The 573,236-nt window shown below is 37.8% G+C and overlaps 1 protein-coding gene and 1 long non-coding RNA gene across 3 annotated transcripts; one reads left to right on the top strand and one right to left on the bottom strand.

The window, feature by feature from the left end:
- Positions 1-140,613: 140,613 nt before the first annotated feature.
- Positions 140,614-433,572, bottom strand: TOX (thymocyte selection associated high mobility group box). Of its 2 annotated transcripts, none has more exons than XM_004435727.3 (9): positions 433,227-433,572; positions 284,436-284,501; positions 265,331-265,573; positions 184,918-185,199; positions 171,746-171,976; positions 160,349-160,429; positions 149,024-149,410; positions 141,961-142,112; positions 140,614-141,617 (listed from the first exon to the last, which is right to left on the bottom strand). In XM_004435727.3, exons 1-9 carry the CDS (start codon positions 433,326-433,328, stop codon positions 141,581-141,583), a joined length of 1,581 nt encoding a protein of 526 aa, XP_004435784.2. In that variant the 5' UTR covers positions 433,329-433,572; the 3' UTR covers positions 140,614-141,580. The 2 variants fall into 2 exon arrangements, with proteins under 2 accessions (XP_004435784.2, XP_087276658.1); XM_087420532.1 differs by lacking the exon at positions 433,227-433,572 and adding an exon at positions 381,414-381,488.
- Positions 433,573-434,317: 745 nt separating this feature from the next.
- LOC147913048 (uncharacterized) lies at positions 434,318-435,487 on the top strand. The gene is made up of 3 exons (XR_015549280.1): positions 434,318-434,544; positions 434,651-434,720; positions 434,856-435,487. It is a non-coding gene; the product is annotated as an uncharacterized LOC147913048 (long non-coding RNA).
- The last annotated feature ends 137,749 nt before the right edge of the window (positions 435,488-573,236 follow it).

The following is a 573,236-nucleotide window of genomic DNA, read 5'->3' as shown; positions in this document are numbered from 1 at the left end:
AACATCTGTTGCCAATCTTCCTCTTTTTGCTTGAGGAAAATTGTCCCTGAGCTAACATCTGTGCCAATCTTCCTCTATTTTGTATGTGGGACACCACCACAGCATGGCTTGATGAGCGATGTGCAGGTCTGCACCTGGGATCCATACCAGCGAACCCTGGGCCCCCGAAGTTGCATGAACTTAACCACTACACCACTGGGCTGGCCCCAGTATTTCACTCCTTTTAGTGCTGGAGAGTATTCCGTTGTATGGATATACCACATTTTGTGTATCCATTCATCAGTTCATGGACATTTCAGTTGTTTACACCATTTGGCTATTACGAATAATGCTACTATGAACGTTCATGTACAAATTTTTGTATGGACGTATGTTTTCATTTCTATTGACTACCTACCTAGGAGTGGAATTGCTGGGTATATAGTAACTCTATGTTTGAATGTTTGAGAAACTGCCAAACTGTTTTCCAAAGTAGCTGCACTATTTTACATTTCTACCAGCAGTGGAATATAGGTATGAGGCTTCCAATTTCTTCACATACTCACCAAAACTTGTTATTATCTGACTTTTTGATTATAGCTATCCTAGTGGATGTGAGTAGTATCTCATTTGGTTATGACTCCTTAATATACTCTGAGAATGAGCCTGTGATTGTTTACCTTTGAGGAATTCTTAAATAACAAACTTCTAAATTGTGTATAAGCTGACATATATCTAATATTGTCTTACAGATCTGATTCTGCAGGGTTAGATTTTTTTTTTTTTTTTAAAGATTTTATTTATTTATTTTTCCCCCCAAAGCCCCAGTAGATAGTTGTGTGTCATAGCTGCACATCCTTCTAGTTGCTGCATGTGGGACGCGGCCTCAGCATGGCCGGAGAAGCAGCGCGTCGGTGCGAGCCCGGGATCCGAACCCGGGCCGCCAGCAGTGGAGCGCGCGCACTTAACCACCAAGCCACGGGGCCGGCCCTGCAGGGTTAGATTTTTAAAAGCATCAAGGTGAATGCATATTTCAGCTCTCTAGCATGTGGCAGGACTCTGATGGGAAGATGGGGGAACCAAGCATAAAAGCTGGGGCTGGGTCTTATTGAACTTGATCTTCAGCAGCATTGGAAACATGATATGCATAAAGTGGGCACCCATTATAATTTTTTGGAATGAAAGAAGGTGCCTGGGTGCCCTGTGACTTGGATTGAGTCTCTTCCCTGTGACACTTGCTGCACAGAACCTGTAACTGTAAAGATGTCAGAGACATTAGCCCAATGTTCCTGTAGGAAACTGTGATCTAGTCAGGTAGCCAAGACAAACACATGAGCAGGTACACGATGAGATAAGATAATAAAATTTGCCAAGAGGTACGACACAATAACTTTCTACATGAGAAGTGCAACAATAGGTGCTACGAGTTCAGAAAAGAGAAATCACTTTGGCTGGAATAAGGCAAGAAAATAGCATGCAAGTTTTCTTCTTTTAGTTAAACATTAAAGGATGATGTGATCCTGGTAGGTGGAGTGAAGAAGATTCTCTCCTTGACCAAACTCTAGCCAGACCCCCTTGAGCCTTCTCAAGTAGGCCTCAACCTTGGCCTATAAAAACTACAGACTCTCATTATAACCACGGGCCCTCTAGGCCCAGTTCAACTGACCCCATCTCATCAACAGAATAATTAAGAATGGTTTTTCAGGAACTGAGAAATGACTCCCTGTCCCGTTCAGGCTGGTCGAGACCACCAATTCATCAACTAGGCCTGCGCGAATGCCTGATAAGTGACCCTTTTGACATCAAAGGGCTGAAGACTCCACCCTCAGATCATGCTAACACCACCATTTTGTGAACACACGTCCTATGAAGAGCCATGAAGCTTGACTATGCTTACGCAGGTCATCGATTATCTCACTTCTCCTTACCTCCAATCATCTATCTCCATACTTCAGACCGCCCTGACCTTCATCCCATAAATTTTGCCCCAAGCCCTGGATTAGGGAGACAGATCTGAGAGCATATGCCTCCTGTCTCCTTACAAATAGATCTAGCAATAAAGCTGTTTTCTCTTCCTAAAAGCTGATGCCATAATAATTGACTTTTTTTATGTGCATCAGGTAGGAGAAGCCCAATTTTGTGCAGTAACATCAGCACAAATGATTTTCCACTACCGTCCCCTCACATTAAAAGACAAAAACAAACCCTAACGTAGTTCTAACAGCTCAGGGCCTCATCCCTAGGATGACCTGAGCCCCCCTTAAAGTCCTTGCCTGGGAAAGCTCAAGGCTGCCAAAGAATTTACTGTTTGTTCTAGCCAACACCTGGCATAGGCCCCGATGGCTGTTTCTTAGAGCATTTGCTAGAAAAGGGCTTACAATTGTGAATTCTTTCTCTGTACCTTTGAGGTGTATACGTATCTCCCACAAATCAGGAGTGCCTTTCTCAAGGGCTTAAAACCATTCCTTTGAAATGTAATCACCAGGAAGGATAGGGCTTCTGTCTCCCAGTCTCTGTGAGAAGATAATTGCCGGCTAGCAAATATAGATACAGCATTCACACCCATCAACCCTTGGTAATTTTTCACTTTCCAAGCTTTATCTTTGACAAGAGGAGGGGAAGAAACCGGTGCAAAAGGATTTTCTTGAACAATAGCTCAGAAAATAGATGCTTCTGCCGTTGTAGAGTTTGTGTTTGTGGAGAATTGAGCGAAAACTGAGGAGGGAACTTCCTCATTCTCCCACCACCAAACCATCCAGCCTACTAGCATCTGCCCCTTGTCTTCATTTCTGCTATTTTGAGGTGTATTTGCTCCTATCAAAGGCCAACGTCTTCTTTCACAACTAGCCTTTGTAATTATCCTTTCTCTCTTCTTTCTTTCTCTCTTGCTTTGTCTATTTCTCCCTCACTATCGAAATATTCCCATCTGAATAGAAATATAGTCCTCAGAAAACATTCCCCATATCCCACGTGTCCCTCCAGCTCTTCATTCTTAGCAAAACTTCTTGAGATACCTGCCAACACATACTGCCTCTATGTTCTCACCTTGCATTCTCTTCAGTCCACTCCACTCGGACTTCTCTCTCCACCACTCCACCGTAGTGGTTCTTGTCAAATCACCATGTTCACTGATCACTTTTCTAGCTTCAACTTTTCTGAGCTCTCAGCAGAATTCAGCATAGTTGAACATAGCATTCAACACAGCTCCTCGTGGGAGCACTTTTCCCCCATTCCTTCCAAGGTGCCACAGTTTCCTTGCTTTTCTCTTCCCTTGCTTCTTACTCTTTCTCCAGCTCCTTGGTTGGTCTCTCTCCTGCCTAACTTCTTAATGTTGATTCTCTGTACTCGCTGTACAGGTCGTTCCAACCAGTGCCCTGACTGGGTGGGGGTGGGGGGAGGCAGGAGGTAAAGTCTTCCATTTAGATGTGTGTGAATCAAACTGAGTAGCAAATTTCCAAGGTTGTACCATGCTGATACCTACCAGGGAAGACAAAAGGGAAAACGTCAGGATATACAGCAGATTTCAGTGGAGGCTGAGTGAGAGATTCCTTTGTAATGTATGCCCCTCAGGAAATAGAAGTTCGGGACAGAAGATTGGGCTTCCAATAAGGCTGATAAAGCCTTAAGCCAATCTTACCCTGATCTTTAGTTGCTTGACAAATATAGTTTGAGGTAATATTACCTACCTCAAATGAAGGTGATTGCACATCCCGGGAGATCAGCTAGGCTCTGAGAGAGACCTCATCCCTTCACACTACCCCCTACCCCCCACACACCCAATGCTCATCCTCATAAAACTTGGAGCTTTGTTCTCTTGAAACAATTTCCATTCAGAGATATTTCACAATCACAAAACACATCTTGGAATTTGCAGTAATGTTTTTATTTTCACTTCACAGACTAAGCTCTAAAAACTTCACAGAGCTTTGTACTCATTATCAGTTTTTAAAAACTGCGTTTGATTGAGGATGAGGATAAGTAAACTTACAGTACCTCCTATTTGCAAGATAACAATCATCACAGTAAACAAGAACATTGTATTCTGTTTGTAAAATAAATGTTTCACTAGTGCCTATTTCTGAAGAATGTCTGCTTGTTACTTTTTAAAATCTTATGAAGGCATAAACATTTGATTATCACCTCTTCTTAAGTTAGTAGTGGTAGCATACATTTTCTTACCTAGAGAAAATGGGCAGTCACCATTCTCTTATGTATGTTACAACTTCCTTCCATTGTTCCTTTAAGCTTCCTGTTCTCTGCCTAAAATGCCTTTTTACCTTTTTCCCATCATTTCTCCCTGTTGAAATCCTGCCTGTATTTTTAAGTTGCCACTCAAGACTTTGAAGTCTTCCCTGATGCACCCAGGTGGAGTTCATCTCACGTTTATTCACTCAGTACATGTTTATTTCACAACAATATATGTCAGACTTCATGGGGGGCCCTGGGTAGCAACTTCACAAGCTCACAGTCAGATGGGGATTTTAACAGTGATCCCATGCTACCTCATATTATTAGGGTCTGTCTCCTCCTTTAGGTTGGAAACTCCTTGGGAACAGGAACAGTGACGTGTTGGTTTTTATAGCCACATTACCACTCACCGCAGTGTCTTGCACTTAGTGGTTGCTCAATAAATGATAAATATTGCACTTTCTTTTGTCATCACTGTGTCTGCTATGATTTGTTGCACTGTAAGTAATAGAAAACTCAGTCAACAGTTGGAGTTCATTTTCTCATTATTGGCATCATTTGAATAGCTCAGTAATATGATATGACTTCTCTTAGTCTTGTAGTCTTATGGTCATGTAGCCGAGGAAGAAATATTCCTCTACCCTTCTAGGTTCCTCTGGCTGGTCTAAAAATTAAATTGACATGAGACAGAACAACAGGAGAAAATCAAGCAAGTTTAATAACATGTATAAATAGGAGAAACCCAGGAAAACAGAGTAACTCACCAAAATGGCCGAAGCCATCACCTTAAATACCAACTTCAGCTAAAGACAAAGGAGGATGTTGGGGGTAGTAGTTTGGGATTTCAAAGGGGAGGGAGGCAATTCACATGGAGATGAAAAAGCAAATGTTTGGTAAATAAATGTTTGCCATGCCTTGCAAAGACAATGAGACATGGAGAGAACTTTGATCAAATGGGCCTTCCTAGGTTCCTCCCTGACTATCACATCTAGTTTATTTTATATTATAGTTATCTACAGTGATAGCTCCTTCCTGAAACAAGCCTTCTATCTGACATTCTTTTAGGCAGTTAGCAGGCAGGTCAAAGTTTCTTCTTGAGTCTTTTGTTCTTAAAAATAATCAAGCCAAAGAGATACATTTTGGGGTAGCAAATTCTGCTCCCCCCCAATCGCAAGATCACTGCTCCATCACCATGATCATACCTGCCTTTGAAGCAGAAATACAGAGGAAAGATAGAGTTAGCCTTGTTTGTCCCTTTTGCCAGGCAACCAGAACACTCTGAGAAACACACTCCAGACTCCCACTCATATCTCATCAGCCAGAGCTGTCCTATGGGCAAGCCCATAGTAGCAGTGGAGGCTAAGAAAGCAAGTTTTAATCTTGCAGGCAGGAAAGTGGAAAACAGCCATACAGGAGGAGCAGGGAGTGGTTCTTGGGTCACCCAAGCAGCAGTGTGCATCCCATTACTAAAATAGAAAATAGCCAAGGACTATACATTGGTAGTTCTTCTTAAGAAAGATCAATCTTTGAGAGTATTACTTTCTTCTTTATTTTTTCTTCAATAAATATTCATTGACTGTTTACTGTATGCCAGGAAATTTTCTGGGTGCTGGACACATAGTTGTGAGTAAAATAAAGTCCTTGCGTTCTGGAACTTACATTCTGGTGAGACTGACAGATTTAAAAAGCAAATAATATAAATTCAGGCGGGGATATGTACCATGAAGAAAAATAGAGCAGAGTAAGTGATAGAGTGCGAAGGAGGCAGGCACTGCTTTAGATAAGGGGGTCATTGCAGCCCCCTCCAATGATTGATACTTGTGCTGCTAAATGAATGGATTCAGAGACTTGAATGTGAAGATCTTGGGAAAGGGCATTCCAGAGAGAAGGAACAGTGAGTGCAACAGCACTGAGTCCCGAGCTGTAGTAGCTCTTAGAGGACACTGGGGAGGGGGAGCGGTACTGAGGCAGCATGGGCCATACCCCACGGAGCCAGGGAGGGCGCTGGACTATTCATTATTATTATTACTGTCATTGTTAACAATGTGTGACAGAAGCCACTGGAGGATTAAGAGCAGGGGAGTGACATGATCTGATTTAAATTTTTAAATTTGACTACTCTGTAACTCGTCTGATAGAAGCTCAGAACCTATATGGATAGCTTTAAAAGTTAGATAGGAATAGTTACCCACTCTTTGCCCTTTCACTTTTTGCTTAAATAACAAAGAGAATTTTCAGCTTAGGTACCTGGAAGTCATAGGGGCTTCAGGGTTCACTGAACCAGTGGCTCAACAGTTTCATCAAAGACACAGTTTCCCTCCATCTCTGTTAGGCCTTTAGCATCCTTAGCTGTGTTGTAAATCTGATTCCTCTCCCCACAGGGCTGACCGGTAGTTGCTGGTAGCAAACCGCCTGCGTGTTTCTTTCTTCAGGGTGAGAGTCCACATCTAGTCTAGCAGTCCTAGTAAGAGTCCAGAGATTCGTCATGATTGGACCTCTTAGGTCACATGACTACCCTGAATTAAAAACTTTGGTGAGGGAAATGGAATGTTCTATGGGATTTAGACCAGTGCCACCTCTAAAATTGAAGGTGGGGGTCAGCTTTATCCAAAGCACACAGGCTGAGTAAAGAAGGGGAGGAAAGACAAACAAAAATATGTGTATGAGAAGGCCCAGGTCATGGGGCAGCGATGAGATGCGAGGTAGGCCACTCATGGTAGACACTACGTGTAACCCCTGGCATTTCTCACTTTGGCAATGTGGGTGTGTACCTCTTCTTCTCCCTTTCATGCCTATCTAAGCTTTTGAGTTAGTGTTGAGGCATAAGACCTCACATTTTTTTCTTATAAACTAGCAACTTTTGCATCATAAAAGGCAATTCTTATAAACAAGATTTTTAAATTTTTTAAATGATTTCTCCCACATAGTTAATATTGTTTCTGAAATTCTGATTGTTAAGTACAGTTGCAAAATCACTGTGCCTCAGGAACTGCATATGCCCATGTTTGCTTCTGTTTTTCCTTCCTCAGGTAGTATACAGTGCTCAGAGGGCACCTGGTACCCATCATCTGTTATCTTCCCTGCACGAGTAAAGATGACTGTAATTGCTAGAGTCATCCCTCATTTAGGATCTTCTCCCTTATATTTTATGAATCCAGGAACTTTTTACCAGACATGTTGCCCATCAGAGATTAGTATAGATTAGATTAGAAGGTAAGCAGGAAATGAATAATGATTTTAAGATATACATTATATCCTTTAGAATACGGAAATGGCAACTTCACTGATAAATAAATGAAAATTAAAACAAAATGAGATGTCATTTTTGGATATCAAATTAGCAAATGGAAGCATCCAGTGCTCATGTGAGAAGACATTCCTAAACACGACTGATAAAAGTAAAATTTGGCACATTTTTCCAGTGTTTGCTGGTAAAGGTTTAGTAAGGTTTTTCCAAGCAAGCTGGGAGAAAACGGGCTGATTTGGAGTGTTCACCAATTTCTGTGCTATAAATATTTCTATCATGGCCAATTTCAAGCTACCAACAAGATGTCATTGAATGCAGAGCTGGGAAGAGATGTGCACAGGTAAGCCAGATCTTCTGGAGGTCAATTTAATAGATGGCAAGACCCACTAAATTCACGTCTAGGAACTTATTCCTAAGGAAATATTCAGCTGCACAAAGATTTATGTATAAGAATATTCATTACAGTTTTATTTTAAATTGGTGAAAAACTAACAATAATCCAAATGTCCACTAAGACGTCAATGGTTAAGTAAATTGTTGAGTATTCAATGGAATATTACGTGGCCATTTAAAATCCTGTTTCTAAGGAAGATTTAATTACCTAGAGAAATGACTACAGTACGTTAGTGAAAAATCAGGAAATATATTTTCTATAGTCCCTATATATTTTAAGTGTACTAGAAAAAAATACAGCAAGCGTTCATAGTCAAGTTATCTCTGAGTGGAGAGATTATGGATAATTTTTGTTTTCTGTATACTTCTATATATTTTCCAAAGAATGTATATTATTTTTGTGAATGGGAAGTAAATAGCATTTATTACTCATTTTTTAAGCAGAAAGAGTACATACACAGCATTTTTGGGTACATCCTGACAAATCCTCTTTTTCCATTTTTCTCTGGTCAATTTCTGAACTAGGAAAACACTGAATGTGTTTCTTTCAATTTTCTACTTTTCTTTAATATTCCAGGCAAACCACTGTCAGAGAGCCACTATTGACCCAGGATCATTTCCCCAGCCCCGGTCTGCGTCCTGGCTCTCCAGGTTCTCTTTCACTCTGGTCTTGGGAATTCAGGTTGCTTTCCTTTCTTTTATGACTCCCAGCACAAATACTATCCCCTGAGGTTTGTTTTTCCTTAAGCTTGGCCAACCAGAAAACGAGCTTTCAGCCCTCTTCTTTACTTATTTCCCCCAAACACATTGACATATGTCTTTTTTTCTTTCAAGGCTTGTTTTCTTACAGTACTGGTCCTGGGACACTGCTGCCAATGCCCCCACCACTGCTGACTATCATTTATTAAGTGCTGTTTTAAGACCTTTGTGTGTATTAACTCATTTAGTCCCCATAAGAATTATATGAGGCAGGTACTATTATCCCCATTGACAGATGAAGAAACTGAAGCACAAGATCACGTCTAATAAACGGAAAAGTTGGGACTGAATCTACACTTTGGACCTAAAGCCCAGTCACTTAACCACTAGATTATATTGCCTCCTAAAAACAGTAAATGAAGCCAAGTGGGTTTTCACTTTCTCCTTTCATCTCCTTGGGGGTCAGAACTATAAAATCCTTTTCCCATCCCTCTTCTGATTCCACCTTTAGTAAAGGCCACACAGATGCTTCCATTCCTTACAGTCTTTCCTCACAACATAAAGACACCAATAAGCTGAGCAAATGAGAGCAACTAGACTCCTGTAGGTCAAGCGGAAAATTTATGTCTCTGAGAACTTTTAAACAGGGTGATACCACATTCATTAGGCTTCAGTCTTACAGAAGAATCATCCTCATTCTTTCTTGCTGTTTACTTACAACCACTCAAGGCCTCTGTTGGGGATATCTTATTATTGTAATATTATTATTATGGCCCACATGTGAGCTGGATCTCTGCTCCAGCCTGTTGACTTGTAGATAAAATTGGCTCTAAGCTCATAGAATTCAAAGCCCCTTCCCAAATGTTCCTCATTTCTCTGAGGGCTTCTAGTCTCCTGGCTTCCTCTGTCTCCTGAGATCTTGCTTCTTTACACGGGTCTTTGTTTTCACCACAGGAGGGCCCTTTACCTGTCTATCTCCCCACCACCGCCCTGACCCCACAGTATTACAGCCTTACAGAAGGGCCATGAGTCCTGGGAAGAGTAACATCAGTGCAAACTGCTTTTAAAAAAAAATCCATATTAAAGGGCCAGCCACGGGCCGGCCCTGTGGCTTAGCGGTTAAGTGCGTGCTCTCTGATGCTGGCGGCCGGGGTTCGGATCCCGGGCGCACACCGGCGCACCGCTTCTCCGGCCACGCTGAGGCTGCGTCCCACATGCGGCAACTAGAAGGCTGTGCAACTATGACATACAACTATCTACTGGGGCTTTGGGGGGAAAATAAATCAATAAATCTTTAAAAAAAAAAAAAAAAAAAAAAAGGGCCAGCCCCATGGCATACGGTTAAGTTCAGCCTGCTCCGCTTCGGTGGCCCAGGTTCATAGGTTCAGATCCCAGGCGCAGACCTACACTACTCATCAGCCATGCTGTGGCAGCGACCCACATACAAAGTAGAGGAAGATTGGCACAGATGTTAGTTCATGGCTAATCTTCCTCAAGCAAAAAAAATAAAAAATAAAAAGGAAGATTGTCAATGGATGTTAGCTTAGCTCAGGGCAAATCTTCCTCAGCAAAAAAAAAAAAAAAAAAATACATATTAATATTTTCTCAGTCATTTTAAGTCCACCACTGAGGATTCTTCTTGTTGTTCTCCATAAAAGAGTCCAGTCTCACATCTTCCCATTTTCCTTTTTCGCCCAACACCACCCCTCTTCCCCCAGCCCCCACCCCTGGCTTTGCCTCTCTGGGGCAGTAGTTCTCAAACTTGCCTATGCATCAGAATCCCCTGGAGGGCTTGTCAAAAACACAAATTGCTGGGCCCCACCCACAGAGTTTCCGATTTAGTAGGTCTGAGATGGGACCTGAGAATCTGCATTTCTATTAAGCTCCCAGGTAATACTGATGCTGGTCTTGAGACCACACTTTGAGAAATACCACTTTAGAATAACAAATTCCTTTCCAAGTCTCGAAGAGAGCAGTTCCATCCCCTTCTCTTCATACACAAACCCTTGGGGCCTCACATTTTATTGCAAGCACTTATCAGCACATTTCCCCAACAAATACTTTTCCCTTTCTAAAACGAATGATGGTGCCAGGTTTAAAGAAAACATGCTATTTTTTTTCACTGTGTTACCTCATCATCATAATTGTCAGTATTATCACCCTCTGTATTTATTATGTGATTACTCTTCTAGCTTAGAACTTTGTATTCGTTACATTCTTCAATCTTGTTAGGAGAAAATTCTTCATGAATCTCTCACATTTCTCCATCATCAGTCAATTTGATCAAATTTATTTACATTCCAGGATAGGAAAAATAGAGAACATCTCTCTTCCTGGAGACATTCCAGGATAGTAACAAGAAAGACCTCATCCTCCCGTCCCAGGGAAGATTTGCTAACATCTCAGGATAATAAAGATAATATTTCTCTCCAGAGAACAGAGTGGGCAGTTTTGTCAGCAGCCCCTATATAAGGTTGGGGGGTTCCTAAGCTCTGTATTCCTCAGCTGTGACACAGAACCACCCTGTGTGTGACATCCACCTGGGCCCTTCTTCATGGCTCCCATGGGACTTGAGGGGCAAGGGCAACGGATGCTAGCACGAGGCTCATGCTGCCTGCTCTGCCATAAGCAGTAAACCTTCTAAATCCACTGGGGCTCATTGTCTCCATTCCAGCCAAATCCAGGGACATTAGGCAAGCTAATCTAGCAAGCTGTCCACTCCTTAGGAACTGCTTGACTTCTTGGCAAATCTCTAAGATTGCTCTATTATTTCCACCCTTTGGATGAGAGCAACTGAGGCTTTATGCAGTTTAATAACCTGTCCAATAGCACTCAATTAGTGAGTGACAATGACAGGATTTGATCCCATGCCTGACCCAGAGTCTACTTTCTTTGCAAGTATACATTTCTAGTGGCAATTCTCAGGCGTTTAAAAAAAACTGATGAGAATCAGAAGTCGCCGTTACTTGTAGTAAAGCTCTAAGGGACCTTCCAGGAAGAAAACAAAATTTCCCTCTGCTCTCCACACGCCGTGTGTAAGAGCTGCTCCTGAACAAGCGCGTCTCAAAAGACCCCTTGAAAGCAGTGGCCTCAAAGGGGGGAGGTGGGGAGGGGGAGAGGCAAGCTTAATGTTTCTGACATCAATCTTAAAGTTTGCTTCTCCACCGTTTCTCTTAGTAATCATTTACAATATTCGTAAATTTCTAAATCCATTTTCAGTCAGATTTACTGAGGTATAATTTACATACAATAAAATTTATCAATTTTAAGTGTGCCACTGAATGAGTTGTGACAAATGTGTGCAGTCATGTGACCACCACCATGATTATGATATAGATATTTCCATCACTCTAAAATGTTTCCTTGTGCTCTGTTGCAAGGAATCTCTGCCTCCTTTCCTGGTCCCTGGCAACCACTAATCTGCTTTCTGTCACTATAGATTTCCCTTTTCTAGAATTTCATATAATTGTGAAATTATACAGTGTATAGTAATTTGTGTCTGACTTCCTTCATTTAACACAGTGCTTTTGAGATTCATTCTTGTTGTTACATGGAACAGTAATTCATTCATTTTTATTGCTGAGCAGTAAATCACTGTAGGAATACAGCACAATTTGTTTGTCTCTTTAACAGTTGATGGATATCTGGGATGTGTTCAGTGTTTTCAGCTGTTATGAATAAAGCTGCTATTAACATTTGAGTTCAAGTCTTTGTTGGAATATATATTTTCTCCAGTCTCTTGGAGGCCATCTCCTGGAGGCTCCCATATGTCCCCAGGGTAAATGTCAACTCTTAGCATGGCGGATGCCTTTTAAGAGCCTTCCTCTGCCTATCTTTCACACTGCATCTCTAAATATTTTCCTACACAAAGTTTGTAGTCCATTCATTCATTAATCCAACATCTGTGCACCCAAACAATGCTAAGAGCTGGGAGTAAGCATGAACAAAGCAGATAAGGTCCTAGTCTTTATAGAGTATCTATCTAGTGAGTAAAACAAAAATATAAGATGATTGCAGATCATGAGTGCTATAAACAGAACAAGAGCTGACACCAGCTAGTTACCATAGGGTAGAGGAAAGCATGGTTGGAGGTGAGAAGATCAAAGAACCAATAGGCTAAGAAGTTGGCGGCGTCAGCTATATTGTATAGAGGTTATCAAGAATAATGTTGGGATAGGAAAGAGAGAAACTCAGTGAGCCCAGAGCCAAAAGCTTTCATGAATCAGGTGGATTTCCCAAGATGTCAGTTGATGATAACAACAAACATGGATATGAGGTAATAAAGCCTGATGTCGTTAACTTCTAAGGAATTCTGGCTTTTGCTTTTTTGTTTGTGAGGAAGATTAGCCCTGAACTAACATCTGTTGCCAATCCTCTTCTTTTTGCTGAGGAAGATTGGCCCTGGGCTAATATCCATGCCCGGCTTCCTCTACTTTATATGTGGGATGCTGCCACAGCATGGCTTGATGAGCAGTGTGTAGGTCTGTGCGTGGGATCTGAACCTGCGAACCCTGGGCCGCCAAAGCAGAGCAAACGATCTTAACCACTACGCCACTGGGCTGGCCCCAAATTCTGGCTTTTGAAAGAGGAAGGAAAAGAAACTGTTTGGATGTGGCAAAATGGAGCAAGGAAGACACCTATCTTTTAGTCCTACGGTACTCGGGGTCTAAGAACTCAGGATTACACGGGACAAAGGACTAAGAGTTTGGGAGGAAAGAGGAGAATGGGAGATGGGATCAGATTCAGAATGACTGTCCTGTATCAGTCAATGGCTTGAGAAATTTGGGCTTCTAATGATAACAGAGGTAAAAAGATGAGAAATGGGAGGATGGGTGGAAAAAAGTGTAGTCTTCATTCCTGAATATACAGTTCAATGGCTTCTGGCTACTGCTCACTTCTGCATCTCTCCAAGATTCAGAAGCCTGGGAGGGATGCCTTTACTGGGAGTATGAGCATGCTCGTTCACATACCCAAGCCTTTGCAAAGCTGTTTTGGACTCAGTCATTTCCCTGTCCTCCAGCTTCTCATTCACAATTCAAGTCAAATTTCACTTCCTCCTTGAGCCATCCTCAATCAGCATTTTTATCTACCCACACCCTAAATAAAACAGAGGAGATACTGAATATTCAGCATTGTCAATTTCCTGTTCATAGCCTAACTTTAGATCATACTATAGTGTAATTATTTGTGTACATGCCTGGTTACTTAACTCTAATAACAGCTCTTTAAGGGCAGAGATTATGTTACTCATTTCTGATTCCCAGCAATTAGTAAAGCCTCTGTCCCATGCACATCTCATTAGTGAAAGTTTATTGAAAGAATAAGAGATTCAGCTCCACTGGTCTATTACCTGCTTTGTGAGGTCATATTTCCTCTTATTTATCGTACTTTCCTTGTTCAAGTTTCAGAGAGCGCTCCTTACACCAGTATTTTGAGCTTAGCTAACAAATCTATTTTACTTTACGCACGTGGCTTAGAAATGTGTGTGCTGTGTATGTATGTCTTTCCAGTCTGTATCTCGACAAACTGAAGAGTCCACACTTTGTGGCTTGCCCTTTCAATGCAGTTTCTGTCTCCCATTGTTTCAGTCACTTCAGTTGCACTTCTCCATACAACTGAGTATAGACTCCCTTTGTTTCATTGTTCAGAAAGTAGTACTTACTTCACCCTGCCTTTATTTCTTAATCTCTTCACTAGGGCTTAAGATCAACTTGGAAAGAGAACTGAAAACAGGCCTGGTTGTCACTGTGTGAATGAGATGGAAAATACCACTCTACACATGGCCTTGATATTCATGAGATTTTAATTCCCAAATAGACTAGATTTTTTTTTTTTTTTTGGTGAGGAAGATCAGCCCTGAGCTAACATCCATGCCAATCCTCCTCTTTTTGCTGAGGAAGACCGGCCTTAAACTAACGTCTATTGCCAATCCTCCTCCTTTTTTTTCCCCTTTTCTCCCCAAAGCCCCAATAGATAGTTGTACGTCATAGTTGCACATCCCTCTAGTTGCTGTATGTGGGACGCTGCCTCAGCATGGCTGACAAGCGGTGCATTGGTGTGCCCCCGGGATCCAAACCCGGGTCGCCAGTAGTGGAGCGCACGAACTTAACTGCTAAGCCACGGGGCCGGCCCCTAGACTAGATTTTTTTTGATCACCGAAGATTGTGTGGCTTGCCACATTTAATGTAATCATTTATTTAAAGGTTATTGACAAATGACAGCTGTAAGATGAAGATAAGGGATGTGTTACCTATTTCTAGACACACAAAGAGTGTGGAAATTAGAACATAAGCCTTAAAATAGTCATAGGACAAAACAATACACACAAATCTACTTCAGCACAGTTTCATGAATAAGATATCCTGTGAAGACTATGCAGATATAGCATATTGCTTTTCTTGTGTGTGTGTGAGGAAGATTAGCCCTGAGCTAACATCCGTGCTAATCCTCCTCTTTTTCCTGAAGAAGACCGGCTCTGAGCTAACATCTATTGTCAATCCTCCTCCTTTTTTTTTCCCCCCAAAGCCCCAGTAGATAGTTGTATGTCCTGGTTGCACATCCTTCTAGTTTCTGTATGTGGGACACGGCCTCAGCATGGCCGGAGAAGCGGTGCGTCAGTGCGCGCCCGGAATTCGAACCCAGGCCGCCAGTAGCGGAGTGTGCGCACTTAACCGCTAAGCCACGGGGCGGGCCCACATATTGCTTTTTAAATGATATAAATTCCTTTTGAAAATAATGAAACCTCCTCAGAATGCTGCCAATAATTGTGGAAGGCAAAATAACAGCTCCCCAAAGATGTCCACACCTTAATTCTCAAAACCTGTGAATATTTACCTTACATGGAAAAGAGATTTTGAAGATGTAATTAAATTAAGGAGCTTGAGATGGCAAGATTATCCTGGCTTATCTGGATGTGCCCAATCTGATCACACAGGGTCCTTTCCTGGCTATAATCAGAGGGAGACGTGACTATGGAAGAGAGAACCAGAGAGAAGGCAGGGTGAGGGCTCAAACCACCCTTGCTGGCTTTGAAGAAGGAGGAAGGAGGCCACAAGCCAAGGAATGTAGGTGGTCTTTATAAATTGGGAAAGGCAAAGAAACAGATTCTCCCCTAGAGCCTCCAGAAAGGAACACAGCCTTGCTGACATCTTGATTTTAGCTCAGTGAGACTCTTTACAATGGTAGGATAACAAATTGTGTTGTATTAAGCCACTGAGTTTATGGTAATTTGATATAGCAGCCATAAGAAGCTAACACATGACAGTATTGAAAAATTAATGGAATTGCTTTCCAGAAAGAAAAAAAAAAAATGAAAACCTGGGTGAGTAGTATCTAATTTAGATGGGAATGAGGAAAGTAACCTTACAGCATGAATTATCTTTGATATTCTTTTTCTAGATAGGCCTAATGACTACTTAAAACAAAAGAGAGAAAAAGAAAACATGATCTACACCAAAATGTTAACAGTGTTATCTTTGTTAGTGGGATTATGGATTCTTTCTTTCATTCTTTCTAATTTATTTTCTTATCTAATTTATTTGCTTAATTTTTTTTATTTTTCTACAACGAATATATATCTGTTAGTTAATTAACAAAATATTTGGCAAAAAAATAGAAGTGGGCAGAGGAAGAAATGATTTATCTGCAGAAAGATCTGGTTCAAAGGCCATTCATACTAGGAATCATGACCCATGAGCAAGTTTTCCAACCAGTAAGAAATTCTCTTTCTAAGTACTCAGAGGTAGCAACACACAAACACACACACATACACAAACACACATCTTTGAAGCAAAAATTAGAATTTTTAAAAACCTTCATATACCACCATGGGCTTGATAGTGTTCTAATATTCAAAAGAATGTTCTTGATGAAATCAGTGGGGATATTAGCAAGTGTGATTTTTTTTGACATGGCAATAATGAAATTTGTCAACATTTGGAAGTTACAAAATCACACATGTGTAAAAGATCCATTCAGAGTGGGAAATAGACTGATGGGTTTTCATGTAACAGAGGAAGAAAAGTTCACTGATTTGGTTTTCATTTCCCCACTTCACCATCCTTTAAGAAGTTACCACTTGCTCAGTTCCAATGCAGTACCAAAGAAGAATATCCAATTATATGACGAGGCTACTAAATACTCCTCCTTTTTCTAACTATATATCCCTGAGAGATCAGATTTTCTTCATATACTTCAGCCAAAACAACATATCACAATGGATTAAATGCACAAACAGATCATGAGAATCTGATTTTCTTCTAAGGCAGACATTAAAGAAATAGCCAAAATATCAAACAAAGCCATTCTTCTAATTGATTTTATTTTAAAAACATGTTTTTATGCAAATGTATTATTTATTTTAACAGGTAATGGTTTTATTATTGCCATTTTAAACATTTTTAAAACTTCTCACTATTAATTTCTAATATAGTAAATATAAATAGATATAACACACATAAACAAAAGTTCTCAATAATTTTTGAGTGTAATGAATTGAAAGACCAAAAAGTTTGAGAACTGCTAAATAAACAAAACCATTAGGAAGTTCTAGAATCTAGCAGCCTCTGACAGAGAGATAGCAAAAATCGTTAGCCAGAGATGTCTTGTTGTTTTGACACTTGTCACTTCAGGAAGGGTTAAAAATATCACAGTTCTAAGAACAGTTCCAGTTGTTCACATGATTGCTAAGATTTCTGGTTGTTGTGATAAACTGAACTGTAAATGAATTACTTTAATATAAAAAAGATTTTCTTTCCTCTAAGTAATAAAAAAAACAAAAATGTGAAAGACATTTTGGTCCTTTGCTACAAGAGAAAATGGTACTTTATTAAAAGAAAGGAGAGAAAAAGGGAATGGAAATTGATACAAGAAAGTAAAAGATTTGAAGCTATTCTAGAGAAAATAGCCACCAAGAAACTTGGTGATAAACAGGATTATAGATCATGGAAAGACTGGAATTTCTAACTTGGCTGAAGGAACAGTGGAAATAAGAACAGTAATATGTCAGCTAATCTAAAACCTTAAGTTTAAGAAACACTCTTTTTTCCTGTAGTTTTTACAAAGTATACTGTCAATGTAAATAACTAGAGAAAACATATTTTTCAGCCATATAATTTCTCAGTTGCCACATCAGAGACCAGCTGGGTCATGGTCATGGCCATGGTGACAAATAGCAGCTCTTGAACTGACAATCTGTAATATAGATAGTTCACATATGGAGAACTGGGAATTTATTTTATGTAATTTAATTTCCTTCTCTACCCAGCTGGGAAAATATCTCAGATATTTTCTGGAGTAAATGGTCATGTTCTCTTAATTATGATTCTAGAGGTACAGTATTTTCATGCTAGTTAATTGGGCCAATGATTCCCTCAATACCCAGGCTCCACTAGCTGCACGCAGGAGCTGAATGGGCTGTAACACAGCACTGGCCCGAAAGCACTATAGAAGCGCTCCATCGCTACACACCGTTCTGCCACAGCGATAACGATTCGACGGTGATCCAGATGGATGATGATGACTAGAACTTACTGATGTTGCTGTACCACTGGCCATTTGTTCTACTACTCATTCACTTAAGTCCTGCCACAGCACATCTACTGTCTCATAAGTTAGTAGTTTAGAAAAAATATAAAAGTTTTTTTATGGGATTAAGGGTCTATTCTCTCTGAGTGAGAAGCTAGAGATGAAAAATAATATGATTTAATAATTATGGCATTGTAACAATTGTTATAGTGCTGAGTTAAAGTCAATTTTAGGACACAGTGTAGAAGACGTTTGTGGTTTTTTTGGCAACTAGCAATCCCTGCTTCTTATAGAATACTAATTTCCTTTTGAGGACTATCTTGTCTCCCATTGAATTTAATCTGGTGGAACTTTTTGTTATTCAAATGTTCTTGCCTCACCAAGCTAATGGCTGGGCACACAACCCAAGCTTGATGCACCTTCTATGAAATTTACATTTTGAGCAACAGAGACTGAGGACGGTGAATTGGTTTATTCTAATGGCACGACCCAGGAAAAGCTGTTCTTGCTGCCAATTCCTTCTTGCTGCTCTTGTTCACTAGTCCCTGGAGCTACCTGGGTTGCTGCGCATGAAAACCCTGTTTCTCCAGCCTGCTGATTAATTCTCTGTACTCCTGACATCTTTCCAGAAAATTTGCTTCTTTCTTGAGGTAACCAGAGCCTAAACATCCAGTTTTTGGCTTGCAACCAAAGAAGCCCAATGTAAACAAGTGTCCATATATGTGTTATTACATTTAAACCTGCTAAGTGAATTTGTAATTTCATGCTACCTAAAGAGCATTATTAGCCTTAGCCATGTGCAAGAGAGTGCTGGCATAAATACCCCAAACCTCTGTCAATTCAAACACCTCCAGTATCCATGAGGACAAAGGACTTAATTCAAGAATCATTGTAGAATACTTACTCTGCACCATGCATTGTGCTAAACCCTAGGCCAGACATTGGAAATATGAAGATAAGAATAAAATAGTTGCAGGCGGAGTTTGAAACATGGCAGCATAGGAGGGTCCTGAACTCGCCTCCCTCCATGGACACAACAAATCTACAACTATCTGTAGAACAATTTCCTCTGAGAGAGATCTGGAAATTGGATGAAAAGAACCTCCACAACAAGGAACAACACAGATGGGGTGGAAGAGGCAGAGGTAGAGCCCACCTAAGGAAAACACCACACTCTAGCCACAGTGCTTCATGGCTGGGAGTGATCTCAAAGGCACGGAGCTTTACCCAGGGGAGCAGGAGATTTGAGCTCCACATGAGGCACCACAGCTCTTAGACCCAACACAAGAGAGATGAGATCCCATAATACCTGGTTTTGCTGGCTTTGAAAACCAACAGGGAATACCCCCAGGAAAACTATAGAACTTTAGAGAAAGGAAAACCTGCTCTTAAAGACCCCAGGTACAGATTCACTTGACCCAAAAACCAACACAAAAACACCAGATAGAAAAGTACATAGTCCATGCATAAAAGAGACTCACTTGCTAAGCTTGGAACACATCCTGGAGGTGGCTGGGCCCATCCCTAGGGACTGAGACACTAGCAGCAGCCATTATTGTGACCTGGTTCAGGTAGGTGCCCTTGGAATCCTTCCTCTAGCCTGTTGGGGAAGGGGTCTGCCCCATCCACTAGAGCACCTGAGGCAATCAAGTGCAGCCAGGCAGCAGGCAGCACCCTGTGGACTTGTGGGTCCACAGGAGATTTGTGCCGCTGGCCATCACAAACAGCCACACAAGGGATCTGCCCCACTTACCAACACCTGAAATAACTGTGTGCTGCCATGCTTGGGGCCTGCCCTGCCCATCACCACTCCTGAGGCAGCTGCATACCACAGGGCAGCATAACCAGTTCTTGCCAGAGGCCTGCCCTGCCCCGATGAGAGCTGACAACAGCTGCACAGCTAGCCTCACTAGAAGCCTGCCCCACTCACCAACGCAGAGGCAGCTGAATGCTGCAGAGAGTCTCACCAGGGGCCTGCAGCAATTGTGTGATCCCAAACCTAGCAACGAGCCACAACGGGGGCCTGACTCACTTACCAGCAAAACTTCAGTAGTTGTGTGCTATTAGACCTTCCAGCCAGCTGTGCCGGGGGCTTGCTCTGCCCCATAAAATGCCCATAGCAGGTGCATGTGGCCAAGCCTTATGACCAGCTGGCCCCAGAGGCCAGCCTACTCATGCTCCCATAGCAATAGCAACCCCACCACAACAGAAGGGCAGACACGTCCCACACAGGGGATACTTCTAGAGCATTTGGCACAGGTGTCAAGATGGGAGCATGGTGGTGGGCCCCACAACACGTCTCTTACATAAGGCTACGTTTCCAAGATCAGGAGATGTAGCCAATATAACTAATACATAAAAATAAGCACAAAGTATTAGGCAAAATGAGGACACAAAAGAATATGCTCCAAACAAGGGAACAGGACAAATCCTCAGAAAAAGAACTAAACAAAACAGAGATAAACAATCTACCTGATAAAGAGTGCAAACTAATAGTCATGTGGATGCTCACCGATCTGGGGAGAAGAAGAGATGAACACAGTGAGAATTTCAACAAAGAATTGGAAGATATAAAAAAGAACCAATCAGGGACCGACCCCATGGCCGAATGGTTAAAGTTCAGCATGCTCCACTTCGGTGGCCTGGGTTCACAGGTTTGGATCCCAGGTGCAGACCTACTCCACTCATCAGCCATGATGTGGAGGCATCCCACATACAAAATAGAGGAAGATTGGCAAAGATGTTAACTCATGGCTAATCTTCCTCAAGCAAAAATAGGAAAAAGAGGAAGACTGCCAATGGATGTTAGCTCCAGGTGAATCTCCCCCCCACAAAAGAACTAAGAACAGAAGAATACAATAATGGAAATGGAAAATTCACTAGAGGGAATTGACAGCAGAGTAGATGACAGAGAAGAATGGATGAATGAGCTGGATGAAAGAGTAGAGGAAATTACCCAAGCTGAATAGAAAAAAGAAAAAAGAATTTAAAAGAACAAGGACAGTCTAATGGACCTTTGGGACAACATCAAATGTAGTAACATCTGTATTATAGGTGTCCCAGGAGAAGAGAGAGACAAAGGGGCAGAGAACCTAGTTGAAGAAGTAATAGCTGAAAACTTTCTTAACCTAAAGAAGGAAACAGATATCCAGATACAGGAAGCACAGAGAGCACCAAACAAGATGAACCCAAAAAGGCCCACACCAAGACATATTATAATTAAAATGTCAAGAATTAAAGATAAAGAAAGAATCCTAAAAGATGCAAGGGAAAGGCAACAAGGTACATACATACAAAGGAACTCTCATAAGGCCATCAGCTGGTTTCTCAGCAGAAACTCTGAGGCTAGAAGGGAGTGGCATGATATATTCAAAGTGCTGAAAGGAAAAAACCTACAGCCAAGAATACTCTACCGAGCAAGGTTATCATTCAGAATGGAAGGAGAGAGAAAGAGCTTTTCAGACAAGTAAAAACTAAAGGAGTTTATCACTAATAAACCAGCCTCACAAAAAATATTAAAGAGACTTACTTCAGTGGAAAAGAAAAGACTACAAATAGGAATAAGAAAATGATCACAGAAAAAAAGATCACTGGTAAAGACAAATATTGAGTAAAGGTTGCAGATCAACCACCTATAAAGCTAATATGAAGGTCAAAAGACAAAAGTACTAAAATTATCTATTTCCATGATAACAGGTTAAGAGATACAAACACGCAAAAAGAAATTAAATATGATATCAAAAACATAAAATATGGGAGGAGGGGAGTAAAAGTGTGAAGCTTTTAATAAGAGGTCAAACTTAAGAGACTATCAACTTCATATAGATTGCTATTTACATAGGCTATTATATATGAACCTCATAGCAATCACAAACCAGAAATCTAGAATAAATACACAAAAAATGAAGAGAAAGGAACCCAAACATAATACTAAGAAAACCATCAAATCACAAGGAAGAGAGCAAGAGAAGAAAGGAACAGAGAAGAACTACTAAAACACTCAGGAAAAAAGTAACAAAATGACAATAAGTACGCACTTATCAATAGCTACTTTAAATGTCAGTGGACTAAATCTTCCAATCAAAAGACATAGGGTGACTGAATGGATAAAAAAATAAGAGGTATATTTATGCTGCATTCAAGAGACATACTTCAGACCTAAAAACACTCACAAACTGCAGGTGAAGAAAAGGAAAAAGATACTCCATGAAAATGGCAATGAAAAGAAAGCTGGGGTAGTAATACTTTTATCAGACAAAATAGACTTTAAAACAAAAACTGTAACAAAAGACAAAGAAGGGCACTACATAATGATAAAGGGAAGAACACAACAAGAAGATATAACACTTGTAAATATCTATGCAAACAACATAGGAACACCTAAATATATAAAGCAATTACTAACTGTTAATTAATTATTAACAGCAATTAAAAAGACAAATAGACAGTAACACAATACTAGGAGACTTTAACACTCCACTTACATCAATGGATAGATCATCCAAACAGAAGATCAATAAGGAAACATTGGCCTTAAATGACACAATAAACCAGATAGACTTAGTATATACAGAACATTCCATCCAAAAACCTCAGAATACACATTCTTTTCACATGCACGTGGACCATTTTCCAGGATAGATCACATATTAGGCCACAAAGTAAGTCTCAATAAATTTAAGAAGATTGAAATAATACCAAGCATCTTTTCTGACTACAATGGTATGAAACTAGAAATCACACAAAGGAGAAAACTGGAAAAGCCACAAATATGTGGAAATTAAACAAAATGCTACTGAACAACGACTGGGTCAATGAAGAAATCAAAAAAATACCTGGAGACAAATGAAAATGAAAATACAATATGCCAAAATTTACGGGATATAACAAAAGCAGTATTAAGAGGGAAATTTATAGCCATATAGGCCTACCTAAAAAAACAGGAAAAATCTCAAATAAACACTCTTACACTACGCCTAAAAGAACTAGAAAAAGAAGAACAAAAAAAAGCCTAAAGTCAGTAGAAGGAAGGAAATAATAAAAATCACATCAGAAATAAATGAAATAGAGACTAAAAACACACAATAGAAAAAATCAATGAAACTAAGAGCTGGTTCTTTGAAAAGATAAACAAAATTGACAAACCTTTAGCTAGACTCACCAAGAAAAAGAGAGAAGGCTCAAATAAATAAAATCAGAAATGAAAGAGGAGAAATTACAACTGACTCCTCAGAAATACAAAGGAGTATAAAAGAATACAACAAAAAACTATCAACAAATTGGATAATCTAGAAGAAATGGATAAATTCTTAGAATCATACAACCTTCCAAAACTGAACCAAGAAGAAATAGAGAATTTGAGTAGACTAATCACCAGTAAGGAGATTGAAACAGTAATCAAAAACCTCCCAAAAAACAAAAGTCCAGGGCCAGATGGTTTCCCTGGTGAATTTCACCAAACACTCAAAGAAGACTTAATTCCTATCCTTCTCAAACTCTTCCAAAACATTGAAGAGGAGGGGAAGCTTCCTAACGACTTCTATGAGGCCAACATTACCTTGATACCAAAACCAGACAAGGACAACACAAAAAAAGAAAATTAATTACAGTCCAATATTACTGATGAACATAGATGCAAAAATCTTCAACAAAATACTAGCAAATCAAATGCAACAATACATTAAAAAGATCATACACCATGATCAAGTGGGATTTATACCAGGGATGCAGGGATGGTTCAACATCTGCAAATCAATCAATATGATACACCACATTAACGAAATGAAGAATAAAAAATCACATGATCATCTTGATAGATGCAGAGACAGTATTCAACAAGATACGGCATCCATTTATGATAAAAACTCTGAATAAAATGGGTATAGAAGGAACATACCTCAACATAACAAAGACCATATATGACAAATGCACAGCTAGTATTGTACTCAATGGTGAAAAACTGAAAACTATTCCTTTAAGAACAGGAACCAGACACGAATGCCCATTTTTGTCACTCTTATTTAACATAGTATTGGAAGTCCTGGCCAGAGCAATCACGCAAGAAAAAGAAATAAAAGGCATCCAAATTTGAAAGGAAGAAGTAAAACTGTCACTATTTGCAGATGACATGATTTTATATACAAAACTCTAAAGAAGCCTCCAAAAAACTATTAGAAATGAGAAATGAATATGGTAAAGTTGCAAAATCAACATACAAAAATCCGTCACATTTCTATACACTAACAATGAAACAGCAGAAAGAGAAATTAAGAATACAATCCCATTTATAATCACAACAAAAAGAATAAAATACCTAGTAATAAATTTAACCAAAGAAGTGAAAGACCTGGGACGGCCCCATGGCTTAGCGGTTAAGTGCGCGCGCTCCACTACTGACGGCCTGGGTTCGGATCCCGGATGCTCACCGACACACCGCTTGTCCGGCCACGCTGAGGTGGCATCCCACATACAGCAACTAGAAGGATGTGCAACTATGACATACAACTATCTACTGGGGCTTTGCGGAGAAAAAGTGGAACAAAAAAAAAAAAAGGAGGAGGATTGGCAATAGATGTTAGCTCAGGGCCGCTCTTCCTCAGCAAAAAAAAAAAAAAAGGAGGATTGGCATGGATGTTAGCTCAGGGCTGATCTTCCTCACACACACAGGAAAAAAAAAAAAAAAAAAAGAAGTGAAGGACCTGTATACTGAATACTGTAAAACATTGTTGAAAGAAATCGAAGAAGACACAAAGAAATGTTCTTGGCTTGGAAGAATTAACATAGTTAAAATGTCCATACTTCCTACAGCAATCTACAGATTCAATACAATCTCTGTCAAAGTCCCAATGCATTTTTCACAGAAATAGAACAAAGCATCCTAAAATTTATATGGAAGAACAAAAGACTCCAAATAGCCAAAGCAATCCCGAGAAAAAAGAAAAAAGCTGGAGGTATCACATTCCCTGATTTCAAAATATACTACAAAGCTATAGTAACCAAAACAGCATGGTACTGGCACAAAAACAGACACACAAATCAATGGAACAGAATTGAAAGCCCAGAAGTAAAACCACACATCTATGGACAGCTAATTTTCAACAAAGGAACCAAGAACATACAATGGAGAAAGGAAAGTCTCTTCAATAAACAATGCTGGGAAAACTGGACAGCAACATGCAAAAAAATGAAAGTAGACCATTATCTTACACCATACACAAAAATTAACTCAAAATGGATTAAAGACTTGAATGTAAGACCTGAAACCATAAAACTTCTACAAGAAAACGTAGGCAGTACACTCTTCAACATTGGTCTTAGCAGTATGATTTTTTTGTGTGTGTGAGGAAGATCAGCCCTGAGCTAACATCCATGCTAATCCTCCTTTTTTTGCTGAAGAAGACTGGCTCTGCACTAACATCTATTGCCAATCCTCCTCCTTTTTTCCCCCCAAAGCCCCAGTAGATAGTTGTATGTCATAGCTGCACATCCTTCTAGTTGCTGTATGTGGGACGTGGCCTCAGCATGGCCGGAGAAGCGGTGCGTTGGCGCATGCCCGAGATCCGAACCCAGGCCGCTAGTAGCAGAGCGTACGCACTTAACCGCTAAGCCATGGGGCTGGCCCCTAGCAGTATCTTTTTGAATATCATGTCTCCTCAGACACTAGAAACAAAAGAAAAAATAAACAAACGGGACTACATCAAACTAAAAATCTTCTGCATAACAAAGGAAACCCTCAATAAAATGAAAAAACAACCCAACAACTGGGAGAAGATATTTGCAAATCACATATCTGACAAGGGATTAATATACAAAATATATAAAGAACTCATACAACTCAACAACAAAAAAATAAAGAACCCAATTAAAAAGTGGGCAGAGGATCTGAACAGACATTTCTCCAAAGAAGATATACAGATGGCCAACAGACACATGAAAAGATGTTCGACATCACTAATTATTATGGAAATGCAAATCAAAACTACAATGAGATATCACCTCACACCTGTAAGAATGGCTATTATTAAAAATGCAAGAAATAACAAGTGTTGGAGAGGATATGGGGAAAAGGGAGCCCTCACACACTGCTGGTAGGCATATAAACTGGTACAGCCACTATGGAAAACAATAGAGAGATTCCTCAGAAAACTAAGAACTGAACTACCTTATGATCCAGCTATTCCACTTCAGTGTATTTATCCAAAAAGCACAAAAACACTAATTTGAAAACATATATGCACCCCTATGTTCACTACAGCATTACTCACAATAGCCAAGACTTGGCAGCAACCCAAGTGCCCATCAAAGGATGAATGGATAAAGATTTGGTATACATATACAATGGAGTACTACTTGGACATAAAAAAAGATGTAATCTTGCCATTTGCAACAACGTGGATGGACCGTGAAAGTATTATGCTAAGCGAAATAAGTCAGACAGAGAAAGCCAAATACTGTATGATTTCACTCATACATAGAAGATAAAAACAACAATGACAGCAAACAAACACATGGATAGAGAGACTAGATCAGTTACCAGAGGGGAAGAGGGAGGAGGTAGGGCAAAAGGGCACATGTGTATGGTGACAGATGGCAATTTGACTTTGGGTGGTGAACACAATATAGTCTACACAGAAATCAAAATATAATGATGTGCACCTGAAATTTATATAATGTTATAAACCAATGTGACCTTAATAAAAAATTTTTAAAAAAAGAATAAAATAGTTGCTTGTATCCAAAGAACTTGTAATCTAGCAGGGTAAAGAGACATGTACCCAATTAAATAGACCAACATGATAAGTGCTACAGTAGAGGTATGAACAAATCACTGTGACAGCCCAGAAGCAGCAGCAATTTTCTTCTGCCAATTAGTTCAAGAAAGAGATAGGCCTTAAAATGAATTGAATTTCTCCAGCTAGAGAGGGAGAGGAAGGTATTTCAGGCAGAGGGAACACAGAAAGAGTTTAAAAAGACAAATCACGAAAGATGGCCGCCTGTTTGGGGAACAGGGAGAAGTTCATAGTGGTTAGGATGCAGAATACCGGAGGCGTGGGGGTGAGAGCAGGAGTGGGCTGGGGGCTTGTGGGCATTGGTACAGGAGTGATGATGAGTTTAGGTTTTATGCAATTGGCTGTGGAGAGCCTGGACACAGTTTTGGATTGGAAAAGAGAGTCGAGTGATGATCAATCCTATATTTTAAAAAGATAACTCCTGGAAAGTGGAGACTAGAAAGAAAGCAGACAAAATCACCACAGAATGTACTGGAGTAGAAGGTGAAACCACCAAATAAGATAAAAAACACAGGATGATGTGCAAGTTTGGGGGAAGGAGATAATGATTCTGTTTAGGGCAGGAAAATATTACTAGCTGCAGCCAACTTCTGAGCTACTTGGAATGCAAGTAGAGGAAAGGAGAGTTAGGGTGACTTGATTCTCTTGGGTGGCAGCTAGGAGACAGAGAGCCCTGAGATTGCTCCGGAAACTCTCTTGCCCACCTCCGGTGTGGTGTGTGGTCTGTGGCAGTAGGGCTGTATTTTCACTGGCATGCCTAGGACAGTGCCCAGAGTGTAGAAAGCACGGAGTCAACATTTGTTGAATCAATACGTTGCCCAGGTGTTGAATCCTTCCCTCTCTCCCTCTTTCCTTAGGCTAGCTGCAGATAATTCTAATTCATGTGGGCCACAGGAGCCAGACTATTTTTCTTATGTTGGTAATATCCCAGTTTCTTGACTTTAAATTTTAGTAGTTAAACCTGAGCAGCTGTGAATTATGTAATTACCTGCATTTTGCTTCCATTATGGCTTTTAATTGATACTCATTAAGACAACAACTGGTACAGAATAGAGGTGGGAAGTTACTTGGGCCCTACTGGGCTCCTAGTTCATCTGTGTGAGCTATCTGGGTAAAAAAAAAGTGGAGGACACATTCTGCCTACAGACTGAGTGGCAGGTCCTGGGAAGCAGAGTAAAACACTCTTTTGTGGCAATTGTGTCTCTAGCAGCTTGGTCTCTGTTTCTTTCTTCATAAATAGATTTTTTTCATGAAAAATGAACAGATAGATATACCTTCCTGCTGCTCAAGCTTACCACTGGGAAAATTAAACCATCAAAAGAATATAGTATCAGGAAAATATTTTTTGTTTCATCAACAGATTTCATCATCCAACAGATGCTAGAAGATGACATTCTTTGAACGATGTAATTTCCAGAAGGTTTTATCATTAGTGACGAAAAAGTCACACCATCTGTGTTGCTTGTGATATTTTATCCTTCACTCCCTTCATCATAACTACCTGTTCTTACAGGAAAGGATCTATGTAGGTAAATGTATATGATGAGGATATTTCGACTTTGGAGTTTTTCACGGACGACTTTGGAGTAAATGGAAGTAGCTATATCTTGACATTTCGTAGATGAGAGCATAAAAGTCTATATATGGAGGACCGAGTCCTGAACAGCCATATTCACCTTAAGTTCTCTTACTAATGGACTCACGTATAGACAGCGAGCATGCGCATGGGCAAGGCCCTCTGCTGGCCTCTGGGGACAGAGGGTAAGACGAGGTTCCTATCTGCAGGGAGCCTGCATTCTAGCAGGAGAAGCAGAGATTAAACAATCAATTATGTAGCTAATTATTTCATTACAATTGCGGTCACTGCTAAAAAGGTTAAGTACAGAGCCCTGTGAGAGCATGTGTCCTGATTGAAATCTTCTGTGTGTGTGTGTGTGTGTGTGTGTGTGTGTGTGTGTGTGTGTGTGTGTGTGTGTGACACACTCTCATACAGGGGAAGCCGCTGGGGCGATGGAGGAATCCTTCCCTAGGGAAATGCTGTTGGAGTTTCGACCTGAAAGATTAATTGTCCAGTGTGGCGAGGAAAGAGCCTGGGGCAGGAAGGAGTCTGGCAACAGGAAGCAAAAGAAGCCAGAGTCACAGGAGCATAGACTCTCTGAGGTGCTTAGGCGTGTGGCAGAAGGCTCTGGCCTTCAAGTTCAAGAAAGCCTCCAATTTAGACTCTTCATTTTATCTCCAACTGAGATTGTATATACAGTCACAGTATATGTCAATGTTTAAAGCATTGGTTTATTTGAAAAACATTTAAAAACATACCATAGTTTTTGTTTCCCTGTTTTATCATATTTTTTTTGGTTTCTCTTTTCAGAGATGTGGAAAATTCTACATGGCTTGGGCCCCTCTCACCTCAGAAAGGCTGTGCTGGTGAGAGATGGGAGTCAGGTCACACAGGGTCTTGCTGGCTGTGCAAAGGATCTGGATTCCTCTCTCCGGGGCAATGGAAGCATTAGAAGGGCTTCAGTCCATCCTTGAGAAACGCTGTGCCCATTTTTTCACATTAATCATCTCCCTCCACTTTCACCACTGCCTGGTGAGGAAGGTATTTCTAGCTTTATTTTACAAATGAAGAAACCGAGCCTAAGAGGCTACATAATTTCCCCAGGTCACACTGCTAGGAAATGGTTAAGCTGGCATTTTAATACAGGCCTAACTCCAAAACGCAGGCCCTCTCCACTGCCTCATAGCCACCCAACTGCACCACAGAAGTTTAAGGAATATGAGCAACACTGGGAAGAAGGGGAGTGTTATGGGCTCAGTTGCGTCCCCCTCAAATTCATATGTTGAAATTCTAGCCCTGAGTACTTCAGAATGTGATCATATTTGGAGATGGGGTCTTTACAGAGGTAATTAAGTTAAAATGAGGTCCCTAGGATGGACCCTGATCCAGTATGACTGATTATTATGACTTTATGTCATAAGAAGAGGAAATTTGGACACAGACACGTACATGTAAAGACACAGGCAGAAGATGACCATCTAAAAGCATAGGAAGGAGGCCTCAGAAGAAACCAACCCTGCTGACACCTAGATCTTGGACTTCTGGCCTCCCAAATTGTGAGAAATAAATTTCTGTTGGTTAAGCCACCCAGTCTGTGGTCTTTGTTATGGCAGCTCTAGGAAACAAATACAGAGAGTTTGTTACCTTTGTGCTTCTTTGCTGTTCCTTTGTTGTTGATATGGTTCTCTTTTCACAGATGCTCATGGTCCGGGCAGATTTCCCAATACAATATTCCACTGCTACAGACAGTGCTTTGTACACCTGGCCTTGTCCCATAATTAAAAATCATCAAGTTAATCCTCAAAGGCTTGCCTTCCTATCATATGATGATGTATATCAAAGGATTACGCCATTTAAGCTAAATCCTGCCAATAATCAATATTAGCCATAAAAGTTGAGGTAAAGCCTTAACTCAGTTCAAGACATTAGGAATGTTGGATATAATTAAAGCTCTTAAGGTGGGATGTAAGTCATAAGAATTTCAGGGGTTAATCAGAAGACAGATCTCTGATTAAGAGAAACTTTCGGCATCTTTCTAATCATCCTCCAAAGCTCTGTAAGGCTGACTCTGCTGGAGGGAATGTTTTGGCAGATGGAGGGGCTGAGAAGCTCTGTGTAAATTCACCCTCCTTTACAATCTCTTGGCTTGTTTGGTTTCACTAATTAAATCAATAATTCTTGTGTATTTTTTTCTCTTAAAAACAAACCCACAAAGATACAATCCTAACCTAATGCCTTTAGGCACTTGTATTTTGTCTTCTGAAGGCTTTTTAGTGTTATAATTCCCTCAGCCACTTTGTAATTCTTTATTAAGCTTTAATGTGGTTTAAACTCTCCATCTGTAGACAATGTGTTATTTCCCCCTCTGCCAGCAGGTCTAGTATTTCCCAGTGGTTTGTTGCAAAGCTCCCTCTGGTGGTTTAAAGCTATTATGACGATCCATCTGAAGCATCTGCATCCGTTCAGTCTCACGGTGATCGCTAGGACGCGATCATCGAAACAAAAGAATAGAAGGTACGTTTGCAACAGAAAGCAACAGAATGATGTTCGGCTTTGCAAATGAAGAAGAATTACTCGACTCGTGACTGTCAGAAAAAGGACCAGAGAGTTTTGGGGAGGCAGGTTACAACCGTTCTAGCAAATGGCCATTCTTCCTTCTGTAACCGTAAAACATACTCTAAAGGATGCATTTTATATTCCTATTGTTTGCTGAATTTGGCTAAATTTTTGGTATGGTGTGAAGGTGGAGAAAGGGCTTTGGTTTTGTGTTATGTTTTTTCTCATGTTAATGTCATTTTTGAGAACAGGTATATTAGACTGGGGCAATATGAGTAATTATTAGCTCCTTTCAAGACTTTATTACTTGGTGATGAAACAGTAGAAAGCGCTCAGTGACTGGAATTCAGCATTGCTCTTGCCTTATGATCTAAGTCTCTATGCCTTTTTATTTATTTATTTGTCTTTTATTGTGATAAAAACACATAATATAAAATTTACCATCTTAACCATTGTTAAGTGTGCAGTTTCTGTGTCTTTCTGACTTTGCATCTTTTTCTACCTGTCCTATCAAGCCCCTCTTTGTCACTTGGTACAAATGATAAAGTAAAACTTACGTACTGATATTGAAATAAAATAAAACATATAAGGATTATAATGATAAATTGGCCTATCGTATGATGTGACCAGAAAACCATGTGACAAACGTTCAAAAAAGGCAGAAAACAAACCTAGATGCATATCAAAATGAGTGTTTTCCTTTTCAAAGTCACACCATGGGGAAGTTAAGCACTTATTAGAAGGTTTTTATCTAAAACTGTGGTTTTTACTTCAGAGAATATAGAATGTTAGTTACATTCTCATGGTTGCAAAATAATCCATCTTCAGAAGTAGCTTTGATTTTTGGAGACTGACAGAAGAGATATGGTGAATAAAATAGATAATCAAGGTGAGTAATACATACTTAGGTCAAGAATAAAATGACATTAATTAATGAAATATCTTGTCCTATATAACTTGTAGATGGATTTTCCAGGCAATTCCAAAAGAGGAAATTAAAAAATATCTTGAAAAATAGCAGCATTTTTGGAATAAAGAGAAAAATGTGTGCAAGTTATTTAGAGGTTTCAAAGCATTTCAAGTTATATTTTCTCATCTGACTATGACAAAGCAGAAAAGTTGATGAAAGAGGTATTATTGTTAACTATTATTGTCCCCAACATGCAGATGAGAACATGGAGACTTGGGGGAAGTCAAGTATCTTGTTCAAGGTGCTGTAGCTGTTCAACATGGGAGTGATAAATCTGGGTGTAGAATGGCAAATCCTCTGGTCTTTCAGCTCTCCCACAACCCTTCAGTGACTAGCTCTTCAGGGGACTTTTTTTTGTGATGAAGATTGGCCCTGAGCTAACATCTGTGCCAATCTTCCTCTATTTTGTATATGGGATGCTGCCACAGCATAGCTTGATGAGAGCTGTGTAGGTCCCCACCCAGGATCTGAACCTGGGAATCTCGGGCCGCCAAAGTGAACTTAACCACTATGCCACCGGGCTGGCCCCAGGGGACATTTTTTGAGATATAGCTTATGATATTTTTGTTTTATAGAAAAAATCAGGGGGCCAGCCCGGTGGCCTGGTGGCTAAGTTTGCGTGCTCTGCTTCTGTGGCCCCGGGTTCGCAGGTTTGGATCCCAGGCCTGGACGTACACATTGCTCATCAAGCCATGCTGTGGTGGCGTCCCACATACAAAATAGAGGAAGATGGGCACAGATGTTAACTCAGAGCTAATTTTCCTTACACACACACACAAAAATCAGATACCTCTTATCATAAACCTATAAATCTTGTAATATTCAAAGACTATCTGGTGGGTGAGAAGAAAGACTGGGAGAATATATCTCCAAAATCGGTAACAATTAAATGGTAACATGATTTTGTTTTCTTCTTGAAATAGTGAACATGTATATAAATTGATAATCAGAAAAAAGGTGTTATTTGTAAAATCAATTTTAAAAGAACTGAGTTCTTTTAAATTGCTGAGTTCACAATTTGTAGTTTCCTTTTTATTAAGACTTTACTTTTTTTAGAGCAGTTTAAGGTTTACAGGAAAATTGAGGGGCAGGTATAGAGATTTCCCATATACCGCCTGCCCCACACATATGTAGCCTCCCGCATTATCAATATCCTGCAACACAGGGGCATGTTTGTTACAATTGACAATCCTACATTGACACATCATAATTACTCAAACTCCATAGTTTACATTACAGTTCACTCTTAGTGTTGTATACTCCACAGGTTTGGACAAATGTATAATGACAAGTATTCATCATTATAGTATCATACAGAGTATTTTCACTTCCCCCCAACTCCTCTGTGCTCTGCCTATTCATCTCCCTTGCTCCCACTCCTGGCGACTACTGATCTTTTACTGTCTCCATAGTTTTGTCTTTCCCAGAATGTCATATAGTTGGAATCATACAATATGTGGCATTTTCAGGTTGACTTCTTTCACTTAGTAATATAAGTTTCCTCCATGTCTTGTCATGGCTTGATAGCTCATTTATTTTTAGTGCTAAGTAATATTCCATTGTCTTGATATACCACAATTTATTTATCCATTCACCTACTGAAGGACGTCTTGGTTGCTTCTAAGTTTTGGCAATTATAAATAAAGCTGCTGTAAACTTCTGTGCAGATTTTTGTGTGGACATGAGTTTTCAACTCCTTTGGGTAAATACCAAGAAGAGCGATTGCTGGATCATATGGTAAGAGTACATTTAGTTTTGTAAGAAACAGCCAAACTCTCTTCCAAAGTGTTTACAACATTTTGCATTCCCACCAGCAATGAATGAAACTTCCTGTTGTTCCACGTCCTCGCTAGCATTTGATATTGTCAGTGTTCCAGATTTTGACTGCTCTAATAGGTGTATAGTGGTATCTCATTGTTGTTTTAATTTGCATTTCCCTGAATTTGTAGTTTCTTTAAAGACATTTTAGAATATTAGAATTGAGCTTTTGATTGAAGAGCTTTAAAGGAGTTTTCTAGTTATGGATAAGTTCTTGAAAATGTATATAGGAAGAAATTATTCTAAACTTCTTCCTGAATAAGAACATATATGGTGGGGTTGGACTTTTTTGGTGATCTTTGATCTATTTTTTTTAAAACCCCTTTGAAATTCTAATGAAAATTGTGAACTCTCTCACCAGGAAAATGTATGTGATCTCAAAATTTTGCCTATACTTTCAGAGAATTTGTGGGCTATCTAAACACTAAATAGACCATACATTATCTATTCCTGTTTTTTTTTTTTTCTGAGACTTTTTTCAACTCTACAAGTTCATTTTTTCATGTATTGGAATTATAACAACATCTTAATTGGTGAAGTTAAATTGATAAAGCTTCTCTATGAATACAGAAAATATTTCTGTGTTAGTATAAAGAGATTATTTTTTATCATCTCTTTGTGAATAATTTCATGAATGTGTTAAAGTCTTCTTAAGAACCTTATTCAGTCTGTGTATTAAATTTCCTCTCTTTTCCCCTCCCTGCCTCCCTTCCTTCCATCTCCTTCTGGAAAGGATTTAAGGCAGTTTACAGACATGTACTGGATAAAACAAGGCAAATGTAAAGATAATTGAGTAGATTTGGGGAAAGAGAGCCTCAAGGTAGGGAAAACTAATTGAAACAGTATTTGACCCTGTTTAAGGGACTAGAAGTGGACCACCTATTAGACTCTGAGACAACGTAGAGAAGGAAATGTGGTGTATTATCTGAGTCAGCGATCATAAGAGCTAATCAATGCTTAGGAGAGGCACATTTATTTGTGGCACTAAGTCCAGAGAAAATGTTTTTCTGGGGATTCTCATCAGGAGGGCAGGAGCAGTGGACTGAACAAAGTTTTAAAAATATCCATACAGTAAACACAACAGTGAGTTACTCAGGGCTGCTTCTTATAGAGAAGAAAATCTCAGTAGAGATCCATACTCTAATGTTTAACCACAGTTCAGTAAGCAAGTTTCTGGGTGGGGAGCCTAAGTAATATGGTCCATGTGCCCAGCATTAGGATGCTCTGGCTCTAGTCCAAAAACATGTATAGAGGAAGGGTTAGCTTGCCTGTCCTTTGGAAATCTTCCACAAAGATAGCTTTTCTCAATGACTTTTGATAAATAGTTTTAAAATGTCTATCAGAATACTTGCATAGGTAAAGTATCAAATAGTAAATAACAGCATCCACAAAAACAACAATCCTCCCCTCTTCCTCCCTGCATTCCTCAGAGGCAATTAGTACACTGTGCTTACTGCTTCTAGTGGTTACTTTCCTAATACTTAAGTAAGATGCTATTTCTTGATTTGTAAACTTTAGATAATATCTAAATTTTAATTTTAGATTTAGCTGAGATATACTACTCATCTCTGATTGATGAATATTTTCAGTTCTCTTAAAAACTTATACTAATAAAACTCTATTTCTTATTCCATCAATATGCAATTCTCTTCTATATAAGATGAAGATATTGGTACCTCTAAATTTCCTCCCCTTTACTTCCCTTCTTTTGTAAATTTTACTTTTATTTGCACATTGTAGATATTGCTAAAGTTTGCTACCATTGTGTTGTATTTGGTAACCTTGCTTTTCGTCATATGCTGACTTACTTGAAAATCAATAAGCAGTTATCTTATGATGATGATTAAATTCTTATTCTCTTTTAGACCAAGTGGTATGCTAGGGTTATATTTCCTTCCTGGCAGGTCACAATCCATGAGCCACTTAAAGGTAAATGCTCTTAACATCATGATCAACTGGATTTCATCCTTCCCAGCACTTAAAACCATACTAAGTTTGAATTTGCTAAAATAGACTGTGATTTTCTTTTACAGCCTCTGATTTTGCCCAGAGTTTCTAATAAACTTTTATTTCTTGTTTTCAAAACAGTAGTATTGGACATCCTTACATTTTCACATCCTTGCAGTTGTGCCAACTCTTGTTTAGGGTCCCTTCTCACAGTGGGGAGTCCTCCCTGTGCCCTTTGTCCTCTGCCCCATCTGGCCCACTTGTTCTCTGGAGCTGCTGAACTTTGTCACCTCAGGATTTATCTTCACTGCTCAACCTCTTGATGGTTAACCAAACTCTGTGCCTCTCTTTTTCTTGTCTTTTCTTCAATCTTCAAGTAACTTCCTAAGAAAGGGTATGAAGGGGTTAAATTTTCTAAGTCCTTGCATGTCTCAGTATGTCTTTATTCTGCCCCCACCCGTGATTGGTAATTTGGCTGAGTACAGAATTGTAGGTTAAAACTCATTTTACAGCAAAACGTTGAAGGCCTTGCTCCCCTGTCCTCTCACATCCAGTGTTCTGGATGAGAAGTCTGGCATCAGGCTGATGCTTGAGTTTTTGTAGGTAAACTGTTTATTCTCTTTGTAAGCTTTTAGGAATTTCTTTTTATCCTTGATGATCTAAATTTCACAGCAATTTGTGTAGATGTTTTCCCCAGTGATTCCATGGTCCTGTTCAAGTGGTAGATCCTGTCGTTCCTCTGAACTTATTGTTCAGATGTTAAGCCCAAAGAAACGATCCTTTAATTTTCTTATATTTTCTCTCCTATTTTATAGTCTTCTTTGTTCTACTTCCTGGTATATTCACTCAACTTTATCTTCCAGTCTTCTATGTTGGATTGATCCTTTGTCACTCTTTTCTCTCATTCTGTATTTTTGAGAGGATTTCTTTACCCATCTATATGTTTTACAAACTCTGCTTTAGCTGTTAACATTGAAGATTTTCTTTCCCAAGAGCTCTTTCTTTCTTTGCTTTCTGATTATGCCTTTTGTGGCATACTGTTCTTTGTCTGTGTTTGTGTGTGTGTGTGTGTGTGTGTGTTTGTGGTTTTAATGTCTTGGTTCTCCCTGTGTATACTAAACATACATTTAAAAACCTTTCTGTTCTCTGAATTTTCTGCTTTCTCTTTCTTTGAATTTGACTTTTATACTGCTCGCTTTTTTCCTCTTCCTAGTGATCCATGATTGACGTTCTTATTTAAGAGAAGGCTTAGAGATCCCCAAATGCCAAAATGAGATCAGGTATTTACTCTAAGTAGCCAAAGCCACACTAGAAACTTTAAAACTCTCCAGAGAGCATTCATATCTGTAGTAAATAGTTTTCTGGATTTTTTTCCCAAAGTTAAATACTAGATTTCCTGAATCCTTTGAGTGGTTAGGCAGGCTGGGACACTGGAGGGTATATCTTTTGTGTACTCAGACCTTTAATAAATTCTCTGTTTTTCAGCCCAACTTATTATTCCTGCTCTCTGTCAGGTCTTCTGACTCTGAGCCTGGAGAATCACCCATGTTCCCAAAGGCAGATTTGTTCCCATGTCTCCTGCAGCACCCTTGGAATATATTCCTGATGGTTGTTCCCTCTGCTATGTTTTGTCTGACAATACATTCCACCCACTTTACATAGTTCACCAATTTGTTGAAATCTCTCATATGCTGTTGATACTTCTCATGCTCATTGATATTATAGAATATTCTTTTTTTTATATTTTTCTAATTTTATTTCACTGGTTTCCAGGAGAAATAGAAGGATATGTGCTCAGTTTCTTTTCATAAGTGCTCGATGGCAGTCAGTTTCAGATTACGCTCTGTTATGGAATCAGTGATAGTCCCCCAAAATTCATAGGTTGAAACCCAGTCACCAATACAACTATATTAGGAGATAGGGACTTAAGGAAGTAATTAAGGTTAAATAAGGCCATAAGGGTGGAGCCCTAATCCAATAGGATTGATGTCCTTATAGGAAGAGGAAGAGACGCCAGGAAGGCACATGCACAGAGAAAAGACCGTGCGCGAATGCAATGAGAATTCGACTATCTGCAAGTCAAGGCTAGAGGTCTCAGGAGAAACCAATCCTGCCATACCTTGATCTTGGACTTCCCACCTCCAAAACTGTGAGCAATAAATTTCTGTTTAAGCCATGCAGTCTATGGTATTTTGTTATGGCAGCCTGAGCTGACTAATACATGCTCCAAGAAAAGTACCCATAGTATAGATAGTCTAGTGAGCTGGGCTTATTATTTCAGCTGACCCATTCCCATGAAAGTGAGGAGTGCAAGAAGGATGTTTTATGGAAGAGAGGGCCATTATATTTCTATGTGGCAGCAGACTGAGAGAATTCCCAAGGCTGGCTCCAGACATGTCTTAAGAAACAGTTTGGGCTGTAGGTGAACACATATAAACTTATATGTATGTATGTATCAGGAGGGCTTTTCTAAAGATTACACTGAATGCAAGATCCATAATGGAGGAAATTGATCAATATAACCACATAGAAAGGAAAAAGTTCTATACAGAAAAAAACTGTCTGCCGCAAGCTTAAGAGGCAAAAAGCTGGGGAAAATATCTGGGCAATACGTTTAAGAGACATAGGCTCAATGTTTACTAGTTAAAGATTTTTTTAAGAAAAGTAAATACCATAATAGAAAACTGGACGAAAGATAAGAACAAGTAACTCACAAAGAAAATACAAATGTCCAAAAATAGATTAAAAAGTATCACTGGTTTAGCATACCTGTACCCCAAATAATACCACTTGGAACAGAACTGATTATATTGCTACTTGTCTTGGAATTATTCCCCGCTAGATTTGTATATATAAAACAGCCATTGTCTATGGTTCAGTTTCAGCTAATAAAAGCTAGAAGCAGAACGGATCATGTACTCTGAGTCATGAGCTTTGGCATACTATGGTGTGCTCCAAACTAGTGAGTGCTGTGCCAAAGTAAATATATTCTGCTAAATGTGGTCTTTATTGCCTGGTCTCTAAGGTATTAACTTTATGTTTGAAAATAATTTTATATAATGGCTGAAAAATGTATGCAAGTTATAGTATTGAATTCTGCAAAGAATTAAAGACACAACATCACTCTGGATGTTAAAATGCAAATTACACAACAGTTGCTTAAAATATATCTTTTAGGAAATGTTCGAAGATATAGAATGTGTGGTAGCCACTTTCTAACATGGCTGTATTAGTTTCCTGTGACTGTTATAAAAAAAAATACCACAAACTTGGTGACTTAAAATAACAGCAATGTATTTATTCACAGTTCTGGAGGCCAGAAGTCTGAAATATATCACCGCGCCAAAATCAAGGTGTTGGTAGGGTCCTGCTTCCTTTGGAGACTCTAGGGGAGAATCTATTCCTTGTCTCTTCCTGGTTCCTGGCATCCTTTGGCTTGTAGCCACATCTTCACATCTCTCTCTGTTCTATATTTACATTACCTTCTCCTCTGTGTGTCTGTGAAAAATCCCTCTGCCACTCTCTTATAAGGACACATGATGGCATTTAGCCGTGTCATCACCTGGAATGTGCAGAATAATTTCCCCATCTCAGGATCCTTAACTTAATCACATCTGCAAAGACTTTGCCATATAGAGTAACATGCATATGTTCCAGGATTTAGGACTTGATATCTTTTGGGGAGGTAAGATTCTGACACCAATTACAATATGTGTTTTTTTCCACACCACCAAGCAATTCTCAGACACTAGCTGGGTGTTCCATAATTCAACTCAATTCTGACACTGTCTACCTGGAGATAGTGTCAGATCCTGAAATCAGCTCAAGGCAAAGTTGACATAAGGGAAGACATATTGTAGAAAAGAAACCCTACTGTAACTTTGAATGACCTCTGACTAACTAACCCCGCCCGATATGCGCCTTCCAGGAGCTCTAACTGCTCTGTAGATTTTACGACGCCTGCTTGTGCATGTACCTCCCAGCTGTGATAAGATGATAACTTTGTTCTTTTGAGTTCCTTAGGAATGTGATGACACTTGAACAGAGAGTCTATGCTGATAGCCATCATCAATGAAAACTGAAAGATCTGGTGTGGCAACTCCCAGTCTGTAACACCCGAGGATCAACATTTCTAACCCCCTCCCCTATAACCCACCAGCCTATATAACTGCTGGTAAATTTTGTGCCCCCTTAAGATGGTTCTTTTGGACATTAGTTGACCATCTTCCCTCTTGCTAGCAAGCTGTAATAAAGTGCCCTTTCTCTGCCACCATCTTGCCTCTTGACAATTGGCTTTTGTCTTGAGGCAAGCAAATCATGCCCTGTCTGTGGTAACAGAAATCTGGTGACCATGAAGGGACATTAAGTCCTGCTTGTGGCCAGCTGATCTCTGACAGGTGACCTGTCAGGTAAGTCCCTAGCAGCTGCCAAGGCTCTGTTTGTCTCAGGGATCTGCCCTTCCTGCTTTCCCATGCCAAGGCTGGCTGCCTCCTAAGGCTCCCTATGGTGGAAAGAGAAATGGCTACTTCTGGTGGGTTGATGGGCTCACATCTAGAGTAAGGTAAGTCACCTTGGGGGTGCGCCACTGAGAACTTTCCTCTCTCTCCATCTGGAGTCCCCGCTTTGAGAAGGGGGACCATCTGGTTAATAGGGTGCCCTCCCAGAGTGGGAAGAGGAATAGGACTTCACTCAGAATCTAGGAACCGGTTCACTGATGTCTGGCTTGTCTGTGTCTGTGTCTGTAAAGAGCTCCAAGATCAGACGTCTTTTGGGTGAGTGACCTCATTGAAATGTGCCTGTGCCTAATTGTCTAATATCTCATCAGGATAGTGGGTTAGAGGCCCCACTGATGAGATTTGGTTGCTGGGTTAAAGTCCAAGGCTAGGATTGTGGGAGACAATATAAAGGTTATAGCCGCTGGGGCACTCAAAAGGATTGGGTTAGAGTCCCGAGCTCTGGGTTAGAGTCCCAGAGTACCCTGGGTTAGAGTCCCAGAATATTGGATTTTGGTGTCTGTTCATATTTGTCTATGTCTGACTTTTATTTCTTAAAATTGGCTCTTTGGGGACTGAGTTTCTTTGTGATCATAACAAACTCTCTTTAGAAATTACCTTGTTTGTTGTGGCCGCCTTGAGAAAAGCCCCTAAAATGAGGATAACTGTAAACAGCTGGCAAGATAACCCGGGATAATTTAAAGTTACGGTGGCCATTTTGGGTTCTTTTTGAGCCTTCAAACCGAGAAACAAGGAAAAATCTTTTATCTTTAAAGAGTCAAGGGCTCTGCCATTTGACCAAAAGTTTCCAAAAGCTGCAAACGTTTACAGAGAATAGCAGAATGTTACCAAGCTTGTTTTGTGTCCTGAGGGCTTGGCTTGATAATCATCAGGTTGGCGGGGTGGGTGGGAGGGTGGGGGTGGGGGTGGTCCCAAAATACGGTCAAAAATATGGTGGCACCTCATTTTGTGGTCAGAGATAGTCAGACAGAAATGTGGGTTACACTCCTGGTTGTGGCTAAGAGTCCTACCAAACTGCTGTCAGCCTCAGGAGAATTACATTGGCCATTAGAAGAAAGCCTTGTCTGGGCCTTCTTTGTAAGAGTCTTGATTTCAGGGATGCTTGAAATTTTTGCCATCTGATTCTAGCTGCAGCATAAATATTCTTTTGACCAGTGATGTATAAATTCCGAAACAATGGAAATGCTAATTCAATCCCCACCTGTGGCCCCTTAGGCTACATTCTCCTGAATTGGGTGACTTTTAGCTACAAGTAAGTGGTGCAAGCTACTGAGTACTCATTGTATTGATCCTTCTCCTCCCAGAGACAGTCACTATTTTTCCTGGTCTCTGTTTTTTTGTGTCATTTGTCATAAAAAAGAAAAACCATAGAGCAAGATGCAGGCACTCCATAAGCTTGTTGGCTGGGTGGGCCCACAGTAGACTTTGCTGTAGGGCCCACCTATATAGTATGTGCATAAGGTGGAAGCTATTGCTAAGGGACGTCTTGGAAGCCAAAGAGGGCCGCAATATTGGTGGGTGCGGGTTGAGAAGTTAAGAACCATTAGGTCCCCCGCCAACCTCAAAAAATATCCATGCAATGCATATACCAACTCTGCGGCACCTCTCCCCAGGTATTAGTCTGTCTCCAAGAGACCAAAAGCATAGCTAAAGCTGCTAATGTGCATATAAGATGAGGTTTTTTTTCTCTCTTTTTGTCTAGTGCTATGTCTTGACAGCTTGGCTTTGTGACCTCTTTGGTCATGAGGGGTCCCAATCAGTTGAGGGCCTTTGTCATCTCAACCTTTGTTGTTTGTTAGTGCACTACCACCTGTACAGCAGAGGCTTTTGCTTTCTTGGGCTATTTTTTGGTAGTGAACTTTCTGGATCTTGTGAGGGCTACTCCTTTTGCACTCTCTTTTGGGGCCGCCTCTTGCATCCATAGTTAAGCCATAAATGCTTGTCAATATTGGGATGTTAAAAACTGATAAGGCAAATATGCCCCAGAAATTCCATCTTGGAGAAAAATTGAGTGGTTTCTCTGTCCCTTTGTGATGTAGTTGGACAGGTAGATCAACCTATAATGTCATTTAAGTTACAACCCAATTTATGAGAAATTAAGAGCAATTGTCCTTAAAAAAATCCTTGCAGGACTGGAAATGCAGCTCTAGAGGCAGTCCAGGTTCCACACAGTTCCCTTATCTCAAATAACTTGCAAATTCTCTGGGGAATATCTAGCCCATCACTAATTCCTAAGACTGAAGGAAAAAAAGGGATAAAGGCCAAAAAACATCCATAAGCATGCCTTTACCAAACATCTAGCATCTTGAGTGTCTTCTCCACAAATATGAGTAAAAAAGGCTTAAAACAAAATTTAGATTCATAACTAGGGAGCTTTGTACCTGATTCATGGCGGTAAATTTAAAACAATAGCTGTGCATCTCTGTGTCTGTGTGTCTGTATGTTATATGTGTGATATTTTACCTCTGGATGGTATAGTTTCTAAAGAGCTCTATTCAATTGGCTTAAAGTAAGCTCTGACAAAAATTATTTCTAAATGCAAATAACCCAAATGTCTTTCAAGTTACTGTGATATGAAGTAATCTTTGATAAATGAAAGCTTGTTTAAATTTGTTGGCTTGATTGAAATAGACATGTCCTCAGACTTATAAGCATTGGCTATGATGCAGACATGCAGCCTTTATTGTACATTTATTGGTCAAATAAGCTGATGTTATCTCTACCACAAACCTGGTTAACAAAAATAATAACTTAAAATAATGGCTAATGTTGTCTAATGTTTCATGAAGCTTTGTAGGCAATCTAAGTAGTTATTGGAAACAGGTAAACTGAATAAATGTAAAAAGGGTAAAAATTTTGGGGGAAACTTTTTAACAAGATTATGTGTTATGATGTATGTACTTAAAACAACTTAAGATGATGGCTAACTGCTTTAGTGTCACATGGAAGTTTTTGTGTGTAATCTAAATAAGATTGTTACAAACAAATGGTCTAGATGTGAGATGAGTTTATGAGTAAACTTTTAGCAATAACTATAGTTTTTAACATGGGTTAAAAACTGGGTAAATGGGAACTTAAAATAGCTTCCAAAATCTGCTTGGTAACTTGAAGTTACCAAGCATTGAAGTTTTGCTAGGTTAAATTGAATGATAGAAAATTCATTAAATATTTAGATCCCTTCTTATTACAGAGAAACTAAAAGATGTTTAGGTCTATTAGTAAATGTCTTGTATTTTATTAAAAGATTGTACTATGAAGTAATACTTTTTTAGAAATTATGAAAGGTATTTATAAATTTTCCAAACCACAGAATGCTAATGTAAAAGAAAGTTTATAATTGCTTACTCAGTTTTTGCTTAGAAATTAAGATATCTAAGGGTTAAAAAATTCTAATATGTGCTTAAAGTGAATAAAAATTAAAGAAAGTGTGTTTGTATTCAAGGAAAGTAAGATACATGTTTTTAGTAAAGAAGGTATAAAGAATGGAAATATTTTTGTTTTGTTAAGATAAATTTGTCCTACAGTACTAGAAGGGAAGAAACGAGGCATGGGACAAATTCTGAATGTAGAAAGAAAGTTATAGAAGGTTTGTGAAAAAGGAATTCTGAAAAAATAATTTTGTGCATGGTCAAATTGGCTAAGGTTAAAATAAATTATGTAAATAAAGTTTAATGTCAAAAGTAAGCTGGTGCAAAATTAGAACTTGTGGGGTTTTTTCCCTCTCTTAAAAGGATAATTTTCTTAAACTTTTAGTCTGCTTTTGGTATAGAGATTATAAAAGGTCTTTTCTTTGAATAGTCTACCAGAAGGGTAGGGATTTTGAGTTTTATCAAAATTAATTTTCCATTTTGTTTTTATCAGGTCTTTAATCACAGGTGCTAAGGCTTTTCATACAGCTGTTTAATTTTCTGCATTTGCCTAAAAATCTTTAACTGTCACCATGGTTAAAGGAATAACTAAGCATTGTTTCATGGGGATCTATGATATTGTATTGGTGAATGTTACTGATATAGGTGCTTTGAAATTGTATAACATTACTAAAATTCTGATCTGTCCTGGTTATCAGTCATAATTCTGATTATTATTTTAAAGGGTTGTATGTCATAAAATTAACCAAATTTCTTTGTCAATTGCCATTTTGGGGTCTTGTAGTTTACAGACAGTTACTGTTTTAATCTCATGCTTTTGCAAAATATGTTTCATCTTCAGAGAAATTCATGGAAAGGACTCTGGTGCTTACTCTAGAATATAGGTTTCTGATAAACTTTCAGATCATAAACCTGAACTAGGTAAGAAATTACAGAATTCTGAGAAACTGATGACCCAATAAAACTGCTAACAGAAGATTAAGATCAAGAATTGATTACACAAGACTGAATGAACTGATGAGGATGATTATAAATTTTATGACTTTTCTTGGAAATATTGCTGATTTTTACAAAAAAATTTTTTTTTTTCAGATTTAAGGAAAATTTTTTTCTCTTAAGCTAACTGTGGCTTTTAGCAATTTGGCAAATTATACTTTTGTAAGCAAAATTGAAACATTTATCTTTTTCTCTCTACCTGACCCCTCCAGAGTTTGGAAACTCTTAGTAAGTGAATATTCTTATTTCATGGCAATATAGTTATTTGCATAAGTTCAATAAGAATCTGTTCTCTTTATAACAGGACACAATGGGAAACACTGGTTATATTACCAAAGCTTTGACTGGAATGTCATATTTGAGAGAAACATATAGACTCAGATATGACAAGACAGCTTTTGAGGAATAAAGGTTGACTTTCTGGAATAAAGCCACTTGGAAATATTGTAAACCTTATTTACAGAGTTCCAAGCAATCTTACTTGAGTGAGTAAGGAAGGTCACTTCTCTGGCAGGTGCAAGGAACCTCAAAATATTTTGGGGGACCTCAAGAAGAGAGAAATCTACCCAAATCTGTAGGTATTGCAGGCAAAGTCTGATGACCTTGGCTTGACTTTCCTGGGCTTGAGAGGCCTTTAAACTTCAATCTGAGATTCCTTATAAAAAGTTTTGGCAAAGCAGATTTAAAAGAGCCTATATGATCAGTTGCTATTCTTGTTGTACTTATGTAAATAATTGGGCCAAATTTATTGGAACTAGACTTATTTTACAAACTACTTTGTCTTAATTTGGCTATCTTTGATAAAAATGAGGGTAATTTTAGAGAGACAAATTATATTTCAGTAAAAACTATAGTACATATTTGTGGATATTGGATCCTAGTTTTGTTAATTGTCTTTGAGGTTTTTTAAATATCTGTTAACTGGACTGGATCCTGAATTCTTCTAGTCTCCTGAAATATCTGGCTAGAAATCTCCAAATTAACATTTTTAATTTTTGCCATCATTTTCATTTGGAATCACTGAGAACTGAACCTGCCCGTTTTCCTGAAGCCTTGCAAACTGAAGCTGGTGGACCTGATATAAACTTAAGAGAGATTCATATCTGTTGCTATGTAAGCCACTCAGAAAGGTACCTGAATACCTGATAACATCATCAGAGACATTTCAAACTGCAAAAGATGCTTTGACTCTGACATCTAGAAATCTTTTTGACTGGCTGCGCCCTGTCCTCAGAAACTGGTTTATAAATTGCTCCCACCATTAACTTTGTTTTTCTTTTTGTCTTGTTAATTAACTGGTTACTTGCTTCCATAATATAAGCCTAACTTTGGGATCCCACCTGAATCACCGTCTTACTAAGAGACTGGTTCAATAAGATGGAGCAGCAGGACGTCCCTCAAGATTGAGGGATTAAACAACAAAAGGGGGGATTTGATACTGGTTCAAGACAAGGTTGACATAAGGGAAGCCATATCATAGAAAAGAAACCTTATTGTAACTTGGAATGACCTCTGACTAACTAACCCTGCTGGATATGCACCATCCAGGAGATCTAACTGCTCTGTAGATTTTAAGACCACTGCTTGTACATGTACCTCCCAGCTGCAATAAGATGATAACTGTGTTCTTTTGAGATCCTTAGGAATGTGATGACCTCTAAACAGAGAGTCTATGCTGATAGCCATCATCTAGGAAAACTGAAAGATCTGGTGTGGCAACGCCCAGTCTGTAACCCCTGACGGTCAACATTCCTAACCTGCTCCCCTTTAACCCGCCAGCCTATATAACTGCTGTAAGATTTTGTGTCCCCTTAAGATGGTTCTTTTGGACATTAGTTGGCCATCTTCCCTGTTGGTAGAAAGCTGTAATAAAATGCCCTTTCTCTACCACCGTCTTGCCTCTTGATGATTGGCTTGTCTCCCAGTGAACAGATCATGCCCTTTGTGTGGTAACAATCCCACAAGTTAAGGGCTCAGTCCTATAAGACTACCCCCCTCAACTCTACTTCAGATGCCAATCAAAAGTCCAGGTTGTCACCTGAGCTTCTGACTGACTGGCTATAGTTTGGACGTTCCAATAACGCCCTTCTTAGGTTGGATTAATTTGCTAGAGCAGCTCACAGAACTCAAAAATTTTGCTTACTGGATTACCAGATTATTATAGAAGGATGGATATAACTCATGAGCAGCCAGATGGAAAGGTTGCATAGGGCAAGGTATGGAGAAAGGGGCTTGGAGTCTCCATGTGCCACTTTCCCTGAAAATCCATGTGTCCACCAATCTGGAAGCTCTCTAAAGCCTGTCCTTTTGGGTTCTTATGGAGGCTTCATTACATAGACATGATTGATTAAATCATTGGCCATTGGTGATTGAACTCAATCTCCAGCCTCTGTCTCCTCCCTGTAAGTGGGGGAGCGGGACTAAAAATTCCTCTAATCATATGGCTGGTGACTCTGGTGACCAGCCCTCATTCTTATTTTGCCCTAGGTGACCTAGGGGCATTCCAAAAGTCGCCTCATTAACATAACAAATGACACCTTTATAGATCTTATTACTTAAATTCCAGAGGTTTAGGGAGCTCTGTGCCAAGAATAGGGATGAAGACCAAACATATATTTGTATTATAAATCACAATATTATAGGTGTCATGATTCTACCTGCCACAATGTCTCCCAATAATCTCTCTCTCCCAGCGTTTGCAACCTTGTTTAGTTCTCTCCCATATAGAACTAGAGTTGCTCTATGCGACCAATAGCATACAGTGGAAGTGATGATGTGTTTTTTCTGAGATTAGGTTATAAAAGACTGCAGCTTCCATCGCAGGTGTTCTCTCTTTCTCTCTCTCTCTCTCGCCTCACTCATCATTCTGGAGGATCCAGTTGCCATGCCTTCAAGACAATCAGGCAGCCCTACATAGAGGCTCATGTGGTGAGGAAATAAGACTTTCAGTCAACAGCCATGGAGGAACTGAGGGTTCCAGTTAGTAACTATGTGAGTGAGCCTCCTAGGAAATGGACCTTCCAGCCCCAGTTAAGGCTTCAGACCACTGCATCCCAAGCTGACAGCTTGACTGCAACTTCATGAGAGACCCTGAGACAGAACCACTCAGTAAAACTTCTACCGCATTCCTGCCCCTCAGAAACCATGAGACAATAAATGTTGTTTTTGCAACAACAGGACCAGGAACAGAATTTGCCACCCCAAAATATGCCTCTTTGACTTAAAGGGTATTTTGAGCTGATGATTATTAAAAAACAGCAGACACAGGAAAAGCTCTGAAAATCGAGTAGAAGTTACCTATATGTAAGGGAAATTTATATTTATAAGAGAAATCTCCATTTGTAAGGGCACGTCGCTCTCTGGGCCAGGAAGGGGAGGATGACTCTAAATCTCTAGAAACTCTTATCAGTGGAGAAGGCAATGACTTAAATCTGCATAACAGCTTTACCCTTGTTTACTTTGCTTTTCCCAGTAACCTCCCATAAATGACCCCATCTTAACAACAGGTGTTAAAGCTATTTTTCAGGGGCAATGATCCAGCCAAGAGCATGCACAGAAGAGAAAATTTTGATCTGCCAATGCAACTCATCTGCCAGCACTTCTGCATACCAGCCTGTGCTCCCTGATCCCTTAAACCTTACCCCATACCTGGGACAGGTGAGACAGAATTGAGAGCCTGTCTCTCTGTCTCCTGGACAATTCATTGTGCAATAAACTGTTTATTCCTTCAAAGACCAGTGTGCCATGGTATCGGCTTCTGTGTGCACAGAGTGGTGAGCCCTTGCTTGGTAACAATTTTAAGCCACTGAATTTTGAGGGTAGTTTGTCAAGCAGCAATAGATAACTAATGCAGAAAGAGTAGATTAGTGTGCAGCTAGAGATTGGTAGAAATCAATTAATATTGTGAGGGGCCTCATAAATTTCACTGCAGTCTGTATTATTGTCCAACAATTGTATGAAAGATAGCTAGAAGAGTTATAGCAGGAAACTTGTCTTGATAATGGGGGATTTTAAGCAAGAAAAAGAACAATTGCCAATATACAATGCTGGGACTCCGTTGTCAGAGGGACTATGCTATGATGACTCTGTGTTGTCTTGATTTCATTTATGCTCCTATTTCCTGGAAGGCATCCTTTGAATGAGTGTACATGTAATCTAAAAAAAGCGAATTTAAACAAAAATGAGATATCATGTTTTACCTTTTCAATTTGTAAAGATGAAGACAAATTAATACTTCATCTTGATTGGATGCATTTCTGGTGGGAGTACAAACTAATATACTATTTCTCCAGAGCAAATTAGTAACATGTATTGAAAGCGTAAAAGTATGCTTAACCAACAATTATATTTCTGGGTATTTTTCTTGATAACCTTAATAGTTAATTAAGATTCAGCTTATTTGATATAACATTGTTTGTATGCTTGAAAAAATTTAAAAATAAAAATAATTTAAATATTCAAACATAAGGGCTTGGTTAAATACATTGTGACATATTGTATTTAATGATATAAATTTCCCCCTAAGCGCTGCTTTCACTGCATCCCCCAAATTCTGATATGTTATGTTTTTATTTTCATTTAGTTCAAAATATTTAAAAATTTCTATTGAGACTTTTTCTTTGACCTGTAGGTTACTTAGAAGTGTGCTGTTTATTTTGGGATTTTTCTAGCTATCTTTGTGTTATTGATATGTAGCTTAATTCTATCATGACCTAAGAATATATTTTGTATAATTTTTTATTTTAAATTTGTGGAGTGTGTTTTATGGCCAGAATGTAGTCTGTCTTGCTGAATGTCCCATGTGAACTCAAGAAGAATATGTATTTGGCAGTTGTTGGATGGAGTAGCCTATAAGTGTCAATTAGAGCAATTTAATTGATAGTGCTGTTCAGATTATCTATATTATTACTGATTTTTACTTGCTTGATCTATTAATTATTGACAGAGGAGTGTTGAAGTTTCCAGCTATAACAGTGACTTTGTCTCTTTCTCCTTTCTTTTATATCAGTTTTTGCCTTATGTATTTTGATCCTCTGTTGTTATGTGCATACATGTTTAGAATTATTATGTCTTCTCGGATAATTATATAATCTCTGTAGCATTATGTAATGCCCCTTTACATTTGTGATAATTTTCCTTGTTCTAAAGTTTTGCATTTGTTCTGTTTCTTTTTTCCCTTTCTTTTTCTGCCTTCTCAAGTTTTAATTAAATATTTTATATAATCCCATTTTATTTTCTCTCTTAGTGTATCAATTATGCTTCTTTTAAAAATTTTCTGAATGGTTATCCTAGAGTTTGAAATATACATTTTAAATTAATCTGAGCCCACTTTCAAATAAGACTATTCTGCTTCACGTGTGGTACAGACATCTTATAACAGAGAATCCCCAGTTCCCCTCCCATTCCTTTTGACATTGCTATCATGTATTTCATGTGGCCACATGGTGGAATCACCTGATCATTGTTACTATCATTACTTTGAACAGTTATATTTTAGATCAGTTAAGAATAAGGAAAATAAAATATTTTATTTTACCTTATTTATTCCTTCTCCAACACTCTTCCTTTCTCTATGTGTATCCAAGTTTCTGACCTATATTATTTTCCTCTCTCTGAATAATTTCTTTCTTTGTGTGTGTGAGATCAGCCCTGTGCTAACATCTGCCAATCCTCCTCTTTTTTTGCTGGGGAAGACTGGCCCTGGGCTAACATTCGTGCCCATCTTCCTCCACTTTATATGGGACGCCGCCACAGCATGGCTTGCCAAGCAGTGCATTGGTGCACGCCCAGGATCCGAACCGGCGAACCCCAGGCTGCTGCAGCGGAGCGTGCGCACTTAACCGCTTGCGCCACTGGGCCGGCCCCTGAAGAATTTCTTTTAGCATTTCTTGAAAGGCAGGACTGCTAGCAATGAATTTCCCCAGTTTTTGTTTGTCTGAGAAAGTCTTTATTTCTCCTTCACTTTTGAGGATAGTTTCTCTGAATACAGAATTCTAAGTTGGTGGATTATTTTTCTTTCAACACTTTAAACATTTCATTCCACTCTCTTCTTGTTTGCATGGTTTCTGACAAGAAGTCTGATGTAATTCTTATTTATACTCTTGTATATGTAAGCTGTTTTTTGTTTTTTCTGGTTTCTTTCAAGATTTTCTCTACGTTTTTTATTTTCTGTAGTTTGAATGTGATATGCTGTGGTGTTTTTGTTTTTTATTTTGGTATTTATCTGGGCTTCCTGGATTTGTGGTTTGGTGTTGGTCAATAATTTTGGAAAATTTTCAGCCATTTTACCTTAAATGTTTCTTCTGCTCCTTTCTCTCTGCCTTCTCCTTCTGGTATTCCTATTGTTTGTTTGTTATAACTCTTGAAATTTCCTACAGTTCTTGGGGTTTTTTTTTGTTTTTTGTTTTTATTTCAGCTTGGGAAGTTTCTAGTGACCTATCTTCAAGCTCACCAATTCTCTCTTCAGCCATGTTGTGTCTACTGATGAGGCCATCAAAAGCATTTTTCACTTCTGTTACAGTGTTTTTGCTTTCTAGAATTTCCTTTTGTTTCTTTCTTAGCATTTCCATGTCTCTGATTACATTATTCATCTTTTCTTGCGTGTTGTCCACTTTTTCCATTAGAATTCTCAGCATATTATTGATTACTTAAAATTCTCAGTCTAATAATTCCAAAACTTCTACCATATCTGAATATGGTTCTGATGTTTACTCTTCTCTAGAGATTGTGTTTTTTGCCTTTTAGCATGCTTTGTAATTTTTTATCAAAAGCCAAGCATGATATACTTGATAAAAGGAATAGAGGTAAGTGGCCTTTCGTGTGAGGATTCACAGTAGTCTGGTTAGGAGTTGGGCTGTGTTAAATGTCTGTTGTAGGTATTATGTGCCAGAGGTTTCAAATTCCTCTAGCATCCTAATTTTTTTTTTTGTAGTGAGGGAGATTGGCCCTGAGCTAACATCTGTCCCCATATTCCTCTATTTTGTATATGCGACACCACCACAGCATGGCTTGATGAACGGTGCGTAGGTCCGTGCCCAGGATCTGAACTCACAACCCCTGGGCTGCTGAAGCAGAGTGCACAAACTCAACCACTACGCCACTGGGCCGGCCCCTCTAGTGTCCTAATTTTTGTCTTCTCTCTTGACTTTGGGCTTTTGTATATACTCCTCATTGGAGACTCTGCGTCTTTCAGCTCTTTTAGCTATAATCCACTGTTATTATACTAGAGCTGTGTTGGTGTGGTAGTAAGGTGTGGAGGTTGGGATAGCATTCTATAATCTCAGTTTTATAACAGGCCCATATCTTGGGGCTGTGACCTTCACCAGTGTTTCTCCCATGGTATATTCTGTTCCCTGCTCTTTATTTCCTTCACTGCTGCAGCATTACCATCTACTTCCTTGAAGCCCTGGCCCTCGCTGACCATTCTTTCCCTTTAGGTGAACAAGAAGGCTAGAGGGGACTGGAGTTGGGAGATGGCTTTAGCAAAGAGGGCTTTTTTATAAGGAGGAGCAAGATGTCAGCATTTCTTGTTCTGTTCACAGCTACCTGTTGCTGAGGCTAAGTCCTGGGCTTAGATTAGGCTAGAGATAGGGGTTTCCTTCTGTTGTCCATCTTCCACTTGTGGAATATAGGCTTTACCTTTGTGCAACACACCCTGAAGTCTGGGACACTGATCATCTTTACCCCAGCTTGTGAAGTGGTGGTTACACATCAGTAAACGCAAGCCAAAAAGACCCCTGTCAGGCCCTCCCCCAGCTAGTACTCAGCTCCTATAGTGGATGTGTCTCTCAGAGAGAAGCTTGCCATTGTCCCCACCCTCAGCTTCAGAGCCTTGGCTCAGAGATTTTGTCTGGCCTGGAGAAGCAGGCTGTAAAACAGAGAGCTTCTAATCTTTTCCCAAAGGAACTGACTCTATTTGCAACAGAGTATGGAGAAAGTCAAGTCTAGGGGTTACCTCAAATATAGTGGAGGTTGTGATGAAAGACACTTGGAGGAAATTCAAGATACAGGCTAAACTGTAGGCTGGCTAGTTTGCAGAAGGGAATCAGGGAATAAGTCAGCTGCAACAAGCCCTTGTATTATGGACTGAATGTTTGTGTTCCACCAAAATTCATGTTGAAGCCCTAACCCCCAGTGTGATGAAGTAGGAGCTGAGGCCTTTGGGAGGGAATTAAATTTAGCTGAAGTTGTGAAGGTGGAGTCCCCATGATGGACTTAGTGCCCTTATAAAAAGAGACACCGGAGTGTTTGCCTTCTCTTCCTTTGTCTACCATGTTAGGATATGGTATGAAGGTGGATAGCTACAAGCCAGGAAGAGTGCTCTTACCAGGATGTGAATCTGTCAGCACCTTGATCTTGGACTTCCCAGACTCTATAACTGTGAGAAACAAATATCTATTGTTTAAGCCACTCAATTTATGATATTTTGTTATAGCACCCTAAGCCAACTAAGATACATCCTGAGATCAGAACAAATATCAAACACTGACCTCAAAAACTATTCTGAGGACCCACAATTTGATTGGATTAGTTTTTAGAGTTTTTAGTTTATGGCCCAGGGCATTGTTGAAAACAATTGACCAATCAGCTGGTAATTAGTGGAGCTTGGCATCTGCATGTGGTCAAGGAAAGAGAGGAAGAGTGTCCTACCAGCACCATTGTCATCCCAGGGTGACTGTGACTGTGGACATACTCAAGTCTGTGCCTCCCTGAGGAGAAACATCAGAAGCTTATACTGTTGGAGGGGTAATAAACTTCTCTAAAATAATCCAGCCAGTCACTAAACAAATAAACAAGCAAATAACAATAACATACCTCAAAAGGAGGTGGCCAGCACCCAGAGTTACTATAATATGTTATCTAAAATATCTAGTTTGCAAGAAAAAATTACAAGGTATAAGAAGAAACAGAAAAGCATGACCCCTATACTGAGAAAAAAAGAAGGCAACAGAAACTTCCTATAGGAGTAACTAGACATTGGATTTGTCGGAAAAAGATTTCAAAGTAGCCCTTGTAAACATATTCATAGAAGTAAAGGATATCATGATAAAATAAGTAAAGGAAGATATGAGGACAATGTCACATCAAATAGAGAACAGCAATAAAGAAATGGAAATGATAAAAAAGACCCAAATGGAAATTGTGAAGTTAAAAAATAAAATAACTGAAATAAAAAAATTCACTAGAGGCCATATGCTACAGCAATTGTGCTCCTTAGTATTTATCCAAATGAGTCAAAAACTTATTTCTACACAAACACCTGCACACAAGTGTTTATAGCAGCTTGATTCATAATTATTCATAATTTTATTCACAGTTCAAAACTTGGAAGAAACCATGATGTCCTTCAGTAGGTGAATGGTTGCGCTAACTGTGGAATTATATACAATGGAATATTATTCAGTGATAAAAAGAAATGAGCTATCAAGCCACGTAAAGACATGGAAGACCTTAAATGCACATGGCTAAGTGAAAGAAGCCAATGTGAAAAGGCTACATCCTGGGTGATTACAATTATATGATATTCTTCAAAACATAAAACTCCAAGATGGTAAAAGACGAGTGGTTGCTAAGGGTGCAGCAGAACAGAGGAAGGAATGAATAGGTGGAGCACAGGGGATTTTTAGGAGAGTAAAACTATTCTGTAAATACTGTAACAGTGGATACATGATGTTATACATTTGTCAAAAACTGTAGAATTATACAACACAAAGAGTGAAACTTAAACTGTAGACTTTAGTTAATAATAATGTATTAGTACTGACTCATCAACTGTAACAAATGTACCACACTAATTCAACATGTCATAATAAAGGAAACTGTGCTGAGGGAGAAAGCATATACAGGAAATGTCTGTACTTTCTGTTCAACTTTTCCATAAACCTAAAAATGTTCAAAAAGAAGTCTATTAATTAAAAAGCATTCACTATAGGGGCTCGCTAGTACAGAAGGATCAGTAAACTTGAAGATAGACTGATAGAGATTATTCAAGCTAAAGAACAGAGAGAATGAGGATTGAAGGAAAATGAAGAGAGCCCCAGAGAAATGTGAGACACCATCAACAGTGCCAATGTATGCAAAACTGGAAAGGAGAGGAGAAAGAGAAAGGAGCAGAAAAATATTCAAAGAAATATTGGCTGAATACCTCCTAAATTTAATTGAAAATCAATAACCTACATATCCAGGAAGCTCAAGAAACTCCAAGTAGGATAAACACATAGTGATCCACTAAGAGACACGTTATAATAAAAATGCTGAAAGTCAAAGACAAGGCAAAAACCTTGAAATCAGCAAGAGAAAAATGGCTCATTATTTACAAGAGATCCCAATAAGATTAACAATTGACTTCTCAGCAGGAACACTGGGGGCAGAAAACAGTAGGATAACACATTCAAAGTGCTGAAAGAAAAAAACAACTATCAACCAAGAATCCTCTATCCAGCAAAGCTGTCTTTCAAAAATGAAGGTGAAATTAAGACTTTACAAGTAAATAAAAACTGAGAGATTTGTTGCTAGTAGACCTGTCATAAGAAATATTAGAGGAAATTCTTCGGGATGAAAGCAAGTGACTCTGGATGGAAATTCAAGTCCACTCCCCAAAATCAAGAGCACTGCTAAAGGTAATTATGTTACTATAAAAGATAGTATAAATGCATATTTTTCCTTCTTTCTTCTGTTAACTGATTTTAAAAGCAATTGTATAAAATAATATGTATAGAATATATTATTGAGCCTATAACGTATAGAAATGCAATGTATGTGTCATATATTTGCCAATAACAGCACAAAGGAGGTGGGTGGGAGAAAATGTGTGTTGGGCTAAGGAAAAGACTACAGATGGTAAAGTAATTAACAATGTATTGTTGGGATGAAACATTAACATTAATAGGTGTAACATGCATAACAATAATACTACTAAAAAGTGGAAAAAGGAATAGAATAACATTTCTATATATTACTGGAATTAAGCCTATATAAATCTGAAGCTGCTTCTGATAAGTTAAGGTGTACATGGTAAACCCTAGGTCAACCACTAAAAAAAAACCTAAAAAATACAGTAAAAAATCAGAAATGATATTAAAGTGCTACATTAGAAAACAATCACCTAATGCAAAAGAAAACAAAAAAAGACATGAGACATATAGAAAAAAAGTAAATGGGCAGACATATGTAACCCAACGTATTAATAATAGGATTAAATGTGAAGGGATTAAATAATTCAATCTAAAGAGAGTGATTGTCAGACTGAATAAAAAATATTATCCACTATATGTTGCCTAGTGGATACACATTTTAGATTAAAAGATGCAAATACATTGAAAATAAAAGGATGGAAAATAATATAAGGTTGAATCCATCTAGAAGATATAAAAATTATAAACTTATATTTACCTAATAACAGAGTACCAAAATACCAAAGCAAAAACTAACAGAAATGAAGAGAGATATAGATAATTCAAGAATAGTAGTTGGAGACTTCAATACCCCACTTTCAATAATGGATAGAACAACTAGACAGAAAACTAACAAAGAAATACAAGACTTGACATTATAAACATTATACCTAATATACCAACATTGCAAACCAACTATCCCTGAGAGACATCTATAGCACCCTCCACTCAACAATCACAGAATATACACATGGAACATTCTTCAGGATAGACCTGATGCTAGGCCATAAAAAAAACCTCAATAAATTCGAGAGGACAGAAATTAAACAAAGTATGTTCTCTGAACAGAATGGAATGAAATAAAAATCAATAGCAGCAAAAATTTGGAAAACTCATAGATATGTGAAAATTAAACAACGTATGCTTAAATAACCAATTGGTCAAAGACAAAATCAAAACAGAAATCAGAAAATACTTTGAGATGAATGAAAATGAAGACATAAAACCAAAAACTGATTCTTTGAAAAGATCAACAAAATTGACAAACTTTAGCTAGTTTGACCAAGAAAAAAGAGAGAAGACTCAGATTTCTAGAATTATAAATGAATGAGGGGACCTTACTACTGACCTTACAGAAATAAAAAGAATTACAAAAGAATACTCTCAACAATTGTATGCCAACAAATGTGATGGCCTAGATGAAATGGTCAAATTTCTAGAAAGACACAAGCTACCAAAATAGACTAAAAAAGAAATAGACAATCAGAATAGATCTATAACAGTGAAGATATTAAATTAGTAATCATAATTTAAAAAAAAACTACCCCTACAGAAAAGACTCAGATGGCTTTAATGTTGAATTCTACTAAAAATTTAAGGAATTAATGCCAATTCTTCACAAACTCTTCCAAAAAATAGAATAAGTTAGAACACTTCCTAATTCATTTTATGAGGCCAGGCAAAGACATTAGAAGAAAATAAGACTACAGACCACTATGTCTTCTGAATATAGACATAAAAATCCTCAACAAAATACTAGCAAACTCAATATGCAATATGTAAAAAGAATTATACAGCATGAACAAGTGAGATTTATCCCAGGAATGCAATTAACATCTAAAATCAATGTAATATATCATATAAATAGAATGAAAAACAAAAATTACATTATCATCTCAGTCGATGCATAAAAAGTGTTTAACAAAATCCAACACCCTATCATGATTAAAAAAACTCAACAAGTTAGAAATAGAAGGGAACTTCCTCAACCTAATAAAGGGCATCTAAGAATAATCCACAGTTAACATCATATTTAACAGAGAAAAACTGGATACCTTCCCTCTAAGATCAGGACTAAGGCAAGGATGTCTGCTCTCATCCTTCTATTTAACCTTTTCCTGGAGATTCTAGCCAGTGCAATTAGGTAAGAAGAGAAAATAATAAAAGATATCCAAATTGGAAAGGAAGAAGTAAAACGATCTCTCTTCACAAATGACATGATCTCATACGTAGAAAACCCTAAGGAATTTTTAGGAGTAAAAGACTATTTGAACTAATAAACAAATACAGCAAGGTTGCAGGTCACGAGATCAACATGTGAAAATCAGTTATGTGAAAATCAGTTATATTTCTATATGCTTGCAATGAACAATAAAATGAAGTTAAGAAAACAATTCCATTTAAAATAGCATCAAAAAAATAACATACTTCAGAATAAATTTAACAAAAGATGTATAAAACTTATACTCTGAAAACTGCAAAGCATTGTTGAAAGAAATTAAACAGCATCTAAATAATTGGAGAAAATCCCATGTTCATAGATTGGAAGACTGGATATTGTTAAGACAGCACTACTCTTTAAACTGATCTACAGATTCAATGCAATCTCTTTGAGAATCCCAGCTGACTTCTTTGTGGAAATTGACAGGCTGATTCTAAAATTCGTATGGAATTGGACACACAATAGCCAAAAACAATCCTAAAAAAGAAGAATAGTAGGAGGTTTCCTACTTCCCAATTTCAAAACTAACTAGAAAGCAATGGTAATCACAACAGTGTGGTACCAACATAAGGATAAACATATAGATCAAAATAGATTTGAGGGTTCAGAAATGACCCAATACATCTATGGTCAAATGATTTTCTATAAGGGTGCCAAGACCACTCAATAGGAAAAGAACAATCTTTTAAACAAGTGGTGCTGGGGCAACACAACATGCGAAAGAACGAAGCTGACAAAATTAACATATACACAATTAATTCAAAACAGATCAAAATCCTAAATGTAAGAGCTAAAACTATAAAACACTTAGAGGAAAATGTAAGGGAAGGGTAAACTTTTATGATCTTGGATTTGGCAAAGGAGTCTTAGATATGACACCAAAAGCACAAACAACAAAAGAAAAACTAGATAAATTGGACTTCATCAAAATTAAAAACGTTGGTTCTTCAAAGGACCCCATTAAATTAGTGAAAAGACAACCCACAAAATGGGAGAAAATATTTGTAAATTATATATCTAGTAAGCATCCAGTATCCAGAATACACAAAGAACTCTTATAACTAGATAATAAAAAGATAAATAACTCAAAATGTGGACAACGGAGATTAGTAGATATGTCTCTAAGGAAGATATACAAACGGCCAATAAACACATGAAAAGATGCCTGACATCATTAGTCATCAGGGAAATGCAAATCAAACACACAATGACATACCACTTCATACCCATTGGGATATCTAGAATCAAAAAAGTCAGATAATAACAAGTGTTGGCAAGAATGTGGAGAAAACAGAACCCCCAAACACTGCTGGTGGGATTGTAAAATGATGCAACCACTTTGGAAAACTATCTGACAGTTCCCTCAATGATTAAATATAGAATTACCATATGACTCAGCAACTCCACTCCTAGGTATATACTCCACAGAAATGAAAACACATCCACACTAAAACTTGTACATGAATGTTTATAGCAATATTATTTATCATAGTCCAAAGTGAAAACAACCCAAATTTCCATCAACAGATGGATGATAAACAAAATGTGGTATATCCATAGAATGGAATATTATTTGGCCATAAAAAGAAATGAAGTACTGATATATGTTACAATATGAATGAATGCTGAAAACTGAAAGAAGTCCTTAATCAAAGATCACATACTATACAATTCCATTCATGTGAACTATCCAGAACAGGGAAATCTGTAGAGAAGAAAAGTAGGTTAGTGGTGGTGTTGGTTGTTGGGAGCCTAGAAGCTGGAGGTGTGATAGTTAAAGTTTTCTTTCTTTCTTTCCTTTTTGAGTGATGAAAACATTCTAAAATTGACTATGGTGATGGTTACACGTATCTGTGAATAAAATAAACATTATGAATTGTACCCTAAAATAGATTATGTAATGTGTGAACTATATCTCAATAAAGCTGTTTTAAAAAGAATGAGAGGGATGACTTCCAAGCTCTTTGCATGTTGGAGCTGAAATAAAAGTGATCCATTATGACATATTGTGAATTACTCTTTAGTTAAAAATAGTTTTGTAGATGAATATTTGTTGACACCAGATGATGTTTTTGATATCTTGTTGAGTAAAAAAGGCAGTCCATAAAACAATATGCATGATCCTATTTAAAAAATGCTTTGCCGGGGCCAGCCCCATGGCCTTGTGGTTAAGTTTGGCGTGCTCCACTTCAGTGGCCCGGGTTTGGTTCCTGGGTGAGGACCTATAACACTCATCAGCAGCCATGCTCTGGTGGTGACTCACATGCAAAATAGAGGAAGATTGGCACAGATGTTAGTTCAGGGTGAATCTTCAGGGGAAAAAAAATACTGTGCATAGGAAAGTATGTGTAAGGATAAGTGTTAAAAGTGGTTATCCTTGTTGGTGAGCTTATAGATATTTAGATTTTTCTCTTTCTGTATTATCAGTACTATCTACAGTGAATATGCCTTTATCTATCTATCTATCTATCTATCTATCTATCTATCTATCTATCATCTATCTGTCAACTTTGTGCTGGAAAAAATATTTTAAAATTATTTTGTGTCTACTATAACACAGTGAAAATCCCAAAGAATGTGGCTGTAGCACTTTATCTTGAAAAATTCTCAAAGAAATTTTAAGTAAGCATGTACCCTTTCATAAAGAAATAATTTCAGTAAAAGACTCACAGAATCTTTATCTTTGAGTGATATAACCTAGTGTATCCTTCAAGGTTAACTGGATGGGAAATGTATATCCTGGTAAATAGAGTTGATTACTGAATAGAGCAGAAAGCTTTAAGCCCATTAAATGTTGAACAATCTTTATGAAAAGCACCACACTGGCTTCAAAATAGTTTATCCGAGGGCTTTCTTTTTGCTTTTAATTTTTTTAATTTATTTGTGTTTTGTGAGGAAGATTGGCCATGAGCTAATGTCTGTTGCCACGTTTCCTCTTTTAGCTTGAGGAAGATTAGCCCTGAGCTAACACCTGTGCCTATCTTCCTCTATTTTGTATGTGGGTTGCTGCCACAGCATGACTTGATGAGTGATGTATCTCCATGCCCTGGATCTGAACCCATGAACCCAGGCTGCCAAAGCGGAGCATGCCGAACTTAACCACTACACCACCACGCTGGCACCTCTTTTTGCTTTTTAATGGCAATTAGCAATTAGACTAAGATTTGCCTAGTCTCAAGTTATCTTCCCCAAAAATATTTATCCATTTCAGTGAGAAAGAGAGTCAGTACAGTAGAGAAACACAGCAGATACCAACCTAACCAAGTGCTCAAGGCAAACATAACTAGTAATAAGACATTGCTTTGGAATTTTAGAAACAAACTATGAAGTACAAATCATTAAAAAAAGACTACAATAAAATTAAGAATGTTTATTCATCAAGACGCCTTAGAAAGAGAGTGAAAAGGCAAGACAGAGTAGGAGAAGATATATATGTCATACACAAATGACAAAGATCATATCCAGACTATATAAAGCACTCCAAAAACCAATATGAAAATGAGCTCATTTAAAAACAGGTAAAAGACTTGAACAGGCTCTTCAAAAAAGAGAAATCGCAATAACCATGAAGCATAAGGAAATATTCTTAACCACATTGATAATCAGGGAAATGCCAACTAAAACTCAAATGGAATGCCCCTATGACACAGCTGATAGTTTAAAATAAGTGAAAAAGAGATCCAACAATAACAACTTTGGTCAAGATATGGACCACCAGGAGTTCTCATATTACTGGTAGAAGTGTAACGTTGTACAACGGCTCTAAAAAACCTGTCGGCATTAGCTAGTAAAATTGAAGAGCCTCCAAGACTGAGCAATTCTACTCTTAAGTTTATAGCCTTCAGATACACCTTCACAACTGTATGCTAAGAGGCACCAAAACACGTGTATGCACACGTTCATGGCACAATATCACAATATCCTCAAATTGGAAGCAGCCAGATGTCTACCTACAGCAGAATGGATAAATAATTCATGCAATGGAATATTATACAGTGAAAAAATTATATAGTGAAAAAAATGAGCTCACCCTTCAATGTAGATGAATCTTAAAAATCTATAGTTAAATGGAAGAATCCACTCACCTACACACACGCACACACACACAAGCACACATCCCACATACTCTGTGATTCTATTTAGGTAAAACTAAAATATTTTATTTAGGGATACTTAACTTGAAGCTAAATTATAAATAAAAGGGGAGGGGCAACGAGGGGTCTTTTGGGGTCCTGAGAGTGTTCTATTTCATAATTTAGGTAGTGGTTACATAACTATTTTAGAGTAAATTGTCAAATTATATTTATTTATGCAGAAAAGAAAGGCTATGATATCCATTCAGCCTTTTTGGGCAAATTACAATTTCCTAGTGCCACAAAAATATTTAATAAATGATGTAGTGTGCTTGAGTACTTAATTCTCACAATCATGAATATTTAGATTTTTCTGAACTTTGATAGAGTCATATATTTTTATCATAAGTGTGGTAGACAGAAAGATTCTTAATAAAATTTGTTGACAATGACAATCTGTCTTATCAAATTTTACAGAAAATGTGGGCCAATTTCTTTTATTATAACCATATGTAATGTGAAACTAAAAGTCAAGATTTTCCTTAATTTACTCCATTTTCAGTAAATGCCTCCAGGCATGAGAGGGAGCCGAAGTATCTACAAGTCAGATTGTAATAAAAACATTCAGAAACGATACTTCTTCCAGCAGTCCACTTGATGGCACTAAACTAACATAGAATGGAGGCTAATCTTCCATAGCCGTTTGATGCATTAATGTGTTTTCATAATCTTAGACCTTGTGAATTCTAAAGGTCTTTCTTGACTTAGAGCTTTGGATATATTCAGTAGGAAAAAAAGGATTAAAAATTCTTAAAGAATTAAAGCTGGTTTTGAGAATTGAAGAAAGATGTATTAAAGCTATCTAGGACAGACAAATAGAGCTTTTCATGTCTTCTTACCTCTTGCTTCTTCCACATCTCCAAATTACAAACGCTAGGGAAGGAAATAATTTTGGCTCTAAGATTTTAGAAGGTCAGTCTTGATAGATACATATGCATTGCAAAATTTTAAACTCAATTCTTTCGTGGGGAGAATGAAATGGAGATTTTGCCCATGTGTCCTACTCAGCTTGGGCTGACTACCATAGACCGGGTGGCTTGAACAACAAACATTTATTTCTCACGGGTCTGGAGGCTGAGAAGTCTGAGATCAAGATGCTGGGAGATCCAGTGTCTCATGGGGGCCCACTTCCTGGTTTGCAGATGGATGTCTTCTTGTATCCTCAAATGGCAGAGAGCAGAGAACCGAAGCAAGCTCTCCTGTCTGTTCTTTATAAGGACACTAATCCCATTAATCAGGGCTCCATCTTCATGACCTGTTTACCTCCCAAAGGCCACACCCCCTAATGCTATTGCACTGACGATTAAGATTTCAACATATGAATTTTGGGGGGGCACAAACATTCAGTCCATAGTACCATGGTTCATGTACTGCATAACAGATACTGGAAGGGACAGAGCCTTTGCATGCTGGCAGTGGATCTGGTTAAACAGGCTTGGGATCTGCATTTCAAGGAGGGATGCTGCTCTCTTTCTTGGAGGTGCATCTTTGCTTAGATCTTAAAGCAGAATAAGGCTTCTTTGCTATGACTCCTCATCTGTAAGTAACCGGAAGTGACTCTTGGCTGGCGAAGAGAATTGGTAGACAGAAGAAATGGGAGAGGCTACTGTTCCTTTTGGGTGCATTTACCAAAAGTGGGGTAAATTGAATAGTCTTGACTTCTAGTTTCACGTTACATATGGCTGTAAAAGAAGAAATTGTCCTACACGTTCTCTGAGTGAAATAATTTTGCTTTACGTGTATCAGAATTTGGAATTGCAAAACTGTAGACAAACCTATTAGTGCTATGGAGTACCAATAATGGTCATAAAAGAAAGCTACAAGGATCTCTCTCCTTAGAGTAACCTTAACAGACCTTTTTCTTGATATGTAATAAAGTAGGATATTTCATCTAAATTCTTTTTAAAAAATCCTGCAGGGGCTTTCTTCTGTATGAGGACTATCAGGGTGCTGTTTGTCTGTCAATGGCCTCTGAGGGTGGTACGCTGTTTCCCTGGGGAGACAGGAAGCTTCTTGAGAGCAGGGACTGTGTCTTACTTTCATCTCTATTCCACACAGCAGAGAACCCAATGACACAGAGAGATGGATCCTCAATAAATGTATGACTACTGAATTGTAGTTCTGTTCAATCTAAGACCTGATCTTTCCTTCCTTTCTGTGAAGATTTGGTTGTTTAGTATATCCACGTATGAATTAAGGTCATTGCATCTAACAGGTGGAAAATTTGATAGAAAATGAAATACATTGTGTGCATGGTTTTAAATCTAAATGCTGTACTTTTAAAATAAAGCACACTCTGTGCTTTCCTCACCACTTCCTTCCTCTTTCGCTGCAAAGGACCAGCAGTTTTGTCCATAATACTTCAGATAACGTTTATTTCCCTCAAGAAGGGAAAAAGTTTAAGTGAGCACTCCTTCACCATTATTTGACAATATTAAGCGATTTTAGTTGTCTATTAAGTTTTGAAATGTTACCCACAAGAAACAAAAAACAAAAAATAAATGTTACCCGTTACAACAATAGGAATTAAAAAGTAAGTAGACAGATCTTTTGAAGTTTTAAAAAATATCTAAAAAAAAAAAAAAGCAAGAGACTCACATAGGCTAAAAAACACACACACACGTAAAATCTGATCCTTTTTTACAATGTACGACTCATCTCATCTTTATATTTCTTGAATAAGCAGCCATTTGTCAAAATGCCAAAAGCAATATTATACACAGGAGGGTTATTAATTTTAACCTTAATTCAGCCAGGAAGAAGCTCTGTGAGCCAAATTTGTATTTCATGCAGCCCACACAAATTTTCTGACATATTAGAACAATAGGAAAGCATCATAGTGTATATTTCCTAAAATTTAACAAAATACAGTTTGAGCTATAAATAAAAGATCTCCCATCTTTAATGACACTCTCTCGGTATAGAAAAAAGTCTTCACAGGCAATATCGAATATTGCCATCATATGCTTTTATGAATATATAAAATTTAAAATAATTTTATTATAAAAGAAAAGAGAATTGCTAAGACTTAGTGGTTCATATGGATCTTTCTGACCGGGTTTAAAACTTTTTTCATATTTTAGCTCTAAATATTATTTCTGTCTCTCTCTATATATATATTTTTAATTTTAATACTCATCGGCTGAGTCTGTAAACTAACAAATATTTGAATTTCTGGGTGAAAATTGAAACATGAAATAAGGTCTAAGCACCAGATTTAGTGCAGACAGAAGTTTCCAGATTTGGATGTGTGTTCTCAGTGCCTGAGTACAGTGCCTGGGACACGCTAGGTGCTCAATGGACACTTAATAAAAGAAGAGACCACTGGACGCTGTGGATTCTAGCTTCTCTCGAGTCCTTCCATTTACCTCCATTCCAGTGTCACTTTCTTGGTTCTGGTCCTCATCATCTTTGGTCTATTTACTGTACTAACCTACTAAATTGCCTCTCTGGTTACTGTCATGTTTTCTCTTATTCATTCTCTACAACGCAACTTTGATTTTTTTCCAAAGTGAAATTAGATCATAATAATAGCTAACATTTATTAGTCCCTAGTATGTGCCAAATGCTTGACATGCATCATATAATTAAATTCTTGCAGTAGCAGTAATAAGAAGGCATTGTTGTTCCTGATTTTAGAGATGAGTAAAGCTAAAGCACATGGAGGTTAAGTGGCTAGGCCAAAGCCAGCGTGGCTATTGTTGTCTACCTGTTAGTGATATTACACCACCTGATGTATTAGGGTGACCAACAATTGCACTTTCCTGGAACTGTCTTAGCTTAGCAGTGAAAGTCTGATGTCACAGGAAACCCCTCTGTCCCAGGTAAACTGAGATAGTTAGTCCCTCTACATACAGTATAAGAACTTTACAATAGTATCCTTTGATTTCTCTCGTCCCAACTTTTGTGCTATTTTATCATACATTTTACCTTTCCATATGTTATAAACCCTACACTGTATTGGTAATGTTTTTGTTTAAACAATCAATTATTCTTAAAAGAGATTTAATTAATAGAAAAATCTTACATATTTTCTACACTCATCAATCCTTTGTGTAGATCCAGATTTCCATCTGGTATTCTTTTCATTCTGCCATAAGGATTTCCTTTAATATTTCTTACAGTGTGAGTCTGCTGGTGATGATTATTTCAACTTTTGTATATCTGAAATGTCTTTATTTTGATTTCATTTCTGAAAGAAAATAAAATTGAAAGAAATAGAATTACACTTTTTTCTTTCAGTAATTTAAAGCATTTGCTCTACAGAATCCTTGTTTGCATCATTTCTTTTGTTTTTCTCCAGGTTTATTGAGATATAAATAATTGACATATAACATTGTATTAGTCCAAAGTGTACAACATAATGATTTGATATATGTATATATTGTGAAATGATCACAAATAAGTTTAGTTAACATCAGTCACCTCACATAACTACAATTTTTATTTCTTGTGATGAGGACTTTTAAGATCTACTCTTTTAGCAACTTTCAAAAATAAAATACAGTGTTGTTAACTATAGTCACCATGCTGTACATTACACGCCCAGGACTTATTTATCTCATAACTGGAAATTTGTACCTTTTGACCAACTTCACTCGTTTCACTCGCTCCACTCCCACCCCTCACCTCTGGCAACTATGAATTTGTTTTTTTTTTTTTTTAGGTATAATATAAGTGAGATCACAAAATATTTGTCTTTCTCGGGATGACCTTTTTACTTAACACAATGCCTTTGAGCTCCATCCGTGTTGTTACAAATGACAGGATTTCCCTCTTTTTCATGGCTGAATAATATTCCTTTCTTTATCCATTCATTTGTCAATGGACATTCAGGTTGTTTCCATGTCTTGGCTATTGTGAATAATGCTGCAATGAACATGACAGGGCAGGTATCTTTTTGAGATAGTGTTTTCATTTTCTTCAGATGATACCCAGAAGTGGAATTACTTGATCATATGGTAGTTCTATTTTTAATTTTTTGAGGAACCTTCATACTGTTTGCCATACTTACTGCACCAATTTACATTCCCACCAACAGTGCCCGAGGGTTCCTTTTGCTTCACATCCTTGCCAACACTTGTTATTTCTTGTCTTTTTGATAACAGCCATTCTAACAGGCGTGAGGTGACATCTCATTGTGGTTTTGATTTGCATTGCTCTGATGATTACTGATGTTGAGCACCTCGTCATCTACCTGTTGACCATCTGTATTTCTTCTTTGGAAAAATCTCTGTTAAGTTCCTCTGCCCATTTTGTAATTGGATTGTTGTTGTTGTTGTTTTTCTATTGGGTTGTGTGAGTTCTTTATATATTTTGGATGTTAAACCCTTATCAGATATATGAATTGCAAATATTTTCTCACATTCCATAGGCTGTCTTCTCATTTTGTTGATGGTTTCCTTTGCTATACAGAAGCTTTTTAGTTTGATGTAGTCCCACTTGTTTATTTTTACTTTGTTGCCTTTGCTTTTGGTGTCAAATCCAGAAAACCATTGCCAAGACTGAAGTCTTTTCTTGTAGGAGGTTTATGGCTTCAGGTCTTACGTTCAAGTCTTTAATCTATTTTGAGTTGATTTTTGTGTATGGTGTAAGATAGGGGTCTAGTTTCATCCTTCTGCCTGTGGCTCTCCAGTTTTCCCCAACACCATTTATTGAAAAAACTATCCTTTCCCCATTGTATATTTTTTACTCCTTTGTTGTAAATTAATTGACCATATATGCCTGGGTTGATTTCTGGGCTTTCTATTCTGCTCCATTGACTTATGTGTCTGTTTTTAAGCCAATATCATTCTGTTTTGATTCCTATAGCTTTATAATATAGTTTGAAATCAGAGCATGATGCCTCCAGCTTTGTTCTTTTTCTTAAGATTGCTTTGGCTATTCAGGGTCTTTTGTGTTCCATACAACTTTAGGATTGTTTGTTCTATTTCTGTGAAAAAATGCCATTGAAATTTTGATAGGGATTGCTCTGAATCTATAGATAATTTTTTAGTAGATGAATGACATTGCAAATTTTACCTTCTTGGGTGCTGGATTTCTTCTATTCTTAAAAATAATCTTGAGGTTTTTTTTCTGGGACACAGTTAAGTTACACGGAAATCAGGTCTTGATTTTTTGTGTGTGTGTGTGAGGAAGATCAGCCCTGAGCTAACATCTGCTAATCCTCCTCTTTTTGCTGAGGAAGACTGGCCTTGGGCTAACTTCCATGCTCATCTTCCTCCACTTGATATGGGACATCGCCACAGCATGCGTTGACAAGTGGTGCATCGGTGCGAAGCCGGGATCCAAACCGGCGAACCCTGGGCTGCCGCAGTGGAGCGCGCGCACTTAACCGCTTGCGCCACTGGGCCAGCCCGATCAGGTCTTGATTTTAATGTTTGTCAGGCAGGATTCAAGCTGGGCTTGGTCTAGGGATAATTTTTTCTCACTACTGAGGTAAGACTCTTCTGGGTACTCTACTCAGTCTCATGAATTATGAGGTTTTCCAGTCTGGCTGGAGGGAACAGGCACTATTCCTGACCCACTGTAAGTGCTGGACATTGTCACCTCTGATCTTTTGGATGGTTCTTTTCCCAGCCCCTGACAGTTTCCTTTTTTGCATACTCTGATCTGTCCTCAGCTGAATATTTATGTCAGACCCTCTACAGATCTCTTCGTGCAGCTTTCTCTTCTCCAGTATTGTCCTGTGAACACTAGCTGCCTTGGTCTCCCTGGACTTTCAGCCTCATCTCCTCAATCCAGCAAGTTCTCTGGGTACCCCCTGGGTCCTCCATCCTGCACCACTTCCTGGAAACTCTCTCAAGGCAGTGAGCTAGGGCAATTGTAGGGTTGACCTCATTTGTTTTGTTTCTCAAGGATCACGGTCCTTTTTTGCCTGTCTAGCATCTTATGAGCCGTTATTTCATATATATTTGTTTGTTTATTGGCTGTTTCAGGTGGAGGATAAATTTGGTTGTAAATGTGAGTCCAAAATGTGTTGAATGAATGTTTGTAAAATGTTTGTCCCACCTTTCATAGGGCTCCACATATTAGAACACAAATTGAGTGTAATTGTTTACATGTTTCTGAACTTAATTCAAAATTATTTTCATTTAGTCAAGTTACCAAACTTGCATCTTTGTTTATATAAACATGATATAAATGAAGAGACTGAAAATGAAATGATTACTACAAAGATTAACTACTTAACAGGATCAAGATAAGCAAGATAGTTCTCAGTTCGCTTAAGTCCATTTTACCAGTTGCTTCACTAGCATTTTGAAAAAACTATATTTAGTTGCATAAAAACATTTTACACAATCTGTCTAAGGGTTATCTTGTTAGATAATAAAATAATAACTCTTCTGAATGGCTAATATCCATTTACATGGGTAGAGTTAGGACCTACGTAATTTGACTTACTTGAGTTCAACCAATGTTTACTGGATACATTCTGTGCAGACCCTGAGCTAAGTCTAGAGATACAGATGAATAATAAATAGCCTCTGCCCTAGAGGAGCTCACAGGGAGGCAGAACTGATAAGTGAGTTGACAATGTGATAAGTGCTGCAATTACACTAGTAATTATGGGTTGCTGTGAGAGCAGAGGTGGGGCACCGCACACAGCTCAGGAGGGTGTGATGGTTGTGGTTGAGGAGGTGTAGCTGGTGCCATGAGTTACCTGCTTTTCTCCTTCTTTTTTGCCGGAAGAGCCCTGATTTAGTGATAGTATTCACTTTCTTCCTGCCCTGTAGGGCCAGGAAGTGAATGTTCACAAGTCCAAGCCAATCACTGTCAATCATTGTACTTCTATGCTCACTTTCAATGATTGGTTTAGCTGTGGGCATGTGACACCACCTGGGAAGGGAGATGTAAAAGTAATTCTACAGATGGGACTCTGGACAGGCTTTGCTCCTCGTAGAAGGAGACATGCAAAGAGAAACTTCTTTCCTGGCTTTGATCACAATTGTGTGACAACATGATATCTGAGCTGTGACATCCATGTTGCGCTCATGAAAGGACAGCCTGAGAATGAGCCCAAACATGCTGAGGAAAGAAAAGCAGAAATAGGGAAAGTTGTTGGGTCTTTGTTGACATCATAGTGTTGCTGAATTACAAACCTGGAATCTTCTATCTCTACCTATCATTTTTTTGATTATGAGATAATTAATCCTTTTTATTTAAGCCTCTTTTAGTTATTCCATTACATGCCGTCAAAAGTATCCTAATTGAATATGAACAGACATTTTTCCAAGGAAGACATGCAGATGACCAATAGGCACCTGAAAAGATGCTCAACAACACTAATCATCAGGGAAATGCAAATCAAAACTACACTAAGATATCACCTTACACCCCTTAGAATGGCTATAATCAAGACAAAAAATAACAAACGTTGGACAGGTTGTGGAGAAAAGGGAACCTTAATTCACTGCTGGTGGGAAGGCAAACTGGTGCAGCCTCTATGGAAAACAGTATGGAGATTCCTCAAAAAATTAAAAATAGAAATACCTTATTATCCAGCTCTCCCACTACTGGGTATCTATCCAATGAACCTGAAATCAACAATCCAAAGAGGCTTATGCACCCCTATGTTCATTGCAGCGTTATTCACTATAGCCAAGAAGTGGAAGCAACCTAATTGTCCCTTGACTGATGATTGGATAAAGAGGATGTGGTATATATACAATGGAATACTACCCAGCCATAAAAAAAGACAAAATCATCCCATTTGCAACAACATGGATGGACCTGGAGGGTATTCTGTTAAGCAAAATAAGCCAGACAGAGAAAGGCAAACACCACATGATTTCACTCATATGTGGAAGATAAACAAACACACGGACTGAGAGAACAGTTTGGTGGTTACCAGGGGGAAGGGGGTTGCGGGGTGGGCACAAGGGGTGAAGGGGCACATTTATATGGTGACTGACAAACAATAATGTACAACTAAAAGTTTACAATGTTATAAACTATCATGACATCAGTAAAAAAAAAGTATCCTAACTCATGTAGACGACTTCCTAAGGAAGCAAAGCTTGGGTAATGCCTTAAAGGAGTAAAGATACTTATCCCTGGGCATTAACTGGATGGAGGAGAGTGAGAGAAGCCCACCCCAGGCAGAGGGAAGAGCTTATGCAAAAGCTTAGAACACAAAGCTACATGCAGTGTTTGAGAAGGTGCAAGCAGTTCTGTACTGGATTGTTCTGGTAATTTAGATTTTCTCATTGGGGTAGAATGTCTTTTGCACATAGTAGGTATCCATGCACGATTTGTTGCCTGATTGCTTTTAGAATGTTTTCTTCAATTATACGAAAGTCAGGGCCGGCCCCGTGGCTTAGCGGTTGGGTGCGTGCGCTCCGCTGCTGGCGGCCCGGGTTTGGATCCCGGGCGCGCACCGACGCACCGCTTCCCCGGCCATGCTGAGGCCGCGTCCCACATACAGCAACTAGAAGGCTGTGCAACGATGACATACAACTATCTACTAGGGCTTTGGGGGGAAAAAAAAAAAAAAACAACTCTGTGCATCTTTGCAAGGAGCAAGTGCAAATTATACGAAAGTCAGTCCAAGAATGCCTATCGATGTGCCAGGGATTTTACAGGCACGTGTGGTAAAATGTGACTCTTGTCTGTGGTAATACCCATCCCAACTCTCTTCTACAATGTTCAAAACTAAAAACTACATTTCCCCGACTCTCTTGAGAGGGTTATGATTTATTTTCCATAATTAGATACGATCACTCAGGACTTGGACTTGAAAAGGCATCCCAGTGAGGAGAGAAGCACGTGAGGCAACCAGGTGATGTAGGTGAATGTGGCAGAGGTGATGTGTGCACAGATCTGGCTGCTCCGGTGTCTCCTAGATTGTAGGCAGCAGTCCCCTTGGTGGCCCACGTCTGCGGTGTTGTATTGGGAGTTATTCCCAGAAGCTCAGCCTGGAGTCTGCTTCTTCAACCCTCCCAACAATTTTGTGAGACATGCATACTCCTTATTCAATTCTCTTTGTATAAGCCAGCTAAAGTGGGTTCCGTGTCTGCGTTTAGGAACCCTGGCTGATACAACATGTGAGACACAGCTCTGGAGCTCAAAGAGCTCTGGAACAGACCAGAATCATTTTGCTCTGGGATTACAGGATGACAATTTGTATAGCAACACTTTCCACAGCGCTTTTAAAGCATCTCGCTTTTGTGAAGTTATAGGGCTTCTGTGACATTTACGGGGCTTTTATTATGTGTTCTTTTGACAGATGAGGAAATTGAGCCCCCTGGGAAGTTAAATGAGACAGAAATAAAGTAGTGCTCATTGAGACTAGAACTCAGATCTTATAACTCCTAATCTAGTGCTCTTTCCTCTAAGTGGCCATTTGGAGAATGAGCTGTTCTACAGGGAACACTACTGGAATTACGCCTTTGCATTACTGAAACATTGTCATTTGGTCAGACCTTCCTAACGGAGATGCTGGAACCACTGATACATAGGTGAAAAGCTTTGTGGCCCATTACTCGTCCTTTGAACCGTCTCTTCTCACTTTAATAGCATGTTTAATGGAAACCCATCAGCTAAATGAGAAGTACATCAAACATTACTATCACTTCCTCCACTACCTTCTTAGAGATCATTATGTGGCTCCATAAGTGTAATGGAAACATTTATATTGACAAAGAAAAATGGAAAGTTGCTCTAAAGGTTCAAACAAACCCTTAATGTATGTTTGATGAGAATATACAAAAGCTGTGGCAATAAAGTTTCTAATTGCACACTATCCTAATGCAAATTTTCAAGGAAAAAAGGGCTCAATTTTTCGTATTGTGTTTTGCTTCTTCAACAAAGAGATATTAAATGCTTTTCCTACAATTGCTAGAGGTGCTAAAGATAGCTATAATAAATGTTGACAACAGGAAAAAGATGTGAGCTACATAGAAAGAGCCTACACAGGCCCGCACAATCCGAATTCAGTGGGCCAATCTGGTGCTCTGCCAACTAACCACATTTACCTATTCTGACAGTAGGAAGTGCAGAAAGATGACTTTTAGCTGGAAGGTAAACACTTTATTTACTTGACTGAGCCTTTTCTATTAAAAGGCAGATTAGGAACACTGGCAATTGGCTTTCTCCTTCCCCTCTACGCTTCCAGCTTCTCCACTTTCTATACATCCTCCTTCCCCCCCATCCCATGTATGAGATTCACGCACAATGAATGAAGTACGACTCTTGTTCAGGGCAGGTTAGAAATACTGCGGACGCTCTAATAGTCACATGCGTATGAAAATATGAGAAGTCAAGGCAATATCATTACGGGTGCATAAATTAACTACACATCTCTGTGTCTTCTGACCTTTGCTACAAGGAACATTTTTAGTAGCGGTGGGGTCGTGAAGGAAAGAGTAGGAATAGCTAACATACATTGAGACTCATCATAGTCCAGGCGCTGTGCGAAGTATGCATTTTCTCACTAAATTTTCACAATAGCTTCTGTGATGGTTACTGTCATTATCAATATTAATTTATATATGAGGAATCTATGAATTCAAGGATTTAGTTACTTGACTGAGATCATAAAATTAGACATCAGGGTTCCAGAGTTGTGGAGTCTCCACTTCTGTGCTCTTTGCCACAAAACTATAATTACTATGCTGAGGCTTACTAACGAATTGACTCCAAATGAATTCAATAAAGTTGCAGGATACAAAATCAACATATAAAAATCGATTGCATTTCTATACATTAATGAGAAACTATCTGAGAGAGAAATAGAGAAAGCAATCCCATCTACAATAGCATCAAAAACAATAAAATACATAGGAAAAAATTTATCCGAGGAGGTGAAAGATCTGTACATTGAAAACTATAAGACATTGATGAAAGAAATTGAAGAAGATACAAACAAATGGAAAAATATCCCATGTTCTTGAATTGGAAGAATTAATACTGTGAAAATGTCCATACTACCCAAAGCAATCTACAGATTCAGTGCAATCTCTAACAAAATTCCAATGGCATTTTTCACAGAAATAGAAAAAACAATTCTAAAATTTGTATGGAACCACAAAAGACCCCAAATAGCCAAAGTAATCTTAAGAAAAAGAACAAAGCTGGAGGCATCACACTTTCTGATTTCAAACTATATTACAAAGCTGTAATAATCAAAACAGTATGGTATATGGTACTAGTATAAACACAGGCACATAGACCAGTGAAACAGAATGGAAAGCCCAGAAATTTGCCCATGCATATATGGTCAACTAATTTTTGACAGGGGTGCCAAGAACACACAATGAGGAAAGGATAATCTCTTCAATAAATGGTGTCGGGAAAACTGGATAGCCCTATAAAAAAAATAAAACTGGACCTCTATCTTACACCAATCACAAAAATTAGCTTGAAGTTGGTTAAAGACTTAAGTGGAAGACCTGAAACTGTAAAACTCCTAGAAGAAAACATAGGAAAAAAGCTCTTTGACATTGGTCTTGGCAATTATTTCTTCAATAAGACACCAAAGCACAGGCAATAAAGTCTAAAATAAACAGATGGGACTACATCAAACTAAAGAGCTTCTGCACAGCAAAAGAAACAATCAATAAATTGAAAAGACAAACTACTGAATGGGGAAAAAGATTTGCAAACCATGTATCTGATAAGGGGTTAATATCCAAAATATATAAAAAACTCACACAACTCAATAGCAAAAAAGCAAATAATCTATTTTAAAAATGAGTAAAGGACCTGAATAGACATTTTTCCAAAGAAGACATTCAAATGGCCAAAGGTACACGAAAATGTGGTCAACATCACTACTCATCAGAGAAATGCAAATCAAAGCCACAACGATATCAGCTCACACTTGTTAGGATGACTGTCAAAAAGATAAGAGATAACAAATGTTGGTGAGGATGTGGAGAAAAGGGAACACTTTTACATCGTTTGTGGGAATGTAAATTGATATACCCATTACAGAAAACAGTATGGCAGTTCTTCATTTAATTTTAAAAAATTAAAAATAGAATTACCATATGACCCAGCCATCCCATTCCTGTGTATATATTTGAAGGAAATGAAATCAGTATCTCGAAGAGATATCTTCACCTCCATGGTCATTGCAGCATTGTTCACAATACCCAAGATGTGGAAACAACCTAAATACCCTTTGATAGATGAATGGATAAAGAAATTGTGGGATATATATATATTATATCCATATAATATTATATTCATATATATATACACACTTATATACAATGGAATACTGTAGGACCTTAAAAAAGAAGAAAATCTTCCCATTTGCAACAACATGGATGAACTTTGAGGACATTATGCTAAGTTGAAATAAGTCAGACAGAGGAAGACAAATAGTATATGATATCACTTATACGTGGAATCTTAAAAAAAAAGCCAATTTCATAGAAACAGAGAATAGAATGGTGATTGCCAGGGAACGGGGGGAGGGGCGATATGGGGAGAGGTGAGTCAAAGGGTAAAACTTTCAGTGGTAAGAATAATAAATTCTGAGGATCTAATGTGCAGCAGGGTGACTACCAGTAATAATATGGCATTGTATACTTGAAAGTTGCTGAGAACAGATCTTATGCGTTCTCATCACAACAAAAACAAAACAAGTTAACTATGTGAGGTGATGGATCTGTCCTTGGTAATCATTCCACAATGTATATGTATATCAAATCATCAGATTGTACACTTTAAAGATTTTTTTTTATTTATTTTATTTTTCCCAAAGCCCCAGTGGATAGTTGTGTGTCGTAGCTGCACATCCTTCTAGTTGTTGTATGTGGGACTCGGCCTCAGGATGAACGGAGAAGTGGTGCCTCGATGCGCACCCGGGATCCGAACCCGGGCCACCAGCATCGCAGTGCGCGCACTTAACCACCAAGCCACAGGGCCGGCCCTGTACACTTTAAATATACACAGTTCTATTTGTCAATTATTCCTCAATAAAATTGGAAAAAAAACCACCCCAAAACCAAATTGGCTCTGGTTAACTCCTTATTAATCAGTAATAACTGCCACTCCCGGGCAGGAGTAAATGACACAAGGGGTGCCAGTGTGGTCTGACAACTGTAAGCATGTGTTCATTTATTTGTTTCTCAAATATTATTCACTGAACGCCTGTGTCATAGATTTGCGGAAGAAAAGGCTTAGTTGCTGTAGGGAAGGAGTTAGCTTTAGGAGGAGATGGACGTGTGAATCAAGAGTTACAAGAGCACTGCTATGGGAGATGTGTATTAAACATAATGGGAGATTACAGGTGCACGTAGAAGAGAGGAAGGACTTCATAGAGACGACACCATTTGAGCAAGACTCTCAAGAAAAATAAAATGTTGTCAGTGGACATGACGAGAGAGCATAGCTTTCATATATGGGGAACCACAATTACTTTAGCATTGCTGGGAGTCAAGCAGTAGTCGGGCAGGGGTCTGGGGTGAAATAACGATGGATAAGCATGTTGGGGCCAGATCATAACAGGCCTTGTAAGATATACAAAGGAGTATACATCAAAAAAACTTTTTTTTGTTGTTGTGGTAAAATATACATAACACAAAATTTACCATCTTAGCCTTTTTTAAAATAAATTTTGTGTGTGTGTGAGGAAGACCAGCCCTGAGCTAACATTCTTTGCCAATCTTCCTCTTTTTGCTGAGGAAGATTAGCCCTGAGCTAACACCTGTGCCCATCTTCCTCTATTTTGTATGTGGGATGCTGCCACAGCATGGCTTCATGGGCGGTGAGAAGGTCCGCGCCCGGGATCTGAACCTGTGAACCCCGGGCTGCCGAGGCAGAGCGTGCGAGCTTAACCACTATGTCACTGTGCCGGCCCCCATCTCAGCTATTTTTAAGTATACAGTTCAGTGGTATTAAATGCATTCATAATGTTGTGCTATCATCACCATCACCCATCTCCCAAACTCTTGTCATCTTGCAAAACTGAAAACTCTACACCCATTAAACAATAATTCCCCATGGCCCCTTCCTTCAGCTCCTGACAACCACCAATCTACCTTTTGTGTCTAATGATTTAGACAACTCTAAATACTGCAGGTATGTATTACACTTGGACCTCATCTGTGAAGGGGTCAAATAAAGACCCGTGATTAGGATAGAATTATGACCATATTTATTTGTTGTCAGGGACTGGCAGTGGCTGAGTAGAGGATGAGTTAGAAGGAGGAAGATTGAAGATAGGGAAAGAAATGCTGTGGATATCTGGACGAGGGGAGGAGCATTAAGGATGGGGAGAATATGACTTATTTGAGAGCTATTTAGGCTGTAATTTCCGGACTGAGTACTTAATTGGTGAATAAAAGAGAGTGGGAGGAATCTACGATGACTCCCAGGGGTCTAACTCTTGACAAGTGGTTCAACGGTGTGTTGATGCTATCAACAAAGATTGGCAAAATAAGATGGGGAGTAGAATTGGGGTGGAGGTGAGTTCATATTTATAAATGTAGGGTGTGAAGGTCCAGTGTGAAATCCAGGAAGAAGTACCTGGCACACACTGATATCCCTAAGGTACACTTCACTCACCATTTTTAACGGGCTCTTAACTTATGCATATTCTGAACGAGACTGTAAGCTCTCTGAGAGCTGACTGTCTTGTTAACTGTTGTAAATGTCAGATCTACTAACACATCTAACAAATAATAGGTGCACAATTATTATTTGTTGAGTAAATATATGTGCTCAAACACAAGAACGGGGACTAAAGTGGATGTGAAGCTTTGCAAGTCAGCACGTAGGTGGCAAATGAAGCCTTTTGTATTAGTTAGGGGGACGGCAAGAAGAAAATAGACTTAACTGAAGATAATTTAATCTTTTACAAAGATGTGGGCATGGTGAAGGGAGCCATGCTGAACAGACAGCTGTTCGTACTCCTAGGCCTGAAGGGGGTGAGGGAAGAAATAGCTTCACAAGAGCCTATCAGAGCTGGAGCCATGGACGATGGGCAGTGTAGCAGGAGATGTAGTTATACAGGTAACAACCTCTGCCAGCACTTGGGCACCAAAGCAGAGGGAGTAGGGAAAGAAATATCCCGACCTCTCTTTTCTCCTGCCTGCTGATCTCCTGCTGATGTCTCCTATTGGTGAAATCCATTGGAGGGCAAGGGATCTTCAGTGATACGGTCCATAGGGGTTTCTTTCTCTGTGAAGCAATGCAGTATAGTAAGAAGTGTGCAATAGTAGAGGCTGCTTGTCCATGGTGAGACTTTGCTTAGTTTCCAAAGAAGAAAATGGTTGGTTTAGTATCTGAACACTTATTTAGGATAACTAGCCTTTGATTTCCATAACCAGACAGCTTCTGCAAATACACTTCTATTTCAGAACTGTCTCCTTTAAATCACAGGAAATAATTCTTCCTGGGGCACAGCTGTAGAGTTGTCTCTCACATGTCTTCATATCTCTGACCACTTCAGATATGAGCCAAGGCAAGGACATCCTCTTAGATGTTTGACCACCTGAGAGATAAATAACCACATTCTTCCTTCCAGGTGAATTTCTTTTTCAGAACCAACTCTTCCTTCGTAGAGGTAAATTCTGATTTCAAGCACTCTTTTCCCCTCTGCTAGATATACCTTGGGCCAAACAGCCAGGACTTACCTAGCACATGGCGAGGGCAAGGGGTAGCCTCAGATCCGGTTCTGTCTACTAAATCCGTCCACTCAGGAATGGGTGAAAATCGCCGTACAGCACTGTTCCTGTCCCCTCATCCTTTCCACTTCTTTTTCCCTATGATTGCTAAATAACAAGAATTTGATCCAGCTATCCTACTACTGGGTATCTATCCAAAGAACTTGAAATCAACAATTCAAAGAGACTTATGCACCCCTACATTCATTGCAGCATTATTTACAATAGCCAAGATGTGGAAGCAACCCAAGTGTCCTTTAACTGATGAATGGATAAAGAAGATGTGTTACATATATACAATGGAATACTACTCGGTCATTAACAAAGACAAAATTGTCCCATTTGCAACAACATGGATGGACATTGAGGGTATGATGTTAAGCAAAATAAACCAGACAGAGAAAGACAAACACTGCATGATTTCACTCATATGTAACAGATAAACAAACACATGGACAAACAGAACAGATTAGTGCTTACCAGAGGGGAAGGGGGTTGGAGGGAGGGCAAAAGGGATAAAGGGGCACATATGTATAGTGATGGATAAAAATTAAACTATTGGTGGTGAGCATGATGCAGTCTATAGAGAAACTGATAAACAATAATGTATACCTGAAATTACACAATGTTATAAACCATTATGACCTCAATCAAAAAAAGAATTTGAAATCAAGACATCAGAGCATGTTCAATTTTTGGCTGATTATTGAGTAGATCTCACTACTCAGATTGGCTTTCCACATCTTCGGGACAATAAATTTCAGTCACTGTCCTCTTCTTACATGGCGACTGAACAATCTGAGGAGTAAGGCTTTCCTTGTTATTGTGCTCTTTCTCCTCCTAAACCGTTCACTGTTTCAGACTTTTCCCTGAGAACAATAACAGCGCCTCTCTGTGATAAGGCAGTGCTTAGGAGAGTTATTATACCAGATTAGACAGCCACCTCTCACTCTGTTTAATTCTGAAGTTATTCAACACTGAAGAGAAATTTCCTGATCCTCTTTCATATTGATTAAGCATAGCATAATTAAGAGAGAATAAAAGATAACTGACTTATCCAATTTATATGTTTAATTTTATCTAAACTACACATTCACAATAGTAAGATAAAACAGAAAATGAAAGTATATATATATATATCCTAAGCAAGTACAAGAAAGAAAAAGAATAATTTGGAGCACCTGTCTTGAGGCTTAACTCATTCTTTCCTCAAGAGCCTATCTAACAAAATAGGATGGGCCATGGAATTCAATCTCAGCAGTGGGTTTAGAGTGTGCCTCTGTACGCCCTGTCTGTACTGAGTTTAGATACTGTTTGATTGACTGCCTGTCCTGTGGAGGGAAGATGCTATTAGATTTCCCTCTTCTAAAGATATCCTCCTTCTTTATCACAAATTCCCAGGTTCACTTTTTACTATGACTTCTGGAGCAATGGTAGAATGTCACTTTCAACTCTGATGGCTTCTCTGTGTGAGCGTAGTGTAACAAAGAGGATAAACCAGCTCTCACCCTGTGTCCACAGTTGGCTTGGTTTATCGGCAACAACAAAATTACATAGCAGTGGGAGAAGAATTCATTGAGTTGTTGCTTAAAAATCCTTTGGGGCCAAGAAAGGAAGAGCTGCTGGTATGTTACCTTTAATTTCTTGTTTATACTTGGCCTTCTCCAGATGACCACAACTGCTCTGCTGGCCCAGCTTGCCTCAGGGACTCTGTGAGCAGCAATAAACATCTGCTTTGGGGAGAGTTCTCTCATTCCTCTGCCACATCCAATGGTGGCAGTAAATACGCGTGGGCATTTTGACATGACCCTAAAACAATCCAATCTTTTGGTACTGGGAAATGATAGAACAATAGGGAGCGGTGTTACATTCAGCCCTAAGGTATTTTTCCAAGTCAGTCCTATAAGCAAGGAACTAGTTCCATTAAGAAGTACTATCTTTAATCAAAAAGTTTTTCTAGGCAATGTGTGCAATTGATTTTCTCACCAAATTTTGGACTCTGGAGCAAAAGACAACTAGGATCAGTCAGAACCTTGGAGTTGATGAGCTACGACTCATCAATGCTCCTGATTCCTTAGTGTGATTTGCAGAATGAGAATGTATGTGTCTATACAGCTTCTGATATCAACCATTTTCAGGGTAATCGTAGCACAGTTGTTTGTATTGACACATAATTCATCCAACTCCAATTACCAAATTAATTGGGCCACAATCTGGTTAGCCCAGATAATTTTAGCATTCATATCAAATTGACCTTTAGCTACTGATCTGAGGACTCTATGATCAGGTTCTATGGCAACCAAGAAAAATACAACCAAACTGATAGAATCAGTTGAGCCTTATAAGCATTGCGGTGAAGTGCTGCTAAAAATGCCCATGTTTAGAAAGGCACACCTGTTGGCAGTTGTCCATATTAGCCCTGCTCAAGTGCAGAAAATTACACATTTTCCTTCAAAATTGTTAGGACCGCTATCTCTTTCTTCATTAAAATACACATGGTTCCTGACTTAATGATGATTCATCTTAGCATTTTTTGACTTTGTGATGGTGCGAAAGCCATGCACTTTCAGTAGAAACGATCCTTTAGATTTTGAATTTTGCTCTTTTCCCAGGCTAGCAATATGTAGCATAATGCTGTCTCGTGATGCCAGGCAGTGGCAGAGAGCTGCAGCTCCCAGTCAGCCCCGCGATCACCAGGGTGAACAACTGATACACTTACAACCATTCTGCACCCATATGACCATTCTGGTTTTCAGTATAGTGCCTCAGTAAATTACATGAGATATTCAACACTTTATTATAAAATAGGCCCTGTGCTAGACGATTTTGCCCAACTGTAGGTTAATGTAAGTGTTCTGAGCACGTTTAAGGTAGGCTAAGCTAAGCTATGAAGTTCGGTAGGTTAGGTGTATTAAATGATTTAGGTCAGGTGTATTAAATACATTTTCGACTTATGGTATTTTCAACTTAACAATGAATTTATCAGGGTGTAACCCCATCGTAAGTCAAGAAAGATGTATAAACCCTCTCTCAAGTCATATTCACTTTAGCTGTCTTTGTTTTTCAGTCAATTAAGACAGATTTTCAACATCTAAATTTTCCACTAATACTCTCTAATGGGTATCATTTTTATTCTGATTTTCAAAAATCAGATATAAAAGATAGAATAATATTGTGTTATTAATATCCTTTTTTAAAAAATGTATTTCAGTTCATTTTGAATGGCCATATATTTTCCCCCAAGTTTGGGTGGAATCCTGCATCTGAATTATAACACAGACCCAATAAAATCAGTGTATGAATATACTGCACAGCTGTTCAAAACATCATTTCTGCCATCATCATCATCAACTCTTTACCATGCATTACACATGAGTAAAAAATCCTGAGTAAAGGGAGATTATTTTTAACATATATAAGCATACTCAAAACCCAGGTTTTGTATTCAACTTAAAAACCTAATATACTATCAGAAAGATTTCATATTAAAGTTCTTCTTTTCTCCAAGACTATCTATAGTTAATCTTACCAATGAGTCATATGTAAGAATATCATAATCCTTCTCATGTATAATATTAAGTTTGGCCATATATTGAGTGTGGTTTCTTTTTGTTTGTTTTTAGAGGAGGGAGGGTATATGAAATTTTATTTTCAGATTATGTCATTTGTTCAGGGTCTTATTTTTCTATTTCTATTTCCATACTTTCATATGAAGTATAACATTGTGAGAACCAAATTCACTGATTCTGTTCCAGGACTGATAACATTTCATCTAAGATATAGGACAGCTTTTTCTGTCTCTCGGGGATGATGTGGACCATGAATAATAAACTACTTAGTGGTTCTGGAAGGATAAATGCTTCTTTCTAGTTCTGCTATACAACATAGGTTTTCTCTTTTGTGGAGAGGTGAAATGGAGCAAAGAATGAAAAGTTTTAAAGCAGTGACATGGAAAATTCTCAGCATTCTCTTCTTTACTATCCCACAAGCTCAACTTTTCTCAGAAATTTAACATCTGTCACCATTTTGACAACCAAGAACACATTTGAATCCAAACTTTTGATATTTTCATATTCCTCTCATCAGATTCTCAACTCATGCCCTCCTAAAATAAGCAAACCAGCCTCTACAAACACACAAACTCTGATGCCGGTCTAAACGGATTCTATATTTTCTATTATCACCATAACATTAACGCCGTCTTAATAAATGCACAAACCTGTAGCACAAAACCCCGCAAGTGCAGAGGAAGAATAGGCTCTATTTCTTAGTGAGGTCAAATCACAAACTTTCCTGTTCACAGTCAGAGATTGCCAGAGTGCCATGTATTCATGTGACCTCTGATCTGGGCCCTCGCAGGTCAGATGGGCTTTAGAACTCTCTAAGCTGAGATCTCACCTGGAAAGTAGCCTGGCCTTGGGGATAAGAATAGCTCTGCTAAGAGTTGTCTCGAAGCAGGACAATACATCTATCCTGAGAGGGTGCATTTTCTAAATTTTTTATTGTGATTATGTAATCCTCAGGGAAACAAAAGTAATGATGACTTCACTGGAGTTGATTGGCCTCACTGCACGTGAGATGATGGTCACCTCCACGGAGAGGGAAGGGCATTAGAGGACGGCTGTGTTCTGAAGTCAGAGCTCACGGCAGTCTCCCCGAGTTTCTGGTGGGGCCAAAGGGCAAATGGCGAGGGGAGGGGCAGACCCATGCTTGGTTAAGTAACTGATTTTTTACGTGACAAACCAGGCCAACTTAGTAAAGCTATTTGAGTATATCAGCAGTGGTTTCCAGAAAGTATTGTTACCACAGATGTTACTGCAAGATAATCAAAAGAGCACATCTAATTTGGGGATGTAGAGTACTTATTTCTGTTGCTGATTCTACCATTTGAAGCTTTCAAAGCTGAAGCCTTTCATGATTAAGCACATATTATTCTCCTGGAAGATATTTATTTTTTGGCAGATAAGATAGTGGAACAGATCCGCTGTTTGTCAAGAGGAGTTACTACGTCATTAAAAAGCCTTTAACACAATGTTTTTCTCTTTTCCATGCTGGTTGAAAAGATTTGAATGCAAAAGCACAGATATAACAATAACAGTACAAAACCTAAATTGTCCACGGAAAAGCTTAAACCAACTTAAAATTTTCCATTTGCCAAATGTTCTCCAGGCAATTTAAATGTAATTCAAAACAGGCACTCAGTAGCCACAGATGTGTGTTGTCTCAAAATGTTCTTTGTCTTGGTTGCATACATCCAATTTCTTTCTAAAAATTGTCTCTATTCCAGCAGGAGAAAAAAAACACCCAAATTCAATTATGAAATTTATATGATTAAAATCTCCTTTTTTTCTTATTAGTCCTGGAAAAGTATTATCATTTACCTCAAAAAATCCTTTGTTATACTGTTCTTTAAAGCTTAAGAAGGGCCAGAAGGGCCTTCTGCAGTGTACTATGTGTCTATTCAATAGCTAGAGCTCTGAATTCAAGGAAATGGTCTGAAACGCTGTTAACCCTCGGAATAGATACAGAAGGGCGCCTATTGTTGCTCATCTGTACAATGAGGCAATCATAACATGCTGTGTCCTCTAGAGGACAAAAATGTACCCCAAATGTCTTTTAGAAAATGCTCAGTACTGCGAAGTACCCCCTAGAATGTCTGCTCCCTCAAACACTGACGTCCCTTGACGAATTTACAATTTAGAAGACACCTGAATAGAGGAAGTTATACAGGATTTCTGGGGACCTTTTGGAGGTTAATGAAGGTTTCTGATGGTCATAAACCAAAATACGTTGTTCTAAGACCTATATTTGCCAGCTCTGATCTGGGCCCACACAGGCACTGTGCTCTCTACAACTCTTTAAACTGAGTTCTCCCTAGAAAAGTGGAGTGGTAAGCAGGGAGCTACCCACCCAGAGAATGGTCTAGAAAGGGAGCTTGCTATTTGGGGAGGATTTTCTCCTGCAGCTTCTGGGTCCTCAGGAGAGTAAAGGGCTCCTGAAGCTTCTGAGCCATCTCATTCCACAGTCCTCCATCCTGACGGGGAAAGGGTGGTGATTGAGATCCCAGACTTTGATTCAGTCTAGCTGCATGGAACTTCCCTAAGCCTCCGTTCCCCATAAATGGTATAAGATTAATAGTACACATCTCACAGGACTGTGAGAATTAAATGAAATTTTATATGCAAATGCTCAGCACAATGCCTGCCACACAGAAAGTGCTCAATAAATAGTAGCAAGTAGAAGCAGCAGCAACATCCGTGGTAGCAGCATCCCTTCTGAGATGTGGAAGGGAGTGCCTGACATTTTGGGAGTCTGGCTTTGGAAAATGTTTAGCAAATACCCATGAAATGTGACATTACACTGTTTCTTCTCTCTCAACTTCCACGCAAGTACACTATGATTCTATCTGATTTATCAAGGCCAAAGTTGGACAAAAATCATCAAGTCTGCCCTATAGCTCTCTGGAGGTCTCCTCTCTCCCTTTTTAAAGTCTGTGTCACTTTGGGTAAAGGAGAGTTAATTGATAAAGCAGTAGGTTTGCAATCCATTCTCTTCCTATGGGACCTCTTTGTATTCTTTGTGTAAACATGCTAATGGCAGACCTGGGAAACAAGCTAAATGGTTTTTAGGACGTATCATCTGTGTAGGATTGCTTGTGGTAAACAAATGTGGAATCTATGGATATATGGGGCATGCTCCCCTGGAATCCCTCACAGAAGCTATGCAACTCTTTGAGCATAAGCTGGAAAAACTTCGTGCCTGAGACAGCTCTCTTCTGCATTAGTGTTGTGAACCACATACACAGCTTAGACATATCACACGTTAATGCGGCCAGAGTGTGCCCTCTACAGCAGGAAAGACCCCAAAGAGCCACACGAGGGTGACAGACATCTCCCTGCTTTGCCTGTGCCTCCTGATGACCTGCATCCTTGAAATTATTAATAAAACTTGATGCTGGGTGAGATCTCTGATTTAACGGGCATCTTCACTGACAATCTGACCCTGTGTTCTGTTATGTAGCAAAATGAGCTTTGTGGACGCTTTGATTATTTTTTTTCTCTATGTGTTTGTTTATTGTTGTTATTATCTTTGACCGTCTCCCTCTGACTTATTTCACTTTGCATCATGCCCTCAATGTCCATCCATGTTGTCACAAATGGCTGGATTTCATCGTTTCTTATGGCTGAGTAGTATTCCATTGTGTATATATACCACATCTTCCTTATCCATTCATCCCTTGATGGGCACTTAGGTTGCTTCCAAGTCTCGGCTATTGTGAATAACGCTGCAATGAACACAGGGCTGCATGTATCTTTACACATTGGTGTTTTCAAGTTCTTTGGCTAAATACCCAGCAGTGGAATAGCTGGATCATACGGTAGTTCTATCCTGGATTTTGTGAGGAATCTCCATACTGTTTTCCATAGTGGCTGCACCAGTTTGCACTCCCACCAGCAGTGTATGAGAGTTCCCTTCTCTCCACATCCTCTCCAACATATCTTGTTTCCTGTCTTGTTAATTATAGCCATTCTGACGGGCGTGAGGTGATATCTCATTGTAGTTTTGATTTGCATTTCCCTGATAATTAGTGATGCTGAACATCTTTTCATGTGCCTGTTGGCCATCTGCATATCTTCTTTGAAGAAATGTCTGTTCAGGTCTTTTGCCCATTTTTTAATTGAGTTGTTAGGTTTTTTTCTTGTTGAGATGCATGAGTTCTTTATATATTTTGGAGATTAATCCCTTATCAGATGTATGGTTTGCAAATATCTTCTCCCAATTGTTAGGTTGTCTTTTCATTTTGTTGATGGTTTCCTTTGCTGTGCAGAAGCTTTTTAGTTTGATGTAGTCCCATTTGTTTATTTTTTCTATTGTTTCTCTTGCCTGGTCAGACATGGTGCTTGAAAATATGCTGCTAAGACTGACGTCAAAGAGCATACTGCCTGTGTTTTCTTCTAGAAGTTTCACAGTTTCAGGTCTTACATTCAAGTCTTTAATCCATTTGGAGTTAATTTTTGTGTAAGGTGTAAGGTAAGGGTCTACTTTCATTTTTTTGCATGTGGCTATCCAGTTTTCCCAACACCATTTGTCGAAGAGACTTTCTTTTCTCCATTGTATGTTCTTGACTCCTTTGTCAAAGATTAGCTGTCCATAGATGTGTGGGTTTATTTCTGGGTTTTCAATTCTATTTGATGCTTTGATTCTTAAATCACTCTGAATTTAAGAATCAGAAGGAAGTACACTGTACAAAGGAAGTACAGTGCCTGGTATATAAAAATTTTCCCTCCAGTATTTGTTGCATAAATGGATAAACCAATGAGAGTAAATGCACAAATGAATGAACAAGGAATTATTCTTCCTATAGTCATATTAAACTCACAGGAAGACATTAAAAGAAGCAAAATACCAAAGATTGACTCTTTAATAGTGGATTTCCAGGAATCCTGATTGGCTGGAAGGGAGATAAGAGGATCAGGAGGCTTCTGGAACTCTTCAGACATAGAACCGTACCTGTTTGTGAGTTGGTCTTGTATGGATTTTGGGGGGATGTAGGGGGAGGGGAGGGTTTTAGTTTTTCTAAAAAATATATACCAAAATGAAATTGTCTGGATTTAAGTCAAGGAAGGATTTGGCTGAATGTGCTTTAGCCTGAGCCTGTAGGACATTTGTTGTCTGGCCTGATTGCAAACACCCTTTAAAGTGGCACCATGTGGAATAAAACAGTTTATGACAGTGATACACAGAGAGATCTCTTATAAGAAATTTTAGGACTTAAAAAAGTATGAATCAGCCAAGATTTACTGAATATATTTGGGAAATCCAGATTCCTAGAAGTGTATAATAAGCCAAATCTTTATACCAAGATTCCTTCTTAGCTTAGAATGGATTCTCCATTCTCTGCAAATCAAGGCCAGCATCAATGAATGAGATCTCGTCCGTCTTATTGGAATAGACTTGGGGGAGAATAGAACTGTCCCATCTGTCCTGGAGGAGAATTTTCTAAAGCCCTGTATACTTTCTACTTGGTAGAGTAGAACGTGCATGACACTCTTAAGCTTCTAAGCTGCAGGAGAGAGAGACGTCCACCACAGACCTCACTGAGGGTTTATTAAAGGTTTATGATGTTATATTTGGCATTACGAGGAAACCAAAGCTAAATTGATAAAATTTTTTACAAACTAGACTTAAGCAAAGAAATTGAAAATCCCAAAAGAGGAAAACTCTATCACTCTAAGTTATGTTCACCTTTTATTATAGCCCTATTGTCTGGCACAGTACTTAATAAATAGTTAGGACTCAATAAATATTTGTTGAATTAATGTATGGAACAATTGACCTACGTCCCTTTCCTCTATTGCCTTACACTTCGAAATGTTTTTGTGATCATAGAAACTTGCTACATCCACTCAATCATTCTGTCCTTGAGTTCAATTATTTGAAAGCAAAAATGAGAAGGCACATTTGTTTGCTATTAGTGCTGTATTTGTGAAAATTTCCACAGGAGTACACAGGATTCTGGGCTCTGCTCTGGGAGCTACAGACTAGCTAACTTCAGAGTAAGACATTTAAGGAAAGTAATCCTGTAATTATGTTAGCAAAGATTTGTAAATAGAAGAAAGCTATAGCCTGCCAAAGTATTTTTAAGAAGAGACATACTGTTGATTTGTTTCACATTTAACAACTAATATAAACAAGAAAATTCCTGCCTTTTGTCATGTGTCAGACGTTCTGCCCTCTAGAAGAACAGCAACTTCTTTGGAAAACACATCTGATTTCTGAGCCCAGCCCTGTCCATCAAAAAAACAGATGGTTTTGAAAGAGAGACCAGAAGACAGGACCATGGATTAAGCTATAGGCATTTTTCCAAATAGAATTTCCTTCTTGTTAATTTGAAGCTTGAGATATTCCCTGAATATCGAAATTCCTTTTCATGAGTTTATGATGTGATGTGGAATATACAAATTTAGAAATAGGAGTGATGGTGGGTACACAGAATTGGTTGTCCACTTTCAAATCCTTAAGTTCACAATTCAGGTTGCTTAATCTGTAATGATAGCAGTATGCTAGAAGACAAGGAAAAGTGTCATTAAAAATGCACGGGTTGGGCTGGCCCTGTGGCTTGGCGGTTTGGTGTGCGCGCTCTGCTACTGGCTGCCAGAGTTTGGATCCCGGGCGTGCACCGACGAGTCGCTTCTCGGGCCATGCTGGGGCCACGTCCCACGTGCAGCCGCTGGAAGGATGTGCAGCTGTGGCATGCAGCTGTCTACTGGGGCTTTGGGGCAAACAAAGGAGGAGGATTGGCGGTGGTTGTTGGCTCGGAGCCGGTCTTCCTCAGCAAGAGGAGGAGGATTGGCATGGATGTTAGCTCAGAGGTGATCTTCCTCACCAAAAAAAAAAAAAAAATGCATGGGGCAAATATTACACTTTGGGCCGGCCTAGTGGCATAGTGCTTAAGCGAGCGCGCTCCCCTTCTGCTGCCCGGGGTTCAGATCCCGGTTGCGCACCGACACACTGCTTGTCAAGCCAAGCTGTGGCAGAGTCCCATATAAAGTGGAAGAAGATGGGAACAGATGTTAGCCCAGGGCCAATCTTCCTTTGCAAAAACAGGAGGACTGGCAACAGATGTGAGCTCAGGACTGGTCTTCCTCACACACACACAAAAAATTACACTTTGGTTTCCATCTTTAGGTAAATGGCTTAACATCTCTGTCTTAGTATCCTCACCTTCAAAGTAAAAGATTAGTCAGGTGATTCCCAAGGCTCCTACTAGCTTTAGAATTCTATTACTCATATGTGCTCTGCCGGGCTTCTGAACTGCTACAATCTTTCAAAGACAGCAAAAGCTCTACAAGTGATAATATATTTTGACTCTGTAATTCCAGTTTCATAAATATATCCTAAGGAAATAAATGACATATATGCAAATATGTATGTAAAAGGCTGTTTATTGCAGAGTAGTTTATAATAACAAAATTTTGGAAGCAACAAAAATATTCACCCATAGATGATTAGTATATAAATACATTATAGTATAACCATAGGCTTGAAAAAAACAAAAGATTTTCTATGTCAGTCTTGGCAACACTTCCTTCTTAGTAAATGGCATGGCCAAAAAAAAAAAGTCAAATTACCTTGGACAATAAGTATTTGGAAAACAATATTCATGGTGAGCAGCCTATGACTAAAGCTTTGGCTCTGGGCTTTGAGAAGTTCACACCTGGGACTCTAGCAAAGGGCCCATCAAGGCGGAACCCTGCTCTAGTTGTTATATCTTGGGATTCCATGTTGAGGCAGGAATATAGGGAAGGGACTATTGCCTGTCATGTGGTTCACTCACTGAGCTGCCATTGGTGCTTGGGAGTGGCCTGGGTAGAAGTGGAGATTCAGTTAGGCACAGCATGATATCTAAAGAGTTCAGCTAAGTCACAATTTCTGTCAATAGCCAGCACCAAAGGATCCAGATGTGTCTTCTCAGGTGGGCAAAGTATAGACAATGGTGGGCAATCCAGTCAGGTGTTCAGAAAAGAGGAACTAGAGAGGTCTGTCAGTTGGTAGCAGAGGTCAAGGATGGGCACAATTTGGGAACAAGGAAGAAGTTGCCAGGGTGGGGAAGGAGATTAGAGTTAGCTGGGTCACTACATTATTAACTGAGAATGGGGCACATTGGGTAGAGAGGTGTGTGTGGGAAATTGACTTTGGAAATCAAGCATGTAAGCCATCTTCTCAGAACAAGTAAGTGGGGAAATGAGAAACAACTCAGAATCAACTCAGAAACCTCATTAGCTGGATCCACAGCTCTAGTTGGTTTAAGCAGGAGGGTGTTTCCAAGCTGCATCCCTAATAGAAGGTCTCATGGATGGGGAAGCCTAATAGGCCAGGGGTAGGGAAATGAGAAGGGATAACACTATGATCCTGTAGTGTGGTCTCTGTGATCTTTGCTGCTGCCATCACAGAGAGCAGCCTGATGCTCTAGTATTAGCTAAGTTCATACCAGTCAGCCTGGGCACAAACCAATCCAAGGACACAAATGGAGCCAAGCAAAAGCTGGTGAGATAATGAATTTGATGGTTCCCTTTTTTTTTTTTTTGCTGAGGAAGATTAGCCCTGAGCTAACATCTTTTGCTGAGGAAGACTAGCCCTGAGGTAGCATCTGTTGCCAATCTATCTCTACTTTATATGTTGGTCACCACCACAGTATGGCTGACGAGTTGTGTAGGTCCGTGCCTGGGATCAGAATGCACGAACCCTGGGCTGCCAAAGCTGAATGCGCCAAACTTAACCACTACGCCACAGAGCCGCCCCAATGGTTCATTTTTAAATACCACCATGTTTTCCAGTCCAGTTAGATGTTTCACTTTACAAGTGATTTTGAACCATCGTGTGGCAGCAATGTGTCTTCATAAGTATCAACTGAATAGACTTCCTTCTGCATCTAATGATTTGCTTAATTCAACAGGCATTTTTTGAATACCCACCATGTGCCATGGACTGTACTATGCCCCAGAGAATCAAAGATGAGTCTTGTATAGCACTTGCCTGTGAGGTGTCTCTCTTTCCTTCATAAATGACAAGATGATCGTAAGTTCCTAGAGGGCAGGGACCATCTCTTCCTCTGAATTCCCACATAGTGTATGCTGAACCATCTATTGATTCCACCCTTTGGCTCATCTACTATGTCTCATGTTCATTGATGCAGAGATTTAAAAGACTTAAATACATGGCCCAGCACTATAAGAAATGCTAACAATTACATAGCACTTATGATATGCTGGGAACTTTCCTAAGATTTTATATTTTAAATCACAACAACCCACTTTTATCATTCCTGAGTTACAGAGGGTTAAGCAATTTGTTCAAGGTCACTGTTACTAAGTAGGAAGCTGGGGTTCCAACCCAGCCAGTTCCATTTCAGAGTACAAGTGCTTAGCAATTATGCTGTGTCCTATCAGTGGTGCGTGAGAGAGGGGTATAGTCTCTACCACTGAGGAATTATAATCGGCCTGGAGATGATAAAGCTAAATTGCTGAGATCAACAGTGGATGATAGAGCATTGAATGTATGCTGCAGATTGTAAAGGCTGGAGAGGTTGAAGAAGGGTGAGTTCAGTAGGGAAAGGCTTACTGGAGAGTATCTTGGAAAGTGAACAGGATTTGGGGGGACAGAAATGCAAGGGGAGGGTGCTTGGAGGAATGGCATGCCATCCAAGTGTGTGGGGAACACTGCCCAGCACCCTCTACAGGCCAGTACTCAGTACCAGGCATTGGGTCCTGGAGGAGGGCACAGGGAAAGCTCGGATGTGGTTTCTCATTTTGCCCTCAAGGACCAAAATGTTTCAGACTAACATCTTTTATTCATGCAGTACTATTTCTGAAGAGCTAAAAGTAACCTACAGAGTCTTATCAATTTTAGGAAGGAAAATCTTTTCTGCAGAATTTTCGAAAACAGAACTATTGAAAATTTTGAATATTTGGGTTTTAAAAAATATAATTGCCGTCCAATTTTTTTTTTCTTCCTTGGTATGTATGAAATTATTCAACAGTCAGGACCAAAGTAATTACTACTACCGGGACTATACTTATTAAAAACGTATTCAAACCTGATCTGTCCTTTATTTTAAACATAAATAGGAGAAATTTAACAGTTCTGTGAAAGGAAGATAAAATCTGGGTTGTGATGACGCCAAAACATTCAGTCAGTTTGATTCACTGAGGGGACAACAGGCCAAAGCTAGAGTTACAGCGTTAAAAAAAAAAAAAAGGAAAAGTAATATTTATAAAGTACTTCCCACATGTTAGGATTTCTGTTAATTTTCCATGCACTCTCTATATTTTTTGTGTCTGTGTGTGAGGAAGATTGGCCCTGGGCTAACATCGATGCCCATATTCCTCTACTTTATATGGGACGCCGCCACAGCATGGCTTGACAAGAGGGGCGTTGGTCCGCACCCAGGATCCGAACCTGTGAACACCGGGCTGCCGAAGCAGAGTGTGTGCACTTAACCGCTAGGCCACCGGGCCAGCCCCTGCACTCTCTACTTTAATATTCACAAATATTCTGTGAGAAAGACATTTGTATCCCTATTGTACAGATGAGAAAAGTGAGGTTTTGAAAGGTTATTTCCCCAAATCACGCCTGTCGTAATGAGAGTGCAGACTTGAATTCAAGCCTTCTGCTTCATTGCCCCCATGCTATTAACAACCACACTTGACTTAGTCCCCATATGCAGTCTGGTATGATTCGCGATGATACAATGGCTGCCCTGCAGGTCAGCACTGAGACCCTTGGGTTCAGATGCCCTCCAGTGCCTCCTTCTGCTGTGCAAATATGAGTGTTTCAGGGTGGTAAGTGAAGCCTGTGGTGGTGTGTGGATCAAACATCTGGCAGATTGGCTCTAATTGTCAATATTCCCCTTATATTCTTGCTGTCATAGCAGAACATTTAACAGCTTACTCAAGGTTTCAGAAAGAAAACTCTGGACTTTTTCTTCTGCCAGAGCTCTGCCTTCACATCTGTGGCACTTTTCCACTGGATCTAGGTAATGCTCATTTCGAGATGTGACCTGCAGACGAACAGGACAATCTGAAAGAACATGTCCAATTTCTCTAGTAAGATAGTGCGTGTATGTATTAAGAATGGCAAGCGAGCGAGAGAAGCAGCCCTTTTGGTTGGCTGTGCCGTACGTCCATGGCCCTCCGCAGGGCCCTGCAAGTCCTCTGTCAGTCACAGGGCTCTGCAAACTCAGAGCTCCTAGAAATTTTGTTGTGTTTCAAATGGTGAAATGCATTTTGATACCTTGGAGAAAGAGTTTAGGGCAACTTGAACATGAGAAATTGGAGAGATTGATGTCAAAAGGAAGGAGTAAGTTGGGATAGTCATTAGGACTTCAAAATGAGAGGATCACCCGGAGTAACTTGAGATGCTCTAGACGTTTCTTTCTAAAGGGAACTTCTACTTATGACAAGACATTTCAGGAAAAAACAAATATGTATATATATTAAAAAAATTTTTGTAAAAGTACACATAATTCCATTCCCTAGGGGGCATTTCGAAATTTGGGGCTTTGACGGTCATTCTGCCAGAGTTTAGATCCTCGTGTCTCTTTTCTAGTTACAAAATAGAAATTTAAAAAGATCAAACAAATAATAAATATTACCTCCAAGTTACTCACCCTTTCTAAGTTTCAGTTTCTTCATCCATAAAATGGTACATCTGTAAAAAAATAGTACCTCTTTTTTTTAGAATTAAGTAAAAAACATCCATTAGTAAAGGTGCTTAGCACATCGCCTTATTGCTTAGCACATAGTAAAAAAAATACATAATAAACAAAGTCATCATTAAAGGTACTTATATCATGACCATTAAAAAGTGGATATAAGAGGGGCCGGCCTGGTGGCATAGTGGTTAAGTTCACGTCCTCCACTTTTGCTGCCTGGGGTTCTTGGCTTCGGATCCTAGCCTCGGACTTACGCACTGCTCATCAAGCCATGCTGTGGGGGCATCCTACATATAGAATAGAAGAAGATTGGCACAGATGTTAGCTCAGGGACAATCTTCCTCACCAAAAAAAAAAAAAAGAAGGGCTATAAGGTATCTTGATCCCTTTAGTAAATGAAATCTGGCCTCTAAACCTAGAGTAACTGTAGCCTGGTGTTTCCCTTGTCTTTAAGATTTAGGCTTTCAAACTCTGCAGTTTGGGGCTGTGTCCGTTGTGATTCTTCTGGTAGCTAACATCCCTTGGCTGGGGCCCAAAGTACACGAGTTAGTTGAATTTTATACGATCAGTCTAGGGCATCCTTTTTGGTATTCATACATGGATGCTCTTGGGCTAGTTTTAAAATCTTTTATTTTGACTTTTCTTTTTAAATAATTTTATCCAGTATTACAGAGCAGATTGGAATAATTTGGTTATCATAAAATAATCAGTGTTAACATTTCTATCTTTTGATGCATGATATGACGGCCCTTGGGGAACTGAACTGACCTCAAATTTTGGGCTTACATTTGCTTTTTCCACACTGCATCAAGTTAATCATGAAAAAACCCCACAAAACCTCCCTTATCTCAGGGAACTGGCAGATGCTAATTGTAAAGGTTTATCTTCTTTTAACCATGGTCTAGGAGAGTAGTTCTGCTACTTTATCAAAGCTCTAATATTACAAGAAATGGAAAATTCATGCATGCAAATATTGCTTTTGAATACGGGGCAGCTCTTGATGCATTTTTTATGAACGTGGAACATTTGGCTCTGCATCTGCTAGTGTGGAAAATAACACATCCAGCTCTGCACCCTAGGAGACATCCAGATTTCTTTATTATTTCAACGGTTTCAAAAACTCTAGGCACTTTTCAGGCACCTGGATCTTCATAAATGGTTCAAACCTCACCGATAGCATTTTATTCATTTGACTTTTAGAAGTTAGAGATTTGGAGCTAATTGGGTTTTACTTGCAAATAAATGCAAGTCAAGTCTTAGAAACCAAATTTGTTAGTGCTTTGTTTCACTGTTGCTACTCTTTTAAGAGGAGAGTCAGATCTTGGGAGGTTGTGCTCCCTGTCATGAAAGCCAAGCCTTCCCTTTGGAGCACATCACTGGCTCACTTTCTCTTGGTCTCAAGTCACCATCTTGATTTCTGGTGGGATAAATGTAACCCTTCTGTAGAACTTAATGTATAAACTGATTAATCCAAATCAGTCTTTCATATTTTTGTAAGTAGCTCATAACTATATCTAACATTTATGTTTTATAAGTATCTCTTAGACATCTCGTATCTGCCTTCAATCTTACCCAGGCACTGTGTTGTTTGAAAGGAATTGGATGGAAAAAGATGACTTGGCTTGTAGTACAAAAGCCACTAGAGAGCCTTTGGGAAGCCCATTTGTGCACTTCTATCTTTTGACACTCACTCAGTAGGTGAACTTACACGGACCAGAGCCATGTCTAATAGGACTGTCGGACTCTCTTTATTTTTTGTTATCATCTTGCAGGGCTGTTTTTGGCAAGCAGTTCCTTAAGTTGCCAGTCTCCAAAAAACTGGGTAATCCTGTGCAGATCATTTCAAATTTGTCTTAAACACCTAAACACTGACATTTTCTATGCACTAATTTGGGTTTTTGCCTTTGAGAACAACTAGCGAGTTAAGAAGAGGTGCCTCTCTTCTAATCAGCAATTTGTATGTCTTTAGGTTTTACTTAGTCTTATTCCTAAATGTTAATTTAAATGTTTGTGTTTTATTTAATTTTATTATTATTTATTCAATTTTCACTTCTCTGCCAAAAAATAAGTTTTGCACATTTTAATTAAGTTTTAATGTGCATGTGTGTCTGTGTGTGTGTGTTTTGTACAAGACAAATGATAGCAATTTCACATGTGTTTTGGCTGAGAACTAGGAAACAGATGCTGTCTAAGGATTCTAGACTCTGTTTTCTGGAACCCCAAGGTACTCCTCTTAAAGCAGTTGTCTGGAAGATTTTTGATCTTATAACTTTATTGATAAAATATTTAATCATCACCCCATCATATGTTTACATACTTATCATCTAACAGTTTCCAAGTTGGCTTAGAGATGCTGAAATTCCCAGGGCCTGCAAGCCTGTATGTGCTTTGGGCCCTCTCCTGTTCTGACCTCCCTGTTGAGTGAGTGAATTCATAGTCTGCCACTGTAGTATTAGAGCTTGTGTATTATAAATCACAGACAAAAGTTAAAAAGATGAAGTAACCACAATGCGATACCACCTCGTACCCATTAGGATGGCTACTATCAAAAAAACAGAGAATAACAAGTGTAGGCGAGGATGTGGAGAAACTGGAACATTTGAGCGCTGTTGGTGGGAATGTAAAATAGAGAAGCTGCTACGGAAAACAGTATGGAGGTTCCTCAAAAAATTAAAAATAGCATTACCATATGATCCAGCAATCCCACTTCTGGCATATATTCAAAAGAATTGAAAGTGGGGACTCAGATATTTGTACACCCATATTCACAGCAGTGTTATTCACAATGGCCAAGAGGCAAAAGCAACCCAAGTGTCCATCAGTGGATGAATGGATAAACAAAATGTGGTGTATATATACAATGGAATATTATTCAGCCTTTAAAAGGAGAGAAATTCTGACACATACGATAATGTAGATAAACCTGGAAGACAATAAGTTAAATGAAATAAGCCAATCACAAAAAGACAAATACTATATGATTCCACTTATATGATGTACCAAATTCATAGAAACAGAAAGCAAAAGGGTGGTTGCCAAGAGCTGGGGGGAAGAAGAAAATAGGGACTTGCTGTTTAAAAGGTATAGAGTTTCAGTTTTCTAAGATGAAAAAGCTCTGGAGATTGGTTGCTCAACAAGGTGAATTTACATAACTCTACTGAACTGTACATTTAAGAATTGTTAAGGGGCCAGTCCGGTGGTGTAGTGGTCAAGTTCATGCACTCTGTGTCAGTAGCCTGGGGTTCACGGGTTCAGATCCCAGGCATGGACCTAAACACCACTTATCAAGCCATGCTGTGACAGAGTCCCATACACAAAATAGAAGAAGATTGGCAAAGATATTAGCTCAGGGCCAATCTTCCTCACACACACACACAAAAAATTGTTAAGATGGTAAATTTTATGTTGTGTGCATTTTACTATATTTTTTTAAAAAACAGATGAAATAAGGGGACGGCCCGGTGGCGCAAGCGGTTGAGTGCGCGCGCTCCGCTGCGGCGGCCTGGGGTTCGCTGGTTCGGATCCCGGGCACGCACCGACGCACTGCTTGGCAGGCCATGCTGTGGCGGTGTCCCATATAAAGTGGAGGAAGATGGGCACAGATGTTGGCCCAGGGCCGTCTTCCTCAGCAAAAAAAGAGGAGGATTGGTGGATGTTAGCACAGGGCTGATCTCCTCACAAAAAAAAAAACAAAAAAAAACCCAGATGAAATAAAAGATAACTGTGAGTTCTTAATATTTTTTTGCTGCCTCCAGTGGATCATTTTTACTTACCTCATTCTGGAAACCATTGGTTTTAAAGTGTGTCAACAGGCAGATGGTGATGGGAATAGATCCGCACCCCCAGTTCTCCCTTCGAGGAAGGATGCATGGCCCAGCTACAGGGAGTGTGCTCAGCAGACGGTTCAGCTGTCAGCCACTCGGGGACCCACCTACTTGCAGAGAGCCACCTTGCTGAGGTGACGTCCTTCCTGGGGCAGCCTGCATCGGTGACTGAGTGCTACGAGGGATGAAAGCCTGGCCCCTTTAGCCTGATGTGGGACACTCTAACTGCCAGTCTTCGTTCCGGACTTTCCCACAGGGGTGGCCGAGGCTGTGTCAGGCCTGCATTGTGGGTCTACTTCTTTCTCCGCCCAAACCTACTGCCACTTCCTTCCTTTCACAGCTGTGGATTCCTGATAAAAAGTTTGCCCTCAAACTCCATCTCAGCGTCTGATTCTGGAAAACTGAACTTGCGACACAGATCAAGAAACTATCAAGATTAATGTAACCGGATTCTTTTCTTTCTAAACAAGAGTGAACTAATTCTTAAGTTACTTAGTGAAATGATGAAGGCCATTACAGTTGAAGAAGAAAACAAGTTAGAGTTCTGAATAGGCCAATTCAGCCCATTTCTGATTAAGAAACACACACACACGAACCAAAGTAACATTAAAATTGTGCCGCAAAAAGAAGAGAAACTTTTGCTCTGTAAAAGCTACAGTATTTGTAATTCAGGTAAACCTATTTTATGAAAAGCAGGTATGATCAGACGTTAATATTTGTATGCTTCCCCCAGGAGCATCCTCCCACATTGTAAATGCAGACAGTGATCAACGAGCCCGAAAGGAGAAGAGCTAGGCATAGATATTCTAAGACAATAAATAGGTTAATCCATCATCAGACCAGTTCATAGCTATGAGGAAAGTAAGATAAACTGTGCTGAAAGGCCAAAGTGGGGGCTATTGTGTAACTGAATACTTACGTTTTAAATACAGTTATTCCCTTTTGAGTAATTATATTGTCGCTCTGATTCTTCTGCCTGCCTCTGCAAAAGTCCTTGGAATCTTAGAATTTCTATGAGAAATTCCACATATTTGTGGAATCTTTCCAAACATTATAGTTTCTGCTAATATGTTTTGTGCTTATGTATTTTGAGGCCATGTTTACACTCAAAAGAGAATTAAAGAAAAACAATATAATTTAATTCCTACCTCATTTTGGCTTTAATTATCTGGTTATTGGAGGACCTTACATGTGTATTTAAAACCTTCAAAACAGTCAGAAGTTAGCTGTTGGTGATCATGGAAGGAAGAAGACGTAGAAATGTGAAATCATTTGTAACACCAAATTAATCACATTTTCATTTGGCTATTGAATGAGGTGAAAAATAAATCTCCCGGGTTTTTCTAAACTGTGATAATGATAGCTAACATTTATTGAACACATGCAATGTGCCGTGTGCACTTTACTAGAATTATCTCAGTAATTCCTCAAAATAACTTGCAAAGAAGGAACTATTATAATACCCATTTTCCAATACAATAAGGAAATACACAGCTTAGAGGATTTAAACAAGTTGCCTAAACGTATATGGGGAAGAAGTGAAAAAAACAGGAGGGAACCCAAGAGGCTGGCTCCAGAATTGGAACTCACAATGACCCTGCCTGCTACATGTGAATGTAAGGAGCCGGTCCATCGATTAACTGTTTAATTGATGGTTTACATTGTATGAGCTGGTGGTTTAAGTAAATGTTCTGAATCACAGAATTGTATTACTTTAGACTGACAGACTTTAGTTAGAAAACGATAAGATACTTCAATCAATTTTCAAGATAGTTTTCATTAAGAATATATTTTGCAGGGGCTGGCTCTGTGGCATAGCAGTTGAGTGTGTGAGCTCCGTTGCGGGGGCCCAGAGTTTGCAGAATCACACCCAGGGCCTGCACCGATCCACCGCTTGTCAAGCCGTGCTGTGTCAGTGTCCCATATAAAGTAGAGGAAGATAGGCACAGATGTTGGCCCAGGGCCAATCTTCCTCAGCAAAAACAGGAGGAGTGGCAATGGATGTTAGCTCAGGGCTAATCTCCCTCAGACACACATATACATACATATATATATTGCAGCCTTATTTAAGGAAGAAATTATCCAGAGCAGTTATACTGAATGGTTTGTTAAATAATTTGTTGGATGACTCGCCTAAAGGAGAGAATGGTGGGGCATCAAATGATCTATCTGATAATCTAATCTCATTTACTAGGAAGATATTGGTTCTAATTTCCCAAACATTGAAATTTACCCAATGCGGAGTCTCATTGCCAGAAAGTCATTGTGGAACGCGGGAATGGCAAACACGTACCATCAATCTTGCCTGTCCTTCAGGCTATGCCTGTGGCAGACAGTACTAATAGATCACAGCACCCATGCAGCCCAGATGTGGTCAGAAATCCATTTCAGCAGAATCTGCAGGCAGCCATTACCAAATGACTGGGGTAAAACTTTTAGTGAGAGCAAGACATTTTTAGTTCTCTAGCATGTGGGGGGCTGGTGGAAGGGAGTTCAATGGGTAGCTCTGGGTCTATGGAGCATTTATCATCAGTGATTTTTTTTTCAACAAGCCTGAACAGTCCCAGTTTCCCCCTTTTCTTGAGTCCTGGTTAGGTGACTGAACAGCTACAATGATAATTCACCCTCACTTAGATTGATAAGAGCTTAATACATTGGTCTTCTGGCTAATAAATTTGCAATATTAAAGGATCTTTTTTCCCCATTCAGATTTTATAAACATTTCATGCTAGACATGTGTTAGGTGATTTCAGAATCACTGGCTCTTGAAAACACGCTGATTACAATGTTGGCTACTACATAGAGCTCAACAGGCTAACAGGGACAGTAATTTTGGGACAAAACTTTTGGCAAACCTCAGATAACAACTCATCCACGGTCCCTTTGCTTATGAGTAGGAATGAACCGTGGCTTACAACGAAATAGAAATAAATGTTCTCAGCAGGGAAGAGTCATTACCAATTTAATGAACCAGAGTTCTGTTTATAGCTCTGTGAAGGATCATAATGTGTAAATTTAAATAAAACACCATGGCTTTGGGTTTAAGTATTAATATGTGAAATATTACTCTCTTCCTAACTTTAAAAGTAAAATGTATAAAATTTGAACATGTCTCTCAAGTTCACTGACAGTCAATATACAACGAGAGACTCCAATAGAAATGCAAACAGGACTCTAAACGATAACATTGCAGGATCTGGGGTCCACGGTGGTCACTTATGTTCCATCTGTTATAGGGCTGATGCCTTTACTTAGAAAAGTACATTTAAACATATATTTACATATACTTGAATACGACACGTCTTTTCTTTAAGTTGTAAACCAAAGCAATGAAAACATCCTTTGAGATTTTCTGAAACCTCTCTTCTTTTTTTTTTTTTTTTTTTTTTTTTTTTTTTTAAAGATTTTATTTATTTTATTTTTCCCCCCAAAGCCCCAGTGGACAGTTGTGTGTCGCAGCTGCACATCCCTCCAGCTGCTGCATGTGGGACTCGGCCCCAGGATGAACGGAGAAGTGGTGCCTCGATGCGCACCCGGGATCCGAACCCGGGCCACCAGCATCGCAGCACGCGCACTTAACCACCAAGCCACAGGGCCGGCCCAAGAAACCTCTCTTCTTAGAGTTCCTTCTGTAGGACTCTTTGACTGACTCCATCAATCCTCCTTATTTATGTCTCTGGCATTTTCCATTGACTGTAAACTCCTAGCACGTGGGGACGTGTTGGCCCTGTTTACCACTGTGCTCTCAGTGCCTAGTTCCATGCCTGGTCCATACTTGGTGCTCAAGAAATATTGTCGAATAAATGAATGAATGACTTTTTGAAAAGTATAACAATTGGATAAAAGTCTTGTGTTAAGACTTCTTTTCCCATAATTAATGAGTTTAAGTTCCTGAACAACCAGTTAGTTTTGTTTTTTTTTAATTAGTAAATTCAATTGTCTGATCTCCAGAGGACTTCCACTTTAGATGAACTGAGCCAGCCATATTCGAACTGGGATCAAAGTACTTCTTGGGATGGAAGAGATTTTCCAGGTGGTCCATAGACAAAAACATTTAAAAAACATTTAAGGGAAGCAATTTTCAGATCTTCGATTTCCACATGTACTCTTTCCTAAAATTAGTTTTCCTGAGAACACACATGCAAATCACCTCCATTGTCATTATCATGTTTCTTCCACTTAACAGGAGAAAGGCAGGCTTCTCACTCAGTATGGATCTTATTACTGTGTGTTGCCTGGAGTGGAGAAACTCAGGTGAGTATAAAACCTACCCCTACCAGGGGCATTCCTGAGAGTGAAAGCAGGCTCTATAGATAATTAACTTGGGACAATAGGATATTGACAAAGGTGTTTTGAAGATAACACTGTTACAATCCCCCCTCTCCTTCTGAGTATACTGGGTTAAAAAACGTGTCTTTTAGTGAAAGAGTAGCAAGTAAATTAATAATCACTTGCTAAAAGTTGATAAAGTTTTTAAGGTATTCTTCCCAGATATTGATAAAGTGAATGAATCCAATGAGCTAGTGATTTCCCAAACTTTGTTAAAAAAAAAAGGAGGATCTTATTGAGTTGTCAGCTGATAGATCAAAAGAGATGTACAAAAATGTTTATAGTAATGTTATTCATAATAGCCCAAACAGTAATTACCACAAATCTCCATCAAAATTAGAATGCATAAATAAATTGTAATATAGTCATACAATGGATCCTACATAGCAATGAAAAAGAATAGACTATCACTACATACAATAACATGGATGACGTTCACAGACAAAATTTCAGCAAGTATGTACTCTATGATTCCATTTTTATGAAGTTCATCAACAGACAAAACTAATTTATGGTGTTAGAGATTAAAATAATGCTTCCTTTGGGTGGATTATAGGCTAGGAATGGGCATAAAGGAGACCTCAGGAGAGATGGAAATGTTCTGTATCTTGATCTGGGTAGTGGTTACATAGGTACATCTATATTTAAAATTTCATCGAGCTGTACACTTCGGATTTGTAAACTTTATTGAAGTTATACATTAATAAGAAAGAAAAAGAAATTTATTTTATCAATAAAGGTTTGCTTGTGCACAGTTCTACAATAATGAACTGGTGATACAATAAAGAACAAGATCTCAAGAAGCTTATAGATAGGATAACCGTATCCTAGTTAAGCCCTTGTTTTGCCATAATTTTTAACACCTACTTGCATTCCCCAGAATGTCCTGGTTTTGGTGATAAATTACACTATTGCCCTATGTTCCAGTTATCTATCACCATGTAACAAATCACTCCCAAAACTTAGTGGCTTAAAAAAACAATAATTTTAAGATAGTTCACAATATTGTGGGTCAGGGATTCATGTAGGGCTCAGCTGGGTGATTCTTTTACCTCTGGTGGCCTTGAATGCAGCCACTTGGTGGTACTCAAGTGGCAGATGGGCTGGTCTGGAGGATTCAAGACAGCTCTACTTACAGATTCTGCTGCTTTGGTGGGGATAGCTGGAAGACTGGGGTCAGCTGGGACTGGTGACTGGAACACCTACCTCCATGTGGCCTCTCCAGATGGTGGTCTCAGGGCAGTTGGACCTCTAATGTGGTGGCAGGCCAGGTGGAAGTGTGTGGATTTTATGACCTCGCCTTGGAAGTCACATAGTGTCTCTTCTGCCCCACTATGCTTGTGTTCAAGAGGGGGGATATAGGCCCCATCACCAGATGGAAAAGTGTCAAAAAATTTGCAGCCATTTTTTGAAAACCACAATGTCCTACCTACAGGCCAGATCCAAAGAGAATTTTGCTGATTCTACCTTCTCAATATCTCTTGCATCCTTCTCCTCCTCTCCATCTTTAGTGTGATTTCGTTAGCTTGGATTCTCACGATCTCTTATCTGTACCACTAGATAATACTCCTAAGTGATCTATTCCTAGTTCCTCTCTCCTTCATTTTATATTACTGGTTGCTAGCTAACGTCTCCCTTTGTGTCTATCAAGCTATTGCTAGAAAAATTATGTATCAAATCCCTCTTTATTTACTAACTAAAATCCAAACTCCTTTGCTTGCCATTCAAAGCCCTTTATCACCTGATGCTATTCTACCTTTCCAAACTTATCTTCTTTAGCACCCTCCATGTACTTGAACATTCAGCCAAATAACCCTTGTTCATGTTCCCTCTGTAGGACGCACCTTTCACTGCCTCAGTGTATAAACTCTCAAAGTTTCTCCTGTCTGAAACGTATGTCCTCGCTGGCCTTCCCCGTCCCTCCCTCCCCCAACCCCAGCCCAAATCCCACAGTTCTGTAAGGTCCTGATGAAATGCTTCTTCTAGGATGCTCATTCATTCATTCAACAAATGTTTATGGCAGGGCTTACTTGTCAGGCTCTGTTCTAGGCCCTGGAAACACAGTGGGGACAGACAGACAAGGTCTTCATCCTTAAAAAGCTTACAAGTGCCTATTTGGAAGTAATCTTGTCCCTTGACATCTCATGAAAATTCATTGGTTCTTTTCTTATGCTGCTTTTAGGGGTAGTACAAGTGGAGTAGCAAACACAAAAGGCTTGAAACTGTGTCACCTTGAGAAAGTTTCTGACCTTCTTTGGGCCTCAATTTTCTTTTCTGTAAAGTGAGGATAATATAGTACCTATCACATAGTTGCTGTAAAGTTCAAACATGTTATTATATATAAAACAGAGTTTGGTAAACAGTAAACACTAAGTAAGCTTTAGTAATTAGTATCATTATTGTCACCATCATCATTCTTAGTTATATATGTTTTTTCCTCCTCTCCTGTCCCCCATTAGATTACAAACTTGCTTTTTTGGAGCAGGCACTATATCTCATATATTTATGACGTTTTGGAAAGAGTGTGAACTTCTAAGTCAGGCAGAAATGTTTCAGTCCAGCTCTGCATCTCATTAACTGTTTGTGGGCAAGTTACCTTTCTGTACTTTATTTTTTTATATTTAAATTCTGAATAATACCTAATACACAGAGTTGTCATAGGGATTTAATGAGGTAATATTTGTAAATTGTCTAGCTTAGTGTCTGATACATAGTATGTGCTCCCTGAATGATGATGATGACAATAATGATGATGATCTAATTATAACCGACAATTCCTAGAACCCTCTCTACTTAACCATGGTACATAATTTAGCAAGTATCCTTTTGGACATTCTAATGCCTTTAGAAACATCATTTTCTCTGATTAGGATTACACTATGTTTAATTAATCTCCTTTTATCATTACTAAATATGAAACCAGCAAACAGCCATTGGTGATTAAACAGCTAGTAACTATGGGGGATTGGAATTTGCGAACTCAAAATATGTCTCTGCCTGAATGACATTGTGAGCCCCACCCCCACTAACTGACCAAAAGAGTTTGGGATGGGAGGCCTGCCCCCAGAAAAGGCCATTACTATAGACATCTCCGGGTACCTGGGTGGGTCGTGCTAAGCCCATTCTTAGTTCTAGTTACTCTTTATGAGACACATTTACATTTGTAAAGAAAATCTCCATTTGTAAAGGTATCTTCCCTGCACAAGGAAGAAGCGGGGAATGGCTTTACCTAGAAACTTATCAGAATGGAAGGCGAGGACTTAAATCTGCATGATAAACTTACTCATTGTTAACTGTGCTGTTTGGGCAATATGCTAGCTGACTGCCACTAGGTTCCTATAGATGACATCTCCCTGGAGCCTGGGTCACCATGGTAATGGGTGTTTGAGCTATTTTTTTCAGGAACTGAACCCCTTGTCCACTTCAGCTGAATTGAGACCACCAACCCGTCAACTGGGCCCTTTTGACAGCAAGAGGTTGGAACTCCACCCTCAGGGCATGCTAATGCCGCCATTCTGTGAACATGTGTCCTACAAAGAGGCATGAAGGCTGACGACGCTTGCGCAGATCATCAATTACCTCCTCTCTCCTCACCTCCAATCATTTCAGACCACCTTGCCCCCTTCCCCATAAAGACCCCTGAGTCCCTATTTGCGGGGAGGCGGATTTGAGACTTGTTCTCCTTCACTTGGCTGCCTTGTGATTAAACTCTCTCTCTCTGCAATCTCGTCCTCTCAGTGATTGGCTTTCTGGGCGGCGGGCAAAAACGGACCTGGTGCAGTAACAAATAGTAGATGTCTTTATATGCGACTATATATAACCTTCTTTATATATGTGTACCATAATTTATTTAATCATTCCCTTATAAATGAATATTCAAGGTTTCCGATTTATCCAATTATACAGCACACTATAATCAAATGAATTACATACACACGTTTCCACTCTATCTTATTATTTCTTTAAGATAAATGATTAGAAGTACTACTGCTTGGATACAGGAAGTATGCTTGCAGAGTCACGCATCCTAGCAGATTGCCCTCCTGGCTGGTTGTACCTCTCTTTACTCCCACCAGTGGGGACTGTCCTTGTATCAGACATCTTTGCCAACACTAGACTTTGTTTAAGCCTTTATATCTTTGTCAAGGTTTATTTTTTCAGGTATCTTTTTTAACCCATCAATATATCCCTAGTAACACAGGCTTTTTTTCCCTTACGTATGTGTTTTTATTTCTTCTAGACTGTGGACTTCTTGAGGGAAATAACCTTCATTCGTTTTGGTGGTGTCCACTAGTCAATGGTCCATTTCATTGGAATCTGGAGCAAACACTTCTCTTTCCTTGGGGATTCTTTGCTGCTTTAAAGCAGATACTGGCCTTAAACAAAGTCACCTATTTATTTGTTAAAGAGTGGCTGAGTGGGGGAGATGGTTTCAAGTGATTAGAAATTAAAATTTACTTTTAGAATTTCCTTTCCTTTCAACTGTAACTCCTTTTGCTTCCTGTTGGCATTTCCAGAGTACAATAGATTTAGAGGAGCTGACCTCTGCACCCACAGCTAAAGAGGAGGACAGAGATGGGATGAGGAGGGAGAGTCTGAGAGGCTGCCAGGCAAGCACAGAGGTGGCTTCCAGTGTGCTGTCCCCCTACACCTGTCCCCATTTCATCTCACTGTCTCCCACTAGCTGGACATAGAAACCTTCTGCCGGGCCAGTGTGTCAGAAAAGACTTTGGCGGGCCGGCCCCGTGGCTTAGCAGTTAAGTGCACGCGCTCTGCTACTGGCTGCCCCGGTTCGGATCCCGGGCACGCACTGACACACCGCTTCTCCAGCCATGCTGAGGCTGCGTCCCACATACAGCAACTAGAAGGATGTGCAACTATGACATACAACTATCTACTGGGGCTTTGGGGAGGAAAAAAGGAGGAGGATTGGTGATAGATGTTAGCTCAGAGCTGGTCTTCCTCAGCCAGAAGAGGAGGATTAGCATGGATGTTAGCTCAGGGCTGATCTTCCTCACAAAAAAAAAAAAGAAAGAACGAAAAAAGAAAAGATTTTGGCAAGGGTGGTTCCCAGAAAAAAATCATCTGAGGCAAAAGTGAGAGAAGGTGGCTGGTGGATACCATTAGAAGGTTTGTAGGGTCACATGAGAAGATGAGGTGCAGGCATAAATACTGTCTTATGTGCTGCCCTTCAAATGACAACGGTCTGGAAAATGATGTAGAAGATAGGAAAAGAATTAGAGGGGCTTCCATATGAAAAGTTAAAAAAACGCACTGGATTCTAAAGTAATCATATGCCACTTTAAATGAGTTCAAATCTCAATATCCCAAAGAATCACATCCCAGCTAATGATAATGGTGCTTGACATTTATGCAGCACAGAGTTGCAAACTGAGTCCCCTGGGTTACGTTCAACCTTCAAATATATTTTGTTTGGCCCATGCAACATTGGCCAGAGAGTGTTCGTAAAAATTTTTAGTAGTTACCCATATTTCAAATCACAGACAGGCTGGCTCTTCACCAAACTACTTCTGCTTCTTCCTGGGCACACAGCTTGATTCGCTTCCCAGCATCCCTTGCAGTAGTGTATGTCCATATGACTGAGTTTTGGCCAATGAAATGTCAATGAAAGTTATGGCCACCTCTTCCAGATCTAGCCCATAAAAACCAACCATGAGCAACCCTCCCAGGCTTTGCTCTTCCCTTGACTGTATGTAAACATCCCAGGGCAACCTGTTAAAGGTGATAGAAAACTAGTAGTCTGTTTCCCTGAATGACAGTGTGGAGCAGAGCCTTCTTACCCACTCTTCCTCCGCCTCATGACCCTACCCTAACCTGGAACAAGATTATGTGAGCTAGAAATCAGCTTATGTTATGTTTGAGCCATTAGATATGTTGACGTCTATCTGGTGCAACAGTTAGCTGACCCTAGCTAATATGCTTTGTAACAGGGATCACAAAATTGCTTGTATGGTGTGATCCACTCCCTGTAACTTCTGATGTGCTATCCAATTGTGTTTCCTGCTAGGCTTCCTTAGGTATTACAATTGGAGACTTTTATATGGTGCTTTATGGTTTACTAGGCACACCCACATTCATTATCCTTTGAACCTTTCAATAACTCTGTGAGTTATTGGCAAACTAGAAAGCATCATTGTTTCTTCAGTAAGATCAATTTCATTTAAGTAAATAGTTGTTGAGAGCCTACTACAAATCAGGCGCTGGATCCAGGAGATGTAAAGATGAGACATGAGGAATTTGAAACTTAAAAAGCTTTTACTTACATAATCAAACATTTGCCAAGTCATAGGCTACTAAAACAAATGGCAAATGGGATTATGGAACTACCAAGAAAAATCTTTGAGAAATCGTGGTGATCTGCAATAATGCCATAAGATAAGACATGGATATGCCACCAATGACCTCTCTCAAGTTTGACAACTATCCATTAATCATGGACAAAAGTTTGGATTTTCAAAAGGATAGTAAGGTGGCTTCCTGAAATTGCAAACCAGTGTATTTAATGTTGATACCATGAAAAAGTCTAGAAATCATTATTTAACAAAAGTTTTGTGAGCACTTAGAAAAGAGGGGATACTGGGAGACATTTTTAGAGAGGAAGGCCATTGACAAACTGGAAAGGATCAAGGAGGATGACCAGGACGAAATACCTATTTCAACTCAATTGTTATTGTTCTATGCAATGTTGTCTTAGGGGCCTGGGGAGAGTTAACTTAGAGATTCTGAGAGAGAACAAGAAACTGTCTTCAACTATAAGAAAGATGTCATAAAATGTTGTAAAAGTTGTCATAAAATTGTTGTATCTGGGTGGTAGGATTATATAATAGTTTTATTTTCTTCTTTCCATTTAATTACAAAATATCTACCATATTTAGACTGCTTACAATGCCACCAGGCACTGTGTCAGGAACCTCACAAGTGTCACGTCTTATTCTTCAGAAAAATCTGGTGAGAAAATAATCTTGTCCCCATATTATTGATGGTCCTGCCTGACTCCGTGTGACTCTGCCCAGCCCTGTCACCACCATATTATATGTTTCTTGGATTGTTTGTTTATTATCTGTCTCCTTCCATCAGAAGTAAGCTCCACTGGAAAGGGGCTTTGTTCCTGTCCTTATGTGTCTTCTAGTGCCTTAGGATAAAGAGGATAGTCTTCAACATCCTGAGGGGGATGGATCCGGTAAATAGTGACTGTTTAATTAAACCCCAGAATGACAGTCCATGAAAGCTGAAAAACATTGCTTTAGCTCCAATGAAAGGATATGGGCCTTTACAACGTGAGTTGTAGGATATGGTTGAAATATCCACCATGAAGCTAGGAAAGAAAAGTATAAATAGGTTCAAGGAGGATTTAGATAATTTTAGAGATATGTTCACACTACTTAGAAATATTTAAGCAAAGGAGGTTGAAGGGTCTTAAACATAAGACCTTCAAAATAGACTGCCAACAGTCTTGAAAGTTCCAGGGGCTGCTGCCAGAGGCTTAATCCTGGGCAGGCGGCCATGGCTGATCAAGCAGGGCCTTCTGTGGTCCTCCTTTCCTTGTGCTTTACTACAGAGTATGGCTTAGCACCTGGGCCAGGCATTCTGAGAACGTACAACAGAAATATAAAACATGAATCCCATCCATAGGTAATTTTCAGTCAATCTCTGAGGAGATGAACTCATGCAGAGGTAGTTTCTTACTGCAGTATCCAACCGTAGCTTTGTCGAGGAGCTGAAGTGGGGCCAGGGCTGCAAAGTTAATGCTGTGCCCCAGAAAGAAGCGAGGAAAGCCTTCCAGGATGGCGAGTGGGGTGGGCCCGATGCGCACAGACGGGAGAAGCCTGCTTACCTCTCCCTTGGGAGGGGCAGGCATCCTTGCTGTATTATCTAGCCCAGATTCGGCGAGCGAGTCTGAGACTGCAGCAATGAAAATAAACCCTATTAAGCATAGACCATGAAATGAAATCAGTTCCTAATATTGACTTTTAGTCGGTGTTTCAGTTCCTAAAATTCCCCAGACATCATGAAAGAATTAAAACACTATTTTAAGGTGGAGCAAATACAGATGACATTCAATAATTTGCTGGAGTGTTAAAATAAATTTTAAAATGGAAGAAAAAGGTCCTAGGCATCTTTCTTCTATAAAATCCTAGGTGTTTCAGCTGTAAGATTTATCGGTCTATCTTAAAGGTTCTCAAGTCTCTCTATATATACTGAGAACACATAATGAGCCTGACATTATACCTAATTTAAAAATGAAAAGGAGTTCCAGACACCAGGCAAAGCACTAAGGCCAACTAGGAAGATTTTACAGAAAACAAAGAGGAATTGTTCCTTAACAATTCTAAATGCAAGTTTTAGACAAAACCACCAAAAATACAATCCAGAAAGGGGAAGCAGTTTTAGTAAACCAACATATCTGAAAAATTAATTTAGACATAAAATCAAATTTCCTACTTCATTCTCATTGCAACCATGTGGTTACTCCAGGGAGATGTTAAACTTCCTCTGGATGATCACTCCCAATGCGCTCAATGTAATTGGTGAAGCGTAAAAAGCCAGGTGAGGGACTAATGAGCCAGAAAATATGTTGGTTCTACAGATTCTCCCCTTTAGTTTCAGGAGGACTTAGATTTGTGTTTCTCCGAAGAAACAGAACCAATAGGATGTGCGTGGTATGTGTATGTGTGTCTGTGTGTATGTGTGTGTGTGTGTATATATATACATACATGGAGAAAGAAGAGACAGGCAGATAGACAGACAGAGAGACAGAGAGATTTATTTTAAGGAATTGGCTCATGCAGTTGTAGAGGCTGGCAGGTCCAAAATCTGCAGTGTAGACCAGCAAGCTGGAGACTCAGGGAAGGGTGGATGTTGCAGCTCTAGTCTGGAAGCAGTGTGAGGGCAGAATCCCTCCTTCCTCAGGGGACCACAGTCTTTTTCTCCTCAGGCCTTCAGCTGATTGGATGAGGTCCACCCACATAGCGGAGGGTAATCTGCTTTACTCAGTGTCCACTGATTTAAATGTTAATCCTCTTCACAGCAATATCCAGATTGGTGTTTAACCAAAAACTGGGTATCGTGGCCTAGCCAAGTTGACACATGAAATTAATCATCGCAGGAGATGTAATTTCCCTTCAAGCAGGACTGCCACTGAGCAAAAGGGGAAAGGGCTGGCGCCCTCAGGGTTAGCCCCTGTAGGAATGCAGCACCCTGCTGTGAGCGAGCTGTAGTGGCTTTGAGGAGGATTTGGGCAGAGGGAACACCAAGTTGCTCCCTGTCCTCAGCCTGGGCACAGGTCTGGTCTCTCTCCTCTGCAGGGTACTGCTTGGGAAGCAGAGAGAATAAAAGAGGCCAAGAAGCAGCAGGGCATGGAAGGAGGATGGGAGAGGAGGGGAGAGCAGGGCTTGAGGAGGAGCACATTTCATTGAGTGTGTTACTCCCTCAGAAGTAAAACAATGAAATGCCCTAGAGTTGTCCCAACAGCTGAGAAGCTCCTTCCTCATGCTTCCTGCACTTCTGCAGGTCTTTACTGGGAGATCCCTCCCTGGGATGTGGGCCACCAGTCAGCACCATGGAGTTGAAGGGTTCTCTAACTGGAGGGACTTCTGGACCAATGAGTTCAACTCTTGGCCTAAGAGGGAGAGAAGGGAGCTCCACAGTCACAGCTGGTCCACCATGGGGCGGGGGTGGCATCCCTGCCTCCTCATTACGTGCCAGTGCTCTTTCTATCCTGGGGGGTGATTTTTACCCACATGGTAGAGCTAGAGAAGTGGATCTGCTCTGAGTTGAGAAATTGGACCTGATCCCCCTACACCCAACACCGTAAATCAGGATATTAAGACTGGAGGATCTTTTAGTGCTCCTTTTCTGGGCTACTTCCCTTAATCCTGAGGACACAACTAGACCCATTATCATTCTGTAGATTTAAATTAAGTTTTCCATTTGCACTAATTTCTAAACTCCGTAATGGCTAATCCTAATCAAAGACATTAATAATGAATATTAAATAGATATGTATATTTCACATACATTCTTATCTCTTCAAATTACTATTGCCAAAAGGTTATAACATTCATGTTTATTTATTTATTTATTTTTAAATGTTTTCTCTCTTTATTTCCAATATCAACTTTTTTTTTTTTTTCCTCGAGAAAGATCAGCCCTGAGCTAACATCCATGCCAATCCTCCTCTTTTTGCTGAGGAAGACTGGCTCTGAGCTAACATCTATTGCCAGTCCTCCTCCTTTTTTTTTTTTTTTATTTCCCCAAAGCCCCAGTAGATAGTTGTATGTCATAGTTGCACATCTTTCTTGTTGCTATGTGTGGGACGCCGCCACAGCATGGCCGGGATCCAAACCCGGGCCGCCAGTAGTGGAGCGCGTGCGCTTAACCACTAAGCCACGGGGCCAGCCCCTATAACATTCATGTCTATTGATGTCTGTTACCTTGTTAATGCATTGCAAAATAAATGTCATGTCACATGAAGCCCCCACAGAAATAAGAAGGTATCTATGTATGCGTCTTTTTATCAGTTAAGAAAGCTTTCTGAGAAACCACTGCCACCCCCAGCAGAGTTTTCTTGGTGGGGATAGTGTCACATGTTTCTGACCCAGTCATCAGTAGGGGGCGGGGAGATGAATGGCCACGTGGAGGAAGGGAGGGATTTCTTCCAAATTGGGGTTCTGATGGAAAGGAGGAAGTTGGGGGGATGAATGTTACGTAGGTGGCCAATGATGCCTGTCACACCTTTGACTGGACAGCTTAAGAGAAATAGAGAGTTAGAATATGAGTGCTAGGAAGTTATTAGAGGGAATTGTTTTTTTCACACCACTGTAGAGCAAGAATTATAATGTCAGAATTCAAGTATCATGCTCTGGGGCAAAGTTGAGGACACTAGACATCCAGGAAAAGAAGATCGGTCATTTGAAGTAAACATTCAGGGATCATTGCACTAAATCAGCCCTGTTGAGAGCTGTATGGCCAGGGCCAGGAACAATGTATGGGGAGTCAAAGTGAGGATCAGGGATTTTCTTTTATCTTCAAGCTGTGTAGTTACGCAGAAGCGGTTGCTTTAAAACAAGCACGCGCCCGCGCGCGCACACACACACACACACTAAAATATTAGAACTTTTGGTAAATTGTGTTCTCTCCATCAGGGGAAGTAAACTGAATCATGAGATAATCCCTATTCTTTCAGATCCTAAAATTTTCTCTGTTAAGGCCAAGGCCTGAACACAATGCCAAAGCTAAATAAACTGCCAGTGATAAGTCTGTGAACTGAGTGATGAGTGAACATGATTCTCGCCCTCTCTAATCCCACAAAGACAAATAGGGAAGCTGGTGAAAGATCAGCTGTAAAAAAAATCCAACCACTGAGACAGTCAAGCCTGTCCGTCCAGGAGAAGAATTCCCATTTGCTTCTGCCTTCCCAGTGGGGTGTCTTCGAAGGGTAGCATTACGCAGGCTTTATCTCCACCAGAATTAAACAGTTTGCTCACATTTAGACTCTGGACTTCAACAAAATCCCTCACATCTTACGAGTTAGGTGAGGCCAAGGCAGTGAGATTTACATTTTGGAATGGAGTTATCGGTCTAAGAGTTGTGCAATCACAGTGAATTGTCATGAATGGACTCCTAAATAGAAAGAGAAAATAGAGGTGACCTATATTCAGTTTCTATCTGAATTCCCTTAGGTCCACACTGATATTTTTGGTTCTGATGTACACAGGCTTTATTTATTTTCATGGTTACTATGGTCTTGAAATCTCTTTAGACCTTTGATTTATTGATTCCTCATAAATGACAAAGAGATAATCATTTGATTTCATCTAGAATGTGTATAAAACTATAGGTATTCCTTGAGCCATGAAATCTCAAAAATGTACCTCACTGCTGGAGAAACATCTCTGAGAACGGAAGGAAACATCAGAAAATTAGCATTTCAGGGCTGGTTGCCCTTGGCTGACGGTAATGCTGGTTACATTGCAGTCTATGTTTTCAGGCAAAGGTCTCAATATACCATCCAGGGAAAGGATGCAGGGGAGAAAAGGAAAGAACAGAAGCACAAATCACGAAAATGTCAAATATTACAGGAATGAGAGAAAGAATAGGAAAAAGAGAAAGCAGTCAACTGTGTTGAATGCTACAGAACTGAGAGGAAGATGAAGACCAGCATTCACTTAGCTGTTGTTTTATGAGGGCATATTATTTGTTGGATATGGTGCTAGATGCTAGGAATACAAAGAAGATATAAAAAATAACATCTTCACATAACTTACACTATGGTGTGGAAGATTGATGTGAAAATAGTTTAAATGCAGTGACGTAATTGACACATTAAAATCATGTGCTGGGTAGATTAGAGGAAGAGAGCAGGGAGAGCAGGAATCATAAACAGTTTCTTGGAGAAGGTGATGTTGGGCTAAGTCTTGATGAGGAACTGCCATGTAGAAAAGGAAGGCGTAGGTGTTACAGACGGATGAACATGGGTAGAGGAGAGAAGGTATGAAACGGTGGTGCTTGGGGAAGGATGATTAAGCATGGCTCAAGGATATGGAGTTCACGCTGCTGAAAAAGCCAGCAAAACACAGATCACAAAGCTTCATGCATAGATGCAAACCATGAAAGAGTTTGAATTTCATCTGCAGGGAGTAAGGCACCATTGAAAGATTTTTACGCAGGAATTTGAATGGCTACTCTCCTATTTTAGAAAGATCTGTTCAGTGACACGATAGGATGGATCAGAATGAAGGAATAGCTAGTGTGAAGACTATTTGCCTGCTGCAAAGGTCTAAATGTGAAGGAATGATAACTAGAACTAAGGCAATGACAGTGGGATGGAGAGAAAGGGTGGATCAAGAAAGTCTTCAGAAGGTTACGACTGATTTTCATGACCACCTCATTATAAGAGATGAAAGAGATAAGGGAAAGTGAGGGTGACTTCCATGTTTTGGCTTGGGATCAATGAGAAGAAAGTGAAGGATGATAGCTGTGTGGTTAATTGAGTTGAGGGCTATGAGGAACCAGTAGATTTGGGAGGGATAGACAAAATGAGTTCAGTGTTATATACGTAACAAAAATACTACCATTGGATTTGTAGATTGAGAAACCCATTGGTGATGAGAGAGAAACAAAGATGGAGAGAGAGAAACAGTCTGAGAAAAGCAGAGAGGCACTGAGAGAAGAGAAAAAGAATAAACCGGGAACTCTGGGAGGGAAACTCTGGGACTGTCTTTCTCTAGTTCATTGCATTTTTCTAACACTTAAGAGAATTTCTTCCTCATTATATGTATCCTATAAATCTGGAATTGAGTTGAGAAAGAGGAAGGGTTAAAACCCAATTAGGAAGTGGGCTCAATTCTACCAGAAATACTTGCCAAAAATTTCATACAACTTAAAAAAAATCCAGAGTCACTGTGGTATATTCTTTTAAGAGTTACTCTAAGGAGAACGTTAGTCTCTACTCAGCTACAGGAGCATACCACAGCATAGGTAATGAGAGGCACAGGGCTATCTTTAAACTTTGTTATTTCTCACTATAAAAATAATTCATGCTCATTGTAAATATTTGGAAAAGAGAGAAAATTGGAAAAAGTTAAAATAGAGTCAAGACTCCAAAGAAAACTACTGGTATTATTTTAAAGTATTTTCTCATTCTCTAAGATACGATGTTAAATAAAGAGCAAGGTATATTAAAATGTGTTACAAAAAAAAAAAGAGTTACTCTAAGGAAATAAGGTTACATAATTGGAATTTGGAGATCTAAAAGAATGAACATCTGGCCATTATTTTGGCCCCATGCTAGTATTAAACGATACAGTGAATAATGTTGTTGTTGTTGTTTAATAAGTGAAGGTTGATAGATTCATTGTCTGACAGCCCACGACAGGCCAGTTGTGAGTGACTTTGTCTTTGAACTGATACATGCTTAGAAGTTAGCCCTCATTCTAACGTAGAAATAACTCAATTCTCCAGACTTAGTCATACTTGTAATTGTTCCTGGAATAATTTCTAGGATTGAAAAAAACCCTCTATGAAGAGCAGATGCTCTAATGAAAGATTTTTGTATCCCTGCAAAACTACCTCTTATCCTCCATAGCAGGAGTTTTATCTAAGGGAGAGTATGAATGCAGAATGATTTGAAAATCAGGCCAAAAAACCCAGAAGTACCCATATCAACTGAGTTATTCTTACATAATAGAAACCCTAGAGGAGATGGGCACATAAAACCTCATCTGCTGTAGTGGAGTTAACAGACTTTTTTTTTGATGGAAATTTCTTTAGGGTTCTCTGGGATTATTTTGTCTCCATTAATCTCACCAGATACTATCCCAGTCAGACATGGCTACTTAATTCTTTCACAAAAAAATAAATGAATGTAGCAAATATTTTTATTATGTTGGCTTAACCAAAGAGTTTCTAGATTGATATTTGAAATGTGGTGCACAGTTTGCGGGTGGTAGGGACAAGCATTAGAGGGCAGGACGAAGGTCATCTGGGTTCAAATAGCAAAAGACAACAGGAAGCAGAATTGCCAGCCTTTCTCTCTCCTGTGTGTCTCTTGGCCAAGGGATTACTACTGAATCTACAGGACAACAGGAAAAACTAAAGAAAGACCTGTACTGTTACCTTTGTGTGTCTCTGATTAGAATGTAAGCCCAGTGAGAGCAGCAATTTTGCCCTGATTTGAATCCTCAGTGCCCAGTACTCTAAGGGAGTGGGAGCAGAATACTAAAAGGAGGGGAAGTCTCTGGAAGGAGTAAATGGTTCACAGCTTTATTCTGCCTCAGCCTGGCTTTTGGCAAAGCACTGTGATATTATTGGGATGACTGAGTATATGTTTCTATCAAGCACTCATTCTATATTGGGAACTTGTAGATTCGCCTAGAGAGAAACTCCCAGTAGGGAACAGGAACAAGAAAATAGGCTTACTTGTTTTTCTCAAACTCCTTCCTGATTCAAACTGCCTTTTTTAAAAAACATTCAAAGCAGTTCTTTCAAATTCCAAAGTCCATCTTTCTGTGTTTGTCCTCCTTATCAAATAAGCTAATCAAGTTGGTTGAAAGTCCCAGGCTATGAGTCAAAGAACTAATCAGCGCTTCTGGGTTGCTTTTGTGTTGGTTCGGGCATTTCTTTGATGTTGGACATAAGAAAGGGCATGTGGTATGTAGACAAACACTTCTGGCCGATAAGAACTCCACAATTAAGCCTACGAGTGATCATGAATACATGTTCCCTTAGGCAGCTGCTCTTTCCCAGAGTGACACTTGGATTTGACTGTATCCAGGCACAGTTTGCTGTCACCTTGGCAGCACCTTGCAGCGAACAGCCACATGCAACGGACAGAAATCCCGTCTGACATCTTCTAGCCTTTCTTTGGTGGCCTGCCTGCTATGGTGGCAGTCCTTGCTTTTGTCTCTGGTTAACTCAAAATAAACCACCTCATGAATACTTGCTGAAAGTTGGGAAAAATATGCCAACACACTCCTCTTCCTTCTGACCAGCATTCTTACCAGTCCTTCTTCTCATTCCTGAATCAGGCACATCATGGACCGTTCCTTTTACTTTTACTGCTATTCAAATCACTCACCTTTTCATGCACGATAGTTGAAAAATGGTTGTAGTCTTTCTACGTTAACGTTTTTCTCCTGTCACTCCTGGCGTTCTGTTCCTTAGCCAGTCAAGGGATGTGTTGGACTTCCATTCCCCTGGCACAGTTTAGGAGATGTGTATTTTGTGTGAGCAAGTACAACTGAATGGCATTTGAGCTTTCATCATTAGAACACAAAACTACCTCCTGCTGGAATTTTCCTTGTTCCACCTCTAATTTCCAGCTATACATTTTTGGCGGCTCTAAGACAGTGGAGATCCCCAGAGCAACCAGAATCTTGTTGCACTCAACCTGTTGAGTGATTCCCATGAGCTTCAGAAACCTAGCATTTCTCCAGGCTTATGAAAGAAAAAGAAAGACAGAGAAGCTTTGGGTTTTCCTTGTTCCTGAAATGACATGCTCAGGTTTCCCAAGGAGCATGAACTCTAGTGCTTTCCTTGCTGACTCCCTTTGTGACAACAGGATTATGACTTGATATGACATCATATGTCATATGACATTATGACATCATATGACATGATTATGAGGCTTCTTCCCACATCCTGCCATTATCTACCATGGCTTCTGTGATGTGACTCAGGGTCCTGAGATACAGAGCTCCTGTCTGGTGTAGTAAGTTTACTACTCACAAAGAAACCATCTCTCCTTGTTCTCATTGCATTTTTCCTCTCTCTCTTTCTATTTGCAAAGCTAAAATTGTGAGTTTATTGGGATCAAGATGTCACTTTTAACTGAAAGTCATAGGATAAAACAAAAGATACATTAGAAATTATTTGTGAGCCACACAACTTATGTTGATCAGAGATTGCAAAAACAGAGTATGGGATGGAGTCCTTTTAAAGTGATAACAGTGTGGTTGAAGGTTCTGCTTCTGAAGGTAAGCACATTGTGCAAAGACCAATCTCCAAAGCAGAGCATCTATGCCTTTCAAATCACTCCTCCATCAGCTTTGTTTCCCTTGATGGCATCTAACTTTTTACTTTACCTCTTCAATGAGATTAGCACTGGTTATATTACAAAGTCATAGCCAGTCTTTTACGAGCTACCTTCTTGGCTGTATGGCACAATGAATTGAGAAACTCTTGACTTGAATGCAAAGGCAATGTGAACAAATCTTTAGGCATTTTCTTTCTGCAATTTGTAAAATGGTGTCTACCTGTCAAGTGACTGGAAAGAAAAAATCAGTTCTGTTTGCAATGGGATGCTACTGGAGTCCACAAAATGTCAGGAGAGTAACCAGGAGAAGGTCATATGATTCTTTTAAAATTTTTGTTTCTTAACTGCCTCTACCTTCCCTGGTTTTGGTTTATCTTTGAGACCAGGGTTCAAGTGAAAGTCAAACAGCGAAATGAAAGGGACGGCCAACAAAATTCTGGAACCTGACAGTCCTTCAAAAGTAGGAGCAAAATCTGGCCCCACAACACTAAAATGACGTCTGAAAATGAGCTGCCTGCACTAGGCATTGCTGAGAGCTGGAGTAGTCTTGACTTGTTAGGTAACCGGCACTGTGGTCTGGGTGTATAGTGTCTGTGAGCTTCCCACGGTCACCAGTGGTGCTTTCTCAGCAGTATGCACATACAGATATTTTGATTCATGTCTTTTGACATGTTGCACTTCTGTTGCTGTTTGTCTTACAGTGAAATGAAATCATAGACGGGAATACCCTGAAAAAGTTCAGATTGTTACAGAAATAGCAAGTTTTAGTATAACCAAAGACAGATAAGAATAGAACTCTCAATTTCTGTTGGTTGGTGTTCTAGGAATTGTCGTACTGTCCCATGGCAGACTGAAGTGTTACACCTGCTTGCTGTTGCGTTGACCTCTCTGTGGAGAATATTCTCCCTGTTTGCCTTGCCTTGCCAGGCCAGCTGAAACCTGATCATAGCCTTCTATTCCTGATGGGCACCCCAAGAGTCCACCTGATTTCTGATGACAGAAACCTGTTTGGGGATGTGTCCCATCGACTCAGGGTTGGGAGGAGGCAAATTCCAGCAGCTCTAGCACTGACTGAGACTTCTCGGTAGTTTCTGGGCCATTTTGTTGAATTTGTTTCTCAAAACTCATCTGTCCCTTCAACAGTCTTTCCGATAGTTTTGGACTCAATATCTCCACTTGTAGTGTGGGGAAATTTAGGAAGCAATATGTATATATGGTAAGAAAAGGCCAGATACAGAGTAGAAGGCATGTTGTGAGTGGTCACTTTGATTTTTCCATTTCTAGAATTTCAGATTTCTTTGGCACATCATTTCTGAGAGCTGTTCCTGAGCACATCTCTACGTTATAAATTCCATTAGGTACGTAAAAGCTATGGATTTGGGGAAATGCTATACCATGCAGATGAGAGGCCTCCATTTTGCTTCTCTTAGAGGTTAGGTTGTGTTTATGCCATTAATCAACTAAAAGATTAAATACCACAGGAGCAAGTGATTTCAATTCCTAAACTACTCTTGGAGGGCAGCTAGAAATCCTGAGCCATTCTGAATAGCTAGGGAGAGGGTAGGGGGGCAGCTTTTTAATGCATTGGTTTTGCAGCTCCTGTTGAGTTCTCCAGCACAGGCCTGGGAGGGTGAGGGAGGGTTTTACATCTGCCAGCGACAAGATCCATATAGGGTCAGTGCTAATGCCTCTCCTGTTTAGCTCTCGCTCACAGTCCCTTCAGATATTCAAGATAGACCAGGATCCTGTGTTGCAAATCCTATGTAATAATTTCTGGTTCCTTGAATTTCACTCACATAGTTTCAATTTCACCACTAACATATTATGGTTCATAATTTAAAAGGAAGGATTTATGCGCATATAGCAATTTCAAAAGTAGACTCAGGATCCATTATTCCGTGGTGTCTTTCTGCCCTTGAGCTCACAGGGCTTTGTAGATGATAAGAAACTATATCTTGAAGGGTACTTTTTGACTTGTCCAGAGGGCTACCTTTCTGACTGATCAGCTTTAGAGAATTCCTATTGTCAAACTGTGAAACTTCTGTCCAATCAGAAGCCTGAGGGAAAACCCTCCAGCAAGATTCTTTATACAGATCTGTGTAGACAGACAAAAGGTCAAATATGAGAGGGACTTTCCTTCCCAGCAGTACTCAGCCAAAGAAATGAGCTGCAAGGAAACCCTTCAGTGTAGAGATGCATCAGAAATTAGGTTCCAGGAATACAGAAATATTTCTCTGACGTTTGCGTTATCAAAATACAATGAAATCTTCCTATTTTCCCACCAGACCTCCATAGAGGGACCTTTCCTCCTTGGAACTATCTGAGGTTCAGGTAGGTTTCCCCAAATGAGCAGGTGGGTGATAATAACTGGATAAGCTTTTCCTAGACGTGGTTAATACAATGTCAGATAATTGGAATAATAGGCAATTTTAAAAAAAATATGGCTATATACATATAAAAGAAGTGATTTAAAAAAATTGTTATTAAAATAACAGTAAAATGACTCAGTGCCTGTTGATAGGAGAAAGACCTTCAGATACAAGCCCTTTTCCTGGGGGCTGGTTGTGCCTGTGTCTTTGAATCTCATGTGGCTGAAGGTTGGCTGCAATGTGTCTATCTCACCAGCTCACTCCTGAGAGAGACCTGCCTTGCCTATCTCAGGGAATATCTCTAACACAGTTTCTCTTTATTTATTAGTACTTCCTCTTTCCTGCAAGAAACCAAAAAAAGGAAGGGTGCATTGTCTTAGGTTGGGTTTCCTAGGAAACAGACCCTGGAATGGAGCTTTTTGTGCAAGAACATGGTTGGAGAGTGCTCTGGGGATAAACACCTGTGGTGGATGAAGGAGGACTGGACAGAGGGAGGGCTGTGACATAGTCACCAAAAAGGCTGCAGCTGATCCTGATCCCTCGGGAGCTCTAGGGCGGGGATGGTCCTTCAGAGTTGTGCTGTCTTGAGACAAGCACATGTGCCAGACATTGGATGCTGCCCCTGGGGAGGGGGCATGAACTTGGGCAAGGCAGCTTTCTTCCAAAGCTGGGCTGAAAGCAATGCCCAGAGAGGGACTCAGCTGAGAGCCTAGTAGCCAGCACTCTCAGCAGCCGGAGAATGAGTGCTTCGGTCATGAAAGGAGAGATCTGGGTAGCACACCATGGAATCCACGACAAGCTCCTTATGTGATTTAGCTCTTAATTTTTTGCAAAGCCTGATGCATCTCTTTCCCATGGAAATCTCTGTTTCTTATCAACGTATTTGCCCAGTTTTTGGGTTAGAGTTCCTCTATGTACTGTTTGTGTATATATACAATATCGTATATCTATGTCTATTATTATTTCTACATGATCTGTATCTATATCTACCCAGCTGTGCTATGCTGGTATGCTCAGGATTTTATGGGTCTTTCTGGGTGTGCAGAGGCAGAAAAAAGGCTGGAGAGGGGAGGTGCTTTTGAAATGAATTTTTTAAAAGTGTGTCTGATTTAAAATCTTCTTCCAGGGCTGGGTGTGGCCTTAAGGACCAAAGAGTTCTCAGCCTCTGGCTGCCTGAGTGTTTGTAGCCAAATAATGACAAAAAAAGCAATTTTCCTCTAAGAGTAGTTTGTGATAGCTCTGTGGAGCTTGGAAAGTGAGACGTGTTTCTAGACCAGAGAGACACACACCTCACTGAGGGGTCTTGGCTCTGAGACCTTGGCTGCGGAGACCTGCCAAGTTCTAGAAGGCTGTAATGTCGTTCTGTTAAGTAAAGACTAGAGGTCTGCAAACTGTTCAGGGTTGCCTAGATCCTGCTATTGAGTGACACATTTCCAAATATATTCACATATGCAGTGCCTTAAGTCTGGAGAGTGCTTGCTATCAACCCCAGAGATGTTGGAATTCTTTCAATTTGATTATAGATGAGGAAATAGAGGCTCCATGAGGTAGACCCACTTGCCCATGGTCTGTGTGGCTTAGAAGTGAGGTGCTCCTGCGTGCCGGTTTGTTCCACACGTTCCTGTTCACCCTGTTGTTCTTGTGGAATTGTTACTAGTACTCCCTTTACATTCCCACAGATTTCTTGATTCAGATGATGTGTGATCTGGCTTTTGGGTCCAGGCCTCTTGACACCAAATCTCACAAGCTTCCTTTAATGCCTTGCAAATGCTCTTAGGAAGTAACAACTTGTCAATTGCATGTGGCCTATACAACCTGGAATCGTTCCTTCTGACCGAGCAGTGTTCTTGGCTCTGCCTACCGTCTTCTATATTCCTCCACAGTACAGACCAGGAGCAACTGGCATCCACTACCCTTTTCACTAACAGTTTTTTCTCAAACATATAGCATCACAAAAATCTGACCCAAAAGAAACATTGATGTATGGCAGAGAGATGTAAGTTTTTATCAGGTTACTGAGGCCCTCTTGCATTCTTTTTCAGACCCAGGGCTTTTGGAACTGTGCTGATTTTTATAACTGAGCTATACTGTCTGGTGAGTGGATTAGTAGTGTAGATTCTGAAAGTCATCTTCAAGCCTCTGTCCGATGAGATACTTGGTGTTTTCCCGGGAAATGGCACTGTGAACACAGCTCCCAGTGTGAAGAACCTATATTGCTCTTCCGGAAGGAGGCTGTTGGCACTCTCTTGATGGCGGCTTTAGGTGTGAGGCTGGCGTTGGAGTGTCTGAATAGTGAGAAATGCGTTAGCATCAGCTGCGTCCTGCACTGGGTGGCCCCATGGCAAGACAGGTCATAACACCAAAGCCATAGACAAACATCTCAAAAATTCCCCCACCCTCAAATAACCCCAAGTGTTATCAAACCTCTTTGGTTTGATAGTTATAAGAGCAATGACGGGGTATGACTTCAGAAAAAATATATCATAATACGAGCTTAATGTGACTCATATTTCAATACAACTAATTGACTGGCCCAACATTCAGAAATCTATTCGTAGTAGGAATTATGACACCCTTCGTTAGACATCACCTAAAAGAGACCAAGCTTGTCTTAGCAGTAAGCTTCGATTTCTGTTTTTATTAAAAATGCCATTCCACCCACCTTCCATTAATAATATAAGCAAAGAAGTTCTCTGGTTAGAATCAGTTTGGAATAATTTGTGGAGTCTTAAAGTGACATTAATTTAAAAAAAAAATCTTAAAATCATGCTTTTCAGTAGTTTCTCCATCACACAGTTGAAAGAGGAAAGAGAGATTTATTTTTCTAAGTGACTTTTTTACCTACTAGTTGAGAGAGGTAGAGAGAGAGACAGAGAGAGAAACTGGTGTCTCTTATGTGTGTGAAAACAAGTCTCTTTTGAGCTTTCACTTTTTGTTAAAATACACAGCTAAATTAGAGAATTAGAAAGTTCCCAATTTAAAAACTAACAAATACACCAAAAGTAAAAGCCAAAGGCCAGGAAGACCCTCCCAAAATGCCAGCTAGTAACCCTCTTGGCTGAGGTCAGAAATGAGCAGAAAATGCTTCTCTTCAATAAAAACAATTGGTATCATTTTGGTATCCAAGTAACATTTTCCTGTACAGCTGCAGAAGATAGAGTTCTCAATTAAATAAATGACTCACTTAAGAATTAAAAACATTAGAGAAGGCCAAAAAAAAAAAAAAGAAAAGAAAAGGAATCAATTGACTGTTGCTATTCTTCCCCTAATTTACTTACCTGGCAGCTTTAGAAGAGAGTGGAGGTATCTCAGGTTAAGCTTGACATAGATACAGAAAAGTGTCTCTGGGAGATTTATTATTGGGATTATTCAGGCCTGTGACAATCTAAAATATTTCAGTCACCACCATTCCCCCATCCAATTTTTTGTCAGTTTACCAATTTTCTGTTTTCAGTGGTTCATTCAGGGCTTTTTTTTTCCCTTTTCTTTCTCCCCTCACTATCCTTCCAGGCACCCAGGAACTGTGGGTGCTCACCATTCTGATGTGGTCTTTTGGGTGCATTCAGTTTGATGAGGTCATTTCGAAGAGAGACATTTGGATAACACTTAAAAACAAACTAAAACCTCCAGCTCTTAACAAATTACTAGATAATATGTGAAATAGACATTGTCACCTGATTCATGTTGACTTCCTTCTGCACCCATCCCATTCTCTGGTCCCAACCTCAGGCTTTGGGAAAGACTCAGAATGGGGTGTGTATGTCTGTAGGGCACCTTCGTTGCGATCAAAGTTGTCTTTACATTTCACTCACCTGTTTTGATATGATTGCTTCAAATTGTCTTTCCCAAAGTGCCTGGCTTTGGGTCAAGTCATCTTAGAGAAAATAGAATAATATGTCCAAGAAGTCATGGTGTAAAGTGTTCTGAACCAGTTGTTAGAGGCTGCCCTATCTTTTGGTAATGGATTCCTTTTTTGGCATCCTCCTTTTATATGATTTTGAAGATAAGCCTTTATTCCATTTGAGATGTGCTATGAAGCACATAGCAAGGACTACTGGACTTAGAAGACAACTTTTCTTGGGATAGAAAATAATAATCTCAAAAATTTCCTATCATTTTCTTCTTCAGCTCAGCCACAATATATGAGGAAAAATATGTAATATTGTAATGAAATAAACAGAAGGGAAAAAAGGAAGCTCTGATTATTAAAGCTATGTTTAGATGTTTGCCCAAAGACTTGGGGTATCTCTCTTTATTACTAATTACAGTAATATCAATAGCATATGTCTTGACCGTCTGAAACTTACTTGTTCTGAAGACCTGGTAAGGTCTGCTCAAGACGTCCTTCCCATGTCCTGTGGAGGCTGAAAGCTCTTTCCATGCTCTTGGATTCTTGGGCAGTGGGTGGGAGGATGGTTCTCACACTGCATGGGCACCTCAGACTGCAGGCTCCTGATCTGCTGAATTTGGGGAGATTTTTGATTATCTTGTCACTTCATGCAAGTTGTCACTCTTTCCCATTGTGCTGACCTAGATGTGGAACTCAGCTCCTTTCTATGCTATCCACAAAGATTATGCATAAATTCTTGTGTGTATAGGAGGTTTTTGTGAAATTGTGGGAGAATGTTAGTGGGGGTAAGTGATTGGGAGAGACCAGTGTTTAATCTCTAAACGCAAACTATTTCAGACTTAATGTTCCTGGACTTAAATGTCCTTAAGTTGTCTAGTATTTGGGATTAAAATTGAGAAAACTCAAATTTTGAAATATTTAAATATATAGGCAGAAATAGTTAATAATATAATGAAGGACGATGTCTCCACCACCCGGACTTAGTGAATCTTAACATTATGCCATACTTTTTTGGGATACATTTATTCATTTATTTTTATTTTTTTAATTAATTTTTTATTGTTGAGGTAACATTGGTTTATAACATTATGTAAATTTCAAGCATACATCGTTATATTTTTATTTCTGTATAGACTACATAGTGTTCACCAACCAAAGACTAATGACTGGCCATCACTGTACACATGTGCCCAGTCACCCCCTCCACCCACCTCCCTCCCCACTTCTCCTCTGGTAACCACCAATCCAATCTCTGTCTCTATGTGTTTGTTTGTTGTTGTTGCTGCTGTTTTTATCTTCTGTTTATGAGTGAGATCATACGGTATCTTTCTCTGTCTGAGTTATTTCACCTAACATAGTACCCTCGAGGTCCACTCACGTTGTCGCAAATGTCAAGATTTCATCTGTTTTTTATAGCTAAGTAGTATTCCATTGTGTATATGTACCACATCTTCTTTATCCATTCGTCCCCTGATGGGCTCTTAGGTTGTTTCCAAGTTTTAGCTACTGTGAATAACACCACAATGAACACAGGGGTGCATATATCTTTATGCATTTGTATTTTCATGTTCTTTGGATAAACGCCCAGCAGTGGAATATGGTAGTTCTATTCTTAATTTGATGAGGAATCTCCATACTGTTTTCCATAGTGGCTATACCAGTTTGTGTTCCCATCAGCAGTGTATGAGTTCCCTTCTCTCCACATCCTCTCCAACTCTTGTTATTTCTTGTCTTGTTAATCATAGCCATTCTGATGGGTATGAGGTGATATCTCACTGTAGTTTTGATTTGCATTTTCCTAATAATTATTGATGTTGAACATCTTTTCATCTGCCTGTTAGTCATTTATATATCTTTGGGAAAATGTCTGTTCAGATCTTTTGCCCATTTCTTAATTGGGTTGTTTGTTTTTTTATTGTTGAGATGTATGAGTTCTTTATATATTTTGGATATTAACCCCTTATCACACATATGGTTTGCAAATATCTTCTCCCAATCGTTAGGTTGTAATTTCATTTTGTTGATGGTTTCCTTTGCTGTGCAGAAGCTTTTTAGTTTGATGTAATCCCATTTGTTTATTTTTTCTTTTGTTTCCCTTGCCTGGTCAGACATCATATTTGAAAACATGCTGCTAAGACTGACGTCAAAGAACACACTGCCTATGTTTTCTTCTAGAAGTTTTATGGTTTCAGGTCTTACATTCAAGTCTTTAATCCATTTTGAGTTAATTTTTGTGTATGGTATAAGATAACGGTCTACTTTAGTTCTTTTGCATGTGGCTGTCCAGTTTTCCCAATACCATTTATTGAAGAGACTTTACTCTCTCCATTGTATGTTCTTGGCTCCTTTGTTGAAAATTAGCTGTCGACAGATGTTTGGGTTTATTTCTGGGCTCTTGACTCTGTTCCGGTGATCTATGTGTCTGTTTTTGTGCCAGTACCATGCTGTTTTGATTGGTATACCTTTGTAGTATATTTTGAAATCAGGAGTGTGATACCTCCAGCTTTGTTCTTTTTTCTTGGGATTCCTTTGGCTATTCAGGGTCTTTTGTTGTTCCATATAAATTTTAGGATCCTTTGTTCTATTTCTGTGAAAATAGATAGGGATTGCATTGAATCTATAGGTTGCTTTAGGAAGTATGGGCGTCTTAACTATGTTAATTCTTCCAATCTAAGAGCATGGAATATCTTTCCATTTCTTTGTGTTTTCTTCAATTTATTTCAACAGTGTTTTATAGTTTTCAGTGTACCCCAGTCTTTCACCTCTTTGATTAAATTTATTCCTAGGGATTTTGTTCTTTTTGTTGTGATTGTAAATGAGATTGTATTCTATGTTTCTCTTTCAGGTACTTGGTTGTTAGTGTATAGAAACACAACTGGTTTTTTCGTGTGTGTTTGAGGAAGATTATCCCTAAACTGACATCCATTGCCAATCCTCCTCTTTTTGCTTAGGAAGATTGGCCCTGGGCTAACATCCGTGTCCATCTTCCTCTACTTTATATGGGATGCCACCATAGCATGACTTGACAAGCAATGAGTTGGTCTGCACCAGGGATCCGAACCTGCAAACCCTGGGCTGCCAAAGTGGAGCACGCGAACTTACCCAGTACACCAGCAGGCCAGCCCCGAAACACAACTGATTTTTGTATATTGATTTTGTATGCTGCAAATTTACTGTATTCATTTATTATTTCTAATAGTTTTTTGGTGGATTCTTTAGGATTTTCTACATATAAAATCACGTCATCTGCAAATAGTTACACTTTTATTTTTTCCTTTCCAACTTGGATCCATTTTACTTCTTTTCCTTGCCTGATTGCTCTAGGTAGGACTTCCAATACTATGTTAAATAAGAGTTGCAAAAGTAGGCATCCTTGTCTCATTCCTGTTCTTAGAGGGATAGCTTTCACTTTTCTACCATTGAGTATGATACTAGCTGTGGGTATGTCATATATGGCCTTTATTATGTTGAGATACTTTCTTTCTATACCCATTTTATTCAGAGTTTTTGTCGTAAATGGATGCTGTATCTTGTTGAATGCTTTCTCTGCGTCTATTGAGATGACTGTGTGATTTTTATTTTTCATTTTGTTAATGTGGTGTATCATGTTGATTGATTTGTGGATATTCAACCATCCCTACATCCCTGGAATAAATCACACTTGATCATGGTGTATAATCTTTTTAATGTATTGTTGCATTCGATTTGCTAGTATTTTATTGAGGAGTTTTGCATCTATGTTTGTTTTTTTTTTTTGTGAGAAAGATCAGCCCTGAGCTAACATCCATGCCAATCCTCCTCTTTTTGCTGAGGAAGATCGGCCCTGAGCTAACATCTATTGCCAATTCTCCTCCTTTTTTTCCCTTTTTCTCCCCAAAGCCCCAGTAGACAGTTGTATGTCATAGTTGCACATCCTTCTAGTTGCTGTATGTGGGACACCACCTCAGCATGGCCAGACAAGTGGTGCGTTGGTGCGCACCTGGGATCCGAACCCGGGCTGCCAGTAGTGGAGCACGCGTACTTAACCGCTAAGCCACGGGGCCGGCCCCCTGCATCTATGTTCATCAGTGATATTGGCCTGTAATTTTCCTTTTTTGTGTTGTCCTTGTCTGGTTTTACTATCGAGGTAATGTTTGGCCTCTTAGAAAGAGTTAGGAAGCTTCCCCTCCTGTCCAATTTTTTGGAAGAGTTTGAGAAGGATAGGTATTGTCTTCTTTGAATTTTTGGTAGAATTCACCAGGGAAGCCATCTGGTTATGGACTTTTATTTTTGGGGAGGTTTTTGATTACTGTTTTGATCTCATTACTGGTGACTCATCTATTCAAATTCTCTATTTCTTCTTGATTCAGTTTTGGAAGGTTGTATGATTCTAAGAATTTATCCATTTCTTCTAGATTATCCAATTTGTTGGTGTATAGCTTTTTATTGTATTCTTTTATAATCATTTGTATTTCTGAGGTATCAGTTGTAATTTTTCCTCTTTCATTTCTGGTTTTATTTATTTGAGCCTTCTCTCTTTTTTCTCTCTTTTTTTAAATTTTTATTGTTTTTTGTGAGGAAGATTGGCCCTGAGCTAACATCTGCCAATCCTCCTTTTTTTGCTGAGGAAGACTGGCCCTGAGTTAACATCCATGCCCATCTATCTCCACTTTATATGGGACACCGCCACAGCATGGCTTGACAAGCTGTGCGTTGGTACGCACCCGGGATCCGAACCGGTGAACCCCAGGCTGCCACAGTGGAGCGAGCTCACTTAACCACTTGCACCACCGGGCCGGCCCCTCTCTTTTTTTCTTGGTGAATCTAGCTAAGCGTTTGTCAATTTTGTTTATCTTTTCAAAGAACCAGCTCTTCATTTCATTGATTTTTTCTTTTTTTTTTTCAGTCTCTATTTCATTTATTTCTGCTCTGATTTTTATTATTTCCTTCCTTATACTGATTTGGGATTTGTTCTTCTTTTTCTAGTTCCTTTAGGTGCACTATTAGATTGTTTATTTGAGATTTTTCTTGTTTGTTGAGGAAAGCCTGTATTGCTATAAACTTCCCTCTTAGAACCACTTTTGCTGTATCCCATAAATTTTGGCATGTTGCATTTTCATTTTCACTTGTCTCCAGGTATCTTTTGATTTCTCCTTTGGTTTCTTTGTTGACCCAATAGTTGTTCAGTAGCATTTTGTTTAATCTTCACATATTTGTGGCTTTTCCAGTTTTACTCCTGTAGTTGATTTCTAGTTTCATACAACTGTGCTCAGAAAAGATGCTTGATATTATTTCAATCTTTTAAAATTTATTGAGACTTACTCTGTGGCCTAATATGTGATCTATCCTGGAGAATGTTCCATGTGCATTTGAAAAGAATGTATATTCTGCAATTTTGGGCTGGAATATTCTGTATGTATCTACTAAGTCCATCTGGTTTAACGTGTCACTTGAGGCCAATGTTTCCTTATTGATCTTCTGTTTGGATGATCTATCCATTGGTGTAAGTGGAGTGCTAAGTCCTCTACTATTATTGTGTTGCTGTCTATTTCTCCTTTTATGTTTGTTACTAATTGCTTTACATATTTAGGTGCTCCTATGTTGGGTGCATAGATATTTACAAGTATTATATCCTCTTGTTGAATTGTTCCCTTGATCATTATGTAGTGCCCTTCTTACAGTTTTTGTTTTAAAGTCTATTTTGTCTGACATAAGTATTGCTACCCCAGCTTTCTTTTCATTGCCATTTGCATGGAGTTGATACTTTTTTTTTTTTTTTGCTGAGGAAGATTGGCCCTGAGCTAACATCTATTGCCAATCTTCCTTTTTCTTTGCTTGAGGAAGATTAACCCTGAGCTAACATCTGTGCCAATCTTCCTCTTTTTTATATGTGGGTCACCACCACAGCATGCCTGATGGGTGGTGTAGGTCCACGCCTGCGATCTGAACCCACGAACCCAGGCCGCTGAAGCAGAGCACTCTGAACTTAACCACTAGGCCACCAGGGCTGGCTCCTTCTTTTTATTTTTCCTTGAGCACATTTGTGAGAGTTTCCTTACAGGGTATACCTAAAAGACACCACGGGCCACTTCACCTGTCCTAGAGCACATAGGCTCATGTTACTTGCTGGTTTCAATCTCTTCCTTTTTAATTTCTCTTCCTCATTCTTTTTTGTGTAAAATATCCTCTGTCACTCAAAATTATCTGCATTCTGTTTTAGGTTGAGCAACTCAGCTCTTTCTAGCCCTTGTACCTAAGCTCAGTTCTTGGTTCATCTGTGCATATGCAATTCCATTAAAACATTCTGCAGGACAAAACCAACAAAACATACCCCTCCTTTAATAGGACCCAGCCTCTTTAGAGAGTGACTGTGATTGTAAAAGGAATTTGATTTCTCCATTTTTTTTAGGAAGGGTAATTTGCTGTATCTCTTGGACTAGGAAATCATCATGTGCTTGTGAGATTTTGTCTTAAAGAATAAAATACACTAGTCACTCATTCAACAATCATTTATTGCACATGTTTACTTGGCACTGTGCTAGGTGCTGGAATGATCACAAAGATGAATTGGATCTAAGGAACTCTCAATCTATTCAGGAAAATAAACACTTAAACAGATACTTACAATACTTTTAAAAACTTTCCTCCAAGAGTAGAAGAGAGTGCTGTGGAAATATTGGGAAAGAAATATTAATTTTATTGAGAAGGCTTCAGAAAGGAGGCAGCAGTAGAAAGAATAATTGCAAAGTACAGAGCCTAGTAGTCTAGTGTGGTTGGGATAGGTAAAGAATTTGACAGCCAGATTTTAGAAACTTGGAAGGAAAATTGAGAAGCAGTAGCAAGTAAGGCAGACCAGTGCCAGATTTTGCGTAGTTGTATGTGCCAGGCTCAGCTGTTTGAATTTTAATCTATAATCCATGGGGGAGCCATGAGAGTTTAAAAAATGGAGGTGTTATAATATTAAATCTGGGTTATAAAAAAGAAACTAACAGCTGTCTGTAAATTTGGAGACCAATTAAGTCACTGTGGTGGTGGTCCAGGGGAGAAAGTAGAGGGATTGAACTAAGGTAGTTGGGGAAGAAAGGATGAAAAGTAATTCAGGAAATTTGAGAACTAATCAGGCTTTACCATCGTCAAACACAAAGATGGTCCTATCTTTGTGAGGGATGAAAGAAAGGAAGAGTTAAGGATAAGAATCCTAGCTTGGGAGGCTAATTAGGTCAGGATGTCATTCTCCAAGAAAAGGAGTTTGGGAAGAGGGCCAAGTCTTTATTGGAAGGTCGTGAATTTGGTTTAGGTAACTTTTAATGTCAAGTGCTTGTGAGAAACCAGATAGAGTTGTCTGTCTGTGGTCAGTGGCACTATGGTCTAGTATTTAGGAGAGGTAAGACTAAAGGAAGAGATTTGGGGGAGGGTTTCAATATAGTCAAAAGCAGCAAAGAAATCAAGGAGGATGAATGCAGAACATAAGGCATATAGAGCAAAATCAGTAGTGGTGCAGCAGAAAAGGCTTCAGATGAATGAACGGAAATCGATGCGGTGGACACTTCTAATTTTATTGCAATTATCTGTTTTCCCAGCCTTCCTTACCAACAGATGTCTCGTTTTATTTAAGGGGCCATGAGCATCTAGGGATGACCATGTGAGACAGTTCTGGCCAATGAGACTTAAGTGGAAATCTGTTGGGGATTTCTGGGGAAGTTTTAGGTTTTCTGATAAGCATTGCTCCTTTTCATCTTCCCTCTTTACTCTTCCTCCTTCTTCCTTCCTAGACTACTAAATAAGGTGATGAGGATGAATGCCTGCAGGTTCAACACGATGGGAAGATGGCAGTGTTGACCACTGTACAGCCCTGGCCCACCTGCCCCTGGAGTTCTTGTGTAAGACTGTTTAAGAGCTTCAACTAGATTATTTGGAGATATATTAGCGGGATGTGTTTTCATTATCAGAAGCTGATTCCTCAAGTGGGTGTTAACTCTAGGTATTGGCAACAGAGAATCTGAGTGGATCTTCAAAGTGGATGGCAAGATTGACTTGACCGCCCCTTATATGATTAGTCGGTGGACTCCTGCATTGAAAGCTCTTGACATAGCTATGAAAATGCAGATACTAGGACATCACTTTAGATTAACTATATCGGATTATCTGGGAATGGACCCTGAGAATCTACTTTTAATGCAACAAGGCCTGAGAAACACAGGTTTAATTCATGATTCCCTTCTACCACTTGCAGATTCGTGCTTGTATTCTACAACTATGCGCAGCCAGTGAAAGTGGCTTTGCGTCCATCCATTAAGGGTGGATGGTTATGTCCACATGTGGATGGGGTAAAGAAATAATTAAAAGGCCAATTGAAAACCTAGTGTCAGGAAAGTCAGGCTTACATGTTGACGTGTTCTAATTTGATCCTATAAAACATCAATACTTGGTGCCTTTAAAATCTCTGAAGGAATGGGAGGTCTTGAGGGCTACTGAGTAGCCGAGGGAGAGGGGAGGGAAATTGGCGTTGGAAGCCAAGTTGGTTAGTCTACACGCCAGCTACGTTTTGAGAAATCAGTGAAGTTTTCACACCACTATATAGTTCTTGCTGTGAGTCACTAGAGTAGATTGTTGTACATTTCTACCTGCCATTTTAATCCTTAAATAAGAGCAGGCAATTTTGTTTTCAATTCTTGTCTTAACCCTGGAACGTACGGTAACATCTAGCAAGCAGTTTATGTCGACTCTGCACAAAACCCAAAAGTGAGTAGAGTTTTGAACTTTTTATTTGCAGTTTCTCTCTTTGAATATGTATTCTGAAGAGTTCTTTTTTCTGTATGCTGTGTTGTCCGAATGAAAATATTCTCCAAAGTAATGACATCAAGATCAAACCAAGATAAAGAGCTGGCATCATTACATTTGGCAGCATATACAGTACTTAACGCTGAAACTGAAATGATCAAAACTAACCTCATGGAAAAATGCAAACACTCAAGGGTTGTAAGAAAAGATACATAAGTCAAATATGTAAAGCAATTCTAATGCTACTTTTTAAAAAAGTGTATTCCCTCTTAGAGGACTCATCAACTTCACCCTGGTCCAAAAGCTTGTTTGGTGGCACAAAGGATGACAATCAAAGACTGAGACATCAGTAAATCTCCTTTACATCCAGAAAAAATGGGAAAAACAAACCTTTAGGCAAAATACTAAAAATAGTCTCATTTTGGTGAAATGAAGCTGTTTGAATAAATGAAACTAATGGTTTTTATCTAAACCATCTGTGGTGTGAAATGAGAAGTCATGTAGAAAAGTCCTTAGAGCCTTCTGATTGCTCTACATCAGAAAGGAGAGAGGAAGGAGAGAGAAGGGAGTTTCTCTCCATTTATCTGAGAATTAACAAAGTGATCAGCACAGTGACAATGGAGGCCAACTTGTGCTAGCTGCAGGCAATCTGGCTCCCCCAGCTGTCCGTGTGGTGAAGGTGAATGTTCTGGGAATGCAAGATCACAATCATTTCAAGAAACTGATAGGTTATATAAAGTAGCAGATTCTTTCCTCTGTAAGAAAAGAAAGAAGAGATAAGGAGAATGAGAGAGAGAGAGAAGAAAAATCCACTCCAAAACCCCCACCAGGGACTTAGTGTTGTAAAGGACTGTCACTTCTGTTATGTTGGTCTGCTGAAACCACATCTTGAAACCAGGTGTTAAAAGTGACCCAACTCAACAGTGAGAATGGCTTTGTAGATACGTGTATTTTGTAATACTACCCGGAAATTACAGTTTCATTTAGATATATCGTTCTTCCTTTCGTCTTGTATGAAACTCTTGCCAAGACCAGATTTAGGTTTCTGTGGGTCTACTTTGGTAAAAAAACAAAAACAAAACAAAATACAAAATACTCCACAGAACTGGTTACAATTTACAGAGAGGTGAATTCTGAAGGATTTCCTCGGGCTTGGGAAACTGGATAAAACTAGATCAAAGATAAATCTAACAATGATTATAGGTAAAGCTACTTTTTTATAGTGCTGTTTCCACATGTTTGAGGCTCATACCAATAATGTTAGTTTTCCGGAGGGACTTGATCCATGGACCATGCCCCATGGGAGTAGCTCCTTTCATTCATTGCTTCCTTTGGATCTTGTGTAACCACAGTGGGGTCGTCAACAAATCACTGGGACCTCTCACTTAGTTCATTAGCTTTATTTAATCTTGGAAATAGTAGATTCTTACACCTCACACACTCAGTTTACTCATCTGAATAATCAAATCAAATAATCCATGGGAGGCAACCAAACCTATAAAGCTATGAAGACAAAGTTGACCAAACGTTCTCCTGTAGAGCATGATAAGAATACACCTAAGGAATCTCCCCGCCCCCACCCTGGCCTTTCTTGGATTCTATTGAAAATAATATTAATGCTTTTGGAATAAAAAGTTGATGCTGTATTCTCAGAATTTAATTTAATTAGCAACAGATGTGCTTTGACTCCAGCAATCGAGCTGCCCCTTTTCAGCAAGGTCTAAGGTACCATCCATTGGATCAAGGAGAGAGGGTGCATTTCTGCACAGTCCAGTGCTTGGCCTAATTTCTCAGAGTGGGCAGGCCCCTACAGTGGTAGCTTTTGCCCTAGAAAATGGCCACAGTACCCAGAAGTCAAGGGCTATTTTAGGACTTAGACCACTCTGTGACTTACTGTCATAAATTAAGTTTTAAGCGAATTCTGCCCTCTAGATTCTCCTTTGTCCATAGCCTGGGCTTCAGCAGGACCAAGAATTAAAGCTCTGAGCAGTGAGCCTGGCTCAGTGGGATTTAATGGGGCTCAGTGAAACACACTTCTTGACTTCTGTTCTCTTCGTGTCTCTAATTGTAAGTGCTGAATTAGCTATTATTTCTCATTTACCTTATACCCACCATCATGGAATGTGAAAAGAATTAGGGATAAAGTACTTGGACGTCCGTGGAGGAATGGCATACTCTCAAGGCTGAGCAATATGGTTCATTTGTCTATGCCTTGGAATTCGACGCGATTTGATCCCAATTCAAATGTCAAGCATCAGACTGCATCAACAGCAAAGACTTCAAAACAAAGTTATTTGGAGGTTAAACACTGACAAACACCTGCTTTAAATGTCCATCCAGAAATCTTAGCTCCAAGACCAATTCCCTCCCCACCCCAAACACAGTGTAACGGAAAGTGCCAGCAGTGAAAGGGTTAGGAGATGACAATGTCCTTTTGCATCTGCTCTGACAACTTCTTCCAGCCTGATGCATCATGAAAAGGTTGAGATTAATCCTCAAAATGCAGTCACGTTGGTAAGACCGGTGTGACTTTCACCATAACACTGGGCTCTTTATAGCCTGATGTTTAACTACACTGGAATGTTGTTCTTTCCATTGCCTTTATGACTGTACTTGGCTTTGAAACTACTGGGTCTTATTCCAGTACAAAACTCAATCTGCCCTCTCTTTTACAGACTTCAAAACATCCAAACCTGCCTTATTCTACAGGTTTCTACTGAATCAAATTGCGAGCTGCATGTTTTACCAGGAGGCTTGTCCTCTTTCACAGTCCTAGGGAGAAACCTCAGTTCACGAGATAAAGATTAATGGCTGCTACTGAACTTTCCCTCAGCATCCCACGGTGGGGTCTTTTCCCAGCGTTATGGCCAACAGGGCATGTGCCAGTCTGAGGAAACAAAACATTAATTTTGGAAATCTGATGGCTCTAAGCCTTTGATCGCCACTTGCTAACTGTCATTAAAACCTTTTGCCGACAACAGTTGCAAGCTGTGGTTTTTTGTCTGTGTGAGGTGACTAACAGCGTTACCACTCTCTGTGTGGGGAATGCATTCATCTAGCACCCAAACCACCTCCTGACTTCCGGCACCTCTTATCAGCTAAGCCATCGGCCGCGAGCTGACATTTCAACATTCAGAGGCTCCCCACCCCCACTCCAAAAAAAAAAAGTGACAGGAGGAGAAAAAGGCTCATTTGGCAATAGTTTGCTCTTGCTGTTTGGCCTGGAGAAAGACATTCAAAGTGGTAGAAGATTGTTTAGTAACAGCTGGCGAGCACCAGGGTGTGAGGCTGATTTTCAGATATGACAGGCACTTACAGGAATGCTGCCAGATACAGCTGTTTAAAAGCCTTAATAAACAGCAAGTCAATACTAATCTTTGCCAAATTAATCTTTTCCCTGACAGCCCATCAGAGCAATTATGTTTAGGCTCATTGTAAACACACAATTGTCAAACAGGGATGCTGCTTTAAAATACTGTAGTTTAGTTCACACTCTTTCTTTAGAATGATTTTTTTTCCTGTAGAATTATGTCTTTCCATTCTATTTTCTAATCACTATTTTTTTTTCCGTCCTCATGTCAGTGTGAATGAAATTTCATGTTCAAATATCCTTGCTAGCAAGCTGTTAATAAAATGTGAGATGATGACAGTAGTAGGATTTGTGCTGGTGGGCTCCTTTAATAAGACACAATTCTGACCAGGGCTGAAATCCAACACGTCATTGTTCTCAGTTGTCTCCTGGTCCCAAAACAAGAACTTCGTCTTCACTTACCTACTACAACGTAAGCTGAGTCTGGTTACAAATGACAAGATGTTGACCAAGTCAGAAACGAGACAAAGTCTAATATCTCTGCATACACATGTACTGCCAAGTGTGTATGTTGGTTCAGAAGGTACCCCTCCCTCATGAAGCTCCTAGCCTTCCTCCTTGGTGACTGGTGATGTCAGAAGCTCCCCATGTCCTTTCTCCAAGCAATAGTCTTGAGTAAGGATTTGGGAACTTGTCTGTTAGGGAAAGTTCTTCCACGCTGGAACCTAGTTCCAAAGAAACCTATGGAAATTTCCTTTGAGAAGCTTAAAAAATAGGACCATTTCTTCTTATCCTGGTGGAGTTTAGGTAGAGTCCTGGAAATATGGTCTTTTATTTATTTCATCAAGTCATACTAACACCCAGTAATTAGAAAAAAATTCAGCATCCGCTCATCACTATTTTAATTTAGCATTCCATAAACTTGTCTCCTGAAATTTCTTTCTTGCGCTCAACACTCCTACTTGTCTAGCACCTTTTTTCTCCTTTGCCTCTTAGCTTCTTGATGTGACTAGTGTGTATTATATCTTTTACTTTTGGAACTAGAAACTCTTGTTCAATTATGTAGACCAAAAAAATGTGGCACAACTCATTTTGAAATTCTTTCTTTCAATCTTTTTGTAACCTTAGATTTCTTAATGAAAAATTTCCGTTCTTCTTCACCTCCTAATGCTTGCCTGCAATATTTAATTCCCTCCTATATTTAAAGAGCTTTTAAATCAAGAAAACATCATGCAATTCCTGTTGAGAATAATTGGTGATGTTTCACTGATCTTTGTACCTATCACTGCATTTATTGTGCACCTACTATGTGCTTTGACATTCCAAGCTGCTTTGGAGGTAAAGAAATTATTCTATTCTAGAGAGACAAAGAAAGCTTTGTACTCCTGGGTGACTCATATGAATTCACACATTTGGTGACTCAATGTAATAAATATTTGGGGGTTGAACTGATGATGTGAATTCTGTACCTTGCTTTACCACTCTTTCAATGTTCAATCATCAGCAAGAGATGAATTTCTCTGTATTTCGATCATTACCTGAAAATGAGAGTTATAAATGGAACAAGAAAATGCAGATCAAATCCCCTTTCAACAAATAAACACTAAGAGAACATCTGTGTGTAACAAAAACTTTCATGTTCCAGCAAATAACTTATTTGTTACAAATTCCTACACAAAACTTTTTACCATAACAAAGAAATAATGATGTTTATTCAGATTTACTGGCATATGGTAACTTAAAATATTCTTTATTTAATCTAATGTAGTTGTCTGGGACAGATCTGAAGTGGGGTGCCTTGCAAACAAACATAACTGATTTACTTCTTTGAGTATTTTCTCCTAGGACTTGGTAAAGAACTTCTAACTCCATTTGAAATTGCATCTAAAGTTGTGGCTCAAACCCCATCATCTCTAGTTCCCAAACATATTAGGGGGAACCATATGGAACTGCCATTTTTGTAGGTAAAAAGGTCAAATACTGGCAATTTCATATGGCTCAATGTAGTTACCTTCAAAATGAGTAGGGCAAATCATTTGCAAAAGGCAAGGTCCACAGAAAAAGGAAATTGGCTGCTTATGTGGTTACTTTATATTTTGAATTCATAAATTTTAAAAATTTCTTGGTGATGAATCCAAGCCAGGACACACTTTCTTTGTAGTCCTGGCCCTCTGTGGACCACTCATGCCCCATTCAGGTGGGCCTCTTTTTCTCTAAAGCAACAAAGTGAAGACAATCACAGAGACCACCTTTCATCCTGAGCTATGTCCACGAATTTGATTAACTGGAAGTCATTACTTGACTAATTTTCCATTGTCAACTCATTCACATTTGAATGGGAATTGAGATTTTGGATTATTCTTTCTTGTCTACGTGAGAGACACGACTCAACCCTCTGCCACCTGCTATTGCACATTTTTTCTTTTCTAGTTAGTTATAATTTTGACTTTGGCATGCTGGTAAAGATACTATATGTTCGGAATTATTGCTGAATCTCCCAGTGTGACTTTATTCAAGGTCCAGGGACCCTGCGGAGTGCTATAGCAGGGGACTCTGTGTACACCATCACTGTTCCTTCCAGTTACAAGCTACAAGCTGCTGTGCCCAGGCGGGATTCTGGCTTCCTTAGAGGAGGATTCCTCAGGCAACACCTCACCACACCAGAGCTCAGGCTGCTGAGGGGGCGTTCTCAGTGTTTTAGGAAAGAACATCTGTGGCCGTGGCAGCCATTAATCCCTGTCTGTGCCCCATCACTTCTGCCATGAAATTTGGGCTTTCTCATCTGACTGGGTCTGTCCTTTAGAGACCGATGGATATCCAAATAGAATATGGTCACGCATGGTACGAATTTTTATTTATGATGTATTTTCTTTTATTTACATTTTTTTTTACTATTTTTGGTATCGAGTTTCAACACTCTCTCTACCCTGGTTGCACACCTGCTCTAGAAAAGCTGTAAACAACACTGTACTTTCCTGTACAAACCGCCTGTCAAGTCAAAGCTGGGCTGTCCTCATGCTGGTAATTACCTTCTCAGCTTAGACTTAATGCAAGTGAAAATTTTACTTTAGCATAATATAATAAATAAAAGACATTAGGTAATTAGTAGTGCTGGTATATTTCTAAAATACTAAACAGACAAACAATAAACTGTGAACCTAATCACATGAATTCTTATACAGTTTCAAGACAGGAAAATTAGAGCTCTCAGCTACAGTCATTTTAATAATCACATTGGATCTGCATTATTTATTAGTTATTACATGCTCAAGTGATTCACGGTTGTACAATGCCTAAAATCATTCCAAAGCAAGCATACCTTTTGTCTTTTTAATTCTGACTGGATTACACAATGCATATATTTGGATTTAGTTAAATTGCTAAGTATTTCACACATTCCATGGAAGAGACATCAGCCATTCTCTTGATTTCCAACCAGGCTAGCTTTCTTGATACAATCCCCTGTATGGGAGTAATCTGCTAGCTCTTTCTGATATAAAAGCTATGCAAACTTTCAGCCAGATTCTCAATGCTTTTGGTTCCCTAGCAAATCTCTAGTACCCTCAGAATTCTCTTGGAAGACCCAGAAATTCTGGAGAGAGAAGCAGCTTGTAGAGGCACAAAAGACAGCAAGAATCTCCATGTCTATCAATAGCTTTCACAGTTGGAATGGCCTCCCTTTCCTTTTCTATGTCTAGTTACTCACCTTTCCTTTTTAGATGGATTCTTGACAGTATGCTTCCCTTTGTTTCCTCCTGCCCCTGGTTTAATTCCTAAATGTTTTCTATATTTTGTGAAAAGTGTGCAGTTTGAGGAAATTTGGTGGATTTGACTTCAATTTTGTTTTTTTTTGGAGGAGGGGAGTTTACAGAACTGACTAAAACCAGCTGAGAACCAAGAAGCAACCCTTTTCAGATAGAGAACCCGTCTGTTTGTTTAGTCTTGGAGCTTGTGTGACTTTTAGGGAAATTCTCTGTTATATTGTACGAAGAAAGCAAGTTCTTAAATATCACAGTTTTTCGTTTGCATCAACCAAAGACATCTAGAAATAAGGATTGGTTACTTTAATTTGCTGCTAAATGAAAAGTAGGTTTGGCTTTATTCATGTCACTGTAAAAACTAAATAATAAAGTATTCACACCAAGCGTGAACTTTTTTTTGCCAGCAAAAGTTAAAACATCAAAGAAACCTCTTTCAAATACTAACAAATTTACTTACAAACACCTATATTTATTATTTCATAAATAGGCGCAACAGGTCCATAAAAAAAGATTAAATACAGACACAGTATGAAGAAACAATAATACAGAGCCATATGTAAAGGTTATAATTTAGCTGTTCCCAATCTGTTTCTGCATCTAATAAAATACCAGGTAAGCATTTGGCAGTTTTATACATAAAAGGACTTAAATGACATTTACTAACCATTACACAAAAAAGTGATACAAAAAAGCAATTTTTCTGCAGTACAAAATAAATGTGTTTGCGCTTCCCTTACCGCTAGTTTCTTTTTGTCTGATCAATGAGACAAAGCCAATTTGTTTTTAAATTAAAATCATTTGGGAATACGTTTTTTTTTTCAAATATTTTGAAAATATAGAACTATTAGTCAGTTGTTTTAAAAATGAAGTAAAAATATGAACGTTTGCCAATTTAACCCCTATTGTGAAATCAATAAACTGGAATGAGCCAGTTTCAAATTACAATTTAGCTACAAAAACATTCACATTTTATACTCTAGGAGAGTGTGACATAGATGCTATTTACAAACTTGCTATGATTGCTACATCAAGCCATTTAAAAAGTCTTTAGTAGTTCCATATAAACAACCATTATGAAAACCAATGGAAAATCCAGGATTTTTATCCGAGACATCTACAGTTGCTAAGGCAGGTACTATAGCGCAGCACTTCACAGCAAAAAACCAACATAAAATCTGAATGGTCCAAATTTCCTTCAGGGAAGAAGAAAAAACAATGTCCATAAAGGATTAAAAAAATAATAAAGAAGCATGACTATTTCTTCCAGAGTGGGTAACCCACAAGCTCAAATGGTCCTAAGTGCTTAGCAACTTGCATTTTCTAATAAAATGGAGAACTGCCTTGACTGTACAAAGCAATCCACGGTGAAAAGACTTCCCTGAATTCCTCAGTGGAAAGAAGAGGTGTTCAGATTTTCAGGTAAGGTACAGTGCTTTGTCCCTCTGCATGCCCCTGTGTGAAGAGAAAACAGACAAGGCCTTGTTATAAGACGCGGGCTACAGGTGAGCGTGGGCCGTGTATGTCTATATGTTCTAGCTTGAGGGATGGAGTTGTGCACTGGGGAAGTGCACAGTTAAAGCAAAGAGGGATCTAAAGGCATTTATTCTTGGAACGGCTAGAAGACTGCTTAAAAATTTCTGGAGCGGTGTCTTCTGCTTTCACGAACGTGGAACCCTTCCAGATCATCTTTTAGAAAGCAGAAAGAAAAGACGGATCTTGCCCACGACTAGAGAGTAGGGCACGATATGCATGCTATGAGCTGTGCACCACCAGGTGGCGATAAGCGGCCGCTCACCCACTACTGCAGTAGTCGTTATTCCAGTCCACGGGCTGGGCGGGAGGATTTCTGCACCCGGAACGCACGTACTCCATTGCTTGGGTGACCACTTGTGCAGCCGTAGACGTAGGATTGATTATAGTCTGATAGTCAGGTTGAAGAGTAAATCCCTGAAAGGGAAAGCAAGTCCACAAATAAGGATCAAAGTGCCTTTTTAGGAAGAAAAGCACCTAAATATTTATCCATTGTTTGCAAACACACCCACTGCCTTCTTGCTTGTGTCTCTGCGAGAGTGAGCTTATGGGAAGGGACTGGAAAACTTAAAACAAAGTGCCCATAGCCCCATTCCTTACCTTTCCTTCATTCAGCCATAATTAGAAAACCTTTAATTATACTCTTGAGCAGATAAATTGAACTGAGAAACAATTTAAAATATAGAGAAACCAACTCAAACAAAACAAAGAGAAAAGGACCTAAACTCCTCCAAGTTTCTGTTTTCTATCAAACCTAACAATACATTAATAGTTAATCCCCAGAATATGCAACAGAATCTTTTTTGAAGGAGTCAGGCAGCAGGTGGCTGAGTGTTTTATTAGACTACACCTATTCACATATTGTTCTCAAAACCCTTTTTCTTCATTCAATCACAAAAGGACCATCTGCTTCTTCTTTTATTTGTACTACTTTCTCAGCTAAAAAATTTCAAGCAAAGCTTTTCAACAGTTGTTGGACTAATCCAGGGAAGGAGATTCAAAACAACTTGCCACTGGAAAACACAGAGAAGGAAAAGTGTAAGATAGAGCAAATATTTTTTTAATTGAAAAGTCTATGAAGTGGCAAATCATAATCAGACTTCAGGAAGATTCTTTTAATATACTGGTATGGTGAAGTGTCGACTTTTAATCCTTGCAAAGCTATTAAAAATTCAAGGACAGACTCTCTGAAGTATATAGTTATATCTGGTAAACAAAAAGCATTATACACTGATTTATTTTTAGCTTATCTAGTGAATTCAAGAACTGCAAGCAAGCTTTGCTGAAAACGACCAAAAAAGCAACTTAATTAATCTGGCGGTTGTCTCTTTCTCCAGCCAATTTCATACAAGGTTTTTAACCACTGAAAAATCAAGAGATTTGATAACGAATCATTCTCTATCCACTTGTAGGGAACTTTTGAAGGCATAATATTGTTGAGTTTTTACATTTTTTTTCTTTTTTTTAACTTAGCAGAATGATCAGAGGATTGATTTTTAACTTAGGATATTTCTTTAGACTTTTATTCATGTTTGAGTGTCCCTTGGGTAAAGACTCAAAGCCTCCTATTATCAAATGTCCTAAATTCTCAATATCGGCTTTAAGATATTAATTTCTTTTCCGTTCAAATGATAAAGACTTCAAGCCAGTATCCACACTCACTCCCACCAAAGCCGTGAATGAAAGACAAAACTTTGAATGACTGGATACAAATCATTGAAGAGTAGAGAATCAGCCAGCCTGGTTATTTGTCCTCATGCAGACGAAAAGGATAGAATGTTTCCTAAATTAACAGCTGGTTTGTGGGAAATAAGTTTGTTTATGTAGACACCACCTGCAGCTCAAGCTAGAAACATTTTGCAGAATAGGAAGGTGAAACATACGAGGTACATTGGGTCACTGGGTGTTTGGTTCTCCAGACCATCCCATGTCTCTGTCAGAAGAGAGGTCCCACTGGCTTTAGTGAAATGTATCCATTTCACTATGGTCCTATAATATTGTCTTTACCGGGCTTATTATCCACCTTTCTTGACTTCTTTCGCTAGTGTCTAGTGTGATGCTGGGCAAACAGCAGGAAAAAGTTTCTCGAGAGAGAAGCCTCATTTTGCCTTCCATTTGAGTCCCTGTCATGAGGGCTGGCCATATGGACTTGAGATCAGAGAATGTTTGCATTGCTTATTGGATGTTCTTAGGGCCTAGCCCATAGCAGTGGCTCAATAAATCATGTTTTCCAATAAATAAAGTTTAACACAGACTCTTTGATGCTACTGTTAGAAAGGCACAGGGAGTGTAAATGTGTAAATGCCAGGGCTTTCCTATGTCTTTAAGGTAAAGTTCTCTATATTGGATTTTTGCACAATCAACAAAACAGAACCTAATGTAAACAAGTCTCAAAAATAGAGTAGTTGAAAAAATCTTGAGTTAGTGGAAGGTATGGAAACATATGACAAAGCAAAAAATAAATAAAAACAAACCAACTTCTTTCACCCAATCCCACACAATCAACAACAGAAACCACCACTGCTTTTTTTCCATCCAATGAAAATAGTTCCTCACGGTTGGGTGAGAGAATATCAGGAGAACATTAATTTTTAAGTCATTAGTTTAAGATTAAAAGCGTAACTTCAGTTTATAAAACCAAAATTATGTGTTATCTACAAAGTTCAAAGATTTAAAATTCAGCCAACTTCAATGCCTAAATTTAAGATCATTAATATTAAAATAATCAAGGACAAAGAAAAATATAATCAAAGCCTGAAATAACACTATCTTACTTGCTTTCAATTTAGAAAACGAAACATTCTTCTGAACACTATATAAAGAGATGTTGAGGTCAAACCTAGAGCTAAGTACATTTTTATTGATGTAAATATGAAACAACAGTGATGATATACATTTCTGAAAAATGTTTGCCTAGCAGTCTAATTAAACAAGACTGAATATTTTGAATGCTCAAGAGAAAAATCACCAACTGTTTTGTAGCATGCCTGGAATTTTAAAATTTCATTTTCTGGTGCCAGATTGAAATAAAAATAGGAAACATGATAAAGATTAATTTGATGTCAGAAGGGACATTTGCTCTTTAATTAGATTTCTGTAGCCCTCGCAGTTCTGTTTGTGCCACCATAGCAAGTCCTAAGAAGCCTGCAGCAGAACCAACCAGAGGTCCTCACAGCCACACTTTGCTGGGAACTAATTTCATTTCCTGCCTGTCTGGAGAGGTATTTTCAACAGGCATCAATGTTTTTGTCTTCACAACTGATTTATTCATCAATCTCAATGTGATTTTTGTAAACCTTTAAATTACACCCAAATCCTAAAGCAGCTGTTTATTACACAAGGAAATTGAAAATCTGTCTGTGTGATATCATACAAAGATTTTTTCTTAAGGTTATAAAGGAAGTTGACAGATATTAATGATTTTTTTCTCTTGACCTCATTCAACAACATAGTGAACAGAAAAAAAGGGAAGAAAACTGGACCAAAAAGAGCAGGTCCAGGGGTTTAGTGTATAAAATATTATTCTAGAAAAAAATGAAACTATTATTCCTGGTGGACTAGACAAGCATTTTTGTAGGATACATTCATTTTCATAAGGATAATAAAATAGCTGAAGTAATTCTGAAATATGAGACATTATCTTAAAAATACCATCGCCATTAACGTTTCTCTTTCTCTTTTTCTTGCTTTTGGTGTTGGAATATGTGAACACGGCCCCCATGCCCAGGAAGCAAACATCTCTAGGATAAAGGTGATTTGGATGATAAACCAGACAGGTCTAATTTCATCCACAACCTGGCTCTGCCACCACAGGCTGAAGACCAACTTGGATAACTTGAACACTGGCCCCAACAGACTGTTGTGATTGTAATAAATTGAGTGATGACAAGGAGTCATGGACTCTTTGACCCTGATTTTAGGATTATCAACTTCTTGGGGCTGCCAGTCCCTAAACTGGAGGCTCCCACTCCGGCTACCTAACCATGAATCTGACCTCATCCCCATCACCCTCCCCTTATCCACCATGCTCCCCACTGGCCTCCCTTCCATATCCTGGACAAGCCACGCTCCTCCCCAACTTGGTCCTTCCAGCCTGGAGTCTCTTTTCCCTGCTGCTCTGCTGTATTCCCCACATACTCTTCCCACCTTCTGATTTTTAAAGGCTGCCTCCTCTTCCCATCCCTCAGGTGTCTGTGACAGCTCTTGGTAGGGGTCTTCCTTATCCATTCCAGCTAAAGACTCTGCTATTTCTCCACACACTCTGCAGTTTTTCCTCCTGTTTTTTTTTTTTTTTTTTCTCTTTCCATGGGATCTTAATAATTTATTTATCTTATTACCACCTGCTACCCCCCAACTCTGATGTGAACTCCATGGGGGCAGAGGCCTCATTACCTGTTCTCATTTATCATTCAATTTCCAGAGCCTAGACAGTGCCTGGCACATGCTAGGTGTTCAATTAATCTTTTTTTTTTGTGAATAAATGAAATTTTAAAACACTTCCAAGAAATTGAGATTCTACAAACTAACCTATAATTTCTTCTAATATTTAAACACTTTTACTGCTCATTTTTTTTAATTCACTCATTTGTTCATTTATCCATTCAACAATTATTTTATTGACTACCTACCATGATCAAGGCGTTGTTAAAAGGGATTTAGTCACTGTAGTCTTTCAGCTATTTACTCTCCATTTTGGGTGCATGCCATTTTGTCTTCCATTATTATTATTATTTTTTTTTAAAGATTTTATTTATTCAGTTTTTTCCCCCCAAAGCCCCAGTAGATAGTTGTATGTCATAGGTTCACATCCTTCTAGTTGCTGTACGTGGGACTCGGCCTCGCGTTGGATGGAGAAGTGGTGCCTCGGGGCGCTCCCGGGATCCGAACCCGGGCCGCCAGCATCAGAGCGCGCGCACTTAACCGCCAAGCCACGGAGCCGGCCCTTGTCTTCCATTATTAATGTAAATCGAAATCAGGTCCTACCATCTAGGTAAGAACACTTTTTGAGATAGATACACTAATAGAACTGACTTAAAGAATGATGAATAACTTGTCCAATGTAATCTGTTCTATTTCTTGCTATTCAGTTCAGATTCTGTATGGAAAGACAAATCTCTTGAGTTTTCACATGTGGCCTTACATAATTCTGAAATGTTTGAAAACTACTCAGAGTCACAGCCAGCTCATCGTATAAATAGAAAAAGGAACCATCTCTGAGTGGATAAATTAGAAAAAAGGTGTCCTCTCTGGACAGAGCTCTAGCCCTCAACCTGGTGAGGGGACTGTGTCTTCCATCTTCTTTCCTCCGAGAAGACACATCCCCTCGCTACAGCACCATGAGCAGAATACAGGCCCTCAACCGGGCGGCTCCCATAGGTAGGAGTCAACCCACACAAGGTTGTGCCCCTCCAACTCTTCATTCCTTCCGCAAACACTATTGGTTCATTAAAATGCAAGGACATCCAAGAGTGTCCCTTTGATTGTGAGTGATGTCTGATGGAAAGAGTGGAAATCTGACCCTATGAATATCACTTGCTGGTCACAAACGCCGCTGCAGACAAGGCAAGGTGGTGGAAGTCAGCTTTTCCGCAGTCTTCTTCCCTAGTGAGTCAACAGCTAGTTTGTTGAACATAGGTAAGTCAGTCATCAGAGCTCTATCAATATCCTTGGCTTAGGGACCAAGGAAGACTTCAGTAAGGAGATGAGTCCTTTCGCTCTCCATAACCATTTTAACCTTAGAACTAACTAATTTGGATTTAAAGACCCTCCAAATTCTTAGGAGAGACAGGTTTTCTAAGATGAAACTGGTAATAATCTACAAGAGTGATTAAGAGTGAGAGGCAGCAGGCCTAGCATTTAAGAATTCAGGCTCTGATTTCTTTTTTTTCTCTCTCTCTTTTTTTTTTTTGTGAGGAAGATTAGCCCTGCGCTAACATCCGATGCCAATCCTCCTCTCTTCGCTGAGGAAGATTGGCCCTGGGCTAACATCCATGCCCGTCTTCCTCTACTGTATATGGGAGACCGCCACAGCATGGCTTGACAAGCGGTGCGTTGGTGCGTGCCCAGGATCTGAACCTGCAAACCCTGGGCCGCTGCAATGGAGTGCGCACACTTAACTGCTACACCACTGGGCTGGCCCCCAGACTCTGATTTCTGAACAGATGTGGGTTTGAATTCCAGAGCTGACCTTGTGAGCACATTGCTTCACTCGGACAAGTCTGAGTTTTCTCACCTGAAAATGAAGATAATGCCAGGACCCACACTACAAATTTTCTAAAATTAAAGATGAGGTTAGGTAATGTATTAAGATTTGCTACTGTCAGCTCTCAGAAATCCTGTCTATAATTATAATAATAAAAATGAATTTGGGACCATGTGTATTTTATTTCTCTTTCTGCCTCCCCTCCACGCCCCGAACCAGTCCAACTATAAACTCAAATTCCACAGAGGGCTAAATGTAAATTCTATATGAAGGGTATGTTTGCATATTTAATTATAGCTCTGGGGATAATAATTGGATTATAAAAGTGATAGATGAATTTGATGTGATTTGTAGTTCTTACCTTGACCTATTTTTTAAAACAAGTTTTTGGGATTTTTGAATGCGTTATGCTCAGTTTAGTTTATACCATTTGTTCCTCATTTTCAAACTTGAAAATAACACCAAAACCCAAAAGGAAAATTTGATTTCAAAGAAAAGTCAAGGGAAAATTGCACACAAATGGTTTCAATAATTGGGGAGTGGGCAAGGCGGCTTCCCAACCTCCTGCGTTTTCCAATTTCTGCAGTAGCCAGATATCCATTTTAAAATGAAACTGGTTAAAATTTTCATTTCTTAGAACTTTTAAGGTTGTACCAATTTGATATTTCTGACCAGAAATAGTGGGCCTGATTTCATTTTACAGGATTTATTGGACTCAACAGGCATACCAATCAAGATTTTCTCATTTCCAAACAATATATTTTTTAAAAGATATAGAATTCTCCATCTCAAAGAGATATTTAGCAGTAGTTAGCATCTCAAAATAACAAATGTACTTTACTCAAGAAGCAGAAAACAAGAAGGGTGATTAAGAGGTGAAGCAAAATGGATTATCATGGCAAAGAAACCAGTGATTATGGAAAGCAGCAGCTATCAATTGTTTGATAATATAATGCTGCTCAACTCACCACCTGTAAATTATATTTTTCAGAAAGCGGATATTTGTTGAATATCTTCCATTCTCTCTATTTAAATAGAAGAATGGAAAATACATACCCCCCTCCCTTGCTGGATGGACAGACCCCCCCAGCACTTCTGAAGAGGTGTGCAGAGTGTGGGTACCTACCTGCTGCATGGTGGGTGAATGTAAGGCAGACTGGACCTGCATGGGCAGCTGGTTCCCAAGGGGCTGCTGCATGCTGAGTGGCTGATGCTGCTGCATGTTGAGATGCTGGTGAAGAGGTGGACTGATCTGGAGGGGAGGTGGGGGGGACACGGCCATGTTTGCTATAGAGACAGTCACTGGCATTTGGTTATTGGGCTTGGGGGCTATGCTCCTGGGGAGGCTGGGATGCATGGCGGTTAGGTGAGGATTCATTCCTGGTTGTTGGTGATAGTGGGAACTCAGGTACAGAGCTGAGTGGGCCTGGCTGGGCCCGTGGAACACTGACGGCTTTGAGTTGATCAGCTGAGGAGGTTGAGATGTCTTAACATCAACAGGTTCACTGTAGCTCTGTTGAGGAAACAAACAAAAGCAGAGTTAAGAGACTGACCCATGTGGTGTTGATTTCTATTAGCAAGACGCTCTGTGACTTTACTCATGAACTTTCACGTGAATCAAGATCCAGTATTATTCTTGACTCTCTTATCTAAGAACTCCTCCACCATTATTTGTAACGTGACTTATGCAAGACTGAGCTTATTCTATTTCTTTCATGAAATCTAAACAATCTACAGGGACATTTTTCTTTCCTTTGCCTAAATGCTAAGCTCTAACCTGGTGACTTTTCTCATTATCCAAACAAAGATAAAAAGATGAGGGGAGGAACGGATGCCATCATTGTCTAACAGGAAATACAAGTGTAGCTCGCTTTTAAAGTAATTCAGCTCTTCTATTGATTATGTGTTTAGTTTTTATTTTTCCTTTTTATATTCTGAAAGAGCCTTGGCCTAGATATTTACACAAAGAAAACAAAGCTGGTGGATGGAAATGGATATGGAAGAAAAGAGTTCTAAAATACCCTTCTGAAGTCATAAAACCACATTAATATATCTTCAAAGTAACCAAAGAACTCATCTTGATTTTTTAAAGAAGTTAGTGATGAATTGTCCCCATAATGAACTGGATAAAAATAATCTCTGTTAGAAATTTTAGACTCCATCATAAATTAATATAATTTTGTCCTAATTTTTTTCATACCTTCATATGGCCATTTTCTAATAATCTTTTAATTGACTTAAAAACTAGACAGATCAGTGGAAACCTAAAAGAATCAAGAATTAACCCTGAGGCATTTCTTCTTGGGCATGAACCTACCTCCTACTTTTGCTAAAAGGAAGAGGCTGATAAAACAAATGGTGAAAGGTGAAACCAGCTGGAGAAAGAAAATGCCAAAATGTCCTTCCGGACAAAAAAGTCATTTTGTCAAAACCAGGTCTTGAAGATGCATATATACCCTTATTCTGCAACCTTGATGTCATGCTTATTCAGTTTATAAGTCAAAACAAATTTCTTGTTCCTCTCAGCACTGCAGGGTTTTTGTAAAGCCCTCCTGCCTATGCAGCACCATCGACTGACAGGCACGTGGGGGAAACTGGCTCATCATGCGTGACGATGTGAAGTCAACATGGGAACTTCATTTCACAAGGCAGCCTGCAACACTGCTAGCAACACAACTCATTTTTTCCCAATAATGTAGGAAAATTAAATGCAAACCACGGTAAGAATGACGCTGCACGTGTGCTGACTCGAGAGGGCAGGCTGGGGTGAACGGACTACTGGCCCCACGTACTCTCTCTGTAGGAAGGACACAACTGACACGTAAAAATATGCCAAACCGTGGAAATCTGGGGTCCTGTGAGACTCTAAATACTCCATGCAGAGTATATAGTAAGGCATGCCCAAAGAATTCAAGCCCCTCCCAAAATCCTCCTTCTATATTTTTCTCTGTGTCATTGTTGATGCAGCCTTCTGAAATAAGAACAGACATTCAGACTCCCTGTCTTCTGAAGTAATATCAAAAATGTCAAAAATTGTTCACAAAAATTTTCAAGAGGAGGCTTTAGACCAAAGAAGCTTTGTTAAACATAGTACCTAAAAGGTGCTTTCAATTTAAAAAAAAAAAAAAACTGAAGTAGATTTTTCTTGCTTCTATTTAAAAGTTCTCCTTGTTGATGTGCAGAGAGGTGAACAATTCAAGGAAAAGGTCAAATGGGTTAATTCAGTCTGTGTAAACAGTGACTAGTTCTATATCCGAATAACATGTACTGCAGTGATATGCCTCAAAAATCATTCCATATATGCCAAGAAGATTATGTGTTTATTGTGTGTCTGTGTGTTTAAGCCATCCGGGAAAGTGTTTGCATTCCCTCTTCTGTAGCCCATTGCAAGAAGGCTAACTTCATATTTAGTCACACACTCTGTCAACTGCATACAGGAAAAAAATGATTACACAACGACCAGAGAGCTATAAAAATTACCACATCTTAGTGCATCTGTTTTTTTGCTTTATAGATGTTTTTCATTTAAATAGAAGAAAAATCAGTCACATTTTCCATGCTATCAAAACCATGAAATATACGCAGCTGTAAAATGTTTTCGTTTTTTATTTCTGTAGCCAATAATCACCTCTTTAGCTAATGATATGGTATATATAAAATAGTAGTTATGTAGCCTGAACTTGTATGTGCATGTGTGTGTGTAAACACAATGCATACAGGTACATATGACCTGTTGTTCAGACACAATCATACAATCATCCTAGGAGTTACAACAATGTAGTTAAATGAATATATTTCTTTAAATTAAACATACACACTTATGCTACACTTAGAACAGAAATGACTAATCCTAGTGAGTACAGACACTTAGCAAGTAGCAGGGCTGGCTTCATGGGCCGGTAGCCAGTCCTGGCAAGCAGTTCCAGAAATAACACCTGCTTCGCCCCTGACACACACAGTTTCCAAATTGTATTAGAGGGAGTTTATGGAAAAATAAATGTCTTAAAAAAAAACAAGGTTCCGTGATAACTTATGTGGGGGAACAGCACTGGGCTACATAAGAGTAAGTAGGTGCCTTCACAGCGGGACCTCCCAGGGCCTTCAGTCTGCTAATACATGCTGTGAATCTCAAGTGAGAGCCACAGAAATCTCCTCAATGGGTCATTTTGTGAATTAGTCTTCAACAGAAAACACTGGTTCAGAAGAACTAATAAATTACACATACATATTTAAAATGGCAAATGGAACATACATTTCAATTTAAATAGTCCTATTTCTTGCCTCAGATAAACTAATTTTTATTGCCTCAAAATGCATATTTAAATTATATACAGCTAGATGTAATATTAAAATAATCCACTGTTTCATGTTTCCTGGAGTACTATCTGCACAGTGAATTTCATATTCTAGGCTAGGGACAGTGAGGGACACAATGTCCTGAAGGAATTAGCAAGTTGGTAGCTTCTCAATTACAGTCTGGAAGAGCTAAGGTGTGGACATGTTAATGGTTTTTCTCAATGTTGAATTAAAAATAAACAGTGAACCAAATTCTCCTGAATCCCACTTTTTAAATAACAGCATATGGTCCACCATATAGACAGATAGATGACTGACAGATGCAGAGATCGAGATGTAGACACGGAGACACATAGAAATAGATTGCAACCGAATTTGAGATACTTTATTGACAACCTTGTCAAGAGTGTCTTTTCTCATGGTAATTAAACACGGAATTTCAGTTTGTCTCTCCAGCCATTTGTTTGTATTTGTCTTCTCCATACTAAAACGTGTAAAGATCAGTAACGCCAAACCTATTTTGAAATAGTAGTAACTTTTAATCACTAGAAGGGCTAGAGGCAAACAAATTAAATAGATTTCCCAAAATAATGATTTGGACAACACTTCTATGTTTTAACATAGAGGGAGGAAGACTTTCGGGAAGTTGCGTGTTTTCTCCTTATTTTCTAAATAGTTGAATGTGATAAGATAAATAACGGGTCTAGCTTGTGCCTACATATGGTAGACACTCCAATAGGGCTCTCCTCCTGTATTCTCTCTTCACAATGATGTCCTGCGTTATCAGGGAAAGGAACTTTTTTATGGTAGGGACTTGAATTTCTGTGTCCCATGCACCTGGCCCAGTGCAAAGTACCTAAAGAACACAAACATGTTTGTTGAATGACTGAATGACTATTCTTGAGCAATACTCCACAAAGTCACTCTTGCCTTTGCTGAGACTCCTGACAAGACATGCCATTCCTCTTCCCAAAGAGTGAGGAAAGATCTGAAATCTTTGAAAACCTACAAAATATCCGATTGATCTTCTCCACTCTCTTCTTTGCTCTCAACGTGAAAAGTGGTGAGAAATTATAACCCTCAGCTCTGTCCTGTGGTTAGGTGCCTGGCCCTTTATTCCCCACTGGATCTCGGTTGGATGGCAGGCAGCAGGGAAGCTTATTGCGTTTCACCCATATTTTGAGAATGTGTATCTTCCGTAAAGGTCCTCTCATTTAGACAGGGAAAAAAACATGCTTCTGGCTTCACTTCTGAATAATTCTTAATCAGACTAACACATCAGACCATCTATTAATTACAGAGCTATTTTATTATTTTGGAAGATAGGTAGAATAAGTTCATTTTCCATAGCAAAGTGCCATGAATTCATAATCTGATTAAATGGGAATATGAAGAAATCATAAATTTAATATACTCTCACTGTCATTTTCTTCCAATTAAACTATGAAAGTAAGGCTACGATTTTGCAAATAATTATATTGTATATAGAGATCTCTATACCTCCCATCCAGAAATTGGAACTATTTTCTCATACAGACTAAATAATTTGTTTGTTTCTATTTTCAAACACATTATCCACTTTTATTTAGTGGTGTGTTTTCTGTTGGTCACCTGATAAGTGTGATTTTACCAGTGTATACACAACCGAAAATCAACCCTCGAGCCTGACATTTTCATGTGATGAATGTGTTCTTGCTATTAGTTTCTGAGTAAGTTCTATTTCCTATTTACTTTTGGACCACTGATTCTGAAAGATGCTTTCTATAGGCAAAATGGGTGTGTCTTCCACAAAGGATACAACTCTATAAACCTTAAGATACTTCTTATTAACCAAGTTGTTGATTATCTGAGACAGTTTCAATTCCATTTACTTTGTATAATGAAGATAATACTGCACAGCATATAAATGCCCCCATTCTGGGAATGGTAAATGCTATAAAAATGAAAGATTGACAAAGCAATTGTTAGTTAAAATAGCAAAGTATAAACATAAGACATAAAACTCAGTGGAAGCAACAATATAGGAGTTGTTGAACCAAATCAGATTAATAGTCCATCTAATCTGATTTTTGTTTTCAGCACTGACCAATACTTGATGCCTTGGAAATTAAACAAAATTTATGGCACCTAGTCAATTGTGCATTGTTACTTCAAGAAGGAAAATCTTCCCTGGTCCTTGCAGGTGATTAACTCACACCCTGAAGCATGAGATTTTATTATCTTGAAATCACAATCTGGGCTTACAGAGCTGCAAATTTTATGTTAACAGTCATAAAATGATCCATCTTATTTTCAAATTCAGACTCAGTATTTGTCTCAATAGCTCTCCATGACATGAATTCTATAAGTTACTTCATCCTGAAAAGAAACCATTTCTTTTGTTTCCAATTTATTATCCTTTAATTGAACTGAGAATTGTATTTCTTTACTACTAGTCGTGGCAAGAGAGAACTTTTGTAATTTAATTCAATATTGTCCTATACTGTACATTAAAAAAAAAAGCTTCCATTGTCTTCTATAGGTTTTGGCACCCCAGCTCAAGGGAGAGACAAAATCTCATACTTGATGTGCGACCTTAAAATCATGAATCTAATTACTTTTATTTAACATACCAGAATAAATTCATCCAACTGCTGTCTCCTTCCAGGTTGGCACTTTTGAGAGGCTGTATGCTTATTTCAATAATGCTGCTTTTACTTAGAATATTTGGGAACTTCCCTACTGGAATTCTCTTCAGAGCCTGTGGGACACTGTTTTACATATCCTCAGACAACTCTTTGTCTTTTGATGGTGAATTTGATTTTTAGAAACAGCTAATAGTCACTTGCAGCCAAGTCTGTGGGTTATATCTGGGTGATGTTTGGGGAAAAGAATGAGGTGTGAAAACAATGTAACAAGATTGATTTTCTGATGTGGCTCATAAACTTTTCCTGACTGCAGTTCTAAAAGAGGAGTTTCAAAAATCTTTTGAACTCTGGGAGCAATAATAAAGTAAGTTTGTAGCCTCCTAAGGTGACTACTTTGAATGCAACATTCATTTTGGGAATATAAATTCAGGTCTATGCGGGAAAATGAAACTAGTTCCAATTGCTTTAAAGTTACACATTGTTTTCAACATAATAATTTAGACTCATGTCTAGGAATTCCTGAGTCTATGGAAAAAGTATATTTCCTTAAGCTTTACTTAATAGCCCAACCCAAAATGACCTTAAATAGTGTGTAAAACTGCCCAAGCCAAGAAGCCCTAGCCTTCATAATAGCATATATTCTTGGCTCTTGGACTATTCTTAGTCTCCCCTGACTAAAGGCTCATAGAGACTATTTCAATTAAGGAAACTGTGTACCTGATTTTTTTAAATGACTGGGTCATTTTTTATCTTTATAAAAGGATGTATCCATGAAGCAAATTTTTCTTATTTTAATGTCACTTTTAAAATTTCTTTATATCAAAGCAGCTTTGTGGACAATTGAAAATACGATCCAGCTAAATTTTCAATCGTACACAAACTTCCTAGTCCTTTGCACACCTATCAATAACATTAAAAATAAAATTCATAATAATAATAATAATTGCTGGTATTTATTAAGTGCTTCCTGTGTTCGAAATCCTGAATCATGCAGTTTATACAGAGTTTCTTATTTTATCCTTATGGAAACTCTATGATGTAGCTCCTATTATCGTCTCTACTTAACACATGTGTAAAGCGAGACTGAATAGTTGAATAACTTGCATGAAGAGAAGCAGTGAGGAAGTGAGAAACCTGGAATTTGAACTCAGATCCACCTGTCCCCACCTGCCCCCAGTGGATTTTTCTGCCTCGGAGGACTCTCTCTCTGTAATCTTGTGGCTTTTTAGAGGTCCTCTAACATGTCTCCCTTGATGACCTGTGGAAGCAACGAGGTTGAAGATACCTTCAAGATCTTCTCTAATCGTATTTATAACCGTATTTATAAACGTTTGCTTCCTGCTTTCAAATTTCTCTATGGAAAGAAATTGTTTACCCAAACAATTCGAGAGTTTAGTGATGTGCCCCGTTCAGATTAAATTCCTCTAGTTTGAAATGGCATCTCTTTTCTCATTCTAGAGTCGGAGAAAATGGAGCGCAAGTCATCACTGCCCTGGGTCTAATGCCCGTCATGGGCTTCAATGTGCCTAAGTGTTTGTTTTTCAGGCTCAGCAATTTCAAATTCTCTCTTCTCTGCGACTATCTTCTGCCCTTCACCTTTTACGACTTTTTCCTCTGAAATCTCTCCAACTCCCCCTTTAAATTTTACAGGCTAAAACTGAATAAATTATTCCGGGGTCTGACCAGTGCTGTGTTTGCAACACTCTATGCTCCTCTTCATCGGGCCTTCGATTCTGATGTGTCTGTACAGCAGAGTGGTCTGTCACTGGCTCCACGTGACCAGGTGAAGCACCTGCATGGCTGGAATGGCATGGCACAGAGCAGTGCTTTCCAAACATTCTGCAGGCCCGAGATTCCTCCGAGAGTCTCTGGCCAGCCTCTGGTGGTGGAGGGTGGGTGGGTGAGAGCGGGCAGCCTCCTACCCCCCAGCCTCATTTAAGCCCGGGCAGCCTTACTCTTAGCTGTCTAATATGTTAGGCTTAGCACAGAATTTTATTGGGTGGATAACAAGAGGTCGTAGTTCTAGAGATATGAATGTTTGACAATCACTCAGGGTAGAGAAAAGCCTGTAAGCTTTGGAACAAGAGAGCAAAGAGTCTGAGTCCTTGCTCTGCTACTGCTGAGAAAGGGTCAGCACTGTTCAACTGAAGTCTGAAGGTTAGAATATTCATTTACTGTCACTGAGCTTTTTTATTTTTGGTAGATTTCAATTTTATTGAGATCTGGAGTCATGTTAATGAATATGCTGGATTAGATGGTCTGCAGTACATTTAAGCTAAAACGGAATCACTGAAAGACGAGGAGCATTGTTAATCCTGTGACTCGGTTTCATAGGTGGAGCCAGCGTTCACTGGCTGTTTCTATTTTTGATTATGTTCCGTGAGAAGCAGCTAATTTTAGAGTATAGTTTCAAGCCTTTCAAGTATCACCAAACATTTTGCTTTGATCATTTGTATTCGTCTTTGTGCTCTCAGCACTCAGCCCTGTGCCTGACGTGGAACAGGTGCACAGTCTGGCCTGAGTGGAAGGAGCGAGAAGGAGCAGACTTGACATAGCCGCAAATTACTGAGGGGAAGGGCTATTGGCCTAAGGATGCAAAGCCTCATTTGGTGAAATGCATGCACTGCATGGAAAATAGCTACCAAAATATGTAGCTCTGGAGGAGGAAATCACAGTTGCCATCAAGAACTTAGGAAAACCAACATGGCACTCTGGCTAATATAGTATCTCATTGACAAAAGTGACCTTAGAAGAGAGAATGTGAATACTCTGCCATGACTTGTGAGGTGGGAGGTGTTATAAGGAAGCATGTCTTGTACAGTTAGGACCCATAAGTAGCCTGGCCCAGCACAAGGATCAAGGGTGGTGTAGGTCACCTCTGAGCTTGGGTATTTGTTAGCTATGTGATATTTTTCCTCTTTAGTGAAATGTTGATAATCAAGTCTACTTTGAGGGGTAAGGTGTGGGGACTGAGGGAACGCATTCACATAACGTGATCTTTTAAAAATAGAAATCTGATCATGCCATCCCCTACTGAAATCCATCCAATGGCTTCCCTTTGTACTGATGATAAAACCCAGCTCCTTCCAGTGTCCTGCAAGGCCTTCATGATTTGGTCCATGCCCATCTTCCCAGCTTCGTCTCAAATCACGCTCCCTCCGTTCACTCAGCTCCAGCCACATGACCTCCTCTCAATTCAGGGAGACATATTTGTCCCCCAAGTCTTTGCACTTGCTGCTGTGCTGCCCGGTCAGCTCTGTCCTCTGTGTCCTGCAAGCGCCTTATCTTCCTTTGGCTCTCAGCTCCAATGTCATCTCGTCAAAGAGGACTTTGAGGACCAGTCTATCAGATCTTGCTTTATTTCCTTCAGAATGCTTAGATTCTCAAAGATCTTGGTTATTTATTAGTTTACGTTTTCACTACTGGTCTCCTGGACGAAAGGGAAACCTCCTTAGGTGCAGGGAACGCCTCCACCTGTTCTCTACTGTGTCCTCCCAGCCCAGCACAATGCTTGGTACAGACCACATGCCCAGGGAAATTTGCCAAATGGATACGTGAATGAGTGAAAGGGAAAAAACAGAGCTTGGCTGGTGCACTGTGGTTACCTGGAATTATCACTATTATTAACATGTAGCATTTTATGAATGTACTTTTAGGTCTTTCAGAATGAGGAAATAATTTATAACATACTAAAAAAATGATAACATAAAAAAATGTATGTGTAAATATGAATGGCTATTATTTTCCTTGTCATAATTTAAAATGGAAAAGAAATGGATTTTTACATATATTTCCATGTGCAACGGGATGGTAGGCTGGTAAATTTCCTGGACGTGCCTGCAAGGTTATACTGCAAATATTCACTCACACGTAACCTCAGAGGGCCATTTTTCTAACCTGGAGAGGGTGTTTGTAACTTTCCTTCAGTTTGTATACACCTAAGATAGTTGTACATAAATAGACATTCAACAGTTCCAGCAGAATTCCAACTGCCAAAGAGAAGAAAAACGTCAGAGTAAGCTGTAAAAAAAGTGCTTGGTTTTTTAAATGTAGAAATGGCAATTCACAGCATTTATACAAATTGCTGTATACTGAGGGTTGCAACTCAGAGGATGAACAATAAGAAAAGTTGCAGCTAAGAGCAAACCTGAGGACACTTGTTTGGAGAGTAAAGGCTTAGTCCGTAGTAGAGCATTCTGGCAATCTGCATAGTATTATCCCAAGTGCTTTGTATTGGGATTGAGAGTTTATGTATTGATTTTCTTGTACGTAAAATGCTCTGACTAAAACTCTATTTAAAATGCTCAAAAGGAACTTATTTTGGATGAAATAAGGAGAATTCATTTTTTTAAAAGTTTCCTTACATTTTAAGCATATTAATCTGAATAATATTGTGACTATTTAACCCAACGGCTGGATAGATCAAATATTTTGTACTTTATTTTTTGGCTATAATTTTACACACACTCTGTGAATTCTATAAATATACAGAGATGTGAGATGGTATCAGCAGAAACTATAAATAGCTTCAAAAGGAGTTAGATGAATTAGAAAGTGTGAGATCCTTAGTGAGATAGTATAGAAGAGCTAGAAATTTTAAGGTTAAATAGTAAATATTAAGTTTTCCCACAACGTCATACTTTAGAAGTAGAGCATACAGTTGCATTAGACCAATAGTGTATCAAAATTTCTTATGCATTTGTATTTTGTACTCTTTCCTTCTCTGCATCAGTATATTCAGTATATATTTTCCCAAATAAAAAACTAATTTACACAATTGCCTTCGAGTTGTAGGACAGGGAATGGCTATTTGTGGATAAAAGAGAAAGTATTTTTCCTGGGTGAAAGGAACAAAGTCCAGAGCCCCAAGTCACACCGAGCCAAGTAACAGCCAGATTTGGACTTGGGATGACATAGTGTCAAGTACTTATAGATTCAGCCCTGTCTCTCTGAGGTTACCTCTCTGAGAAATCTATAAAGAGAAATATATCTTTAATAACTTGAGACCAAAGAGAGTCAACTCTTGAGTATTTATAACAGAAAGGACTAGTTTTAAGATATTCCAAAGCATAAAATATTTTTAAGTGGAGTTTTCATTTTCAAATAAAGTTCTGCAATTTTTTTTCGGCAGGCTTACATCCTAATGATGCTGTAATGAGGCTAGAATTTAAGACAGTTGGCATCTCCTCGGCAAAGGCCAATGGGACGGGATGTGGGGGAGGAGACAATTTGAGAGTGGGATAAGGAGAAATAGAAAGTTGGCTCAGGATTAAGAACACGGTGTGACTAATCCACAAAACCAATAATCCACAGGTGGACAGTATTTCACAAAAGGCCCAGAGGATACTGCTCTGGTCTTTTAGGTATGAACAAATATTTCCATAACATTTAGCTTTGTTTAGGATTTACTTTTTCTTTTTCAACAAAGAAGACTGTGCAGAAACGCTCAAGTTATCTTTTATGCTTTTAAATGACCATCATAGTCTGCAGTAAGATGGCCGTCACAATACCACACAATTGCACGTTACCTTGGATACAAGGCTGGCTCTGTATGCCGCTAGTTGCTTCAGGTACTCCTTTTTTGCAGCCTCGGTTTTCTTTTTATAGACCTGGGACAACAACAAAGAGTCTTAAATTAGAAAGTGCATCTGCGTTTGTTTCCAGAGAAGTACAATGCAGAATGATAATTGCACACATATACACATACAGATACACGCATACACACAATTATATAATATAACAACATCTCTCTCCCCAAAGATTGTGTTTTCTTACTGAAACAGATTCTTAAGAAGTATAGCAATAGACTACTTAGGAAGATAATAGCGACATTTTCCATTTTACATAAAGCATATGAAAGGATTTATCTGGGTTACTGTGAGAGTGGAGGTATTTGGCTTAGAAAGAGACTGTTGATGAAGGTTCCCAGGGAGACCAAATGCGAGTAGAGAAGCCATTGATATTTATATAATGGTAGATAATTCTATAGTGCATTCAAAGCCTGATATATATATTCCATGCTAAATAGAAAAACAAGAACAGAATTCAAGTATGACCAATTATGTTCAATAAGTAAATTATGTTCAAACGGTTATGGAGGTTGCAGGTTCATCACTGTTTTAAAATTTGGGGTCTTGAAGTTCTATTTTCAAAGACTCAGGAATCGGCGATGGCAGACCAAGACACGTTGGGAGTGGAGTGGGACCTGAGTGGCCGAGGACTGCAGGCACGCCATCCTGCACAGCCTGCTCCGGTCATGCCCTTTCCAACGAAAACACGGGATGACATGGATCTGTGGACACCTCATTGTGGAAAGGTAAAAATGTTCTGAAATGAATTTCAGTTTACAGAAGCTTGTCATTTTTCAGGGGAATCATCTTGAAAGTAAAAGTAAAATCATCCTAAACTGAACAAAAGTACTAAAAAATGACTTGCTGGTATGATAAAGGTTACATCACTAAGTTAGACAGAAGGGAGTCACTGGAGTTGAAAATGAAAGATTAGCAAAGTGAACACACATGGTTGTTGCTACCATTATGTTGATTCTTTCGAGGCTTTAGAGTCTGTTTTGGCAATTTTTTGAAATCAGCCCTAAAGAACAAAATATTTTTCATGATTTACTGTGTAAATGGAAATGTATTTTCATCAACACAACTATTTTAAATGTCCCACATCTTGAAGTTTAGAGCAGGGAATGAGGCTTGCCTAATATTTTGTAATGCTGAGCTCAAAAGGAGACACAGATCAGTGTTGAAAAGTGGCTTTAGAATTAGTCAGAGTTAAATATAAATTATGTCTAAAGACCACATATCTGCCAAAGTCGGCAGCAGAGGTCCATTTATGGTTTCTAAGGCTGAGGGTGGTTTGCTGAGCCCAGTCCCCAACTGTGAAATTCAAGATGTAAGAAATATTATTTACTCATGAATATTTTAATTAAAGCAGAACATTTTACTTAAGGTAAACAAATGACTAACCTTGTCAACAGAATTATAAAGGAGCCTATGAAATGAATGTGCTAATTGTTCTCTTCCTTTAGGGAGGTCTTCAGCCTAGACTTTTATATTTAGCATTTTGGTATAATAAAAGGCAATTATAATAAGGCAAATAAGAATTCATACAATATTATCATATAATCATTGTGCTATATTTACTAAGTATGAAACTAAAGAAACTTAAAATAAGTGTTTTAGTAAAAAGCCAGCGAATCCTTTGGTTCAAGCACAAGAATATTCCAAATTTAACGAGCTAATTATTAGAAGTCAAATTCAGATTCTTTTTTGGAAATTTGCAAGTGCAAACAAAAAAAATGCTAGCATACAGCAATTGCCTTTGAATAGTATAATCCATGTATATTCTATTCTTTGGTTCAGCCATAATCAGAAACACAGAGCTCTCCTGCTTTTTATTGATTTATTTTCTTTCTTGAGAGACAGAAGTCTGTTTATAGTTTTTCCTTCAACCTCTTCTCCAAGACATAATTTATAACTAATGACCTTAAACTGACAATGTTTACACTTACTTTTAATACCTTAAAACTGTTTCAAGAGGGTTTTTCTCAGATACAGATAGAAACCCCATTCAGGACCTTGAAGCAAATATTTAGTAAATATATCTTTGATGGTAGCATGCATTTGTACACTCAAAGCATTTCTATCATATTTTTATTAATATGCTACTCCAAGTGACCCCCCATGCAGCTAAGTGGGATTCCTTTAACTTCCAAAAGCAAATATAACACATTGTGGTCCATAGCATTGCCCAAACCCTCATTTTCTGAGTAGCAGCAGATAAGATGGCCTGATTGTAGCATCTATCATCTTTCTTGTATTTGGTTTCTACCTAAACAGCAGCAGTATTACTATGGTCTATCTCTTTGTTGGACTCCCAGTACAACATTGCACAAAGTGTTAACTTTCCTGAAATTTGTTGATTAACAACCACGGGAGAAAGGTGGCTAACTCAATGTGTTTCAGGTTGAATATGTGCCCCCTAGTTTCACTCGGGGATCGATGTTGTTATGAGATACCTGACTAGCATTCGGAGCGCCCTGTTTTCTACAAATGGCTCCCTATTGGCTATTGATGATTGGCTACGTGGGATCATCACACCAGTGCCTAAATACCACTTTAGAAAAGAGTAAACTCATCACGTCACATTACTTGGATTGATGGGTCCGCTCTTTCCTGAATAGCTGCAGATGTTCTGAGGGAGGATTCAAAGGGCGTTAATTTCAGGAGGTATATTTCTGTAACTGTGTTTAAAGGGGAGTAGCCCAGATCAGAACTAAAATCTGAGGTGGTTTCCCTAACAGTAATTTAGAATCTCCACCTTTGAGAACTACCTAATGGCTCCAATATTATACGCCCTGTATGTCTTCCTGTTGCTACTTTCTAAAATTGCACAGGATCCTTTTTGAATTCTATATTTGATGGAAATGTCTGATGAAAAACCTTAAATGTATCAGAGCATGATAAAAATATGTAAGAATTTCACATACAGGTAAATGGGGAAAATCTTACTTCAATAGATATTTAAAAATCATTAGTAAAAAGTTCCTCAAAAATGTTTCAAAGCCTCTATTCATGGATGGAGAAAGTCGTCTACTCACAGCAACCAAAGATGTCGCTAGCTGCATTTGGCAATGAATAACCCACTGCACTGATCAAGTCTTCTAACCTAGGAGGATGGGTCTGATTTATGTCAAAGTTAAGTTTGGGAAAGAAACAGTCTCTCTCTCAGGGAAAGACAAATATTTTAAAGATATGTGATTCATACAGTAAATATTAGTACTCAGTTGAGCTACAAAATGGCTTCCAAATGGTCTACAGCTGTTTGAAATAAAGTGCAAAGTTGGCCAGATGAGGATTTAAAAATCATAATACATCATTTATCATTTTCCCCAGTTCATCCAAACACTTTTGAATTCATCCTGTCCTAACTTAGTTATATGCTGTGGTTTGTTATTCTAAGAAAGCTACCATATCCTATCTAAAGACTGCATCTCAGTGGTTAAACTAAAACATGTATAACGGCTAAACTAAAACATACGTAGCTAGACATCAAATAGCAGTTCTATAGAATCCAAATCCTGTTCATGTAATCTAGTGATTCACTGAATCATATTTGAAATGCTCTCAATACCAGCACATATACATGTTGTTATAGGCTAATCTCTAATTAGAGTCCGCAGTTCAATATCAATGAATACGATACACCCAAATACAAAAAACTTCTAGTACAATTTGTCACTTTACTCTTTTACTTTCTTGCTCCTTCCCCAAACAAACAATCCATCCAAATCATACAAAAAAGCAAAATCTTATAAATACCATTTAATTCCTTCTTCCTTCCTTCTTTTCTGCTCTGGCCCTAAGTTAATCTCTAGTCATAGCTTATTTCAACCAAGTCTTTACAGTAATAATAAGAAAAAATGTACAATTCTTCCAATTCTGGATTTTATTCAAACACTATTAAAAAAAACCTAAAAGGCATTTTTCTTTTTGGTTAACTTCAAATGCAGTTTTTCTTTTTTCCCCACTACAAGTTCATATTTATAGAAAATGCTCAGAATTACAGTTCTGTATAACAAATAATAATTTAATCACAATTCCCTGCCATATACTTTAGAAATTAATGTTTGCAACTTCTTTCAATGCTGTTATTATTTAGGACAGTTAAAGCAAGTGCATCTGTATTTTATGTAGAACTTGGTTCTAAAATGTGGTTCAATTTCCATCTTGTGTAACTTGCTCAGTGTTTTCTTAAGAATTCCAGAACTCAAAGAACCTTATAAAGTAGTATTTAGAGGATTGAAAATAGTATACAATGTGACAAGAATCTTGCTACTGATTCTGTTCGGGAACCATCTGATCCATCTAAATGGTCTACACAATAATGGTGTGACCTGTTTCTGGAATGGTAGATATCAGAAGCAAGCTCCTTCTCTGGGAAAATGGCTACAAAATATATCTGTTGATTTATTAAATAAGGATGACTGGGGCAAGTGTGACGTCATTCAATTATACTTAACAATATATTGAGTGTCTAATATGTGCCCGCTGTGGTGTGTGGCACTGAAGCATGGAAAAAGGCATTAAAAATATGATTCTATTGAGTGCATGTTTTGTGTCAGGCACATATATATACATATATACATATAGTCTTTAATTCTTTCAACAAGCATGTTGCAATGGTATTGTTATCCCCATTTTACAGATTAAAAAACACAGACTAGACTGTGTAGTTATTTCAGCCAGTATCTTACAGCAAGTATGACAGAACTATGCGTGGTGTGAATCAAATTGATCTGGCATCACAGATCCACCTTTGTTTACTCAATGGCTCCTCCTAGGTTCACGAGAACTCCCCTCGTGCCTCTCTCAGGCGCCCAACTTCAGGGGCCTGCTCTCTCTTGTCTACAGCTGAAGCCCCAGCATCCAGGGCAGTGCTTGGTACACAGTAGGTGCTCAGGAAATATTTGTGATGCAGTGTACAATCCCTAGTGTCAGGTTTCTCCTTCTGTGAGTCAGACTAAACATGAGTGCTCACGATAAAATACTGATTTGCATCTTCTAAATTGACACCAATGGGAATAGAGGATTTGATATACAGATACACAACCCACCCACCCCAAACATTTTTACCAATAATATATAAAACGCAACGATTTGATGAGTATTTTGTTCAAATCCTCTCCCTACCAATGCCATGGAAACTTCCAAGTGAAATGTCTGCTCCTACCATATATGAGCATAGGCTATTTCTATATGTGTACTACATATTTTATGCCAAGAAGGCATGCAATAATCCCACTTATGTACCAATAACTATATTTGTATATACATACCTGCATTTTAGAAGTAAAATATGCTCACCATTTCATGTAATAATTTTAATTGCTCAGTTTCACATTTTTATGAATATAAACTTTTCTTACATTCTACAGTTTATAGAAGAACAGTTATCTCACATATCTTTTACTCCTAGTTTAAGAAAAATTGGGGAAATGCATAATGTTTATAAGGAAATGGCCAAGATAAATACGTGTGCATGTTATAGTGCAACAGGATTTTAGTTAACCTTAAGTACTGTTGACATAAAATCTAAATTTTATCATAAGATAAGGGGGAAAAAAACCCAGCAGCATTTATGTACTGGGTGTTTGAGCACCAATGAGGAGTAAATGATTTGATTCCGTGGGCTCAGAGGATTTGTCAGCTGCCTCATAAGTATAATTCTGGCTCTTCATATCCCTGCTGCTTCTAATTTAGCAGGACAGGCTCATAATTGAAGCAAATTAACTATTTACACTTGCCACTTCTACCAGGGGAAGAGGACACAGCAGCAGGAAAGAATGAGTAGGAAATTACATTCTTCCCACTTGTGTCAGATCTGCCCTTATATAAACACATTAACAGTAATTTCATGAGGCGTCAAACATAGGAATAAATACTGAGGGATAAAATAATGAGGTGTTGCTATTGAGCTGAACTGCTATGGCTAATATCCTTGGATATGAATTATGCATCCTGAAAGAAGGCATATGTTACAATATTCAAACAGTTTCCCTGCAAGTGATATCTGCTCATTAGGCTCTGGATCTCGAGGTAAATCCACCCTCCTCTTCCACGCCAGGACTAGCATTTACAAAAATACACTCTCCGGGCACCGTGGGCTGTGGTTTCTCCCGAATACACCAAACTCTGAACAGGGCTTCCACTCCATTTTTAGCATAACAGCATGTTTATTTAGCTCTTTGGCTGAAGCTTTAAAGCCATTTAATGTAATGTAAACAAGAACATTTTGTTTGTAATTTGCTAAATGTATTACAGCCCGACTGTGTCTCCAATTAGGAACTTAAGGTTCATTTGGTAATTTACATCTGGTTCTGATTTAAGGTGACTTTCCTTTTCCACTGAAGAGCTGACTTTCCGTGGCTAAAAAGGACCCAAGAACCCTTTATAGCTCTTTGGACCAATCCTTTCTGCTTCAAAGCTGGACAGACTCTTGAATTTAGTAGGGCTTGATTTGTTCTCTGCTGTCACTGTGGACCCAGATCCTCTACTTCAATGACCAGAATCAGAGAATTCAGAAATAATGGGGATAGACAGGTAATGTAGCTGTAACATCATAAAAAAGATGCTGAGGGTTGCTGAAACTCCAAAGAGCCTAATATAAAAGGCGTGATATTGTTATGTTATGATTTTTCTTTCTCTGTAGGTTCCAGTCAGTGAAAGATAAGTAGCCAAGACCAACATCACAGCAATACTTATGTTTTATTTCCCTTTCTCCATCTGGTGCCTTTTAAACAACTTAGTATGCTTCTGAAGTGGGCTCTCCATTGTCTTACGATTCATTAGCATTTAAAACCTCCGGTTGGAATCCCAAACACCATTCTGCTCCCATTCCAGATTCAGCACCATCTTCCAAAGTATTAAAAAGGAGAGATCTCTGATATGTGAAGTTTGTTCAGTGGCTTTGGTAGGAATGATTCATAGGGGAGGTTTTGTGTTCCTGGAGGATTTTTATCGCTTCCTTCAGCTTCCTTTTGATTTTTCTTCTTTGAGAGATTCTTCACAGAAACCAAAGTACACAGAGTTTCTCACTCACCATGGATTCTGAAAATAAAGCTCTGCCCTTCGAAGTGGCTTCTTACTCCCGCCTATACTCCACAATGAGGAAGCATGTGATATAAACACACAGCAGCGCTATTAGTCGTGTTCCCTCTGGCTGTCAAGAAAACAGTCAATTGTAATCTCTCTAATAGCTGTTTTTCCTTAAATATTGTAATTTTCTGAGCCCCTAATAAGTCATCAATAATTTTGTCCATTTTTCCCAGTTTGTGTTTATATTTGTAGCTGTTCATAATTGTGGGCTATTATGACAACAGGATTTTTGAACAATTGTGGTGCATGAAATCCTAGCCTTCTACTCGAACCAGCTGCCTACACAATGCCAACAGCATCACGTGGGGCTGTTCTGTAACGTGCACATTTGTCCTAAATTTTGAAGTTTAATGATCTGCCTCTAATCTGCTCCAGCAACATTCATTTAAAAATACATAGCAGTGTGTGTGCTCCCCAATTTGAATATTAAATGAGAGTAAAATACAATTAATTGAAGTTTGAAACAGATATTATATTATGTTGGCACAATGAGTCAACATAAAGGGAAAGAACAGGTGGTAATACACCATAATAACACTTTTGGATATTTAGCTGAAATTCTCTTGATGCCCAAATGTGCATTCTAGGCAGGCGTGTTCGCTTTGCTGGCAATTCTTGCAAACTGTTAAAAGAAAGGCTGCCACGTAGCAGCAGAGCAGTGGCGCATCTGATGCAATATGCTCCCTTTTGTAAGCACAGTGTCTGATTTCATTCATTTGACCCTCATTCTGCTTGTCCCTGGAATCGGCCTTCATTCGATGTGTGTCATAAACCATACCTTTTAGCATGCTCTGCAGTCTCACTATGTTTATTAAGCAAGATCACCTTTTAAGAGGAAAGGGTTGACTATGTTGAACCTCTGTGAGGTAAAAGAAGCATAAGGCATGGGGACAAACCATTTCAGAGTGACCAAAACTGCTCCCAATCCCTCGTTTCAGTAATGGTGCTCAACTGCCAAAATATTAACTTTTTTTTATAATAAAAAAGATGGTTTTTATTAAGATATTTTCCTAAACAATCTTGGCATAATTTTTTTTTTTTTTTTTTTTTTTGGTGAGGCAGATTGGCTGTGAGCTAACATCTGTGCCAATCTTCCTCTGTTTTGTATATGGGATGCCACCAAAGCATGGCTTGATGAGCGGTGTGTAGGTCTATGCCCGGGATCCGAACCTACAATCCTCTGGCTGCTGAAGCGGAGTGTGTGAACTTAACCACTATGCCACTGGCCAGCCCCACTGGCATAACTTCTTTTAATGACTGAATTTTGATTATGAAATTGCTTTATAATACCCAATGAGTTATATAGGGTCAGCTATGATACAATTTCATCCTTTACTTATAAAACAAATTCTTGAAAAACCCCCAACTATTTCTATTAAGAGAGAACCCAAAGGTAGACTCATTCCAAGTTATTAAATCAGAAATAAAATGCAAAAGAGAAAGAGGAAAACATTTTGTTATCACATGTATACAATTAAAAAGCTTTAAGTATTACATCATAATTGTGATCATATCTCCTTTAGAAAGGCTCAGCTCCAATTTTGAAAGGTGGAGGGGAAGGATGGGAGTAATTTCCCTTTTTAACACGACAGTTGAGAACAGTGAATCTCATATTCTTTGGGCCTGTAAATACCTTACATGGTCAGACAAAAAGAATGTGGAATATTATCTTAATGTTCCCCTCTTGCTATAATAAAAATAAAAGGCCTTATTAGAATAGAATTAGTGGGAAAAACCTGCAGCTGGATATTTGCTGCCTGAGGAACTACTCGATTTTCATCATAAGAACATTATTCTCTTCCACCAGAAACATGGGTACAAGCACTGACTTTTAATATTGATAATGTAAAGGTCAAATTGTGGGAGAGGGAAGGCCTTTGTAGACCTCCCCCTTTTAAAACCACTAGTCTTAAAACCACATGAGTTCCTCTAGTGAATGTGGGAATAATTAGGAAAAGGTATCTGGGGCCAGGGAGATAGATAAGTGGAGTCAGATGGGTGGTCACACAGGCGACTGTTTCCTGAAATAAAACTTTTGACAAAGAAGAAGCTAAAAGAGCACAGATGAGCCTGGGAACAGCACTCCCAGGTCAGGTGCTGAGTGTTGGGTAGGGGAGGGGGGCTGAGTCTTCAAGGGGATCAGGTACGTCCTCTGATGAACAGAGTTGCTGCACGCCATCTCTAGGGAGGGCAATGACTTTCTGGACGCCTCCTCAAGAAAATTTTATCTCACAAACCAGAAGAGTTTAGAGTATTGAAGCCTGATGCCTATGCAAGAATACACTGAGGGGCTTTCAAAGCAAAGGGCAAGGTATGTCCTGGTGTGTGGCATCATGGGTGGAGCAGGGAGGCATTATGGTTACAAAATACAGAGAACAGGGATGGGGTTGGGATTTCTGGTCAATGTGCATTTAATTTCTCAATCAGCGATGCTCTACTGAGTGGAGGAATGAATCACTGTACAATTCCACCGTGAATGTCCAACATCAACCAGGAACCACACCTCAGCTTTGGGAGTGTGAGAGCAAACTGATCTGTTAGGATAGAAACCAGCTCTAAAATCCCAAAGCAACTATACTAGGTTTTCAATAGAATCACAAGATACAATATCAACTACCCTCTTAACAGTTAATTGAGTGCACAGAGAATGTTTCGGTGGAGCGTTTTCCGTCCTTGAGGGCAACTCTTACAAAGCAGTGCTCCACATGGTAGGTCTATGCTTTCTTATGAAGCCATTCCCTGGGGCTGGCAATCTTGAAAAGGACATAGAAAATGTGTAGAGATTCAGATTGTAAGACAGCTTTGGCTTACAGAAAAAAGCGGTTGGAGAGAACTGGCGGTGGAGGGGCAGGTTCTATGTTTCCTTAGCAACTGGTTTTACCATTACAACTATAATTGATTTCATAGAGTTTGTTAGAGAAGAACTGTAAGTTGAGTGATAAGTTCTAGTCACAGTTTGTCTATGCACCAGCCATGGAACCTTAGACAAATCATTCAATAGAATGGGCCACTCTGTCTTGTTCTCTGCTATCTCCCCAGTGTCTAGAACAGTGCCTGGGGCACACAGTAAATGCTCAACAAATATTTGTTGAATGAATAAATTTAACTATCTGGCCGCATTTCACAATCCACAAAATTTGGATAAAAAATATCTATGTGTATTGAGCAGAACTAATAAGATAAATCATGTGCAAGTATTCTTAAAAGTATAAAACATTATACACATTATAGATGTTTATATATATTCACATATGTATATAGGTACCTCTAAATGTATATAGGTTGGAGATTTTCTGTTTCTTACATACTTCCCTGGACCTGATGAGGAGAGGTAAAAGTCTCTGTCAAGAATCAAATATGAGACTAATACATCATGAACACAATTCAGGATTCTGCAACTGCTAAAGCTGCATCTATGTAATTGTTTCAATGACTGTAATTTAATGATAATGCTTGTCTAATTTTTTGTTTGTGACAATGAAATTATAGTTAGTGACAATGGCAGTCAAGTCCCAGGTTCAGAAATATGAGATCAGTATTGCTTCTTTGTTGAGGTGGACTTCATCTACGTACTGAACTCTTGCTCTCTCTCCATGATTCCCATCCTCCTTAAGACCTTTTGGGCTACTTATGCTGTAGGAGCCCAGCATTCTGGGCTGCATGCCGAGATGCAGGGTCTCACGTGGCCCTCCCTAAGCATGGTCCTCAGTCACGCCATGGCAATCCGCAAGAGAAAAAATAACCAGGCATCTGGTCCCATTTAGCACAGCCTAGAAATATGGTATATGTGGGATTGAATAACATACCCTGGTGGTCTGTAGGGAAAAACTAAGAGTAGAAACCCTTAAATTTGAGGTTCGTTTAGCAAAGAGGGTTTTGATGACAAAGGGTAAATAGTTAATGCTGAAGAGAGGTGTGGGCAGTTTTCAAAATACTTTTAGTATTTTTTTAGTCTTTATGATCACATTGGCAACGTTAAGGAATGATGTAATTCTGGCTGGGATATGTAAAAGTCCTTCCAAAAGTAACTACACTATATAAACTTTGAAACAAAGGAACTAACATGCTATTCGTAGAGAAGCAATAAAGAAGTATACAATTATGTGAAAGTCTCCTGAAGTCTGGGTCTGATGGCGCACATTCGAAGCCTTAGTTCTGGTATCTGAAGAATCACCCAAAGTCCTCAGAAGCCATTTCTTTAGAGTGCACACACTTTCTCCAGTCATGTTGATTCCCACTCCATTTTGCACCCTTTCTTACCTGTTTTTGCTCTTCTCCTAAACCATCCCACATTGAAGCCACAATTTTAGAGACTTCACCAAAGGTAGCATTTGGATTCTGGCCCTTGATGGCGGCCTGAGTATCACGAAAGAACAACGCGTAGGCAGACACAGGCTTCTGGGGCTCATTAGGATCCTTCTTCTTCTTCTTTTTGGGGGTTTTTGGTTTTTTCCCCATGTCAGGGGCAGGTCGCTTCTCTCCACCATTGATCTGAAATAAAAATCAATTTAGAATCATACAGGAACTAAGAAAATTTGGGGACAAATTATATTGTTGTTCTCCTTTGAGACATACGGATATACTCACCCATACACATCACACACACTGACATTCCTAAGGGACACTTGGTTTTGTTGAGATCAGCTCTGTCCAACAGAACTTTCTCTAGTGAGGGTCAAGTTCTATAATCTGCCCTTTTCATTATGGTATCCACTAGCCACATGTAACTAATAATGAGCACTTGAAATGCAACTAGCACGAATAAGAAACGAAATTTTAAATTTTATTTAATTTTAATTGCTTTAAATTTAAATAGCTACATGTGGCTAGTGGCTACCACAGCGGAGTGCATCTCTAGAAACTAGATTCTAGAATCTAGACATTTCTAGAAAAGCTGTATACTCAGTTTAAAAATAGATTCTATTTTCTCCCATTGTCCTTAAATATGAATATTTGGATAATTTTAATTGTTGTTCTGATGCAAGTGGGAAAAAACACACTGAATGTATTTAAGACATCTGCATCTGAATATTACCTTTGATATTAACTAATTGTATGTGAAGTCACTTCATCCACCTCTATAGAATGAGAGATTTTCCCTAGGATTTCTTTCTAGCTCTAAAATTATATGAATCTACATGAATACCAAGTAGTGCTGTCTCCAAAGGAATCCTCTTTCCCCATGCCTCTCCCACCACCATAAAGGGCCACAAGCATTATCTCCTGATAGAGCCGCCATTATCACAGGAGGGTCTGCACACTCACCTTCTATTGTTGTGGGGGTGGTTGCTTTTTTTTTTCTCTCTGCAAACTTAATGTAATATATATCTGATTCAGATAAATTGCTAGACAGGATAATTTGCGTAAAATAACTGGCACCATTGGAGAGGAAGCAAGATATCCGGAGAGGCCAGTGGATGTGACGTCAGAGGATCTAGACTCATGCCTTCCTTTACTATTTTTAGCTGTGCAACCTTGGGCAAATTGCGTAATTTCTCTGGGCCTCCATTTCCTCTACTGCAAACCAGTTGCAGTGTCATTTTGTGATTACTGAGATGGTACATATTTATATATGTTTAAAACTTTAAAATGATATTCAGATGCTAATTATGACACGGTAGGAACTTTAAAAAAATTTACTGGGGGCTGGCCCCGTGGCTTAGCAGTTAAGTGCGTGCACTCTGCTGCTGGCGGCCCGGGTTCAGATCCTGGGCGCGCACCGACGCCCCGCTTGTCCGGCCATGCTGAGGCCGCGTCCCACATACAGCAACTAGAAGGATGTGCAACTATGACATACAACTATCTACTGGGGCTTTGGGGAGAAAAAGGGAAAGAAAAGGAGAAAGATTGGCAATAGATGTTAGCTCAGGGCCGGTCTTCCTCAGCGAAAAAGAGGAGGATTGGCATGGATGTTAGCTCAGGGCTGATCTTCCTCACACACAAAAAAAGATTTACTGAATGAATGGAAAGAAATGACCTTAATACTAATTTGTGATGCCATAAGGTCACGGTTTAAAAGATATGTCCCAAGAACCAAAAAAGAGACAGGAATGAAGCTAAGTGAATTCTTTGGCTTTGCCTTAGCGAGAAAGATATTTAAAGGATCATCATTTTGAAATTGTTTACTGAAGCAGATTAAACAATCCCATGGGGACAGGATGCTCTGAACTGAGCTGACACGCTAACATAGATTAACACTAGAAGATAAGTTCCTAGGATGGATTTGAGATGTCACCCTGTGAAATGGCTGGTCCCCATGTAAACCTGTCAGAGGACTAGCATGCTGGGACTGAGTTGATACTGGGCAAACTGGTGTAATAGCTGTAAACTAGATATGTAGGCAAATATGACCTAGAGCAGTGATTCTCTAATATGGCTGTACATTAGAATCACCTGGGAAACTTGTAAATAACACTCCGATGCCCAGGCTTTACTCTACACTGATTAAATCAGAATGCCTCGGACTAGGAGACACCGACCTCAGTCACACCCTTAACTCTACTCCTTCAACTGGCATTTAAATACTTAAGAGACAAAACAAACAAACAAGCAAACTTTCTCTTGCCCCAAGGCTACATATAGCCATATCTTTCTTCTCTTCACAACCAAACTCCTCCAGCGGTTGTCTGTGCCCACTGTATGCAGGCCCTGCCACTCACGTCAGGGTGCCTTCTCATCTCTTAGCTCTCAATAAGGTCACCAAGGGCCCCATTGCTAAATGCAGTGGACCTTTCAGTCTTTCCTGACTTGACTTCTCACCGTGAGCGCCCTCTCTTCCCAGGGTTCCATGACATCACAGTCTCCAGGTTTACTCCTACCTTGCTGTCCTCACTGTTTCCAAAATCACTTTTAGGCTCATCCTCCTCCCCCCGGCCATTAAATGGTAGCGTTTCTGATGGTTTTTTACTGGAAACCATCTTCTCATGTGAGTTTGTACTTAGGTAATCTCCTGAGTATGCAGGGTTTCCGTTACCATTTGTGGGTGGATGACTGTCAAGTTCGTTTCCCCTGAATTTTGAACTCATTGAAACAACCGCTATTTGATGTCTCTGTTTGCAAGTCTTAAAGATACCTCAAACTCAGGCAAGTCCCTGTTCTTCATGTGTGTAGTTCTGCATATTTCTCTTCATAGCACATATCAAACTTGTAATTACAGAATAATTTATGTGTTAGATCTTCTCCTGTCCCCGAATGTAAGCATCGTGAGGGCAGGTTCACATCTGGTTTTGCTCACTAGCACTTATCATGGTTCCTGACACATAGTAAGTGCTTACCATTTGTTATAATAGTAAGAAAAACAATCACGTAAAATAATAATACAATTCAAACGATGAATGAATCAAAGCACACTGGTTTCTGTTACAGGAAATCAAGCCTCACTAATTTACTTGAGTACTTTAGCACAATAAGCAAGTATGTGGTAAGACAGAAAACAAGGATAGATTTTTAAAAAGTATTTGACATATTAACAGTAATTTCTTCAGGTTATAGGCTGAGTCTTTATAATTTTCTTCTTTATATTTTTTATAATTTCCAAATTTTGTAAACATGACCATTTTTATATTCATAATAATAAAATATTTATTAAGACAAAAATAAGGAGTCAAGAAAATCCACAATGAAGAATATTAAAAATGGAGTGATCATGATATTGGAGGTCATATTTCATCAAGGATTGGGAATATTTAGACATAGGAAACAAAGTGTAGGAAAATGAATGCTTATTGATACAGAATATTACCTGGACTCATTTTAAATTTTAATTAAAAAATTAATGATCTGACACATAGAAATCTCCATGATTGTAGATTATTATCAATCTTTTTGGAAAATAATCAAATGTCAATCATAGAGATAAATTTCCTATGATGCAATGTAAATGTACTTATTAAAAGATTTCTCAAATTATTTAAATAATTTTCCTCCTCCATTGTCCAAAATTGTCTTTGAATCACTGATGTTCATGCTCTTTCATTTTTAAATTGGTATTTGGACAGTACAGTGCAGGTTTTAGATCCACCGGATGTGTGTTGCTCTGCCCTAACAGACAGAAGGACAGCCATCCTCCCGTATTTGACAACAGGGCCCTAGTTTCTAGGGATGGACTGAGGAAGCAGGAGAACCTGTTACTGCCAGTAAGAAGCTCTATCAAGTGCATCAAAACCATAAATTATCGTTTTTGAGGCAATATATGGCAATCCTTTTAGAGAGGAAACGAAACAATTCCGTGCAACCAATCAGTTTGCCTTTCCCTATTTTCCTGGCTTGTCCTGTAGGGTTAGCCAGACGCAGTCTTGCTTAGTCTCAGAGTTTTGTTTAGCAGAAGTAAGCATTTCATGACTTCTGCCTCCCATTTTCCAGGCTCAGGAGATATCATTTAGGCGTTAATGGAGCATAACTCTGGGGCTTCAACTGTGTATCTGGTTGAGTACCTGAGAGGCACTAAGCTGTGAAGCTGGGGTGTTGTCCCCCATTATGGTCAGACTACCAGCCAGTCTCATAACATTACATCAGCTTTGTATTTGCCATGCCTGAAAGCAAGAGCATACTGATACGCCTTCCTTTTAAATACTCATGTTAACCTCAGTTTGAATTATCTGCCATGCAAGAAAACTGACATCTGAGAGGACCAATCTAAAGGATATATATAAAATATTCATTTCTCAAGTCACTGTCTTTCTTCTGGTAATTAAACTAAGCCACTAAAACTATACTCTTGGATCATAATATTCAGACCACTTATAGAATTGCCCTCATAGAATTGAACTATGATTTAAGATAATGCCCTGACTTGCACCAAAGGCTTTTATAAGAAGAAAAAACAAAAATAAACACTATGTATGAAAGATTTCCATTTTTTTAAATAACATATGCTTTGAAGGGAATCATGTATTATATTGCTTAATGTTCCTGTATAAAGACTTATCGGGTATGCATAATATCTTGGCTTTTAGGATGCACTATAATGGAATGAAAATTCCCTGTTGTGGTTTGATGTCTGATGTATCCAGGTACTTGGGCAGTGCTGTATGAAGTGTAAGGCTGTGTGCTACAGGAGTGGTGGACATTACCTCCTGATCTGTGGAGGTCTTATTTTTATTTTACATTTTCCTTGTTTTAGGGAGGGTACAGAAAGGAGCGGCTATTTTAGATTCTGTACAATGAACTGGGAATTTGTAGGGCCTAATTTCTGGAAGTAGTTTCATCATATATTTGAAAAACACATGGTCACTACTCATTTGCAAAGCTTCCCTGAAGAGAGAAATGTTGTTGTAATTTGGATCCACTTACTTGCCAGTAATGGATTGCATTTTGAAAGATACCTGGATTTTTCAACCACCAACTATTTGGAATGAACATAATGGTGATGAATATAATTGTGGTGGAAAAATTAGCTAAATGGATTTGTAATACATCCCTGGACCTTAATTTTGAGTATTGTCTGGATCCTGAATTCTTACTTAGATGCAGGAAAGCTTATAATTTTATGTCCTAATTTTCTAAGAGGCCCTGCCTTTTTCAAGTCTAGAGCAGCACCCTCTCATAGAATTTTCTGGAAAGATGAAAATGTTCTCTGTGCTGTCCAAAAGGGTAGCCACTAGCTACATGTGGCTGTAGAGCACATATGGCTAGTGCAGCTGAGGAACTGAGTTTCTTATTTATTTAATTTTAATTAGTTAAATTTAAATGTACACAGTCATACATGTCTAGTGGCTACTGTATTGGACAGTACAGCATTAGGTACTGGGCATCGTTCCAGAGGACAGTATTTCTAATGTTACTAGGGCTCTAAGACTGGAGAGTTAAATTTAATTCCGACACCATAATCTTTAGAATAGAGAAGAAACCATACAATGCAAAAATAGAAACTCCCCATGACGACAAGCACATTGAAAGCAAGGACCAGGTGCTGTTCATCTTTCCATCCTCCCAGCATCAGTGTGGTATCTTACATGCAGGGGATCATCACACAGTTCCACTCCTGTATTCTACAGCACTAGGGAAAGGCTTCGAATTACAAAGCAAAGAAAATTTGAAACACATATAAAAGTTGTATGAAAATCATAGCAACTAAAAACATGGCTGGGTTGAGGCCCTAAGTGTAATGCTGATCACTCGCAGACTTATTACACATTCAATTAAAGCACTAATGAATAAATAAACACATACATAAATACATAAATAAATATTACTCTCACATAAGCTATAAACAGATGCATGGGCTTCATATAACTTACTCGTAGACACAGAATTATTTCTAAAACCCCTAGAGGTGTCCTCAGGCTTCTGGTAATCCACCTCCTGTTATGTCTTATTGCTTAATTATAGTGATGTATTTAACTTCTTTATCACTAGAAAACAACAGTCTTTCACTTTAAAAAAGCATGTGTTAATGGTGTTGCTTACATAATACTTCTTAAGAATACAGAGTACAGGAGTTAAGACTCTCAAGGAAAGAGAATCACTGATATTGAAATGTCCCTGGAGAAGTTAGAAACGTCTATAAGCATATTTAAAATAAACTGCCGCGGTCCCAAAGCCTTTAATGGAGCTGGGAGAGCTGTTTAAAGCACACTATCTTGCAGTAATCGCTGTAGTTTAAAATAGATTTTAATCAAGCACCATCTGCATAATAGGCTGAACAAACAACACAGAACTCCACTTATAACTCTTATCATATAGAATAAATATTATAAAATCCTCACCATAGAAACAGGGCATATCACAGCACTTTTTGTGATGGTACTGTTTCTGTAAGTGAAAAATTTTGCTACTTAAATTCATTCTCTCTTTTCTTTCTAAACTATGCCATCTAAAATCCCCTTATGAGAATAAATTCAAATAAGCATGGAAAGTAAGTCATCTAGTTACTGTGAAATCAGTAAGGCTGTAATACTTCTTTCATTTTACAATCGGGTTTATTATTATCATTAATAATAACAGTACATTTAATGACTCAAAACATCAATTAAAGAAAAACGTATGTGAAATGCTAAACTTTTGAAATGATTCACAAGTGTGGGGCTTTGTATTTGTATCACAGTTTGTAAAGCCAATTCGTTTTTAAGGATCCTTGATTCTGCCAAACATAGCTGAGTATTGTTTTAGGATGAGTTTAGCAAAGACACTCAGTGGCCTTATGTAAGATAAGAAATTTGGGCTAGTAACCAGAAAAATCACTTTAAAGTGAGGAAAAGAGTTGACTGTAATAATAATAATCATCTATTAGTTATAGTTACTAATTTTGTTGGATTCACTTGGTCTTTTCTAGATTAGCCTGTCTAGGGCAATATGTTTACTTCTTACTATTTTGGATTGACGGTTTCTCCTGCCTTACAAAGAACGCACAAGCTGTTGAGACAGGGTCCTGCTGAATAAAATGCCAGGTGCCTATGTTTAGCCTCACTTTATTTTTATTCCATGAATTAATCAAGTATGCTTAATCATAGGGTATGAATCATCTAGGAACATACACACCTTGAAAATACTATAACCTAGTATAATTTAATTATTTGAATGGATTTTAGGAACAATTATTTGGAATCAGGTACTAACTGGCTGTTGGACAGAATTTATTATTTTTCCAAGAACTAGTTTGTTAGGCTCAGCCTTAACCAATGGGATCCTTTATTTTTGATAAATGAGGAGGAAATATTTTTCAATTGCTGGGGTCTAAGGAATTCCTTAAAAGTATCATACATATTATATCATGTGAAGCATTGAACAATTGCATAATAAATACAGTTCAATGTGGAAAATACCAGACTTTGAAGTCCCAATTTTAAATATTCTGTCCTATTGCTAGATAACGTGACTTGCCATTTGGTTCTATCACTGCTTGATTTCACTTAATGTTTATAGAAGAATATCTGCTTATCATTTTTACTTTATTCCAGGAATCTTCTTGCCTTCAGAGCAGTGGTAAATAAAAAGTACTTTTCTAAAGGATTATTGAATTGTTGCTCTAGTGACTTATCCTATTTGCTTTGAGAAAAAAAGTCTCTTTCTGTCCAGTATGGCAAAGCACATGCACTGCTGAATTAGTAAGAAATTAGCAAATTAGTAAGAAACTTTTTTTTTTTGGTGAGGAAGATTGTCCCTGAGGGAACATCTGTGCCAGTCTTCCTCTATTTTTTATGTGGGACACCACCACAGCATGGCTTGATGAGCGATGTGCAGGTCCCTGCCTGGGATCTGAACCTGCAAACCCCAGGCCACCGAAGCGGAGTGCGTGAATTTAACCACTATGCCACCAGGCCGGCCCCGGTAAGAAACTCTTAACAGCAAAAATTAAGTGAAAGCAGGAACCTAGAGAAGCAAGCAGAGCATGGAAGCCAACTTTCGTCTTGAAGATAGTTGTTGAACCTGGTAAAACTGAGTCAAAGACACGAGAGATAGAAGACAAAGCCCATGGCCTATTAAAGTCAGAGCAGAAAAGAACTAGACTCTCAGTGCAAGAGTGGAATAAAATGATATCCCTTGTATGTGCCCTCCTAGGATCTGCAAGGATGATACCCAAGGGAGAGGGGAAAAATATCTTCTGTGAAAATTCACAAACAGAAGCCAGCATTTGTAAGAATTTATACCCTGAAGGCATACTACTTAAGTGAGCTGAAAAACTTCAAGCCAAGAGTGGTTCTAGATTGTAATGGTCCAAGATGCTTGGCAGAAGCAAACACAAATCATCTTTAGAGGAATCCACTTTCAGGTCTAATAGAATTCTCATAAAGTTCTAATAAATATCAGCTCTCAATCCAAAAGTAGAAAAGCAAAATGAAACAAGGCACTAAAACCAAGAGCCAGCAGCAATAGCAGACAATAGAATCAGACCCCAAAAGACTTTATGTATTGAAATTAGCAAATGTTTAAAGGAATGACAGAGATTAAATATATGGACAAAGATCAAGCAACTAAAAAAAAGTCCAGATTTGAGAAAGAACCAAATAAAACTAGAAATATAAAATAATTGAAATTAAAACCTCAATTGATTGGCTTTAATTCCAGATTAGATGTAGCTCAAAAGAGAATTACAAACTGGGAAATTGATATAAATAAATTAATCAGAATGTAATACAGAGGGCAAGGAAATTGAAAACATGAAAGAAAAGCATCATGGAGGATGGAATAAAGTCTAGCGTGCATCTTATCAGAATTACAGAATGAGAAGGGAGCAAGAATAGGGTAGAGAAAATATTTGAAAAACCATAATGGCTGAAAATTTCCTGGAACTGATGAAAGATAGAAATAATTAAATTCAGGATAAATTTAAAGAAACCTACACACCTCACAATGAAGCTTCAGGACACCAAAGGCAAAAGAAGATCTTAAAATAATCAGAAGTAAAGGCAGATTACTTTCAAAGGAAAGACAGTGAGGCCATAGAATTGTCAAGAGTGATAATGAAAATCAGGACTCCATGGAGTAATGTAATATCTTCAAAATGATAGAAGAGAATCATTGTCAATCTAAAATTCTATACCTAGGAAAGGTACTTTCTAAGGTAATCATGTTCCCAACAGACCCTCGTGAAAGAAAATTTTAAAGGCATAGGGAAAATGATGTCAAAAAAATATTAAATATGTGAATAAATCTAAAGAAAAAAAGACAGTAAAAATAATAAAAATAGTGTTTCATGGAGTTTATTAAATTACAGAATTTGATCAAATTATAATTAAAACAAACAGCAATAACTGCTCCAGTATAAATTGGGAGGACGGTGTTTGGAGTTAAAGTAATCTAAGGAGGGTAAAGGTATTGATCAATGTTACACTTTTGTGCATTTGTGTGTCGGGGTAGCTACTAAATGAAGAGAAAGAGTATAAAATTTCCATGGTTAAAATGGGAAATTATGGTATTAGATAAATAAGAACAATCTTAAAGAAGGTAAGAAAGAAAAAAAACATAGAATGTATGTGGGACAGAGAAAGCAACATACTTACATGGAGAAATAAACTCAAATATTTTAGTACTTATCTTAATGTTAATGAAGCCCATTTCATTTAAAAGTAAAAGATTATCTAACTATATGCCATTTACAAGAGATACACGTAAAACTTAAGGATACCCTAAGCAGAAAAGTTGACAGTAAAAGGATGGAAAAACATATACTGTGATTCTTAGCCCATAATTTCCTTAAAGGGAAAACTGTGCGAAAAATAATACTTGTAATGCCAGATACTTTAAGTGCTTAGAGTGTCTGTTGTATCACAAGTGCAGGATTACAGGCTTAGGACCACAAACTACCCAAGTTTATATTTCTTTGATGTTTTACTGTATGTCTAGTTTATGACTTTAGGCTGTCAACACAGCTCCATAGCAATCAGAACCATGGGTAGTGTTTATAAGGCGATAATTTATTTCACTGATGTATTTACAATATTTCTCTCTGTCAAAACAAACTTATTTCATTTAATTGTTCAATTAGATAAACTGGAATTAATATGTAATTGCTTAAGAGAGCACAAAGTGTTGAGAGGGAAACTTTAAAAGCTGCTTTTTCTGGTGTGAGAATAAATATTCTTTTTCAGTTCTCTTTTTAGAAATGATTTAAATGATCTTTTTGACTTAACCCTATTTCATATTTAATTGGAGCTGTTGCATACAACATTCCACATAAATCCTGCTCACATATAAAGGAAAAATTCCAGTATAATCTCTAACTGTGATGAAGAATGCCTGAACATTTTCATCAGTGGAATTTTTTAGTCATTTAATAAATATAAGTTAAATAAATGGGTAGGAGGATTTTGAATTGGAGAGAAGGTGAAGAACAGTGTGTAGAGTTGGAATGGGAGTGTGGATTTTCCCAAGATGGAAAATGCACTTAAACTAAACATGAACTTGAGAATATTTGTATACACAAAAAGCTATTTTAACAAAGACATTCTTGAGGAATCCATTCCTAAGCCTTCACACAGAGCTGATTCAAGAATACACCTCTATACAGTATAAGTTCTACTATACGGTGCTTACACAATCGCTAGTAACGAGTTATAAATTACTCTGAGACCTGGATATTAACAGGTTGTATAGGATACTCACTGGGAAAGTTTCACACCAGCCTGAAAGCTTATAATATACAAATTCATGTCTCAGCAAAATTATAAGAAATGGACCTTGTGGGTCAATACGAAATGGCAGAATCTGTGAATGTTAAGTCTATGAATTTCTGGTTTCTACTCAGTCTTCTACTCATATAAGTTGAAGAGTATGGAATATGCTATTGTAAGTAAGAATAATCCTGCACAAAATTTACTGTCAGAAGACGCTACTAATTTTGTATTAATTTCCTGAAATGTCAACAATGAATACTGATAAAGATATTGATCTTTACTATAAGCAGAACATTAATTTTTTCCCTTGCAATATTGTACATATCACCTATGTTTAGGAAATTAACTTGAATTATCCATGCATAATCCAATATCTAAATCACTGGCCACAAACAAATTCTTGGTGTTCACATTTAGGTCCAGGTACTCATTGGCTGTTAGATACCATTAGAATAATACACATTTTCTTAAAAACATTACTTTGCCCTCTAAACGATCAGCTAAAGGTCAGACTTTCACTAGCCCAATAAATTATTTATATAATATGAATTAGACTCCTCCTGCCTTTTCACCTTACTTCATGACAAACTGGCTCACTGACAACAGGGAGAGACCGTGAGGGTGGAGGGGATCAGGATGGGCGATGATGTTTAGTTATGTAGCTGTTCTAAAATGTACTCAGGATTTGTTTTAATCAGGGATGGTAAGACAGCAGACATGGATGTGGTTGTTATGAAGGAAGAAGTTTTTAATACTCACAGATTCCTAGAAACAGGAGGCATGGCATGCCATGGAGGGTCGGTCGGGAGGCAGAGAGGGGGAGAAGGCAGAGCATGGCCCAGAGCCTTTATTGGTTTTCAAGGGAAGAAATAGGTGAGGCAGGGTAGGTATGTTGAGTAAGGTTAGGATTGGATAGTTGGAACAATTTCAGTGGGCTCCAGGCTATAGGGGTGGTCCCTGGTTGTCTGGTACCTGGCCCTGGAGTGACTTAGGGCAGGGGGAATATTGGGTTGGTGTGTGAGTTTGATAAAGGAGATGGTTGGGGATGTGGGTTCTGGATTGGCTGGTTTGTGTATTAAAGGTGTGCTCAGAGGGGAGTCATTTGCTATCTTTAGGAATTAGCTAGGCCTAGAAAGGGTAGTCTTTCCAAGATCAAGACCCCAAATGCCAGAGCGTCAAGAATACTGAAAATAATAAAACTATAGTCAATACCACAGCCTTGTATTTGTCATCAGGCTAAATAATCTATGAGTCACTATTTACCTAGATCTTTGGAAAATTAGTGTAGCTATTGGAAAGTTAACCAGATAGATCAGAAACCCACTGTGTTGCCTTTGGGAGCATGTTGACAGTTTAATTTCTCAAAAACAAAATTCTGGCAAAAGCAAAAAGAAAACACAGGGTTGACTCAGTGACAATCCATTAGTAAGATTTAAAAAACAAGGAAGAGCAACATAAAGTGCTCATGTAACTTTATATCACACAGAAAGTACTCAGTAACCACACGAGTGTTTGCACAGTAACTGGGCACAAGAGTCTTTCTCACCAGGACAAATATGGAAGATGCCTGACTGATAATCAAGGCAAAAAACACATTACTTTAGTGTTTTCAAGTGCAAGTGCACTTGGTTTTGATGCAGTCATCTGAAAAAGCCTTGAATACTAAAGAACTACCTAACTCTGCAGCTAATTTTCCAGTCTAAGGATATTTAAGACCCATCTTGCTATACAGGTAACTTAAAAGAATGGTGCTAGTGGTGACACAGACCGACAGGCAGCCATATTGGCTTGGGGTTGATAAAAGGTAAGCAACGAAACACCCAGGCTTCTGCTTCTGGAAAGGCGTCAGCTAATACCCCTGGTCCTTGCTTTCCTCATCCTCAATATGAAATGGTTGGTCAGATGATCTCACAGGTTCCATCTAACCCTAACCTACACACACACACACACACACACACACACACACACACACAGCCATAATGTATCCATGAGATGTTGCCTTCTTAAAAGAAAATGGTGAAACTAAAATAGTTTTTTTGAATGAGTGGTGCATTAAGCTCGACTTTGGATGTTGAGTTCTACAAGACTTTTCTCTCTTACTATGCAGACCCTATATTTTGTGGATGCAACCTACTTTTATGCTTAATACATCTGTATTTAAAGGATTTATTAGGGACTTAAAAGTGTAATTGGACAAGCAGATGGTTTAATCCATTCGGTTTGTAACCTCATGCTTTGTGAGAAAGTACGCCCCCCACCAAAGCTTCCCATTTGGATGATATAAACTTGCATCCACCACAGGTCAAGGAAGGTGACAAAGAAGACTATTCTTTAGGCAACAAGCATTTCCTATAGGGCCTAAAAATAACCTATTCGTACCTTAGAGGTATCATCTCCTTCATCTTCATGCACTGAACTGGATGGTGAGGGAGTTGCAGACTTGCTTCCAGGTGGAGATGGTGAGTTGTGGGGGACACTGCTTCCCCCCATATTCAAGCCAAGCTGAGCGCTCAGCTGTGACTGGTTGATGGTGGTCAGTTGGCCATGCTGCATCATTCCTGGCTGCTGCCTGATGTCTGCAGGCTGGCCCCTGGGTCTCATGGCTGCCATCTGAGGATGGGAGCTATATTGAGTCCCTTCTGGGTTCCGTATATCTTGCATCTACAAAAAAAAATGGAAAGGAATAATTTTTGAAAACATGTTTCAGGAAAAAATTTTTTAAGAATTCTGTAGGATGTCCTGCTGAACTACACACACTTCCACCTACCACCTTCTCCCCAGAGTAGAATAACCCTAACAGCATATATTACCTTAAAGGTACTGTTACCAAAAGAACAGAATTTGTGAATTCAGTCAACATCACATTTCATTACTCAAGACCTGACTAATTATATTTACAGTCCTTCCATACTAATGAAATGCAAACATATATCATTAATAGATTTATATGGTGTAAGTTTCAAACTATTGATGCTTATCAGAGTGTCAAAATTATACAATTATTAGTAATTACAGCAATCACAGCAATTCATGAAATCTTATTTCTTTTATTCTGATCATTTAAGAAAGGTTTTGGGAGTTAAGTGTACCATGTTTCTCAGTTTAGTTCTACATTGGCTAGTATTGGCCGAAATGATCTACTAACTTCCAGACTCAGAACACTTACAGGCTGGTATTAACCAATTGATTAATTGACTATTGAAATGATTTGACTGCACAGTCAGATTTGAAAGTAAAGCTCCAAAGTTGCAAGGTCACCATATTAATCCATTATGCTATCTGGGTCACTGCTTTTTAGCCTTAATGAGACTCACTCTTGTAATTCAAGCAATGAATTTCGTCTCTGCAAGGATTAGAATTAAAAGCATTGGAGGATGAAGCTCTTAACGTATCTAGAGGTCAAATGTGTTGTATAAGAGGAGTATGGTGGATTTCACTTAATGTTTCCCTGGCATTTTCAAACTTAAAATAGTGGGGAATACTTTGTGGTGCTTATAGAAGCAGCTTGGTTGTTTCACTCCGAGGGGGCTTGGGGAATTCATGCTGGTAGAGGATTTATAAAACAAGAGAGAACAAATTAAAAAATGGAAAAAAGAAGGGCCGTGACGTGATATACGATTAATGTTACATTTTGGAACTGAAAAATAAAGTTAATAATGTTATCGTTCTCTGTTTCATTAAAAAAAAAATCCCACATGGTGTCAGAATGCCTAGTAATGATCTGTCAGCAAATGTTATTGTGACATGGAAACACAGCAAAGGTCAATTAAGTAACTTAGTCATAGGCTTTTTTTTTTTCTTTTGGTAATAAAATCATTTTCTACTAATGCTTTCTAGTCATTTTACCAACCTAGTCAGATCCTTTTGAAACGGAAGTTGGGACTGAAGAGGTGTCTGCCTATAGTCTCTGTATTAGGTTTACCGTCTCCACCAGGAGGTCTCTTATTAGTCAATATCACCCCTGAAGACCTTCCCTCTTGCTACACAGCTTCATCTCCAGACTCAGTTCTAGGTATCCTAGATTCTGGCTCTTCTTGGTGAAGGCTTAGGCTGGCCCTGTGGTTTTGTACCTGCTGCTTTCCTGGTCAACATTTTCCTATAACATTTTTTCCCCATAATTTAATCAGCATTCATCCAATCATTCAAAAGTAGCTCATCCTTCTCCTTTTTATGACATCCCTCATTAAGCAGTTATTACTATTCAATGAAACGTGTTGGAGCTGCAAAGGCCCTTGGTGACACTTTCTTAGTCTACAGAAGAGGAAACTTAGGGGCAGGCCACAGTACAAGCTTGTCGAACGCCTGTTGAATAAATATATAAATCAACACAAATGAATAAATGAGTGAATAAAGCCCAGAGAGGTTAAATGACTTCCCCAAACCACAGAGTTGGAGTTAAAATCTGCATCTCTCAGTTCCCGTGTTTGATACTTCCTACTGCATTAAGCAGCTGATTCAACATTTTACAGACCTCGTAGACAGAGTTGTAGCTAATTAAAGATAATCAAAAACACCTTGTCAAATGTTGTCTACCCAAACAGATTGTTTTTATCTGGTCCATTCATGTTCCCTCCACTCACATTTACTAAAATAGTTTTTGTTCCTTCTTAGGTGTTTACATAACTTCTATAATCTGATCTTTCTTATGAAATAATATTAGCTTTCATAGATACCCTTAAAGTTGTGCACTGACATAAAAACCAGGACCAACTTTGGAAAATATACATAAGAGGCAGTATGTACTAAGTCTCTTTTCAGGCCTATTCGCTAATGTTCTGAAGTCCCATTGTGTTTTTTCTTAGACTCTTAGCACATAGAACAGCTCTCTCATTGTGGGCAAAGAGTTACGGATGCCCATAATGGGCACTGTCCTACACAGGGAAGCACCCCTCCCAACCCTGCACCACAAGAATCACTCATGTGCATGTTCAAACACATATGTTTGTAGGAGGCCACATTTTTACAGCCCCGTAAGTTAGAAATGTTTACTAGCAAAATCATACTTTAATAAATTATCTTTCCAAAAGTATTCAACTAACTGATATCTTTATTTCTCCTTCACATAAATCCCAAGTTACAAAGCATTAACAGTTTGTAACCTATCTGTTTGGGGCGCACTTCTTCTTCTCATTCTTTTAGAAACATCGTGGTTTTACCATGGTATCACAGAGGCTGACTTTTAAATTGACTTACATACAGAGTTTCCAGATTTATGACTACAACCAAGGGTCTTCAAAGGCCTAAAGCTATCTCACTTGATAGCACCTATCTCTCCCACCATTTTGTAACATTTTTGATTGTTTTCTCATGTTAATTAGTTTTGGGGGTAGATCTCTGAGTACTATAATTTGCATTCCCACCTTTGTACTGTTAGAAGAAAAAGGGAGGCATGGCTAAAGAGGAGTGAAGAATCAATTTGGGTCGGGATAATGAAGTACTCAACAGGGTACCTCTTTTTCAACACACTCATTATTAGTTCAAAATATCGTGTCGCCAAATGGTGTTAGGCCAGGCAGACAGCGGCTTTAACACTGAATCAGAGAACAATTTTCCCTGTGTGTAGGGTGGCAAGCACAAATTAGAGAGCATCCTTATCTCTCTAGCCCTCAGATGCACTTACAAATCATCAGATCTTAACACCCATGGTGACATTTCTGAATTAGGAGGAGTACTTCCATTTTACCTTGCTTTCATAGGAGTCAGTTCAGTACTAATCACTGCCTTGTGTATAGTATGGGGAAAATTAAACTGGATGGAGTCTGATTACTGAAAAATAAGAATAATTAGTTAGCTCATGAAACTAAGCAAATGTCTTGATTACTGTTCCCTTCTAGAAAGATATTGATTGACTACAGGTCTTAATGTCAAACATAACACCTTAACTTGCAAAATAATATTTCCTGTTAATCTCCAATATTTTTAACTTACTCTGAATAATTCACTTAAGTCATGCTTAATAACAACTGCTGTTTTCTCTGGTTCTTCTCCACTCCTTCATGACTTCTCTTTTTCCTACAAAGTTAGGGATAGGAACATCCCTAAATGATTCCCCAACATTCTGTTTCTGAGTCGCATTTCTTCAGCCCAGCTAAGATATATCACGGTTTTGTTAATGGGGAATGTTCTAAATGAAAATGTAGAGATCTGACCAAAATTCCAGGTCTAACTCTGCAGCTGGTTGCTAGACTCACTACTTGGACATGACTCCTTCTAGAAACATGAACAAAGTTTTCTTTCTCAAACCTATCTGGTACCATATGTCCAATTTCTGTTGATGACATCTTCATCCTCCCTGTCACCTCTACTCCAAATGTTCTAGTAATTTTTGATTCTTTCCTTTTCTATCAAACTCCTGTGAGTTCCATTGAGTCTACCCCAAAATACCCCTTCTATCTGCCCTTCCTTTCATTCCCACTCATGTATTTTAGGTTCATTACCTCTTCACTTGCAATAGCAAAAAAAAAAATCTCTTCACATCCACCCTGAAGAGTACTGCAAAATTAATGTTCATGAGCCATAAGCTCAAAAACTTCCCAATGATATCTGCCCACCAAATTAAATCCAAACTCTTCAGCGTGCCATTAAAGGATCCAGATAAACCTTATTCCCTATACTGTCCTTCACACATTTTATGGCTCAGCCAAACCCAGATAATTGCTGTTCTTTACCTATGTCTCTCTCTCTGGAACATGTGTCTTTGTTTATGCTACTCTTTCAGCATTCATTTTCTGAGCATTTGCTGTCTGATATTTTAAAGAACAGTTAAAAAAAACCATTCTTTGCTCAGTGATTTGTGGTTTGCACAGGACTTTTACCTAGCAAGCCTTATAATTCCCCTTTGAGGCAGCCCTGTAGGAACAGCTGTTTTGCACAAGTTTATTGAGGGTGGAAGAGGTTAAATGATCTCAGATTTCTCTACCAACAAAGATTAAAACAGAAATGAAATAGCTTATTTTACATACTTGTGTTCTTTTCAAAATTCCACGATGCCATTACCATATTCACATATCCAAACCCTAAAAATATTAGGGTCAAGTTTAAAAGTCAGCTCATCTGCAAAGCTTCCAGAACCTTCTTATTCTGAACTGCCGAAGCATTTTGTTTGCCCTTTATTTATGGGAAAACAATTTTAAATTTCTTAGCCTAATGTGTATGCATCTTCTAGACAGTGATTTTGATTAGTACATCACTCATGGATTTTTCAATCCTTTCTGAGATCTCTTTTAGTTAAATTAGGTATTCTAAATATTCAAAAAATATTTGCTGAGTCAGTATATAAATGAAGAAATGAATACTACAAACATAACCTGACTTTAACCAGTTTGATGATTTTTCATTTTCCTGTGACATTTAACATTAGTCACAAGAGGAAGAGAAAATTTGAATAATGTCTATTTCCCTTTGTGGCAGAAACCTCAAGCTGTACCCTTCGAGACTCATTATACTTTTGTCGTGGGGGACAGGCCTCCAGTATTTAACTGTCTAGCCAAGAAGCTAGCTAATGGAGGGCGTTTCCTAGCTTCCTTTGCAGCTATGTATGGCCAAGTAACCATGTTTTGGCTAATGGAATGTAAGTGAAAGTGTTGTGTGGTGCTTCCAGGAAATCTCCTTAAAGGGAAGGGCTCACCTTCCTTTGTTCTTTTCTGCTGGCAAAAATGTGTATGTGATGATTAGAGCTCAGGAAAATATCTTGGACCAAGAGGCAGCACCCTTAGGGCACTGGAGACACAAGAAAGAAGGAGCCAAAATGTCCTTCCTTCAGCTCCTTGTCATATCCTCATCATGGAGCCACCAGACCCCGGACAATCTACTTACTGTGAGAGTCTTTAATGTGAAAGGGTGTAATTGTCTATATGTCTATCTTTTTTGGGTCACTGACATTTTGAGTTTCCTGTTATATGCAGCTGAACTTTATCCTAACTGACACACCCTAATAGATTATAAATTCAAAACAGCAGGGATAGAATCTATTTTGTTTACCACTGTAGCCCTAGTATCTAGCACAGATCTTGGCACACAGTAGGTTCAACACATATTTCTTGAATTACTCTGAACAGATGTTTAGGCATTTAGTACATTTAGGACTGATGACGCTGGCTTCATATAAATAGTATTACAAATCCTTGATCTTTTGGGAACTCCATTTGCTAAATTCTCAGGACTCAAATGTCTCAAAGGTACTTTCTAATTTGTATATTCTCATGTTGTTCATTTTAAGCCGAGTGAACTTCCTTTTTCCTTGGCTGAAAGTCCTGCATGTCGTTGGCATTTTAGTTTTGAATGACTCTTAATATTTATCTCTCCATTGGGGAAACTCAATCCATTGAAAATGGGCACTAGATTTCCTTAAATTTTGCGGACTGCCGTTGAGGACTAATATTATTCTATAATTATGGGAGTTAAAAAAAATCAATTAAAATAATGGAGGAGGATTATGATGATGAAGAGAAAATTTCAACTGAGTTCCTTCAAAACTTTTTTTCCAATTAATGGAAAGCAAAAGCTGAGTTAAAATCTATTAGGAAACCAAAGCAGGTACCACGTATTTTCCCTCATGACCCGCCTTGAAATCCATGGCTTGATGCCAATACCACACTCCTTGCACCCTTTGCCCAATTACTTACAGTGTAAGACCTCCAAGTGGAGGAGAGTGTTCAAGTGGCAAACTTCGTGTACACTATTTTATACATATTTCAACACGTGTTTGCACTTTATTTTCTTTGAAAGGGAAAAGAAAAAAAAATCCAGCTTGCTCACCTCAGATTATTATTTAAAAAAATGAGTAACATTTTGGTGTAACTGCAACACCAAAAAAAGAAAAAAAATCCTCAGAACAACATCAGTTGTATTAGTGACTAAACAGTGTCCAAATTGCACACTTGAATGGCACTAGAACAAATGTAGGCCTGTGTTCAGTGTTTAAAGCTGTGTGTGTGTCACAATCCTTCCAGAGTCTGTTTTCTTCTTTCAGAATCAGCATCCTTCCCAGTCCAACAAGCGAGCCTTGAAAGCTATCATTATCTCTGCCTCTAGCAGACAATCCATATCAAAACAGTTGTACACATAAAACCCTAACGACGTCCTGGCTCTCTCTGCTCTGATCCAGCTGTTTGAGTGAACAGCAGTTGGTGAACAGAGCCTGGAACATGGGGAGCCCCGAGGCCGTATTTGCTAATGTGGCTTACCAGCTGCTGCTTTCTGTGGTCTTTGCAGGCGAGGCCTGGAAGCTTGCCAGTTCCAGCAGGAACAAGAGAACGTGAGGAATCTCTGAAGCCTTTCCATTTACCCCTGTCTGTCAGCATTTGACACCCTTCGCTGTTGAGTGCCTTCCCCAGGGCTACAAGGAGACCCTGCTGGCTCAGGCTGTGACAAGTGCTTACTCTCGGCCCCTTTTATACACACTATCAAACACTTACCATCCTTAGCATCTAAAGAAAAACTTCTGAGCCTGGCTCTTGGTAGTCCATCCAGCCTGGCATGATTAATCAGGCCAGGAAGGCTAAGCAGTTCCATTTTTCTTAGGAAAAATGCACTCTACGAGGCTATGAGAAGAATGTAAATGTTGATATTATTTAAGTCTCCAATTTGATTACATATTTTTGCCAGGGATTCAATTAATATGTAAATGTATACACCAGAACAAATGCGTGGGTAAATTTAATAATCAAATTTTATTTATTATTTTCCTAAATGCATTTCCAAGAGAGAGCTAAATTATTTGTTGTCCAAACAAATTAAATAAATCATTTCTACCTGATGTCCTTGTGTGATCTATTTATTATTTAAAAATGTGTACTTTAAATAAACTTTAACATTTTTGCTATTAGACATCTGATTTTGAATACTGATAATTAACGTCAAAAGAGAGGAAATCTGGAAAATACATATGCATAGCATATGCTATATTTTTAAGGATTAGGAAAAAGGGGTTTCAAAAGAAAGGTTGGAGATTTTCATGAAAATGTATTTTTATCCTGAGTATTTGGTCAGAATAACTTGATTTCAACTCTAAAGTTCCAAACACAAAATTGTTTTTGAATTTAACGTTTGGAATCTACTTTGCATCCAAAAGACAATATGAACAAATAAGTTTCAGACTTCTTTATAATACACTAAAATGCACTATTTGTAGTTTAGTTAGGATAGTCTTTATAAAACTAATTATTACAAGAAAGCAAGAACTCTGGAGCACAATTCATTAGACATTTGCCAAATGGACAGACAGAGCACTCTCTGGAGCTACCATCCTTAGGGAAAATTAAAATCAGCTGAAAAAACAAACGCTCATGCCCACATGAACTCCCATAATGCCTGACCATCCTCCTCCCTCAAACTGGGGTCTCTCCCTCATTGTGGCCCGTCTCATGAATGGTCACAAATGGGACCCTTATTACTCAAGGGATTTTGATGTGTTAGAGGAAAACATCACTGAAAATTTTAAAAGTCATGGCTAAAAATTACACTGGCTAAAGATAATTTCACCAATTTTTAGTTTAATTAATTAAATTTCTGTATACTCTCCCAGGGGTGACCCAAAGATCAGATGCTGAAGAGTAGGAAGCCCCAGAGGGAGGCAGAACCCCCACCTCTCAATGTCCTCAGTGTCTTGCCAGGTCCTGCCCTTCTTGATGGAACTCGACTTCTATTTCTGTCACATCCCTTAGATCCAGAAAGAAGCACCTTAGTTGCCCTAGTGTATGCATCTGGATTTATTTTTATGAACATCTGAAAAAGCAATTTTATTGGATTTCTGTTTCTTCCTTTTTCTAGACGAGAGGTAGTGTGCTATAGTCGGGGGAACTCCGCTCATGACATCAACAGGCTGGCTCTGATTCTAAAGAGTTGTCTTACTTTTAAGTTATTTGACCCTCATTTTCCACCTCCGGAAAATACGGATACGTTTTTCAACAACGAATATTTATTGAGTCCTACTCTGTGCCAGGCACTGCTCTGGCTACCAGGGAAAAAACAGTGAGCAAGCACACTGGAATCCCTGCTCTTATGTGAAACAGACAATATGATGATTAAGTTTTAGATGTAGTTCGTTTGATAGTGATAAGTTTTAAAGCGACAAATATGAGAGGAATGTACTGATTTTAAATGCTTGCTTTAAAGTGCTATCAGGAGGATTAACTAGGATAAAGACTAGGAAGATGTTTGCAAATGTAAACTTATTTTTGTGGTTGTTGCTCATACATATTACCTTTTGCTGAAGATGTGGATGTTTATCTTTTGTTATCATCCCTGAGCCACTTTCCCTGACTAGCTCTAGTTCCCAGGGAGCCACCAACGTGGTTGTGACCAAGCATTCTGGGAGCCAAAAGCCTGCATCTGTGGAGACCTTCTCTGGGATAAGCTGGGCAGCTTATGTCACAGAGCACAGGGTTTCACTGTGAGAAAGCAAACAGCCCAGATCAAGGTTGAACTTATAACCCAGATTTTACTAGCTCCTTGATCAAGGCTAATAGGCTAACTGGTAGATACAAAGTTCAAAAAAAAGTTTGATGCATAAAAAGGTATTCCAGTTCACAGTATACCATTCTCTCCCATAAACTGTGTACATATAATCTCTCCTTTGGATCATGATCACGACCAGAAGGTTATGGGGTATAGTGATGCCTTTTAACCACACAGTTGGAAAGATGTTTTTTACTCAAATTGAGGCACCCCATCTCTGATTGCTTCATACCAACACTATTTATCTCCTGCTGTTAGATTGTTAAACTATCAACATCAGTATTACCAAGCTTGACACTGTGCTTCAGCATGCCGTTGAAAGGGCTCCTCTGCCCAGCTCGAATAAAGAACACGCAAATGTACAACAGGCAAGCTTGACTCTTAGCTGACAAGGAGCATCTCTCATAATTCCAATTAATGGCAGGACATAAAGGCTCACAGACTAAAAGCTCTGTCTTATCTAAAAAGGTTTGAGGGACCATCTGGTCTACCCTCTGGTTCCCAAAACATCTGAATTACCATTTCCTACAAAATTGTACACCTCTGGTAATAGGAGTCTATGAGTCTGCTCTAGGTCTACCTGTGATTACAGCCAATGAAGCCCTTTATTTGTATAAGTTGTGCCTTTTGCATCTGCACTACAAAGTGTAGGCAGTGCTTTGTTCATGGGGCTATCATCTCATATTAAAGTGTATTAAAACATGCTAATGTCTGTTCACATCTCCTCTGCTTTGATGTGCCCAGAGAGGGGACTGAATAATGTGCTTATTTTCAGAACACTTTCAAAGGATTGTGTGCACTGAAACAAAAAGAAGGGATTGGAAGAATTGACTATAAGAAAATTGGGAAATGCTACGAGATACGCCCTATGGGAGTTGTGGTTTACCTACCACAACTAGCTCTGTATATTTATTGCATCACAAGTCAGCTGAAGTGGTTCTTTATACTATATTTAAACCTGAAAATTTAACTGAATTTCATAGTTTCCACTGGAATGTTAATGGGATGCTAGTAAAATGGAGATGTCAAGTGGAATATTGACTTCTTACCATCAGTTCAGAAAAGTGATATTTGAGTTCATTTAGAGGCTCTTAAATCATTAGATACACATGACATTCACTTAAAAGTACATCTCAAGAAGTAAAATTAAAACCTTGTATTCTGCTTGGGCCAGATAGCTTCCCTGTGCAGGATATGGTAAGTTCCCAAATTACTGGGGACACGAAGAAAAGTACAATTTTAAATTAGTATTTTATTATGGAAATCTTCCAATAATCCCTTTAATAATATATTATAAAACATTAAAATAGCATGAAGGAATAAGATAGGAAAAGGCTGGAAATCCTTTCCTATTGAGTATAGTATTAATAATTTGGTAAAATCAGTCTAGGAAAATTACAATGTCTTTCAGTTCCTTTAAAGTGTCTGACTCTGTAAGTGACCTTAAGCTCCTTTAAAACAATTAAAAAATTCAAATATTTGTCTGCCAAAATTTTATAGCATGTTAGATAATGGGTGAATGTGGTTATATACAGTGTCTATATTTCTGGGTATACCTAATTTAGTTAATATTAACATTACTCACTCATTTGTGCTTTTATACACTTTGAGTCATATAAGGTCAAGGTCTCAAAACTAATCATAAAAACTACTGACTCCTATTCATGCTAATATAATAACCCTTTCTTTAAAACAATTGGCAATAAATTTCATTATAAAAAGTTATTAAAAGAGTTAAAAACCTATTAAATGTCAAAGAATTTGCCTGACTCAAACTTCTAATAAAGAAAGAGAATAGGCTTTCTTTCTGAATTATTTAAATCTTTACTGACTGTGCATTGAACCATGAAATTAGAAAAGTGTTATTAGAAGTGTTCTCTGGTTTTTATAAAAGTTGGAGCCCAGAATGTATCAAGCCATAGTCTTTAACTAGACTAGTTATAGCAGTAGGTTTTTAATCCCAAATACATGGCTTTTACTGATATAAAGGTCATAATTAAAACTCTATCCTGTAACTTGGTGATAATAAAATTATTATTACAGAAGCACACATGTTCGTTTAGAATATATGAGCTACATGTTCTACTTTTAATTTGGACAAATATCTTCAATTTTTTGATCTTTCAATGTCCACTAACATAGACCCACTCAACCAATAATTAAGTTTTAATAGAGACTAATTTTAAAGCACTAATGTTAAGAATTTGAATTATCTATCATTCACAGGCTTAACATCTACCAAATATATGCTGAAATTAGATAATTATGGTATAGAGTTAAAAAAGATCATAATCCTGCATGATTATAACCCTGCGTGATGATGGCATAAAATAAATTTGGGTATCAATTATAAAAAATAGCAAATACACCTTTCACATTTTAAATCTATTTCTCCAGGAAACAACACTTAGCACAAGCAATTTGAACTGGTCTATACCTGACAAGCAGGTAACTGAACACAGATCGGTCTCCTCAATTGCTCAGTGCCAGCTTTTGATAATAGCGGGCTTAAGTTCTCTTAAATAATATCTAATACTTATTGGTCCCACCTTATATACCAAGCACAGTGTCCTATTGAACCCTCACAATAACGAGGTGAGACCATCACACCCATGAAGGACCAAAGACTCAGAGAGGGGATTCTTCAGTTATTCAGTAAATGGACCAGCTGGAATTTGTCACAGGGTGCCTGACCTCAAATCCTACATCATAACCATGACATCTCTGCTACTGACTCCACGTATGAGCTGATGTTTTCAGATGTTCTTTTAACAAAGGATGGTTGGAAGAGCTTGCTGGGGAAGATGCAGCTAGAACCTAGAATGACTGAATTTAATGCACTGACTCCTTGGGTAGCACATTCAGTTAATATTTTACTGAACACTTACTCTGTGCCTGGAACTATGAGAGGTGCCAGGGGAGATAAAGACAGATAAGACTGTCCCTATGCTGGAAGAGCTCACAGCGCAGGGAGTCATACAATAATACAAGTCAGAGGGGATTAATTGCTGTAGCCAAAAATACACTATTATAGAACTGCAGAGGGCGGAGTGTGACTTCCGAGCAAGGGACTAACTGCTGACAGATGGGACTGAAATGTGCAAATGATGTTGCAACAAAGAGTCTGTCTACATTGCGTTGAAATTTCGGTGAACATCACTGAGAATTAAGAATGCTTTTTAACACAGAAAGACATTTGGAAAAATATAAATATGTAGAATTTAACTCTGGAGGCAATATTATTGACCCTAGACACACCACTTGATCATTGGACAGTCACTATACCTCTACATTTTCATAAAAGTCATGATTTGTCTAAGATAATGTGAAATAAAGTTGAATGAAAATAAAATAATTGGGGCTGGCCTGGTGGCGTAGTGCTTAAGTTCGCGCGCTCTGCTTCAGTGGCCTGGGGTTCGCAGGTTCCAATCCCAGGTGCGGACATACGCATCGCCCATGAAGCCATGTGTGGTGGCGTCCCACATATAACATAGAGGAAGATGAGCACAGATGGTAGCTCAGGGCCAATGTTCCTCAGCAAAAAGAGGAGGATTGGCAACAGATGTTAGCTCAGAGCCAGTCTTCCTCACCAAAAATAAAATAAATAAATAAAAAATAAAAATAAAATAAAATAATTATGTGGCTTTTCTACTAAAGTAAAGGATGATTTGAAACTTAAAAATTCACCTTACAATCAAATCATAGTTTTTAAAAATGTGACTAAGAGCAATCTGATACTTTGATTTCTGTTTGGGAATTAGTATTTTGATAGTCCAATGTTTTGTCTTCTAAGTCTTGGATGGCTAGAGACTTAGTCTGTAGTTTCAAGGCTATATGTCAGAATATATTTTGAAGTATCAAGTTGTTCCAATTGAAAGAAGCCGAAACACACACTGACATTCGATGCTGTGTTAGCAGAGAGACTGTTTTATCAGTCCTCAAATATGGGTCTAATGTCTCAAAAATAACTTGGGTTTTCACATTGGGTCCTAAAAAACATTTATGGGCACACCAAGAGTAGTCATTTTTATTTAGATCTTTACAACATTCATTTCATTAGCTAAAAATGTTGCCACATAAATTAAGCTTTCACAGAACAACTGACTCAAACATTTTGATCAAAATCATTCTTTATATTGCCCCACTTGTCAATCAGTGCCATTGTTAGTGAAGTATGTCATCCAGAAGGAAAATAGGAAAACAAAACACTCGCAAGACGGGATGAGAGTGCACAAGTCCTCCTGTGGATGTGGGCTGGGCTCATGGATTAATTATGTGAAAGCTTCATCACTACTCTTCGAGACGAAAAGGAAAAGTACAGGGAGCATAAAACAGACTCATTGTGGGGAATGGGCACTAAGTGCACATCGTTTGCTTAAAAAAAATGTTTCGTTTCCCTTTAATAGTAGAAGACTAAATGGACGCTTGATGGGTTTATGAGAGCTAGTATCAGGAACTTGTCACAGAAAACAAGAGCTTTCTACACGTTACATTTAATTTTTGATGAAGACAACTTTTTCCACCTGATTAATCATTAGGCGTCTCTCCCACCTGTTCTCCCTGAAGAAGTGGTGACCGGCTAGGACATCGGGGAGCTATTGACCTTGAAGCACAGTAAAGGAGGATGTTTTCTAGGCCACTGTAAGCCTTTAAAATGGTCTACAAAGGGTTTGTCCACAGGAGGGTAATGAATACATGCGTTGATCATAATGATTCTGATGTGGCTCCTCCCCTGACAGAGAGACCATCTTAGAACAAGAATTCAATTAAGTTAGCAGTAGCTCTGAATATTGGTGCCCAAAATCTGGGTGACATAATTTCAGTAAAATGTCTGAAAATTTCCAGGAAAGCAGGTGTCCTTTTTAACTTAATTTAGTGTCTTGGTATTTTCTTTTTGTTTTGATTCTTGTTGAAACTGGTCTAGATTGCCTTTGCCCACATTTCTGCCCCAGTTAAACACCTGATTCTAAATGAAATGTAATATATATTCTTTTTATCATCTCGAAGGATTTCAAGAACATGAATATTCCTCTCAACAATCATTTTGCAGTGTTGTAGCTGTGGGACATGGACTGATCTGTGGACACGCCCTTCCTAGTAAAAGCATTGCTGATCTTTAGAGTGCTAGTGGCAAAAAGAAAAGAAAAGTAAAATAAAATAAAGTAATAGTTAGCTGAGAAGTTTGTTTGGTTGGACTCTTATATTAGAGATTTTAATCTGCTAGGGGAATTTTTTTTTTAATTAGAATACTCGATTTATTATTTTACCACTTTTTTTCTCTAAATTTTAGTTATAACATTGACATTTTTTTGGTAAGGAAGATTAGCCCTGAGCTAACATCTGTTGCCAATCCTCCTCTTTTTGCTGAGGAGACTGGCCCTGGGCTAACATCCACACCCATCTTCCTCTACTTTATACATGGGACGCTGCCACAGCATGGCTTGATGACTGGTGCGCAGGTCTGCACCCGGGATCCGAACCTGTGCACCCTGGGCCGCCGAAGCAGAGCATGTGAACTCAACCGTTATGCCACCGGGCTGGTCCTGCATTGACATATTTTAACAATAAAAAAACTACTATCAGGGGCTGGCCTGGTGGCATAGTGGTTAAGTTTGCATGCTCCGCTTCGGCAGCCCGGGGTTTGCAGGTTGGGATCCCGGGCACAGACTTATGCACCGCTCATCAAGCCATGCTGTGGTGGCATCCCACATATAAAGTAGAGGAAGACGGGCACAGTTGTTAGCTCAGGCCCAGTTTTCCTCAGCAAAAAGAGGAGGATTGGCAACCGATTTTAGCTGAGGGCCAATCTTCCTCACCAAAAAAAAAGAAAACTACTATCACCTTAGATATAACCTAAAAGCTTATTTTGAGGCTAAATCAATATACTAACAGGACTATTTAAACATTAAAATCCTGTATTGTAAAAGAGTTTATTTCATTTTAGTTATATAGAGGTCGTTATACGAGAAGGTCAACTGACTGACACAGTCACCGAGTACTGGTTCAAAAGGAAAGCCCAAGAGGAATAGAGTTCTGGATATTGGAAAGGATGAATTATTTTAGGATTTGTATAATTACTAAGCAGATAAACCCCAAACATAGAATGCCACTGGAAAAAAAATAGGAGTGTTATTTATTATGAAACCTTAATTACAATCAAGTAACTGATAAGAACAGCTGCTGTATTAGAATTTACCTTTGGACACAAACTTTTTATGCTTTCTATTCTTTTCTTAAGCAATGCCACGAGAGAGTCTTAACATAGGTACATTTTTCCAAAATAATACCCTGCACTCTGAAAAATGTTATTTGGCAAAATGGCCATTTAGAATTGAATTAGAATCTTACTAATTGGTCAGTTATATATATTGATACTTGCAACTCTGCTGTCTCCTTATTCCCTGATAATAAAATATTCCACATAGCAATGTCAAATTGAGTGGCTTTTAAAAGAATGTTAAATATGTGTGCTACTGCAAGGTAAGATTTTTCTTGCAAGTTATGAAAAATGCACTTTGCTCATGGGTAAGATGTAGTTTAATGATATGGAAATAAGTTCACAGTGCCTCTGTATTGTATTTACCATTTTGTGTCTAAAACATATTTAATATTTCTAGCATAATTATATGACCACAAGATGACAACTCCAATAAATGGGGGAAATCTCAATTACATCGATCAACTGAAGGAAAAGAGAAAAACTCACACCATTAAAGTTTAGAGCCTGTTATAAGGGAACAAGAAAGAATATCTACCCTGCAGTTTTCAAATTTAAAACCATCTGATCATTTTTCTGCATCTACATTTATAAAGAATTTTCCAGGTACAATTTATTTTCTAAAGAAAAAAATTGCTCTCAGAAAAGACAGAAGTCAGAACATTTTACAAAAGTGTATTATATTTTATTTCCCCTTTCACAGGCCAGGAGTATTTTAGTTGAAGACTATAAATATTTATATTTTAATGTTTTCCTTTTTAAATGAAACAGGGAGATAGCTTTTTGGGGTTTATGTTCCTTGACTTTCTCCCCCAAAACTTTCATTGGATGCTCACTGTGATTGACACAAATACAGAGGATGGCCTGGATTTGGTGGGGGTCAGAGGCAGGGGGAGTAGGAGGGTGGGGAGTAGGGGGACTGGAGGAATTAAAGTGGGGGGGCGTCAAGATGAACAGGGATCTACCCTTCTGTCTCTCAGGGAGACTTGCGCTGACAAGCCTATAAAAGTAGAGCCATCTTTCCCAGCCCAGGCATCTTTTTCATGGCATAGTCACAGGCAATCATAACTATCTAGGGCAGGGCTCTGCAAACTATAGCATGTACATGAATCCCCTGGGGATCTTCTTAAAATGTGATTGTGATTCAGCGAGGCTTGGGAGGCGCCTGAGATTCAACATTTCTAACCAGCTCCCAGGTGGTGCCCATGGGGCTGCTACATGAAGCCAAGTTTAGGTGGCAAGGCAACAATCACTGGTTTCTGGATTGTTTGATTCCCCCCACCAGAATCTAAATTCTGAGGGCAGGGTCCTTTGCTTGCCTTGTTTACTGCTGTTCTCAGTTCCAAACTCAGGCACATTGAAGAACTGGGCTCCGAGAGGAGAATTATGCAGTAGCCACTGAACTGCAGAACCATTTGGTAAAGCTCTAAGCTCCCCCAAGAGAGTTTTGTCTATTGTTCGCGGATTCTTTTGCTGGTTTTCATGCCAGGAGATTATGGTACAGAATTACCAACTGACAACGAGGCACTTTAACCTGGCTTTTCTGTGAGGTGGACTGATGAGAAAATTATTTCTTGCAGGTCCCAGGTTACTATTAATTATAGGATATTGGGAATGGAGGGGCTTCCATCTACCAAACATGACAGAGCTCATTGGCTAATGTGGAAATAAACCATGACTCTTGCTCTTCAAATTTTTCAAAATCTAGGGAAAACCTTTTTAAGGTACTTAAAAATTAGTTATTTAGAATTTATTAATATATTAACTTAAGAAAGAACTAAATGAAAATAAAAGTTACAACTTAATAAAATTTGTGGAATGCAGCAAAAGCAGTGCTGAGAGGGAAATTTATACCATTAAATGCATTTATTAGAAAAGAAGAAAGATCTAAAATCAATAACTTAAGCTTTTATCTTATGAAACTAGAGAAAGAAGAGCAATTTAAGTCTAAACCTAGGAATAGAAATAATAAAAATTAAAAGAGAAATCAGTGAAATTGACAAGAGAAGAACAATATGAAAAAAATCAACAAAGCCAAAAGCTGGTTCCTTGGGAAACCAATAAAATTGATAAACTGCTAGACAAGCTAACCAAAAAAAAAAAAAAGGACACAAATTGTCAGTATCAGAAATGAAAGAGGGGTCATCACTACTGATCCAAAGCACATTAAAAGGATAATAAAGAGTGATATGAAAAACCCTATGCTCACAAATTTAACAGTTTAGATGAAATGGAAGAATTCCTTGAAATTCAAAAGTTACCAAAACTCATGCATAAAAAACCCCCAGATAAACCAAATAATCCCATATCTATTAAATAAATTAACCAATAATTAACAACCTTCCAAAAAGAAATCACTAGGCCCAGATGGTTTCTACCAAACATTTAAGAAAGAAAGAAATACAAATTCTACACAGTATCTCCAGAAACAGAAGCAGAGGAAACATTCCCTAACTCATGCTACAAGACTTGAATTTCCCTAATACCAAAACCAGACAAAAACACCGCAGAAAGCTACAGGCCAGTAACTCTTATGAACATAAATGCAAAAATCTTCAATAAAACAGTCACAAATTGAATCTAACAATGTATAAAAAGAATTATCCACCATAAAGAAGTAGAATTTATTCTAGGTGTGCAAGGCTAGCTCAACATTAGAAAATCTATTAATGTAATCCAACACATCAACAGGCTAAAGAAGAGAGGAGTGGGGGGAATAAAAATTGATATTAAGGCCACAAACTTGTAACAAGTAGTAAATAAACTATAGTGACCTAATGGGCAGTATAATGAATATAGACAACAATATTGTACTATAATGATGTAACGTGATAGGTACTGCTGCAACAGCAACCATATTACAATATATACTTTGATACATATAACGTTTCAAAGTAACACATTGTACACCTTGAATTTACACAATGTTATATGTCAAATGTATTCAATAAAAAACAAAAACAAGCTAAAGAAGAAAAATCATATGCTCATACCAATAGACGCAGAAAAAGCATGTGATGAATCTAAACCCATTCATGATAAAAACTTCTAGCAAACTAGAATAGAAAGGAACTTCCTCAACTTCTTTTTAAAAATCTACAAAAACCCTACAGGTAACATCATACTTAATGGAAGAAAACTGGATGTTTTCTCCCTAAGATTGGAAACAAGGCAAGGATTGTTCCCTCTCGCCACTCCTACTCAATGTTGAGCTGGAAGTCCTAACTAATGCAATAAGACAATAAAAGAAACTGAAATGTTGTACAGCTTGGAAAGGAAGATATAAAACTGTCTCAATTTGCAGGTGACATGATTGTCTATGGAGAAAATCCCAATGAATCAACCAAAAAACCTCTTGGAAATAATAAGCAAGTATAGTAATTACACAGGATAAAATGCTTTCTCATTTACCAGCAGTGAAAAATTGGAATTTGAAATTAAAAAAATGCCATTTACAATAGGATCCCAAAAATGAAATACTTAAGCATAAACGTAACAAAACCTGTACAGGACATATATACAGAAAACTACAAACACTGAAGAAAAAAAATCAAAGGAGATCTAAATAAATGGAGAGACATTTTGTGTTCATGGATTGGAAGACTCAATATTGTTAAGCTGTCAAGTTCTTCTCAACTTGATCTATAGATACAACACAATCCCAATCAAATCTCAGCAGGCTATTTCATAGATATTGACAAACTGGTTCTGAAGTTTATATGGAAAGACAAAGGACCTAGAATAGCCAACACAATACTGAAGAAGAAGAACAAAGTTGGAGGACTCATATTGCTTGATTTCAAAGCTACCGTAATGAAAATCGCATGATATTGGCAAAAGAATAGACACATGGATGAATGGAACAAAATAGATCTTTCATTCACGTACTGGAGGGAATGCAAAATAGTACACTTACCTTGGAAGATAGTTTGACAGTTTCTTATGAAACTAAACATAGTCTTACATACAATTTAGTGATCACACTCCTAGGTGTGATCTCAACTGATTTGAAAACTTATGTCCACCCAAGAACATGCACATAAATGTTTATAGCAGATTTATTCATAATCGCCAAAAAGTCCTTTAAATAGGTGAATGGATAGAAAAACTCTACTATATCCACACAATGGAATATTATTAATCAGCAATAAAAAGAAAAGAGCTGTCTAGCCATGAAAAGACGTGAATGAATCTTAAATGCACATTGCTATTGAAAGAAGCCAGTCAGAACAAACTACATACTGTATAACTCAAATTATATGACATTTTGGAAAAGGCAAAATTTCAGGTGTTCAGGAGGGAGAGGTGGTTAAATAGGTAAAACAAAGGGAATTTTTTAGGGTAGTGAAACTATTCTGTATGATACTGTAATGGTGAATGCAAGACATTAAGCATTTGTCAAAACCCACCGAACTTCACCACACAAAAAGTAAATTTAATGTATGCAAATTAAAAAAAATATTTAGGAGGTTGGCAAATCCCAGGATGGAACGCAGAACGTGACAGAAGAGTCTTAATGTATTGCAAATATATGAAACAATCTCATTAAAGGAGATGGGTAATAAGTTGCTGACCTAAGTAACTCTAGAAATGGGTAGTCAATAAGACTAAAAGCAAAAGGAACTATGCATAAGCACTGCACCCTAGTTGATAAAGTTGTTTTCCGCAGGAGTATGGGTTAACAATTTGGATACTGCCAAATATGTTTCTTGGAATGGGACAATTCAGTAAATGGATTGCCAGTGGTGGGAGCCAGGTTTCTCACTGTTGTGGGAGGTTACAGATAAGCAAGCACGGAAGGCTATGTGGCAATGGATTAGAGTTGAAGACATCAGTACGAACTAAAGCTGCTCTGTCAGCTGAGAGGCCCTACAAGCAATGAAACCCCAGTAGCAATGAGCACACTACCATTCTCCAAAAAAGGAACCAGGGCTCCTTGGAGAAATGGCTGGTTCTAGGACAGGAGCCGAAAATAAATAAGACGAGACTGGAGTATCTCGCAGTGGCAGAAATTAAGAAAGTGTTCAAAATACAAAACAAACAACAAAACACACACAGACACACACACAGTGATAGGTGTTTGCCAGAAGGATACAAGAGCCAACTGAAAGAGCTCCCGATGGCCAAAGCTGGAATAACTTGAGATAGATAGATGATAGATAGACAGATAGACAAATAAAATAGTATCAGATTATAAAATAAATAAATAATTTGAATAGATAAATAAATATAAAATAGTATCAGAGTATAAAAATAAATACCCAAGTCCATACTGAAGAAAGTAAATAACTGAATAAACAAACAAATAAATAAATGGGAGAGAATAGACAAGTCTCCAATGAAGAAGAATTTCAAATAATTTATGTAGATACTCACCTTCAAGGATGGGAAGCATAACTCCCCACTCCTTAAATGTGGGCTGCACATAATGACTTTCTTCCAAAGAGTACAGTACAGAACGGGAGAATGAAAAAAAGAGTAACTTTACAGTGGAGAAACCTGAAAAACACTACTTCAGACAAGTGATCAAGGTCAACACCAACAGTAAGAAGTCACACTGATAATATGAACCCTTGATATGATCTGATGAGAACGGCACTTTATCTTTATGGTTTTCCTCCCCAAACTACATTACTCCAATCTAATCATGAGAAAAACATCAGGCGAACCGGGATCAAGGGGCATTCTATGAAATACCTGACAATACTCCTTCAAGTTGTCAGGGTTATCAAAAACAAAAAAAGTCTGAGAAATTACAACAGCCCAAGAGGAGCCTAAGGAGATATGATGACTAAATGTAATGTGCTATCCTGGATGGATTCCTGGAACAGCAAAGGGACATTAGGGAAAAGCTGACATACCTAAATAAAGTGTGGACTTCAGACCAGAATAATGTATCAATATCAGTTCATTAACTGTGACAAATGTACCACACTAACGAAAGATGTTAATAATAGGGAAAACTAGGTCTGGGGTACATAGGAATTCTCTGAACTATCTTCCCAATAATTCTGGAAATCTAAAACTTTTATGAAATAAAAAGTTAAAAAAAAAAAACCCCAAACTGGCCGAGTTTTACCCCTAGTAGTTGAGCTATAAGCTACCCAAGAATTAGATATATTAGTTCCCAAACCTGTTTATGCCTGTTGTACCTATTAATGTGATTGCAACATTTATTCAAATAGTATATAAACTGATTAAGTCTGCGTGCATGCAAAGAGAATTGTTTCTATATAAATTAAATTTAATGCTCTGGAAAGACTGAACAAAGATATGCTATTTATAACTTGCTGCCTTATTATGACATAATGATACTGTAAAAGATTATAAAAAATATTGTAAAAATCCATAAAGAATCTCCTTTCAGATCGCCTCATGAGAATCTTTAACTTCTAGCACCATTTTAAAGAAGTTTAAAGAAAAATATTCATGGACAAAGTTTAATGGCTGTCATTCATACTACAAAGTCCACACGGGCTGCAATCATACACCCAAACACTATGACAGAGCATTGGTCCCACCTCAAAATGACTGGAAATTTATACGCTTAACTGCTTTTTTAACCAAGTAAGTGCTGTGTCTTGATCTTTCTACTACATTCTAAAATTTTTAATTGTATGTAGAAAGAAGTTTTCCGCACATTACCATCTCACATTCATGAATCAGAGTGAGGCTGAGAATGTTAGCACTGGATTTTGGTGTGTCGCGCCACACCGCCCCCCGCCCCAAGTGCTCACTGTGCTGGCATTTGATGGAGACATTCAAAAGGAAGATGCTGAACTTCTACTAAACATCTGCGGAAGATACTAGTAGTAAATTGCATGGTACTGTACTAGTAGAATATCCGACCGCCTTTGTTCTTTGCTCGTGAGGAGACTCTATTTAGCTGTCTAGCTGCCAGAGATTCCACGAATATTGGATATTTCTCCTCCATAATCTGTTTAAGGGCAGAGACCAGAGATTTCCTGAGTGACCTGTCGGAAAGGAGTACCCAACCTGAACGCCAGGAAGCTTTTCTCACCATGATAGATGAGGGCTTATTGTTGGCCGAGTGTGACAGGAGCTGGCCCTGTCATTAATCATACTGAAGGCCAACAAACTTCCAGAGTGTTCCTTTTACCTGGCTGTGAGTCTGCTATAAGAGACTTCATCTGTCTGTGCCTGGCATCCATGCTACCAGATTTTTAAGTGCTGGAAGTGTTAAGTCCATCTATGCTTTTGTTTCCCCGGTGGATTTTTAAACTTTGGTATTAAAATTTTCTTAAGAGAAATTTTTTAGTTTCCACAGAAATACAGGAGTGCCTTTTCAGAATGATGGAATTTTTACTTTGTTTTGGAGAAGGAAAAGTGTGAGGGACGTTTGGAGTGTGTGTGGGTAGACAGTGGTAGGAATATGCGTGTTCCCAAGAACATTTTGGCTTCCTAAGACTTTGTGAGCACTAAGGTAACGCTGGCTTCTGGATTCGCCTACTGGAGGCATTTCTGAGCCAAGATTAGAAATCAGAGCCAAGGATGAGAATCATGTACTATTTATTGAGAGAAGAAAGTCTATTTGTATTAGACTTTCAATTTCAATTCCCAAAGAAAGATGTCTAAAAATTGCAAAAGATATTTCAAAATGTTGAAGGCAATATTAATTTTAATCCACTTTAATTTAAAACACAGATAGTATGCCGTGAAAAATGTTCAGGAGTAGAAAAGAATGTCGCAAAGGATGCAAACATGTAGGATGTCCAACACTAGAAGGCTGGAATCCCTGTTTTCACTGAGACCTACCTAAATTGTGTCTTTATCTTTTTCACCCTGAAGGCTCTATCTAAACACTCAGGAAGAGAATCCCTGAATTTCGTTTGTTCTAGGAGTCAGTGAGCACACAGAAGGCCTTTGAGTACAAATCACAGTTCATAGTGCCTTTCACTATGTGAAAGTGTAGTGTTTGAGAATAAGTACAAGACCTTTCTGGCAGTGACTTCTGTCACTGCTTCTGTGTCACACGTAGGAAGCCTACTAAGATCTTTTTTTTTAATTTTTGTATAAAAATAGAGATAATGGGTCCTAACATGGTGAGCAAGCATGCATTTTATAGATTCTGCTGAGTCAAGAATTTATCTTCCTTAGAAACTCTTCTTAAGTCACTTAAAGACCTCAAGGATGAAAGTATTACACGGATTGCCCACCAAGAGAGGAAGGCACAAGCATAGAGTAACTCATTAATATTTTCCGTTTTCTCTCTGTCATTAAGTTTCTCAAAGATGATGTCCTGAGTTTAGTCATTTTTTTTCCATGGCAGGCTCCATGATAGCACAGACTCATAAAGTGATTTTTCTCTTAGAATAGTAAAACAAACTAAAATAGAGTACTAATAAATTAAGAATCTACAGTTTATAGTCTCATGGGTGTGTATTAAATAATTTAAACCAAAATTCTTCTGGTTAAATATCTTTAATATTTTTGGTAATATTCTTTGCCAATTCATTTTCTATGCAATGAGAGAAAAAAGAAGTGAGCACAGGGTGTGGCTTATGTCTTGGCAGAAGTTCTGCAAGGGTCAGAAGAGCTGGATTCAACTCTCGGTTAGCCACAATTGGCAATCACAAATCGTCTCTAAGCTTCAGCGTTTGTTCTCTAAAATATAGGGGTGTGACCAGAGGATTCCTGAGGTTTTCCTGTTTGGGGACTGTAGTTCAGCATATGTATATTGTATGAATTACAAAAGTATGAATAAACAGCTTTAAGTCAGTATCGTCAAGTTTGTAACTGATGCTTAAGAAAGACAGACCTGGCTCTCAGATTCTTCTAGATTGTTTTTCTCCTTGTATAGTTAATCCAAAATATTTAATAAAGCTTCGGAATGCCTCATTTTTCTGTCAAGTGATAATATTTGATTAGTAACCTAGGTAAAGAAATAGATATTTCATGAACATAAACATTTCCACAAAATACATGTATAAATGTAGTCTGTTTTCTTTTTTTTTAATTTTATTTATTTATATTTTTCCCCCAAAGCCCCAGTAGATAGTTGTTATGTCATAGCTGCACATCCTTTCAGTTGCCGCATGTGGGATGCGGCCTCAGCATGGCCAGAGAAGCGGTGCGTCGGCGCACGCCCAGGATCCAACCCGGGCTGCCAGCAGCGGAGCGCGCGCACTTAACCGCTAAGCCACGGGGCCGGCCCTAGTCTGTTTTCTTTTGTTTTGTTTTTTTTTAAAGAAGATTCTGCTGCTGATGTAGGGGAAGGGGAAGCCAAGTACCTCCAAATGAAAATACAGATATTTATTTAATACTATATAATAGAAATTGTATACATGTATATTTTTTTATTGACCTGAATTTCATCACGAGAATAAGGTTGTTAAGTCAGGCCAATCCTAGTATTGGTGAGCAGAACAGAACAGAACAGTGTTATGATTTGAGGTGGCCTGTCTAAGCTCCCCAGACTCAAAGTACCTTGGGTAAAATGCACCTTTAGGTAATCACTAATTTGGATTAACATTTTTCTCTTTTAAAGTGGGGGAAAAAAGAGCAACAGTAAATATACGAAGCCAGCCACAGTCATTCACATCTCTGTTTGAATTACTTTCATCTGATTGCTTTCCTCTTAAGAGTTTATGTGATCAGTTTCACCGAGCAAATCCAGTTTTGAAGGGGAGTAGAAGAGGACATGGGGACATTCCTGGGGAGGCAGAAAAGATACGGATGCCCAGCTATGTGCAGCTAGCGGGTAGCATGAAGGGTCTAGGTGTTTTAGGAGCAGAAAAGAAGGACACTTCAAAGGCTGGGATAAAAACTCGAGAGAATTTTCGTTCCACAACTATTTCTGCAGTGCCAGCTACATGCCTGGTGCTATGCTGGGTGGAGGGGATAGTTACAATTTTGCCTAGCCAGATCTGTTTTCTCCTAAATATGCAAATAAACATGAATAATATATTTCCAGACATTCAGAGAATGTTCTGAATTCCAATTAGTAAAGTCTCTTCAGTATATTTTGAACTTTGAGGAAGAGACACATTAATAATTTAACTTTGAAGTGAACTAAAGGGAAACGATGTAGAATTAAAAGCATCACAAACGGTGCTAAAATATTTATGGAGACTGTATTTTGACCAAAGGATTGCATTTATAGAGTGATTTATGTCCTAGTTTCTGAGCTCTTAGTGTACAAAAGGAGCTGAAGCTAGAAGCAAATTTCACAATTGCGTTTTTCATTATGAAAGGATTTTCCATCTGTCTTTCTTTTTATTAATTATTATGCTGATGTGTCTAGACGGTGTATAGCAGCATTACATATTGTTTTCAAATAATTCCCCTATACTCATGTAGAAGATCTTCATGTGGTCTTTATACATTAAAAACAGTAATGGAACAGTGACATGCAGTTTAATACAACAAACGCATTAAACAAGAACAGACAATAAAAGCACAAATGTTGCCAGTTAGAGCAGTGCTAGCGAGAATGTGTGGTCCAGCACAACTTTCTCTAAACTTTGTTAATTCTGCATTGGTACACCCTGATTATAGTAAATGTATTCACTTTCCCAATCTTGTGAAATAGAGAATCAACGAGCCTTTTTTTTTTTTTTTTTTTTTTTTTTAAAGATTTTATTTATTTATTTTTTCCCCCCAAAGCCCCAGTAGATAGTTGTGTGTCACAGCTGCACATCCTTCTAGTTGCTGTATGTGGGACGCGGCCTCAGCATGGCCGGAGAAGCGGCGCGTCGGTGCGAGCCCGGGATCCGAACCCGGGTCGCCAGCAGTGGAGCGCGCTCACCCAACCACTAAGCCACGGGGCCGGCCCCAACGAGCCTTTTTAATAACCCTCCAACCTCGCCTGTTTGCACACACGGTTAGTGGAATCACAGCACTGCACATAATCCAATACAGCTCGCCCCCCCAAAGATATATGTAATCAAGGATCTGAAAGAACATCCTCCGGGTTAAATTCAGTCTCTTTTAACTTGTACTTCACAAAACAAACAGTCTCTTCAGGCAGAAAGAAAATATATGTCTGTCATCCAAGGCAAATATCAAGTCATGCAGTGTGCTAAACTGTGCAGGCCTAGCAAACACCTTTTAATCCCAGCGACAGCCTCTGTTTCACTGCAGAAGAAGATGAGTGTTTGGGGAAAGCCTACACGCTAAAAAAAGGCTGCAGGAAAACTCTCTGACTGATTTTGCTTGCTCTAAATATTTGGTTCTGATTGCTCAGGGTAATGAGGATGACCTACGTCCTGCTTTAGGTTATTCTGACTCTATTTCCAAGCAGGGAGCAGAATGAGAGAATCAAATACTGACGGCTAGGTATCCAAAGTTTCCTAACAACCACTGTGCATACAGACTCGCTCTTATGTTCACAGGAATTCAGATCTGAAACTCACCACTAGCAGGTCAATCAACTTTCAGTTTATCCCATATTGACTAACAGTTCTTTCCCTTTCTTTACAGGAAGGCAGAAACAGGCAATGACTCAAAGTCAGGTTGTTCTTAGGGGAAAAGAGAAAAATCTAGAATTCCTTTGCCCTCTCTAGGTTCATTCTATCATCAAAAAAATAGGAAGTGTGGACGGGCAAGGCAAAACAATGTTCTTTAAAAAGAATACGATTCTATAACATCCTTTCTTAAAATCCCAGACAAAATCTTTTGAGTCAAAGAAATTTTAGAATTTTAGGTCTATAACTTTTCTTCTCAATCATCCTTAAACCCATTTTTCTTTTTTAATTTTCTCTGAAGTAATTACTTAATCCTTAGATGAATGTTGGGATAAACCATGTCATTTCAAATTAGAGAAATCATCAATCAAATTCTATTTTACAACAATGACACCCAAGCAATGTGTTCTTGGCCTAAAACAGTCAGTTTGGTTTGTCTTTGATAAGAACTCTATTTTGCTGTCCCCTTTTTGAGTCCTGTAACATTCCCAGCCTTTCTGTAGTTTCCAGCTCTCTTGTGGCTGAAAAGAAAATAAGCCTTTGTAAAGGCATTTATTGAGAATATTATATTCTTTGCCAGTAGACAGATCCTCACATAAGAATTGTGTTTGGGTAAACGCAACAGAAGGAAAATGAATAAAATCTCATTTCCATTAAGAGCTACATTCATGTGCAAAGGCCTCCAATTAGAATTCTATAGAACCAATGATGCTTTGATATTTGGTACAGAAATCATACTAGACTATTGGCGTGATAGCTAAGAATTTCTGTGTTTCTATGGTAATTTATTTTAGATAGTTTGCCATCATGGCTAAAATGAAATGTCAATTAGTGCATATAATTTAGAAATTATACTCAAGCCTTCTAGATTTTTAAGTAAAAGTCAGATGTTCTCCCAACAGAATAAAAACTTATTTTCTTGAAATGAGCATTACCACATTTTAAGAAAACTCTAATTCCTACTGAAGACCAAAAGAAAAAAAAAAAATCACCTAATTTGGTGAATTGGAAAGTATGTGAAGAAACATATTTTTAGCCATAGTTGTTACATCATACAAACACACTTTATTACAAATGAAAAAAAAAAATGCCCCAAGAGTGACCAACTATGTAATCTAGCTGTCTAATAAATTCTTCATTGTGGTTGACTAGTCCTTCGAGAAACGCCACATTATGTTCCCTGCAAAAATCAAGGGACGGGCTGTACCAAAAACAAAGCATTTTTTTCTTTTTAAAAAAATTTTTTAAAGTTTTTATTTTGATAATTGTAGATTCAAATGCAGTTGTAAGAAATAATACATCTTAATGATATGATAACATCTGATGAATAACATCTTACATGAACATCTTAATGAAATGATAACATCTTACAAATGTTACCTCTGCAAAACTATAGTTAAATATCAACCAGGATACTGACAGTGACACAATCCCCTGGTCTTATTCAGATTTCCCCAGTTTTGTTTTTTGTTCTTTTTTTCTTTTTTAGTTTCCCAACAAGTTTTATTTTCTTGAGGGCTGTCAAGAAGTTACCTCACCTTCTCTTGATTCATTTATTTTTTATTGAGGTCACATTGGTTTGTAACATTATGTAAACTTCACGTGTATATCATTACATTTCAACTTCTATATAGATTGTGTTCACCACGAAAAGTCTGGCTATCCATCACGGTACACTTGAGCCCCTTTACCCCTTTCACCCTCCTCCCACCCCTTTCCCTCTAGTAACTACCAATCTGTTCTCTGTATCCGTGTTTGAACAAAGCATTTCTGAAAAGCAAAATGAAACAAAACAAAACTTTAGGTTCATAGTTGACCAAACTGCAAAACAAATTAGGCTCTACTGGATCAACTTTCTATGACAAACCTCAGGATACAGATTTTAGTTATTTGATCCCTAAGAATTAAAAAAATATTTTCTACAGTCCCACCCACTATGGTACGTCATCTAGGCACTGGGCAACCTAGTTTTGACGCTTCTCTTTTTTTACTCTCTTTCTTGTAAGAAACAGCACTGAATAAATGGTTATGTTTTATTATCTTTAGTGTCCTTTAAAACAGTTTAGATCTATCTTGAAACATTCAAAAAGAAAGAATGGTCCTTCAGGAAATTCATTTCTGAGGAGAACTAGAGGAGCTTACACAGCTATTGGTCTAAAATGAGAGATTATTCTCAGGGCCTGGGAGGCGTGTAAAGTCAGTTACAGGCAGCCCTGAAGATAGAGGGAAAGACAGAGGTGTGCAAGTTGCTTCTGTCTGCCCGGAAGTCAGAGTCCTGGGGGAGCGAGGCGAATGATGGCACTGCAGAGGGAGGCAATGACTAAGAGGAAAAGGAATATGCAGGTTATTTAACATCTCTAGGCTCGAGTGCCTAAAATGTAACATAGGGGATCATAAAACCCAACCTCACAGAGCTGTGGGAATTAAATAGTATGTGCAAAAGATCTGGCATATAGTAGATCTTAACAAAGGCTGACTACGATTATTATAGCCATTGGCTGGAGAGAGTTTTAATACACTTAAAACTTGATTTTTCTATCTGGAGGAAAGAATCATGAGAACACACCAGAATGGCAACAGCTGAATATCTTCTTAGAAGACACTGGATGGGTTATTAAATAATAGGAAATGCAGGCATTCTCTCTTTCTGCTAGAATAAGACTCTAAAAGTTAAACATGCTGAAGCAAAATGAGAGGAACAGGGCAGTGAATGTGTCTGGGATGGTGAGGGAGCTCAGAGAAAAACAATGAGCCAAAAAAGTACTTACATGTACCTGAGGTTGTCTTTGAATCTTATTACAAATAAAATTTCCATGCTATTCCTCTAAGTTATTTTGCTTTTAATGTAGCATTATTTGAGAAGAAACAACTGGATTTATTAAGCACATTGAAAGCCTTACTTTTTATCAATTTAGTTGTACATATTGAAAGTATCCATGAACAGCTACCCTAAAAAGTGACTAACATAGCAGCTAGCCTCTAAAGGAAATGCATCACCAGTTGATCAATTTATTCAACACATATTTATTGTGGGCCTCTTCTACAGGAGGCATTGTGCTGGAGACTGAGGGCAGGGGTGGGATGTGCTGGAGACTGAGGGCAGGGGTGGGGTGTGCTGGGTGGTGGGGGCAGGGGTGGGGTGTGCTGGGTGGTGGGGGCAGGGGTGGGGTGTGCTGAGTGGTGGGGGCGGGGGTGGGGTGTGCTGGGGGCAGGGGTGGGGTGTGCTGGGTGGTGGGGGCAGGGGTGGGGTGTGCTGGGTGGTGGGGGCAGGGGGAGTCGAGCTATAACGATGTAGAACACAGATAGCCAAACTTTGGGATTTCACTGCCAACAAAGTGTTTTCAAAGTGATGGAAATCACAAAGATTTACTAACTTTTAATGTTGTTAAATGAGTACATTGCAAATATGATTACTATCTCATTATCACCATTTCATAAAAGAAAGGACATTTTAACACTCATAAAATTAGAAGGACATCTCTGAATAAAGAATTGTCCTCTAAAGAGAATAAATTTTGCTCTATAAAAAACATTTCATACATTTTCCTTATTTTTGTGAAGGGCAATGAGAATTTGAGGGTTAACTAGCACCCATCCCAGTATGAGAACCACTGACTTGGAGGCTAAGAGCTTACAGCCTAGCTCAGGAAAAATGACATGTACACCAAGCCCCAATATGAGGACTAGCTAAGGGTCCCATGATCGTTATCATCCAATTTGATTATGTACCATCTCCATCTTTAAACTACCCTGTAAGGGGGGACAGGGAAGACATGATATTCACTTTTTTTCCAGAGGTAGAAACCAATACTAAGAGAGGTGCAGTAATTTGCCTGAAGTTCATGTAATTGAGAAACTGTGACTAGAACTCAGATTTCCCACTCCAGGAGCCATTTCACGACGCCACAGTGCATGTCTGGTGGACCATGACTGGAAGAGAAAATAACCACCCCTGATTTCCAGCCACACAGTGCCATTACACAATGTCATTAATATGGCATAAGTATGGAATAAGAAGGTTGTTATAACTCATACCCCTTGTTTGAAATCTTAGCTGACCCATTTTACCCCTTGCTTTGCGTTGCCTTTATCTGGCACTGCACATGCAGCTGTCATACTGGACAACAGTAGGAAAATAAACAATTTCAAACGGTGTTTGAGAATCATTTCTTAGTGGTCAAAACCTCCTTAGCTGTAACTCTGATCTCAAAGTAGCTCTAACTTACTTAAGGGAACTTGACAAAGAGAGTTTCACTGGGGCTGGCCGCTGCTTTGCTCTGCAATCCGCTAGGTCTTTGAGGGCACCTGCGTCTATACAGTCAGACTGATTTCGCTAGAAACTGACCCATTTCTTCTAAGAACATTCAGCCAATGTCACTATACTTTCGAAAAAAATTTAAAAAGGCTGGTTCAGACTTAACATAAAAAAGACCTTTGAACAAGAGAATGAATGGTGGTAGAATGGGCTGCCATGCAAAGAAGTCCGCTCCCATCACTGAAAGTGTTAATGTGCGAGCTTGACAAATACATGAAGGGGACGTTGTAGGATACGTGACTGCAACAGGGAGAACGTTAACTGGATGCTCTATCATCTCTAAGAGTCTTCAAAGTGTCCCATGCAAACTTTATTTACTGACAGGATCTAGAATTCTAGAGAGAAATATCCAAATTGGAAATTCCGCTCTGCAAGGTACAGAAAAACAATGTCTCACTTGCAAATATCCATTTCTGAATAAAATCAGTGTAAAGGCAAACCATTAGATAAAAGCAGAAGTGTTTCAATGAGAGACAAAGAAGCAGAAGAGGCTCTAAGGTCTCACGTGGGAACCACCTGGCCTGTGCTTTTCTTTCTTCTGCTCCATCTTCTCAGCAATCTGTGTGCTAATGGCTTTCTCAGCAGTCATCAGGCACCTACCGGGACCTGGGCATGGTGCTAGGCTCTGGGGTTACAACAATTGCAGAGTTTAAGGTTCCCATCTGAAGTTCCCATGGGCTGGGCAACACATGAACACCCAGCTCCAGGCTCCACGTCACCTCTGACAGGAAGTCATGCCTTACACTTTCCGTCTGGTCTAAGTTTTTTCGCCAGTAAAACACAGGACTTTGATTACAGCACCTGTTTCTTTCCTTTCAGATCAAACATTTTTTTAAAATTCTATTTTATTCCATTCTATGCTCTCTGTGTGGCCGATTAAAACCTTAAAAAATTTACATTAAAATGACATTTCACTGTTTTATTTTTTGAATGGCCAACAATTAAATTATTTAGTTTAGGAAGTTTTACTGTCATGAAACTTCATATTGTCTCTCTTCTCAAAACCATTTTCTAAATTTATAAATAATCACCCTGCTTTCAAAATTTTCCTCCAAAGCTTTAATCCTATATGGAAATTAATCATTGTGACAACTTTGTGGAATGAAAACTACCATTTCAAAACTCAATTTTAATCACTTATCAAAAAACATCATATTTGAGAACTTGTTTATCTGGTTAAGTAGAAAATGTATGAAACGTAGGATTTCCATGAAAACTGTTCATTCGTATGTTACTTTTTGACAAAGTTCCACTGAGTGTAAATTATAATAATGAGAACAGGCCATAAATTGAAATCTCAAAGAAGACATCTGATTGACTTGAAAAATAATTGGTATCTTTCTACTTAATCTACATTAATGTAAACAATAAATCTCTTAAACAAAGATTGTGTGAATCTTCATTTATCTTTTATGACAAGAGAGCAAAGGCTGAAGTTTAATGAATGGAAAGAAGCAAGAAGGTCAGTTTTAAAAGCCTCACAGGTCAAATGTCTGACATCACTGAACATCAAAAAAACAGCCCTAACATGGTAATTTCTATTTTAGTCAAACCACCAGGGTCCAGTGAGGCTTCAAGTAGAAAGAAAAGAAAACACCATAATTTAGACAAACAACTGGAATGACAATATCTTTTTAGGATGTATTCACCAGCATTATAATAAGGCTGAATTAGGTAGATTTTAAAATAATTTTCAGGCTTTAAGTTTTGACAGCTGACAACAATCCCTGGCATTGATAAACGGATTGGAAAAAGAAGAGCATATATTTTTATTTTACATATGCATTGATTTTCCCCCCAAATGGAAGACCTCTGTCATCTAAAAAGGTTATTCATAGATCCAAAGAGCTGATCAGGGTCATTAATAACAATAGTAAACTGATCATCCTTCCAATGGGACCTGACAAGTTTCTTTTCAAAGTGGATACTAATGTATTGATGTCTGTGAAGTTCATTACAGCAGTAATAAATCATTAGTCTCTGCAAAATGATTTATAAGTTGGCTGAAATGCATTACAATAGACTGTCAAAGAGCTTCGCAGGCATAAGAAGGCTGTCCGGTGCTTCTCCCGAAATTGTGATGGCCTAGAATAATTAGACACCAACACTACAAAACCCACTACAGCTATGGTTGTTTCTTGTTTGTTTAAAAAACAAGTTTTAATTCAGCACAGCCTTAGTCCTGCCTTGAATAATAACTGTCTTACAAAGGCTTTAAAAATTTTTTTCCTCATTTATTCCATAAAGGTTCATTGTGACCCTTGCTAATTAAATTTCTTTTAACTTTACCAAATAATTGCTTAGAGCATTTCTACTTGCAATTACTCCCTTAAGATTATTTGCATGTATAATAATAAGCACAGTAAATACATTCTCAAGCATTCAACATTATGAACTAACACTGTAATAAAGCAATACAAAGCTGAACACGAGCTGAAATGTTTATTTCCAAACATGTGTAACAATGTGTCTCTAATATTTCTCTGATGCTTTCAAAAGGGTTAGGTGTATTTGCAGGTACTATTTGTCCTCCAGAGACAGAGGTGGAATAAGCTCAAGTTAAAACAGTATTAATCTCTTTCAGAAAATAGGAAGGGCTTTCTGATAGTAAGGGTAGTTCAACTGTACAACAGAGAAATGGATTCTAGATGACGTCTATTTGTTCAGTTTGAGTGCAACGAAACTTAATGAAAAACTTATTAATGTAATGAAAAACAACTTAGTGAAAAAAATTATTGTATCTTCTATTGTTCCTATGTTTATTGGGAAACATGGCAAAAGAAGTAATTTCATGGCTATTACTATCCATTTTAAAAACATCACGTAACGCATAACTTTCTTTGATTACAGTAGTCATATTGGAACCTACCTGTTGCTACTTCTGGTTGGAAAACTGATACAAGTGTGCTTATTTCCAAACAATCTCTTTTCAGGGCAGCTTTAAACTATGTATAAAATCTCACCTCTTGCTATATTGCCTTTCTCTATTCCCATTGGCTGTTGAACTTGCTTTCACAAAATGAGGCTGTTCAGATGTGAATAATAATTTGCCTATCTAAAGAGTTTTACTATGTTAGTGAAAAAAAAAATGCCAGTATGTCCTGCGAATGCCAAATATTACCCCCAAAACATTTCAATTCATATTCGCTTATCACCTGTCCTTGGCTCTTTCCATGACTTATTGTCATCACTTCACGACAAAGATTGCTCAAGCCCACAGTTAACAAGAGCCACCCTGCCCTGGAGTACTGCAGGATAGTCTGATGTGTTTGCTGTGTGCATTTTCAGAAGTTTACTGTTATATTCAATCCCCAAAGTCTATGTTTCAATGAGACCTTAGTATTACTGAACCTGTACAATTTGCCTGTCCCTCCATTAATGCACAAATAATATATCCTGAAACTTCGATCAAAGTGGTTACCTAGAGGGTTTTGTTGGGATATTAAATCATGACTCCATCTACAACATACTCTTGAGATGGAGACCTTGAATATAATTGCATGTTGATGTTTCAGTGTCTTCACACACTAGTACATGTGTCACAATTTATTGCTGGTGATTGTCCCCAAGTGCATTCTACCAACTGATTGCTACTGCTGAACCTAAAACAGGGACAGATCCTAAGAGGTTTCAGGAGAGAGCAACCTCCTCACTTGGGTATGCTTCCACCTAGATATTCTGAAAGGGACTCAAACAGCCTTCACTGAGCATGCTGCTGGAATTCCTAGCCTGTCACCCCTGCACACCTTACATTCTTAACATTCTCACTCGTGAAAGTACCAGATGTTAAGGAAAGCTATAGTAGACAATGGTGCCATAAAGTTTAATTTTAAAGTACAACTAACGCCAGTTATTTTATCAAGTTGTTTCCTAAATCTATTATTTTCTGCTGTAAATGATAGTAGTTGAAAGTGTTGACATCACAGCTACGTCAGGAGAAATCAGAAGCCTTAATTGATGAGATACAATCAGGGCTACATGAGCACTGTGCATATATGTGTCTGAAGTGGATTTCTTCCTTAATGAAAAAATAAGAAGTCAAGATCAATGACAGAGAGATCCCAGCTTCCAGCTGTGGCCAAATAAAAATTCACAAATTTGACAATTAAAAATAATTAATTTTGATGCTCAACTGACAAGACAACGAAAATATATCCGTCAGACAAATGCTGAGTGACAATTAGGTATGAAAAGTATTCTTTTCTTTATATTAAATTTGTATTTAAATTCCCCTACTGTTTGCAATAGGTTTAAAATAGATTTTCTTGGGTTTTCCAAGTATACAATAATGGATACTGTCATTACAGTTTTACCTTGTTTTTTCCCCAATGTTTATATCTTTATTTCTTTTGTTTAATTATATTGGCTAGCAGTTTCAACGTGTTAAAGGCAGCTGTTATAGGGGGCATCCTCATCTCATTTTTTGCTGCAATGAGACTGATTCTAGTCTCTCCCTTGTAAACATAAGCCAGATTTTTATGCTGAGATAAATGCATTCCATCACATTAAGGAAGTATCCATTGAGTTCTATTTTATTAAGTTTTAAAAATCAAGAATGGGTGTTGAAGGGCTGGCCCGGTTGCCTAGTGGTTAAGTTCGGCATGCTCTGCTTCAGTGGCCCAGGTTCATGGGTTTGGACCCTGGGTGCAGACCTAAACCACTCATCAAGTTATGCTGTGGTGGTGACGCATATTCAAAATAGAGGAAAGATTGACAACAGATGTTAGCTCAGGGCCACTCTCTCTCACCAAAACAAAACAAAACAAAAAAAGAATGGGTGTTGAATTTTGTCAAATAGTGCTGTGGATGTATCACGTAACTTATGTGAAATGAATGCATTTCCTAATATTGAGCCACTCTTGCATCCCTGGAGTAATTATCTGGTCAAGATGTATTCTTACTCCTGATTTCTGATTGTTAATATTTCAGCTAGGCTTTTGTGTTAATATTCATTAATGAGGTTGGCCTCTAGTTTTACTTTTTTATGCAATTCTTGTCAAATTTTGGGGTAATATTGTGCTTACTTCATACCAAAAAAAGCTGCAATTTTCCTTTATCCCCCTGATGCTTTGGAACAGAATTTAACAGTTTAAATATTTGTTAGAATTCCTCTCCAAAGTCACTTAGACATGTTGCTATTTTTATTGGGAAAGGGGGCAATGTTCTCATGTTCTTCTTTTGATATCAGTCTATTTTGATTTTCTATCCTTTCTGTGGTCAGTTTTTTTATAAATTATATTTTTCCATATTTTTCAAACTTATTTACCAAGAATTGAACAAAGTAGTCTTTTATGATTCTCTTAATCCTCTATATGATTCTGTGTTTATTTTATATCTGTTGTGCCTTACTCTTTTCTTCAACCAATCTATTTTATTGTCTTTTCAAAAAACTGGAATTTGATTTTATTTCTCAATTCTACTGTTTTTCTGCTTCCTAACTTGCTATTTTCTTTTCTTTATTAATATCTTTCTTTTGCTTTCCTTAAATTAATTTTATTGTTCCTTCTCTCACTTACCTATCTCTTAAATCTAATTTGTTTATTTCATTTTAATACCTTTTATATACTTACTGACATAAGTATTTAAGGCTAAGAATTTTCCTATGAACACAGCATTAGCTATATTTTATAGCTCTGAAACACCATATTTCATTTTTATTTGTTTTAGAAAGTGTCCAACCAGAAAGAAAATATAAGAAAATATCCCATTTATAGTAGCAGCATAAAATATACCCGGTAATAATTAACTAGAAATAAGTTTAAGACAAAATGTGCAAGATACAAGAAGAAAACCTTAAAACACTACTGAAGGTCACAAAAGAAGACTTGAAAAAATGGAAATACATACCATGTTCTTGAAGAACAGGACTCAATATCATTTGGATGTTGATTTTCTATAAGTTGGTTTAGAAATGCAGTGTGATACTAATAAAAGACTATTAGGAATTTCTTGTTTTATGGGGTTGGGAAAGTTATCCTAAAATACAAATAGAAAACAATAGAAATAGCCAGGAAGAGCAATGAAGAAGGATTAGCAGTAATAGATACTAACATATATTGGAACACTGGACAAATCACAACAGAATATTAGTACAGGAATAGAAAGACTGTCAAATAAAAAATCTGGAAACCGACTCAACTACATCTGTGAATTTACTATGTAATAGAAGGGGCATCTCAAGCTGGTGAATGGAAGATGGATTGTTCATTTAATACCTGATACTAAGGTAACTGGTGAGCCAACTGAAGAAAATTAATCTGCTACACCTCCTACCTCACACCCCCTACCTCACATCAGGATAAATTCTAACAGACTCTAACAGAAAAAAAGAAAAAGAATAACTTTTAATTATATGAAAAAATATACTTAGATTTTTTTCATTTATCAGATTGACCAAAATCCAAAAGTTTGATAAAGCTAAGGGAAGCAGGCACTCCCATATCTAGATAATGACAATGTAAATTAGTACAACACATATAGAGTGCAATTTGGCATATTTATTAAAATTACAAAGGCATATACATTTTTTATCCAGAGATTCCACTACACTTGGGCTCATACAAAATATCTGCATGAGGCTCTTTATTGCAACATTGTTTGCAATAGCAAAAAACTGACAACAAAATACCTTGCAATAGGGGGTTAGTTAATTAAATTATGAAGCATCTACACAATGAAACACTATGCAAACATAAAAAAGTATGAAGCAGCTACGTACTCATGTGGAAGATCTGCAAGGGAAGAAGGAAAGGAATGGAGCAGTAGGTCATCTTTCGTAAAAAAAAAAAGGTGGGGGAGGGAATAAGAATCTATAAACTCTGGAAAGAGACAGAAGAAACAAAGTCAGTGGGTACCTATTTTGGTGGGTGGCAGAAGGGCGAAGATAGGGTGTAAGAAGGGGATACTTGCTGGTGTTAAGACATGTGAATGTATTACCAATTCAAACAAATTTAAAAGGAAAAGTTAACAGCAATAAAAAATGACAATTATACTATGAAAAAAATCCATCAGCAATAGATGGATCTCTTGCAGATATTTTGAAATAAGATTTTACCTCTTAAGACGGAGGGAGCTTATCTAATGGAAATTATGATTTAAGAAGTGAATTGCTGTATCCAAAAAAATTGTCACAGCAAAATTTCAATGCTCTGATGTCTTGCATTCACTTTAATTAATATTGCTAAATGTGGATTTCAAAATCAACTAAAGGTACATTATTAGTTGCCAAGAGTTCAAAATTCAAACCATGACTAAAGTGATCTCTTAACAACATTATAAAAACAAGCCTTCCAATTTAAAAAGCTTGAAGGCTATATATGACATATGACTCACACTTTCACAGATGGATATGTATTATTCACCAAAGGTTGGGTGTAAAAATAGAAAAATACTTTTAAAAAATTCTGTTGGTAGAAAATCAGATTAGGGATAATAATCTTGCACATTTTATAAAACATCTTATGTCCATAATTTTAATAATCATCTTTTGGGGGGCTCTTAGTAAAAATAAGATACACTTGATAATACACCAATTCATTCAATAAATATGAGAGTTATTATGTACAAAATATGCTGACACTCTACATTGGGGAGAATTCAAAGAGGAATCTACGTGGCTATCATATTCAGAGAAGTTACAATATAGTAGAGGACCTAAGACACACATCAACAATTAAGGGCAGAATGTGGCAGAAAGTCATTGGAGGGATCCACAATGTTACGAGAGCACAGTGATAGGAGATAGACTACGTTCCCTTGAGAGTATTTTGAACTGAATTTTGAAGAGTGGGTAGAATTTTAGTAAGCAGAGGTCAGGAAAGGAGAACATTCCAAGTAGAATTAATTGCAGATGGGCAGGAAAGTATAGAAGGCATTCATAAAAAGGTAGTGTTTACTTTTTTGGATATATACGGAACAAGCTGAGAAACAAAGAGAAATAAGGCTGTAATAGGAGATGGACCATAGTGGATATAAGACCGTAGGGAAGACAGGGCCGCCATGTCACATAACTCAAGGAAGGAGAGGGCCGCCATATTGCATGACTCCAGGGGTACATAACACATAACGTCAGCTTTTCCCAAGAAGTATGTCTTTTATTTAATGGGCAATGGGGAATCTTTCAAAGATTTTTGAGCATGATATGATATGATACAATAAATGATGTCTCATTCAATGATAAGAATGATACAATAAAACTATGTCTTAAAAGAATTATTCTGGCAGTTTGTGCATAAAGAAATGGATGGAGAAGAAATACTTTAGGATCTTAACATTACTCCAAACAAGAGATAATCTCTCACTTTCTCCTGCCTGGGATAGTTATAAATCTCCTACTTTGGGGTGCTGGTGCTTGGAATGGACAGTAAGTAATAATATGAGAAAGACTGCAGAGACAGAAAGAGGCTTTGGAGACCAGTGAGTGGAAAACGATGGTGGTAAGGTGTCAGATCTTGGTAATCAGGAAAATAGAAGTAGCATAGGTGAAGTTAGGAGGGGGTACTAGGTGAGTGAGGAAACTGTTACACTTGAGGTGCTAGCAAAAAACCCTGGAGGGGTATTCACGAGGCATCTGAAGTCATGGAATTAGAGGTTGAAAATGAGAGTAGCGTGGGAGACACAGATGTGTCAAGCTCCTAAATAAAGTTGTGGTGGAAACTGTGGGGCTGCTGGAGATCACAGGAGTGCAGACACAGACAAGTAGAACCTTGGTGGTGTTCACATTTAAGACTGGCAGGAGATGGGGCCACTGATAAATCAGGGCGTCATAGAATGACAGCCAAGGTACAGGACAGGACCTAAGAGATCAATGTATTCATTCCCCTAAACACACTGATTTCTATGATCCTCCCTTCCTCTTTTCCCTTTTTTGCATTTTACAGGTGAGCAAACTGAGGTCATGATGGGAGAAAAGCGAGACCAGTGGTCTCCAGCGATTCACAGAAGTATAGGCCACCTTTGACATTTAGGCTGGTGAAGAAGAGAGGAGAGACGGGGCAAATACTTGAGTAAATAGCAATCTTTAAATACTTGAGTAAATAACAAACTTGTTAATCGAGTTTAAGAAAACTAAACACATATGTAGGTAGAAGGCAGTCAGCCCAAAGTGAGAGACTCAATATTTAAAAATAAAGACGAGCGTTGGAGGGTCAAGCATACATTTAGACGTGTTGGGTTTTTTTCCAGCTTTCTTGAGATATAATTGAGATACAACCATTTAGACGTATTAATCTTAAAAACAACAAATAAACAAAACGGGAGACGCATCTTCCTCAGAAGCCAAAGAGGAGTAACAAGAGGAATCAGATGTCATGCTGTGTGCTTTATATATTCAGCCCTATATAATATGTAATTTTGAGAAAACCAAGGCAAGGAGAGTTGTGGAAAGTTGCCTGCCTCGCACAGTGGCGAATGGTGAGGGGGGTTCCCACCTGTCTCCTGCCACCCTCACTCTTGATGGCTCCACCCTGCCACCTACATAGGGAACAAAATAGGTAAGAACAGAGTACGCTTAGGATGAGAAGTTGAAAAGGTTTTCGTTAGAGAACTATGATTTCTTCGCAAAGTGGAAGCTAAGCTCCGTGGTTGAACTGAGAAGCCAAGGGCTTAGAGAGACTGGAGGGCTGGAATTTGAGGATGATTTTAAATACAGGAGCAGCTCTGGTTTCTGCACGCGCGATACGCGGTGCCGCTCTTCTGCTTTAGCAGACTTGGCCGCGGGAAGGGTCTGGGCTCTGTGTTTCTGGCAAATAGTGTTCCACTGAGCGCTATGGCTAGTATCGTTTTTACTTATACGTGTTGGTCCTCTCATGCTATCCTGTGGTTTCTACCACCCAGTATACTTTCTAAACCATTCGTATTCATAGCATACCACAGATGGAACTAGGCGATGAGACGGATATTGTGAGAGAAGGAAAAAGAAAGTACCATTCCTGGGTGGGAACCATTTCTAACGAGCTTACTCATCAAGCTTTTCAGAAGTTTCAACAGTTTACTGTTGTTATAATTGCTTTGCTCCACTTTCTACATATCAGAGACACACTATTCTGTAAGCCATTATGTAGTCTAACATTTTGGTTCTCAGAGTTTCTTCATTTTATGGCCTGTCGTAGTGCAAAGTAAGGCATCCAGACAATGATGGATTCAATTCCAGGATGTACAAAAATCTGAATGAGGCAAATGTAAGGAGATTGACAGAGAGGGAGAGACAGAGAGAGAGAAAGGGAGATTAATAAGAGACATTTTATTCTTCATTTACAATAAAACTGCTTTTCTTGGTGGCTTTTAGTCTGTTGCATTTTTCTAGTGGGCACTGTTTGTTAAACGGAACCTACATGAACTTGAACTGCCCTGATATTAGATTGAAACCCATTTGGATTATAGTTGCTTGAAGGATGTTACCTATACTGTATCTAAAACAGATGAAAAAGGAACGCATATGGCTTTGGGCTCCCTTAAAAGTGTCACATGGCCACAACAACTCTGCTTGTGCAGGATTTAAAGTACTGAGTTAATGGAGAGACATGCAAAACCACACCTACCAATGAAATCCAGTTCAGATGCAGCCTGCACATGTTAGTTCTTGGCTAAATGTATGGATTGTATTGCTCCCACGAGGTGGTCTTTGGAGAAGTACTGTATTGGGCATCAGCTTTTCATTGTTTTTAGACTCATTACTACACTAATTCTGTATGACCTTGGGCAAGTCACTTAATCTCCCAGCTCCCCAATGTACTTAACTATAAAATGGGGCTCCCTATTGCTCAGGAGGGTTGGAGCAATTGTGGGGACTAAACATTAGAACAGTAAAGATGTAAGCAACAATAATATAAAATGTTACAGAACTATGTAATCACCTAGTCTTAGAAATAACTAGAAGCAGATGAATTTGTTGGTCTAACACCATATGCTTCAGGTCAAATAAAAGTATAAGTGCAAATAAACTGTCATTATATTACTTTATTATTCTGCTTTATTTACTTTGCTCCAATTGCCATGTAACCCAGAAATCTAAGTGCTTTGTGTCTATAGTAATTTTGCAGAGTTATAATTTTGCACGGGAATCGTCACTTTCCCTTCAAATTGCCCCAAATTACTTAGTGCACACACACACATTCCTATAAATACCAGAAAAAACTGAGTTCTCAACAATTTAATTCTCATCTTTGGCTGGCTAGAAGAAAATATTTCTTTACTTCTCCCAAAGAAATTAACTATCTATCTATTTTCTGAAAGTAATGCCCATTCCCAATACTGCCCATTTCCAGATGACATTCACTATGGCAACGGTGTCATAAGTCTTTTCAAAGTCTTTTCAAAACAGAAAATATAATTTTAAAATCTACAGCACACAACTATTTTTAATGCATATTTATATAGATTCTTGCTTTAATTTGCCACACGCTCAGTGCAATTATTATCTTCATAACACTGTCTGTTTTACCTGGCAGAAAGTAACAAAAGCTTTCAAACATTTCACTTCAAGAGACAACTGAACATTGGGCTCTACCTTAAAATTGTTTAAGGTGCAAATGTAAAAGCTATAGAAATGAAAAAAATTTTTCAGTACAAATGCATGAAGTTATGAATTTAAAACATGCCGTGCTTCTTAGTCAACAGGTAAAAATGAGAGCTAGCCTAGTTAGCAGATGGGAAGACATTCACTTTCCCTTTACAAACTAGATGTGCTATTTTTATGTAAGATGAGAATAAGGATCACTTTTTAACTATAATTGTCTTTACTAGAGTAAAATGGGTTGCTCTTTGGCTTATTGAAAATGATTTGAGAGAATGCCTCCTTGTTTTTAATTGTGTTAAAAACCTTACTAAATAGTACTCATGGGCTTTGAAGTAATAGTATGATGGTCATAGTTCAAAGTTTCTTGGAAAGCTGAAAACCCTGCCATGCCACAAGCCAATGGTTCAGATTTGGATTCCGCAGGTCTTTGTTGATTGGCAACCTTGCTGTAGCACTACAGTGCTCCGTGCAGGTACTTTAGGAACATTGTGACATTTGAGTTTCCAAATCAGCTCAGTGAGGGATGTTCTATTATTTCCACTTTGCAGATTAATTAATAAAGGCCCTTTGAAGTTAAACATCATCCGAGGTGACTAAGAAGTTGAGTTGAGCTTTAAGCATAGGTGTTCTGGCTTCACATCTGGGGCTCATCTCTTTTTATTGATACTGATTTAAAAAGAGTAGAAGAATGAGCTAAGTTATTATCAGTTTTGATATAATGATGCATTCTTAAAAGAATAACTGATATTGGCTTGTTTACTAAACATTTACATTTCCTAATATTTGCATTATTCACAATTCCAGTTATTTTAAGGCCTGATTACTTGCAATCTTAGATTCTGGTTGAGTAACTTTCCTTCTATTTTTAAAATCTGATCGGTCCTTGGAAAATTTAAAAAAAGATTTAAAGAGTCTATTTCCATAAACAAAAAGATTACGCATAAATATATAAATAAAAACATTTATCATACTATGTATTTTTTGTACAAATATATTTTAAAAAGAATATAAAAATCAGACACAAAGCCATATAGAAGAACAGGAAAGAACTTGGGAAAGGTATAAGTCCTAGAGTACACTAGTGATTCGGTGAGTCAGTTTTTACCACTCAGTTCCTAATGATGCTGGGTATAAGGCCTAGCAGTTAAATCATTTGGTTCTCTGTGTCTACTTCAAACCAAAATCTGATTTGACTGAATTTTGCCTGACTTGAAAATTATTAGAATCTGCTTCTCTCTGTGTGTCACAGTCATAGGCTTTTATTTAGCAATTATCCTGTCCAGGAAGATGTCACAATTTCATTTTTTCTTCCTAACATAGGAAATTGTTATGGCTGAGACTGCTCTGGAAAGACCACTGGAGAGGCAGACTGAGTGTGAATTTTTGCTTTATTTAATTCCTCTGAGCCTTAGTTTCTCTGTCTACAGAAATAGGGATTACAGTACCTACCTCAGAGGGATACTATGAAGATTAAATACCATAATGCCTCTATAAAGCTTCCAGCACATAGCCTGACCCATAGTAGGGGACTTATAAGTTATTAAAGAGTGATTTGTTATACATCCAGATTATCCGCAAAAGGGGTTTGAAGGAGCACTCAATAACTGTTACTTAGACTTTTTATTCCTTCTTTTTTATTCCTTTTTTTGGGAGTGGGAACGATATTAGTAAGATTCTAATGTTTATGTAACATTGATTCACTAAATTTCATTGTTTCCTGTATTTGGCTATGTTAAAACATGGGGCAGAACCTTCCTGGCGTAATGGGCTCGTCAGGCCACGGCCTGCTCACAAGGAGACTCACGTTACAGAGCCCTGGGTGCAGTGGGATGCAAACAACATGGCAAGAGGAGATGTCACACTCAACCATGGGGAAGTTGGCCCTACTATTGAGCCTCTGGTAGCGGGCATCACATTCCTTGAGCTGGCCTTCAGAATACCATCTTATCCCAACATTTTGTTAAATCCTTTTTTACCTTAAGTACTGCCATTTCAGTACTTTTTTCTATATAACAGGCTTAGTACTGTTACCCAGCATGGACCACATGACAACTTGCGTAAGAACAGGTAAGAAACTGCTATGTGCTCACTCACTCTTCTGCATCATACATGAAGAAATGCTGAGATTTATTGCTGCAACACATTCTTGAATTAGGCATGAGACATGTATTCTGTCTCAAGTAGCAGAAAGGCAAATAAGACATTTGGTCTTTCATTTGTCAGACTGTTACACTTCTTTTCCTAGACTATAGCTCTGAATTTTTGTAATTCTTGTACTCTGGAGATCTTTATAAAACATATTCCTAATAATTGTTACCAGCCATCTAGTATCACCACTGATAGATTAAAAAATCAGGGCACTTATACCCAAGGTTATAAAGAGATAGAAAGTTCTAGAAGCAAAATTCACATACATGAAATTGTCCTGCTTTTTCTAGATTATGATGACCATTTTTACTAATTATCACTGATAATATACTCTCTATATGTTTTTAGTTTATTTTAAATTAATATTCAACCTATTCTTGCTATGACTTTTCTATGTAGATGGCAGAATTCAGGAATCTGGATGTAGAATTCCTGGATACTATAGGATTAATTAACATGTCAGAAAAACAATACCCTGTGTAGACAGTGGCTTTAGGACACATTCAGGAGAGAATAAGCTATAGATCATAAACACACGTCGACCACAGGCATGACAGGAACCCATTGTATGGAAAAATTTATCGCTCAAAATCAAACTGTAACATCAACTAAAACTCAGTAATGTGTTCTCTGCTTCTTTCTGACCTTCTGTTGTTGCTTATTCGAAGATCCTGGCAACTGTCAGTGATGGAATATTCATGAGGCTATAGTCATTCCAAGACTAAAATGTTAGATTCTGCCACTTTTTCATAGATGGCTGTAGAAGTGGGATTTCATTTAAATAGAAGTCTTTTTTTTTTAACACATCCTACATAGATGAGTCAGTAACAATTGTGGTTGGACCATGAATGTAATTTTCATGAATGATAAATCCTGTTTGCCCTCTTACCTTGGATATTTCTACAAAATTTTTTTTATTCTACTAGTGGCTTGGCAATCTGTCAAAAGGTTGGCTAGGTCCTGCCTGCTTCTATGGAGAAAACATTTTTAAATTAAAGATTTTTGTGTTAAAATATTTGTTTTGAATTTAATACTGATTTCCCATAAATGCAAAATAAACTAATAGCAAGGTCCTAAACTATAGCAGTATCATAAGATTTTGAGAATAAATTTGATACAAACATAAAAATATTTTCTGGCAGCTTTCTCCATTAAAAATCCTTTAGCTAGTAAGCACACGGTAAACACATACAGAATGTATCTCATAATTCTATGCAAATATCAGAAACGGTTTCAATTTGGCTCTCTCAATAACTACATAGGATTATTATGAGTGTAGCAGTTTTATGTTCAAGTGGGATTCTGCTGTATTAAACTCATTGTTAATCAAATCAGTCAAGCTCTCTCTGGAATTTCAATTTACAACTTTGCAAAATATTAGCAATGATTAATGTTTGATTTATTCATATGTTTGATTATTCTTTAAAAAGAAGGCTCTCACCTCTCAATGCTGTCTTCTTTTATCTTTAGTTATGCTGAAAAACATCCATTTTAGTCCCAATAGGTTATAATTAACTCTGGTAATGTAACTGTTAATGCATTAAAAGTCAAAGCAAAATTTATTTTACAAAACTTCTGATTTTGGAAAGCAACTCATATTGTTTCTAAGTGGGAAGTATTTGTGATCCAGCGGCAGTGTCACACCAAAAAGTTTCAGGAGATACAAGCAGTGGGCCCAAGAGAAAAGTTTCTGGTGTGGGGGGATGAAGGCAGATTTGGGCTCACATGGTGAGTAACAGAATCATTTGTGCTCACATTCGTGCTGGAGTCCAAATTGTCCTTTCACCTCCCAACCCAGTTTCTTCACATTATTCTTTTGCAATGGAAACTGTAGGGTGGAATCCACCAGCACAGTGAGCAGGATTAGAGGTGTTCAACCCCATCCATGCCTTTGTAGCTGTTTGACCTTGGAAAGTCAGTTACATCCTCCAAGCCTCAATGTAGCAAATTGATTATTTAGATTCAGATCCTATTCTCATTTATTTAGTATTTATTATATGTTAGGTGCTTTCACATATTTAATTTTGAGGTTAACTCTCTGAGGAAGGCAATAGCATTCCCTTTAAGGCACATTGAAGCTCTGAAAGGCCCAGTGAGTTGGCCAAGGAGACATAGTCAAGGGGCAGCCCTGTCTTGTCCCTCCAAGTCTGCTGCTCTTTGCGGTAAACTCTGCCTTTTCTAAGGATAGCTCCTGCCCTACTTGTATCACAGGGTAGTTGTGAAAATCTAATGAGATGATGGAAAGGAAAGGTCTCTGCAAACTGTGAAGAGCTGTAAGGTACTGGCTAACACAATCATTTCTCATCTTTACTTTCCTACCTTCCACTAACAGGTTAACACAAGCATAAGCTGCTTCTTCTCTACCAGGGAAAACCAGCCCTCGCAGACAATCATTTTAGGAAAAACTCTAATAATCAATAGAGGTAGACACTCTCATTTTTCAATTTTTGGCCAGAATCTGGGCTTTAGACACCAGTCTTGTAAGAAGATATAAATTCTATCTCTTTAGATAAGCGCGTTGAGACTTGCTCAAGCAAAACGACATCTGAGTCGCACACACAATTGTGACAGAGAGCTCAAATGCGAACTTCGCCGCCTCGAAAATGAGAACACTGGGTCAATTATGGAATTCACAAAGAGGGAAATACCACTATCCTAACTGTAGTTAAAGGAATAATATCAGATAAGCTAAATACTCACACTGAAGCGAAGATCTGAGGCCATCAGTTGGAAAATTCAGCTCCAGAGAAAACACTATCAATGAGTGTTATTGGCTGAAATCTCAAACGTGTTTGCCTACACGGATCTATTTCAACAGAGTTTCAATGCCCCTTTTTAGCTGGACTGTAAAGATTGTGCCACGATGGTCATTTTAAGAGATGATCCTTTTGTTGCAATCTATATGGATAATTATTCTGTATAAAATTCTTTCCATTGACAGTGATCAATAACATTTCCATTTGACCCTCCCTCTTGTGACTGTCTTGCTCTGGGCCAGGCTTGAATTGAGTAGGTACTTAAGGAGAAAGGAGTAGCTGCTCTTCACCCAGTGGAATAAACGTTGGCCCAACATAACTCTTTTCAACCAGAGATTATGTTATCATAACAATGAGTCATGTACTGAACACTCAGAAGCAATATATTATACAAAATGGTTATTAAAAAGGTAATGCTTGGGATTTAAGTAATACAATTTCCATACATACATGAGTAGATGAATACACATGATACTATATTTTGCACAGCAAGATAAACATAGTATATGAAACATTCTAGATGTATACATGATAATAACATAGAAATGTAGAAAATGAGTAGCCAAAGGAAAATCATAACCAAGTATATGAGCTCCCATTTTAATAGTTTCTGCTTTAAGCTGGTTTTAACTGTTTTCTCAATTTTTGGTTGTTTACAGTTTCTATGAACCTAAGCAGAAGATTTGATTTACTTTATATTGAAAAAATGCTCATACAATATAACAATTTCAAATATGTACTTTTAGTAGCTGCTGACACTATCTATTCATGTCATCTGAGTGTATTTCTTGGGGCAAAAGACCAGCAAGGCAATACTATATAGACCATAATTTAATCATTGCAAATAAGGAAAGCCTAGGAATGACAGTGAAATATATATATTTCTCCAAGTGAACAGCATACTAAGATGATGTTTAAAACAATAAAATTAAATAAATTAAGTTGAAGATAACGTATTATTGGTAGAGTTTTCGGTAAATATTTTAACCTCTGTTGAAATGAATTGTTACAAAGAAATAGCAAAGAGTGAGATTTTAAAAATCCATTCTTTTGCATTTCATTGTAAACAGAATGTTTCTATAGTTCATATAACCAAGACAAATCCACAATTTTAACCTTATTCCTTTTACAGCATCAGTAGAATTTTGAGTTCTATCTAAGGCCATTCTTAATTAGAAACCAGTAATGGAATAGCTTATCAAATATTTTATTTCCTCCTTCAAAAATCCACATAGGATTGTTTGGTGACTTTGCTTTGAAGAAAGTGTCTTTTATTACTTATTTTAGTACAACACATTAAAATCAAATATCTCCTGTAGCAAAACGATTCAAGTCCCTGGAACTCAAATAATTTTCTAATAAAAAATGCATGAGACAAATAAATGCACTTTATGTTCCACAAGAAAAGGCAGTTTCAACAGGCTAACGCTCAGAGAAAATTCATTTTATCAACCAGCCATTTCATTCTTTGGTGCTGTTACAAGCTCCTTCCAGTTGCTAGGCAACCATAATTCATAGTACCTTTTAATGGATACTCTGCTACTGCTGAGAACATTAAGGTGAAGAGAATAAATGCCTTGGGTGAATCTTGAAATCTTTCATTATGCATGTCATTCTATTTCTGTAATGCTATAATGCTGAAATGTTTCTGTGGCAGGAAACTGAGTTGTAGTAATTGCATATTCCACTCATATATGTTTTGTAAGCAGAGCAGCACGTACTTGTCTAAAATGAGTTATTTCAAACATGATTGAAATTGGACTTTTCTACTTTTAAAGGTAGTAAATAAATCTAAAGAAATAAAGAATAGGCTTAGAGTAAAATGTCTTGAAATTTCCAGTAAGAATGAAGAAATCTTACAGCACATATCAAAAGTAATCAAGCTGGTTCAAGCTTGATCAGGATGGTTTATAAATATGTGGTACATACAAGCCGAAATGTAAAAATACAACAATAGATAGAATACACTGCAGGCTTTAAAACAATCCAGGCCAACTTCATAAAGGGGTATACATATGCTGGCGATATTCATGTGTCTAAGTTTTATTGAACAGGATTGGGAATGCACCATGTATATTTTTCACATTGTTGTCAAATGAAAAAAGGTATTATATATTAATGTAGTTATATTTATTGTACAACATACTATTTTTGGTTTATTCTAAACATTATTTTAATTTTTCTCAATACTAGTAACATCTCTATATTTTTATATCTAGATTCATCTTATTGCATTAAAAAATAAATCTAGGGTTTCAACCCAGGGCCATCATCATTAGAATGAGTGTGCTTTTTTTTCCCTCATTTCTGCTTAACATGGGGTATATATTTCTTTCAATGTAAAAATAACAGCCTTTTTCTGATAGATGCCACTTTTAACTCTTCCTTATTGCATTTACTTACTGGTCACCATCAATTTCTGGACTGAAAAAGAACAACCATGCCTCTATCTTTGTGCATGAATGAAAAATGAACAATTTAATCCATCATCTACATGTTGATCCAAACCAGCGGTTCTTAACTAGAGGCAGTTGTAGGGGTTCCTATAAGACAGTCAGTTGGCTCACCCAGACCTACCGAATCAGAATCTCTGGAAAATGAGTGTTGGTGGGAGAAGCACCTAGTTTGGGGCTCAAACCCAGGGTGAGAAAACCATGTCAAATCTGGAGGCTTTGCCAAATCCAGAATTTGGGTTTTGCCTTAGGTTTCCTTTTGCATCAGGGAACTTTTACTATTATACAGATACATCTTACATGTTGTCTGGAAAGATGAGCTAGTTGATCACGTTACTTTGTCAAAAATAGGATATAAATCTTTCTGTCCTCTGGTCATTTGGATTATTTACATTCATTTTTCTTCCTTTCTTTTTTTTTTTTTTTTTTGTGAGGAAGATCAGCCCTGAGCTAACATCTATTGCCAATCCTCCTTTCTTCCCCCCTTTTCTTCCAACAGCCCCAGTAGATAGTTGTACGTCATAGTTGCACATCCTTCTAGTTGCTGTATGTGGGACTCGGCCTCAGCATGGCTGGAGAAGCGGTGCCTCGGTGTGCACCCAGATCTGAACCTGGGCCTCCAGCAGCAGAGGGCGCGCACCCAACCACTAAGCCACGGGGCTGCCCCCTTGTTTTTCTTTTGATGGCTGCATGAATTACATTGATGACTTCACAGTAAAATGTGGGTCTTTGTTTCTTACTCATTCCATCCTTATGCCTAAAAATAAAGCTGAATATCCTTTGTGGGTGTTTGAAAATCCAGCCATCTTTTCATGAACTCCTCCCTATGAACTCTAGTTAGTATCCTCTTGCTTAGGGTAATGCCCGCTCTCCCAGTTCTTGGTAAGTGGCACTCCAGACACAAAGCTTTAAAATGGCTTTGTACTACCCTCTGCTCCCACTAACTGCTGGCTAGAGGCCCAGCAGGAAGCATGAAAATGAAAGTAGCTGTCCTAAATGAAAAAAATACTGTTTACTTTTAAAAAAATATGTCTTTGAATGAAGCTTAACCTTTTAGGAAAAGCACTAACTGAGCAAATAGAATTCATATGGCCCATCCAGGCACTGATCACAGAAATTAAGAATTGCAGAATTAAGTCACAGTGAGACTAGAGACCCTGGAGGGAAGACACGCTTTTGTAAGAATTGGTGCTGTTGAAATGCAGTATTAAACAAATGTTCCAAAATGGGTGTTAAGGGAATTTACCATATTACAAATGTGTAGTGGACTCTTGTTTTAGATGGGATGTTAAAACTGAGGGTCTTGATCATACGCCATCATTAAAGATCCCATGGTAAATGTACTTCTTGTAGAAGGAGGCGGGTTAGTCAAAAGCTTCTGGACAAACTCCAACTGCGTAATTACATCCTATCTAAATTCCCTGTGTAGTTTCCACTGAATGAGGTATTTTTCACTTCTAATCCAAAATTCAGATAGAGCTTTTCTCTGCACTGCTAAACAGCTGCTGCATTTTTACCCCCAACGGTATTTAGAATTGGGCTCAGATGGGTTTTCCATCAATTCCAGGAATATTCATCTTTGCTTTCCAAGTCTAATAAGGGATCTTTTTGAATATTGGCTAATATTTACATTACTAAAAGTCTCACTAAATTGGGGTACATGGTAAATATAGAATTTTTGAACGGAAGGTGACCTCAGGGATCATCTAGTCTTGCATCTTCCTTCACGGGAGAAAACTGAATTGCTAATGAGTTAACACATATCCAGGGCCTATTATGTGGACTTAGAGATATCTAATTAATGGATGGCCCAAAGTTACACAAATATATGAAATCAGATCCAGAACTCTTAACCCCGGACCCTGGCCTGACTACCCAGGGCTCTTTTCACTATGCTACTGTGTTTTATATATATTTCCAAGAAAATTGATTCTCTTATTCTTGGTTATAGAGGTTAGATGAGCAAGTAGTATAAAAATGAACCATACAAGTAATACCAAAACCTTATTTTAGCAATTAAGTAAGATTATATGTTCAGGAAACAGGGCTCAGGTCATGTTTCATAAAGAGATATATGGTGTATTCCAATGAGAAAAATATTCAAATACATTAATTTGAATGGTTTTGTTAAGAAAGATACTAAAATTATGGATCCACAAAATGCTACACAATAACAATGTACAAAATGCTTTTACATTGTTAAATGTGTGATTTTTTTTTATATGTGTTTAATATGTCTTTCCTGCCAGACTGTAAACACCAGGATCGCAGCGACTATGCATATTTTTTGTTTACTGCTATGTGTGCTGCTCAAGCATAGAGCCTAGTTCCAAGTAGGGGGCACAATAAATATTTGCTGTTACAATATTTAGGGGTTTTCCAGGTTACAAAGAAGCACTTTTACATTTATTATTTCGCTTGCCCTCAACAGCTTATTGGGGACTGGAGAACCTTTTCCACCTGTTGTTGAGCTCTGGGAGTCCCTGGAAAATGACATTTGCTGGCATTCTATTGAAACAAAATGACAAGCTCTACCACCAGATTCCTGGCAGGCTCATAGATAATAATTCTACTCCAACAATCACTTCTCTTTTTATTAACTCTTGGGCAGTGGCAGCAGAGGCCAACCGTGGTAGTGACCCTATTGTCTACTCTTTCTTTTCCTACATTGCATGCACTGGCTGATAAGGACTGATATTCAAAGTTTCTACAAGCTCACTATGATTTCAACATGCCTGCTGCACAGTAGGAGCTCAATAAATATTTACTGATGAATGAAGAAAAATAAAATAGCCAAGTCAGAATGAATGGAGAGAGTGTGTTATAAAGGGAATAGAACAAGGCTCCGAGTTAGCATCTGGTCCTCATTCTTGTTTTTCCGTGAATTAGCTGAATCGCCACTTAACTTCCCAGAATTGAGCTTTCCCCATCTGTAAAATGGGGAGGGATTGACTAAATATCAACAAGTCACTTCACAGCTCCAAAACAATTGACAGGTTTGACTTGTAAATCCTTTTCCCCTGTGGTGCCTAGTGATAGCAAGACAACCAGGTGGCCAGAAGTCAGGCAGCAGCTGAATGAGAAACAAAATGATTATATTTCACAAAAGTAGATAACTGGTCATTGAATAATTCGAAATTATTTTATTCCAATACCACAGGGAAACAATTATATTTATTAGTCAAATGATTACTTTTCTAAAAAGTTTTCTCCTTGAAAGATCTCACTTACCTACACAGGCAATGTTTCCCACTTGAAACTTTCTAATTTGAAAGGTGTCCTTTGGAAAAAATCTTGAATTACAGTTTACTAGAGATGTTTTGCTTTGTCTTGAAAATGGAAAATACCTCCAATACTTATGCTGTCAGAGGTGATCAAGATCATTATCGGTAAACTCTGTCTCTTTGGCTGAATAAGATGTATAGGTGGGGATTTTTTGGTCAACACCAGGCTGAGAAGGCCTCCTATAGGCTTTGCTGAATTTGCTTCTTGTTCTATAAATCTGTCCAAGTTTTCCCCATGCTTTGTGGGGGCAGATTTTCAGTGACTGCTCAGTGCAAGTTCACTATGTGTACCACGGCTTGCATTATTCTTTTGTACTGTCAAAAGTGTAGAGTTACATTTTGGATTCCCCTTTCCATTATATTCCATTATACAATCATCCGATTTTGATCCTATGGCAATATTTAGTCACATTTTGGAATGTTCTTTGTGAAGATCAGGCGATGTTTTGTCACAATCATGCCAAAGACTCTCAGCAAGAACAGTAAAGCATCTCATAATTTCGCCCTGCCAGCATTTTGAGGCCATTTTCCTTTTAATTACTGTCAAATTCAATTTCACACCTTTTCATTCTTTGTTTAAGGATGTACTTTTCTAGGGAATATAAAATATTAACTGATATTTACACTTTGCAAAAGCTTCCTATTAATCTTTCCCTGAAACAAATTTAACTGTAAGTTCAATATTAATTTGAAGTTCATGGGGATGACTATTATATAAACAGAGAAAATGAATTTCCTGTCAAGTAAACAGGCTTTTTCAGACTTTCTGTTTGGTTCAGCACATGGACTGTAAGGGTCACAATAATTCAAGAGGAACATGCAAAACTAATATCTTGGTTGTACAAGGAAGAAAAGAAAGTGGCTGCTCGATATCGTTTATTAAAGTAAGCAAAAAAAAATAAAAAATAAAAACAGAGACCCATCCAGTGGAAGGTCACAGCCAATAACATTTCTGCAAATAGAAAAGGGATGCTGAAGCATCAGATGTAAATTGCTGTTTGCTGAAGAATTTTAATGGTGTTCTACGTCACATTAGAAAATGTTTAATTGTAACCCCATTTTAATAACACCATCTGATTAAATGAAAAGACGCCTTGCTGATCGCAATTACAAGCTGTCAAACTGCATATTTATTTACAGTTTGGTTTTCTAAAACCATAAGATAAAAAAGGAAAACTCTATTCAGCTTGTCAGGAAACTATAATTATTGTGTATCCTTCTGTCAGTTTCTGCATAAAACTTTTGGTCCTAAAATGGATCTAATTATATCTACATCAACATTTTTATAAACGCTACATTTTTTTCTCCATCTCAGTGAAATCTTTGTCGTTAACTAGGAAAAACATACTCTGTCTTTTTAAAAGGCATTAGCTAGGCTTGTTTGCTTTCTTTCCTTCAAGATGTTATAAAATAAAACATCCTTTTCAAAATATAAAAATATTTGCTTATGTCCCCTCTCTCCTGGCATGAGATTATGAAGAAAATCCAACAGTTTTTGGCTGTTCTGGCAACTGTTTGCGATTGTCTTGGATAATGTGAAATTCCTTCAGTCTGCAGCAATGAAAATCTAAGTCTCTTTTCATAATTATCTTCTGACGTTCAAGGCTTAGGGATCCTCTACAGATACAAGTAGGAACAAGCTGCTGGAACCCACGAGGGAAGAGACTGGGCAACCGGGATATCTTTCCTCTGAGGTCCCCCCAACTTCTCAAACACACCTCCTTTCCAGGTAGGTACTCAGTGGCTTCGTTCCTCTTGGGATCATCCACTTTGCCATGCACCCCATGGAAATGTCCCAAACACTGAACATATATATCAAATTATACCTGTTTTACCTCCTGTTGTTTTAGGGCCCACTTAGGTGAAGGACTTGCTAATTTAGTCTATATATTATGCTGAGACATTTATGGCTGATAATGCTTAATATTCTGCCCATTCTGGTAATCAAAATTATGGGATTCAACTAAAATCTATTCAAAGAGTCAGTGAATTCATTTAAGGGAGTGCCAGGAATGTGGTTTTCAGGCACCAAGGGAGCACATAGGATAGTTTAGGACAAAGGGCGGACTCTCCTCATGTCCTACCACCCAGTCCAATTTCGACGATTTTCTCAAATAGACCATTGGACTGTTTCATGTTAGTATAATCAATAACACTTAGAATCAAATCAGGGCAATTTCTGGAGGACACAAACTAGAAGCTCAGCTTTTTATATGGAAAGCTTATACGAGGTAAGTAATATGAATTCAATTCATTGGGTCTCAAATATGCTAGGTGTCTTCAAATATATAGATAGATACGAACCTATAAATTGGGAAGAGGAATTGTAATTTGTTAAACAGGAGACAATTTCAGGATCTAAAAAATCCCTCATGATAGAACTGTACAGTAATCACATTATTGGGTTATCATTTCCAACCTTTTACACATAACTCACACACATCTCTAAACATGGCACACAGGTCTTTGTGATGGGATTCCTGCCCACCTGGCTGGTCTCTTCTCCCCTCATGCACCTTACAATTTTACACCTATCTCTCGTTTCCCACACATGCCACTCTGACCTCTGTGCCTTTCTTTGATCATGCTGTTCCCCCTGCTTGTTCATCTGGGTTGCACTCCTCCAAATACTGCAGACCTCAGCTTTGAAAGTCTCTCGAAAGCCATTCCTGAATACTGCCGGCAGATTCATGAGCACCCTCTCCTATATTCTTTATGCATTTTGTTGATACTTCCTCCATAGTAATGATCAGAACATGCTATATCTTTCTATGTCTCTATTGGATATTAGAGGCAAGAGCCATGGCATCATTGCAAGGCCTCTGCCTAGTCCAGTGCCTGGAACACAGAAGACACTCAATATATATTTGCGGAATGAATTAATCCAAGTGTCCTCATCCTTCTCCGATGGAAAGTCCTCTTGCCTCAAACTGTCTCTTAGGGGCAAAAAATTACTTCAGCCTGACGCAGCCTGCTCAAGGCACAGGCAGTTCCATTTTACAGTGAGTTGAAAGTTGCCTGCAGCTTTCTTTCCTTTTTCATCATCTTGTCCTCTAGGGTTTTGTAACAGGATGACATTGGCTATCTTCCCTTTGTCAGAACTAGAGGTTTGAAGGTTAGTGACTTTCAAGGAATGCAGAAAAACTGCAGCTTTGTGGTTTTCAATGCTGGCTGCACATTGAAATCACCTGGGGAGTTTTGAAAAAGTACTAATCTTTGGACACCACCCCAGAACAATTAGATCAAATGGCTTTGGGGTGGGGCCCAATGTATTCTGCCTTCTGATGAGCACTTAGGCCTGACAACATTATACTTCCTGCTACTCAAACTGTAGACCCTGGACTAGCAGCACGGGCCTCACCTCGCAGGCCCTACCTCAGACTTGCTGAATCAGAATCTATAATTTAACAAGATCTCAATAATTTGTATATTGATTAATGTTTGAGAAGCACTGAATATGTGTCTAAATTTCTTTTGGATCTCAAGTTTCCACAATGTCCATCAGGGAGCAGATCATATTAATGGTAGGTAATGTTTCTGGTAGAGGAGGTGGGAAAAATTGACCCTAGCCTCAGAGACCATTTCAGCGTCATGTTAAATTGTCCTACTTGTCCCACACGTTGATGCAGTAATGCCCAAATTCGAATTAGGACGTCTTGGAGTTATTGCAATAGTCTAGAAATCCATACGCAAACCATATAAATGTATAGATGTATTTGACAATTTTTTTCCAAGTCTATACAGATGCTATTGAGATTCATAAAATATAAATTAATTTAGTAGCATTACTGAATCCTGTGGATGTTATGTATTTTTTAATCAATAAATCTAGAAAGTTCAACTATTGTAAGATTGGAGGAATTTGATAAATTTTTAAAATTAGAATATGAAAAGTTTGAGAACCATTAGAGTTAAAATTTCACAGGCAAACTGTTGAAGAGGGGGTAGATGTTTACGGGACCCTGTGTGAACAGAAGTAACACGAGGTTGCAACCTCGTGTTACTTCTCACGAGGACGCAACCTCGTGTTACTTCTCACGAGGACTTCTCACTACTCAACCAGCTCTCTGTGTAGTGGATGCTTTCTTATGTCTAGTAGGTGGCCCACATGTTGCTAGATGATGTTGTGATAATAGGTATTAAATTATTTGGGAACTTATTTCTTTCTCCTGGAATACAATTTTGACATTATAAAGTAAGTTAATTGAAGAGCATGATTTAATTTATCAAAATGTGTTTTACAAACACTTTTTAAAAGGCCCGTTTCCCTAGTAGCATAGTCCTGTGAATTCTTTCTAAGGTATAAAGAAACAGGCCTTGTAAAACACTTATTTGTAGTCCTCTCCTTCAGCTGTGAGTGTCCTACCTTGGGTCCTAGCTCTAGTCTGAAGCTATCCCTGGTGTTTTTCAAGGAGATCTAAAGAATAGTTGCAAATAAACATAATCATGGTCAAAAGACGTTAGAGATCTGAGGATCAGCAGAATATGCATCTTGGACAAGTAAAGACAGCTCTTTTCCTAAAAATATTTCTCTACTTAATTGCTTAGTAAAATATTTCCCAGTTCTCCTCATTTTCTTCTTCAGAGAAGCATTATTCCCTATAATGTATTTTGCAGTCTTTTCCCTTTTCACTGTCAAATTACACAACCTCTTGGATGTCTTCCAAATTCCCTTGGGAGTTTATTTTATGGTTTAATATGGGACAGCCCATTTTAAGCAGTTCCCTTTGAAAGTATTGAACAGGGCCTGTTTTAAATGGGTCACTCTCAGTTTGGGACAAGGGTAGTCATTTAATTCAATATCTTGGACATGTAGCTGGAGATCATTAGAAATGTCCACACACTTCAATGGCACTAATTGAAGCAGAATGGGAATATATAAATAAAACCAGAAATATCTATTTCTACTCTAAATTTTATTTTAATTCTATACTATATCTCTTACTTATTATAGATATGTATGTATATACATGTACATTGAGAATGTGGATTTTTTCTTACTAAATTTACTCTATTTTAATAATATAAGGGTTAAGTTCACAAAATGCACAATTACATAAAGTATTATACCATAGATAAGCCTTCATTGAAAGTTATGTATTGTTCAGCATTGATTAAATGCTGACATGGCTGAACTAAAGCTGATCATTTTGAACTGCAGTGGAAGATGATCAAGTCATCTCTGAGCAGAAAAAAAAAAAGAATATATAATACTCAAGTTCAATTATTTTTCAATTTAACTCCCCTGCTACCACTCCAGCTAAAGTCACAGGCTTGAGCTAAAATGATAATGGAATTTTGGTGTTCTAGAAAGTATCTTTGAAATGGACTTTGGTTTTGCTATAATTCCTTCTGATTATAGAACTTTATCCTAACTGTTTGTCTCCACAGATCCGATCACAATTTTTCTTAAATTCAGTGAATTCATATTTTGAAATCAAAGAAACACGATCTACTTTAATTTATTCCTTTTATTGATTTAAATGGGTTTTCAAATAGACTGGTTTGCCCTCTCATAGGCATAAGGAAATATGCTAAGGTAACTGAAGACTGCCTTTAATTCATTTTACTAGTTATGATTAGCTTATGTCTTAAACTAAGATTAGTGCAAACTCTGCCTATGATTCTTTGTATATGTCTTTAAGGCATTGGGTAACCCCCGTTTTCAAGGGCAGGATGCCTAGAATAGATTCTTCTATTTGGGGAGAAAGAGCAGTATTTCTTTGTTTCACGTCAAGTTACTCTAGAACAGTGGTTCTCGAACTTGAGCATGCAACAGAATCACCTGGAAGTCTTACTAAAAGACAGACACCTGCGTTTCTGATTCAGAAGGTCTGGGTTGGGGCTAAGAACCGACCTTTTTAACAAGTTCCCAGGTGCTGCTGCTGCTGCCTGCATGTGAGCTGCACTTGGAGAAGCCCACAGCTCCAGACTGAACTTACTTTCTAGACCCAGTGGGGCACATGACGTGGAAACACACAGCTTCTCTTTTTCCTTATCACCATGATCCTATTTGTACCAAATAAACATATCCTCATTTTTCTCTCCATGAGCATGATGATTATGCTCATCTTGGGCCTTCCCAATGTAGTACAGTCATGCTTGAATGTTATGGCAGAACTCTCTGTCCATATCTGAAATCCACAGAGTGACTCAGGAAAAGAATGGTAAACTGTACAACTCCAGTCATGTCTCCTTTGATCACAAGTCCTCCATCTGTCCTCACTGACTAACAAAGGAAGTTAAAATGTCTCAGCTTCACATTCAAGAGTCTCTATGAATTGGCCCCAACCTAATATTCAGTCTTTCCTCTATATCCATTCAACTGATGTTTGATGAGATTTGGCTTTTTGCCAGGAATTGTCCGCGATGCTCCCACCTCATGTGCCATTTCTCCCTTTCACCCATTTTATGATTTAATGAAATTGAATATTTTGGTTTTTGCTTTCCTCCATATGTGCCTTTGTTTGCATCATTGCCACTACAAGTTTTTTTACATATAGGAAATAATACAGCTTTTAAATTATAGGACTACACAATAGTGTTTGTATAGGGTCTTGCATGGTGCCTGGCATAGAGTGTGGGCTTGGTTAATGTTTGTTTTCCATTTTCTCTTCTTCACATTCTTTGTGCTTTACCTATAGTGTCATGGTAAAGTCATCTTCTAACTAATGCTTTAGTTTGATTTATTTATACATCACTTCCTTACCATGTGTCTCATTGATTTCCATATTTTTTACAAGGGTAGCATTCTACCTTCAAGCTAGTAGGTGCTTAAAAAAACATTGACTATTACTGTTTTTATTACCAATACTTAAAAGTATGAGGATGTTTTACAAAGATCTACTCAAAAGTGTGAAAAATATTTATTGTTGGATTTTTGGATGCTTGACCAAAAAGGGCAATTTGGATTTACTTAAGTTAGAATTTAAGTATCACTGAATTTTGCTCAAAGTTAGCTTTCACTTAGCCGTTTTTCAAGAAATATATAAATCATGTCCTGGTTATCGGAATGACAAGAAATGGAGAGAGAGCGCTGAAAATGTGCTCAATAGAGTGGAGAGAATTGTATGTGACAGGCAGTCCACCTGGCCTCATTCTGCAGTTGACTAAATCACGGAAACTGGAGTAAGTGGTGTTTGTCAAAATGGTTACCCAAGGAAAACAGCGAAGGTCATAGTTCTAAGCACCATGCTGTCAATATCACTGCCTCTTTTATCCAGAAGCAATGAAGTATGATGGGAAGAACCTGAAGACAGAGTTAGGCGATGTTGGTCTAGTCCTGCCTCTGGGAGCTGTATCAACTCAGGCAATCCTGAACATCTCTGGAAATTGACTTTATTGAGTTGTAAAATGAAGGATTTTGCCTAGTGATCCATGTAATTTCCAGCTCAAATCTCCAACTCTCTGATTGCCCCTGCGAGATTAACACTGCAAATAGGTAGAATCCCCATTTGCTCTCGCAGTGTCCTTTTGAGAGAAGGGCTGTGCAAATCTCTAATCACTACCCATTCCACACGGACAGAAATGATCTAGTTAGAGTGTGGCTCTCGTTCAGGAGCATTTTTCCCCTCAGAAGACAGCTGGCAATGTCTGGAGATTTTTTAGTTGTCACTAGAGGGTTTGGGGTGCTACTGGCATCTCGAGGGTAGAGGTCAAGGCTGCTGCTAACATTCTACGCTGCAAAGGACAGTATCCCCTCCCCCACAAAGAATCATTCAGCCCGAAATGTCAATAGTGCTGAGGTTAAGAACCCCTGATCTAGAGAGTCAGCTAGATAATATCTTCTCTGTGAGAAGTTATTTCCTTGGCATCTATAATAGTTCCCAGCACAAAGCAAAAGCTTAATATATGCTTGTTAGAACTAAAAAAAAATTATGTATTTTTAAAATATCTGATATTCCCAGTTCACTAATCATTCCTTTGAGATAAGATTATGAAAATGTCTCTAAAAATGCATCTGTGACTCATGACGGGTGACACATGGACTGATTTATGACATTAAGTGTCCAGTCATTTATTAGGACATATCCAGCCTATTAGGACAAGGAGGCAAGAAAGGAAACAAGAAGCACGAAGAGCATTCATTAGAGTCACACCATGCAGAATGTCAAAAGGAAATTCTGCCTGGGAGCCAAAGATTTATTACCATTTCTTTAAGATGTGCAAGTTATATTTAATTTTCAAAACATTTACTACATTAAGTGATATAAAATGATTATTTTTGAAATATAATTACTAATTTATTGACACCAAGCATGAAAAGAATCAAGTCACCTAAACGTCCATAAACAACTTCAAATAGAATACCCAGTTGATATCCCAACCTAGGTAGGAATGGATAGGGTCCAAATTTCATAAACAATTCATAAAGACATAAATCTATAGGACAAGTTTCCAAAGCCCAAATTGTTCTTTAGTTACAGAATGTTATAACCACAAAGAACATTAAAATCATGTGGTGTTAAGGCCCAGATAAGTTAAATGACTCGCCACTCTCCATATCACTAATTACTCCAAAATAAGTGCTAATTTCATTACACAAGCATTCCTTTCCTAACTAGATTCCTGGAGGCAGAAAAGGGAAAGCAAAAGAAAAGTTTCCAAACTCTTTTCTTACCTTCTGTATACATTTTGTCAATACTTATGAAATTATTTGCCAACTGACCAGATCTCATCAAAACTTTTTAACTTGAAATTTTTATAATCGTTTTTCAAAATTAGGTAATTAAAGACTGCCCAAACACCTCTCAGACTCTTTAAATGTCTGAAAGATGTTACGGTTTCTGTTTTCAAAGCCATTTTACTGGATATATTTTTATCTTATTGTTTATACTTCAAAAGTACGTTGTAAGTCTAATCAACCAGGTAGCTTTCATTATTATGATGTTATGTTGTCTACACACTGCCAGATATTGTCATTTTGGGAGACTATTATCAGATGCTTTGAGGTGGGAAGAAGAATTCTGTGTCACCCTCTTGGTCCCTCATTTTCCCTCTCTGCTGGATTAGGGAATGCTGTGGCCTGACACCATCTAAGGCATTTGAGCTCGGAACAATAGCTGTTCTTAGTTTAGGATCTTCTTAAATGAAGTAGCTATATAAATGTAAATTAACAATGGGATAATTCACATGGCTTATACTTCAGTCTCCTTGGGTCTCAATCATTTCTGTATGCTCTCTTGGGATTGTCCTGACTCACTGTTTTATTAATTTGAAGTTCTCAGGATTGAAGTTTAGGAGGAACGGGCAAGAGAGGAAGGCAAAGATAAGATATAAAATATATTTTAATCATTACAAATTAGCATACTTACACAGTTAGTGTGTATATGTGGTATGTGTGTGTGCATGTGTGTACACCAAATATACATACACACCAAAGTCTTCCACCTGCTTCTATGGAATCCCTGTATATTAACATAGGAAATGTGAACTTTCCTAGAGTCTTCAATTTCTTAAGGACTTCTTTAATGTATCAGATATAATACTGAATACAATCGTTGGACAACTACCAAGTGAGTGCCTCCCCTAAGACATCTCTTCTAGATGCACGGGGTAGAGCAGCAAGATGTCCACTTCTCACGGAGTGAGAAGCAGTGGAAATCAAATAATCAACTAGTTAAATAAACTAGATAATTCAGAGTGTAATGATGCTAATATTCATTCATTTTTCACCATGTGCATTTTACAGTGTTAACTCATTTGATAAAACATGGCAAGGTGATGAGGACTGGTGGTGGGGGCACTGCCAGTTTAGACCAGAATTTCAGAGAAGTGACATTGCAGCTGAGAACTGAATGTGAAGATCTGAGAATATCTCCAACAGTGGGAAGGTCATTGGGTGGGAAGTGGGTGACAGAAAACCAGTGTGACTGTAACTCAGCTGGGGACAGAATAGTATGAAAAAAAGTTGGCAATCTCAGAAGGGCCCTGAGTATCATATTAAGAAATATGGAATTTTTTTTTTTCTATTTTATCCTAAGTGCAATGGTGAGTCACTGAAGGGTGGCCGATCTGATGTGTGCTAAAAAGATCACATTGACTCTTGTGTGGAGAATGTATTATGGAAGGACAAGAGTTAGGAGAGGAAGCCAGTTAGGAGACCATTACCATAACCAAATAGAAGACAGTGCTTTGGACCATGGTGGGAGCAGTGAAGTAGGAAACCGTGTGGGTAGATTACAAGTATATTTTGGAGGCAATGCAGTCAAGACTTGCTCATAAACTGGATGTTTGGAGTGAGGGGAAAAGATGAACTAAGGATGAGTCCCAGGATTCGGGGTTGAGCATCTGAGGTAGACAGTGATTCAGTTCACATAGTGCACACTCAATGAAACTCCCTCACTCCAAAAACATCTTCCCCACTTTTCCCTGTCAATAATCAATCATTTCTTGAGATCCAGTTCAAACATCACCACTATTAGGTGGCTTTCCCTGATTCCTCATGTCATTTTATAACTCTGTTATAGTAAGTACCATGCTTTGAAATGTGGCATGACTTTTTTTTTTTTTAAGATTTTATTTATTTATTTTTCCCCAAAGCCCCAGTACATAGTTGTCTGTCATAGCTGCACATCCTTCTAGTTGCTGTATGTGGGCATGACTTTTTAAGTACACACTTCATTCGTTTTGCTAGACACTTGAGGGCAGGAACTGTTCTCATATAATTTTTGCATCCTCGCCATCAACATGCACAGTCTCACATATAGTTACTGAAACCTAAGTTCTAAAACAGTCCCAGTTTTAGGCCTAATCATTATTAGTTACCTGCTGCACTCTCAAAACTGTGTTGGTTTGAATGGTAGCTTATATGGTAATCCTACCTATAGTAGATGCCCAATACCGCCTAATTATTCTAAGGCGCAATATATGAATGTAACACAAAGAGGAAAAATTGGGGTTCAGTTTTGGAATCTGTTGGATTCCATGAAGCTCTAAGGTAAGAACCTTCTGATAAAGAATCCAACCAAAAAGTGAAGATGCTTAGTACCGCAGAAATTTGAGCTCTCCCTACAAATAGGAAATGGAATGCAGAACGATGAGTTGCAGATCTTCAAAGAACTTTGTGCCTCAAACATCTTGCTATTTTAGGCAAATATGCATTTTTGGTATTGTAATTCTGTGATTTTCCACTGACATGTGAAGTTGCAAAAGATATAAGAAGGAGGGATTTCCAAATTGTACAGTGCGTGCTAGAGTTGTTCTCACCTCTATATTTTTATACTACGCAGAAGTAGGGAGGATTTGAAATGAAACTCCCTGATAACCGTCAACAGATTCCTGTCTTGAACACTTGTTCAGATGCTCTCAAGGTGAAGGACCCATAACCAGGTTTATTCCTTGTCAAAACATTTGTTTGCTCTCTTGTGGACATAACCCTAATCACTTTCTCATCTCATACATTTTATGCCTGAATGGCATCTTCTTCACAACTTGGACCAAGAACCCTGTGAGCAAGATTCTTCCTTCCCAGGCAGAGTGCAGCCCTCTATTCATGGAGGTGCTTATCCAATAAACTGTAACAAGGACAATCTATTGTTTTACGCATCATAAACTTGTCATCAAGGTGCCTGAGGAAACCCTTTTGTGATCCATGATTCAGAGTTATGTGCATTTTTCTCCCAATAGATATTTGATACTTTCTTATTAGTAATATATTTTTCTCAGTATTTCAACAGATTGCCCAGGGAGATTTAATTCTTAATTTCTTCTTTTTCTGGTCTCTGTAGGAAGCTGTGTATTGTAGTCATTTCTGTTTACTTTGCTTGTGTTATTTGGAATAATTTCACAGTTTTCCACTTCCTATCATATGATCATTACAGAATGATGTGAGAACATGTGAGGCACAGCCGAGCTCCTCACCTTCCTAGCTGTAGAGCTCTTTACTGGAAAGAAGCATCCTCTAGATTTCTCATCTGGGGGTGCCTCATCCATAGCCACAGCCCACGTCATGTGGCCCAGCTCTGTCTTTTTCACCTTTAACACCAAAGCTTTCAATGGTGAGTTAGATGAGAACCTCAGATTAAGCTGAACCCTCCATTTAGTAATCATGCTTTTAAGCCTCAAAGAATTACAATCTATTATCTTTTTAATTTAAAAAGGCCAAAATTTTAAGTGAATACTGACAAGAAAGCATTTTGTTGAAAATTATATCAGTAACATACAGTATAAAAATTTGATTGTTTTTATGAAACTTCACATGAGAATAAAGAAATTACAATACTAGGGTACGGTCAAGAGAAATAGGCATTCATTCCTATTACCTGCTTATAATTTACTATATATAAGAACCTATGATGACTACCTTACTTGTACTATCTTGTTTAATCCTCACTACAAAACACAACACCCTAACCATTATCTCTGTTTCACAAATGGAGAAACAGCTGAAGTATCCTTGCCAGGTCCTATAGCTGGGAAGGGCCCATCTTTCTAATCACTGCATGATAATGGCAACTTCGGACTCAATGAGGTCATGGTTGGGATTCTCGGCCTTCAGACATCCCTGATTTCAATATTCTTTTCATTGTACCAATAAAATATCCCTGAATTTTCAAGACACCAGCATTTTAACTATATCTTTTTAATTACTTTGTGCTCTGAGAAGTAGCTCCTTGTTATACCATGCTCAAAGTACTGTTATTCCGTGACTTTATGCCATCTAACACCGAGCTGCCGTCTTACTGTGCATTGACTATTCCTTCCCCATTGCTGTGGAGACTGGCTATACTATGCATAAAAGCTCCTTGGTCCATTTAACTACCCTGGTAGATCCATCCTAGACCGGATCCTCTTTGGGAGACCCTATGCAGGCAGCTGAGTGCCTGGGTAAACTCAGATTGTGAATCACTGTGAAAATCTCCCTACACGCTGACACGTTCAAACCCTATAGTTCCCCCTCTGAGATAACTAGGTGTGGCCTTCACATGCAGAGTAACTTCCCAGCCAGTTTCTGGCCGCATGAGGGGATCTCCATGGCACTGCTCTCAGGGACTGGGACATTCCCTAGGCTGGGTGAGAAGAAGGAGGCCACTGACACACAGAGCTTTGAAATTCACACTCTGGGGTATATGGGAAAGGCCCTGAGCCCATGGGGAGGATCTGAGCCTGCCGCTCATTTAGAACTTGGTTTGTTAAGATACTTTTGTGACCCTGGCCACATTAATTTATCATTATTGGACAGGAATGAGGAAAACTTGGTTGAAGCTTATTCACAATTCACTGTCTATTTCTTCGGCTTTTATCAACTTCCCTGTCATACTGAATATTCAAATTTTAAGAAGAGTCAAATTGATATGAACACATCGGAAAAAGTAGCAGGAATTTAATAAAGAGCAGAAAAACATTTCTAGCTAATTTCAGATCTGCTATTCTTGGCAAGCTGCCCAGAACTTTTTCTCCTTTTATTTATAAAATAATCTATCTATCTTTGTACTTTTAAAAGTAACTTTTGTTGTACTAATGACGGAAGGGAAAGAATATCTTGAGGTTGGCTGATAATGGATTCATGGCAAACGGCAGATAACCCAACTCCCGTTGTAAGGCAGAGCTGCACGAAGATTGTCTGTGAGTACAGCCTGTTGCTACCTGAGGAGGGAACGCCATCTTCCTTGGAAGAGTTAATAATTTAAATCACTGGGTTTTTGGCAAATAGCTAACATTTTTTATTAGCTGCAATGTTCATTTATTCAACATGATGACTAGAGAAAGTACCTAAACTGTTAGCTACTAGAAATGCTGAGCTTGTATATCACTTCAGCCCCACAACCACATAGTGATTAAATATTATTGTTGTTATATCGGGTTTTTTTCTTTTACAGTGAAGGAAACTGACACTCAGAGAGATCAAGTGATTTGTCAAAGTCACCCAGCCAGAATTCCAAGCCTATCCTTTTTTCACTGGAATATATGATCTCTCTTTTCCTCTGCTCACCCTCTCTGATGATGATTATTTCAGCAACGTAAAAATAAAGTGAGTTTATTTTGTTAGGAAAAAAAAGAAGGCAGAATTGCAAATGTTGTCTGGGCTGTCACAGCTGGTGTGAGCAGTGATGGCACCAAGTCCATCAGAGCACACCCCATAGCAGAGAGGGAGGGGACAAAAGGCTCACTTCAGGTTTTCAGTGCAAAGTTACTGAGCCCTCACCACGGTAGGCCCAGCCCGTGACTCCCCAGAAATGCAGAGGTGACAGGCATCTCAGCCTGCCTGCTGCACTGCCCAGCAGTACGACCCGCCTCTGTCCTCAGTCCCTCCCGGGGAAGATAAGGATTACACACCCTCTCCTGGTGAGATTGTGGGGACTAAGGAGGAAACGGTATGAAACATCTGGCTCGGGACCCGGCAAGAGGAGGTGCTCCATAAATGCCGGCGTAGTAGTTCTTAGAACATCTCATGGAGCACAGACACCAGTAACCAGAAGAGGAACGACAGACAGTGTAAGGAAAACCCAGCCACCCAGCTGTGGGCCTTCAGAGGAGGTGGCTAGTACAGCAGCTGGTAAGAAGCTCACTGTCTGCCTGGCACTGCTTAAAGGCAGTGAGGCTCCAAGAGGTGAAGTCACCTGCCCATAGTCACGTGCAGCCAGTGAGTGGCAGGCAGGTTCTGGTCCAGCTGCCTCATTCCAGAACCAGCCGGCATACCCACCACTCACACTGCTTCTCACGACCCCAACCATTGGTGGGTTCTGCAGGTGACCACCACACTTCCTGGACAACTTGAGGAGGGTACCATATTTGAGAATTCCATCTTATGTGATCTCCCATTTTCCACGTTTCATATACATAACCCTCATCTTCTTAAGTCAGAACCATCCACTCCTGGATTCTAACATTCACTACACATCACACCTAGCAGATCTGAGGCACAATAAAGACACTCCAGAAATGGCTGGTGAGGGAGGTGAAATGCTACCGTGAGGCGCAGCATCAGACAATGCAGAGCGTCTGCTCTTTGCTGGAAAACATGGGCTAGCTTCATATGCTGCTATAATTAGGAATGAGGCTGCTTTGGTGAAAGCAAAAACAGCTACATAAATAAGAAAATACCCCAGTAACACAGCAGCTCTTGACCAAAGGTCCCAATCTGTATCTGTCCAGTGGGGAAATGGCCTTTGCTGGCCATGGATACTCTCACAATGGGATGAATCCCAGTCCCACAAACACAGTCAACAGATGAAAGTGTAACTGAACATATCTATGTAGAGAGACACATAAATTCAGATGGAATAGCATACTTTTATTTTGTCTCTGAATAATAGGTACATGGTCGAGCCTGACAATGCTCCTCTTCCTGTTATTGGTTCAAGCACTATAAGATATGTATACCTCATAATAGAAAGAAAATGCTTTAAAATGCTAATAGTTCTGTTTGTCTTTTGATAGTCTTAATAATATAATGTTTTTAGCAATAACCTTTATGAATCTGCCATCTCAAGAATTAAAGAGGTACAACTCAACAACAAAAAACCAACAACCCCATTAAAAAATGAGCAGAGAATCTTAATAGACATTTTTTCCAAAGAAGATATACAGATAGCCAACAGGCACATGAAAAGATGTTTAACATCACTAATTATCAGGGAAATGCAAATCAAAACCACAATGAAATATCACCTCATACCTCTCAGAATGGCTATTATCAAAAAGAAAAGAAATAAATATTAGAGGCTGTAGAGAAAAGAGAACCCTTGTACACTGTTGGTGGGATTGTAAATTGGTGCAGCCACTATGGAAAACAGTATGGAAATTCCTCAAAAAATTAAGAATAGATCATATGATCCAGCTATTCCACTACTGGATATTTATCTGAAGAATACAAAAACACTAAATTGGATAGATATATGCACTCCTATGTCCATTGCAGCATTATTTACAATAGCCAAGATATGGAAACAACCTAAGTGTCTATCGATGGACGAATGGATAAAGAAGATGTGGTGTGTGTGTGTGTGTGTGTGTGTGTGTGTGTGTCTCTCTCTCTCTGTATATATAATGGAATACTATTCAGACATGAAAAAGAACGAAGTCTTGCCATTTGTGACTACATGGATGAAACTTGAGGGTATTATGCTAAGTGAAATAAGTCAGAAGGAGAAAGACAAATATTGTAGGATTTCACTTATATGTAGATGATTAAAAAAACACAACAAATGAACAAACAAAACAAAACAAAAACAAACTCATAGATCCAGAGAACAGATAGATCCGTGGTTACCAGAGGGGAAGGAGGTTAGTGGGTGGATGAAAGGGGTGAAGGAGGCCAATTGTAGCATGATAGATGGTAACTAGACTTTTAGGGGTGATTACTTTGTAGTGTATACAGATACTGAATTACAATGTTGTACACCTGAAACATATATATATATACATATATATGTGTATATATATATACACACACGCACACACAAAGAATTGAAGAGGGACTTATTTTTCATCCAGAGCATTTTCAAGTTTCACAATGTATGAAGTATGGTCCTATCTCAATTTGGTAAACCACTATTTATGTTTACTGGTTAGTAGAGAATGTGATTAAATATGCAATGCATATAAAAATATGAAAAATTTTAATAATGTAATATTTTGGGAGTTGAATAATTTTTTATTAAAGACAATCAAGATTTTGCTTAAAAAAAAATCCAAAACTCCTTAAATGTTAAGGAATAACACTTTTCAAATGTAACAAATTTTGAGAAAGTTTCTTGCCTATCAGAAATAGAATTACTATCCTGAATTACAAAAAGGAGTTTCATCCTCCTTCTGTCAAATAGTACTTAGATTTCCCTAGGGAATTTGTACATTCCATTAAATTCAGAGAAGTTCAACTATCAATTTTGTTATTATATATTTATAAAAAATGCCAAATATATTTATTAGGTGAAGGAAAAAAAACCCCGTTCTCAGGATGATTATGGCATTTGTGATATTTTAAATGATCCAAAAAGGAAAGATGAATCTAATATTTTAATGACTGTACCAAATGGTCAAAGACCCTGCAATACTTCATACCTTTTCTCCAATGGAGTGTGTGTTGCTTCCAGCAGAGAAAAGTATATAAACGGCTAAAATAAAAAGACAAATATTATGCTCTTGTAGGTAATGCTTGTGCCCATAAGAGAACTCAGAACTTTCAAACTGGAAAAAACTGAAATGGAAAAAAAAAAAAAAAAAAACCCTGCCCTTAAAATGTTCCCTTATGCTCTAGATAAGAATAGTTAACGAATAACGAAGGAAGTGGTGTTGCCAAATGAGACTGGTTTATTGTTCTCCTGAAAAGCATTTTAGACTAATTCTCCTATGACTCCATGACTAAATGGGGTTCATAATACAACATTTTAATATTAATCATCTACTTGCAGAAATCAAGCAAATGGCAAGTCAAAGATTGAATCATTTTGTAATTTAAAAAAAAAAAATCAATACTGGTCATATGGGCCAATCTTTAATAGACATTAATTCTCCACATTGCTCCTTCTGTCCCCAAGATTTTGGGGGACTAGGCAGAAACACGTTCCTTCAGAAGTCTTGTAATTTTACTGATAATTTTTCTGCATAAAGATAGCTCTACTCAGAAAATAAAAGTATTCATCTAAAAAAGACCAACTATAAATTGCAATTAATTGTCAAATCTATCAATTTAATAGTGGTACAGGTTAGGAATAAGTAGTAGTAAGTTGATTAAGTATTAAGACTACAAAATTAGATGTAATTTAGGGCTCAAATTCATTGAGCCGTACTGAAAGTATTACAGCAGGCTAAATGCATTTGGATTCTATGACACATGACATTATACTTTTAAAAAAATTGGAATATTTGTATCATTTTAGAAGACTAAACAATTGCTTAGAGGTGTCAGCATGAAAAGTAATAATGATCCTGTACCTGTCTGGGGAAAATGGTGAAGGTTCTAGTGGGGACAGATGAGTTCAGTCATTCAATCAGAAAGTTTATGGAGGTCCCACTCCATGCCATGTGCTACTTATAATACTGTTGCCAATAATTCCCACATGAAAGTGTTGACAATGAAACCCAGTAGGCTCTGAGGGTGTCTAGGTGCTCTTTTCTGTAAAGAGCTTACCAGGCAGAGTGAGAGGGAACAAGAAACTTTCCTTTCCACGGGGGAGGGCCTGTCCTGAGTGTGCATGCGGAATGGCAAGGGAGGGGGAGAGAGGGCGGAAGAGTGACGTGTGAAGTGCTCAGCTCAGGGCCTGACTGATAGTCAAGACTTGATGTATGAAGAGTTCTCATTAGCGCTTAGGGTGTGGGGTGAGGAGCGAACATTCGTTGGACCTGAAATCAGGAGGAGAAGCAAACGATGAGCATGGAGCTGGAGAAGGGGCAGGGAGGAGGGCCACTAAGGGGAAGCACACGGTCCGATGCAGCCTCAGGTGCACGATTTCCACACGGAACAGCCTTCTGTTCTGACTTACTGTTTGTTCTTCCCACTCCCACCTCTTTTTCGTCCAGGTTCTGTGCTGCTGCTTTTTCCAAACTCCTCTCAACACTTTAGGAAACACTTTATTAACAATTTGGATGCTACAGCCAGTGACGGAAACCTCCCTGCCAGGGCCTGGGGAGTCCTACCTATGGCCTACTTAGAATCTGGCTGTCCAAGGACAATTAGGAGTACATAACTCTATTTTTCTTCCCTTTGTTTGCTAAAAGGCCTATTTAAATAATGGATGGCCAGTCAGAAAAAAAGATGACTTGAAGAGTGACACCATGATGGCCTTCCCAGATGTTTGCCTTTAGGACGTGAAATGAGTTACGCAGAAACAAGATGGGGAATTACTGGCTAGATGCCAGTACAGCAAGGGACACACCGTGAGAGTGATCGATGGGCCAAAAATTAAATATGTCAGCAAACGATGATGTTATTAAAGAGCCTATCATGAAACGTCCATGTGGGGGTGGAGAATTATTTGAAAAATTCAGAAATTAATCTGCAGTCTCAGGCTCTGTCTGGAGCTCTGCCTTCCATTGTGGTTGGCATTGCTTAAGATCAGAAATTTAAAAAAAAAAAAAAGGAAGTTAATTTGATTTAAAAGTTTAAAAATATGACCTTGGAGGAAAGGTTAAAGGAATTGGGGTTATTTGGGCCAGGTAAAACACAACTGCAGAATTGACTTAATAAATGTCAAATACTTGAAATCAACTGTTCTCTAAGCATTCGTCTGAAGCAGCAGAAAGAGTAGGCTGAAATTGCAGTAAGAGATTTTAGTTTAACTTTAATAAGGAACTTCCTGGAAGGAATCTAAATCTCTACTGCAATTTAACTTAATGTTACAAGCTTAATTAAACACAAACAGGCTACCAAGGAAAGTTGTGGAATCTTGGCTCTTAGATAGAAAACCACATATCTTAAATGGTTTAGGTTTACTTCTGCCTGGAATTGAGACTAACTGCCTGGATTGAATAACTCCCAGAGTTTGCTTGCAATCTATTATATAACTGGTTTTATAGCTTTATAACTTCTTCCGTGCATGGGCAAGGCACACATCCATATGAACTCTAGAGTTGAAGAAAAAGTACAACAAGCCCTAAATACAAAGTGAATCTTGAGTTTTCTCACTTGGCACAAGAAAAGAAAAGTGTTATTTTTAAATTGGCTCTTTTCCTGAACACTATTAAGGAGAACTCTAGTTTGGTATAATAAAATTATAGCACTAAAAGATAGTCCCGAATTGTTAACATACTGAGTCCATTGAACTACTTATCAATACCACATTCAAGGTAGTCTTTTTGAGCAAAGTAAGGGCTTAAGTAGAGCCTAACAACTAACCACAAACAACGCTTATTTTTGGCCTTATTAGGAATTTGACATTAAAAAAAAAACCCCAAACCACACACTTTTATTATATATGGTCAAAAATAAGAACAAAAAACCAGCCCATTTCTTCACAGTATTAAAGTGGTTTAATACATTGCTCTCATGCGCTGCAATATTCAAAATAGGATAATTTGTGAACAAAAAACAGGCTGTAATTGCTAAACATCTGACGAATTGTGGCATAATGCTAAATAATTATTCTTCGTCTCTTTTCTTCTGTCAAAGTGGGCCAAATCATTTTTTTATTGCCTTTTTCCCTCTATTTTTTAAAGAAAGAAACAAACCACTGTGACATCCATTTCATTTTAAACTGATGCTTCTATTATTTCATATCTAAACGGGGCTGAGATCATCAGCTCCTTCGTGTCCTGAAAGACATTTCACTCCAGTCCACTGTTGCATACTTTATGCATTACATGAAATAAAATATCTCAAGATTTTGAAAATATTTACTTTAAACACAGCAACCAAATTGTCGGTAATCACATTTTCTGCTTGGCTTTCAAAGCTGCATTATTCAATATGCCGCTGGTCCTTTCCGTAATGGCAACATATTAGAAATTCACGCTGTTCTAATACATCTGACTTCCTGGATGCTCGGCACGCCCTATAGACACAGAGCAACGTTCCTGCTTCAGTTTCGAGTGTCCTGCACAGACCTACTGAAGCGATGGTTGTCAAAACAGTTGTATAGTTGCCTTTGAATGCAAAGTGTGCCACGACTGAATGCTAAACATGACAATAAATCTGAGTATATACATTATGTTTGCTTTTGTTGCCTGGAAAAATAAGGCATTTGGGAAATAAACCCCCCAATTTTATTGCCTTTTAACCTCTTTTTCCATTTTAAACTCCAAAACTAGAAATTTGAAGCATTCAAAAAAATTGAAATCTTCTTTGTTGCTTTTTTCATTGTAAATTTTCTATAACGTGTCATTAGGAACCACACTGTACAAAAAGCCCAGGTTCTAAATGAATCCTTTCTGTGAGGCCATTCTAAAACTTTGCACGGTTTTTCTTTGTATGAAAGAGCTTCTGTTGACGGCACAAAGAACAAGCAGTCGCCACATATAGGCCGGGCAGCGAGGCCGGGATGACTTTATACAAGGTTGTATTTTCCCTTCCACCAATCCATGATTAAACCCAGTGGTGAATGTACCAGAAGGGAGAGAAAAAGGAGAGGCTCTTGATTTCAGTTTGTAGGAATCAAAGGATTTTTCTTAAACCTTTGATACTTAATACGAACATTTTCCTATTCTACTTTGCTCCCAAAATAGGTCTATAGTTTTCTTTTTAGCAACATGAAAACACCGTCCGTTCTCACGAAGCGACATCACCTTCTTAATGGCAGAATAACATTTTCCACTCAAAACGAATGTTCTGTTCAATGGATTCAAATATCTTAATAGCCAATTAGGTTTTGAGGGGACAGGTAAAACTCCGAGAAAACCAAAGCAATGGTAGGAAAAATTACTAAGTAACTAAAGTGACAAGTTGAGTGAGTCGTGCCTCTGGATCCCAGTTGTGTGGTTGACAGAGAATGAATCATAGGAAAATGCTAGCTCCAGAAAGGATCTCAGAGATCAGCTAGTCTTGTGGTTTTCCATCTTCTTGGGGGGCAGAATCCTTTGTTCAAGGAAACTTCTATGAGAAACGTGAACAAGTGAGACACATAAGAGCAATGTCGTTCTGCCTGATTCCTGGCTTCCCTTGGCTCCAACGAGCTCAATTTGGACTCCTTGATCTAGCCCTACCCTGCAGGTTACAGATGGAGTGCAGTGAATTGCCCATGGTTAACAAGCTTATCCAAGGCAGGGCCTGGCCTTCCAGACTCTCATTCCAGGGCTCTTCTAACCAGACTCCACTCTCTGAGAAGCGCAGGCTAATCAACTACCCGCTATCAAAACAACTCAGAGGAATTTTGAGAAAAATGGGACTCTTGCATATTGGGTCATGAATGGCTGTTTAACTTGGAACTAAAGAATCAGAGCTAATTGGCACTTATTCAACAGTATATACTAATAGAAATTCTACTCTGTTTTACAGCCTGGTTTTGGAAAATAGGCACTTTAAGAAAATAGAATCTTTTTTAAAGTGCCAGAAATCTAACTTTTTGCAGGAGTCCCAACAGACTACTAACACATAAAATGTCACAGGCAACAACAGACAAAAAGGAAGTGGTGGGAAATTTGGGAAGGAAGAAATTTCACCTTGAGTGCTTCACCCCCGTATATGTTTATGGTAAATTTCAGAAGGCGATCTAGACATTCTACTCTGGTGAGCTTTTTATCAGAAAGCGATTCCTATTGAAAAAATCTAGCACTTACTACAGTAGTGACAGGCACGACTTTACAGATATTAACTATTTTCATTCTCACAATATTATGGGATTAAATATCTTATTGTACCCATTTTATAGACAAGGAAACCGAGGTGCAGAATGGTTATGTAAGTTGCTCAAAGTCACACAGCTCGTAAGCGGCAGTGCCACGATTTGAACTCAGGCAGACTGGCCCAAAGATGCCAGTTTTAATACAATGTTACATAAGGACACTCAGTAAAAGGTAAAGACTTCTTTGGTTAACAGCAGGCTTATTGCTGTCTTTTTTTTTTGACAGATGTGAAGAAGATTAAGGATTAAAATATAAATAACTCTTTTGGAAAATCTTCTGTCTCATGCATTTTAACTTTCCCAAAAGAGTCATACACATACAGGCTTGCTTTTCCTATTTTATTTAACAAACTTACATAATGCTTCTCATGAGGTAAGGACTATTATTACCCTTGTTTTTCAGATAAGGAAGCTGGGGTGTTTATTGGCTGAGCCACTGAACAAGCCACCTAACCACTCCCAACCTCCATTTTACATTTGTAAAATTCGGATAATAATACTCATTCAGATATTGATTTCTAATTATGAACTAAATTTTTTATGTCTAATATGTTAGACACTTGTAGGAAATGCTTATAATCCGTGAAATTGTATCACGTATGTTGCCAGTAGGGATAAGAACGAGAGGTAAATATAAGAAAATTTATCTTTAAAATAAAATCTCAGAAAAGATTATATGTTATTAGTTTATATAAAACAGTAACATATATAACACATATAATAATGCATATGTATTAAACATTACATAACCTCTAAAATAGCTACAATACTTAAATGAGGACTAAAATCTTTTTACCTCTTTGATCCATTCAAATTCTAAAATTCCAATATGTGAAAATACTAACACAAAGATGTGAGTGCCATTCTAACAGCACAAGGCTCAGTTTTTTTTGTGGTTTTTTTTTTTTTTTATAATTTTATCTATTTTTTTTCCCCCAAAGCCCCAGTAGATAGTTGTATGTCATAGCTGCACATCCTTCTAGTTGCTGTATGTGGGACTCGGCCTCAGCATGGCCGGAGAAGCGGTGCGTTGGTGCGCGCCCGGGATCCAAACCCAGGCCGCCAGCAGCCGAGTGCGTGCACTTAAACACTAAGCCTAACCACTAAGCCACAGGGCCGGCCCAAGGCTCTGAACCCAGAAAGCCCAAAGCTCTCTGAAGAGCTTTTGGAAAATACAATTGGAGATAGTTGATCTTATACATAAATCTGCCTGGGGTGGCTTATACACATAGGATTTTAAAATTTACAGCTTTTTTTTTTTTAGTTTTTGTTAGTTTTTACCTTTATTAGTTGTTCCCATATTGTAAGTGACCTTGAAAGAAGAGATCAGGAAGCGCGCTGTAATTTCTAGGTGGGCAGCTTTCACATCCTGATTTCTGTAGCTGTTATTTTACTTGTTTATATGAGCGTTGATAATCTAAATTGTGCACTGTTCATCAATAGATTTTAACAATTGGCAAACCAATCACTAGTTTGCTTGTTAAGTTTTGGGACCACATTAAAGATGAGCAAAGTTGCTTGGAAAGAGTTTTAGTCGGTTTTTACAAAGAAGCCTTGATGGTCTTAAAGTTCCTTTCAAAGAAAATAATCCCTTAGTGCTTTTGAAATGTAAAGTATGGCAATACGAAAAACTGTTCATCTTTAGATCCATATATATTTGGGAATGATGTGAAAACAGCTTAGTAGCCCACCTTTCTGTTCTCACTGTCACCACCTGTGGATCTCCTCAACATCCATTGCCTGAGTTACCGCTTCCTCAGACTTCCACAGCTCTGGTCTCTTACCACTGCTACTCACCCAGGGAGAGGCCAGAAGGATTTGCCTGTGACACTGCTTTCATAATGCTTTTGCCTTAAGTGAAAACAGCCAATGGTTTCTTAGAATCCATCATGTCAAGCTCCTAGTTCTTTGATCGGTTTTTTAAGCCTTTGGTCAAATCTCCCAACTAAAAATATCCAACCTGCTTTTCAAATGCTCCTCAATATGTCTTTTCTTTCCTCACTATTCATCCAAATCAAAACCATCTTTCAGGTCTTGACTGCAGTCCTACCTTTTCCACAAAGTTTATAAACTACCCAAATCAGATTACTGTAATCTCTTCCAACTAGGAATTCCTACTGGGTTCATGGCCTGTAGAACTCAGTTTAGCATTTGTCTAGGTGTCTAATTGCTTCGTGTCTCACTCTAATTGTTTCATACCTATTTATGTTTTTTTCTATAGTTTATAAGCTCCTGAAGGGCAGTGCCTATGTCTTATCAATCATTTGAGCCATTTCAAACATTTAGACAATGAATGGCATTCTAGACATATGATAGCCAAAAATAAGAATTGCAGAGGCTCCTTGTCTCTCAAAGGAATCAGTAGACTCCAGTAAAGTTGGACTTTCCCATTTTATTAGGTTTCTATTGCAACTTCATAGTATATCAAACTCTGGCTCCTGGAATCCAGCCCAGAGATCCAAGCCTTGAAACAGGATTCTTACAACAAATTTAATCTCCAAATCTACTTTTTAAAGACCACACTGGCTTAAAAAAATGGATTTAACATAGCTTTAATGTTAGAATCAACATCATTAACTAGACCTATGCTGTCCCATACAATAGCCACTAGGTACATGTGGCTACTTTAAATGTAAAGTAATCAAAATGTAATAAAATAAAAATTAGTCCTTCAGCCATACTAACCACATTTAAAATGTTCAATAGCCAATGATTACTGTTATTGGACAACATGGATACTAGAAAATCCATCACCACAGAAAGTTCTTTTGGACAGCGCTGAAGTCTATCCAAAGCCTCACCAAGACGTGTTATTTGTTGGAGTAGCTTTTTACTTAAAATACAAAATGCTAGGGCCAAGACTGTGAGTAGGCAAAGTAGATGTCTACCTCAGAATGTGGTTTGAGAGGTAATGGGAAAGCTCACCATCCCACGAAAAACACTGTTAGACTCTTCTTGCCAAGAACTAGAATGGCAACTCAGAGCTTCATTCCCTTACTTCAGGCCAAACAGGGCCCCTCTGCCTTGTAAAGTGTTAAAAGTTCCAAAGGAAATACCATGTTCAAGGGAAAATATCTAAGTCCAGTTTAGACAGCGTGCTTGGTGGGGAGAGCAGAAAGAAATTTGGATGAGCAGAAGCTCCTGACAGGGAAAGAGGAAAGCACAGTGGAGGAAGGGCCTAGAAAGTGGCATGTCTCACGCTTGTGACTAGGTCCAACCCTGAGCATGCCTTCGAGGATGGAGTGGCTGCCATGGATGGCTAATCTGGGAAAATCCCGAACGCATATATATTGAAGTTGCACAAGCATTTCTTAAAGAGTGGATGGTGTATTGAGAGGGCCCTAGGAATGCTAAGAAGGCAAATTATATAAAGGAAAAATGGTTTTGAGACGTACACTATATAATTAAATATCTCCTTTTCCCTCCTATGGCCCAACTCCATTCACACTATGAGGAAGCACAGAGGACAACACTGGTAGTTTATACACTGTATGTGCTCTTCCTCTCCCTCTTTGTGAATAGGGTGTGCCTACGAAGACATGACCTGGATGCCTTATTGATTTATGAACTGGGTCTGAAGGTTTAGCCCCAAAGAAGATTAGGCATGTGATTTTTCAAGGCGACTACTTTGAAGTACAACATTATTCAGATTTACACACCTAGTGTGTTTCTTAAAAAATCCATGTTCTATTTTATGAAGTCATAGTTAATACTTTTAAGATAAATCTACACAAGTGGAATGAAACCTAAGCAACAGTGCTGACTTTCTGCCACTGCTGGTGGTGCAAACCAGTTCTCCCCTCTTGGCTGCCCAGCTGGCTGCCAGTACTTGGGAGAACTCTGTATATGACCCCGGTGTTAGGCTCTGGGCTTCATTCCCCAAAAACTCCTGTGGGGTTTCTTTTGACTCTCTGTTTTTTTCCCCCTTTATATTCACAATTAACAGAAAAAACCTTCTTGTGAAGTCACTCAAGTTAGAGATACATTCCCAAATGATTTAGATAAGTGATAATACAAAATGTTTTCCTATCAGAAATGATACAATGAGCAAGTTAATCAGTTTGTTCACGGTGAACATGACAGCACTGCTCAGTGACTTACAAAAATGACAAGAGAGTGAGGTGGACTGTTAAGTGATTGAACAACAGAAACCAAAGAGTGCTAATTAAAAGTCATTGTTAACCAGGGAGAGAGCTTTATATCATGGTAAAAAGCTCTGCCCTTGGCCATATACTATTGAAAATATTTTTCACTACTTGAGATACAGACAGAGAAATTACTAAGTTTTTAGATGACATAAAAATCAGAAGGAAAGATTTTATGGTAAGTCAGTGTGTCTCAAGCATGGAATGCTTGTTAAAAATAACAGACTCCTGGACTCCCTGGGCAAGGGCTGGGAATTTAGTTTTTGCTAGTTTTTTACTAAATTTGAGGAGTGTAGATAAAATAGTCCCACTAAATCTGAGAAGTGTAGAGAGAACATTAGAAGATTCAGAGTGACAAGTCCAATACCCAACTTTAACGAAGATAAATTTTGATCACCAGAATTACATTTCCAAATAAAAATAAAAATTTTGTTCTTGCTTTCCTATTATATAAACTTGTAGAATTTGAGAGTGCAAAATGGGGGAAAACCCAATTTAATAGCAGTTCCTATTCAGAAGATGTGGGATCTTGCTTGTGTGAGGAATCCTCCCCTAGATGAGAGGTAGCACCTTTTAAGATAAATTTTTATCTGAAAGCTAGTAAGACACTTTGACTTTATGACAGGACATTCAGTGTCAAATAGTATTTAGTACTTTGTGTTATAAATTTGAGTGATCAAACATGTAATTAATTGATCAGGATTTTACAGGATTTGTGGAAAACATTTTCCATAGCTAAAAAATTATTCCTACTTTCAGAATGCCATGTTATTACAATTTGAAGCTTCTTGCATTAAATTAGAACTCGCCCCCACTGGGTCCCCCACTCCCCACCACAAATTGGAAAGTAGACTCTTACCACAGAAATGGAGTTAGTAAGCAGTGCTCCGTCCTGTCCCAGCATATTGGAGACGGTGATTTCAGGTAGGTCCATGTTTTGTGGATGAAATGGTAGCAGGCCATTATGGTTCATCGGGTGACACAGAGAGTGGTAACCAGGTTCGACTTCATTCAGGTGCACCAGCGAGTGGTCGGGGAGGGAAGGAGGAGTGATGGGTGGAATGTTAAAGTCTTCACTTTCCAGGCTTGGACCAGGGTAGGACTGAAAAGACAACAGTGATATTGTTGCAAATTATCATCCCCTTCTTCTTTATCATGGTAAACAAACACACATGCCCCCTTCAGATATTATTACAAGCAGCATTATGGATTTCACAAAGACATTTCAAACATTCAGATTATCCTGCTGCAATTTCCCCATTAGGCATGTAGGAAAATTGCCCCAAAGGCATATCCACTGCTGGTATAAAGAGTGCTTCCATTAGGCAGTTTTATTTTTCCAAGAAGCTGAACTCAAACAGATTTCAAAGGTCCCATTAAAATTTTCCAGAGTTTTAATCTAGCTGAATACCTTTTTCATGGGAATTGTGGAGAAGGAAGGCAATTTATAAAATTAATGTTTGATCAAACATGTTTCATAGGGCTGCCTACTGCTCAGATCATGAGACGTAACAAAATGAATTCCAGCAGTTCTGGGGCAATTGCTTTTGGGTTTTGAAAAGCTACATGCTCACAATTGACAAAAGAAAAATAATCAGTAAAAAAGTAACTTAAGCATGTTGCTTAACTATGGTTGCATACAAAGTTTGATATATTAAAAAAAGGCCATTAAAAGCTGTTTTTATCATGAAGATTGTACCATCAAAATAAAAATGAAGATTGCTTTCTTGATTTCTGACTATTCATTTATTTGATCTCCCCTAAAAGCTGACAAATAATATTGCAGTCATTTAAATTCAGTTCAGCCAATTTTGAAAGGTATTTTGCCTTTCAAAATATTGAAATATTTTAATATTAAAAAAATCTATAATACTGATACTATTATAATACTAATTTAGGAATAAAAGTCAATCAGTAAAATATATAACAACATATGTGGGGCTTTTTCTTTTGGAAAGTAGCTTTAGATAAAAAAGGAAGAGAGGGAGCAAAGAAGGAAGGAAAGATTCTACGAGGACATTCCTGTTTAAAAATGGAATGTGGTAAACATTGAAAAATAAGGAGAAATGGAATAATGAAATATTGTTACCAATTAATATCAAGACACAGCGACATTTAGCAGTCCTCTATAGAGCAGGTGTCATAATATGAAGGAAACAATTTGGATCCAGATAATTCTTGCAAGTCTATCTTTCAAATTAAGTGAGTCTTCATAGCATTTAAGCGAGTGGATAACAAGGACTCGCTTGTCTAACAGCACAGCGCCTGCTGAAGTGTGCAAGATTTGAAATGAGCAGGCAGAGGGTAAGAGCCAAAGAAAGTAGTGTAAGGTATTCATTGGGTGTTCAGCCAGTAAGCTTCGTGCTCCTGCGTCCAAGTGCCTGGGGTTATTTTTTCCAGATGGCGTCTATTTGTCTAACAGAAAGAAAATCTTCAAGTTGCACTTGCTAAATGTTGTAGAAGTTTTGATCTATTTGTTTAAGTGCTGTCAGAAGACGTGATTAAATGAAGAGCTACTTGGAACATCTGGAATTGAGACCCGGTCACGTAGAGGCACGTGTAGGTTAGAGACGGAGGGTAGATGAAGGAAAGATTTGATTCATCTCTGCAGATAATTTTTCTTAAATATCTAAAGTTCTGCTAAAAAAAAAAAATCACCAGCTCTAAAAGTTCCATCATCAGTTACCAAATTTTCCTGTTTACAGTATGTATCTCTTATCTGAAAAATATATTAGTGCTTTGTGTCAAAATACAAGTTTGATTAAATTCTCACTTGCCTGATATATTTTAGATAAGTCTATAGATCTAAACCATCAGTTCCTGGTACAAGTATTCATATAACAAGAAGCATAAAAGATGCGAAATGGGGAGGTGAGGGAGAGGGAAGCGCGTTTATTAATGCTGATTTTCACTAAGCACTCTGTTGAGTCCTTCGACTATGTTGTCTTCATTTAATCTTACAATAATCCTTTGTGTAGCTATTATTACCCTGTTTTCCTGAAGAGAAAATTGAGATTCAGAAATTAAACAACTTTCACTCAGCTGGTAAACAGTCGACTCAGTACATATGAAGGATGGCTATGTGAAGGAGGAAGGCATTTTTATTGCTGTAATACTTACATAAGTAGTTTAGTTGCTACTATTTTATTAGGGTGAATGATATAAAGTTGCCAACACCCAACTGTTTTTGATCAACAAAATTTGATAATTTAAGAATTAGTATTAACATTAGTATCAGGTCTTTCCTCATCCCAAATTCCACCCTAAGCCCACCCCACTAAAATCAAATATTTACTCTACACAAGCACAAGAATTCATAATTTGCCTTTTTGTCAACATTTCAAAGGCTGAACATGTTGATACATATCTTTTAAGAAATTAATTGGTGTCTGTTTGAAACTTTCCTGAATAAGGTAAAATTAATGCCAGAGATAAAGGAGAAAGATGTTTTTAATTTCATAAATTCCATTAAACCCCTGAAATACTCAGGGATATTCTACCTATGGTATACCGTTACTTTACATTTTAGAGTTTCTTCAGTAATTAAATCTTAATTGGTAGTGTTTTAAAGGAAAGTTTAATTGGTATCACTTTACATTCAGTGATAACAATTGTAGGGCAATTTAACTAAGCTACATGGTTTATTTTCATGTAATTACACATTAACATTATTTAATCCATGCACTTATACCCCAAAACCACAGATTACACAACTTAGGCAGTAATGGGTAGTAATGTGGATCAAGAATTTTAACAACATAAAGTTACTTAGTCGTTTCTGTTCTTTGCATTATAAGTCATGATACGGTTATTTGCCATGAGCCTATTACGGTGTAATTCATGCCAAATAAAAGTATCGTGGTAATTGTATAAATATAAAAATGTCACAGAATTTACGAAAACTTCAATGCCAGACTAATTACTAATTATTTTTTATGTGGAAATGAATTAGCCGGTTCCTCAACATTGATTTCTATGACATGACATCTTTATTTTGATTTTTTAAAACTCAATAAGAATAAGTTTGACTAACAATAGTAAGTTATATATTAGGACAATTTGCAGTTTTTGGGGGGATGTATTACAACAGGATATGATTCAATATTTTCCCCTACTCCCCATGAAGCTGCCTGGTTAGAATCAGCATTCAATGTTTGTTGAATGAATTAAATTAATCACTAAATCAATGCATACATGAATGTATGAATGCTAAAATGACTCTTTAAAGGCATGAAGTTTGCAAATATACACTGTTATTCCATGGGCTTCAATAAATTTCCTGTTTTCCCAAAACCTTGCGCTGGCCAGCTGACAGCATGGTGTACAACATCAATCTCTCAGCATGTCAGGAAGCCAGAAACATCCTGTCAGAGATGTAAAGGCTTAAGCAGCCTGAGAAAGGCTGGGGCGGGGTAGTTTGGTGTCCCTCTCTGGCTGCTGGTCTGTCCCTCTGAAGTGGCTTGTGCATACCATCCCATAGTGACACAGGGGCCCCAGAGATTTATAAGGGTGAGTTTGGGGCCCCTTGACTCTCAGAAGTTGTTGGAACCTAATCCTTACTGTAGGTAAAACATCAGCTAAGGATCTGGTGGAAGCCTGGGTTCCACATCAGGATCCCATGGGGACAGGGGGTCTGATGCCCTGTGCCTGGCCAGCAGCAAAGACCTAATTAGACAAGTGGGCATAGATGGCATGACAGGACACTCTGATCACAGAAACAGGGACGTTGGTGATGAGACAAGGGGCTGAGTAGTCAGGCAAGGCTTCTGTGTAGGCCATCCCTGGGCAACACAGTGGACCTGCTGCACTCAGGATCCTTTTCTGACTTGGGCTTACTTTCCTCCTTCAAGCCTCAGTGAGGCCAGGATTTTAAAGGATTTTTCACTCTCCAACTCTCTTGGGACCAAAGATCATTTGATCCTTCCCAAGACCCTTGCATATCGCCATGAGACGCAGGTCTACGTTTTCTTTAGCCCGAGTTAGAGACCACCAAGGAGTCAATCCCATGTCCTCTGAGGATCTGTGGGGCTGAGTTCCAGTGTAAAATGCTGGAGGTATGGACTTTCAAGGTGGTTCATCTTCCTTATCACCTTTTATTGTGCCTTTTACCCCTCCCACTCTAGAGATCAGAATCTGACCAGCAGCTATCTGACCTCAGAACCTGAGCCACACAACTTCCCTCCTCCCTAAGGAATGATAAAAGTCAGTGGTGACCATCCACACAAATGGAGAGAACGTATTTAGGGATGGTGGTATGAAATTTAAGCCAATACTTTTAATTTTATCTTGGATCTTCACCATGTTAAAGAAAGGTAAATGGGAAATGAAGAAGTATGCAAAGTGGTCTGCTCTAAACCATAGCCAGTCTGCATGATCCAAATAATTCAAAGAACTCAAAACTACAGTATTGCTACTTAACCACATTCTCCCTGATGTTAAGCTACTCACTGGTGCCAGACACAGGAGAGTCTCATCATATTGCCGGTGCTGGGATACGCCGTAGGGCAGCTCTATCTTAGTGTGGGAGGCTCTGCGCATCCCTGTATGTCCAGGGAGCAGGAGCCCAGCGTCATAGAACGTGGGTCAGAGTGGGCTGTACTATCACGAGGCTTGGCTAATTCTGGAATACATATGAACTTTTCAAGGCCACAAGGGGACTGTTGGAAGCATTAAAGTAGTAATTTCAAAATATTATCATCCTTAAGAGAGTATTTTTGTAGTTCTAAATAATAGATTCAGTGACTATTTCAAGTCATTTTCTTAGGAGCTTACCACTGGCATTTGCATATTTAGCTTATAAAGTGCTACGTCTTTCTCTGAGGAGAAGGAGAGAGATTTTGGTCTAGTCGAGAGCACTCATAATGATTCCTTCAGTGACTGATAAGAATGGCCAGAGCGTGTTGGAAAGAATCGGGGCTCCGGAGGCCAGTAGGCAGGGACTGCATCCAGGTTCTTTGAAGCATTTATTACTATGGATTCTGGGGCAAGTTTCTCACTCCTTGGGAGCCTCAGTTTCAGAATCTGCTTCGCGGGGCCCTTATGAGCATTGAAAACAAAAACATAACATAGGTAAACGTCTGCCATGTAGAAAGTTCTTGACAAATGGCAGCTTCAGCATAGCTATGGTTATTGTTAAGTGGGTTTATATAAGCCATGGATTGGGTCATGTCCAAGAAAACAAACAACTATAGACAATATGGGAGAGGATTTAGACATCATTAGAAAGGAATTTAAGTATATTTGCCATTGATCAGACCTCATACTGAAGCAAAGTGTAGCCTCATTCATACATACCATATTCATGTAATTGCTCCCCATAAATAGCTAAGATAAAGTTTCACCTTTATTCTAATGGGATTAAACTGCATTTTTGAAATTAAAGAATAAAAAGATAGGGGGCAACGGTGAACAGGGGAAGGATGATGATAACTTAATGCGCAGTGTCACAATTCTGCTTTTTCAGAGAACTCTGTTGGCAGGCCTGCAACAGCTGATCAGCTCCTGACAGTTCCACTCCTACTGACCAAGTAAAAGAGGAACGAATTTTGGAACCAGAATTTCAGTGTCTGTTTGCAACAAAAGCTATACTTTCTAACATACTGACTTGTGTCTGTAGAAAGGCTGACTTCCCTGAGAGATTCTTGGCGAGGAGGTCAAGTTGCTAATCAGGTGGAATTTTTTTTGAGACAAGAGATTAGGTTAGGAAAGTAACAGAGCATCCTTCCAATCTGTTTCGATTTGATCTGTTTGGAAGCTTTCCCGGCCATTTGACTCAAGCCATTGTCCTTCCCTGGGCCCAACCCTCCCCAGCACCCCCATTTCGGTGAAAAAGGAAAGGAAACTTCTCACCTGATTTCTGGAAGATCTCATTCCCCCTCTCTGTTTAATCACATACTCACATTCCTTTTTAATGATTTTGCTTTATATATTCCATGACCTGGGTATCCTGTTTACATTATTTTCTCCTTCTGCAATCCACATTTTCTTTTGCTAGAGCCTGTTTTTATTTTTTATTCTTATTCTACATTATTACATCTGGATGTGGGATGTTAATTAGGCTGATTTTTCTTTTGACTACAGAAAATTCACGTTTTCATACTGTCTAGATAGAGTGTTAATATATGCTGACCAGGAGCAAATAATGGGAAACCTCTTCTGGACTTTGCCTATTCTTCTCTTTTTAAAATAGAGTTTCTCCACCAGAGAGGCCTTGTATTTGTGGGTTTCTGTCCACATATTGCAATCATTATACAGAGCACTCAATCTTTGGTGAAAAGAAGTCCCATAACTCAGAAGAATTCAAAAGATATCATCTTGTACATATCTCTAAATTATGAGATGGCTTCATGCAATCATGCATACACTAAAAATATGGCTATGGTTATAACATTGTAAAATATGTTTCTCATACAGATCTTTATTTGAAAGATAAATAGCTCTGCCATAAAATGTATACAGAATGCCTTAATTTTTAATCTGTAACATAATTCCTAAAAGTTTAGGATAGAAAAATACCAGCGTATAAACATGTTTCATCTTCTATTATTGAAAATTCTTGTTGCATGATTTAAATAACTGAATGGAAAGCAAACTAAACTGAGGAGTTCGTTAGAAAAATAATAAACTTCTGTATGTTTGCAGAAGTTAAGATATTGCATGGAATGGTGATTTCTTTCAAAAGAGTTTAAACAGCATCTACATTATTTCCAATTTCTTTTGAGAAAACCTTCAGAAGTAGGTATTTTTCAGATTCTTTTGTCTCTGCATGAACAAGGTTGATAGCTTGAGACTATAATGTATGACTGTGGAAAGCTTCGGTCTGTTACATAAATCATCTTAACACTCAGCAAGAATTGTCCAACAGTGCCATTGATGTGCTCAAGCCAATGATCCTGCAAACAATTTTTTTGTCTTTCTTCACACGTTAGACAATAGCAATAAATCATCTTCATTTAAAAACTCACAATGTACTAATTTTTCAAGCAACAGTTATCAAAATGCAATTTTTGGTAGACAGTACAACATTTATTTTATTTGTACTCACTAATTTTAACCTGTGTTAAGTAAAAGGCAACGAGCGCCTCATTCACCATAGAAGCATTTGTTGTGTACCTACTACGTGCAAGGCACCCTGCAAAGTGTGATTTGAGATGCAAAGAACTGTAAGATTCGGTTTGTTATAAAGGAAGTGCCTTAGAGGAGATATAAGAACTTAGGCTCCCAATAAAGAGCAGGTTCGAAGTGTCAGGCTAAGTGACATCAGAGTGTAAACGAAAGAGGAATTACTTGGAGCTGGGATGATGAAGGGATTGTCACAAGCAGATTTACCCTGATAAGAGGGTCTGAAGATCAGACACTTCTGCCGAAATGCAGTAAGTGAGCAAGGGGTGATCACAAACCCAACAAATGAGCGAGTCCAGACGGCGCAGCAAGGAGGTGCCACAGCAAGGGCAGGTCTTCAAGCTCTAAGGAAACTTCAAGGGCAAGATTGGTCCCACCCATCAAAACAAACTTTGGGGTACTGGGCCCAGTGCAAGCCTCTGTTGGAACTGGTTTCATTGGATTATGGTTTTTCAATTATGAAAAACCAGTGTGCAATGCCTGAATGAGACCAGAAAACAGGGTAGGCTTGAGGCTGCCCCCGAGAATGTCTGACATTGGCTCTTCCGAGGGTCACGATCCAGTGAGCTTTGATCCCACTGATAGGCTGAAGGTTTGAGGATTCAGGGGCACTGGGGCAGTGAGCCAAGCACATTCAGATCAGTGGCGGGTGGGGCAGGGTAGTCCAACACTCTCCTGTGAATCACGGCTGGTGCTAGGGCCACCTCTCCACAGACTTCCAGAAAAGTCCTTAGTATTTACATATAGGCGCTTCTCCTGCCATCATTCATTAATGATACTGGAATGAGGAAGAGATTTGTTTCCTCTCAGTACTGTTTGGGGGCCTACATGAATCTCTGAGCTGTATTTTTAGGGGACATTTTAAAACCAGGTGTTGTGTGTGGTTGTCATAAGGACCTCCCCTTTGGCTAAAAAAAAAGAACAACAAGCTTCTGGGAAACAATAATGTACTCTGTACTCCCCCTACAACCCACAACCCACACTCGGATGACTAGGGAGAGAAGATTGAACTGGAGGAGGTACTTTTGAAACCCTAGTGGGGGCCCAAGGATGTTCTTCTGGTAATAGGTCCTCATTCCAGTTTCAGTGTTTAAAGGAGATAATTAAAACATTTAAATTTCATTGTTTAGCATACAATTTTATGTACAAATGCAGGCTATACTTTTTTTAGTTTTCCAGATGTTTTCAATTCTCACATTGAGTTCATATATTCTGAGATTCAGTTCCACATTTTTTTTTGCTTTATTTTATAAATAATCCATGTTAACTAGAAAAAAATATGTACATGAAAAAAAATCACTCTTAATCCAACCACTCAGAAAAAAAAACACTATTAAAACATGTATCATTCAAGATCCTTTTTAGTGCCGTTTTGGTTTTGTTTTTAATAACAAAACCCAGATCAGAGAGCTCTGATTTTGGAGCTAGAAATGCTACATGTAAATCTCAGCTCGTCTCTTAGTAGATGTAGTTACTTAATTCCTCTAAGCCTCAGTTTCCAAATCCGTAAAACAGGGATGATAATAGTATTCAATTTATTAACGGTATATCAGGATCACATGAAATAATGTAAATAATTTGAGTAATATACTGGATCATAAGAGCAATCAGTTAGCTATAGCATTATCATTATTATTATACCATCATATAATTTAATCTGATCACTTAAAATGGATCATGAATAATTTTCCATGCCAATAAATATTATCCTTCTTATTGTTTAAATGGCTACGTATTATATCATTGTGTGCATGGTCTATAATTTATTCCATTGGTTCCCTATTACCAAACATTTAGAGTGTTCCAGATTTTTCTGTTATGAAACACACTGTGATGAATAACCTTATGCATTTTTTTCCTTAGGACAACATTCTAGAGTTCTATATTAATGCTCAAATGGAATTATAGAATGCTCATTGGCTCGCTCAAAGGAAGACATCAGAGACCATGCCCCTACTTTGCAGATGAGGAAAATGAGGCTCAAAGAGGTTAAATGATTTGCTTGTATTTAGAGAACTAGTTGGGCAGAGGGGAAACCCATAGCATCATTACATAGATTTTTTTTTACATTTAATAATTGAATAAAATGCATTGGGTTTTAATATACTATTTCAAAACATGTTCAGCCTTTGAGCTTTAATAAATTTTCTTTTTTAAAAAACTTGTGTTACATTGATTTTTGCTTATGGTCAGGTTCTATTTGCTAAATCATAGGCAGGCAGCCAGCACGAAGTTGAGCATCCAGTGTTGGCCTCTTCTTATATGTACATATTTTATATGTAAACTTAAAATACATGCTATATGTGTTTATAGCCATTCCTTCCATTTTTGTTTGTTGTGTAGAAACCAGTAAATGTTGGGTATGTAAACTCACATTCTTCATAGAGAAGCCAGATTAGCAGAGGAGGAGAGCTAAGCAGATGGCCTATGCTCTTGCTTGCTCCTCCTGCAGTCAAGGGGGCCAGAAAACGGAAAGAGAGGCTCCTCTGTCTACTCCTCGGACTCTGATAGGCGACTCCTACTCTTTGGATCTTTTCCCAGGAAGCAATTGCAAGTGGATCCCTAGATATTTGAGGATCATCTCACTTCCTAAAGTCTTTGCTACAAAGAAAGCTTACGCTGAAGATAGGGACATGGAAGAAAAAAAAGTTGAACAATTGGAGACAATTTCCTCAGTTTAGTGAAGATAAAATCCTTCATCCTTCAGTTCCTCAGAAGTGGGATCCCTGGGAAGGAGAAGCAGGAGGGGGGAGGCGTCTTCTGTGGAAAGACCTCCTGGACTTTGTCTATCTTCGGGGGGAGAAAAGGAAGAACCTCAAGGGTGGGAAGAGAGTCCTGGGTCAGGACAAGAAAAGTAGTGGGAATACGGAGGAAACAGGGCAGCAGGGGTGGCAAAGGTACAGAAGAGGCTGGAAAAGAGGGGAAGGAAGGAGCTCGGCTCTGGATGAAAGCAGCCAGGGACAGCAGATAAACACTTCACCTTGGTTCAGCTTCTATGTGGGTCTGAACAAATGTGAAATATGAAATCAAGTGTGAAATTGCTGCTTGTGTAGGTAAAAGATGGTTAAATATCTGCAATTTCATTTGGTTCAACCTAACCTTTCTCAGAGTATTCCCAAACACGTAACACATCGCAGTTATCTCAGTACTAACAAGGATTGAGGTTAGTATGTCAATATTTTGACCTTCAAAGTTCTAGAATAAAATGGAGCCTAGCCGACCAAGGATGGAGTCTGATTTGGGCATTAGGCCTTTTCCAGTCAGATTCTTAGCTCCAATAGTTACTATCTTTTTGATATTTGGCCAGTAATCTACCTCTCTCATCCTCCTGAACTGCTACAAGGATTAAATGAGATAATGTATGCAAAGCTTGCTTAATTCCTTGTCAGACACAGGCAGCTGCCAACAGAAAGCTATTATTATTATTATGGATCTAATTCATTCATTACCTTGGGGGTAGAGTAGTGCTAACCTAAACTTCCAGCCAAGCAGAAGCTTCCTACTAAAACTTACCATCATCTTCACCAGCAAGAAGTTTAAGTGAAGTCAGAGCAGAAGAAATAAACAGCCTGGTACTCACTACAGATGAGTCCAGGCTTGCCCGAAGGCAACTTGTATACAGGGCTGCAGGCCCTGCCCCATCCTTGCAATCCTATGACCTGCCCCCAACTCCCATTTCTACAAGGCCACTTTGTTTTGTGCTTTTGAAAATTAACAACTCACAGGCTCAGCTCTTCTTGAAGGAGGGCCTTCTCCTGCACTCCTAGGAGGCCCAGTCACAGGGGAGCCTTCATTATTGGTCTCAAATCATGACCATCAGACCTCTCGTGAGCTTCAGACTAGGCTATTCCATTTGAATAATTTGACGCTAGGACTAACTAGTCACTTGTTTAACGTTGCTAGCAACAGGATCAATGATCATAATTTATAAACAGCAAGGAATGTAGGGAGAGCATTTTCCAAGACAGTCACCAATTAATTTCAAACGGTTAGGGTTATAGTTATAAATTTTTATATCCAAACTGCAAAATAACATAGATCAAAATAAACACAAGAGAAAGAAAAAAAAATACGGATATAGATAAAGATTAAACTGAAACCCTCTTTGTGTTTCTGGGAAGTCTAGCTAAGTCTGCTCCCAAACCAAGGAACTGAAAGTGCAAAAGGAAACTTGACACTTTTTTAAAGGTGTCTGGGTGGCAGATGAGGATATGAAGAAGGAGGTCTCAGAAGAGATATGGGTGGGTGGAAAAAACCTCAGCTTTTCCAAGCCTCAGTGTTCTTATACTAAAAATGGGCAAAATTGCTTTTATTTGATGTATTGGCATATTAACATTTTAGTGTTTGCTTAGAACAATCTTTAAGTGTCTTGGAAATGGAGTTGGCATAGACAGATGACATCATCTAACATATTACTATTCTTAAGTTGAAATACCATATCTATTTTTTAGACATTCTTTAGCAACAGGTTTATTATAACAAGGGCCAGAAAAGAAAATCTAGCATGTTATACATTGCAAAATTTAACAGGAAGTATCATTTAGTTTTTCATAATTGTTCACATGCAAAAGTAAAAAATCTTCAAAATATAATTTTGAACAAGCCAAAGGGCTGTTTTCCAAATGTATCAAACGCAACTCCATAAGAGTCAGGCTGTGTACTGGAGTTAGGACAGCTCTTCCTGGGGCCTTCTCTTTTTTTTGGGGGGGGGAGGAAGATCAGCCCTGAACTAAAATCCATGCCAATCCTCCTCTTTTTTGCTGACGAAGACTGGCCCTGGGCTAACATCTGTGCACATCTTTCTCCACTTTATATGGGACGCCACCACAGCATGGCCTGACAAGCGATGCATTGGTGCGCGCCCAGGATCTGAACCCGGGCCGCCAGCAGCAGAGCGCATGCACTTAACCGCTATGCCACGGGGCCGGCCCCACTTCCCAGTGCCTTAATGTCTTGGTATCATTTGACAGTTGCCCATTGAGCAAACCATCCTCCAAGTGGAGCTCGATGCTTTTTGAGAATCTGTTTTTACCACTAATGCTATTCCATTCAGTTATTTTCATAATTTTTATCACTGAAATGCATTTCCCTAATGCTTGAAAAAACATACTATTAGACAATTATAATAAAATTCTCGAGCACACTCAGCAACAAACATTCATTTTCTGAAATAAAAAATGAATCTTATATTCAGAAATCCCACAGCTTGGAAATGTATATGATACACAACATTTAACCTGTCAGCAGCCTCATTAGTGTCAATGAGTAGGAACTGGCAATCAGTAGATGGTGTGTTCTACATGTTTATGTTTTAAAATGTTCCCAAAATAGCTCTGTTAGAGAGGTTGATATAAAACACTTCTATCGGACAAATGAATTTCAGTTTAAATTTTATGGTCTACTTAAAATTTCTGTGAGGAATTCATATTTCTCATGTAACTAATCATTTATAGCTAACAGAGTCAATATGCAACTAAAAATAATAATAATAATAAATAATAAAGACTGGATGGGTAAAAACTCATCTAAAGTTCAACCATGTCAGTATGTAAATAATCAAGAAAATATGCAGAAATACTGGTATGTGTTTGACTCTCAAGAGCCCCAATATGTATGGTGCCCATATTCAGTATCCATACAGCTATTAAGACATTTTTATAAACTGTAAGAAATATGTGAGCTATTTCAAGATATAATTCTGAAAAACAGACTTCCATGTAAGAAGCCAATTTAGGAAGAAAACAACATAAACAATAGTAACTTGTGTGCTCAAGTGAAGCATCTTTTTAATTTTGAGTAATGAAGATCTCAAGCCAAATGCTAGAGTAGTTTAACTTAATTAGGTGGCCTATTTTTCCAGGCATCCTTTCATTTCCCATTGAAAACTCAGCTTGTATGCAAGGCAACGAGAGCAATTTTGTCTGTAATGAATACCTCCGGGACCGCACAGAGTAATCATTTGAATGTTATATTGAAGACTGGTTAGAGTAACTAGTTTGGGCTTGTTAAGACGCCAGACTTTGTTGGACTAACTAGATTACTCAAAGCATGGCAGCTTTGCCATTTTATTGGGTCAATGGTCAAAAAGTCAAGTTGACTTTACTCCTGAAATTTCTGCCAAAAGGAACCAATCTAAAAGTAATTGGCCTAATTTATAGTTCAAATTTATGTCAGGATCATGGAAATGTTATGGGCCATAAGAGATTTTTTTCAAAAGTGTTCTTAAAAAATATTACACTTTCTAGGCCCTTTTGTCATACCTCATTTACACTCTAACCTAGAGAATTTTCTCATTAGGAAAAAGTGTGATTAAAAATATAGATTAGTTATTAATCTGTTTGCAAATCTCAAAACATAATTCTAACAGTAGATTTAAGAGAATCTTGTACAAAAGGAACTTGGAGATTCCTGTTGGTTCCACTGCCATTGTACTGCTCATTGCAAATAGCAATATGGTATCATTGTAAGAATAACTGCCTATTATTATCTACTTTATTATCACATTAATTCTTTGAGTCTTATACTTGAAATGATTCTCTGAGGAGATGGGGAGTGCTGGGGACTTTTGTTAATGTGTCAAGGTGCTGACACCCAGAGGGATGCTACTGGAACGGAATGGGCAGGGCCGGATTTGCTAAATGTCTGCAACACAGGCCTGAAAATCATTGCAAGTAGAAGACTCAAAGAACTAATGTGATTAAAAAACGTAGACAAAATGTTTTAATTCATTTACTCATCTTTTGACAAATAATGTTACATACTTCTGATGTGTCAGACATTTTTCAAGGCAGAGGAGATCCAGAGAGAAGCAAGAGCAAGTCCTACCTTCAGGAGCTCACAATCAGAACAAGACAAGGAAATCGGTACCAATTCTAGTACGCCACAAGACACAGGGGGGCAAATATGCGCCTCGGTAGCTCCAGCTAGACACTGGAGAGGCACCGAGGTGTGTATGTAGGGAGGAAACATGGATGGTTCAGCAACAGTGAGAGGAGAAATGAAAGGTGGAGGTGAGATAAGACGAGACAAATTAGCGAGAAATTGTGAGGCCCAGAACTCAGGCAGCGATTATGTAGAAGGAAAAGAGGAGACATCAGAAGTTATGCAAAAAGTAGAAGCAACACTATCTGGAATTAACTCAGGGCTGAGGGATAAAGGAGACTCTCCAAGTTTCTGTCTTGGGTGACTGGGTAGGTGGTGTTAACTCTTATGACTAAAGGCAATAAAGGAAAAACAGAAGTTTGAGGGGTGAGGAAGTAGGTTGGAGGTGATGAATTTCGATTTGATGAATTGATATGTCGAGTCTGAGCTGCCGTCAGGGACAGGTACCTAGTGCAGTTAGAAATCAACCCTGAAACTCACATGAGAGAGCTGTCCTAGATATGTAGATGCTCTTCAACTTTTAGATTCAAAATGTATGGTATGAAATGTATGTCAAATGCTTAGTTGTAAGACTCTAGGAAAAAATAATATTGCTCTATTTTATCATTGTTATTTTTTAATCTTGAGATTTAAGGGACTAGGTAAGAGACAGAATTCCAGTGGGGGGAGAGAAAAGCAGAGAGAAATATGATCACAACCTGAAAATAACCTAAAATAGGATCTCAGGTCAGGACATTTATTATTTAGGGTTTACTATGATGCTTAGAATTAATGACAAAAATTAGTTCAAAGGGCCAGCCTGGTGGCACAGTGGTTAAGTTCATGTGCTCCACTTTGGTGGCCCAGGGTTTGCGGGTTTGGATCCTGGGTGTGGACCTACACACCGCTCATCAAGCCATGCTGTGGAGGCGTCCCACATACAAAATAGAGGAAGATTGGCGCAGATGTTAGCTCAGGGACAATCTTCCTCACCAAAAAAAAACTTCAAGCTTAAAGGATAAATGTTCATGGAAAGAAGGAGGAAGGAAAGAAAGTAAGAAGAAAAAAAAGGAGGGAAGGAGGGAAGGAATGAAGGAAGCAAGGGAGTAGGGATGGAAACCAAACAGAAGGACATGGTTTAGGGAGTAAAGGCCAAGGGCAAGGAGAATGTGATTTATTGAAAATATGTCCAATCAAGTAACCAAAGTTTCTCTATGACCCGGCACCAGAAAAATCTTCTGATTCCCCCTATCAAGTGATTATTTCTTGTATGAAAAAGACCAGTTCAGGGGCCCGGCCCAGTGGCGCAGGCGGTTAAGTGTGCGCGCTCCACTGCGGCGGCCCGGGGTTCCAGTTCGGATCCCGGGTGCGCACTGACACACCGCTTGGCAAGCAGTGCTGTGGTGGTGTCCCATAGAAAGTGGAGGAAGATGGGCATGGATGTTAGCTCAGGGCCAGTCTTCCTCAGCAAAAAAAGAGGTGGATTGGCAGACGTTAGCACAGGGCTGATCTTCCTCACACACACACACACAGACACACACACAAAAAGACCAGTCCTTCTCAACCTTTTTCACATGGTACCCAAACTGAGGCGTGCATGAGAAGTGAAGAGTTTCTGTGTCCAGAGAACTGGTGAAAAATGTTGTCATTGTAAGTGGAAAGCTTGGAATAAACACATAGCTAGGGAAAAGGATATTCTAGAGACTGTTATAGAAGAAGAGAGAATGAGAAAAAGTAATGGCACATGTTCAAAACTAAAAATAAATAAATAAACAATCTTGGTGCCATAGATTAAGAGATCAAGAGAACCAGGTCGCTCATCTGTTTCCTTCGATGAACATGTATCTCTTAAGTACAATCACGTACAAGGAACTACGGAAGGTACTGTAACTCTAGGGGCTGGAGAAAGGGGTTTGAGCTTTTTAGGGAAAGAGAAGGACCTCAGAGCTGTGAATCTGAGTGGGCCTGGGAGATTCTGGAGAAGAGCTGGAGCTCAGGTGGGAAGCCCAATCCCCTTCTGCCTTATTGTTGTGTGCTCTGGCATATTGGTCAATGAAATATGACAAATTAAAAATAAGAAAGGAGTGAGTTCATGATGGACTACTGGCTACTCTTGACGTCTGGCTTTTCTTTCATTAGCTCACTCACATTTTCCCACAAACTATGCAGGAGGGAACCTGCAAGTTCATGGAACATGGGCTGCCTTAGCCAGGGTCTGGAAGCACACCAAGGAATCTTGCATTGCATGGTTCAAATTCTATCCAGAGTGAAAAAAAGTTCAATGATATTTAAATTAAAGTACTGAGTGGCCAGCACACTTACAGCTATTATAAGAGAAAACAGCCAATATTCCAAGAATGGAGCCAGGGAGAAGTGGAAATGTCATGGGTTTTTATTACATACTTGTCAGGCTTATTATGGGGTGGTATATTCAATTTAAAAGCTGCCTATCAATTACAAAGTTACATGCAAAAAATTTTAAGGATTTGTATACAGAGCTTAAGAGGTATAGAATGTATGTAGTAGATAGAGCCAAAGAGCCCTTCGGGACTGTCTAAAAGAATATCATTAATTTTTACAGTGTACTTCCATATCTGGAGCCATTCCAGCATTGGCTTTCTATAAAAATCATTTCAAGTTTAGAATTATGCTATTTGCTTGCAGCAACATCACAGGAGCAGTAGTCCACCATATGTTGCTACTTAGCAACTTAGTCTATAAGTCCCAAAGCATGTACTGATTTGAAAATTGAACAGGAATTATAATTGTTGAGTGATGCTATGAGGCAAGTTGTCTTGGATTACTAAACTATGCAGATGTTTGATGTTATGTAGGAAAAGGAACAAAACTATTTTTTTCCCCTATAGGATGACAAAAATTTTATTTATGCTTGCTGAAAGGGGTAAATTGATTAAAATTCCCAAAAACAATACCAGGTAATGAATTCTAGAACACGCTATATTACAGTAAACAAAAGGAACGTTAAGTGTAAAATTTAGCTAAGGCTATTCAACTTATATAATTTGTGAAGTTTATTTCCCCCCCAGAGTATGTATTACCTTACATTAGCCTAATTTTTAAAATAGCACATTCTAAAAACATCTTCATATATACTACATTATTAAAAAATAGTTTGCTTCTGGCACACAAACTTGCCATATCTTTACAAAGCACATGACGGAGCTGGAGCTCTTGACTCCTTCAGAAATTATCACTGGTATTTAAAACATTCTTAGTAACTCCTGACAGAAATATTAAGAAAAATAACGTTAGTTGTTTGATTTGAGCCAGGGCTTAATATTTATCCATTGTACTTGAATTTTAACATCTAAGGAGCCAAGTTGTTCTGATGTATATACTTTGAATTTCCAATCCTTTATCCAAAAGTCTTTAAGACGGATATAATGATTCCCTGAAAGGGAGCAGCTGCGTTATAACAGCAATCATTTATTGAGTTTGTGTTTCTACTGTTTCAAACAAATTCAATTAGCCCTTACACTTCAAAACCCTGAAGGCACCAAAGAGATGATACCGGGTTGCTTTAATCTAATAGTAATACTAAACTTGTCAGTACAGTTTTTGGATTGATGGTTAGAAGAAAATTAATAGTAACATTTTTCATTTTTTAATCAAACAGTGCTATTCAGAACTACCTATGGATCTTGGAGGCTACTTAGCTGAATGAATTCAGTTAAGTAAGAATTCTAAATGCAACGCTGAGCCTTCCAAAGGCATTCTGAGAGGGATCAACTCAGCTGCCTGGAAGGAAATGTAGTCGGGATCTTTGAACTTAATGATGACCTTCTCGTCTGAACAATATAGTGTAGTTTCCAGAATGTCTGCCAGAGGAGACAGTGATCATAATGACTTCTACGTGCAAAGTTCATGGAGAGGCAGGCCTGCCTCTGTTTCGAGTTAAGCACGAGACGTTTTGTTCTTAGAGAAATTTCAAAGCTCCACAAAGTGCACCCCTAACGTATACATTAGATTTAATTCACTGACAACCACCATGAAGGAAAATGGAAGTTTTATTTTTGTTCCCTGTTCCCCTACCCCTCCCAGTTATCAAATCTATTTGGGCAGATACCTTGGCATTGAAAACTAGTACGTTAGATTTTATGCCATAGTTTCTGATACATGAAACTCCAAGATACCACGGTTTTACTATTCTAGAAAAAAATTTGTTCGAGCCCCCAAATGTTCCTATGAAATCGCCCTCACTTTCATTTATTTATTTTTGCTTAAAATGTTCTTATATATTATGTTATACTGGCACCCCAGGGCAGTTATAATTTTGTTTTAAATGCCCTCACTGGATCAAAGGGCCTGGTCTTAAGTATCTAAAAATAAGTAGCCAAGCATTTACTTATATAAATGTAACCATTTACATTTTCATTGGACTTTTGTTGTCACTTCTCATGATTAAATATCTTGTCAACCGCCCCCAGTGAAATGGATACAAACGTGCCCTTGAAAGGTTTCAATCATATCATGCATTTTAGCTTGAAAGCGACCCACCCAGTAGATGCTGAAAGTGGCCACACAGCGCTCACAGGCCATGTGATTTGGGTTATACAGGTAACATTTTACTGAAAACTGCCCCAATAGTTGATAATTAAAGTGATTTGGGACATGTGTAGCTTATAATGATTAACTCGTCTACAGTCAGAAGCACAAATAACCTGCACCTGTAAAGACTTTATTTCCTAAAGGTAAAACAACTGTTTAGGAAAGATCATGCTGGCAAAACAGCTGCTTGCCGTTCTGGAGAGGAAACAAGGTAGTATCTTTCAACAAATGCCAACGCCGGTGTTTTATCAGCTCGATCTCATTAACTGGAAACAAGGCTTAAATGCTTTGTTTATAAATTATGATTATTCCTGATTGCGGCAGTTACTGATAGTGCTACTCATTTGCAATGCAACGCTTTGAATTTGTTTAATTACAATTTGAAACAAGGCAGAGAAGATTAATTAACCCACCTGGCTGGCTGGCACATAGTCCTGGCTCGGCTCTGTCATGCTCATATACATGTTCTCACCGTCAAACTGCGAATGAAATAATAGTAAACATTCAGCAATCTTGACTGTGTGCATGTTTGTTGTTGCTTTTTTTTTTTTTCACCATCAAACTGGAAAATGGTAGCCATAAAAAAATACTGTGGTTGGGAATATGGAAAAACTGTCATAGCAAGTGAGCCACATCTTTTCTTTGATGGTTCTGTTGTCATCCTTCCTGACCCTGGATGTCAGAGATCTGGAGTAATTAGTGCTCTAGTAATTACAGCAAGCAAGCAAGAAATGAATGGTTTCCTTTCATCTGCAATCTGTTTTAAAACAAAATGGCTCATTTTGCGTCCCATGTATACATACTGCAGTTCGGTTGTAATGAAGTATTAAATGAACGGCGCGGTTTCTGAAAGAAAAGGATAATGGAAAATACACGAAGGCACAGCTCCATGCATTCTGAGTTCAGCTCTCAAAAGGGAAAAAGCGCAGAGTTTTCATAATAGACTAAAACTGGCTTCATCACAATAGCTTGTGATTAAAATTTTTCACTTTATAATAATATTTGAAAAGAGCAAGTACCTGTACAACCATGGCTAAGAATAATAACAATGAAGAACAACAAAAATATACAGGCTCATTGATTAAATCTTCCTCTCTGAAGTTTTTCAAAGACATAGAATTAATGTATTCCAAATGCATAGAAATTCATCCGCAAGTTTACAAGTTAGGAACAAGATGGGAGGAGGAAATTCACGGGGCAGTGCAACTGCAGGACTAGCAAATAGTTTAAGAAACAACAACAATAACAACAACATACTATTATTTGAGTTTTTGAAAGCAGTAATCACTCCATTCAGACTTAATCCTCAGCTATCTTTAGTCACTTGATAAATGGGCAAAGCATTCCTTTTTTAGTTAGAGGAAGAATTTTCCCAAGGAAATAATCAAATGGACTAATACAGCCAGCTTCAAAGAGCTGAGTTGAATATACTTTCATTGCCAGCCTAATTTCAGATGTGAGAACTTGAAAATCTTAAAAATTACTTTTCAAGACAGAATAGTGTTATTGACGGAGGTGCAAGCAGACAGTAATATGGACACACTTTATATACCGTCAAAACAGAAAAAAATTGTGTTCTAGACATCACATTCCACCACCGATGAGCTGCTAGCATAAGACGGTTGAACAACACTAGGTGCACACCAAACCCCGTGGCTGTAGCCAGCAGCAGTGGGTGTCCTGAAGGTTCACACACACGTGAGCTGCACAAGCAAAGACCTTCCTAAGGACCCTGAAGCACTCATGAGGTTTAAGTTCAAAGGCCCAGAGGATTTCCTCTCACATCACCCTGCAAATATATTTCATGTTATGTGAACAAACTTATCTAAACAGATATGAAATCACTTACTGAATGATGTGGTTGTTAGGACAAATCAGAAATAGCACACTTAGAAAAGACTAGCTGGACATTTGGATTGCTTTGTCATCTGGCTCAGGAGCCCTGAGTCCAAGCAACTTACCCAAGGTTGCTTTTCCATCAGGCAGGTGAACGCCTTCAACACAAAGATAGTCCAGCCCCAATCAACCCGCTTGACAACTCAAAACCTGACAAAGAGCGTCATTTAGCCTTTCTCCACCCTCATTCACTGTTGGTTTGTTTGCAAATGTTTCTAATGTTAAGATGCCAAAGAACCATTTAAAACATGGACAGTTTCTCTGACTATAACAAACTAAGCTGAACAGAAGTAGTGAAGTGAATCAAATTCTCCACTGCCTATGCATATTCTATAAATGTGTTACTTTCTATTTCATCTTCTCTAACTCATTTTCTAAATCTTGTGTCATTCTCAAGCCAACTAACACTTTGAAGTTTTGGTTTTAGTCGATCCAAAGTGTATGTTAATTGAGTATATTCAATGTTACTGCTCTTGATAAGGACTCTTTGTCCTCAAAAAGTACCAAGGCTTAAGTAATATTGAGCCAAGGCTGAAACAGCATTTTACAATAAAAGGTATGTGGCTATAGGAATAACTATTTTATTGAGTACATTCTATGCCCCCATCACCTACCTGTATCTTTACATGTATTAACTGAACTGATTTAATCTTCACAACAACCAAGAGTTAGGTATTATTATTACCTACATTTTACAAATGAAGATACAAAGGCACAGAGCATTTAAACTAGATGCTCAAGGTTACACAGCTCTTCAGAGGCAAGGCTGGAAGTCAAAGCCAGGCTTTTGAGCACATGCACTTAACCACCAGAACATAGAAATATATTCTGAATCATGATGATGAGTTAACTATCAGTTCTGAAAATAACGTTAATAAATTATCAAAGCAGAGTATTGGTAATATCTCAATGATGTTGAGATATTGTCCAGAATTTCTTTGGTATTGTGACACTTTCAAAAACAACAAGAGTCATAGTGAGCTGTCAATTTAGCAATCAGGCTGATGAAATATTCCTGGATGCTTTCTTATTAAGTTTTATAAGACTTGAGAGGTCGTGTGATGGCTAATATTACATGTCCACTTGACTGGGCCACAAATTGCCCAGATATTTGGCCAAGTATTATTCTGGGTGTGTCTGTGAGAGTATTTTTTGATAAAATTAACATTTGAATTGGTAGAATGATTAAGGCAGATTGCCCTCCCTATTGTGGGTGGGGCTCATCCAGTCAGTTGAAGACGTGAATAGAATGAAAAGCTGATGTTCCTGAGAGTATGAGGGAACTCCTCCTGCCTGACTGTTTGATCTGGAACATTGGTCTTTTCCTGTCTTCAGACTAGAACTGAAACATCAATTCTTCTTGGGTGTCAAGCCTGCCAGCTTTTGGACTGGAACTATACCATTGGCTCTCCTGGGTCTCCCGCTTCCCAACTACAAATCTTGGGAATTCTCAGCCTCCATGATCACGTGAGACAGTTCCTTATAATAAATCTCTTTTTATCTACATATACATCCTGTTGGTTCTGTTTCTCTGTTTCTCTGACTTCTTCTATTAATATCAAGATATTCACAACACCTCCAAAAGCTTATTTCTGAGGACCTCAATGTAGAAACACATGAAGAGGTGACATCTATTTCATGCTATGGCTTGCTTTCTAGGGGAGCAGAAGCCATGCTGATTTTGCTATGAGGGTCTCGGCCTCACTGCACCCACTCCCTGAGCCCCAGAGCATCCCACATACATTCACACCTCTTTGCCCAGAATGCCTTCCTTCTCTTTTACTTGTTGAAATATTTCTTATGCTCCTCAGCTCCCCTTAGTCAGGGCTGGGCAGAGGAGCAAAAGAAATATCCTCCCCTAGGCAGCCCATTGGTTCCAGGCAGGGTTTGTTGTTAGGAGACTAACTCCACTGGGCTCTGAGCCACCAGGGGACACAGTGCACATCTTACTTATCTTTAGTGCCTCTGTAGCTTAGGGCCAGCACATAAGTCCTCAGGAAATGTCTAATTAGCAAAAATTAAATAATATTTGCTTGATTAAAGAGATTACCTTCCTAGAGAAGGCAGTGACTTGAGAAGAGAAAGAAGATTCAGCTTTTAGTGAATGGTTTGAAGGCTTGTGAAAGAGAGCAACTCAAAGTCTTGCAGTGGATTAAAGTTTGTTACTATAGGAGCAGAAGCCCTTGAAAATAAAAAAAAATGTACAGAAATAGCCAGGACACCATTACCAAAATGCTGGATCCAGTTCTTCAAGATTTTTATTTAATTAAAAAACAGATAGATTGGCCAAGAATCAAGAGATCTGGCTATAAATGAGAGTACACTCTCCTTCTAAAGAATTTTGCGTTGCCAAACAAAAGTACGTACATGCGTCACAACAGGCCTAGTCATTCCCCTTGTGGTTGGACAAACTCTCGGGCCCAGGAATAAAAATAAGCCAAGATTCCAGGGGGCAACCCCTCCCCACACACACTCCATCAGGTGGTTAACGTCATCATTGTACTTTTCACACCTCCTCCCAACCACACCCTGTCTAGGAGCTGGTACGAGGGATCTCAACAGACCTCAAGCTGATGCAACATTCTTAGACTGCATCCTGTGTCATGGGTGTATGTCCAGCTGTCATTTGAAGTAAAATTATAGTGCATACAGTCCTAGAATTTCAGTCTTGGAAAGGTCCCTGAAGGCATCATATCTGAATCCCTCATGTTATGATTGAAGAAACAGATTTTTTTTCTTATATTGAAGAAACACACAGTCCATCTGGGAATAAAATCGAGGTCTGGATTCCTGGTAGAAGAGTTTTCCAGTATGACATACTGCTTTATACTCCATCACCCATAAAATGTGAAGGATCAGACTCTACAGCTACTGTTCTGTACTCCATCACTCACAATAAGTGAGAGATCACATTCTATGACTGTTTGTATATGGCTTGTTTGCATCCCCCACAGTCTTGAAGGCACAGCATTTGCATTATTACACTCATGACCTCACTTAACTTCACGTGGACCACACATTAGATGAACCTTATGGATAATTGTTGCAATAACATTGTTTTATTAAAAATACCTAACCACATTTCCTTATTCCTTACGTTTATCACAGTTATTATTCTTAGAAGTCAACTGAATTTAGGCATTATAACTTTTCAAAATATGTCTAAGCATATGAGGACTTTGCATTTCCACGTATTCTCAATTTAAAATCTGAAGCAAAGTTTGGAAGAAGAAATAGGCTGACGTGTTTAAATCTAAATGTAAATGGCATCCACTCAGGATTAGCCTTTCTGACCAAGTGCTTTTATACTCTTTATTGTGTTTTTATTTCAAAGCACCAGGGGATGCAATCACAGAAAAAGTCATTCATAATCTTCTACTACAGTTTTTTGAAATTGTTTTTAGAGGATATTAACCAAACCCATAACCCCAAAGAGCTTTTCAAACTAGGTAGTTATTATTTCTTCTATTTAAAAACTGAAAGCAGGCATCCAACACGGTTAGAACATAGTGAATGATGAGCAAAAATGGGCAATATTAGGCTACCAAAACCACGATGACAAGAAAAATCAAAGAGAAAATGTGAAGCATAAATCAATCATTGGCGTTGGTACAGGAAATGAGATCTTTTTAGGGAAACCATTAGAAGAAAACCAGAAAACTGCTGCTGGGGAAGTGGGAGGGGACCTCATGGAATTCATGAAACAGTATCACATTGTACTGCCTATAAAAGGGAAAACCTTACATTTCTGGGTGTTTTCTGAAGGAATATTTGATACTTGGATTTTTTTAAAGAAAGAGCTAAAAATGGAAATGTTTATAACAGGGAGTTAGTTTGACATTTCTTAGAAGATTGCATTATAATAAGTCATTTTAAGAGAGGGTAATATCCTTAAAATAAAATATCCATTTTTGTATTGCTTGCCTCAATATAAGACTAAAGGTGATCCTTTTTTTTCATAATGTAAGCAATAACTTAAGTTTGGGCAATAAAGCCAAAGACTTTTGCTGTTTCATGTAGAGCAGGGCATTTTGAAAGCTATGAGCATCATGAGAAGTGATGATGGGCACATGAGCACAGCTCTCATGGCTGTTCACACGCATAGTAACAGGTATCCAATAAAAACAGAGCAAGGAGAACTGCTACACTTACTACTACCCATCCTTTCTTTCTCAAGGACAAAGGTCAAGAGACTCTGGAGAGGGAACACGTGTTTATTTATCTTCCAGCTTCAAGGCTGAACGTGTTGATGCCAGAGAGTGTAAGGCAGCCTGCCTCCACGCTGGGCCAGGCTGGATGAAAGTGGTACTGAGCACAGTGGGCCCTGAAAAGTGGCTCCCACTGAAAGGAAAGGAGACCAGTCGAGCACGGCTATCAACACCCACGGAAAAGAAAGCAGAGTTCCTCTACGAGTGCTTGAATGGATGTGGTTACTACCTGGGAGCACACAGAACTGAACTGGGAAAGAGAAACCCCTCTCGGTCTGGCTCCCGTCACTTGAATTGAGTGGCAAACACTGTTGCAGATCTGAATGGCATGGAGAGGGAACATGATCTGGGCGTAGCCCGGCTGCTTGGAAGACTTGGCTACTGGAAGGAGAGAGAAGACTAACCCCACAACTTAGAATCTGGACTCTGTTTTGGAACTAAATTTATATTCTCATTTTTGTCCTAGCGATATACTTATTTAGAGAAGAACTGTATAGCACGTTTCCTTTGTTAACTTTGATAACTGAAATTTTCAATAATATTGCTAGGCATGTATTTTGCACCTGTCCTCGTGAAAGCTGTCCCACACTGAGACTGAGTGGCGTGACTCTCAAGGAGTCAACACATAACAGCAGTTTCCCTCTGCTTCTAAGGGTTTGGCTACAATGCAATGCTTGTTTGTTCGTTTGTTTAAACAAACACACTAAACTTATTACCTCAAATGAACACTGTATTCTTTTAAGTAGTCACCTTATAGGCTCCACACTTGAGATGATGCCATCATGGTTCAAATCAGTTTTAACCTTTGCAGGCACTTTCTCATCACATTAAATACATTAAGGCATTTAATTTTTGTAACAGTCTTGTAATATGGTGACTATTATTACTCTCATTTTACAGATGACAAAACTGAGACAAAAAGGAGTTAAGTAACTTGTCGGTGATGGATCCAATCACATGTTCCCCAGGTCTGCTCAGCCTGCCTGACCCTCTGGCTTTGGCCACCGGCCTTTGCTTCTAGGAATGTCTGACACCATTTCCATGGTCACGAAGTCCCCAAGGCCCCAGACACACCATTTCTGCTGCCACCACAGCAACAGTCCAAGGTGCCCCGATCCCAGCACCAACTTACATCAAGAGGCTCTACCTTCCCCAGAGTCTGTGCAGAAGGGGGCCCAACGGAGAGGACCGGCCCTCGGCGTTCCCGGTGGCCTCTGTAGAGAATTCCCTCATGCACGGCAAGCTGCCATGATTTCTTGGAAAGCTATGGCAGCTTGGAAACAGGCTATCCCTCTCTCTCTGTCTCGCTTCCTTTCTCCCTCACTCTTGTTTCCCTGGGCTTGCACTCCCAGAGTCAACGTGTGGGCTTTCACTACAGGCTCTGCTTCCTGGGGAACCTGGCTTAAGCCAGTGCCCAACGGCACACAGTTAGCAAGTGACAGTGCTCTCCACTGCAGTGCTACACTAATTTCATCCCATCTTTGTTCTTCTTTGATTATATTATTTTTAAGAATCATTAATTCTATTTTAAATTCCTGCGCAAAGACAGAAACCAACTTATGAAACAGTAATAAATAGAAGAACTTAGATTTTCCTATATAATGAAAACATCACTCTATTTGGAAAAAAAAAATGCAAGTTTCTAGAAACCTTCATTAACCCCAAACCTCCAACACAAAGCAATCTACTTTTATTATGCATTATTTAAGAAAGAAAGGAATGTATGGATAAAAACTTAACTACCACTCTAAATCCACTCTGGTGGATTTAATGGAAATAAGTTTAACCAAATCAAAACGTCTGACACACACCTCCGGTTTTTACTAAAAGGCCCCCAAAGGTGGCTGATATTGGAAAATAAGGAGCAATTATTTCTGATTCCATGTAGGAGCCTTGTTTTTGACATAAATTCCCAAGTAATTTCTGAATTTCTATAACTCATAAAGCTGTAAAACTGTACCATACAGTTGAAACTCAGTGTGGTTTCAAATGATTGGTTCAGAACATTCCTCTGACTTGCCCTGTTTTAGACAAATTTTTCTGAATCCATCTAGTAAGTGAACAATTTGAGAAGTACATTCAAACTTGCTGGCAATCCTTACCTAAGCTCAGTTATTTCCACATCATATCAGCTCTCACCTCATTTACTACAGTACCTAAATCCTGCATAGATGTGGAATGAAAAGTATGCAAGTCATTACTTTTGGGGGGTTGGCTCTTTTATTCCTTTTTAAGCACAGTGAACATTTTTCAGTATCTGACATATAGAGAAAAAGGTGAGACTATTTTTCTACACATGTCTGCTCTAGAAGAACATGCTCTGTTCTGGGAACCTCAAAACAAGAAAAATGGAAGAGACTAGCAGAGGTTCAGAGCATTGAAAAAGTTATGAGACTTGAATGACAGATGGATAACAAAGATTAACAGAGAAGTCATATTTAGACTGGTTAGGTGACAATTAAGTGGGATAAAAACTTTTTAAAAAGATTTGAGGACAAACAATTATTGAATAATTTTGAGATTAAAAGTGGTAATACTAAATAAAAATACAAATAGGAAGGTACATAGTTTTTAAGATGGAGATTCTCACTTCCCTATTATTATTACTCATAAAATAACATTGTGACTAAATCTAACAATGATGTTACAAAAATAGACTTTTGGTAATTAAAATCTCCTAATAGTAGGACAGGTGTTGAAATATATTTGGTAATTCAGGGTGAAACCAACCATTTAGAAATACATGAGATTCAGTCTAGATCCACTCCATTTCCTTTTTGAGATCATATTTGACATTTACCTTTTTTGGGTTCCAGAGAGTTTCTGTTTTCTAAATGAAAACATAATGATATTTTAAAGAACTGGATTAAATACCAAGAAAAAGAAAATCCTTCAAGTCATTGAGTACGGGATTGTCCATTGTGAAAGGAAGCAAAATTCCGTTGGTGTGTATCTTTCATTTTAAGGAACTTGAGAAGTCACTCAATCCATTTGTTATATCAAAAGGAGTGTAATTTTTTAATTTTCCTTAAAATCTTCAAATACTATACAGTTATTTCGATTTTTGCCTAGTCTCTCGATATTTAACCATGATTTCATGTGACTATCCCTACTGACTTATCCACATTTTTATGACGATTATGGCATAATTTTCCTTGCTTTGCCTTAAGGCTTCATGCATAAAATGTCCCCTTCCCAAAGCATATTCATTAAACATATTTATAGAGTTTCAATTCCAATTTCTTTATATTGTCTTCTTGTTTATAATAGTTCTAACAACTCCCCCTAGATCATTCTCCCACTCCCATTTGACTTCTCTTTTTTTTTTGTAGCATTCTCCTAAATACTTCATCCTTCCTTTTGACAACATCCTTTTTATAATATGATGTTGCCAGAAGCATGTCGGAGCTGACTCTGGAAGTCTTGTTGCTGGAAACAGTATGTCTGCTTCTACTTGAAGCCTTATTTATTCTGCATGGTGAGGAATGATTGGTTTCCTTTGTTTTACTTTCTGGAATGGCACCACATGACGCTCTTTTGCTGAAAAATTGAGAGAAGAAAATATCCCCACATGGTACTATCAGGAGTGAACCACTGAGCAAGGTCTTGCTGGTACATTAAAATTCAATGGTGGGGCCGGCCCTGTGGCTTAGCGGTCAAGTGCGCCTGCTCCCCTACTGGCGGCCCAGGTTCGGATCCCTGGCGCGCACCTACGCACCGCTTCTCCGGCCATGCTGAGGCCACGTCCCACATACACCAACTAGAAGGATGTGCAACTATGACATACAACTATCTACTGGGGCTTTAGGGAAAAAAAAAAAAGGAGGAGGATTGGCAATAGATGTTAGCTCAGAGCCGCTCTTCCTCAGCAAAAAAAGAGGAGGATTAGCATGGATGTTAGCTCAGGGCTGATCTTCCTCACAAAAAAAAAAAAAAATTCAATGGTAATTGACACATTCCCAGATAAAAATGTGGTAATCGTTCATTCATTCATTCATTCATTCATTCAACAAGTGCTCATTCTGCACCTCCTGTGTGCCAGGCCCCTTCTCAGTGATAGCAGCTAACATTTATTCTATACTTATTGTATGCCAGGTGCACACATGCATTCACTCACTTAAGCTTACAACCCTGTGAGGCAACGGTATTCCTGTCCTTTTACCAATAAGGAAACCGAACCTTAAAGAATGAAGTCATTTGGAAGGGGTTGAGTCGAGTCTCAATTCCAGGTCTGTCTGATGGCAGAAAATTACCCAATAGGAGAAGATCTGCTAAAGGGAAACAAGACCCTGGCAAAAGAAGAGGATCAATCCACATGGAAGTTTTAGGTATCCCAAAGTGATTGTAGAATTCATGAATATCATAACCAATTCAATGACTACCAGGACAGCAGACTTCATTCTATTACTCTAGTGAAAATGCCCACTTAATGACCATGGATATTTCCTATAAGTACATACTCTATTCCGTAGTCAACTCTAATTGGACCAGAGCAGTCAGCAGAGGCAGAAGGTATGTTAGGAAGACCAGAGTCCAATGATCCAGGGTAGGGTTTGAGACTTATCTCTGCCACTCAGTAGCTGTGAACTTGGGAAGATACGGCCTCTGTGAGCCTCAGTGACTCTGTCACAGGATGGTCATGATGACCTGACCTGCATAGGGAAGCGCCTGGCACAACATACATGTCTCACAGGTACTCAAATTAAGTCCATTATCTTTCTCTTTACTACTTGATGACCTAGACTAAGACGGTCTGAGTACATTAAACTAAGCTTCCTTCTCCTCCTCCACTGCTTAAAATCCTTCAATGCTCCCTAAGGTTTTCAAGGTAATTCCCACCTCCTTAGTTTAGAATACAAGGGCCTTCATGATTGTGAATGGTTGTACCCCTTGTTTACAGCTGGTGTCCACTCTAAATGGCCAGTGCCAGCGCCATAACAAGTGTTAAACATGTTTAACATCACTCCTGTCTGCATCTCATGTCACTTTATATTCCATCCTTGCTTGATGATTTACATATGGCCCACAAATCCCTGCCTCTATTCCTTCCCATCATCTCCTCTGCTTGGAACACTTTTCCACCTCCTGCTTCCTGTTATTTCCTTCTCTATTTCCTAGCAACAAGATGATCATAGATCAACCAAGCTGGAACACTTCTGAGAGTGAAAGGAGGTACTATTGCTAATTATGATTGAAAAACAGGTATAAATTTGGGCCTTCCCAGACAAGGAGGTAAGCCTTTCCTGACATCACTGATGATTTAGGGTCCTTTCTCTGTGGCTCCATAGGTTCTCTGCAGCATCTGGTGCTTATTAGAGCCTAGATCTCATTGCACTGCCATTGTTTCTCTCCCTCTCTTCTACACTAGACTATGAACTCTTTGAGGGCAAGGACCTTCCTATTTATTTTTCTATCCCCAGCACTTAGCATATGCCAAGCACATAGTATTTACTAAATAACATTAAATGAATGATTAAATAAATTCAGTGCAATATTGTGAGAACAAAAAGCATTTCAGATACCTCATCATTCTGTTATTCTGCTGTAACATTATTCCATGTGCTTTCATTTCCAAATCAATTTCTATCCATGAAAATAACTGACCCTCTATGGGCATTGCACAAAAGCTACTGTAAACCAGATCACACTCTAGTTTTCCATTTCTTCCTGTTCTACGGGGATCAAATTTTCTTGAGTCACTCTAGTTTGAATAATTTGAAAAGAAGTTCATTTCATGACAGCTTAGATAATAGCTAAAAGCTTCATGGTACCAAGTAGGCAAGTCCAGTTCAGAAGCAGACTGTGCCCATGCTGCTCCGGATCCACTGGTTTATTTTTTCACACTGACGTCAAGCTGCTGGTGAACATTTTGCTCTCTGAATCATCTCCAAATCTATACCGGCACACTAATAAAAAGCCAACTGGATTGGCAGACACAGTGCGACTCATGCCTCCCTTTTTCCCGTGTGGTTTGTAACTCAGGGCCTCTTGTTCCCCTGTAGGTATGGCAGAACAGGACAGAATTTAGGAGAGATTCCATCACGGAATCTTTGAAATAAGAAGACCCAGGTAGGAGTCCCAGTTCTCACACTTCCTGGCAGACTGGTCTTGGGAATGAGGGTAAGAACTACACTTTCTTCATGCAATTATTTCAGATTGAAATGAGATATGCAAAATCATTTGTAAATTGTAAAGTACTAAACATATATACTCTGTGCTACATTCTGGAAACTACGGTACTTCCCCCTCATGGCAAGTACACTTGACTGTTTCCATCATTAATTGGAAAGATTGATAGGCAGAAAGTAGTGCAGAATCAGGTTCAAATGGCCTAAATTAGTCTGTGAAAAAGTATTTAATATGGAAAATATATAGACATTATTTTTTTATCACTATATATGTAAGAGCAGAGGACTACCTTAAATATTAGATAAGAGAAAAGCAATGGAGTGGACAAAAGAAAATAATAGCGTAATCACCAAATACATGAAAACTTTGTAAAGCATCATGTGTGTATGTATGTGCATGTGAATATGTGTACATACACACGTTCTTTACATATGTACATATTTATTTACTACGTGTGAACAAAACATTTTCTCCTGAAATGTTTTTTATTTGGCCTTTATGTAAGTTATTTTGGATTACATAGGGGAGCAGCTGACCAGCCCTGGTGGTCTAGTGGTTAAGATTAGGAGCTCTCACCACCAGGGCCCAGGTTCGTTTCCCGATCAGGGAACCACACCACCTATCTGTCGGTTGTCATCCTGTGGTGGGTGCGTCTTGCTGTGATGCTGAAAGCTATGCCATCGGTATCTCAAATACCAGCAGGGTCACCTACGGTGAACAGGTTTCAGCGGAGCTTCCGGACTAAGACAGACTACGAAGGAGGACTTGGCCATGCACTTCTGAAAAAATTTGCCATGAAAACTCTATGAATAGCAGCAGAGTATTTTCTGATATAGCGCCGGAAGGTGAGAGGATGGCGCAAAAAGACCGGGTGGGGTTCTACTCTGCTGTGCACAGGGTCACTAGGTGTCAGAACCAACTCCATGGCACTAACAACAAAGGGGAGCAGCTATTATGGTACAATGTTAAAAACTGCAGGAGAAGTTGTCTGAAAATGCATTGAACTCTTCTCTTAATTCATGGAGAAAATATTCCCAGTCATAGTAAACTATATCATATCACATTCACTATACTTGCTTCAGGCAAATTTGCTGTCATAAAATGAAGATTTCAGACAGTTTTGGCATAAAAAATGCAATGCCCTACTTAAATGTATAGTAGGATGATATACGTTTCTTATAGCATTTTATTTCCCATAGCTTATTAGATTTATGCATTAAATTACCCATAAGATAACAATCACTCATTGTATTTTATGGACCTATGTAACAATTTTTGTTCTAGTTCAACAACTGCATAACCCAGCTAGATACTTAAGCTGTTTCAGTAATCAGTTAATGTTCCTTATAATGCTCACATCAAAGAAATTACATAATCTCTACTACTCTGTAACCTATTATTTCATCTTCTGTAAGAAACATTACATTATTAATATCTTTTGCACATTTCATATTCCTTATGAAAAATTCTGGCATAATATATTTTTATAACCATTAAGCAAATTAATATTAATGTTAGATTAAGTGGTTTCAGGATTTTTTTGTTTGAAATGCCTTCTGAATAGTTCCGAGCAGAATGTACATATTTTAAATATATCTAATGAGTCTTGTCTCCAAGAAATCCTTCATTGTTACTTGAGACATTAAACTTGAAACAAATAATTTAAACATGTATTGAAGTAAGAATAGGATGGAAACTAAACATTAGAGCAAGATCAAATTATCCAAGATGGATTTTTATTTTAAAAGCAGAATGATGCTGCCTTTTCTTCAGAGCTAATATGACTTTCCTCAAAAAGTTTTATTATAGTGCCTATTCCCCATTCTACATAATTTAGGCAACAAAGCTCTTTGTACACGACAGGAAAATATCCCACATCTAATATTTAAAATCCATGTTTTACAATACTCCCAGAGCATCCCATTTTCAGACAATGAAACTGCATTTGTAATAATCCATTTGTATTAATGGTTCCAAAAGCTAATGCAGTTTCTCAAAACATGTGTATTCTAACCCTTATGTAGACTGTAAACTGTACTTTTTAAAGCAGTGCATTTTCGCACTGTCAGATTGTTGAAAAGGAAAGGCCTTGTGGATATGCATTTTTAGGAAAGTCTACGAGGCCTCTTGCATCTGCTATTTTTCTCTATAACTCCTCTTTATGTTTTATCCATTAGCAGTCACTGAAGACTGTTTTCAGTGAAATACTCTTTAAGGTGTGAAGCTGACTGAATGAAGAGTTTCTGTAATGCTAACCACATCAACCATATAGTTTAAGCAATTTCATTATTTAGATGGTTATTAGCATTTCCTTGGATCTTTTTGGATTCAAAGTTTTGTTTGATTTTGTTTTTTCAATTGCTTGGCCCTAGCTTTGCTCGTTCTATTCAATAATATCATGATTGGTACACAATGCAACCCACATCTTCTATGGAAGTGGTTCTCAACTTGGGGTGATTCTCCCCCCACTTTGATTGTTACGACTGAGGAGTGCTACTGGCATCTAGTGGGTAGAGGCCAGAGATGCCTCTGTACATCCTCAACCCGTGTAGAAAAGAATTATCTAGCCCCAATGTCAACAGCACTGCTGTTGGAAACGCTGGTCTCCATGGAATGAGTTGAATTTGAGGATTAGGTCATCTTCATGACAAAATGTGAGATAACAGATGAGATTCAACTATGAAATGATTCACTTAAGTAATAAGTGAGATACTTATTACTCAAATCTAAATCAATTAGTAAATCTATTTAAAAAAAAATTATGTAGGTATGGCCTAAATAGTTTGTACAATGCAATGTAATTACCCAACTCGTATAGGGCCATTAGTACTATTACAGATGCTTTGGGTATGATGTTCAAAACAAGAATTAAAGACCCCTCATCATCCCACAATTATAACTCCATTAATTCAAAGTAAACATACACCGTATTACATAAACTTCGGAGTTACAATTACTCTGGGTAACTACAGAATAACAAAATAAATTCTTCACACTACACATAAAAACTGCCACTTGTCATGGTTAAAACCTAAAAGCTCTAAGAAAAATTAGCGATTTGTTAATTAGGATTCTATTTATCCTTTCATGCGCAAAACTAATTATTTGTTTGCAAGATGCTGCATCATCTTCATTAAAACCATTAGTATTCTGAGTAGATAGCAGTATTAATTTCATAAATGGAATGGGAATTTCTCCACTGTGTTTCATGCTGTTCTTAGGACAATAAATATTTCCACATGATGTTATGTATCTAAAAAGGACAATTCTTTACAGTAACAAAAAGCAACTATATCTAATTCACAATATCCACTATTTTTCGAACAGTCTTCCTGGATATCAAGCAGGCATATATATTATTCTTTGAGAGCTATATATGTAATATGTATAATGATATTGGGGGGGAGGGGCTAGATACCATTTACCAAACCCTATCTCCACAAAATATTGTTATATTTTAAAACAACATAAAGTCGTCTCTTTAGTTTTTCTAAGGAAGGGGAGGCTATAATCAGGTTATCTTCTAAAAGACCAAGAGCAACCAATCTAAAATTAATTAGCAAGTCCTCTGAATTTGGAATGTATTCCATATTTTTTAGGCAGCATGTTTATCTCCCCAGCTGTGACTTAATTGGTTAATAATGTTATGAGTCTCATTCTCCATTGTGGTGGTTGGGCATCAAGAGAAGTGGCTCAGGAATGTAGGGAGCAGCTAAGGGAAGTCTCCACGGGATTTTAGAAGGCCCCAGGCGATTCATTAGGTAGATGATCTTCCCAATGGATAAATGGAGGTGGGAAAAGGGAGCCTAGGGCCACTTTGGTTTGAGTGGAATCAGAAGACATAGCAAATGAGAAGTGTTCAGAGAAAATACCTACATAAGGCAGAACTCTGGGAGGAGTTGGTCTGAGTTCTCCTCCACACCTTGAAATGGTAGACAGTCTCTGTGCTGCTGGGGCCCACCTTTCAAGCCGGTTATAATGAATAAGGCAAGGAATATGCATGCAAAGTATTCTGACAACTTTAGAGGAAATAAACCACTTAATGTTTATAAGTATTTAAACATTATTCCTTCCTGGATAGAAAAGTGTACGTTAATAGATTTGCTTTTTAAAATAGTGTACTGCTTAGCTTTTTCAAAAATTAATAAACTTTATTTTTAGAGCAGTTTTAAGTTCACAGCAAGAGTTCTCATATACCCCTTGACCCAACATGCACACAACCTCCCCTACTATTGACATCCTGCACCAAGGTGGTACATTTGTTACAATCAATGAACCGACATTGACACGTCATTATCACCCAAAGACCATAGCTTATATTATGGTTCACTCTTGGTGTTGTACACTCTATGGGTTTGGACAAATGTATAATGACATGTATCCACCACTATAGTATCATACAGAAAAGAGCTATATTGGTGGCTTTGTCTTTTTTGTATTTTTTGTCTACACAATTAGAGTTAACAGGATTCTTTTCAGCCAGAAGTGCCTCTATTTACCTCCAAAAAGTGCTGTTGCTAAAAATAAAGCCTCTAGTCTAAGCTCCTACTTATAGTCCTTACCACACTGAGTATTAATTGGATTTTTCTTAAATTAACATTAGAGAAGGGTTATGGAAAATAATATGCCTATTTAATGCTCTGCTCCTTTGACATGGTATCTTTCCAGAAATATCTGTAAGTAGATACAGGATTTTACAGGGATTAAAACGTCAGTAGTTGATTTCATAAAGAGGCAATGCCACAATTATACTTCTTGTGCTGTTCCGTACTCAAACTGAATTTCTGGGAACATTTCCAACTCTCCCCAACAGTCTTTCTAGGTTAGTGACCAGGAATGTTTTCAAGTGACTAAATTTATATCATTTGGGCAAAACCTTCCCTTTGTGTTACAGGCTGTGTTGATACAGAACAAAGTAGAGTAGAGAATTGGCAATTATCCTATTAATTTGATGAATGTGGACAGCCATACCAGACATTTCAAACTACCAAATAGATTTTTTTTTGTCTCAGTGATCTAATTTGTTAACCAGATAACTACCAAGACTCCAGCTTCATTCTGTTCCGTGTAAAATTATTCATAATTTTTCAGTATTTCCAGTATCAGCTACTTAAGGGAAATGTATGTAAATGTATGGATATTTTTGCATTAAAGCTGTATTTCTCACTCCATATTGATGATGGAGAGTAAAACAGAGAAAGAACATAGAGAATTACGGCTATTTTTGTCCTGTTTCTCAAATGGACAGTATATATTAAAAGGCAATACGGCATGATGGCTGAGACCAACAGCTTTGGAGGCAGCACGCTTGAGTTCAAATGCTGGCTCTGCCTCTTAGTAGATAAGTGACCAATGCCTCAGTTTTTCTGTCTGTAAAATAGGGAAACAATAGTGCCTATCTCATGGGTCCTTGTGAGGATTAAACAAGTCAGTACACATAAACTGCTTAAAATAGAGCTCAGATCATAGTAAGCACCGAATAAATGCAGCTGTTATCCTTATATTAAACTCATTAAGATTGATAAAACCCCTGAAGGATCTTTTAGGGATAATGAAAATGTCCTAAAACTGGATTTTGTGGATGGTTGCACAACTCTGTAAATATAATAAAAATCATTTAACTGTCCATTTAGAACAGCGGAATTTCATGGTAAGTAAATGACACCTCAATAAAGCTATTGGGAAAAAAACGAAAATAAAAAAAATGACTGTCCTCATCAACTCAACAGCATTAGGCTCCTGCTCTATAAAGCCTGAGAGTAAGAACTGAGAAGCATGCGGGAAGAAAGAGAGAAATCTGATGGAGCTAGAGCCTGTCCCCTCTCTTATCTCCCATTGGATGACCTGTTTCCTAGTACAGGAGCAGAGCATCTCATCAGCTGTCTCCCTTGGGCTGCTTCTTAGCCTGTCCCCCCAGAGCCCAGAAATTGCTATTAATCATCTGTCCAGCACTAGGAGGTGAACTTTGAAAAAGCCTAAGAATTACTCTTCTGTTTAGAATGTGTCTTGAGCCTACTCCTAAATCTTGTGTTTCCTGCAACCCTGTTCCTTAAAATCGAGCGCAAATTAACAATACGCTAAGTATCACTTTCTCTTCTCCCTGCCTCACTGACTGATGACTTAAAAAATTCATTCATCGATTCACTCATTAATTCAGCATGTGTTATTTCTAGGAATATGCTCTATGCTCCAGGCATATTCCCAGAAAACATAGCTAAAAAAGACCAAGACAATGTGGTCCCTGCCTTCAAGGGTCTCACAGCTGCTAACGCGGCTTAATCAATCTGGATGGGCCCCTCTTTAAGTCTACTCACTGTTTCCTAATTAAAAAAAAAAATCTTGAACCTTCTTTGAAGCTCCTTCCACCTTTCCAATGTAGGTGATCCTTCCCACTCACTCATCTCACAGGTCAAGAAGTAGAGACTAAAATTGGTTCCTTCCAGAGCATCACTCCATTCCGTTTTCAGCTTCTCCTCTTCTGGAGTCTACATCATCTGCTTATTCTACATTTTCTCTGTCCTAATTGTTATCTACTATTTCCTAGGATGCCCTTCTACCTTCCTTCCCTTCCTATTCATTACTTTTCCTGGTGTCAATATCCCTGTTGCTGATCTTTTCAAGATTATCTTCATTTTTTTGGTGTTATTGCAGTTTTAATTAATGATTGCACTTCAACTTTCCGTAGGCATCGGTAGTAATGTGGACTTGTCATCACACGGAACTGACCTCTATGGATATCAAGTTATACAATTCCTTGCTCTGACTAGAACTTCTTCCCCTTTCACTTCTTCCATTTTCACATTTCTGAGTCTTCTATCTACTCTTCCAATTACCATCAATAACTCCACCTTTCCAGTCTTGGTTCCATTGACTCCAAGAAGATGTAGGCTAGATTTCAGAGTTGGTCATTTCAAGGAAGCTCTTTCTATTATCCTATTTCTTTTGAATTCTTTGTCTTTTTTTCCCTTATACATGTCTTACACTTCCCCAATTCTGGAGAAATCCTACTATCTTCCTTTCTTAGTCCCTGCTTCAAGGCCACATGATGTTGCTAGAGATAATCATGAAGTTGAATTGATTAATTCCACTACACAACTGTGTTTTTCAATCCTACTGAGGAGTTAATTAGCTCAGCCATTTTTTTTTTTTTTTGATGAGGAAGATTAGCCCTGAGCTAACATCTGTTACCAATCCTTCTTTTTGCTGAGGAAGATTGGCCCTGGACCAACATCCATGCCCATCTTCCTCTACTTTATATGGGACACTGCCACAGCATGGCTTGATAAGCAGTGTGTAGGTCCACACCTGGGATAAGAACCTGGGAACCCTGGGCCGCCAAAGCGGAGCACATGAACTTAACCACTACACCACCGGACCAGCCCCTAGCTCAGGTTTTTTTGAGCAGGGGAGAACAATATTCAAAGCTGCAATTTAAGAAATTATTCTCAGAATTATATTGGATGGATTGCATTAAGATAAGCCTGGGGATAACGGACCAGTTAGAGGACTATGGCAACAATTTAGACAAGAGGTGATAAGGGTGTAGATCAGGAGTAAAGCAGTGGGAATGAGTATTTCAGATCTATAATCTGCAGGATTTGGTAGGCAAGGGAGAGAGAAGTATCCACAAGATATTTAAATGATGAGATTAGGTGACTAAGGAGCATGAGATGTGCTATTAATAAAAATAGGAGGAACAGTTCTAGAAGGAAGAAGAGTTGAGCCTTGAACACAGTCAGTTTGGGATTCTGACAGGTTTCTTTGATGAAGATGGCCAGCAGGGAGTACAAATGAAAAGATGTAGACGGAGGATCTCATTGAGTTTCCAGCACATTCCCCACTTTCCTGGTCCAAGCTTTTTCCTGATCCTTGAATACTCAATCCCTGATGACCTCTCCCCAATGATGACCTTGCCTCTTACCATAAAGCAAAATCTACCTGCGCAAGCTGCCTCAGTTCTCCTCCTCTCCATCTCCAAACTTTCGTTTGAAACCAAATTCTTTCTTCTTTCCTTTTGGTTTCAGAGGTATATTTTTCTCCCTTCTCAAGAATAGTCCTCCCCTTGCACTCTCAACTCTATCCCCTTCTGGTAATTTGTTCAATCAGTTATTTCCTATCTTTTATCACCTTTCAGCCTAAAAAAAGCTCAGATTCTTCTTTATTCTTACAAAAAGACAAAACAAAATAAAACCCAAACAACCAATGATTGTTCCCCATACTCAACTACTCTCTCAAGTTACTAATTTATCTCTCTCTTTCCGTTATCACAAAACTTCTCAAAATAACTTGGTATGTTTGCTGCATGCCTTTTCTAACCACTTACTCGCTTGTCTCTTGACCCCTTGAAGTCTCATGCTGGCGTCTTCACTCCTTACACTCTGTTTCTCATTCTCTTTCCATCATTCAGAATTGACAACCAGTCCTTCCCTCTTGGATCTCTCACTCTTTGATTTTCACACTGATCTCCCCAAAAGCCTCTTCTCTGCCCCCACTCCCCTCTCCTTACCCCCGAGTGCCACCCAAGGGAATGGCTCCCTAAATCCTCTTCTCAGGAATGAGCTCATTTCTACAGAGAATCTATTGGTTCTCAAATATCTTTTCAGGAATGATCCTTCTGCCTAAATCCTTCATTTCATTTTTACTCCCTGCTGGCCATCTTCATCAAAGAAACCTGTCAGAATCCCAAACTGACTGTGTTCAAGACTCCACTCTTCTTCCTTCTAGAACTATTCCTCTATTTTTATTAACAGGACATCTCATGCTCCTTAGTCACCAAATCTCATCATTTAAATATCTTGTGGATACTTCTCTCTCCCTTGCCTACCAAGCCCTGCAGATCACAGATGTGAAATATCCATTCCCACTGCTTCAATCCTAATCAACACCCTTATCACCTCTTGTCCAGACTGCTGTCACAGCACTCTAACTGGTCCTCTATCACCCAGGCTTCTCTTAATGCAATCCATCCAATATAATTCTGAGAATAATTTTTAAAATTACAGCTTTGAACATAGTTCTCCCCTGCTCAAAATATGCCCTGGCTTCTCAATTGCCAATTGAATAAAATAAAGACTTCTTATTCTGATATCCAAAGCCTCTACCATCTGCTCTCAGCTCAGTGAGGCTGGAACCACTGCCAAACCGGCTGCTCCACATGCCCTCTGAGCTCACCGTTCCCCTCCTAGCTGCATTTATTCATGTTTGGAATGTCATACTTCATCTCTAAATATCCAGGTTCGACCATCCTTCTTTTATAGCCTTCCCTGATCCTCTAACCAGAGTACTATTTATCGTTCTTCTGAATCAGAAAACTCTCCATTAGTATTTCTCTTACACTGATATCACAGTCTGCCTGAAATATTTGTGCACATGTCTTACTTTATCCACTACCTTGTAAGCTCACTGAGAGCAGAGGCTGTGGACTTGAGTCTAGTTCAGTGTCTGTATACACACCATTGCACAGAGTGGCTGTTCCTATACATATTGTGTAGCAGAATTTCCTGTAGGGCTTATTAAAACACAGACTACTGGACCATCCCACCAAAGCTTTTGAGTCAGTAGGTCTGGAAAAGGGCCTGAGAATTTGCACGTCTATCAAGTTCTCTGGTGATGCTGATGCTGCTGTTCCAGGAACCACAATTTGAGAACCACTAGCACAGAGAGAGTGAAAGCTTCCAGGAGCAATTGTATTTTCTACCCTTTAAATGCCACAAAACTTTGAATAAGTAGACAGACTTTCTGAGCCCCAAGTTCTTCATGTGTAAAAATAAAATCATGATACCACTAGTTCTACATACATCAAGGATAGTTGTCAAAATCAATCGCTAAAAATATGTAGAACACCATATAAATAAATGTGGAGTAAATCAAAATAGTTTAAAGCCATCCACCTAGGAAAGCCAAACCCATTTTGGTGATATTTTTCCCAGTGCCCCTTTCTTCTTACTTCAGATTATGCTTTTGAGTCTATTTTCCAATGAAATAATCACCTCCCTTTTCTTATGTAGAGGTTCATCTGTAAAAAGTGCTGAATGAGCCCAGTGCTACATTCATGATCAGATGCAGTGAATATATTTCAGAAATCCTCCACTTGGGTCTGTTTGCAAAGTGCACATGGAAGCAATTTGGCCCATCAGTTGAAAAATTCCCTTCATTGGAAATAAATGACTTGGTTCATTCCACATGAGTCCATGAAATTCAGGGTTGGTACTAGGTTGAGACCAGTTTGCCTCAGAGGAAAAACTTAAGGGAGTGCTAAAGAACTGGGTAGTCAAGATAAATGATATTTAAAAAAAATAAATATTAATGCCAAAATCCATGATGAAGGGGAAAATCTTCATGACAGTGGATTTGGTGATGATTTCTTCGGTCTGACACCAAAAGCACAGGCAACAAAAGAAAAAATAGATAAATTAGACTGCATCAGAATTAAAAACTTCTGTGCATTAAAGGACACAGTTAACAGAGTGAAAAGGCAACTCAGAGAATGGGAGAAAATATTTGTAAATCATATACGTGATATGGGGTTAATATACAGAATATATAAAGAACTACTACAACTCAATAACAAAAAACAAACAACCCTGTTAAAAAATGGGCAAAGGACTTCAGTAGACATTTCTCCAAAGAAGATATACAAATGACCAGTAAGCACATGAAAAGATGCTCAACATCACTAATCATCAGAGAAATGCAAATCAAAACCACAATGAGATACCACTTCACATCCATGAGGAGGGCTATTATATTTAAAAAACCAACAAAGAGAAAATGACAAGTGTTGGCAAGGATGTGAAGAAATTAGAACTCTTGTGCACTGCTCGTGGGAATGTAAAATGGTACAGATTCTATGGAAAATAGTATGGCAGTTCCTTAAAAAATTAAACATACAATTACCATATGATCTAACAATTACACTTTTAGGTAAATACCCAAAAGAACTGAAATCAGAGACTCAGATATTGTACACCCATGTTCATAGCAGCATTATTTATAATAGCCAAAAGGTGGAAGCAACCCAAGTGTCATCAATGGATGAATGGATAAACAAAATGTGGTACATACATACAATGGAATATTATTCAACCTTAAAAAGGAAATAAATTCTGACACATACTACAACATGGATGAACCTTGAGGACATTACACTAAGTGAAATATGCCAGTCACAAAAAGACAAATGCTGCAGGATTCCACTTACATGCAGTACCCAAAGTAATCAAATTCAGAAACAGAAAGTAGAATGGTGGCTGCCAGGAGCTGGGGGGAGGGGGACATGAGAAGTAGTTGTTTGATGGTTGCAGTTTCAGTTCAGGAAGATGAAAAACTTCTGAAGACTAGTTGAACAACAATGTGAATGTACTTAATATTACTGAGCTATACACTTAAAAGTGGTTAAGATGGTAAATTTTGTTGTGTGTATTACCACAATTTTTAAAAAATAGCTAAAAAAAATTCATGATGAACAAAGTATCAAACTGTTTAATAAAGGCAGGATCAGTATAAATTTTTGAGAAGTTGTCTGCTTCTGTAGTTAAGAGATCAACTGAACATACAGATCTTTTCTTGTTTTCCACGAATTGGTGAATGGTGTCCTAGTGCCTTGTGAAATGATTCCCCATCATTTTTGCTTTATCAGGAATGGACATGTTTGATGTTTGCAAGGAACCCTTGCATTTTTAAAACTTTCATTTGTTCTGCTTATGAGTGCACGGGGATCTGAAAGCTTAAAGGGCTGTGTAATGATTCATCAATAGTTATAAATCTTGTAAGGAACAAAAAATTCTCACTGTTGATCTATAAGTGCTCTGATTATTATTCAAATATTAATCTTTATAATGATAAACAGCATAGTCTAGTCTCAGTGCACTTCAATAAGCTCATTTAAAAATCCTCACTACTCTTCTTAAACATAGTACTTAAGCGTCATCACAAATTTTCTGATGGAAAAATAAAGGACAGATAGGACACTTAAGCTAAGTACCCATGGTTCTGCTAATCAGAGGACGCATTGAGAAAGAGCAGGAAAATCTTCACGGTGTTCAGAGCTGGGCTCTGGCGCCTCAACCATGGCATCTAGTGAAAACGATGACAGGATTTAGAAATGGAATATAGATTCCCAGTCCTCAGTCTCAGTTCCTGGTATGCAGTTCCATTGGTTCCAAGTGAAACCACAGGAAAGCAAGTGAGATTATAATTCGGAATTTAGTTCACGCAGTTCAAAATAACTTTAAGTAATGGGGATCATATCAGCCTCAAGAATCCGAAAGTGATGTGATGAATGTGTTCTATAACTTTTTTTTAAAAAAAACAAAGCTCCAAGAGCAATCTGAATTATGTATCCTATTTTATTTCTCACTGGTAAACACAGACATTGAAATGTATATCCAGGGCCTTTTAGGAATACAAAGTAAAAGCAATGTCATGTATTATGCTTCAGCAGGTAATTCAGCATTTTAGGATTAGCCAAGAGATTTATCAAGCAAGCTCCAAGGGAAGCAGAGTTCAAGTCCGGGCTCATCAATAATACATAAACAAACTGAACAATTAGGTACAAAGTGGCTATCTTGTCAGACGACTTATTAGCCGATAAATGATACACTCACTCGCTGCCTTGAGTACAGAAAGAAAAGACATATTAAGACAGAAAAGGGCTGAATAAAAGAGAGAGAAGAGGCCTGGCACTGCCTAACCTCCCCGCAGCCCTCCGCTTCATTCCTGTGTCATCCTGCTGTGAAGTAAGGCCTGGGTGTTAACATGTAAAGGTGAATGAAGCTTAAATTAGGAGCCTCAACTCTGAATTTCACTGCTCTTTAAGCAGCCTAGAGCTCGACTTCAATGTTTGCACACGTTTTAGAGAAACTGTGGACAGGCTGGGAGTCCAGAAGAGTTTCGCTTTCTGTGGGGGTTAGGTTCTGAAGTGAGTGCCTCAGGCAGAAATTAGGGATAGTCAAATGACCCTAGAAAATCCCTAATGTTGCCCTCAAGTTTGTGACACACACTGTTCAAGCAGGAAGGCAACTCAGCCCTTCCCCAAGTGTTCCAGATGCCCGTGTCATCCGAGGACCAGAGCAAGTGGGGCACTTGCACTATAGGGCTGTGGGTAGTGGAATGTCAATCATCACACACCAACCCTTGTCTCGGCACAATGAAGGGGAAGGCCGAAGGACGGGGGGCAAATGCTGGACCACAGACGCTACCCCCTCAGAGGAGGAATGGTGCGCTAGGGAGTTCGTCCATGTTTTGCCTCCTCAAGACTGTGGATTGCACAAGTACCAATTTTGAGATTACATTATAAACCACTGAAATGTGAAAAAGTGGAAAAATCTGTGGAAAAAAGTGAAAAAAATAATAAAATTAATTGATTGCCTAATTCTGTTAAAGCTAGAAGGGTCTTTGAAAATCTGAGGTGGGGTGGGGCATTGGTATTCAGTTCTAAATCAGTTTTAAAGTAAATGACACATAGAGTCAGAATTATCCTTGACAGCTCAGCCTCTAAGTTGGTGCCCAATGAAGTAGTTGGCTTGTGTTTAGCCACTGTGGGGTACTTGGCAAGTATTTTTAACCAGCAGGATCTTCATCAGCTCAGTGCCAGGTTCACATTATCAGAGGCACCGGAAGTGATGTCGGCAGAAAGGACGGCAAATATAGATCCTTTAAGTCATGCACACTCTGGGTGGGTCCTCCACCCTAAAGTGCTATGCAGACTTCTGCTCTACAATTGAAACTCTTCCTTTTAAAGACATCGGAATTAAGGCTCAGAGAAAAGAACTTGGGCCAAATCACACAACTAGTTAGAAGTAATGCAGGAATCCCAACCCAGGTCTTCTGAACCCCCACAGCTTAGGGGTTCAATATCACTACGCAGTTTGACTAGTAACATCAGGTAAGAGCAAAGTTTAGGGGAAGAGACACTATCTAAAGGTATACATTGGATGAATATGATCTGGAACTTCAAATGATGAACTAAAGTATCAATTTCATCATTGCAAAGCCTGAAATGAGGCAATTATAAAGAAATGAGACAACTTTAAAAACCCAAATGAATGAGTCAAAGGCTACCAAAGAAATATGAGTGTTTGTGAATAAAAGTAGGTTTCGAACAATTGATTTATTCATTTAAGTCAGCCCCATAAACTACGGCCATGGACCAAATCTGGCTTGCCACCTCTTTTTATAAATAAAGTTTTATGGGAACAGCCATGTTCCTTTATTTACATATTGCTATGGCTGCTGTTGTACTACAACCAAATAGTCAAGTAATTGTGACAGAGACTGTCTGGCCTGCAAAGCCAAAAATATTTACTATCTGGTCCTTTACAGGAAAAGCATGCTAAGTCATGATGAAACTAGGACAGATTTAAAAGTGTCATTCACCAGTCATATTTGTTAATCCATATGGGCAATTCAGAAACTGTGTCTCACAAAACTAAGTCTTTTGGATGTTAAGAATTATTCTGTAAAAATGGCTTCAATGGACCAACAAGTTGGGGAAAGGATGGGAAAATGATTTAAAAAAAAAAAAAAGCTTGCTATGGGACCTCTCAGTCTTCAATATACCAATATGCACCGGGAGTCTCCAGGCTGAGGTAAGGGGTGTTATTTTATGCAATACTTCCCAAACTCATCGACCAGTGGTATACACACCTAGAGCTGAGCCAGTGGTTTCAGGATCATCTGGTTGGTCCTCTACTCCAGCTGTGAGGCCAACAGAAAGAAGTAAAGGAGGGCAAAATTGCCAAGACTGGGAGGAAGTCAGTTGTTTCCTCAGTGGCTCACCAGATTCTTTATATGCAAGACAAAAATAATCAAACTGTTCTGCTCTGAGAGTTTAGCAGAGATCAACTCACTATTACAAAGCCTTAGAAAATATAAACTCTTTTAGCTAAGCTTAGCACATGGTGTAATAAAGTGCCCTTCTCAGCATAAACCCACGTCTCCTGAGAGACCAAATGAGTATTGAGAGGCAGGGTGAGAGCAGGGAGCGTCCCTCTGTGCAACAATGTGCCCAGTATTTATAATTTTTTTTTAGCAGCTTTACACATTTTGCCTCTAGTGTTTTGTTCCCATTAAATATGAGCTAAATGTCTGCTTGAGTAATTGTTTCTCCTTTGGTGTTAACAAAAGAACATATGCTATTTCACTTGCATCTCATTAAGTTCTTCAAATATTAGAGTTGTAGCAGACTTGGTATTTCTACAGAAAACAACTAAGCATATTCCCATAGTTATATTTGACAATGTGTTAGTTATTAATATAAATTATTTTCAAATGAAATGTTCTATGACCACTGTTCCTTTTGAGCTCAGAAGGGTGCAAGTATGTCATGCCTAGCATGCTCATAACCAAAGCCCCTACTCACGACACCATCCCCTTTGACCCCAGCCCAAGGAGATGGGTTGGTCCACAGGAGCCCTGTCTACACTTCATGACAACCACACCTGTTTGATCCAGAATTGAGGCCAGACACAGGCTGGCCAATCAGATTCCCTCCAGAGACACAAAGTCCTCAGAGCTGAGTCCCAACAGCGGCAGTGTTCCACTGGGGGATCCCTAAGTGCCCGTGGTTCTAACTTACCCAGCCCTCATGCAACGCTTACTGGGTCCCACTGTCCCAAGCTCTTTCAGATACTACCTCTTTTAATTCACATAGCCGTGCTCTAAGGTGGGTATTATTATTACCTCCATTTTTCAAGTGGGGAAACTGAGGCACAGAGCAGGTAAAGAACTGGCCTATGATCATACAGCTAGCAAGCTGAAGAGCTGGGATATGAACTCAGACAAGGTTTGGCTCTAGAGTCTGTGCTTTCAACGCACTGTGATGGGCTCAAGTTTCCGTTGTCTTTCTGAAGCTTGGTTTTTCAATTCCTGCATTCCATGAAATACTCCAGTATCCTAAATTTTTCATTTTGCTTAAGTGAGCCAGAGTTGGTTTCTGTTACTTGCAACCAAAATAAACTTAAGAGGAGAAAGCACTCCTTTCTTTTCTCAATGAGATTTCCTCCACAAACCATATTTGAAGTATACTTAAGTCACCATCAGTTTCCACCACCAATGCCACAATTCTACATGCAGAAGTAATGTTGAACAGCAAAGATGGGGTGGGAGGGCTGGGACACGAGAGTGGGGCAGAAGAAGGATGCAGACTTGCAGGCACTTGCTGCCAATCGTTAAACGTACGCCTTTTCACAGCTCCCTTGTCAAAAGCTCTTTTGTGTTGTTAAGTAGGCGAGCCTGTGACCAAGCCCAGTGATGCTGGCGCTCACCTGCCTGGGCACTAGGGGGCATCTTCCCATCTTCCACCCACCCCTCCTGAAGTGTGGACCACAGTTAAACTAAATGTGTCCCGTAGCAATATCCTATAGAGCAAAAGGTAGTTTGTTTCTCTAGCTCCTCAAAGACCATTCCTTGGTCCAGAGACTTTTATTTTGTTTTTAATTTAACAGTTACTGTGCACTTACAAAACTGAGCATTTTTCTAAGTGCTTTACCTGTATTAACTCTTGTAAGCCCCACAAGAATCATATGAAATTTTACAGATGAGGAAAACTGAGGCAGAAAGTAAGTGTGCAGCTGGGATCAAGGTCGGGCAGTGGGTCCCAGAGCTGATATGATCACACTGACTGTGTAAGAAGACACAACCCTGCTGTCCCATACCACGGTGGGTGAAGATAACCAGGAAAACGTGCTGACAAACAGCAATTGTGATTCTGATAAGAACAGTTTATAATTGTGCAGTCCAAATTATCCTATTTAATGAAGCTGAAGAAAATTCCTCATTTAGGATACGATTAACAAGAAAATTAAGCATTGGCCTTCAAGCTAGAAAAGAGAGTGAATCGCGTTCTTCTTCAAGCATTAGAGGAAGTCTGATTTTCCAAAGTGACAGAGCTATCTAGGAAAACCCAACAGTGCCTATACAAACCCCGAACGTACAGTATTAAAAGGAAAAACTATAGTAAGTTCTAGGGGAGGAAATTGTTACTCAGGATATCATCCTGATTACTTCTCAGAACCTGATCACTTCCGTCCTCAACACTTCTTTTGCACCGTGAATGTCTACATAAAAAGCCTATCTTCTTAAAAAGTAAATCTTCTCCAACAGGCATTTACTCTCTGTATTAGTAACATCAAACATAAATGAGATTTAGGACTTTAAAAATTATTTCAAAGAAACATGCTCGATACTACTCAGACTTGCTCCAAATTTCCTTGTTTTGTGAGAGAGTTTTATCTCTAGCAATGAATTAATCTTCAAAAAGGCCCATACCACGTAGATGTTACAAACACATACTTGTGGAGAAAGTGTATCTTGGGGCCATAAGGCAGGTTAATGCTCTTTCAGACAACCATTAGTGGGAGCAGCAGGATTTACAGAATCTCCCCGTGCTGTCAAGCGGCCCCAGCTATCACTGCCCGGATCTCGGCGTTGGCAGGGCTGCCGGCAGGATGGAGATGCTAGAGTTCTCGTTACACTAGTTGTACCTGGCAGGCCGTGCTGGGTCTGTGCAAAGATAAAATGAGAAGTCCCTGAGCCACCGCAGGCTATCTGTCTCTGCTGCACATGCTGCTGGCTGTGACTTTGTAGCTTACGTAAAATCTGTTGTTTTCTGAAATGGATTGAAAGCAAGGCAAAGAATGGCAAGCAGAGACGGCAACCGAGAGAGAAGTTAAAACACAGAGGCTCAAATCTAAAAGAATTCTGATGGGTGAGTTGCTTAGTGGTTGACTGGCAGCCGGGAGGCAGCCACAGCATTTTTTCCTTTCTGTCTTGGTCAGTCAATGTACACGAATGTTGGCTACAGGTGGAAACAGATCAGTGTTTTCAAAAACGAAAATACCATAATACTGTACAGATTTTTCTCTTCCTTATATTGGCACAGGATGTCTGTCTGCTTCAGCAGTATATAAACTATTTACATCCACATATTTCAGAATGAATTTTTGCTTTTAAAAATCACGTGCACATTTTAGGTGCCCGGCAATATTTTGGGGTAACAAACTCCTTCCTTCTCCTGCATGGATTCATGGTCAGTTATACTCTGTCATCTTCTGAACTTACTGTAAGAATCTTTAGCACTAGCCTTCTATAGAGAACAGTGGTCACTTCCTCTCACGAAAGAAAACATCCACATCGCATTCAATCATACATATTGAAGTTACAAACGACTCTTCACTAAGCAAAAGCTGCATTTTTAGAATTAAACATTACTCAACTTTTTTGAAGCCAACTAAATAGAACTCTTGTCACTGTTAAATTGGCTCAACATTTTTCACACCAATTCTTTACTTAAAAATTAAAGTTTGAATATGGAAACTTGATACAAATGTAAAGAAATTATCTTTCTCTAACTGTGAGTGTTTATTTGCTGACTTTATTGTCGCATATGTAAAGATATTTTCATTTTGTAAGATTCTAACAATGGAAGTTAGAATGGGCTCTCCCTGGACACCCAAGTGAAAAAAGAAGTCAGAGAACAGGGAGAGCGGGACGACCTGGGATCCTTGTCAGCAAAGGCTCAGGTGGTCACTGGGCTTGATAAAGCCTGGCACCTCTTAGATGGGTGGAGAATGGAGGTGCAACTAAGACAGACAGCACGAGCTCAGTCAACGGCCTGGAACCTGAACCAGGAGGAGTCACTTGTCTTGCTCTAGGGGTTGACAGAATAGTATGGGACTTCCTAGCAAGGAGGACTCTGGAATTTCTATATATGCGGGGTCTAGAGTCATTGTCTTGAGCTACACTTTCATAGCAAATACACTGCTTTAATTGAGGATAGGTTTCATTCGGGGGAGATGGGAGTGCATGGCCAGGATATTTCTGGCTATAGCCTCTTCAAGAGGCCTACTGACTTTGATGAATACTAGTGAAGTTCCCAAGGAATGGCAGAAGGAGGAACCTGTCAGATAAGCACAGGATGTTCCAAAGCCCAGGCTAGGAGTCGTTGGGCCAGATGGGAAAATGTCTTTCTCATCCATAGGTGCAGAAACAGCAAAGCTTTCCATGGAAAGATAATGAATGCATTGAGACAGAGTTTCTTCTGAGAGGAATGAAAATAGTGATAACACCCAGGGGTAAGACCAAGACGGGGTTCTGGAGCTGACTGAGCATTTTGTTTCAGTCATGCCATTTAGTGTTAAAGCCACTGGACAGGGTTAAGGGAAGGGAGGTAAGGCTCATCTGAATATATTCCTCTAAATCTAAGATCACAGACCTTCACTCTTGAGTCATTAATTTTGTACTTTCATATAATTTGCATCCTCAATTTACCTGTAGAGTCTTTCTGGGAAATTCTAGAATCTTCTATGATGACCTAATGGGAAAAACATCTTACCACATTTTAGAATACAGAGATCAGCATTCCCCACTTGGCTGGGTGACCAGTTACCATGGTAGTGTAATATATGGTCTAAGTATAGACTTTGTGAAATGTTCTACCTATGGAAAAAGTTTTCAAAAATAGAACACAGCCTGTTGTAACCTAGATCCACAACATTTTCCTGTCAGTATTTATCAGGGGTTTCTAGAGACCTGAGCCAAATCTAGAACAGCCAGAAAGCAAAAGGTGGATAACTGGAAATGGCCTTCTTTCTTGGTCAGTCCTTCCATGAAGGACCACGAGAACTTATAAATTTTCAGTAATATATAGACTTTAGAATAGAAAAGTCTGCGTTTCTGGTGGAAGCTCAATTGAGGGGTATGGCAGTGCCTGAGAGGAGAAGGACTCAGAAATAATCACTGATTGTTGTGATGAGAGAAGTAGAGATGAATCCATTCAAATTTGCATAATGAGAGAATGAATAGAACAGACGCGCACACACACTTCCATTAAAAATATCAGTAAAGTCATATATCTATATTTAGACTGTAGCTTTCAAAATACGAAGGTTTTTTTTTGTTTTTCAATTTTAGAAAAGATTAAATCTCCTAGGCCTGTTGGAAACTGTAAGTCCCTCTGATAGAAAAGTCTTATTGTCTGGAATGCTGACTTATTTTCATGGCATGACTGCTAACTCCCTACTGCTAACCTCTAAGTACACTCGGTGGCACAAGTTCTATGGTAGAATTGTGTTACAGAGAAAAGAGGATGCATGTAAAGTAAGGCCACACAATTTAAAATGTATATTAAATCAAACAAAAGTTCGAAAATACTTCCTAATCTTTCAGAGATGACCTGATACTCAGTTGTTTCAGAGAAAGCTGTTGGCTTCTCTCTCCTCTTGATCTGACTTTCATTTCTATACAGGTAACAAATCGCTCCAGAGGAGCAGCCAGCCTGTTCAGGGGTGGGATAGGGCTGCTGTCCTGAAGACTATAAGAGCTGACAGCTCTTTATTACCTTCTGGTCACTTCAGTCAGCTTCTTTCTATAGTTCTACCCTCTTCCATATCACTATCCCTTCCAAGCATTGTACGTACCTCCTTACTGCTTTGTGTACATCACAGTAAGAGTCAATAAATTACACAACTGTCTGCCCTACTATGAGCTCCTCAGTGGCAGAGAAGACATCTTTATTTATATATATTCAACTTAATAAATAAAGCTTATTTCAATTTTTTAATCTTTCATCACCAGTATCATCACCATCAATATCATGCACCACTAACTTTACTTAAACTTCACTTGAGGAATAATTGATATGATAATGGAGATACAGATCTAAGAGTACAACCTTTATTACAAATCCCAATTTATCCCCTAATATGACATTTTTCTTTGTATTTCATAAGCTAAATACCAACAAGTAGCTCCTTCATAATATAGAGGCTAGGGATTTATTTCCCAAAGGCAAAATTTCCAAAGACACAATGAGTTTTATGAATTTCTGCTTAGGGGTTGCAAATTTCTTCTGATTTTACTCTTAAGATGAACTACAATGCTCTAAAAAGCAAAATAAAGATTGCAAAAAAATAATCATCTTGCTTCATTTTAATGTCAGAATGAATATTATTATTTATATCACATTGAGCTAATACACAGTGTAAATAGGTACTGTTTATCAAGATCTCATCACTCCTCTGGAAAACACATATGTCTGAAAATGCATGATTTGAACAAAAAAGCTGGAAATACACTCAAAAGTGATTACCTCCAAAATAGAAAAATAAATGTGTTCATTTTATGTTGTAAAAATACGGTGAATTGGAGGAGAGAAATTAGACCCATCTCGTCATATACTGGTCATCTTTTCCATCATGAAAAATGTACTATACTTGAGCATTTTGTACCTCAGTGACTGATGTGGTTGCTTGAACGAATCTTTACCAACAGGTAAAATATCATTTCGATTACTTTGTGCCATTTCAAAACTGAGGTGACTCACTCAGTAATGAGATAGAGTAAAAAGCAGTTGTTTTTAGTGGGTTTTTCCTGGGGCTGGGAATCATTTTAATTTACTTGTCCCAGATGCCACATTTCATCTAGTTGGTATTCCCTCCGTTACTGGGCCTGTTCTCCCCTTACTCAATAAATATGGAAATCTATTCCTCGTCCAGTTTGAACATTGTAATTTTTATAGCAGTTTTACTCTTTCTGACAAGCATATTTCCACTCTCCTTTCAGTCCTGGAGAATGTAAAGAAATGCACTCTTTCCTGAAAATGCTCTGCATGTGTAAAACATATTTCAGGGTTCAAATTTTCTACATGTGTTGTTTAATTAATATTTACAACAAAGGCCTCACAATGTTCTCCCATGCAAAGAAGCTAAGCAGAGATTCAGAGTGTGGAGTGACTGGGCCAGGTCTGGCTGGGGCCAAGTCCAATTTCAAGGGTCTCATTTCTGAGGAGTATCAAGCCCCCATCACAGAATCATCAAGGTTCCAGTCCTCCACACAGATTAGATTATAACCATTTCCTTTTCTTTCAGTCCTTTCTGGAAAAAGGCAAGTTATTACAAAGAAGCAAATAAGTAACCAAGTAACTTAATAATGAAGGAAAAAATAAATTAGGTCAATGCCCCTTTCCTATAACTTTAATCCACTTCTTTGTGTCCTTGAATACTCGACAGTCTCCTTTTCCTGTACCTTGATATTTTGGATACTTCTAGTACTGAACTATATCAGTGAGCTCTACTTGAGAAAAACAAGAAATGAAAAATATTTATTTTTATAGGCAAATTACAGCTACATTTATCCCCATTAGAAAACTATTCTTTGTTTAATAAAAACAACAATGAAATAGTCATAGCAACTTCTTTTGAAAGGACCCTGATACTTGAGTTTCAGTTGACGAGGTGTTTGGGTTTGCTGGAATTAGCTGAAGGCTTAGCCAGTTATGCAATGACTGTACCTATAGTTCCCCACTTAAGCCTCCTCAATAGAGACTTGCCTCTAGAGCTCTCTTTCAGACTCACATAGCTGTGGTGGTTAATTGCTGCCTAAGTATTTTTAGAAATGCGCCACTATATGAAACACACATCTTCAGACTAGTAACCAGAACCAGACAGACTGACCCCTCTGTCAGCACACTCTGAAAGAGGCCTTATAAAAATACAAAGGTAAGACTATCTCCAATGCAAAATAAGCCTAAAGGAGACACAGCCTTTTCCCCCAAACATTCACAGTAGAAATCTGAAAGCTGCAGGAATCCACGAGAAAAGGTAGATATTTATAAGTAGATTTGATGAGAATTATAACAAGTGGAGGGCTGCTTTAAAAGTTATTGTTGAGATGTGAGCAGCTTAGAGAGCAGAAGTAAGCAAAACTAAAGCTAGGCTAGAGACTGGTGGATTAAGACATGAACCAATAGTTTGGTCGAACAACCTCTGGACCCAATTTAAGTGCATTTGTGCCTGGGGACTACGACTTTGATGAGTCTTTTACTTCTGAAGACTTTCGCGGCCTCAAGGCATCAGAGCCACAGATTTCCATCCCATCCAACTGGAACAGCTATATTCATCAGCCTGCCAAGTGCTGAAGGACATCAGGGTCAATGAGTTAGTTACTCCCCTGTTCCACTTAAGAATTGTGTTTGTAGATCATTATTTGACAAGATCTTCCTGAGCATGTAGGGTATCTTAAACATAAAGGTTCGAAGTCACAGCCAACAAATAATCAAACCAATATTTTACTAGTAACTTCTTACTTTTGACCCTGCATCAAGTATACATTTAAAATATACATATTATTTAGAACAGTATTATAAATTTGGAAGTTGCTTATTCTTAGGTCATTAATATTACATAAATGCTCAGACTATAACATCAGATATAAAATTTTGGTCATATTAATATATGATACTCAATGGTGAATATGTACAAAATAATTTAATATGAGGAAGAGAATTAACCTTGACTCAATAAAAATATACAGTAAGATTTGAAAACTGTTTTAATTATTAATCAGCAGCAGCCTAAAAGGTGTATCTGGTCCCCAAACAATAATTAGGAATCAAAATTCACTGCCTACAAGGATTCTGTTAGCTGAATAGTCAATTCAGAAAGTTTTCCTATTCTGAATATGAAAGTCTAAAGGTTGAACTTGATCTCAAACAGTAGGATAGTCTGAATGCAAAAAATTAGGTGAGTTTCCTAAATCCTGTGAATCCTTCCAAGAGAGTGCACTCCAAAATTGCCAGTTACTAATTCATTTTATTAATTCAGCTCAATCTGTTGCTTCCTAGAGCTACCAAATGTTTTCTTTGGCATCATGTTTATAATCAAAATGTTTGCTTTAAAATTAAAACATTTGTTTTGGTGACATGAGTTTCCAAGAGCAGCTGAACCTTCCCAATAATTGAAACAGAACTAAATTCAAATTGCTATAGAGAATTTCTGCAACTCTCATTGGTAATCAGATTAGCATAAAAGGAAAACAAAATATTTTTACTTTTGAGATTAGAGCCATGATTGAAAATAACTGACTTAAAGACAATACAAGTGGCCAGTTCATTAAAAATGAACCTGACGAAGAAGTCCATAAACAAATGAAAGCTGAATTCTTTATCTTTGGAACATCAGTAAATAATTTCAGGAAGAGATAAGAAATTAAAACACTATGACCAGAAAAAGGAAGTTAAGTCCCAGGATGGTATAGCAAGTCAGAAGAGGAAAAAAAAGAAACTGAGAGACAAAGTCGACAAAGTTTCTGAAAACTGAAAAACAGGAGTTGAAAGGGTTGTCAAGACTATTGTGGAAATACTGTAGACTCTGAGGAGGAAAGAAAAAAAGATGTGGAATTGTGGGATCTGTGACTGTCTAGGACACACTCTGATATAAAATAAAAAATAAACATGAGGTTTGATCACTTAAGAATGCTAGTAGAGAGGACACAATTGAAAGAGAGGGATTCATGGGTTTCTACAGCAGGACTACCTTCGTCTATGTCTGACAAAGACAGGCAGAGCAAATCACTGAAGGCAGAGGCATCATAGACATAATGGCATGGTGATATAGTTTTTTAGAAGGAGGTATGGGAAGCTATCAAGTCAGATTCACAACGTGGCTCTAGGGGATTTCTAGAGAAAATTAGATTTATTAACTTGTGAGTTTCTATCACATCATGAGAGGAAGAAGAGATAGCCAAGCCATTTTGTAAGATCCATGTAGGAACTTAAATCAAGTAGACACAAGAGGGGCTGAATTTGGTATTAAAATTCAGATTTAAAACTTAAAATAATATAAAAGTATTTTTCTTTGGAATTTTGCAAGCCCAGGAATCAAGACAAGAAGACCAAGGGAAATTAGGAATCTGGATATTTAGTTAAAATACTAAGATATATATATATATATATATATTTTTTTTTTTAACACAATTGGGTACCCTTTTAAAATATGTCAAGAATTTGATCTAAAAAGATCCACTATATACAGGATAAAAGAGTAGGAAATCCTTTGGAGGAAATGAAAAGAATGGATGTGTATATTCAGTTCTTACAGATAATAGCTGAGAGGGTTATAAAATAAAGCTAAATCAAATTGATTGGCAGCAAGGGAAAAGCGATATTAAAGAGAAGTGATAAGAGAGGAAACTCACGTCTATGGTGATACACTCTAGAAATAATAAAGTAATTATAGTGAAGACACTATGGGAATACCCAGCGTGTACAAAGGAGATGCTAGAGGCTACATGAATATTATTTAAAGTTCATTGGAAACAATGAGCTGGATGCTATAGAAAAATGCAATTAGATATTGTCTTATGTGCTGGATTTATAACTGAGCCAGAGTTTTTCATTATATATATCTTTTAGAGCAGCCCAATGGTAACAGAATTTTCTTGTGTTTAGACACAGCACTCAGTTCAGATGGAGAATCTTTTAATTCCACTACTGGTCTGTATAATTAACTTGATTCAAATTATTTAGCATTGTTACTTGCTCTAGATCAGGATTGCCCTGACTCTTTTAGTATAGTTGTGTATAGAAATTGAGTTCAAGACTTCTGTAATGTTTGACATTTGTGTGGTGATATGATAGCAGGAATCAGAAATACACATGCACATACACACATGAAAGAAATCAAAACTTCACTGCAAAGGAAATTTTCTTTCTGTCATTGTAAAAATTCAGGACACTGAGAAAAATACTGAAATAATTCAAGAACTGAAATTCAAACCAGGCAATTCAATTATGAAATTTAAAAGTGCTTTCTTATCTCATTTGGGTGTGTCTTTCTATCTGTCTTCCCACTAATCTATCTAGATTCTTTAAACTAGAAGGAGAATATGGACTTGTAATAGAATTATGAGAGCAAGCTTAGTACAACTGGTAATTACTGTAGTCTCTGCCACAGTAGCAATCTCTATCACAGTCTCCAAGCAGAAGTGAGTCAGTGAAACATCTACAAGAGCCAAGGTCACTCTTTATCTGCCTCAATTTATTCACCTCCCATGTGACATAAAGGACTTGCCCAGGTTCCTCGTGTTTAGACTGAGTATATCAAGGTTACAGCCTTTCAGATGTAGACTATGACGTTCATACATCAAAGCAGCAGCAAGAGCCACCTGATGGTTGTTTCCATCTTTCCTCTTCTGATTCTATACTAATAGTTTTCTTGACTTAAGTAATGCTAAATATTTGTGGTTCAATCTCCCTTACTTCTACCTAACACATACTTCCCACCCCCATCCTAAAAAATTGCACTCAGAAACAGGCCAACATCTAATGATGGGAAAAGTGACTCTAGCAACTCAGTGCAATCACCAGGACCTGAAGTGACAGGACTGAACAAAATTGAGAACATGGTATTTTGTGCCTTATCAGTTATATGAGCATACAAGGATGCAAATAAGTTGCAGCTGTGAGTTTTAATGACCTGAGTTTGAAGATAAAAATAAGGATTTCTAGAGACAGGGATCTGTTAATAAAACAAAACAAAGAGAATTCCGAAATTTTTTATCATATTCAAGAAGTAAGAAATAGCTATAAGGTCAGTCAGGTGACAAAATGATACACATTGCACTGTTAGTTGTAAACACACACACACACACACAAACCTAATCAAGAGACCGGGAAAAATAAGTGATAAAATACTCATAGTAGAATTACTGTGTCTTATGAATAAGCAGGCTATGGCAACTTTCCCTTTACCAATGAAAATGTCTCTCCATTGTCAAGAAGCACCTTGTCAATAGTACAATTTAAAATACTGAAATATTTTACTTGAAAATGCAGGCATATAATAAAATGAAACTCCAATATTTTACAATATCTTCTAATCATTTAACATGTATATAATATGACCAGGTGAATAAAAATTATAGTGCTTTTCTTTTGTTTTATAAGTAAAAAGACAAAAAATGGGCAATAAGACAAATATTCTGAAACAGTCTTTCTTACCAGGAATAAGTCAGTCATTAACATTAAGCAGTTTTGTGACAGAATGAATGTATTACAAGTTCAAGTCAACTAAAGCCATTTCTTGATGTTTCAAAATTATCATAAAAGGTGTCTCAGATAAATGAAAAGGGATACAAAGATGTCTATAAATGCTGACAAGGAAAATTTCATTTCCTTACATTTAAGCCTGTGTTTCATTGTGTTTTCAACTGTTTAACTTGAGGCTTCTCAGCTAATTATATTTTGATAAAACTCATGTTTGGTTTCATCTTCTTTCAAAAATAAATGGCTTTGATTCTTTTTTTTTTCCTTTGGTGAGGAAGATTAGCCCTGAGCTAACATCTGTTGCCAATCCTCCTCTTTTTGCTGAGGAAGATTGGCCCTGAGCTAACATCCATGCCCATCTTCCTGCACTTTATATGGGATGCCGCCACAGCATGGCTTGATAAGCGGTGCATAGGTCCGTGCCCAGGATCCGAACCCGCGAACCCTTGGGCTGCCAAAGCAGAGCACGTGAACTTAACCACCACGCCACCAGGCCAGCCTCTTCGATTTACTTTAAATAAACAAAAATCAAACCACCCTTCAAAATATTTTATACAATTACATTTTTTCACAAAAATAGTCACTATTAGTTACTAGGTAACAAAAAATTATTCTATTATTTCAATATTTTTTACCAATAATGACTTGCATGGTTATTATTTTCAGTGCCTTTTTTTTCTATTTGGGTACTATATGTATTCATAAGTTATATTCATTGAAATGTTTTCTTTTTAAAATCTAATTGAAGAAAATGTGCCATCATGATTTGTCAGCTATGAAGTTCTTTATATCCCGCTGTACTCTACCCTCACCTGAAGCCTGGTCTATTCCCAAAGATCTATTACCAATGGGATTTTAATGAGTGACATAAGGAAGAGGGAGCTTACAGTCTCTATGGAAGTTCAGAATTCATGACAATTATGGAAAAGTACAACACAAGATTTTTTTCAACAGTGAAAGGCAGAAAAGAGAAAAAAAAGAATGAATAAAATGTTCGGGTTTTCGGATGTTAAATGATTGAAACAGTTTCTATTTAAATGCAAATTTGACTTTTTAAAAGATGGGACTACCAGTAACTGCACCCTAAATGGTAAAATGAACATCAATTTGAAATATGGGATGAATAAAGTATATGTGGACTTTCTGGGAATAATTTTTTATTATGAAAACCTTGATGCATTTTCCTTTGCTCAATCCATCTTAGACTTTGGACAGCTATGTCTGGGACGAAATGCAAACATTTTTTAATTTGTTTAAGCACAAACATGGTCAGCTCTCTAGAAGCTTCCTTGTTCATTCAAGTCGGATTTCATAAAATAATGATCAACAGTATGATATATGTAAAATACAAGACCAAAACAAGAGTTTAACTGAAGCATTATAATGACCACTAGTCACTATGTGTTTTTTATGATGTTGGGGAAATCACTTTTAAGAAATGGAAATCACTACATTCTATTGATTCAAGAACAGAATCTTCAGACATAAGTCAGCAGAGTTGACACTTTCAAATACATAAAGTGTGACATCTGCTCTTACAAATGCACTATACAGGCTGTAAATCATCAAAGAGAAAAACAGTTCAATGTCATTTCAGCCACCGTAGGCTATGGTTTACAACTGAGAGATAAAAATAGTCGTACTGTCTCTGTGACATCTAAACCACTTTTCTATTGCAGTAGTCCATGTTCTAATTTATCTTTGTGGTTGAATAACACACAATCAATTGTAAGCAACTACTGTAGTTTGATTCGAGTCAACTGCAATTTTCTATAGCTTTATCTTTTCCCCCTCTGAGGTGACTTTTAGTAATATCCACAACACACTATCTCAATTTTTGTGGTTGCTTAAGTATGCCAAGCTTCTAGCTGTCATTCTAAGGGCTAATATATGGCACTAATCTGTGAAACTTATATTTTAAATAAAGTAGAGACATTAAATTAATACTCGTAAGTGTTATAATAATTAAAGACCTATATTCCACTAGGAAAAGAAGTTTTTATTAGACTTAAAGTAAGACCAGAAAGAGTATGTTTTTCATGTAAGACTCCTGGTTCCATCACTTATTAACTATGAAAATTCAAACAAATTATTTAACCTTAGGGAATCAGATAACTCATCTGAAAAATGGGATAAAAATTCCTATCTTTTAGGGGCAGTTTTAAAGATTAAGTGACCCAAGGTAAATACCAAATACAGTGCCAGACATATACTCTAGGCAACATAGTAAATAGTGACTATTATATTAATGTTGAGTTATTTTTTATTATTATCATTGTTGCTATAATAAAATGGAACACTTTTTTGTAGTAAATAGCAATATTTGTTCACTTATTCCAGCACTGAAAGAAATCCAACACAGCAGCCTATACCTGGAATAAGTGTGATTATATTTTGCAAATAGTGCTAATATTTAAAAATTTTCAGAAATTTATTTTGTGTAATCTTAATATGAAAATATCATTATCATAAGTGGTTTTTAAAAATTCTACAACAAAAATGATTACAGCAAGTATTACAACCTAGGTATCCTTTGTTTAAACATATAGAATAGAGCTAAAAGGAAAGTAATATTTTCTATAAATTAGTAACAATTGCTGGCAAATGGGATCCTATACATATTAATAGAGATTTTATCATATTTTTGCATTTGTTAAATAATTACATATTAACAACCTGGAAAAGTCAGAATTATCACAATAAAATATAGTTTTCCAGTAGAATTCGCTATATAAACAGCCATTAATCATCAAATTTCTACATTGTTTTTTTTTAATGAGCATAAAACAATGAGGAAAGACCTGCGAATCAAGTTGGTTTCTGGACAGACAGAGACTTGTTCACTGACAACCTTCTTGGAACGGAGACAGTGTCTTTTCTTTTTCTCCACGGTTCTGCAGGGAAGCTCAAAGCCCAGTCTCCTGGTGACCCCCAACCCCTTGGCTGGTGTTGAAAGAGAACTGCTGTCCTGGGTGGATTTAAAGCTATTAGTTTAGCAGTTCTGATGCATTTTCTTTCTCAAATCTTTTTATTAGTAGAGCAGCACACCCCAGGGTCTGCACTCGTCAGACCAGTATAGGCCCAGCCTTTGGCTGCCCTCCATGCCTCAGTTTGCCAAAGGTGCAGACGGTTCTTGTCTAAAGCACTCCCTGTCATATGTTCGCTTACAGAGACGTTTTGCATGGATTCCAGATCTAATGTTTGAATAAGCAGGGCAATGCATTTCACTTTCATTTGTCAGAAAACAAATGTTTTCTGAACATTCATGTTTTAGACTCATTGTATCCATGCTGCTTTTATTCAGTAAAAGAAAATATTTTACATATAATTCCTAAACCTCTGGTCTTTGCACGCATATGTGGGAACATACACTGTGAGAGTCCCGAGAAAGAACAAAAGAAATCGTTTCAGCAAAACTGGGATGCTGTTCACTAACTCACTAGGTCCCCATCACTGGCTTTTAAAGTAATCTTAAGCCCTGATAGATTTACTTCCTCTTTTGGAAAAGTATCCACTGTGCTACTGTGACAGACGTTTTCATTGGAAGAAGGAGGGGGGTGGTGGGAGGTAGAGAAGGAAAATAAGTTGTAATTAGGTATATGCTTGTATCTTTTTCATCTGAGTCCTGTAATTCTATCCCCATTGTCTAGATAAACTAGATTTGCAAGCTTAGCAAGGACAGGTGTCACTTCCTCTCTATACTTTATATTTCTCCCAAAGGGCCTAAAGAGTATCTCACCCTCTAGTAACATTCATTAAATATTGACTTAATACCAGCAAACCTCCTTTAAACATAATATTTAACTTTGGCCTTATGTACACCACTGGCCTTCAGTTCTTGAGAATAAATGGGATCTTGTTGTGCATAGACCTCCAGACCAAAAAAATAACTCCTGGAGAAAAGAAAACTCCACTTAAATGCAGGTATTTTAGCTGTGTCTTCTTCTTCTTCTTTTTTTTTTTTTTTTGTGAGGAAGATCAGCCCTGAGCTAACATTCGTGCTAATCCTCCTCCTTTTGCTGAAGAAGACCGGCTCTGAGCTAACATCTATTGCCAATCCTCCTCCTTTTTTTTCCCCAAAGCCCCAGTAGATAGTTGTATGTCATAGTTGCACATCCTTCTAGTTGCTGTATGTGGGACGCGGCCTCAGCATGGCCGGAGAAGCGGTGCATCGGTGCACGCCGGGATCCGAACCCGGGCCGCCAGTAGCGGAGCACGCGCACTTCACCGCTAAGCCATGGGGCCTGCCCTTAGTTGTGTGTTCTAATGCTTAAGTTCCAGTTCCCTCATGAAGCCTCCTTCCTAACTCTAGAATGCATAGATTTCCTTCTTTTCTTAACTTCTGTCTGAGTACAGACAGGCATGAGCTCAGTACACACTTGCAGATGGATTGAATCATGTTGGAATCGGGCAGTAAAATCCTGGGCTACAAAGGTTCAGAGAAGCTGGAAGTCCCTCAGCATAGTCCCTGAGCCCGATAGCAGTGCCTCTGCCAGCCCCCGGCATTCTCCCAGTGCCCACAAATCAAACCACTATTTCTCAAATGTTCTCAGAGCTGTCAATCATCACCACTGCTCTGCTGAGAAGTATGGAGTTGTCGTAATTTTTTTCAATTATGCAACCTTTTTTATTATACTCTGTCATTTGACACAGTTCAATGAAATTCTTCTTTCTTGGAAAATTAATTTAACCTACTGGGAATATGTCTAAAATTGGTAGGAAAAAAGAGAAATGGCATCTATAAACAGCAATGTATGAACTTTTCAGCAGAAAGCAATATGTGTAACTTTGTATGTAGAGCATGCGAGCCGTAAACTAGTTCTTAGGGTTTAAGAATGGTACATTCAAAAGTCTAAACGAAGGACCTATGTTCAGAGAAAATATGAAGGGACTCAAATGTTCAGTCAGGGATAGAAATCAATGAAGAAAATTTAAATAATGATATCTGATTAAGGTAACTTGTTTACTACCAAACCATAATTTCAGAAGGAAGGAAATCTATTGTTGAATGAACAATAGAACCTCCTCCAATTCTTTCTGGAAAACTGTGGGGTAATATGAAAAAATAAATGAGTAAACAAATAAAAATAGTGTTGGCATTTTTTGGCAAACTTGATTAATCATTCTTCCCATGAAATTATATCATATGTTGACGTTATTTAAATATTTTCTGAAGATATTAAGCTACATGAGTTATAATGATGCTGACGTATGGGATAATCGACTTTTGGGAAGTTTGTCTAAGAAGCTGGAAGGTTCTCAGCTATGGCACTGATAACCTAATTGAGGAAAAGATTTCCTTCTTAAAAAGACCCTAGTTACCTTCAAATTTGTCATGACTATTTTTCCATGCACTTATCTTTTACCTGCTTTACTTCTACTCAATTTAAATTTGAACTCACGATTGTCTGAACTTTCAAAATACAGAAAGTATGGGGCCAGCCCCTGTGGCATAGCGGTTAAGTGTGCGCGCTCCGCTGCGGTGGCCCAGGGTTCGGATCCCAGGTGCTCACCAATGCACCTCTTGTCGGGCCATGCTGTGGCGGCATCCCATATAAAGTGGAGGAAGATGGGCACGGATGTTAGCTCAGGGCCAGTCTTCCTCAGCAAAAAAAGAAAGAGGAGGATTGGCATCGATGTTAGCTCTGGGCTGATCTTCCTCACACACACAAAAAAAATACAGAAAGTATAGTACACATTTTTTTTCATTTTTATAAATTAAAATTATTTCTTTTTACTCCTCTCAGTTTCTTTCATCAAAGGAAAACAGTTTTAATTGGTGTGATTTCCTATTTTCCTCAAGTCAACTGGTAAAAAACTGGTTAAATTATCTGTGCTTTGCTTGAATGAGAGGACAATGCTACACCCAGATTTATAAGTTATCTTAATTATCCACATTTTGAGGCTAATTTAGTGGTAGAAGGAAATATCTTAAAGAAATTGTACAGGTTTAAATTGCTGCCTGTGTGACAAGATTATTACTAGATAAATAAGTAGTGGGAATTTCCTTGACTGTATCTACCTTTTAATAAAAGAAAAAAAAAAATCTGTGCTCACTCAAACCATGTTCTGTCAGAGGGTCTGTGGAGCTGCTTAGCTGTTCTTATCCACCAGGCCCGTCCTAAACCTTGAAAGGACCAGGGGGCAAGGCGGTCCATGTGGCAGGCCATGTCTAGATTGCTGCTCCTTCATCTGAAGGCAGATCCCTCTATGCAGAAACACATTTCCCGTGACTAAGAGTCATTGCTCTAGAAATCACATGAGATTTAATGATCCGTCCTAAGTCCTGCAGAGTTCAACGGGAAAGACACATTCCAAGAGAAGTCTCTCAAGGTGGTGGCCACCTCAAGGGCAGCCAAATTTCTCATGGTGGCTATGTTGTGACATTTTCCCCTGGAAAACTCATTGGCAAATCACACTGTCAGGTTATAAAGATGGCCTCAAATATGGCCATTGATAAGTTAATTTCTTAATGGAATGGCACATTACAAATATTCAGTTAGCTTGGTTTAAAGCTATAAACAGTGCTTTTTCTTAGGGAGCATGAAGAAAGGAGTGAGGCCAGGAAGATTTCAGTAGATACTATACTCCAGTTCTTTCTTCTGGCTTAAATTTTGTTTAGTTTTTCTTCCCTCCCTCTCTCCAACTCTTTCTCTCTTCCTTCCTCCCTTCCTTTCTCCTTTCCTTCTTCCCTCTCTCCCCTCCTTCCTTCCTATCTCCCTCTCTCCCTTCCTCCTTCTCTCCCTTCCTTCCTTCTTTCCTTCTTCCCTCCATCCTTCCTTCTTTCTTCCTTCCCTCCCACCCTCCTTCTCTCTTTCCTCCTTCCCTCCCTCCTTCCTTTCTCTATTCATTCTTTCCTTCCTTCTTTTCCTCTTCTTAATGAGTATAGCTTCCCAGGAGCATCCATTCTCATCTTCCATCAGGTACTCTCCTGATCCTTCTATTTCCTCTTTTCCTTTCCACCCCCTTCTCTCTTCCACAGTCTACCTTTTTATTTTTCGTTACTTCTTCATGAGACAGAGGATTCTCTTTTAGATCCCTTCCTTTTCCACCACAAGCTCAGGTCACTCTTTCAGAGTAATCAAATAAAAAGTGATCGACTCCCAGTTTTGCACCTTCTGCTGCCATTTAATCTCACCTGCAGCATTGCACCAGCAAAGGGAGATGTGAAATAAGCAAGGAATATGTAAATGAAAAATGTATTTAAAACCCTGACCAGCTGTAAGTAATTTGTAACACAAATTTGGAATAAACATGGGAGAATACCATGTCTTCTTTACATTTGGAATCTTTATTTGATTTGGAAGATTGGGGAGCCATCGAGTTTCTATCAGAATTATACTCTTGACTTTAAAAATGATCTTCAAAGATCATGTCTAAGACACAAAATAGTGTAGAATTTATGAGCATTGGTTCTAGAGCTTGGTCTGGGTTCACGTTCTACTTCTCCCACTTAAGCAGCCATGATATTTTGGGCTGGTACTGAAAATCTGGAAGCCTGAATTTCTTTATGAATAAAGTGAGGATATAAAGAGTACTTAATGAAAGGATTATTGCAAATATTAAATGATACAGTGCAAGTAAAATGCTTAAAAAGTTGCCTTACACTCAAAAAGTAGGTCATAAATATGTTAGCAATGATCGTGACCATCATTATTACTATATTTCAGAAGACCATCATGGAAGAATTTAAAAATTGCAAAAGATAGCTGAAATATTTTAGGTGGGGAGCTGCTCAGAAGATAATATTAAAATATTGCCCGCAATTTTAAGAATGAAGAGGCCAACCAAAACTGAAATGTGAAATTTGCAAAGCTTTTATTTGTAGTTACCTCTTTGCCTGCCATAATCATGCCAGATTCCACCACAGTGCAATGGGTTTGATGGGATTGCAATCTCAGTTGTATTACCTGGTAGCTGTATGAGATTATGAAAGCCATTTAACCTTTCTGAATCTTGGTCCTCATAGCCCTCTCCAACAAAACTGGAATAATACCTACCACATAGTGTGATTGTGAAGATCAACTCATAATATATTTGACAATGCTTTATAATGAGTCAAGTGCTATCATCACCATTCGCTGCACTAAGGGGACACAAGTATATTTCTCCTATAGTCACAACTCCTATTAAAAGCAAATGAGAGTTAAATAAAAGGACCAGCAGGATTTTTGACAAAAAAAAATCATTGTGTATGTCCCCTCCAATGGCCTCCCTGATAAAGTCCAGGCGGCTGGTACGTGTGACCATTTGCATAGCGGAATTACATCGTAACAGTCATGATAATAAGAAAGGGTGTTTCTCATCATTGCTTTCCCAAATGAAATAAAGCCAGTGCCTCTGGGAAAAGAAGTTTGCCTGGATAAAGGAAGAACTCATGGAAAAACCATGAAGCTAATTTCAGATATATTGTATTGTAGATCTCTTTTCACTTGGCTCATGGAACATGTCAGGATTGACAATTACACATAATTTATCTAAAGGACATAAAGATACAGGTAGTAACTGGACATTATTTAACAAAAGCCAAGGTAACAAAGGGACCAAGGATTAGCCTGCCACCAGTGTGATTTCAATCCATCAAAAACTCTTTCTCTTGGAGGAAAATCCTATTTATTTCTACTCTATCTCCTACGCACAATGAGCAGCTTTTCCGTATAGAATCCCTGCCCCCCGAAGAAGCAGCCTCACCCAGGAGAGTCTGTCTGCCCAAAACAACCTTGACTCACTCAGCAGGAACTGCCACCCCAGCTCTCTCTCTCTGTAACCGAAAAGCTCTGGGAAGGGAGGAGGGAAGGATTTTTGTGCGTGTGTTTGTTTTTAAGAGAGCCTACACTTTCTGGACGTGGCAATCTGGGCTGGCAACACTCAGCCAATCCTTTTTCAAGCATCCTGAAATCTCCTTACTAATATCTGTATTTGTTCATCATCTTTCTTTCCAACTAGGTTAACTTCGGGCTGTAGGCTAAGTAGCCTTGTCACTTATTGTCTGGCACTTTGATCAAGGTATTTAACCTCTCCCCTTTCTTCCCATCAATTTCCTAATTGATAAGATGAGAATAATAGTAGTAGTCATAATAACAATAATAGTAATACCACCTCTCTTCTGGGTTTACCTGAAGATTAAGTGAGATCATATATGAAAACTCCCATCCTGTTTCCTGGTACAATAATAACCCAAACATCTTAGCTTCTCTCCTGCCACCTCTCCTCTGTGGCCTACATTACTTGCTTTCTCTTGCAAACAGTGATTCAACATGTGACCCCGATACCACTCCTTAAAGGAACCCGTGCTCTGCACGTGGTGAGGACAGAAATGATACAGAAAGGAATTCATGAACGGTCAAGCTGAGGCCTGACACACAAATTTAAGGGGGAAGGAACTCAATTCCAACGTGGCCTGATCTGACTCTTTGTGTTCGAATCATTCCTGGGTGAGGCAGGGCCACCCTCATGCCATTGCACCTTTCTCCCTGTCACTCTCGCCTCCTCTCACTAAAATGCAATCAAACTTTTGTTTCTTTAATGTGGCTATAGAAAAATGCATTACTCTAAGGATTAGGAATTTAATGGTGAAGTAAACCAATAACCAATCTGATATTTGGATTAACAGCAACTGGGGACCTTTGATTATTAGTTTAGAACCAGTGTCCAATTCCATGTTTGGGAAAGAGATGGGGGAATTCAAGGAATGGACATTTCAGCAGTAAATCTGGGGTGCACTGGGAATATTGGGGGGTTAGGGAGAAGCAACTGGGCAAGGGAGGTCCAAGGCAGTGGATATTTGGGGAATACAACTGAAGAGACATTGCTTCCGGGAGTAGGCATGCGCCCACAGAGAACTTGACCTGCACTGGCAGAGGCTATAGGTCTCAACCGCAGACCTCACAAGAAATCACATGTTTTCTTGGAAAAAAGAATAATTAATATTCAATCTAAAAGTCAGAATCAGGGTATCATTTTCACTTTAGAAAAGGCTTCTGGAATTATAACTAATGGAATAAAAACTTGTAAATTAATTCATATTAGTCCTCATAATTTTATCTTTCATAATAAAATAGCAATCATGATCATAGAATATTTTTAAGAAAATCATCGTTTTGCAAACATCTCACTTTCTCTTTGACTTCAGAAAACATAGAATCATAGGGAGGTAAGGGAGCTTACTGTCTCTCAACTTTACCCAGAAGGAAACTGACACAGAGAGCGAAATGACTGGTCCAAGGGCACTCAGCTGGCCGGCAGAAACCAGCAGAAACCTCTTGTTCCCAGGCAGTGTACTCTTGCTGCACCCACATCTGTTCCCATAGGTTAAAAAATACCCTAAAATAAACCGAGTCAGGAAACACTGGTGACGAATAAATTACACTTGTGGTTAATACTGTGATATGCAGTCCTTTATAAAATGCCTGCAATTCTATTCCTGTTGGTGCTTGTAGCTTACAACTAGCAGCTCACGTGTACATATCCCTCCATGCAACCGCAGGCAGATCAGTATTTTCTAAATGCTAGGATTTCCAGTAGGCCACGGGGTGAGGTTATTCCATACCATAGACTCACTATTGTTTATCTGGATATTACATGCTTTGTTCCCAGGACCTTACTCTTGTCCTGGGTTTTGGAGTCTAATGGAACTGTTAAACAACATCCTATATTGGATTTTGTCGCACAAGGCTACCATCATATATAATGTACCGCAGCCATAGAGTCATAAGTGTGAGGTTTCAGATTATGTTAAAGAAGTCATTCCATAATTTAAAACTCAGTAGGTTTTAAGTTCAGACTCTCAGATAGTCTTGTACGAGGCTGAGCACACTCTGCCCCCAATTTTCCCAATCTGAACTTAACTGTGACTAGAGACATTCTTATTTAATTCAATTTAGTTAAGAGACTGAGCAAGAAAAATGAAGTCATGTTGTTTCCTTCTGTTTATTTTCATTAGAAAATTAAGAAGCATTTTATAAAATAATCGTGTCTGTCTTTTGCAGAGTAAGTATAACATTAAAGCATCTTGCCAAATCCTGTAGCAATCTTTTACTAGAATCCATTATCCCAAAGTGACTAGTACTGTCAACTTCAGGGTTTTATTATAGGGGAGCGGCAGGGAGAGGAAGGAAACAGTCATTGTTGTAAAATGAATAATGTAAAAAAGAAACTAATCATCCAGCATATTTAGAGAGTGCTATTTATTAAGTATTAACGTATAAATTATCGGTATATTGAAAACAAGACTTTTGTACAATGGTAAAGTTGACAGTATGTTATTACTCTGTGGGGCATATAACAAATTAATAAATGAGTTCGGAAATAAAACAATGATAAGAGTTGCTAAAGCTTTGCTTCACAAAAGTTCCTTTAAACCCAGATGCTATCAGAAGGTTAATATCGGACGCCTCCTCGCGAAATTACCAAATTCACTTTATCTCTCATCACTGATCCTTTGAAATTTTCCTGTCATCTATTTTCATACTGAGCGTTCAGTTTTTTAATTTTCCCCAAGTCTCTGGAAGGAAGGAGGAATTAAAGCCTATGTTGATACGTAGAATCTATACTGTAGCTAGAACTAGAAACACTTCCCATCACCAGACAAAGCAATCCCAAACCATGCCATGTTCTGTCAAAACTTGTGAAGAGTAGATGGAAAAATCTACTGAGGGAAATGCTGATGACCTGCTCAAAGCTTAAATATCTTTGTTGCAAGGACAGTGACAAATAGGGGCGGTTAAGAGTCATCTGGAGAGCCAAAATTTCATTCCACTACTGTATTTATTTTTAGCATTTATTATTATTCATTGGGTACTCCTAGAATAATGGCGGTGTGAATTATGCATAGCAGAATGGAATGGGGGAATGGTATTTATAATTCTAAATTTACAAACACAAGAGAAATTAGTAATACTGTAGTTATCAAAGGAAACAGGCCTAATTAAAGAAATAACTGCTACAAAACCATATGCAACTCAAACCAGAAAAAGACAATTCAAATTTAATGAATGCCTTTAATATTAATTACAGAATTCTTAACAATACATTGGGACAGCTCTCTTGGAGAATTCAGCTTACTGTTTAACAGTTTCTGACTAATTTTATTAACCTGTACATCTGAGAGGATCAACCCCCTCTGGGTTTAATTAGAAGAAAATTCAATTTAAATCTAAATGTCAACAGTGGTTACTAATTATGGCAGGGCCCTGGATGGGACAGCAAGTCTGTAATCAGGCAGTTCCCTGGTAACAATTAACACTTTCTTCCTGAGTTATGAGTGCGTTAGGATATTTTAAAATAAATACGATTCAGCATGGGACATTGCTAATATTATGAGCTCCTACTGTTAGGTGCAGACATGCAGAAGAGGATGCCAAATTAAATTACAGAGATTTCTCAAACATATAGCTGAATAACAAGCAGCTACAGAACTAGGTCAGGGTCGAAAAGCTAGAGCTGAATGCCCCTCCCCCAACATGCAAAATAAATATACCCACTATCTCTGAATAGAAATCATTCTTTTGTTATGCCCTTTGTCAAGAATACATTATTGCAAAATGATATTTATTTCCACAATCTTCACAGCTGTGAGCACGACTGAATTAATCTTTCTAGAACTGATTTCATTTGCAATTTCATGATTACGATTATAAAATGTAAATTTATTACTTAAAAAAGAAATGATTATAAAAGACATAGATTAAAAAAAGACAGTTCTTTATCTATGGGTTTGCTTTGCTCGATACTAATGAAATAAATAGCTGACTAACCCTGAAATAAAAACAAACAGTATAAATATGATTGCAAAAATGTGAAACGAAAGCTAGGCAGACAATAAAAAATCAACTCTTTTAACATAAGACATACAGTGATTATGTGGCTCAGAGAAGTATCAGGACATGCAAATTTTTTCATGGTGAGCCTAAGCTTTAATGGTTTAGTCATTTGAGATTTTTCTATTGCTGCCATTCTTTAAATGTTAGCATTAAAGATAATACAGAAAATACTTGGGTACTACTAATCATTTTTTTTTTTTTTCAGCTTTCAGTTTTATGCTCTTAAAAGATAATCTCTAGCAGGCCATTTTCAGACTGCTTAATATTGATGACCTAAATAACATATTAAAGATACCCATATTTATAAGACTTCAATTTTTAGTGAAATTCAGTCACTAAATTGGTCTCCTTGAAATATACTGCTTCTTATAATCAATATTTAAGTGCCTACTGTGTGCAAACAACTGTATTGGATGCCAGGGCATACACAAGCAATCAAAGACAAGCATCACTGCTTCCAATTATTGCTGGTTAAAAATAATAACGGCAGTTTCTTTGTAATAACTAGGGCAAAATAAACCATTTATTTTATGCAATAACTTTAGCTACAATAACTCACTTTTCCCCCAACACTAGAGTGATTCATTTTTTAAAGACATCATTTAATTTTCCCTGTTTAAAACTGCGACTCTAAATATAGGCAAACACAATTAGTATATATTGTTTTAAATACATTCAAGTGTCAAATGTCTATTTACTGAAAGACCACTGATGATAAGTATGGCTCAGCTAAAAAATGAATGTCAATAAATGGTTCTATAAGCACTTATGCTCTTAATAGATGCAACAGCATCTTTAAATAAATGTTAACATGTAAAACCGCTCTTTATCATGGCAATTCAATCCATAGAGACCGTGTTTCTATACTAGGAACACATTGCTTAGCTTTCTGCGTTTGCTCACAATCACAAAGCAAAAACATAAGCACTGTCACGAGACGCTTATTGTATTCAGTTGGATCCAAACTCGCTGCAGAGGAAAAGGCCATTTAAGCTTATGTGGCAACATAAGCTATGTATGTATGAATAAATTATTTTTTACTGTGTGATTCCTTTCCATTTGCTTTACCTAAGATTCTGAGTTTTCAATATAATATATCTCTATTTACGACTTTTATAGCTTTGTAGAGTGTGAGTCTGGCACAGCTTTTGGTCCATTCTCTGCATCCAAATATCACCTATCACCTCCTCTAGCACGAAGGTTAATAACTCTTGGCTGAAGATATGTATATCGCTTCCTTGCTGTTCAGAGCCATGGACACTCTCGCCGGCAGGGAGGCAGCCTTTCTCCTTGAAGAGTCCACATTTCACCTCTGGGAGGCACGATGCCTCCACCAGGCTGTTACCAACAGAGTGCCTAGCTTTCACCACGCAATTAGGAGGCTGGTATTATTACATTCTGCGAGGAAACCCTTAGTTGGCTGTAATAAACATATGCTGCTTGGTATTGTCATATTGCTTAGGAATTCCATGCTTAAATAAAATTTGGAGAGGCCATGCCTATGTAAATTGTGTCTTCATTTTCTTTTCTCTCTCTCTCTCTCTTCTTTTTTTAAATAGCATTGTGCATCAGAGAGATTTTCACTAAATCAGCTTTCTGCAGTATTTCCAAAATGCTACCTGAGGCGCTGCATCACCCCGGGAGGGAGACAGCGTAACCAGTGTGCCTTGCTGGTTAATTGTAAAGCTTGGAGATCTGTTTTAAACTAGTAGTTAATGACTGTTTTGCCCTTTGCTGAGGAAACCTTTGAGATGATTCTCATAAACATTTCATTATTAGACACCTGTTAGGTGCCGGATCTCTCAGAAGAAAGAAACGTGTTCTTTAAAACTAAGAGAAATGAATAAACAAGAACAATGATATTAAATACACGATAGGCAATATAATGGAAATGTTTCTTACACCAGTTTTAAACTGTAATTTACCAGGTAATATTATTCTGAATATCATACTACAAACTTGGAACAGGTGTCTAGAGCTATTTTCCAACACTTTTAAATGTTAACTCTTTCTCCCTGCTTAACTGAAGCTTTAGTTAAGATCTTTTGATAACAAAACGGAAGTTCTATAACCACAGCTCAATAATAAGGTGAATGGAAAAACAGTTGGTTTCCGTCTCCCTCAACTGCTTACCTTGATGTGTTCAAGTCAAAAAGAGAAAGAGAGAGTGTGTGTTCTCCATTAGACCAACAACCACAATGGCAAACGATAAATACAAAGCACTGTTTTGTACTCCCTGATGACATAAAGTCTTTATTTTCTAAATCTTATGAAAAATTTAATTTTATTTTAATTTAGGACCATAAGTTTCAAGCAAGACTGAGTGGATTCATACTGTTACACTGTTCAACAAAATATTTTCAACCATTAAAATGGTAAACTTTTAAAGAAATCAACAGTGTTATTTTACATCTGATGTCATATTATGGTAGTTTCACAGCAGCTCCTCAGAGAAGACGACAATCTTTGTGTGGACAAGGGCCCAGGGGAGAAAGAATATATCCTATGGCTGAAGTGGGTATGCCAGTGGGAACAGGGAAATAGGAAGTTTCTGGGGAATTGCTCCCCTGTTCTCCCCCAACACTTTGCCCTGGCAATTGAATTTAGTGATTCAGAAGAGTCCTCATGTTTAATTTTAGGATCAGGAAGATTCTAGAATAGTATTTCCCAAAGTGGGTTCCACAGTATGATGGTAGGTTATACTTAAACAGGTTAAATAAGTTGGGACATGCCAGGTTAAAGATTTTTTTTCCCCCCCCAAAGCCCCAGTAGATAGTTGCATGTCATAGCTGCACATCCTTCTAGTTGCTGTATGTGGGACTCGGCCCCAGGATGGACGGAGAAGCGGTGCCTCGATGCGCGCCCGGGATCTGAACCCGGGCCACCAGCGTCGGAGCCCGCGCACTTAACCACCAAGCCACGGGGTCAGCCCATGGGACATGCCAGGTTAAACAAAGGTCAATGAGCTTCTTTATTGTAAGATTTCCCAAGGGTTCTGAGTCATACAAAAGCATTCTAAATCCGTATATTTCGCGTGCCTTTCCCACCTCGTCAGTTCCCAAGGCGTCCCTGAATTACATCACTCCTGCTGAGGGCCTCTAGAACCTCAAGTGAATTGAGGCTTACTGTGGATTCCCCAGGGTGAGTTTAGCAACTGTGGACCACAAAGTTTTGGCTTTTTCCCCTTATCTTAAAAATATGTTCATAAGTAATGCCTTTCTCGCTGAAACAAAAAAATACCGAATTTCGGGGTGCATCCAACAATTCCAATATGACTATCCAGGACTGAGAAGAGAATAATTATAATTAAAAAAAAAAAACTTATTATGGTTGGCCTGGCTCATGGTTGATTCTAAAGGATTTAACTTGCCGAGACAGTTCTAGACTTCTGAGAGTTCTGCTTATATTGTTAAACCTTGGGGTTCTGGTAATCACTCTTGTTATCTTGTTTTAACTTTTTAAAATGGGACTTTGTATTGATCCATAATCTCTATTTTATAGAAATTTTTTCTTAGGTAGGTCCTGATTAATTTTCCCACCAAGATAACATCACTTGCTTTCTTTAATATTCAAAATTCATTTGCTTTATTTCATATTTAAAATGTAAAAATTATAGTATGTTTCCTAAAACTGAGATAATTACACAATCTAGAAAAAAGATATACAATAGATTAAACCACAGTATTCTTCAGGGTATCACGTTTTAAACGTGCATTGTTAAATAAGATTATTTGTTAGCCTTCATCACTAAAGCCAGATTATTAGCAAACAACTAAGTGGAACCAAAAGAATCTACAACCATGATCTTATCAAAATAATTATAGAGCCTTTAATGTCCCACTAGGCACAGAGAGAAAAAGAATGCAGCAGAGAAAGTGGCATAATGAAAACAGACAGAAGTAGGACAGCCACTCTTACACAGCAGACACAAACTAATGTCGAAAGTTGAAGAGAATACAGAAACAGCTTTTAATTTGTGTCTCAACTGAAAAAACATTAAGAAAATGTTTGTAAGTAAAATTAAAAATACATTGCAATTGAATTGGGTTACTCTTGTCTTTTCATCGAGATACATAATTGTTTAGCTCAACAGATGCATACTCTTATGTATATATGTGTGTGTGTATATGTACATATTTAACTGCATAAAATGGAATGAGAGTATGCATATTAATACATGTGGTTTTTTGCTTTGGAATCATTATAGATTATTATTTTATTAAATGGACAGTGTATTTAATGTCCTAGAATTTGGCTATATAATACTTGCTATGCAAAATATTCTTCTCCTAATGAACCTTGGCTATATCTCTTCAATGAATTGTATTTCTCTCTGTAAGTTTAAATATCACACAAAATACACTTATCAAATAACTGCATGGCACATAGTAGGTACTCAGTTTGTAAAGTGATTGATTGAATAAATAAATGAATGCATACGTGCCTATGAGTCATTTCTACAATGGTAGTTTTCATCCTTTGCTCACACAATAGTGCTAAGAGTTTTGCAGAGGTGCTTCAAGGACTAGCCTTCCGAAGAACTACTTTGTTTCATAAACCATATTGGGCTTCCACTCAAAATTTCATTTATAGGAAAAGACACACAGTTTTTGTTTTTAATGTGAAAACTGCTGGCCCACGTTGTCGTTCAAGGATCTTCACAGTTTGGTACCATCCCATTTTCCAATCTTTTTTCCGTATCTCGCACTTGGGACAAACTGAACTATTTGTCATTTCCATGACTTCCCATCTCCCTAAGGGACTTTGTGTTGCTCCTTCCTGCAGAGAATGCTTTTCTTTATCCTCTCTGTCTGTTTAAAACTGACTCTACTTTCCAGGCTCAGCTCTGAGTCAATATTTTTACATAGCTTCCAAGCCATGGCCACAGCTATAATGCAAAAATATGTGTTATGAGTACATTAGATATTTAAGATACAGTTCCTGTCAGAGCCCTAAAATGCCAAGCATGAATTATGAAAAAGCATCAACTAGTTATTTCATCAGACATCTTAGGATTTCTTTTTAAATTTCATCTGAAAGTGTTACCATACCCTTCATAATACAAGCAGAGTAAAGTTTATAGTAAACTGTAAACTATAAAATTTTGATAATTTATTAACTTTACTTCATGTGTTACACAAAGATATATCTGTAGGATATAGTTTAGGTAATATTAGTGACTTCAATGTACAAATGAAGTTTTCCTTTTTATTAAAAGATTAGATTTACAAAATTTAATTTCTCTAAACGAATATAACAGCAGAAAATGTGTCTAAAATGTTCTAACAAAGGGACAATTCATTCCAATCTTTTTTTTGTCTGTTAAAAAAATATCCTGGGAAATCAAAGTGCTCCTGTGTGTACCAGCTCCTGATAGAAGGCAGGTGCTTCGAGAGAGAAATGTAGTGTAAGATTCCTTGGTAGCTAATAAATACACGGCTATTGTCCCTGAAAACACTGCCATCTGTTGTCAAAAAAGAAAGGTCACTTCTGAAATTTTGCCAGGCAATAGGTTTTCTACAAGTGCAGAAAAAAATATCTGAGACTGTTTCTTAACTAAGCAGCTCATCCTACAGGAGAGAAAGCTCTTTATGGGAACTAAAATTTGGCAGTTGTCCAAAGTCCAAAAATAGATTGGTTTTCTCAAAGAGTGAAATAGTTCTATAAAACAAGGTGACTCTGTCATAGGCAGCTCTTAATAATTTCCATATACTGATCTATATTATTTTCATTTTTTTTCAAATATACGCAGGGAGCCAAAATCGTGATTGAAATTCCAACCATCACACCTGGGTGAATGCTATCTTTTTCTTAACTTTTCCTAAATCTTTCCATTAACTTTTATTAGGTGATAAATGCTACAATATTCCCTGTGGGTCCATAATAGAAGAGAAAGGAGAAAAATCACCAAAATCATCATCTAGTCGGTCTGTATGTAAGGGATTTTAAAAGTCTATATGTAAAATGTTGTTTTCTGTTACAAAGTAATTCACATCTCCTAAGAAGGGATCATTATAGAAGCTATTTGTCACTTACCCACTCTCTAAAGTTTCACCATTTTTAATTAGGAAATTTAAGTTGCATCTCAGATTAAATGGAGAAGGTGTTTATGAGCCATCATTATATCAATTTAAATTTTCTAAATTATACTGAATATTTTAACTATGACTTAGAAACTCTAATCATATGGTGAAACAGAGCTAAACTTAAGTTTAGTTAAGTTTTGTGAATTCCATGGTATGTTCCCACTTCTTAAACTTATCCATTTTCATTTCAGTCACCCACAATTTTCTCACTAGTGAAGGGGGAGGATCAGTGTAGAAAATTCAATCAATGACTCTACCCCACGTACCATGCGAGGGCTTTACACACAGTCATGAGGCTGGCTTTCTGGACCGCATTTACAAATGAAAAAATGAGAGAAGTTATGTATCTTCCCTAATTTCACACAGCCAGTAACAGCAAAGTCAGGATTCAAATCCACGTGCATCCAGCTCCACAGTCCTCGCTCATTCCTATACATCACACTGCCTCAATACATGCACAATTATACCTATTTCCAAATTGTGTAATACTATTTTTCAGTGTGCGTGGTGATTGATTTGCTTTTGCTTAAACTATTTCTGCTTCTTAAAATACAGCAACTGGTAAACTCATGGTGAGTGAAGGCATCATAGGTGGGAGTAGATCACCAGCATGGGATTTAAAAACGATGAGATGATGATTCACCAAGTAGAAACAAACAGGCGAGCAATCAGGGTAGGTGTAGAAGGCTAGCACACCTGAATACTGCATGCAGTGGCCTTGACTGCTGGTTCACTTTGCCTAGAGGGACACCGCCTTGAGGCATGACAGCAAAGCCCAGCTCGCTGTGGGGTTTGGAATTGAGACCTTGGCTACTCTAGTTGGAGGGGAAAGGTGAAAGGCATCTATGAAAAGCACACACACTATTCCCAAACAGCTGGAAACCAGTTACTATTATGAGCTTAGACTCCTTTCACTGACAGTTATGTTTAAATTACAAAAATCTCAGTGGCGTCTGACTTCCACTAAGCAATTTTTGAAGTTCATACTAATAATGTTCCGTAAACCTGCTTTGAGATCCCATCTTCCTGAGAAATGGAAAGCTTTTGAGAAAACCTTTGAGCCCATGGCTTAGCTTATATGTGTTCAATGCATTTTATACCATTTTGAGAATAATTTATGAACCTGGTTTAGTACACAGTTAATGTCTACCTACTCCTGTTACTGTGATAATCCATAATCTTAATAACAGTGTGGCATGGATCCTTCAGACTCTCATGAACTGTGAAACTATCTGAATTGACTGCTTTTATTAAAAACCATTCTAAAAGTACTCTATGACTCTGGTTTTCAATATTTGAGAATCATGTAACAGATAAAAAAAACACTTGTGTGTTTTATCTAGTCAATCCTTTAATTTTACAGCTAGAGAAACCCACCAAGGGAGGTTAAGGGATTTGCTCAAAGTCCCATCACCACTTAGTAACAGACCTCATCCTAGGAGCCTCAGTGCACTATATTCCAAATAAAGGACCCTATTATTTTTCCATAGTCAAGAAGTTTTGACTACCATAATGCCATATAAGGTTACTAAGATTTATTTTCTTGGTTTAGAGACTATTGCTAAATACCATCTCAACTTATTAGCTTCTCGGAATCTTGCTTTCCTCATCTATAAAACTGTAATAATAATATTGAATCCAACATGGACCACGTGGCGACAAATAAATGGGTTGCTCTTCTTGCAATAAAGTGTCACATCCCAAAGTGATGACAGCCATTCTGTTGGTCACGAGATCTTGGGCTTGAAAAAAAATAAATGAAACATTTGAACTCCAAAATTCTTACTTTCAGCTAAGTTACAAGGAAAATCAGAGAGGAGAATTCTAAGTTGTGCATATGAAAGAAAAGAGTCTATAGTTTTTGCTCCAACCAAGAGTTATTTAAGCTCATTATAGGTAACAAAAAGAACAAGCAATAATAATGAAAAAAGAAGAAGAAAGGAAAAGAAATAACTGTCTGGAACTTTCTGGGGAAAACCCTCTGAATTGCTGGCTGGTGGTCTTTCTCCCTGCCATTGTGCTTACCTTACACCTTACGTCTCTCCCGGTAGATTATAAACTTCCTGAGGGCAAGCCTCAAACCTCTTAATCTCTGTAATTTCCCAGTAGTTAACACAGTGTCTGACATATGAGAAGCATTTAGTAAGTGCTTGTTGATATCAAGAGATAAGCTGTCTGGATAGCTGTCTTTCACTTATAGCTCAGAAAGAATACTTTTAAAGCATTTTAACTGTTTTAGATATAAATATTTCTAAAATGAACTATGTAACCAGCACTTTATTTAAAAGCTTACTTAGCATATTTTTTTCTTGATAAATCAGAATGTTTATTGGAACATAAATTACTATAATCTGTTATAAAAAGATGATATTCTCAGGGGCTACTAAGTATGTGTTTGGTGTTGTATAAATTGCCACAGCCCTTTATGTTTCTTAAGTCCTTAGGAGTGGGTATTTTTAAAACAGTTTTTCAGGATCCTACCTACCTATCAGGTCGTCAAGTTTCTGTGGTCAGCTACATGCCTGACACTAGTAACCAACAGCCCTCTTCATACTTTGCTGCTTCTAAATGCAGCGGTCTAGGAAAGCTTATCACTAACCCAGCTAGACTGAGTATAGAACATGAGTTTCAGATAATCTGGATTATATCTCTTCTGGCTGCTACTTTTTAAAAACTATCTTCTGTGTGTTTGGCTTTACTTCCACCCCCCAAAAGAAAAAAATAAAGTCTAAGCTCTAGAAAATTGGGATGTTATAAACCCATGTAATTTAGAGTGACAACATGTCCAAAGTAAAAAGTAAAAGTATTAAATTGTTTTTCAAAGTAAAAATATTAAAGTACATACAAATTCCAAAACAAGTGAAACTTGACAAAGTTTTCAATTAATGGGACTATCAAAGAATAAAATATCAAAGTGTTTGTGTGTGTGTGTGTGTGTGTGTGTGTGCGAGGAAGATCGGCCCTGAGCTAACATCTGCCAATCCTCCTCTTTTTTTGCTGAGGAAGACTGGCCCTGGGCTAACATCCATGCCCATCTTCCTCCACTTTATATGGGACGCTGCCACAGCATTGCTTGATAAGCTGTGTGTTGGTGTGCGCCCAGGATTTGAACCGGCGAACCCCAGGCCGCCACAGCGGAGCGTGCACACTTAACCTCTTGCACTACCGGGCAGGCCCCTTAAAGTGTTTTTTAATAGCAACTATTAGCAGAAAATGATAGTAGCCATTGAAATTATTTTATATTTTAAAGGAATTCTATCAGCAGACTTCTACCATTCTGAAATTGCACAGAAACAAAGATAGTATTTTATCTTCACATACTTTGATATAAAAATATATCTCAGTTGGAAAAAGTTTAAACAACATGATTTTTAGTGATATTTCAAAAAATTTTAATAGGTACATGGTAGAGTGGAAAATACAATTGACTTGGACTCTGAAGACCCAGGACCCAGCCCTAATGGTGCCTAGTATTGCTTCTTTGGGCAAGTCACTCAGTATCTATCATTAAGATTCAAATTCTGGAGAGATCATCTTAAAAGGTCCCTCATAGGATGAACTTACCTAATTCTATTGGTTCTACGCTATGTCTTAAGTGAGACTTCATTACAATATGTGTATGTGTGTGTGTGGTGGGGAGGCTGTTTTATCCAGAAAAAAGAAAAGAAATGTTGAGCTTATCCAGTCAATAAATTCACCAGCTATTTATTTAATTTAATTCACTACACATTCATTAAGCACCTACTGTATACCCACTATGAGATTGAGGCCCAATCCCTGCTCCCCAGAGGCTCACCTTTATCCAATAGGGGAGGTAACACTCATACACAAATAAGGCACCAAAGTTTACATTGCCAGGCACACAAGACCTTCATGACTCAATCCCAGCCTACCTTTCTAGCCTCCTCTACCCAGCTATTCTAATCCTATATGCTGCTACATTTTAAACACACCAATTTGATTGCTCTTGCCAGCGAATATCCAATACACTTCCCCACAACTTTGCTCATGCTGTCCTTCTGCCCTCTTCCCCACGTGTCTCAGTCTGCTTGGTGATCTCCTTCTTCAAGGTCTAGCTCAGATGTTATCTTCTCATCAGCAGTCCAGCCCTCTTTCCCCCAGGCAGGACTATCTGCGTTCCTCTCACACTTCATACTCATCATTACCACTGCACCTACTGCGCTGTGGTAGCATCTTGTGTTCATATGACTGCCTCCCCCAGCAGGAGGACTCTTCCAGGACAGGGACCTTGTCCTAATTCCACTTCTAGGGAATTAGAGTAAGAAATTCCAGGCACGGAGTAGGTGCTCAAAAATGTGGACTGAATAGAATTGAATTGATCGTGGTAGATGTGTCATATGAGTGGTGTAGACATTCAAGACTACAGTTCTATCAAGGTGTAAGTTTCAACAGTGAAAAAAATGAGACATAAGGTTATACACATGATCCTCACTCATTCAAGGCCGTTGATGAGTTTTAGATTTGTTTCACTTAATTTTACTTTTCCATTCGTTCATTCACTCAAGCTAAACTACCCCACATGAATCAATATCAAAATTGTACAATATCTGCAAATACTTTCAATCTGCCCTTTTTCCAGCGTAGTCCATGATTCTACACCATTGTGATGGCTTACTTCAGAGTGCTGCTGGCATCTTAAAAGGCATGGATTTAGTGATCAGAAAAGTCATAGACCAACAGGAAAGCCTAACAGGCATGTGTAAGAAAACCAATAGAAGAAGGCAATTTAGCAAGCCACAAACGCAAGTACCTCACTTTTTTCAACAGCAACAAAAAAAAAGGAGAGAGATGGAAATTCAACTGGTCACTTTTCCAGCCTACATGTGTATGCACTGCACAGCATCATGCTATAGATTCTGCAAGGTCTTCTTTCGATCTGATAAATGAGCTATTTTCGTTTAGCAATCTGGGTTTGGATAAGAAAGCTTACAAGATCTAGAATCCACTATTATTGTCAGTCCTATAAGCCCGTAACCCTTTAACACTGAGAAATGCGATTAACAGCACTTGCCATTTGAGTGACATTCAGATACCATGTACTGGATAGAGTGATTCTATCATTTCACTTCTCAAAGTTTCAAGTTGCCAGAAAAAAATATGTTTCACTTTAGTTCCAATATTTAACAAATGTTAGTTTTCTGTCTCCCTTGCTCCAAGAGCACCAAATATTTGGATGCAAAATTTCCATGAGAATATGGGGCAATTTAATACAGCTACAGAATTGCTATAAAAACAAAACAAAACAAACAAACAAAAAAACTAACGTCCCTGCGATTAGGTCAGAAGGCATGGGAAGAGGGCTGGAAGGGGGGAGGGAGGCTGCTGAAGGCTTCCATGATTGCCACAATTCCATCCACTAGTTCCCTCTTTGCATCTTTGCACCTCTTTGAGATTTGTGGTCTCACCATGAAAGCTACAACCTGTTAAAGAAACAGACTGGGTGTAATCTACAAAGGAAATCCTTCTGGTTTTTGGTTCAATGTTAAAGTTGTGTCCAGATTGTCTAGACCTAGGCCCTGGGATATTACCAGTTAGTAAAACACTAGGTAACTGAGAAGGCTCCTATATATATATATATTTATATATATTATAATAATATTTATTAATATTATTATTATCAACATTAATAATATATTATTATTACTTGGGATAATTTATGTATTACGCAGTATGCAGATATATCTATGTATTTAAGAGATGTTAGAATTACAGACCATGAAATCACCCTTGTGTTGCGCTTCAGATCAAAAAATGAGATCTTTCAGATTTGCAGACATTTTTGCACTATTGTCTTTGTTTCTGTGTTAGTCATATGAAACACGTCTTTATATAATATGAACAAGTTTGTTTTAATTTTTCAATGACTTATGATGATTCGAAACATGGAAATGGTTTCGTTTTAAAACCACCCTTTCTGTTTGACAGCATCAACTGGTTTGAGTCTAAGTACCCTTCTAAAACATTCTCGATTTGCTGCACAGATTTATATCTTTTCATGTTCCCTCTCATCATTAAGCCAATTATGAAGGAATTATTACCTTTGCTCAATCTGATTTTTTATGGACTTCATTGAAATAGTCTCATCACTCACAATACACTCAGGAGATTGGTCCATTGCCCAGAAGTGCACAAATGATATTTCTGGTGAACTCCCATTAGCCTTATGAGGAGTTACCCATATACATATGATCCTCATCAAGAGATGGATATAGACTTCTCTATATTTGAACACGGTAATAGATCCCTTCTCGTGTAACTGTGACCTACTGCTCTTTCTCCACGTGCTTGTTAGCCGGTTAAATTTAGGAGGGCTTCATATTTCACTGCTATCCCGTGTGAATTATTAGGCATCAACTCCCCAACATCAGATCTTACAACTCTGTTCAAAGCAGAAACATCTTTGAAATCTTTTGAAGCATGACTTCATTAATAGATGATATACTAAGCATTCGAATTAACCGTATGGATTTTTATCTGTTACCAGAAATTTGTATGAAATAGCAATGGGCTCCCCATAATAAGAAATTCCTTTTAATATTGTTAATCAAAATATTTTTAATTCTGTTATTAAAACAACAGCACGTGTTTGATCCAGTTATGCCTAACTTATTCTTCAGTAAGAAAATGAAGATTTTTTCTTTTTAAAAGGAAGTTTATAAATATGCTAGGCACATATTTCCAACTCTTAATTTGAAACCGATGGCTATAATGAGAACTACAAAAATGAAATGTTCTTTGTTCAGAGCCATAATTCAGAAAGAAGGGCTACTTTACAAAGGCTTAGAAACTGTATATTTTTGTATCCTCTTAGACACAGAAAATGGATTGTTTGCAAAAAAAATCATGGCATATGCTTTTGGCTATTTCAGCAAATGGATAGTATCGGGACATCTAATACATATATTACCTATGAACACTTTTCTAAATAACACCACAGGTACGAACCCAGAAATGTGGATTAGGCTGGCTCTTTTACTTGGCCTCAATGGCAGGCAATACAAAACATCAGATCTTTTGAAAGAACTTTTCTTTTTCATACGCAGGTTTTCAAACAATAGTAGATTTCATAACTGCTATTAATATAAACAAAGTCTGCTTGATCCTTCAAAGTTACATTAAAAAGGCAGTTCCTGATCTACCAAAGCTTGTAAAAAGATAACTTTAGGAACATTATGCTAACCATAAAATTCTTTTAATTATTTTTATCATTGCTGTAGTTTTGGGCTTGATTAGCAAATAATATGGTCACAAACTTGAGGTTCACAAAGTTGTAAAATTCTGAATTGAGGCTTTGGAAAATTGATTTGGTTGTTAAGAGCAAATAGATAACTGCTCGTTTGGGGGCAGGAATGCTTTATAACTAAAGTACCTTTCCTCTGAGAGAATCATATTGTCATTTGTTTTTATTTTCAAAATGAAAACAAATGGCACTATAATTCCTAAGGGTAAAAATGACTCCAGTCTATTTCTTTTCCTATATACTCTCATTTATTCACTTTTAGTTAGATGGAATATAGACACAGTCCCCGCCCCCCCACCCCCATGACTTCCATTGCTGCAAAATGTATTCACTCGCTGTACAGTAATTAACAGCTCTTGACTGGAAAACTGCCAGCATGTACAACGTGACACTCTTCCTTTGAACACTAACAAAGTGCATAAGTAATTTATGTTGGATTAAATATCCCTAACAGGGACCCTTAAGTAACCCAATCACTTTAAACAGGCTCCACATGCATGCTCCAGTGCAGTGAAAATGTCAGACAGTGATAACCCACTAATAGCACAATTCTAACTATATTCCAGCCGTTAGCATTTTATGACATCAATCCTCATTAAACCTGGCAAGGAAAAAGATACTAATGTTTCCCAATTTTACAACCAAGGTGGAAGAGAAATGGAGAAAATGCAGACAGGTGCTGTCTCCCAAAAAGGATTAACATTTTTGAAAATGTGGTAGCAATTTTCTGTTAGTACCTTTGTTTGCATTGAAAGAGAGACAACAAAGAGGTAATGGCTACAAGGACCTCGATGGAATTCAGCCAAGAGTGAAAGAAAAGACTGGTATTTCAGCCATTGTGCTCCCTGCTAAAGCACTGTGCCAACTCATCTTCCAACCCATTATATGAAATTTAATTTAACCTGCTATGCAATTAATTCAGATGTTCAGCCTATTTTTCTCATGGCAGAATCCCTCACACAATGCCTTATTTAAATATTAATCAGTCCTCTTTCAATTAGGACTAATTTGCTTCACAGGGTTTCTCTCATCTTCTGATTGCAGGAAAATGGAGGTAACTTGCAACGTTTGAGGATAATTAACATGGTATTTTTATAATACTGATACATCAAATGGGACCTTAATGAACCCCGCTGATTCCATTTAGTAAAGCATGCCTCAAAGTTATAATCAAGAGGAAAGCCATTGCCATCTGTTTAAAATACTAAGGAGCACAATTTAAACAGAAAATGCTTATTTCTCTAAACTGTCTATTGTAGAGGTCTGCAAAAGTCATTTTTCTATGCAAACTAATTGTACAGTATTTTAATTTGAACCTTTTATTGCACATATACAAAACAGTGACATCTTTAAGACGTAGGGGCCCAGTTTAATTAAATGTTGACAACCACAGAAATAAGTAATGTTTGTCAATGTTACTTTTTTTAAGCACGCTGTGCGGTTGCCGCTACAGAAATGGTAGTAAGTTTTACATTTCTAAGGAATCGAATATTTCACAGCCTTTTGTGTAATATTTAAAGGACTTTTCATAACAGAAGCCACTGAAGTTCTACGAAATGGAAAAACCAAAGCATACACTGTTGGTTTGCTGCTTCTAACGTCACAGAGTAAACAGGTTAACATTTACACACGGCCAGGTGTGCGCAGTGTTCCATCTGCTTCCAGGCAGGTTGAAGGTCAATGTTTTAGGTTTTGCGCTGTCCTAGAGTTCCTTGGTTACGTCTAGGTTACGGAGGCTGTTGGCTCCCAAGGTCATTATCAAAGCACTCAACATGTTCCAACAGTCATAAAACATGATTGATAGCAGATTGCTTATTTACAATGTTTACACTATAGCCACAAGGATTTCCTCTGTTAACTTTTGAAAAAGTAGGCATCACCTGTGAATGTTTTAAATAAGAATCAGATTCTCCCCCTCATTTTCTTTATAAAGCAATCCACATGTTGGGTCATTATGTCAGAAGCAACATAGGTCAGAATTTCATTGTCAAGTCAAAATCAAACATTTGATGTGAAATTTCACATTCATATTAAGTATCAGTCAATCAATAAAAGTATCGACTGAGTGCCTAAGATGGGTTTACCATATGCAAAGAAGAAATTATTGGGGGTACAAAGAAGTACAGGCAATTCTCCACTTATGGGCCACCCAAGGGTGGGAAATACATTCCAGTTAGGCATGACAGAAGAGCAAGAGAGGCCATGTTGTGTAAAAAAAAAAACAATGAAGAGATTAACTAGATTGGAGAGAGGCGATTAGGTTGAGGCATTATGAAAAATAAAACCCATAGTTAAAGTTCTGATATTTCATTAGGCTAAATTAACAGCACATTGAAATAACTTATGTGTTTCTTACTTTGTTGAGTTTGAAAACTTCTGGGACAAGATCTACAAATTTCTCATCCCAGTGCCCAATGCAATGCTGTGTCTTACATAGACTGGGCACAAGTCAACTGCTTACTGATTTTAATAAGATTCGTGTGCTCATCTGGCACATACCTACAAGCACATACCATGTTCTGGGCACTATTCTAATCACTGGGTATAAATTAGTGATCAAAAAGTAAGGCATGTCCCTGATCTCAAGGAGTTTAAGTTCTAGTGTGGAGAGAGACAATTCAAAAGGTAAACAAATAAATGGGGCAACTTCCAATTAGACTAATCTATGAAAAACGCAGAGCTAGGTGTTAAGGATAGAGATTGAATGGTGAGACATTCTGGATTGGGACGTGAAGGAAGGCCTGTCTGAGAGGTGACATTTAGGTTAAGAATTGAATGACAAGCCAGCTTCAAGGAACATGGTTCCAGCCTGAGAGGGCAGGTCAGTGGCAACCGTGAGGCGGGAATAAGCTTGGCCAGTGTGAGGAACATTTAAAATAAATAAATATAATCACATAGACATAAATAAACTAGAGAAAAATACAAAATGAGGTTGAAGAGATGGACAAGGGCTGGAAAATGCATGGCCTTGAATTTTGTGAAAAGAAATTGGATTTTTTCCCCCTGAGTGCAACGGGAAGAAACTAGAGGGCTGTATGCAAAACGGTGATCTGATTTATGCTTTCTCTCTCATCTTCTGTGTGGAACAGGGATGGTAGAGGAGAAAACGGAAGATCTAGAAGACCAGTTAGCAAGCTTCTGCAGCAATCCAGGTGAACTGCTCTCCTGGTTTGTCTAGAGTGGGAATATCAGCGACAGAGAGAAATAGCTACAAATATGAGAGTGAAGGAGAGAAACTGTGGGATCAGAAGTGACTTTGAGGATGTCGCTTTAGTAATTGGGTGTCTCTTTCTGAGATGGAAACATTAGGGAAGGAACAGTTCAAGGGAAAAATCTACAGTCCTCTTATGGTCACTTCAATTTTATAAGTGGAGCTGTAACATAGTAAAATAATATTTAAATCATTTACTATTATTAGTGACTCTACAAATATTCTTTTCAGCTTTTGCAATGGTTATTTCCTTTTAGTTTCACCAGCAGAGCATGCAGCCTGATGTCTCTGAACGTTTGCTTATGCCATCACCTCTGATTGCACTGCTCTCACTTGTGACTATCCCTCCAGCTAATTCCCACACTTTCTTTAATAATAATGAAAGCTAATACTTATGATTGCTTAGTGAGTTCCAGGCACTGTGCTAGGTGCTTAAATGACATTACTTCATTTAAAATTCACAAAACTCCTATGAGGTAAAGAGTATCCCAATTTTATATAAGAAACCAAAGCTAAGAAAAGTTAAGATTCAGTTTGCATGTCTCTTCTGAGAAGCCTCTCCTGATCACCAAGACTTGGTTACGCTCTTTTGCTCTAAGTTTGCTGGAAATGTCCATTGCAAGTCTGTAGAGGATTTGAAACACGGCCCCCAAATTGTTGGACTCTCCTCCGATGAGATCCTTGAGGGCAGAGATCACATCAAACTTATCTTTCTATCACCAGGCTGGCGTTCCTATCACATACTAGGCGCTCAGTGAAAAACACTTGCTAAAAATGAACTATCCCTAGTCGTTACAAGGGGCTGGTGGAGGGGAGAGTAGGATTTTTATTTAACGAGTACAGTGTTTTAATTTAGAATGATGGAAATGTTCCGGAGATGGATGGTGGTGATGGTTGCACGACAATGTGAATGTACTTAATGGCACTGAACCATACACTTAAAAATGGTTCAAATAGTAAATTTTATGTTATGTGTATTTTACCACAATTAAAAAAATGAAGTCTCTATGCTCAGTCACCACTATTGTAAGAAAGGAGGGATCAGGTGGAATTTATCCCAGACATGAATGTAAATTTTTCTGAGCTATGAGTTAGAAGGAGAATCTACCGTAGAGAAAAATGGTATTACAGAATTGGGGCAAGTCGTAAGTATATGCCCAATTTCTCTACCATGTCAGTGGAAGAAAACCACTTAAGGCAGAGCCAGCACTGGGATGTATGTTAAGATTGTACTCAAAGCAGATTGTCTAGCCTCTTGACAATATCTATTCTATAGAATGTATCTTCTGGCAGCAAGGAGAACAGAGGGGAGTTGCTTCTACAATCTCAGCAGATTAGGCCACCCTAATACAGATTTCTACAGTAATTTCTTAGCTGCTCTGCCGTTTCAGGCTTAAAGTCCTCGGAATCCTCAGGGAGGCACCCTGAATGAAAATGTACACGAATAAAAATCTCAAAGTAGCCAAGATTTTGATCTGCACGTGCATCGTCTACAAAGGGACCTCATAGCAGTCTATCAGAACTGCGTTCCAGTCTGACTGACAGAGGCCGAATTCTCGAAAACACTTCCCCTCTGATGCCCAGGAGTTCCTTGTGATCTCCCATCCAATTACTTATCCCTCGAAGCTTGAGAGATGGTATCTGTCTCACAGTTTAAAGACAGATCGGCTGCCAACAGGCCAAAACGATCATTAATAAGTTAACTGCTACCAGATAAGATTGAAATCTATGCCAGTCCTATTTTAAAGTAATCTCTACCATAATTAGTACACAAACTGCTGCCTGGATGCAGACTCCGACGAGGGAGCGAGGCGATGAGGTTATGTGTCCACTCATAGCTCAATGGTGCTACAGCCTTATGTAGGTTCCCTTCCCCGGCTCCACCCCTCAGCCCCCAAGATGAGCAAGACATAATGCTTAAAATATACATTAAAAATGAAACCAACACTTTATACAGCCTCCCGTCCCCTTAAAAACAAAAACAGAGTGGCCCTGTTCTGTTGGTCTGTGTGGCACTGTCATCTAAGACGACAGGCCCCCTGTCGAGTGCGGAAGGTGAAGACCTACTGAGGAGTGCCTGCACCCTCAACCTAAGCAAATCCAGAGATGAATTTCTAGCAAGAGTCCCACCTCCACTCCACCAGTTCACCATTATCCCGTTTTGCAATTGGATTTTTAGAGCAGGAGAAGAAAATAGCAAGTCAGAAAGAAAAGGCAATAATAGTTATAAGAACAAATCTATATACAGCACTCGTCATGTGCCAAACCCTGTTCAAAGGGTGTCCAAATATGAACTCATTTTATCTGCACGACTCTACGGGGTAGGAATGATTAGTATCCCCACTTTACAGATGAACAAATTTAGACATATAGAAGAACCAGCTCAAAGTCTTGCAATTAGCAAGTGGAAGGGAAGAGAGGAAGGTGAGCAGGGACCTGGGGGGAGGTACAAGCGGGAAGAATCCCAGCAGACCGAAGGAAAATTGGGGCATGCCCTCACTACCAACTGTCCCCTCCAGTCACCCAAGCTTGTCGCAAATACCAGTTTCAGAGAATGCTACAATATTCTTTATTAGCCTACTCTAGGACTGAATAATTAAATATTTATTTAACTAGATTTTAATTGAAAAAAATAATAGATGGACATGTTAAAACTGTCAAATAGCACTAAAAGACACAAAGTCAAAAACACATTTCTCCCACCCCAGATGTCCTAGACAGGCGACTACTGGGGTCACCTTTGTGTGGATCCTCCAGCTCACACATCTGAACATTCATTCAACATGCTCTATTTGTCGTTCTCTAAGCCCATTGCTCCTTGTTCCGCCCTCTGTAGAAACTAACAGGTTACCACAGTCCATAAAAATATGAGCCCACATACTTAATAAAACAACAGATTTCTATTGCTAAGCAACATAAATGTGTGCATAGTTGAAAATTAGAACCAATAACTTAAGAACTGTTATGGTGCCTACAGTAAAACAGTAATCCCCAGATTATGTATAACTACGATTCCTATATTTCATTTGCTTAAGCAAACAAACAAACAGAAGCCACGCGTTCATTGCTGACATATAATCTCTCAGAGCCCACAGCCACTTTCTTTTCTATCATTTATTCACTTACTTGATGAAATATTTAATGAAAAATATTGTGTGCCAATGGTGCTTGATCCTGAGGATACAAAGCCTAAAATGGCATGACAGGAGATCTCTTTTCTGAGATCAGTGATACAGCACCGAGTGAGTGACAAGTAATCCTAATAACAATGATGACAACGAAACAATGATGATGCAAATAAGGATGCTGATGATAGCTCACACTTACTGTTTACTGTGTGCCCGCCAGCAATGCTGTTCTAATTGCTTTACATATATGAACTCACTTCAGCAGTAGAACAACCCCACGAGGCTACTACTATTATCCTCATTTTACAGAGGAAGAAATGGCTCAGAGAGGTGAAAATTCACAATTCCCATTGATCACACAGCTAGCAGGAGGGCAAACTGGGTTTCCGGCCCAGGCACTGGCTCTAGTCTTTGCCCCAACCATCACACGATCTTGTGCCCATAGCAATCCTGTTCAGGGTGTTCTGGAAACTCAGGAAAAAGAAATGCAAGTCAGACCTAGGTGGTAGGAGAAGGGTATTAGGAAAGCTTCCAGGGGGAGGTACTCTTGGAGTTGAATTTTGAAGTATGAATAAGACAATTGGATGAAAGGGATGTGGTATGTGAAAGGGATGTGGTATGTGAAAGGGAATGCAGTGTCTAAAGGGATTGAGCCCAGAAACAGCTGCTTCCTCCTGAAAACTACATGGTTTGCCAGAGGTGGACTGAGGTTGTATTTCAAGGAGCAGAGAGAAGCCTAGAGTTAGACCTCTCCCCATGCACAGGCCCCTTCCTGCTCAGTACTGGAGACTTTATCCGTACGGTATGTACCTCATCCCGCACCTTATGGAAAACTGTCATTTGAATTTTTAATAATTTCAGGACCACGTTGTACATGGAAAACACAACTTTTGAAAATCCTAAAAGAACTTTATGTCCCAACCCTCTACCCAGCAGTTCACTTATGTGCAATAAATTATTAATGAAAATATTATCAATCGATCAATAAAACTAAGTTACATTCAGATGTAGAAGGTAATTCACCCTTCTTTTCTATGCTGGCTATCAATATTTATAGGATGAAATTGCTTTATTCATTATGGATATTAAAACTGGTATGATTTATTCTTCATAAATCTGGTGTGTGTGCACGTGTGTGTGCGTGTGTGGTGCGTGTGTGACCGAAGATGTGTAATGTTGTTTGCCCCGATGAGGTCCAAGTGAAACTGATTGCTTTCTTTTTGCCTGGGTCATCTTTCTATCCCTTAAAACACGTCGGCCTTTTGCGTGACCTTTTGGAATCTTCATATGTTTCCTCTCTTTATGAAGAGTCCTCAAAAGAATGACCCTTCTAAATTAACGTCTGGCAATCCCTTACATAGGATGTCAAGAGGTGCCCACGGTTAGGCTGTGCACTGAGCTCTCATCCAGTCATTTCCCACCTTCAGAACTACCCTACAGTGTGGTTCTGTGACCACAGACAACCTTCGTACTCAACAGTCAAGATGCTTCTACAAGAAGCTCCAAAGCTTTCAGACTCAGTTTACTTTTCCCGCCATATCTTGGCCCTCTCTGTTTGATTACATCACTATACATTTTTTCACACATTATTAAATGTTCACATATTCCTTTTTCTATTTTCCATGAATGTATACTATTTCTTACACTATCTATTTTTAATTTTGTTTCTAAAAAAACTGCTCCCTTTCCAGCTTTTGTCCTTTTGAAGGTCTTGGTAAAGTTCAACGTAGACTCAGACTGTCAATCTACTTACTCTCACTTTCTTTCTGCAAAGTGTTATTGTACTCATAATTCTGTGCTTAAAACAATAAAAATAAAACTGTTTTTCCCCCTCTTTGGCTCTAAAAATTTCTTCATGTTCTTTGTTAAGAAGTTTCTGTTAAATTTTTTTCTTCTTTGAGTACTATCTTAACATGCCACTTCTCCTTCCTTAAGATTCTGAAGACACATCAAATTTGTGTGTTCATCTATTCTGCCTTCATGTTAAAAAAGGATCACAAAATAGTAACATTACACAGGACAATCACAAAATATGAGGGCTCCAGACAGTTTTAAGGGGCACCTACTGGTCTATGACTTTTGAGATGTAAGACTTCTCTGTGGAAGAATTTGCTTACAGTGACACCAATTAAAACCTGAATTAGGTATCCAATATGAATTGTCTGATATTTTTTATGTATATCTGCTTTAAGCATATACCAGAGTTATACCTATGCAGAAATAGAAGTATAATGATGTACACCTGAAATTTATACAGTGTTATAAACCAATGTTACCGCAATAAAAAAAAAAAAAAAAACACAGTTATAATGGTAAACTCAGGCAATTTATTTTAACAAAAGCCTTTAAATATTAAATTATTCTGGCACAATGGTTAACATATTTTTCTCTAAAGAAATAGGACTACAGTATGTCAGTTCCTTTCACAGTCTATGGCTGTCTGAACACAAAGTGGAGGTGGGAGTTTTCTAAACTTTTATGCGAATCAGATAAATGTCTATGTAAAACCAAGAAGGTAGATGATAATTAAACACTGACAATAAGGTCAGGTTTTTTTATTTTGTTTTTTACAATCAAAAGTTTATTCTTGGGCCGGCTCCGTGGCTTAGCGGTTAAGGGCGTGCGCTCTGATGCTGGCGGCCCGGGTTCGGATCCCGGGCGCGCCCCAAGGCACCACTTCTCCGTCCAACGCGAGGCCGAGTCCCACGTACAGCAACTAGAAGGATGTGAACCTACGACATACAACTGTCTACTGGGGCTTTGGGGGGAAAAAAATGAATAAATAAAATCTTTAAAAAAAAAAAAAAAAAAAAAAAAAAAAAAAAGTTTATTCTTGCTTGTGCTATCTCCTCCCTTTTGTAGGGCTGAGTTATCAACATTTTTCTCACATTCCATCTGAGATTTTCAGCCAATAGTATCACTTTTCAACAACAGTAGCTATTTCAGAGAGATTACACGACTTATTTTTCCTCCTTTTGATAAGGCATAAACCACAAGTGTCCTATAAGTTAGGATTATCATTGGCACTCATAATATTACATCAGAATTTTAAGCTGGAAGAAACTTTTGGTTTCATCAGATTCGGCCTCTGTCTCTTCTACCCTGAAGAACCTGCTCTCCCCCAAAGGGAAGCTGGTTAGTCCCACTAACTGGCAGGGACCCTTGAGACAGGACTTCTGGCTCTCACACTGGTGTTAATTCTTCCACACCATATACCTCTCCCACCATGAGCAATTTAGATTTGTTCTTCTTAAAAACTTTCACTAATTTTCTCTTAGGATTGCTCCATTTTGAAGCCAATAACAAGTTGACTGGTAAAATGGCAGCAAAAAGGGAGTCTTTTCCGAACTTTCACATGTCCCTCCGCTATTGCCCTGAGATCCTGGGGCAGCGCGGTCTGATGAGATCTCACTGGACTGGGGGAATGTGAGTAATTCTTAGGCTGCTCCTCACCAGCTTTGGGGCCTTAGGCAAAGGCACTTAGCTTCTCCAGGATTTTATCTTCTTCATTTATGAAATGACAGTTGGGCTAAATGACCTCTGACCTCCCCTCCCTGCTTTAGAATTAAAACAATATTCCCAAAATACATTGAAGTCACTCAAGAACAGTGCGCTGGTAATTCTACATTATGTCACTTCACATCAGTCATTCATTAGTGGGACATATCTTAAAAAGTATGAGCAAGCTTGATTAAGCAAAGAATGTCAAACTCAACCAACCTTAATCAAACAGATTTGATATGAATAGAACGTGTATTGTTCACATATCTGTTATGACTGAAAGCAACTATTGTCAAATGTTTTCCAAATTATCTTCTAATGACTCTAGAAAGCTGTTTATATAGTTGAAAAAACTATTGTTACACTTTTTTTCTTTCCTTTTTCCTTACCACAGCTGCTTTGCGTGGCTTACTTTCAGTAGTGCTCTGGACTTCCCTACATAGTGAAGAAGAAACATACCACTCAAGAAGAAAGGATTTCAGGATTTTTGTTTATATCCTCATTATGTCCTTGCTTGTTTTCATTAATGCTACCCTCCTTTCTTTATTTTTTGTTCCCTCTCATTATCCTTCTAACAGGATAATGTCCTTCCATTGTCCACTTTTTGTCATTTCTCTCTTATCATTACCCTGACTACCTCATTCTGGCATCCCACTAATTTTCCCTTTAGGCTAAAAATTGAAGAATCTAAAGCCTTTCTGTAAATTGCTGAAAAGGATTTGCTTTTTCCTTCACAAAAATATTCAGCAATAACTTATAAAGTCTTTATGGATTCACTTTCTGGCTTTGGACAGAGGAGAGCTGATTTAAATACATTTAAAAAAAACTGTATTCTCAAAGAAGAAACAATACATTATTTGTTGAATTAACACTTTATAATTAATACTTTACTCTGATTTACTCACACGGTTTTAAATTCATTAAAGGGAAAATGAAAAAAACTCATAAAATTATAAAAATTCTAATGTTCTTTAACTTAGAAATTCACATGTGAAAAATAATTTAGTCACAACTGGCCTCTGAGAAAATCAGTTCCGTCTATCTCAGAAAATTCAGAGGTCCTCTGCCACCTTAGACCATCAGCAGCAACTGAAGTTGGAGCCCTCTCACAGGAGGTACAGCAGTAACCTCCCACCTGCCAATGACGGGCGTCTGTCAAGTTCAACAAACGCTAATTTGAGTGTTAATATTCCATGAGAAAAGCACTAATCATTAGTTAAATAAACAAACCATTTGAGTGTACAACTGTCAATGTGACCAAAATCTGCTCACATAGGGATCAACATCATGCCCTGGCCAACTGTTGAAATGCCATAGACCCAGTTATCCCCTGCTGCTAAGGCACATGGCCACGTTAGCCCGGCACAGACGAAGCATTCCTTGACTGTAAAGTCTGAAGGTAGTTTGGAAAGAGACGCAAATCAGAACTGTCTTTGGAACCCCACTGCCACTGCCTTAGGAAAAGCTTTCGCTGCCTCTGGGTCTGGGATAGACCTTCTGGTCTCCCTGACCCTACCCCTCCCCTCACTGGTCCACCCTCCCTGGCTCTTCTGTTATTCCCGATAACCAAAGAGATGCAGTCAGGCCACGCCCTTGCTTCAAAACTCCCATTGTCCCTTTGCAACCAGCTGAGGTCAAAACAAGCTTTAGCATCAGATGGAACTTGTCACAATCCTATGTTGTAATCACTCCCTGGCAGTGAGACGTTTGGTCATGGGTAGGGCGTGCCTTATAAAAGGGACAGAGTGAGTGTGAGTGTGAGTGTGTGTGTGTGAGTGTGTAAAGCAATAAAGCACCTGGTACTTGGTAAGTATTTCTATTATATTTCTCCCTTTCATCTTGATTGCTGGGTTGATTTCAAATTTATAATTTGGCATCGTCAGCCTTCACCATCTGAACCAAATCGTGCTGCTCCGGTGCTTTCTTTCGCTCTCCCCACCCTCGCCCCCACTTTAGAGACATCAGTGCTCCCAGACTCACCAGACACTTCCAGGAGTCTGTGTCACATACCTAAGATGCCCTTTACCCTTTCTCCCCTTGACAATGTGTACTCATTATTTAATGTCCACCTCTTATGTCTTTCCCAAACTCCAGTGAGTCACAGCTCCTTTCTGCCTCTACAGCATATTCATTTACTCACTCACTCACAGCAATTCTACTTTGTGATGAGAAGCCGGGACTCTAGAACCAGTCAGCCTGAATCACATCCCAGCTCGGCCACTCACTGACTGTGTAAACTTGAACAAGTTACTTAGTCTCTGTGGCCCAGTATCTTTAGCTGTAAAACACAGTTAAAAACCCTATTTTAGGACTATTTGACATATTGTAGGAAAACAATAAATGCAGAAGATAAGAGTCTTGGGTTCTTGTCTTGGTTCTGCCTCTTATTGCATGAGTGAATTTAGGCAAGTTAACAAAATTAACACTAACTGTTGACCTTACTGAGTGATCCACCATCACCCTGTACGTAAAATGAGGGGATTGAACTGAATAGTCTCTCTGAGGTCTCGTCTACGTTTATGGTTCTACAGTTTTCCCTTAATCTGTTTATTTATAATACTTCAGAGCTATTTGTGTAAGTTTTTCTTGCATTAATGTGGCCATAGAATTCCTTGACACATTGCCAGATCAAAATGCTACTGAAAGGAAAATTCTCCCTAGTTTTCATTTCTACAGAGTGTGCTTCCTTCAGACGGGAACACTTGTACTACAGCCAAAGGGATTTCCAACAAAATCCAAATCGTGTTCAAGTATTAAAGGATTCTGATCGCTAATAATAAAGAGTTAGGAGCCCAACAAATCCAAGATTACGGGAATTTGATATTTATGGATACTTTTTGACATGTCAAGAAGCCCAAACTATTACCTGCCAAGATCGGAAGTTGGTCAACCAAACATTATTTCCTATCACTCACATCTACATTAAAGTCCGTCAAATATGAATACTTGATACTAAAGTCATAAAGACATTTTGGAGCTTATTGAATCAGAGAATTTTAAAGCCAGAGGAAACTTTAGCATTTTTAAGATAAATGTTCTCTGTTTATGTCAGATATCACCTTTAAATATTAATCCACAACGTAACAAGGGAAAAACAACTAAGAACAATTTACTTCCCTACAGGAAATACTTGCATTTATATTATTATAGAAGGTATGAGGAATCAAAAGTATCACATTACAGGTATGAATAAATTCATCTTTACTAATTGTCCATATACCTAGTTTTTATTATGTGGCTTTTAATGTATTTCCATGTATTTGTAGATGTCTACATCTAATTTTATAGTGAAGTTGTTACAGGGCTGAAGCCAAAAATGAGGTGTGGCTCTAAAGTACTATGACTAATTTTTAAGCAAATAGATGAGAACTTAACCACAGATATTAACTAGTCCTCTTTAAAGTACTGTTATCTTGATAATATTCTATTGGGTCCATCTTTATCTCAAAAATCCTGTTTTGGAGTTATCTACCTTCTCTTGTGTGTGTGTATTGGTGGAAAAATCTTATTTTTAGGGTGAAGTAAATTTGGAGAAACTACCTAAAAGTCAATCAGCTATGTATTAGAGCAAGTATAGCGAAAGGTTATGGTAGAATTTAGCTTTGCTTTAAAATTTTTCAACTTTGCCGTATGTTTGAATATTTTTGTAATGAACTGTAGAAAAAAAACCATCAGAGCTCAACTTAATAAATAAAATGGGTAATCTCTTGGGTAATAGACTGACCGTATAAAATAATGTAAACTAAATAACTCAAAGTAATTTTCATATCTATGACATATCATATGTCATACAAACTAGCTTTCATATATATATATCTATGATACATATATGTATAGACATCTTTTGTGTGTGTGTGTGAGGAAGACTGGCTCTGAGCTAACATCCATTGCCAATCCTCCTCTTTTTGCTGAGGAAGATTAGCCCTGAGCTAACATCTGTGCCCATCTTCCTCTATTTTGTATGTGGGATGCCACCACAGCATGGCTGGACAAGCTATGCGTCCGTCCGTGCCCGGGATCCAAACCTGTGAACCTGGGCTGCTGAAGCAGAGTGGACAAACTTAACCCCTATGCCACAAGGCCGGCCCCTATATATATTTTTATATAAATTCTTTTTCTATAGAAAATTATAGAAGAGGCATTCCCAACATGTTTCAAACAATGGCAATACTTTTGGATTAATTGTGTAGTGTTAAAGAGGATATCACTTATTTGGATCTATACATTCCTGAGATTATGTTCATTACAGAGCATGGAGTCAACTTTGTGACTTCCCTCCACTAGCTAGGAATGCTAGATCGATGTGTATCCCTTACGCAGTTCTATCATGCCTCGACTAAAGTATGCTTTTTGAAAGGACCATGTGGGCAAGGACGGAGATTTGATCAAATGTGGAACTGATTGATGCTGGCATTCAGCCCTGAATTCATTTAAATTATGATACCAAATACAGTAGAAAGGGACCAAGACTTATGAATGGATACTTCCTGTCTTTGAGCGGCACTGAATCCCAAGAGGTGCCCTAAACCATAAGTCTTGCAACCACAAAATCTATTCTTCCTTTTTTCTGTTCTCTTTTCTCTTTTGGAACCCATCAAATCCTCCATACATAGCTATACCGAGCCAGTTTTGGTGTAACATTTAAAAACCACAGAATTATGCTGGGAGCTTAGCACCCATTCCATAATAAAACTGTGAAATTGTTTCAAATTCAGAAAAGCATGGTAGTATCATTAAGAGCTTCAGAAGGAAAAAAAGAATTCCAATTTCCCTTTCATGAAACTCATCAAAAAAAAAAAGGTGGATGACAGCCACCAACACTGTGTGAAGCAACAGCTCTGCCAAAACTGTGAATAATTAACAGATTTGAAAATATAAGTAGCTTAAGCCAATCACACATTTGGCAGGGGTGAAAGTTGACTGTGGTAACTTGCTACTACAAGTGCACTCTTCTCCAACAACATAATTTCCCACCTGTCCGTCGCTGACTAGAGTCAGTTCCCTGTCCATCTTTCCACAGGCGAGGACAGTGCATCTGAAACCCCAGAGGAGATAAAAGGATATTTATAACATTTCATACTCAGGGCATTTCAGACAGTTTTCCGTAAAAGATTTTTTTATGATTTAAAATAAATTAGCTTATTTCTCCAGGTATATATCCTTCTTTCACCTAGAATAGATGATAAAAAAATAGCTAAATTTCTCTTTTTATTGTACTATAATAGAGTGTTTTAAAATTCTACATGGGGACTCTTTTCAAAACATAACATGTTTCCTCCTCATACACGCGTAAAGACTGGACAAAAGTTGAAGTATATATTTTAAGAATGAGTGGTGTCACTCACTTAAATGTCCTTTTTAGGGAAAAAAATATTATATACTGACGTCTTATCAAACATAAGAAAGGATAAAATGAAAAACTAACAGACTAATAGTATGTATGAAAAATTGGCTAGCCACATTTCAAAAATTCATTTTAAATTTAAGTATTAGTTGTGGAATGGCTTACGAAACTTCGTTCATAAATATCATTTCTCTAAGTCAAAATGGCACGTATTCACCTTTGTAAAAAATTGCCTTAAAATGATGGAATTTTTACTATTTTCCAGCCTTTTTTGTGTGTGAAAATCAGGCTCATTTTTTTCCTACATAGTTTCATTCTTTATTCAAGTATTTATATTTTCTTTGCTACTTTCACAAGATTCTCCTTTCTTAATTTTTACTTCCTTAATTACCTGCAGACACATCATTTTTTTCTCAGTTATTTAAATGAGCTATATTTAGAAGCAAATGCACTGTATTTCCTTTAAAATAAGAAAGCGAGTTTCACCTTTGATAATCCACATCTGTTCATTTCTATGTTTACGTGATGGTGATGATAAAAGATTTTTCAAAAAATGCCTCAGAACTCAAGATTTTATTTTTTAAATAATTCATAGGCAAGGCTTGTAACTGGTGAAAAAGAATTCTGCTGCTCAGATGCAAAGGAATCATGTTTGATGTTTAATAGTCAAGATTTTATTTCCTACTCATGGCTGCTATTTGCATAATGACACAGTCTAGATGCACAGTAGTTAGTCTGTAGAATACAGCAAGGTCACTATGAATTCTAGAGAGCTTTTGGTCCCTCCAACAGTCACTCACGTTAAATGAGTCCTGATCAGTTTTCCCATGTGAGGAAAGACACAATGAGTGCGCAAAAAACACCCAAATCAGATAAGCAAAATTCTGGGGTCCTGTGCTCCAATCTGCTTCTCTCCTGCCTGGGAAAAACTACTGAGCTCTTCTAACTTAGGAAAGGATTAAATAAAGATTTAGGAGAAGCTGACTTTTACAGGACTCAAAAAAATATATGCTGGCAGAGTACTTGTGGCTATCACGGAATGAGGCCAAAATATTTGAAGGGCTACTTTTGCCCTTGACTTCAGAGAGATTTTACCAGAAAATCGGAAGTGAAAGAGGGCCCCAGCTATAGTAGCAACAAAGTCACTCAGTGTGTCCCAGGCTAAGTTAGTGCATCTTGCCCTTCCTTGGCAATCACAACACACGCCCACGTTTGCACCTAACGGTGATCGCCATTACGTGGGCTTAAGGGTCTGTGTATACTGACTTTAAGGAATCTATCAGAGTTATGAAAGCTTGCTACTATCCTATGATTTTTACCCTCCGAGCTGTATGATTTCAATCATTCATTTGACAATAACAACACGCACTATAATGACATAAATCGCATATTTATGGAGAGCCTATGATGTGCGAGGCCATTTTACATTTACATTACATTTACATTGTACATAAAATGTACAAAATGTACATTTTACATTTACATTCAACATACATACAATATGAAAAATTTTAAATATTCAACTAAGAATTAATAATGGCATTACAGAAGCTTCTTATAAACTAAATATTTAATGGGGATTTTTTTTAACTCTGCTATTCATTATTTATTTCTGTACAATCAAACTCTGCTAGTGCTCAAGCTGCATCAACACTTTCAGTCCTGAGGGTCTTATTGGGAGAGCTGCAATTTCAGAGGACTAAATAATAACCTAGGTGTTAATGAAACTCCGGATTGGCAAAGGTTCATAATTTACAAACAGGGAGCAATTGAGGCACCAAATAAACAAACACCATCTTCCTGTTGGAAAATAATAATACTCTGAGCCTGAGTCTAAGGAAGCTGAATCATCGTCCACACCTCAATATCATGTTTTTAAAATTACACATGGCGCGGTACATACTTCGTGGCTGTTCACTGGTGGTAAATCCCTGGCCCATGGCAGAGGCCAGGCTAGAGGAGAAATGTGTGCACGGAGCGAGAGAAGAAGGAAAGGGGTCCCAGCTTTCACATACTGCTCACTGCCGGCAACAATACATCCACATACTCACTGAGAAAATGAATTAAATGCAGTCTTTTAACAACAGGTTAGTTTATATTGAATAATTCCACAATTAACCTAAGATAAAACTGAGAATTGTGTTGCAAACAAAACTCCCAAGACAGTTCAGAGAATTTTAAAGAAAGAAGGGGCCTAAAAAACACCATCTAAACTAATTTCAAAACGTCACAGAATAAAACGCTAAACAATGTTAATTAACTTATCAGAAAAGTCACTGTAGCAGTTTAATGACAAAGTTTTATTCAGAATTTCCATCTCTGCATTATGAATAAAAAGAGAGTACTATCTAATAAAGAGTTTTTGCAATACAGTGTCACATGGATTTTTAAAATCCAGACCTAATCTGGAATAACATTCAGAATAGAAATGAATTCAATAGTGTATAATTGCTAACATCCGTTGTTATTATAGTAACACAACTTCAGGATAAACTCTGAAGTAAATCTTTACAGAAAATAATCACTACTTTCCTAAGAGTAAATGAGTTCTATTCCCTCCTGGCCACAGGTCAAATGAATATTGTCCCAAAGGCTGCAGTCACAGCTGCTCAAAACCTCAGAATAAGAAAGAGTTCTCAAAATCAGCCTGCATTATAAAGTCTTCTCTTTTAGCTCAGTGGAAGTATCTTTATACGCTGGCACGTTACAGTCCTAATGGTAACTGGCAAATTCTGTTCTTGGCCATTACCGGTAGCCATAACCAGGAAGCAGCTGAACCAACCAACCTGTTGGACTGCCTTTAGCAATCCCTCCCTGTCTGTATCTGCAGGTTCCCTCTTGAGTCACCCTCCCACAGACAGCTCCACACAAGCTCACCATCTGAACACTGTAGATATTTTCCCGTTTTATTGATGAAAACACTAAAACCCCAAGAAGTTAAGGAACTCACCCCAAAACATAGACTTATAAAGAGCAGAGCAGAATTTCTGGTCTTCTGATTTCAAGTTAATATACCTTCCTTCAAAGGGCAGGTAAAAAAGAAGACTCTTTCTTGGAAGTGTCCACATTTTTTATACTATCATGAATGAATTGAGCCAAAAGAAGAAAAAAAATGGAATCTATTGCTGACTTTTCCCCAGAGACATTGTTTAAACATTTAAATAACATCCTCCATTAAAAATAATTTGTATTTATGTCATGTAACATACCACTATTCATGTTTACACAAGTATGCATAAGCATAATGGAGACATTAATCTATGGAAGATAGTTATTTCAAAGACATAAAAACTTACTTTCAAAAATGTTTTAATTCACTCAAGGACATAAACAAAATTAGAGATAAGCTCTTTTAGCTAATTTGGAATCTATTCCATTGACTCATTTTCAACAATGTTATAAGCAAATTAATTTATCTATCAATTATTATTTGATCAGGTAAGGAAAATTAAAAAACCAACTGGTGATATAAGAGAACAGACATGCTTTAAGCATCTTAACTGTATTTAAATCCATAATATAAGTCAGTTGGCTTTTTCAACTTAGGGAGCAGAGAACAGTTAATTAATCACTCAACTGCTAACAAATGTTACTCAGGCTTCCCTTGGCAATTATGTGGTCACTCAGAGAATCAAAGGCAATTAAGTAGCTGATCAATGAGCTCTCCTCTTCAGTGGATAACAAAGACTCCCAAGTTTTACCTCCTGTTCTTCTAAATAAACTAAAGAAACTATACATTTTTATCAGCATCTAAGGCTGAAAAAACTTAAAATTCCAATATCTTTTTCAACTTTTTAATATAGATAAAATCCAATGTGTTAATGATCATATCTACAATATAACAAAGTATTAAGTATTAGAAACTAGATTTAGGAGAACAAAAATCCCTTTACTGAATAAGATAACCAAAGCAGACCAACAGCTAAGCAATTATTCAGCAGACTGAAAACAGCAGTATGATGGAACTGGCCAGTTCTCTGTTTTTCTAATCTATAAATTATTTTAAATCCCTTGTAAAAAGATTTCAATAGGATATCAAACAATGGTTTTCAAACACTCAGGTAGAAGAACATTTCTGCTGGCTACTGATACCTTTATGGACTCCTGCGTTAAACCACTTCTGTGGATCACAGCATGCTTTATAGTTTCCCCCAAAGAAAGTGAATCTGTTTGAAATATGAGTATTTAGAAAGTTCGCCTCTCTTTTGGAATGTAGTCAAAGAAGAGAGCAGAGTGGAGTGCCAGGGGTTTCTATACTAAGCAGGCTTTGAAAATTAAAAGCAAAGAAGTATATGTTCTTGTATTATATAGTCACTCTAATAAAAGCCATAAAACACAGCCAGGGGACGCTGGACATGAACAATTTCATAAGCCTGGTATCGATCGATCCCAAGATTCTTTTCAAGTGAGGTTGCTTTGCCATAACCGGTTCCCTTGTGCATTTCCTATCACTGTACTCTACTAAGCCTTGCGCTAAATATAGGAGAGCTTGGAATTTCATGTTTTGTGACAATTTATTGTAACTTACGTCCTACTGTAAAGTTTATATACAGTCAGAATGAATGCAAGTGCACGAGGAAAGCAGTCATAATGAAGCAGCATCTCAGAGCTGACTCGAGAATTGGACTTGGAGTTGGAACGCCAGGCTACGTTTTAGTCCTCCTTCCAGGATCATCGTTAGGATGAACATAGATGGTGTTTGTGAAAGTGTCACATGAACAATACAAGACTAAGCAAATGTCAGAAATTATAAACCAGAGAGTAACATCTATTATGCCATCCTCTCAACACTCAACACTTTATTTCCTTGATCCAGTTCTTAAAGAGCCATCAGATTAAAAATTAAGTGAAATCAGAGTTGTATAATCTTGAGTTGAGATTTTTCCCTACCATAAGGTTAATACTAGTTTAATTTAACTCTACTGTAAATTTTAAAGCACGAACATAAAGAAGAAAAGCCTAGGTTCTCACTTCATCCTAATTCCACGTATTAATACAAAAACTTGAATATGTCCTAAACCTCTGTGTATGTGGCAAGAAGCTCAAGTTAACCTTCTGGATTTTACATTCACATCACATAATGTTCGGTGCATGATAAGTATTTTTTTCTTTTATACCTTCATCTTGACAGCTTGAATTGTTTCTGTTTTTGCTGTGAAATGTCCATAAGAACAAAACTGAAAAAGCTCGGATGAATTCTGTGTGTTGCATTCTGCAGTATTTCACCAAATGGAAATCTTTACATTATTCCTGATAAAGGTACTAAATCATTCTTTGCTTAAAAGATCAATCATTCATCATCAAATATTTATGGGAGTCTATTAGAGGAGAGGCGCCATACTAGAAACTGGTCATACAAAGATTAAGATGAATATATATATTCTTATTGGTTTATGGCATAAAATTATCAGCAGAGTCAGGATGGTTTAGATGACTTCAAGAATGAAAGAAGGGTTGTTGACGGTATAGCCTTAATGTTTGACATCAACATGTAGATGGCATTTATAATCCACAACATAACCCTTCATACATTTACTGGCAGCGATACACTGAAGAGAATGAGACAGATTTGGTTCATTTTGCAAAGGAACAGGTTTCCCACTGTCTGATGAGGATGCCACTTCCTTTAGTTGATGTGCGAGAAAGCAGTAGATGGGTTTAAGAAAATATGGAGGACAACGAATAACTCTAAAACAATCCATAAAAACTTTGGGAGTATGTCAGATATCTCAAATAGCTATGGAAGTTGCAGTATCTTCAGGATACAAATAGAACAGATAACTTTAAAACAAACACAATTTGAATTCTGGTTAAAAATTGTACCACTTTTCCTTGTAAATCATAAGTGACTCTATTCAACCTGAGGCTTAGCAAAGAAAGAAAGAAAGAAAATCTATTTTGAATTTTTAAAACTTTTGCAAACAATCTGGGCCTCCATTGGATGCTTTAAAACTACTTGGATGAAACTGAATGTTTAGATTTCTCACTGAAGTCATAAAATTATACAGATGATGGAAGAAGTTGAATTGATATTTAAACTCCCAACATTACAAATGCCTTCAGGTTTGTCTCTATTGCAAAAGTAAATGCAGAAGTTGATCAGCCCTATTTAGTGAGTCAATATAATGAGCATACCTGACCAAACCTAAACACATTTTCTTACCAGCAAGTGTGTTTGCCAAAACTTTTGTTTTGCTATCTTGTCTTTCCTTTAGAATCATAACCCTGTTAAGATTTATATGTGAAGAAAAAATAAAACTAAGGGATATTAATCCGGCATAATATTAACCCTACAAAGAAAATTATTTGGGGTGAAATCTGAATGTATAATGAATCATCTCATAACACTTCTTTATTACATATTTTTATATAGATGAGAGGATGCTATATTTTAAATATGTAGTGGAAACACACGAAAGTATCATTATAACATTATTTTATATGTATAAATGTTTTCTTACAATTAAACTTATAATCATGCCAAGAGTGTATTCTCACATATTGGCTTGCAATTTGCTAAAGTTATTTTTCAATGAATACTTAGTATATTGCAAAGCATACAGTGAGATTCTAGACTATAGAATAGATTATTTTTAAAAAATCAAATGTCACATGTAGTGTAGAGATAAATCACACTATTCCTGCTTACTTATTTTAAAGAATAAATAAGCATTTACCTTCTCTACTGAATTTTATGATAACCTGTACCTGAAATGGTGTGGCATCAATAATTCAGAGATTGAATTTTCACAATTAATTCAAGCATGGATTTTAGTTGACTACTCTTAAAATAAAAATCCCCAATTTCCCATTTACCAGAAGGCTGTAAGGTGCTCCACCAGCAATGGTCTTATTCAGACTGAATATTCATATATGCTATTGTGTTTTTACTAGAGGCAACATTGTCCACCTAGATTTGAACCCCAGTTCTGCTGGGTGATGCTGGGCAAGCTACTTAACATCTCCGTTCCTCAGTTTCTTCTGATAATATTAGTATGTACCTCATAGGGTTGACATGACATGACATTCCTCAGAATGTTAATAATACCCCTCACAAGGGTGCTATGAGGTTTAAATGAGTTAATATTTGCAAAGTTCTTAGAAAAAGGCTTTACATATAGAAGCTCTAAGATAAAATTCTTTTTTTTTTTTTTTAAAGATTTTATTTATTTTATTTTTTCCCCCCCAAAGCTCCAGTGGATAGTTGTTTGTCGTAGCTGCACATCCTTCTAGTTGCTGTATGTGGGACTCGGCCTCAGGATGAACGGAGAAGTGGTGCCTCGATGCGCACCCGGGATCCGAACCCGGGCCGCCAGCATCGCAGCGCGCGCACTTAACCACCAAGCCACAGGGCCGGCCCCTAAGATAAAATTCTTAAAGTGTGCCCTCCTTTTTTATTTTTTTTGGTGAGGAAGATTGTCCCTGAACTAACATCTATGCCAACCTTCCTCTCTTTTGTATATGGGACATCATCACAGCATGGCTTGATGAGTGGTGTGTAGATCCGTGCCCAGGATCCAAACCCATGAACCCCTGGGCCACCAAAGTGGAGCACGTGAACTTAAACACTATGCCACTGGGCTGGCCCCAAACTGTGCCCTACTTTTATATCACTTATATAGGACCAAAATCTGTGCTTGAATAATAAAGAATATAGTTATAAACAGTTCAAGGCTTATATAAGTCTAAATAATTCTTTGAAATTCATGACAATAAAACTAATGATGATTATTACTTTCAGAACATACCTTTGACATTTCTGGATGAAGAGAAATCATATATACAATCAAATAAACCACTGTTTGGTTCCATACTAAAAATTTTGTTCACAAGTGTTTTGCTTAATGCACACACATATACTCTCATTGACTAAGCCATTCAGTATTAAAATAAAAACACCATACTACTATTTTGACCAAAAGAATTGCAGAAATCTCCTCTCCCTTTCTGTCTTTTAATACATTACAATGAAAAAATGTTATCTCCCATAAAACAATGATGACTTAAAATCCCCAGTGAACAGATCAACAGAACACATGGTCCATGTTTGCCTACACTCTGCAGCAGCCCCTCTCCCCTTGCACTGCCTCTAGGAGCTCAGCGGGTTTGTCTGGGAAATATATTGGTCTGCCTCAACTAGAAAAAACATAAAACATAATCTTGACTGTTGTTTCATTCCTTTTATAAGACTAATAATTCAGTTGTCTTCTATCCAGAGACATAGTCTTTATAACATGTTCTGTTCTGTACTGACATTTTTATACCATTTTTCTTTAAGTGTCATATATTTCAAACAGCTTTAGAGTAAGAGTTATTACCCTTTATGGAATCCAGGGAATTTGGATCAATGTGTGAGTGGTATTGAGAACACATGGACACTGTTTAAGGTTGGACCTGATCATTGGTCTGGAGATATTCAAATACCTAATCTATTTCCATTTAAAAGGAAAATAAAAAGAGGATTCTCTAATGCTGTCTTAATGTCACTTTTCTTAGAATTACAGTCATTCAAGACCAAGCAATACTCTTACCTACTTTACGTAAAGTGAAAAAATTGTTCTCAAGTCCAAAGAAGCATGTATGTTTTCAAGAAATTGCATGTGTACTTTTATTAAACGTTGTTTTCCAACTTTGCATCTGGAATCTAGGATTAATTTTAATCATATTAGAAAAAATATTAGTAGACGGTGAAAGAGCAGTTAGTTCAACCACTTGAACTAACTTGAAAGTTAATCTCCTGTTCAGTGTTCATGGTTCAATGTCTGAAAATGAATGATCAAAATGATCCAACAAAACTCTCCAGCAGTTTAAAGGTATATATGTCTAATAATAATTTATTTTAATCATTAATCAAATACTTACATTATAATACCCATAAATAATTTAAGCTGTAATTAACCCTACTATAAACAGTTCATGAATAGGCATGAGTACAGAGATCATTAGTGCAGAGAAATCGTTCTTATCTGTGTATACTCTTCCTTTCCCTCTGGCAGAAAGAAAACAAGAAAGGATTTTTAACAACATGACAATTTTAAAGCCATCTCCAGTGTTCCCAAATGTCAGAGATCAGAAACTGTTTTCTCTTATCCTGCCAGTCTACCCTCACAGTTGTGAGCTCCCTGGAAATGGCTTCTATGATTTGCATCATGTAATTTAAAATTGCCAGGATTCAGTAATTAAAAGGGAAGAAAGGTTTGGGGTAAAACTTTCACAGAGAGAAATATGTTGTTGCAGAAATATGTTTAGCAACTTTTCCAGGAACAACAACAAACAAAAAAATCCAACAGAGTTCTGAGAATTATATTAAAGACTAGCCTGTTATAACTTTGAAAAAGGAAGTTTCCTCACCACAAACCAAATACATTCCTCTAAATGTACACTCTCTCATAAATTATAGAGATGCTCTCTACCATGTACCACTAACCACCACCAGCTCATAGACAGTGATAAAAAAAAAAAAGAAAAAGAAAAATTGAACTGGCTTCACTGTAAGAGCTTACGGTCTTCCAGGGATACTTCTTGGACTGCACCACGCCCATGGAGCTGATGTGACCAGCAGTTTGCTGACTGACTTTGTATCCTCCTGGAGTTGATTCAAATGCTAGGCTTGCTGTGATGCCAGAGGGGGGGCCCTGCTCGGATGAGCTGCAAACAGGCCCCAGGGGGATGCTCTGTTGTAAGCCAACAGGAGCCCTCCCCGTGGATCAACAGTAGCACGCTGGGCCCAGATGAGCTTATCACTCTGCTTGAGGCCCACGAGGAGGGCTCTCTCTACCTGCTCCCCTCGCCAGTGTCCTTTTCTCACGTCTGAGCTTGTGAATGAAGAACAAGGGCCCAAGTGTGCCCTGCCCCTCTGTTTAACCTGTCAGCATTAGCCTACTGCAGAGTTCCAGGTTATGAGAAAGGCCGGGGTTGGGAAATGAGGATTCAAGTGCAGTCACCACAAACAGTATACATTTGAGCCTAAATGGACTAAACCAAAGAAAAAAGCCAGAAGCCGATCCCACTACATACAGGAAACTGAATAAATGACAAAGGTGCCATTAGGGAAAAATTAGGGATAAGGGTGCCATTAGATTGCTGCCTCACACCTTAGTCAAACAAATCCTTGGAGGGTCAACTATTCTAAAGAAAGAAATAAAGTAGAAAATACTTTAATTTCAAAGTGGAGAAGGCCTTTCTAAGCTTAACACAAAACTCTCTCTAAAGGTCTGAATTTCTTTGCCAAACCCAGCAACCGGGTCTGCATTCCTAGTCCTTGCACACCTTATCAGGACTATCTAATCTCCAAGTCCAGTCTGTCCCACCCTGCAATTTTTAAAATTTTTTTGCTGAGGAAGATAGGCCCTGAGCTAACATTTGTGCCCATCTTCCTCCATTTTGTATGTGGGACGCCGCCACAGCATGGCTTGATGAGTGGTGTATAGGTCTGCACCTGGGATTCGAACCTGTGAACCCCAGGCCACCAAAGCAGAGCACGCAAACAACCACTATGCCACCAGGCCAGCCCCTCCATCCTGCGATTTTAACCAGAGTACCTGGAAAGACAGCTCAGGATATGACATCAGTGCCCTTGGACATCGTTCTAGAAAGACATTGACAACAAACTACAAAAGTTTAAGTTACCCCTTAGAAGTCTTAAAATAATTTTACCTAAAGTAACTGCCAAGTGACACCATGATATAGGACACTGTTCATACACATTTCTTTTGTGAAAGAAATCATTTTGCTAAAACAAAATCAAAGCATTTTGCTAAACATTCTATAAAAATTAGTAAAAATCAATAATTTTTAAAGCTGTGATTGCAAATTTTTCCAAACCATGAGCCCCAAGAGTTGTACTGATTGCGTGACAATGAAACTGATAAGATGGCCCCCTAGTAAAACGCTTGAGACTAACATTGTTAGGTGCTCTTTACAATGTCCCTAGGTCTGTAGTTATAGTCATCCTCAACTCCAACCTCTGATGTTGAAGACAGTATCTGTGAACTCTGGTATTCTTGGCTGCTTAAAGGACTGAATTTTACCTTATGGAAACCCAAGAAAAAATGTTTGCTGTCATGTGTCATTCAATGTATGAAAGATATGCACATCAATGCAGAAATTCCCAGTATATACGTTATGTTAACTGAAGCCACATTCCACTTGTTTAGGAAGTATCTGATAAAGAATCCAACTGCGCATGCTCTAGAGGCCCACGTGAGGAACAACGAGGAAAAAGCAAGCAATGAGTCTTTATTTGCAACAAGTTAAATCACTGCATTTTTTTTTTTTTTTTTTAAAGATTTTATTTATTTATTTTTTCCCCCCAAAGCCCCAGTAGATAGTTGTGTGTCATAGCTGCACGTCCTTCTAGTTGCTGTATGTGGGACGCGGCCTCAGCATGGCCAGAGAAGCAGCGCGTCGGTGCGAGCCCGGGATCCGAACCCGGGTCGCCAGCAGTGGAGCGCGCTCACTTAACCACCAAGCCACGGGGCCGGCCCTAAATCACTGCATTTTAACTAACCATTTGGAAAGAGTTGATAAGGTCAGGACACATGTCTAGAAAAACTGTAAGCTGACTTTGAACAGATAATATACAAAAAGTTAGTTCTAGCTTTTACTAATCTAAGAATCTGAATTTTATCCCTGGACAAAAGAGTACGAATAATGTCCTTTGATTTATATTTGAAGACAATAACTAGTAAATTTATATTAACACAAAAATTTCATTCAGGGAAAATGTTTAAACATAAAATGAAAGTATGTCATAAAACTTCCTATTACTAACTATCCACATCATGTAAAAAAACCAGGTACAAATAGCCAGCATTTACTATCCCTCTGACACTATACTGAGCCCTTCGTGCATGAGTTATACACCAAGAAAGGCAACATGTCCTAATACATGCCTCACTGGTTTGTTGTGAGAATTAAAAAGTTAGTATGTGAAAAATGTTTAGAACGATGTCTGGGACATGGGAAACATTCAATAAATATTAGTTCCTAGTATCTCATTTAATCCTCACGACAAACACCTGAGGCTTAGAGATACTGAATAACTTGTCTAAAGTGACATCACCTCATAACTATGACTATGCTTGTAACCGCACTCTTCCTGAAGCTAAATAAATAGTATATTCTCTCCTTGCTCTCTTTTTCTCTCACCACACAGTCTATATCAACAGAACGGCTTGTATATGAATGAAATATATTTATATATCACATGTATAAACGTTGGAAGAAAACGCATGCCGAGTGACGCCATTACATATTTTTATAGCTTTATTTTTCATATTTTCTACAAGTAACATGCAGTCCTTTAATAATCACCTATTTTATAAAGATCTTCTAAAAACTTAAATCATGAAAACTTTAAGAAGTGTTAAGTGCCTCATATTATTTACCATCAATATCAGCAAAGATTCTTTTTTAGTAACAGTGATTATGAGAGCAAATTATTCCTTTAAGTGTTAAAAGGCACCCTTGTAGATACAAAGGGTTCATGTTGCACCCCTTGGAATGCTCCTAATTACTCAAGGGTCGACAGCAGAACAAGGGCTTTCAATATTACTCAGAAACATCCAGGGGGCCCTAGAATGTGGACCACAGACAGATGAGTTCCTGCTCTGGGGGGTGAAGGGGGATCACACTCTGTGGATGTAAGATAAATATCACTGTCCTGTTTTAAAAGTTCTTCCTTTAGACACTGACTTACTTATTATTTGGAGGCTTGAACAAAAATTAATTAACTAAGCATATGCAACTAAGCATATCAGCTCATTTCAGCCGAGTTCTATCCCTGTAAATTTGCTAAGAAGGAAGAGAATTCATGGGAGTGGCAGAAAACAGCACTTGGATTTGGAAGCTGGAGCAGCTCATCTCCCCTAGATCAGTAGGGGGTGGCTTTCTGGAAGAGCTGAGTTTGGGAAAGAGCTTGGCTTTTAGGAGGAAAGAACGGCGTGTTTTTTCCAAGAATACGTTCTCAAAATGACATAGGGGTGGGAGCGAAAGAGGCATGAGCCGGTTACTTCAAGTGGCCCAGATGAGCCAGCGGGCCCCAAGGGAGCAGAAGGAGGCTTCGGTCAGACCTTGCAACTGAGCAGGAGGTGTGGATCCACACGCCCAGCCGCCGGAAGGAGGCACCTTGGTAATTCCCTGTCTCCCCTTTTTTTTGGAGACGCGAAGTTTAGAAGGAAAGATAGCCTCACTCTCACAATCACGTGGGTCGGCCCCAGCTCATGCCACGCCAAGCTGAGCGCGAGACCACTGTTAGCAACCTCCTTGGTGGTGGTGATGGGCTACTGCTCCCAGTCAGAAAGCCTGACGCCCAGTCTCCACGCTCCGTGCTGCCATCCCCCACCTGTAACTCTTCCCCTCATAGCCTGTCTAGCAAGAGCCTCCTACACCCAGAGCCTTTTGTCTGTTTGTTCGCAATTAACAAAAAACAGGCCATTTCTTTAAACATCAGTTTAAAGGGTCAGAGTTTCCCTTGATACAGAAATTTAACAGGGAGCTCAAGGTATGGAAGGAGACACCAGCTCCGGTCTTCAGTCTAGTCCAACAAGAACACCCTGACAGCCAACATCCGAGCAAGACGAGGAGAAGCCTGGGCCTTTCTAGAACATACGAGAAAAGAAGGTAAAGCTCTCTTAGGAGTAGCAAGAGGAATCTGGCCAAAGAGGATGTGAATTTGTCTTGGCTCTGGTGCACTGGCAGCTTTTCTGCTAGTTTGTAAAGGGGAGGAGGTAAAGGCATGTTAAATGGATAATGAGTACTAGGGAAGTAAGAGCAGTTTGCTATACCTAATTGTTTTCTGGAGTGTAAAAGGAAGAGAACTTCAAACCATGATATCTTGTGTTTTTTTTATCTTTTGTTTTTTGAGGAAGATTTGCCCTGTGCTAACATCTGTTGTCAATCTTCCTCTTTTTCTTTTTTCTCCCCAAAGCCCCAGTACATAGTTGTATATCATAGTGGTAGAGTTGTAGCTCTTCTATATGGGACACCGCCTCAGCATGGCTTGATGAGCAGTGAGTAGGTCTGCACGCAGGATCTGAACCGGCGAACCCGGGGTGTGGAAGTGGAACGCACGAACTTAACCGCTGCGCCACAGGGCTGGCCCGCATGATATCTTCTTACTCCCCTTGTCACCAAAATTAAAATAAAATTAAATAAGTGCACAAACAGGTTTCCTTTCTAAGAGACTGAGAAGGTGGCGCTATCTTTGATGTTCAACTAAAGATCAGGTGAGGCCCCACCGACTCCTCGTTCCAGGTATGGGGAGAAAACAATTTATGGGGAGAAGGTAAAAAGAAGAAGAAAACTTTTGATTGTTTTAAAAATTATTTTATGAAGGAAAATTACCTAGTTAGTAAAGATACAGAATGAAAAAGGAAGAAAAAGAACTAGCAATAAATGTAGCTCCTCTGAACAAATTAATAGTAATATTATTTCTTAAATGTCCATACAGGAGTCTCCTGTCAAATTAGATAACACGATTTATATTCTTATTCGAGAAAGAATTCCATATCAGGAGGCCCATATTTCATTGCAGAAAGGATTACATTATTTGTCAAGGAAAACACATTACTCTTTGAAAAACAGAAAAGTTGACCTTGGCAAACAGTTAGTGAAATTGTTCTCTACTTGATTTCCCTTATATGCAGTGTGTGGGAGGGCACATATTTAGTGCTGCTTTGTGGCATTGTTTCAAAAGAACTCTCATTATTGTAGCCAGAAATGAGTAGGGAACATCTAGAAAATAGCTCACATTACAGTGCTGGGAAGTGATTGAATTCTTGTTTCCACCATTTATGTTACGTAGTAAAAAACATTTTAGAAGAAAAATCATCTAGATTTTGGTAGTCAATAGGTACTGGCTTAATGTATGTTTAATCTTTTTCCCTTGATTGGCTATCATCATTTTTTCCATAATCAGAGACAAATAAAAATAAGCATTCATTCTCTGATAAAATTCTAAAATTGTGTAACTACTTCCCATTTTATTAAGATGCTATTACCTTATCATTCAGCTTTGTTTCAAGTGGCATTGCCACTCCTTGTATAATAATTTATAATAATATAGAGTGTTTAATTTTGTCAAGGCAAAATTTTGCATACTCACGGATCCCTATGTCTTTGCCTATGGATTACTCAAATCTTTGTCAACAGATTTCTGTATCCCAACTCTTTTCTTTGTCCTTACTCCTTCGGCTCCCAATCTCACTACTCTTCTTGGTATTATCATTTTATATGATAATAATAACATAATAATAATAGCAGCAAACATTCGTTGAGTGCCAGTAACTTTTTTGAAGCAATCTTTGCACGTTATGCCATTCAGTTCTCTCAGCAACATCGTAAATTAGATAATACCATTGTCCATGCTACAAATGAGGAAACCAGGACTCAGAGAGATTGGCTATACCATGCCAATATACCAAAGCTCTTCATGGGTGGACGAAGAACATTTATTTCTGAGGCACAATGCTGACTGATCCTCTGTGAAGGCAAACTGCACCTCGTTGTTTAGTGCCCTTTATATTTTATATGAAGAGTGAGAAATTAAACCACTCCTAACCAACCAAGGCTGGCTGGAGAACAACTGTATTGTTGGGGGGAAAACCTAATTGAAAATGCAATTGAATTTTTCATGCTGAATGTCCTTCCCTTTGTCACTCCCTACTCAAAATCTACAGTAATGTTCCATCTTTTTCGACTTACTGAGAAATGAGTCAGCAAAGATTACAGATTACCAAGATATTGTACAGTAAAAATGACAGATTGTAAGACAATGCAAAATAGAAGAAGAAAACAAAATTTCCAAAATTGCAAACTAAATCTGTGTTTGAGTGTATGTGTGCGCGCGCCTGCATAAAAATATGTTATTAAGTGACTGGATCAAGGTATTCTGAATGGTAGTGTTTCAGCTTCTAAATTATCAATGTGGATCATCAGCAACAAATGCAACCACAGCAATTTGTACTGATTGCTTTGAGAAAAGGCATTTGATAAAAAAAATTGATGAACAGCAATGCCGTGAACTAGTTCACTCCTGTGAATAGAGATACAGCCTAGCACCTCTGAAAGATAACGTGCAGTAAAGGTTTAGTAATTACCTGGCATTTCCTCTCTTTGATGGTCTCCATCTTCTGTAATTTCCTCTACCACAATTTTTAAATACATTTTTAAAAATGTTTATCTGGTAAAAATCCCCTCGCTTCCCCCACCCCATAGTCCCTCACTACTAGCAAAACTCCCACCTGGTCTTTAAGATTCTTAACTAGTTTCACAGTTAGTGGCCAAGTGATCTGATAAGAGGACGACAACTCCTTGAACAAAGCTCATTCCTTTACTATTGGTCATTGTACCACTTAACACTTCCCTACATAAAGCGATCTAGATAGCAAGGCACCCAGAAGGTCTGGAATTACACCCTCTTGAACATCACCATGGAGGAGGAACGTAGAGCTAGAGAAAAGCAGACTCCAGTCCTCTGCCTGAGCCGGGGGGGCCAGAGCAGCAATGGCAGAGCAAATTAGAATCACCTCTCCATCATCTTTCTTGGCTCTTCTCTTGTTCAGACTCAGATTTTTTTACTTTTAAAATTTTATTAATTTATTTTCATTCAGATTTTGCATATTCAAAATTTTGTTTTGAGAAATATCTACTTTTCCTAAAATAAACACATCTAGAAAAGGCCTCCAGTACAGCTTTATGGGATCTCCACTGTGTCTCCAACCTCAGAAAAAGCTGCCGAGGCACACACACGATCCTTCTTTAACACAACCAAAGGGTTTTTTGTTAAAACCCAAACCTAAAAGTAAAGTAGAAAGGAGCTGAAAAATATAGAAATAATACCCATTACCCTTACAGCAATGTGCCTGTTCCCCCTCCTGGTCCATTCATTCTCCCTCCCTCCCTCTTTTCCTCCCTCTCTGTCTCAGCTCACACCGCCACAAACCCTGTCTTCGGGCTTCCATAAATATTTCTTTTGTACTTACCACTCACCAAGCACCTCGTGAGAACTGGGGAACTTAGGATGAATAGGACAAATATGTCCAAGCTTAAGATTCAAGTCAAGAAGATAAGACTTACAAATTGACAAATAGCTACAAAGCAATGTGATAAGCGCTGTAATGGGAGGAGGGGTGGGGGGAGGAGAGGCTGGTGGGAGTTGAAAAGCAGGAAGTCCAGACTCCCCCGGAGGTGGGGAAGCCTTCCTGGGAAGTAAATCCTTAAACAAGACTGAAAGAGTGCATACACTCCCGCCAGGGAGACCGGGGAGAACATGTCCAAATAACTCAGCTTTTAGAGAAATACCAACATGAGGGGGAGCAGGGTGATTACTCAAGAAAGCATAATAATTTTATAAATATGGGAAATTTGACTGGATAACTAAATATGAATCGGGTTTGGAAGCAGCACGTAAGGCAGGAGGCAGTTTCTACTGAAAGCCTGTGTCTTAGTGTGTTTACCAGAATCGCTCTTTGGGATGATGATTTTACCTGTTCTAAGAAGATAACTTAAAGGGATACTACAGACGGTCATCTTCTCCACTTAAAAAAGGAATTCAAGAACAGGTGTTGTGGTTTTATACTTGCTCCCCAGTGACAAAGGCTGAAACAACCCTCAAGTTCCTCAAACCTTTACTCCTTACTAGTGAAGTCAAGGCCACCTCTATACCTTCTCGTTTCCTCAACAATTACACAATCTATGATGATTATTTGCAAAAGACAAAGGATATGTATGTGTTTGTGTGTGTGTGTATGTGAGAAAGACAGACAGACGGAGAGAGTTAAAATTATTGAATAAAAGGAAATCAGATCTGTCATCAAGCTTCAAGTCTATTCTGATAAATTGGTTTTTTTCTCGATAAATTCAGATTAACTTCTCCAAATGATTGAATTTAATACCTTTACAAAGAAATAAAACCATATGAATCCTTCACAGTAAAGGGGAAAAAAGCTTATGAATTTATTCCATATTTTTATTTTTGCCCATTTTGAGTGAAAATAGGCTTGCAAAAATTCTTAAGAACAGGCACTTTCTGGCCTTAAAATGCACATTTTTAGCTGATATTAATTACTGGGTGCTAGCTACTGAAACCCTATACATTCCTCAGTAGAACTACTTAAAAATTAAAGATTAAGAATGTGAGGGTCTTGATCAAACATTGCAACTACTAGCCCTGGACATCTGATGTGGGCTAAGACAGAGGGATTTGCTTGCTAACCGAACTTATACAGGTAAATATCTTAAACACTATAGGTTAAGTGCTAATAATTGCTTATTTTTACATTTTTCATCTGGCAAAAAACAGTTTGCAAATTTATTTTGTTCCAAAAGATCGAACATTGGTCAGACTGTTCTAGCTAATGATGGGATTACTTGACTGTGGATACAGATTTTTCCTGAGAGCATAGCTTTAGATAGAGTTAATCTCGACTATCAAAGAGTATTTCAGTTTTGTGCTTCTGAAAATCATCACTGTCAATCACATGAATGGAAATGTCTATAGACATATTTAAGTAAAGAAAAACATTCTTAATTCCTTTTGCTGTGATGATATATATACGTGAGCTATGCTATACATTCCTTAAGGACCAATGTTGTGCTAAATGTACTATAGAGAGAAAAAAAAGACTTTGGAAATGACATAGGTTTAAAGTCCTTTGACTAATTCCAGCGGGATTATTCAAGTGCTTGGAAGGGGAGGGGGGTGGAAGCAAGGATAGAAAGGAGACAGATATTAGTGCCTGTTGTAATTACTATGTTCCCCATGGTCTGAAATGCTAAAAATGAATGTTTCCTCTATTACAAGGATATAAACCTTTCTCACTACAAAGCTATTAGCATATATAATGCACATGTCTGAAAACCATGGCTTCTCTGTCATTCTTTTGAGACCTTTGGGGACCTGGGTTATTGTATAGTCCTGAATTATAGCCAAGGCATAATTTGTAGTCCTCTAGTTTTCCAGCATATTTTAAAATATCGGTTTAAGCAATCTTACTCATATTTAATGGTTGAGTCCTTTCTAACAAATTAAAATGTTTGCATTGTCTTAACTCTGGAAAAAAATTGCTATACAATTTACAAAAGAGAAGACACATTAATATACCTCATTAAGTGCCGGCATTTCTCTCAACAGGATGATTTAAAAATGTAATTCTAGAAATGTATTAATGTTACATTTCTTTAAAAATGAATAAACAAGCTCTCAGAAGTCAAAACATATATAAACTCTTGATCTGCTTACACCATTCTAGGGCATATAGAGTCACAAGAAAATGAATGACATTAATGTGTACCTTTTGTACAAATACATTTCCTCCTGTATTTAGGGGCAGAAATTGTACCTTACTGTAGTCTACATTTTTTCCCTGATTTCAGTTCTTTCATCACAACGGTAGAATAAAACAAGAAATGTTACTTCCCTTATTCAGTTTTATTTCAATCCTTGTCAATTTAGCATATTTTAAATAGTCTGTATAATTTTTAAAAATAAAAGCACCATTCTAATGTTAATTTGGATCAATCTTCCAAACATATGATTCTAGGTTTCTAAAAGAGGCCCTCTGGAGGGGGCTTTTTAAAAGAGAACAAAAAAGTACCCTGAGGCTGCCCAATTCACATTTAACCTACTTACATGAAGAAGGAACTGCTTTGGTTAAGAATAAACTTCCACAAGCTCAGGTTCAAGCTAAACACGCCAGCATATTAGTGAGGAAATGAGACAGCAAATAGTAACTCCTTTCATACTAGTAAAAGAATACTGTATTTATTTAAAACAGTTGGCAGAAATTCTCATTTTAATGAAATTACATTTACTGAAGTAACATTTTCATAATTAAAAAAAATAACCCATTTCTCCCAAACAGCCAGCAAAAAATAATCACAGTAACTTAAAATGGGCAGAGGAGTAATGTGATTGTTAGAATAAATGTGTCTAATTTGGATTACAATGGCGCATCAATTCGGTGGTTTTCAGTGATTCAGAAGCCATTATTATCCTCTGTTGCCATGTAACGTTTAACACAAAGTAGTTAGCAAGTTTTGTTATTAATGATTTTTTAGAGGAAGTAACTTAGTACAAGTTTCAGGTCTTATTATATTTTTATTACTTGCATATTAGAATCCTAGAATATTAGTTTAGATCAGATTAAAGATATTCTAATCTGACCTCTTCCTTTTGAAAAAGAGAAAACTGAGTCTAGATTACTTTAAATGACCTGTTCTTAACCATTTAACTAGTTAGAAAGACTAGTTCTGGAACTCAGGGGCTTTCCGATGCACAGCTCTGTCACAGAGCTGAAATATTTATACCTTCGTAGATGAGAGAAGGAAAAGAGAGAAAATGGTGCACCATCTATGTGGATTATGGTTGAAACAAAATCCCATTCCAAGCTAAGGTTCAGTTTCTTTCACTCTTAGTTTCCTCCTTCTAAAAGTTGCCATGAGAACCAAAGTTCGTGTTCTCGAGGGAACAAAAATTGTCATATAATCAGATTAAATCTCATGTATTGACAAAACCAGTGAGTGAAGAATATGTTTCCGTGATTTACCAATGACAGCTGGAGTGAGAGCAAAATCTTCCACGAGAAACAAAACAAAACCAATTCTGAATGCTGAATTCCTCCAAATACACAAAAGCTGTCCAAATGGGTCAAACGATCAACTTCAGTCATAGAAGCTACACAGGAAAAAGGTGGAACATATAAAGGAGGAGGGAAAGTATACCAAACCACGGGGAACGCAGAACCACCCTCTTTCTTCTCAGCTACTGCTGAATGCCGGTCTGGTGAAGAGTAAAAAGCATTAAATGGGAGCCAGCCCTGATGACCTAGTGGTTCAAGTTTGGCGCACTCTGCTTTGGCAGCCCAGGTTAGGTTCCTGGGCATGGAACCACACCACTCATCTGTCAGTAGCCATGCTGTGGCAGCAGCTCACATGGAAGCACTAGAAGAACCTACAACTATCATGTATAGCCATGCACTGGGGCTTTCCGGAAAACGAAAAGAAAAAAGGAGGAAGATTGGCAACAGATGTTAGCTCAAGGCAAATCTTCCAAAAAAAAAAAAGAAAGAAAGAAAGGAAGAAAAAAAGCATTAAATGGCATAGCTATGCCAAATAAAACTTCTACCATTCTGAAAAGGACTTACAATAGTTTCACACCTGTGCTGCTGCATAATTTATGAGCAAATATGTCACGGTTAAAGCCTAGACAGGCTTTAGGAAGTAAGAAGTTTGCTACACTTGTACAAAAGGTGAGCTTTCATTGGCATCCTTCTCCATTATTAGGTCAAATCAGAGTACAAATGAGTGAAACAACCACACAACAATTGCTTTTTGAGAACAAATTAACAACATATTAAACACTTAACAATCTTAACTAGTTGCAGCACAAAAATAAAATAACAAATACAAGTTAAATCCTATCATACTAGATATTTGTCACAATGACTAACAAAAAAGAGCCCCTGTTCTTTACTAATTATGGATTGCCTGCCACCTTTTTTCAAATTATGTCTCATAGCTCAATTAAATAGATCCCACAAATTCTTTGCATTGCAAAACTTCCCCCAAATTCTTTCAGTAACAACCTATTATTTTTTCTGCTCTGTGGAACATTGACTTGAACCATAGTATGAAGGCCATTTAAATGCAGCTACCCTTAAGAAAAAAACAAACAAAAATTCTCTCTAAGAGTCTAATTTGAAAATTAATTTCCTTGTTCACTGTCAGTTATTTTTAATTTACAAGCTTGTGGGTCAAACTCATTATGAACAAAAGGTCATTATGACTAAAATGCAACAAAACTTAATGTTAATAAAAATAATGCATAACCTTCCATAGGACTGAACCCAAACTGCTAAACACACCAATATCATGCAAACTATGCTCCACAGATCACTAATGTGCCTGGAGATATTAACAGATATTGTGGTGGAAGAGGAGAGAATTTCAAACTGTACTGAGTTAGGCCAAGTTGAACAAGTGCCATTTTTGCAGACCCTCTTAGTACCTCTTAATCTCACTGCAAATCTAGAAGAATGGGGGTTTGGTATGCTATTATTTTCCAAATTTATTTAAGCATGGAAACCAAATTTCCTAGAATCTTCCTTCATTCGCGGAAAAGAAAAAGAAAAACAAATACAGCTTAGCTAATGTTCGAATTTAAAACTACAATAATAACAAACATAACACGTTATTATTTCTAAACACATTCCCTCCCTCCAAATGCATCGTGGAAAACTGAAGCTTACAGTGTCTGCAAGCTTGGCTTACCCAAAGCCACTCCTAGTAAGTGGTGGAGATAGGAATTCACTCCAAGGATCAGGCTCCTTCTACTACAAAAAACAGAGAAGCTTTTCTCCTTTTAAAAACCCCATCCCTGATTAGAATTGTGGGCACAAGTTTAAAAAATGAAGACTTTATTTTACCTACCTACTTTGCATATCTGACACACTAAATATTTTTTATACATCTTTCTCTGATGGCAAATGATATTTCTTTCCTTGACTTCCCAAAATATAAAATCCTATCTGTCATTTCTTTTCTAGTATGAAAAGGTAAAATTATAATAATAATTATTATATACAATTATTATAGATAAAATAAGTAACTTGTGTGAACTGAAAAAACTACTTGTGAATATTAGACTGTATAAATGGGAACAATAATGGAGTGAGTTCATATATGCCAAGCTCTTTTAACCATGCCTGACACACAGACAGTGATATATAAATGTTTGACATTATTTATGCTTACCATGCATCTACATAGGACCTCATTCTTGCATATTTAGCATTCACACAAGTTTCCTGGAGACCTCTGTATTTCATCAGTAATTTAATGAAACGTACTGATTCTGAACGGTGAAAATAATTTTTTAAAGGTAGAAAAAAACATGATATTTTTCCCAATGTCCAATAAGAAATAACATTCTCTATCAGGTTATGGGGCACAAAATTGAATATAATATAGTCTCGGCACTGACAGAGCTTCACGGAGACCTGGTGGGGAGATGGTTATAAAGGAGGAGGAGGCAGAGAATGAAGAAGAAAATAAGAAGCAGGGAAAGGAGGAGAAGAAAAGGAAGAAAAAGAGGAGGATGAGGAGAAGAAAGAGGAGCAAAAGGAGGGGAAAGGAGGGAGAGGGAAAGAAGAGGAAGAAGAAAGTGAAAGAATAAAACCAACTTTTATTAAGACTTACGCTTGTGTACCAGATATTCTAAGTGTTTTACACATTTTTGTTCTTTTAATCTTTGTAACAACCCAAGATGTTTGGTAATATTATCTCCATTTTAAAGATAAGGAAACTGAGGTACAGACTGGTGAGGTGAACCTGCTACCCTCATGATGTGAGGGCTGGAGCCGAGTCACATTCCCAGCCAGCCTGATTGTGAAACCTACTTTTGCAACCACTTCACCAACAATGACAATGTTACCTACTGTCCTAAGGTTAAGATAAGGTATATGGAGGCAGCTATTGCCCCAGAGGAAGCGCATCGAGCTCCAGCTGGGTCTGGTGAGGCTGGAAGGGCTTCCTGGAAGGAGTGATGTGGAGATGAGTTTGCAGGAGTTAGCCTGGTGACGCAGAAAAGGGGCCTCTGAGGCAGGGAGAATAGCCCCCGTGAATTCGTGGTGGCTGAAACAGCAAGGCCCATGCAGCTTCAAGGGCATAATGCATGTGAGGGAGTGTTGAGAGCAGACACCTGGGAGGAAGCCAGGAGTCCAACCAGGAGGGCCTGTGTACCACACAAAGGAGTTGACAGCAAGAAGGATGGATATTCAAGTGATCCATTGAGAAGTGATGATGGCTGACTTCAGGGAGAGGAAGTAGCAAAGGAAAAGGGAGTGGCGAATAGGAGAGAGATTTATTTCAAGAACAGAGAGGTATTAGCAATTCACTGGATGTAGAGGATGATAAAGTAGAAACAATCTAGAATCCCTCCCAGGGTGTCAGTTTGGGTGACCAGGTAATTGGTACAATTCTCCACTACAGGGATTATTAGCAAGGAAACACGCAGGATTGGGAGGGAAGGTCTTACATTTGAACCTCTTTATTTTGAGATGCAAGATATTTAATTACAGATGCCTAAATGGCAATTGAATATAGAGGTTTAGAAATGAGGAGAGAAATCCATTGAAGATATAATTTTTAAGACATTGGTTTATGAGTAGTGGTTGAAGCCATTTGTTTGGGATCAACCACCCTGGAAAACTATGTTTATAGAAAAAAGGTCCAAAGACAAGCACTGGGTAACGCCAGCAGTTATGACACAGGCTCTTACCCACACTGTTCACAAGCTCAGCACACTCCAACCAGAGACATCTCCAAAGCAGACCATGATTTTCAGTGCATTAAGCAGCATTGGGTCATTCATCTATGAGGTCCACAGAAGAAGAACATGGGAAGAAATAGGCGGAAAGGTACAAGAAAAAATAGGATATATTGTACAGTAAGTCAGATACCGAGAGGAGAGATTTCACAAAGAAAAGTGTCCAATACATTTGGCAACATGGGAGAGCATTATTGACCTTTCAGAGTGATAAGGGCCTAAGAAAGATGTAGGGCAATGAAGAGTCAGAGCAGATGGAGACAGTGTACAACACGAGTAGATGGAACTTTCAAAAAGTTTGATTGTAAATGGAAGAAGATAGGAGCGAAAGCTGAAGAGCAACTTGGGTTTGAGTATTAGAATTTTCAAGATGGAAGAGACATGAGCATTCTCAGAACATAGGGAGCCTCAAGATGGAAGACATGGGAAAGAGAAGACAGTTGTTGGATCACTCGGATGAGGAAAAGGTGTAGAGAGCACAGGTGGAGGTCTCTGTCTTGTTTGTAAAGAGGGATGCTGTCTCTACTAAGATAGAAGAGCATTAAGAAAGGATAAATAGTGGGTACAGACAGGTTTTTAGATGTTGTGGCTAGAACACCTAAATATTTGTTCACTTAGTGACCTCTGTGTTCTTCTGAAGTATGTTTCAAGGTCATCTTCTGAAAATGACAAGGTAAGTGGGATAGCAAGTTTGAAAAAGATGTAAAAATGTGCAATTACCTCTGAAGGGGATGAGAGAGGTGACTGATACTATCCTAAACATGACTCCATCCTGAACAAAAGTAATTTTTTAAAAAACTCCCTGTAAAATAGAGAATACTAACCACAGAAAAAGCTAGAAATATCTTTCAAAATAAGAAAACATAATGTTTCTGATTTTTCAGCTAGGGATTGTATCTACAGAAGAGAATGATTACCAGCTACATTATAAATTACAAATTGGTGGAAATATTTTTTCCCTTTTGTTCCTCTTTCTACAATAGTCATGAAAAGCCCACAGACATGGGGGAGGGTGTCAAGGGTAAGGCAAGTTTAGTGTCTGATTCACTGAGATTTCATTTTGAAGGAGGGAGTGAATGAGGAAGAGCAGGGATTGAAGGTGGGGAGTGGCTTTGGAGCAGAAGGAAATTCTCAGAAGGTCAAAATTCAATTCACATTTGTGTTGACACACTCTCCATCCTTTTTACATGCCACAAAGCGCCAGCCAACTGCTTAGGTCTTAGGAACCAGACAAGTTTACAAAGCTTCATACAGCTTGCTATCCACTCAGGGGAGATTTTCCCCCTTGGATATTAATCCCCAGAATAGAAAATGCTCCTTTCTTAATTAACTGTTCAATTATCAAATTCTAACAACAGCTTGCCATAATGTTTTTATTTTAAGGAGTAGCACATTTAAAAGTAAAAGTATAAAGAATTTCTGGGGAAGGAATTACAGAAACATTAAAACACATTCATTTTAGAGTTAAGAGAAAGTCAAACTTCCATACACTTTTCTTGGTTACAATGCCCTGAAGTGTTAAATTATGGTTGTGTCCAGAAAGACAAAAGTGAAAGGAAACCTGAACAATGACCTGTGAACTTCATCCAGGTAAGTAGGTTTTGAGTAGAGGTGGCTATGAGGATTCATGGCATGGACATTCAGTTGAATGTTGATCTATATCTACTCACTGAGTAGTCCAAATTACTGGCTCTGTCATGCTGTGACATGCTACTGTGCTACATGCTAGCTGTGATCCAGCTACTTAGAGCTATGGCCAAAGAAGTTAAACCTAGATAAATTAGGAATTTAAAAGAAATTCCAAATTGTTTTAAATTTTCTGTTCTATTTTCTTAAGTTTTCACGTTTTCCCTTTGGATAGAGTATTGTAGAGTACTCATAATTTTATCAGTTGATCAAAATATGAATATAAAGAAATAAAGTTAAAATTATATCAAGGAGATCACCTTTTAAGTTCTTTAAAGGCCTGAGCTTCCTCTAATTTTCTTGCATTTTCCCTCCTTCTCCCTCAACCTCCCCAGGGACCAGCAGATAACACATTATAGATGTTCAGGTAAATGAAAAATGAATTGAAATCCATTGTAGTTCAAGAATACGAGTTTTTTTTAAAATTTGTACCTATATAAAAAATAGATCAACATGACCAAAAAGGAAATAAAACTTCTCTATTTCTAATCAGTGCAAGGATACCAGTTTTGATTGTATCCTTCCTTGATCATCAAGGCATTCTGACATAGACATTAAAAAAAAGAAAAAGGGGCCAGCCCCGTGGCGCATCGGTTAAGTGCGCGCACTCTGCTTCGGCGGCGGGGGGTTTACAGGTTCGGATCCCGGGTGCGCAGTGACGCACCGCTTGGTAAGCCATGCTGTGGCAGCGTCCCATATAAAGTAGAGGAAGATGGGCACGGATGTTAGCCCAGGGCCAGTCTTCTTCAGCAAAAAGAGGAGGAGTGGCATCGGGTGTTAGCTCAGGGCTGATCTTCCTCATAAAAAAAAAAAGAAAGAAGAAAAGATCTTTTTGCAGTCATGTCCATAAGTATATTGCCTTTTAGGTAGAAACATTGCTGAATTTCTTTTTCTTCTCTTATCACTGGTGGTTTGGCACTGGTGGATTGCAGTAGATCAGTGACATCATCATATCCAAATGCTGCAGGAAGGGTTCTTACTCAAGAATAAGAGCAGAGAAAACTGCCTTATGTAGAAGACATGTTTTAAAACATAATATTTTTTAGGGAAATACACAAACTATGCTAATAATCGACAAGTTACATAGTATTGAATTAAAGAATTAGTTGTTTGGTATCTTGCTCTGAACACAGCCACATAGCTGCATATACAGAAAATTTGAAACTACAGAGATCTTTGCAGACCACGAGACTATCTTTTCTAGCTATAATGTCTTAACGTTGAGAAACATGACTAAGCACACATCATTTATCAAATATAGTATTTCTAATTCTTCCATTATTATATTGCAGCTACTTCAAGTGCCATAAGAGGCTGACCCCGTGGCGTAGCAGTTAAGTGCGCACGCTCCGCTTTGGTGGCTCAGGGTTCGCAGGTTCAAATCCTGGGCACGCACGGATGCACTGTTGGTAAGCCATGCTGCAGCAGCATCGCATATAAAGTAGAGGAAGATGGGCACGGATGTTGGCCCGGGGCCAATCTTCCTCAGCAAAAGGAGGAGGATTGGCATCGGATGTTAGCTCAGGGCTAATCTTCCTCACAAAAAACAAAAACAAAAACAAAACAGAAACAAGTGCCATAAGTTTAATATTTTTAAATAGAACAAAATCTATTACTTACAACACATAAGAGATGGTAATAATTTCATTTTCTCTTCATCTTTTCAATAAAATTTCAAAAATGTTTTTTATATTGCTTGACATTATTTATAATTGTTGTCAAACTCAAATACTTGTATTTATGATACTAACTAAAAGTAATTAAACTAATTTACACCAAATATATGACAGGGCAGCTATTTACAAATAATCTTACATATAAATGATTCTCCCACATTTTGGCTTTCTTCTGAATGGTTAAAAGTTTAAGTTTAAATGGAAAGTTAAGGCACAACACGTGCACTTTTTTATGGGTTTCTTCTACCTACACAATGAAAAAATGGAGTTGAATTTCTAAACTAAGGATTCAAATAATAACAAGAACCAATACAATGATCCTACCTGGGAACATGCAAACCTCTATCTATGCTTTAGCTTCTGATCTTAGAAGGGATTAGAAACATCTCAGAATTCTATGAACTTGGTTAGGTTAGATTCCATAACCATTATAACCTCTACATTTTGTTAAACATTCCTTTGCTATGCTCTAGTAGTCATCAGGAAAACCTCAAAAAGTGGATGATAACAACAATAGCAACAACCAATATCCAAAACTTATTGAGCAAAACTACACTAAATATGTTGTTTGAAACCAAATAGGGTTGGAAGGGGTGTGGGGATCATGGCTGTAGTATTCAGAGTCCAATTTCTTTTGAGGCCGGCACAGAGAGTAGAATATTTTTTTATCTTAGTTTTTATACCACAGAATTCGAGTCCTCAAGACATTATCATTGGACGGTCTCCCAGAAAATTAAACACAAATCCTGAGCTAGAAAAGAATGTTCATGGTCTCCATAAATCTATTTAATGAAAATTGAATCTTCCCTTGGACACATTGGAAGACCTGACTTAAACAATATTAAGTGTTCCATCTAGAAGTGACATAACATAATATGCTCCGTTCACACCTCTGCCCTCCAGAGGACCCCAAAATACACCCCTGAGTTGTGTGACCGGCCACTCTCTCAAAGACCTTTCACCTAAATAACATGGGTCCAGTGTGGCTTGTAGATATTATTATGTAGAGATAAAGCATTAATTTTCAAAATTCACAATACATTCTTCCATTTGCCCACTGCCCTTCATAATTTATATATTTTGCTTTTTTTTTTTAAGCTTGCATTGTCTGGATAATAATTTTAATCCTCCACTTCAACCCATGGCAATAAGCACAGCCACAGAAATAAGTAACCTTGGGTATGTGGCTTTACCTCTCAGTTTCTAATTTCTCTGACTATAAATCTGCCTGCAAACATGCCATATAGCAGTTCTCTGAACAAACATCTATCATCAAACTGCAATTGAGCAGAGGCGAAGAACTTGTGTTCTCTGCTAATATTGCTACCCAAGTGACCCCAGGATGGGTAAAAAAGAAATATATTAATAACCAGCTAATAAATGTACTTTCTAGATTTGCATTTCTTAACAAAATATTGAATATTTGTAGAACAGAGAAAAAGCAGCAAGTGAAGAGTGAAACACCTTCCTGGTGAGAAAACTGATCATTGATCAAGCAATAAGTATTGAATTCACATATATCTACCATGTATCCTGTAAGATATCCAGACAGATCTAAATGAAAAACGTCTGGAACCTAATTGTTGAGACATTATTTATTCACAAAAAATGATGAAGTAACAATGAAACACAGCATAAAAAACAGTGCCAATATTAAGTACTAAAATATAGTAGACTGCTTCTGAATGTTAAAGATAGGGATTGAAATTAGAGAAAAATCAACATAAACTGGGATCAGGAAAAGTTTAGAAGGAAGATGTGGGCCTTGACTCTCTGCTTCACAAGAAGCAAAGAAGTTGGGTCCAGCATGAGTATTCAAGGTGAGAGAGTGACACGGAAAAGACAGAGACCCAAGAATGTCTAACACTCAGAGAGAGCATGAGATTCCAGCCTTGGGAAACAGAGGGCTAGCATCATGGGGAGTCCACACAAGGTTTAAGACTGCATGCAGGACAAAATAAGCAACCACTAGAGGAATGAGAAAGTTGAATTGTGACTAAGGGAGATCAGACTACCCATTAATCTTTTACATGTAAGCAGAATTGAAGGCAGGGACAGCAGATAAAGGCTCTCACGGTGACACAGCCATGGTGACACAGCGAGATGGTACTGGTGAAAACAGGAATTTGAGCACAATCCAAGAAGACAAAGTGACAAAATGTATTAATATGATGAAGAAAAGAGTGCAAAGATTTCCAGATTTTTAGCTTGAAGGACCAGAAGAACAAAGACAATAATGGCAAAAATGGTGAAAGGGAGACAGTTGACAAGTTTGATTTTGGATATGCTGGCCTGAAAACATCATAAATATAAAACTGAAGAATCACAGGATTTGAAGTCTAGTGGTTAGTTTTTTAGTCAGCAGAGTCATAGCTAAAACCATGACAACCGATGTGCCCACCATAGTGAGGGCAGAGAGGAAGGCCCCAGCTGAAGGATGACAAAGACTCTCCTTGACCCAACTTTAGTCAGGCTCCTCGGAGCCCTGTTCTCAACTATGCCTCAACCTTGGGTTTCAGTGACCATCTTTGCAGTGTCCAGTTTTAGCAAGAATCCTGCCAAGATAGGTTAGACAGACTCCCCCCATCCTCGATATCCAATCAAATTCCTCATCCCGCATCATTTCACCCTTAATATCCAACCACCCCGGCCTGCCTTCAGCAAGAATCCTATTAGGTCAGTTTAGCGAGAATTTTCCTACCCTTGGTAATTACCTTTAATAATTTTCCATCCACCAATCTGTCCCTTCCAAATAGCTCCCTGACTATAAATCCCCACTTATTCTTGCTGTATTCAGAGTTGAACCTGATCTCTCTCCCCTACTGCAATAGTCTTGAATAAAGTCTTCATTAACATTTTGACAAGTTTCACAATAATTTTTTCTTCAACAAAGGTCAAGTCAAATGGCTTACCCATCATTAAGGGGTCGTGAAGCGTCCATGTGAAGCGGAGAGAGAAGAAGGCTGAAGAGCTCAGGAGACCCAGAAAGAGCAAGGTACAGTAAAGCAATTGAGAAGAATCTTTCAAGAAGAGAGACTTCCACTGTACAATACAGATCCGAGAGAAGCCAGGAAGGATAAAAATGACTTAGCTGGAGGAATTCAATGTTTGTCTCTGAGGAAGCACACTAGTAAGAGGGTTGAAGTGAAAGTCACACCGCAAGGGGCTGATTAGGCAAAACTACTGAAGAAGTGAAAACTGCAGTCATTGGCAAAGCAAACTAACGACCCAAGGATACAGGAGCTTCTCACTACCGGGAAATATCAGCGAGACAAGGAAGAGAATGTGGGAGGGTCTTTGAATGATGCTTCTTAACTCTGGCTTCGCCTATGATGCTGAACATGAGTTTTTACAATGGTGAAATTGGAGTCAAATCAAACACAACTACTTAGCCTTTTAAAAAGAATTGTTGGGCCGGCCCCGTGGCTTAGCGGTTAAGTGCGCGCGCTCTGCTACTGGCGGCCCGGGTTCGGATCCCGGGCGCGCACCAACACACCACTTCTCCAGCCATGCTGAGGCCACGTCCCACATACAGCAAGTACAAGGATGTGCAACTATGACATACAACTATCTACTGGGGCTTTGGGGGGGAAAAAAAAAGGAGGAGGATTGGCAATGGATGTTAGCTCAGAGCTGGTCTTCCTCAGCAAAAAGAGGAGGATTAGCATGGATGTTAGCTCAGGGCTGATCTTCCTCACACACACACACACACACAAAAAAAAGAATTGTTAATAATGTCAAATAGATAATTTTGATATCATGTTAAACTAAGCATGTGCTTTTGGCCTCTTCCTACTTGGAAATCTCTATTCCTTAGAGGTAAAAATATACAATGTGATGAATATAATGGTTATTTTTCCTATTGGCAATTTTTTGCTATTAGGATAGTTAATTGTTATAAATAAATCATCTCTCATGTATGTTTTCAGTTAAAACAATATTTCTATTCAAAATGATATCCTTTCCATTAGGTATCATAAGTCAGATATTTTCAGCACCCAAAATGGTAGCCCCACATTTAATTATATTCTGCCTTATACTTTTTTCTAGCTTTGCCATCTATGGTCTCTCCAGATACTTAAATTCAGGGAAAACATAGTCTAATAACAAAAACAACCACTATGACACTATCGGTAGCAATACCAGAATATCATTTGTATTGCACTTTACAAAGCAATTTCACATGCATTATCTCGTAATTTAATCCTCACAACAATCCAAAAAGTCAGTAGTATTTTCTCATTTTACCAAGCAGATCGAAGGCAGAGAGAGTCAGAATGGGCCAGAGTCACAGAGCTCTTTGTTCCGCCAATTTCCCAACACACTTTCAGATGCCCAATGTCTATACTGTGACTCCACCTCCCTCTTTCCCTTATAAGTTTCAATAGAAATATTTTACCTTTTCTCGAGAATGCATGTAAGTTTAAAGTGTCTCCTTCAGTCCTTCATCATAAAGTCTCTGTAGGAGTGAGGTCATTCACTTCTAAAATGGGACATGACCGGAAGAGGCACGGTGCTTGGCACCCAAGAATGTATGTCTCATTGCTCTGGTCCCTGGGTCTCTGACATCCTATAGAGTTCCCCAAAACATACAGGACATATACAAACATAGACTTGCTATTATTGTGGCACAGAAAACTATTCCTGTACTTATTCTCTCCTGGTGGGAATCAGAAGGTTCCAGATAGCCTTAATGAAAGACTAAGACTTTTCCAGATTAAGAGCCTGAACAATTGACATTTTATTTACATGGTTGATACTGAATGAAGTTCGATACTTATCGATTCTTGCTCGTTTGCTAAGGGCTATGACGTAGAAAACGTGCTATTAAAAAAGGAAAATTTATTTATTGGAGTATAAAGAAGGGAGGCAATTGAAAGTCTGGCAACTCTATATATGGAACATTCATTTTGGCCCCTTAATGCTAAGACAAGTGAGAAACGTAGTAAGTGGCAACTCGTTGCTTCCAGTGCAGCCTTGGTTGTACTTGGGAACGCATGCACTGTTACAGGGAGAAGAAGAATCGACTTAGGAAGGAAGAAGTGAAGAAAAAAAGGAAATGGAGCAAAAGTTTTATCCACACAAACAGCTAAATTATGAAAAATATTAGTACTATAACCAAGAATCATAAAGCCTAATTCTACTTCCACTATATCTCAAGGTTGGGGACACGTAGAGTTTCATGGGCCAGTTATGAACCTTGGGACAGAGCAGAGATGGCAAGCAAGTGGCCTGAGCAGCCACCATCTCTTCAGTCCTAGAGGAAACTCTGCCAGTCATCACTCTTCCTCGCAGAGCCTGGAACAGCAGCCCCTACCCACTGGAGGGAGTTCACCTGAGGGTTGGTGGAAATTGTAAATCTTTACATGCTGTATCTGACAGTGCACGTGGAAGGTTTTTAAATGGGAGGAATTTGATTCTTCTACAGGAAGGGAGTTTTCAAATTAATTCAGGATCACAGCACAAATGAGTTGAGAGAGAGCAAAAGTTTTGATATGGCTCCTACACAAGACTCTTGCAACTCCTTAAGCAATACACACTCACTTGCTTAAGGTTTTTTTATATTTCTGTTATTGGGCAACAGAAGAGGGACTTGATGTGTCTAGGTGGCTTTAAGTTTCACATTTTGATTGCACATTCAGAGCATCACTCAGTGTCTCTGAAAAGCAGCGCTTGAAAAAGTGTCTTTACATGACGTCTAAGAAAAGTAGAATAAAACACCCCTGAAAGTATTGATCATGTTACTTGGGAAAGCTCTAATAACTGTGACTTGTCAAGCAGAGTGAAGCACTAGCTTCCTTTGGCATCATGTTCAAAGCAACGGTGAAGGAGTGAATAAAATTGAGGCAAAGAAATAACAGGTAACTCCATCCTGTTTTAAAAAGCCATGGATACTGACAATGGGAGTTATTTGAAAAAAGGGAACATTGCATGGCACGTTTTCCATGGCTATTGTAATGCAATACCTTTACCAAAAATTGTGTATGTATTTCTTTCCATTTTCCATAATTTAAGCTGAATCGTTGAATATTTATAAAGAGGAAAAAGGATAAAAATGTTTTACCTTGAGCCATAATAATCAGAGAGATTTGTTTTAATTTGGTTCTTTGATCTGAACATTTCAAGTCAACTAAAGCCGTGATTTAATTCATTTTCTCTGAGAATACCTTTTTGAAACAGCAACATCATTTTAGTTGAGTTCTAATCTTACCCTACTCTTGTTAACACCGTTTGATAAGCTCATAACTAGTGATTTTTGGATATCAGTTCAATTTTATTTCATAACACTTTTTATTTATTTGGCTTGGCTTTAATTTGGAAAAGGTTTATATCTTTTCTTTTTTCTTTTTTTTTTTTTTTTCAGATTAGAGAAGAACCACTTATGCCTTCAAAGTCTGCTTTTAAAGAAAATCTCCCACAGAGAATCAGGGAATTGAAGGTACCACTCTTCAACAGGCCAGTTTGGTCAAACCCCATCCACGAGGCCTTGAGGCCATGAGATGGGAGGTTTCCTCAAGTCAAACAGCACTGTTGAAATCTACTTACGACCAGTACTGGGGGTTTGCTGGCAAACAGTATGACTGCACAGCTATAACTATCTTAAAATATATTTATGGACATGCATTTTAACTAATTAATGCCTGTGTCCTGTACATCTCTACCCTTCATACACGCATTACACACATATTTGTTTAATGTCTTCTAGGTGTGGGCACAATGCTCATTGTTAAGGGAATAGAAAAATAAACAAGATATGGATTTTGCCCTGAAGGGAAGAGGAAGCTAAAATTTACGGGACACCTACCATGTTTCATACCCTAGACTGTATCTTTGTTACAACTACAATCCTTCTCAAGAATAATGTTGGGAAGTCATGAGACTTTTGTCAGCTAAGTGATAAAATGGCTTTTAAGTTTTCTTTTACTATATCTTCATTTGTGTATCTCCACACTTGTGATTCGTGTGATTTCTCTACAAATTGACGAGGGAAGGAAGTTATGTCCCTCATCCCTTCCCCTCCTTCATTCTGAAATTAAGGAGGAAAGGAACCTCACATTTATCCAATTTTATTTCTCCCTACCCCAGCCCCTTCATCATTTTTTTTTTTTTTTAAAGAATTCACAGTCAGGCAGAGATTTCCACTGAAGAGGCTATTTCTGGACGTCTATTGCTGCAGGTGGGGGTGGGGAGTGTGGGTAAGCAGAGAAAAACCTGACTCTAAGGACAGGCTTTCCTTTGTACCTCCATGGACAATCAACAGACTAACTCAGGAAAGGAATTCCAAGTATAGTGGTCTTCATAGGCTAAAATTAGAAAGCGGGGGAAGACAGAGGAAAGAAGAAACAAAAAGGGAGGGGGAAAAACAAGCAGAGGCTACATAAATGTGCTCTGTAAAGTCTTCCTCTTGGAACCAACATATTATCATATTTATTTAAGCAAAATTTCAAATCACTATTTAAACACAAGCAGTCTCTATTTTAAATTCTCTTCAGTTCTGTGTATCATGGGGGGAAGGGAACCTTAACAATCAAACAGTCTTCCTATCAACAATTCAAATAATATTTTAAGAGTCATTCCAATATATTTGGTTATTAGACAGGTTTACTGGAAAAATAAAATTAAAATGAGTGCCTGATCATTTCGTTTTTTACATCAACACCACAAGGAACATTTATGGAGGTAAAATATATTTGCAATAAGAGTGCTTTGAAATAAATGCTATTAAGAAAGCTTAGAGAATGATTATATTTTATTTCAATAGGAAAAAACAATGGAACTCTGCTCTTGTCTTCTGTTTCAACATCATGTCTCCCCGTCCCTCCTCCTCTTGTAATAAATATTCTCTTGCCAGCCCTGTTACTGACAATAATGTAGGTGAACTCTGCACCATGTACATCTGTCATTATTAATGACCAGGGGAGAGAGAAACGATAACTCACTCTTTTAGGAACCAAGGGTGTAAAATACTATAGAAATTTCCTTTCACGTTTTCTGCTGGAAGAATATTTGCATTTATCCCTTCTAAATTCACAACCAAGCCTCAGTAGCAGAATAGAAAAAAAAAAAAACTTCACATTTTTAACTTCAGTTGAAAAATACTGTTTATATAGAAGACACTTGTTGCTATATGAAGATTTTTATGACAACAATACTATACTCAATGTTTTAGGTATACAATATATATAACCCTTTTAAAGCTTGCTATAAAGAAATTTTACGATAGAAAACATTTCTTTTACTCACAGGGTTAAATAACTTTCAATATGGCTAGCCCACAGAATGCTCTTACTAAAATACTTGTTCCATTCACTAGGCTTATAAAAGTATATATTTATTTTAAATTGGGCTTTTTAGGTATTTTGTACTTCAATTCTGAAAAAGCCTTAAAATATTATGTTTTTATTATCAAAATATAAACCAAATGCTATAGAGAAAAAGAAAAAGATAGAAATCTATGTTTCTTTAAGAACAAAGAGCCCTTATTCTCTTCTTAAAAAAGTGAGAGGATGATTGTATTAATACCGTGCTGGAAAACAGCCACAAAAGTCTGTCTTAACTACTTTTTAATGGAGGGACAGGTAACATTCTCTAGTAAAATAAAAATATACCAACTCATGCAGACATTTTATTTCAAACTAATTTGTAGGTAACAACATTCTGTCCGTTCTCAACTTTCAGCTACCTACTATTAATATCTTTTACTTCTCTGTAGCAATGATACTGACGAAATGTTGTCATGAGGATTATTCTGACTTACTGGAAATAGACTTTTCCAGAACATAAAGTTTAAGACTTCAATAGATTGGGAGGGCTCGGTTAAAGCCACTAATATGCTCTGTTAAGTCTCTCTTGTCTTCTCACTGGCTCCTTACACTGTTTTATTGACATATGAAATTCTAGAAATGTCAGCTTTTGTCAACAGCAGAGTTACACTGTGATTAGTAGCTCTCTTAGAAAGTATAAAGGAATATTAGAAAAAATAATCTTGTCTTTCAACAGATTTTTAGAACACAGCAAAATATCCACAAATTTTAAAGTTTCTACCCAAATCCCAAACTGAAATATAGTTTTCCAAATGTAATGCCAAGCATAAATGTAATTGATATGCCAATGAATACTGTAGTAGTAACTCCAAACTTTATGCCTGTTTAAACGATAAATCAGGCCACATAATGAGGAAACAAACCAAGCAAAGAAATATAAAAAATGGATAGTCAGAAGTGAGCCCTAGGGCCGGCCCTGTGGCTTAGTGGTTAAGTGCGTGCGCTCTGCTGCTGGCGGCCCGGGTTCGGATCCCGGGTGCGCACTGACACACTGCTTCTCCGGCCATGCTGAGGCCGTGTCCCACATACAGCAACTAGAAGAATGTGCAGCTATGACATACAACTATCTACTGGGGATTTGGGGGGAAAAAATAAATAAATAAAATCTTTAAAAAAAAAAAAAAAAAAAAAGAAGTGAGCCCTAAATATCTGCCTGAACAATTTCAGAATCTCCAGATACTGCACTATAGCATTGACCAAAACAGCCTTTGATTTGAGAGATATTCTACTACCAAACCAAACTTTAAGAAAAGCAATCCTCTCAAATTTTGTGTACAGTTTATGAATGAGTCAATTAACAATAATTAGTCATATTCTAATACTATAATTTTTAGCTACTAGCAACCAGGCTGCATTCAACTTCTAAATTAATTTGTCACCATTCGCTTGTAAGAAAAGTTGAATCCAGTCAAACACGTTTTATTTTTTTTAATTATATGATGCCAAATAACCAACTTGAAATTGTCATTTTCAATTTCGTTTTTGGTTCAAATGTAAATACACAGGCTTTGTGTTGGGAGAGGTTTTCTTCTATTTAACCAAATGTTCCTAGCATTTCTCTTATTATTGTTGGAAGGAAAGGGAGGGTTTGAGCTTTGGGAGAAAGAGAATGAGAGGTTTTTCTTTACAAATCTTCCTTCTTCTGAGTCTCCCATTACAGATTTTCAGGGTGAATCAAACCATCCCACCAGAGCTCATAGAGAATAAAACCTTGTTTGACTCTTGGGGTCTGCAAGCTGTGGGGAGCACATTCTCTACCTCCCAACTCCACGCCTGTTCTCTCCCCCAACCTGTTCATGCCCAGATGACAGAATCCAGCCAAACAGGTTTCTTTCCAACTTTCTGTTATTGTTTTTGCTAAAAAGACTCCCGTCATCAGTATTATAAAAGGCCTATGCCTTAGTCCCACTTAAATTTTAAGTCACTAAAACTAAAAAAGAAGTATCAATAAACATTTCAGGGACATAAAATCATTCAATTCAACAAACTGCTCTGAATCAAATTAGTCTGAAAAGCTTTATCCTTAAAACTGCAAAAACATTGTGATACTAAATATTCAATATTATCAGTCAGGCAAATTGGCCCAGGTCAAATGAGCAAATCTAAAAAATGAGATTGCTAAATTTCTTGGCTTGATAGCTTCGTAATAAATAATGTGCTTCTATTCAATCTGTACATTAAGTCTTTTATGTGGCCTTAAGGCACTCTCTGATGGCTGTGCCCATTACAATGTAGCCATAGAAACTGACACATTTATTTCTTGGATTAGTGTGCCATTGAAAATATTAATATGATGCAGTAAATGGGGATTTAATCTAATCTACTGATGGTAGGATGAAGTTAGTAAAAGGTTGAGTGCCCTTACGGAGAAAGAAAGATTATATCTGCAGAGAGAAGCTTGTTATTGGTTACAAGGATCAACTGAACAGCCTATGACATATTACACACTTTCTACATTTAAACAGACTTTGTCAAACTCAGCATGGAAGCCTTTCTGCAGGCTGAAGAATGCTTTTTCATATATATATAAAGATTTTGATATCTAAGCTGAAACTCTTTTTATCTACAAGCATAAACAGAAGAGGACACCTCTCACAACATACTTTGTGACGTATGGCACCCAGGGTGAAGCTGCCATGCCCAAAACCATAGATTTTAAGGCATTTGCTTGGCCTTTCAGCTTTGCCAAGGGTTAAAAATAAAACAGAAAACCTTCATCAAAGAAAGCCAATTTTATTTAACATGTTCTGAGACAATACAGCTAATCAATTTCACCGTTTATTTTGTTAATTTTTAACTTGAAATCAGGTATCGATAAATATTCCTTTTGTTGTTGGATAGATCACATTTGACTCTGGTGTCTCCTAATAATTCATAGGACTCCAGGTCTGTCCCCCCTTTACTTTGCAGCAAACTACATAAATTTCAAAGATATATTCTGACAGATGAGGCATTGTTGAAAAGCAAAGTACAGCACTTTGTCCTTGAAATGTTAACATGTAATGCCATAAAGTATTCAAATAATAATTTACTCAATCTTTCAGGGTAATTAATTAAAATGCTCGAGATGTTGGAGAAAATCACCTTGAGCTTATAAAACTGGAAAGCCCCCCCTTTCCTCTCTGCATGCAAGCTGCCCCAGCAGACCTACCACATGCTTTCCCAGTTATGGGGTTTGATTTCAGAAGATAATAAATAGCCAGGATCTAATTTTGCCATGTCACAACCGATTATGTTTCACAAGAAAAGGTGGAGTGCTCACCTACCAGATGAAGGTGAAACATAAAACCACTTTTATTTATGTCATGTGTCCAAATTCAACTCAACCTGGCCCTGGGTACCGTGAGTGTGTGGACTTTGCCTGCCATGCGAATTTGTGTACCTCAAGAAAGTGTCAAATATAAACATAAATTTAATCAAAGGGATAGAAACCTTTATCACAAAAAAAATAAAACACATTTTTGACATCTAATATAAATTATTTTAATGTGTTTCTTACTACTTTTCAGAAGGTCACAAAGAAAGAATATGACATTAAACAGATAAAGCCTATGGCTATCTCTTAATTCAGGTGATGATTAGCAGTATAATTTAGACCCAGACTTATTTTTAAAGGTTTTTGTTTTTACTTTGAAAAGTTCATTTCAGCTCACTCTCTTAATCAATTGCACTCGACAGTTGCTCATTGTATACTTATGCAGGGATAGCTAACAATGTAAAGGAAAATTTGTCACAGGAATTTATATTTCCAATGGGAATATAATCAGGCCTAAATCTCTGAACCTTCAAGTAAAATGAAAGACTCTAGTCATTTTCTGGATGAGTTAGGCCAAAAATATGTTTCTAGATCATGAGTGTCATTTCTCCAGCGTGACATTTTGGGTGCAGAATCAAAGGCAAAGTTTGGACATCCGAGTTCCTGTTTCTGTTCACGTCAGGAGGATGAAACAGAAGGCTGATAACAATAGATTAACAAGCCCCGGGTATTACTCAGCCATTCCCCTCAGTTGGATAGGCTTTGGACAGAATTTTAATGACTAAAAAAATTGCATATGATGAATAAGGATGTCATTTTCAATTAACATGAACAAAGGATCATTCCCATATTTGGCAAATGAGGTAGCCATGGTGTAAGAAAAGCTGGAGCCTTCACAGACAGTGCATCACCACTTGCAAATCAAAACAAACCGATGACCTGTGGGTACCCTTGCCCACTGACATGACTACAGTTTTTAGCAGGTACTTATCAGCCACAGGTTATAGATCACACTATTAGCATCCTATTAACTAAAAATAATACCAATTTTAATATTATTAATAGTGAAATGTACTACTTAAACCCAAATGAACTGAAAAATGTGGCAGCCCCCAAGTTTATTTAAGATAAACTAAGTATAGACCTAAAAAGAACTTATAGTCATATTCCATGACAAATTGGAAATCAAGATCTTAATAAAGCTTAACCTCTTTGAACTCACTTTGCAAAAAGCCTTCTAATGCTGACAGTAGACATAGCATGCGCACTCAGGGTGTAGCATACGTGTGAGGGTTGTATGATACAGCCACTATCTTTCAGTCACTTCTTGTTGTGTGTTTTCTCACTTTAGGGTCATGTCTTGAGCTCAGCTGGTTGTAGGACCATCATAGTGACCTCTTTGGGCTCTTCAATAATCTGGCGGGTACATTCAGTTAGAGTTCCTATAAGTCCCTCAAGTAGCCCCTATTTTATTTAACAGTGGTGCCTGTTGGAAGTGACTTCTCAGATTCAAGTGACTACCATGGGATTCCATTCACTCCTTGGTGGCATGTAAGAGCCTCAGGTAAGCAAGACCAGCCTTACTTAGTTCAAAGCATCAACCATAAATTCTGTGGGCTAATATGCCATCCACTCCGGGAATGTAAGGCTTTAAGACTAGCATTCTCCAGTGATGGCCCATCAGACTGAAGTCCTCACCAGACTCAATTTGCCAGCCACTGATGTGGCCAGGTGCTCTCAGTGCACTGTGGCCAAATACGAAATCATTTTTTCCCAAGTGTGTTCTACTGGGTTACACAAAGTTAAACAAATGACCATCCAGAAGGACTTCTCAGAGCCTTTCATAAGCTAGCATGTAATGAGTCTCTAAGAGGAGAATGTACGCAATGTTTTAATTTTTTTGACCTAGGAAAACTTTGCTCTCAAGGAGCACCTACTCAAAATTTTACAACACACTCATATTTCCCAGCAAATAATTGGGAAAATCCTGCTGTAGGCAACTGAAGTAAAATTATTATCAGCACTCTATAATTCTTTAAGTTTTGCCTAGATCTAAGGGCTCTTTGGTAGTACCCATCATGTATTTCCAATGCAGGATATGACCAGCCATCATCTAATGTCGAGAGATGGACATTGTGTATCCTTTGTGTATTTCTAATGAAATTTAGAATGAAAAAGCAAACCAGAGAATGTCAATAGCACCTGATATTAACAGAAGCATCTCCAAAGAAAAGAGGAGTCTAAGATGTTGGGGAGACTTAGATATAACTTTCCTAAGGTCATGAGCTCCTTGGAGAAGAAATTCAGGTATCCCCAGTCCCTGCTATCAGCTAGGTCCACAATGTTGCCCACAAATCCTTGTTCTAGTCTTGGTTGGCTCCTCCTTCCTCACCTCAGCGCACTTGTTCCAAACCTTCATTTACCTCTTCAAGACTGCTAACCAACTCCATCTCCTCACTCTGAATGTATGACTACATCTCTTAGCTCACTAAGTAAACAGGGACATTGCTGGGAGCTTCCTCAAGATCAAGACCTATAATATAAATCGACCACCTTCTGCATTTGTCCTTACTTGCTTCCCTTACTTTCTTCTACTAGAGGCAGCCCCACTCCAGCTCCACTCCAGCCCCAGTGGGTCCTGAAACTGTCTCCATCAGCTTTGCCTCCATCGGGATTCCTCACTTGTTCCTTCTCCAGCAGCATTGTCCTCTCCCATATAAACATCCCCAAGTCTCTCCTATCCAAAAATAACCACTCCGGCTCTGTCTCCCTCAACTTCTGCTCCCTCTCTTTTCTCACCTTCTTGGGTAAACGTATTGAAGAGCCCTTGATAATCCCAGCCTCGATAGCCTCAATTCCTCTCATTCCTCAGGCCATCATTGTCTGACTTCAAGACTCAGCACTCCATTAAATCCACTTTCATAAAGTTTCTGATGGTGTCCATATTGGCAAAGTTTGTGGCTATTTCTCAGTCTTTATCTTATTATAATATTCATGATTGATGACACATCCCTAGAACTCTCCATTCTCTTGGCTTCCATGACACCACTCCATCCTGGTTCTCGCTGATACTTACTTCTTCTTTCTTTTCGGAAATCTTTTCCTCTGTTCATCACTTAAAACTTGGACTGCCTCATGTATCCATTCTTGGTCTATTATTCTTCATTCCCAATAAGCTCTTCTTGGATAATACAAACAGGCAAATCTGGGTCTTAGTCTTAGCTCAGTTTTGTGCATAGCTCCCTAAACCTCTTTTCTCATCTGTGAATTGGGGTTAATGATAGCATCTCTCTTATAGTGTTGTTATAAGAATTACATAATTCATGTAGAGTACTCAGCACAGGGCTTCATACATACCTGGTACATGGTATCAATAACTGTTATTATCATATTGGAAATAATTTTCTTTCTCAGTGACTGGCATCCAACCAGTCAGCCATATCTGACTTCCCCCTTGTATACATCACAAATCTTTCCATTGATCTCTGCCATGACAGATCAATACCACCACTTCATTATCCCTTCATCTTCATCTAGACCAATGATTTTCAAAATTTGTTCCACGAAGCCCTAGGATTCCTCTTTTTTTAATCTCCTGTATTTATTAAATTTCAGTGTAAGATTTTTTTTTTAAAAAAAAAGCTTTTGCTGCTATAAATAAGTTGAAAAACTATCAGTATGATGAATTCCTAATTGGTATTCCTACTTTCCTTCCTTACAAATCCATTCACTACACTGAAGCCAGAGTAATCTCTCTAAAATCTACATCTGATGGGTCACTTCCTCAATAAAACCTTTAAATGGCTTCTTATAAATATCAACGAATAAATGCCAACCTCTTTCACATAACCCATGAGGCCAGGGTCTAACCCCAGCCTCCACCCGTCTTGTTCCAGCAAAACCCATCGGCAAGTAGCTTCCCAAAGGCTCAGGATGATTCACACGCACACCTTGGGTTATGCTGGAAACACATCTGGAAACACTTCCCACCTTTCACCTGGCTAATTCTTACTGATTCTTCATTTCCCTTCATCTCTTCCAGGAAGTCTTCTTTGAAGTCCAGGCTGGATTAGGACCTCTCTGTTCTCCCTGTGCATTGTTCTACTAAAGCACCTTCCAAAATATATTGTAAATAACTATTGATGTGTCTCTCTGCCCTACTACACTATGAGCTTTTTGGGACAGTGACTGTATCCTATTTATCTTTAACTCTGCAAGCCTAGAACAGAGTAAGTGCACTAGAAATGTTTGTTGCTCTGATATAAACTGTGTTCTTGAGAAGGAACAAGGCGTAGTGGCAAGAGCATTGGACAGGACTGGCAAACAGGCGATGAGTTGGATACCAAAACCAGGAGCGAGCACTGCATCCAGAAGTGGAATCTGAGGCTATTTCTGAGCTGAGCAAGAAAAGTCAGAAGGTCTATCAGTACCTTCTCTGTGGGCACAAGATGCGTCAAGGCAGAACTTCTGCAACTGAGACCTTTCTGTCCTTCCTATATGGACTCTGAGGTGACAGCCTCCTTCTGATTCTGGTTTCATCACCTCCTGGCTGCTGGTTATTTATTATGCCTAAGCTTCATCTCTCTGTTGAGTGTCCACTCTCCATCATGATTGTTAAGAAATAATGTAGGTGAAAGCATTTAGAGAACTGTAAAGTCCTTGAACAAACTGTGTCTTAGTCTTACTTCAATTCCCAACAGAATCAAGCAAATGTGGTAAGTGCTCAGTTAACATCCATTGAACGATTACGATGTACTCTGTTGTACGGAGACAGCCTAAGTGCTGAGGACATTACTTCTACCTGAAATATTTCAGTTGTTAGAAACGCTCTTGAGCCAACTCTTGTGAATGTTGTTACTTCAATAAATGTTTCCTTTGAGCCTGGTAAAATAATTAAATATTTACAGCTCTCTCTCCACCTTCAAAACAGGGGACCACCTGTCTAGAAAAGGCACATGAAGTCTTTTCTTTCTGCTGTGAGGTATAAACTTTTCTGCTCAGTTTCACTTGCAACTAAGACCTGTTTGCTTGAAAATACATTCTTGCTTCTGTATATACAGTCTTAATTAAATAGTAGAGTTACTTGGTAACTTGAGTGTCTTAGCTACAAATCCTAATTTTTTCCCCTAATAATTCAACCTGTTTAAAGTAACTCAGGAGGAATCAATTATAGACTTGATCAACTTTCACTGGTCTGTTGGTAAGTGCCAGTAACAAAGCTTCCTCTAGAGAATGTCGCATCATTTGCATTTACTTATTGGCCTGTCACACTAAACAAGACAAATATTCACTTATCACATCAAAATATCAAAAGAGTGATGGTAAATTATTATTTACCGAAAAGTTACGATAAGCAAAATAAAACATAATACAACAGAGCATGATTCTAATTTGGTTAAAAATTACATGTTTTATAGATTCTATATTACTCAATATATATTAAATGTATCTATAGTAATGCAAATATTTATGCTTAAATAAAAATAGTAAAAACAATGGAAAGATACACAGTAAATTATTAGCAGAGGTTATTTCTTGAGATGAAATTGGAGGGGAAAGTGAAAATATTTTGACTTTTTATTTTGTTTACTTATGTATAATTTAAAATATAAATGGCATAGGTATAATAATTATACATAATTATTGGGTTTGAAAGATTCATAATTGAATTTTTAATTATTATTATAAGTAATAATAATAATTAGGTTTGAAAGACTTTGTAATTAAAATTTTTTAAAAAGGCAAACAAATACTGGGCAGGAGTCACAGCGTAGAAGGATTTCTGAAGCAGTGCAGAATATGGAAGTAAACACTAGACTGTACTTTTAACAGGTTTGACGTTTCTGAAGAATGAGCAGTATTCCTCAAAGTTATCTAAGTCCCCAAGGAGGTATACATTTTCAAGGACAACTCTATGAGAGAAACATATTTTAGTCACCTTTCATCCTGGTTTTTAAAGAAAGGACACTCAAAGAGCTTTTTTGTCTTACTGATATCACACTATTAGGTAGCATGAAAAAGCCCATTGCTACACTGCATCCCAAAATAATGGTACAACTGAAGACTAGGTCATGAATTTTTTCCTAATATTTGGATACTATTATTCAAAATTTGCTAAAGTTTGTATTTCTTTTACAGCACCATCACTAACTTATATCATCATTATACAAATGTCTTTTACAGCTCATAATGTTCTAAGTGCCTCAGGATAGGAATTGTATCTGATCATATTTGTATTTTCCATTGTGTTTGGTTAATTTTTGTTGAATTAACTAATTCAGGTCACTCGTTTTAGGACATAATTTGACCTTGTGATTAGATACATAAAGAAAATATTTGCGTTAAAAGTCATATTGTTTTTGGCTTTCCATAGAAATTTCAGAGAGATGTTCTGCCCACATTCCAACACATTAAAAAAATTACACTTATGATTTCTAATATTCACTTCAAGGAGCTTTCTTGCATTGTCAGTCTTGAATTTATCTGCATTTAATTCTTTCAAGAATACCCTGCAAGAAAAGTCACATTAAAAATAACAAAAGAGAAGTAGGTTCTTGCACATTCTCTAAAAACAAGACCTCTATAAGGTGAAATAAATTAGCATTTCCTTGGGTGTTCTCACTGAGTCGATGATTCGAATATTTAGGCAGGCATCCTGGTTATCTCCTTGCTTCAAGAATCCAGCAGAACTGATGGATTGTGGAATAGATACGTGGAGATGTATTTACATCAGCTCACTCATTTAGCACATCCCTTTTCTGTCATTTCCTGGCCACAGGAAATAATTAAATAATTCATTTAAACTCTCTGAATCTCAGTTTCTTTTACTGTAAAATGCAGATCCAAATATCTCACTCCACCCACCCCAAAGTGTTGTTATACGTTTCAAATGTATGTACAAACGCCCTGAAAATGATAAGGGGTGATACCAATTAAAGGATAATTGCTCATTATCAAATTACTATAAAAGTATAAATGGAATGGTAATGTCTCTTTCACACTCTGATTATCACTTGGTGAAATGGACTCACATGGCTTTAAAAATGACTTTAATTAGTTTAATTTTCGAACACCCATTAGCACTCCTAATATTTGTGGTATGAAGAGCTTTTGTTCCATCCTAATATGCAGGTAATTACCAACCCATCTTAATTTAACTTCTTTGCACTTTGTCGATTCACTTTTTACTAACTTCAAACCAATGCTAAAAGTCATTAACAAACACAGAGAGCACATATCTCCAATTTAAAAGTGAGTTCCTCTCCCCTTTTATGGAATGTACCGTAGTGAAACTGTGGACAATGAAATCCAGATTGCCCTATACTATCTTAGAAGCAGTTCTCCACGCTCTGTGGCACACAGACACAAATTACGAGTCTGTATTTTAGATAAAAGATTAAAACTCCACCCAGAAATCCACAACAAAGATAATTTGGCTCCTGCTTCACAGACAGTGGTCATAATATCATTTCCGGTAATTATTAGAGAAAATAAAAAGATCGCTAGAGGCATAGAGTTCATAGGAGGGGAGACTTCCTGTTGACTCTTGCGGGTTTGTGAACGCCTCCGGAGCAACCGCAGGGCAAAAGCACAGTTAAGAACCAAGTGAAGTGCGTTACTGGTGCCCGTGCACCATCTCTTCCCGGGAAAGGCGTCCTGTTCTCTCCATCCTGTGCCCAAATGGTGTATCCTGTGCACAAGTCTAGAGGCATCTTGGGTTGCAACTTCTTTTTCTGACATCTCTTGGGGCCTAAAGAGTCGGTTTATTAATGTGATAAATTAATCTAAGCAAGTGTATTTAGGGAATGAGGCTAGAGGGCTATTCCAGGTGAGATGCACATTTTACTGTGGCCGCCTGTAGCCAATGCATCTGCTGTCATTTGAGGCATCATCCTTGACTGATGGTGCCCAGAGACATATGCAGGGGAGCACCTGAGGCGCAGGAGGCCTGCGGGCATCTTCAGGTCAGGTGTCTCTAAAGTTATGCCATCTCTGGGAAGGTTCCGACCATTGGACCAAGATGATAACCTTAACAACTTTGTGATTGCCCTGGTGTGATTTTACAACAATGCCACCGGCTTCAACATCAGTCTGAGGGACTCCAAGGAAGACTAGTTAAGGAGTTTCAGAAGTGTTGGAGTTTATAAATAGCAGGAGGTCCTTTGGCTGTGTTTATGCAGCCAGAGCGAAAGCAGCAGCAGCAACAGCAGCTAATGTTTACTGAACACTTTTGTTCCAGGCAGCCTGGGTGGTGTTTTACACAATTTCTACCATTTAATCCTCACTTTAAACCCTATAAAGGAAACAGTATTATTGTTTCCATTTTGCGGATGAGAAATTGAGGCACAGAGAAGAAAAGAAACTTGCCCAAAGTGTTCTCTGATGCCTCTTCGAAGCTCCATACCTAGGAACCTCTCTTACTCGGGCACATTCTACACCAGAGCTGGTGGAAAGATCCATCTATATAATTCAAATAACTCGACAGTTAGCACTCAACTTCTGCTGTGGCTTTGAGTGAATAGCTGGATGGGCTGGTATAGAAAGGCTTCACTGCTTTCCCGAGGAATTAAAAATAAACTAACTTAAAAAGTTTTAAAATATGTAAACATTATGTTTCATGAACATATGATAATATTTTGCTTCCATGTGTCTTATAAACATAAAGGTTATCTTTACTATTTCAACTAGTGGTTGTCAAACTGGTTTGTCAACGCACGTTGTTATTTTTCAGTGTCTTCATGCCGGGTGTCTAAATTTTGATCAAAGTGTAAAATTTATCTTTGCTTTAACTGAGATCAATTACTCATGGCTTTATGTGGTCAGGGGGAACATTGATGGAACGTCATGCAAAGCAGCCAGCACAAAGGCAGTCCATCTTGTTGCAGCTAAGGTAGAAGGTGTAAGAGGAACAATCAGCCAGAGTCAAAGAAAAAGAGCAGCTACCGGAACATCCCAAAATGTGAGCCCAGGGATACCTGAGAGAGTGCCAGCAGCCAAGTTCCAACAGCATAGAGGATGAGCTAGGGAACAACGAGATAGCTGTAGAAAATTCTTTTTTCAGTTTTATGAAACTTTATTTTTAAGGCATTGACTCTATTAATTCCTTCAAGAACAGTGTCAGAAATTCTAGAATATTCGCTAGTATATGTGAACCAAAAAGCTTGAGAGATTGTCTGAAAATCTAACACTAAGAATATATTTTCTCTTTCACGCTATTTTAAATTTTTATTTTTCAAACATAAACTCTTTTTTTTTCCAAACCAAAAACTTCTTGAAGTCAGGAACTCTGCCTCATTGAATCTTGCTGATAGTATATTTGTGAAAGATAGAGCAGGCTGATAGAAGGCAGGCCCCTTTTGAAAGCCCGTGCACTCTCCACTTAAAAACGTCCTTTCAAGTTGCCTGAAAACAATGCTAGGATTTGCTATAGCAATGTAAGAATCCTCAAAATGATGACAATAAACCTGTGAGTGGGGCAGGAAACTGTTTTAGTTCATCAAGACACCTGGATATGGATGTTTGGCTTACTCTTTCAGGCTGAGCTAAATTCCTGGGTTCCTCCCAACCCCTCCTTGACTTCTGAGTCTCAAACTCCTTTCCTAACTTACGATCTATGACTTGCCCTACTAGTACAGTGAAACATTGGAGAAACATTTTATCATTTGCTACTTTAATAAACTCAAGTTGCCATCTAGCCAAAATGGTTCAGGTATACCTCAATTTAAACAGTGACATTTTCTGTTAAGACGTTAAGATGGAACTGGTTAAAACCATGTTCAATGTCTGCTCTAAGTTTTGCTTTTTACAAATCTGCTTTGCTGTGCTTTGTAGTCATTAAATTGATTGAGTTGTGATGGATCCTAGTGGTATGTAATAAATGACAACACCATTATGTTTTTTTTTGTTTGTTTGTTTTTTGTAAGGAAGATCAGCCCTGAACTAACATCCATGCTAATCCTCCTCTTTTTGCCGAGCAAGACTGGCTCTGAGCTAACCTCTATTGCCAATCCTCCTCCTTTTTTTTTTCCCCCCAAAGCCCCAGTAGATAGTTGTATGTCACAGTTGCACACCCTTCTAGTTGCTGTATGTGGGACGTGGCCTTAGCATGGCCGGAGAAGCGGTGCTTTGGTGCGCGCCCGGGATCCAAACCCAAACCGCCAGTAGCAGAGCGCGCGCACTTAACCGCTAAGCCACCGGGCCGGCCCACCATTAGGTTTTTAAATTTAGTGTTTATAATAGAGACAACTCTGGTTGCTTTTAGTCTCAGGACCTCTTGATATTACGGAATTTATTATTTACCACATCAATGAATACCCCTGACCCTTTGGGCAGGAAGGAATCTAAGAGGTGATCAAGCCCCTCATTTGAGAGAGAAGATGAGAAATAAGTAACTTGTCCCACATCATGTGGTTAGTTCTAGAATTAGCATCTAAGTCCTGGGATTCCATCTCCATCTTCTTTCTACCACACTAGGCTACAAATAGGACCATTTAATGAATTGATTTCATTGTCACTACTAATCATTAGAAATACAAAAGCAGTTACCTGGAAGACAGAAACCAAATGGTTTAGCACCAAATAAATTAACAATTATGCTATTTCAAAAAGTATATTGACAAATTTAAGCAGTGAATAAAATCGACATATGCAATAAACTATCTGAATATTTCTGAACATTTGACATTATAGACTTACATGAATACACATACCCATAGGGTATTAGCATTTGGCTCAAATCTGTCTACTTTTTCAAAGGGGGAAGCAATCACTCTCTGTTGGCATTTGACAGCAGGAAACACATAAGGTGATTATATTTTAACTATTTCCTATTACATCTATTTTAAATGTCATAACTTTATAAGAGATGGCCTAATATGTAGTTGTTCTAACGTAAGTACAGTTTGGAAGTGAAATAAAATGGTAAAGAAAAAATTCATTAAAGAGGGTAACAGACTGTACCATATGGCTCTCAAAGTCAACCAAATCTCTCTTTGGAAGACTCCCAAAGACCCTAAGAACTGGCTTTTTTTAAGGGAGACTACTTCTCTTTGTAATGTAAAAGAAAGGTTCTTGATTTTGTTATTAAATGTAAATGTATTCCATATTTGAATATATGGCATTCCAGTTTCCATTTAAAGACATGGAGTGGAGTGGAGTCTTTTTTTTCCCACAAAATGCAATTATGGAGAAAAGAGCTTTTGAGTGAATTATTTGAAGTAGAAAATCTTAAACAACCTCTTTCAGAAAAAGAGCTCTAACGTTGGGTGACATAATGCTCAGGTTGCTACAGACACAAACACACTATAAATATTGTGTTGTTTTCATTTTTTTCTCTTCAACAAAGATCACAGATAAATATCCGACATCCTAAAACACACATGCCTAATTCTGCAAGCTGTTATAATGAAGTCCTTTGAATTATTATAAATGCTTGAACATTAAAAATTCATCAGCAAGGAGAGAGAGGTGCCTTCTATTTGTGGTGTTCTGAATTTAAACACAACCCGCTAAGAATGGCTGATTGTCCCGAGGAAGGGCCGCTGACAGCCATCAGCAGGTCTGTACAAATGGTGTATGGAAAAGGTAATAAGAGCTTTAGGAGTATATTTCAACCCATATAATAAAGTGATTGTGCAAGTGTAATTGCAGTCTGGTTCCATACCATATTAGGGTAAGGAATGAGATGGTAAGAAAATATGAGATTCACAGAATTATTTTGTAAGCAATTTCTGCAATGACTGTCTCCCAGAATATGTAGTATTTGTCAGAAAAATAATTTTTAAATGCACGGCAGTGTTTACCTTTTGAAAACCATTATGATGTACCTGAACAAAATCAACATTGATTATTTTACCGTTTTAAAAATACCCTGAACTTATGAACAACTTCAAATATAAAAATGGTATTGAATAATGTTAAGCAACTGATTTCAGCCCATTAAAGCATTTAAAAAAAAAAGAACTGAGCATAAACCCCACTCTTTATTTCTAAATGGTTCCTAGTTCAAATTTCCAAAGATTTAAATATTTGCACGATTAGAATTTCAATTTTAAAAAATTCATTCCTTTGGCTACTTCATAAACAATCACTATTGGCTTAAGTTACCAAGTCACTGTATCCCATAGGCTATCAGTTGCTCTCATAGCAAGACTTGAAAAAGGGCAAGGAATGCAGGCCTAACTCTCAGCCACATCATCTAGACTGAAAAAAGGAAAAGGAGCAGAGAAGGCAAATGCAAGATGAACACAAGGATATTCAGAGCTTAATATTAATAGCATTTAGGTCAAATATTAAAGTTGTTTATTTGATTCTCAGTTCACCCATCTTCTATTAATATGATTATTTATATCACATCTAAGATTATAACCTCTGTAAGTGCACAGATTTTTTTTCTTTTTCCGTCGCTACCACTTAGCACAGTCCCTGGTGCATAGTAACCACTCAGAAAATATTTAATGAATAAATTAACCAATATTTGCAAACGTCAAGCCGCTGGAAGCTGGGTCTATAACAACCCTGTGGCCTGGGCTCTAATACCCATGGAGACATACGCTGTGGAGTCAAATAGAAGGAATTTGCTTCTCTTTTTCACTAATTTTTTGTTCCATTTTTATGGGACCTTGTGAATAAATGTATTTAAACTGCAGACACATACGGTGTTCATTCTCCTGGCCTGCCAGTTCAGATGAAACTTCAAAAGATGTTAAGTATGGGAAAAGCTCCTTGATTTGGGTAAATGAAAGATCTAAAATGCTCATCTGCCTAAATGGCGTTTCTAGAAGAAAACAAATCTTTTTGTCATTAAAAGGAATATCCATTATTTACACCTGCTCTGACTGTTGACAAAGAATTCATTTCAAAAACAGGTTAAGACTTCAATGAAGTAAAGGAAAAAACAAGCAAACAAACCCTGATTTAATGGTGTGCTATGAACATCAAGCAGATGGGCATTTGTTAGGAAACCTTGCATACACACACCTCAAATCTATCCCTGCCATCCTGCATAACCAGAACTACTGTTTTTCCAAGACAGTTCAGGCCACTAAGTATGTACTGACGATGATGGAGAAGGTAGGAGAGGATGGCTGCCCAGAAACAGAGCCCACTGTAGGCAGGTAAGGATGGAGGGAGGAGAGCACCAGTAAAAGGGAATCTAAGAAAATAAGTTTAAAGGAATCTTGAAAATAATGTCAATCATCTTGTAAATTATGTCTGCCTGTGGTAGAAGGGAGGGAAGGAGAGAGGTAGGAATCCAAGCTTCAGCCATTTGTTATGTTGTAGGTCTTGCTCTGTCCTATATCTGCCCCCACCCCACCTCCAAACCACCACTATACTCCTTCAATTATTGCATGATCGTTTCCTTTCCTTGGGTTTTCCAAATTCTTTGCAGGTTAGGTTATACACTAACGCCTAACAATATAATACCACTAGTGATTACCTTCTCCCATCACTAAGCATCAACAGGTTTTGCCAGCAGCTACGGGATTTTTCTCTTTCATCTACACATTGGCTATCTGACCCCCTCTCCTTTCACCATTGTCTCCCTTTAAGCATGTCTCCACTACGACCATGGCGCCACTATGCCCATGGTGCCAGCAATTATTGAGCCTTAGCTAAAGAGTCTTCCATTTTAGACTAAGATCAAGTACTGAGTTAAGCTTTCTTACCAAAAATAGAGAATTAGTGAAAGTCTAGGAAAGAATAAGGGTGAACAAAATGTTGCATTCTCTGTGCAAGAGATGATCTAACAAAATAAATTTCTGCAAGGCCTTCCAATCTATTTCTTAACAATAAGGACAAAAGACCACTATGTTATTCACGCTTCTCAAACTCATACCCCTAGGAACAGAGTAACATGCCAAGGCAGTAGAACTATAGAATAACATGGACTATCTTCCTGGAACATAGAGTTGACTCAATCGTAAGTAATTTAAAATATCATATCTACATTAAAACAGACATGGATTTGTTATGGAATATAACGTAAAATCCACATATTTCTTAAAAATGAAACATGAGCCTTCTAAAACCTCTGCAGACTAGAGGCACTTCCAGGTTCCTCCTCCAGCCCCTCAGGGTGTAAATCCATTAGCACACTTCCGTAGAAAAATTTGAAGATTTGCTATGCGGACACTCGAAGATGGTGAGATACCTTTAAAACTGCTGATAGACATTCTGAATATACTTGGGCACTTTAATATATTTCCCAAATTTATTAATAATTGTATGCATATTTATCACTGAACAAGAAATTTCAGCAAAGTAATTACTAATAACTTTGGAAGTTAACTCAGCATGTGTATGTACATCTAAGACGACACAAAACATCAACTTAATTGCTAATAATTGGCCTTATCAATTAAAAAAAGAATTTACAAGTAGACTACAACACTCTAGTGCGCTTTAAGAAGTTCGATTTCAATATAACTCAACTTTTAGACTGAAGTATAAAACCTCTAAAAGCTTATCGTTCATCTATAATTTGACAAGTCATCGAAAAACAGATCAATACGCGATTATTCACTTCATCGTGTCATTCCCCCAGGTAGTCTTCTCTGGTACATTCTTATTAGGGCTGACATTAGCCCACTTACAATAAGCAATTTGAATTCCACTCCAGCTTCCCCCAACCCATTCTCTATAATGGCACGAGTTACCACCTTCCTAAAACACAAGCCTGGGACCAGCTAGTGACGTGGTGGTGAAGTTCGGGCATGCTCTGCTTCCGAGGCCAGGGTTAGAGGGTTCAGATCCCAGGTGCGGACCTACACCACTCGTCAGCCATGCTGTGGCGGCGACCCACATACAAAATAGAAGAAGACTGGCACAGGTATTAGCTCAGGGCTAATCTTCTTCAAGCAGAAAAGAGGAAGATTGTCAACAGATGTTAGCTCAGGGCGAATCTTCCTCAGCAAACAAACAAACAAACAAAAACAACACAGGCCTGACGTTGTCATTCTCTTGTTCCTAAACTGCTCCGGGTTGTCTGTGTTCTTATTCCCATGACTCCTCCTGCTTCATTAGGTCCTGTCTCTCATTACGGACACCTCAGTCCGAACCCCGGCAGCACATCAGATCCTCCTCAGATAGCCCAGGGTACCTCATCTCACGTAGTTCCTCATTTTATATCTTCTGCAGTCTTTTACTACAGAAAAACTTTTTACTCATGAATAATTAGTGTTCATATGTCTCTCAGATAATCAGAATTCTGTCACTCAATGTGTTTCCATTTTTGCTCTGTGAGAGAGCAAGAGCCAAATTTAAGGTTTAATTATAGTGATAACACCTAAGCCTAAGAAATACGCTTGCGTCTCGTTTCCTGGCTATGAAGTTCTGCATTAATACTAATAGCCTTATTGTATGTGTTGCTTTTTAAAGTTGCCTCAAGTCATTTTGAAAAAGAGGTAGGAAGTCTAAAAAATAATTCAAAAAATAGGAGTAATTTTCCTCCTCCTCGCTGCCCAATTTTTAAGGCCAACTGAAATGCCATTTCTTCCAGGAAGCAACCCGGATTCACCAGAACTTCAATTCATTACTCCTCCTCCTGTGCCCCCAGCACTTAGACTACAGACTTCACATCACGTGAGTTATACTGTAGCTGTGTTATGGTTCTTTGTATTCCTCTCTTGATTGGCCACACGGAGGTAGGGTCCAGGGCTCACCCATCTCTGTGCCTCCCCCTGCCTCCCCTTAGCATCAGCGTAAGGCTTTGCACACAGTTGGTGTTCAGTAAATGCTTTTCAATTTCTAAAAATGAATTAAACGTGCCTTGTTAACAGAGCCCAAAGCTTCTTTAGAAGTGTATTCCAAATAAAAACGTCTATTTCTTTGGCTAAACTATTCTCATTTCATCCCTGTGCAAATATTTGTATGGGGACTGCATGAGAGCCACCTGAAAATCAGAAGTTATAATGGAAACAGCGACACAGCCTTAAGTGAGGCAACCGAAATAGGAACTACTTGAATATTTTTACTGAGATGTTCTCTGCTTGATAAAGTTCATTACCAGAATATCATTTTTAAAAGCGAAATGCATTCAGCTGAGCACTTTTTTTCATTTTGTAAATAGATTTTTCCTTGCCTGAGCTCTCAGTATAAAGTACAAAATAGTCTTCCATAACATTAGAAAAATGTCACCTCGTACATAAAGCAAAATTTTTTAAATAAAATAGATTTTTCTTCTTTAGCATCTTAAAGGTACAGTAATGCCTTCATATGGCATTAACCCTGCATGGAATACCATATTAAGGGCTGAATCATCAGCCTGCAATTTGGTCCGTTCTAAAATGTGTTGAGATAACATATTAGAGCTCAGAACAAAGTTAAGTCCCCATGGGATATCCTAAGGCTATAAAGTCACCATCTTTTCAAGATTACCCTACTTATTACCATGGTTATATTTAAAATGACCCTGGCACTAATCTTTTTCTCACCTATTCAAAATGACACAGAAAAGTAGCTATGTGCTAAATTTACAACCCTAGTGCCAAATTTTCACATCACATCAAATGAAAAATTATATATAGCATATTCATTGTGAATTTTTTTGCTTTTAGATTAAGTTCTCCATCAGGCTGGGTTTCTTATAGTCTAAGTTACCTTACAAAGGAACTTTCAGTCCACTTTGAAAATTTCATGTGTGTTGGGTTTAGACATCTATATAAAATGAATGGTATACACCCCCACTGCACCTTGGCCAAGAAGTGATACCAGAAATGAATCTTTGACCTTTAAGTTTTCAGTCGAGGAGTTATTTTTCTAAGAAATGAACATTCATATATTTATTAATGTCATTTTACCATACGCACTGTATTCTTGCTATTTTTAACCAAAATTCAATTTTATGAACCTTCCGCCTCTCAGAAATATATCCTTTCCTCTCCACCCACCCTCCAGACCTTTTTGAAAGATTGCAAGTTACAGAAAGGCAATTGACCTCGGTAAATTTTTCCTCTGGCTTACATTTTTCCTTTCTTTTCAAAGTACTCTTTGGGGGAAAAAAAGAAAGAAAGAAAGATAAACACACTTCATAGAACAAGTGCCATAAGAAAAATATGTTCTGGCAGACTTTTCCCAACTGAAAAGAATTTACATCATCCAAGTATAAGTGCAAAGAGTAAAAGAAAGAAATCTCAAAATGGATTTTTGTTCCACTTTCAAACTCCAAGGCTAAGGGAACACAAGTGTTTCACTTCAGAAATGAATAACAAATGACTTCAGTACACATACACCTTTCTGTTTTTGGCAAAATTGCACATAAAAGAGCATTTTTTGGCATGGCTGACCTACAGAGATATGGAGCTAAGCAGAGTCATGAATTCACTCACTCTGATATGCACACATGATACGCAATTAAAATCTCCATTCACATTCCTGCCGGGTTGTCAAGCAGGAGCAAAGCCTTTCTGACAACACTCAGCGAAGCGTACCCACTAACCGTTCAGCAGGAACTTAAACACGAACAGCTTTTGTTACTAGCAAGAATGAATTTTTTACCAAGATTGGGTTCAGTTTCTAAGAAATCATTATGCTCTGAATTTTAGGGCTTTTCATTAAAAATGAAAATGTGTCACAAAGATTTTGTATGGCAAGCTATGTGATGTAATATCTAGAAAATATCAGCTGTATAAAAAATTCTAGCCTTTTGAACTGGGGGATTCTTTTTAACTTTTCCAGTTTAGAACAATGAACAATGATCTTATAAAGCAGTTTACTGGGGGGAAACGTGACGTTTCTAAATCATTCTGAAGTTTCTCACTAGAATTTTAAAACTTTTAAAACAGATCAGGACTCTAATCTCACTTGAAAAGTGACTGACCAGTTGATAAACCAATGGGAAAGTGACTTTTTTTTTAATCATAAGACTATTTAGCATGTCAGAAATATTGCATGCATCAAACCTTTCAATTTATGGAGCTCCATAGAAAATATGATGCACATAAATTCTTTCCAGATGAACCCAGGAGGTACTCTGCTCATAACTTAGTTTCTGTTGAACATCTAATCAAAGCCTGTGCCCTTCATAATAGCACATTAGTGTGCTTTAAAGTCATAAATCCATAAAAACAGGGCCCAGTAAAATTGAATATAGGATGCTTGTTAATCTGCTGCTGTGTCTGTTTTGAGTAACTAACCTTGGATTACAAATTTGAAACAAGTTAATACATCAGATATTGAAATATTTGTCTTCTTACTTACCCTGCTCTGTAACTGAGAGAGCAGATGCATCCTGACCATTAGCAGTCATGACAAATTGCCTTGCTAATGAACGTTACACACTGAAAGTGCCATAACTGATTAAACTACAATTTCCCACTACCAGCTAGAGAGAGTTGGGGACTCCAGCAGTGGGCAACTCTGATATTCTGCCAACACGCCTTCAGGGCACAGTGTGATAGTTAGAAAACCACTCTAAATTCCATATGAACATATTCTAAAAGCCTATGTGTATACAACAGGTTTTTAAAGAACATTAGATAAAACAGCTTAGGTTGTAGCTGATGAGCCATGAAAAATGGATGTGTTTTAACTATTTGATATCCTTGCAAAGAACGTGTTAAAGAATATTCTCTGGTGTGGGTTTTTCTCTCTCTCTCTTCTTCCCTTTCCCCGCCCCCAAACCATTGCGTGTGCTTTGCATTTCACATAAAATCTTTCTTTTGTCAGTTCCTTTGTTGGTGCAAAATTGGCAGTAGTTCAAATTCAAAGTACTCCTATTCATTTACTGACCAATGTCATTCTAGTTCACATCAGCCAGCGAGCTAAGCTCTAAAAAACATAAAGGACTTGCTTCACCACTGACGAATAATGTGTACATTTTTACAGAGCTTAAACCTTAATTCTTTCCCTGAAACTAACAATACAGTATATCTTATCATTCCTTTTTCACAAGCAGGCAGCTGCTGAAACGCTTGCCACTTCAAAATATCAATTGCTTGCCAGAGTTTTCCTCAACACACCCTGTCAAACTCATGTATATTGTGCAATGAAAACGGTGCAGGGCTGAAAGCTAGAAATTGTGTCAAATTCTGCTGTAAGGGTATGATGTGCAAAGAACAATGTATGACAACCGTAGAGACTACAAACAATGGCACTGGAGCCAGGGACTTCATAGATCACAACTGCGCCTGTACATATTTTATTGTAGGCATTATATATTTAAAGCATGACAAATGTACCATTGTACATTATGTGCGGCACAAATAGAAGCTCCTCCCACTAGTTCGGCTTTTGCATTTCTCTTGATGATAGAAACATAGTTGAGTTTCATTTCTTTCTCTTCTTTTAAAACATTTAAGGTTCTCAACTCATAAAGGAAAAAAGACACACACACACACACATAAGGTTATCAAAACGAGTAACAGAAAACAGAAGACAATAATCCAAGACGAGAAAATGAGATCTTGATCAGTTAACACTTTGGCTTCTCTCTGAGGACACAAAAGCAAGGATTATCTTAAACACTAACCAAGGGTATCAAGAGAACCACACTCTCACTATGCCTATAAATTGTTGTCTACCTAATTTTAATGCAGATAAGTGCTGGCTTATTGATTTGCACGATTTTCTAGCAAAATGAAAATCCCACATGAATATGTTCTTTGTGTGCAGAAAATATGGTTTAAGAAGCTTTTACTATTATTGCTTTCCTATGCCAAAAGAACAATTAAGCAAATAATATTTCACTACTGTATCAAGTCTATAAACTAATACCAATTCTTGTCTGTTTAGATTTTAAATATCCCTTCTCATTTCCCGATTTGCTGTTTACCTGAAATGATTCTGGTTATTGAAAAGTTGTTTTTCTTCCAAATGTCTCCTTAAATAACATGTAAAATCTGAAAGCATTCTCACTTTGGAACACACCTACTTAATTATAAAGGGGTTCATGGCTAGAACAACCCTACACTAATTCAGGCAATGACTGTGGAAATGGAAACATGTTTATGGGAGAAGATTAGTGTGAATATATATTCATCTCCTCTATGACCTAGGTTAGGATGCAAAACCTTTATCACCCAAGTAGCGTAGAGTGGAATTAACCGACTGGAGGCTACGGAAATCGAACAGATATGCTTTTAAAGTGTTAATAAATATTTTGGAAAGAGAATAGGTGGTTTAGGTGCTTAGGGGTCCTGACCTTCGGTGTGTTGATTAGTGGGACAATGGTGCATTATTAACACGTAGCAGCTGTACCTGAACTGCCGCCATGAATATAATAGCCTTTTATAGCCATCAGGGGAGTGAGGTAGGAGGCCTTTATTAACCACTAGACATGATTAGCACATTATGTGAACTTTAGTAGGAAAATTATCTCTTATTGAAATATAATGTTGGTTGTAACTAATTGTAAACATGATTTTTAAAACTTCCCAATGAACAACTCAATGTTTTACTATCATTCAGCTCATTATTGGCTGGTAATGGATGAAAACATGTTCAACTGCCGGACATACTTACAGGAGCTGAATCTCAAAAGGCGGACTGCGTCACTGAAGGCTGACTTTAAAATTATTTGGCATTACAAGTTCAGGGATATTACCATACATGCAAACTTTCTCTCTCCAATTAAAGTAAAACTGTTCATGAACTAGAAAAGCTGCTTTGGGATTTTTCTTCCTCTTTATTTCTTTAAGCAGTTCTTAAAAGATTAGTTTTGCAATAAATTTTTGAGAGTTACCTTGAAAAATAACAGCAAAATTTATTTCAAAAAGCTTAATTTTGGGAGAGAAAAGATTATCCCATTAGCCTTAGTAACTGAACACAGTGCGGAGAGTCCATTACGAACAGTCTTTTATGCCCTGGCAGAAAGTCATTAACATAAAATAAATCATTAGCTTGATATTAAGCTTCTACTATCTGCAGGTTTCTATGATTAATGTTCATGACTGCATCTGCCAAATGATAAAATATACTTTTTGTTGAAAGGTTATCCTGGCTCTTTATTATTAACATTTCTCTTTATACAACTGTTACTGGCATTTTTGGCTGAGGCATATTGCCATAGAAAGGAAGAACTGGATTTTACAATGGTATGAAGACGCCAATGCATATAACACTTTAGCCATCATTTTTTAAATTAACCATTTAATTGAGTTAAAAGACTTAAGAAAATCAGGTGGTGCACAGATATGCTTTCACTGTAATTGGACTATCTTTAGACCCTGGTGATCCATTCGTTAATTAATCTTGCACATTATATTTCGCATCTCTGACCCACATATCAGAGGAAGGTACAGAAAGGAAAGCTTGCTTCCCTGAAGTCGGAAACTCCAAGAGGGCAGTTGCCTCTGTCTCAGTTATTCTCAACTTTTATTTTATCTTCTTCTACTACAAACAGGCCACAGCTCCCATCAGTAGCATCTCTCATTAGGTGCACTGACTCTCAATGTGGAGAGGGAAAAAGAGGCCCCCGGGGGGGCTTATCAATATCTGAGGGAGGGAGATTACAGACTCCCAACACATAGCCCATTTTCCCAAATTCACCTTTGACCCTCTAGAAAGGTTAGCCCTTTCACTCTTTTCCTGAAAGAATCACTAGTCTACAACTTTGGAAAACACATGTATTCCACAAGGGTAGCAGAAATAGAAGAAATGGACTGAGAATATAGTAGAACACAGTATTTTTCTAAAGTCTACTATTGTTTGAATTTTTGAACATCTTTCACCATAGGATTTCAGAATAATCTACTTTTGTTGACTCTTTAATTCTCCTAAGGCTTCCTTGATACAAATATAAATTATCTTCTCTAGTGGCTAAATGGAAGATTGGGACACAGGTGGATTAACGGTTTTAACGTCAGAACTTTTACCAGACATAGAACGAAGTCAGGCTTCTAAAGCGAATGGGAAATGGAAGCGGAGGGAATCATGTCTTTTCATGGTTATATTTATTTTGCCTAGGGAGTAAGTCAACACGGTTTAGGGGCCCTCAGTTTCCTTCACAAATGTTTAACAAAAAAGAGACTTTTCTTCACAAAGCTCTATAGTTTTCCTCAGAAAGATCTAGTTCTTTAGTCTTATTAGGTTATAATATGCCCAATTAAAGCCTTACCACTGTGGAAAGCATCTTCTCCTGTGAAATATGGCTAAGTTTCTTAAAAAAGAGTGGTGATGAGGCATCCCTACTAGTCAGTATGATTTCCTTTTGTGGTTGTACACATTGATAGATTCTGCCATTTATGAATTCTCAAGCATTTATGGCCAGAAACATATCCAGGACCATGAGAAACACATAAAAACACACATTCACCCAAACACACACACACACCAATTTTTCCCCAAGATAGGGGCTCAAAGACTTTAACTGAAAGGCATTTTATGCAGAAGCTGACATCGTCACTACTAACTTGTAAGTCTACATAGTAACTCAAAATACTTTATATTTTCTTGGCCACTAGCAAAGCTTCTTATCAGCCAACCATGGCCTTCGTTTAATTAGGAGTCCTTTCAAGACAGTTTCATAAAAGCACATAACTCAGGAATGAAAAATAATAAATACTTGGCTAAAGCAGTTCCATTTAAAACTCTGAAGTGAAAAATGGACAAACAGAAAAGCATTAATCGTGATGCTGGTTTTATGACCTTTGGTTTTACAAATATATATCAACGATGATGATTTTTCACAAGTAAAATGGAAATCTGAAGATAGCTTTTAAAAGTTAACTTTAAAATTTTTAATCAAGTAAGGCAAACTTGCCATAGATCAAACTGAAGAAATCTGGAAAAATACTGGTCCCTCCTGTCATGAAAGAGCAGGGGGTTCTTTCTGGCATCATCCTCCCTCTGGTCTTTTCTGCTACACCACCAGCATCCAAGCACAGAGCAATAAAATGTTCCCACTTTCAAAATGAATGCTATAGGGAGAAACACGTTATCACCGAGAGAAGCTCATTCAGGTTAACGTGAATTCCAGGTCTCAAAGTATTATGGAAGAATTGCTATAATTAACAGTCTGTTGGCACTTCCATTACAAACCACATTTCTAAGCAGTTTATAACTTAACTGTTTTTAATGAGAAATTGCTCTTCAGGATAAAACTTGGCATGCATGGCTTAAAACAAAAAATTCTCAAATTCATTAGGAAAGACGTAAGCTGCGGTTTCCTAGTGGACAGTCCATTTAACACAATTCACTATCTACTGCTGGTCCTATCAACCAATGGAGATCACAGGCCATCTGATTCTGAAAAGTACATTTTGAAAGAAAAAGATCAATTGAAAATATATCAATAACACCAAAGGGGAAATTAATGAAAGGAAAGAAAGTATCTTTAAAATTGCTAAAAGCAAACATTCCCATGTTTAAATTCAATTTAAACAAACAAGGCAGCATTCAAGCATTTAGATGCTTCACATGGAAGCTTCTTGTAGGCAAACACTACAGTTATGATTCTTGGGGCCACAGTATTTATTAACTACGGTTAACTACAATCTTGTTTTCTTCTAAACGTATACATTTTAGATTCCTGGATTTGGTTGTATACAATATAAATTTTATCACAAACAATTGACAATATTTTTAAAATGTAATCGTTAACAGCATTTAATCAAATCATGACAATTACATTTCATTTTTATTGAGATATAAAATAAATATTCTACCTTATGACTTCCCAGAAACCTTAGGATTCACATTCAGATAGCTAAAATGTAGGGTGATTAGTTTAATAAGTTCTGCATGTCCACCTACTCCCAGTTTAGTTATCTATGCATATTCTGATGACACACAAGTATGCTAACCCATTACTTCCTGTAAGTGTAACTCACCTACCTTACTGTATGCCAACTAAAGATCAGGAGATCACAGTTCCACTTTCATACTATTTTAGAGTCTAAATAACGATTTCTCACTGATAAGGTATGTTCAAGGAGCTGTTTCCAAGCTCTAAATACACTGTGCATAAAATGTGAGGGGCAGAGATGGAAACTACGAGAGCTTAGAAATATCCGCCATAGCTAGTTTTCCTCTCAGCATCTTATCTATGTTTTCTTAGTCTATTATTGTATGACCCGATGCCATTCATTCGGATGGGAGAATGGGGAAAAGGAGAACAGCCTAATTTAGGATTTAAAAAGTGGATATGGGCCTGAGGACTGGCAGATTCCAATTTCCTTAACCAGCAAATAAGGTTGGTACTGGAGGAAGAATGGCTATGTTAACATGATTATGATAACAATGATGGTGACCAGCAAAGGGAGCATGGCAGCCAAGGTAACCACAACAGTGAGTCAAGTACCTGAGGAGAGGGAGCAGAGTGCAGATTAGAAAATACATACCTCCCAGGTTCAGATTAAATTCGAAGAGGAGAAACGCCAGGGTGAAGGCTGTTCCAGGATTGGGGGTGTTTGGGAAGGGGGTGAGGAGGAGGGAGGGAAGAGGCACCAGGCACACAGACAGACCTGCTGCTGAGGGCAGCCTTTAATGAGGATAGGAAGGATCGCCAGTAACTGAGAAATATCCCCAAGGGCTTTTCAACTTTCTAGTATCCTAGCAAAATGTTGGAAAGGACTAAAATAAATCACCCTTCATAGCTAAATAAGATTTTCCCCCCAATTCCCTAAGCCATCCCTCTCTTGAATTGAGTCCATCACAAAAAATCTATGACCACAAGATACAGTCCCACACATCGAAACCAACATTTGAGACCCAGTTTTGGTACCAAGGAAGCCATTGTTAAACTCAGAACTTGCCTTACTTCTCCCAGGTTCAAGTGCCTTACTTCTTTCCTCTGGTCTCAAGCCCCTCAATATCACATCAGTAAAAAAAAAAAAAAAAAACTACAATAGACATTCAATTAGATAATATGTAAATTTCAGTTTGGTTTTTCTAACTAAGCAAAACATCAAAATGCTCCTTAATATTATCATTCAGTAACTTTTAAAATATACGATAAACTGTGAGAATACTAAACCATGTAAGCTAGGTTTAAAAATAACGTTAGACCTCTCCAAAGTTGATTTCACATGGATATCTATAATTGGAATTTGTGACACTGGAATATCCCACAAAGTCAAGATAGTTACATTCGAGGTTTTTGTATGATATCTGATTTAGTGACCGAAACCATATGATTGCTTGGTTTACGCTCTTTCTTACCTATATATTTATTGAAAACATATTTAAAGACCTCAAAACTTAAGAAAGATGCCAGCTAATAAAACTCCAAGGGGAGTTTTAACTATACTAACGATGTCCAAAATTATCAACTATGAATTTCCCAAAGTCTTAGAAGTTAAGGAGGTAGATAGAGAACTAATCAAGCAAGATGCTCTAAATTGCTTATAATCCTCCCCTTCCTCCTCCTTCTCCTCCTCCTCCCATCCTCCTCCTTTTTCTTACACTTATTAATTAAAGTAGGAATAATGACTCCATCTTAGTGTGCTTGCAAATCCTGTGTTTTAGATGTGACGAGTTTTGCCACATTAAAGTACAATACATAATACTCTAAATAGGAAAATCAGCTCAGAGATTTTGCAGAGACGATAATGAATTTTGTTTTTCTCAAAAGTGATCAGATGTCTAATGTTAACCCTGACATTTTAACACAGAGTTCATCACAGATAGGTCCTTCCTCCTATGTTTATATGAAAAGATTATACACTGTCTTTCCTCATTTCAATGACAAAAGCCCAATACTCCAAATGCCCATTATTCTTTACTCTGTATATAGCTAGTATTAAGCATGAGCTTGTGTTTTGGACTTCCCTGTGTCTAAATCAACCAAAGAAAGACTCAGGACCTGATTCCACAAAAGCAGCCACTGAGAACAGGAAAGACCATTATTTCCTCTCCCACTGCTGGCAGAGGTCAGCATCCCTGTCATTAGCCATGTCATAACATAATTGTATTACTACTCCTTATGTGAGCAGATACTGAGCAATAACTGTACACATCACATCATTGTAAAAATGAAAAAGTGCCACTTCTTTGTTCCAATTTAGCATAAAATCAGTGAAAACAATCTTTAGAAATGACACTGCACTAAGAAACTGAAAGGAACTGTTATTACTCTGTAGGTATATATTTAAACTGATGCTGACATCTTCAACTAGAACAAAAAATAGGTCTATATTTTACTACTGAACTCCAATTGTGAGCTCCTGTAATCTAATTTCTTTTGGTAATATTCAGTTCAATTAAGGGATACAATGTTACTTAAAATAGGCTTAATTAGATGAAACTCGATTACAGTCCCCATCTCTCAGCGTCTGAAATATAACCATGCTTTAAGTTGCAAGAGGTGAACACTGTTACTTCCAGCCTACATGTTTCTGTCCAGTCTATGAGCTACACTGCTATTTCAAAGGCTGACCTATATACAGCAACATGCCACCGTTCTGGTTGTTTGTATAAGAGATGCCTCGCACAGTTGCCATAACCAACATCATTCGCATTGTTCTCACTTTTCTCCCGTGAAAATGGAGGCCGGTTTGCATAGTGTTCATAAGGTAATGTGGTCTTACAAGAGAGCAATACTGGATTAAACTGTTTCCAAAAAATTCCTCCTGCGGAGTTTATTAACTGAAAAAATGCAGTAAGTGTTTTGGCAATCTATAAGGCAGCCGTGCTGGAAAGTGTCAGCAGAGTAAAACAACCACATTTTAGTTTAGAAAAGCTTCAGGAAGAGTATATTCGTTTTCTCGATTAGGGTCTCTTCTGACACTGAAAAAATGTCATTGGGGAAACTCTAGTTACAACTGCCTGATGCTGAAGCACAGAAAGATACTGGTTCCGCTGGGATTTAACACACCAACTTTAACTAGTAAAGTGTTGACAGATTTAAAATAAAGATAATTAGTAACTTATGATCTTATCATCCTTTTAAAAACAAATAACCTGACAAAGTGACTGTTTCTTGTAATAAACTACATATTCATCACACCTCGGAAAGAGATAAGGTTTACATTGCAGTCTTGTCTCTTTTGGGGAAGTCTGATCCAACTTGTTTTTACTAAATGTAGATACAGATTTCTTATTTCACCTCTTTGAAACTTCTGCCCATCTTCCATATCCCTGCAAATCCACTTGAGTCATTGCAAAAATGAATGCTAGCTGACTACATTTCAAGCAACTAAAACTGTGGAGCTGGACAGAAATTTTGTATCAATGCTAATCACCATGGAGTGGAAAAAACGAGTTGCAGAGGCTTTCTGCGGCCTAGCAAACCTACTCAGTACATTTAATATAATCAGGGATTACTGACAAATATATTTGATAGACTGCCACACAGAGAAGGGCAGGAGAAGGCTTCCTGTGAGAAACATTTCCATGAAGTCTCTTCCTACTATTAGAAGTGTATCTTATGACTTTGCATCTTTAAAAATCCATTATTCCCTGGATAAGTTAAACAGAAGACTTGCAACTAGTCTATAGAAAGGGTGGCTAATTTGCATTTAAAAAGAACAGTTTGCTTCTCATACACCGGGTGACTTAAAAGGAACTTCAATGAGCTAGTAAAGAAATTCTGAAGACTTTCTAAATTAATTTATTCAATTCACAGCACAACCCACTAAAATTATTTAAAGCACTTAATTGGAAAATGATTTAATATTATTGAAGTAATTCTTGATTTTCCAAAGCATTTAACTTTTAAATTCAATCTGACCCTCCTATCACAAGAGTGACGAGTGAAATGTGTATCCAAGTCCTTACCTTCTTTTTGGAGCCTAAAATCATTGAGAAATTTAATAAGATTTGTCCAGTTTCATTGCCAGATGGTTCTGACGTTTTGGTTCCGGTTACTACTGTGGAATATGTCTTTACTATCCAAGATAGGACTGCTACTTTATCATTATTTTTATTAGTATTAGTAATAGTGTTATAAGCAAAATAAAATGTTACAAACACAAAATACTTGCTTATAAAGGCAAAACAGATTTTAGAATAAAAGAACTATGTTACTAACAAATAGTGAAACTTCATCACACAAACTTCTCTCGTCAAAGTTACCCGTGCCTTCCAACTTGCCCCTAGCTAAAGGGCTCCCCGTGCAGTCAAAAGCCTTTCTGCCTTGCACTAGACTAGATTTCCCTCCTTTCAAACTTGCCTCAACATCATGGCCTCACAGCACATCCCTTTTACTGGGTCTTACACTGTACACAGCATCCAGGAGCTTCTCCAAGGGGTTATATCTGTGGTTCACTTAAGTCACAGCTGTGTGTGTGTGTGTGTGTGTGTGTGTGTGTGTGTGTGTCCTGACTGACCAAGACTCGGAGCTGCGAGTCGGTTGTGTGGTGGGGAGCCCCGGGGCTGTGGATGCAGCGCGCTAAATACCTCTGTATCACGTAAAAAAGCTGTTTGATGATGAGTCGCCACCAGGCAAATGTTAGGAGTCCCAACGATTTATCCAGTGGAATTCACAAGGGGCCAAAAGGGAACTGCTTGCAGGGGCTGCGAATATCAGGCAGGTTGACCACGAAGCGGTAGCTGGGCATCTAAACGGCTAGTCCCGCGTTTCAGAGAACTCAGTTCTCCCCGCCGACGTTCACCGGGCAGGACTGCTTAGACACGTCCAGTAAGCCCGAGGCGGGGACGGCCGTGGCCCTGCGGCTGCTCTCCGATGCCGGTCCCCGTACCTCCTCCCTCTCCGGCTGAGAGTTCGAGAACCCCCGAGAGTAACCCCCTCCCTACAGACCCCGACTGTTCTATCCTTGGGACGAGCGGAGCTCCGCTGTAGCCCCGGCCGACGACCCCACCCGGGGCCACCGGCAGGGTCAGCCCTCGCCCCGGTCCCCGCGGCCTTGGCACCTGGGGTCACCGGGCTGTGGGTACAACCCAGCCTGGGACCCTGCTCCAGCCCGGTGCCGAGCGCGGGAGCTTTGGACGTGAACGCTACGCGCTCGCCCGGCTCCTTACAAACTTGCTATTTCCGCGCGCACCCCCCAAGCGGGAGCTGTCCCCCAGACCCGGCTGCCCCGCTGCACCCCGGCTCGCAGACCGGCGTCCGAACTCGGAGCCCGGGCGCCCGAACGGGTTTGAGAAAACAAAAGAGTTGTGGAGCAATTTTCCCGGCGGGGGGCGGAGGCGTCTCCCGGGTCCGTGCACCCCGACTCCACGCTGCTCCCCTGGCAACTAATCCGGGCCGGGAAGAGGTGCCACGAGACCCCGCTGCCCGTGAGAGGGAGGAGGCAGAAGGGGAAACTGGAAAATAAACTGAATTCTCTTACTCTCTGCCTCCGTTCCCGGACCCCAGACACACCCCCAAAGTATTCCCTGGTTTTCTCGTAATTTTTTTTAAACGCCCCCCGGCAAACCTAGGCAGGGATCCTTAGTCGCGAACAGCAGGAAGGAAAGAATCCGAGCAAATCGTGTCACTTGCCGCACAATCGGGTGTTTGGCAAACCCCCGGAGCTGCTCCACAATATTTACTACCCAAGCGCACGCAGGGCTTAGCGGGCTGCGAGCCGAGCGCGCCCGGGACCGGCCTCCGCCGACCGGCCCCGGCCGCCGAGCTGGCCCGGCCGCCGCCGCCCCCCTCCCAGGATCGAGCAGCAAGAACACGGTGGAAACAAAAGCAGAGCGTTCACCTTGTTGCAATAGTAGGGGTCCAGGCAGGGAGAAGGTCCCAGACAGGGAGCGTCGGGCGCAGCGGCGGGCTGGGCTGGAGGTGGATAGAATCTTACGTCCATTTCACTCTCACATCAAGCAACTCCTTTTCTTTTCCTTTTTTAAAAAAAGTGTTCAGCAAAACAAGCTTAGACGGAACAGAGAGAGGTGTCTGGACTCAGGAGTAAAAGAAACACCTTCTTTCCCTCACATCCGTTTGTGGTTTGTTTAAGAAGAAGAGGAGAAAAAAAAAAAAAAAGAAAAAAAAAGAGGGGGGAAAAGCGCTCAACTCTCCCCCGAGCAGCGGCGCGCACCCGTCGGCGCCGAGCGCGCAGCCTGCTCCGCCGCCGCCTCCCGGCCCCGCCGCCACCGCCGCCGCCGCCGCCGGGCAGGTAACTTCATGCGCTCATTGTCCCCCCGCCCGCCCCCCACCCCCGCCTCCCGCGCCCCTCGCCGCCCGGCACACGCGCTCGCGCTCGGGCTCTAGGTGCTGGGCGTTTTATTGGAGTATCTGAGTTGCTCTGCTTTTAGTTTATTTTCTCCACCTTGGAGGCCTGGGATGGGGGGAGGCATGAAGAAGGGGACAGGGCGGGAGTAGGGGGTGAGCGTCCCGGGCCGGGCGGGGTAGGGTGCGCGGCAGGACGCGGGCTGCTCGCAGCCCAATGGCTGCGGCTCGGGTCGGGGGCCGGAGGAGGGAGGAGCGGAGAAGGAGGAGGAAAGCGCGGCCCGGCCCGGGCCCAGGCGGCGGGACCCCGGGGAGCCTCGGCCGTGCGGGAGCCGCGCTCCTCCGGGCCAGCGCGTCGCACACAAAGGGGCTGCCGAGCCTGAACCACCGGCGGCCGCGGGGCACGGCGGGGAGCGCGCAGCAAGGGGGCGCTGTGGCGCACCCCCGCCCCGCAGCCCCGCCCCCGGGCCCGCCCCGGCCCCGCCCGGCTCCTACCACCCCCTCCGCGGCGGTCCCCACCCCTTTCTCTGCGTCCCCCACCTCCCCCGCGGCGACTATTTCCCCCCTAGTCTCTGCGCCCCCACCCCTACTCCCAACTCATGCTGCAGGTGACTCTTCCACGCAGCGCCTCTCCTGGGGGCCGGGAACCCGCAGGGAGCGCGAACCCTCCGTGTGCTGTGAGTGGGCCACTGTCCCAGGGACGCGATCGGACTGCAGGATGTGAATGGGCTGTAAGAGTCGCTCCCCTCCTGTTGCTGGCTCCTGCTCCCAGTCCTCATCTCCCCGCGATCTGTGCCCACTGAAGGGTTTGCGAAGGCTAGGGCTGCCTTAAGGACTCGCAAAAGACCACTGGGGTAATTCAAAGTGCAAACAGGAGAAAATTATCAGCACACACAATCGGGCTACAGGGAAAATATGTGAGCTTGCTAGTTGCCCCTTATGTGACTTGTCTTTTTATAGTTGGAAGCCCAGTAACGCTCTTGGCGGTCCACGGAAGACCTGGAATCAGCCTCCCCATTTTCTCTGGTCGGTAAGTGGGATGAGGAAATCGCCAATCATGTCTTCCCGCTTTACCTCTCAACCCTGGAAACTTGCAACTTCTTGTATCCTGGTGGTTGGGAAAGTTTGGTGTATCTTGGCCGCTGTCCAACAGATTTATCCCCAGGGCCTCTGACTTGGGAGGGAAGACCATGCAGGAGTGGGTGATATTTACCATCCCAGGAAGGAGCAGCCCCGCACACTAGGGCCCGAGACCCTGCAAAGGAGCCTGCAAGTACTTCGTCTGTTCCACTTGTTTCTGGCGCCAAGGAGGATACTAGTAACATTTGGCATCCCACACAACCTTCTAGTGCACGTTGATTGCTGACTGCTCTATGCACCTTTCCCACAGCTATGTTGCTTCCTCGGCAACTGAGGGCACCAGTCACATACAAGCAGAGAGATCTGGGGAAAAAATCTATGAAGACAGTAGAAGAAAGCGTAACATTAGTATCATTGGGTATACATGGCTCCTTTAGGAACCTTTTCTTAAGATTGCTTTGTACTCCTTACATCCCTCTTCTCTTAAGCTGTTGTTTTGTTTCTTCCTTTCATCATTTTTGTAAGTAGCAAAAATCCACCTTTCTCCCTACCTCAACGTTGACATGGTGGAGACTGGTGTAGGGAGAGGGAGCAGTGAGAGAAAAGAATTCCTCTCCACTGGATTCAGAAAAGCCTCCGTATTCATGGGTCTTTCAAGCCACAAAATGAAAGTAAGAAATAGAAAATATGTTCTTCCTCCTAATAAAGGTCTTTATAATAAAATTTATATGAAGTTTTGTGGTTTGTAACATCAGAGTTCAAAATTCAGTTGTAGATGCTGAAATGTTCCTGTATGTATTTCCTTCCACAATTTAAAAAAATAAGCTTTTTAGGTTTAAATTAAACATTCCTAAGCTTAAATTTCTGTCATCGATCTAGCATTTATTACCAACATATTCCATCATTTCAAAATTCGATTTTTAGAAACTTTCTTAGAGTCCATAATTGATTTCTATTTGATGGCCCTGTAAACATCAGGAACATGAAATGGTTTAGGGCAGGAACAATATCATTATCAACATCTTGACACCTGAGGGAAGATAATGATGTCTCCACTTTGCTCCACAGACCTAGCACTTTCCTCTGTGTTGAGGGAAAACCCAAATGCATGGGACCTGTGTGTCCGTCTACTTAAACAAGGGCCTGGTTTCTTCCATGAGCAGTGTGTAAAGTCAAAGTGATATGTTTGTGCATGGCATGGTGTGATGGGGGGAATGTGAGCTGTAAATAAGAAAAGCTCTTAGCTCTAATCGTTCATACATAGAGAGTAGACCATGAAGGTCAATGGGGAGTGGGAATGAAAATAGAGTTAATGATCGATCATGCCTATGTGATGTAGTCTCCATAAAAATCCCAAAAGCACAGGGTTCAGAGAGCTTCCCAGTTGGTGAATACGTGGAGGTGCTAGGAGCGTGGTGAGCCCAGAGAGGGCATGGGAGCTCCGTGCCCCTTCCCACATACCTTGCCCTATGCGTTTCTTCCATCTGGATGTTCATCTGTATCCTTTATCATATCTTTTTATAATAATCTGGTAAACAGTAAGTAAACTCTTTTCTGGAGTTCTGTGAGCTGCTCTAGCAAGTTAATCGAACCTGAGAAGGGAGTTGTGGGAACCTCCAATTTATAGCTAATGGGTCAGAAGCACAGGTAACAACCTGGACTTGCGATTAGCATCTGAAATGGAGGATTGAGGACAGTCTTGTGAGACTGAGCCCTTAACCTGTGGGACCTGATACCATCTCCAGGTAGATAGTATCAGAATAGAGTTAAATTGTAGGACACGCAGCTGGTGTCACAGAATTACTTGGTGTGGGAAAAACTGCCACACATCTGGTGTCAGAAGTGTTGTGAGTGTGGTAATAGTGTGAGAGAGGAGGAGAAACACAGGAGGAGGACTGGGTTTTTCCCAATTCAGGTGAAAATGTGAGCTGTTGATTAAAAAAAGCTCTTAACTGCAGTCACTCATACATAGAGCAGGCCATGAAGGTCATCTCAGTGTGATCTGAAAAAATACTCTGTAATGCTCCACCTAAGGCCTATCATATATTGAATGGGTGTACTTCTAGCAAGAAAAACCGGGGGAAAGTTGAATAGCTAACCTCTGAGTAAATCTTACTAATTCAGAAAATAAAATAGTAGAGAGGCATTTTATTACTTTTCAATTTCTAGGACATTGAACTCCATATCATGGCTAAGTGTAGTCATTTGTCCATTCATTCCTTCATTTGTACATTATTCAACAAAGGCCTATGAGCAGGACAAAGCACTGTGCTATGTATTGTGTATAGGTTAACATATAAAAACAAACTACTCAAAACAGTTTCTGATTTAGATGTGTTTATAGTCTTCTAGAGCAGTATTTCCAACCTTGTCTGGTCAGTGGAGTCACCACAGAAGCTTTGAGAAAGACTCATGCCTGGGCTCCTCCCCCATAGATTCTGATCCCATTCATTTAGGGTAGGGTCTGGGCATAGGAATTTTTAAAAGCTCTCCAGTGGTTTTAACTTTCAGGCGAGATTAAGAACCATGGATCTAGAAGGAAAGATAAGATGGGCACAAAAGGAATATTAAAAGCACGACATTTTAGCCTATAAAAGTTACTGGCTGGGTTGCTATTTTGTTGTTGGATCTTGCAGGGAAACATTGAGGATTACCACTCCCATCATATGCACTGCCCTTTTAGATTGATTTACCAGTTACTCTAACTAAACATGAATGAATGAAGTTCAAACTACAATTTGGTCATCTGAACGAGAAACTTTATATACTCTCATTATCAGAAAATGTGTGTCTATCAACAAAACATCTCCTTACTAGTATTGATGTAATGATATCGATAGCTACAATTTATAAAATGCCTAGACCTGTTCCTAATTTCTTTACATTTAATTTCACTGTCTCATTTAGTTTTACAAATTACATTGGAAACCCTAACCAGTAATTACAAACCACACTTAGCATTTGATTTTGTTCCCTGAACATTACCCATCTTCATTTTAATTATAGTTTCATAAATTATTGTTTCCAAATTTGCAGTTGTTTTCATTGACCACATTTTATTTTTACTGATTCTTTGTATTATGAGGTATGTCCTAAATCTTCTTGTAATGTCTCCAAATTACATACAGAATATGTTACTTTAGGGACAATATCTCCTAGACAGTTAATCCCATCCATGATTTATGAGAGTCCTATAAAAATTATTCAACAAAAAAATGGCACATCCTGGGGGGCATTTTTTGTTAGATTTTGGAGTTAGTTTTTCTCTGAGGGTAGAAGCCCCCTGTATATTGACTATAAGAACAAAACATCTTAGAGGGGGGTTTATTTTGAAATGCCAGATATTAGAACTAACATCAAAGCATGCCATATTTTATAACTAAATTAATATTCAGTCTTTCACTGGCCTCTTATTTAAGGGTGAGCTTTCCAGTAAAGCTGATGCCTCAATCTCTCCTGTAGAAGAAAGCCTCATTCTTTCTAAATATGATTTATTTGATACCTCATATGGGCCACCTTATATGATAAGGCACCTTGTTATGCATGTGTATCCAGGATTACCTTCCTAACAAGGTTCTGGGGTGAATAGCTTAGAACCTAACCAACATTGAGTCCGACACATTTTAAAGGTTTAAAAGACATCTTAATGAAAGTTTTGATGGGAAATGTTTACAGTTTCTCAGTTTACCAGTTAGAATTTACTGTTGTTCAGAGTTGTTTAATATTTTTCTAAAGTAATTTAAATGTAAAATAGCATAATATGCAATACGTAATTTAATGCACCAGGAGAACACAGAGGACTGAAGATTATTTCCTGGGGAGACTAGTGAGAAATGACTAGATCATAAGTCTTTCAACCAGAAAATAAAGGATTTTAGAATGATGCAGAAAGTTTGAAGGAAATGATATAGGGTCCACAGATACATCACATGGTACTAAATGACTCATAAAATGTGGTATTTTTTACATAATGTGGGAAGTGTGCCATCCTTGTACATCTCACCATCGAGTGTGGTACAGTACTTTGATCTTCAACAATATACAATATTTGTGGCATAATAGCTAGAATAGGACTGTTCAGCTATTTTACACAGCAATAATCCAGTCCTCTCTCATCAGGATAAACTGTAAGGACAAATCCTTTCAAAATCAGAATTAGTTCTTTGTAGAAGAGTGAGGCTACAATTATCCCTTAAATAGTAGCAGCTGCAACATGGTGTCAGCCTGGAGCGTGGCAAAGTGTTTTTCCAATGCAATTAAGTGGATTTTTTTAATGCAAACTAATATTCTATACAAAGTCAGTTGGAAGGTGAGTAGGTGCAGAATTGCTGAGATGAAAGGAACAATCATTTTGCTTACCTGACTTAATATTGCTACCTTAGTAAATGCTATTTTGGTGAAAATGGATAATCAAGGCTCATACTTTCCCATGAAGTAGGGCCCAAAAGGGAACCAGAGTAACACAAAGAAAAGATAATTCTGGTTTACTTGTACACTCTGTGTCTTATTTTGAACTGTGTTCATAGTTATGTTTTCTTATTGTTGTTTTTCAAAGAGATATGATGAGGCAACAACAACACTTCAATTTAAACAGGAAAGGTAGCACTTGGCTGGAGAAATATAAATATAACTCGTAGGACTTATACTAGTCAGCGCCTACGTCCAGAATGAGAGAAAGCAGGATGGGAACTTAGGTTTTTACCACAGAGATGATTAAAGGATTGGAAAAGAAGAACTTTAAGAAAGATTAAAGGACCTGTCTAGAGAGGGCAAGCCTTAGAGGCAATGTAATATCTTCAAATCGTGTATCTCAAGAGTTCTCTCACAAACAAGGAGAGGACACCTCTACTGAAGATAGGCCATGAGGAATTGGATGTAATGCTAGAGTATTGAGGATTTAGTCACACATGAAAAGGATGTTCCCTGGTGATCTTGAATGTATTGCCAGAGGAGAGTGTGGGCTCTCCATAGGACTGATTTTAAAATCTCTGCAACTCAGTGAAAGTTTGTCAAGTCACCCATGCACCCACTGACACCCCTCTTCTTCTTGAAATACGTCTTATATAAGATCCAATAGGCAGAGGATTCCAGCTTAGCTCTAATTATCTAAAGGGTTTCTGTGCTCATAAATTTTGGATAGCATGAAGTGAAGTTCTTCTAGACAAGGAAGCAAGGAGTCTCTTGAAGTCTAAAACTGCTTTCTTTTATATTAGATCTTGTTCCTGAGTATTTCCGAGGACTTTGGTTACAAAGTAAAATAGCAAACATCTGATTTTGCGGGCAAAATTTAGGATGTGCTATAAAACTAGGAATTAAAATATTTAATACATGTTTAGATGTTACTTTGGTAAAAAGCATACCCTTACATGATAGGGATGGCTGTTTAGGATGATCCCAGAGCCAAAGATGAAAGAAAGGGAATCCTCCTACTTGATTGTAGTATATTTTAATGAGCAGTCTTCAATTCACTTATTCAAAAGCCACACATTTTTAAGACAGCAAGAGACTCTTCAGCTCGCATTCAGGCTGGTAGTTGCTGCTGATTCCCACTCCTCCCATGAAATCTTCCACAGTTGATTAGGTAAGTGACTCTTTACCCTTACCCTGCCCAGTTTCCACATGTTGTTCCTGATCTCTGCCCTGATAAGGTACTCACTGCTTCCTTCCACTAGAAATCCACTTATGCTTGACCTTTACATAATGCAATTACCTGTTTATCCATGTATTGCTTTAATGTTTCCATTTTGTTCCTAATGGCATTCCAATATCTCTATCTGTATTAATGTGTTTGATGCTGATTATAACCTCCTAGAGGGAAGGGACAGAATCTCTTTGAATAGGATTGATGGCCCTCATACATCAATTTCTTTAAACGTGCTCTGTGCAAGAAGACAACTTGGCATATTTTTCCTTAGTCTCAGAAAGAGTTAATTTAGGAAGCTACTGGTAAAGATTCAAGATGTTGTAATATGTAAACACTTCCACCTTATTAAGATAGGTGGGGAAGAGTTATAATAATATTATATTACCGATGTTGCCTCATCTGTATTATTATGGTCTAATATCAGTTTTAATTAAGGAAGCCTTTATTAAGAGCTCTCTATATGTTAGGTGCTTCATGTAACAATATATGTTAGGTGTTGGCCCCCCTGCCCTTAGCTGCTTTACCAACTTATGTTTCCTGTGTGGCCTCTATAAGCATTTGTAACCTCTAGACTAGAAATTAGAGAATGAATGGAGAAAACAGCATTTAAGCAGGTGGAAGGCATGAACAAAGTCAAAGAGGCTTTAAAGACAAATAAAAGTTTGAGAACAACCAGACCAAGCAATTGAGTATTTGCTGTAGTTTTTAAGGTGCTGAGGTGCTGGCAGGGGAAGGATGGAGGGAGAGAAGCAGTGAGAGGAGGATACACAGAGGGAGTTCAGATCACTGAAACTTTGTCTAACTAAGAGCTGGAACTTTATCTTGAAGAGGTTGGGGAGTCTTGAAGGGCTTTAATATTGGATCTGACTTTGATATATTTGTATTATAATATTTTATGGACAATGGGATTTTCATGTACTATTTCCATTACAGTAAGGATTTCATAAGCAATTGCAGGAATTCATTACTAAAGAGAGCAGATACTTTTTTTTCTGAGATTTTGTTAATCTGCCATTTTAGTAGCTGTGGCATAGAAAAATATTAAGCTGCACACTGTGACCCTCTCTGATCTACCCATCTCTCCAGGCTCATCTTTTCCTAGCCTCACAATACCCCTCCCTTTAGCTCCAACCTCAGCATCTTAAATTACAGCAAATACCAAACTGCTTAGGCAGGACCACAGCCCCTTGCTCTCAATTCTGAACTTCAAAAAGCTCTGAAAACTTGAAGTCATTTCATGACACATTTGGCAAAAAAGTCTCAGGCGACATTTAATCTAAACTGACAAGAGGCTCTAGATGGAATTTATCGATCCTACTCAGTGAATATTCTATGTGTTTTGCTGTGGCAATAGTACTGTGTTTGATTATGGGTGCTACCCCAAAGCTTGCATCAAGCTGTATAAGCTTTCAAAAATTCAAAAACCGTGAATTTCAAAATACATTTGGCCTATGGGGTCTCAGATAAGGGATTATGGACCTGATTTTGTAGCAACAGACTCAACATGATTTCTTTTGAAGTAAATCCATTGAGGAATAATTTACCTACAATAAAGTCCATTAATTTTAAAGGTACAACATGATGAGTTATTGAGAAATGTATACATTTGTGAACCACTGCCACAATCATATACAGAACATCTCTATCCGTTCAAAAAGTTCCTTTGGGCCCCTTTGTAGTCAATCTTTTCCTCCAACTCCCAGTCCCCAGAAACACTTGACCTGATTTTTTTCACTCTAGTTTTTCCGCAAAATGTCATATAAATGGAATCTTTCCATATGTGATCTTTTATGTCTGATTTCTTTCTCTTAGCATAATGTGTTCAAAATTCATCCACGTTGTTATGTCTATTCGTAGCTTTTTCCTTTTTATTGCAGGGTAATATTCCATTATGAATATAACACAATTTTGTTTATCCATTCACTGGTTCATGGGCATGTGGATTCCCTCCAGTTTTAACTACAGTCATGCGTCACTTCACGACAAGGATATGTTCTGAGAAATGCATCATTAGGCAATTTTGTCATTGTGTGAACATCATAGAGTGTACTGACACAAACCTAGATGGTATAGCCAACTGCACACTTAGGCTATATGGTACTAATCTTATGGGACCACTGTCGTATATGTGGTCCAACATTGACTGAGACATCTTTATGCGGCACCTGACTGTACTATGCATAAAGCTGCTATGAAAATCCAAATACAAGTACTTGTTTGGACAATGTTATCATTTCCTTTGGGTAAATATCTAGAAACATGACTGCTTGATTGTATAGCAAACGAATATTTAAATTTGTAAGAAACTGCCAAACTGATTTCAGAAGTGTCTGTACTCTTCTTCATTCCTACCAGGAATGTAAGAGAGATTTGATTGCCCCAAATCCTTGTCAACACTTGACATTGTCAATCTTTTTAAGTTTAGCCATTCTGATGGGTTTGTAATCATAGTTTATTAATTTACATTTTGCTAATCACTAGTGATGTTGAGCATCTTTTCATATGTTTATCACTAGTATATCTTCTTTGATGAAGAGTCTGCTAAAAATTTTTGGCTCTGTAAGAGTGAGTTGTTTGTCCACTTGTTACTAAGTTGTATGAGTTCTTTATATATTCAGGATATATATCCTTGATCAGATTCTACAAAAAATTCTACTAAAACTAATAAGTGAGTTTAGCCAGGTTGTAGAATACAAGATCAGTGTGAAAAAATAATACTATTTATATAAACTAGCAACAAACAATTGGACATTTAAAAAAATATCATTTACAATAGCATCAAAAATATGAAACAGGTATAAACTCCACAAAATTTATAGAAGACCCCTGCACTAAAAATTGCAAAACAGTGCTGAGAGAAATTAAAGCAGACCTAAATAGATAGAGAGCTACAGCATGTTCATGGTATAAAGGCCTTAACATAATTAAGATACCATTCTGCCTAAAATGAAATTCCAATAAAAATCCTAAGTTTTTTGTTGAAAATAAGAAGCGTACTTTAAAACTTTTATGGAAATGCAAAAGACCAAAATAATTTTGAGAAAGAATAATAGAAGAATTACACTACAGGTACTTGATTTCTTTTTTTTTCTTTTTAAATAAACGTATTCAAATTTTTTCTTTCTGCAGGGAAGGATTCACTTTGAGCTAACATCTGTTGCCAATCTTCCACTTTTTTTTTCCCTCTCCAAAGCCCCAGTGCATGGTTGTATATCCTAGTTGTAAGTCCTTCTAGTTCTTCTATGTGAGCCACTGCCACAGCATGGCTACTGACAGACAGGTGGTGTGATTCTGTGACCGGGAAACGAACCCAGGCCACTGAAGCAGTGAGAGCGCCGAACTTAAACTGCCAGACCATTAGGGCTGGCTCTACAGGTACCTGATTTTAAGACTTGTTCTAAAGTTACAATAATGAAGACCACCTGATATTGACATAAGGATAGACATGTAGATCAGTTGAACAAAATAGAAGTCTGGAAATAGACTCATAAATACTTGGTTAATTGATTTCCAGCAAAAGTGTCGGGGTAATTCAATGGGAAAATGATAGTTTTTCAACAAATTCTGCTGGAACAATTGGATATACATCTGCAAAAATAAACTCTTACTTTACACCACATACAAAAGTTAACTATAAACAGAGCACAGACATAAATCTACTAACACTATAAACATAATACAAGAAAATATAGGATAAAATTGTGACCTGGATTAGATGACCTTCCTTAGAGCACAAAATGCAATTTGATAAATTGAATTTTAGAAAAATTAAAAACTTGCTTTCCAGAAGAAATTTAATATAATGAAAATGCATTCCACAGGCTGGGAGAAAAATGACAAATGACTTGTTACCCTCTTATTTGTAATACTTCTCGGCCTTTGTTCGTGCTGTTTCCTCTGCCCGGCATCCCCTTTCCCTTGGTCTTTGCATGAACAGCTCCTGTTCCTCTTTAGCCTCAGCTCAGGCGTTAGGTCATCGTTTTCATCAGGAAGGCTTCGAAGATCCTCCAACTCTCACATTCCAGGCTGGTCCTAGCAGCTATCACACTCGACCTTCCCAGTGAATTTACATGTCTGTTTTCTATAATAAATAGTTAGCTCCTTGAGGTCAAAGAAAATGGTTTTTATGCTTTGGTGGGTTCTTGGTCTAAAGAGCACTCAACTTTTCTATACCCCCAACCCCTTTCCCTCAACAAAAACAACTTTGACATTGCCTCCCCTTCCAAATACAGCTCTATCTCCTTCCACCCTACTGTTACTAAACTTCAAATCATTCCCTATCTCTTCTTCTTCACCCCACCCATTTATTCTTCAACCCACAGCAATCTGCCTTTCTGCTCCTGAAATATTTTTTATTGAAACTGTTCTAAGATTTTCATTGAATTTATACCTGTCCCTTTTGCTGGGCACTCTTTATTCTTCACCTTATTTGACTTTCTTGGAGCTTGGAAAATGGTTCCCCATTAGATTTTGAAGCTTTTGAGCTAAGAGATTCAGCCTTATTTCTTTGTGGATAGACAGCCAGGGAGCACCCACATGAAGAGAACAAACAGGTAGAGAAGGCAGCATGACAAGAAACAGAAAAATCAAGGGAACGTGGAGTCATAGATTCCAAGGAGGAGAGAGTTCCAGGAGGGGATGGTAGACGTTCATCCATTCTCTCACTCAACTGGTCATCCATTCAATAAGTGCTACTTGAATGCTCACTATATGTCAGACACACAGTGCTAGGCTCCAAATCCACAAAAGCTCTTTTACAGCCTTTCCTGGATGGTCAGTCTGCTTCCATAGCTCCAAGTACAACTTATTTTTCAATCCCCCTCAAATCTATGTCCCTTTCCTTTTTTCTGAGTCCCAAGTGCCTATTTCCAACTGTCTACCAGCTATATCTGCCTGTATTCTTCAGTCATTCAAACTCAGCCTGGACACATAAATCTTGATAAACACATTACATATATAAATCATTTCCTCCTGGAGTACGTATCTCATTTAATAGTTATACTCAATACCCAGGGTTAACCATGGCTCTCATCATTTCTCATTTCTCATCTGGACTATAGCTATAGCCTCCCACTGGGTCTCTTACCTACAATTCGGCATCTATATACCCACCATAACTATCTATCTAAAAGACAGTTTGAGCACACCATTGCCGTGCTTAAACACCTCCAACAGCTTTCTGATACCAAACACACCAAATCATTTGCTCACCTGTGAATAGGCACACGTGGTTGCCTTATTTTGGAGCATTTGCACCTACTATTCCCTCGGTCTAGGAAGAACATCCTTGGTACCACATAGTCACGTGACAGCGCCATTATCTTCAAGACCCAGATCAAATATTACTTCAGCAAAGTCGTGTTGAGCCCTGCTTCCCCCACAGGCGTGCTGTGTATTCCTTCATTACCGTGTTGTAATGATTTGTTTATAAGCTTTTCTTCTTCTGTTCTAGATAATATCTCAATCATCTTTGTACTTCTAAAATCTGGTAGAGAAACAAGTACAAAAAGCTAGTTTTGAAAGGGCAAGTTTTTTCTGATTTTGATGTGACCAGCTTCTATTAGGTGTTATTTGGGAATAGTGTCATATATTTTATGGTGAATACAGTAGTTTAAAAAAAGATTTAGCCACTTCCTTAGCAGTGGTTTATCTCTTCCTCAGAGAAAACCAGAATGAGTTTTTTAATAAAATGATTGAAAAGGTACACTGAATCTTCAATTTAATTATTTCAATTCCTGCAGAAAAGGTCTTCCAGAGAGGCTGCCGCTTGGTAAAAGGTGATAAAGTTCCCACACCTTCTTAAAAATTGTAAATTAATTTATAAATTTCCATTCAAAGTCTAATCTGCTATTTTCACATAAGAAAACTCATAAGGTTCCTTCCTATTGATTTAGTATCTTTGCATCTAGAGTTTAAGCCAGTATTTAATCTCTTTCTAGAAGCTTCCAGAGGTGCATGGTACATATCAGTGAATGTTGCCCATTTTTATTGCTTTTGGAGTAAAGTAAGGACTCCATACCCATCATTCCAGACCCCAGCTTACATTTCTAGTCTTATTTCTCTCAACTTATGTATTTCTACCAAACTATATCACTTCATGTTCTTTTAATGTGCCCCGACTTTTTCTGGCTTCTGTGTATTTGTTCCTAGGCGATGCCTTGCCCTCCCTTCCACTTCCTCCTGTCGTCATCATTACCCTCTTGCTTCTGTTCTCATCCTAGCTTCCACTTCCTTCCTGAAACTCCTCCTGGTCCTTCCAACTGTATCTGGGCTTTCCCGGCTCTCATTCTTCGAGCAATTATTGGTGATTCTTTCGTGGCACTTCTTACAGTTCACCTTGTGCTACAGTTACATGTATTTTATGCCATCTCCCTTCTCAGTAAGTTTTTGGGGCAGTTTTACCATGTCCTGTTCATCTCTGAGACCCCTGCAAAGCCAAGCACAATTTCTTGAACATAATAAGTACTCAATAATTCTTTGTTAATTGAACTGAGTTAAATAAACTCAAACAGCTTTCTCTTCTCTATGTGTTGACAAAATAATTATAACAAGTTAATAATCACAGTGAGTGGTAGAACCAGGATTTGAACACGGGTAGTTAACTGCACTTTAAACCCCTGGACCTTGTTGCCTCTACAATAGACAGAATATGTATTCCAAAGTTGTGGGTCCAGCTGTATATTTAGCTTTAATCCCTAAGTCATAAAAATTTTCCTAATGAGACTGAACCTTTCCTCTCTGACTGAATGAAAAGAAATGTTTTTGTTCTTTCTGTGACATTAGTTTCAAAGAGTGGCAACATACACCTATTTAAGAACATTTCTTTAATAAGTTTATTATGACGTCATCATCTGTTATCTATCTGAATTCTTTCAGAATCTATAGATACAGATGTATAGACATATAGATATAATCCCATTTACAATATACTATTGCCAGTCCTGGTGGTCTAGTGGTTAAGATTCACCGCTCTCATTGCCGTGGCCAGGTTGGTTTCTTGGTCAGGGAACACACCACTCATCTATCGGGTTGTCATACTGTGGTGGCAGCGTGTTGCTGGGATGCTGGAAGCTGTGCCACGGGTATTTCAAACACCAGCAGGGTCACCCACGGTGGACAGTTTTCAGCGGAGCTTCCAGACTAAGACAAGTTAGGAAGAAGGACCTGGCCACCCACTCCTGGAGAAATTGGCCACGCAGTATGAAGAGCAGCAGAGCATTGTCTGATAACAGTGCTGGGAGGTGAGAGGATGGCGCAAAAAGACCAGCAGGGTTCCTCTGCTGTCCACAGCGGCACTGGGAGTCGGAGTGGACTCAATGGCACTTAGAACAGCAAACTACCTAGGATGGAGTGTTCCTGATTTGAAGATCTGGACTAGTGCGCACTGCTCAATGGCTCAAAGGTGGCAAAGGTGTATTTAGGGCCAAGAATGTGGGATTTGTAATAAGCCTAGTTTAGAACTCAGGGGTTTATTTATTCTCGGTCTTTTGGCTTCAATAAACCGGAAGAAGTAAGGGAGCTGCAAAACATCTTTTTAATCTCAGTGTTGGGACTTGAAAATTCAAAAAGGGATTCTAAAAAGTGACGCTAACTTATTCTGTCCCCACATAAAGTAACGATTTGTTCCACTGGCAAGCACTATTGTATTCATTTTTAGAACATGGGAAAGAACTGACAGAAGCAATGAGGCAGCCTTGAATGTCCCCTCTGCATTTGGGAATACATTTGAACTTGTTTTTCTTTAGCAACTAGGCTTTTTCTGGGAGACAAAAACAGCAGAAAGTCTCTTTTACAATGCCCTTTAACAGCTGTGTCAAAATTCTCCTGAATTGTCAGCAATTCTTCCTTATTTGCGGTTGAGTTTACTTTATTTTTACCAGTTGATGTTTCAAGTCAATGTGGAGTTCTCCGCCACCTTCCTGATCGAGAACTCCCTTTCGGCTCAGCAGCCCTCTGCTAAAAATATCCTAAGTAAGCTTTCTACTTTATAAACCAGCGTACAGTTTCCTTTCTAAAATATTTTGAGAATGTGAGGTTCTGGCAGGATATAGAAACTACAAATCAGATTAAATAACACCCATTGCCAAGTGATCAGACAGAAAAAGAATTGTGCAGAAATGAAAACTATCGACCACGTTGCCGCTGCTGTGCGGTATGTGCTTTGTTGGCTGTCTGCTAAGCGGTCCGCTTCCAATGCAGTGAGTGCTAGCTCCATGGCTGGTTGGAGGAATGTTGGCCTCTTGCTCCAGGCTGAGAAAGATCACACCAAGACAACTTCAGCAAGCAAGTTTGCCCTTATATGTGGTCTATGGGCACTTGCAAATAAAGGTAAGTCTAAAGTTTCATTTTTCTGGATAATTAAACAAGGTAGGAGGAATATATTGAGGACAATTTCCTTTTTTTCCCTCTTTTTTAGATGACACTATTTGGCTTTGCTTTCCTTACCCTGAAACTACCAAATGCAAGCAACGATTTCTGTCAAGGGAGTAGAAAACCCACTTGTATACTCTTGGCTAGTGCATGCTTTCTGGTGACAAGAGGATGGTGTGGGGATTAGGAGCCCAGGGTCGAAACACAAGTTTTGTGATTTGCCAGACTTTGGGGAGCAAATTCATCTTTTGATGCTCAATTTCCCCACCTACATGACAAGGATGCTAATAAGAGTACAATGTATGCCTTATGGTAGGGAGACTCACAAAAGCTGTAAAACAGTAATTCTGGGAGTTATTGAACACTATGAGTAGGCACTGGTTTCAACTCCTTATTGTATCTCACCACTTAACTTCTTACTCTGTGAGATAGGCTCTATTATTAATCCCAATTCATCAGGGAAGACCTTGAGGCACAGAGAGGTACAGTAGCCAAGTAGGGAAGTCCACAGTAGGAAAGTACCGGCCAGGATTCTAGCCCAGGCAGGACGCCTCTGCAGGTGCACACTTCTTCACTATGTAAAATTGCTTTTTCAAAGGCATGGCCCGAGTGACTCATGATGCCTTCAGAACACATGGACACATGTGCACTTAACACGCTGAGTGCTCCTGAGCTGTGCTGCAAGGCCCAGGAAGTCATCCAGGTTTTGCAATGGCCGGTGGTCCATCCCCTGCCTGTGCAGGTCCTCGGTTGGGGCATTTGGGAGAAAGCGGAGCTTAGAGGAGAGAGATGTGTCCCTGCCACCTTGCTAAGCCTGCTCTGCTCTGAGCTTTTTCTAGAAGCCTGAGTGGGGATCAATTTTCTTTCTCTCTTTTTCTTGCCTCATATTTCTGTACCTCACTCCCCACCACACTATCCTTAAACATCATAAGCTAAACAAATAAAGGAATATTCCTGAGGCTGCTATTTAAGGCCCTGTGGGTGGGGAGGCTCTAATAAACATGTCTCGTGTATTAGTTAAACACGTTTTTTTGGCTCCCCTCGTGTTTCAAGATGCTCCACAAATACTGCCCTCTTTGTGAAGTCATTCCTTGCCTCGTCGGCCAGCTTGAGTGTTTGTTCCTCTTTTATGATGTCTTCCATATGCTGCGATGTATTAGGCATATGTGTACCCTTCTCAACCAAGCAAGAGAGTCTAATCTTCTTGAGGACAGGGATTCTTTTTTTTTTTTTTTAATTTTTTGTTTATTGCAGTAACATTGGTTTATAACATTGTATAAATTTCAGGTGTACATCATTATACTTCTATTTCTGCATAGATTACATCATGTTCACCACCCAAATACTAATTACAACCCATCACCACACACATGTGCCGAATTATCCCTTTCCCCCTCCTCCCTCCCCCCTTCCCCTCTGGTAACCACCAATCCAATCTCTGTCTCTATGTGTTTGCTTATTGCTGTTATTATCTACTACTTAATGAAGGAAATCATACAGTATTTGACCTTCTCCCTCTGACTTATTTCACTTTGCATAATACCCTCAATGTCCATCCATGTTGTCACAAATGGCTGGATTTCATCGTTTCTTATGGCTGAGTAGTATTCCATTGTGTATATATACCACAGCTTCTTTATCCATTCGTCCCTTGATAGGCACTTAGGTTGCTTCCACGTATTGGCTATTGTGAATAACGCTGCAATGAACACAGGGATGCATGTATCTTTACGCATTGATGTTTTCAAGTTCTTTGGATAAATACCCAGCAGTGGAATAGCTGGATCATATGGTAGTTCTCTCCTTAATTTTTTGAGGAATCTCCATACTGTTTTCCATAGTGGCTGCACCAGTTTGCACTCCCACCAGCAGTGTATGAGAGTTCCCTTCTCTCCACATCCTCTCCAACACATGTTGTTTCCTGTCTTGTTAATTATAGCCATTCTGACTGGCGTGAGGTGATATCTCATTGTAGTTTTGATTTGCATTTCCCTGATAGTTAATGATTTTGAACATCTTTTCATGTGTCTGTTGGCCATCTGTATATCTTCTTTGGAGAAATGTCTGTTCAGGTCTTTTGCCCATTTTTTAATTGGGTTGTTAGTTTTTTTGTTGTTGAGATGCATCAGTTCTTTGTATATTTTGGAGATTAAGCCCTTATCAGATGTATGGTTTGCACATATCTTCTCCCAATTGTTAGGTTGTCTTTTCGTTTTGTTGATGGTTTCCTTTGCTGTGCACAAGCTTTTTAGTTTGATGTAGTCCCATTTGTTTATTTTTTCTAGTGTTTCTCTTGCCTGGTCAGACATGGTGCTTGAAAATATGTTGCTAAGACCAATGTCGAAGAGTGTACTGCCTATGTTTTCTTCTAGAAGTTTCATAGTTTCAGGTCTTACATTCAAGTCTTTAATCCATTTGGAGTTAATTTTTGTGTATGGTGTAAGGTAAGGGTCTACTTTCATTTTTTTGCATGTGGCTATCCAGTTTTCCCAACACCATTTGTTGAAGAGACTCTGTTCTCCATTGTATGTTCTTGGCTCCTTTGTCAAATATTAGCTGTCCATAGATGTGTGGGTTTATTTCTGGGTTTTCAATTCTATTCCATTGATCTGTGTGTCTGTTTTTGTGCCAGTACCATGCTGTTTTGGTTACTATAGCTTTGTAGTATATTTTGAAATCAGGGAGTGTGATACCTCCAGCTTTGTTCTTTTTTCTCAGGATTCCTTTACTTATTCGGGGTCTTTTCTTGTTCCAAATAAATTTTAGGATTCTTTGTTCTATTTCTGTGAAAAATGTTGTTGGAACTTTGATAGGGATTGCATTGAATCTATAGATGGCTTTAGGAAGTATGGACATCTTAACTATGTTAATTCTTCCAATCCAAGAGCATGGAATATCTTTCCATTTCTTTGTGTCTTCTTCAATTTCTTTCAGCAATGTTTTATAGTTTTCTGTGTACAGCTCTTTCACCTCTTTGGTTAAGTTTAGAGGACAGGGATTCTGACTTTCTTATCATGGTATCTTCTGCAGCATCTAGTACCGTGTCCAACAAATAGAAGCTCAAGAAGTAATAGAAAAATGTGAAGTGTCTATCAAACCATCCTGTAAACCAAATCAAAATACAAGTGATGGATTGGGAGAAAATCTTTGCGACTTATACAACAAAGTGTTGTTATCCATAACATACAAACAACTTCTTCAAATTAAAAATAAAATGAGCAAAACTTATTTAAAAATAGTTAAGTGGCACAAACAGTCAATTTAAAGAAGAGCAAATTCAAAGAAGTGAACAGTCAATAACTTGTGAAGAAAATTCTAATCCTCACTAGAGACTGAGAAAATGTAAATGAAAATTACTCCCCCAATTTTGTTTAAATATATAGGGAAAAACCCAAAAAGATTTACTTCTAGCCAAAAAAAGGAGGGGGGGGGCTTATGTACAATGGGTAGTGTTAAAGAATGTAAAGGAGTTTGAAATCATACATTTCATGTGTAATTATGTAGAGTATATTAGTCTGCTAGGGCTGCCATAACAAAGTATCACAGACTGGGTAGCTTAAACAACAAGAATTTATTTTCTCACAATTCTGGAAACTAGAAGTCTGAAATCAAGGTGTTGGCAGGGTTGTTGTCTGTTGAGGCCTCTCTCCTTGGCTTGTAGATGGCCATCTTCTCCCTGTGTCCTCACATGGCCTTCCCTGTGTCCATGTCTGTGTCCTAATCTCTTCTTACAAGGACACTAGTCATATTGTATTAGGGCCCACTCTAATGACCTCATTTTAACTTAATTACTCCTTTAAAGATTTTTGTCTCCAAATCTCCAGTCACATTTTGAGACTATGACTCAAATCCCATATGAATTTTGGGAGACACAATTCAGCCCATAACATATAGATATATAGTAGATATGGATAGATAAACAAATAGGTAGATAGATATATGTTTCAGAAACAAACTAAGTAGGATAAACTCCAAATTGTCAGCAATGCTTTCTTCTAGGTTTGGGATGGGATGGATAGTGAGTATTTGTTTCTTTTTACAATTTTAAAAGGTCTGGAATTACGCTTAACATTACTTTTTGAGTTTTCCAGGCTTTTCAAATAAAAATAATAAAATACTAGAAATTTCACATACAGAAGACATATCATTAGCAGGGGCACACTGGCCAGATGTTCATCAATACTGTTCCTAGTCCCAGGCACATAAGAAAAACTACATTTCCTAGCTTCCCTTGCAGTTACATTGAGCCTATATGACTGAGTTTTGGTGAAAAGAATATGGGTGGAAGAAAATACGCCACTCAAAGGCTTGGCCTTAAATATCTCCCTTTATCTCCTTACCCCAACTCTGTTCTTGGCAGCTTGTTGAATGCAGAGGATCTAGTGAAGGAATACTGAGGCCACTCTCTGAGGCGACAGAAACACATGGTGGAAGAAACTGGGGTTCCTGAGTAACGGTGTGGAGGAGAGCTATTCAAGATGGCTGCCTGACCCTATCTGACTTTGTGTTAAGTCACTGTGTTCTAGGGTTATTTGTTCCAGCAACTGGCATTCATCATTCTGACAAATATTTCACCACTATCAACCTCTTTCTATGGAGTAAATTTAAAATTATTTAAATTTAAATAAATTTAAATTTAAAATTAAAAATTATATACACCCTCTTAACTAGAAATTGCTCTTTTAGGAAACAAACTTTTACAATTAAAATCATGAGTATACAAAGATATGCTTGTAAGGATATGCTTGCAATAGGAAAAAAGTCGACTACAGGCATACCACATTTTATTGTGCCTCACTTTATAACGCTTCGCAGACACTGCATTTTTTGTAAGACCCTCCACCAGCAAAAAGATTATGACTCACTGAAGGCTCAGATTATGGCTAACATTTTTTAGCAATATAGTTTTGTTTTTTTTTTTTTTTTTTGGTGAGGAAGATCGTCCCTGAGCTAGCATTTGTGCCGATCTTCCTCTACTTTGTATGTGGGACACCGCTGTAGCATGGCATGATGAGCAGTGTGGGTCCGTGCCCAGGATCCTGAACCCCAGGCTGCTGAAGTGGAGCACACAAACTTAACCGCTATACCACTGGGCTGGCCCCTCAATAAAGTATTTTTTAATTAAGGGATGTACATTTTTTTAGATATAATACTATTGCACACTTAATAGACTATAGCATAGTGTAAATGTAACTTTTATATGCATTGGGTAACCAAAAATTTTATATCACTTTATTTAGGTGATCTGGAATCAAATATGCAGTGTCTCTGAGGTCTGCCTATATATTTTTATCCATAGGAAAATGGTTAAATAAATTATGGCACATTGATTTATTAAACCCCATACAGACACACTAGCCCTGGTTGTCCAGTTAAGATTCGGCGCTTTCACTGCCGTGGCCCGGGTTCCTTTCCCAGTCAGGGAACACCACCACCCGTCTGTTGGTTGTCATACTGTGGTGGCTGTGTGTTGCTGTGATGCTGAAAGCTATGCCATGGGTATTTCAAATACCAGCAGGGTCATCCCTGGTGGACAGGTCTCAGTGGAGCTTCCAGACTGAACAGACCAGGAATAAGGACCTGGCCACCCACTTCCGAAAAATTTGGCCATGAAAACCCTATAAATAGCAGCAGAGCATTGTCTGATATAGTGCAGGAAGGTGAGAAGATGGCACAAAAAGACCAGCAGGGTTCTGCTCTGTTGTATACAGGGTCATTAGGAGACAGCATGGACGCGACAGCACTAACAACAACAAATACAGACATTGAAAGGAATGATCTACCTATATGTTCTGACCTGAAAAGATGCTTATCACATAAAATTATTTACATAACAAACTTGGAGATAAATATAGCATGATTTGTTTTTATTAAAGTTACATTTAAGGATGTGATAACTTAAGGAAAATTTAGGAAGAATAATGTATACAGCTTTATTGTAAACAATTGTTATCTGTTAGGAAGATAGATTTAAAAAAGAGCCCCAATTCTTCACCTCTCTCTTATACATACTCATTGCATACATACTATCTCAGTTTCTCCCATCAGGAGGTGGAGTTCATTTCCCTATTCCTTAAGTCTGGATTGATACTGGAATTTGCTTTGGACAGTAGAAAATGGTGGAGCCTACAGCGTGCTAGTTTCAAGCTGAGGACTCAGGAGGCCTTGCGTATATCTCTCTCTTTTTTGAGCCATGCCAGCACCACGAGAGCAAGGTCAGGCTAGCATGCTGGAAGAGACCAGCCAAGATCAACACAGCTGACTAGAGATGGCCAAGCCAGCCCGGCTGAGACCAGAGGGATGCGTAGCCACCCTGAAAATTCTTCCCTTTCTCTCTTCCTCCCTCTGTCTTTCCCTTTCTTCTTTCTTTTCTCTCTCTCTTTTTCAATAAATATAAGATTTTCTTTAAAATGGTCATAAGTGGCGTTGGGTACTCGGATAGCCCATCACATCTACCAGGATTAGGCCTGTGGTGATTGAGATTAAGAAAGACACTTCTTAGTTCTGGCAACCTGCAAAGCAAATGGACTCGTCATAAAGCCAGTGCACTGGGGAAAGTAGTGTAAAAATTATCATAAGAAAACAAAAATTATTCCCTAAATAAAGCAGCTTCTTGGTACACAGTCTACTTTTTTCCTGCCTTAAATTTTACCTGGGTCTATTGTTTGAAGTGGAAATATATATATTTCCCTTTTGTCCTCCAGTGCTGGTTACACAGACAAATGAGACGTGTGCACATGTGTTTATTCTTGCCTGCAGCGTACATGCTCAACTGACCCCCTGTCTCTGGATGTGAAGGGAATGAAGAAGTGTAAAGCTTTTTATCTGGGGTTTGAAAGAACATCCCAGTGGGGATATCACATGATTTCATTGAGATGGCCACATTTTCACATGAGTGGCCTTCACTAGGATGAGAAATTATTATGAATAATGATACAACAAGAAGACAAATGAATGAGTGTTCCAAGGGATGGATCACATGGAAACAATTTTTTTAGAAGGAAAAGGTTAACTTCATAAGAATGTGATGAATATAAGTAAGAGAAAAGCTGATGGTTTTGCCATCGTTGCATTAAATTGTAATAGTTCATTAAATAATATCTCAGAATTCCTTAAGGTAACAATTAGCAGATCCCTCCCGAGAGATAATGGAAGCAAGCAATGGAGTTGAGTGAGATGTTGGTACAGAAAAAAGTAAGTGCTGATCGGTTCCAAAAAAGCCCTGGGGTGGAAGCACAATATTAACTGTAAAATAGCCAAATTAAAAATCATTTAAAGTCAGATTTCAACATGGTATTTTCTTTTTTAATAGAAAGCATGACATTATATTAAGGCTCATTCAGATTATTCAAAACAATGAAATAAAGATCTTTTCTTTTGTACAGCAGTGGATTTGCTGAGCAGAAGCCTTTATTTGTCGCTACATTTCCTTGCATCATTACATAATTGGTCCCTTATATGCCAGTTATTCCACGAGTGTTGAAGAATGCTGGGCTGTTGAGCTAATCTTTAGTTTTAACACAGTGCTATGCTTAGAGTAAGGTTCACAAATATTTTGAGTGAAAAAATGAACAAAGCTGCAAACCGGATAATTAAAGTCACCTGATATTCTTACAAGGGAATTGGTTAAATATACAGCACACTCAGTTAATGTTTAACCTCCCGAGTAATCAGGAAATGCACGTTAAATCATCGATGAGATGTCGCTTTTCACCTATCACACACTGCAGTGAATTGTAAATTGCTACAACCTTTCTAGAAAGCAATTTGGCAAAATGCATCAAAGCCCTAAAAGAGTTCATACCCTTTGTCAGGATAATAACACATCCAAGAATCTATTCTAAGGAAATAATCAGAGATACAAAGATTTTTATACAAGGAAATTAGTTGTAGCATGATTTCTAACCAAAAAATATTAAGATTTCTGAAATCTTAATGTCTGAAAATAGCAGTTAGCTAAACTATGCTACATTTCTATGATTGAATGCTGTAGAACCAATAATACTCATGTATGCTACATTTCTATGATTGAATGCTGTAGAACCAATAATACTCATGTTCTTGAAGAACATTTTATGACATGCAGAAAGGTTCAAGTGAAGTTTTGTATTCTGGGGGTGGGGTGTGAGAGAGAGAGAGAGAGATGTTTAGAGAATCCCTCCTGGTAGAGGCAAAAAAAAAGTGCAGCTGTATAATATATATAAACAGAAATATTTTTAATGCATGATGGAGCTTCTGTAAAAGATAAAGGATTCTTTTACAGAATTCAAGAATTGAATTTTACAGAAAGAGCAAGAAAGGGACAAATTATGTGGTATGTAAGCACAGCCCTCAGTGTTTGACCTGGAAGTATCCTGGAGTGGGTTAATAAATCCTGTGTGGAGGGGACAGGAAATAAACTATGGGGCTGAGCAGCGCTAAAAGTCAAATTGGAGAAGCTTACATAGAGACGAGAATTGCTGAGGGGCAACACCTCCCTCAGTGGTGGATAGAAAACACACTCCCTAGAGAGATGGGGGGATGTGTGTCCATCTTCTCTGTGACTCTGGGTAAAGAAGAAAAAGAATGGGAGAAAAAAAACTTTCCTTGAGAGAAGATATAAACTTTGCTTACACTTACCTAAGGTTGAGGCCTGCATTTATATTACAAGATGAGTCTCCAAACTCCTAAGACAGCAAGTTAGTTGAAGTGCTTTATGTTGGTAATGACCTTGGAGCCCAAGGTTTATTTGCCTCCTCTTTATCCTTTTGGGATAAAGGCTATGAAGGATGTGAGGATGGCTGAACAGTGGACACTCAACATTGGAGATTGAGATGGATAACGATTTATTAGTCACATACTCACAGCCTGGGGGAGGAGGACACTGCGTCATGCAGGGTCATACAGGGGTTGCACCCGCAGACAGAGTGAACATCCCAGGCTGTGAAAGGCAGTATCTGTAGTGTTAAGAGGCTGGGGTGACCCTTGGTTCCTGTGGGAGGATGTAATTGGCTTCTTTGAATAATTCTGCAGGCTGGTAGGGAACTGAAGCCTGCTCTTCAGGGATAAGCAGGCATTGTGCTCAGTCTCCATGATAAGTAGCATTGTTTGGGTAGGGAACCTTATCCAAAGGAGTAGAGTGCAGAGGATGAGTTGTGGTTAGGCCATTTGAGGCCCTCCAGGTTTCAGATGTCAAAGCAGCACGTAATATTGAATCTTAATTTCAGGGCTTAACCACACCCAGAAGAAGCAAAAGCAAACCATCATTGGAGAAACGCACCTAAAAACCAGCCTCAGGGAATTCCTGCAGCTAACATTCCAGGAAGTTTCTCTAGACACAGGAGAATACCACGCTGAGTGAGAGTCATACTAAACGAATAACTATAGAATCAGATCTTTAATCACTAGATGTTAGAACTGTTTGATAAAAATATAAAACAATGTCTAACATGTCTTAAAAAAATATGGTATAAAAAAGTATGACAAAAGAAAAAGAGATGACCAAAATTGACCAGGGAGATTTGATAAATAAAATAAATAGAGATTCTAGAAATAAAATTAGAACCTGAATGAACAGATTAAACAGTAAATTAGAGGGCCGGTGGCCCCTTGGCTTAGCGGTTAAGTGCGCGTGCTCCGCTGCTGGCGGCCTGGGTTCGGATCCCGGGCGTGCACCAACACACAGCTTCTCCGGCCATGCTGAGGCCGCGTCCCACATACAGCAACTAGAAGGATGTGCAACTACGACATACAACTATCTACTGGGGCTTTGGGGAAAAAAAAAGAGAGGAGGATTGGCAATAGATGTTAGCTCAGAGCCGGTCTTCCTTAGCAAAAAAAAAACAAAAAAACCCCAGTAAATTAGAAACCATTGTAGAAAGAATTAGCAAACGGGAAGAGCTATCTGAAAAAATGAGAGATTAGGAGACTCGTGTGATAGAGTGAGACACTCCAATAAATACCTAGTCAGTGTTTCAGACATAACAGAACGAGAGAGCAGAACTACTTAAATGTATAAATGTTGAAAGACAAATCTTAGATTCAGGAAGTCCAATGAATCACAAGTGAGGAAAAAAAGATAAAGGATTAAAAAAAAAAAAAAAAGAAAGAAAAAGTGCTTAACAGAAGCCAGACAGAATTCTGAGCAATTTACATATATTAACTCCTTTATCCTCACAACATGTGAGGTAATTGAGGCACAGAAAACTTAAATAATATGCCCACAGTTTCACAGCTAGCAAATTATAGGGGCAATCAGCTCCTGAGTCCATGCTTTTAACCACTATATGATGCTGCCTCTTGAAGACAGGTGCAGGCAGGGACCTCTTAATGCAATGATGAAACACCACAGGCAATGGGATCTTAAAAGCAGTCAGAGAGAAAAGATAAATAACCTACAAAGGACAGACAAACAGATAGCTGGCTTCTCAATGACAACAGAAGCCAAAAGAAAAATTCTTGGAAAAAAATAACCATCAATCTTGAATAATCTTGCAAGAGTGAGGTAAAATAAAAACATTTCAGGACGATAAAAATGAAGAGAGTTTATTACTAACAGGCACACACCACCACCACCACCAACAAAACCTCCCCCAAAACAAAAAACCATATACTTCAAGTAGAAGGATCAAAGATAGTGAGATGAAAGAAGGCACTTTTCGAAAGTAGCCGAGGGAAAACATGGGATGAGGGCAGAAGCCACAAAAACTCAATAATCTAAAAAAACCACATGAAAAATTTTTTTAAAGATACAAGTACTCATCCAGAGATTATCAGGCTGTAAACAAAAACAAAATGATAGCCAATAAAGTAAATTGCAGTAATTGTCAACATTAAAACATAAGGACACAGAAAGATTAAAGGATGGAAAAATATAGACCAGGCTAGACCAGCAGTTCCTGGAAACCGTCTGCTCTCAATCCATTCCTCACTCCTCCCCTTGCTCTACTGTTTATCACTTGAGACCACTATTCCCAGGTTCCTTTGCATAGTTTTGGCTGAAAGAAAGCTCTGGCAGAAGACAAGGTGGCAGAAGGAAGGGAGAAGACAGTTATTCTTGGAGGTGTTCCAGCAGCTTCTCTTCTCTGAGACTCCAGTTCCTCTGGAAAGCCCCTCCCTCTGTGTTTTCAGCTCCTGATGGGCGGCTCCTGCCTGAGTCCTAGTTCCTGCCTGATAGAGCCTGCTTCTGTGCCCTGGAACACCAGCCCCTCTCATTGTCCTTCCGGCTATGGGGATGGTAGCATCTTCCTGCTGCTGATAACCTCTGGGATGCCTCATTGTTCCCTCTTTGCCTCCCAGTTCTTCAATCAACTGTGTAACCAATTCTTGTGTTAAATCTCCTTTGGTTGAAATAGAAAAAAATTGTTTTCTTTGTTCTCAAAAACCATATTAGAATAGCTATATTAATATCAGAGGAACAAAAAGGACTTCAAGGCCAGAAATGATTACTAGTTATAGTTACTATATTTGATGACAATAAATTGACTAGAAATGTAAACAAATTATATTTGTATGCACCTAATAAAATAACATCAAATAAAAATAAAATAGAAATCAACAAAACTTCAAGGAAAAAATTGCAAATTACTTATTCTAGTGGGAAATGTTATCACTCTTTTTTCACAATGGGCTGAAACAAAAGAATTAGAATGTAGAAGATTTAAACAACATAACTAACAAGCTTATATGAATGAACATTTATAGACGGAACCATGGAGAAAAATTATAAAATTTGAGTGTATCTTATGCTATAAAACATGTTTCGTAAATTTTATAAATTTTGTAAATTTTTTGACTCACTATACATACATTTGTAAATTAAGAAAATACACTTTAAATAAGCCTTGGATCACAAATCAATCAACGTGATACACCACATTAAAATGAAGAATAAAAATCACATGATCATCTCAATAGATGCAGAAAAAGCATTTGACAAGATACAGCATCCATTTATGATAATAACTCTGAATAAAATGGGGATAGAAGGAAAGTACCTCAACATAATAAAGGCCATATATGACAAACCCACAGCTAATATCACCCTCAATGGTGAAAAACTGAAAGCTATCCCTCTAAGAACAGGAACCAGACAAGGATGCCCACTCTTACCACTCCTATTTAACATAGTATTGGAAGTCCTAGCCAGAGCAATCAGGCAAGAAATAGAAACATTGGAAAGGAAGAAGTGAAACTATCACTCTTTGCAGATGACATGATTTTATATATAGAAAACCCTAAAGAATCCACCAAAAAACTTTTAGAAGTAATAAATGAATAAGGAAAAGTTGCAGGATACAAAATCAACATACAAAAATCAGTTGCATTTCTATACACTGACAACGAAGTAGCAGAAAGAGAAATTAAGAATACCATCCCATTTACAATTGCAACAAAAAGAATAAAATACCTAGGAATAAACTTAACCAAAGAGGTGAAAGATGTATACACCGAAAACTATAAAACATTGCTGAAAGAAATTGAAGAGGACACAAAGAAATGGAAAGATAGTCCGTGCTCCTGGATTGGAAGAATTAATATAGTTAAGATGTCCATACTTCCTAAAGCAATCTATAGATTCAATGCAATCCCTATCAAAGTTCCAACAACATTTTTCACAGAAATAGAACAAAGAGTCCTAAAATTTATATGGAACAACAAAAGACCCCGAATAGCTAAAGGAATCCTGAGAAAAAAGAACAAAGCTGGAGGTATCACACTCCCTGATTTCAAAATATACTACAAAGCTATAGTAACCAAAACAGCATGGTACTGGCACAAAAACAGACACACAGATCAATGGAATAGAATCGAAAACCCAGAAATAAACCCACACATCTATGGACAGCTAATCTTCGACAAAGGAGCCAAGAACATACAATGGAGAAAGGAAAGTCTCTTCAACAAATGGTGTTGGGAAAACTGGACAGCCACATGCAAAAAAATGAAAATAGACCATTACCTTACACCATACACAAAAATTAACTCCAAATGGATTAAAGACTTGAATGTAAGACCTGAAACCATGAAACTTCTAGAAGAAAACATAGGCAGTACACTCTTCGACATCAGTCTTAGCAACATATTTTCAAGCACCATGTCTGACCGGGCAAGAGAAACAATAGAAAAAAATAAACAAATGGGACTATATCAAAGTAAAAATCTTCTGCACAGCAAAGGAAACCAGCAACAGAATGAAAAGACAACCTGACATTTGGGAGAAGATATTTGCAAACCAAACATCCGATAAGGGGTTAATCTCCAAAATATATAAAGAACTCATGCATCTCAACAAGAAAAAAACTAACAACCCAATTAAAAAATGGGCAAAAGACCTGAACAGACATTTCTCCAAAGAAGATACACAGATGGCCAACAGGCACATGAAAAGATGTTCAGCATCATTAATTATCAGGGAAATGCGGATCAAAACTACAATGAGATATCACCTCACACTGGTCAGAATGGCTATAATTAACAAGACAGGAAACAACAAGTGTTGGAGAGGATGTGGAGAGAAGGGAAGTCTCATACACTGTTGGTGGGAGTGCAAACTGGTGCAGCCACTATGGAAAACAGTATGGAGATTCCTCAAAAAATTAAGGATAGAACTACCATATGATCCAGCTATTCCACTGCTGGGTATTTATCCAAAGAACTTGAAAAAACCAATGCGTAAAGATACATGCATCCCTGTGTTCACTGCAGCGTTATTCACAATAGCCAAGACTTGGAAGCCACCTGAGCGCCCATCAAAGGAAGAATGGATGAAGAAGATGTGGTATATATACACAATGGAATACTACTGGGCCATAAGAAACGATGAAATCCAATCATTTGTGACAACATGGATGGACATTGAGGGTATTATGCAAAGTGAAATAAGTCAGTGGGAGAGGGTCAAATACCGTATGATCTGACTCATTAAGTAGTAGATAATAACAACAAACAAACACACAGAGATAGAGATTGGATTGGTGGTTACCAGAGGGGAAGGAGGGAGGGAGGAGGGTGAAAAGGATAATTAGGCACATGTGTGTGGCAATGGATTGTAATTTGTATTTAGGTGGTGAACATGAGAACATAATGTAATCCATGCAGAAATAGAAGTACAATGATGTACACCTGAAATTTTTACTATGTTATAAACCAATGTTACCGCAATAAACAAATAAAAAATAAATAAAAATAATAAGCCTTGGATCAAAGAAAAAAATCACAATGGAAATTAGAAAATATACAGAAGTAAATCACAATGAAAATAGTCTATTTTAAAGCTTGTGGGATGTAATTAAAGCAGTGCTTAAATGAGAACTTTCAATCTTAACTGCCTATATTAGAAAAGTAGAAGAGTTAAAATCTAATGAGTTAGGCAGTTAGAAGTTAGAATAAGAGAAACCCCAAGAAAAAGTAAGGATGGAAATATTGATAAAAGCCGAAAATTGATAAAAGAGACAACAAAGGTAAAAATAGAACATATTAATAAAACCAAATGTTGGGTTATTTTATTTTATTTATTTTTTAAATTTTTTGAGGAGGATTGGCCCTGGGCTAACATCTGTTGCCAATCTTCCTCTTTTTCTTTTTTCTCCCCAAAGCCCCAGTATGTAGTTATATATCTTAGTTGCAGGTCCTTCTAGTTCTTCTATGTGAGACACCACCTCAGCAAGGCTTGATGAGCAGTGAGCAGGTCCGTGCCCAGGATCCAAAGTGGCAAACCCCAGGCCGCTGAAACAGAGCATGTGAACTGAACTGCTATGCCACCGGGCCGGCCCCCCAAAAGTTAGTTATTTTAAAAGACATTAGTCTCTAGAAAGACTGATCAGGGGGAGAAAAAAGAAGAAAAAAATAAACAATGTTAGAAATAAAAAAGGGGGCATAACTATAGATATATTAGATACTAATGAGATATTATGAGACTATTAAGAACAACATTAATTTTGAAATCTTAAGTGAAATTAATATATTTGGAAAATATAAATTTCCAAAAATGAGTTAAAAGTAAATCAAAAACCTAAATAGAATAGTATAATAATTAAATAAATTAGACTAGTATTTTTAAATCTCTCCCCCTCAAATAAACCCAGATAGTTTTATAGATAAATTCAACCAAACGTTGATGAATCAGAAAATTACAATCTTATACAAATTCAAGAAAAGAAAAGAAAAAAAGGAATGGTCCCCAGCTCATTTAATGAGGTTAGTACGAGTTAATATATGTGTGTTGCTGGGACTTGTATCTGTCATGTATTAAACATCACAAAAACATTTGTTAAATAAATAAAAATTGTATAACCTGGATTTCCAAATAGAAAAAGACAGTATAACAACTTCCTTTCCCAATATGGAAATAAAGACAAAACCAAAGACCAATTATACTTAGAAATGTAAAGATCATATATAATGACTAAATTGAGCTTATTCCAAACATATTTCAGACACCTAAAGTTTGTTTAACACAAGAAAATCTAGTTATGTAAACACCGTATGAATTGATTAAAGCAGGGATTAGCAAACTCTTTCTGTAAAGGGTGAGACGGTAAGTGATTAGGCTTTGTGGGCTGTGTCGTCTCTGTCCCAGCTTCTCAATTCTGTGTTGCAGTATGAAAGCCTTCAGAGGCAATGTGTAAATGGAGGAATGTGGCTGTGTTCCAACAATACTTTATTTATCTAATAGGTCAGATTTGTCCCACACGCTGTAGGTTACCAACGCCCGGATTAAAGGATAACGACTATATGATAACCTCCATAGATGCAATAGATGTGAAAAAATTTTTATAAAATTCCATACCCGTTCATAATCAAAGTTCTTGATAAATATGGAACAAAGGAAATTTCCTTAACCTGATCTAAAAAATGAGCAGTAAACATCATATTCAATGGGGGAAATTGGAATTATTCTTTTAAAAGTGAGAATAAGACAAAGGTTTTATCATCATTTAGATTCAACATTTTATGAGTCTTAAAACTGCCATGAGACATGAAAAAAGAATGCATAAGGATTGTTAACAAAAGAGTTAAAACTGTCATTATTCACACATAGTAAAATTTTCTACATAGAGACTCCAAAATAATAGAAAATAATTTTATAATTGTAATTTTTATCTCTACTTTAACATTTTTTTAGCGCTTTCTTTTTCTCTCAATTTACAGTTCTCTCTCAATTCACAGTTTTACTGCTCATTCAAATAATTTTGGAATTCATTGAAATTTTGTTTGCTGCCTAAATTTTTATAAATGGTCCATGGACTTTTGAAAACAAAATATCATATTTGTAGAGTACAAAATTCAATGCAGACATGAACTATAAGGCCAAATTATATATCTCTATTATTTTTTTTGATCTGACCAAGACCAAGAGAAGCATGTTAAAGTCTCTCACAAAATTTGTTTTTTAGGTTCTTCTTTTAAGACAACAAGTGTTAATTAATGTGATGCTGTGTTATTTAGAGTATAATATAATTACATATGGTATGTATGTGTATGCTATACATGTATATGTACCTCATATATACACCTATATGATGCTATATTTATATACTATATATGCATAACTATTATATGTTCTTTTATTGCTTATATACTGTTCTTTGCTTTAATACTTTTAGACATGAATTATAATCTACCTAAAATTAATAATGCCATTACCTCCATTTTGTTTACATATACCTTTTGTTTTTTGTGTCATTTGTCTGAGGACGTCTCTGATAGACACCTTAAACTAATTTTTATCTTTTAATAAAGACATTACAGGTGATGTTGGACATTATCTCACGTTGCCTCGTATTTTCTGATTTTGTTTTCTAAAAATATTTCCTTTGTTTTCTGTTTTGGTTTATAGATTATGCTATGTTTAATTTTTATCAGCTTTGTGGTGTAGAAGGTTCATGCCCTATTTTTAATTCTGCTTGTAGTTACCCTTATGTTTTTATCAAAATGTATTTCTTAAATTTTATTTTGCTAAAAAGCAAATGTAATGGTAATAAAATCTTTTGACGATGAAATTTGCAGACCTTCTTACCCACTTATACTCCCATTTTGTCACTTCCCAGCATTTGTTTATACAGCAGGATTTGGGACCATATAACTGCATTTCAATTAGGTTGTTTCACAATACATGTATTTTCTTTGGAAAATAGTTTTGATACTTACTTTCAATTTTACAACCACTTTAATATATTATAATTATTTTGATGTTCACTGCTAGTCCTATTATCTTGAGATTTTCATTCTGTTTATAACATCGGGCATGTATTCAAGTATTTTTTATCAAGAATGTCTTGTAGATGTCACATATTTTGAGCGTTTGCTCATCTGAGAATTTTTTCTTATTTTAATTCATAAAAAATTAATTCGTTATTTAAAATTCATAGTTCTCAACATGTTTTTCGAAAATTCTGCAAACATTGATCTGACATTTAGTGTTGCACTGAAAAATATAAGGATAATTTTGTTTTCCCCTTTTTAACCTTTTTTTTTGTGATTACTAGATGATCTTTTTTTAATTTTTGGAATTAAAAATAAGTAACCTCTATGGGGCCAAGGGAGGAGGACTCCAGATAAAATTTGCTTTAAAATTTGCCATAGTAGTCTGCATATTTTTGTCTAGAGCATTTTCTTCAATTATTTCTTTGATTATAGCTTCTATATCTACCCTTCTAGTTTGCTTTTTTGTTGTTATTTGAATTTCTTTTAAAATACAACTATATCTATTTTATGTTCTCACTTCCATTTTCCTTCATCTCATCTTTTTCCCTCCCTGGATTCTTAAAGAGATGACAAGTGTGTCTTGCACCTCAGTGGTTTTCTGCAGTGTTAACTCGACTGTCTATCGTCCACCTGAAGATTTTTCTTCTGTTCTTGCAGTTTTAGTTTTCTTTTAGTGCTTCCTTTTCTTATCCCTTTTGTTTCATTCGGTTGCCTTTGCACTCAGAGTTTCTGTTCACTCAGCCTTGTCTGCTATAGATTTTCACTTCTTTTTCAGAGAGAAACTTCTTGCATCATATTGAGCAGGTCAAACTTTTTCTAAATTATTCCTCTGACTTCTTTAATAAATAAATAGACACGTGCTCCTCCTAAGTTTATAGAACTATATTTTCTTTCCTTTGTTTCATCATACTTGAAATATGCTCATTTTTCATCTTTCTCATTCCTGAAAAAAATATCTTCTAATTTTCCTCTTTTAATGAATTATCAACAGAGAATTCAAATATTTTTTGGGTTAATTCATTGCCACAGGGATATTGAATCTTGTTCTCAGATCCCTAGCTAAAGGGGAGTTTCCACAACTATTAGATCTATTCCTACCACATACATCTATTCCTTGTATTTCTTCTTTATTATTTAAGAGGGTCATAATGTACCAGGCAATATGCTACACGTTTCATACGTACATTGTTTATTTAAATCCTCAAACATATGTTGCTGCTAAAAGTATTTTTCTACAATATTGATAATAAAATTGAGACCTATGTAACAAGCTACAACTACTGAATTATTACTCTTTTTCTCCTCTTATTTCCATGCTACCTTTTTCCAACCCCCAATTCTGGATGATCAGGTTTGTTGAATTGTACGGATATGTTATCAGGATTGAGATAGGAGAGACCGAAATTCTCTGGCCTTTGGTTTGAATAACCTAAACTAATTAAAGACAATTATGTTGGAGGCTAAAACATCAGAATACGGAAGTGCTTTTGAGGTAAAAATAAGATTAGGAATGGGAAGCTTTGTTCAGAAACTAGAAAAAGATCTTCCTGGCATGGGGAAAAAAAAAAGAGATAAGAAGAGAGGAAAGGAAGGGAACTAAGGGTGCAGGCTTCCTTGGTTAGCATCTTATAAAGTTGGCAAGATCCCGGGGAGAAAATGGCTAAGTGAAGTGTCCGTGCAGATGGGCCAGACAGCTCTACAGGGTTTCCTTTGTCCTATAACCGTGCCAATGCAGCAGATCAATTCCTGGTCTTTAGGCATGGAACAGATGTCACGAGAAAGTCACCAGACCTAAAGCTGCCGTGCATTCAGGAAACAGAGATCTTAACCACAGCTCCTGAGGACTGGAAGAAATGATGCACGTTTCAGCAGATCAGATGTCCTGAAGACTAATTCCTCCTCCTTCACAATGTCATCACAGTGCTTGTGAACTCATCCAAAACCTGCAGGACGGGTAGGAGTGGGATGTCAAGTTGACTGAACTTGAGTTTCTGACATCTTGGGGGAATGAAGCAAGAAACAGAAATTAAATTGAGTTGTAGAAAAATCAAGCTATAAATATTGCACTCCTGAGTTTGGAAACTAAAATTCATGTGCACACATTTAGACAGGTGACTAATGGCCAAAGAGGCAGTCCCAAGACTTGTATTCACTTGGGTGTGTGAATAGCTCCCAGGCTAATTCTCAGATCTATAAAGAAATGTTTCTAAATACTGTATTTAAACCTTATATATATACAATAAAGGAAACTTCTCAGCCTGCCTCTGTTTGGCTGTCTGACCTGCTGACCCCATGAAGTATGAGATGCTTATCACCAGGGATCTTTATTTCCCTGCCTCAGACTGTACTCTTCACTTGAGACGGCGTTCCCTCTAAGATGGTGCAATACCTTCAGTCTAGGTTCTTCCTGCCTCAATATTTCTGAGATGTTTCCTCTTCCCTGTGGTCTGAACAAATCAGAAAGCTGGGGGTGGCGCAGGTAGTACTGGTAAGGAATATAAGAACAGTAGTTTCTTTGCCTAATTTGGGGTGTGGTTCGGACATTTGTCTCTGTGCCACTGAGAGAGGAACATGTCAACCTCAAGGTCTTGTACAGGTTTTAAGTAAAGAGTTTGAACCAATTGATTTCTATTTAGTCTTCCTCTTATATATTCTGCTAAGTGGTTGTTGCCTGCTTCATTTTTTAAAAAGTAACATGAGATGAAATTTCAGTAACATAAAATTAATTATTTTAAGGTGAACATTTCAGAGGCATTTAGTACACTCATATTATTTTTGCAATCATCACCTCAATCTAGCTCCAAAACATTTTCATCAATCCAAAGTTAAACCTTTCCCTATTAAGTAGTTTTCTCCATTCTTCCCTTCTCCAAGTTCCTGGCAACTATCAATCTGCATTTTGATCTATGGGTTATTTTTTTTTTTGATATTTCATATAAATGGAATCATACAATATGCAATCTTTTGTGTCTGGCTTCTTTCACTTAGCATAATACTTTGAAGGTTCATCCACATTTTAGCATGTATCAGAACTTTGTTCCTTTTTTTTTTTTTTTTTTTTTGTGAGGAGATCAGCCCTGTGCTAACATCCGCCAATCCTCCTCTTTTTTTTGCTGAGGAAGACTGGCCCTGGGTTACCATGCGTGCCCATCTTCCTTCACTTTATATGGGATGCTGCCACAGCATGGCTTGCGAAGCAGTGCGTCGGTGCACGCCCAGGATCCGAACTGGCAAACCCCAGGCCGCCGCAGCGGAGCGCGTGCACTTAACCACTTGTGCCACATGGCCAGCCCCCAGAACTTCATTCCTTTTTATGAATGAGTAATATTCCATTATATGTTTGTATCACAGCTTGTTATCCATTCACCCATTGGTGGACATTTGGGCTGTTTCCACTCTTTGGCTACCACGAATAGTACTGCTGTGAACACGAGGGTACATGTACTAGTTTGAGGCTCTGTTTTCAGTTCTTTTGGGTATATAGCTAGGAGAGAAATCGGGGGTCATATGTTAATTCTATGGTTAACTTTTAAGGAACTACCAAACAGTTTTCCACAGTGACTGCAACATTTTACCTTTACCAACAAGGGTTCCAGTTCCTCTACATCCTTGCCAACATTTGTTATTTTCTATTTAAAAAAATTATAGACACCCTAGTGGGTGTGAAGTGGTACCTCATTGTGGTTTTGATTTGCATTTTCTTGGTGATAATGATATTGAGCATCTTTTCATGTGATTTTTGGCCATTTGTATATCTTCCTTGGAGAAATGTCTATTCAAGTCATTTACCCAATTTTTAATTAGGTTGTTTGCCTTGTTGTTGCTGAGTTCTAAGATTTCTTTATACATTCTGGATACCAGACCCGTGACAGATATCACTCATGAGTATTTTCTCCCATTCTGTACGTTGACTTTGACTTTTTGGTAATGTCCTTTGATATACAAAGTTTTAAATTTTGATAAAGTCCAGTTTATCCATTTTTTCTCTTTGTGCTCATTCTTTTGTTGTCATATCCAGCTTGTCTCATTTTTAAACCTTAGAAATGACGCCTTGACTCTGCCTCTTTAACTTTAAGTATTTCGAAAGTATTTCTTCTTTGGCCTAAGTGATCTGTACTTTGTGTTAAAGGTAATGGAATTTCTTATTCTCTTTGGTGGAAACAGTCACTACTGGTGACAAACCTGAAAACAGGCATCCCACTCTATAGTTTAATTTAGACTCCTTCTAGATAACGCCTTATACAGGCCGCTTGAAGTAGTGAATTAGAAACTACTATTTTCTCACTTCATTGTCACTATCATACAGGCTTTGCTCTACAGATACAGACGATATGCTCTGGGATATCAAAGAGGAAATGCATTATTCTGCCTAGGAGAATGAAGACTTCCATGTAGCATAACACTTTAATTAAATTCTCAAGGACAAAATATTTGGCTATGTGGATAAAGTTTGGAAGGAGAGGTAGAGAAGATCTTCATCTTATTTGATGACTTGATCGAAGCAGCGGAAATCTTTCCTTTTCGACGTGTATGATTCTGTCCAACTTTATTTTTCTGGAATGATACAACATTCACACTCATCATGAATGAGAATGAACAATCCAAGGGACCAGCCTAAGAAAAGGAAATGTGCAGTAGCAGTAACATTCATTTCACTCATTTAACAATCGTACTGAGTGCCTGCTATGTCTCAGACACTGCTCCAGGTGCTGGGGATGCTATGGTGAACAAGACAGACAAGGTCCCTTCTGTCATGGGGCTTGCAGTTAGTCTGGGAGACGTACCGTAATCAAGTAACAATGACATAGGGTAATTTCAGATAGTGATAAGGAAAGAAAATAGAACTTGATAATGTGATGTGAAAGGGAACACACATTTTAATAATATGGTCAAGGAAGCCCTTTGTGAAGAGGTGATATTTGAGCTGAGACTTGCGTAATGAAAAGGAGTCAGCCACGTGAGGATCTGAGAGAAAGGGGTCAAAGCAAAGACCGTGATTTGGGGGAAAGCTAGGGAAGTTGAAAGAAACACGAGGAAGCTGTGCACCGGAGCTGGCTATGTAGGTGGGAGAATATTGGGAGATGGGGTTGATTAGGCGGACGAGGCTAGAATTCCTAGAACATTGAAGTCCCTGGTAAGGAGCAGGTCTAAGCGCAGCAGCAGGGGCCTGCTCCATCAGTAGGTGTTAAGAGTGGAGCGGGTACCTGCTGTAGCCCAGGCACACAAGTTCAAGGGCAGCTGAGATGATGGGGTGGCAGCAGTCAGTCATCAGGTTCTACAGGGTAAGGAAGACACCAGCAGCTTCTACTCTCCTGATTGGGCATGTCCACCAAGAGAGAAGAGTTCCAAGCAGATATTCAGGGGATCCCAGCCAGGGTCAGACTGGAGTCAAAGGCCTTGGTAAGTTCATTACCTAGTATAGCATATGACCTTTTCCCCTCTGGATTGGTGGATTCCCAGAGTATAAACTCTAGGAGGGTAAGACTTTCCTTCATTCATAGCTATATGCCCAGCGCCCAGAACAGTGCCTAACTTATAATATTTCAGCAAATATATCAGTAAATATGCATCAAAGTAATGAATAAAAGAATAATAGTAGCAGAGATGCCTGATATTTCCTATTACTAATGTGGACTGGGAATATAAGAGTTAATACTGTTTTTAAAATGGAGATCCTTCATTAATTTAGCTACATGCTCTCAGATTGCCAATATGTGTATAAAACAGAGCCAAATGTTTCTTTCCATCTAGTCATATCTTATCAGCGTCAGTTGAACACAAAGCCTCATTGTTGAGATATTTTTCAAGAGAGTTTTTTTAGTGATAGTGAAAATCTGGAAACAAGAGTTCTGTCAACTTCAAGACTCTTCTTTGTTAAAATGCGTCAAAGTCTAAGTTTTGTTTCAGTATAATTATTAACTAAAACTTCCAACTGAGGAAGTAATTTTTCCCCTGTTAAGCATGATTGAATTAGGAAATGTAAAGAAAGCACTTAAAACATAATAAGAATGTCACCTGGTAGTTTATTAAGCTTTTGGCTCTGATATGCAGCCCAGAGAAGTCATTCTCTGTCTTCACGGATGACAGGACTGAAACTGACAGAATTCATGAGCATGAAAAGTCTGTGTCATGCTTTGGGGAAAGCCAGTTACTTCATCCAATTTCTAGTACTTTTAGGAGGTAGGAAATGATTATTTTAAAAGTAGCTATAAATACTCAGCTCTCTGTTGTCTTAGTATATGCCTGCATGTGACATAGAAGGAAGCAAAGATTACCCCCATTCTTGATCTAAGAAGAGTTACATGTCCAAACCATTAAGAAGTACTTACATTATTGTTCAATAACATTACACTTGTAGATTTTTAGCAATTCTGCCTTTAGCCAGATCACTTACAAAATCATATGCTGTCAAAAACAAAGATATTCCATTAATGACTGTCACTTAAAAGGTTTATAGTATTATTTTCAGCACAACTAGTATTAACTGTAAGCCTGCTTAAAAAATCATATAGTTTTGATACACTTCAAGTAACTTCTATTTATTCTTTTTATTTATCTAGCTGGTCACGTCATACAAGTGGACAGTAAACAAATCTTAGTTGACCATGGTAGTGGGAAAACCAAAACATTCTTAGATATGAAAAACACTTCAATGATTGTGATGCCAGTCTCATTATATAAGTACTAGCCGAGAACTACGATGAAAACCAAACAATCCAACTGTGAAAAAGCAGATGTTTTGAAAACCTTATATACTTGGTAAAAACAAAAAATTTCAACTTAAATTGAGTGCTGAAATTGGTATAGAAGTGCAATGTTCTTTCAAGCATTTTAGAACCTCTTCTTTTCTAATAATAAATGTGGTACCTATTACATTGCTTCTCTTTTGGCACTGTATCAAGATGAATCATGAAGAAGTCAAGAAAATACACAGGAACTGCAGACAGGAAAACGCAGAAGCACTCACTACTGTTAGCAAGTCTATACTCAGAAAAAATTTAGTAGTGGAATTCTTTATTCTAAATTTTAATGTTGCGGTAAAAAATTATCACCTGTCAAAACATATTTGACTAATTCTGTCTAATTCTCTCTATTTCCACAGCTAAAAGCCTCATCCAAGCCACTACCACCTCTACAGCAACAGCTCTCAAACTTGTCTCTTCCTCCACTCTTGTCTCCAGCATCCATTCTCAAATAGCAACGTTAGTAATGAAACATGGTTCAGAACAAGCCACTTTCCTGCTTAAAACTCCCCAAAATGTCCCCTTCACATGAGAGACAAATAAATCCCTGAGCTTGGCCTAGAAGGTCCCATCTGATCTGACCCCTGCTGACCTTTCTTACTCCCTACCACTGTCTTTCCTGCTTACCAGACTCCACTCACACTTACCTTTCTCTCATCTTGGAACATACTAAGCTCTTCCATGCCTCAGGGCCTTTGCATTAGCTGTCACCTCTGCATGGAAGGTTCTCCTTTTGCCTAGATCTTCTCAGGGCTGCCCCTTTCTCACCTTTTAGCTCTCAGCTTAAATATCAACACTGCAGAGGTTTTCCCTGGCCACTCCATCTCAAGTCACTACCAGGTCACTCTCTCACATCACCCTGAGATATTTTTGTTGTAGCTGTATTGCTACCTAATTTGTTCTTGCTTCTTAACCTGTTTACTGTAACACAGATACCACAGCATGAGCTCCATAGGTACAGGGACAGAGTATCCCCTTATTTGCCTTTCAAAGGCTGCGAGATCTGTAGTGATAGCTCCTATTCAATTCCCAATACTGGGGATTTGTGTCTTCTCTATTTTGAGTCCTGTCTGTTTGTGTGAGACTTTGATTTTTATTGTTTTTCAAAGAATCAGCTTTTTGTTTCATTGATCTTCTCTATTGTATTCCTACTTTCAATTTCATTGATTTCTGCTTTTATCTGTATTCTTTCCTTCTGCTTATTGGGTTTATTTTGCTCTTCTTTTTCTAGTTTCTCAGTAGGAACTTCAGTTATGAGACCTTTGCTCTTCTCTAACATAAACATTCACTGCTATAAATTTGCCTCTCAGCATTGCTTAAGTTGAATTTCATATATTTTGATTAATTTTGTTTTCATTTTCATTCCATTCCATGTATTTTTTAATTGCTTTTGAGACTTCCTCTTTAACTGTGGAATATTTGGAAGTGTGTCTTTTAATTTCCGTGTGTTTAGAAATTTTGCTGTTGCCTTTCTAGTTATTGATTTCTAGTTTCATCCTACTAAGACCAGAGAACATACTCTGTATGATATCAATTTGTTTAAATATCAGGTTTGTTTTATGGCCCAGGATATGTGCTATCTTGGTGAATGTTCCATGAGTTCTTGAAAAAAATATATTTTGCTGTTGTTTGGTGAAGTGTTCTAGACATTTCAATTAGATGCTGTCGATTGATTGCATTGTTCAGATCTTCTACATCCTTGCTTATTTTCTGTCTAGTAGTTCTATCAGTAGCTGAGAGGGAGATGAGAAATCCCAAGTATAATCGTGGATTTGTTTATTTCTCCTTTCAGCTCTATCTGTTTTTGCTTCATGTATTTTGAGGCTCTGTTGTTCGTTTTGTACACATTTCGGATATTTATGTTTTCCTGGTGGATTGATCTTTTTATCATTGTGTAATGTTCATCTGTATCTAGTAATTCTGTCTGTTCTGAAATCTACCTTACTAGATATTAACATAGCTACTCCTACGTTTTTCAGTAACAGCTTATTCAGATAATTCACATGCCATATGATTCACTCACTTAAAGCATACAATTCAATAGTTTTCATTATATTCATATGTCATGCAACCATTACCACAATCAATTCTAGAACATTCTCATTGCTCCAAAAGATAACCCCATACCCTTTAGCTATTACCCCTCAATTCTTTCATTCCCCTCATCCGCCACCCCAGTCCGAGCCAACCACTTATCTACTTTCTGTGTCTATAGATTTGCCTTCTGGATATTTCATATAAATGGGATAATATAATATACGGTCTTTCGTGACTAATTTCTCTTACCATAAAGTTTTCAAGATTTGTCCACGTTATAGCATGTTATCAGTACTTCACTCATTTTTATGGTTCCATTGTGTGGATATACCATATTTTGTTTATCCACTTACCAGTTGATGGACATTTGGGTTGTGTCCACCATTTGGCCATTATGAATAATGCTGCTATGAATGTTCATGCACAAGTTTTTGTGTAAGCACATGTTTTCATTTCTCTTGAGTATACACCTAGGAGTGTAATTGCTGTATCAAAGGGTAATGCTATGTTCAACTTTTTGAGGAATTATCAGAATGTTTTCCAAAATGGCTGCAACATTTTGCATTGCACCAGCAGTGTATGGAAGTTCCTATTTCTCCACTTCCTTACCAATACTGGCTGTTGTCTCTGACTTTTTGATTCTAGCCATCCTAGTGAATATGAAGTGATATTTAACTGTGATTTTGATTTGCATTTCCCTAATGACTCCTGATTTTAAGCATCTTTTCATGCATTCATTGGCCATTTATATATCTTTGGATAAATGTCTATTCCAATCCTTTTCTCATTTTTATATTGAGTTATTTATCCATCATTTGGTTGGAAGAGTTCTTTATATATTCTAGGTACAAGTCCCTTATCAGATATATAATTTGTAATTATATTTCTCCTGGTCAGTGGCTTATCTTTTCTGTTTCTTGATAGTTTCCTTTGAAGTACGATATTTTTGATTTTGATGAAATTCAATTTAGCCATTTTTCTTTTGTTGCTTATGTTTTTGGTGCTGGGACAACTGGATATTCACATGCAAAAAATGAATTCGGATATCCTAGCTCATACAATACTCAAAATTTAACTCAAAACAGATCAAAGAACTAATGTAAGAGCTAAAACTGGAAAACTCTTAGAAGCAACATAGGGTAAATCTTTGTGACAATGAATTTAGCTCACCTTTTCCTTATCACCTTTTAGAGTTTTCCTTTGGTTGTCTCTTGCACCATTTCAAGGGTTTACACTTGTGCTTAGCAGGGAGAAGCAGGGAAAAATGGTTCCATGCCATCTTGTCCAGACTGAAAGTTCTACCTAATAAATGCTTTTGAAGTGATCTAAGATAGCTAATCCAATCTTTGTGTCTACCTACCTGAGCAGACTGGACTGGGTCATTTCCATGGAGTTGCTCTGTCTTAGCAGCATTCTTTGGGGTTGATCAATCCCATTTATCTCTTGCTTCAGGGACTTTATCTCAGGTCCTGAATAGAGTGTGTGATGAGTTATCAAGGAGCCTCTCATCTCTAAGATCCGTTCCAGTTAAATTTCTTCCACAAAAGAAAGTGTCATCAATCATCGCTTTGTCAGGAAAGTGAGAAGGGGAAAGCAGTGACATTCATTCTAGAGTGAGGGTTAGGGTTAACTCCTCAGATATCCCCATTACAGTCGCTAGGATCCCACCCTGCCAGTCAGTGTATTGATTCCCAGAAAAGGGGCCAGTCAGAGAATTCATTATCTGAAATTTTTCCAGGCTATGATTTCCTTATTTGAAGTGCAGAAATCTTATAATGCTGATAGGTATTCTTTGAATGTGTATTTGACTGAAAAGGATGAGACAGGGATGTTCTGCATATAAAGACATTATCTTTATTTTGTATTATCTACAGATTAGCACTATTTTCAAAGTAGACATTTTGTGCTACATTGATCTTATACTGTATTTTGAAAAGTGATATCCCAGTACAAGATAAAACATTTATTCCTTAGAGTAGTATACAAAGGCTTTTGTAGTACAGCCTGAGCATATCTCTCTAGACTCTATACTCCCTCACACACATCCCATTCCTTCACACTCATCCTACTTTCAGAAACTATTTGTGTTTCCCACACTCTTCTTTAACCTGAATCTTTTTCATATCCTATTCCATTTCTCTGAAATATGCATCCACATATCTTTATTCAGTCTCCAAAAAGATCCATCTAACTTTGTATTATTTTGCTAAATTTCCTCACTAACTAGTACACGACTATCAAAATTAGGAGTGTTTTCAGTGAAGCTTCTTTATTGGATGACTTTTAGATTCTGAATCATTAATTTAATCAACACTGGCATATTATACTATGACATGGAGTCATCTTTGGGCAATGGTTACAACAAACTATCAAATATTGGTAGAATATCTAATGGTCCGCATTCCAGTGTATAATCCAAATAGAGAAATTTCGGTCTAACAATTCATATGAAGGCATAAAATTGTACATGTTTTGTGGTGGACTGGATAGGTGCTTACCAAACCATTACTTCTTTTCGAGCACACAGTTGACTGTTAGACTGCATTTCCTAGCCTCCTAGTACTTAGGTGGGGCCACATGAATAGTTCCAACCAATGGAGTTTGAGCAGAAGTGATATATGTCACTTCTAGAGTGAGGCAGATAGAAGCAATTACACCTTCCTCACATTCCACATCTTCCTCCTTCACTCTCCACCCCCGCCACCTTCCAGCTGGCTGATAAGAGACCAAATTTGAATTATGTGGTGAAGATGGTGGGGACACAACATGAAACAAACTATAGTGGATTGGACCACCCACCACCCATTTTTCACAGATCCATACTGAAATAGACTAAGGTGGTTATTTTCAGCCGTTAACAGGCTGACTAATAGGTGTTTTATTATTTATCCAAGAAATTTCATGATTACTATCTTTCTGGGCATGTAACCTATGGTTTTGAAAACGATGAATGACCAGCAATTCTCTCATACTTTTTATCAACTCTCTAGGAACAAAGCCATAAATATTTACTAATTCTTAATTCTACTTGGGATTACCAAATTCCAAGTAGGAGGGATACAGTAGGAAGAGTTCTTGCCTTCTAAACAATAGAGAAAATGTCATAAAAATCTATTTGTGTTCATTAATTTTACCCAGACTTCTTTGGAGAGCCAAAAGATGCCTGGAACCAATGTCACAAGGTAATTTGAATCTTTTAGGGAAATCTTGTGCAAAAGACCCATTTCCTTTTGCAGGCTCAATGATACTTTCTAGCAATTCTCTTCTTTCTTTTCTGCATCATTAATATTTTTGCACTCTGATGGATCTTTCCATCGCTGTACCAACATGCTGTTATTTTTCTCATGTTATATAAAAATTCTCTGAATACCATATTTGAGTAATTTATATTTCCATTTCTCAGCTCCTTTTTGAAAGAGAACTTCCCAAAGACTTGCTTATATTTGATTTCCTTCCATTTTCCTGTTCTCATTTTCTCTTAAGCCCCCTCTAGTCAGGCTTTTACTTCCACCACCTCACTGAGCAACTCTTGCCGAGATCACCAAAGACCTCCATGTCACTAAATTCAATTGTCAGTTCTCTGTCCTTTGATTTCATGCTCCTTATTGGTATACTTCATGTGGCTTTGAGGACATCGCTCTCTAGGTTTTCCTCTTATGTCACTGGCTACTCCTTCTCAGTCTCCTTGTTGGTTCCCCCTCTCTCTGCAAAGTCTTAATATTATAGTGATTTAACCTCAGTTCTTGGTCTTCTTTTCTTCTCTATTTATACTCACATACTTGGTGTTCTCATCTAGTCTCATGTCTTTAAAACCACCTAAATGCTGATAATTCCAATTGATATCTCCAGCTCAGAACTCTTTCTTGAATCCCAGATTCATATATCCAACTCTCTATGGACATCTCCACTTGGATGAATAATAGATAAGACATCTCAAACACAAAATATCCACACCTGAGCTCCTGATGTCTCCCTTCACTCTCTCCACTGAGAATCTTTCTCACCTCATTTGAAGGCAACTCTGCATTTCCAATTATTCAGAAAAAAGACCCAGGAGTTATTCTTGAATCTTCTCTTTCTCTCACACTCCACAACTAAGTCTTCAGGAAGGTGCTATCTTCAAAATATATTCAGAGTCCAAATACTTTTCACTACTGTTTCTGTGCTTCCTAGCTGGTCTCCCTGCTTCTAGTCTTGTGTCTCTACAAGTCTATTCTCAACAATAGACAGATTAGTTCTTAGAAAATGTGAATTAATCATATTAATCAATCCTGCCAGTGGCTGCCCATTTCATTGGAGTTGAGGCCAACACCCTTGTAATGGCCTGTAAGGTTTTATATTTTCAGGCTCCTGGTTATCTATTTGGCCTCATTTCCAACTTTTCTCTCTCTTGTTCACTCTGTTGTATCCTTGCGTCTATCTTCCTTGCTTCTCCTAGGACATGCCAGGTATTCTCCTAGCCTGTGCACTGTCTATTCCCTCTGATACGAGCACTCTTCCCTCAGTTATCAAACTTATTCAACTTCAAGTATTAACTCAAACATCAGCTTTCCAAAGAGGCCTATACTAACCACTCTATTTAAAATTGCAGCCACCTTCCCCCAGTTCCAGCTCGCCCAATCCCTTTCCTTGCTCTAGTTTCTTGCCTTGCACTTATAATCTTGTAACACATTCTATAATCTACCTATTTATTATGCTTATTATTTATTGACAGCCCCCACTCCCTCCCACCTCCACTAGAATGTGTGTCCACAGATATTTTAGTCTGTTTTGTTCACTGATGATGTCAAGACCCCAGGACAATGCCTGGCGCATGACACATGCTCGATATATATTTATTAAATGAGTGTAAAAATGAATCTTCCATCTGAGAGAGTCAAAATCATCATTAATGATACCAGAAATGATCATTTTTAGTTGTTACAAATTAGTGACTTTGATCTTGTTTATATGAAAAAAAAAATTATTTATCATCCAACAGATCATGGAAAGATTTACAAAAATACCCAAATATGTAGACTAACAATAAACTTGTAAACAGCCAGCATTATTTTTCCAATCTGCATCAGACGAACTTCACCAACAACAGAAGGTCTTTGATGCTGAGGCATAAATGGAAGCCAAAACTCCAGCCTAATTAGATTTTGCAATTCCGAATATGAACAAATCAAGTCTTTGTGACTATTTTCAATGGTTATTAAAATACATTATTCATGTTAATATCATAAATCATACCTGGAATGTATTCTTGATTTGCTTTATTAAGCTATGGTTGCATAAATATAGCTATTGATTGCTTTTAGATTTATTATCCGAAAATTGCTTAAACTTATAGCTTCTAAGCTAATGTTTCTCAAAATGTGTTCCAACAAATGTTAACAGGCATTTCATAAAAATATGGGGTCAAAGTTCAGGTAAATTTGGAAGATACCGAGTTAAACAGGTTTCTCTACTAAGGGACTGCATTGTGGGTTTGAATTTCCAAATTTGGTGGACAGAATTTCCCAAATTTATTTGATCACAGAACCTCTTAATCAAGGACCTTCTTACATTTTGGGAAATAATGCTATGTACAAGTAAAAATATGATCAAGTACCAGATTTGTGGTCATGTTTGTGATTGTGTCATTCATTTTCTCCACAAATAATTACTTAGTGATAGCACTTTGTAGAATATCAGCTATATGAGTGGAAATGTTTGCAGATGTCTGCATAGAAGACATACAAAAGCGAGGTGGAAAGGTAAACATTTATAATACACTAAAGTAGAGGACCTGGGGTGTCGTGACAGCCAGAGCTTGATGGGAAATGATAAGTAGAGAAGGAATAAAGGCTGAGCAAAGAATGGAGAGAGGGTTGAGGCAAAAAAAAAAAATTAATGCTTTTAATTCTTGATATGCAGTCAGAGTCCAGATTTGAGGTAAAAGAGAAAGCCCCGTGGAGACCTCTGAGCTTGTGTCCTGTTGAAAGTGAACACGAGTTGGGGCCTGTGCTCTATTCTTCACTCCATTTCTTCTTAACGTTTGTATTAAAATAATCAAGGGTAAGCTAAATGCACATTTCATACAATATGGTTGCTTTTTTTTTTTTCCTAACAAAAGAGCAAATAGCCTCATGAAATCAGATTCTTACGACATTTGTTACTCTTTACCACTGAAACACAGTGTTTGGGTTCTAAAGGACATCCGATTAACAACACATATGTAACATCATTGGAAAAGCATAATTTATGTGTCATGAAACATTGCTTGAAGATGGTAATAGGAAAAGAAGTTTTGTCATTTGGGGAAAGATAATAAATCTCAATCAGCTACTAGCTGCATTTATTGGTAAAAAAAGAACAAATTTTTACTAATTTTATTTTGGCTCAATATTGAACAATTTTATTTTTGGGCTACAAAACAGCACCATATTGAGCTATCCCTTAGCTTTTGAAAATGATCATTTATCTTTAAATATTTTGTTAAGTGGCCTGTAAATAGTTATATACTTAACATTTAATTTGTTTAACTAACTAACCCTGTTCCTTAGGATGATCAATTCTAAGCAGGTTTGCTCAAAAGTTATGGAGAGAGAGTATTTAGGAATGAGGCATATCTGACTAAAAGCTATATACTCTGACCAATTATTTCTGTCATCATATATTCTAGTAGTTAATTTATGTAGTTTATCAGTATATTTGCTTAGTTTTGATATCTATTATTAGACTAATATCTTCAGCACTTTTGGGTAGATGCTATGGGGACATATAGTCAGTTGGGTGCCTTTTCCTCTTAGGGAGATAGTCTTGACAGTATCTTCTGCAGAGTCAGAACTTGCAATGGAAGGGAGCATTTTTCCAGCCCAGTGGCTTCTGCTGGGTTGTAAACAGTCGGCTTGCTTTTAAGGGAGGGAGCACAGCCTATAACGACGACAGCTAGTCCCAGCTTAGTTCATTGCTTCTGCCACCTGCCTTCTGGCTTAATGTTGGAAGCAAGAAGCATGCAATTAAGCATGAGGAAATGAAAATAAATGACACCGTTCATTGCACATTACAAAGTGCCTGGCAAAAAGAATGCTGTCTGTAGAGACCCAGTGGCCCTGCGGAAAATGTGTCTCTGCCTGAGAAAATGCTGGGGATTGAGACAGTGACCTGGGTTTTCTCTGTCACCTCTTGTTGCCATAAACCAAATAAATTGCAGGTGCAACTCTATAAATGCCCACGACACTCACTGTTTAATGATTTGTAGAGAGCCAATAATTAAATTTGAGTACAAGGGAATATAGTCACAGTGACATGTTTCAGCTGATTTTGTAAGATAAACTCTATAAAAAGTAATGACTTTAAAGTAAATAATTGATTCCTTTTTGAATGATCAATAGTTTGGAAATTGTTTTGTAAAATAACAAATATTGAAGCCCAATTGATATTCAAAATCCTCTCTTAAAAAACATTTAAGTAGGCTGTATTGTGTTCACTCAGTAAAGGAACGTGCAGTTCATTCATGCTCGGTGGACATCAATGAACAGGGTGGATACTCCATTGTATTCTATTCATGGACAGTCCTACCTTCTTTCCATGAAGAGTTGAGGGCAGAAGTGCGTTGTTCTTGGACACAGAGCTTGAGAGAGCACAAGTGAGCTGGCAGAGAATTTCAGAAGCCTTCAGTTTCACACTAAGATTTAATCTAGTTAATAAAGGTGTCTTTTGGATGCAGATATCATTTCAAGAAGAGAATAGCATTCGAAATCATTCTACCATACAGATTTAGTACATGCTGCAGACACACTGCAGAAAAATTTATTATGTGTGATATTTTTAAAGTATCAAGAGGTTTGGGGAATTTGTAGAGTCTTTAAGAAACTGAGGAATGGTTTTCATAATGAACCCATCATTACTACTGGAGGAAGCCCAGGTTACAAAGAGTGGAGTGTGTAAGTCTTTTCATTTTGCGGAAAGGTACCACTGGCAGGTGGAGGAACACGAAGGTCCCGCCAGCATCCCAGCAATGATCTGCATGGGAAATGGTATCTCTGAAACTGAAAAAGATGGAAGACTAAGGACCCAATAGTTAATTAATTCTTAAAACTTTAAACATTTATTGTAATTCAAATTGCTGATATCAACATTGAGAATGTCAGTAGTAACTTTTAATACTTCAAGTTTTTTTTTTTTAACTGTTTATTCTAATTCAAATTTTGATGTCAAATTGCTCAGCAGGTGGAGAAGAGAAGTTAAAGATCTATGTGGTGGAGGCTGTGATGGCCTGGGATGCACTGCCCCAAACTCCTCCATCAATGAAGAACTTATTACCTCGTTCACTGGGAGCGTTGCTGGAAGATGGCTCTCTGCTGTAACTCCTCTTTGTCGCTGCCTTAGCTCAAGAAAATTGCCTCACTGAAGAACATATCTCCTTCCAATAACTGATCAGCAACGGTGTCCAAGGGTCTGGCCCCCATGCCTTAACTCAGAACTAGTGATTTGGAAGGAATGCAATTGGAAAATTGGTGACAAGGAGGTCTGGGAAAGGTACGTGGATAGATTTCTCCAAATAGTCTCAGAATGTGAAGATAGCTGTGTCCCACATGAATGCTCACCATTGGTGACCTCAGCAGAAGTGGATGATATGACTTGTTTTGTTGGTATCAGTCACTTTTCCCCAGCTACTCCTGTCATTGCCCAATGGCTCACGAACAAAGTGGCCATGATAGCAGGGATGGAAGGTATACATGGGCACAGCAAGATGGACATCCACTCACCAAGGCTAATCTGAATACAGCTACTTCTGAGTGCCCAATCTGCCAGCAGCAGAGACCAACACAGAGTCTCCAATATGGCGCCATTCTCCAGGGTGATCAGCCAGCCACTTGGTGGCAGGATGATTACGTTGGACCACTTCTATCATGGAAGGAGCAGCGTTTTGTTCTTGCTGGAATAGATTCTTACTCTGAATATGGATTTGCTTTCTGTGCCTGCAATGTTTCTGCAAAAACCACCATTTATGAACTTACAGCATGTCTTATTCACCGTCATAATATTCAACACATTATTGCTTCCCACCAAGGAACTTATTCATAGCAAAAGATGTGTGGCAATGGGCCCCTGCTCATGGACTTCACTGGTCTTACCATATTCCTCACCATCCTGAAGCAGCTTGCTTGATCAAATGATGGAACAGCCTTTTGAAGACACAGTTATGGCATCAAGTAGGTGGCAATACCTTATGGGGCGGGGCAATGTCCTCCAGGAGGTAGTATGTGATCTAAATCAGCACCCACTAAAAGGTGCTGTTTCTCCCATAGCTAGGATTCACACATCCAGGGACCAAGTGGTAGAAATGGGAGTGGCTTCACTCACTATAACCCCATGGTGTCCTCTAGTAAAAGTTTTGCTTCCCATCCCTGCTGGTCTATAGGTCTTTGTTCCAAAGGGAGGAATGCTTCCACAGGGGATCCAACAACGGTTTTATTGAACTGGAAGTCAATACTGCCACCTGGGTTAGGAGGATTTGTGAAATTCCAAATTTATTTTCTTTCCTGGATGCAGAATTGTCTTCCATCTCTTTGACCTCTAATCAATATGTTTGTTTTCTGTAACTATACTTATATTTATATACAGAAGGAGCGAGAGAGAGAGAGCGAGCATAGATATGAGAGTGAGCATGCTCCTTCTTAGTCAATTTTTAAGGGGAAGAGTGCCATTATTTCCATAATTCATAGCAGCAGCAACACGGCAGGAAAAGCCCAGGCTTTGAGCCAGCCGGGCAGCTGTGTTCAAATCCCAGGTCCTCGATTTACTAAATTACTTAATTTTTCTGAGACTTAGTTTTCTCATCTGTCAAACTGGGATAATGATACCTGCTATCCGTCTATGTTGTGTGAAATAATTAAATAAGGCAAAGCATGTCATAGACCCAACATAGTGTCTGGTTGGTCATCAGGAGGGACAGTCCTGGTTTATGCTTGTTGTCTTGGAATAATTATTCATAATGATATTAATTAGTACTTATAACTGTATTAGTGATTATAATAGTTACTAATAGCACTCCCCGTCAATCACAGAAGTTAGGATGATAAATTGTATGTTCACTTTAATTATGATCAAATGTCAGTTTGCTCTTGCCACCTTTTTATTGCTTATGATTGAGAAGATTGCAGTAAAGTAGAATTCAGAAGCAGCGCTACCTCTGTCTGGTAGACTCAGGTTTTAGCTGGTAACTGCAACTCCTAGTTTTATGGTGAATCAAAAAGAGTGTAGGTGATGAAATCTGTCTGATGATGAAAGTGCAAATTGATTATCCTATTCTAGGAGTTGGCTTTATGCAAGGGGCTGATAAAACAGATACCTTGTGTCCCAGTAGACTTCTTGAAGAAATCTTAAGGTAAATAAAATGTAATCCACCTTTTAAACACTATGATGTGAAAGGTTTAAAAATATTCAGGAGACTTATTGTGGCCTCATATTTTTAAACACTTTTTACCTGACACACAGAATATTCTAGTGGGTCTACCCCACTACCCCACGACCCCTTCAGTGGCTTTCTCGCCATGCTCACCAAAGGTGGAAAGTCAACTCATGGCCTTCTTCACAGCCTCTGAGGACACCTTTCTTTGCTAGATAATTTAGAGAAGAATGATCTGTCAGAGTATTTATAGAAGCCATTAGCATCATGAGTGAAGTCTATGGATAACTGATGGCTCTTAAAAAATATGGCTTTAAGAAGAGAAAAGAGAAAATTGTAGGGTGGCTTTTTCCAAATAGCAGATTGCTATATTTGGGTGGTCTGAGGATTATGACAAATGTCGGGGATCGCACACCGTAGGAAAGCAGCTCATTATAGCTGTGCATACAGAATACCATGTTCAAGTTTGAGTGGCTGATTTTGTTGCAAACACTAATTTTCAGATTATACAATTTGAAATTTTTAATTAGCCATGAATCCTTCTAGGGATAACTTTCCTACACCTCTTTATAATACTGTAAAAATAAGTCAGATTCTCCTTCAGCCACCTAAGAGCTCAAAATAAGCGTTTCTGTGTGATATTGATTGTTTCCTCCTCAAATGTTAATTTTGAAAATTATGTTTCAGAAGAATTAATGGCCCAATCCTGTGGTCATTCGGCATTTCTAAATGTCATTAAAGTTAATGACTTCTGAAAATGAGAAGAATAGAGCTGGTCTTTTCAGTTTGACTGAAATTTTACTGTTTAGTAACATAAGATCCAGTCAATCACTTAAATCTGTTGGTGATGTACAGCTTTTAAATGGCTGCTGGGTTCATATACAGCATCTTTATTGTTGGAAACATGATGTGGACAGTATAGGACAAAGTAATAAAGATTCATTTAATGTACTGGGCTTCTTAGACTCAATATGTGTTATATTTAGAGAATGCAAATATTCAGTGAATTGCCAAAAACACAATCTTTGGCAATGGAGGCATTCCACAAAACATTGCATTCTCAGAGAGATGCCAAAAGAGATTTGCATGTGTGTGTGTGTGTATTTGTATGCACATAAAAATATATAAAATATATAAATAAAAATATATAAGTATATAAAAAATACATGGCGTACATATAAAATATAGATAATATATATGTATATAATTAGAGCATTGCAAGGAACACAGATAATGTAATTCTGTGTAATAAATGCAGTGTTTCAGATGGACTATTAACATTCTTGCCTCGTTTAGTTAACTTTTGCATTTTTTTCCTCTACTGAGAAGTAATGTCAAAACATTTCCTACTATAGTACTGTGTGCATGTTTTCCCTCTGATTCCAGACCTCCCCAAGTTCATGTTTTAGAGAGTCCTTTGTGGCATAGTATATTTTCCTCTGAATTTCTATAATTCTGACAGTTTTATAATTTTCTTGTAGGCTTAAAGCTTCAGGAAGCCACAACTTTGACTCTTTCATCTTTTTCCCTGTAGGCTGTTCTAAACCTATGCCGTCTAAACAAGAGATACACTTATACAACCTTGTGATGCATTTGTTAGAATCTGCGTTTTGCATATGGGGACACTGAGGCACGGAGAAATCAAGTGCCTTGTCCAAGGTCACACTCAAAGTCGTAGGAACGAGAGCTGGAGTGCAGTTAAGGTGCTTGGTTCCTGAACACGCTGCGCCCCTAGGGTGCTTTGTGTGTTGGATCATCACCAATACCATTTCATAGTTGTCATATTTGTTAAGCATTCTTTTGGAGAAACATACTTTGTTTTACCCAAGTTTCAATCCATTTCCTTTAATCTTGGAACCAATGGGTTGGTTTTCTTTAAGACACTAATTTCTCTCAGATCTCCTTTCTACCTCTTAGTTTCTGTAGTTCGCCTCTACATTTTAGATGGTTACTTTATGCAAGAATATTTTTTTCTTTTCAGTGGGAACACCATGGTTGGGATAAAAATCAAGGACTGACACATCAATAACAATCAAATTTTCATCTTGGATTTTCCAATTTTATTTTGTGGGATGTGAAAATGATCACAAACTCTTGCACTTAAGTATCCTAATCTATAAAGTGATGCTAGTTTTGCCAACTTTCTTCACAAGTTCCATGTGAAGAATAACATACAAAATAAATACGAAAACAGTCAGTATTAAGAAAGAGTCACCAGAAAACCAAGCCACCAATAAGTGGAGGAAAAGACTGGTTTGTCATAGGTAGCTAAGCCATGGGCGACCAACTCTTGATGCATCAGAACATGGAAAGCTTGGATCAATGGGACTCCACAGGCAGTTCCCTAAATTCTTTCAAGTTATTCATTTAAACTGCCTTTCCACCATGCTTTCTTTTTTTTCAAAACTGCCTAAACGAATCTGTTTTATTTGTTGGTTAATTTGATTTTGATTTTTCTTGAGTGGAACCTCCACTAAGCAATGAGGCATCTACTATTGTCTGAGCCTGGACCGGCTTTATGCCTCTGGGCAAATTAGTTAACTTTTCTAAGCCTTTATTTTTAAATAAAGATAAGAGTCATTGCTTTTGTGATGATATAATGAGATAACATATTTGCACAGTGCCCTGAAATTTGTGGTTTTTGATAGATGGCAATTAACATTATTTTCCCTGTTTTATTTTGAATGAAGACAGTATTTTCATATTTTTCCTTTATAATTCAATGGTTTGACCAACTTCCTAGGTGTGTATCTTACCCTGGCAGATGCATAAGAAATTTTTTTAAATCGTCAATGTGCTTATTTAATAGAAATGTTTTACTGTTTTCTGGCAGTACCAATCCTGCACCTCACTCTGGCACCCATCATGACTCTAAGCCGGGGTCAAATAAGGGGCTAAGTTTCTAGATTTCTCTGCTTAGCACATTGATTTTGTTGCTGGCTATGTTTTGGTCATGGTGTGTTTGTGTCCTGGGGATCAGATTCTTGCCTTTAAACTCCAGTCTCTCTCAGGAGCACTTTCTGTGTTGATGTAGTCAGAACCAAGGAGGTCATTTTCAGTGTTAACTAAAGAAGTCAACCCATAGAGGGGAAAAAAATGTGTAAAGCTAAAACCTCTACCTAACATTTAATATTTCTATATAAATGTTAAGATTATATCTTAGGTAGGGCAGAAAGATAAATGACTAGAATTTGTTGTCTTTTAAGATCTTTGCTGAGGAAAATTCCTTGTTGGCCTTCAAAGGAGAGACATCTCATTTCATTAAAATCCTGAATGAGTAAATTTAAAAACTGTTTTACAAGGCAATTATCATTTCATGTCATAAAATAAACCTAAATATTTCTATTTGGATTTGCTACACTGGCTCGATATAATAATAATGATGATGATAAAAACCATTTGGGCTGGGGTAGGTTAAGAGAATCTGTACTCGAGTCTGAGGCCGGAGTCCTGGTCTTGGTTCTATCTCCAAATAGCTGGGTGACACTAGTCAAGGAAATTAACCTCATAAGACCTGATTTTCTCATCTGCAAAATCAGTAGATCAGATGTTCTCCAGATTCCTCCCAGCAACAGAGTTCTATGATTTTGTTAGGCATTTGGTGACCTGAGTTTCAGTCTTGACCTACTTATGTGAACTCAGACATTGACATAATCTTTTTACCACACTTTACACGAGTTTAAAATGGCAATGCTGGAATTATGAGGCAGAGTACTGTGATAAAAGACTAGTGAATGATTTTTTTCTAAAACTTTTTATTATTAAGAAAGAAACCAATAATTGGTCACACTACAAACACCATCAAACCAAGCAACCATTTTTGCTTAAACTCCGTGATGGTCTAATATCATAATAAACAAACTCAAAAACGTAATCAAGCACGAAACCTTTAGGAAAGCAGTTAAAGCTGATAATTCGGCTACATTCAGCTCCATTAGTATGTGATCTTTAAACTTTTAAGAGAAACCAAACCAAACAAAAACAGACAACAAAAAAACAATTAAATAGGGAGATAGCAGTTAAAGAATATCTAGGACAGATCAGAACAAAGAGAACAAATCATTAAAGTTTTATACTTTCAGAAATTCCTTCTTCACAAGTATTTCATTAGAGATTACTTCAGCCATAGAAACATGATTTGGTATTTATATTTTTCAGTTCATGTCCCTACCCTAAGATGTCTCTGAAAAGACCTGCTGTGTACCACAAAGCTTCAAGATTGCTCAGTAGAGCATCCTTTATGTAGCATCTTCGTTAAGCGCTCGGGGAAACTTTCCAAGTCCCTGCTGAACTCATTGACATGCAGAATCTTTCTTTCCTAGAATTCCTAATTTGGAACATAGAGTTAGGATCAAACTGCATTGTGCTGGACACTAAGATCAAAGCAATGTGCTTTTTTTGTGTATAAGCTATCCGGTTTGTTGAGTCATAGTCTGTGCTCTCTTGATAAAGAGTGAATTTTTTAACACTCTTGACTGCTCAAGAAAATAGGTATAGTCCAAGATATTACATTTTCCATAAATAAAAAAGAGCTTCGCTGAAATTTTCTCCACAGATATACTTTGTATGAAATAGTATGTTTTGATCAAACTATATGTAATTCAATCTCAAAAGTTTCAATGAATATACCGTGGAGCTTATAAAGTCTTTTAAATGTGTGAAGTTAGTTTTCGAGTATAAAGAATTCAGTCTATCAGTCAACACATATTTCTATAAGTGCACAAGTGTTCTAAAGAATGGTGAAGATAAAACCCCTAAACTCAAGGAGCTTATATTCTAATGAGAACCAGTCAAACAAATACCAATTATAAGGTGGAGTCATAATTGTTAGAACAGATGTGTGATGGGCTAACAATTATTAATATGAGAACAGCGTTTCCCTACCCGTGCGTACTAACGAGGATTCTGGCTTGGTCCACTTCAGTCTCTTTCTCTTCTCTGAGGAGGACCTTGCTTGCTAAATGAGCTCTTAGGTTTTTGAGAGAGAATATTGTGAGGAAAGGAGTAGGGGAGGAAGATAAGAAAATTCTTGTGGAGACAAAGACCAAAAGAGTTTTTTTGAGAGGGAGAATCTTGAGGAAAACAGCTATGGTCTATGAGGACATGAGGTCTATGAGGTCTATTAGGGATAGGAAGAAATGGGATTTTTATAAATATCTCTAGGGGGACTGTGAGTCTCCTCAAGCTATCTAAGAAAACAAAAATGTTGATTTATCTTGAAATTATTTTTGGATACGTGTTCTTCTATCCACTGTACTGCTTTGGAACTGAATCAGGTAGGTCATAATTAATCCTTTATAATATTTATTGGAAGATATAAAGCAAGCCTCAGAGAATATAATTAAAGCAAAAGAAGCAGCATGTTCCATAATGCTTGAGGGACTAGGAACTTTCTAGATGTAGGAATGTGTCAGCTGAGCCCTGGGGGATCAGTATAAGCCAACGAAGCAAAATGGAGGGCTTGGGGAGTGGCAGTGGGGATTCTGGGAAAGGAGAGCGATCAAAAGGAGGAAAACAATGCAAAAGGGCCAGAAACAGAGAGAGAAATAATGTAAAAGGAAAGAAGAATTATTGCATTCATGGACTTTTGGAGATTTCTCTGGTTTTATGTATCAAGATTTGCCATGATAAAAAAGGCTGCAGCAAACACACGCACATATTCTTGTGCTAAAAGTCTATTGAAATGTCAAAGAGCATGTGTGTAGTTTATTTTAACAAATAGTTCCAGAATATTTCCCAAAATGTTTGGAACAACCCACACCCTCACTACCAAATCCTAGGGAGGATTCTGATTGGTCTGGCTTGGGTCAGACGGGCATTGTGAAACCATCACTATGACAAATGGCATTTGGGAGAACAACACATCCTTAAGGTCAGAGATCACCAAGCCATTCGTGTTCATCGTGTATCCTCAGTTCAAGGAGGGTGCCAGGCACATATTATGTAGGTTTTTATACATATTGCTGAATAAATAAATAAACAGCAGTGGGTGGGATGGCAGAGAAACCAGGATGTGTCATTGGGGGCAGAAATATTGGGAAAATTTTGAAAATGTTTACAAGTCAGTATTCATGGAACTTTATGCTCAATTGGATGAAGAAGGTAAGGGAAGAGAAAAAACAGAGGAAAATTCTGAACACCTTCCTTGTGAATTAAGTATGCATTTACTTATTTAACTTTTTAATTAATTTATAATCTACATATAGAAAAGTGCATATATAGGTGTTCATCAAGAGGGATTTTCCCAAACTGAAGATATTCATGTAACCAACATTTAGGTCAGAAACATCACTTCTAACCAACTGACTTCTACAGTAGAGATTAGTTACATAAATGGAATCAATTATATAAATGGAATTTCTTTTGTGGAGCAGTTGTATTCATTTTGTCTAATTGTTGAACACCATTGATTCTTATTTTTCTGCAGTCTTCCACGTGGTGTGAATGGACCACAACACATTTACCATTCTACTTCTGCTGGCCATTTGATTAATTTAAAATAGTACTGCTAGTAATTGTCTAGTGTCTGCTATGAATTTCTAGTAGTTATCTCTTGGTGAACAAATGCACCCATTTCTGTTAACAATGAAATTGGAATTGAATTGCTGGGTCCTAGGGGATTCATGTATTTAGCTTTAGTAGATATTGACAAAGAGTTTTCCAAGGAAGTTGTACCAACTTACCCTTCCACTTGGAGTGTAGGAGAGTTCCCAGTTGGCCTACATCAACCTTTGTATTATCCGTCTTTTTCATCCAGACATTATTGTAGGTGTATAGTGATATTTTACTCCATTATTTTAAGTTTTAATTTAATATTTATATGTTTATTTGCCATTTGAATAGTTTCTTTTTTAAAGTGCCTGTTCAATCTTTTGCCCATTTTTCTGCTAAGTTTTATGTTTTTCCTATTGATTTCTAAGGTTTAAAAAATACATTCGAGATAGGAATCTCTTTGCTAATACATGCATTGTGAATATATTCTCTCATTCTATCAATTGCCTTTTCAGGCTCTTAGTGGTGAATCTTGATTTTAAAAATCTTAATATAGTCTCAGTGTTTTCATTAGTCTTTTTCTTTGTTATCATCTTAACCATTTTTAAGTGTACATTTCAGTAGTGTTGAGTATATTCACACTATTTGTGAAGCAGACCTCCAGAACTTTTTATCTTGTAAATCTGAAATTCTGTACTCATTAAACAAAGAAAATCTCCTTTCTCTGCTCCCTCCCAGCCTCTGGTAACCACCATTCTACTTTCTGTTTCTATAACCTTGAGTACTTTAGATACCTCATATAAGTGAAATCATACAGTGTTTGCTTTTTTGTGGTTGGTTTATCTCATTGAATATAACGTCATCAAAGTTCATCCATGTTGTAACATATGACAGGGATTCCTTCCTTTTTAAGGCTGAATAATATTCCATTGTATGTATAAACCACGTTTTGTTTATCTATTCATCTGTTGATAGACATTTGGGTTGTTTCCACCTCTTGGCAATTGTGGAAGTACTGTTATGAACATGGATGTGCAAATATCTCTTTGAGACTCTGCTTTTAATTCTTTCACATACATACCCAGACATGGGATTGCTGGATCATATTGTAGTGCTATTTTAAAATTTTTTAGGAACCTCCATACTGTTTTCCACAGAAGTTGCACCATTGTACAATCTCACCAACAGAACACAAGAGTTCCAAGTTCTCCATGTTCTTTCCAACGCTTCCTATTTTCTATTTATTTATTTCATAGTAGCCATCCTAATTGCTGTGAGGTGATGTCTCATTGTAGTTTTAATTTACATTTCTCTGATGATTAGTGATGTTGAGCACCTTTTCATATGCTTGTTGGCCTTTTCATATCTTTTTAAAATCATCTTTGATTACTTTAAGATTACAAAGATGTTCTAATAGATTTTCTAAAAATTACCTTTGTATTATTTTTTGATGATATATAGGAATGCAATTGATTTTTTCTATTGACTGTATCCAGAAACTTTGCTAATTTACTTTTTAATGTTAATAGCATGTCTATAGATTCCTGTGGATTTTCTACATACATAATAATGTTGTCTTAAATAATGACCATTTCGTTATGCCTTTTATTTATTTTCCTTGCCTCATTACATTGACTAAGATATCTGGTAAATTGTTGAATAGAAGTAGTTACAGTGGTGATCATTGTCTCCTTCCCAATCTCAGAGAAAGTTTTCAAAATTTCACTATTGAGTATATTGTTCGCTGTAGGGTTCTTCGTTTGTTTGTTTTTAGATAATTCTTTGCAAGATTAGTTAGCTTCTCTTTCTAGTTTGCTAAGGGCATTTATAATGAATGAGTGCTGAATTTAGTCAAATGTTTTTTATACAATTAACCATACAATCATATGATTTTTCTCAGTTATTATATTTCCTGATTTTAAAAATATTTTAATTAGCTATTAACTCTACATATAACTTAAATGAGGATCAGACATAACCAGCCTAATGGGAGGATAATCCATTTTCTAATCAAGAGAAGTTGTAAGTCTCTCTTCAAGGGTAGCTGCACTTCCTAGTCTATTGGCTCAGCCATATATATTTTGGCCTGGGCAATATGTTAAGAACTCTATTCCTACCAGTTATATAGAATTGATTGTATCTATATCCCGTGTTGGACTCTGAAAACTGTGCGTCTCTTGAACTTTAGCTTTACCCTCAATAATTCTCCTGTGTGCTCCATCTCTAGGACTTGGCTTCCACTCCAGTTCTTGAAATATATATATATTTCTGTTTATCTCTAGGAATGGTCCCTGATATTGAATCCCAGACTACGTGCTATGGCCCTGATCACCTGTTTTGTTCTTGCTAACTTCTTCTCCTTGAGGTTTGAAGCCTATCTTTGTCCTACCCAGTTCTAAGTTGGAAGGGTGTCCCAGCACAGTTACATAATCATCCTTCAGACTGTGAGTATGATCATAAACAGCTGACCTTTACCCTTTATAGATCAGATCCTTTGTAAATAAATATGTGCCTCAGTACAGCCATGTTTCTTTAGCCTCTGTGATTTTGTTACTGACTATTTTTTGGGAGAGCCGTCCAAAGAACTGAGTTAGTCACTCTAGACTTGGCCTCTTCTTTATTTGTTTCTCCCTCTCTCTTCACTCCAGAGGCTTTGTGGTCTTACATATTTTTTAGATAAATTTAAATATTTAAAAAAAACCATCAAGTAAATATTCGCAGGACCACTGAGCATCTAATTCCAGAGAATAACAGAGAAAAATGTTCCCTTCACTCTCCAAGGTCATAGCAGGTCCAACTTAGCTTGACCAATAGAATAATGTTGGTTAGAATAAAGTTGTGTTTACATATGGAAACACCCAGTCCCTTTATAAAGAAATACATGATCTGAAATTCTTGCTCTCTGCTCTGTGTAACTGACCACAATGAAACTCTATGAACAGACTTAAGGAAAATGAGATAGCTGGTGGGAAGTGCCTCTCCCTGAAAGGTCTTTCATTGTAACATTTTCGCTTTATCTTAGGGATACTCAGACAACCATGATTTCTTGGAAGGAGGCTCAAAAGAGGTCTGATAATCAATTTTTGGAACCCCTTTCACTGTGGTCTGATTCTGTTATAAATAGGACTAAATGATTTCTCTTCTCTTGAGACATGCTTGTGATGGTCTCCTCTCAAGCTCTTCCTTCCCTTGACACAAAGAAGTTGACTAGGATTTGGAAGACTTCTCCATAGGTTATTAGGATTAGGTACCTGGTAACTACCAAGTCTTCTCAGCTTACAAAGGCCATATCCGTTGTAAAAATATGCAGGGTTTTTTTTTTGCCCTAAATGTCTTTCTATTTCGGTTATAACTACACCTTAACTATTAAAGTTAACAGTCCTTCAAAGATTTCACAAAGTTGAATCTGTATTTATCCATGTAAGAATCTATTTGACCAAGCACAATTAATGCCTCTTTTAGAACCATGTGAAATTGAGACACGTAGTCGTATGTTATAAGTATGTATAGGACTTTTGATTTGATTTTAATGTAATTACCTACACGACTGAAACAATGTAATATTGCAAATTGATTGATTTTATTTAGACTTTCATACATTTCCTTAAAAATGTTAACATTTTAAGTGTAGAAAACTTTTATTATAAATAATTCTGATATACTTACTACTAAAAGAAGAGAGAGAATTGCTTTCCTAATAGGATATGTTTCCTGTGATGAGGTAGGTGTTTTATAAAAGCTAAATAAATAACAAGTAACACCTCGTATTTACCTTGCTGCAGGTGAATAAATAAAGTGACAGAGAAATAAATTATTTTTCCTGCTAGCTAAGCACAGAGTCAACCTTCCTTAATATGGTGATGAAGCAACAGAGCAATAATTTATTTGCTTTTCACCTTTAGTATGGGAGAATCACATCTCAAGGGAAGTCAGCTTTCAACTCTAGAATTACAGAAAACATAATATTATTTCTTGTGTTTTAATGTATATATTCACTCCACAATTATTCCTTTAGTTCCTACTTAAATATTCTTTGTCTTAAAAAATCCTTTAGGACCAAATTACAAGGGTTTATGACCAAATTGTAAGAATCTAAAGATAAGTTATCTTAAAGCCACAGCACACTCACATTATACACCTCTATGCAATGCTGGCATGTTTTATTTATTTTTTAAATTGTGTCCAAAGATACAATTGGAAAAAAATAAAACATTTTTCCTTTATTTGCTATTTTTTCACATTGTTATACTTGTCTGTGGTTTTTTATTATTTTTTAATGTTTTTAAAAGTATTTTTTTATTGTGGTAAAATGTACATAAAATCTACCATTTAAACCTTTTTTGAAATATCTGTTGCCAATCTTCCTGTTTTTGCTTGAGGAAGGGTGTCCCTGAGCTAACATCTGTGCCCATCTTCCTCTATTTTGTATGTGGGACACCACCACAGCATGGCTTGATGAACTGTGTGTAGGTCTGCGCCTGGTATCTGAATCTGTGAACCCCGGGCCGCCGAAAGTGGAGTACATGAACCCAACCACTATGTCGCTGGGCCAGCCCCCCATTTAAACCATTTTTAAGTGTGCGATTCAGTGGCATTAAGTACATTCATATTGTTGTGCAACCATCACTATCATCCTTCTCCAGAACTTTTTCATCTTCCCAAAGTGAAACTTTATACCCATTAAATAGCACTCCTTGTTCCCTTCTCCTCCCAGTCCCTGGCAATCACCGTTCTACTCTCTGTCTCCATGAATTTGACTAATCTAGGTACCTCATAAAAGTGGAATCATAATATATTTTTCCTTTCATGACAGGCTTACTTCACTTAGCGTAATGGATGGAATTCAAAGTTCATCCATGTTGTAGCATGTGTGAGAATTCCCTTTCTTTTCTAGGCTTAATAATATTCTATTGTTTGTATATACCACTTTTGTTTATCCAGTCATCTGTTGGTGACACTTGGGTTGCTTCAACTTTTTAGCTATTGTGAATAATGCTGCTGTGAACATGGGTGTAAAAATATCTATTTGAATCCCTAATTTCGATTCTTTTGAGTATACACCCAGAAGTGGAATTGCTAGATCATATGATAATTTTATGTTTAAGTTTTCCCAGCTTTATTGAGATATAATTGGTATGTAACATAAGAGAGAAGGATGGTTATAACAATAAATGTCTACCTCAAGAAACAAGAAAAGTCTCAAATAAACAACCTAAACTTACACCTCAAGGAATGAGGAAAAGAAGAGCAAATAAAGCCCAAAGATAATAGAAGGAAGAAAATAACAAAGATTATAGCAGAAATAAATAAAATAGAGACTAAAAAGACAAGAGAAAAGATCAATGAAACTAAGAGCCAATTTTTTGAAAAGATAAACAAAACTGACAAACCTTTAGCCTGATTCATCAAGAAAAAAAGAGGGCTCAAATAAATAAAATCAGAAATGAAAGAGGAGATGTTACAACTGATACCACAGAAATACAAAAGATCATAAGAGACTACTATGAACAATTATGTGCCAACAAATTGGGCAACTAGAAACGTACAACCTACCGAGACTGAATCATAATGAAATAGGAAATATGAACAGAACAATTACTAGTAAAGAGATTAAATCAGCAATGAAAAACTTCCCAAAAAACAAGAGACCAAAATCAAACAGCTTCACTGGCAAATTCTACTAAACAGTCAAAAAGGAACTAATATCAATCCTTCTCAAACTCCTCCAGAAAATAGAAGAGGAGAGAACTCTTCCAAACCCACTTTATAAGGCCAACATTACCCTGATACCAAAACCAGACAAGGACACCACAAGTAAAGAAAATTATAGGCCAATATCCCTGATGAACATAGATGCAAAAATCTCCAACAAAATATTAGCAAACCAGGGGCCGACCGGGTGGCCCAAGCAGTTAAGTGTGCGCGCTCCGCTGCGGCAGCCCAGGGTTTGCTGGTTCGGATCCAGGACGCACACCGACACACTGCTTGGCAAGCCATGCTGTGGTGGCATCCCATATAAAGTGGAGGTAGATGGGCATAGATGTTAGCCCAGGGCCAGTCTTCCTCAGCAAGAAGAGGAGGATTGGCAGATGTTAGCTCAGGGCTGATCCTCCTCACACACACACACAAAAATATATTAGCAAACCAAATTCAACAATACATTAAAAGGATCATACACCACAACCTAGTGGGATTTCTTCCAGGGATACAAGGATGGTTCAACGGCCACAAATCAGTCAATGCGATACACCATATTAACAAAATGAAGAATAAAAATCATATGATTATCTCAATAGATGCAGAGAAAGCATTTGACAAAATTCAACATTCATTTATTGATAAAAACAGTCAACAAAGTGGGTATAGAGGGAACATACCCGAACATAATAAAGGCCATATATGACAAGCCTACAGCTAACATCGTACTCAATGGTGAAAAGCTGAAAGCTTTCCCTCTAAGATCAGGAACAGGACAAGGATTCCCACTCTCACTGCTTTTATTCAATATACTATTGGATATCTTAGCCAGAGCAATTAGGCAAGAAAAAGAAATAAAAGGAATCCAAATTGGAAAGGAAGAAGTAAAACTGTCACTATTTGCAGGTAGCATTATATTTTATATTGAAAACCCTAAATACTCCATCAAAAAACTGTTAGAACTTGGGGCCGGCCTGGTGGCATAGTGGTAAAGTTCACACATTCTGTTTTGGTCTCCTGGGGTTCACCGTTTCAGTTCCTGGGCACGGACCTACTCACCACTCATCAAGCCATGCTGAGGCGGCATCCCACTAGAAGAGCTACAACCCTACAGCTATGATATACAACTATGTACTGGGGCTTTGGGGAGAAAGAAGAAAAAGAGGAAGATTGGCAATAGATGTTAGCGCAGGGCCACTCTTCCTCAAAAAAAATAAAAACTGTTAGAACCAATAAACAAACTCAGTAAAGTTACAGGATACAAAATCAATGTAAAAAATCTGTTGCATTTCTATATAATAATAACAAACTATCAGAAAGAGAAATAAAGAAAATAATCCCATTTACAATTGCATAAAAAAGAATAAAATACCTAGGAATAAATTTAACCAAGGAGGTAAAAGACCTATACACTGAAAACTATAAGAAATTCATGAAAAAAACTGAAGAAGACACAAATAAATGGAAAGATATGCTGTGCTCACGGATTGATAGAATCAATATTGTTGAAATGTCTATACTACCCAAAGCAATCTACAGATTCAGTGCAATCCCTATGAAAATTTCAATACCATTTTTCAAAGAAATGAACAAATAACCCTAAAATTTAAATGGAACCACAAAAATCCCCAAATAGCTAAAGCAGTCTTGAGGAAGAACAAAGCTGAAGGCATCACACTCCCTGATTTCAAACTATAGTAATTAAAACAGTATGTATTGGCATAAAAACTGACACGTAGACCAATGGAACAGAATAGAGAGCCCAGAAATAAACTCATGCATATATAGTGAATTAATTTATGACAAAGGAGCCAAGAATATACAAAGGGGAAAGGATAGTCTTTTCAATAAATAGTACTGGGAATATTGGACAGCCAACTGCAAAAGAATGAAACTAGAACACTGTCTTGCACCATCCACAAAAATCAACTCAAAATGGATTAAAGACTTGAATGTAATACCTGAAACCTTAAAATTCCTAGAAGAAAACATAGGTTGTAAGCTCCTTGACATTGGTCTTAGAGATGATTTTTTGAATATAACACCAAAAACCAAAGAAACAAAAGCAAAAGCAAAAATAAACGTGTGACTACATCATACTAAAAGAGTTCTGCACAGCCAGGGAAACGATCAACGAAATGAAAATTCAACCTACTGAATGGGAGAAAATATTTGCAAATCATATATCTGATAAGGTATTAATATCCAAAATGTTTAAAGAACTCATACAACTCAATACCAAAAAAACAGTCCAATTAGAAGATAGGCAGATCTGAATAGACATTTTTCCTAGGACCTACAGATGGTCAACGGGGACATGAAAAGATGCTCAACATCGTTAATCACCAGAAAAATGCAAATCAAAACCACAATAAGGTATCGCCTCACACCTGTTAGAATGGCTATTATAAAAAAGACAAGAAATAACAAGTGTTGGTGAAGATGTGGAGAAAAGGGAACACTTGTGCACTGTTGGTGGGAATGTAAATTGGTGCAGCCATTCGGGAACACAGTATAAAGATTCCTCAAAAAATTAAAAATAAAACTACCACATGATCCAGCTATTCCACTTTCGGGTATTTATTCATAGAAAATGAAAGCACTAACTCTAAAAGATATCTGCACCCACATATTCATTGCAGCATTATTTACAATAGCCAAGATATGGAAACAACCTAAGTGTTTATTGATGGATGAGTGGATAAGGAAACTGTGGTGTGTATATATATATACACATACATATAAGGAAATGTTATTGAGCCATACAAAAGAATGTAATCTTGCCATTTGTGACAACATGGATGGACCTTGAGGGCATTATGCTAAGTGAAATAAGTCAGAGAAAGACTAATACCGTAATATCTCTCTTATATTTGCAATTTTAAAAAGAAAAATTGAAAACCCAAGCTCATAGATACAGAGAACAGATTGGTGGTTGCCAGAGGTGGGGATAGTGGGAGGACAGGAGAAATGGGTGAAGGGGGTCAAAAGGTAGAAAGAAAAAAAATAGGTGAATACTGTAGACATCTGCTAAATGTTAGTTCAGCTGGGTTAACTCTGTGTATGTTTTATAATAAGTGCTAAAGAGGAAGGATTATCTCATCTACTTTGTACTACATTGAGGGAAGCAAGATATACACAGTTAATTTATAAATTTCTGATTGTGACGACGCCTTGAGAAACAGAAAAAATTAAAACATCTTTAGCTATAACATGAATCATTTATTTCCATCTTTGATTACAAAGAAACTTACCAAAAAACTCTGCAACAAGACTATTTTTTCAGTTGCTGCTTTATTATTGAAATTTCCTGCATCAGGAAGGCACAGTACCATCATTTTCAGTACATTTTCAAGATCAAGCACCAAGGCAATAGACAATGTTCTAATTTAGAAATAGAAATAGAGAAGATTTTTAGGAACATAGTAATTCAGTTTTATGGAAAACAGGAAAATGACTCAATAAAACCATCTGGTCACTAACGTTGTGGTATGTTCTTAGTTACTTGAATGCTTGAGCGGTTCACTAGAGTTTACTCAAGGGACTATGGTTTGTCATGGTTTATGATTACATTTTAAAAGTAATAAATTAGTTTGTATAATATCTATTATCCAATACATGTGTACATCCTAGTCAGTTGTAGATATTGATAATAGTCCCCTATTTGAAAAGTTTTACCTGGAAATAAGGAAAATAATGCATAAATAAATCATTCCATAGTCTGTGTTACAAATAATATGACTAGATTACAAATTGTGCAGGTAGGATTTCTATCAATTTGAGTTGGTAATGCTGACCATAAGATTTAACTGAGAATTTATGTTTGACTGTATTGCAATTTTAAGTTAACAGTTAACTTAACTATTGATCCTACTAGCATTTACATTTCTTTTGAAAAAAAATTTAAGAAATTTCCAAATTGTATTCATAGAATACTCCTATTAGTTATATAAATACAGAACTTGAAAACTGGAAGGCAAGTTATTTAATATCAAAACTGAGAGGAGCTCATTGGTTCCATTTTGAGCAATAAAGGGGTTGACAGGTAGTGGCCTCCTGACTGTGTAGAGAAGGGTCATGGGGCTCCAACTGGTCTTGGCAAGGAAATCTCTTGATCTGTTATCAGTGCTTCCATGGGTGCTAGGGAGGGAGGCCAGCATGAGAGCGTTGTATTTGATATCCCTAATCTAATCCAAAGCTTTCCCTTTGAAGATAAGGAATGTGATGCCCACAAAAAGCCCTTATCCTTACCATGTTAGCTATTAGTCTCCAGACTCAGCATCTAAGGGAGATATAAAGCCATTTAAAAATTTTTGATGCTTTTTCTTTGAGGCTGTTTCTTACTTCTTACCATCCCTGTTAATAATACAGAATTGTCTTCATTTTGTTTTCTTTTCTGGCATTATCATCAAGGAACTGAATTTATCTTTTCATCCTAAATTCCTTCTGCATCATGCCTTCAAATTTTTTTTCCTTAGACACTTCTGTTCACAATTAGACATTTGTCTCTTTAATTGTGTCTCTTTTGATCAAATATTTCTCTTCGGTTTTTGGTTTTGTTCCTGATCAAGAAAAAAAGTGGAAAAAAAATGGACATATAACATTGTGCAAATTTAAGACATACAGCGTGTTGATTTGATACACTTATATATTTCAATATTATTACCACCATAGCGTTAGCTAACACCTCCATCACATCGCATCCTTATTATTTCTTTTTTTGTGGTTGTGGACATTTAAGATCTACTTTCTCAGCAACTTTCAAGTATATAATACAATATTATTAACTATAATCACTATGCTGTACATTAGATCCTCAGAATTTATTCGGCTTATAACTGGAAGTTTGAACCCTTTAACCAACATCTCCCCACTTCCCCCACTCCCCAGTCCCTGACAACCACCACTCTACTCCCTGTTTCTGTGAGTTTGGCTTTTTTAGATTCCACATATAAGAGAAATCATACAGTATTTGTCTTCTGCTGTCTGGCTTATTTCACTTAGTGTAATGCCCTCAAGGTCCATCCATGTTGATGCAAGTAGCAGGATTTCCTTCTTTTTTAAGACTGAAGAGTTCCCTCCTTCCCAAGGGGCCTCAGGTCATGTTGGGGGTAGGCTGAAACCCCACCATCAAAGGTGGAGTGAGGTCCCCATGATGACGACTGCACCCCTTGATTAAAGCAAATTCTTCTTCAGAACAACAGCCAAAAAAGACTGAAGAATATTACATTGTGTATATAAACCACATATTCTTTATCCATTCATCTGTTGATAGACACTTAGGTTGTTTTCATATCTTGGTTATTGTGAATAATGCTGCAATGAACATGGGAGTGCAGATATCTCTTTGAGGTCTTGTTTTCATTTCCTTTGGATACATACCCAGAAGTGGAATTGCTGGATCATATGGTAATTCTATTTTTAATTTTTTGATTTAATTTACTGTTTTTCATAGTGGCTGCACCAATTTACACTCCTACCAACAGTGCACAAGTGTTCCCTTTTCTTCTTCTTCACTAACACTAATTATCTCTTGACTTTTTGATGATAAGCTATACACTAACAGGTGTGAAATGATATCTCATTGTGGTCTTGATTTGCATGTCCCTGATGACTAGCGATGTCAAGCATCTTTTCATGTATCTGTTGGCCATTTGTATGCCTTCTTTGGAAGAATATCTATTTAGTTCCTCCGCCCATTTTTTAATTGGATTTTCTTTTGCTGTTGAGTTGTGTGAGTTCTTTATATATTTTGGACATTAATCCCCTATCAGATATATGATATGCAAATATTTTCTTCCAGTCCATAGGTTGCCTCTTATTGCTTGTGCTTTTAATGTCATATCCAAAAAATCAATGCCTAGACCAAATCAAGCTTGTTTCCGATATTTTCTTCTAGGAGTTTTATGGTTACAGGCCTTACATTTAAGTCTTTAATCCATTTCAAGTTAATTTTTGTGAACGATATAAGATAGGGGTCCAATTTTAGTCTTCTGCATATGATTATCCAGTTTTTCCAACACCATTTATTAGGCAGACTATCCGTTCCCCACTGAGTATTGGCTTTCTCATCAAATCTTAGCTGATCATATATTTGAGGGTTTATTTCTAGGTTCTTGATTCTGTTCCATTAGTCTATGTGTTTATTTTTATGCTAGTATCATACTGTTTTGATTATCATAGCTTTGTAGAGTAGTTTGAAGTCAGGAAGTGTGATGCCTCCAGGTTTGTTCTGCTAGAAGAGTTGAAATGGACAAGTATTGATATCAGTGCAGTATGAACATTAGGAAACAATAAAAAATTTATTTTTGCCCTAGGCCATATATTTTACTGTAATCAATGTTATGAAATCATGGTTTTAAATACTTAATTGAGCTACTAGTTTCTGTCTTGTTTTACAAGGAGGTATTGGATTTCTCCTCTGAAGCTCAGCTTCTGCCAATCTGCCTTGTCTTTCTTACCTCCTAATTTGCTTTCTTACTTTGATTTAGAATCCTCCAGTACGTACCATCTGTTGAAAAAGCTGGGTCTAATATTTGAGAAAATTTCTCATTGCTGTTGAGATGATATAAAAACACAATAAAATGTAAAACAAACAAAAAAAGGATCGCTTCACCTATTCGATGTCTTTTGTGGTTCTATACAAATTTTAGGATTGTTTTTTCCATTTCTGTGAAAAACACCATTGGAATTTTGATAGGGATTGCATTGAATCTATAGATGGCTTTGGGTAGTACAGACATTTTAACAATGTTAATTCATCCAATCCATGAACTTGGGATATCTTTCCATTTGTTTGTGTTTTCTTCAATTTCTTTATGTTTAGTTTTTTGAGGAATCATCCTACTGTATTCCCATAGCAGCTGCTCTATTTATATTCCCACCAGCAATGTACAAGTATTCCAATTTCTCCCCATCCTCTCTAACTTGTATTTTCTGTTTTTTTTTTTTTTTTTTTTAATAGTAGCCTCCTAACAAGCGTAAAGTGGTATCTCACTGTGGTTTTGATTTGCATTTTCCTAAAGATGAGTGAGGTTGAGCAGCTTTTCATGTACTTGTTGGCCATCTGTATGTCTTCTTTGGCGAGACGTCTGTTCAAGTTCTTTGCCCATTTTTAAATTGGATTATTTGTTTTTATTGCTGTTGTTGAACTGTAAAAATTCTTTATATATTCTGGATATTAATCCCTTATCAGACATAAGATTTGCAATTATGCTCTCTCATTTTATGTGTTGTCTTTTTGCTCTATTGTTAGTCCCCTTTGATGCAAAAAAAGTTTTTAATTTTGACGGAGCTCAAATTTGTCTAGTTTTTCTTTCATTGCCTGTGCTTTTGGTACTATATCCAAGAAATCATTGTCAAATCCAATATCATGAAGCTTTTCTCCTGTTTTCTTCTAAGATTTTAAGACTTCAGCTCTTACATTTAGTTCTTTGATTCCTTTTGAGTTAATTTTTGTGTATGATGTAAGGTAAGGGTCTAACTTCATTCTTTTGCATGTGGATATCTAGTTTTCCTAGTACCATTTGTTGAAAAGATTGTTTTCCCTCCTTTAAATTGTTTTGGAACTTTTGTCAAAAATCATTTGATCATATATGTGAAGGGTTGTTTCTGGGCTTTCTGTTTTATTTCGTTGGTCTACATGTCTGTCTTTATGCCAGTACCACACTGTCTTGATTACTCTAGCTTTGTAGTGAGTTTTGAAATCAGAAAGTGTGAGTAATCCAACTTTGTCCTTTTTTCCCAAGATTATTTTGGCTATTTGGTATCTTATGAGAGTCCATGTGAATTTTAGAATGGATTTTTCTATTTCTACAAAAAACAATATTGGGAATTTGATAGGAATTACACTGAATCTCTGGATCATGTTGGATATCATTGGCATCACAATATTTTCTGCCAATCCATGAAAGTGTAATGTCTTTCCATTCATTTATATCTTCTTCACTTTCTTTCAACAGTGTTTTATGGTTTTCAAAGTATGAATCTTTCACTTCCTTGTTAATTCTTAAGTATTTTATTCTTTTTGATGCTGTTCTAAATGTAAGTGTTTTCTTAATTTTCTTTTCAGATCGTTCATTGTTAGTGTATAGAAGCACAACTAATTTTGTGTGTTGATTTCGTATCCTGAAATTTTGCTTGATATGTTTTTCTTTTAATTAAACTTTTATTTTAGATAGTTGTAGATTCAAATACTGCTGTAAGAAATAATAAGGAGAGAGATCTCATGTACCACTTACCTAGTTTCCCCCAATGGTAACATCTTGCAAAACTAGAGTATAATATCACAACCAGAAGATTGACCTGGTTGAAATCCTCCTATCTTGTTCATATTTCACTTGTTTTGCATGTATGTGTGTGTGTTTGATTCTGTGCGGTTTTATCACATATGGAGGTTCACATATCCACCACCACAGTAAAGATACGGAACAGTCCCTTCACCACAAAGATGCCTCCTGTTGTCCTTTTATAACCATACCCATCATCTTTCTCTCTTCCATTGGAAACCATTAATGCATTCTCCATTTTTGTAATTTTGTTACTTCAAGAATATTGTATCACTGGAATCATATAGTACATAACCGTTGGGGATGAACTTTTTTGACTCAGTGTAATTCCCTGGAGATTCATTCAAGTTCTTGTGTATATCAATAGTTCATTCCTTTTTATTGCTCAGCAATATTCCATGATATGAATGTACTAAAGTTTGCTTAACCATTCACCCATTGAAAAACATTTGGGTTATTTCCAGTTGTTGACTATTATAAATAAAGCTTCTATGAACATTTGTGTATAGGTTTTTGTGTGAACGTAACTTTTCATTTTTCTGGGATAAATGCCTGAGAGTGAAATTGCTCAGTTATATGGTAGTTGCATATTTAGTTTCACAGGAAACTGCCAAGCTTTTTCTAGGATGATTTGTACCATTTTATATTCTCATCAGCAATGTACGGATGATTCAGTTTCTTTGCTCCTCACTATCATTTTGTGTTGTCACTACATTTTCTTTTGTTCATTCTGATAAACGTGTGGTGATATCTCATTTTAGTTTTAATTTGCATTTTCCTAAGGCTAATGAAGTTAAACATCTTTTCATGTACTTATTTGCCAGCTGTACGTCCTCTTTGGTGAAAGGTCTCATTTTGATTTGTATTCCTTTTTTCTAAATAAACTGTTGAATTTTGAAAATTCTTAATGTATTCTAGATTCTAGTCCTTTGTTGGATATGTGGTTTGCAAATATTCTCTCCCGGTCTTTAACTAGTCTTTTCATCTTCTTTACAGGGTCTGTCATAGAGCAAAGTTTATTTGTTTATTTGATGAAGTCCAACTATCTATAACATCTCCTAAAATTAGCTTTGGGCTTGGCACATAGTTTCAAATGATTCCTTTTTTTTTTTATTTTTTGCTGAGGAAGATTCACCCTGAACTAATATCTGTTGCCAATCTTCCTCTGTTTTGTATGTGAGCTGCTGTCACAGCATGGCCACTGATAGACAGTGGTGTAGGTCCATGCCCAGGAACTGAACTCTGGCCACCGAAGCGGAGCATGAAGAACTTAACCACTAGGCCACCAGGGCTGGCCCTCAAATGATTCTTTGCTGAAAAAATGGAGTGAAGAAGTAAGTGAGAAAGAAACTAGTAAATTTACTTCTAATTTGTGTTCGTAGTATCTGCTGCTGCCATCTTGATGCTTGTTAGATTTGAAAATAGCATCTCACATCTTTTGGATGTCTTTCATATTGTACAATGTGTTATAGGAGCACATGGGAGGAATACTTACTGTGTTTTATGGGTCCAAGAACTAAAGAATGAAAAGGCGTTATAAAAAAGTGGAGAATGTGAGGGAATAAGAATGAATAGGAGGGGAACAGGGTGACATGCTCTAAGGCAGCATTTCTCAAAGTGAAGCCTGCAGATCCTGGGAAGCTCAAGACATCATTTGCCTTTTGCGCTTTGTTAACATTTGCACTGATGGTACTACAGCAATGGCAGCTGCAGAAGCAATGGGTTAAAACTGCTGGAATCCAGGCAGTGGCACCACACTGTGCCAGAAGTCATTATATTCTTTACCACCACGCACTTGGAAAAGAAAAGTACAAGCTAGTTTTGCTTCAGAATGTCTTGATTAAGCAATACAAATAATTATTTTTATTAATCTCAATCCTTGAGTACATGCCTTTTTTATATTCTGCATGATGAAATGGTAAGTACAAATAAAGCCCTTATACTGCATACTGTCGTAATACGGTTGCCTCCAGGAAAAAGCACTTTTGTGATTGTTTTAGTTGCAAGCAGAGCTAACCACTTTTTGCGTGGAGCATCAGTTTTTAGCTGAGACAATAACTTACAGACAAACTATTTTTTCAGCCTTGGCTATTTAGCAGGTATTTTCTTGAAAATGATCAATGTAGTCACAAAGAGACTGTACATGTTAATTAAGAAGTCTTGTGTTCTACTTCATTCTCCACCCCAATTTTTATTTTCCCCATGTTCTTCTAGATATCTTCTCTCGTGCTAAGATTTGGAGTAACTAAATTAATAACTTTGATAACCTCTGCTTACTTTTGATTCAGCCGGCAATAGTAGAAGAATTACAAATAGCTATCAGAGATTTTCAAATGACTTCCGATATCATATTCAGAGGGACATAGGGGAATTTAACAATTTGTGTGGAGATTGGAGGGGAGTATACAGAAAATATCCATTTAGTATGCATTTTGGCTCTCTCACCACCCTGTAAATACCCCTAAGCTCAATGATTAGTAAACATTATCTTAATTGCTTATTTACTTGTTGCCTTTGAGCACCAGACTGTACTCTTTGAAGGCAGGAATTATGTCTTATTAACTGTGACATCTCCTAAAATTATTGTTGGGCTTGGCACAGAGTGGGCATTTGATATTTCTTTGCTAAAAGAATGGAATGAAGAAGAGAGAGAGGGACTAGGAAATTTACTTCTAATTTGTATTTGTGTTATCTACAGCTGATAAAGATATCAAGAGATCATTGTTATATTTGAAAATAATCGCATCTCATAATTTTTTGATATCTCTCAGAATTTATCACATTGGCCAATACTAAATACATATGCTTTGATTCAGCATGGTATTTTGGGGGGGGGTAAAATTTATAAGGATGTGATAAGATAGTATATATATATATATATATATATATATATATATATATATATACACACACACATATGAAGCATTTAGCCTATACTCCATATATGATAATGGTTAATTTTATTACAACTGGCATGGAGACAGCAATAAAGAGGAAACTTGGCTATCTCTGCTTTTACAGTCACCTACCTTAGAAATTTCTACTCAGAACTTATAGATGAATAACTTAAGGAAAACAAAATCCCATTAGCCCTAACCTCTTTGGGACACCAGATCTAATTGTGACATTTCTTAATCAAAGCAGTAACAATGAGTATTTTCTTTCTCTACGTTGAATGAAACACGCCATACATAGATAATTATGACATAAAGATTTTAGACTAAGAATCTTATATTTCTCACCCTATCTTGTTTTAGGTAGACACAAGAATCAGGATCAAGAGGTGGAAATAGGTACCAGCCTGCTCAACATCCAGAACATTGTTGTATCAGATATTCTTGGTAGAATGTAAGTAATATGATAGCGTTGGGTGGTATGTGTTTTGTTCATTGCTGTATCCCTCGAGCCTGCCTCACAGTAGACCTTCAATGCCTATTTTTCCAATGAATGATTGCATCACTGTTATTTAAATTTTAACTTTTAGTGAACTTTCCTGCACTAATGCTTATATTTCAGAAAATAATGTTCTACAACAGATAATATTAAAAAAAAAGGAGGAAGGGCAGGGCACGGAAGTGGTGGGAGAGAGGTAGCCACAAAGAAGTTTATATAACCAATAGAGAAAGTATAAAAAAGCGTTTTGAAACATCTTGTAGAACTTGTGTTACTATTAGAAAATTTCGGCTAAATGGCAGTTGTTGCCGGGGGGAGGGAGGAAGTGGAGATGAATAGGCAGAGCGCAGAGGAGTTTTAGGGCAGTGAAACTACTCTATATGTTAATACAATGGGGGATACGTGCCGTTATACATTTGTCAAAACCCATAGAATATATGGCACCAGGAGTGAATCGTAAAGTAAACTGTAGACTTCCGGTGATAATGATGTGTCAATGCGGGTTCATCAATTGTAACAAATGTACCTCTCTGTCACGGGATGCGGGGGAGTTTGTGTGTGAGGTGGCAGGAGTATATGGGAAATCTTTATATCTTCTGTTCAATTTTGTTGTGAACCTGAAACTGCTCTAAAAAATAGTCTATTTGTAAAAAAAATAGTTAGGCTAAATGGTAACCTCGTGGTAAATCTTCCACTAAGCATTATAAAATAAAACCACTTCCCCTGGAAAATTAATAAATGAAGTCTCTTTTGCTTTCCATCTTTAGTATCATCGCTTAATCATTTCAGCTAAAATGGAAAAATTTGTTACTTTTATTTTCCCAGAAATTATAAGTTTCATTTTATAATAAATGCATAAAATGGTATATGAAACCGTAGGACTTTTTGGCTGTATAAATCCAGTTATTAATTAAAGAATTAGTTTGTTCCATAAACGATAATTTAGAATCTAGATTGTTCCAGGTACCACACATCAAGTGTTCTAACAAACGTGGAGATTTTTAGATAATAACTGCTTCATTTGTGAGGTGGCTTGCCGTTTTCAGAGCATTTACACTTATATTTTATCATTTGTTCCTCACAACTCTAGGCGGTCGACAGAGAAGGTCTCAAACTCCCACTTGAGAAATTGTTATTATTAAAAGAATTTATATTAATTAAAAATTTATATTAATTAAAAAAATTTATATTTTTGCACAATAACACAATTAAAGCAAAATAGAATTTTAAAATAAAAACAACCTCTTTTTACTGGACTATCTTAATAAAATTGATTTTTAAAGTTTTATCTTTTAGACTGTTCATATCTGAAGAATAATCACTATTGGGTCAGAGGTGGCATGCTAAGAAATTATTTGTTGAAGTAGAAAAAGTTATACAAGTTAGGTACTAGAAGTAAAATGTGTTAATAGTAAATTTGGGAAAAGGTATAGTGGTCAGAAAGATCTTGTCAAATAACAGACAGAACAGAAAAACGGACCTGGCCGAACTGAGAAATGTTTCATATTGTTTGTTGATGCAAGAGAAAGGGGAGCTAAGAATACAGTTGTTAAAATGACCGGGTAGAGTTACAGTCCTCTAAAGGATGAACATCAGATGGCCCTGGAGAGAAGGCCTCCCCCATGTTAATGCTCTCTGTTACAAACCTCTACCTTACAGAAGGAGCAAATAGGAAAAAGAGGAGGAGGAACTTGTGTCTAATTAGTTCTACCTTGGAGAAAGGCAGATGAGAAGTTTGAGAATAGGTACTGCAGTTGAAGGATGAGCTCATGAAGAATGGGCTTTGAGGTAAGGGTATGAGAAAGCTTCTGAGGACAGCAGTTGTCTCTTCCACTGATTTTGATGGGCGTCACTGTTGATTCTAAAGCAAGGCGTTACACATCCACTCTCTCTCTCCTACTCTGTCAGCATGGCTGTCTGGGAAGAAACTTGGAATGGTGACTGTTGGCGACTAGTACTGGAGAAACTGTAGAAGTCTGTTTATTCGATGGATCTTCTTGTACCTCACTAGCAGCCAGGAAAGTAAGGCCCACCCAGAGTGCCTAATGTAGAACAAAGACTCAGTTGTGTGCATTATAATTTCCATAACCATAGAATAAAAGTCTTTTATTTTTTTGCTTTTATTCTGCTTCACTTTACATAACTAGATTTAAAGTCATGAATAATTTTATAATTATTGTTTCAAATGACTTCATCATATCATAGAAGATATTGCTGTGCAATTTACTACTTCTGGGCATTTAGGAGGCATCGAATTCATATTTTATAATTTATGTTATACCTATTGCTGTTGTGAACATCTTTATTAAACTGAATGTGGACTTGGAAATATAAACTGTAATGTAGGGTATTAGTGAACAAGCTTCAATAGCTTTGATTTTGTTTTAATTTTCTGCTAGAAATGGGTATGTCATTGGTTTAACTTGCATCTCTTTGTTATTAGTTAGATTTCATTTTAATTATTATTAATTATTTCCCCTTTGGTGTGAATTACTAGCTTATGTTATCGTCGTTCCTCTTTCCATTCTGCCATTTTGCCCTAGGTTTCCTGCTTTTATGACTTGAAATCTAGTAGGAACAATAAGAGAATGTATTCAAATAACTGGTAACATAAGTTAAAATGTTAACCCTCTTTATATAGACTAATATTTTTACCACCTCACTGAAACTATTCTTGACAAGTTTTTAAGCAACATTTTTTTTTGCTAAATTCTAAAATGAACACAGATTTTTACTCCCTCTCCCCCAAAAAAACCCTCATCCTATCCCTCTTTCCTATCTCTATGAATTTACCTAGTTACCCAAACTACGGATTTTGAATCATATTAACTCCTGTCTTTCCCGCATCTCCTACATTCATTCTATCTCTAAGCTTTGCCAATTCTGCTTACTAAGAATCTCTTTCCATTTTTCTCTATTTCTGTGGACATCACCTTGGTTCAAGTCACCCTTGTATCTCATTTGGCTTATTGAACCGAGGCCTAACTTGGCTCCCTGCCATTAGTCATTTCCTAATCCATCCTCAAAATCTGTTCTATTCTAATCCTTCGGCCATGTTTTCTGGGCACTCTCCTCTCCTTTTTCCCCTTTGCATGTGCATCTTCCTCCAGTGAACTGTTAAATTTTGGAGTTCTTTAATTCTGGTCTCACTTTTCTTTCTCCTAAGGGAATCATATCATGGCCTCTCTGTAGTTTAGGATCTGTAGGCCAATTGTTCCTAAATTTTTATCTCAAATCTAGACTCTTTCCATATGATCCAGACCAATCTATTCAACTACTTTCTGAATATTTCTACTTGGCTGTCTCTACATCTCAAAGTTTCCCAAGATCAACCTATAGGAGTCTGAATCATGAGCTTCTATTCTTCCCCTTTTCAAGCTCCAAGACAGAAACCCCAGAGTCGTCTTTGTCACTTCTTAGTCCCTCATTATCTTCTCAATGTCTAATCTGCCACCAAGTCCTACAGATGCCACCTGCTATATCTCTTGAATTCATCCACATCTCTCTATCCCCATTGCCACCATCCTAAACCAGAATATAATCCTAATTTGCATGGAAACTCTAGTAGTCTCTAATTAGGCTCTCCATAGCCATTCTTGTTGCTCCAACTCAATCTTGTTTTCCACACTGCAGTACATGATATTTTCAAAAATTCTGGTTATGATGCTTCGTTACATTGAGGTTAAAGAATAGAATCCTTATCAAGACTTCAAGGCCATAAACCATCTGGCCCTAACTTACTCTTTTCCTATGTTCTCACCTGTCCTACCTTGCCATCTGTGCTCCTACCCTGCCAGCCTTCTTTCTATTCCTCACGTGTTCCATGTTCCTTTCAGCCACATTCCCTCAGTCTGGAATGTTCTTCTCCATATACTTCCCTCCTCCCACACACACAGCCCATGACTCCTTGCAGTATGCACCTCACCTGAAGTGACATTTCCTCAGGAAAAACTCTCTTGACCCAGCGATCGAGTTCAGGTTCCTCACATGATCTGAGCAGACACTGTTTCTTTCTTCACAGCGTTTATCTCATTTATACTCTCAATAGACATTAAGCCATATAAAAGCTGAGGCTATATCTGGTTTTGCTTACCATTGTATTTCCAGACACTATCACATTGCCTGAAACTCAATCACTATTTGTTAAATAAATAAATAAACTTCATTTCCAAAATTCAAATGGGATCCTGTTCTTCTCATGTTTAAATCCTTCAGATAACCTTCCAATGCGGTCAGGATAATCTTCAATCCGCTTAACATGGCTGGTAATTCACCTCATATCTGCTTCCTGGTCAGTCCCCAACCTCATCTCCATTCAGTCTCACTATACCAGTATCTGCTGAGCACACGGTATGTACCTGACAGTGCTACGTGCAGAGGATTTAATAATGAGCAGGGTAGATATTGTGCTTATACTCGTGGAGCTTATAGTGCAGGGCAGACATCAAACAAGCAATGGCAACTTTGATGAACTAAATGCCATATGAGTTGTAAAAACACTCCCTCCTCCACACTTTATGTTCCAGCCAGCCATAGCAAGTTATTTGGTTTCCTAAACACACCGTGGTCACTTGCCTTGTGGTCTTCGCACATGCTGTTCACTTGTCTTTCTTACATTGGCACACTTGTGTTTCCTCTATTGACCTTTCCCCACTCCCCATTCAACTTTGCCTGGCTTGCTCTTTCTTACTAAAATTAAAATCTTTCCAATATCGTCCCTTCCTATGAGCTCCTATTGCACCTTGTGCTTCCACTACCTTCGCACTTACAGCTCTGTGAGCACCTCTTCCTTGACTACACGCTCCAGGAGGGTAGGCCTGCATCTGGCTTGGTCACTGTATCAAACACATGATAGGTGCTCGCTAAATAGATCTTGATTGAATGAATGGATGAGTATCAAGTGAATGGATAAGCAAAGTGTTATAAGAGTTCAGAGTAGAGGGATGTTACCATGTTACAAATGAGGAATAATTTATGCAGCAGTTAAGATGCCTTATTTAGCCAGGAAAAAGTTTTTGGGGAGCTACAGCCTTGTCAAAAGCACTTTTAGGATTACCAGTGTTTGGTTTCTCCCACTCAGGCCATTAGTGTGATTTGGGAAGAAGATTTCAGCCATCAGCAATGACTCTGCTATCAGCAAAAATCCTTTATAGCACACGCCTACCACCACCCTTCCAGTCTGGGTATTAGAAAAAGGTTGGAGATTCTTGAGTAAAAGCTACTTAGGGACAAGTTTTTTGGTGTTCTTATCCCTGATCACATAGGGTCACATCATATCCCATTAGAACCAGAGAAGATAGCAAATAGAGAGTTTTCCTGGATGCACTGATGGACGCCATTGTTTAAGTCATCCCCTCCTGCTAAATGGCCATGGAAACAGCTCGTCTTCCTCACTGACAGAGCCCAAGAGGAGCTGGGAAACCTGAGTGCGATTGCCTACTTGAAAAAGCCTGAGATATCCAAAATAACGTGTTCATGGGACAGGAAATAATGTGACAGATACCTTGTAGATGCTGGCAAGGATCCACTGGCAAAGAGACCCTGAATAGTGTTTGAGAATTTCCTGTAGACTTGAGTACCTATATTTTGGAAACTTGGCTATTTTTATGTTGGTTGTTTTTTTCTCTACTTGGTTTCTCTTAGCATTTGATGAAGTTCTCTTTGAAAATGTCAGCTGGCCCCAAATATGCAATGAGGAACCCAAAAAATGCGTGTATTTTGTTTGTTAAAAGATAAACTGAGGTTCACTAAATTTTTGAAGAATTTATTGGAGCAAATATTGATTAAAATTAGGCAGCACCAAACTGAATGTGATTAGGGGTACTCCACCAACAGGAGTTGAAGAGAGGCTTTTATAGAGCAGACACAGAAGCAAAACAAGGAAATTATTTGATTGGCTATAGCTTAAGTGGCTGCCTAATTTGGGAAAACCTAGTTGACAGCTTGTGATTCCTTGTTCTTACGTTTCAATTTCTTGACCTCGAGACATTTATAGGAAGTGACTGGCTTAAGTTTCAGTTTGCTTAGGTAGGCTGCCAAGGCGTCAGAGCCACCCCAGTGTGATAGCCTCTTTGTTTAATTACTTGAACAGTGTTTTCTTTTGTTTGTTTGTTTTGTTGTATGTTGTGAGGTCTGATCATAATATTAAAAGGGGTGTATGCTCCCTGGAGGGTCAAACATAAAGGTGGCAGGAAAAATTAAAGTGAGAGGCTATGACACAGTGGAATAGTAAGGGAAGAGTCCAATACTTGTTTCACCAAAGTTTATTCAATCTTAGACAGTTCTGCCCTCCGTTTAATGAGAAATTCAATCTTCTGAGTCTGATATTGCAGCACAGTCTATAAAGACCACACACTTCAGAGTTTAATGCCTTATTTTCTCTATTACAAGGAATGTTCCTGGATGATGATCGTGATGATGATGATTTTTAACAAATTGTTGATGTTTTTGGTTACAGCTTCCATATCTGATTTAGCGTATTTTTTACCTGTCATTTATTTATTTATTTTTGATCACAGATCTTATTACATGAAGCAACGCAGACTAACGTGGAATTGCTGTAGCTTATTTTATGCTTCTGATATTTTGGAGAGAATTTGTAAAACATTCAGAGAGAACTTTGTGTGCCATTAATCAAGAAAAAAAAAAGAGAGAAAGGAAAAAAACCCTGAGAAAATGAAAGTACCTTTCTCCAAAATAAAATTGTCGACTGTTAGCCAACCGAAATATAAAACGGTCCTCACCTTTGGGTTATTGCTTTGCATTCAAATGCTCATAACTGTTTTAGAAAGCTCAACGCCCACACCACAGGATCTTGCTCCTCTTTAATTTTCTCTAATTTGTGTGGTGAATAACCAAATACTCATAATGCAATTAGAAGATAATCAGGCTTGTAATTATGTTAATTGCTGGAGACTTACATCAATCCTCCAGCAAAGTGATAGGATTTCAGAACTATTAGCATGGCAAGAGAGTGAGGGCAGACGGAGATGAGCGAGTGGGTAAATTGACGAACAGCCTTGACTGGTATCATCTAACAACCCTGAGAAGACAATGGAGCCCCACATGAAAGGGGCCTTCAGGGAAGATGCTTAGAAAACAGGGTTTTAGGTTCCAGAAAATCAACTTCTTTTGTTGCTTTTCTTTCCATAAATAATCACATTGTCTACCTATATTTATCGTAAGGAGCTGAATTCAAAGAAAACAAATAGGTGAGAGAGAAAAAGCGAGCGCGAGAGAATCACTATTTGCCCTTTACCCCTGTCTTGCACATTACTGAAAAAAACACCAGAACAAAACAAGACATAATGACCATCTACGCTTCTACACTGGAAGTGTCCTTTTCTCCTATGGTGATGACCAGTGGTCAAACCATAACTCTGTTGTAATCCATCTTTAGATTGCCATTCATCCATTAAATCTGCACAACCCCAACGTTAAGCTTATTTCTAAATATAATACATTAAAACATTAATTATGATTTTCAAGTTTTCTTTAGAGCCGGCTGGAGCTCAGCTGAACATCCAGGAGCCTGCTGTGGGTTGGTGTCTCTTGCCTTCTTCATTAATATGAACAGTCTGGAAGCCTCCCTTTTTCTTTCTGTCACCCATGTCTGCCATGTGGTATGGTAGGTGAAAAAGACCTGTGGTGTGGTTTAACTGCTACTTAAAAAGATTTATGCCTCCACATTTTCATCACCACATGAAGTTAAAATTAAAATTACCTCACAAAGGGATATGGAGAAGAGGGAACCTTGTATACTGTTGGTGGGAATGTAAACTGATGCAGCCACTATGGAAAACAGTATGGAGGTTCCTTAAAAAACTAAAAATAGAACTACCATATTGAATATTATTCAGCCATAAAAAAGAAGGAAATTCTGCCATTTGTGACAATACAGGTGGATCTCAAGGGCATTAAGCTAAGTGAAATATGTCAGAAAAACAAAGATGAATACTGTGCGACATCATCTATATGTGGAACGTAAAAAAAACAGACTCATAGAAACAGAGAACAGATTGGCAGTCGCTGGAGGTGGGAGGGAGAGGTGGGTAAAATGGGTGAAGGGGGTCAAAAGGTACAAATTTCCTGATATAAAATGAATAAGTTCTGGGGATGTAATGTACAGCATGGTGACTATAGTTAACAATATTGTATATTTGAAAGTTGCTAAGAGAGTAGATCTTAAAAGTTCTCATCAAAAGAAAAAAAATTTGTAACTGTGTGAGGTGATAGATGTTAACTAAACTTACTGTAGTGATCATTTCACGTTATACACCTGTATCAAATCATTATGTTGTACATCTTAAACTAATACAATGTTATGTTACATATATCTCAATAAAACTGAGAAAAAATTCATAAAGGGAAAAAAAAGACCACTCCTCACCTATTAGGATTAGAGAATTTGGTCAGAACTGATGCTAAATTATATTTAATCACCATCAGCACCTTTGGTCAGAAGCGGGGGAAAATGACCTCACAAAGGTTTTGTTTATTATCTGGAAAAAAATGACCAGGAGATCTTCTGAGTAGTGTGTAGCTGAATGCCACCTGTCCACTATGATTAAGGTAAATTGAAAGGCTTTTCTTTTTTCAAATGTATGCCCAATAAAATGACCCTATGCAACAAAAGTAGGGCTATAAATGCCAAATCTCTACCATTGCTATTCAGCATGAATACATACAAATGCTCATTTCCATACTAACTTATATTTTATATCCTGAATGTCAAAATAAAGTGACAAATTTGGGTTTGTAGTTCACCATATGTTTACGGCTTCTTGGCCATTTGGGTAGCATATTGGAACTATACCGGGCGTAATTAAACTGTAAGAATGCTGTAAGCTGAGTTAAATAAGGTGCATTACATAACATTCACTCATTTTCTGCTACATTTTTGATTAATTGTTAACCATTAGAGCAAATATAGGTTCTTACGGTTTATGAAACTTTGAGTCATTAAAGTGACCCTCGTGATTAGATTTTATTGGCTACTAGAAAGGCAGAAAGAAAGATATATGCTGAACCCATAACTATTTTAAAGGAGGTAGTTCCTCAGAAGGTATCAATCAACAGGTAATTTATGTGGAAATAAGAAGATGGTGCTATCATCAATAAAAGAGTAATCACCAGTTACAAATGTTCAAGAATAAATGAGGAATTTGAAAAAAGGCCAAATTGTGTGAAACGGAGTGATAGGAAAATACATTACTCATAGAAACTAGAAACTTTCCCTATAATTTATTTATGGTTGGCAAATTGTCCAAAAACCTAATTAGACAAACTGGTGTTCTTGGAAGAGATCTCAGACTAGCTCATTACATTAACTCCATAAATTTGTTCTTTCAGAAATCCCCAAGTAGACAACTAATAATACAGCGAGTTTCTTGCTTATTCTCATTCCTTAAATTTCAACTTTTGTCATTGGTTGGAATTTTACTTTTACTGAGCACAGAAGTAATTGACCCAGAAAAATTTATTTAGCTTATAAACCACCACTTTAAATCAGATGCAGATTTAGAGATAATTCAGTTAACATTCTGCTATGATTTCTCATCAATATAAAGATATGAATTTCATCTCCAAACCTCTCTAGTTTGTAAAATGAGAATAGAATTTATGATAGTATTGTAAAGTAAGGAAGTACATTTTAGGTTTAAATTGGTTTTATAAACATTTGTTTCTTTTTACTCCTTCTCAAGGTCATGGAACAATGAAAGTGCCAATGGCAGAAGACTAATCACAACGATTGTGGTCAAACGTAGAAGGAATAGATGGCTTACATTCTAACTGCATGTGGGGAAATATACTATATGCTATTTATAAATAACTTTTCTGTATGAGGTAGATGGGGTATGGTATTTTCTATATTAAAACAGTACATTTTAGCCCATTTAGTTTCATAAAATGTTACTAGAAGGAATAAACAACATATTTTGTTTTCAAATTCCTTCCTCTCCCTTACCAATGTGCTTTTGCTATGTTCCAATTTCTCCTGTAATTAACAAATTTGGGTCTGTGCAGATTTTCCCCAAATTGCATCCAGGTTTCTGTTAACTCTGTAGCAAGATTTTAGCTTATCCCACTTCGTGCTGATTTATTTCCTTACTTGTTAAAATACTTCAAATGAGTGATTTAATGCAATGAAGAGTAGCTAAAACCTGTATTTAAAGTTTTAGAGATTTTTGGGCCCAGACATCCTGAGAGTATTAAAAATTTGAAGGAAAGTGGCTAGACATGAGCACTGAATTACTTTACTTAAGAACTAGTATTTGTCAGAATCAAGTTTACAGCCCCAGACAGGGACATTCAAAATGTATTTTAAAAGTAAATATTCCAGCTGTTTCACTTGAAATCCTCTGTGAAGACTCTAGAAAGAATTGCCTTAAGGTACGACTGAATTATTTAAAGCTTTTCCTTTTGAAGTTTAATTTGTATCCCTAAATGATATCAATAGTCAAAAAGAGATTCAGAGTTGAAAATGGATGTATGCCATTTATGTGTTAAAAAAGCAAAGCCAGTATTATGTTTGTATACTAACATAAAAATTAACCTTATTTGGTTTATATGGGAAAAACTAAAAGAAATGAGAAAAATTAGGAATTTTTTTTTTCAAGTTCAAAATTGTAATCATTGATTCTGGTTAAGAGATGGCTCAAAGGTTACTTGAAGGGATTTGGATTGCTGAAGGAGGGGACGGCTGGTTGTCACCTTTTCTACTGGTACTGGAAGGAGAATTAAATACAGTTTCCAATTACAGAGTAAAAACTATTTTCAAGAAAAGAATGTAGAAACAATAACACAAACTTTTGAGGAGATTTAGATAAACTGTTGGTTTTGTGTGTGTGTGTGTGTGGAGAATTTTAAGAGTAATATAAGCATACAAATATGGATAAAGGTTTGTCTTAAAATAAATCTTTAAAAATTTGATCTAAGGGGCACGTTAGTTTAGAGACAAAAACTTCTTAGTGGTCATAGGGTCATGGAGGTGAGGATATTGAAAAATGACATAGAAAAATAGATTTAATAATATACACAGTAATGTAAGTTCATTAAACTCACAGTCAATGATATTGAGAAGGTTATAAATCTTGGATAAAGGAATATTGTTACAAAAGGGCATGTAAAACTGAAAAAAAGAAAAAACCAAACAAAAAACCCTGAATTTAAACCAAAATATACCATAAGATGGAAATAAATCTTATGCACCAACACTGCATATAATGGCTTATATAAATAAATCAAATATGGTATTTTATTTCATAGAAAGTTCAGAGTATGCCATTGTGCATATTCTTCTTTTCAACAGTTGTTGAAATAATTGTATTTCAACAGTAATTGTTGTATTTCATCAATAATTGTAATAACTCACAAGTTTGTCACTTATATTGAAGCCAAATGAATGTTGGGTTACAAAAATATATTTTTTATAGGAGTGACAATAAAGGTGTATTCATGAGTTATAAGATTATAAGTTATTTGTGAGTTATTTAACATCAAATTACCAAATGATACCTATAGAGAAATCCTAAGTAAATGGGAAATTAAGACAATAACTAAATCATTGAATTATGATGACCCCTTTGGGGAGTATAAATTGCCAAACAAGCTTGGTCCATTTGTTAGGTTCCCCTTAAAGGGACTGAGGAGAAAATCCTCCTTACAGTTATTCAAATGAATACTTTAATTATTTTTGTTAAAGCATCATACTATTACTGGTATGGAATGAAGAATCCATAAAGCATTTTGATTAAGCACACTAAAATTGTGTTTCCCCAGTTAATATATGAACTGAATTAGAATTTATTGAAGATAAAAATGTCACTTTAGATATGTAATAACTCCTGCAGTCTCAAATGAATGGTAATATCTCAAATGGATGATAAAAGATTAAGTCCATTTTACATAATAACTCACATAATTTAGAAAGCAATTGACTGGGTGGAAAAGGGCTCTGTTTTTAATACTTCTAAATGGACTAGAGTAGTGGTGCAAATATAATCCTAAACAGTAAATAACTCTCTTGCTCCTCAAATTTATACTTTACTTTTCAATGAGTCGTGATTTGTAAAATTATCTCGCAGTCAAATTCTCATCTTTAGGAGTACTAGTAAGACAAATCACCCCTCTCTGATACCTCAAGGTATCTTTTTCTTATCTGATTTTTAATATTTCTAAACAAGTTAATCTTAACCATGGCCTAACTTTCAGATTTATGGAAGGGTCTCCATGCTCTTGATCTCACCCAAGATAAGTTTAGTACAAATAGTCTTTTTAAAACAAGAAACTTAAAAAAGAGACTCTAAAAAAAAAAAAAGACGTTAATCTTTAGAACAAGTTTAGATTTATAGAAAAATTTAGGAGATAGTACAGAGTTCCCACATACCCTGCACCCAGCATCTCTTACTATTGATATCTTATATTAATATGGCGCATTTGTTACCATTAATGAACAAGCATTGATATGTTATTATTAACTAAAATCCATTATTTATTCAGATTTCCTTAGTCTGTACTTAACGTCCTTTTTCTGTTTTTCTATCCCATCCAGGATCCCACATTCTATTTAGTCATCATATTTCCTTAGGCTCTTCTTGGCTGTGAGAGTTTCTCAGACTTTCTTTAGTTTTGATGAGGTTGACAGTTTTGAGGCATACTGGTCAGGTTGTGTAGGATGCCTTTCTATTGGAATTTGTCTGATGTTTTTCTCGTGAATAATCTCCTTTCGCTCTTGCTTCTCATTTACCTCAGATTTCTCCTCATAGCCATCACAAATCTTTGCCGTGTGTGAGTAGGCTCTTCAGAAGGAATTCATTACTTGTGAGTTTTCTCTGTCTTCTATGAGTACAAGATGATTTCTCTTCCTTGAGAAAGAACAGCTCCATGTGTAACAAGCTCCTTCTAAGCGAGAATGACTTGTACTCTGTCTACCTTGGGCATCAAATCTTGTTGCCTTTGTTATAGATTTAACGGCCCCACCTCACATACTTTGCTGGAAGCTGTTTTATCATATAGCGAAGAAGAGTTTAAAGTTATACAAATCAAAGTTAATTAAAGTCATAAATTAAAATAGGAAAATGAACAGTATTTTAACTTTTTTCATCACATTGTCAGAAGTACTTCTAGAAGGTGGCAAAATTTACATGAGTACTCCCTATGTTTACCAAAAGTCCATTTTTGACCAACGTTATCTTTTTCTCCTTTCACTTGATGTAATGCGTTCCTAACAGTCATATTTCATATGAAATAAAATCCTTTAAAAGGTTAACAGTCTGGCACTTAGTGGGTATTTAATAAATGTTTGCTAAGTAACAACAGATTGAATAAATAATGAATAATTTGTTTTTGATCTATGTGACTTTGGGTAAATTTTATTTGTATTTCATTGGATGCTTGCTATGTGAAAGATATTGTGCTAGTTGTTCTAGGTGAAGCAAAGATGAAAAAATTGGAAGTTGTGGAGCTCCCTTTCCTCTCTCTGGGTTTTCTCCTGACCTGTCCTTCTCCACCTTTAGAGAACCCCTGACACTAAGGTTATGGGCTTGGTGATCATCATATTTTCCATTTCCATCTGGGGAAAGATATTTAGCCTCTGTGAGCCTCAGTTTATATATAAAATAGGAATAATGATACCTATTCCTCAGGTTATTATGAGAATTATATGAGGCAAATAGTGAAGGGCCAAGTCCAGAACCCTACCCCTGGCATCTGCTCTTTAATATCGAATCTCCCTCTTTTGCTTCCCCGCCATCCTTTTCTCAGGCCCTCTCTAATTCCTTACGTGTTCTTATTATTATTTTTTTCCCTTCCATATTTGGTCTCACTTTAAATTTCATCTAATTCACACACGTTATTACTCTTCTGCCGCAGTCTCTTTGCTCCCATTTCCTGTATCTTTTATCCTGATGACACCACTCTGTGTTTGCAATTCAAGGTTTGTTTTTTGTTTTTTAAATACAATAAAACCAAGTTAATCCAGCAGAAAACTCCAGGGTCTAGGATACTGAACAAAGTCATTGAACCTGGGTTTCGTAAGAATTATGAACTTTCAGTTGATTGGTAGTGGCAGAAACCAGATTATGGAGGCTTCATGAGTGGCCAGATGGTGAGGAAATGCATGTGGACTTTGTGGATTATATTCTAAAGATTATCAGAAAAAGGAAGAAAGGAAAAGTGTTTACAAGAAGTCCCTAGAGGATGAGATTACGTAAGGAAATGAGAATCAAGAAGGGAAAGTTAGACCAGGAAAGGTTCCCTTGGGAGAAAGGAATACAAAAAGGAGGAAACAGATTTAAGGTATAAAGAGAGAAAGTTAATTATTTGCTCTGGAAGTTTTTATTGAAAATTCAGTACAGAAGTAGAGTCAACTCCTTTTTTTTCCCCCTTAAAGATCTTTCTTTCATTATAAGATGTGCAGAAAAATAGCACAATATTTTAATTTTAAAAGAGCAGAAAAGCTAATTCCTTTTTAGTCTTTCTCTTATTTAATTGTAAAATATACATAAAATAGGAAAAATATATGAATTGTTTAATGAATAATTATGAAGCGACTCCTCATGTTATTACCATTTACTTCAAGAAATAGAACTTGGACTGCCACCCCGGGAGTCCGCTTGTTCCCTTCCCCAATTATAAGACCTTCTATTCCTCCAGGGATTTCCAGTGTTTCTTGTCATTATAATTTTCTTTCCTTTGAAAATACTATTAACAATTCTTTTAGCATTCCTAAACAGTATGGTTTAGTTTTGACTGTTTGTGAACTGTAGATGAATGGAACTGTAATATATGTGTTCATTAGTTTCTTACTTCTTTCATTCAACGTTATACTTGTGAGATTTACCCATTTTGTTGGCTGTAGCTGTAGTTCGTTCATTTGCATTGATGCATAATATTCCTTTGTGGAATATACCTCAATTTGTTTATAAATTCTACGGTCAATCGATATTTGGATTATTTGTAGTATGTGGTATCCACAAGCAGTGCTGCCATGAAAATTCTTTTACCCGTGTCCTGGCACATATGTGTCTTTGTTCCTTTAGGTTCTCTCCCTAGGTGCAGAATTAATGGGACATAGGGAATGTGAATCTTAAACTTTATGAAATACGCTGAACTCTCTTCCGAGGTGATTATGCTGATGACCACATGTATCATCAGTGTTTGAGCATTTTCAGGCTTTGGTTTTAATTTGTATTGAGTTGAATACATTTTCATTTGTTTATCGGCTATTTGGACTTCATCTTTTGTGAAGTCCCTATTCAAGTCTTTTCATCATTTTATTTGTTTCCTCTTATTTGTTTGTAGAAGTTTTTTATATATTCTAGATATGCTCTTTTTGCCAATTTTATTTATTGTAAATAATTTCTCATCTATCTTTCATCTTTTACTTTCCATATGGTCACTTTGGTGAACAAACTTTTTAAATTTAGTGTTTTAGAATTTATTAATTTTTTTCTATTATGGCATATGCCCATATACTGATTCCATAAAGGTGCTGTCACACATTATTTTCATAATCTTATAGATATTTTTCAAGGTTTATGTCTTTAATACATTTAGAATTTATTTATTTTTGTGATTGGAATGAGGTGAGAGTCTAATTTGTTTACTATGTCTTGGTAATTTTTGATGCTCTTCATGTTAATTTTAGAAGCAATTTTCTGTTCTATAAAAATGCTTTTTGGAATCTGATAAAGTTTTAAAATGTACATAATTAATTTGGGAAAAATTACTATTTTTAAAATATTGAGCTTTCCCATCAAAAACATGAAGCATCTCTCCAAATATATAGATCATCATTAATGACTCTCTAGAAGATGTTGTAATTTTCTTTGTGTATGTCTTATAGTCTTTGTGAGATTTGTTTGGTGCTTAGTATTTTATTAAATCTAGTATAAAAACCTAGGGACACTAAGTATTATCTTTTTCCTAATTTACTCACATATTGACTAATTTTTTCACTATTTACTCTTTCTTGTATTTCAATCTTTCTATATGGTATCACCTTCCTTTGCCTACAGTACATCGTTTAGAATTTTCCTTAGTGAGGTTCTTCAAGTGACAATCTCAGTTTATTCCATCAGGAAATGCCCTTATTTCACATATATTCTTTAAAAATATTTTTTGGTTTAGGGCTGGCCTCGTGGCTTAGCGGTTAAGTGCCCGTACTCCGCTACTGGCGGCCCGGGGTTCGGATCCCGGGCGTGCACCAACGCACCGCTTGTCCGGCCATGCTGAGGCGGTGTCCCACATACAGCAACTAGAAGGATGTGCAACTATGACATACAACTATCTACTGGGGCTTTTGGGGGAAAAAGGAAAAAGGGAGGAGGATTGGCAGTAGATGTTAGCTCAGAGCCAGTCTTCCTCAGCAAAAAGAGGAGGATTAGCATGGATGTTAGCTCAGGGCTGATCTTCCTCACAGAAAAAAATATATATATATTTTTTGGTTTAGAATTCTTTTTCATTCCATTGAAGATTTGGCTCCACTCACTTGTGGTTTTTATCGATGCTCTTTGAAACATCATCCCTCAGTTTAGTTGTCACTATTTTCAATGCAATTAGAAAGTATTGTCTGTTTGTTTAAAAATTTTTGTGTGGTCTTCGATGTTTGGTAATTTCGCTAGCATGCATCTAAAATTAGCTTTCTTTTTTTTTTAATTTAAAAAAAGTCTTGCTAGGGTTTATTTAGTATAAGAATCTATGGATTGGTGTTTTTATCAGTTATAAAATTTCTCATATTGTGCCTCTTAAAATGTTACCTTAAACTTTCTCTCTCTCTTTTTTTTTCTCTCTCTCTCTTTCTATCTTCTCTTTGTGGAATTGTAGTTAAAAATATGTTAGGTGAAAAGCATTCCATGTTCATGATGGAAAGATTCAATATTGTTAAAATGTCAATTCTTTCCAAATTGATCTATAGATTCAATGCAATCTCAGTCAAAATCCCAACAAGTTACTTTGAAAATATTGATAAACTGATTCTAAAATTTTTATAGAAATGCTAAAGACCAGTAATATCTAATTCAATACTCAAGAATAAAAAAGTTGGAGGACTCACTCTACCCTATTTTTTTAAGACTATCAAGCTACAGCAATTAAGACAAAGTTTTATTGGCAAAACAATAGACACATAGATCAATGGAACAGAATGAAGAGCCTGGAAACAGACCCACAGAAATATAGTCAACTGATCTTTGACAAAGGAGCAAAGGCACATAAATGGAGAAAGGGTAGTTTGCTTGTTTTTTTAAACAAATGATGTTGAAACAACTGGATCCATTTGCAAAGACAATGAATCTAGACACAGATCTGACACCTTTCACAAGAATTAACTCAGAATAGATCATAGACCAAAATGTAGAATGGAAAACCAGAAAGCTTCTAGAAAAAACGTAGGAGAAAATATAGGCGATCCTAGGTTTGGTGATGAGTTTTTAGATGTAACAACAAAAGCATGATCCATGAAAATTAAATTGGACAAATTGATCTTTATTAAAATTAAAAAATCTACTCAATTAAAGACATGGTTAAGAGAATTCAAAGATAAGCCACAGAATGGAAGAAAATATTTGCAAGACAAATGTCTAATAAAGGACTTATATTGAACTTATACAAAGAACTCTTAAAATGCAACAAGAAAATAAGAAATCCAATTAAAAGTGGATAAAAGATCTGAACAGACACTTTGCAAAGAAGATGTATAGATTGCAACTAAGCATAAGAAAAGATGTTCAATATCATTTGTCATTAGGAAATTGCAAATTAAAACAATGAAATATCACTGCACACCTATTAGAATGGTAAAAATCCACCCTTCCCCCCCCAAATGAAACAAAACCAACCAAAAAACCCCTGATAATACCAATTGCTGGTGAGGATGCAAATCAACAGGAACTCTCATTGATTGCTGCTGGAAATACGAAACAGTACAGCCACTTTGGAAGACAGCTTAGCATTTGTTACAAAGCTAACCATAGTCTGATCATACGATCCAGCAATTGCACTTCTAGTTATTTACCCAGCTAATTTGAAAATTTATGTCATACCAAAAAATCTGCATGTGAATGTTTCTGTTTTATTCATAATCTCCAAAAACTGGGAGTAACCAAGATGTCCTCAAATAGGTAAATGGATAAACACACTGTTGTGCGTCCAAAAAATGAAATATTATCCAGGAATACAAAGAAATGAGCTATCAAGCCACAAAAAGACATGGATGAATCTTGGATGCATATTGATAAATGAAAGAAGTCAGCCTGAAAGCCTACATACCGTATGATTTCAATTACATGAGATTCTGGAAAAGATAAAACTACAGCTGTTATAAAAAGATTAGTGGCTGCCAGGACTTTGGGTGAGATGGAGATGGTTGAATAGGTGAAACACGGGGGATTTTTTTAGGGTGAGGAAATTGTTTTGTATGATACTCTAATGTTGGATAAATGACACTATACATTTGTCAAAACCCATTGAACTTTATGGCACAAAGAGTGAACCTTAATTATGCAAATTGAAAATGAATATTTAGGAACTCAGGGGACTCCAAGATGGGATACAGATTGTGACAACAATAAAACAATCTAACTGTATTAAAAAGGTATGAAACAAGCACCAAAGACTGAGGGTAAATGGTGCTGACCTGAGTAATTTTAAAAATAAGCTTTGTAAGACTAAAGGCAAAAGAACCTATACTTAAGCACTGTATTCTATTTGATAAAGTTGTTTCTGATGGAGATACAGGTTAATATTTCTGATACGGCTATTCATGTATACTGGAATTGAACAATTAAGTAAATGGATGGTGGATGGTAAGAGCCAGATTTCTCAGTGTTGGAGTGAGAATTTACACTTAAGGAAAGGGAAGGGGATAGAAATATCCATGTGGCAACAGATTAGAGTCAGAGACATTGTATGCACTCATGTTAAGTTTAGCATAGATATAGATGTTTACATATAGGCATGTTTATGGGTATGTGTACATATGGTTAGTATACACACATATATTTAATTGTTCTGTCAGCTGAGAAAGCTTGGAAGCAATGGCACCCCACTAGCAGCAAGCATACTTAGTACCCAGATCTTGGTTTCTAATACCATTTTCCAGTAAAAAGATTCCTTGGAGAAATGAGTGATTCTAGGGCTGGGGCAGGAAATATACAAGATGAGTTTGGGGCATCTTGTAGTACCAGAAAGTAGGGAAGGAAGTATTAAAAAACAAATTAAAAAACCGACATTAATGAGGGAACGTCAAAGAACCAACTGAAAGAGCTCCCAATGGCCAAATCTGGAACAATTTAAGGAATAAAATAGATAAAGTAGTATTGGATTATAACCTAAAGTATAAAGAAAACATCATGAGTCCATACTGATATGAAGAAACGATTTATTAGTGAATGAATGAATAAATAAATAAATAGGAAAGAAGAGCCAAATATCCCATGTAGAAGAATTCCAAATAATTTATGTAGATACTCCACTTTTAAGGTGGTGAAGCATAACTCCCCACTCCTTGAGTATGGGCTGTGCAGTGTGACTTCCTTCCAAACGGTATGGTATGGAGAAGAGGGAAAAATAACAGTGGAGAAACCTGAAAAACACTTCCTCAAGCCCAGTGATCAAGGTCATCAACAATGATAAGTTATGTTGAATGTGTACCCTTCATATGATATGATGAATGACAATTTATTTCTGTGGTCTTCCTCCTCCAAAACACATAACTCCAGTCTAATCATAGGAAAAACATCAGATACATCCCAATAGGGTACATTCTATAAAATACCTCACCAATATTCCTCAAGACTGTCAAGGTCATCAAAAACAAGAATAGTCTGAGAAACTGTCATAGCCAGAGGATCCTAAGGTGACGTGATTACTAAATGTAATGTGGTATCCCAGATGAGATCCTGGAAATGAAAAAGGACATTAGATAAAAATTTAGGAAATCTGAATAATGTATTGATGTTCGTTACTAATAATGTACCAATGTTTGTTCATTAATGGTAACAAATGTGCCATATTATTGTAAGATGTTAATAACAGAGGAAATTGAGTGTGGGGTAAATGGGAACTCTCTGTTCTATTATCATTATTTTTTTTTTGGTGAGAAAGATTAGCCCTGAGCTAACATCTGTTGCCAATCCTCCTCTTTTTGCTCAGGAAGATTGGCCCTGAGCCAACATCCGTGACCATCTTCCTCTACTTTATATGTGGGACGCCTGCCACAGCATGGCTTGATAAGCAGTACATAGGTCCGTGCTGGGGATCCGAACCCCTGGACCCCAGGCCGCTGAAGCGGAACATGTGAACTTCACCCCTACGCCACTGGGCCAGCCCCTGTTTTTTTGTTAAAACTAAAACTCTTCTAAAATAAAAAGTAGAAAAGAAGTATGTTAGGTTTTCTCAATAGATGTTCTTGGTCTTTTTACTTCTTTTCCATGTTTTCCTCTCTCTTTCTCTTCTCTCTGCTGCATTCCAGCTAGTTTTTATGATCTACATTCCAATTCACTAATTCTCTCTTTGACCCTGTGTGACATGCTATTAATTTCTAATTTTGGCTGTAGTATTTTTTTACTACAAATTCCTTTTACTTCTTTTCCAGTTTCTTGTGGATATTGAAGATTATTGTTATTGATACTGATAAACTTATTGATATTGTTATTAAAAACAGTTAGCATAATCATTTAACATGTCTTGAAAATTTTAATAGCTAATATTTGTGCGAATCTATTTCTGCTGTCTATTGTTCTTGCTAGTTTTGCTCTATAGTGCCTTGCTTCTTTATGTGTTTTTTTTGGATAGCTTGCTCTTTGTCGTCCTTGAAAAATTATTTGTGGGAAGGGATTCTTTGAAATCTAGAATTAAGGGGTCTTCATTCAGAGAAGATTATTTATGTATTTTACTCTGGGGACTTTTTTATCCAATTCATGGTTTAAGTTCGCCCGTACCATACAAGTAATGTGAACCAAGGCTGCAAATCCACCCACAACTTCTCAGATTACTGTTTCTGTTTCTTTTTCATTCTGCTTTGCTTAGTGCCAAGATAGTCTTCCTTGTGATCCATCGTGTGTAATTAGTTGGGTAGATTAGCTTCTGGTTTACCGTTTATCTTAAGCATTTAGCACTTTGAAAATCCTGCTTAATGTAGAGGTTCTCCTATTAAACTCTTTATTTTGGCCACTGAGCCTTATCTTCCATCTGTCTCACCTGAAGAGGTTGCCAAACTGAAGCCTAAGTTTTCATGGATCAGCAAATTCTTCAGAACAAAAGCAGCTTCAGTGTTTTGATAATCCGCTTCCCTCTTTGTGTTTTCTCTTCTCCTTATATTTAGGCCTCGTAGTACTTTATTCTTTTGTCAGCTCTTTCTTGTTTTGGAGAAGATATTTTTAACATTTTATCTTGTGCTTTAGTTTTCAGAGGGAAGTATGGCTTGAATAACCTGGCCTACAATAATGGAAAACAAACCCCCAATATGTTTTTTCAGTAAATATTTAAGAGTTTATTTTGTTCCCAACACTGCCTGGAAAGATAGCAATGAACAAGACAATAATCTCTGTTTTCAAGGAGCTTATATGTAATCAACAAAGATCAAAAGTTTAAAAAAGAAACAAAGTAATGAGAAAATTTTAGACATCAATGTTAGATGGCGTAAATCTTCTCAGGAAATTAGAATTCAAGGACTTTTTATGAACGCGTGGATGTGAGATTGGGAAGCTCAGCACTCGTGGGATGTTCCTCAATATGAATGACAGATGTCCAAGAAATAATATGGGTCCAGCTTAGTTTAAGAAATATGAGTTTAAAAACAAGAATTGATGAAATCCAGCCATTTGTGACAACATGGATGGACATTGAGGGAGGAGGTCAGAGGGAGAAGGTCAAATACCATATGATCTCACTCAAAAGTAGAAGATAAAAACAATAACAAACAAACACACAGAGACAGAGATTGGATTGGTGGTTACCAGAGGGGAAGGGGGGAGGGAGGAGGGCGAAACAGATGATTAGGCACATGTGTGTGGTGGTGGATTGTAATTAGTATTTGGGTGGTGAACATGATGTAATCTATGCAGAAATAGAAGTATAATGATGTACACCTGAAATTTATACAGTGTTATAAACCAGTGTTACTTCAATAAAAAAAAAAGAAAATGAATCCAATCAGCATGATTGATAATTTTCCTACTATTGCTTGGCTGCTCAGGAACAAGAAGTAGAGAAAAGAGAAACTTACACTGCCTTACATAGTGGTATGACACATGCATTTACCCCCCAAGACATATTTTGAGTGCAAATCCAGCTGCTAAAATACATTTTTACAAAGTCACATGTACATATCATTTAAATTGTGTTATTCCAAACTATACTAAATTTTTATTAATTACTGTATTTACTTGTTAACCCAGATTGTCATGAGCCTTGGCAATATGAGTTTAAATGAAGATATAATAATAATCATTAACTTTATTAATCTTTTCAAAGACCAACTTTTAGCTCTGTTGATTTTTTTTATATTGTATTTTAGCTTTTCTATTACATTGATTTTGTCTATTATTTTTATCATTTTCTTCTTTCTACTTTCTTTTGTATTTCTTTTCTTTTAATAATATAAAATCTTAGGTTATTGATTTTCAGCCTTTTTCTTTCTAGATATATTCATCTAAGGCTATAAATTTTAGCCTTAGAACTCTGTGTTCCACAAGTGTTGATATGTGATATTTTCGTTATCATTCAATTAAAAATATTTTCTTATTTTATTGTGATTCTTCTTTGACTTGTGTGTTATTTAGAAATTAGCAACTTAGTTGCAAACAGTTGGTGATTTTCTAGTTATCTTCTCTTATTAATTTCTAGTTTAATTCCTCTGTTGGCAGAGTACATACTCTGAGTGAAATCAAGCCTTTGAAATTGTTGAGGTTTCTATGCTGCAGCATATGGTTAATTTGGTAAATATTCCATATGTATGTGAAAAAGTATTTTGTAGTTGGTGAAAGCAATTTCCTATATATTTCAATTAACTTAAATTTGTTAATTAAGTTTTTTGTCCATTTGTATCTTTTTATCTTCCTATTCTATCTGGTATTAAGAATGTTTTGTCCCTCACTATGAATGTGGATTTGTCTTTTTTTTAATACATTAATTTTGTTGCATATATTTTTATTATGTTGTTGAATGCATGTTGATTTTTAATTGTATAATTTCCTGGTGGATTGATGCTTTTATCATTATGAAATATTCCTTTTTTATCTCTAGAAATGCTTTCTATATTAAAATATGCTTTGATATTGGTATAAAGGTAGTAGATTTCTTTTGGTTAGAGTTATAGTACATATTTTCCATCCCTTTACTTCTAAATATTTTGTTTCTTATATTTAAGATGTGTCTCTTGTAAGCAGCATTTGTTTTTTATTTTAATTAAATGGGTCTTCATTTAAGTTTTTAAAATCTGAATCATCATTTTCCTCCTTTTAGTATAGTTTTGCTTCTTTTTCTTAGCAAAAACTTCTCATATTTTATCTGAAAACATCTTTATTTCCATATTTCTATTGAGAACTCAGCACCCTGTCTTATTGTTTCTTCTTTGAGAGTAATTTGTCTTTTTTCTCTTGATGGTTTTAAGGTGCTCTTTCTTTCTGTCTGTCTGCTATCCTGCCTGTGTCTTTGCCTCCTCCACCCGCCCCAATCTCTCAGCAGCTATAATATAATATGCCAAGTAGAATTCTTTGTACTTGTCCTGCTGAGGTTTACAAAGGTTTTTTTTTTTTTGGTGAGGAATGTCAGCCCTGAGCTAACATCCATGCCAATCCTCCTCATTTTGCTAAGGAAGATTGGCCCTGAGCTAACATCTGTTGCCAATCCTCCTCCTTTTTTTCCCCTTTTTCTCCCCAAAGCCCCAGTAGATAGTTGTATGTCATAGTATATGGGACACCGCCTTAGCACGGCCGGACAAGTGGTGCGCCAGTGCGCGCCTGGGATCCAAACCAGGGCCTCCAGTAGCAGAGTGCGCGCACTTAACCGCCAAGACACGGGGCCCGCCCCTACAAAGGTTCTTGAATCTAAGGTTGGTATCCTTCAACAATTTGGAAAAACTCTTTGCCGTTATTTCTTCAATCTGTTATTAAAGCCGGTTCAGATATTATACATTTTAATTTCTTAAATATCCATTTGTTTCTCTTTTATTCCAATTTTCTGGTGAAATTCTCTGGTTTTTAATTTATTTTCTCCACATTTCCCCATATTTTATTTAATGTGTTAAACATGGTTATTTTAATATTCTTGTCTGCTAACTTCAATATCTAGATCACTTGTATATCTGTTCCTATTACCGTTTTTGTTGTCATTGTTGGTTTTGGTTAATTTAACGTTGTCTTTTGGGACATAAAATTGTAAAGGCTCCAGATAATGGGAACACCTCTTTCTTTGCCCCAACGATTATCTTAATCAAATCAGGGACTGTGTGAGTCAGGCCAGGATTGAAGTTTTAGGAGGGCTCAGTCTACATCTGGCTCATCCTGTGATTCTAGAGTCTCTCTCTCTAGGATTTTCAACCGGCTAAGTGGTGCAGTCAACCATCCCTCCCCAAGATGCATATTGAATTCTATTCCTCAGTTTGCTTAGCTTTTTCGCCTCCTCCCTGCACTTCTTCTTCTTCACAATTTTGCAGGTGTCTTGGAGGCAAAAATGGCTATATGTTTGATGCCTCTCAAATTTCCAGTTTGTCTTTCCAGCCTCAGGAGCCTGCCAAAAGCAAGATATTTCTCTTTTCCCCCGAGTTGGTCTCCTGCTGGGACAAAGCCCAAATGATCAGCCTCTCTTTCTGCACACAGAATTGGCAAATGCCTCCAGGGAAAAAGAAGCCGCAGGTCATCACCTCATCTCTGGTTCTTGATCTCACTAATTCTTGTTGCTTGGGTAGGTCTCCGACATCCTTACGCAAATTATTTTATAGTGTACTCAGTGTTTTCTTTTTGATGTTCTTGGTAGAAGAGTTCTTATATCCTACAAGCTACTCAAATCCATCCAGAAGCTCATAAGAACATTTAGACACAAATTTGTCAAGGATGGCAATTTGCATCTGCTTGACTGGACCTTTGGACTGGAGCATATCAGAGTCTGTATTAGACTCTTTCTCCTAGGGGAAAGAAAAAACTCCCTGGATGATTCTTAGACTCAACTCTCATCCATTTCCTCTTTCATCTAGTGGAGAACTTTGTGTGCTGGTTGTTTTCTACTTTTTTCTTCCCATTTCAAATTCTCCTAGATAAATGGTTACCTTGCACTTCCTTCCCTTAACTCTTTGCATTTTCTCTCGGGATATAAAGGGCAGCATCACAGTTGAATGAAAATGATTTAGGAAAATTTCCAGGTTGTTTTTAGTGTGCTTCAAATTCCCCATACACAGTGACCACTCCGGACTAAATATTATTGTAAATATGATGTCAAACTCTAAGTTGCAGATAACATAATCATTATTAATGCAAACAATTGCTTATCATTTACTTAAGAGTGTGGTATTTTCTTGTATTGAGGATGGGGTTAAATTTCTGGCCAAGGTTTGTAACTTTTAAAGCAACCCTCTACAAAGTCTTAAGGATACTATTTTGACAGATTCTTGCCATAAAACAAATAACTAACTAATTTAGGATTTTCTGGCTATTTCTATTGTGCCTTTTAGTTTCTCCCTTCCACAACTTAAACATTGTTAACTATTTCTGGCAAATTCTAGACAGTATATCATAAATGCTTTCACGCTTGTTATCTCAGCCACCAATTTTCACCTCTCATTTGGTGTGGTGGTGTCTTTACAGAGGTATCCCCAATGTCTAGATGAAAAGGGCTCACCATTGCCCCCGTGCTGTCTCCCATCGCTCTTGCTCTTGTTAATGATCTTCTCCATTAGCCCCATCTCTGTTTTAATCCAGTTTGATTATCTCTAAGGAGATTTTGTAAATAAAGGCAAGGCTGCTTAGACATAATCAAGGAGCCTTGCCTTTATTTACAAAATATCACAAATATTATTTGTTTTGGCAGGTAGCCTTTTCTATAACTCAGTCATGAATCCATAAGGAAGTGACTTGAGAACTAGTCTCTGAGACAACACAATGCCCACTTCCCATCCCTCTCCCAGCCAGCATTCATTCTCCCTCTGCATAATTCTTCCTCAACTCTGTAATAATACGTTTGAAATTTCAGTTACTTTTACTACATTCACTACTTTTTGGAACTTTTCTATACCCCAACATGAATCTGACCACTGCTAATAATTACTTTCAAATACATGACATGTTTTATTGCTGTTTTGTAAATTAATAAATCATTTGTTGTCTCGAATATAATTACAAAAACAAGCAAATAAGTAATTTTTTAATTACTCATTTACCTTGTAACAATCTTTGCAATTTCAGTAGTAAAACCAGGCTCATCTGATGTTCATCTGCTAAAATTTTGTAACTATCTGGCTTTGGAACTGATACTTGCAGGGTGAAATTCAATTCAGAGCATTTTATCTCTTGTCTCAACTTCCAAAACATCTATCTATAATCATTCTTTGTCAAGATCAGAAATAGAGAAAGTTCATGATTAAAGGATTGGGGATATCTTTTAGGTCTAATGAGCTTCTTTGTTTTGCTCCTTCTTCCAACCCCCAGAGCAGCCTGAAATATGTCTGACTAGCACAGCAGAGTTATCCACACTCTTTCTTCTATTGCCCTCCTTTCTACCTCATTGTCACCCCGGCACACGCGACAAAACCACTCCCAGAAGACAAAGATGTTGTCAGCGAACAGTTTTCTAGCATTTGTTTTATTTTTCACAATACAGTTTTTAGCAAAAGACTTTTCACTTAAAAGTACTAAGTCTTTTAAAAAAAAATTATTGAACATTAGAGGTACTTGGCAAATTTGATATCTTTGGCAGAGCCTGGGAAGATATAATTTTTGAAGTCTCTTTCCTTAGTCTCTGAACTGTGGGTGGTACTTGGGTCATTTTAGGTTACGTGTACAAATAGCCTGATACCTGTGAAGAATTCCCATAACAGGCCTAAAGAGTTTACTTCCTACTACTCCGTGCTTCTCTGGGTGGCCATTGGTCTGTTGGTGGTTACATGATGGCTCAGGGAGTCTTCTGAAATAGAGCATGAATGTGCAAGTTGGGCTGCCCAATTCCTCTGTCAGGTGGGCAATACTGACCACTTCTTAATGTTCTCTGAAGGTAGAAAGAGTCAGGGTTCACGACCTTACACCAGGCAGGTTGGGTGGTGACAGCGTAGGGTCACTCATACGCTTTTCTCTCTGAGATTTAGGAAAGGATCCTGGTGCCTGTTTAGGAGAGTTGGAAGAAACAGTCCATAGGGGTGAAGAAGGAGGGTTGTGGGGATATCTCTAGGTAGTACAGTGCTAAATCAGACCAACCATTCAATGAATATGTAAGGAAATTTTATGTTCCAAAAGCTGTGCAAGATACTTGGAATCCAAACATAAGAAGACACAGCCACTGTCCTGTCACTAGAGATTTTTTTCGTGCTTTACAAACATAAAATAAGTATTTGATTTCAAAGTTGTTAGTGACAAAATTTTGAAGACTATTGTCAGATTTTCCTCTAGATTTTAGCATGCACTTCTTATAATACAGTTAGTACAAAGGAAAGTGAAAAAACATGGTTTCCATCTTCAAAGAATTCAGTACATACCTATGTGGATGTCTTTAATTTCCACATATGCGTATCCAACTATTTCCTCAACACTCTCTAGCCAAACTTTTCCATCCCGGGTCTACTGTGTCTAATTAGATGGTGCCACCATCCACTTAGGTGCTCAGGCCAAAACCTTGGGAGTCGTCCCCCATTCTGTTTTCTCACTCACACACCTCACATCTAACGTATTATCTAGTACTTCATCTTTATCTCTAGAATATGCCCTATGTCTGTCCCCTTTCTCTATCTCTACTGTTACTACTTCAGTCCAAAGGTTCAACAAGACCTACCAGCTCAATTCAATACCCTCCTTACGTTGCCCCTAGTTTTCATGCTCGTTTTTACATAATCTGAGGCCTATTAAGAAGCCAGAGTGATCTTCTAGGAATGTATATCAGGTTATGTAACTCTCCTGTTTTTTGCTGAATTTAGAAAGAAATCTAAACTTTTTATCACTGCCTTTAATTCTTACATGAGTTAGCCTCTGTCACCCTCTAAGAATGAGCCTTAGTTCTTTTCCTGGATTTGGTCAAGTCCATTCTCAGCTGGGGGCATTTATACTTGCACTTTCTCCTGAACTCTTCTCATGGCAACCTTCTGCATCTCATCTAGGTCTTCATTAGAAGACACATTTTCTGCCTATTCAATCTAAAGTGGCTTCCTAGTCACTATAATATTGCCATCTTTTATTATTTTCATAGTACTTATTATAATATAAATTACCTATTTTATTTATTTATTTGGTCATTTACTCATGCAAGCTCCATGAGAAGAAACATCTTGTCTGTTTTTGGTCAAAGCTCTGTCCCCAGTACCTTGAAGAGTACCTGGCATACAAGAGAGGCTCAATAAATATTTTTGTGTGAATAAATGAATGAATATTCAGTACACTTATGTGAAAGAGATTGAAATACATTAGATGTATTGTATTAAAAAGTGTTAATTGATAACAACAGGTCCCAAGGAGTATAGAAGAAACATAGCAGGAAAAAGTGTTTTCAGAATAAGCTGAGATTAATTGGTCAAGGTTTAAGAAGGAAATACTTTTAAGAGAGATTTTAAAGATTTGCAGTGTAGGAACTATTTATTCTCAACAAAAGGAAGCTTTTAATAATTCCCACTTCCAAATTCAATGCTGTTATTATTAGTAGTAAAATCTACAAGGTGGAGAAGCAGGTGGCTTTAATTCTATCTGTAATACATCTCAACTATTAACCATTTGAGGAAACAGAATCTGTGTGGTATTGACTGCTCTTACCGATAATAGATTTCATTTTTAATCTTCTCAGAAAATGTAATCAGCTCTGTGCTTGCTCTTAAGGGTCATTCAGAAGGCTGGATTATAAAAGTATAGCTCCTGCTCTGAACAACAACAACAACTGGGTGAGTCCTGATTCACTGCCGTCAGGGCAAGCCATCGGGTTCTGCCCTTCCTTCCCCCATATGCAGCTGATGAAAGGTGAAAAGAAACAAACATATTTCTGCTGGAGCACAAAGTTCCAACCTTTTCACTAAGCTTTTCTCTTAAGGGTCTGAGTCACGAGGCCCGTTCAAATTCTCTTGATCATTTTCCCCCATAGGTAATGGATGAGAGAAAGACAAGGGTCTAGAAGATCAAAATTCAAGAGTAAATAACTTTAATGAAAAGAACAGCAGGCTGAGAAAATGAATTAAACTAGTATTTGAAGTCCTATTACATGTCTAGCTCTGGGTATAAAATAGAATATGGCATACTGCTTTTCTGCAAGAGTCCTTTTATCTTGGGATGACAAATGTACGTTCCTGAAAAATGAGTAAATAGCAATGTGGCAAATGGATAATGTGCCCCAAATAATTATTAATAAATTTCTACCTTTCCTGTTGAACTATTCAATTGTTTTATGCAGAATCTCCTGTTTTTTCTTACCATGCCATTCTGAGAATAGAAATCTTCCCTCCATTTTTTCCTTTTCTAAATTCAACTTTTTCTGCAAAGTGACCAAGGTTACCCAAATGGATGCCCTGCCTGTCATAAGCTTAAAATCTTGGGTAGAAAGGGAGGAAGAGAGTGTGACTGTGTCTCTCTTTCCTGTTTGTTATCCACATTTCATCCCCAACTTCTGTGTTCAGCAAGAACAAACATTTGTTTTCCTTCTTCAGCAGTGATATTTCATAACCCATAGGCTTTTTTTTTTTTTTTTTTGGTGAGGAAGATCAGCCCTGAGCTAACATCCATGCTAATCCTCCTCTATTTGCTGAGGAAGACCGGCTCTGAGCTAATATCTATTGCCAATCTTCCTCCTTTTTTTATTCCCCAAAGCCCCAGTAGATAGTTGTATGTCATAGTTGCACATCCTTCTAGTTACTGTATGTTGGACAGGGCCTCAGCATGGCCAGAGAAGTGGTGTGTTGGTGCGCACCCTGGATCCGAACCTGGGCCACCAGTAGCGGAGCGTGCGCACTTAACCGCTAAGCCACGGAGACAGCCCCTATAACCCATAGGCTTTGAGTTAATTATTATCATTGAAACATTTCAACAGAGTGTCAAATTCATATTAGGAAGCACTTAAAAAAATGACAAGTTGTTGTTTTCCTAAATTTAACAAATTTTCACCTTCTGTTAAATAAAAAAGAAAGATGTCATTAAATATAATAACATTACCTATCCTTCAGCACCATATACTTCTATAAACCTTAGCGTAAACTGAATTGTTATAAAAATATCACATTTGGGGCTGGCCCCATGGTGTAGTGGTTAAGTTTGGTGCATTCCGCTTTGGCGGCCCAGGTTCACGGGTCGGATCCTGGGCGCGGACCTACACCACCAGTCAACCATGCTGTGGCAGCAACCCATATACAAAATAGAGGAAGATTGGCGCAGATGTTAGCTCAGGGCCAATCTTCTTCAACAAAAAAAGATCACATTTTTCTCATTAGAATGCTACTAAATCAGAAAAGCTCTATTCCTGATGTAGGGAATTAACACCAAATTCATCAGTGATTCTCAATTTTTTTGTGGCATATTCTGTGGAAGTCACGCTACAATAAACATGCAATAATGTCATATGAACTAAGATCAATTTTATTAATATAAAATATTACTGCATTATATACATGATGGTTTTTCAAAATAATACTATATCATTAATATTTTTAGAAACAAAAATCTATTTTTTCTTTTATATTCTGTCACTTATTGATCTGTTTAGTCACCTGCTAGAATGCACAAACAGATAAATTATCATGGAGCAAAGTATAAGCAAAATATATAGAGGAAATCTATTATTGAGAATCCATTAACTACACACATACACACACACACGCACACACACAAACACATGCACATCATCATCTATGTTTTTAGTTGGAAATAGGTTACCAACATTACATTTTAGCAGAGAAACACCTCAGCCTAATTCACAAAATATCAGTGTACTAAGAAAAGGAAATGTGAAATCCACTTAACTATAATGTAAATATTATTAACATCACTATAATGATACAATATGTTAAATTATAGTCTAATTTCTACAAAGTGGACATAAATATAGTTCAATATTGATTATTAAACATGTTTCTACATATTTTAAAATGCACATAGAAACATAAATATATAATTATGATGATAAAATAGTAATAATAAATATTGATAAATTTATACATTAACATAGATAATGAATACTAGATCAATTCCTAATTAGAATTTAGAATTTTCACTTTAATTTCTAATTTTCTAAATTAAAAATTAGAACTTCACAAAAGGCCAACCCTCTTTATACACCTCTCCAGATGGTTTTCTCCATAATATTTGCAGATTCAAAGAGTAGAGTAACGTGGGACAGATTTTCCCTGCTACTGTGAATAACTAGAAAACTGGATAAAACATATGTAACAACAATTTTTATACATTAGACAAGAGACATCACAGTTCTGTGCTGAAAGGAAGGAAACAGATGAAATGGGTCTTAGAATTGCTGTAGCTTTTTCTCGGATGCACATTTCAGCTCATGGTGTAGGGAGAGAGATCCCAAGTAGAGGAGATATTGGAGTTTAGAGAAGCTGAAGAGGTGGAGGTGGTGGGGCAGAGTTCCAAAGTGGAGGATAGTACAAAGAAAAATAACCTTTGGAAAACTATACGAGAGTCCCCTAGAGGCCTTGCTTAGATGTGTGCCTATGGAGTGAAAGTACATGAAGCTAGGAGAAGAAATACCAGAGAGTGGTAAACTGAATAATTCCCAAAGCTTACACAGAGTAGAAAGATATTCAAGATTTGGTCAGTTAGAGTGGAGCATTCTTTCTGATCATTCAGGGAATTTAGTAGAGACCCTAAAACGTTCTCACCTTAGTAGTAGAGCTAGACAATGATTAGGGTAAAGGCTACTCTAGACCTACCCTAACAAAGCCTAAAAAGTAGCCTCATGAGGATCAAGCTTATTGCAAGTAACAAAGCCTGCCAGAACAAAGCCTAACATCTTTTCAAAAGACAATGAAATCCAGAACTCAACTATGTAACAACACAATACCCATCATCCAATCAGAAATTATCAGACATGACAAGAATCAGGAAATGCAATCTATGACTAAGAGAAATATCAGCCAAGAGAAACAGGCCCCAAAATGACATTGATGATAGAACTGGCAGAAAAGGACTTTAAAAGAGGTATTATATTCTCTATGTGAGCAGGGATTTAAAGGAAAATATTAACATAATCAGGAGAGAAATGAGAGATTTTTGAAAAGAAACATATAGAACTAGAGGTGAGAAATACAATATCTGAAATGAAAAATACACTGGATGACATTTACAGCATATTAGACATTCCAAAAAAGAGATAAACTTGAAGACATAGTGATAGAAATGACTTAAAATGAAGTACAGAAGAAAAATAAAACTAAATGAAATAGATAAATCCTCAGAACTGTGGGATAATGTCAAATGGTCTACTATATGTGCTATTTGAATTTCAAAAGGATGAGAGGGGTTCAAAGAAAACATTTGAAGAAATAATAGCAGTTTTCAAGTTTCCACACCAAGTACATTGTAACTAATTATTACATGCAAATGATAAAGACAAAGACTTAAAGCTGCTGGAAAAAATAGACATTAGATACAGAGAATGACAACAGACTTCTTGTCAGAGATTATGCAAGCCAGAAGACATTTGAACAACGTCTTAAATGTGCTATAAAAACAAACCAATTTACCAATAAAGAATGTTATATACAGTGAACATTTGTTTCAAAATATGAAGGCAAGATAAAAACATTTTTGCAGATAAACAGAAATGAGAAAATTCATTACCATTAGATCTGAACCACAAGAAATTTTAAATGAAGATCATCAAGCTGAAATAATCAGATGAACACGTGTATCTACACAAAGGAATCAGAATATCAGAAGTTATAATTATGTAGGTGAATTTGAAATAATTTTTCTGTTTTTAGTTTTTAAAAAATATGTAATGATCATTTAAAGCAAAAATAATGGCAATGCATTGTGAGATCTATAAAATATGTATAATATAGAAGGAAAATGTATGACCAAAAAGCACAAAGAAAATGGGGAAGGAAATATAAGGTTCTGATATTTTATGTGAAATATAATATTATTTGAAGGTAGACAAAAGTACGTTGAAAATGCATGGTTGTAAATCCTAGAGCCACTACACAAGAAATAAATAAAACAATGAGATCTAGATAACAAGCCAATGATGGAGACACACTAGAATATAAACAAATAATTAATACAAAAGAGGGCAGAAAAAGAAGGAAAGAAGAACAAAAAGGAGTTGTGACAGATGGGAGATAAATGGCAAGAGGGTAGGTTTAAGTGCAAACATATTGAAAATTACCTTAAATTCTAATTTTAGAAAGAGATTCTAATAGAAATTCTAATAGAAAGAGATTGTCAGGTTGGATAGAAAATCAAGACCCAACTATTTGCTGTCTAAATAAAATCCATTTTAATATAAAGAAACAGTAGGTTAAAGGTAGAAGATGGAATAAGCTGTATTGTGATAAACTTCTTATAAGAAAACTTCAGAAGCTATAACATATCAGACAAAATATACTTCAGAACAAAGAATATCACTAGAGATAGAGGGATATTTCAATAAGATATAATAATCTTAAATGTGCATGTACCTAATATTAGAGGTCCCAAATATCTGAAGGAAAAACTGACAGTTGTTAAAGAGCCATGGTTGAGTCTACAAGGATAGTTGATATTTTACACTTGTCTTTCAGTAATTGATAGAATAGATAGACTATCAGTAAGGATATGGAAGACTCGAACAACCTATTAGGGAACTTGACCTAACTGATATTTATAGAACACTCCCAGAAATAACAGAGAATGTGCACATAAAACCTTCACAGCTAGACCATGTTCTGTGTCATGAAATTAGTCTAAATAAATTTCAAAATATTGAAATAATAAAGACATATTTTGTGATCACAGTGGAATTAAATGGAAATCAGTAACACATATATCTGCAAAATTCCCACCTATTTGCAAATTGAACAACACAGTTCTAAACAACCCAGGGGTCAAAGGAGAAATTACAGGGGAGTTCAGAAAATATTTTGACTAAGTAAAAATGAAACCACAAAATATTCTAATTTTTAGAATGCTGCGAATCAATATTTAGTGTGGAATTTATAGCTTTAAAGGCTCGTTATTAGAATTGAAAGAAAGTCTATAAATTAGTTATATAGGCTTCCACCTAAAGAGTCTAGAAAAAGGTCACATTAAACCCAAAGTAAGTAGAAGAAAGGGAATAATAATAACAAGAGCAGAAATCAGTAAAATAGAAAGTAGACAAACAATAGAGAAAATCAAGAGTCCAAAGGTTGTATTTCTGCATATATCAAGAAAGCAGCTCCAAATCATAATTGTGATGAGATATGAGGTTATTTGGAATAAGCTAAACTGACAAGAGAGGAAAAAGAGGGAAATGTGACCCCCACTATGGGGGGTGCTTTTTACTTTTTCAGTGTATTTTACCACCTCAGGGCTGCGTGGCACGTTATTGGAATACTAAGAACATTAAGAATAATCTGAAGCACATTATAATAGATATTACTTCCAGGCAATTTTCACAGATCATTTTAAAAAGAGTTTCAAAATATTACTCACAAGACTGAAAATAAAGGCATAAGACACTGATGTGATTGAAATAGGGTCTTTTGTCTAAATAATGATAGAGGTTTAGCATTCTAATCTGTAATATTTAAAAGTTTGACTAGATAATCTATATATTTGTGTCTAATTCTATATTTTGATGACATTATGTATTTGTAAACTGCCAAATAAATTCATAAATGAAGAATTTGAGCATTTAGAGAATGTATGTAAATTAAGCTTAATTAACAAGTCCAGTAGCAAAATGAAGAGTGATTGTTTGTAGCCCCAACCTGATTATTTCAACCGCTTCAGTTTCAGATGAGGTTAAGATTTGTATTGGATTCATAGAGAATTCAAGTGCCAAGTTTTCTAGATAAAGTAATATCTCCATCTCTGCTCTCACTCCTCCTAAACTATCTTACTTCCCTCTTTCATGAAATATTTAATAACTTATACTCCCTCATTTTCTCTTGGCTTTCATGATATCACTTTCCTTTGATTTTCTTTCTTTCTCTGGGACTGTGGCATCCAGATTTCTCTTTGTTGACTTTCCATTCCTCCCACTCTCCTTCCCTCTCTCTCCTCCTCCTTCCCTCCCTCCTTCCCTTCTGCATAAAAAAACAAATATGAAAGTATAAATAGGAGAACCAATGATGAACAATATCTGAAAATTACACTTTGGACCAGCTATCCATTTGGTCACTGTTTCCAACGACTTTTTAAAAATGTTTTACAAGCAAATGTCTTTAACATGTTTAAAATTTTTAAGAGGTTTTCCTTTGTCATATCATCTATGGCTTGTGATATCATCTATAGCTTAGAAAGATATTAGCTTTGAATATTTGGAAAATGTTCAGTATTATTCTTACCCATTAGGAAACATTCCCGGTTGGAATGATGGAGTCTTCGAAGCTTTCTCACCATTTTCAAACTAAAGGTATCATTTAAAACTACAATCTTTGGGATAAAAATTGGTATAAGACACAGAGTTAATGATAGATTTACAAAACTAGCACAAATTAAAATTTTTGAGCCTTCTTATTTTTAAAAAATTATACTTTATTTATTGCGGTCTTGAAATGTATTTCATATATGGGACAATTTCTTCTCTTCTCTTTTTTTATTTAAGAATTTCTTAAATACAATTTCCTGTGTGCTCTTCCTTATAAACTTTAGAAAGGTTGTCCTTTGTTTTAATAAGAATCCTTCTGGAATTTTGTGTAGAGCTTAATTAACTATAATTTGCTTTAAGAATAGTCATCATACACAAAATACTAAGAGAAAGGAACCCAAACATAATACTAAAGAAAGCCATCAAACCACAAGGGAAGAGAGCAAGCGAAGAAGAAAGAAACAGAGAAGAACTACTAAAACACTAAGAAAAAAAGTTAAGAAATGACAGTAAGTGCATACTTATCAATTGCTATTTTAAACATTAATGGAGTAAATGCTCCAATTAAAAGGCATAGGGTGGCTGACTGGATAAAAAAATAAGACTCATATATATGCTGCATACAAGAGACACATTTCAGACCTAAAGACACTCACAAACTGAAAGTAAAGGGATGGAAAAAGATACTGCATGCTGCTGATAATGAAAAGAAAGCTGGGGTAGCAATACTCATATCAGACAAAATAGACTTTAAAACAAAAACTGTAAAAAGAGACAAAGAAGGGCACTACATGATGATCAAGTGAACAATCCAACAAGAGGACATAATGCTTGTAAATATCTATGCACCCAATGCAGCAGCACCTAAATATATAAAGCAATTATTAACAAACATAAAAAGAGAAATAGACAGTAACATAGTAAGAGTAGGGGACTTGAACACTCCACTTACACCAACGGATAGATCATCCAAACAGAAGATCAATAAGGAAACATTGGCCTTAAACGACACACTAGAACAGATGGACCTAGTAGATATACACAGAACATTCCATCCAAAAACTGAAGAATCACATTCTTTTCAAATGCACATGGAATATTCTCCAGGATTGATAACATATTAGGCCACAAAACAAGTCTCCATAAATTTAAGAAGATTGAAATAATACCAAGCATCTTTTCTGACCACAATGGTATGAAACTAGAAATCAACTATAGGAAGAAAATCAGAAAAGCCACAAATACGTGGAGATTAAACAAAATGCTACTGAACAATGACTGGGTTAATGAAGAAATCAAAGAAGAAATCAAAAAACACCTGGAGACAAATGAAAATGAAAATATGACATGCCAGAATTTATGGGATACAGCAAAAGCAGTTCTAAGAGGGAAGTTTATAGCAATACAGGCCTATATGAACAAACAAGGAAAATCTCAAATAAAAAATGTAGCAATGCACCTAAAGGAACTGCAAAAAGAAGAACAAACATAGCCCAAAATCAGTAGAAGAAAGAAAATAAAAATCAGAGCAGAAATAAATGAAATAAGACTAAAAAAACAATAGAAAAAATTAATAACACCAAGAGCTGGTTCTTTGAAAAGATAAACAAAATTGACAAAACTTTAGCTAGACTCACAAAGATAAAAAGAGAGAAGGCTCAAATAAGTAAAATCAGAAATGAAAGAGGAGATATTACAACAGACACCTCAGAAATACAAAAGATTATAAGAGAATACTATGAAAAGCTATATGCCAACAAATTTGACAATCTGGAAGAAATGGATAAACTCTTAGAATCATACAACCTTCCAAAACTGGATCAAGAAGAAATAGAGAATTTGAATTGACCAATCACCAGTAAGGAGATCGAAACTGTAATAAAAAATCTCCAAAATAAAAGTCCAGGACTAGACAGTTTCCCTGGTGAATTCTACCAAACATTCAAAGAAGACTTAATACCTATCCTTCTCAAACTCTTCCAAAAAATTGAGGAGGGGGGAAGCTCCCTAACTCATTCTACGAAGCTGACATTACCCTGATACCAAAACCAGACAAGGACAACACAAAAAAAGAAAACTACAGGCCAATATCACTGATGAACATCGATGAGAAAATCCTCAACAAAATACTAGCAAATCGCATACAATAATATACTAAAAAGATTATACACCATGATCAGGTGGGATTTATTCCAGGAATGCACGGATGGTTCAACATTTGCAAATCAATCAACGTGATACACCACATTAATAAAATGAAGAGTAAGAATCACATGATCATCTCAATAGATGCAGAGAAAGCATTTGACAAGATACAGCATCCATTTATGATAAATATTCTGAATAAAATGGGGATAGAAGGAAAGTACCTCAACATAATAAAGGCCATATATGAAAAACCCACAGCTAATATCATACTCAATGGAGAAAAACTGAAAGCTATGCCTCTAAGAACAGGAACTAGACAACGATGCCCACTGTCACCACTCCTATTTAACATAGGACTGGGAGTCCTAGTCAGGGCAATCAGACAACAGAAAGAAATAAAAGGGATCCAAATTGGAAAGGAAGAAGTGAAACTCTCACTATTTGCAGATGACATGATTTTATATATAGAAAACCCTAACGAATCCACCAAAAAACTTTTAGAAGTAATAAACGAATATGGTAAATTTGAAGAATACAAAATCAACATACAAAAATCAGTTGCATTTCTATAGACTAACAACGAAGTAGCAGAAAGAGAAATTAAGAATAGCATCCCATTTACAATTGCAACAAAAAGAATAAAATACCTAGGAATAAAACTAATAAACTTAATCAAAGAGGTGAAAGATCTCTACACTGAAAACTATAAAACATTGCTGAAAGAAATTGAAGAAGACACAAAGAAATGGAAAGATATTCCGTGCTCTTGGATTGGAAGAATTAACATAGTTAAGATGTCCATACTTCCTAAAGCCATCTATAGATTCAATGCAATCCCTATCAAAGTTCCAACAACATTTTTCACAGAAATAGAACAAAGAATCCTAAAATTTATATGGAACAACAAAAGACCCCGAATAGCTAAAGGAATCCTGAGAAAAAAGAACAAAGCTGGAGGTATCACACTCCCTGATTTCAAAATATACTACAAAGCTATAGTCACCAAAACAGCATGGTACTGGCACAAAAACAGACACACAGATCAATGGAATAGAATTGAAAACCCAGAAATAAACCCACACATCTATGGAGAGCTAATCTTCGACAAAGGAGCCAAGAACACACAATGGAGAAAGGAAAGTCTCTTCAACAAATGGTGTTGGGAAAACTGGACAGCCACATGCAAAAAAATGAAAATAGACCATTACCTTACACCATACACAAAAATTAACTCCAAATGCATTAAAGACTTGAATGTAAGACCTGAAACCATGAAACTTCTAGAAGAAAACATAGGCAGTACGCTCTTCGACATCGGTCTTAGCAACATATTTTCAAACACCATGTCTGACCGGGCAAGAGAACCAATAGAAAAAATAAACAAATGGGACTACATCAAACTAAAAAGCTTCTTCACAGCAAAGGAAACCATCAACAAAACGAAAAGACAACCTAACAATTGGGAGAAGATATTTGCACACCATACATCTGATAAGGGATTAATCTCCAAAATATATAAAGAACTCATGCATCTCAACAAGAAAAAAAATTAACAACTCAATTAAAAAATGGGCAAAAGACCTGAACAGACATTTCTTCAAAGAAGTTATACAGATGGCTGACAGGCACATGAAAAGATGCTCAGCATCACTAATTATCAGGGAAATGCAAATTAAAACTACAATGAGATATCACCTCATACTCGTCAGAATGGCTATAATTAACAAGACAGGAAAAAATAAACGTTGGAGAGGATGTGGAGAGAAGGGAACTCTCATACACTGCTAGTGGGAGTGCAAACTGGTGCAGCCGCTATGGACAACAGCATGGAGATTTCTCAAAATATTAAGGATAGAACTACCATATGATCCAGATATTCCACTGCTGGGTATTTATCCAAAGAACGTGAAAACACCTATGTGTAAAGATACATGCACCCCTCTGTTGATTGCAGCTTTATTCACAATAGCCAAGACATGGAGGCAATCTAAGTGCCCATCAAGGGAAGAACGGATCAAGAAGACGTGGTATTTATACACAATGGAATACTACTCAGACATAAGAAATGATGAATTCCAGCCATTTGTGACAACATGGTTGGATGTTGAGGGTATTATGCAAAGTAAAATAAGTCAGAGGGAGAAAGTCAAATACTGTATGATCTCGCTCATTAAGTAGTAGATAACAACAACAAACAAGCACATAGAGACAGAGATTGGATTGGTGGTTACCATGGGGCAATGGGGGAGGGGGGAGCATGAAAGGGATAATTAGGCATGTGTGTGGTGATGGATTGTGGTTAGTATTTGGGTGGTGAACATGAGAACATGATGTAATCCATGCAGAAATAGAAGTAAAATAATGTACACCTGAAATTTATAGAATGTTGTGAACCAATGTTACCACAAAAACCCGCCCCCCCCCAAAAAAGAATACTTGTCAAATACTATTACTTCCCATTTGGCAGAAATTATATATCTTAAATGTATCATGGTTTGCTTTACAATGGCACATATATTTCTGAAAATTATTTCTAAAATTTTAAAATATTTTCTATTACCATGAGTTGGATCTTTTGCTTTCCAATGTGTATTTCAGCCAAATATGTAGAAACTGAAGAATATATTGACTTTTGTATACTTTTCTGGAGCATAGCTATGTTCTAACTATATTATAACCCAACCCAGAGGAATTACCCAGGAGTCCATATTCTGCTCTAGTATTTTGTTTTTCAAAGACCTTCCTATTGCTCCTGCTGATATATATTCATCTGCTAATAAATTAATACTGTTTCTTCTTTTTCAAAACTAAGAATTCTTTTTTCTTTTTTTCAGTGAAGAAGATCAGCCCTGAGCTAACATCCATGCCAATCCTCCTCGTTTTGCTGAGGAAGACTGGCTCTGAGCTAACATCTATTGCCAATCCTCCTCCTTTTTTTCCCCCAAAGCCCCAGTAGATAGTTGCATGTCATAGGTGCACATCCTTCTAGTTGCTGTATGTGGGACGCCACCTCAGCGTGGCCAGAGAAGTGGTGCATTGATGTGTGCCTGGGATCCGAACCCGGGCTGCCAGTAGCAGAGTGCGCGCACTTAACCGCTAAGCCAGAGGGCCGGCCCTAAGAATTCTTATTTTTTCAAGGTGTATGTTGTTGTGAAGAGTGGGCACCTTTTTTTATTGCTGATTTGGTATTTGGTGAAAATTCCTGTAGAGTTTTTACTGCTGAACTCTTAGTTCAAAATAGATTATTTATTTATTTTTATTTTTATTTTTTTTGCAGGAAAAGATTCACCCTGAGCTAACACCTGCCGCCAAATTCCTCTTTTTTATTTTCTTCTCCCCAAAGCCCCAGTGGGTGGTTGTATATCCTAGTTGTAGGTTCCTCTAGTCCTTCTATGTGAGCTGCTGCCACAGCATGGCAACTGACAGATGGGTGGTGTGGTTCCATGACCTGGAAAGGAACTCAGGCAACCCAGGTGGAGAGTGTGGAACTTGAACCACTAGATCATCAGTGCTGGCTCAGATTATCTTTTTGTAAGAAAAAAAGTCCTTTTCATTAAAATTTTTAAAATTTAGAGTATGTATTGAACATATCAAAATATCAGAATGTTTATTTTCTGGTTTGTATTATGCCTATGATAATTATTCTAATAGCTCTCTTAATATTGCAGCATCCTTACATTCCCAGAATAAAACTTTCTTGATCAAGATGTGCTATAGGGTTAGGTTAAAAGTAATTTGATGAGAAACAAATTGATTATAATGAAATTTTCGTAAATATAAAATTGGCCCTAAAATAAATATTCCCCGTTACTCTTGTTTTAAGCAGGATTTATGTCTACTGTCAGTGGGCAACTCTGAATCAACTTTATTCAGTTATTTTTTAAAAAATTGACACTGGTTTGATATGAAGTAATAAAATATGTAGCATGTTTTCCATTGAAAATGATTTTACAAAGAAATTTGTTGACAAATTAATGGAAACACCTCTAAATGGGAAGAGGCATAATTCATTAAAAATTCATTGAATTAAAAATGCTTTAAAAATATTAAATCTTGGAATAATGTGTTAAAAATTTTCTTTTCATAAATTTTAATATTTTTTCTCAATGTGGAAAAAAGAAATAATCAAAAAGAGGACAAAAAAGAACACCCATCATAAAACCTACTCAAAGCCTATCACTATTAATATTTTCTTGCATATTTTTCCAGATCTTTCTCCTTCCAATACACATACAATCACATTTTAAAGAATTTTTACAAAGATGGAATGAATATTATATGTACAATGTAGTCTGTTTTCAGGAATTTCTTTCCATAGCAAAGGGTAAATTTCTCCAAGGTCATTATTAATGATTACATGTAAATCCACTCATATATATTGTATTTCATTGTATCGTCATTTACTTAGTCATTCTACTGTTAAACATTTGTATTGTTTCTAACTTTTCATTATTATAAACAGCACAGAACAAAATGATTTTAAAAAATTTATTGTAAACAAGAATGAAATACATTTTGAGCTGAAAAAACAAGAAGCAAAATTAAAACTTCCCACAATTTAAAAGAGGGAAAAATAAAGACGTCAAAAATGGCGAAAATTCCTCCAGTGCACCAGAGTTACCAATACCAGCTGTTAGAAATACGCATTTTGAAACAATGGATTATTATACCCAAATAGATTTTGAACAAATTGCCTCTAACTTTTCAAAATTTTAAATGTTTGTGTCTATATTTTTCTATTTGATATCTTTATTAATTTTAATAGATATTAAATAGATAATCTCAGTTTGATATCTTTATTAAGCTTAAGGTGTGTCATATTTTCCTCATTGAATAAATTAAGTAGCTTCCCACTATATTTTTATGTTCTGAAATAGTGTCTAACATGGAAATAATTTATTCTATGATTTTTGAATAGTTAATTAGTAAACCTATCATATTTGGTCTATTTTAGAGATTGGTTTTTAATAAATGTTTCACAATTTCTCCTATATTTATTGGCCTTTAACTTGTTAACTTGTGTCAACTTTTATATTTTATAATATTTTGTAGAATTTTAGCTATTTGCTTGAGTAATTTAAATCAAGCACCACCAATATATCATAACACTTTTTAAAAATCTTATTTCCTTCTCCATTCTTATTTTAATTTTGGTTTGTCTTTTTTCCGTTATTAGACTTGCCAGGAATTTTAAATTTTATATTATTGGTTTACTGGCAAAATCAGCTTTTAGATTTGTCATCAATTTACTAATTTTCTACTGTCTAAATCATTTTATCCTTCCATAAACATTAGTATTTCTAGAAATATTGGGGCCCACCCATTACAGATTGCAGGAAAATTTTATGATCCTTCAGGGGTCAATCTAAATTTCTAAATTTTAAAGACCTTCACTCTGGCCAACTATACACAAACATTGACATATAAAAGGACAGGTAGGGGCGGCCCCGTGGCTTAGCAGTTAAGTGCGGGTGCTCCACTACTGGCGGCCCGGGCTCGGATCCGGGCGCGCACCGACGCACCGCTTCTCCGGCCATGCTGAGGCCGCGTCCCACATACAGCAACTAGAAGAATGTGCAACTATGACATACAACTATCTACTGGGGCTTTGGGGGAAAAAAAGGAGGAGGATTGGCAATAGATGTTAGCTCAGAGCCAGTCTTCCTCAGCAAAAAGAGGAGGATTAGCACGGAGGTTAGCTCAGGGCTGATCTTCCTCACACACACACACACAAAAAGACAGGTAGCATACCCAGGAAGGGTTTTCTTCTGAAAAAATTACTAGACTCAGACCATACCATGTAGAAATATATTTCTAAAATGTCTTCCTTCTCTATCTCACATGATCAGATTAGTAGTGTTTTCATCTGTATTAATTTCTAAATATTCTATAAAAGTGATGTTACATTTTTCTTTGAATAATTGCTATTATGCGAAATGTGTGAGTTCTCGTATTTTATGACATGTGCAGTACTTGATTTTATTGTGTTGGATCTTGAGAAAATAATCTATGCAATTTTTTGGTGCTTTAAATCTATTTGTTTTCTTTCTTGGTATAGCACAGTATCAATATTTGTGTATTATCTATGGACACTTGACAGTTGGAATAGTGGAGGAGGAGACAGCTAATGATTTTTAAGTACCTATGACATAAAAATGCTTTCAATGTTTATCTCATTTAATCCCCATAACAACCCAGTGAGGCAAGAATTATTATCTACGCTTCTTTTCCAGTGGAAAAATAGATTTCAAGTTAAGTCACTTGCCCAGATTGCATCTTTAGTATGTGGTGCTGGAACTAAGAGTTGGGTGTGTGTGACGCCAAAGCCTGATGCCCTTTTTACTAAATTAGTTTCTTTCAAGGAGATGTAATTCCTATTAGGGGTATACAGAGTTTGATATATATCTAATTGTTGTACATTTACTGTATTATTCATTTCTTTGCTTTCCTCATTCAATTTTTAATGGGGATTTACCCAGGATAATTGGATGCCATAATTTAATAGTGGATTTTTAGAAATGTGTGTTCCCAAGGCAATCAATCTCATCTGTGCTGTGGCTTCAACTACCACACTCCTGGCTGTCAGCTTCCGAACTCTTATTTGAGCTCCAGACTGGAGCTCAGCAAATGTGTTTTAAAACTCAGATTAAATATTTTACCATATTGGATTATTTATTAAAGACATTAATAAACATTTACTGAAGAATATTCAGAAAACAATGAAAACCATAAAAAATATAATAAAAATCATCTCTAATTCCACGAGCTGAGATAACCACCAATATTTTTATGACTTCTCTTGCTGTCCAATTTCTTTGTCATTTATAGGCACACATATATTTTACTTATCAATTGGAATCAAACCAATTATTCTGGTTTCTAACCTCCTTTTCTTTTACTTAACAATATAATGTGAACAATTTCATGTTATCAAATATTCTTCAAGAATGTGATTTTTTTTATTGGCCTTATTGTATTGAGTTGTGTGGATGTACCATAGTGTAACAATTCCATATTGTTGGGCATTTAAGACTACAATTATATATAATTTTTATGCAAAACCAGGGATGGATATTGGTGTATATTTTGAATTACATCTAGTTACATAACAAACGAACTTTTGATAAAATTTCATCAGGCAGGGTAGCCTTGGAATTGAGCAGCCAAGAACCAATAGTGGTAAAATATGCACCATACCTTCGACAATATCACCGTTTCTCTTAATGGTACACTCCATTTCAGGCTGGATTTCATCATGAGCTCTCTCTCCAGCAATATCCCAAATCTTTCTCTTCATAAAACTTGCATTCTTTAATGAGTCTTTCTATCAGGTGGTCTAATGCTTGCCAATATTTTTCTGTGTGGATGACAACAGATACAAGAACTAAGGTGCCTCTAGATAATAATCTTGTAAGGACAGGTGAACTTAGAAACCACATTTTAGATGGAATTAGATGCTGTAGTATAAACCTTGATGAGACTATTCATTACTAACGCTTCTTCTGTTCTTGGCATTCCCTGAATCTCTTCTCACACTTTCTCGAATCTGTTATCTGTACATTTTTGCCTTCCTGTAAGTGGTTTGTGAAATAAAGAGAACATTTACTTCCCATTTGACTATTTTATAATATCTTCTAAATAGGAAAGTTGTGAGAAAATGTTCACATATAATGTGAAGCTATTGAATTTTTTCGTAAAAGGCGAGAAAAAGCCAAAAAAAAAAAAATCTCATTTCACGTAATGCATTTCACAGATTGCCATAAACGAAGACTCTTTATCGTGGGAAAAAACGCTGATTTTCTTCAATAGGAAACAAACATATTTGCATCATAACAGAATGGGGAAGCTGTAAATAGAAGGGTAAATTTTGGTTGTTGCTATGCTGACTGAGCTAACTGTCATAACCCTCAGAGACATTTGGAGAATATTTTCACACAAAAGGTGAGAATCTAATCATTTATTCATTAGAATCTATGATTTACTTGCTGTACATAAATAGACATTTAAAAAAAAAAACCAGCAAAATCTCGATAACTTCAAGTCTTCTTTTCTATTCCACTTCCAACAACTATCTAGGGCAACTTCATCATCTTGATATCCTTTTTAAAACTCTGGCTTCTCATCTAGTTTCCAAGGACTTCTATATCCGCTTGAGCCAGCCTTGTCCATGCCATTGATCTCTTCATCTCTTTGACTTGCTCCAACTTTTACGTCAGGGATACAGAAATTTCTCTCCCATCATTTCACGTCTTCCATTCTCTTCTAGAGAAACCATTCTTTATACCCATCGTGTCATCTAATCCTGATTTAATTCCTCTGCATTTTCCATGTCTTTGTCGCTTTCTTGGTTATGACAGCCTCTCTTTCTAGCCTGGACTTGTTGAGTGTTTTATCTCTTTGACTTCCTGCCATTCCTGCCTTCTATTAGATTAATTAATTTAATCTCAATTAATCTCCAGATTCTAATTTCTGTTGTGACTCTTATTACCCCTGAACTGTCAAGAGGTGATAAAGTTATGCTGTTGAGCAAATCTGTTACACGTGTATGCTATTTAACCTCATTGGGGCTCTCACTACTGCTAAGAATTTTTTAAAAAAAAATCATTTCTTGGGGACTTCTATCCTCAGTATCTGCAGTGAATGCCGCAATTCTTTTGAGTGCTTTTCAAGTTACCACCATAACTCTCAGTCCCTCAGCTCTGGACACATACCTCCTGAACTAATCAGGATGCAGGGGTCATTTCACGTGAGGGCTGTTACTCCACCCTCTTTGCAGCATGATTACTCCCACCTGCGTCTTTATTTCCTGTAGTTGAGAACGAGTTCCTTATTGCAGCGGTTCTCAGACTTGAGTAAATAACAGAACCTTCTAAAGAACTTAATAATGCAGGTTTCCTGCATTTACCGTAAGGATAATGATTAAGTAGGTCTGTAGTGGGGATCAGGAATTTGAAGGTGTGTGAATATTCCAAGTCATTCTATTGCAGGAGGACCACAGACATGCCCTGTGTAATATTGCCTAAGAGCTGAGGTTCACTTTCTCTTGGCCTCTGAATCTCATCTCTTCCACTAGAATTGCTAGTGGAAGATAGGACACCTAGTTATATTTGAATATCAGATACACAACAAATAATTTTTTAGCATAAGTATGTTCCAAATATTGTAAAAGATATACTAAAAAAATTTATTTTTTATCTCAAATTCAAATTTAACTGGGCACCATATAGTTTTATTTGCTAAACCCGGGACCTTACTCCCTCCCCTACCTAAGGCTTTGTATCATCTTCCTTCTTGTATCTCTGATGGCTTTTAGGAAACAGCAATTTGCCATCTGCCTACAAATGTTCTTAGGCCTCAGCTTTCCTCTATGTTTGGGACCACACTTACCTCCCACTTTGCTTCCTGTAAGCATTTCTCTTCATATTTCTCCAGGCATTATCTAACCATGATGACTCACCGTTTCATCTATTTCTGCTATGACCTTGATGTAGATCAAACTACTTTCTCATACCCTAGATATCTGCATATTAAAATTCAACTTCTCCTTTAATGCTTAACTCAGTCGTGCTCTCACAAGACCCTATATATACCTCCATCATTGCAACCACTTCCCTCTTTTATTACAATGTGTTTTACGGGCGCAATTTCCCCATTAGTCTGCAGATTACTTCCTTGAGGCCTGGAACTGCATCCCCAGTGCCGAACACAGGGCCGAGTGTACAAAAGGTACTCAGTGCTCCTGAGAGACTCTATGAATGTAATCCTACCTTCTGCCTTAAGCCTTTTCGGTTCTTCTTATCTGGCCATTGCTCCCTTCCTGGCCTTGGGTTATAAGTACTTGTGTACTGATTTTACTCACCATCTCCCAATCCCTACTCTTCAAAGGCAAGGATCAAGGCTCATTGATCCTTGTATCCACTTCTACATGTAAGTCACTGTGTTATGCCATTTGGGCTCTTTACAGCAGAACGTCCTAAACAGCTGCCTTGCTATGCTGGTGTGCCACCAATGGGTCACAGGTATACCGAGAAATGGATTTCCGTCAGCCTGGGTCAGTTACTCCCAGGCACCAGCAGCCTATTTTCCCCAGTGTGCCATCCAAACGTGTCATTTTCTACGTGTGCTGTGAAATGGTAAAGATTAGGCATCACTGCCTTCTGAATAATTGAATAATTGAGTAGATCATATTTAACATTGTGTGAGTTGCTTAACTTCTCCATCAGTTTCCTTGCAGGATTGTTCCAAAGATGAGTTGATATTATTCATAAAGACAGTTAGCTTTATTTCATTACTATTGCACAAGGAACTGTGGTACAGATAATGGATGATACAGATGAAGTCAGTTACTCTGTTGAAGAAATGTCAGTATAGTTGGGGAGATAAACACACACACATGCACAAACTACCAAAGCAGTCTATGATAAGTGCCAAATGCATGTTAGAGACAACGTGTGAGGGGATTCAGGAGTCAAGTGTAAGGGAGGGCTGCTGAAAAAGGTAGATAGTAGCTGAGTCTTAAAAGATGGCTCAGAGTGCTATAGGTAACAGCGAACTTGGCTGATGTTAATTATTCTAAGCAATTAAAAAACCATTTTGTACTTTCCAGGCTAGAATCATCAGCAAGTGGCAAATTTCAAATTTGATTTACTTGAAGTTTTTGACACATTATTTGAAAATATTTTTAATAACACTTCCTCTTTCTCCCCCTTTTTAGTTACATGATTGAAAAATAAGAATGGCATCTATAAATTTCATTTCCTTTATCTTTGTCTGTTTTGTTGCCTTTGTTTACTGTAATCTTTCTTCTTTCTCTTTCTTCTTGCTCCATTTTTTCTTTTGTTTATGATCAGAATGACTTTAGATAAAGAAAGGAGATGACTAAAAATGAGGATTCTTGGCACAAGGGCAGGTGGCCCTCTGTGATCTCAGCCAGTGCAGTTTTTGATCAGCCATAACAAAGAAAATGATGAAAAGGGAAAAGTGAGAACATGAGAGCAGTCTGTAAGACCACTCTCCAGGCCCTGACTCCACAGCCTCTAGCCAGGGGGCTCCTGTCTCTGAGTACTTAGTCAAGATTTAAAACTAAGAAAAGTGAGCTGAAGAGCTGGAGAGCAGTACCTGCCTTTTAACAATTACCTAAATTGGTCTCAGCAGTAGCAGCTTTAACGTGATGCTGGGAATACATTTCCTTTTAAGAAACATTTGCTCTACTGGCTGCTTTGACTTGTGGTTTATCTTAAAATGAGTCAACCTCACTGATATCTTAAAAAACACTTCAGTGTTACAGAATTAGCTCTCAACTCTAACCTGAGCACACAGCATCAGTTTCCTGTAAATTACTATATAAGCTCAAAACCATTTAGAACAGGGAGCACTGGATTCTTTCCAGGCACTGTCAATGGAATGCCACTTTTCCTCCATGTGAGAGATACGATCGCGATTTTGTTCTCCTGACATGATGCGTTAGTACATATTATTGTACTAAGACAAGTGTTACATTAATGAATGTAATATTTTAGTGGTAAGGACAATTTTTTCTACTTGTTAGGAGGACCGATATCATTATTAGGCAACTGATTTAGATGGAAAATTTTCATTGTAGTCCTTAACAGAGCAAGGAGTGCTGGGAGTCTTGATCACAGGTTTTCGTGAAGTTGCTTAGAAAAAAACAAGTTGCCTTCATTTCTCTCTGAACCTTTCCTTGGTGATCTCCCAATTATTTTCAGCAGTCTCATGAGGTCAGAATCTAGTCTGTTTCTTTCAGCACATTATTCCCATTGCCCAGGAGTATCCAGTCCCTAGGGTGGTCTGGATGTGTGTTGACCAACTGTGAGCTGCACTCAGGGATCTAGTATCTCCTTTTGGCCTTCCTTTTTGTATCTCCACCAAAATTTATTCATCCTTTACTTGAATCTTATTTGTCTTAGGCTCTGCTAATTAATAATGAGTTAATTAAACAGACAAACCATCGAGATAATGTGTATTAAATGATAGACCTTATAAAATGACTAACAGTAGGAATTTTAAAGAATGTGTGTGTATGGGGAAAATATTTTCATTAATAAAAACAGTTTACGTGAATTGATTAGATAATTCTTTTGGTATTTCACAAATGACACAGCGTAGGCAGCACCTTCCATGGAAGCTAAGACTTGGAGGAGTTGCGAATGTGACTCAGAGCAATTCTAGAAAGAGCAGCATGACTGGAAATAGGCTACTTTGGCCGATGTGAAACAGTGAATGTAAGTTCATAGATTCATAAATATTAATGGCAATAATAAACATGACAATCAATTGTTGTAAGCACAACTAGATGGCTTAACCTAAATAGACACGGTATAGATTTTTAAGATCAACTGGAAAAAGAAGAAATGTAGATCATCTTAGTTGGTTTCACTATCATTGGTTAAACAATAGGGAAGTTTACAGCTTTCACTAATCTGTGCTGTATGGGAGCAAAAAATAAAAAATAAATAAGAATATAATTGGAAGTAATTCAACAATTTACTTAAGAACGAGGCATATTTAGTCGACTAATTCTAGTTCTTATTACAAGAACTATAAATAAATAGTAGCATGCATTGCTTTTGTTTCTTTTCCTTTCTTTCTCGTCCCATTTTGGTGATGTTTCCTACGAATTCTATAATTACTGTTTCCTTTTGGAAGAAGGTATAACTCTACCTGAAAATTGGAGTTTTTGCTTGCAGTGTGTCATGGTGAAGGCAGTCTAAAGGCCTGCCATTGTAAACCTCACTCTGCACCTCCGTCTTCTCACCCTGCTCACCTTTCTTTAGCTTTGCCTTTGCCTTGGCATGTGTCCAAAGGCTAGACTTTGCCACATCAAAGCAGAGCACAAGTGCCTTGGGTTACAGGGGGTGTGGACTGAGACCAACATGTGTACTTTTTTGCTTCTATCACATTCTGAAACAAAGATGTACGATCCATGTTTATTTTACATGCATGAATTCATATGCATATACCAACATGCATACTCATTCACAAAGACAACTTGTCTTTGTGACAAGAAAATATGAAGATAGCTTCTGTCATCATTGAAAATTATCTAGACAGTCTCCACAAATATAATACACATTAATGCAACAAATCAATGGGAATATAAAGACTACATACTCACATAATCCTCAATTAATAATGATTAATTTATCAGAATTCAGAACCTATTTAAAAATTATAATAAATTCACTTTAAATAATAGTAGATTCCTCACGGACACAAAGAAACTGGACATTCCATATCACCATTTTGTACTTTTTGAATCTAATTCCAAAGCTGTCACTAAATAAAATAGGTAGTTCCCTTGCTTTCTGTGCATAAGCCAAGTCTTCCAGCATGTCAGTTTTGACCTTCCCCAGCATTGCTCACCACAGAAACTGATGTCCTCCACCTTCAGGGCTCACTTGATTCATATTTTGAAGCAGTTATTGCCAAAGAAGACTGTGTCTCAGGATCTTTTTCCAGTGCCTGGAATTAGAAATTTTGCTGCCATAATTCTGATAATCTTGTGCAGAGTGCAAGGCCCCTCTCTGCCTCACTGCATCCCGATAACTCTTCCTCTGACCATCCCTGTGTTTCAGAGCACGGAGGATGGGCCTCCTGTACTGATTTTCTGATTGGTTTTCTAATTCCTAGAGGTTTGCAAGAGCAGCAAGCAATCAAGTTCTGTTTGTCTTGGACCTCATCAACACGCTTTCCACAGGGATCAGATCCGCCTTTCACACTCACCATGCTTTTGGTTAGCGTCTTGTTCCAAACCGGTTGAGTCACCCACAACAAGGAACACACCTGGTGGCTGACATTGACAGTCAAACTTCTGCCTGCGAGCATGACCCATCAGATTGAATCTCCAGGATAACAATGTCAACCTGGGCAGCATCTGAGGTGCTCGCACCATGATGGATGCCATAATTTAATTAGGCATCACCCTTGTTTTGGTAGTTAGCCCTGCGATCTGGTTAGCTTTGTTCCCACCCATGCCTGTATGGACAGTAGATAACAGATGTTAGGTTTTTATGTGGGCAACTAAAATTTCTCCTAAAAGAGGAATGTCTTTGTTTACAAAAATCTTGATGAGCAATTTTAGATGTGGACAAAGTTGAGAGCCTGGAAGTATGGGCTAGGAGAAACAAAGAGCTGCACTTTTTTTCATAAGACATGAGTTTTGAGGTTAAATAAGTTATGGAGGAGGTTAAAGAAGAGAGAGTTCAGAAGTTTTGCTAGAGACTGAGAATTATGTCAAAGGGGTGATTCAACAAATTCCTGGATAAGGAATGGGAAAGTGGATTTTCAGAACAGGAATATGGAATATCAAATTTTAAGTTGGTTACTATAATATACAAAATACAGAAAATACATTTTAAGGGATTCAACTGCTTACTTGGGAGGGAGTTTAGTCACTTATTTTAAGAATTTTTATATGATCTGTAAGTGAACATTACAATTGCTTGATTGCTTGTTCTTGCTTTCTCTTTTTCATCCAAAGACTGCAATACTGCAGCCAGCCCCATGGCATAGTGGTTAAGTTCACATGCTCCGCTTCGGCAGCCTAGGGTTTGCAGGTTTGGATCCTGGGTGTGGACTGACGCACCACTCATCAAGCCATGCTGTGGCGGCCTCCCACATACAAAACAGAGGAAGATGGGTGCACATGTTAGCTCAGGGCTAATCTTCCTCAGCAAAAAGAGGAAGATTGGCAATGGATTTTAGTTCGAGCCAACATTCCTCACGAAAAAAAAAAAAAACCCCAAACAAACAAAGAATGCAATACTACCAAAAATGCCTACTAGGAGGAAAGCATTGTGCTATCCCCAAGTGGACTCATCATGGGGAAGGCACCTCCCATTGGAAGCTCCGCTGCTGAGAGCCTTTTAGAAACTTTGGACTTTGTGTAGCACTTTTTGAAAACCCCTGAACTGAGTTTGCTCTGAGTTGTCTTTCAGATTTAAAATTCTCTAAATGTATGGCAGATGAATCCTGTTCTTTTATAGCTCACTTCTGATTCAAAAGAATTATAACAAGCTATAAAGGTGTCATTAGGCAAATACATATGATTCACCAGTTTCCATACTTTCAATATCAAAATGGTAGTATGTCCAATGACATGACCTCTAGAGCCTATCCAGATAGGATCTCCATCTTCACTAGTACAACTCGAACCTACGCTTGCAATGCTGCAAAATCCGAACATATAGAGCACTTATGACATGGCAAGGTCCTAAGCATCCTCCCAGCAACTCTATAAATAAGCGTTATCATTATCTCCATCTTACAAATGAGGCAGAGAGGCTCAGAGAGGTGAAGCTACTAGCCACAGGCCACAGAGCTAAGACATGCAAAAGCCGCGATTCAGACAGGCTCCAGAGTCTATGCTCTCACCCCCCACACCACAGAGACTCGTATAGTCTCCTCCATGGTCTCCCTGTTTCTACTCTTGTCTGTCAATGTTACCTTCACCACACAGTGGCCAGAATGGTTTGCTAAAAATGTAGATAAGCTCATGCCTTTTCCCTCCTTAAAATCAGCCAGTGGCTGTCCATTACACAGAGAATAAAATTGTATGCATTCCTTACTGTGGCTTAAATACCATGCAGGGTATGTCCTTGCCTCCTTCCTTGTCAGTCTCTTCATACCACAGTGTAAACCACACGGGAGCAGGGGTCTTGGTCTTGTTGGTCTTGTTTATTGCCGTACACCCAGCATGTGAACAGTACCTGTGACACAGCCGTATTAAAAGAATCAAGTAATCTATAAGAAGACCATTGAGATTGAAGGTAGGTAGATAAGAAGAGGAAACTCTTATTTATTATGTGGATCATCATTTTGCACTGATTTTTCTCCTGAAAACCCTTAGCTCCAATAAACTAGGACAAGTGTTTTGTCATTTCTAGGGTGGCTAAGCCCTAGGTACTTATTCTATTCTCAGACATACCTTCACATTAGACCCATAAAATGTGTCTTCCCAGGTCTATGCTCATACTTAGACTATTCAATAAATACTTAAGAATCTTGTTGAGGGGGAAAAATTGACCACCCTGCCTTTATTTTTTAGATTAAAACCAAGCACCAATAATTGCTTACGAAAAAAATGCTTTTACATTGTCAGAGATTTTTTTTCCTGTAACACCACCAAACTATGAGACTATACTGAAGAGAATTTGATCTTCTTACTCTACTGACCGATTCAATGTAGTATGTTTTTTCTTTTCAATGGTCTTTTCCTACTTCTGTTGGTGAATCTCTTTATATACTATAAATATTTAAAGTAAATATGTTTTGTAATCTCAGAAAGAGATGTGACTGTCACTTTAGTGAAACTGTCACATATTCTCATTTTTAAAAATGTGTGCACACGTCCTCTAATGGATAATTAAGATTCTGTCTCCGTTGTCATGTTAATCTGTTCCCTATCACTTTTCTGATATAGTCTGTCCTGCTCTGAGCCCAAATTCCTTTATTTTTCCCTTGGAATGGGAAATAGTTGTCAACTTATGACAAAGATTTTAGGAGTTATGATACCTATCTGAGAATTGTTTGAGTCTTTATTAATGTACTTTCTTTAAACTTCGCTTTGGATCAGTCAGATTGCTGAAGATCAAGCCACCCCATAATTTAGTAGACTGAAACAACAGTGATTTATTATTTGTTTGGATTCTCTGGTTGCCTGAGCTGATCCTTTTTGGCTTTCCTTGGCCCACTCATGCGGCTACGTTCAGCTGGATGCTTGGGTGGGCAGGAAGGGCCGAAATAGCTTCATTCATGCATCTGGCAATCGGTGCTGACCCTAGGTTGAAGTACCTCTGTTCTCCTCCACGTGGCTTCTTATCGTGCAGGAGGCTAAAATGCTTTCCCTGTGTGATGGTCTCATGGAAAAGGCAGAAACTGAAGGGCCTCCTAAGGCCTCCTTCCAACCTCAGAAGTTGCATGGCATCGTGTCCTTTGCATTCTGTTGCTCAGAGCAAGTCAGAACATTAGTCTGAATTCAAGGGTGAGTGAGGAGGTGGAGTCCACCTCCTGCGAAGAGAGGCAAAGTTACATTGCAAAGGGCTGTGCGTACTGGGATGGGATTAATTTGTGGCCATATTTTTCTTTTTTTTTTTGTTTATTGCGGTAACATTGGTTTATAACATGGTATAAATTTCAGGTGTACATCATGATACTTCTATTTCTGCATGGATTACATCACATTCTCATGTTCACCACCCAAATACTAATTACAATCCTTCACCACACACATGTGCCTAATTATCCCTTTCGCCCTCCTCCCTCCCCTCTTCCCCTCTGGTAACCACCAGTCCAATCTCTGTCTCTATGTGTTTCTTGTTGTTATTATCTACTACTAAATGAGTGAGATAATACGGCATTTGACCTTCTCCCTGACTTATTTCACTTTGCATAATACCCTCAATGTCCATCCATGTTGTCACAAATGGCTGGATTTCATCATTTCTTATGGCTGAGTAGTATTCCATTGTGTATATATACCACATCTTCTTTATCCATTCGTCCCTTAATGGGCACTTAGGTTGCTTCCAAGTCTTGGCTATTGTGAATAATGCTGCAATGAACACAGGGGTGCATGTATCTTTACGCATTGGTGTTTTCACGTTCTTTGGATAAACACCCAGTAGTGGAATAGCTGGATCGTATGGTAGTTCTATCCTTAGTTTTTGGTGGGAGTGCAAACTGGTGCAGCCACTATGGAAAACAGTATGGAGATGATTCCTCAAAAAATTAAGGCTAGAACTACCATATTTTTCAATTTATCACATTCATTTACTTTGTACAACTTTTGAGTCAAATAGCTTCTTTTTGTTGAATTCTCAGAAATCAGCTCAAGAATCTACTGAATTTTACACATTTGGGAAAAACTGAAGTGTTTTATGTTGACTTATTCTCTAAGTAACAGAAATTCAGCTATGTCTTGACCATATAGCCTATAATTCCTTGAGTCCTTACTCTCAACTTTGCACAGTATCTATGGCCAGTGTTGTTATAATCACTTGCCACTTGGACAAGAGTCTGGATTAGGTGGGTAACGGGTGAAGGACTCTTCAAGATTCTTTCAGTTCAAATAACATACAATTCAGTTCAAACTGGCTTAAACTACAAAAGGAAGATATTTGCTAATGTGAAAAGTCTAAAGATAGGGCAGGCATCAGGTATAGATTAATTCAGAGACTTAATCATGTCACCAAGAAACTTGTTTTCTTTTTGTTTCCTGTTCTTTCTCCTGTGTTGTTGACTTCATTCTTAAGGCTAGGTTCACTCATGGTTCCCAGATTAAAGTCTGAATCTCCTAGGGTCGTTTACTTATATATATTCACCTCCAGCAAGAGACATCTTTGCCTCAGAATTTTTGTTGAAATAATGTTCTTATTCAACCGATTTGTTGCGTGAACCAATATCTATAGCCAGAGGTATAGGCTTTGCTAGTTGAGTTAGTGTAAGCCTTATGTTAAACTCTGTGAGTAAAGATAGTTTTTTAGAAACACATGTTTCCCTAAACGGAAACTAACAATTGTTGAAAAGGAGGAATGGATGCTGGAGAGGCAACCAATACAGCAGTGGATTGGAGGAATGAAGGTCTGTTCTAGGATTATCTTGAAGTGTGGTGAAGTTTATGTGGCAGTCCTGAGGCCAACCCATATATCACAGCCTCTATGTTGAGAAGACCAAGCATGGGAGGTGAACTGGTGGGGAAGAGGCCAGCAGATCCACAGGGAGCTACAGCCTGAGATAAGGATGAAGCAAAAGGAAGCCCTTGGTGAGCATGAGGGTATTGTGGTAACCTTCTAAACAGAGCTGAACTGAGTGCTCTTGACAATGTGGAGGAGTGGAATAAGAACAAGCCAGGCTTCAGTTGTGTTGGCGCAGGAGCAAACAGATTGGAGGACTTGAGACAGTCAACTATTGGCACTTCCAGACTGGCCCCACCCAACACCCCATCAGAAAGAGCAGAGGAGCTCTAAAAGGAGGCCAGGCCGCAAACCCCTACTGCCAGCGTCAGCACCCATCGGGCACTAATTGTTCAGATGTCCTTGTTTTTCATAGTGATATCTTTTACACAGAGAGGGAGACTAAAAAGAAGGCCTTCTAAGCATAGACCAGAAGGCAGGTGGTATGGCGGTAGTCACGTTTTGTCTAGCCCACTCTGTGCTTTAAAAAGAAATGCTAGGCGGCTTTTAAAAATGGTCTTATCAATAAAAAATAATGTTACTTTTTGTTTGTTTAGTAGAAAGTATGACAACACAGGGCCTGCATTCCCATAGGACAATCACTGCCTGGATCCAGTGGGGACAGCTCATTTTTGAAGGGTTTGTGTTCTTGGCGGCGTTCATCATTTAGACAGTGTTTGTGCATGAATTTATGCGAGCCTGGACCCTTGATTCAACTGAATTTGGACCCTTAGTAACAACTAAGCAGTATTAATAAGAGAAGTAGTTAAAAACCTAAGACCACAGGTTCTTAACGTTTAGAAAAAGAAGCAAAATTACTTGATATTAAAGCCATTTTCTGTTCCAAAATAGCTGTGAGCAACTTGAATCATCATAACAGATGGATACTAAAATGAAAGACGTTCCAGACTTTGAAAGTGCTTCTTGGGTGGCAGCCACACCTCTGGTTATAGCTTAGGGCACAGCAAGGCTGAGCCAAGGCACCTGAATTTCACCGCATGTTGTGGAGGCTCTATGGCTTGTCTCTTGCTTCTGTGGCCTGGAATATTTGGGAAAAAAAAAAAAAAAGCTTGTTTTCTAATAATCCTCTATCTTGCTAACAGATACCATCTATATGTAGTAAGGAGATTGATACATAAGAGGGAGGAGAAATTGCTCATATATTTTTCTTTTTCTAATTCTTCACTTGTTTTCTGGTTATAAAAGCCACATATACTCATGATAGGGATTTGGAAAACACAGACAAATACAAACAAGGAGGGAAAAAAACCCTCCTTTAATTCCATCACCCACAGGTGAGCTTTGATTTATTTTCAATTCTCCTTTTTATCTCATATCCCCTCTCCAGCTACTGACTTATTTCTCTGCTTGCATCTGCAGAAAATGTCCTCAAAGGAGTTGTCCTTTTTGTCTCTAAATCCTCTATTCCCATTCTCTCATGAGCCCAATCCAGTCATGTTTACCCCACACTCAGAACTGTTGGTGTTCAGGTCACAAATGAACATCTCGGTTCTGAATCCAGTGAGCAGTCCTCAGGCAGGATTGGTCACATTTGTTAATTACTTCCTTCTGGAAACATTGTTTTCACTTGCTCCCAGGTCTCCACTCTGATCTCCTCCCATCCTTCTAGCTATGTCTTCCCAATCTCTTTAATATGTATCTCTTTCTTCATTTTTCCCACATCTAAACATCAGGACAGCTCAGCGCTCACTCTCACTCCCTTGTGGGACCTCCTCTCGTCTCATGGCTCTAAATATTGAATTCATGTCTTCAGCTAGGACTGCTTCTCTGAGCACTATACTCACATTTCCAGTTGGCTATCTTGATAGGCATATTAACTTGAACTATATCAAACTTTTCATTTTCCCTCCATCCTAATCTTTCTGTAATGTTTCTCATTTTGGCAAACGGCAATCTGTCCTTCCAGGTTGCCTAGATGAAAAATCTTGGAGTCAGCCTTGATTCCTCTCTTTCTCTCATACCCCACTACAATCCATCAGCAAATCATGTTGGCCTTAGTTTCATGATGTATTCTGAATCCAGTCGTTTCTCATGACTTCTACCTTTACCAGCCTAGTTTGAGCTACCATACTATCACTGGGTTATTGCAATAGCTTTCTCAATGGTCTTTGTGTTCTGTTTTCCCTCCTTTCAGTCTACAATTAATGCAACAAAAATCTAAGTTGGCTCATGGCACTCCACTGTTCATAAATTTTCAGTGTGTTCCCAACTCTGCATCTTCAGCTTTGCGTGATTTGGCACATGGCAAAGTCTGTAATCTCATCTTCATTCATTCTCCTTTGCTTGTTGCACTCCAATAATAATGGCTTTCTTTTTTGTTCCTTGAACATATAACATGTCTCAGGGCTTTTGCTCCTGCAGTTCTCTCCGCCTGGAACTCCCTTTCCTTAGAGAGCTTTCCAGCTCAATTGCTCTCTCACTTCCTTTATGTCTCTGCTCAGCGGAATTTTTTGTTAGTGACATCTTTCTAACCATTTTACATAAATGAGAAGCTATTTTCTTCTAGCTTTTTTTTTTTTTTAAAGATTTTATTTATTCATTTTTTTCCCCCCAAAGCCCCAGTAGATAGTTGTATGTCATAGGTTCACATCCTTCTAGTTGCTGCACGTGGGACTCGGCCTCGCGTTGGACGGAGAAGCGGTGCCCTGGGGCGCGCCCGGGATCCGAACCCGGGCCGCCAGCATCAGAGCGCGCTCACTTAACCGCTAAGCCACGGAGCCGGCCCTCTTCTAGCTTTTTAAAGTCCTTTCAACTGCCCTAGGAATTTTAGAATCAGTTTGTCAATTTCTACAAAAAATATACTGCTGGAATTTTGCCTAGGATTGCACTGAAACCAAAGATCAATTTGGGAATAATTGACATCCTAACAACAAGGACTTTTCTGACACATGATCACAGTATATCACCATTTATTTGGGTTCTCTTCGATGCCTTATCAATGTTTTGTAGTTTCTGCTTTACAGGTCTTGCACTGCTTTTGTCAGATTTACCACTAAGTATTTCATATTTTTGATGGAATATTACATGGTAGTTTTTTTGGTACCTATTGACATGATCATATCAGTTGATGCTGAAAAAGCATTTGAGAAAATCCAGCATCCATTCCTCATAAGAAATCTTAGCATAGTAGAGAGGAAAGAGAAATTTCTCAACCTAATGAATGGCATTTATGAAAACTGTAAAACTTAGAGTGTAATTAATGGCAGAAGACTGAATGATTTCCCCCTGAGGACAGGAACAAGATTATTCAACAGTATAGGGGGGTTCTAGCTGATACAGTAAGATAAGACAAAGAAATAAAATGCATCCATATTGGAAAGGAAGAAGTAAAACTATCTTTATTCACAGATGACATGATGTTTATGTAGAAGTTGGAATTCAAGGGAATCTGCAAAAAAGCTGCTAAAACTAGTAAGCGAGATTAGCGAGGTTGCATGATATAAAATCAGTATACAAAAATCAGTTGCATTTCTAACAAAAGATGTGCAAGACCTATACATTAAAAACTCCAAAACATTGACTATAGAGTCAATGCAATCCCTATCAATGAACAATGGACAATTAAAATTTAAAAAACAATACATTTTATTGTCACATCAATGATATGAACTAGTGATAAATTCTTACATGCTGTGATTAATCACACTTGGTCATTACATATTATCTTCTTATATATTTTTGGAACCATTTTGCTAAAATTTTGTTTAGAATACTTGCATCCATGTTCATGACGGACATTGGCCTATAGTCTTTTTAAAAGATTTTTGTCTGGTTTTAGGTAAAGCTGGCATCATAGAATGAACTGGGAATTATTCCCTTCTCTTCAATTTTCTGGAAGGATTTGTGTAAAATTGGTGTTATTTCTTCCTTAAAGTTTTGGTAGAATTCACCTGTGAAGCCATTTTGATCTCGAGTTTTCCTTATGGGATAGTTTTTAAGTGCAAACTGAATTTCTTTGGCAGAAATAGATCTATTTAGGTTATCTATTTCTTCTTAAGTGAGATTTGGTAGTTTGTGTCTTTCAAAGAATTTGTTCATTTCCTCTGAGCTGTTAGATTAGCTAGCATAACATGGTTGACAAGGCCCCCTCATTATCCTTTTAACATGTGAAGAATCTATGCCGATGGCACTTCTTTCATTGCTGTTATTGTTAATGATTTTCTTCTCTCTATTTTCTGATTCATCTGAATAAAGTATATCACTTTTACTGATCTTCTCAAAGACTGAGCTTTCGGTTTTATCGACGTTCTCTAGAATTTTTCTGTTTTTCTTTATTGCATTGATTTTTGTTTTTGTCTTGATTATTTCCTTTTTTTCTGCTTACTTTAATTTGCTTTTCTTTTTCAAATTTCTTAAGGTGGATATTGAAGTCACTGATTTGAAACTTTTCTTTTTTTCTAACATAGGTATTGAATACTATAAGTACTGCTTTAGTGATATCCCACAGATTTTGAAATATTGTGCTTTCATTTTCACTTAGGTCAAAATACTTTCTCTTTTCCTTTTAGCTTTTTCTTTGATATATTATTTAAAAGTGTTATTTAGTTTCCAAATATTTAGAGATTTTTTCAGAAATCTTTCTATTAGTAATTTCTAATTTATTTCCACTATGATTAGGGAACATACTTTGACTTCAATATTTTAAATATATTAAAACTTTTTATGGTCCAAAATATTGTTTATTTTGGTAAATACTATATATGCACTTGAAATAAATGCATATTGTGCCATTGCCTATTGGAAAGTTCTATAAGTATCAATTAGATCAAATTGATTGACGGTGTTATTAAGTCTTCTACAGCCTCACAGATTTTTGTGTACTTGTTCTATCAGATACTGAAATAGGGATATTGAAATTTCTGATTATAATTTTGGATATGTCTGTTCCCCCTTGCAGTTCTATCAGTTTTTTGCTTCGTGTACTTTGAAGCTTTGTTATTAGGTGCATAAATGTTTAGAGTTGTTATGCAATCTTGATAAGTAGACTCCTTTATTATTATGATATGACCTTTATCTATGATAACATTCTTTCTCCTGAAAGCTACTTTGTCTGATATTAATATAGCCCCTCTAGCTTTCTTTAGATTAGTGTTGCCATGATTTCCTTTCCCATCCTTTTATTTCTTTGATTTTCAATGAATTTTTTGACTTATTTATATCTTTATATTTAAAGTGCACTTTTTTAAATGTGGCACGTAGTTGGGTCTTCTTTTTTCTATTCAATCTGATATTTGCCTTTGAATTGGTTTGTTTAGATCACTTAAATTTATGTGATTATTGATATGGTTAGGTTTAAGTCTAATATCAGGCTACTTCTTTTCCATTTGTCCTATCTATTCTTTGTTCACTTTTTCCTTATTTTTGCTTTCTTTTAGATTATTTTTATGATTTTGATTTTATTCTTTTGTTGGCTTATTAGCTATAACTCATTGTCTTGTTATTTTAATAACTGCTTTAGAGTTTATAACACATATCTTTAACTTAATACAGTTTACTTTCAAATATTATTCAACATATCGCATATGGTACAAGAGTCTTACAATAGTACACTTCCATTTCTCCCCTCCAGGCCTCTGTACTATGATTGTCATATCTTATACTTCTCTGTATATTTAAACCCCACACTACATTGTCATTATTTTGTTTAAGTAACTAATTACTTTAAAATTTGATTTACCTATTTAAAAATTTTTTTCTGTTTATCCAAGTAGTTACCATTTCTGTTGTTTTCATTCTTTTTTCTAGATCCATACTTCCATCTCATATTATTTTCTTTCTTTTGGAAGGACTGTAATATTTCTGGTAGTGCAGGTTTGCTCTACAAGTTTATATTTTATCTTTGTTTCAGAAAGATGTTTTTGCTGGATGTAGAATTGTAGGTTGAGAGTTTTTTCTTTCATTGCTCTAAAGATGTTGCACTGTTGTCTTCTTGCTTTCATCATTTCTGATGAGAAATCTGCTGTCATTCTTATCTTCCTTCTTGGTATGTAACCTGTCTTTTTCTTGCTGATTTTAAGATTTCCTGTTTATCAATGATTTTGAGCAGTTTGATTAAGGAGTGACTTTGTGTAGTTTTCTTCATATTTCTTATACTTGGATTCATTGATCTTCTTAGATCTGCAGGTTTATAGCTGTCACCAAATTTAGAAAATTCTTGACTATATTTTTTTCAAATAACTTTTTCATATTCTACTCTCTCCCCTTTTTTTATTAGGACTCCAATTACTTTCATATTAGGCCATTTGAAGTTGTCCCATATCTTGTTATTTCCTCTCTAGGAATTTAATTTAGATTTCTTTTTTTTTTTTGGTCAGGAAGATCAGCCCTGTGCTAACATCTGCCAATCATCCTCTTTTTCTGCTGAGGAAGACTGGCCCTGAGCTAACATCTGTGCCCATCTTCCTCCACTTTATATGGGATGCCGCCACAGCATGGCTTGCCAAGCAGTGTGTCGGTGCGCGCCCAGGATCCGAACCGGCGAGCCCCGGGCTGCTGCAGTGGAGCACGCGCACTTAACTGCTTGTGCCACTGGGCCAGTCCCCTAGATTTTTTTTTTTAATATCTTTCATGTCTCTGCTTAATGTTTTGAGTATTTGGGACCCAGTTATATTAACTTTTAATGTACTTGTTTTCTAATTCCAGCATTTATGTAACTTTCTGGTTGTTTGTGATAAATTACAGATCATATTTTGCTGCTTGTCTGCATGCCTAGTAGCTTTTCATTGGATGCTACATGTGAATTTTACTTTTTTGAGTATTGAAAATTTTGGAGTTATAAACATTCTTATGCTTAGTTCTTAGTCAATGTCAAGTTCCTTGGAAATAATTTGATCTTTCAGGCCTTGATTTTATGATTAGGTGGGTCCAGTGTAAAGCTTAGACTAGAGTGAATTATTTTTCACTATTGAGGCAGGAACTTCCTGTGTACTTTATCAAATGCCCCAGGAATTATGAATTTTTCTGGTCTGGTTCGTGGGAACAGACACTATTCTCTGTGATAGGTAAGTGCTGCCGGGTACTGTTTTCTCTAATCCTTTCACGTAGTTTTTTTCTCCAGTCTCAAGCAATTTTATCACATGCATGCACTGCTCGGTAATCAAAGGGGACCACTGATCACTACTTAATGGGAATCTCTGGAGTATTCTGTCTGCAACATCTCTTCTATCTTGTACTCTGTCCTGAAAACTCTAACTACCTTGATCTCCCTGGACTTCAGCTCTGTCTCCTCAGCTCAGGGAGTCGACTAGATCTCAACTGGGTTATGCCTCCTGTGCTGTTGTCTGGAAACTCTCTCAAGGAAGTAAGCTAGGGGCAATCGTATGGCTCACACTGTTTATTTCCCATCCCTCAGGTCCTTTGTTGCCTGATCTTCTGTGTCTTGAAAAGTGTTGGTTCACATATTTTGTCCAGTTTTTTGGTTGTTTCAGTTGGGGATACATATCTGGTTTCTGTTACTACATCTTGGTTGGAAATACAAGATTTTGTTTGTTGTTAAATAGAACATTTTATTAGCCTTATTTCATTAGGGTCAGAACATATTGCCTAAAGAGTTCTGATTTTTATATTTACTGAGGTTTTCTTCTTGCCCTAGATAGAATATGGTTAATTTTGGGGTGAATTTTCCATGGATATTTGCAAGAAGGCATATTATTAATTTGTAGAGAATTAAGTTTCTTATATAAAGATATAGA

This window comes from Ceratotherium simum, chromosome 31 (assembly GCF_057802395.1).
Source record: "Ceratotherium simum simum isolate JZ-2026a chromosome 31, ASM5780239v1, whole genome shotgun sequence".
In the NCBI taxonomy this organism is placed as follows: Eukaryota; Metazoa; Chordata; class Mammalia; order Perissodactyla; family Rhinocerotidae; genus Ceratotherium; species Ceratotherium simum.
The sequence above is the reverse complement of the archived record's forward strand: the minus strand, read 5'-3'. Positions and strand labels throughout refer to the sequence as shown.

What these genes read in the sequence shown, in the direction of transcription:
- TOX (XM_004435727.3), bottom strand. Translation starts at nt 433,328, where the DNA reads ATGGACGTAAGATTCTATCCACCTCCAGCCCAGCCCGCCGCTGCGCCC. An exon ending in ATTCACCCACCATGCAGCAG is followed by an intron (nt 142,113 to 149,023) that starts GTAGGTACCCAC and finishes TTTCCCTTTCAG; the next exon opens with GGATTTACTCTTCAACCTGA. An exon ending in AACGACTACTGCAGTAGTGG is followed by an intron (nt 141,618 to 141,960) that starts GTGAGCGGCCGC and finishes CTCTTCACACAG; the next exon opens with GGGCATGCAGAGGGACAAAG.